Source organism: Oncorhynchus masou, chromosome 24 (genome assembly GCF_036934945.1).
Source record: "Oncorhynchus masou masou isolate Uvic2021 chromosome 24, UVic_Omas_1.1, whole genome shotgun sequence".
Lineage (NCBI taxonomy): Eukaryota > Metazoa > Chordata > Actinopteri > Salmoniformes > Salmonidae > Oncorhynchus > Oncorhynchus masou.
The window spans coordinates 91,213,917-91,759,153 of NC_088235.1; the positions used below are offsets into that span (position 1 = coordinate 91,213,917).

At 44.8% G+C, this 545,237-nt stretch overlaps 7 protein-coding genes and 1 long non-coding RNA gene across 15 annotated transcripts; 4 read left to right on the forward strand and 4 right to left on the reverse strand.

The window, feature by feature from the left end:
* Window positions 1-1,932: 1,932 nt before the first annotated feature.
* LOC135511477 (coiled-coil domain-containing protein 15-like) lies at window positions 1,933-32,432 on the reverse strand. The gene is made up of 3 exons (XM_064932971.1): window positions 31,898-32,432; window positions 23,096-23,641; window positions 1,933-1,994 (listed from the first exon to the last, which is right to left on the reverse strand). Exons 2-3 carry the CDS (start codon window positions 23,571-23,573, stop codon window positions 1,933-1,935), a joined length of 540 nt encoding a protein of 179 aa, XP_064789043.1. The 5' UTR covers window positions 23,574-23,641; window positions 31,898-32,432.
* Window positions 32,433-36,888: 4,456 nt separating this feature from the next.
* LOC135511751 (ubiquitin carboxyl-terminal hydrolase 46-like) lies at window positions 36,889-49,085 on the reverse strand. The gene is made up of 7 exons (XM_064933225.1): window positions 48,872-49,085; window positions 48,302-48,451; window positions 47,620-47,696; window positions 39,662-39,745; window positions 39,378-39,575; window positions 39,184-39,262; window positions 36,889-37,114 (listed from the first exon to the last, which is right to left on the reverse strand). The coding sequence occupies exons 1-7, from the start codon at window positions 49,082-49,084 to the stop codon at window positions 37,013-37,015; spliced, it is 903 nt and encodes a 300-aa protein (XP_064789297.1). The 5' UTR covers window position 49,085; the 3' UTR covers window positions 36,889-37,012.
* Window positions 49,086-97,327: 48,242 nt separating this feature from the next.
* Window positions 97,328-99,174, forward strand: LOC135513013 (ras-like protein family member 11B). Its single transcript, XM_064935639.1, has 3 exons — window positions 97,328-97,560; window positions 97,667-97,800; window positions 98,436-99,174. Exons 1-3 carry the CDS (start codon window positions 97,449-97,451, stop codon window positions 98,931-98,933), a joined length of 744 nt encoding a protein of 247 aa, XP_064791711.1. The 5' UTR covers window positions 97,328-97,448; the 3' UTR covers window positions 98,934-99,174.
* A 1,086-nt stretch (window positions 99,175-100,260) lies between these two features.
* On the reverse strand, window positions 100,261-289,835 carry LOC135513012 (sec1 family domain-containing protein 2-like). The gene is made up of 9 exons (XM_064935638.1): window positions 288,911-289,835; window positions 288,498-288,666; window positions 257,019-257,146; window positions 246,931-247,106; window positions 192,335-192,638; window positions 131,429-131,574; window positions 103,671-103,805; window positions 101,996-102,115; window positions 100,261-100,731 (listed from the first exon to the last, which is right to left on the reverse strand). Exons 1-9 carry the CDS (start codon window positions 289,722-289,724, stop codon window positions 100,639-100,641), a joined length of 2,085 nt encoding a protein of 694 aa, XP_064791710.1. The 5' UTR covers window positions 289,725-289,835; the 3' UTR covers window positions 100,261-100,638.
* LOC135513016 (pre-mRNA 3'-end-processing factor FIP1-like) lies at window positions 215,598-304,344 on the forward strand. Of its 8 annotated transcripts, none has more exons than XM_064935645.1 (9): window positions 215,598-215,816; window positions 290,741-290,786; window positions 291,888-292,239; window positions 292,650-292,718; window positions 294,509-294,619; window positions 296,236-296,363; window positions 296,505-296,581; window positions 302,490-302,592; window positions 302,714-304,344. In XM_064935645.1, exons 6-9 carry the CDS (start codon window positions 296,319-296,321, stop codon window positions 302,927-302,929), a joined length of 441 nt encoding a protein of 146 aa, XP_064791717.1. In that variant the 5' UTR covers window positions 215,598-215,816; window positions 290,741-290,786; window positions 291,888-292,239; window positions 292,650-292,718; window positions 294,509-294,619; window positions 296,236-296,318; the 3' UTR covers window positions 302,930-304,344. The 8 variants fall into 8 exon arrangements, with proteins under 8 accessions (XP_064791717.1, XP_064791716.1, XP_064791718.1 ...); XM_064935644.1 differs by lacking the exon at window positions 215,598-215,816 and adding an exon at window positions 290,007-290,353; XM_064935646.1 differs by lacking the exon at window positions 215,598-215,816 and adding an exon at window positions 290,491-290,572.
* A 2,668-nt stretch (window positions 304,345-307,012) lies between these two features.
* LOC135513019 (uncharacterized) lies at window positions 307,013-319,892 on the forward strand. The gene is made up of 4 exons (XR_010451478.1): window positions 307,013-309,312; window positions 313,867-313,893; window positions 314,235-314,268; window positions 319,844-319,892. It is a non-coding gene; the product is annotated as an uncharacterized LOC135513019 (long non-coding RNA).
* A 19,247-nt stretch (window positions 319,893-339,139) lies between these two features.
* Window positions 339,140-423,702, reverse strand: LOC135513011 (E3 ubiquitin-protein ligase LNX-like). The gene is given in 12 exon segments (XM_064935636.1): window positions 339,140-340,163; window positions 340,394-340,552; window positions 346,986-347,244; window positions 348,901-349,078; window positions 356,713-356,847; window positions 359,368-359,633; window positions 359,636-359,786; window positions 360,114-360,319; window positions 372,211-372,366; window positions 373,732-373,985; window positions 408,791-409,363; window positions 423,326-423,702. Coding segments are annotated over 11 exon segments (2,382 nt in total). The 5' UTR covers window positions 409,273-409,363; window positions 423,326-423,702; the 3' UTR covers window positions 339,140-340,027.
* Window positions 410,555-436,772, forward strand: LOC135511478 (uncharacterized). Its single transcript, XM_064932972.1, has 4 exons — window positions 410,555-410,659; window positions 434,924-435,222; window positions 435,366-435,748; window positions 436,711-436,772. Exons 1-4 carry the CDS (start codon window positions 410,555-410,557, stop codon window positions 436,770-436,772), a joined length of 849 nt encoding a protein of 282 aa, XP_064789044.1.
* Window positions 436,773-545,237: the final 108,465 nt, after the last annotated feature.

Sequence of the window (545,237 nt, forward strand, 5' to 3'; positions counted from 1 at the left end):
TTGGCCGTACGTACAGTACAGAGACTACAGCAATGTAATTACAGAATGGCTCAGGACTCAAGTCGACACGAAAATTAGAAAGCACTGTTTGGTATAATGCATGCAGACCGTGCTATGAATTCATAAGCAGCAGACCTTTTATTTTCAGCATGAAAGCCCTACTCTATTTTACTCATGCTGTACTTTGTGTTCTCAACGAACGCTGGTCGAAGTTGTTCTTACTGCAGGGAACCTTTTGGACCTCAATGTTCTTCTCTCTCTCCCGACTATAGCAAATCACCCTTCCATCACCCTTTACAGTACCAGTGCCCCCCATAGTGCATGAAAGAAAAAACGGTCCTGTTCCCCATGGGTGAGTTAGAGTTGTCAATTGAAGGTATGCTCCACCATTCCAAAGGGTTAGAGATTTATCTGGGTGTTGATCAGTGGGTTAAAAGCTGAGAGTTCCGGTTGTACGGCACGTAAGACATTAGAGGGCACTGTTGTTCTACTATAGAGGCTAGACTCTGCAGAGGAAAAGAGTGGCTCCAGAAGGAACAAGGTTTTCTCTAGAGCCAAAAATACTGTAGGTTTCTGACTTGTTAAAAGAAAAAATGAAATTTGTGCCTGTCCTTGGACTCTCAAAGTCACTGCACATCAGGAACTTTGAGCAAGACTAAGTTTGTATGTCTCTCCATCAGGAGACCCAGAGCCATTGAGAGAGGAATGGGGAGAAGGAAAAGACAAGAGCAATTATTGAGGACAAGAGTCTCCAACCATGCTGAAGACTGTGTACTTGCAGCGCACATGTGCTTTCATGTGTGTGCGTGTGTATGTATGTGTCTTTCTTTGTGTGTACATATGAATGCACTTACTAAGTGCAATCTCAGTGTTGATGCCAGCCTCGTGATGATCCGGCATTCACAGTCCCTAATTACCACAGTCTAATTAGCGTTCCCTCTCCTCAGGCTCTGCCCTGCTCCCCTCACAAGCCAAACACATGACACAATTGGCTGTTTAAATGCTCTCCAGTGCACATAATTGGACCCCTGCTTCACAGAGCAGACACCAAGCTGAAACAGACATTAGGCCTACTTCTACCCTCCAGGGCCTGTTTGTTGATTTAACAGCACTGTTGATGATAGCAGCTCGCTGGTCACAGTGCTTGTTTGGCAATGAGCTGCCTGTAAGTTAATGAGATGTTGTCCTTGTTTGTTGATTACATTCTAAGAGTTCCATGTTCCTGGGTTGTAATTGTTTGTTGATTAGAGTTGCCTCCCTTTCAGTGGGAGTAGATGTTGTTTGGAGATTAGACGGTGGTGTTGTGGCTGCAGTGATTGTGCTCATAGATCAGAGGACTTGGATTCACTTTATTGTGGTTAGAGTGTAACTGTTGCTGTCTTCACAAAACAATCAAAGTCTCCAGGGTGCAGTATGTTCACTTCACACCCAAATGATTGACATGAGAGCAACTAGAAAAGTAGCATCAGTGTCTAATACAGATGGATGTGTGTAGATTGTGACATGGGTTTTGACATGACAGTAAGACATAAACAAACACTCCTGAAATATTATGTCAGGCGTTATGTCAGGAGTTATGTCAGGAGCAATCAGGCAGTTTGAAAAGTCTCCTCATGTGAACTGAGATATCCTCATTTAACCCATGTGTTAGTGAACTGATGAATCCTGGGGACCAGGATAATTCTGTATGTATGGGAAAACCCTGTGTTCTGGAACGTGCAGAAACCCTCTGTCCCTCCCTCCAGGATGTCATGGAAACTACAGCCTTTTTACCTCATCGCATTCCCACACTGAGCATGTCCTTTCTGACCTAGCTGGCCTGGTCCAATCAGCTGTTGCCATGGCGTAGATGGGACTGGGTCTACAGAGGCTGTGCTGCTGGTACACCACACTAGTGAGAGCTGAGAACTCTCCTCTGAGCTGGGGGAATGTTTACACAGGTGTGCTGTGGTCAGCTGTGGTCATGGAAGGGTTAAGCACAGAGCTCAGCAGCCCTGAGGGGACAGATGTGAGAGAGAGGGGGTCTCTACTGGGGACCATAACAACACTTTCCCCTAGGGAGAGGCAAGTCCATCTCAACATGACCATACTGCACACTATATTTACTGTATAGTATGTATGAAATCACTTGCTATAACGCAGAGGCATGCACATATTCAGTGGGAAGAATAAGTATGTGAACCCTCCGGAATTACCTGGATTTCTGCATAAATTGGTCATCAAATTTGATCTGATCTTCGTCTAAGTCACAACAATAGACAAACATAGTGTGCTTAAACTAATAACGCACAAATTATTGTATTTTTCTTGTCTATATTGAATACATAATTTAAACACTCACAGTGTAGGTTGGAAAAAGTATTTGAACTCCAAGGCTAATGACTTCTCCAAAAGCTAATTGGAGTCAAGAGTCCTGTGTGGCTCAGTCGGTAGAGCATGGCGCTTGCAACGCCAAGCGTCGTGGGTTCGATTCCCGCTAGGGCCACCCATATGTAAAAGTAGTGGCCCCAGCCGACTTGTAAGTCGCTTTGGACAAAAGCGTCTGCTAAATGGGATATATTATTATTATTATAACCTGGAGTCCAATCAATGAAACGAGATTGGAGATGTTGGTTAGAGCTGCCTTGCCCTATTAAAAAAAACTAAACAAGAATGGTGTTCATGGGAGGACGCCACGGAAGAAGCCACTGCTGTCCAAAAAAAAACATTGCTGCTCGTCTGAAGTTTGCAAACGTGCACCTGGATGTTCTACAGCGCTACTGGCAAAATATTCTGTGGACAGATGAAACTTCAGTTGAGTTGTTTGGAAGGAACACACAACACTATGTGTGTAGTAAAAAAGGCACAGCACACCAACATCAACACCTCATCCCAACTGTAAAGTATGGTGGAGGGAGCATCATGGTTTGGGGCTGCTATGTTGCCTCAGGGCCTGGAGAACTTGCTATCATCGACGGAAAAATGAATTACCAAGTTTATCAAGACATTTTGCAGGAGAATGTTAGGCTATCTGTCCGCCAATTGAAGCTCAACAGACGTTGGGTGATGCAACAGGACAATGACCCAAAACACAGAAGTAAATCAACAACAGAATGGCTTCAACAGAAGAAAATATGCCTTCTGTAGTGGCCCAGTCAGAGTCCTGACCTCAACCTGTTTGAGATGCTGTGGCAGGACATCAAGAGCAGTTCACACCAGACATCCCAAGAATATTGCTGAACTGAAACAATTTTGTAAAGTTTTCCAAAATTCCTACTGACCGTTGTGCAGGTCTGATCCGCAACCACAGAAAACGTTTGGTTGAGGGTCAACCAGTTATTAAATCCAAGGGTCCACATACTTTTCCCACCCTGCACTGTGAATGTTTACACGGTGTGTCAAATAAAGACTTAACATATAATTGTTTGTGGGTTATTAGTTTAAGCAGACTGTGTTTGTCTATGGTTGTGACCTAGATCAGATCAAATTGTATGGCCAATTTATGGGGGTTAAGGGTTCACGTAATTGTTCTTGCCACTGTACATTCCTTCTATCTCTCTCTCTCTGGTCTTTGTGGTTTCCTGTCTCCACCTCACCTCATCCTCCACCTCATCTTGTTCCATACCTGGGACTTGTCCAGTAGAATGTATAATAACTCCTATCACGGTGCAGATGGACTTTTCTGAAATTCTTTATGGCTGACTGGAATGGTGGAGCTGACACCTGTGCTGGTAAATCTAGAAGCTTAGAAAAAGTGGGAGATTTTATTCTGCGCTATTTACATTTTCATTTGGTGGACATTTTATACATACACATGCATACATACAACTGGAACCTTATAAGTCATTTTGGTTTCTAAGAGAGAGAGATCCATTGAGAAGCTGCCTGGGGAAGGAAGGGGAGGCAGAACAAAACAGAACACATCTGTTACTCCTGTTTGGTCACATGGGATTTATCTTCCTGGTCACAGGTCACATGTGATCTATTGCTCTAGTTTCAGGTGTGTTTTTGCTGGGCCCAGGCTGAACCTTTGGGGTCAGGTAGTTCCCCCTCTTCCTGCCCTCTTGTGGCTCTACATGTGACAAAACCATTCAGGCCTGCTGCTGTCATCTGCATTAAAAACCATCAAAGTGTCCCAGAGATCTACAGTTTTTATAGGCCCTCAAATCACAGACTAATGGACACTTCTGAAACACTTCCTGAATTTAAAGACTTAGGGCGTCATTCAATCCTTGTCGCGTAAGTTCAGCATTACAGGTTGATTGAAATGTAAAGGCAATATTCCTGCGTTAGTGGAGACTTCATTAACACTACATAGTCAGGAATAAACAAGATGGGACTACTGTGTCTTGTTGAACCAGGGTGAAAACATGGATGAGCAGCTGTAGAGAGAAGTGAGAAATTCATTCACAGCCCTAGTTGGAGGAACTCTGTTATAGTTGGACCTCCTCCTGGGTAGATCCAGAGATGAGTCCAAATTGGGCCAGTTCAGTCTCAGAGCTCTGTTTCAACATTGATGGAGCGTATGATGCTTCCTCTCATTCGCCCATTCCCTTTTCAGTGGGTTGTATTCAGTTCTGGCCAGCCCTGAGGTTCTCCCTCTCCTACAAGTGAAGGTCTGAGTGAGTACCCACCCTGGCCCAGCCTCTGGCCCCCAGCTCCAGGCTCTGCAGCCTGCCAGATGAATAGGGGAACATTAATAGGGTCGTATATCACTGCACATGATGACACGGTTACGGGTGACCGGACCACAGTGCATAAATCAAAGAGAATATGAAAATGGAGGAAAAAAGAGAGGGAGGGAGGAGTGAGGGGGTGGAAGGCAGAGGCAAGGAAAGGGCATGAGAAAGAAGTGCAAGAAATTCAACTTAAAACCAAAAAGATCTAGAGGTAGTTTCAGACTAGACTCACAAGACTGAACAAAAGCAAGGCTTTGTGTGTTTCTACTGTCAAGAACAGTTCCCAATTCCCAACCAACAACACTTTCTTAACATGGGAACTTGTAATATGCTCACTCTAGAGATTATTACACATTGCATTATATCCAAAGTTGTATTATACTATGCTTTCTCACAGACAAACTTTATTAAACTGTTGATAGGGTTGTGGATATTGGTCCATGTGAAACAGACTGGGGCAGTGATCCATAGCTGTGGTGATGATTGGCCAGAGATGCAGGGTGTGGCAGGTTTACTCTGCACTTTGATGGAGTAATGCCTCACTGGCGGAGTAGTCATAAAACCCCTGGACGCTCAGAGAGACTCTGGGTCTGTGTGGTCCTGGAGGGCCATAAAAACACATCTGGACCAGAGCAGGACACAGTGACCACTGCACAGGAGGGACCTGTTTATGATACCAGGGACCAGGGTAGGCAGAGAGGGAGGGTTTTGAGAGGTATGATTGGAGAGTGTATGTTAGAAAGATATAGCACATGCGCAGTATATGTGTGTACCTTTTATTCAAACATAGTCCAGTTTGTTGGAGTATAAAGTGTGTGGGAGTGGATGTAGTGTATCTCTCTATTTCCCAGTTGGTTGTGAAACAACCCAGGGCCTTAGACTCTGCTGAGTCTGTGAGGTCAGTGTGAGGTTGTTAGCTTGATTAACGGCCGGCCAGACTTCCCGACCCTGAAGAGGGCAGTTCGAACAACCGTGACACAACATCACTTCCGTAGCTCCGCTTCAGACTGCCAGCGATTCCATGGCCAAACACTTCCTTCCACTCTTCTCTCTGAAGATCAACCTACCTCACATCAACTAGGTTTTATTAATCTTTTTGGCCTCTGCATCTCCCTCTGCAGAGATTTGTCAATGTTTCTTTCCTCCCCCTGTTCTGTTATAGCACATCTGGAATTTCACAAGCAGCGATGACCAATGAAAGTGACTGAGTTGTGTAGCCTCAATACGTTTGATCAAAAGAAAGGCCTGTCTTTTAAAACATGGAGGCATAAGATCAATGTTTGGCCCGCTGGAGCTCAGGTTTCATAAGATGATGTCATCAACTAGGATTGCCACCAGAGTGCCAATCAAAGCTCTCAGTAATCAAGTCTTTGAAACGATTGGATGATTTTCAGGGCTCAGAATACAGAGAGCATTGTGGCTCTACTAGCCTGTTCAAACAGTCATATAATAATTTGAATAAAAATGTTCCTCTTAAATGTTCTTAAAAGCACATCGACAAGAGGGGCCCAGGAGGGGGGTGAATTGGTTCATGTTTTTCACAGACTAGCATTTCACACGTCGTTAAAGCCGTGAAGGCTGTCATGATCATTTCTCTCAGAAGGAGTGCAGAATCAGCTCGGTTAAAATATTGTTTCATAGCAGCGTCGTGCCAGTTCCAAACGGAAATGGAAAAAGTGTTCTGTTTTTCTGATTAACAAAAAATCTAGGTGTATGTTGTAACCTTCAAACTAAGTGAACAAGCTACCCCAACCACGGCCAACAACTCCGCACCCCCCGCAGCTACTTGCCCAAGCCTCCCCAGCTTCTCCTTCACCCAAATCCAGATAGCAGATGTTCTGAAAGAGCTGCAAAACCTGGACCCATACAAATCAGCTGGGCTAGACAACCTGGACCCTCTCAATCTAAAATTATCCGCCACCATTGTTGCAACCCCTGTTACCAGTCTGTTCAACCTCTTTCGTATCGTCCGAGATCCCTAAAGATTGGAAAGCTGCCGTGGTCATTCCCCTCTTCAAAGGGGGTGACACTCTAGACCCAAACTGTTATCGACCTATATCCATCCTGCACTGCCTTTCTAAAGTCTTTGAATGCCAAGTTAATAAACAGATCACTGATCATTTCAAATCCCACCGTACCATCTTCGCTGTGCAATCCGGTTTCCGAACTGGTCACGGTGCACCTCAGCCACGCTCAAGGTACTAAACGATATGATAACCGCCATCGATAAAAGACAGTGCTGTGCAGCCGTTTTCATCGACCTGGCCAAGGCTTTTGACTCTGTCAATCACCGTATTCTTATCGGCAGACTCAACAGCCTTGGTTCCTAAAATGACTGCCTCGCCTGATTCACCAACTATTTCTCAGATAGAGTTCAGTGTGTCAAATCGGAGGGCCTGTTGTCCGGACCTCTGGCAGTCTCTATGGGGGTACCACAGGGTTCAATTCTTGGGCCGACTCTCTTCTCTGTACATATCAACGATGTCGCTCTTGCTGCGGGTGATTCCCTGATCCACCTCTATGCAGACAACACCATTCTGTATACATCTGGCCCTTCCTTGGACACTGTGTTAACTAACCTCCAAACGAGCTTCAATGCCATACAACACTCCTTCACTCACTCCTGGCTCACTCCTGGCCTCCACTGCTCTTAAATGCTAGTAAAACTAAATACATGCTTTTCAACCATTCGCTGCCCGCACCCGCCCACCCGACTAGCATCACTACTCTGGATGGTTCTGACTTAGAATATGTGGACAACTACAAATACCTAGGTGTCTGGCTAGACTGTAAACTCTCCTTCCAGACTCAAAATAAACATCTCCAATCCAAAATAAAATCTAGAATCGACTTCCTATTTCACAAAACAAAGCATCCTTCACTCATGCTGCCAAACATACCCTCGTAAAACTGACTATCCTACCGATCCTCGACTTCGGCGATGTCATTTACAAAATAGCCTCCAACACTCAACTCAGCAACTGAATGCAGTCTATCACAGTGCCATCCGTTTTGTCACCAATGCCCCATATACCACCCACCACTGCAACCTGTATGCTCTAGTCGGCTGGCCCTCGCTACCTATTCGTCGCCAGACCCACTGGCTCCAGGTCATCTATAAGTCTATGCTAGGTAAAGCTCCGCCTTATCTCAGCTCACTGGTCACGATAACAACACCCACCCACACGCACGCGCTCCAGCAGGTATATCTTGCTGGTCATCCCCAAAGCCAACACCTACTTTGGCCGCCTTTCCTTCCAGTTCTCTGCTGCCAATGACTGGAACAAATTGCAAAAATCGCTGAAGTTGGAGACTTATATTTCCCTCACTAACTTTAAACATCAGCTATCTGAGCAGCTAACTGATCGCTGTAGCTGCACATAGCCCATCTGTAAATAGTCACCCAGTCTACCTTCCTCATCCCCATATTGTTTTTATTTACTTTTCTGCTCTTTTGCACACCAGTATTTCTACTTGCACATCATCATCTGCACATCTATCACTCCAGTGTTAATTTGCTAAATTGTAATTACTTCACTACTATGGCCTATACGGTTCTCTTCACAGGTGGTCTGAGCTGCAGAGTCTACAGCAACAGAGTCAGGAACTAGCCAGGTACAGAACCAGAGCCATCTACGGAGCAGTGATCTCTGGCCTATGTGCTTCAGACCAGGGAGGCCTGTCTGCCTGGACTCTGGAATGTAACTTATAAAAAAACATCTGGGTGATTTGTTTAATGACTATAGCAGCCATCCATTACAGAGCAGCTCTGGGTAGAATGCAGTTTGTGCAGGTGTTTCCCAGTGTTACTGCACCCTGGAGACTTGTTACATCGAAGCCTGATTTGATACTCTCACGGAAACCGGCAATTAAAAAACGGGGCCAATCCCACGTCCGACTGGCCCTAACTCAACGCATATCAGCTCCACCCCTCAGCTAGAGGTAGGGAGGGAGAGAGAGGGGAACATCTGGGAGTCTGATGTTTGTCGTAGGGAGTATGTGTGGATCTGAGCAATGGAGTAAGTGTGGCCTCACTGGGGGCATGTGTAACACACCATGTCACATTCAATAGATAGAAAGTCTTTCAAAGCTGTGGTTTGCCCTCTCTGAGCCCCTGGTCTAATGCTAAAACAAAATACTCTATAGAGCAGCTGCTAAAGATCTTATACTGACTGACTCACTTTCTCTTGCACACTCTAGCTTTCTCTCAAATACGCAGACACGCACACACATTTACACACTGATACACACAAAAGTACTACAATGAGCACTTCATGTTGGCCTTATAAAACAAGCAAAATGTATGAATTAATTGGCTATAATAAAAGTTATGTTTTGAGAGCAGAAATAAATGAAGAGCCATTCTTTCCACCCACACAACCAAAGTAAAGAGAAGTACTGGCACAAGGCAGAGAGAACATGTGGAGTACATACTACATCTACCAATATGAGTGGCAGCTTTCCTTATTGCTGTTTTAGCCTCAACAATGTTTTTAATAATAGAACAAAAATATTCCACTTTCAAGAGCAATTTAGTTTTTTTCCTATGTGCGTGGTGAAGGATTTGAAAGAGTACATGTGAACAATGTGCTGTGATGTTTATCCGCTTGCTGTGGTTTTCAATGCAAATTTTAGGATTGTGGTCTCTCCCGTCTCAGGCCTTGTTGTTTTACTATGCTCTGTCACCAAGATGCTGAGTTGTGAGAATAACCTCCATTGTGCTGTTTGTGGGTTCATGGAGGGGGGGGTGTAAGGTATTGGGCACAAAATGTACCAACACACAAAATAATACACGTGTGTTATACACAAATGCATGCACGCACCCACGCTACGCACCCACACACACACACATTAGTAAGCGAATCAATGTGAAGGCATTTCCTCCAGGCTGCCATGGGAGACGGGCCAATCTGTCTGATTTATTTCTGTTGGATTCTGAAGATCTAGAGCATTCCGGGAGGGTTGAGGGAGCAGTCCGGGTGGGTTGAGGGAGCATTCCGGGAGGGTTGAGGGAGCATTCCGGGAGGGTTGAGGGAGCATTCCGGGAGGGTTGAGGGAGCATTCCGGGAGGGTTGAGGAAGCATTCCGGGAGGGTTGAGGGAGAACTGAGGACATCTTTTGGGAGAATGGCCAACTTTAGGGTCCCTAAGAAACCAAATTGTAGAATCTGTGCCAATATTCACTTTGATCCCTCAGGACTCTGAATTCACAATAAATTAGCAGACATAACCACTGGATGGCAGTCTGGCCACAAACAACTGTATCTGTCCACCATCACACAGCTTCTTTAGTCTTTCCAGTAGACCTAAACTAAAAGTGTCTACATTCAGTGACAGCAATGTGACAGAAATATACCGTAATCCTAGAACAGTCATTACTATTTCATTGTGAGCATGCTTGACTGCTTTCGTTGTTGTAATAAAATAGTAATGACTGTTCTAGGATTACTGTATGTTTAGTGATGACTGTTCTAGGATTACTGTGTGTTTTGTGATGACTGTTCTAGGTAGGATTACTATGTGTTTTGTGATGACTGTTCTAGGATTACTGTGTGTTTTGTGAGTTCTACTTCTAAGACATTCACATTTTGAATCTCCATGACAAGAAGAGTGAATATTTGAACCACTGCATCTCCCTGAGCCAAACATCTGTCTGCTGTAAGGGATGGATCTACATTTACAGAATGGTTACCTGAGGAAAAATGTGGGAGGGTCATGATTTTTCAATTTCAGTCGAGGAAAGAGTTTCGTTTTTTTCAAATCTAGTCCAAGGGAGGGTCATGTTATTTGTAATTGATGACATTTCTATATTTCTCAATGTTTTATAATCAGTTGCTTATTAGGCTATATATCAATGTGCGCCCAATGCTGCCTATAGGCTATTTAGTGTGGTCTCAAACAAATGATCCATAGCCTATAGGCTATAGACGACCAAGTGCATGCTAGGAGAAGAACAGAGCAAAGTTATATTTCTAAGACAGCTGATGGGATGGTGTAAATACAACTAGGCTGCATTGCACAATGGAATGGATATTCCAACCCTGAGTGAGCCCCTGCCTGCTCTTCTCTGCTCTTCACTTTTTGTGTGTGCTGCCGAACCAATGGTTGTGCTGTGTAGACCTACCGTGGCAGTTCATTCAAAGGCTTCTTCCGAAAAGAATGATCTATTAAGCCTACTCCAAACAATGCGTGCGGACTATCCTATAGCCTATATTCTGCAGTTTCAGAATGAGATCGCGACAATTATGTATTTATCAGAGTTACTGACATCACAATAAACCGGATTCAAAGTAACTTACATTTTAGTGCCGAAACTTGAAGCAGCAACTCGGAAATGGACAGCTCATGGTGCTGAAAGTAGGAGAATTCGAGTCGGCGTAAATTATTTCAACCTTCTTCATTGTAATTAGACGTTACTAACAACAAGAAGGCTTTGTGTTGGAAACTATTTTTTCATATTTAAGAAAGGCCTACCTTTTTGACAGATGAAATTAGGCTATAGGCTGTTATATTGCTGTGTTGTGTTGCAACACAGGATATATCTATAGATTGGTGGGCAATTCCTCCACCCACCATGCACTTTTTAAATAGTCTACCTCCATGTCAGTGAAGGGCGGTTAATTTAAAACCAAGACTCAAATTAAGGGGGCATGAGAGGGTATGACATATGCCTATCTTGTTAGCTTAAGAAAATACTATTATAGAAAGTGATCTATAACAGCACTTTGGTCTGTGGTGCTTTATGCTCTAAACAAGCGGTATAATACCTGGGAAAGACGTGACTCTGATGCAAATGGGAATATAATTTGTTTGTTTCTTCGACATTCAGAAACCGAGCTACAACCTATAGCCGAGGAGACATTCAGTTTATGTACAATAGAAGATGTTTAAACACAGAGCTTTTAGGGAAAAACCTGTGACCTCTAGTTCAGTTAAGCCACGGTCGAAGAGTAGTTAGTAGATAAAGCTCACATCTTTTCTTCGTTGTTAGGTCTAATCTGTCTGGGGTGGAAAGGTAGGCCTAATTTTTGAAAGTACCATGCACAGATTGCTAATGTCTCAGATTTTATTATTTGCAAATAGCAATAGCTCCGTTGCAAACAAGATACACTGATAAAATTAACACATACTGTACGTCTATCTCTCTGTCCATTCTTAGCCTGTAATTCGGTCATTTGTATGGTATAAAAAAATATTCTGCTAATGTGTAAAATGACATGCAATGCTTTTACTATAAAGGAGATCGTTCCACCCATACTCGTGTCCTTGGTGGTCTGCGAACTCACTCCCTTCTGGCCCCCAACCTCTGTCCAAGAAGTGAGGGGAAACAGAAGACGTTATTTTCTATCCATTTTGTTTGATTTACTATTTTGGGTTTAGCGGAGGGTCACTTTTTTTCCAGATTTCAGTGAGGGTTTAGGTAAGATATTTTGCTGAAGGGGGGGGCATCCATTTTCATTTCAGAGAGGTTCGATTTTCTCCATGTAACCCTTATTCTAAATAAAGTTAACTCCCTACACTCTTCTCTTTGATCCTTCATCATCATCCCTTTCACTGCTTAATATTTCTATGAAAATATTTCTAAATACTTTGAATTGGTGTAGCTACTCATGAGAATTGGTGTAGCTACTCATGAGAATTGGTGTAGCTACTCATGAGAATTGGTGTAGCTACTCATGAGAATTGGTGTAGCTACTCATGAGAATTGGTGTAGCTACTCATGAGAATTGGTGTAGCTACTCATGAGAATTGGTGTAGCTACTCATGAGAATTGGTGTAGCTACTCATGAGAATTGGTGTAGCTACTCATGAGAAGTTTATTTCAGCACTATTATAACCATTTTCTGCCATCAACTGACCAAATCGCCCTCTAGTGGCATCATGGGTGGAATGTCATTTCCACATTAATAAACATCATTTTTAAAAACAGCTGAAAATCCTGTTTCTATGTCAAACGGTTTTGTTATATTTCAGTCAGCGCCCCAAAATAAGATGTATATAAAGTGTAATATTGGGATACAAATACATTTCAACTCTATATGTGACATGGTACAGGTGGCTTGTTTTTATTCCCTTAACCATGTGTATACTTTTGCTTCAAAGTAGATTTGTTTAAGACTACCAAGAAACACTCTGTGTGACCCTGATGTAGCCCACTGTAGTAAGGACTTTTCACTACCCGAGTTACCCTGCGATGTATAGTACAGCAAAAAGCCAACTTCTATAGAGAACAAACTTCCATTATGTTTGTTGTTTGTCTCTTTTCCCTCTTTCTCCTAAACACAAACCAACATACATTACAATTGCCTACCACACTTTCTGCAAAACTGCACACAGTGCGGTATGATACATCTTTCCCCTGTGTGTACCTGAGCAGAAGTCCCCTGGGGAACTGAGATTGTACTGTTCAGCCCCTCCCTCCCTCCCTCCCTCCCTCCCTCCCTCCCTCCCTCCCTCCCTCCCTCCCTCCCTCCCTCCCTCCCTCCCTCCCTCCCTCCCTCCCTCCCTCCCTCCCTCCCTCCCTCCCTCCCTCCCTCTATTTGCTGAACTCATTCCAGAGTCTGGACAGGACTTCATGGGGGGGGGTACACTGGTATTAGTACTTCCACCACACACTCCATCCACTCAAGAGCCATAAAGCTGTCTACTTCTGTTTTATGTCAGTGAAGAGAGGCTAGTGGCTAGCCCGACAGACCCCATCAGAGAAAGTCTGGACCTAGATTGCAGTCATAAATACAGCCATGAACTATATTTTTAAGTTATGGTGCACTATTACATACTCCAAGTCAAACTGGTGCAGTTTAGAGAGCTGAGATTTGTTATATACATTTATTTGACTCGTAAATCCATGTGTTGTGAGAGAACATTGTGTGATGTAGCATAATGCCTAAAGTAACAGTGGACTTCACACTTGAACTTGTTAATGGCTGAGCAGGGAAAGGGGTGTTGTGTTTGATGTACTCTGCTTTATTCTCCTCTCTCTCACTGGGCACTTCAGCCAACGCAACAATGTTTGGGGAGCTCTGTGACTTGTGTCCAGCCATGTGCCCCTCCACTCTGCCCCTCGCCCTGATATCTCGTCCCCAGCAGGGACAGGAAGATAAATATTTCTGCTGGGATGAAACGGGGGGAGTGTGAGGGAGTGTGGATGGCAGAATAGCTACGGTGACTTCCTCTGACCCAGACCAACTTCACGGCAACGGTGGTTGTGATCAATGGCTATGTTTGACTGAGGCACTGACCTAACCTGGTGACTTGGAGGGGCGGGGAGGTGATAACTGGACAGGGTCTCTCTGTGGTAGAGAGGGGGTGGGAGGTCACCCTTCCTGAGGAAAGGCTTTTAAATTTAGTGTACGTGGCCTAATATTGAGTTGCATTCCTGTTGAGCGTGAAAAACCCAGCAGCATAGTTCTTGACACAAACCAGTGAGCCTGGCAACTACTACCATACCCCGTTCAAAGGCACTTAAATATGTTTTCTTGCCCATTCACCCTCTAAATGGAACACGTACACAATCCTTGTCTCAAGGCTTCAAAATCCTTTTTTTTAACCCGTCTCCCCCCTTAATCTACACTGATTGAAGTGGATTTAATAAATCACATCAATAAGGGATCATATTTCACCTGGATCCACCTAGTCAGTCTATGTCATGAAAAGAGCAGGTATTCATAATGTTTTGTACACTCAGTGTATATTTGTCATTGCAATCATGAAATGCTTAGCTGCAGCAGCCCTTTCCCAGTGTGTGTACAGTACTTGTGTGTGTCTCTAAGATAGATGAATTGTACAGTAGGCTTGTGTGCTCATATGGAACACGTTTCCAGACATGCGCCAGTGTGCGTGCATGTGTGTGTCACACATTTCCCACTCCCACAGTGTTCATACCTCTGCTTTCCTTTGTGAGAATGCATGACTCATGATTCTTAATAACCATTTCTCCATGAATGTTATTCCTCCCGTTCAGTGCTTCAGCACAGTGTGTCTGCAGCTGCCTGTTCCAGACCACTTAAAGTGCACAAAGTCTAACACGTGTTGTGTCCATGTAACTTCACATTCACATGACTCAATGCACTATATCACTTAAAGCAGTGGTTCCCAACAATATTCAGCTTACTGTACCATCAACTGAACTTTGCCCCTGAAGTACCTCCTCATGCGCATTTTACCAGTAGGCCTATGATCTCTTGAGTCTTCTCAAGTACTCCCTGTGGATAGGCCAAGTTCTCCCAGGGTCCTAGTACCACTGGTTGGGAACCACTGACTTAGAGTATACAGTTGAAGTCGGAAGATTACATACACCATAGCCAAATACATTTAAACTCAGCATTTCACAATTCCGGACATTTAATCCTAGTAAAAATACCCTGTCTTAGGTCAGTTAGGATCACCACTTTATTTCAAGAATGTGAAATGTCAGAATCATAGTACAGAGAATTATTTATTTCAGCTTTCATTTCTCTCATCACATTCCCAGTGAGTCAGAAGTTTACATACACTCAATTAGTATTTGGTAGCATTGCCTTTAAATTGTTTAACATGGGTCAAACATGTTGGGTAGACTTCCACAAGCTTCCCACAATAAGTTGGGTGAATTTTGGCCCATTCCTCCTGACAGAGCTGGCGTAACTGAGTCAGGTTTGTAGGCCTCCTTGCTCGCACACGCTTTTTCACTTCTGCCCACAAATTTTCTATAGGATTGAGGTCAGGGCTTTGTGATGGCCACTCCAATACCTTGACTTTGTCGTCCTTAAGCCATAACTTTGGAAGTATGCTTGGGGTCATTATCCATTTGGAAGACCCATTTGCAACCAAGCTTTAACATCCTGACTGATGTCTTGAGATGTTGCTTCAATATATCCACATAATTTTCCTACCACATGATGCCATCGATTTTGTGAAGTGCACCAGTCCCTCCTGCAGCAAAGCACCCCCACAACATGATGCTGCCACCCCCATGCTTCACGGTTGGGATGGTGTCCTTCAGCTTGCAAGCGTCCCCCTTTTTCCTCCAAAGATAAAGATAGTCATTATGACCAAACAGTTCTATTTTTGTTTCATCATTGTTTCATTTCTCCAAAAGGTACGATATTTGTCCCCATGTGCAGTTACCATAGTCTGGCTTTTTTATGGTGGTTTTGGAGCAGTGGCTTCTTCCTTGCTGAGTGGCCTTTCAGGTTATGTCGATATAGGACTCGTTTTACTGTGGATATAGATACTTTTGCACCCTTTTCCTCCAGCATCTTCACAAGGTCCTTTGCTGTTGTTTTGGGATTGATTTGCACTTTTCGCACCACAGTACGTTCATTTCTATGAGACAGAATACATCTCCTTCCTGAGCGGTATGATGGCTATGTGGTCCCATGGTGTTTATACTTGCGTACTATTGTTTGTACAGATGAACGTGGTACCTTCAGAAGTTTGGAAAATGCTCCCAAGGATGAACCAGACTTGTGGAGGTCTACAATTGTTTTGCTGAGGTCTTGGCTGATTTCTTTTGATTTTCCCATGATGTCAGTTTGAAGGTAGGCCTTGAAATACAGCCACAGATACACCTCTAATTGACTCAAATAATGTCAGTTAGCCTATCAGAAGCTTCTAAAGCCATGACATCATTTTCTGGAATCTTCTGTTTTTAAAGGCACAGTCAAGCCATGACATCATTTTCTGGAATTTTCTGCTGTTTAAAGGTACAGTCAACTTAGTGTATGTAAACCTCTGACTCACTGGAATTGTGATACAGTGAATTATAAGTTAAATAATCTGTCTGTAAACAATTGCTGAAAAAAATTACTTGTGTCATGCACAAAGTTGATGTCCTAACTGACTTGCCAAAACTCTAGTTTGCTAACAAGAAATTTGTGGAGTGGTTGAAAAACTAGTTTTATTGACTTCAAAGTAAGTGTATGTAAACTTCCCACTTCAACTGTACATAAACATAATTGGTATGACCTATATAGGGTCCACTTTGTGATCATATAATGCTAAACCTAATTTTTCCTTCATCTACATCTTTGCCCTCCCGATGTTGCCATAGCAACCCACATGCCCTCCTTTCATAGCAATTGCTGAACCATTAAAATCCTCAGAAATAAATGAATCCATCTAAGGTTTCTCCCCATTTGAATCATTCATTTTCTGAATAGCACAGTGGAGTCCTTGTTCTTCTCCCTGCACATACCTGGCACACACCGTCACAATTATAGATGATCGTATTAATAATAGTGTCTCCCTTTTAATTGCTTCCTATATTCTGCTGATCTGCCTCTAAGACTACATTTATTTTCTGCCAATGAAAGATGGAAATGTCTCAGCCAAAGCCTGTTGAGCCGTTTTCACAGTGTATGTTTAGGATTTCACAGACCAGTGCTGAGTGACTAAAGAAATTTCTGGTATTTTTCTGTTTTTTTAAACAACTAATTGACCGACATCAGTTCAATAATTTGAATTTCATTTTTTTTTTGTGAGCTCAGTGCAGTTTCTCTGGAGATAAATCCGATCAAGACCGAACTGTGCGATGTAGTAGAGAGTTGTAGTTTCCAATAGGCCAATATTTTACATAGTTTAGTGTAGAAAACCTTGTAATTAACTACAATGAACATAATCCACTGCGCGCCTACTTGTCCAGTCTGTGTGGGGTAGAAGAGAGAAGAGACAGAAGACACATCAACCAATCAGTCAAATATATTTATAAAGCCCTTTTTACATCAGCCGATGTCAAAGTGCTGTACAGAAACCCAGCCTCAAACCCCAAACAGCAAGCAATGCAGACGTAGAAGCACGGTGGCTAGGAAAAACTCCATAGAAAGGCAAGAACCTGGGAAGAAACCTAGAGAGGAACCAGGCTATGTGGGGTGGCCAGTCCTCTTCTGGCCGGGCCGGGTTGAGATTATATCAGAACATGGCCAAGATGTTCTAACGTTCATAGATGACCAGCAGGGTCTAATAATAATAATAATCACAGTGGCTGTAGAGGGTGTAACAGGCTAGCACCTCAGGAGTAAATGTCAGTCGACATGATCGAGAGGGATCATCAGTCATAAAATTATGCCTTATTTTCTTTGAAGAACTACTAAAATTGTGATTTTGTCAGACAGCATATATCATTTTTTACATTAAAGTGAATAAATTATATTTAATAAGTGATAAGCAGTAATAGCCAGTCACTACCATCATGGGACTTTTATTAATTGCTGTATTATGTGTTGTTACAGCATTCAACTCACATAATGCAATGTGCATTTAATGTAAAAATCTAAACTGTGATTATTATTTAATAATCAAACCGAACATAAAAGCACTAACCCCTCAGCACTAGAAGAGACACACTCATCCAGCCACAGCAGACTATATCTGACTATACAGCATGGTTTAGCTCCAGACCTATAACCTGCTCATGCTGGATCACAATTACAAACTGGGATTGCTGGTCTAGAAGGCCTCTGAAAGGCACACAGACCCTGTTCTTAGATTACAACCATGTTAACAGGACTCACAGAGTGAAAGTTATAAGAATGGAAAGCGCTGAACAGCTTTCTCAGGTTGCAGTAGTGATGACAGCAAATGGCCATTGGGGGGCAATCAAACCTAAAAAAAGAAACATCCCTTGAGTGAATGGACCATATTTGCCTTGAATTATCAGTGATGAATAAAGCTGCACCAAAAAGATGTGCATGTAATTGTCTAACGTCAGATAGAGTGACAAACTCTGTTTGCAGTGATTCAGCCACCCCCTCCAACCTTTGCCAGGTTGGAGAGTACAGGGAGAGCTGAGGATAACTTTTAAGGTGGTGGAATTTGTTCCAGATGATAAGCATGAAAAGGCACATTTAAGGGTTGAACACTCCAGTGCACAATTCTGAAAAAATACATTTTCTGGAAATTTGCAGGCAAGTGTCCACCATATACAGCCCTGCACATGTCCTGTATTTTTGTATTTATTATGGATCCCCATTAGCTCAGCTACTCTTCCTAGGGTCCGGCTGTAATTATACAATTTTACAAACATTACAATACATTCATTACAGAATTCACAACACAATATGTGTGTGCCCTCAGGCCCATACTCCACTACCACATATTTAAACTCAGCAAAAAAATAAATGTCCCCTTTTCAGGACCCTGTCTTTCAAAGATAATTCATAAAAATCCAAATAACTTCACAGATCTTCATTGTAAAGCCAAATAACTTCGCAGATCTTCATTGTAAAGGGTTTAAACACTGTTTCCCATGATTGTTCAATGAACCATAAACAATTAAAGAACATGCACCTGTGGAACGGTCGTTAAGACACTAACAGCTTATAGACAGTAGGCAATTAAGTTCACAGTTATGAAAACTTAGGACACCAAAGAGACCTTTCTATTGACTCTGAAAAACACCAAAAGAAAGATGCCCAGGCACCCTGCTCATCTGCGTGAATGTGCCTTAGGCATGCTGCAAGGAGGCATGAGGACTGCAGATGTGGCCAGGGCAATAAATTGCAATGTCTGTACTGAGATGCCTAAGACAGCGCTACAGGGGGACAGGACAAACAGCTGATTTTCTTCACAGTGGCAGATCACGTGTAACAACACCTGCACAGGATCGGTACATCCGAACATCACACCTGCGGGAAATGTATAGGATGGCAGCAACAACTACCATCCAGCATGACAATGCCACCAGCCATACTGCTTGTTCTGTGCATTATTTCCTGCAAGACAGGAATGTCAGTGTTTTGCTATGGCCAGCAAAGAGCCTGAATCTCAATCCCATTGAGCACGTCTAGGACCTGTTGGATCGGAGGGCTAGGACCATTCCCCCCAGAAATGTACGGGAACTTGCAGGTGCCTTGGTGGAAGAGTGAGGTAACATCTCACAGCAAGAACGGGCAAATCTGGTGCAGTCCATGAGGAGGAGATGCACTGCAGTACTTAATGCAGCTGGTGACCTCACCAGATACTGACTGTTTTTTATTTATTTTGACCACCCAATTGTTCAGGGGCACATTATTCCATTTCTGTTAGTCACATGTCTGTGGAACTTGTTCAGTTTATGTCTCAGTTGTTGAATCTTGTTATGCTCATACGAATATTTACACATGTTAAGTTTGCTGAAAATAAACACAGTTGACAGTGAGAGGATGTTTCTTTTTTTGCTGAGTTCACAACACAAAATCCATGTGTACATGTGTATGTTATCATGTGTGTATATGCATGTGTCTGTGCCTATGTTTTTATTAAATAATAAAATAAAATAAAAAAATACCCCCTTTTTCTCCCCAATTTCATGGTATCCAATTGTTAGTAGTTACTGTCTTGTCTCATTGCTACAACTCCCGCACGGACTCAGGAGAGGTGAAGGTCGAGAGCCATGCGTCCTCCGAAACACAACCCAACCAAGCCGCACTGCTTCTTAACACAGCGCACATCCAACCCGGAAACCAGCCGCACCAATGTGTCGGCGGAAACACCGTACACCTGGCGACCTGGTCAGCGTGCACTGTGCCCGGCCCGCCACAGGAGTCGCTAGTGCGCGATGAGACAAGGATATCCCTGCCGGCCAAACCCTCCCTAACCCGGACGACGCTAGGCCAATTGTGCGCCGCCCCATGGGCCTCCCGGTCGCGGCCGGCTGCGATAAAGCCTGGGCTCAAACCCAGATTATCTGGTGGCACAGCTAGCATTGCGATGCAGTGCCTTAAACCACTGCGCCAGCCGGGAGGCCCGTCTGTGCCTATGTTTGTGTTACTTCACAGTCCCCGCTGTTCCATAAGGTGTATTTTTACCTGCTTTTAAAATCTGATCCTACTGCTTGCATCAGTTACCTGATGTGGAATAAAGTTCCATGTAGTCATGGCTCCATGTAGTGCACCACCCGTAGTCTGTTCTGGACTTGGGGACTGTGAAGAGACCTCTGGTGGCATGTCTTGTGGGGTATGCATGGGTGTCCGAGCTGTGTGCTAGTATTTTTAAACAGACAGCTCAGTACCTTCCTTTTGTCAACACCTCTTACAAAAACACATGAATCTCTCTTCCACTTTGAGCCTTTAGAGACTGACATGCATGTCATTAATGTTTGCTCTCTGTGTACTTTTAAGGGATAGCCGTGCTGCCCTGTTTTGAGCCAACTGCAAATTTCCCAAGTCCCTCTTTGTGGCACCTGACCAGTAGTCCAGGTGCGACAAAACCAGGGCCTGTAAGACCTGCCTTGTTGATAGTGTTGTTAAGAATGCAGAGCAGCGCTTTATTATGGACAGACTTCTCCCAATCTGATAACAGACCACTTTTGTGCGTGGACATGCACTGGCATGTATATCTCCGGAAACGGTTCAGTAAATCCCCTAAAACGACCACACACATTCACCCACGTACCAGGACATCTTGAAATTCCAGTGCACGTTTGACATCTCTGTTCATGTCCGCCCATGTCTCTCCCATACTGTAAACTATACTATCACTAAGTATCTCTTAGTTCCACTTAATCACTTCTTGGAGGATGATAATTAATTTCAGTAGAGCAGGGGAAGGCGGGTAATAGACTAAGCAGAGCCTGAAACTGAAGTAACCCCCATGGAGGCTCGATCTGGGCCAAGCTGGATGACTCCTGCCAGTACTGAAGTAAATATGAACAAGTCTATTCAAAATTCTAAGACAAACAAAAGTGTTTAAAAATTAATCAAGCACAGTAATGACAGACGTCATCCAGCTTGGCCCAAGGCGAGCCTCCATTGGGTTACTGGGGTGCTATAGTGTTGAGGGGTCCATGGGATCTAGGTTGTTTCGATGAATACTCCCCTGCCATGATCCGTGTGGCTCTCCAAGTAGCTCTGGTCCCTCTCCAAGTAGCTCTGGTCCCTCTCCAAGTAGCTCTGGTCCCTCTCCAAGTACAGTGCCTTGCGAAAGTGTTCGGCCCCCTTGAACTTTGCGAACTTTTGCCACATTTCAAGCTTCAAACATAAAGATATAAAACTGTAATTATTTGTGAAGAATCAACAACAAGTGGGACACAATCATGAAGTGGAACGACATTTATTGGATATTTCAAGCTTTTTTAACAAATCAAAAATTGAAAAATTGGGCGTGCAAAATTATTCAGCCCCTTTACTTTCAGTGCAGCAAACTCTCTCCAGAAGTTCAGTGAGGATCTCTCAATGATCCAATGTTGACCTAAATGACTAATGATGATAAATACAATCCACCTGTGTGTAATTAAGTCTCTGTATAAATGCACCTGCACTGTGATAGTCTCAGAGGTCCGTTAAAAGCGCAGAGAGCATCATGAAGAACAAGGAACACACCAGGCAGGTCCGAGATACTGTTGTGAAGAAGTTTAAAGCCGGATTTGGATACAAAAAGATTTCCCAAGCTTTAAACATCCCAAGGAGCACTGTGCAAGCGATAATATTGAAATGGAAGGAGTATCAGACCACTGCAAATCTACCAAGACCTGGCCGTCCCTCTAAACTTTCAGCTCATACAAGGAGAAGACTGATCAGAGATGCAGCCAAGAGGCCCATGATCACTCTGGATGAACTGCAGAGATCTACAGCTGAGGTGGGAGACTCTGTCCATAGGACCACAATCAGTCGTATATTGCACAAATCTGGCCTTTATGGAAGAGTGGCAAGAAGAAAGCCATTTCTTAAAGATATCCATAAAAAGTGTCGTTTAAAGTTTGCCACAAGCCACCTGGGAGACACACCAAACATGTGGAAGAAGGTGCTCTGGTCAGATGAAACCACAATTGAACTTTTTGGCAACAATGCAAAACGTTATGTTTGGCGTAAAAGCAACACAGCTCATCACCCTGACCACACCATCCCCACTGTCAAACATGGTGGTGGCAGCATCATGGTTTGGGCCTGCTTTTCTTCAGCAGGGACAGGGAAGATGGTTAAAATTGATGGGAAGATGGATGGAGCCAAATACAGGACCATTCTGGAAGAAAACCTGATGGAGTCTGCAAAAGACCTGAGACTGGGACGGAGATTTGTCTTCCAACAAGACAATGATCCAAAACATAAAGCAAAATCTACAATGGAATGGTTCAAAACTAAACATATCCAGGTGTTAGAATGGCCAAGTCAAAGTCCAGACCTGAATCCAATCGAGAATCTGTGCAAAGAACTGAAAACTGCTGTTCACAAATGCTCTCCATCCAACCTCACTGAGCTCAAGCTGTTTTGCAAGGAGGAATGGGAAAAAAATTCAGTCTCTCGATGTGCAAAACTGATAGAGACATACCCCAAGCAACTTACAGCTGTAATCGCAGCAAAAGGTGGCGCTACAAAGTATTAACTTAAGGGGGCTGAATAATTTTGCACACCCAATTTTTCAGTTTTTGATTTGTTAAAAAAGTTTGACATATCCAATAAATGTCGTTCCACTTCATGATTGTGTCCCACTTGTTGTTGATTCTTCACAAAAAATACAGTTTTATATCTTTATGTTTGAAGCCTGAAATGTGGCAAAAGGTCGCAAAGTTCAAGGGGGCCGAATACTTTCGCATGGCACTGTAGCTCTGGTCTCTCTCCAAGTAGCTCCGGTCCCTCTCCAAGTAGCTCCGGTCCCTCTCCAAGTAGCTCCAGTCCCTCTCCAAGTAGCTCCGGTCCCTCTCCAAGTAGCTCTGGTCCCTCTCCAAGTAGCTCCGGTCCCTCTCCAAGTAGCTCCGGTCCCTCTCCAAGTAGCTCTGGTCCCTCTCCAAGTAGCTCCGGTCCCTCTCCAAGTACCTCTGGTCCATCTCCAAGTAGCTCTGGTCCCTCTCCAAGTAGCTCCGGTCCCTCTCCAAGTAGCTCTGGTCCCTCTCCAAGCGGCACTGGTCCCTCTCCAAGCGGCACTGCAGTTCTTGACAAAGGGCAGAGAGCACCTGACTCCGGAAGTAGGGAGGGGCTTGACAAACCACACTGGTTTGCCATTTGCAGGCCATACTCCTCATCACTCATCAGGTCAACATTAACTCCAGTCCAAATGTCTCATCTTCTGCAAGCACTCTGGACCGTGCCTCTAGAAGCAAAAAATGAAGAAAACAATAGAACACAGTAAACAAATGCATCAGTCTCAAGTCATGCATATTCATATAATTAAAGTCTGAACTTTACTTTAAAGCCCCACCAACCCCAGATTGAGAGATATGAAAGTGGAATTCTAACCTTTGACATATATCACTCTGACCTTGATGGTAGTTCCCCCAAAATGTTTGATATCTTGTGAAATTACTGAGATTATTGGTATTATTGGACTATAAAACAATAGTTGAATTCCATCCACCTGGTTGAAAGGGGCTTCCCTTGCCTTTGGCTCTGTGCACTGGATGTATCACCCACAAACACCTACCCAAAAGTCATTATAATCAAACAAGATATGCACATTGTGCATGTGATACTGGACAGACTTTTTGCCAAAACGTGTACCTAGCTCATGAATACTGTTATTTTCTGTAAAACAGTCAATGCAGTTCTGATACAGAGGCATATACAGTGCCTTGCGAAAGTATTCGGCCCCCTTGAACTTTGCGACCTTCTGCCACATTTCAGGCTTCAAACATAAAGATATAAAACTGTATTTTTTGTGAAGAATCAACAACAAGTGCGACACAATCATGAAGTGGAACGTCATTTATTGGATATTTCAAACTTTTTTAACAAATCAAAAACTGAAAAATGGGGCGTGCAAAATTATTCAGCCCCCTTAAGTTAATACTTTGTAGCGCCACCTTTTGCTGCGATTACAGCTGTAAGTCGCTTGTGGTATGTCTATCAGTTTTGCACATCGAGAGACTGAAATTTTTTCCCATTCCTCCTTGCAAAACAGCTTGAGCTCAGTGAGGTTGGATGGAGAGCATTTGTGAACAGCAGTTTTCAGTTCTTTCCACAGATTCTCGATTGGATTCAGGTCTGGACTTTGACTTGGCCATTCTAACACCTGGATATGTTTATTTTTGAACCATTCCATTGTAGATTTTGCTTTATGTTTTGGATCATTGTCTTGTTTGAAGACAAATCTCCATCCCAGTCTCAGGTCTTTTGCAGACTCCATCAGGTTTTCTTCCAGAATGGTCCTGTATTTGGCTCCATACATCTTCCCATAAATTTTAACCATCTTCCCTGTCCCTGCTGAAGAAAAGCAGACCCAACCCATGATGCTGCCACCACCATGTTTGACAGTGGGAATGGTGTGTTCAGGGTGATGAGCTGTGTTGCTTTTACGCCAAACATAACGTTTTGCATTGTTGCCAAAAAGTTAAATTGTGGTTTCATCTGACCAGAGCACCTTCTTCCACATGTTTGGTGTGTCTCCCAGGTGGCTTGTGGCAAACTTTAAATGACACTTTTTATGGATATCTTTAAGAAATGGCTTTCTTCTTGCCACTCTTCCATAAAGGCCAGATTTGTGCAATATACGACTGATTGTGGTCCTATGGACAGAGTCTCCCACCTCAGCTGTAGATCTCTGCAGTTCATCCAGAGTGATCATGGGCCTCTTGGCTGCATCTCTGATCAGTCTTCTCCTTGTATGAGCTGAAAGTTTAGAGGGACGGCCAGGTCTTGGTAGATTTGCAGTGGTCTGATACTCCTTCCATTTCAATATTATCGCTTGCACAGTGCTCCTTGGGATGTTTAAAGCTTGGGAAATCTTTTTGTATCCAAATCCGGCTTTAAACTTCTTCACAACAGTATCTCGGACCTGCCTGGTGTGTTCCTTGTTCTTCATGATGCTCTCTGCGCTTTTAACGGACCTCTGAGACTATCACAGTGCAGGTGCATTTATACGGAGACTTAATTACACACAGGTGGATTGTATTTATCATCATTAGTCATTTAGGTCAACATTGGATCATTGAGAGATCCTCACTGAACTTCTGGAGAGAGTTTGCTGCACCGAAAGTAAAGGGGCTGAATAATTTTGCACGCCCAATTTTTCAGTTTTTGATTTGTTAAAAAAGTTTGAAATATCCAATAAATGTCGTTCCACTTCATGACTGTGTCCCACTTGTTGTTGATTCTTCACAAAAAAATACAGTTTTATATCTTTATGTTTGAAGCCTGAAATGTGGCAAAAGGTCGCAAAGTTCAAGGGGGCCGAATACTTTTGCAAGGCACTGTAGTGTTACGACAAAGTACAGCAACCAGTGATTAATAATGGAACTTTGGGGGCAATAGCAACCACTCTACACCAGGCTGGTGGAATTCAGCGTCTGTTTTCATTCTACTCTTCTAGACTCATATATACAGTATAACTTGAAACATATACAGTAATAGGGCCGTGTATGCGCTTTTGTATTCAAAAGACCAGGAGTAATACAAGAGTAATAAACCAAGTGTTACACAGAAGCTACCTGTACAAGCAAATTATGAAAGAGGCCTGTATATTAAATGGGAGAAAACAAACATAAACAACTAGCTAACAACAACATACGCTAGTTAGTAGCACCTAGCGTTGAGCTAGCTAACTTTAGCAGTAAGATAGACTTCTCATGAAAAGTAAACTTAGAATTTGATTGGTTCATATGAGCACATCTAAATACACTTAATTTGATCCATGCTTTGTAAAGAAAATTTTAAAAAGATAACAGAAATAAAAATCACCTGAAAAACCATCTTGTTTTACATACAAAGTTAGATAGCTTAGCTAGCCCACTCGTTTTCCCACAGTCAAAACACTTACATTATAATTATAATGTATATTATAATGCACAATTGGGAATTTACTATCCCAGAAATTCACATATCCCATATCACACAAGTGTTCGGGGATGTGTGGGAGTGTGCAGGAAGGCATAGAAAATTCCCACCCACAACCGTGCACCTCAAATTTCATGGGAATATAGCAGATCCGATTTCAATCAGAAACTCTGCTTTTCATGCTGTGCATTATTTCAGCTCCAATGTCTTGCCATGCCCAGGAATCTAAATCCAATAAACTACCTGCTATTTGTAAACCTCTGTCCTAAGAGAGACAACGAATCCATGGGCTTGTTTTGGTTCTGATATTAATGTCCCTAAAATAGAATTGACTAAGCACCAAAGACTCTAGTGCCTCTGATTAAGGAAGATAATCACACTGTATGATGTCATCCAGTGCATCCATTTCCAAGCAACTTCACTAATGGACATTTTACAAACAAGAGTTCATCAACAAAAACTTTTCTTTGTTTTTGCCAGATCAAATTATTGTAAACGTTCAGTTTCATAAGTCTACCTCACAACTCAAGCAACTATTTCTCTGGTGTTTGGGTGGTCAACACTGGGACAAATAGCATGTCACCTGTGTGTTATCTTTAATGTTGTTCAGTACTCCTTGGTATTGCAATATAAATGCAGAGACACTATAAGGACCTGTTACACCTAATCTGCAACATTTCAATTACAGTTCTCTGCTGTTTTCTTTAAAATAGACCTGACAATTTTAGATAATGATGCATAATAGCCTACTTATCACAGGGGACCTTTAAAAAAATACATGCTCGGTTCCAACTCTTAGGAACTGCAAGATTTTTTTGTTTGTTGCCATAACATGTTATGGGAAGAGGTTGCTTCTGGGATTAGTTTGTTCCAAGAAATTAAATGTATTATTCTGCTTTGAAGGTTGTATATTTATCCTTATGTGTATTTGTGAGGAAGAACACTTCATTATATTATTTTAGCAGAGCAACTTAGAGAAACAATTAGGGTTAAGTGCCTTGCTCAAGGGAACATCGACTGATTTTTCACTTAGTTGACCAAATCAATACAACAGGTATTTCACCTTACAGTGAAATGCTTACTTACGAGCTCCTAACCAACAATGCAGTTTCAAAAAATACAGATGAGAATAACCTCTTGAAGCTAGGGGCACTATTTTTATGTTTGGAAAAATAACGTTCCCAAAGCAAACGCCATATTTCTCAGGACGAGATGATAGAATATGCATATAATTAACAGATTAGGATAGAAAACACTCTAAAGTTTCCAAAACGGTTAACATTTTGTTTGTGAGTTAACCTCTAGCGTCGAGCAATGCCGTATCCGGGAGCGTAATCATAGCCTCAAATTCATTAGCATAACGCAACATTAACTATTCATGAAAATCGCAAATGAAATGAAATAAATATATTGTCTCACAAGCTTAGCCTTTTGTTAACAACACTGTCATCTCAGATTTTCAAAATATGCTTTTAAACCATAGCTACACAAGCATTTGTGTAAGAGTATTGATAGCTAGCATAGCATTAAGCCTAGCATTCAGCAGGCAACATTTTCACAAAAACAAGAAAAGCATTCAAATAAAATAATTTACCTTTGAAGAACTTCGGATGTTTTCAATGAGGAGACTCTCAGTTAGATAGCAAATGTTCAGTTTTTCCAAAAATATTATTTGTGTAGGAGAAATTGCTCCGTTTTGTTCATCACGTTTGGCAAAGAAAAACCCCCGAAAATTCAGTCATTACAACGCCAAACTTTTTTCCAAATTAACTCCATAATATCGACAGAAACATGGCAAACATTGTTTAGAATCAATCCTCAAGGTGTTTTTCACATATCTATTCGATGATAAATCATTCGTGGCAGTTGCCTTTCTCCTCTGAACCAAATGGAAAAGTGGACGCAGCTGGAGATTGCGCAATCATTTCGACGGAGGACACCAAGCGAACACCTGGTAAATGTAGTCTCTTATGGTCAATCTTCCAATGATATGCCTACAAATACGTCACAATGCTGCAGACACCTTGGGGAAATGACAGAAAGTGTAGGCTCATTCCTGGCGCATTCACAGCCATATAAGGAGACATTGGAACACAGCGCATTCAAAATCTGGGGCATTTCCTGTATGAAATTTCATCTTGGTTTCACCTGTAGCATTAGTTCTTTGGCAGTCACAGACAATATCTTTGCAGTTTTGGGAACGTCAGAGTGTTTTCTTTCCAAAGCTGTCAATTATATGCATAGTCGAGCATCTTTTCGTGACAAAATATCTTGTTTAAAACGTGAACGTTTTTTATCCAAAAATTAAAAGAGCGCCCCCTATATCGAAGAAGTTAAACAGAACTGATATTGCAGGCTAAAACCTGAGGAAAATCCAATCAGGAAGTGCCCCTGTTATTGAAACCTCTCTGTTGTTATGCATCCCTAATTGCCCATTTAAAGGGATATCAACCAGATTCCGTTTTCTTTGGCTTCCCTAAGGTGTCAACAGCCTTTAGACATAGTTTAAGTCTTTTATTTTAAAGAATGAGCGTGAACGACCACATTGCGTAAGTGGATAGGTGGGGGCTCTCAGAGTGAGTTGCTCGCAAAAGAGAAAAGCGGCCATTGTTACTCCCGGTCCTCGTGAAAAGCAAACTGTCCCGGTTGATATATTATCGAATAGATATTTGAAAAACATCCTGAGGATTGATTATAAAAAAAAAGTTTGACATTTTTCTGTGGACATTATGGATATAATTTGGAATTTTTGTCTGCGTTGTCGTGACTGCTCTTTCCGGTGGATTCCTGGGCATAACGCACCAAACTAATGGAGGTATTTGGATATAAAAAATATCTTAATGGAACAAAAGGAACATTTGTTGTCTTACTGGGAGTCTCGTGAATGAAAACATCCGAAGATCATCAAAGGTAAACGATTATTTTGATTGCTTTTCTGATTTTCGTGACAAAGTTACCTGATGCTAAGTGTACTTACTGTTTTGTCGTGCAATCGATAAACTTACACAAACGCTTGTATTGATTTCGCTGTAAAGCATAATTTCAAAATCTGAGATGACAGGTGGATTAACAAACGACTAAACTGTGTTTTGCAATATTGCACTTGTGATTTCATGAATATGAATATTTTCTAGTAATATTATTTGACTGTGGCGCTATGCTATTCAGCGTTGCTGATGACAATTATACCGGATCTGGGATGGGTGGTTCAGAGAGGATAAGAGATAAAAGTAACAAGTAATTAAAGAGCAGCAGTAAAATAACAATAGCGAGACTATATACAGGGGGTACTGATACAGAGTCAATGTGCCGGGGCACCGGTTACTTGAGGTAGCATGTACATGTAGGTAGAGTTATTAAAGTGACTATGCATAGATGACAAAAGAGAGTATCAGTGGTGTAAAGGGTAAAGGGGGGGGGGGGCAATGCAAATAGTCTGGGTAGCCATTTGACTAGATGTTCAGGAGTCTTATGGCTTGATAGCAGAAGCTGTTTAGAAGCCTCTTGGACCTAGACTTGGTGCTGCGGTACTTCTTGCCGTTTTTAGGGCCTTCCTATGACACCGCCTGGTGTAGAGGTCCTGGATGGCAGGAAGCTTGGCCCCCAGTGGTGTACTGAGCCGTTCGCATTACCCTCTGTAGTTCCTTGCGGTCGGAGGCCGAGCAGTTGCCATACCAGGCAGTGATGCTCTCGATGGTGCAGCTGTAGAACCTTTTGAGGATCTGAGGACCCATGCCAAATCTCTTCAGTCTCCTGAGGGGGAATAGGTTTTGTCGTGTCCTCTTCACGAATGTCATGGTGTGCTTGGACCATGTTAGTTTGTGAACGTGAAGCTCTCAACCTGCTCCACTGCAGCTCTATCGATGAGAATGGGGGCGTGCTCAGTCCTTTTTCCTGTAGTCCACAATCATCTCCTTTGTCTTGATCATGTTGAGGGAGAGGTTGTTGTCCTGGTAACACACGGCCAGGTCTCTGACCTCCTCCCTATTGGCCGTCTCGTCGTTAATCAGGCCTACCACTGTTGTGTCAGCGGCAAATTTGATGATGGTGTTGGAGTCATGTCTGGCCGTGCAGTCATGGGAGTACAGGAGGGGACTGAGCACGCACCCGAGGGGCCCCTGTGTTGAGGATCAGCGTGGCGGATGTGTTGTTAACTATCCTTAACTGCTGGGGTCGGCCCGTCAGGAAGTCCAGGATGCAGAGGGAGGTGTTTAGTCCCAGGGTCCTTAGCTTATTGATGAGCTTTGAGGGCACTATGGTGTTGAATGCTGAGCTGTAGTCAATGAATAGCATTCTCACATCGGTGTTCCTTTTGTCCAGGTTGGAAAGGGCCGTGTGGAGTTTGCATCATCTGCTAGCCTTCCTATGGTGTTCATTTTGGGTAGTTTTGCTCTGATTGTCCATACAATACATTCGGAAAGTATTCAGACCCCTTGACTTTTTCCACATTTTGTTGCATTACAGCCTTATTTAAAAAATGTTCCCCCTCATCAATCTCTACAACTTACCCCATAATGACAAATCAAATACAGGTTTTAGAAATGTTTTTCATATTTTGGAAATATCCCATTTACATAAGTATTCAGACCCTTTACTCAGTACTTTGTTGAAGGGAAAGGGGGATACTTAGTCAGTTGTACAACTGAATGGCTAAACTTTTGTTATTGACCAAATACTTATTTTCAACCATAATTTGCAAATAAATTCATAAACAATTCTACAATGTGATTTTCTAGATTTTTTTTCTCATTTTGTCTGTCATAGTTGAAGTGTACCTATGATGCAAATTACAGGCCTCTCTCATCTTTTTAAGTGGGAGAACTTGCACAATTGGCGGCTGACTAAATAGTTTTTTTGCCCCACTGTATATAGACTGGTGTGTGCCTTTCCAAATCATGTCCAATCAAATTAATTTACCACAGATGGACTCCAATCAAGTTGTAGAAACATCTCAAGGATGATCAATGGAAACAGGATGCACAAGTCTCATAGCAAAGAGTCTGAATAGTTATGTAAATAAGGTATCTGTTTTTTTATTTTTAATACATTTGCAAAAATGTTTAAAATAAATAGTTTTCACTTTGTCATTATGGGGTACTGTGTGTAGATTGATGAGGGAAAAAATGTATCACTTACCAGATAGCAGGGATTTCTGTAATTATTATAGGGATTTATGTAATTATTTAATCAGTTATTTAATGGAATTATGTAATTAGTGACGTGTTTCTTGCCCTTTTGACATTCATCATTAGCATCATTTTGCGGCTTCAAATCTAATTATGCAGATCATTATTATAATTATGTGTAATTACAATAATGCGGCAGATGCAGAGACACTCAGGGCTGTAATCATGATGAGGCAGAACCTCTGACATCACTAACTATGATCTCAGATCAGATCTGGCCTGGTTAGGCACCCTGTTCTGGCTGTTTTCACTGATTCCAGATAACTTGCACTACTTTGCCCTAGTAATGCTCTAATGCCCACAGAGACAAACGGATGGAAGGATGGGCAGACGGACGGACAAACACATTTACACAGTCATTCCACATAACTACACACACATACTGTACCCACCCACATTGTTGTCTGTGGCCCTTGAGGGACACATAACTCGAATTGCTCCAGGGTCGCCGTTGATAATAGCAGACCCTTGCAGTGACTCCACTCTCCGAGGGCGTCTCAGGGAGAGTTGGGATAAGCAAAAAACACATTTCCAATTAACACATGAAATAGGACAAATTCTTCTTCTTATTATTATTATGTGTCGAGCTAAAGGAGCCTGGCTTGCCTACTAGCCCTCTGTACTGCATTGTTTGGCGCAGTGTGCTAGCAACTAGAATACACAGTCGGCTGTCAGAGTGCATTCACTTGATCTGCAGGGAGGGAGCGAGGAGAGGATAGAGAGAGAGAGATGGAAGATTCAGTAACAGGAGCGAGAGAGGGTAGAGAAGGGGAGAACAGAGAGGAGTGGGTGAGGATGAGTAAAGAGAGACACTATATATCCAAAAGTATGTGTACTCTCCTTCAAATGAGTGGATTCAGGTATTTCAGCCACATCTGTTACTGACAGGTGTAGAAAATCGAGCACACAGCCATGCAATCGCCACAGACAAACATTGGCAGTAGAACGGCCTTACTGAAAAGCTCAGTGACTTTCAACGTGGCACAATCATAGGATGCCACCTTTCCAATAAGTGAAATTTACAACCTGCTAGTGTGGCCCCGGTCAACTGTAAGTGCTGAAGCGCGTAAAAATTGTCTGTCCTTGGTTGTAACTCTCACTACCGAGTTCCAAACTGCCTCTGGAAGCAACATTAGCACCATCATTTTTAATCGCTCCAGCCAGTGGTGGTAAGGGGGTAAAAGGAGGAGAAGTGGGTTATGGAGAAGAGGGTAAAAGGAGGAGAAGTGGGTTATGGAGGAGAAGAGGGTAAAAGGAGGAGAAGTGGGTTATGGAGGAGAAGAGGGTTATGGAGGAGAAGAGGGTAAAAGGAGGAGAAGAGGGTTATGGAGGAGAAGAGGGTAAAAGGAGGAGAAGAGGGTAAAAGGAGGAGAAGAGGGTAAAAGGAGGAGAAGAGGGTTATGGAGGAGAAGAGGGTAAAAGGAGGAGAAGAGGGTAAAAGGAGGAGAAGAGGGTAAAATGAGGAGAAGTGGGTTATGGAGGAGAAGAGGGTAAAAGGAGGAGAAGAGGGTAAAAGGAGGTGAAGTGGGTTATGGAGGAGAAGAGGGTAAAAGGAGGAGAAGAGGGTAAAAGGAGGAGAAGAGGGTTATGGAGGAGAAGAGGGTAAAAGGAGGAGAAGAGGGTAAAATGAGGAGAAGTGGGTTATGGAGGAGAAGAGGGTAAAAGGAGGAGAAGAGGGTAAAAGGAGGTGAAGAGGGTAAAAGGAGGAGAAGAGGGTAAAAGGAGGAGAAGAGGTCAAAGGGAGAATGAGTAGCTGGTGAGGGGGTTGAGAACTCTTTGAAAATACAAATACAAAGAACATGAGTAACAAAATCTTTGAAAAGCCCAGTCCCTCAGTTAATAGTCTTTTTATTGAACAGAGGAAGGGGAAATCCAAGAAGTACTCATACTGTGGTTCTTATTATAGAATACCACTAGTAAAGTGCACTTTCAGTTTACAAACAATTCATTAGAATTGCGAGTTATCTAGTGCCTGGGTCTCCCTTTATCATCTACTCTTATCAAACCAAGCTATAACAGTACGTCTCCATCTCTAGGCACTACACCAGAGTCTTGTTATAGATAGATAAGACCACATTGAGTGCATTGAGCTCTTGAGAGAGATGCGTTTAAACAGGTAGCCCAATTCTGATTTTCTTTTCAATAATTGGTCTGAGCAAGAGCGGATTTGATTGGTCAAAAGACCAATTTGTGGAAAAATTATTAGAATTGGGCTGCCTGTTCAAAGTTAGTACAACGGTGTGTGCAGAACAATCATTTGAAGATTAGCACACACATATCTCTGCTCATCATAACCCATTTAAAATTCTTCAAACAGTGCTGGCTAGTGTCCTCTTCATCTACCATGGTTCTGTTAAGCCTGTAATGAACAAAACCTCAAAGTGACTGACTGATTGTGACTCATCGATTGTGTCTCATTGATTGTGTCTCATCGATTGTGTCTCATCGATTGTGTTACTATTGTGTGATTAGTTGGTTATGTGATTGACTGACTGATTGGTTTATTGTAAAGCAGCATCATATTTCCAAACAGGGTTTGTTTTTAAGTAACTACTCTCTCTTAGTGCTTTAGCTCCTAGGTTTAAAAAAATATATTTCCTATATATTTTATCAGTCTTTTATACATAATGTATATATACACTTGTATCATAGCAGACAAAATCTGTTACAGTTCTTTTCCAGTTTTGCAAGTCATTAGACTCCAGTTTGGCACATATTACTAATCATCGACTTCACCAGTTATACTAACAGAAGGAGATAGGCAGTTATGCACTCTCTCACACATGACATAAAATGCTCTCACATAATAAGGAGAGGGCACAGAAACACACACATAACAACCCAAATCATCTCTATTCACACTTAGCGAGATGCATTTGAGTCGGTATACTTCCAAGTATCACAGTGAATTCGAGTGCCACAGGACAGTGAGCAGCATTGCTTCTTCATATACCTCTATATGGACCTTTGACATGGTTATAGTCTACAGTACATGGTCCTAACCGTATGGGATGGTAAACCAGCTGTCTCTATGATCCACTGGTCACCTTAACACTAAACACAACTTGTCAGTGTCTGCCAGGCACAGCTTCTGTGTAAAGAAGATTGGTTCCAAGTCAAGTACCTAACAATGGGGGGGACAACTATGCAAAATAACAAGGTGTTACAAGAACACATGTAAAGACACCAATATTTCAACATAGGAAGAAGAATAAACAGGAACGTTCTGTCATCATACCAACATTATGTTGACCGCTGCCCCATAATGCACCTAGCACAATAGTTCCACTTCCTTTGATCATCTCACACAGATACACACTACCGACTGGGAGGAGACTGGTAGCAAAGCATACTAACATTTAATATCAACATATATATTTTCTTCAAAGGGAAGTCGGCATCTTATCAGCTCACTTGACCTCCTATTGCACCAATCTCACTGTGAGAAACACTCCTTTTCATGATACCTGACAACTGTGGATTATGTGGTTCTTTCGACAGGGTCCAGCTATCCATATACTTCACAGTAAAGCTACTAAAGACGTTGTCAACCCCATAGAGCGCTGTATGTATATTACCTACACCAGTGTTTCCCAACTCCGGTCCTCCAGTACCCCCAACAGTACATATTTTAATTGTAGCCCCGGACAAGCATACCTGTCATGTCTTATTATGTCTGTTCCTGTCCTTTCTCTTCACTCTGTCTCTCTCTGCTGGTCTTATTAGGTTACCTTTTCTTTCTCTCCTTCTCCAGCTGTTCCTCATCTTCCCTAACTAGCTCGTTCACCCTTTCCCCACCTGTTCCCTTTTTTCCCTCTGATTAGGTCTCTATTTCTCTCTCTGTTCCTGCTACTTTCGGTGTCAGATTCTCGTTTGTGTTTCTCAAGCCAGAAGCAAGCTATCGTCTCGTTTGCTTCCTCCTTGTCCTATCCTGTCGGAGTCTGCCTGGCAGGTGCATCCTGTACACTACTAACTGTCTTTCGTTTGCACTGTGTCCAGTTCATCTGATGCTACGTGTGATCAGGTACCACTATTCCTCTATGACCCGCGCCTACCCAGAGCGACCTGCAGCCCGTCGCCGCTACCCAGCTATTCTCCTCTGCTGCTAAGAAGGGGACTCTCTTGCTATTCATCAGAGGGACTTTATGTTTCATTTGTCTCCCTCTCTGCGGGTAGTCTATTTTGCCATTATCAACGTCTGAAGAGGATCTATGTCTTTCCTGTGTTCTCATTAAAGAACTCTGTTTTTGTTAAACCGCTTTTGGGTCTTCACTCAAGTGCATAACAATACCTGATTCAACTTGTCAACTAATCATCAAGGCCTCAATGAGTTCAATTAGGAATATTTGTCCAGGGATACAACAAAAATGTGTACCATTGGGTGGTACTCGAGGACCGGAGTTGGGAAACACTGACCTACCAGACTCAGTGAGGGGGGAGATGTTACATACAAAACAAGACAAGATTGAGTCTGGATGGGTCAAGCCCTGAGGCACAATCTTCTCCACCTACCAGCGCAGTCAACATTATAACATTAGAAATAAATAAGAGCAATAAATAGTGTTTTACAAAACAGGGATTAGACAGAAACCAAACTAGTCTAGAGACTAGTAGAGATGTAGTTTGTGTCAGTGAGTGACTATGTTCTAGACTGGGGGCTGGATCACAACATGGTTATAACTTGGGAGAGGAGCATTAGGGCCTGGGCTAGTCTCTATGTTAGGGGACGGGAGCAGCAGACAGAGAGCTACATGCATCCTGGTCTTCTGTAGAACTACCATATCTCAGCATTACAATGAATAGGTTTGGATTGGTCACAACTCAACTTGAATCTACACCAGCTCAAACAGTGAACACCGAAACATGCAGTTCAGCGACACTAGATGCATAGACCCTCTTTCAACTAGTTTATATCTCTCCTAAAACTTCCATTCCATCCCAGCTCTAGCCAATCCCCAGGTAGAATACATCTATGGGCTGGACATTGTAAATATAAGGTCACGGGATAACCCTACTAAAAGTATTTATGAACTTATGACATTGCGTGAAAATAGACATACTATACAGATATACAAATATTACAACCTTCTTTTCCATAGCAGTCTGTACTTGTACCAGTCCAGCCAGCTCTGTATGCCAGGCAGACCCAGGAAGAGTGACCCATGGTGGGTCTTCAGACCTCCAGACCTACCCCATGCGGAGACAAACGGGCATCACACACCAGCCCGTTGTAGCTTCTTTATGTTTCCTGCTCCTTGTTGTTGTGACTGTTTGTTTTTGTTGTTGTTGTTCTAAAGTGCTGTCCAGATGCTGAAGGACAAAAGGCAGTTTACACAGCCTTCCCAGCATGCTGAATGCAGGGAGGAGAGCATGGGGTTATGGGAAATGAAGTCCAGGCAGACCCAGGGAAGGCAGTGAGACAGGGAATGGCGTTGGCACATGACTCAGAGAGGGGTCATGTTCAGAGTTCCAATCATTCTCTCTCTCTGGCTGGGTGTTTATTCCAGTTACTCCCTGGACTGATAGAAGAGGATGTATCCAGACTCTGAGTTCTTGGAGATGTCTGACGTCAACCCATAGAACTCTTCGATGGCCTGGGCATCGATTTTCTGAGTAAACCAGAGAGTGAGACAACAAATGATGAAACATTCTGTATGAGCCATATAAACAGGTCTGATGGCCAACAAACATCGGTAATTGACAGTTAATTAACATAAACACATTTAGCATCTCCTGGCTTCCACACACAGCCTACAAGCCACCGATGCAGACGTTTGGAACATCTACATTTTAAAGTCTAATACATCCATGTAATATAGCCAACACCTTCACAATAAATCATTATTTATTTTAGATAGGTCTAAAGAAACATGATATGAAGAAAATGTATTTTATTTCAGAAGAATAGAATAGCATACATTGTCCTTATGTTAGGTCCTAATCTGGCTATGCCGTATGGCTGTGGGCTACACTAGTTAATTTAGCAGACAAGATTTGCTTAGAACTTTGTAGCATTATTTTATAGCATGACGAATACAAATGAACCAAGCTGAATAAAATAGAAAGAATATTTTCTCCAAATGATTTTAGGGAGCGAGCACATGTGGCTATTCTGTGTTGAGCGGAAAACAAAGAAATGGTTTGTTATTAATGGAACATTAGTTGTTCTACAAACGTTGGGCTATATGTTTGGATTTTAATACATTGTAAAGCTGCATGATGCGACTCTTTTGATGATTTGAAAAAGGCATGAGCTCTGGCATGAGCTCCACTTTGTTTTTGCACAGGCTGTACACACTTCGTCAGTCTCTCATATACAATTAGACAAGCACTTGATAATGCCTAAGATTTCCTGGCGGCATCCTCTTTGTGTGGCCGTAATGCCCCTAAAAAAATCCATGCCCTTTGCAGCCAGTGGCCATTGTGCCCTTGGGCTAATTATAATAATTATAATTCCCATTTCCCGGAGTGCTGCGTGCTCCGAAGCACCTCTCACTCACATGGCTCTCCATCACGTGATCGGGTCTTTCTCACAGGCTACAAGTGAAGACAGACACATCGGGGACGCAACTGCGAGTATACTTATCCAATTCATATTGAAGCTATTGGAAGAACTGTCCATATTTACTTTTCGTCAGCCAACAAGATGAGTTGGCCTAACGAACAGCAAAAGCACTAGCCTATGTCAATCTACTATCCTCTATAGTACAAAAGTAGAACTATTTTGTCTGGGACAGTTGTGTGATGCAATAGATCCCAAATGAATATACCCACTAGCATAAAAAAAAGTCTTTTTGCAATGAGGCTGACGTAACAGATGTGAACGTTTAGCTTAAAATGTTGATACTCTATTAGGCTATTTCTTCACATTATACGCGCAATATGCGCACATGGCAGTAGGCTATAAGTGCGAACCTTCTATGAGAGGGAAAACACCATTCTCAAAATTGACCGCAAATGTGATATGCATGTAATGCTTTTATTATAAAGGTGCATTTTTATGGTGAAAATTATCTTCCCCAAACTTGAAACGCTGCTTTTGTATGCCATATAATTCACAAGTGATAGGCTAATATTGTCATTCATCAGACTATTCTTAATTTAATTTTGTCTTCACATATACTAAATAATATATGTGTGAAATTTGTTTTGATTTAGGGGAAGGAAAAAAGTAAATGTTGTCTATGCACTTAAAAAGTGAATGGAGGACGCTTTTCCCGTGGTTAATTTTCATGCCAGCCAAGTAGGCTAGACTCCTGCTGTAAAGATAAGCAGTGTGCTTAATATTTTTTTTTAAAGAATAAATATAGTAGGCTTAGTCTATAGAAAACTGATGGGGTCCTCCTCTTTTTAATAGAGGCCATCGCTCTCGTTTTCTCACGCAATTGCATAGCCTATAGAAATGTTGAGCAACATGAACTCATGGGCTCTCATGAAGTGTTTGATTAGATTTTCAACTACATTTACATTGATGTCAGAGTGATTAGAGGGACAATAAAGTGCTGAGTACCAGGCAGTTAGCAAGTTTGGTAGGCTACTAATGACCATCAGCAGCAGCATCAGAGCTTGGAGAAGCCTAATAACCGTGACTAAATGGTCACGTGGAATTTGACTGCCTTCATGACTGCCGGTGTGGCGGTAATACAGTCACCATAACAACCCTAACTGAGACACACACCTCCACGATGTCATCATCAAACAGCAGCCAGAAGCCATGACTCTTCACTATGGTGATGTAGTGTCCTCTGTTGGGTCCACTGAGGAAGAAAGAAGGGGAAGCACTGATATGAGAATAATATGGTGTCTATAGGTACAGTACATTTCAGTTTGGATACAATGTCTTGTGTGTGTCTGTGTGTGTGTGTGTCCTACCTGCCACAGTGGACGACCACAGCGACCAGGTCGTACATGCGGTCGAGGTTGACAGAGTCTCCAGAGGTGTTGAAGAGGTGGAGCTCCAGAGGGAAGACAACACGATAGGACAGTTTGGTGTATCGGTGCAGCTGCTCCATGTACTTAAATCGCTTCAGGTGCAGGGCCAGGATCACAGGCAGCTTCTTCACACGCATCCTATAGGTACACACAGAGGAGTTATACACAGACTGACATACACACAGACAGACAGAGAGACACACAGCTAAACAGTGTGTACAGACCTTTTCTGGGCCTCCTGCTTGCTGCAGCATGTCTCACAGTAGTATTTGTATTCACTGCACAGGGTCTCTGTGTTACTGAAGTCCCTAGGGAACACCACACACACAGAGGGGACTGCGTCAGTCAGGCTGATACACAGAGTAGAGGATTCTCTATCTACAGCTGGGTTGGCAAGTGTACAATAGTTCTAGTTGAGAAAGGTAACAGGTACAGTGCCTTCAGAAAGTGTTCACACCACTTGACTTTTTCCACATACAGTGGGGCAAAAAAGTATTCAGTCAGCCACCAATTGTGCAAGTTCTCCCACTTAAAAATATGAGAGGCCTGTAATTTTCCTCATAGGTACACTTCAAAGGCTGTGATAGGAGAAAACTGAGGATGGGTCAACAACATTGTTTGTTACTTCTAGGTTTGACTACTGCAATGCTCTACTTTCCGGCTACCCGGATAAAGCACTAAATAAACTTCAGTTAGTGCTAAATACGGCTGCTAGAATCCTGACTAGAACCAAAAAATTTGATCATATTACTCCAATCATATTGATCATATTACACTGGCTTCCTGTTAAGGCAAGGGCTGATTTCAAGGTTTTACTGCTAACCTACAAAGCATTGCATGGGCTTGCTCCTACCTATATCTCTCTGATTTGGTCCTGCCATACATACCTACACATACGCTACGGTCACAAGACGCAGGCCTCCTAATTGTCCTTAGAATTTCTATGCAAACAGCTGGAGGCAGGGCTTTCTCCTATAGAGCTCCATTTTTATGAAATGGTCTGCCTACCCATGTGAGAGACGCAGACTCGGTCTCAACCTATAAGTCTTTACTGAAGACTCATCTCTTCAGTGGGTCATATGATTGAGTGTAGTCTGGCCCATGAGTGTGAACGGAAAGGCTCTGGAGCAACTTTAATTTTTTAAATTTTTAAATTTTACCTTTATTTAAGTCAGTTAAGAACACATTCTTATTTTCAATGACGGCCTGGGAACAGTGGGTTAACTGCCTGTTCAGGGGCAGAACGACAGATTTGTACCTTGTCAGCTCGGGGGTTTGAACTCGCAACCTTCCGGTTACTAGTCCAACGCAGCCAACGGGTTTCTCCACGCATCGCGCCGACAGAAACAAACACTTTTCTGGTAAGAAGAGGGGTGGGGGCGTATGCCTTATGGCTAACGAGACATGGTGCGATGAAAGAAACATACAGGAACTCAAATCCTTCTGTTCACCTGATTTAGAATTCCTCACAATCAAATGTAGACCGCATTATCTACCAAGAGAATTCTCTTCGATTATAATCACAGCCGTATATATCCCCCCCCAAGCAGACACATCGATGGCTCTGAACAAACTTTATTTAACTTTTTGCAAACTGGAAACCATTTATCCGGAGGCTGCATTCATTGTTGCTGGGGATTTTAACAAGGCTAATCTGAAAACAAGACTCCCTAAATTTTATCAGCATATCGATTGCACAACCAGGGGTGGAAAAACCTTGGACCACTGTTACTCTAACTTCCGCGATGCATATAAGGCCCTGCCCTGCCCCCCTTTCGGAAAAGCTGACCACGACTCCATTTTGCTGATACCTGCCTACAGACAAAAACTAAAACAAGAAGCTCCCATGCTGAGGTCTGTCCAACGCTGGTCCGACCAAGCTGACTCCACACTCCCAAGACTGCTTCCATCACATGGACTGGGACATGTTTCGTATTGCGTCAGATAACAACATTGACGAATACGCTGATTCGGTGTGCGAGTTCATTAGAACGTGCGTTGAAGATGTCGTTCCCATAGCAACGATTAAAACATTCCTTAACCAGAAACCGTGGATTGATGGCAGCATTCGCGTGAAACTGAAAGCACGAACCACTGCTTTTAATCAGGGCAAGGTGTCTGGTGACATGACTGAATACAAACAGTGCAGCTATTCCCTCCGTAAGGCTATCAAACAAGCTAAGCGTCAGTACAGAGACAAAGTAGAATCTCAATTCAACGGCTCAGACACAAGGGCATGTGGCAGGGTCTACAGTCAATCACGGACTACAGGAAGAAATCCAGCCCAGTCACGGACCAGGATGTCTTGCTCCCAGGCAGACTAAATAACTTTTTTGCCCGCTTTGAGGACAATACAGTGCCACTGACACGGCCTGCAACGGAAACATGCGGTCTCTCCTTCACTGCAGCCGAGGTGAGTAAAACATTTAAACGTGTTAACCCTCGCAAGGCTGCAGGCCCAGACGGCATCCCCAGCCTCGCCCTCAGAGCATGCGCAGACCAGCTGGCTGGTGTGTTTACGGACATATTCAATCAATCCCTATACCAGTCTGCTGTTCCCACATGCTTCAAGAGGGCCACCATTGTTCCTGTTCCCAAGAAAGCTAAGGTAACTGAGCTAAACGACTACCGCCCCGTAGCACTCACTTCCGTCATCATGAAGTGCTTTGAGAGACTAGTCAAGGACCATATCACCTCCACCCTACCTGACACCCTAGACCCACTCCAATTTGCTTACCGCCCAAATAGGTCCACAGACGATGCAATCTCAACCACACTGCACACTGCCCTAACCCATCTGGACAAGAGGAATACCTATGTGAGAATGATGTTCATCGACTACAGCTCAGCATTCAACACCATAGTACCCTCCAAGCTCGTCATCAAGCTCGAGACCCTGGGTCTCGACCCCGCCCTGTGCAACTGGGTACTGGACTTCCTGACGGGCCGCCCCCAGGTGGTGAGGGTAGGTAACAACATCTCCTCCCCACTGATCCTCAACACTGGGGCCCCACAAGGGTGCGTTCTGAGCCCTCTCTTGTACTCCCTGTTCACCCACGACTGCGTGGCCACGCACGCCTCCAACTCAATCATGAAGTTTGCGGACGACACAACAGTGGTAGGCTTGATTACCAACAACGACGAGACGGCCTACAGGGAGGAGGTGAGGGCCCTCGGAGTGTGGTGTCAGGAAAATAACCTCACACTCAACGTCAACAAGACAAAGGAGATGATTGTGGACTTCAGGAAACAGCAGAGGGAACACCCCCCTATCCACATCGATGGAACAGTAGTGGAGAGAGTAGCAAGTTTTAAGTTCCTCGGCATACACATCACAGACAAACTGAATTGGTCCACTCACACAGACAGCATCGTGAAGAAGGCGCAGCAGCGCCTCTTCAACCTCAGGAGGCTGAAGAAATTCGGCTTGTCACCAAAAGCACTCACAAACTTCTACAGATGCACAATCGAGAGCATCCTGGCGGGCTGTATCACCGCCTGGTACGGCAACTGCTCCGCCCTCAACCGTAAGGCTCTCCAGAGAGTAGTGAGGTCTGCACAACGCATCACCGGGGGCAAACTACCTGCCCTCCAGGACACCTACACCACCTGATATTACAGGAAGGCCATAAAGATCATCAAGGACATCAACCACCAGAGCCACTGCCTGTTCACCCCGCTATCATCCAGAAGGCGAGGTCAGTACAGGTGCATCAAAGCTGGGACCGAGAGACTGAAAAACAGCTTCTATCTCAAGGCCATCAGACTGTTAAACAGCCACCACTAACATTGAGTGGCTGCTACCAACACACTGACACTGACTCAACTCCAGCCACTTTAATAATGGGAATTGATGGGAAATGATGTAAATATATCACCAGCCACTTTAAACAATGCTACCTTATATAATGTTACTTACCCAAAATTATTCATCTCATATACATACGTATATACTGTACTCTATATCATCGACTGCATCCTTATGTAATACATGTATCACTAGCCACTTTAACTATGCCACTTTGTTTACATACTCATCTCATATGTATATACTGTACTCGATACCATCTACTGTATCTTGCCTATGCTGCTCTGTACCATCACTCATTCATATACCCCTATGTACATATTCTTTATCCCCTTACACTGTGTATAAGACAGTAGTTTAGGAATTGTTAGTTAGATTACTTGTTGGTTATTACTGCATTGTCGGAACTAGAAGCACAAGCATTTCGCTACACTCGCATTAACATCTGCTAACCATGTGTATGTGACAAATAAAATTTGATTCGATTTGATTTTGATTTGTGGCCGAGTTACAGTTTTGACTTAAATTTGCTTGAAAATCTATGGCAAGACATGAAAAATTATTGTATAGCAATGATCAACACAACCAATGTCACAGAGCTTGAAGAATTTTGAAAATAATAATGGGCAAATATTGTTCAATCCAGGTGTGCAAAGCCCTTAGAGACTTACCCAGAAAGACTCACAGCTGTAATCACAGCCTACGTTGATTCTAACATGTATTGACACACACAGGGTGTTGAATACTTATGTAATCAAGATACACAGAGTGGACAAAACATTAGGAACACCTTCCTAATATTGAGTTGCACCCCCTTTTGTCCTCAGAACAGCCTCATTTCGTTGGGGACTACCAGGTGTTTAAAGCGTTCCACAGGGATGCTGGCCCATTTCGACTCCAATGCTTCTCACAGTTGTGTCAAGTTGGCTGGATGTCCCTTGGGTGGTGGACCATTCTTGATACATACGGGAAACTGTTGAGTGTAAAATACGAAGCAGCAATGCCATTCTTGACACACTCAAACCAGTGCGCCTGGAACCTACTACCATACCTCGTTCAAAGGCACTCAAATATTTTGCCATTCACCCTGACACATACACAATCCATGTCTTCTTCTTCTTCTTCTTATTATTCTGTGGATTTTTATGGCAGTTGGCAACCAACTTTAAGATGCATTACTGCCAACAACTGAACTGGAGTGTGGACCAGAGACAGTGAAGGTCTAAATTCTACCCAATATTCTTGTGTCCCTAAGGAAACTAAATAGATAACTAAATACTACATCCCCTGAAGATTTCCCCAGCAGTTCACTTAATATTGGTTCTTCAACCCCATTAATCCTCAAATCTAATAACAATCGCTTCTTTTACCTCCCATATTTCGGCCACTGAAATAGAACGTGTTCCACTGTCTCCATCTCCTCCTGACAATGATCACACCTCCCAGTCGGATGTTTCCCCACCACTTTCAATGTACTATTGAGCCTTGTGTGTCCCAGTCTCAGCCTTGTGACTACACTTTTCTCCCTTCTCTCTCAGCCTGATGACCTCCCTGCCCCCACCTTTTCCTGAATCGTATACAGGTGTCTTCCTTTTGCCAGCAGCATACCAGCCTGCATCCCACTGCTGGCTTGCTTCTGAAGCTAAGCAGGGTTAGTCCTGGATGGGAGATCAACTGCTGCTGGAAGTGGTGTTAGGGGGCCAGTAGGAAGCACCCTTTCCTCTGGTCTAAAAAATAAATATCCCAATGCCCCAGGGCAGTGATTGGGGACATTGCCCTGTTTAGGGTGCCATCTTTCGGATGGGATGTTAAACGGGTGTCCTGACTTTATGTGGTCACTAAAGATCCCATGGCACTGGGTGATAACCCTGGTGTCCTGGCTAAATTCCCAATCTGGCCCCCATACGGTCACCTAACCATCCCCAGCTTACAATTGGCTTATTCACCCCCCCTCTCCTCTTCCCTGTAACTATTACCCAGGTCGTTGCTGTAAATGAGAATGTGTTCTCAGCTAAATTACCTGGTAAAATAAAGTTTACAACAACAAAAAAATCCCTTCCTTTTCCACAACTCTTGTCATTTGTTTTTAACCACTATTTTCATCAACCCCTTGGCTTCTGCTTTACTGATTGACATTTCCAACATTAGGGAGTTCAAGAGCCTGCTTGGCAGTAACATCCACCTCCTCATTCCCCTCTACTCCCACATGAGCTGGTACCCAGAAGAACACCACAAATACACCCCATCTGTCTCACCCTATACAAGCACAGCAAAACCTCATATAATACATCCTGTTTACCATGATATACAAAATAATTTGAGCTCATCAGTGCTGCACAGGAGTCAGTCAAGAGCAGATGACTACCCTGTCTGGTCTCACCTCCTCCACCCACTCTGCAGCCAGGAGTATGGCCATCAACTCCATTGTGTAAACAGATAAATGATCTGTTGCTCTTTTTGTCACTGCCACCTTAAAGTCAGGAACACTAAAGGCTGCACCTGTCCTCCCTGTTTAATGTCCCTTAGACACATCTGTGAATATATTCAAGAATGCATAGTACAGTGTTCCTAAAATGTTCACTTACAACTGAATCTACTCCTTCCTCAACATTGTTTACCCTCTCAAGCAACCCTAGATCTATCACTGGCTGAGGGAGACACCAAGGTCGGATAGCAGGAAGAACCACAGAGGGGCTAAACTCCCTCCCAAACAACCCTAGATCTATCACTGGCTGAGGGAGACACCAAGGTGGGATAGTAGGAAGAACCACAGAGGGGCTAAACTCCCTCCCAAACAACCCTAGATCTATCACTGGCTGAGGGAGACACCAAGGTGGGATAGCAGGAAGAACCACAGAGGGGCAAGATCTATCACTGGCTGAGGGAGACACCAAGGTGGGATAGTAGGAAGAACCACAGAGGGGCTAAACTCCCTCCCAAACAACCCTAGATCTATCACTGGCTGAGAGAAACACCAAGGTGGGATAGTAGGAAGAACCACAGAGGGGCTAAACTCCCTCCCAAACAACCCTAGATCTATCACTGGCTGAGGGAGACACCAAGGTGGGATAGTAGAAAGAACCACAGAGGGGCTAAACTCCCTCCCAAACAACCCTAGGTCTATCACTGGCTGAGAGAGACACCAAGGTGGGATAGTAGAAAGAACCACAGAGGGGCTAAACTCCCTCCCAAACAACCCTAGATCTATCACTGGCTGAGAGAAACACCAAGGTGGGATAGTAGGAAGAACCACAGAGGGGCTAAACTCCCTCCCAAACAACCCTAGATCTATCACTGGCTGAGAGAAACACCAAGGTGGGATAGTAGGAAGAACCACAGAGGGGCTAAACTCCCTAAAAAACAACCCTAGATCTATCACTGGCTGAGGGAGACACCAAGTTGGGATAGCAGGAAGAACCACAAAGGGGCTAAACTCCCTCCCAAACAACCCTAGATCTATCACTGGCTGAGGGAGACACCAAGGTGGGATAGTAGGAAGAACCACAGAGGGGCTAAACTCCCTAAAAAACAACCCTAGATCTATCACTGGCTGAGGGAGACACCAAGGTGGGATAGTAGGAAGAACCACAGAGGGGCTAAACTCCCTCCCAAACAACCCTAGATCTATCACTGGCTGAGAGAAACACCAAGGTGGGATAGTAGGAAGAACCACAGAGGGGCTAAACTCCCTCCCAAACAACCCTAGATCTATCACTGGCTGAGAGAAACACCAAGGTGGGATAGTAGGAAGAACCACAGAGGGGCTAAACTCCCTCCCAAACAACCCCATCTCTATCGCCATGCCATTGCCGATCCACCCAAAACTTGTATTCAGATTTAGTTCATGTTCCCAGCACTCTATGAGTACCTTTTTAGTAGGATGTGTAACCATGTGTCCTTTTAGATTGACCCAATATGTCATGGTCAGCTGAAGTCACATCTCTCCCAACTCTACGTGCATTCCTGCCACCCGGGAGGCTGTGAGTGCCCACAACATATTCTTAGGACTTGGGCCTGGACAATCCACGTCTCAATTGTCTCAAGGCTTAAAAATTATTCTTTAACCTGTCTCCTCCCCTTCATCTACACTGATTGCAGTGGATTTGGCAGGTGACATTAATAAGAGATCATTGCTTTAACCTGGTCATTCTGTTATGGACAAATCAGGTGTTCCTAATATTTTGTATACTCCCAGTGTGTATTAGTGTTTAATTTTTTATATATATTTTTACAAATGTTTGAATTTTTCTTCCATTGACATTTGAGTATTTTGTGAGATCGTTTACAAAAAATGACAATTAAATCAATTTTAATCTCACCTTGTAACACAACAAAAGGGGTGTGAATACATTCCTAAGGCACTGTAAATATTACCTGAGACAGTGTGTTATTGATGTATTCTGCTCTACGTCCACAGAAAGATCCAGAAAGTCCTCATCTTTGCTGCTGACCTGCCACATACACAGAGACAGGGAGAGACAGACAGAGAGATGAGATGAATTGATGCTGCCCTGCTCCGATGCCAGCTCACACGTTGGTACACGAGATGAGAGAGCAGGTATCTTTGATGTGTTGTGATAGGGTTGTAAGGATGTATCAGTGAGAAGCTGAGTGCCTGTAGCGTGATGAAGATGACTGTTAGGGGCCAATCTCTGCCTTCCTCCCTCCTGCTCTGAGAGTGGCATAATGGGAGCCCGGTGAGACAGCGTGGAGGATCTCTGTCAGAGCTCAGCTCACAATCTCCTCATCTCCTCCTTCATTACAGACAGAGCTCATCCCTCTGTGAGACGCAGGGAGTAAGGACAGAGACAACACTCACAGGGACTCACAGGAACAGATGGATTGGTAGGATACTGACAAAGCATTACCAACACTGCTGAGGAAGGATCTTGGGGGTTGAGTAAAAAAGCAAGACACATTTTTGTGGACTGTAAGGAAAATGAATCAAAGTATTCTTACATAAGTGTTTATGTCTCACATGACTTGGTGGAATTAGGACCATTATCAGAGAACATAAAACCCACTACCACAGAAACAACGGCCCTGATGGACTCACCGTCTCACAGTTGAGGCAGCGCGTCTCATTGGTCAACGTGCCCTGGAAGATGTCATGCACCCAGGTGGACTCCATGGTCTTCTTCTCGAGCTCGGTCTCCGTGGTGATGGCCGTTCCGTTGTTCTTGAGGCGTCCGTTCTGCTTCTCCTGCTTCTTCTCCTCCAGCACGATGTCTGCCACCGTGTTCAGCTTCTTCTCCTCCCGCAGGATGTCTGCCACCGTGTTCAGCTTCTTCTCCTCCAGCAGGATGTCTGCCACCGTGTTCAGCTTCTTCTCCTCCAGCAGGATGTCTGCCACCATGTTCAGCTTCTTCTCCTCCAGCAGGATGTCTGCCACTGTGTTCAGCTTCTTCTCCTCCAGCAGGATGTCTGCCACCATGTTCAGCTTCTTCTCCTCCAGCAGGATGTCTGCCACCATGTTCAGCTTCTTCTCCTCCAGCAGGATGTCTGCCACTGTGTTCAGCTTCTTCTCCTCCAGCAGGATGTCTGCCACCGTGTTCAGCTTCTTCTCCTCCAGCAGGATGTCTGCCACCGTGTTCAGCTTCTTCTCCTCCAGCAGGATGTCTGCCACCATGTTCAGCTTCTTCTCCTCCAGCAGGATGTCTGCCACTGTGTTCAGCAGGTCGTTGAGGAACTCATGGGCGTCCTGCTGCATGTCGTTATCAAACAGGTCTGTAGGGGGAGACACAGGACCAGGGGCTGTTAGGGCAACACTTGGAGGGTCAGTCAGTCGACAGTCGTGTTCAAGGTGAATCAGGGCACATTGATGCACACGGACACACATAAATCAGATACGTGTGTGAAAAGTGAAAGTGGAGAGAGAGAATGTGAAAGAGAGAAGGCAGCTGACCAGTCCCTAGTCCACACAGAGATGTTCATTGTTCATTCATAGAGAGTGCTTCCTGGAGTCAGACTACTGAGAACAATCTGCCTCTATTCCAGTTCTATGCTCTGAATGACCTTACCGCCACCACAACATGCACCTGCCCTTCACCCGCCAGTGACAACCACCTGACAAAAACACTTCTACTGCCCCTCTAGCCCTATCCCTACCCTCAGCTCAAAACATGCCTATCTGAGCTGAAAACTTGATTCAAGGCAACTGGTCTCAGCAGTCTTGACTTACTACCAACACCAATCATATGGCAGGTTTAAGCTATATAACATGTTAGCTATGATGGTATACCACCATAGTCCCCTCTCCCAGTCAGTCCTGGTCATACAGTGATTATATTTAGGTTTGGTGTAGTCTGTCTCAACATTCTCCTTGCGCAGGCGTGAGATGAACTTCTTGGGCGGGATGACTCCCACCTTTTACTTCTGGGTGGCGATGCTGTGGAAGAGGTCTGCCAGACACGTGAGCAGGTTCTCCTTCTTCTGCTGGGCCTCGTAGGCCAGCACGTTCTCCCAGAAGGGCCGGCAGAAGTACAGGGCCTGAAGCACCGAGTTACAGTAACAAGTGTTCCCAAACTGAGGGTCCACCCAGAAAGAAAGAAGGGTGAGATTCTTATGAGTGTGTTTGAGGAACGGTAAACTTAAGATTGTAAACATGGAGGAAAGATGCAAGCAGCATGACCGTAACCTCCAACAATGACTGTGTACACAAGGAGAGATGCTTTGTGTTCTTACTAGGGATGCAAAATTCCAGGAACTTTCAACAAATTCCATGGTTTTCCAGAAATCCTAGTTTGAGGATTCCGGATTTCCTGCTTATTCCCTTCCGATTCCGGGAATCCTCCAACCGGGATTTTCAGGAAAAACAGGGAAGTTATTGAAAGTTCCAGGAATTTTGCAAACCTAGTTCTTAGACCTAAAAATGATATAAGAGCGAGAGATTATTGAATATAAAGCAGCCACACTCTGCTTTGAGTATCAACAATCACCATCTGAAGGGTTGGCAAACAAACTAGTTGGTAATTATTTTTTTTACTAACTGAAATAAAATAGCAGTTAAACAGACAAAACAACCTGCTTCTAATACAAATTGTCAACACCAATCACCTGTCCAATGGGAAACATAACTCAGTAGTGACCTAGTGGACAGCTTGTTCTAAAAAGGACACCAGTGTACAGTGGGGCAAAAAAAGTATTTAGTCAGCCACCAATTGTGCAAGTTCTCCCACTAAAAAAGATGAGAGACCTGTAATTTTCATCATAGGTACACTTCAACTATGACAGACACAGACAAAATGAGAAAAAAAAATCCAGAAAAACACATTGTAGGATTTTTAATGAATTTATTTGCAAATTATGGTGGAAAATAAGTATTTGGTCAATAACACAAGTTTATCTCAATACTTTGTTATATACCCTTTGTTGGCAATGACAGAGGTCAAATGTTTTCTGTAGGTCTTCACAAGGTTTTCACACACTGTTGCTGGTATTTTGGCCCATTCCTCCATGCAGATCTCCTCTAGAGCAGTGATGTTTTGGGGCTGTTGCTGGGCAACACAGACTTTCAACTCCCTCCAAAGATTTTCTATGGGGTTGAGATCTGGAAACTGGCTAGGCCACTCCAGGACCTTGAAATGCTTCTTACGAAGCCACTCCTTCGTTGCCCGGGTGGTGTGTTTGGGATCATTGTCATGCTGAAAGACCCAGCCACGTTTCATCTTCAATGCCCTTGCTGATGGAAGGAGGTTTTCACTCAAAATCTCACGATACATGGCCCCATTCATTCTTTCCTTTACACTGATCAGTCGTCCTGGTCCCTTTGCAGAAAAACAGCACCAAAGCATGATGTTTCCACCCCCATGCTTCACAGTAGGTATGGTGATCTTTGGATGCAACTCAGCATTCTTTGTCCTCCAAACACGACGTGTTGAGTTTTTACCAAAAATTTATATTTTGGTTTCATCTGACGATGTGACATTCTCCCAATCTTCTTCTGTATCATCCAAATGCTCTCGAGCAAACTTCAGACGGGCCTGGACATGTACTGGCTTAAGCAGGGGGACACTTCTGGCACTGCAGGATTTGAGTCCCTGGTGGCGTAGTGTGTTACTGATGGTAGGCTTTGTTACTTTGGTCCCAGCTCTCTGTAGGTCATTCACTAGGTCCCCCCATGTGGTTCTGGATTTTTGCTCACCGTTCTTGTGATCATTTTGACCCCACAGGGTGAGATCTTGCGTGGAGCCCCAGATCGAAGGAGATTATCAGTGGTCTTGTATGTCTTCCATTTCCTAATAATTGCTCCCACAGTTGATTTCTTCAAACCAAGCTGCTTACCTATTGCAAATTCAGTCTTCCCAGCCTGGTGCAGGTCTACAATTTTGTTTCTGGTGTCCTTTGACAGCTCTTTGGTCTTGGCCATAGTAGAGTTTGGAGTGTGACTGTTTGAGGTTGTGGACAGGTGTCTTTTATACTGCTAACAAGTTCAAACAGGTGCCTTTAATACAGGTAACGAGTGGAGGACAGAGGAGCCTCTTAAAGAAGAAGTTACAGGTCTGTGAGAGCCAGAAATCTTGCTTGTTTGTAGGTGACCAAATACTTATTTTCCACCATAATTTGCAAATAAATTCATTAAAAATCCTACAATGTGATTTTCTGGATTTTTTTTCTAATTTTGTCTGTCAGAGTTTAAGTGTACCTATGATGAAAATGACATGCCTCTCTCATCTTTTTAAGTGGGAGAAGTTGCACAATTGGTGGCTGACTAAATACTTTTTTTGCCCCACTGTATATAATGATCATCCAGAAGGTGACCAAGTGAATGACACTTACGTTGACCAATCCAAAGTAGTGTTCGTTGATTGGGAACTGCTCCGGACCAATGTCTTTCTCTAGAGCAGAGGCATTGGTGCCCTAAGGGAGACCAGAGAGAGAACACAAGCTCTAATGTGCACTGTCAAACATCCTTATTATGCCTGAAATAAGCTACACATCATCATCTGGAGTGTCCCACTCACACGTGTCTGTTCTATCTCCTGGAAGTCATCTTGGCAGCTATATAGCAGGGAACTGACAAACCAAAATCTCTTTATAGAGAGGTCACATGCTGCACATGTCAATGTTTCACATAATAGCCTAACCCTCGCTTCAGATAAATGCCTAGATTATTTCTGACATTGACTGGCAGTCGACTTCATAAAGCTTGCAGTTTCCCATCGCAAACACAAACCTATTCATACTACTGGAAGTCAGGAATCCTTTGGTTTCATCAGTACCAACCTCTTAACTTGGGGGTGGGGGGGGGGGGGTAAGTAGACCTATTACAATGTAAATATTCAAGAGCATTTAACATTCTCAGAGTGGAGAGACAGGCCACTTATCTCCTGACAGAGCCCATTGACTAACCAGAGCTCAGAGAGGCTCCAGATGAAGCTGTGGCTTTGTTGAGAGACTTCTGCTAAAGTTGCTTTAGTCTTTAAATCACAGTCATCCTCTCTCAGTCAAAGCGGAACAGAATAGTTTGCTTTGTTGTCTCTGATATTCATTTTAACTGAGTTCTCAAGCTTCACTTTCTCATACACGTTCGCGCACACACACACACACACAGCTGAGCCTGTGCTCATATCCCCAAAGATACATTAAGTTTTTTTATCAAACTCGACAACATACACTTGCTTGTCTCATCTAAATAATACTGTTCAACCAAAGCATACAAACATTAGTACAAAGGAGAAAAACAACAAAGACCAGATGATAACAATATAGGTCCCTTCATCACTAATCAAATACTCTGTATCACAATAACACTCCTGACCTTTAAAACTTGACACATTCCTCAAGTTTTTAATCTTTGCCAGATTCAATAAACACATTCCATTTTGTGGGGGTGATGTTAGTGAAAAAAGTTAACACTTTACATTATTGTCCTTATTAATGTGTATTCATGCAGTGTAACAACTAGGAGTATTATAATTAATTGTTACATTGTACTTAGGCCTAATTACACAGTTATAAGGGCACACGAATGTCAAGTGTGATATAGGGACCTTCTAGATCACGTGTCAAACTCATTCCAGGGAGGGCAGATTGTCTGGGGGTTTTGCTCCACCCTTGTACTTGATTGACGATTAATTCAAGATAGAGCTACATTTCCGAAATGTTGGACCCTTCCGCACCCTTTGCATCCCCGCCAAGCAAGGACCGGTGGATTGATTGCTACAGCCGATCAGCTCGAGCCCCAAGGAGCAATTCGACCATGACCCCCTCTCATCGTCATTACACAAGGTTCCCAACAGTGACTGCAGCAGGCAATATAGCGCTTTGGCTCCTTACCATATTACAAATGGAGGCGGTATTTCTGACAGTAATTTAGTTTACAGATTCCCCCTCACCGTCATATTTATAAAATAAAAATGTTTCAATGCAGGACGATACTAAGAAAAGATTAAGTTAATTCGCAGCCGCAGCTAGAGGCCAGACTTCAACCCCACCCCCCAGGCGTAAAAAACAGACTACTTCGTATAATTGATCTAAAATAACAGATGAGTGAGTAGTAAACACACGACGTTGCGTCAGGTTGATAACAACTGATTACAAACACTGGGCTATAATATGAACGATTACAACAAGCAGCTACGTAACGCAATGTACAACCCGCCCATCACAAATAAACTACTACCGCATTGCAGGCGATTGGAGCCCTCTGCTGTTTGATTGGCATAACAGACAGACTAATCGGATTGGGTTTTGCATGAAGCAATGGATTTTGGGATTTGTAGTGGACAGTGAGCACTAGTGGACAGTGAGCACTAGTGGACAGTGAGCACTAGTGGACAGTGAGCACTAGTGGACAGTGAGCACTAGTGGACAGTGAGCACTAGTGGACAGTGAGCACTAGTGGACAGTGAGCACTAGTGGACAGTGAGCACTTGTGGACAGGCACTGCTTCATCATTTACTTGCACCAAATATTCACGTCACATTTTACACCAACGTTTGGACGGACATATGATGAAACTTAAGTCTGATGTTGCTCGCGTGATACTGGTTTTAAGCATAGTTTACAGACATATTTGCCATACATTTTGCATGTGTCTTTGAGAAACTATAGGAGACCCATAATTTTCCAGCAGTGTTGCCATGTTCGCGGTTTTCTGACACTTTGAAAACGATGTCCCGGGAAAAAAGTTGTAGGTCACCCGTAGCGGGTATTTTGGCTATTTCTAAGTTGCACCGCAGCCGCCATGGCGTTTCTCTTAAAAAATACACATTTAACTGTGACGTGGTGCTTACTGTGAGGCAGGCTGTTGGAGACTCCTATGGTGGGTACACCTATAGCTCATCCCTTGGCAGTAGTACTGCAAATTACTGACCTCACCCCAGAGTCTCTCAGAGGGTTCACAGTCAGCCCACTAACACCCTTTCAGATCACAGCAAAATCACAGTCTACCTGAACAGAGCAATACTCAATCACGAGACAACAAAGCCTAAGGAACTGTACAATATTAAGAAATGCTCTAGATGGAAGGAAAGTAGTGTAAAAACCTACCCCCCAAAAACATTAGGTAACAACAAATTCAATCCCTTTTACACAGCTTCCTGGACAAAACATTTCACTGTAACAGTGAAGGTGTAAACTTAGCAGTAGAAAGCCTAAACAGTATATTTGACCTTTCAGCTTCCCTATCAAATCTAAACATTTCAAGCAGACGACCTAAGAAAATGAACAGCAATGACAATTGGTTTGATGAAGAATGCAAAAACCTAAGAAAGAAATTGAGAAACCTATCCAAACAAAAACATAGAGACCCAGAAAACCTGAGTCTACACCTTCACTATGGTGATTTACTAAAACAATACAGAAATACACTACGTAAAAAGAAGGGACAGCACGTCAGAAGTCAGCTCGATGTAATTGAAGAATACATACAGTGGGTTGTGAAAGTATTCACCCCCTTGTCATTTTTCCTATGTAGTTGCCTTACAACCTGGCATTAAAATATATTATTTTTGGGGGGGTTGTAATCATTTGATTTACACAACATGCCTACCACTTTAAAGATGCAAAACATTTTTTATTGTGAAACAAGTGAGAAGTAAGACAAAAAAACTAAACTTGAGCGTGCATAACTATTCATCCCCCCAACGTCAATACTTTGTCGAGCCACCTTTGGCAGCAATTACAGCTACAAATCTTGGGATATGTCTCTATAAGCTTGGTACATCTAGCCACTGGGATTTTCCCCCATTCTTCAAGACAAAACTGCTCCAGCTCCTTCAAGTTGAATGGGTTCCGCTGGTGTACAGTAATATTTAAGTCATACCACAGATTCTCAATTGGATTGAGGTCTGAGCTTTGACTAGGCCATTCCAAGACATTTCAATGTTTCCCCTTATACCACTCGAGTGATGCTTTAGCAGTATGCTTAGCGTCATTGTCCTGCTGGAAGGTGAACCTCCGTCCCAGTCTCAAATCTCTGGATGACTGAAACAGCTTTCCCTCAAGAATTGCCTTGTATTTAGCGCCATCCACCATTCCTTCAATTCTGCCCAGTTTACCAGTCCCTGCCGATGGAAAAACATCCCCACAGCATGATGCTGCCACCACCATGCTTCACTGTGGGAACGGAATTCTTGGGGTGATGAGAGGTGTTGGGTTTGGGCCAGAAATAGCATTTTTATTGATGACCAAAAAGCTCAATTTTTGTCTCATCTGACCAGAGTACCTTCTTCCATATGTTTGGGGAGTCTCCCACATGCCTTTTGGCGAACATCAAACGTGTTTGCTTATTTTTTCCTTTAAGCAATGGCTTTTTTCTGGTTCCTCTTCCATAAAGCCCAGCTCTGTGGAATGTACGGCTTAAAGTGGTCCTATGGACAAATACTCCAACCTCTGCTGTGGGTCTTTGCAGCTCCTTCAGGGTTATCTTTGGTCTCTTTGTTGCCTCTCCAGTTAATGCCCTCCTTGCCTGCTCCGTGAGTTTTGGTGGGCGGCCCTCTCTTGGCAGGTTTGTTGTGGGGCCATATTCTTTCCATTTTTTAATAATCGATTTAATGGCGCTCAATGGGATGTTCAAAGTTTTGAATATTTTTTTTAGAACCCAACCCTGATCTGTACTTCTCCACAACTTTGTCCCTGACCTGTTCGGAGAGCTCCTTGGTCTTCATGGTGCCCCTTGTGTAATGCGTGTATATGGGAGGCGAAGTCAAGTGCAGGAGAGCGGAGTATAATAAACAGGCGCACTTTAATACCAGTTAGTAAATGATAACACATAACAGTGCCAAAAACACAGTCTAAAACAAAAGTGCAACACCTGACAATAATCCACAAAACAAATAACAATCACTCATAAATACAACATGGGGAACAGAGGGTTAACCTGTTACATCTATGGGGGCGCTATTTCATTATTGGATAAAAAAACGTGCCCGTTTTAAGCGCAATATTTTGTCACAAAAAGATACTCGACTATGCATATAATTGACAGCTTTGGAAAGAGGACACTCTGATGTTTCCAAAACTGCAAAGATATTGTCTGTGAGTGCCCCAGAACTGATGCTACAGGCGAAACCAAGATGAAACTTCAACCAGGAAATGAGCAAGATTTTTGAGGCTCTGTTTTTCATTGTCTCCTTATATGTGTCATGTCTTGTTATGTCTGTTCCTGTCCTTTCTCTTCACTCTGTCTCTCTCTGCTGGTCTTTTTAGGTTACCTTCTCTGTCTCTCACTCTTCAGCTGTTCTACATCTCCCCTAACTAGCTCATTCACTCTTTCACACCTGTTCTCTCTTCCCCCTCTGATTAGGTCTCTATTTCTCTCTCTGTTCCTGCTACTTTCAGTGTCTGATTCTTGTTTGTGTTTTTGATGCCAGAAGCAAGCTGTCGTCTCGTTTGCTTCCACCTTGTCCTATCCTGTCGGAGTCTGCCTGGCAGGTGCATCCTGCACTATACTACGTTCTTTTGTTCCATTGTCAACGTTGGAAGAGGATTTATGCCATTCCTGTTTTTCATTAAAGAACTCTGTTTTCTGTTAAAACCGCTTTTGGGTCTTCACTCAAGTACATAACAGAAGAATCAGACCAAGAATGGACCCAGCGGCTCCGGACCCTTTTCACTCCGCCGTCGAGATCCAGGGAGCGATGCTAGGCAGACACGAGGAGGAATTGTCTGCTGCTCGACATGCCGTTGAGACCCTGGCCGTCCAAGTCTCCGACCTCACAAGACAGGTTCACCAACTCCACCTCGATCCACCGCCCACTTCCAGGGTTTCCGAGTCTCCGGAGCCCAGGATCAACAACCCGCCCTGTTACTCTGGGGAGCCCACTGAGTGCCGCTCATTCCTCACTCAGTGTGATGTGGTGTTCTCTCTCCAGCCCAACACTTACTCCAGGAGCGCAGCCCGCATCGCCTACGTCATTTCTCTCCTTACCGGACGGGCGCGTGAGTGGGGCACGGCAATCTGGGAGGCGGGGGCTGAGTGTATTAACCAGTTTCAGGACTTTAAGGAGGAGATGATACGGGTTTTTGACCGTTCTGTTTTTGGGGAGGAGGCTTCCAGGGCCCTGTCTTCCCTATGTCAGGGGAATCGATCCATAACGGATTATTCTATTGAGTTTCGCACTCTCGCTGCCTCTAGTGACTGGAACGAGCCGGCTTTGCTCGCTCGTTTTCTGGAGGGTCTCCTCGTCGAGGTTAAGGATGAGATCCTCTCCCGGGAGGTTCCTTCCAGTCTGGACTCCTTAATAGCCCTCGCTATTCGCATAGAGCGACGGTTTGATCTTCGTCGCCGAGCTCGTGGAAAGGAGCTCGCGTTCTCCGTTGCTCCCCTCTCCTCATCACTGCCACCTGCCGCATCACTGCCACCCTCCTCCGCCGGCTCGGATGCTGAGCCTATGCAGCTGGGGGGTATCCGCATCTCGGCCAAGGAGAAGGAACGGAGAATCACCAATCGCCTCTGTCTCTACTGCGGCTCCGCTGGTCATTTTGTCACCTCATGTCCAGTAAAAGCCAGAGCTCATCAGTAAGGGGAGGGCTACTGGTGAGCGCAACTACTCAGGCCTCTCCTTCTGGATCACGCACTACCTTTCCGGTCCATCTCCGCTGGCCCGGTTCATCTGCTTCCTGCAGTGCCTTGATAGACTCTGGGGCGGAGGGCTGTTTTATGGACGAGACCTGGGCTCGGGAACATGACATTCCTCTCAGACAGTTAGGGGAGCCCACGGCCTTGTTCGCTTTAGATGGTAGTTCTCTCCCCAAGATTCAGCGTGAGACGCTGCCTTTAACCCTCACTGTCTCTGGTAATCATAGCGAAACCATTTCTTTTTTAATTTTTCGTTCACCTTTTACACCTGTTGTTTTGGGTCATCCCTGGCTAGTGCGCCATAACCCTTCTATTAATTGGTCTAGTAATACTATCCTATCCTGGAATGTTTCTTGTCATGTGACCTGTTTAATGTCTGCTATCCCTCCTGTTTCCTCTGTCTCTTCTTCACAGGAGGAGCCTGGCGATTTGACAGGGGTGCCGGAGGAGTATCACGATCTGCGCACGGTGTTCAGTCGTTCCAAGGCCACTTCTCTCCCTCCACACCGGTCTATGACTGTAGTATTGATCTCCTTCCGGGAACTACTCCCCCCCGGGGTAGATTATACTCTCTGTCGGCTCCCGAACGTAAGGCTCTCGAGGTTATTTGTCGGTTTCGCTCGACGCCGGTACCATAGTCTCCTCCTCCTCTCCCGCCGGAGCAGGGTTTTTTTTTGTTCAGAAGAAGGACGGGTCCCTGCGCCCATGCGTGGATTATCGAGGGCTGAATGACATAACAGTTAAGAATCGTTATCCGCTTCCTCTTATGTCTTCAGCCTTCGAGATCCTGCAGGGAGCCAGGTTTTTCACCAAATTGGACCTTCGTAACGCCTACCATCTCGTGCGCATCAGGGAGGGGACGAGTGGAAGACGGCGTTTAACACTCCGTTAGGGCACTTTGAATACCGGGTTCTTCCTTTCGGCCTCGTTAACGCTCCAGCTGTCTTTCAGGCACTAGTTAACGACGTCCTGAGACATGCTGAACATTTTTGTTTTCGTTTACATGGACGATATCCTGATTTTTTCACCGTCTCTCTCGATTCATGTTCAGCACGTGCGGCGCGTCCTCCAGCGCCTTTTGGAGAACTGTCTTTATGTGAAGGCTGAGAAGTGCACTTTTCATGCCGCCTCTGTCCCTTTTCTCGGTTCCGTTATTTCCGCTGAGGGCATTAAGATGGATCCCGCTAAGGTCCAGGCTGTCATTGATTGGCCCGTTCCTAAGTCACGCGTCGAGCTGCAGCGCTTTCTGGGCTTCGCTAATTTCTATCGTCGTTTCATCCGTAATTTCGGTCAGGTGGCAGCTCCCCTCACAGCCCTTACTTCTGTTAAGACGTGCTTTAAGTGGTCCGTTTCCGCCCAGGGAGCTTTTGATCTTCTTAAGAATCGTTTTACATCCGCACCTATTCTTGTTACACCTGACATCTCTAGTCAGTTTGTTGTTGAGGTTGACGCGTCAGAGGTGGGCGTGGGAGCCATTCTTTCTCAGCGCTCTCTCTCTGACGGCAAGGTCCATCCTTGCGCGTTTTTCTCTCATCGCTTATCGCCGTCAGAACGTAACTATGATGTTGGTAATCGCGAACTGCTCGCCATCCGCTTAGCCCTAGGCGAATGGCGACAGTGGTTGGAGGGGCGACCGTTCCTTTTGTCGTTTGGACTGACCATAGGAACCTTGAGTACATCCGTTCAGCCAAACGACTTAATGCGCGTCAGGCTCGTTGGGCTCTGTTTTTCGCTCGTTTCGAGTTTGTTATTTCTTATCGTCCGGGCTCAAAAAACACCAAGCCTGATGCTTTATCTCGTCTCTTCAGTTCTTCTGAGGTCTCCACCGACCCCGAGGGATTCTCCCTGAAGGGCGTGTTGTCGGGTTGACTGTCTGGGGAATTGAGAGAGGCAGGTAAAGCAAGCACTCGCTCACACTCCGTCGCCGCGAGCTTGTCCTAGGAACCTTCTGTTCGTTCCCGTTCCTACTCGTCCGGCCGTTCTTCAGTGGGCCCACTCTGCCAAGTTAGCCGGCCACCCCGGCGTTCGGGGTACGCTCGCTTCCATTCGCCAGCGTTGGTGGCCCACTCGGGAACGTGACGCGCGTCGATTTGTCGCCGCTTGTTCGGTCTGCGCGCAGACTAAATCTGGGAACTCTCCTCCTGCCGGCCGTCTCAGACCGCTTCCCATTCCCTCTCGACCGTGGTCTCACATCGCTTTAGATTTCATCACCGGACTGCCTTCATCAGCGGGGAAGACAGTTATTCTTACGGTTGTCGATAGATTCTCTAAGGCGGCTCATTTCATTCCTCTCGCTAAGCTTCCTTCTGCTAAGGAGACGGCTCAGATCATTATCGAGAATGTTTTCCGAATTCATGGCCTTCCGTCTGACGTCGTTTCCGACAGAGGCCCGCAGTTCACGTCTCAATTTTGGAGGGAGTTTTGCCGTTTGATTGGGGCTTCCGTCAGTCTCTCGTCCGGCTTTCATCCCCAGTCTAACGGTCAAGCCGAACGGGCCAATCAGACTGTTGGTCGCATTTTACGCAGTCTTTCTTTTCGTAACCCTGCGTCTTGGTCAGAACAGCTCCCCTGGGCAGAGTACGCCCACAACTCGCTTCCCTCGTCTGCTACCGGTCTATCTCCTTTTCAGAGTAGCCTCGGGTACCAGCCTCCGCTGTTCTCATCTCAGCTCGCCGAGTCCTGCGTCCCCTCCGCTCAGGCTTTTGTCCAGCGTTGCGAGCGCACCTGGAAGGGGGTCAGGTCGGCACTTTGCCGTAATAGGGCGCAGACTGTGAGGGCCGCTAATAAGCGTAGGACCAAGAGTCCTAGATATTGTTGCGGTCAGAGAGTATGGCTCTCCACTCAGAACCTTCCCCTTAAGACAGCTTCTCGCAAGTTGGCCCCGCGGTTCATTGGTCCGTTCCGTATTTCCCAGGTCATTAATCCTGTCGCAGTGCGACTTCTTCTCCCCGCGCTATCTTCGTCGCGTTCACCCGGTCTTCCATGTCTCCTGTGTTAAGCCCGTTCTTCGCGCCCCCGCTCGTCCCTCCCCCCCCATCCATGTCGAGGCGCACCCATCTACAGGGTTCGTAAGATTTTGGACATGCGCCCTCGGGGCCGTGGTCATCAGTACCTAGTGGATTGGGAGGGGTACGGTCCTGAGGAGAGGAGTTGGGTTCCCTCTCGGGACGTGCTGGACCGTTCGCTGATCGATGATTTCCTCCGTTGCCGCCAGGTTTCCTCCTCGAGTGCGCCAGGAGGCGCTCGGTGAGTGGGGGGGGGGTACTGTCATGTCTTGTTATGTCTGTTCCTGTCCTTTCTCTTCACTCTGTCTCTCTCTGCTGGTCTTTTTAGGTTACCTTCTCTGTCTCTCACTCTTCAGCTGTTCTACATCTCCCCTAACTAGCTCATTCACTCTTTCACACCTGTTCTCTCTTCCCCCTCTGATTAGGTCTCTATTTCTCTCTCTGTTCCTGCTACTTTCAGTGTCTGATTCTTGTTTGTGTTTTTGATGCCAGAAGCAAGCTGTCGTCTCGTTTGCTTCCACCTTGTCCTATCCTGTCGAGTCTGCCTGGCAGGTGCATCCTGCACTATACTACGTTCTTTTGTTCCATTGTCAACGTTGGAAGAGGATTTATGCCATTCCTGTTTTTCATTAAAGAACTCTGTTTTCTGTTAAAACCGCTTTTGGGTCTTCACTCAAGTACATAACAATATGGCTGTGAATGCGCCAGGAATGAGCCCACAATTTCTGCCGTTTCCCCAAGGTGTCTGCAGCATTGTGACATATTTGTAGGCATATCATTGGAAGATTGACCATAAGAGACTACATTTGCCAGGTGTCCGTCCGCCCGGTGTCCTCCGTCGAAATTGGTGCGTCATCTTCAACTGCAAGTCTTTTTCCAAGCGATGCACCGGAGAAAGTAGACTACCACGAACATATATCAATGAAGAGATATGTGAAAAACACATTGAGGATTGATTCTAAACAGCGTTTGCCGTGTTTCAGTCGATATTATGGAGTTAATTTGGAAAACAGTTCGCCATTTTGATGATTGATTTTTTTTTTTGGTACCCCAAAGTGATGTACAAAACGGAGCGATTTCTCCTACACAAAGAATCTTTCAGGAAAAACTGAACACTTGCTATGTAACTGAGAGTCTCCTCATTGAAAACATCCGAAGTTCTTCAAAGGTAAATTATTTTATTTGCATCCTTTTCTGTTTTTTGTGCAAATGTTGCCCGCTAAATGCTATGCTAAATGCTACGCTAGCTATCAATACTCTTACACAAATGCTTGTTTTGCTATGGTTCAAAAGCATATTTTGAAAATCTGAGATGACAGTGTTGTTAAGAAAAGGCTAAGCTTGAGCGCTAGCACATTCATTTCATTTCATTTGCGATTTTCATAAATAGTTAACGTTACGTTATGCTAATGAGCTTGAGGCTATAACTGGATACAGGTTTTTTTCATAGCCAAACGTGAACAAAACGGAGCGATTTGTCCTACACAAATAATATTTTTTTGAAAAACTGAACATTTGCTATCTAACTGAGAGTCTCCTCATTGAAAACATCTGAAGTTCTTCAAAGGTAAATGATTTTATTTGAATGATTTTCTTGTTTATGTGAAAATGTTGCTGGCTGAATTCTAGGGTTATAGCTATGCTAGCTATCAATACTCTTACACAAATGCTTGTTTAGCTATGGTTGAAAAGCATATTTTGAAAATCTGAGATGACAGTGTTGTTAACAAAAGTCTAAGCTTGAGAGCAAATATATTTATTTCATTTCATTTGCGATTTTCATGAATAGTTAACGTTGCGTTATGCTAATGAGCTTGAGGCTATAAATAGGATGCCGGATCCGGGATTGCTCGACGCAAGAAGTTAAATAATAAACAAGTGATTGGTGAGTGAAGCCAGGTGTGATAAGACAAAGATGGAAAATTAAAAGTGGATCGGCGGTGGCTAGAAAGCCGGTGACGTCGACCGCCGAACGCCGCCCGAACAAGGAGAGGGACAGTACCCCCCCTTGATGCGCGGCTCCGGCAGCATGCCTACACCAACCTCGGGGACGACCCGGAGGATGAGGCGCAGGGCGATCCGGATGGAGACGGTGGAAATTCCGCAGCAGGAAGGGTCCAGGACGTCCTCCACCGGCACCCAGCATCTCTCCTCTGGACCTTACCCCTCCCACTCCATGAGGTACTGAATGCCCCTCGTCAGACGCCTCGAGTCCAGGATGGCTTGAACAGCATACCCCGGGGCCCCCTCGATGTCCAGAGGGAGCGGAGGAACCTCCCGCACCTCAGCTTCCTGAAGTGGACCAACCACCATGTAACCTATAGCATACCTCATTCAGTCTCCTCAGGACTTTGAATGGCCCCACAAACCGCGGACCCAGCTCCCGGCAGGGCTGGCGGAGGGGCAGGTTTCGGGTCGAGAGCCAGACCCTGACCCCCGTGCTTCGCTGTGGTGACGGTCGGCGCTCACTTTTTACCGTCACAGGGCCAGTTGTAGGTGCACATGGGCAGCGTCCCAGGTCTCCTCCGAGCGCTTGAATCATTCGTATACCGCAGGAGCCTCAATCTGGCTCTGATGCCACGATGCCAGAACCGGCTGATACCCCAGTACGCACTGGAAAGGAGAGAGGTTAGTGGAGGAGTGGCGAAGTGAGTTTTGGGTCATCTCTGCCCAGGGGATGAATGTCGCCCACTCCCCCGGCCGGTCCTGGCAACATGACCACAGAAACCTACCCACATCCTGATTTACTCTCTCCACTTGCCCATTACTCTCGGGGTGAAAACCTGAAGTAAGACTGACAGAGACCCCCAGACGTTCCATGAGCACTCTCCAGACCCTGGACCTGAACTGGGGACCCCGATCAGAGACTATGTCCTCAGGCACCCCGTAGTGCCACTGAAGGAATTTAAAATATTGATAGATGAGTGCAAATGCTTTTTTTTAGGCTGAATCATGTTGTATTGTATGTTTTAATTCTGTAATGTATTGATTTTTGCTGCCATGGCCAGGTCTCCCTTGAAAAAGAGACACAGGGTCTCAGCTGGCTTTTTTAATAGGTAGGGTGTCTGAGATTAAGTATTTAGGTAGGTGAGATGAGAGGCTTACATGGAAGAGACATGTTGAGTATATTGAAATGAAGTGTAGGAAGGTGCTGAACCTCATGAGGGCGGTGGCAGGATATGATTGGGGGTCGGATAGACAAACACTGTTGTTTACGTATCAGGCCATGATCAGGTCATTTTAGGATTATGGGTCGGTATATGGTATATGGGTATATGGATCGACAGCCAAAATGGTACTACAGCGTCTGGACAGGAAACAGTCAAGGGCCCTGAGATTGTGTGTGGGTGCCTTCAGGACGGCACCTGCTGAGGCATTGCAGGTGTATAGTGTGGCTTTTTCTGAAACCAAGTGTAGATGTGGATATGATTGAGGGTAGGAGAGAATGGGGTGAGGACTTGAGACAATGTGTGGAGAGATTTTAAGGATATATACAGATGGTTCAAAGGATCCAGTCAGCGGTAGGGTGGGGGCAGGTGTGTATATCCCAGATTTTGTATGTAAGCGGTTAAATGATAATGTGTCAGTGTATGCGGCCGAGTTGATGGCCATGATTATAGATTTGAGATGGGCGTAGGAGGTGAAACCACTCGGTGGGGATCTGCTCTGATTGGGCTGCAGTGTTAAGTAATGTGAAGATGGGCAGGTCGGATAGGGGAGACTTGTTTTTGGAGATGATGACGCTGTTAATGGGACTGGAGAGGACGGAAATGGTGGTAAGCTTTTGCTAGGTTCCCGTCCATGTGGGTGTGGAGGGTAATGAGAAGGCTGATGTGGTGGCTAAGAGTGCTGTGAGAAGAGAGGGGGTAGATATTCAGGTCCTGTTGGGCCGCAGGGAAGTCAAGTCCTTGATCCAGGTGTCAGGGCTCTATCTTTGGCAAAGGGAGTGGGATGCTAGTAGTAAGAGGAGGCAATTTTATTGCGTGCACCAGTCAGATAGGGAAGAGGCAGGGAGTATGGGATGTATGAGAGAGGAAGTTGTGTGGAGTAGACTACAGTTTGGGCACTCAGGTTTCAATGCCATGTTGTAGATGACAGAGAGACATGAAACAGCTCTGTATGATGAGTGTTTAGTGGAGGAAACAATGGAGCATGTTTTGATATTCTGTGAACTGTATGACGTTGATAGGGAGAGATTGTGTGACGAGGTTTGGGTGATGTAGTGGGTGAGGAAAGTTGAGGCAAGTGGTGTTTAAGGATCTGTTTCACTTTCTTAAAGGAACAGGACTCATGAAGAGAATTTAATGTAGGTAGGCCGAGACTGGCCTTACTCTCCTGTACAGTAGGTGGCGGTGTATGCACCTTAAAAGTTGGATGCGATCCGCCAACCCAATGTCAAAGAAGGAGTTTCAGAACTGTGCGAATATTTGATTTCGTTAATCGTTACGGCCATATCTGCAAATGTTTCAGTCAATGGTTACCGCTGTGTCTTGATATGCTTGTCTGCTGGGTCCTTTTATCAGAGATTTTCCCCAGCTGTGCTGTGCGCGACACGTGAACTGCTATAATGTTGCAAGCATTCAGCTGGTTGACCCTTTATGTATACGGTCTATGTCTATGTATTGACCACACAGTAGAATGACTTTTGACCTGTCAAAGTCAGTGTGCATTCATTCAGTACAGTTACTAGTCAATTATGGCCCAGCCCATGTACGCATGAGATATTGGCTAAGTTCTGGTTGCTATGTCAAGTATTTGATTTTTCTCAGCAGTATGGTATAACCAATCCCATGGTTTACAGTCAAGTGGTGTCAAGTCATACAATTTCATGTGATGTAGGTATTGCTGACAACACAACAAGAATCTTCTTTGCCCATTTAAGACCCAATGTGTCATAAATAGTGAACACGGGGTAGAGCAGTTATTTCATAAACCTGTAATGAAGACCACATCCTCTCTGCAGATCCTGTCAGGAGGAACACAATTTGATATTTGCCATGCAGCTGAACATCTTCATAAGTGATGCTTAAAAGTTCAAGATGTGTTCTGACAGCTTTCTGTCTACTCACTGAGGCACATATCACATGCAAAGGGACAGAGGATGGCTTGTGCAAGTGGTCATGTGAAAGACCTTGTGAGGTGAGTATGGCCATGACAAGTGACTTGAGTCCCACTCTGATAAAGGCAGCCCCCCACACCTCTCTGATTCAGAGGGGTTGGGTTAAATGCGGAAGACACATTTCAGTGGAATACATTCAGTTGGACAACTGACTAAGTATCCCCCTTTCCCTCTTTACCTACTAGTGCCTGTTCCACAAGTGGCCATATCTGGGGGACAGAGCAACCCTCTCTTCAACCTTGGTCAGGGGCTCCACCCCTGGCTCTGGACCTGTTGAGAGGAACAGACTCGTCTGAAGGACAGCAAACACACCTAAAATGTCTGTGAAGGATGTGCACTACTGCACTTTGCCCTTTGACAATCTTAACAGATCTAGGAACCAACCATTGATGATTGAATTTATGCTAAGACATCTTAATTTTGTCCTCTTTCTGAAACAGATGCCCTGATGTTTTTGGATTGGAGAAATTAATGCTTGGAATAGACTGATGTCACCAGACAGGTATCCCGTTTGAACCTCTTTTAACCAAAAAAGTCATGCCTTTTTCACCCATTTAAGACTTGAAATGTCCTAAATGATGAACACAGGGGGGTAAGGAGTTCTCTCATAAATCTGAGTTGAAGGCCAAATCCTCTCTGCGGATCCAGTCGGGAGAAATAAACCATTCTTTTGACATATTTTGCTTTGTCTTAATAAGTCAATGCTGGTACTTTTTCTTTGTGTATATAATACAACAGATGGGTGTCAGAATGGTGAGTGTAGCTGGTGTATGCAGTCAGGCGCAGGAGAGCAGAGAATTGGGAGCAACGTAACTTCACCCAGAATAATGAATGGTGCAAGATAAAACAATACACTTGCCCAAACACACAAAGATCAACTTTTACACTCAGGCAAGAAACAGCACCCGTCGAAATAACCAGCCACCAACATTACCACACATGACATAAAACAATCCCGCACAACACGTTGGGGGAAACAGAGGGTTAAATACATGAACAATAATTAGGGGAATGAAAAACAGGTGTGTAGAAACAAAGACAAAACAAATGGAAAATGAAAATTCGATCGGCGATGGCTAGTAGACCGAACAAGGAGAGGATCCGACTTCGGCTGAAGTGGTGACAGTGGGTCTAATCCTGAATGCTAATTGGTTAAAAGCTCATTCCAGCTGGTGTCTATTCCACTAAATCTATGACATTAAAATGCCTATTTAATCTGTTCCATTTGACTGCGCAAGCCACTGTCTCATCAGCCCAGGCAGGTAAGTTATAAACTTGATCTCCACAATAAAAAGCATCTAGACATTATCTCACATTTATTTTAGACTGACATTTAGTTTAATAGCAGATATTTTGTATAAACCTTACTGTCTGTCTGACATTTGCAACAGTTTCAATATTCAAATTCAATCTCCATGTAGTGGTCGGGACATGAGAGAGGCAGGCAGCGTTTCTCAGCCAGTCGAAATCATGAATCAGCTGGCATAAGTTTTTTGGGATGTAGACAAAGAAATGTGAATTGAAAAAAGGTAAAGGAAAAAAGGTTTGCAGTCTTTCCAGCTTCAGTTTGAAGTTATTGTTTTAGCTGTGTTGTTGGCTTGCTCCTCTGAGCAAGGAACAAGTGTTAAAGACTCCAACCTAAATGCATTTACACTTCCGACTTCAACTGTATGTACATATCGGTAGGGATAAAGTGACTAGGCAACAGGATAGATAATAGGCAGCTGTAGCAGCATCGTATGTGGAGCAGTAGCAGCTGTATATGTGGTGAGCGTGAACGTGTGTGTTGGGGTGTCAGTGTAAGTATCTGTGTGTGACAACTGTGTGTGCATAGAGTTAGTGCAAGAGAGTACGGAAAAAAAGGGTAACTGCAGGTAGTCCGTGTAGCCATTCGCATAGCTATTTAGCAGCCTTGTTATAGCTTGGGGGAAGAAGCTGTTCAGCGTCCTGTTGGTTCCAAACGTGGTGTACTGGTACCGCTTGCGGTGCGGTAGCAGAGAGAACAGTCTGACTTGGGTGGCTGGAGTATTTGACTTTGAATTTTGGCTTTCCTCTGACACTGCCTGGTATAAAAGTCCTGGATGACAGGGAGGTGGGCCCCACTCACCAACCTCTGACACTGCCTGGTATAAAGGTCCTGGATGACAGGGAGGTGGGCCCCACTCACCAACCTCTGACACTGCCTGGTATAAAGGTCCTGGATGACAGGGAGGTGGGCCCCACTCACCAACCTCTTACCCTGCCTGGTATAAAGGTCCTGGATGACAGGGAGGTGGGCCCCACACCAACCTCTGACACTGCCTGGTATAAAGGTCCTGGATGACAGGGAGGTGGGCCCCACTCACCAACCTCTGACACTGCCTGGTATAAAGGTCCTGGATGACAGGGAGGTGGGCCCCACTCACCAACCTCTGACACTGCCTGTTATAAAGGTCCTGGATGACAGGGAGGTGGGCCCCACTCACCAACCTCTGACACTGCCTGGTATAAAGGTCCTGGATGACAGGGAGGTGGGCCCCACTCACCAACCTCTGTCACACCTTGCAGTCGGGTGCCTTGCAGTTACGACTTGTGTTCACTAGCACACACAGTAAATTGCTGCGTACCACGTAGGCCTTCCAGAGTGGCTCGCTTGTGGGCGTGCTGGCAGCATATGGCAGCATGTTGGATTGTGCGTCAAGAATTCAGCATAGCAAGTTTGTATAAAGGTCTGGTTATTAAATGGGTAAATAGTTAAATAGTAATATGCTCTAAAACACTCTGGTGACAAACAACCTTGTTTCCAATCTTCCACATGGCTGGGAGTAGCTTTTCAAGTAAGTAAATACATTTCTAAAATGTAAAAAACTACTATCTATTATTAGCTAACTAGCTACAGTGCAGGCTAACTCAAAAGAGCTGCTAACGTGGCTAGTTAGCTATCTAGCCAACTTTACATACTGTATATGTAAGGACCGATGCTGGAGTAGAGAAGCAGGTACGGGGAGTCAAACATTGAATCGGAACAGACATGGAACAAGACAGGAACAGCGTCAGCACACGGAAATACAAGGACATATGACAATCAATGCTGAGTCCAATAATCGCTGTTGTGCGTGACAGGGTGAAGGATGGTGGCAGGAGTGTGTAATGCTGAGGAGCCAGAGCGGGAGCAGGCGTGACAGTATAGATAGCTAGCTAAGTGAATTAAATGTCACCAGCTACTTAACTTCATATTAGCTAGTAATCTTGATGTATTTATCACTGCCAAATGTATTTGTACAGAGCTAGCTAACAGCCATGGAGGAGGGTGAAAGGATAGCAGCCCCAACTGTCAAAGTGAGAGAGTAGGCTATTCTGGATAGGGCAAGTACTTTTGTGTAGTTCCAGTCCCTAGAAGTGAGGATGGATGTAATATTATCATAATTTTCAGTGTGGTCTAGTTTAAGTATAACTAAGTATGTTTCTTGTGAGGTTTTCTGTCTGCAGATAGAGCAGTGAAAGCCTGTCTGCATATGACGAGGTCACAATTAAGAGCAGTGGTTCTCAGTCCTGGTCCGGGGGACACAAAGTGATGCACATTTTTGTTTTTATCTTAGCACTGCACAGCTGTTTCAAATGATCAACTCATCATCAAGCTTCAAGTGGTATTTGTGATGCTATCCTTGATCTGATCCTGCTATTGTCACATGCTACACATGCACATGTATGCACATGCATCTATCAATCCAATGTTATCATGATTTGTTATAAGTGATATTATACTTTAGTAATCCACAATGACCTGGTGATGTAAAAGTCTAATAATGACATTATCCTCCATATTCCTACAGATACCTTGTCACTGAAGATTTCCTTCAAAACAATTGCCTACAGTTACTGTGTAGGGCACTGCAAGGTTGGGTGACCAGGGCCATCTGGGACTGCCTCCTGGAGGAATTCAGCCGTGTGAAAGGGAAAGGGGGATACCTAGTCAGTTGTACAACTGAATGCCTTCAACTGAAATGTGTCTTCCTCATTTAACCCAACCCCTCTGAATCCGAGAGGTGCGGGGGACTGCCTTAATCGACATCCAATTCTTTGGCGCCTGGGGAACATAACTTCATGAGGATGGACACGAGGACCAGGAGGGGATCTGCAGCTCGCAGGATGTTTCAAGGATGGGGTCCAACAACGCAGCAAGAGAGGCAATCTGTATGCGGGAGAGTTCACCTCCTACCTCTTCGAAGAGGATGCTGTTCCCTGGAAACACCATAGACTACACTATGCACGACCAAAGCCTCTTTTAAGAACCATCCACATTGCAATAAGAGTATTCTTACATTTACTTAGCTATGCCAACTGCAGTTATTCAATTCCCTGTGTCTCTCCCTTTGATTTCTACTTCTCAGGTGAGGGTGTTGTTTAGGTAAGGGTGTGATGTCTGTACAACAACAAAACAGGCAATTTAAGTCACCCATATTGAAAAAATGTAGAACAATTACACACCCTATAACCCACACTTAAACACATGTATCAATCTGATTGATGGATTGTGTTGTGCAGTAAACAGGCTCAGGTGTAAAACTGTGTCTCCTTCCACCTTCAAATAATAGGCAAGAGGGCAAACCATGGAGAATAGTAAGACACTTCATTATTTCTATAACTCCGCTGTATTGTTTGTCCTCGTGTGTTTGTGCATGTTTTTCAGTTTAAAGTACGCTGCAGCCACTTAAGTGTGGACACCAGGTGAGGCCATACACAAATTCCTGTTGAACACTGTTTCTTTAACTAACTTATTTTCTCAATGGTCTCTCTCCTTCACTTCAACCCTCTCACCCCTTCTCCCTAAATCCTCTAGGTTATAGTATATCAGCTGTGTCGGTGAACCCCTCCCGCATCTGAACTGGCTACATAGAGGGAACAGCATGATCAGAGGTCACTTGGTCCGGTCAACAGGAAGTATTATTAAAGAGATGCTTTACATTGAAATACAGATAGATGTGTAGTAGTCCCAGAGTTAATGATTCAAGGTCAGTTTTTAATTTCACCTCCTGATGATTATGATGACTGACAGTGTTAGAATAAATAAAAATCACAAGGCTTAAACATGCTCTCTCTTTCTCCATCTGTCTCTTGTCTGCAGGCATGTTTTGATGTGAGAGAGGATCCCAACCCCCAGTCCCGTCATCACCACCTCACCCGCTCTTAAGATAACCTTCAGGCCAACTGGGAGCCCAAGGCTGGTTAAGAGACACCCCTAGAGACACTATGTAATTTTGATGAACTGAGAGAATATTAGGGTAGCACTGTGATTCATTAATCATATGCTGCCTTCTCTGCTCCTATGTTCTTACCTATTTCCCTTTCTGTTTTTTACACCTCTCTCATTACCTCTTTCTCCCTCTGTTTTTATAATGCACAACAGATGTGCATTGAACTACAGATTGAACTTGTATTTATAATATTACAATTATAATATGTATTAATAACACTTGGAAAACAAACTTCTTTCAATAAAGCGTTTCACATTCTCTACTGGTTGAAATTAAGTCTCTCATTTGATGAAATACTACACCTATCCTGTGTTTATCAGATCAATGCAGATGAAGGAAATTAGACATTTACATTTACATTTAAGTCATTTGGCAGACGCTCTTATCCAGAGCGACTTACAAATTGGTGAATTCACCTTATGACATCCAGTGGAACAGCCACTTTACAATAGTGCATCTAAATCATTTAAGGGGGGGTGAGAAGGATTACTTTATCCTATCCTAGGTATTCCTTAAAGAGGTGGGGTTTCAGGTGTCTCCGGAAGGTGGTGATTGACTCCGCTGTCCTGGCGTCGTGAGGGAGTTTGTTCCACCATTGGGGGCCAGAGCAGCGAACAGTTTTGACTGGGCTGAGCGGGAACTGTACTTCCTCAGTGGTAGGGAGGCGAGCAGGCCAGAGGTGGATGAACGCAGTGCCCTTGTTTGGGTGTAGGGCCTGATCAGAGCCTGGAGGTACTGCGGTGCCGTTCCCCTCACAGCTCCGTAGGCAAGCACCATGGTCTTGTAGCGGATGCGAGCTTCAACTGGAAGCCAGTGGAGAGAGCGGAGGAGCGGGGTGACGTGAGAGAACTTGAGAAGGTTGAACACCAGACGGGCTGCGGCGTTCTGGATGAGTTGTAGGGGTTTAATGGCACAGGCAGGGAGCCCAGCCAACAGCGAGTTGCAGTAATCCAGACGGGAGATGACAAGTGCCTGGATTAGGACCTGCGCCGCTTCCTGTGTGAGGCAGGGTCATACTCTGCGGATGAGAGCGTCTGCCAAATGACTTAAATGTAATGTAAAATGTTGTAGAGCATAAACCTACAGGAACGGGCCACCGCCTTGATGTTAGTTGAGAACGACAGGGTGTTGTCCAGGATCACGCCAAGGTTCTTAGCGCTCTGGGAGGAGGACACAATGGAGTTGTCAACCGTGATGGCGAGATCATGGAACGGGCAGTCCTTCCCCGGGAGGAAGAGCAGCTCCGTCTTGCCGAGGTTCAGCTTGAGGTGGTGATCCGTCTTCCACACTGATATGTCTGCCAGACATGCAGAGATGCGATTCGCCACCTGGTCATCAGAAGGGGGAAAGGAGAAGATTAATTGTGTGTCATCTGCATAGCAATGATAGGAGAGACCATGTGAGGTTATGACAGAGCCAAGTGACTTGGTGTATAGCGAGAATAGGAGAGGGCCTAGAACAGAGCCCTGGGGGACGCCAGTGGTGAGAGCACGTGGTGAGGAGACAGATTCTCGCCACGCCACCTGGTAGGAGCGACCTGTCAGGTAGGACGCAATCCAAGCGTGGGCCGCGCCGGAGATGCCCAACTCGGAGAGGGTGGAGAGGAGGATCTGATGGTTCACAGTATCGAAGGCAGCCGATAGGTCTAGAAGGATGAGAGCAGAGGAGAGAGAGTTAGCTTTAGCAGTGCGGAGTGCCTCCGTGATACAGAGAAGAGCAGTCTCAGTTGAATGACTAGTCTTGAAACCTGACTGATTTGGATCAAGAAGGTCATTCTGAGAGAGATAGCGGGAGAGCTGGCCAAGGACGGCACGTTCAAGAGTTTTGGAGAGAAAAGAAAGAAGGGATACTGGTCTGGTCTGGAAATTAGATATTGAGATTAACCAGTTTTAGAGTATTTACATGATGCATAGGAAGTGCAGTATACCGTTTAAAAAAAAAACATATTTCTGTATATATGAATTACAAATCAGACTTTAACTAGTTAAATCATGTTTCTAGTCTATTGCATAGTTATAATGTGTAGCCATTGTCCCAGACCAAGATTGGTAAACACTTTTGAAGTGTATAATTGTAATGCATACATGCAGACACAGCTTCATTCAAAGACTGGAATTTGATACGACAAAAAAAAGGATCTCAAAGACATTCATACCTGAACTGCACCTTAATTTGCCAAAGTAGAGTCATTGATCAGTGAATATATTAAATGTACATGCTACAGTGTGGGGATCTCCTGCATATGGTAATAACTACATGTATATACAACTTGCATCCTTGGCACAAAATTATATTATTTTCTGCTCAATCCATAGGCTTCATTTATGTCATTCAGACGGTTTTGAAGTTGATACAACTGGCTATGATAGCTGAGGTTCATAGCTAGGTTCTGAACTAATATGTATACCAAACATTTTATGGTCCATACACAGACATAGCTAGCTACACATCCATAGGCATACAGGTATTTTTATCCTCCACTGCACAATAAGCAAGAAAATAGTTAGCTAGCTGCGTTACTTCATCTATCTGCATTGCCTGGCACATATCAGCAAGGCAAGCTTACAAAATTGTACATTCAATTTGCAGTAAATGCTTTAGATAGCTAGATTCTTTACATCCACTGTTTCACAAGACGACAGCCTGGTTTGCTGGTTGTTTCAGGAGTCCCTAAAACATTAAACAACCAGAATTACAATTTCATACTCATGTCACAACACCAATAAAGCTAGCCAGCTATCGTTAGCTGGCTATTTTTAGCTAGTCAGCTCGCTTGCTAAATCACAATTTTCATAAATGAACTTTTTTGTCAAATCATGACGTTAGTTATCTTCAGGTTGGAATATCTGATCTCAAGAAAGATGCCAGAGTTTCCGACATGGAATTATGAGTTGGAGGACCGTTCAAAACGATTTTCCCAGTCGGATCTAGTTTTTTCCCCCGAGTTCACAGTCTTGAACGCCCTGAGTTGCTAGTTCAACAGCATTACTCCCAGCGAAGTGACGGAGAGAGAAGCAGAGGGTCCGCCTCTCACGGTCCCTGCTCTCCCCTTCCTTTCCTCCTGGTGAGACTGACCAGAGAGAGGGGGGACAGTCTTCCACCTGATGACGAAACTTGAGTTGCACAGCATCTGCCTCATGCACAAATTCATGCTTTTCTTATGACCAGAAAAAAGTGTACTATTCATAGATATTAGAATAGACACAACGAGCTGTTACAATAATAAAAAGCAGGGCTAGCAATACACTTGGCTACTCATTCATTGCAGCTGCAGTGCAAGTTGAAGTAAGGGAGAAGTGTGTTTTATTTTTGTAATTGTGTGGAATAAAATCAGTATTGACAGTCCTGAATAAAAACTCGTTGCTGTATTCTTTGACAATCTCTCTGGTCAAGGTTTTAAAAGTTATGAAATCTCACGTAGGCTAGTATCAAACTTTGCTGTGGCTGGGGTCGTGGAAGCTGTAGGCACAGTGATTTTAGCTATCTGATTGACCAGTGCAGTATGCACACTCGATTTAGCCACAGATCTCCCAGTCCGCCAGATAAACTCTGTCCATCTTTTGAGACAAATGAAATGGTTCAAAATGAAAATACTTTGCCTACCCGGTGCGCATGGGTTCTGAAACAAGTGCACCTACTGTACCACCAACCGCAGGAGAAAAAAGTATCGCAAGCCTTTATCGTTGGCTTTTCTGAAGAAATGTTTGGTACTCGATCGCAAGTGGTGAAGCAGCCTGTCAAGATGGTCTCAATGGTGCAGCTGTATAACTTTTTGAGGATCTGAAGGCCCATGCTAAACCTTTTCAGCCTGTGTGGGTGTGTGTTGACCATGCTAATTCCTTGGTGATGTGGACACTGATGAAGCTCTCGACCCGCTCCACTACAGCCCCATCGATGTGGATTGGGGCGTGCTCACTCCTCCGTTTCCTGTAGTCCACAATCAGCTCCTTTGTCTTTCTGACACTGAGGGAGAGGTTGTTGTCCTGGCAACACACTGCCAGGTCCTTGAACTCCTCCCTATAGGCTGCCTCATCATTGTCAGTGATCAGTCATACCACCGTTGTGTCATCAGCAAATTTGATTGTGTTAGATTTTTGCACGGCCACGCAGTTGTGGGTGAACAGGGAGTACCGGAGGGGACTAAGCACACACTCCTGAGGGGCCCCCGTGTTGATGGTCAGTGTGGCGGCTGTGTTGTTGCCTACATTCACCACCTGGGGTTGGTCTGTCGGGAAGTCCAGGGTCCAGTTGCAGAGGGGGGTGTTCAGTCCCAGGATCCTGAGCTTGGTGATGAGCTTGGAGGAGACTATGGTGTTGAATGCTGAGCTGTAGTCAATGAACAGCATCCTTACATATGTATTCATTTTGTCCAGGTGGGTGAGGGCAGCGTGGAGTAGTGCAATAATTGCACCATCTGTGGATCTGTTGGGGTGGTGTGCGGATTGGAGTGGATCCAGGGTGTCTGGGATGATGGTGTTGATGTGAGGCAGCTGTGTGTTAATAGACTCAGAGCTACTGACACTGTGGGGTCAACTCTCCTCTTGGCATGTACATGTCTGTCTGAGTTACCATCCTGATGCTGAGTCATCATTTAGGTGCAGAGCAGGGGACATACTGAACTGGTATTAGACTAAACTGCAGCAAAGTTACAGAACGATAAACAATCCTGAGATATACACATGCACACACAAGCAAGAGCAAGGCCCATTGTCACAGCCTCCTCCACAGATGCATTCGTAGTCAGTCTCAACTCCCCCACAATGCACCTGTGCTGCTGCCACACATTTAGCCTTAGTCACGAGAGGCCAACAGCGCTGCCATAGCAACAGCAGAACAACAGGCACACTGCGCAAGTTATAACAGAGAGCAGCTGGGAGCAGCAGAGTTTAGTGTGACCTATGTGTGAGCACATGTGTAATTGTGTGTGTGTGTGTGTGTGTGTGTGAGTGCATGTGTGTGCATATATGTACACACACGTGCATTGCATGACAGACTTTAAAAGGTCATAAATTCTGAAGGACCATATATTATGGATGTCAGAAGGTGAATTCACCAATTTGTAAGTCGCTCTGGATAAGAGCGTCTGCTAAATGACTTAAATGTAAAAATGTAAATGTATTACAAGGAGGTCAAGTGTGTGTGTAACTGTGTCTAGGTGTGTGTGCACAGTGGCCAAATGTAAAAGTCATGCATAATTATACAACCTTATTTGCTTTAACAATTATATAAAGCTCCTCCATTCTTTCACTGCAGTGCAAAACCAGTAAAGTCTGTTGGTGGGGATATCAGTCAGAAGAAAGTAGTGTTTATCTCTTACCCTTACAGAAAAAACACATGATTTCACATGGAAAACCACATGATTTCACATGGAAAACCACATGATTTCACATGGAAAACCACATGATTTCACATGGAAAACCACATGATTTCACATGAAACACTTCACATGTGCAAACTTTTTGGAAGACTTTACTTGATCACATGTGAGTTTCATGTTATCACATGTTGCTTTACATGTTGTCATATGTTATCACTTTGCCAGATAAGATCACGTGATCACATGAAACGTGTTTTTGGAAAGGGTAGCTTCATGCTCTCTCTATCACTCTATAAATCTTCCATCACTGTGTGACCAGACTAAATAAAACCCTGCCCTAGTTTTTCCCCAGCATGCCACTGCTATCAAGGACAATGACAGGGAAAATATTCTTTAGTCATACTCCATCTGGGATGGACATACTCATAGTCTGTGTGTCTGGGGATCCACTCTTAAGAGAGCCCTACAGTGGGTGACTCACCTTTCAGGAGGTATTATGAGAGAGTGACACAGCTTCACAATCACCTGAAGAAGAGTTGCCATGGAGTTGTAATGAGGGAGAGATACTGATCATCTGTTGGTGTAAAACCTGGAAATCTACAATCTCTCCTCTTCTATTGCCAAAAGTCCAACTGAAAGTTCAAATTTAAGTGGCTCAGTAGTATCTTGTGCTGATTACATACAATTGTGTTTATATAAGGAGCTCTGGAGTAACCGGCAGATCAGGATGTAGCAGGCTACAGTGCACATAGCAGCTCTGACCCAATTTCTACCACCTTGAACTGCCTTAACTCTGCTACTGTGCCAGGTGGAGAGGAGCGACCATATCAACATTGTTCTTACATGGCTCTAATCTAATTCAGAGGGAGGATTGTCTTACTGGAACAGATTTATCTAGAGTTTACCATTTGAAATATTAAAGTATATGCCATTTAGCAGACACTGTTGTCCAAAGTGACTTACAGTCATGCGTACATGACTGTAATTTTACATATGGGTGGCCCCAGCGGGAATCGGACCCATGACCCTTGGCATTGCAAGTGCCATGCTCTACCGACTGAGCCACACAGGACCAGGATGGTAGGATTGTTCTGTGTGCCGAAGGGAATATTCATTTCAGAGAAAGTTATCTTGCTTATTCCCACCTTCCTCACTCGTTTCTCTTGTCAATGATTCGGTCTGCCTCCTTATGTCCTCAGCCACACACATTCCTAGATTTATTTTCTCGCATGCCACCCTGTGGTTCTGCTAAGTTAATTAATTGGCTGGGTCTGCTCTCTCTGACCAGGGTTACAAAGCAGCACCATGTGAACCAGCCATTTCCAGGCAGTGAGTCCCTCTCAGATGCCAAGCGTGATTTGGTAAGGAAGAAAGGGACTTTAGTGTTATGAGAGGCACTGCCATACCTGACGCACATGTCATCTTCTCTCCCCTGGTCGCAGCTGCCAATTCTCTCATAGAGTACATGGTGTGTCCACTCAGAACACTGACTCCGGTTCCTCTTGATTGCCTGGTGGCACTGAGCTAGTTTCCTCTTCTCGCTCTGCGGTGTGTTAATGGCCTGGCAGCACCTCGTCTCTGCTTTAGCTATGATTGGTGCTGCTGAGAAAGTGTTAGTCAGAGTCGGGCAAGGTCGTGAGAGATAGGATGCACTTCCTGGCCTTCAGATACCGCCTGAGGCATGAACCTTCAGCAGCATTACATGCTGTCCATTTAGTAAAGTGGAAATGGAACAGTCACACAACCAACCAGATATACAAACACACAACCAGACACACATCAAGACACATAACCACACACACACATCAGGAAACAACTAAATACACAAGTAAATTGGAATTAACTATAAGCTCATATAGTCTATATGTCATACATACACAGAAGCATTGTTGTAGGTGAGAATTTTAAATGAGACTCAGATGTAGAGATTTTAATTTACCTCTCACACGTGCACACGCACCAGCCTTCAGAGAATGGGAATCCAGACAGAGGCTCATCTCTCTCTGAATCAGCCTCACCAACGCTACAGTCTAGTGGGAGGACGTGGAATCTGTATGTGTGTGTGTATGCTACACAGTATCCGTTTGACTGAGTGTTTACACCGTGTGTGTATGTGTGTGTATACTGAATGTGTCAGTATGTGTATACTGAATGTGTCAGTATGTGTTTACTGAATGTGTCAGTATGTGTAAACTGAATGTGTCAGTATGTGTAAACTGAATGTGTCAGTATGTGTAAACTGAATGTGTCAGTATGTGTATACTGAATGTGTCAGTATGTGTAAACTGAATGTGTCAGTATGTGTATACTGAATGTGTCAGTATGTGTATACTGAATGTGTCAGTATGTGTAAACTGAATGTGTCAGTATGTGTAAACTGAATGTGTCAGTATGTGTAAACTGAATGTGTCAGTATGTGTTTACTGAATGTGTCAGTATGCGTATACTGAATGTGTCAGTATGTGTTTACTGAATGTGTCAGTATGTGTATACTGAATGTGTCAGTATGCGTATACTGAATGTGTCAGTATGTGTAAACTGAATGTGTCAGTATGTGTAAACTGAATGTGTCAGTATGTGTAAACTGAATGTGTCAGTATGTGTATACTGAATGTGTCAGTATGTGTAAACTGAATGTGTCAGTATGTGTTTACTGAATGTGTCAGTATGTGTTTACTGAATGTGTCAGTATGTGTTTACTGAATGTGTCAGTATGTGTTTACTGAATGTGTCAGTATGCGTATACTGAATGTGTCAGTATGCGTATACTGAATGTGTCAGTATGCGTATACTGAATGTGTCAGTATGTGTATACTGAATGTGTCAGTATGTGTAAACTGAATGTGTCAGTATGTGTAAACTGAATGTGTCAGTATGTGTTTACTGAATGTGTCAGTATGTGTTTACTGAATGTGTCAGTATGTGTTTACTGAATGTGTCAGTATGTGTATACTGAATGTGTCAGTATGTGTAAACTGAATGTGTCAGTATGTGTATACTGAATGTGTCAGTATGTGTAAACTGAATGTGTCAGTATGTGTAAACTGAATGTGTCAGTATGTGTAAACTGAATGTGTCAGTATGTGTAAACTGAATGTGTCAGTATGTGTTTACTGAATGTGTCAGTATGTGTTTACTGAATGTGTCAGTATGTGTTTACTGAATGTGTCAGTATGTGTTTACTGAATGTGTCAGTATGTGTATACTGAATGTGTCAGTATGTGTATACTGAATGTGTCAGTATGTGTAAACTGAATGTGTCAGTATGTGTATACTGAATGTGTCAGTATGTGTAAACTGAATGTGTCAGTATGTGTAAACTGAATGTGTCAGTATGTGTTTACTGAATGTGTCAGTATGTGTTTACTGAATGTGTCAGTATGTGTAAACTGAATGTGTCAGTATGTGTAAACTGAATGTGTCAGTATGTGTAAACTGAATGTGTCAGTATGTGTTTACTGAATGTGTCAGTATGTGTTTACTGAATGTGTCAGTATGTGTAAACTGAATGTGTCAGTATGTGTTTACTGAATGTGTCAGTATGTGTAAACTGAATGTGTCAGTATGTGTATACCGAATGTGTAGTATGTGTATACTGAATGTGTCAGTATGTGTATACTGAATGTGTCAGTATGTGTAAACTGAATGTGTCAGTATGTGTTTACTGAATGTGTCAGTATGTGTAAACTGAATGTGTCAGTATGTGTATACTGAATGTGTCAGTATGTGTATACTGAATGTGTCAGTATGTGTTTACTGAATGTGTCAGTATGTGTTTACTGAATGTGTCAGTATGTGTGTAAGACTCAAAAGGTAAACCATGTGATAGAGTGGCCTCTGAGTTCCTGGAGATTGTGCCTGGGTATGCTGGAGCGTCTCGTCCTGGTCCGGAAGTAGGCATAGTGATCTCACTGCAACACAACTATTGACTCAAACAGGAGTGTTTATTTGGTGGTATACCCTGTGCCATAATGCACATTTAACCTTTTCTTTGTGAAGACTTCAATGTTTTGTTACATTAACACCAGAGAGAAGGAAACTTGCCAATGTCTCTTCCCCCCTGGACACCAGTGAAACCATCTAATATGTAGGCTTACTATGATGATTGTAACCTCAGGTTGAATTTCCACATAATCAAACTGGAGCACATTGAGTCAAACATAATCTAAATGAATTACATTACACTAGGCCAGAGTCACAGATTAAACTATCCATTAGACTGAATGTCCCCCACATGGCTACTCTATTTTAATCTGGGTGAAGGCTGAATGAGACTGAAGCTGCGATTTTAATCTGGGTGAAGGCTGAATGAGACTGAAGCTGCTATTTTAATCTGGGTGAAGGCTGAATGAGACTGAAGCTGCTATTTTAATCTGGGTGAAGGCTGAATGAGACTGAAGCTGCTTCATGTCACAGACAATTACTCTTCCCTTTCTTCTTCACACAATTATTGGTTGAATTTGAGGGCTCCACACCCAGAGTCCTCGAACCAGGACAAAGAACAGAAATGGGAAGTAATGAATCAATTAAAGAGCAGAGGAGCGCCGTGGCCTGACCTGTAGAGTGGAGCCACACTGCCTTCCATCTAAAAAGAGATGATAAACCCAATTCACTTTGCTCTTGGTCTTCAGCTAGGGAAAGAGAACAGACCACAGAAAATAATCATACAATTTAGCAAACAATATTATTGATTTCGTAGTTGGACTGCAGATATCTGAAAATGAAAATGTATTTTGATCATACTGAACTAAACTAAATCAAACCAAACCAAAACTAAATTGAAAACCTGCGGGGCACTGCAGCATGCCGCAGCACGTTTATGAGAGCCATTGTCTGTGTCTGCATTCAGAGAGCTCAACAGACCGATGCGATAAACAAACTTCTCATATTTCATCATGTTTAAAAGGTGTCGGTCATCTCATAGCCCACTCCACTCCTGTGATGAGTCTCAAAACGTGCTGCTTTCATGTCTGTGTGACCTGTAGGGTACAGTGGTGGAAACGTTGATGTAGCGTCCACTCCAGACCACTTACACATTTATGTTTTCTCTAATATGAGCTAAATGCATATATAATATTCATTGTTTTGGCATGTACAGAACCAGTGAAAGGTTTGGACACACCTACTCATTCAATGGTTTGTTTACCACTTTTTTTGGTTACTACATGATTCCATAATTGTTATTTCATCGTTCTGATGTCTTCACTATTATTCTACAATGTAGAAAATAGTCAAAATAAAGAAAAACCCTTGAATGAGTGGGTGTGTCAAAACTTTTGACTGGTACTGTATGTGTTTGTGCATGTTCATGTGGGATCAGCTATCTGTCCACAGGTGTCAAATCCATAGTAAAACTTCTCTATTCTTGAAGTGAGAGACTATATTGACAGGACCTAGGGGTAAGCCTATGTCTGTCAGTTAACTCCACAACCTTTAGTCTGTGATGAGAGACACTGGACAGACAAAATGTCCTGTAGCGGTTCATGGTCATAAAGTGTGGCATCGGCTTGTAATAACAGTGAGCTGCATCACCAATGCTGCGATTAAATAATTACCTAAATAAATACAAAAGAGAACTTGTACACACACGTGTGGACAGCACAGACACAGTAGGATTCTAAAGCCCTAGAGATTAGGCTATTTTGGCTGATAGACAGTGCCGGTCGATGCCGTTTAAGATGAGGGAGGACGATTACATTTTTTAATGAGCATGGCCTATTACAGCATATTAGATGACGGTCATTCATATTCCTTTCACCCAGTTCAATGTAACAGTGATAAGTTTAGGCTACTACATGATACTCAAATTTGACCTATACCCATCATGAGGTTGCTACAACCTAGCTTATGAATGAAAGTTTACAACATAGGTGCACACAGGTCGAGAGAAACATTTCAATACCGCCTTGCACACTTTTGCCTGCATCTAGCTGATCTAGGGTGTAATCATTAGTCCAACAGTTGCAAACAAGAGTTTCTATTGGACAAATTCAGATATGTTTATCCCTGTTTCGTTTCATTTGTTTCCATATAAGAAATGTTTTTCAACAAAATGAATACACCCCTGATCATGCATAAACACACTTCGCTTTCATAGCAGCCACATTGTATTCCTTCTCGCATCTATGCACTCTCCTCCTCTCACCTTTTCCCTTCCCTTGTGGACTTTAATGCACCACACATCAGCTGTATGTGACCAGGTGAAAAAAACGTTCCAAGCCAAACCATATCATAACCGCTACACACAGCCTACATCGTTGTCACCATATTAGCTAAAGTAACATCATAGTCAACATAGCTAATAGAACTAATGTGTTAGTAAACCCGCTACAATCATGCAGTAACGTTACAGTGTACAGTCAGTAAGCAATTTAGCACTTTAGCAGGCCCCGGTGGCAACCAAAAGCTTACCTTGACTTGGAAGAGTTCCAGTGTTGTGTTGGAAAGTCAAAGCTAGCTAGCTAACATAGCATCCTTTTGTTTGAGCAGGGTGTTTGAGTAGGCTAAACTAGCTAGCTGCATTTGCTAGCTAAGTAAGTGAAACTGAATGTGAAAAAATCTCTATCTTTCTCTTGCTTCTCCTTCATTTTGGAATAAATTAATTATAGTAGTTCAAAACTGTTCACATAGTCTTTCTCTCTCTTTGAGTCAACTACTCACCACATTTTATGTATTGCAATACTATCTAGCTGTAGCATAAGCTTTCACTAGATTAATTTTTTGATCCTTTGATTGGGTGGACAACATGTCAGTTCACGCTGTAAGAGCTCTGATAGGTTGGAGGATGTCCTCTGAACTTACTGTGTAAGTCTATGAAAGGCGGTGAGAACCATGAGTATCCTAGGTTTTTTATTAAAGTCAATGTACCCAGAGAAGGACAGAAGCTAGCTGTTCTCAGGCTACACCATAGTGCTACCCTACAGAGTGCTGTTGAGGCTACTGTAGACCTTCATTGCAAAACAGTGTGTTTTAATCAATTATTTGGTAACATGAAAATATTTAGAATTGTTTTATCTAAAAAGGATAACTTTTTAAATGTTTTAACATTTTTATGAAATTCACTGAGGATGGTCCTCCCCTTTCTCCTCCGAGGAGCCTCCACAGTAGCACGAGTGGGCTGATTAGCTATGTCACCTCATTCTTGTGAGGAGGGCAGTGGCAGTAATGAGAGGAGAGGGGGGCTGCTGTGACTGTCACCCAGGCAGGAGTAACACAGTACCACACAGATAGATGACCTGAGTGTGGGTGAAGCAACTCTGTCTGAATACCAAAAATAACCTTTCACTGATGCTTCTTATTAACCAGGGGTTGGAACAGAACCAGATTAAAAAAAAATAGGAACAGAATCAGAACCAAGAACAAAAGTGATCTATACTGTTCCGCAAACTAGCTAGCAAGCTGGTCCAACGGAAAGCCAACTCTCTGAATTTCAAAGACATTCAAAGTTCCTTCATAGAAGCCACTTCTCCATATGAATAATTCTGTGGGCCTAATTCAGATAATGCATGTCCTAACAACAAGATGCCCACCACTTCAAGCTAAGCCCTCTCCTCCACCCTCTCTAGCTCTCTCCCCACCCACAAAATTTCAGTCGCATCTTGCACCCTATACTCATCTGTTCGATGCCTGTAAATAGCTTGCCCGCTCCAAAGCAAGCTGCTGTATCCGCACTGATTGGTGAAGTAATTTAATGTTGAACTAAATGTAAAAAAAAATGATTTCAGAGGTTTAAATACGAACAGAAAGGAATGATATAAACCTTTACTTTTTGGGGGGTCCAGAACTTTATTTTTCCGAACTTTATTTTTGCTGGTCAGAAACAATTATAGAAATTGGAAAATTATTTTGGTTCTAATCCCTGTTTATAACAGAATGTCAGATTTTTGGAGCACTCTCATTTCGCCTCTGTCTGCCTGTCTGTCAGATTTATAACACACATGAATATAAAGCCTAAAGCTTTGGTCCAGGGCCTGCATTCCCCTTTCTTCTCCAGACTTTAACCACCAACCTCTACACAGCCCCTAGGGAAGCTCTGTGTCTACTGTCTGCATATGAAAACAGAAGTCCTAGCTGTACCCCTCCATAAACAGACCAGATGAGGCCAGGCCAGAGCTGTAACGCAGGCTAGACGGACAGGGCCCCAGGGGTACAGCTAAATTTCCAGCTAAACGAAGGCCTTCAACAGTAGCCTAAACCCATAAATCTCAGACCCGTAGCTCTTCGTCCCGACATGATCAGTACTGTAGGAGTGTGTGTGTAGAAAGTGTCTACTGTTGTCTGTGCTTCCTCGTGTTCCCTGTGCAGCTGTTATCACTTCACAACCCCAATTCCTCTGTCTGACACAGCTAGACTCTGTTTTGGTGACTGTTGCTGTGTGTGTGTGTGTGTGTGTGTGTGTGTGTGTGTGTGTGTGTGTGTGTGTGTGTGTGTGTGTGTGTGTGTGTGTTTTTAGGGAGTCATAAATACAGCCATTTAACCCTTTACACTCGTTGGGAATTGGCCTATATGGATAGGGCTAAATTGAAATGTTTCTTACAGAAGGAATATGAAAGGCATATGAATAACCATTGTAGCAATTGAAAGGGAACAGCTTGGACATAATGGGACAAGTATTAGACCAAAGGTGAATCCAAACATTACACTGTTGATTTTATATTTACCACTACTGTACTTTTCGCTGCATTTGTTGATAACGAGACTTTGAGTGAGAAGACTAACTGGTGTCTCCAAATGGCCACACACCTCTCCAAAGTGTGCACAGTTCCTAATCAATTTCTATACACTTTTATGACTCAAAGAAGAGAGTTCAACTATAAGGTACCTTTTTGAGCTCTCGCCGTTGAGGAACTAGAACAAGCACACTTGTAATTGTTTCATTTGGAACACAACCCTGCATCCCCCCATCACACAATCACTGTTGTTGTTTACGCAATCCAAAAACGGTCCATTATCAATCGCAATCTGGGTCAGGTGGGCAGGTATTTGCAACGTGACTAGCTAAGTTATAAAATACAATCTTACAGTGTTAGTTTTTCACAAGACAATTCAGAGAAAGATCATAACTTTAATGCGCACAGAAAGGAGTCATGAGTGCATTCAGGTGCTTGTGCCTCAACTAATTTTCTTCACAATAAACAAAAACAGGCTTAATCTGTTCAGCACAACCCAGGGTATGATGCCATGTCAGCTTGTAACTGTATATTAAACATAGTGATCATAAATGTTGACACTGTATATGACATCAGTGTTATGATTTTGAAATATGAAGTGCAGGGTGTATGACATCAAAGCGGTATTTATTATAATCCTCTATGTCTCATCTTTCAAAATACATCAAGTCCTCTTTATTTTATGCATTTTCCTCATTTAGACAACAAATGTGCAGACTGGGATAAGTATTGATTGAATATGTCCATAAACACACCAGCCAGCTGGTCTGCGCATGCTCTGAGGATGCGGCTGGGGATACCGTCTGGGCCTGCAGCCTTGCGAGGGTTAACACGTTTAAATGTTTTACTCACCTCAGCTGCAGTGAAGGAGAGTCCGCATGTTTTGGTTGCGGGCCGTGTCAGTGGCACTGTATTGTCCTCAAAACGGGCAAAAAAGTTATTTAGTCTGCCTGGGAGCAAGGCATCCTGGTCCGTGACTGGGCTGGTTTTCTTTTTGTAATCCGTGATTGACTGTAGACCCTGCCACATACCTCTTGTGTCTGAGCCGTTGAATTGCGATTCTACTTTGTCTCTATACTGATGCTTAGCTTGTCTGATTGCCTTGCGGAGGGAATAGTACACTGTTTGTATTCGGTCATGTTTCCGGTCACCTTGCTCTGATTAAAAGCAGTGGTTTGTGCTTTCAGTTTCACGCGAATGCTGCCATCAATCCACGGTTTCTGGTTTGGGAATGTTTTAATCGTTGCCAAGGGAACAACATCTTCAACCCACGTTCTAATGAACTCGCTCACTGAATCAGCGTATTCGTCAATGTTGTTGGTTGACGCAATACGAAACATATCCCAGTCCATGTGATGGAAGCAGTCTTGGAGCGTGGAATCAGATTGGTCGGACCAGCTTTGAACAGACCTCGGCGTGGGAGCTTCTTGTTTTAGCTTCTGTCTGTAGGCAGGGAGCAACAAAATGGAGTCGTGGTCAGCTTTTCCGAAAGGTGCCAGAGGGACTTTGGAAAATTACAATTGGCTCAGAAAATAGCAGCACTGCTGGCCCTGGAAGAGAGATGGACTTAATCACTGCTTGTTTTTGTAAGAAGTGTTGACAAGCTGAATGTACCGAGTTGTTTGTTTAAACTACTAACACACAGCTCGGACACCCATGCATTCCCCACAAGACATTCCACCAGAGGTCTCTTCAAAACTCCAGAACAGCCTATGGGAGGTTCCCAGTTCTACATAGAGCCATGACTACATGGAACTCTATTCCACATCAGGTAACTGATACAAGCAGTAGAATCAGATTTTTTTTAAAACAGGAAAAAATACACCTTATGGAACAACAGGGACTGTGAAGAGAGACACACACACACACACACCGGTACAGACATGCACACGCACTCTACACACACGTACATTGTAATATTGTTGTATGGTGGTATTATACATTTTGTATTGTAGATATGTAGATATGTAGTGGTGTAATATGATGTACTGTTTTATCTTTTGTTTGATATGTAATGTAAGCCGTGGTTGAAAAAGTATTCAATTGTCATACTTGAGTAAAAGTTGATAATGTTGTTAAGAATGGAGAGTAGGGCTTTATTATAGACAGACTTCTCCCCATCTTAGCTACTTTTGTATCAATATGCTTTGACCACAACAGTTTACAATCCAGGGTTACTCCAAGCAGATTAATCACCTCAACTTGCTCAATTTCCACATGATTCATTACAATATTTATTAGAGGTTTAGGTTTTAGTGAATGATTTGTCCCAAATACAATGCTTTTAGTTTTTGAAATATTTAGGACTAACTTATTCCTCGCCACCCATTCTGAAACTAACTGCAGCTCTTTGTTAAGTGTTGCAGTCATTTCAGTCACTGTAGTAGCTGACATGTATAGTGTTGAGTCATCTATACATAAAGAACACCCTCTGGTTTCACAAACCCCTCGAGGACTGAAGGGCAGTGGGGCCTGATGGACTTGTGCCGGCTGTAGTATATGTGGTAGAGACCCTCTGGGCTAGAGACAGGGTAGAGGATGATAGAGCAGGAATCTCTGTTCGCAGGTGGGCGAAACGGTTGGCCTGCCTTGCACTGGAGTTACGGTGTATGACGTGGCTCCACCGGGTTGCAGGATTGATAACCGTGGCATCCACTAGCTCCTCATAAAGTGTCCTTGGGGGCCGGGATGGGAGGTCGGGGTAGAATGGGGAGGGCAGGTGAGATGGTAGGGGAGAGGTGACTTCACTAGAGGGGTCTCTAGGGAGGCAGTGGCACCACGACCAGGCTGAGGTCAGTGCAACCTATCCAGGATACGCTAATGTCTCAATTTGCTTACTCTGGACGTCCAGCTCAGACATGTATTCCTCAATAAGCTGACAGTTTCCACACTGCAAATTTGGTTGGCAAGGAATCAGCTAAAAGTCAATCAACCCACACAGTCGTTAGAGTCAGTTAGATTGAATCACACAGGTTGTTGGATCACCACAGTCATAGACAGCAAGCCAGAACCCAAGAACAGACTAGAACCCAGCCAGCACTAGGATCCACAATAAACACAACCAAGTCACAAAACTGGCCAACATAACAACAGCAAGGAGAGAGTGGTGACTTCCTCAATGAGATTAAATGCTGGGGCCCATCAAAACAGCAATGTAACGGAAGCCATGTTACCAGTACGATACCCAGGAGAGAAGCACATTGGTGGGGATGTAGTTTCTAGTACAGGCCGGTGGATAGCCGGGAGGGTGGCAAGCGCTATACCGGGCCACGGGAGAGTCCAAAAATAACACATTCAAGTGGAGTTCAGGTTTGGCAGTAGTCTAAAAACATCCAAGGCACCATGTCAAGTGCTGCAAGCTTTCCTCAGGCACCGTTTTGAGTAGATGTCCTGAATTTTTATTATACTGTAATGAAACAGGCAGGGAGCAGGTCTTGAACCTTCAACCTTCTAGCCCGAGGTACGATTTCCAAGCTTATAAACCCAGGGTCGTTACACTACTCCCTCCTTTCAAAGAGCGCATCCTCGCGCTAGCTTGCGACTTTACGTCTTACAGGAACGCGCTTACCGGCCAAGCACACGCACTGTCGTGGATGCGAGGTCCGATCACTTCCGACACCAATGTAATGAAACAGGCAGGGAGCAGGTCACGAACCCTCGACCTTCTAGCCCGAGGTCCGGGGCGCTATCGACTGTGCCGCAAAAGCATGCTCGTGCGGCAGGGCCGATTTCCGCGCTTATAAACCCAGGGTCGTTACAATACTGTAAACAAACGGTATATTTTCAGTTAAGTGTACTAGAGCTTTGTTCAGCCCAGACCTAGTTATGGTGGGAGGAAATGAGAACTAAGCTAGAAATTTGAACCTTCCAGGTAGAAAAGATAGTTTGGTGTAGCTCGCCTTGTGGTGAGTCACCTGGGTTAGCTAAGCCTTTTGGCGAGAGCTAGCCCATTCTAGTGTGGTTAGCTAGCATCCCAGCTAGCTAGCCAAGTTAGCTAAATTCTTGCTGCGTGGGCTGACCAAGTCTCGATAGCTAGCCGTGTGACGCTAGCTACCAACAGAGACTGAGAAGTAGAACATACACTGCTCAAAAAAATAAAGGGAACACTAAAATAACACATCCTAGATCTGAATGAATTAAATATTTTTATTAAATACTTTTTTCTTTATATAGTTGAATGTGCTGACAACAAAATCACACAAAAATGATCAATGGAAATCAAATTTATCAACCCATGGAGGTCTGGATTTGGAGTCACACTCAAAATTAAAGTGGAAAACCACACTACAGGCTGATCCAACTTTGATGTAATGTCCTTAAAACAAGTCAAAATGAGGCTCAGTAGTGAGTGTGGCCTCCACGTGCCTGTATACATTTACATTACATTTAAGTCATTTAGCAGACGCTCTTATCCAGAGCGACTTACAAATTGTATGACCTTCCTACAACGCCTGGGCATGCTCCTGATGAGGTGGCGGATGGTCTCCTGAGGGATCTCCTCCCAGACCTGGACTAAAGCATCCGCCAACTCCTGGACAGTCTGTGGTGCAACGTGGCGTTGGTGGATGGAGCGAGACATGATGTCCCAGATGTGCTCAATTGGATTCAGGTCCGGGGAACGGGCAGGCAGGTCCACAGCATCAATGCCTTCCTCTTGCAGGAACTGCTGACACACTCCAGCCACATGAGGTCTAGCATTGTCTTGCATTAGGAGAAACCAAGGGCCAACCGCACCAGCATATGGTCTCACAAGGGGTCTGAGGATCTCATCTCGGGACCTAATGGCAGTCAGGCTACCTCTGGGGAGCACATGGAGGGCTGTGCGGCCCCCCAAAGAAATGCCACCCCACACCATGACTGACCCACCGCCAAACCGGCATGCTGGAGGATGTTGCAGGCAGCAGAACGTTCTCCAGACTCTGTCAAGTCTGTAACGTGCTCAGTGTGAACCTGCTTTCATCTGTGAAGAGCACAGGGCACCAGTGGCAAATTTGCCAATCTTGGTGTTCTCTGGCAAATGCCAAACGTCCTGCACGGTGTTGGGCTGTAAGCACAACCCCCACCTGTGGACGTCGGGCCCTCATACCACCCTCATGGAGTATGTTTCTGACCGTTTGAGCAGACACATGCACATTTGTGGCCTGCTGGAGGTCATTTTGCAGGGCTCTGGCAGTGCTCCTCCTGCTCCTCCTTGCACAAAGGCGGAGGTAGCGGTCCTGCTGCTGGGTTGTTGCCCTCCTACGGCCTCCTCCACGTCTCCTGATGTACTGACCTGTCTCCTGGTAGCGCCTCCATGCTCTGGACACTGCGTTGACAGACACAGCAAACCTTCTTGCCACAGCTCGCATTGATGTGCCATCCTGGATGAGCTGCACTACCTGAGCCAGTTGTGTGGGTTGTAGACTCCGTCTCATGCTACCACTAGAGTGAAAGCACCGCCAGCATTCAAAAGTGACCAAAACATCAGCCAGGAAGCATAGGAACTGAGAAGTGGTCTGTGGTCCCCACCTGCAGAACCACTCCTTTATTGGGGGTGTCTTGCTAATTACCTATAATTTCCACCTGTTGTCTATTCCATTTGCACAACAGCATGTGAAATTTATTGTCAATCAGTGTTGCTTCCTAAGTGGACAGTTTGATTTCACAGAAGTGTGATTGACTTGGAGTTACATTGTGTTGTTTAAGTGTTCCCTTTATTTTTTTGAGCAGTGTATACTACACTCAAAGCAAAACTTTCCTTTTGGTCAGTACTCAATACTATCGACTGGACCCGAGGTCCTACTTTTGGCAGTGTTAACCTCACGGTTCACCTGAGGACAGTTTAGTAGCAAGACAGGGATCTAGTGGTCAGTGTACCGAAGCCGGATATCTCAATGGTCTTAACACCGAATCCCTGACCAAACTGCTGGTTAAAGTCTTACAGTAAGTACACATATGTTTACACGCATATCATACCCATGCCTTCTGTTGTAATTGAGCTCTCTTTCTCTCAACTCACACACACACACTCGCACACACACTCGCGCGCGCACACACACACACACACACACACACACACACACACACACACACACACACACACACACACACACACACACACACACACGAGTAGAGACCAATTACCCAATCTTACGCTAGAGATCAGGCTCGGAATGTAAACTGGAACAATAACAGCGATGTGAAATCCTGATGTAAATATTTTACATCTCCTTTCTGAAGAAGTCAATGACGGTTAACTTCACACGGTAAGAGCCTGGGGCACATTCCTAAGAGTAGGGGGGCTATTGTAATTCAGACTCAACAGATCACACCAGCACCTTCATCCGCCCAGTTTCTATGTTGACATTCAGGACTATGCAAATGGACCAACATGTTTGAATGTTTACATTTCAATTTGAAAAAACAATCTTTCATCCTTTGTCCAGGCAAAGAGCTGCTGTGGCAAATGGGTCAAAATCATTTATATTGGTCACTGCAAATGCTAACACACTTGTGAGAGATATAAACAAATAAGTGAATAGTGCTATCCCTTCTTTTCTGTTTTCCAAATTCCCCCTGCTTTTTGCATTTGCTTAGGAATCTTGAGGCGAAAACGTTAAGGATGGCACACATCCCAACATTATCAGAGACCAGGCATTGGCAGGGTTACAGGCAATTATCAAAATGACTGAGTGTTGATAGTGGGCAAGTTTAGGTTTTCTGTTTTGGCATTAAGAGGGATGAAATCTGATGATTTGCATATTACCAACATCCATATAGTGATACACAAATCATACATTATCCACACTTAACAAGTGTGACCCAAAGCATGACATCATGTCAGACTGTCCCTGTCCCCCAGATCACTGCATTTGTGTACTGAGGCCCAGTCTATGGCCTAAATGAATGCCTCTCCTCTCGGCACTCTCCTCTTTGTGGGGCACTTCCATTACCCACCACAGGAAATCAGTCTTCACCTTTGTGTCAACAAGGACATCCTTCTGAGAATACCCCCACATCACTCCCTGCCCCCTCCACCAGCCCAATTACCCTGTCAATCCCCTGCTGCTCCATCCCCCCAAGGGTCCACACCCCAGCTATAGATCACCCCCATTCTGTCCCCTCTAGCCTTCTATTGCCACCCCTGTGTGAGTGACACCCCTATCCCCGGTTTATTCCTTGTTCTAGTCCCGTTATTTGTTTATTCTCTCAGGATAATTGTCTGCTCTATGTTTCATTAAAAAAATTTTTTTTAACCTTTATTTAACTAGGCAAGTCAGTTAAGAACACATTCTTATATTCACTGCAGGCCTAGGAACAGTGGGTTAACTGCCTTGTTCAGGGGCAGAAAGACCGTTTTTACCTTGTCAGCTCAGGGATTCGATCTCGCAATCTTTTGGTTACTGGCCCAACGCTCTAACCACTAGGCTACCTGCTGCCCCATTGTTGGACATAAGACTGTATGTCCTGCTGCCCCATTGCTGGACATAAGACTGTATGTGCTGACAAGGTACAAATCTGTCGTTCTGCCCCTGAACAGGCAGTTAACCCACTGTTCCCAGGCCGTCATTGAAAATAAGAATTTGTTCTTAACTGACTTGCCTGGTTAAATAAAGGTAAAAAAAAAAAAAAATGTCCTGCCGCTCCATTGTTGGACATAAGACTGTATGTCCTGCCGCCCCATTGTTGGACATAAGACTGTATGTCCTGCCGCCCCATTATTGGACATAAGACTGTATGTCCTGCCGCCCCATTATTGGACATAAGACTGTGTCCTGCCGCCCCATTGTTGGACATAAGACTGTATGTCCTGCCGCCCCATTATTGGACATAAGACTGTATGTCCTGCCGCCCCATTGTTGGACATAAGACTGTGTCCTGCCGCCCCATTGTTGGACATAAGACTGTGTCCTGCCGCCCCATTGTTGGACATAAGACTGTATGTCCTGCCGCCCCATTGTTGGACATAGGACTGTATGTCCTGCCGCCCCATTGTCGGACATAGGACTGTATGTCCTGCCGCCCCATTCTTGGACATAGGACTGTATGTCCTGCCGCCCCATTGTCGGACATAGGACTGTATGTCCTGCCACCCCATTGTTGGACATAGGACTGTATGTCCTGCCGCCCCATTGTTGGACATAGGACTGTATGTCCTGCCGCCCCATTGTTGGACATAGGACTGTATGTCCTGCCGCCCCATTGTTGGACATAGGACTGTATGTCCTGCCGCCCCATTGTTGGACATAGGACTGTATGTTCTGCCGCCCCATTGTTGGACATAGGACTGTATGTCCTGCCGCCCCATTCTTGGACATAGGACTGTATGTCCTGCCGCCCCATTGTTGGACATAGGACTGTATGTTCTGCCGCCCCATTGTTTGACATAGGACTGTATGTTCTGCCGCCCCATTGTTTGACATAGGACTGTATGTTCTGCCGCCCCATTGTTGGACATAGGACTGTATGTCCTGCCGCCCCATTCTTGGACATAGGACTGTATGTCCTGCCGCCCCATTGTTGGACATAAGACTGTATGTCCTGCCACACCATTGTTGGACATAAGGCTGTAAAAACACCAGCAAATCAGCTCCAAGTGATTTCAATTTTGGAAATGTGTTCCCATGTATAATAGAGAACCATGCGATCGTATTCAAATGTAACTAAGGTTTGACATTTTTATGTTTTAGTAAAATATTAAATATGTTTGGGCTTCTTGCCATCAATTTGCAGTCTACAAATTATTTGTAATTATGTTCTGGCCCCCTGACCATTCATTCAAGAAAACAATCGGCCCGTGCCTGAATCTAATTGACGATCCCGCCATTACAGTATATCTCTCTAAAACAGTAACAACAACTATCCTTATAGTTTGGTAAGAGGATCAATTGATTTACTAATTTGTTGTATGTATTACAGTATCATGCACCCAAGAATGGGAAGTTGTATGGCCCACATTGATAAAAACACAATCAATTCACTTTGTTAGTGCAACAATACACAATATATAATAATAGGACATGTGCTGTATTCCCTCAGTGAGATGTTATAAGGATGGATGACCTGACACCTTAAACTCTTTATATAAATGACTCACAGCCTATCAGACACCTGAGTCTTTTATCGAGCTAATAAGTAGACATCACCGGCCCTTCAAAAGGCTAACAGGCACCTAGAGCTGCTAAAGCCACACTTCGGACATGACGGTGACCGCCGAGCTCATCTCTATGACGGCTCTGACATGTCACCATTAGTCACCTGTATGGGGACAGAGTCTGAGTGTCACCATCATGACATAATGTATTAGGTGTAGTCAGGGCACAGTCACAAACCCCTTAGAGTAACAGCTGGCCAGCATGCACACAATATTTGGTTCTGGGTGCAGAGACTACTGTGTCACCAACACAGATCCTGCAGCTAGAATTATGAGGCTGTTATCGTGGCAGTTCACTCACCAGTACGAAGGAGGCTCTTGAACATACTGATTATGGGCATGGTAAACACTGGGGGCTGGGGCTCAGGGTGGGGCTGCAGCTTGGTTGTGATGCGGTGAGGTAGCCTGTGGGGGGCTTGTGGCATGTCGTGCTGTGCAGCTAGCAGGGGCCTGTCTGCTGACTAATTCTAGCCGTTAATTTCACATTTCAGCGTCCCCGCCTGTCATCAGGGCTCTTATCAAAAATACATACCAGACCATAATCACACTACGACTGGCTGCCAACATACCTCAGGAGGCAGACACATGAACACGGATGAAAGATGGGGGGCAGAGAGAGGGAGACATAAGAAAGTGGGACAAAGAGAAGGGATAGGTTGAAAAAGAGAAGTAGGTTTTCAACAGCCGTATTTGAACTTATTTGACACAATAAAGACAAAATGCTTTCTTTTGAAACACTGCTCTCTCAGCACACAGGCACTTACAGTTCTGCTGCGGCATATGCTGCAGACACAAACATGAGCGCAATTGTCCCCATTATGAACAACTGTCCTGAGAAGGTGACTGTGAGCCCCTAGGTGATGACTAGTGGGTCAGGGTGTCACCCAGTAACAGTTCTGGACCACTCATGACTTGTGGTGTTACTCAACAGTAACTGATCTGTGTGCCTTTTACAGATGATGTCAGGAACCCACTTGGGTCTTTTGAGGTAGTTCCGAGCTTAGACAGTTTCTCCAGGATTGAAAGCTCTGTCCTTTGCTCTCAGTTCACAACATTTTTTGACTTGACTCACCTGTTAATGTTGTACTGTCTCCTTTGCGTTCAGAAATTTGAGTAGGTCAAAAGTTGTGCATAGCTCGCTCTTCATGAGTAGCGGGAAGCTGTTCAAGCATTGGTGCAGTGTCCCTTGACCCGGAGACACTTTTAAGGCATGTTTCATGAAGATGGATATTACGGTGCTGAACTGATGTGCCATAGCCCATTCACCGGTAGGAATGTGGCCATTTCTTGGGACACTAGCTGTGGTCCATTTGGAGTAGGAGTGGCGATCTGAACCGAATAAACACTTCCCCAAGCTTCTCGATTGTCTTCTCTGCAGTAGTAGACTTCAATCTCTGGCCACCTGCTATGAGCATAGACAACCATGAGAAACATTCTGTATTTGAATGGACCTGCTAAGTGGACGTGTATGCGTTGCCACACCTCCCCCAGCCAATCCCACAGATGAAGAAGTGCAAGTTGAAGTACGTTGCAAACCTTCTGAGATGAGGAACACGTTTTTGCTTCTCCTCAATGCTTCCATCCAATCCAGGCCACCAAAAGTAGCTTGTGTGATTTCCTTCATGCGAACCATTCCACATTGACCTGAGTGTAGATGTTGCAACACTGGTTTCCCCAGCAAAGACGGAATGATAACTCTCCTCCCCCACAGCAGACAACCGGACTGTACTGACAGCTCAGTTCTCCTGGAGAGGTAAGGTTTCAGTTCCGGAGCATCCCCTGCAGATTTACCTTTGATGATGTCCATCACTTCAGATAACACCGGGCTGTTTCTTGTGTTTCTCCACACTTCTGTTGAAATGACTGGTGCGTTTTCCACACCCACCACCATAAGCATGGATCTATTTCACCACAACAGTCCAAGAAGTACATAGGAACTGGCTAAATAGCAGGAATTTCTGCCACTGAACAACTGACAGCTATCATCTTCCCAGTACTTTTGCACATGCAGACTGACAGGAAATACATTTTTACTTTGCTGTGATGCCTATTGTGCTGTGACGTGTTTTAGAGACTCTCCTGCAGATGTGCACGTGGTCCAATCATATGTATATGCTCCTTTAATGCCGAAATTACTTTTTGGGATTTTTTTAGGTTAATATTTAGGATCAATAATTATCATACAATATCATTCACCATTTCACGTGTTATATGTAAAAATCAAAACAAATGTGTATTGGTCCACACATATATTTAGCAGATGTTGTTGTGGGTGTAGCGAAATTCTTGCGTTCCTGCCATATAAGTTGTCATATATCTTGACAATTACTATCGCCACAGCCCCTCTACAGTAGTTATCAACACTTTTCTGTCAAATAAAGGATGTTTTGTTATGTCATCCGAACCGACCAAACTGTTGCACGGGGCATTCATTTTCTCCTTGTGTTTGGCTGGCGGATCCACGTGAGGGGCGGCAGGGAGCCGAGAGAGCGTACTGTTGCCAGTAGCCAATCAGCGAGAAGCATTTCTTTGGCACTATAAAAGTCACGGTGCTTTCATAGTGCACAGTATTCACACAGTTGGTTCAAGTGAACAATTGAGAGGTTGTTGTGTTTTGAACTAATAAAAGCGATTACTTTTGCTATTATTGAACAATTTGGATTTAGCATTGTCTTGAAAACTGAACAAGGAATTAGTCAAAATGCGTCTGATACAGAACATGTCAACCATCGCGGAGTTTGCGATCCCAGAGTGTCCGTCTAACCGGACCATCAAAATAGCGGTGATTGGGGGCAGCGGAGTTGGCAAAACAGGTAAATTGACAAATCAGTTCAACTAAATGTTGACAACTGTATTTTAGTAACTGATGTTATAAATGCATAGGCTACATGATGATTAACTTATGGTCTTCTATTCCAGCTCTGGTAGTAAGATTCCTGACAAGGCGCTTTATTGGCGACTATGAGAGAAACGCAGGAAACCTTTATTCAAGAGAGGTCCAAGTGGACGGAGAGCAGGCAGCCATCCAAGTCCAGGACACGCCGGGTGTTGATGTAAGTTCACTATTTGCTTTTCGCTACGTTTCCAAATGCGCTCGAGACCACTGCGTTTGAGTGCCCACAGACCAACATTTATTTAGGCTAGTCCACCAGAGCCTCTGATCAGTGTTAGGTTTTCTGAATGAATAAATCAGTATCTACTGTAGTCACAAAACCATAGTAGGCTATGTGAAGTTTGCTTTCTGTTCAGAGTTCTTCCCTCCCTGCTCTGGGCACTAATCCAAACCCACAGATTTTGTTCTTACTAAAAGTGCAGAGGTTTTGTTTTTTAGTCTGGCCTTCTAATTTCCCATTCAGAGAATGTCTGAGCCAGGGATACATGATACCCCACTTATGTCTCCTTAATCATCATCACCCTGTTCCCCTTTACTCACTCAGGAGGAGAGAGTAGAGGCAGGAGAGGAGTAACATTTCAGCCCACTGGTTGACTAGACTACAGCAATCAATTTATTAAAACATACCTGTTGCATAATGATGGGAACATATTTGGTCTGGCATGAATTTAAATCACTTAGCTATGAGTCTGTCCAGGTTGGATTTTATGAAGTTAATTCATGTATTTTTAAACACTGTTCTAAATGAGTTCCAATGTAACAGTTCTCTAATCATGATCTCCATGTTCTCCTCAGGTGACATGCAACGGCCTCAGCCTCCCTGATCATGTGACCTGCTCCATCCAATGGGCAGATGCTGTGGTGTTGGTCTACTCTGTGACTGACCGCCATAGCTTTGACCTGATTGGCCAGTTGCACCAGCTGGTGGCCCGCGCGGGCGGGGCCAACGTGCCTCCCGTCATCCTGCTGGCCAATAAGGCGGACCTGCTGCACATGAGGCGGGTGGATGCCGAACAGGGCCCCTTGCTGGCGGCGGCGCTGGGCTGCTCCTTCTACGAGGTGTCAGCCAGCGAGGACTACAGCCAGGTGCATGGGGCCTTCCACAGGCTGTGCTGCCACATGGCCAAGCAGCAGCCCCAAGCCTCCCTGTCCTCCCACACCACAACTGGAGCAGCAGAAAAGAAGGGGCGCTCACCCCTCATCCCCAGGCCCAAGTCCCCCAACATGCAGGACCTGAAGAGGCGCTTCAAGCAGGCTCTGTCGGCTAAAGTCAGGACGGTCACCTCTGTGTGAGAAGTACTTGGCTTCGTCTACTACACAACATGGTCCAGAGTGGCTACAGAAAATACATTGAATGAGGAGAAACGAGGACAGAAGATCCCTGTCTCGTTTGGGGACTCAATCCTGTATGGAGATAGAGCAGCCTGACCTGCGACGAGCAGCCTGACCTGCGACGAGCAGCCTGACCTGCGACGAGCAGCTCTGACCTGCGACGAGCAGCCTGACCGAGGTCACTGTCTGACAGAGGTCATGACCTGTGGGGTGAAACTGTTCACTGAGTCTGCAGACATCTGCTATGAGGGACAGCAGCGGGGAGGTGTTGGTATGTCAGTCCACCAGAAGGGACAGAGGAGCTGAATGAAGCCCAGACACAGTCCAGATTGTGTGAACACTGACATCTTCTCCTGGTAACAAAAGCCTTGACGGACACTGCAGAGTATTTTTAGCTGGCGGCAATTTATAGTTTACATTTTGTTTTTCCCCTCGGGCTGCCACTGCATGGCAATGCTAAAAGACACTGACACTGTTCAGTTTCTCATCTGTCAAACTCATGTTCCCCAGTGCATTCCTTGTACAACAGCCAAAACCATCATTCTGCACATTATGGTAGTGAACTATGAGTGGAAGGCAGGATCACTGTGGGGCAGCAGGGTATGGATATGGGGCTGGGTGGGATGTTGTGGTTATTTGTAATGCACTTTAAGAAAACCAAATGGTTGACTTATTTGTCATACTTTTGAAAATAAAATGATTGCATTCATGATGACTCTGTATTTTACTCATGAGGTTATAAGACAAAACAACTTCTACAAGCCAGGTATGAACCATGTATTATAGGTTAGGCTGTGTGTAAACATTATCTACGATGAAGCATACTACACCACACCAGTTCAGGCTTGTCCTCAGAGGTGCTGTTCCTCAACCTGGGTGGTGTGACCAATGACACCACAATGCTATTACAGTTATGTGAAAGTTCCTGTCACTAGTGAGGTTCACAGTTCATGCTGATTTGACCTGGGGTCTACTGTCCTATGATTGAGAATATCAGGCTCCAGTCAACATGAAACACCCATCTGAACATGAAGAAAAAAGAAGCTTCAGGGCAGTTAGTGACATGGAGATGTGCAAAACTCAACTGTTGACCCCTGTTGGACAGACCATGGCCTGTCATTACCACAGAGGCCTTCCACTGTAGCTCACACTCTCTGAGAACCCGATGTGTAGTGGTTTAATTCTGTACTGTGCCAGAATATTGAAAACCAGCAAGATGCCTTACGTTACTTCTCTCACCTGTAATGAGCTCACACATTGTATAGGACAGTCAGAACAACTAACACAATTGTTTCATTTCACTCAATGTATTCAGATTTAATTCAAACAACTCGATTTGAATGTCATTGCTTTAAGTTGAACTTCAAGACAGAATCAAGTTTACATTCAGTACAGTTTGGAATAAGTCCATGAACACTTAATTACCTTAATGTGATTTAGGGCGTACAAGGGATGGGATACAGATCTTACTAAACATTTAGGAATGCCTTTGAAAAAGCCTAAATATATCCTCTTTCTATCATCTAGTCTTATGTCTGGTCTGCTCTGCTCACACACCAATGACTCCAATCCATTACCAAACCACAAAACTTCAATGGAGCATCTAATTTCTCCTCTCCAGAAAGCGGTACGTGTCGGTGGAGAGTGTGTGGTCCTTGTTCTGTGCTCACACACCGATGTCTGGCACCAGTCTTTGGGTGGTGAAGAGCAGCTCAGGGACATCTGTAGGTCTCAGCAGTCTGGTGGAGAGGACCAGCACCTGGGACAGAGAGCAGACAGACAGACATGGAGAGTCCCACTAGCTTGTTGCTAAATCAGCAACGGAGAAAGACAACAGTTGGTTGTGTTCCGACAACTTGAGTAGACGTCCTGCTTTAAATAAGTAGATACTGAATGTGAACGGAAGCATTTCACTGTAAGGTCTACAGGTGTATTTGGCACATGTGACTAATACAATTTGATTTAATTTGACCCCATAGAAATCATTCAAATGTATTTCGATAAAGATGAGTTTGTTGTGCCTTGCATCCACATTCAGTATATGACCCAATGACTCAGTTCATACATTAGACAAACCCAGGCTATTCACTATTTATGTTTCATTAGTCCAAACAAAACCATTTTCTGACTGCTTTTAAATCTGGGTTAATTAATAACCAAATCCTTAGAGGACCTATACGTTCCTGGAAGCCAGCCTTTATCAGAGCACTACTAGCTGCAGACAGACAGATCGAGCAGGCTGAATGGGTTGGGGTTAGAGTGCGTGTTGAGGTCAGAGAGTGTGTGGGCCGCTGGCTGCAGGATGAGGGTCCTACAGTAAGAGCCTCTCTCTTTCTTCTGTTGTTCTGATTAGAGATGTATTCATGACATCAGCCTTTGATGCTGCTCAGGCCTTTCATTAACACAGCTAGCCAGGGATTAGACTGTACTGCAGTACACTGGCTTACAGTTCATTAACCATGTACACACAGCGTACAATACACACGGATGTTTAGCGTGTGGTTGAGTCAGAGTGTGTTGTAGCAGACACACAATACACAATCAGATGCATTACCACATCACACACAAAGAATGTACACGTGTGTATATAACATTAGTTCCTTTCTGCACTATCCATTGTCTGTCACCTGAGAATATGTTTCAGTGTGTGTGCGTGCGTGCGTGCGAGAGAGTGATATATTATATAGCTACTCTTGACTTTCTTCAACTCAGCACCCAGATTTTTGTGGTCGTCCCCTCCCTGTGTTTTATCCTCAGGCTCCTCTTTTGATGTCACTCAGACAGATGACAAACCCTCGCAAAGCCATCACAGTGTGTTATGTAATGTCACCGAGCCATAACCTGGAAAGCTGTAGCCTAAAAAACACATTCATACCACAGCAGCGAAGACTGCACCTGGCCTCTCGTATCTCCTCTGATTTATTTACACCTCACCCTCACTCTCCAAATCCCCCCTCTTTGCGCTGTTTGTTCGATACAAGCTCTGCTGGGTGAGTTGAGAGCAAGCGGCCGTGGTCTCTCACCTGTGAGCCAGGCTTGTGGGCGGAGACTAACTCGCGGATCAGGCGGAGCTCAGAGGGAGTGACTCCTCCCACCAGGAAGAGAAAGAGCAGGGCGTGGTCGCTGGGGTGTGGACGGCTCACCTAGGGAGGGGTTAGGGATTGGGATAAAAATTAGCTCATGTAATTTCATTGCCACAAGTTAACCATATCATAATTAAAGGTTATGCTATGGTTTGTGAGCTGAAACTCCACTCTGTGGAGCCAGATTACAGTTCAGCATAAACTGACTCCCTGTCTCTCCCTATGTCTCTCTCCCCTGCTGTCCTTCAGTCTCTCCCCTCTCTTGTCTGAGTCACTGCCCAGCTGGAGTGCAGTGGTCAGAGTGGACTATTCAGCATGAAGGCTTTAAACAACACTCATTCCAGACACACACACAGATTTGTACATGTGTGTGAGTCAGGGGGTCTGGTGTGCCAGCTATGTGTGATTGGTTGGCCTACGGGTAATGGCTGTGTTCTATTGGCTGGGGAGCGACGCCGAGATCACAACTACAGCCTTTGAATAATAACCGTACAATCAAAGCTGCAGGGGGGCGGGACTGGTCCGGGATGGCCAGACATGTGCATCAGGACTGTCTGCCTGGGCTGGCTCAACATGTGTCTTACAATAGGTAGCCTTTATCTGTCAGAGTGTGTGTGTTTGTGTATGTGTGCATGTGTGTGTGTTTACATTGATCAATATGCACAAGTGTGTGGATGTCAGACTGAACATGTGTGTGTGTTTACATTGATCAATATGCACAAGTGTGTGGATGTCAGACTGAACATGTGTGCAATGTAGTAGGTCAAATGGGTATGGGTCTTTGTGCTCATTTGTATTCATATTACATACAGTATGTACTGTATGAGTGCATTAGCTATACCTGCACACACACAAAACAGCAGACTAGCATCTACATGTGCATCCTTAAAGAGATATGAACACCCACCCCCCATCTGGCAACACAAACCCACTGCACTGTAGCACCAACCAAGTGTAAGGTACATGTGTATGAGTGAGTGAGGGGAGGGGATGGGAGAGGAGTGGAGGGAGGAGGAGAAACACAGCAACACACCTACGCCTAGACAGACAGACACACACTAAAGAACTACAGATGGGGTCTTTTGAGAGTTGTTCCCTAGACAGTGAAGACAGGGAGCTAGACAGTGAAGACAGGGAGCTAGACAGTGAAGACAGGGAGCTAGACAGTGAAGACAAGGAGCTAGACAGTGAAGACATGGAGCTAGACAGTGAAGACAGGGAGCTAGACAGTGAAGACATGGAGCTAGACAGTGAAGACAGGGAGCTAGACAGTGAAGACAAGGAGCTAGACAGTGAAGACATGGAGCTAGACAGTGAAGACAGGGAGCTAGACAGTGAAGACATGGAGCTAGACAGTGAAGACAGGGAGCTAGACAGTGAAGGTATATTGTGGTACAGACTAAAGGGTGTAACCATGTGTTTTATGGTTAAAGGTTATACTGTGCCGTGGTCAGTGAGTTTTATATGGGTGATTTACTGTATGGAGGGTGTGTATAGTTTTACTAGAGGTTTTATGGTTCAGAGAAAGTAACCTTTAATATTACCCTTTCATAAATAATCCTCTCACGAGGGTGTGTGTCATCTGCGTGTGTGTGTGGTTGGTTCAGTCTCTCACCTTCATGAACATACTGAAGCCAGTCTTGAGCATGTCGGTGAGGCCTCCAGACATGTGTTCTATGTCGGGAGACTCAGGTCTGTCTGGGTGGAAGATCTCCTCCAGAACCTGTCTGAGGAACGGACGGTACATCGCCTGGAGAACACACAGGAACACAGAGGAACAGGGCCAGTCAAAACATATTCTACAAATATCACTAGTTACCAGTCTCTTTGTGCTTTGTCCTATTTTGTACTTGTGAGTTATGCCATAGTGACAACAAAGTGGAGGGTGGGCCATATATAACACAGGGAGTATATAATGAGTGGGAGTGTGTATTACATCTCTGTGCTAGGTATGTATCTGGGTGAGTAGTGTCTGTCTGGGTTATTGGAATAAAGTTTGTGTTTGAAGAACCCTTAACAGTGGTGTGATCCTCTAGTCCCCTCCATCACGGGATGAATGAGAGATGGTGTGATGTGAATAACTATGAAGCAGAGATAGAAACAGCTCATCTCTGTAGGCCAGGCCTCTTATTGGAGGTCCATGCAGATGAGATGAGGGTATTGAGTTGTTTATAAGGGCGTTATTGTTGCTGGGGATGAAAATAGCTTTGTTTTCAGTTATGAGCCAGTGTGTTGTGGAGGGTATTGTTGAAAACAAGTGTTTGTATGATAAGTGTTTATGTGTGTGTGGGTGTGCTGATGATTTCGTTTTAAATAGCCTTGTTATTGTGTGATTTGTCTACCGTGGTGATTATTGTGAGGCGCATATACTGATTGCAGCCAAGTATTAGTCAGCCAGGGAGGCTGTTAGCTCGGTGAATATGGATGGATAGTCAACGTGACATGACCCAACCTGCTCTAAAAAATACCCTACCGCTCCAGACAAGCACGACATTCCCATAAACCCTGGCAGAACACTACACCTCTACAGATACACACCCAGGAGGTGTACATTTTCCCAAGCTGCATATGTCATCACTCCCCCTCTAACACACACACACACACACACACACACACACACACACACACACACACACACACCAACCCTTCTTAGCCATTTGGCTAATATATTTATTCTGTACTCATTCTATCTTTTCACACTAAAAGCACTGTGACTTTAACACGCTACTGTATTCAGTTTAAAAGTTCTACCTTAGAGTGCTGATCATGAAGGAGAGGGCACCTTGAAAAGACTATTATAAATAAAGTTATCAATGTTCACATTCTGAAGGTTATAAAGAAAACACAGTAATATTTTCCAATTGCACTTGACAAACTCCATACAACGCTACTGTGTGTAGAGACACAGAGACAACAGAAACAAAGAGTGAAAGAGAGCAAGAAATAAAGAGAGGAATTGGCTGACTGAAGGTTTAATCTGACCAGCTACCCGGGCCTATAAACAGTCCATTTTTAGGTTACAAGGTAAACCAGATTATTTCATGTGCGAGAAGTTCATATCCCGAGTTAAGAATGCAGCCACAGTTAAGGTTTGGCAGAGCTTTATGAGAATTCTCAAAATAGCAGAGTGCTCAGAAGGGTCCGGAGCAAGGTTCCCTCTAAAATGCACCGGTACAGAGCTCAGTAGCCGAGACTGCCGGGCAGAACTATCAGCCCACAGAGAGATGCAAGAGATTTCACTTGCTTGGCAATGTCAACATATGTTTCCCATGCCAATATAGCCCTTGAATTGAATTAACCATGAATTAACCAAACCATTCCTAGTCGATCACCAGACATTTCTATAAAAAACCTAACAATAAGCCTAGTTTTTTTTCTATTAGTGTTGGTCTGTTGAAAGTAGGTTCACCCGATTCAGCTGCACTGTGCGCCGAGTAGGCGAACTGTTGCCATTTTGAACCATTTCATGTGTCAATGTATAAACTCTGCCTTCCCGGAGGGCCCAGAGAGCAAGTGCACTACAGGCCTACAACTGTCCAACCGGATGGCTCAGATTACCGTGTCTGCAGTACTTTAGCAGGCATAACAAATCTACAGCGTGAGATTTCAAAATGTTTAAAACCATGACTAGAGAGTGTCAACGAATACATTAAAAAGCTCCTGTTTTTATGAGTGGTGCCTAATTCTGACCATCAGAAGCAGGCATCATCAGCCCAGTAAAATAAAAAGCTAATTATTCACATGTATGCTCACTCAGCTGTGCCTCACAAGTAATACAACAACGGTGTGATCAAATATACACTACATCAAATTTTGAAATATAATTATAAAAAAATGGCCTGAACAACAATGCATTGGCATGGCAATTCAAGCAAAGCCAATATGCAGCGATAATGTATTGGGCCTATAGCGTACTGCACAAACCTCATTGCTACAGTTTGCAGTGGTGACCCATCATTCAGGGCAGGTGAGACAGACCTGTTTTGAGCCCCACCTGTCTGTTACTTGAACTCAGTGAAGCATTTATTTGGGCTGCAAATTCTGAGGCTGGTAACTCTAATAAACGTATCCTCTACAGCAGAGGTTGAGAGAATGCAATGAGTGTGCAAAGTTGTCATCTAGGCAAAGGGTGGCTACTTTGAAGAATCTCAAATATAAAATATATTTAGATTTGTTTAACACTTTTTGTGTGTTATTTCACAGTTTTGATGCCTTCACTATTATTCTACAATGTAAAAACAAGTAAAAAAAAAGAAAAACCCTTGAATGAGGAGGTGTGTCCAAACTTTTGACTGGTATTGTATATTTATATATATTATGTTGTTGGTTATTTTGGCATTAATACATGTCACATATCAGTTTGCAAACACATTGCGTTAATAAAGCCGCATAAGGCATCTCCAAAGTGCTGGTGTTTCAGCCGAGCTCAGTGCTTTCTGTGGTGGCACGGCCTCCAGCGGAAAATATGGAGCGTAGGGGTTGGTAATGTTCTCTAGTTGCGCCGTGATTGGTTCAGTGTTCCGTTACTCACACTACGTCACTGCAAAATCTACAGGGAGAGCTAAAAGAATTCAAGACCCTTGGGTGCTGCCATAGAGTTACATTGGAAGTTCCCATCCAAGAAGGCTCAAGGTCATTGGCCACAGATAAAATGACGTCAAATCACGTTATATCAACCGTAGCTTTGACTGGACTGATCATGTCAACATCATACTTTCAAAATCTTAGCTAGCAAGCTAGACAAGCAGTCATCATCATGAATCAAGTTGACAATCTACTAGCAAATCCTTTTCAATCCCTGTCATATGAATAAAAATTAGAGATAAAAAGTATCGGTGCTCATTAGCCATGAACATTGCACAACAAGTTGGAAATCGCAAATTCAACAATGAGTGTTTTGGAAGGAATCAGTGACTAACTGCAAGCGTTGCAAAACAACCACTAGCCTGCTATCTATTCAGTGGAGTGGGTGTGTGGTCCAAGTCTGGGTTTAAGGGTCTCTTTTCCAAGCTTAAAGGGATAAACATTCACATGCAACACTATGGGCCAGAAAAGGTTGACCACATTGGCAATGCTGTCAATGCAGTATAATTTCTGCCTCGTTCAAAACAACTGGAAACTCGGAACTGGGAACTCTGGTGAAAAACAATCTCAGACTGGGATTTTTAAATTTTTATTATTGATATATATTTGACCCCTTTTTCTCCCCAATTTCGTGATATCCAATTGGTAGTTACAGTCTTGTCCAATCAAGAGCTGTGAGTCATCCAAAACGCGACCCAGCCAAGCCTCACTGCTTCTTGACAATGCTTGCTTAACCTGGAAGTCAGCCGCACGGAAACACCGTACACCTGGCGACCGTGTCAGCGTTCATTGCACCTGGCCCGCCACAGGAGTCGCTAGAGCGCGATGGGACAAGGACAACCCGGCTGGCCAAACCCGGACAACACTGGGCCAATTGTGCGCCACCCCATGGGTCTCCCGGTCGTGGCCGGCTGTGACACAGTCTGGGATCGAACCAGAATCTGTAGTGACACATCTAGCACTGCGATGCAGTGCCTTAGACCACGGGAAAATATGTTTTGAACAGAATTTCAAGACGGGAACCCTGGCCTCTTTCTAGAGCTCCGACCTGAAGATCACTGACGTCATGATTCGACATTGGTTTTTCCCCCAAGTTCACAGTTTTCTTGAAAGCACCAAATCCAGAGAAAGTCAGACTTTGATGACAGAGTTTGATGACAAAATTTGCCCACAAGAAGGACTGCCATTCCACATTCCTGTTCACAGCACAACAAGGTGAGTCAAAAATGTTATTGTATGCTGGTGCAAAAATTATGTAATATGCCAGGGAGATATGTATACTGTAGCTAAGAAAGTAATACTAAGTGTATGTTGTGTAGTAAGCTGTTAGTAGCCCATGTGCCTCACCCTAATAATTTGGTCCCTTTTCCCCTCATAATTTAGCCTAATGTTGCATAAGCTTCCGTTTTTTAAGTCATGTAAAAAATACATCTGAGTGGTAGAGCTCGGCTTGTATTTTGACACAGAAAGATATTTTGACATGATTTGGTGACCACTTCTAAAGTTTTCCCTGTAAACACTATCAACGTTTCCCTTTACTGTGGCAATTGTGATCAATGCAATATTTGCCACTTTCAATGCAACCTACCAAAACAAAAACTATGCAAGAGATTTTGTTGAAGGCGCATCAGAGTACTCTGCCCGAGCTACACAGACCAGTGCGGCATAAACAAATCAGAGCTGCAGTAGGCCTAAATGCAAACAGACCATTGCCATATATGGATCTGTGCCATTTCCTTTGAACTGGACTGTGTATACAGCATGAGAAGTAGATGAGTAGACATGCTTGTTTTGAGATCAAAGCGAGAGCTGCATGTAGTCACATGTGAACATTTTGTTCATATCCTTTGCTATTTAGTGAGTTATTAGCCCAGTTATAGATAATTTGTAGTCAGAAATAGGGGAGCGATTGGTTCCTATAAGAGCAGAAAACGTGTACATTTCTAGACATGTTTAAAAAGCTAGTCAGGTCAAGAGCTATTTTTGTCTCAAAGCGGCAGTGGTGTATTTTGAGACAGGCTTGAATAAGCTAAGTAGCCAATAGACAGGGTAGCGTCATTTGTCTGATTCTCTCTAATAATGGTATGGGAATAATAATGCATTTTATTTTGTAAAATGGTTTCTTGCATCAAACACAACATTTTCAGTCTGAAGGACAAGTCGATAAAAAGGTTAATGTAAAACCCTGCATGTTTTTTTAAAAGTCTCATGGAATGACCTACATTGAACACCACACATTGGCTGCATGTAGGCTGAATGATAGAACAGCAATTTCCATGTTCAAATGTTATGGCATGTATTTTCTCCATTGTTTTTGATGGCAGGCCACTCTGTTAGGACTACATTATGATCAAATAGCCACCACAGCCTACATTGCCAATGTTAAAACTGAAACTAAAAGTAGGTACAGCCTCAGTGTTCACAGTAAACGCGCGCTAGAAGTTGAACAGAATTTTCTCAAAGTTTGAGTTTACCCTCAGCAGACCTGAAATTGTCTCTGTGTCGATTTTCTTTTCCGGGAACATTGCTCTGGATGTTAGCTTCTTTCTAGAAAGGGTAGCTCACACACACACACACACACACACACACACACACACACACACACACACACACACACACACACACACACACACACACACACACACACACACACACACACACACACACACACACACACACACACACACACAAAACTGTGCTCTCAATACTTGAAGAGATAGATTTTCTTGACACCTAGCAACCAGTATCAACACAGAGCAAATAGTTCCATCCTCCTCTGCTTGACTCAGATGTGATACAGTAATATCCAGGTAGACACACCCTTCTGACATGGAATCCTCACACCTTTGACACCTGTCAACCAGATTCACCCCATCAGCATCTAATGAAGTGATTCTACCTCATGCTGACAGCCATCTCGGCCATATTAAGCATGTGTGGGGAGACTGACTGTGTTATATAAAAGCAACATTTTATAAAAAAATAAAAAATATCATCCAGCACTTCAACTTCCCCATGCAAATACATGTCAGCACAGTGAGCAAACACAAACAAAACAAACAAACTTGGGAGTAAACACATGACTAACTCATCTAAACACGCATTCACATACAGAGAGAAAGAGAGGTTTGAACACATTGGCCTATGCGTTCAAATGAAACAAACAAACCAATTCATTCATCTCCCCATCCACCCACAAGACAAAACAGTCCTTTATAGCCTCATCTTTAGTCATCCTGCTATCACCCAGGCCTCCCATGACATTTGGAATGAATTTCCCTGTTACTAACAGATATTCATTCCCCCTGGGACTCACCTACTAAAGAGGAGGATAACAAATGATTCACGCAAACACCCACACTATCAACAACAGTATAATTAAGCAATAAGGTACGGGGGTGTGGTATATGGCCAATATACCGCGACTAAGGGATGTTCTTAGGCACGACACACCCCCATACGTGTCTTATTGCTATTATAAACTGGTTACCAACGTAATTAGATCAGTAAAAATAAATGTTTTGTCATACCAGTGGTATACAGTCTGATACACCACGGCTGTCAGCCAATCAGCATTCAGGGCTCGAACCACCTAGTGTATAATGAAGGTTACATCCGGCGCTGACAGAGATGGCTGCCCTGCTTTGCGTTCCTGGGAAACTATGCAGTATTTTGTTTTTCATGTGTTATTTCTTATATTGGTACCACAGGTAATCTTAGGTTTCATTACATACAGTCGGGAAGAACTTCTGAATATAAGAGCAACGTCAACTCACCATCCGTACGACTAGGAATATGACTTTCGCGAAGCGGATCCTGCGTCCTGCCTTTCACCCAGGACAACGGAATGGATCCCAGCCTGCAACCCAAAACAACGACATCGTAAAAAAGGCAGACGAAGCGGTCTTCTGGTCAGGCTCTGGAGACGGGCACATCACACACCACTCCCCAGCATACTACTCGCCAATGTCCAGTCTCTTGACAACAAGGTTGATGAAATCCCAGCAAGGGTAGCATTCCAGAGAGACATCAGAGATTGTAACGTTCTTTGCTTCACGGGAAACATGGCTCACTCGAGAGACGCTAACGGAATCGGTGCAGCCAGCTGGTTTCTTCACGCAAGGACAGAAACAAACATCTTTCTGGTAAGAAGAGGGGCGGGGGCGTATGCCTTATGATTAACGAGACGTGGTGTGATCACAACAACATACAGGAACTCAAGTCCTTCCGTTCACCTGACTTAGAATTCCTCACAATCAAATGTCGACCGCAATATCTACCAAGAGAATTCTCTTCGATTATAATCACAGCCGTATATATTCCCCCCCAAGCAGACACATCGATGGCCCTGAACAAACTTTATTTGACTCTTTGCAAACTGGAAACCACATATCCTGAGCCTGCATTCATTGTAGCTGGGGATTTTAACAAGGCTAATCTGAAAACAAGTCTCCCTAAATTGTATCAGCATATCGATTGCGCAACCAGGGCTGGTAAAACCTTGGATCATTGCTATTCTAACTTCCGCGACGCATATAAGGCCCTCCCCGGCCCTCCTTTCGGAAAAGCTGACCACGACTCCATTTTGTTGCTCCCTGCCTACAGACAGAGACTAAAACAAGAAGCTCCCGCTCTCAGGTCTGTTCAACGCTGGTCAGACCAATCTGATTCCACACTTCAAGACAGCTTCGATCACGTGGACTGGGATATGTTCCGCATTGCTTCCAACAACAACATTGACGAATACGCTGATTCGGTGAGCGAGTTCATTAGAAAGTGCATTGACGATGTCGTTCCCATAGTGATTAAAACATTCCCAAACCAGAAGCCGTGGATTGATGGCAGCATTCGCGTGAAACTGAAAGCGCGAACCACTGCTTTTAACCAGGGCAAGGTGACTGGAAACATGACCGAATACAAACAGTGTAGCTATTCCCTCCGCAAGGCAATCAAACAAGCTAAGCATCAGTATAGAGACAAAGTAGAGTCACAATTCAACGGCTCAGACACAAGAGGTATGTGGCAGGGTCTACAGTCAATCACGGACTACAAAAAGAAAACCAGCCCCGTCACGGAACAGGATGTCTTGCTCCCAGGCAGACTAAATAACTTTTTTGCTCGCTTTGAGGACAATACAGTGCCACTGACACGGCCCGCAACCAAAACATGTGGACCCTCCTTCACTGCAGCCGACGTGAGTAAAACATTTAAACGTGTTAACCCTCACGGCATCCCCAGCTGCGTCCTCAGAGCATGCGCAGACCAGCTGGCTGGTGTGTTTACGGACATATTCAATCAATCCTTATCCCAGTCTGCTGTTACCACATGCTTCAAGAGGGCCACCATTGTCCCTGTTCCCAAGAAAGCTAAGGTAACTGAGCTAAACGACTACCGCCCCGTAGCACTCACTTCTGTCATCATGAAGTGCTTTGAGAGACTAGTCAAGGACCATATTCACCTCCACCCTACCTGACACCCTAAACCCACTACAATTTGCTTACCGCCCAAATAGGTGCACAGACGACGCAATCTCAACCACAACCACACTGCACACTGCCCTAACCCATCTGGACAAGAGGAATACCTATGTGAGAATGCTGTTCATCGACTACAGCTCAGCATTTAACACCATAATACCCTCCAAACTCGTCATCAAGCTCGAGACCCTGGGTCTTGACCCCGCCCTGTGCAACTGGGTACTGGACTTCTTGGCGGGCCGCCCCCAAGTGGTGAGGGTAGGTAACAACATCTCCACCCCGCTGATCCTCAACACTGGGGCCTCACAAGGGTGCGTTCTGAGCCCTCTCCTGTACTCCCTGTTCACCCACGACTGCGTGGCCAACTCAATGATCAAGTTTGCGGACGACACTACAGTGGTAGGCTTGATTACCAACAACGACGAGACGGCCTACAGGGAGGAGGTGAGGGCCCTTGGAGTGCGGTGTCAGGAAAATAACCTCACACTCAACGCCAACAAAACAAAGGAGATGATTGTGGACTTCAGGAAACAGCAGAGGGAGCACCCCCCTAACCACATCGATGGAACAGTAGTGGAGAGGGTAGTAAGTTTTAAGTTCTTCGGCGTACACACCACGGACAAACTGAATTGGTCCACCCACACAGACAGCGTCGTGAAGAAGGCGCAGCAGCGCCTCTTCAACCTCAGGAGGCTGAAGAAATTTGGCTTGTTACCAAAAGCACTCTACAGATGCACAATCGAGAGCATCCTGTCAGGCTATATCACCGCCTGGTACGGCAACTGATCCGCCCACAACCGTAAGGCTCTCCAGAGGGTATTGAGGTCTGCACAACACATCACCGGGGGCAAACTACCTGCCCTCCAGGACACCTACACCACCCGATGTCACAGGAAGGCCATAAAGATCATCAAGGACAACAACCACCCGAGCCACTGCCTGTTCACCACACTATCATCCAGAAGGCGAGGTCAGTACAGGTGCATCAAATCAGGGACCGAGAGACTGAAAAACAGCTTCTATCTCAAGGCCATCAGACTGTTAAACAGCAACCACTAACATTGAGTGGCTGCTGCCAACACACTGACTCAACCCCAGCCACTTTAATAGTGGGAATTGATGTAAAATATATCACTAGCCACTTTAAACAATGATACTTAATATAATGTTTACATAACCTACATTACTCATCTCATCTCATATGTATATACTGTACTCGATACCATCTACTCATTCATATCTTTATGTACATATTCTTTTTCCCCTTACACTGTGTATAAGAAATTAGTTTTGGAGTTGTTAGGTTAGTCGTTGGTTATTACTGCATTGTCGGTACTAAAAGCACAAGCATTTCGCTACACTCGCATTAACATCTGCTAACCATGTGTATGTGACAAATACATTTGATTTGATTTTGAATGACCTGGATTATCAGTTGATATAACAAGTCTCTAGCTGGCTTCAAGTTCCAAAAGCTGGTCTAGGATGAGCTCTAAACCCTGAAAGAATTAAACCAATACCGTCCGCAAGTCTATGGATAGAACTTTGTATTGGGTGTTGAGAGCGATTAAGTCTCACTTAGTTTGCTGAGTGCTTTCTGCTGAATAGGTGGACCTTCTTCCGTTTAGCCCCCAGAAGGACAAGAGTCTCGTCAGACTCCTCAGAGAGTGGTTACTATGGCAATGGAAGAAAAGTATTACTTTATGTAAGACTAACAATGCCACTACAACCTTCCAACCAAAACAAATATCCTTTTTAGGCTTCTCAGTATGGTGTGTGTGTGCGTGTGCGTGCAGGTAAACTCAATTGATACATTTACATTGATAGATCTTGGAATTGTCTCCTACTGTTGTGGTGTCAAAGTATTTTCCCTCTTAACTCAATCCTCTACCTTGAGATGGACAGGATAGCAGTAATGAGATCACGGATGTTTCCTCTTCAAGCCATTCCAGTCATGCCCTAACCCCCCCCCCCCCTCTTTTCTTGAGCATGTGAAGTGTCTGACTTCTTCTGGGTAGAAATAATTGATTAACAGCATGAAAGGTTCCAATGGATAATGCAGGTATATACATGTGTGCACTGCATATGCTACTGAGCATTGTGTGTGTGCTATGAAACACACCATACCTGGCTAGTGTCTTGCACTTCTTTGCTGTGTTCTTATGTCAGAGAGAGACAGGGGCAGACACACAGAGAGAGAGAGAGAAGGGCAGAGAGACAGGGGCAGACAGAGAGAGAGAGAGAGAGAGAGAGAGAGAGAGAGAGAGAGAGAGAGAGAGACAGAGAGACAGAGAGAGAGACAGAGAGACAGAGAGAGAGAGAGAGAGAGAGAGACAGAGACAGAGAGACAGAGACAGAGACAGAGAGAAAGACAGAGAGAGAGACAGAGAGAGAGAGAGACAGAGACAGAGACATGGAGAGACAGAGACAGAGAGAGAGAGAGAGAGAGAGCGACAGAGAGAGAGAGACAGACAGAGAGAGACAGAGACAGAGAGAGACAGAGACAGAGAGAGACAGAGACAGAGAGAGAGAGAGACAGAGAGAGACAGAGAGAGAGACAGAGAGAGACAGAGAGAGTGACAGAGAGAGAGACAGAGACAGGGGTAGACAGAGAGAGAGAGAGAGAGAGAGAGAGAGAGAGACAGAGACAAGGGCAGACAGAGAGAGAGAGAAAAAAAAGAAAGAAAGAAAGAAAGAAAGAGAAGGGCAGAGAGACAGGGGAGGCAGAGAGAGAGACAGGGGCAGACAGAGAGAGAGAGAGAGAGAGAGAGAGAGAGAGAGAGAAAGAAGGGCAGAGAGACAGGGGAGGCAGAGAGAGATACAGGGGCAGACAGAGAGAGAGAGAAAGACAGAGGCAGGCAGAGAGATGGTCAGGCAGAGAGAGATTATCTACTTCACTTGCTTTGGCAATGTAAACATATGTTTCCCAATTGAGAGAGGCAGAGAGACATGGGCAGGCAGAGAGACATGGACAGAGAGAGAGAGAGAGAGAGAGAAAGCCAGAGACTGACAGACAGGAACAAAGAGAGCCAGAGATACTGACAGACAGGAACAAAGAGAGCCAGAGAGACTGACAGACAGGAACAAAGTGAGCCAGAGATACTGACAGACAGGAACAAAGTGAGCCAGAGATACTGACAGACAGGAATAAAGAGAGCCAGAGATACTGACAGACAGGAATAAAGAGAGCCAGAGATACTGACAGACAGGAATAAAGAGAGCCAGAGATACTGACAGACAGGAACAAAGAGAGCCAGAGATACTGACAGACAGGAATAAAGAGAGCCAGAGATACTGACAGACAGGAACAAAGAGAGCCAGAGATACTGACAGACAGGAACAAAGTGAGCCAGAGATAGTGACAGACAGGAACAAAGAGAGCCAGAGATACTGACAGACAGGAACAAAGAGAGCCAGAGATACTGACAGACAGGAACAAAGTGAGCCAGAGATACTGACAGACAGGAACAAAGAGAGCCAGAGATACTGACAGACAGGAACAAAGAGAGCCAGAGATACTGACAGACAGGAATAAAGAGAGCCAGAGATACTGACAGACAGGAACAAAGAGAGCCAGAGATACTGACAGACAGGAACAAAGTGAGCCAGAGATACTGACAGACAGGAACAAAGTGAGCCAGAGATAGTGACAGACAGGAACAAAGAGAGCCAGAGACACCGATTGTAAGATTTGTAATTACTTACTCACAGTGATTACATTTGACATAGTGCTGTTACACTCTGGGAAAAAGAACATTGGCTTCTTAATTGTCTGAAAGAAAAATGCCACCCCCTCTCCCTGTCTGACTGTGAGGAATATTCTAAGATTAGAGGGAGAGGAGGTTGTCATAAACAAAGACATCTTGACCTGAAGACATGAAATTGACTAGAAGAGTGACTCAGTGGGGAGAGACGTAGTGATGTGTTTGTATTTTTTGAGTTTTTGTCAAGAAAAGCCAGTAACTCACAGATACAAAGCTCTGATCCATTTAATTGTACTCATTAATTGTACTTCATTATGAACAGAGAGAGTACTAACACAAAGCACTTAGCTGTCTTACTATACTTGTGAATACTTTTTGGCGACCAGGAATTGATTCCCATTTAAAATCTTAAAGCCCTAAACCTAACTTTAATCTTAAACCCTAAACCTAAACACTAACCCCTAATTCTAATTTTTGTTGGTTTTACTATTTATGTGAGGACTTTTGATACTCACAAGTATACCAAAATGTGCACGCATACACACACGTTAAAATCTAAAGGCACAGCTATTATGCAGAGTCTTTGCCACTGTTTGGGGCCAGGCAGACATAGAGAACTAGAATGCAGATACTAGATGGGGTTGTAATTTTTACAACCCTGAAATAAACATGATAATCCTGTATATCCAACTCATTGTGAGCTGTGGCAAGGTACAGTCAGAGGAAATGTATTGAAGGTAGATTGGATTGCAATATATGTCATGGAACATGTCATGAAATATACATCATTAAACCTACGTCATTAAATAGTCTATAAATACATGCAATTATCAGATATCTTAAGCAGCTTATTGTAAGGTGAGGGGAAAATAAGAGTGAATGTAGGAGACATTCAGAGAGACATGCTAACATCTACAGGGCTCTGTTTTCATTTCTCAAACTGTTATGTACTTGAGTGAAGACCCAAAAGCGGTTTTAACAGAAAACAGAGTTCTTTAATGAAAAACAGGAATGGCATAAATCCTCTTCCAACGTAGTCAATGGAACAAAAGAACGTTAGTATAATGCAGGATGCACCTGCCAGGCAGACTCCGACAGGATAGGACAAGGTGGAAGCAAACGGGACGACAGCTTGCTTCTGGCATCAAAAACACAAACAAGAATCAGACACTGAAAGTAGCAGGAACAGAGAGAGAAATAGAGACCTAATCAGAGGGGGAAGAGAGAACAGGTGTGAAAGAGTGAATGAGCTAGTTAGGGGAGATGTAGAACAGCTGAAGAATGAGAGACAGAGAAGGTAACCTAAAAAGACCAGCAGAGAGAGACAGAGTGAAGAGAAAGGACAGGAACAGACATAACAAGACATGACAGTACCCCCCACTCACCGAGCGCCTCCTGGCGCACTCGAGGAGGAAACCTGGCGGCAACGGAGGAAATCATCGATCAGCGAACGGTCCAGCACGTCCCGAGAGGGAACCCAACTCCTCTCCTCAGGACCGTACCCCTCCCAATCCACTAGGTACTGATGACCACGGCCCCGAGGGCGCATGTCCAAAATCTTACGAACCCTGTAGATGGGTGCGCCTCGACAAGGATGGGGGGAGGGACGAGCGGGGGCGCGAAGAACGGGCTTAACACAGGAGACATGGAAGACCGGGTGAACGCGACGAAGATAGCGCGGAGAAGAAGTCGCACTGCGACAGGATTAATGACCTGAGAAATACGGAACGGACCAATGAACCGCGGGGCCAACTTGCGGGAAAGCTGTCTTAAGGGGAAGGTTCTGAGTGGAGAGCCATACTCTCTGACCGCAACAATATCTAGGACTCTTGGTCCTACGCTATTAGCGGCCCTCACAGTCTGCGCCCTATTACGGCAAAGTGCCGACCTGACCCCTTCCAGGTGCGCTCGCAACGCTGGACAAAAGCCTGAGCGGAGGGGACGCAGGACTCGGCGAGCTGAGATGAGAACAGCGGAGGCTGGTACCCGAGGCTACTCTGAAAAGGAGATAGACCGGTAGCAGACGAGGGAAGCGAGTTGTGGGCGTACTCTGCCCAGGGAGCTGTTCTGACCAAGACGCAGGGTTACGAAAAGAAAGACTGCGTAAAATGCGACCAACAGTCTGATTGGCCCGTTCGGCTTGACCGTTAGACTGGGGATGAAAGCCGGACGAGAGACTGACGGAAGCCCCAATCAAACGGCAAAACTCCCTCCAAAATTGAGACGTGAACTGCGGGCCTCTGTCGGAAACGACGTCAGACGGAAGGCCATGAATTCGGAAAACATTCTCGATAATGATCTGAGCCGTCTCCTTAGCAGAAGGGAGCTTAGCGAGAGGAATGAAATGAGCCGCCTTAGAGAATCTATCGACAACCGTAAGAATAACTGTCTTCCCCGCTGATGAAGGCAGTCCGGTGATAAAATCTAAAGCGATGTGAGACCACGGTCGAGAGGGAATGGGAAGCGGTCTGAGACGGCCGGCAGGAGGAGAGTTCCCAGATTTAGTCTGCGCGCAGACCGAACAAGCGGCGACAAATCGACGCGCGTCACGTTCCCGAGTGGGCCACCAGAAACGCTGGCGAATGGAAGCGAGCGTACCCCGAACGCCGGGGTGGCCGGCTAACTTGGCAGAGTGGGCCCACTGAAGAACGGCCGGACGAGTAGGAACGGGAACGAACAGAAGGTTCCTAGGACAAGCTCGCGGCGACGGAGTGTGAGCGAGTGCTTGCTTTACCTGCCTCTCAATTCCCCAGACAGTCAACCCGACAACACGCCCGTCAGGGAGAATCCCCTCGGGGTCGGTGGAGACCTCAGAAGAACTGAAGAGACGAGATAAAGCATCAGGCTTGGTGTTTTTTGAGCCCGGACGATAAGAAATAACAAACTCGAAACGAGCGAAAAACAGAGCCCAACGAGCCTGACGCGCATTAAGTCGTTTGGCTGAACGGATGTACTCAAGGTTCCTATGGTCAGTCCAAACGACAAAAGGAACGGTCGCCCTCCAACCACTGTCGCCATTCGCCTAGGGCTAAGCGGATGGCGAGCAGTTCGCGATTACCAACATCATAGTTACGTTCTGACGGCGATAAGCGATGAGAGAAAAACGCGCAAGGATGGACCTTGCCGTCAGAGAGAGAGCGCTGAGAAAGAATGGCTCCCACGCCCACCTCTGACGCGTCAACCTCAACAACAAACTGACTAGAGATGTCAGGTGTAACAAGAATAGGTGCGGATGTAAAACGATTCTTAAGAAGATCAAAAGCTCCCTGGGCGGAAACGGACCACTTAAAGCACGTCTTAACAGAAGTAAGGGCTGTGAGGGGAGCTGCCACCTGACCGAAATTACGGATGAAACGACGATAGAAATTAGCGAAGCCCAGAAAGCGCTGCAGCTCGACGCGTGACTTAGGAACGGGCCAATCAATGACAGCCTGGACCTTAGCGGGATCCATCTTAATGCCCTCAGCGGAAATAACGGAACCGAGAAAAGGGACAGAGGCGGCATGAAAAGTGCACTTCTCAGCCTTCACATAAAGACAGTTCTCCAAAAGGCGCTGGAGGACGCGTCGCACGTGCTGAACATGAATCGAGAGAGACGGTGAAAAAATCAGGATATCGTCCATGTAAACGAAAACAAAAATGTTCAGCATGTCTCTCAGGACGTCGTTAACTAGTGCCTGAAAGACAGCTGGAGCGTTAACGAGGCCGAAAGGAAGAACCCGGTATTCAAAGTGCCCTAACGGAGTGTTAAACGCCGTCTTCCACTCGTCCCCCTCCCTGATGCGCACGAGATGGTAGGCGTTACGAAGGTCCAATTTGGTGAAAAACCTGGCTCCCTGCAGGATCTCGAAGGCTGAAGACATAAGAGGAAGCGGATAACGATTCTTAACTGTTATGTCATTCAGCCCGATAATCCACGCATGGGCGCAGGGACCCGTCCTTTCTTCTGAACAAAAAAACCCCGCTCCGGCGGGAGAGGAGGAGGAGACTATGGTACCGGCGTCGAGCGAAACCGACAAATAATCCTCGAGAGCCTTACGTTCGGGAGCCGACAGAGAGTATAATCTACCCCCCGGGGGAGTAGTTCCCGGAAGGAGATCAATACTACAGTCATACGACCGGTGTGGAGGGAGAGAAGTGGCCTTGGAACGACTGAACACCGTGCGCAGATCGTGATACTCCTCCGGCACCCCTGTCAAATCGCCAGGCTCCTCCTGTGAAGAAGAGACAGAGGAAACAGGAGGGATAGCAGACATTAAACAGGTCACATGACAAGAAACATTCCAGGATAGGATAGTATTACTAGACCAATTAATAGAAGGGTTATGGCGCACTAGCCAGGGATGACCCAAAACAACAGGTGTAAAAGGTGAACGAAAAATTAAAAAAGAAATGGTTTCGCTATGATTACCAGAGACAGTGAGGGTTAAAGGCAGCGTCTCACGCTGAATCTTGGGGAGAGAACTACCATCTAAAGCGAACAAGGCCGTGGGCTCCCTAACTGTCTGAGAGGAATGTCATGTTCCCGAGCCCAGGTCTCGTCCATAAAACAGCCCTCCGCCCCAGAGTCTATCAAGGCACTGCAGGAAGCAGATGAACCGGGCCAGCGGAGATGGACCGGAAAGGTAGTGCGTGATCCAGAAGGAGAGGCCTGAGTAGTTGCGCTCACCAGTAGCCCTCCTCTTACTGATGAGCTCTGGCTTTTACTGGACATGAGGTGACAAAATGACCAGCGGAGCCGCAGTAGAGACAGAGGCGATTGGTGATTCTCCGTTCCTTCTCCTTGGCCGAGATGCGGATACCCCCCAGCTGCATAGGCTCAGCATCCGAGCCGGCGGAGGAGGGTGGCAGTGATGCGGCAGGTGGCAGTGATGTGGAGAGGGGAGCAACGGAGAACGCGAGCTCCTTTCCACGAGCTCGGCGACGAAGATCAAACCGTCGCTCTATGCGAATAGCGAGAGCTATTAAGGAGTCCAGACTGGAAGGAACCTCCCGGGAGAGGATCTCATCCTTAACCTCGACGAGGAGACCCTCCAGAAAACGAGCGAGCAAAGCCGGCTCGTTCCAGTCACTAGAGGCAGCGAGAGTGCGAAACTCAATAGAATAATCCGTTATGGATCGATTCCCCTGACATAGGGAAGACAGGGCCCTGGAAGCCTCCTCCCCAAAAACAGAACGGTCAAAAACCCGTATCATCTCCTCCTTAAAGTCCTGATACTGGTTAATACACTCAGCCCTCGCCTCCCAGATTGCCGTGCCCCACTCACGCGCCCGTCCGGTAAGGAGAGAAATGACGTAGGCGATGCGGGCTGCGCTCCTGGAGTAAGTGTTGGGCTGGAGAGAGAACACCACATCACACTGAGTGAGGAATGAGCGGCACTCAGTGGGCTCCCCAGAGTAACACGGCGGGTTGTTGATCCTGGGCTCCGGAGACTCGGAAACCCTGGAAGTGGGCGGTGGATCGAGGTGGAGTTGGTGAACCTGTCTTGTGAGGTCGGAGACTTGGACGGCCAGGGTCTCAACGGCATGTCGAGCAGCAGACAATTCCTCCTCGTGTCTGCCTAGCATCGCTCCCTGGATCTCGACGGCGGAGTGAAAAGGGTCCGGAGCCGCTGGGTCCATTCTTGGTCTGATTCTTCTGTTATGTACTTGAGTGAAGACCCAAAAGCGGTTTTAACAGAAAACAGAGTTCTTTAATGAAAACAGGAATGGCATAAATCCTCTTCCAACGTAGTCAATGGAACAAAAAGAACGTTAGTATAATGCAGGATGCACCTGCCAGGCAGACTCCGACAGGATAGGACAAGGTGGAAGCAAACGGGACGACAGCTTGCTTCTGGCATCAAAAACACAAACAAGAATCAGACACTGAAAGTAGCAGGAACAGAGAGAGAAATAGAGACCTAATCAGAGGGGGAAGAGAGAACAGGTGTGAAAGAGTGAATGAGCTAGTTAGGGGAGATGTAGAACAGCTGAAGAATGAGAGACAGAGAAGGTAACCTAAAAAGACCAGCAGAGAGAGACAGAGTGAAGAGAAAGGACAGGAACAGACATAACAAGACATGACACAAACGTTATCTATCTGGATTTCGCCTATTGAATAGGATTAAATGCATAGAAATAGAATGAATAGAACGGACAAATTATTTACTTTAATGGTGACTCCCGTTCTATTTATTCTATTTCTCTAGTGGTTCTTAAATTTTTTCAGCCTTGGACCCAAATGAGAAATTCTGTGTTTTCCTGGGACCCAAGGTTAGGAAAATATGCAACTATATGTAAATATCGGTACTTTTCAATGCACTTATGCCTAAAAAAATGCAATATAGGTAAAAACAAATAAAAATGAAATACCCATAAATATATTTATGTTTATTTTTCCCCATTAAAAACACAAAAGCACTGTTTCCTGAAGCACTGTTTTCCTGAAGCACTGTTTTCCTGAAGCATTGTTTTCCTGAAGCACTGTTTCCTGAAGCACTGTTTTCCTGAAGCATTGTTTTCCTGAAGCACTGTTTCCTGAAGCATTCTGCCCTGTTCTGAAACAACTCCCTGGGTTTACCGTCATGTTGTGCCTGGATGTTAGGTCAGGACGTGTCGTTTTCATTTGTTTCGTTTTGAGAGACTCATTACTAAGCACTTCCCCACACAAAACACATTGTGGGCGCTCGTTATTTCTCAAAGTTTGTATGAAAGAGACAGAAAGTTATTTCTCAAAGTTTGTATGAAAGAGACAGAAAGTCATCACTGTATTTGCGTGATTACCATTTCATGATGATTGAGCTCAGTCAGATGATTGAGTCCATTTCAGTCAGAACTGGTGATTACCATGAGTCCATTTCATGATGATTGAGCTCAGTCAGAACTGGTGATTACCATGAGTCCATTTCATGATGATTGAGCTCAGTCAGAACTGGTGATTACCATGAGTCCATTTCATGATGATTGAGCTCAGTCAGAACTGGTGATTACCATGAGTCCATTTCATGATGATTGAGCTCAGTCAGAACTGGTGATTACCATGAGTCCATTTCATGATGATTGAGCTCAGTCAGAACTGGTGATTACCATGAGTCCATTTCATGATGATTGAGCTCAGTCAGAACTGGTGATTACCATGAGTCCATTTCATGATGATTGAGCTCAGTCAGAACTGGTGATTACCATGAGTCCATTTCATGATGATTGAGCTCAGTCAGAACTGGTCCATTTCATGATGATTGAGCTCATCAGAACTGGTGATTACCATTCCATTTCATGATGATTGAGCTCAGTCAGAACTGGTGATTACCATGAGTCCATTTCATGATGATTGAGCTCAGTCAGAACTGGTGATTACCATGAGTCCATTTCATGATGATTGAGCTCAGTCAGAACTGGTGATTACCATGAGTCCATTTCATGATGATTGAGCTCAGTCAGAACTGGTGATTACCATGAGTCCATTTCATGATGATTGAGCTCAGTCAGAACTGGTGATTACCATGAGTCCATTTCATGATGATTGAGCTCAGTCAGAACTGGTGATTACCATGAGTCCATTTCATGACAGCGGTGAGTGAAGGCTAGGGGGAATAACAAGTCAGTGGCTTGAACGTCAGCGTTGCAGCGTGTGGGTCACGGAGTAATCTTCTTGGAAGACTGCAGAAAAAAAGATCTGGTAAACCGCAAAGCACACGGGCATCTCCCTCTCCCACTCGCGCTGCTGCCAAACTGGGCAAAGACTGCTGCCAACCAGAGAGCGCACTGAACAGAGAGCGCACTGAACAGAGAGCGCACTGAACAGAGAGCGAACTGAACAGAGAGCGAACTGAACAGAGAGCGAACTGAACAGAGAGCGAACTGAACAGAGAGCGAACTGAACAGAGAGCGCACTGAACAGAGAGCACAGTTGCACTTGGCCAAATCAATTCCAGTAATAATTATACATTTCCGTCGCGACCCACCATTAACATTACATCATACATTACATTACATTACATTAACAGGTCACTACTTTAAAAACGCTGCTCGATGCATTTAATCCTATCCGAGGCGACATCAAATTTTTGAAAACTGGGCCCAGGTCATAACAACATGTGTGAGAAAAAGAGAGCCAGTTGAAAACCCCAGCATACCAAGGCCATGAATCTCCCTTTCCATTGTGCCCCAAACAGTTTCCACTACTACTACTTTCCACCTCATTTCAAAAGCAAATCTTCACATGCCTTCCCTTTTACACAGTAGCACTCTGTTAAATTACTTGGGCTAATGGTTTTCCTTTCAGAAGAGAGGCATCATTATGTCACATCATCCAATCTAGACAATAACACTGACAGTTAATGATAGGGTTATCTAGAGTGAGAGAGTGAGAGAGAGAGTGTTGAGAGAGAGAGAGAGAGAGAGAGAGTGTTGAGAGAGAGAGAGTGTTGAGAGAGAGAGAGTGTTGAGAGAGAGAGTGTTGAGAGAGAGTGTTGAGAGAGAGTGTTGAGAGAGAGAGAGTGTTGAGAGAGAGAGAGTGTTGAGAGAGAGAGAGAGTGTTGAGAGAGAGAGAGAGTGTTGAGAGAGAGAGAGTGTTGAGAGAGAGAGAGTGTTGAGAGAGAGAGAGTGTTGAGAGAGAGAGAGTGTTGAGAGAGAGAGAGTGAGTGTTAAGAGAGAGAGAGTGAGTGTTGAGAGAGAGAGAGTGAGTGTTAAGAGAGAGAGTTAACTGTTAATTTTTATTGTTTACCTTACTTGCTTTGGCAATGTAAACACATGTTTCCCATGCCAATAAAGCCCCTTGAATTGAATTGAATTGAGAGAGTGAGTGTTGAGAGAGAGTGAGTGTTGAGAGAGAGAGAGTGAGTGTTGAGAGAGAGAGAGTGAGTGTTGAGAGAGAGAGTGAGTGTTGAGAGAGTGAGAGAGTGTTGAGAGAGAGAGTGTTGAGAGAGAGAGTGTTGAGAGAGAGAGAGGTAATGAGCAGATGAGCTCTTGCATTTTTCAGCATGTTCTTAAAAAATTGAGAGATTTAGAGTTAGATAAACTTTGATTTTTTTGGTCAGGGACATATACATAATGCAACCCACTACAACATCACCTTCGCTCCAAATCAAAACTCAAAACCTACAACCTGATTTTGGACGGAATTACGGAATCACCTGGAAGGCTTACAACTACCAAAGATCATTATTCTAAAGCTATACAGTAAATGCTCCTCTGGAAAACAACAGAAACCTGAAAACACCATCCAACCTGGAACGGAGTGAGTAAAGTTTAGTCTAAAGCTATATTTTATTTCCAAAAGCCAAGAAGAAAAATACATTGCATTACTTTATAAGGACTGAATGCTAAATTAAGGTGGCCAAGCTTGATACAGCTTCAATTAGCACTGACGTGTTAAGTGAGAGGTGTCAAAGCCCTTTAGCCCAACAATGGCAGGAGAGTCGCACAGTCTACTCCAACCAAATGGAGAGGCCTTAGAAGCTGTCTCCCGCTGTTCAGAGGTAATTAAAATACAGTACCCTGTGTATGTAAAGAATGATAAGATCCAAAAAGAGCACAAGATGAAGCTCCATATGGAAAACCAAGAGACACTTTTTGCTGACTATTATAAAAATGGGAACATCAGCAACTTCATCTTCCACACAAACCATTCCCTGGCATGGCACAGTGCTATATTAGCACACTACCCCTCTTAAGAGCGGGGTGTTACCGAGGGGTGGAAACTCAGGATACTTGACAACGAGGACTCTGGGTCAGCTAATATAAATCTCTATAAGTCTGGAACAGTATTGGTACAGGGCAACCCCAAACAGTTACAGCTGGACTTTCACCTAATCAAATCATTTGCCCAGCAGGAGAAGCTCTCCCTTGAGAAGGATACCCTCACCCCGAGCGGGTCAGACCAGACCCCTTCATTATATAACCCCACAGACGAGCAACCCCAAGCGGAAAGTCAACCTCCCAGCACAGAGCACTACTCCCTCATTGAAATGAATGATACATTTATCCAGCTGGAGGTAAGGCAGGTGGAGCTGGAACAGCAGGTGATTACACTCCAGTCAAGCACAGACCCAGACAACAGTCCAGCACAACAACACCCCCTTAACCAGACCCAGAGAGATGGAGTTAGGAGAGACATATCTGCACTCTGGACTGTGGTGAGACAACTTCAACAGGAGGAAAAGCAGGAGCAGGAGAAGAACAGAGCACTAGAGGATCAGACTGCTGGAGGAGAGGGTGAGGGGGATGGCATGTGACAGAGAACAACCCACTAGAGAGGTGGAAACCCCGCAGAGTACTCCTTATAGACTCAAATGGGAAATATATACAAGAAAAATACAACTTTTTCCCAAGCACAGTGTGTCTAAACTCTGGTGTCCAAACACTCAGTGCGCCCTAGACCTTCTGTCTGAGAACCAACTAGGTTCATCCAGCCACATAATAATACACACAGGCACAAATGGCCTGAGAGCACAGCAGGAAAGGGTGGCCACACCACTCAAGGGAGTGATTGAAAAAGCTTCTTCTACTTTCCCCAATGCACAAGTGGTTATATCCACCCTGCTACCACGAAAAGACTTCCACCCTGCTCCCATACAGTCGGTAAACGCAATTATTTCCCGTGACTGTGCCTCAAAACCAAATGTTTACCTGGCCCACCACTCCACCCTGGACTTGAACAGGGACATCATTCTCAAACGCAGCCCCAACACCTCACACAGGAGCAACAGATCAATAGACCCCCCAGACCTGCACATAGAGGACCCACAGTGAGAGGACCAACATCCAGACCACAACACCATCAACCATATCCACAACCCCACCACAACCAACACCCCCCAAGTCAACCATGCCCACACACAATTTAGGCCCCCTCAGATCAGACCTATGCCACTCCTGCCCAACCCATGCACCCCACCCCCGCCCAGGCCGTGAGCAGGCAAGCAGGCCCAACCCCTACTCTTACACTAGCCCAAGCCGATGGCATGCACCAGATGCTCAGCAGGCTCTCCTCACACTTACTAGTCTGAGACCAAACCACACGACCAACAACATTGGACACTTTATGGAACACAAAGCCTTCACTATCTCATCCTGGAATATCCCAGGCCTGAGGTCAACTGCCTTTGGCCTAAAGAGAAGGAACCTTGACTTCAAAGAAATTGGAAATTGTCATCCTACAAGAAACATGGTATAGAGGAGACGGACCCACTGGTTGCCCTCTAGGTTACAGAGCGCTGGTAGTCCCATCCACCAAACTACCAGGTGTGAAACAGGGAAGGGACTCAGGGGGTATGCTAATTTGGTATAGAGCAGACCTAACTCACTCCATTAAATTAATCAAAACAGGAACATTTTACATTTGGCAAGAAATTCAAAAGGAAATGATTTTAACAGAGAAAAATGTCCTCCTGTGTGCTACCTATATCCCCCTACTAGAGTTCCCATACTTTAATGAAGACAGCTTCTCCATCCTGGAGGAGGAAATCAATCATTTTCAGGCCCAGGGACATATTCTAGTCTCTAGCGACCTAAATGCCAGAACATGACAAGAACCTGACACCCTCAGCACACAGGGGGACAAACACCTGCCTGGAGGTGACAGCATTCCCACCCCCATATGCCCCCCTAGGCACAACTACAACAACATAACCAACAAAAACGGGTCACAACTCCTGCAGCTCTGTCGCACGCTGGGTATGTACATAGTCAAGGGTAGGCTTCGAGGGGACTCCTACTGTAGGTACACCTATGGCTCATCCCTTGGCAGTAGTATTGTAGACTACTTTACCACTGACTTCAACTCAGAGTTACTCAGAGCATTCATAGTCAGCCCACTGACACCCCTATCAGATCACAGTCTACTTGAACAGAGCAATACTCAATCATGAGGCATCAAAGCCAAAGGAACTGAGTAATATTAAGAAATGCTATAGATGGAAGGAATCTAGTGTGGAAACCTACCAAAAAACTATTAGGCAACAACAAATTCAATCCCTTTTAGACAACTTCCTGGACAAAATGTTCCACTGTAATAGTGAAGGTGTAAACTTGGCAGTAGACAATCTTAACAGTATATTTGACCTCTCAGCTTCCCTATCAAATCTAAACATTTGAAACAGTAGACATTACACTCACAGAAGTTCCAAAAGAATAAAGACATTACAAATGTCCTATTATGTATATATACAGTGTTGTAACAATGTGCAAATAGTTAAAGTACAAAAGGGAAAATAAATAAACCTAAATATGGGTTGTATTTTCAGTGGTGTTTGTTCTTCACTGGTTGCCCTTTTCTTGTGGCAACAAGTCACAAATCTTGCTGCTGTGATGGCACACTGTGGTATTTCACCCAGTAGATATGGGAGTTTATCAAAAGAAAACCAAAGAAGATGAACAACAATGACAAATGTTTTGATGAAGAAATCAAAAACCTAAGAAAGAAATTGAGAAACCTATCCAACCAAAAACATAGAGACCAGGAAAACCTGAGTCTACGCCTTCACTCTGGTGAATCACTAATACAATACAGAAAAACACTACGGAGAAAAAAAAGAAAAAGAAATCAGCTCAATGTAATTGAAGAATCCATCAATTCTAACCACTTCTGGGAAAACTGGAAAACACTAAACAAACAACAACAACAAGAAATGTCTATCCAAAATAGAGATGTATATGTAAACCAATTCTCCAATCTTTTTGGCTCTATAACAAAGAACAAACAGCAAAAACATATACATGATCAAATACAAAATCTGGATTATCCAATGACCTTGAATTAACTATCGGACAAAATAAATCCCCTCCAACCCAAAAAGGCATGTGATGTTGATGGTATCCTCAATGAAATGATACAATATACAGACAACAAATTCCAATTGGCCATACTACATTTTTTTAACATCCACCTCAGCACTGGAATCTTCCCCAATATTTGGAACCAAGGACTGATCACCACAATCCACAAAAGTGGAGACAAATTTTGACCCCAATAACTACTGTGTGATATGCTTCAACAGCAACGATGCCTTAACATTAACAGCAGACTCGTACATTTCCTCAGTGAAAACAATGTACTGAGCAAATGTCAAATTGGCTTTTTACCAAATGATCGTACGACAGATCAGATAAGGGTGTGCCCCTAATTGACAAACAAACAAACCAAAACAAAGGCAAATTCTTCTCATGCTTTGTTGATTTCCTAAAAGCCTTCGACTCAATTTGGCATGAGGGTCTGCAAAACAAATTGATGGAAAGTGGTGTTGGGGGAAAAACATACGACATTATAAAATCCATGTACGCAAACAACAAGTGTGCGGTTAAAATCTGCAAAAAACACACATTTCTTCCCACAGGGCCGTGGGGTGAGACAGGGATGCAGATTAAGCCCCACCCTCTTCAACATATATATCAACGAATTGGCGAGGGCACAAGAACAGTCTGCAGCACCCGGCCTCACCCTACTAGAATCTGAAGTCAAATGTCTACTGTTTATCTGATGATCTGGTGCTTCTATCACCAACCAAGGAGGGCCTACAGCAGCACCTAGATCTTCTGCACAGATTCTGCCAGACCTGGGCCTTGTCAGACCTGGGCCCTGACAGACCTGGGCCCTGACAGTAAATCTCAGTAAGGCCAAAATAATGGTGCTCCAAAAAAGGTCCAGTCGCCAGGACCACAAATACAAATTCCATCTAGACAACGTTGCCCTAGAGCACACAAAAAACTATACATACTTTGGACTAAACATCAGCGCCACAGGTAACTTCCAAAAAGCTGTGAACGATTTGAGAGACAAGGCAAGAAGGGCATTCTATGCCATCAAGAGGAACATAAATTTCAACATACCAATTAGGATCTGGCTAAAAATACTTGAATTAGTAATATAAACCATTGCCCTTTATGGTTGTGAGGTCTGGGGTCCGCTCACCAACCAAGAATTCACAAAATAGGAACAAAGACCAAATTGAGAATCTACATGCAGAATTCTGCAAAAATATCCTCCGTGTACAACGTAAACATCAAATAATGCCTGCAGAGCAGAATTAGGCCGATACCCACTAATGATCAAAATATAGAAAAGAGCTGTTCAATTCTACAACCATGTATAGTTTTTTGTGAAGCGATTCCCAAAACCTTCCATAACAAAGCCATCACGTACAGAGAGATAAACCTGGAGAAGAGTCCTCTAAGCAAGCTGGTCCTGGGTCTCTGTTCACAAACACAAACAGACCCCACAGAGCCCCAGGACAGCAACACAATTAGACCCAACCAAATCATGAGAAAACAAAGAGATACTTATTTTCAATGTGTAATTAGTAATTAACAAACAAATTAGAATGCCATTTGGCCCTAAAAAGAGAGTACCCAGTGGCAGAATACCTGACCACTGTGACTGACCCAAACTTAAGGAATGCTTTGACTATGTACAGACTCAGTGAGCATAGCCTTGCTATTGAGAAAGGCTGCCGTAGGCAGACCTGGCTCTCAAGAGAACACTGCCCACAAAATGAGGTGGAAACTGAGCTGCACTTCCTAACCTCCTGCCCAATGTATGACCATATTAGAGACACATATTTCCCTCAGATTACACAGATCCACAAAGAATTAGAAAACAAACCCGATTTTGATAAACTCCCATATCTACTGGGTGAAATACCACAGTGTGCCATCACAGCAGCAAGATTTGTGACTTGTTGCCACAAGAAAAGGGCAACCAGTGAAGAACAAACACCACTGAAAATACAACCCATATTTAGGTTTATTTATTTTCCCTTTTGTACTTTAACTATTTGCACATTGTTACAACACTGTATATATACATAATATGACATTTGTAATGTCTTTATTCTTTTGGAACTTCTGTGAGTGTAATGTCTACTGTTCATTTTTATTATTTATTTCACTTTTTTATATTATCTACTTTACTTGCTTTGGCAATGTTAACATATGTTTCCCATGTCAATAAAGCCCCTTAAATTGAACCCATTCACTACATCTAATCATTCAGTTCCCTGTCAACACAATGCCTTCCTCATCAGCTCTCAGATCACAGTAGAGGCTAAGGACAGTGGAAGTGGAATGATCTGGCTATTCTTTTGTGTTGTTTAGTCATTGTTGTTTTTCCTACTGAAACCAGAGGATAAAGCCAAGCCATTCACAGGTGCCTGGCTGCCCTCCTCCAAACACACACTAACTCACTCTAAAGAGAAGGAAGACTGTGTGTGCTACATAGGAAAAATGTGCCACGCTGGCACACAATGATGTGAGAGATTCATTCAGAAGACTGTGGCTCTGACGCAAGACTGGGATGAGAGGAAGGAAGAGCAGAAGACAAAGTCTTCTATTCGACCTGGGACTGACGTCAATGTCATTGCCACTAGGGTGTCTATGAAAGAGGGGAGGAGAAAGTGGAGAATAACTGGCTGCGATCTATGGAGATACAATATGTACGTATGAGCAGAACATTTATCTATAGTTGAACAGATGAATAGACAAAGGGAGACAGGCGTGGACAGTAACGTAGACAGAAACTCGATACTAGGAAATAGTAATGTGTTCAGGAGGATGCTGTGGAGGTGTGTTGGAGATGGACTGGAATCCCTGGTACCAATGACGTTGTTGAGGTGTGTTAGTGAACGACTGACCTGGTGTACTCCATCGCTGGCTGTGTAGACGGAGTTGAGCTGTTTGAGGTGGTCTCGGGCGTGGCTCAACTCTCTGAGGGTGTCAAACACCCCCTCCACAGCAGTATGGGCCCTCTCCATGGTGAGCTCTTCAATACTTCCACACCCTACACAGAGAGAGAGAAACACACACACAAAGCAAAACATGTACCTGTGAATGTCCTCCTCACGTCTAATCAACATTTCATTTCATGTTGCCCCATTTCAAAAAAGTACCTGGGGAAGAAAATGTTGTGTTCTGATTATGAGGTGGAATTTGCTATCATGGCCCCAAAAAGTCTGAGAACCCATGCCCTAAATAACTCAGTGTCTTGTACATTGGACTAGACTACCATGGTCAAAGCCAGGAGAAAGAGTACAAAAGGCCCTTTATTTACCAGAGAATGTCCTCCTCATATCTAATCAACATTTCATATGGCCCCATCTCCAAAAAGTGCATGGGGAAGAAAAAGTTTGGTCAATAATACACCCAAGAAGACAGAGGGTGGGAGAGGCAGAGGCAGAGACAGACAGCGGGGGAGGCTCTCCATGCCCAGGTCGGAGTGCTGTTGGCTAGGGGTAGGTAACAGTGGCATCTACGTCTCTCTCTCCCTGCTAAGGAACGTGGTTGTCGTTGGTTAATGAGAAGGTCACGTGGTATTAAGACATACAGTATAAAATACATAAAATCAAACATGAAACCACATCAGTAGGACAGACACTCAGGGAGACAACACCTGGGATGAATAATTGTGCATAGTGATGACTACAGCAGGACTACTGCCAAACAGCACACTTACATAAGATCCTCTGGGTTGTTTTCTCCTAATGGAACCGTTATATATGTAGGATGCTAGCCGAGAGGTTATAGTTCAGTCCAAAGCCTCCATATCAAAAGGAATACTTTGCTACCATACTGACCAATCACTCTCAGTCTGGGGCTCTAAGCTTCTGTATCCTCCCTAATCAGGAACACAACTACTGACCAACCGATTAAATACAACATTACATATCGTGTGTGTGTGTGTGCGTGCATGGCCTCCACGTGCCTGTATGACCTCCCTACAATGCCTGGGCATGCTCCTCATGAGGTGGCGGATGGTCTCCTGAGGGATCTCCTCCCAGACCTGGACTAAAGCATCCGCCAACTCCTGGACAGTCTGTGGTGCAACGTGACGTTGGTGGATGGAGCGAGACATGATGTCCCAGATGTGCTCAATTGGATTCAGGTCTGGGGAACGGGCGGGCCAGTCCATAGCATCAATGCCTTCCTCTTGCAGGAACTGCTGGCACACTCCAGCCACATGAGGTCTAGTATTGTCTTGCATTAGGAGGAACCCAGGGCCAACCGCACCAGCATATGGTATCACAAGGGGTCTGAGGATCTCATCTCGGTACCTAATGGCAGTCAGGCTACCTCTGGCGAGCACATGGAGGGCTGTGCGGCCCCCCAAAGAAATGCCACCCCACACCATGACTGACCCACCGCCAAACCGGTCATGCTGGAGGATGTTGCAGGCAGCAGAACGTTCTCCACGGCGTCTCCAGACTTTCAAGTCTGTCACATGTGCTCAGTGTGAACCTGCTTTGATCTGTGAAGAGCACAGGGCGCCAGTGACGAATTTGCCAATCTTGGTGTTCTCTGGCAAATGCCAAACGTCCTGCACGGTGATGGGCTGTAAGCACAATCCCCACCTGTGGACGTCGGGCCCTCATACCACCCTCATGGAGTCTGTTTCTGACCGTTTGAGCAGACACATGCACATTTGTGGTATGCTGGAGGTCATTTTGCAGGGCTCTGGCAGTGATCCTCCTGCTCCTCCTTGCACAAAGGCGGAGGTAGCGGTCCTGCTGCTGGGTTGTTGCCCTCCTCCACGTCTCCTGATGTACTGGCCTGTCTCCTGGTAGCTCCTCCATGCTCTGGACACTACGCTGATAGACACAGCAAACCTTCTTGCCACAGCTCGCATTGATGTGCCATCCTGGATGAGCTGCACTACCTGAGCCACTTGTGTGGGTTCTAGACTCCGTCTCATGCTACCACTAGAGTGAAAGCACTGCAAGCATTCAAAACATCAGCCAGGAAGCATAGGAACTGAGAAGTGGTCTGTGGTCCCCACCTGCAGAACCACTCCTTTATTGGGGGTGTCTTGCTAATTGCCCATAATTTCCACCTGTTGTCTATTCCATTTGCACAACAGCATGTGAAATTTATTGTCAATCAGTGTTGCATCCTAAGTGGACAGTTTGATTTCACAGAAGTCTGATTGACTTGGAGTTACATTGTGTTGTTTAAATGTTCCCTTCATTTTTTTTGAGCAGTGTATATTCACACGATATGAAATGTTATATTTTCCCCCAAAGAGGGAAGGCAGTTCTGGATTAGAGCATCTGACTAAAATGTCCATTTAAAATGTAGTTAAATTAAATGCTTTCCTTTTGTTTCATGGTTTGATGGAAATCCTATCATGAATAAAGGGTTTTTAAGTCACGCATGCTCATTGACATCCAGTCAGAGTTGAGGTGTCAGGTAAATCTAATCTACAAAGAAAACAGGCAGCACACTTAACTCTCAACAGTAGTACTGTTTCTAGCCAATTATCTTGTTCTATACCTTGGGTTTACTCTATCTATCTATCTATCTATCTGTGTGTACAGTATGTATGTCTACACACAAAAATCCATATTTGCCATAAATATTTACAAAACCTCTTTCAGATTAAATATATTTTGTTCATTAACATAACTGAACTGGAGTTGTGCCCATGTATAAATGGATATACACCGAGAGTATAAAACATTAGGAACACCTTCCTCTTTGCCTTCAGAACAGCCTCAATTCATTGGGGCATAGGTCAGCATCCCTGTGGAATGCTTTTGACAGCTTATAGAGTACAAGATGTCAAAAGAATTCTACAGGGATGCTGGCCCATGTTGACTCCAATACTTCCCACAGTTGTGTCAAGTTGGCTGGATGTCCTTTGGGTGGTGGCCCACTCTTGATTAAAGAGTACAAGCTGTCAAAAGCATTCTACAGGGATGCTGGCCCATATTGACTCCAATACTTCCCACAGTTGTGTCAAGTTGGCTGGATGTCCTTTGGGTGGTGGCTCACTCTTGATACACACGGGAAACTGTTGAGTGTGAAAAACTTTGCAGCTTTGCAGTTCTTGACACACTCATACCGGTGCACCTGGCACCTAGTACCATACCCTGTTCAAAGGCACTGAAATCTTTTGTCTTTTCCATTCACCCTCAATGCAACACATACACAATCCATATCTCAATTGTCTCTAGCCTTAAAAATCCTTATTTAACCAGTCTCCTTCCCTTCATCTACAGTCGTGGCCAAAAGTTCAGAATGACACAAATATTAATTTTCACAAAGACTGCTGCTTCAGTTTGTATTATGGCAATTTGCATATACTCCAGAATGTTATGAAGAGTGATCAGATGAATTGCAATTAATTACAAAGTCCCTCTTTGCCATGCAAATTAACTGAATCCCCCAAAAACATTTTCACTGCATTTCAGACCTGCCAAAAAGGACCAGCTGACATCATGTCAGTGATTATCTCGTTAACACAGGTGTGAGTGTTGACGAGGACAAGGCAAGAGATCAGTCATGCTGATTGAGTTTGAATAACAGACTGAAAGCTTCAAAAGGAGGTTGGTGCTTGGAATCATTGTTCTTCCTCTGTCAACCATGGTTACCTGCTTTGCACAAAAAGGGCTTCACATGCAAGGATATTGCTGCCAGTAATATTACACCTAAATCAACAATTTATCGGATCATAAAGAACTTCAAGGAGAGCAGTTCAATTGTTGTGAAGAAGGCTTCAGGGTGCCCAAGAAAGTCCAGTAAGCGCCAGGACCGTCTCCTAAAGTTGATTCAGCTGCAGAATCGGGGAACCACCAGTACAGAGCTTGCTCAGGAATGGCAGCAGGCAGGTGTGAGTGCATCTGCACGCACAATGAGGCGATGACTTTTGGAAGATGGCCTGGTGTCAAGAAGGGCAGCAAAGAAGCCACTTCTCTCCAGGAAAAACATCAGGGACAGACTGATATTCTGCAAAAGGAACAGGGATTGGACTGCTGAGGACTGGGGTAAAGTCATTTTCACTGATGAATCCCCTTTCCAATTGTTTGGGGCATCCGGGAAAAATGCTTGTCAAGAGAAGACAAGGTGAGTGCTACCATCAGTCCTGTGTCATGCCAACTGTAACGCATCCTGAGACCATTCATGTGTGGGGTTGCTTCTCAGCCAAGGGAGTGGGCTCACTCACAATTTTGCTTAAGAACACAGCCATGAATAAAGAACAGTACCAACACATCCTCCGAGAGCAACTTCTCCCAACCATCCAGGAACAGTTCGGTGACGAACAATGCCTTTTCCAGCATGATGGAGCACCTTGCCATAAGGAAAAAGTGATAACTAAGTGGCTCAGGGAAGAAAACATGGATATTATGGGTCCATGGCCAGGAAACTCCCCAGACCTTAATCCCATTGAGAACTTGTGGTCAATCCTCAAGAGGCGGGTGGACAAACAAAACCCCACAAATTCTGACAAACTCCAAGCATTGATTATGCAAGAATTGGCTGCCATCAGTCAGGATGTGGCCCAGAAGTTAATTGACAGCATGCCAGGACGGATTGCAGAGGTCTTGAAAAAGAAGGGCCAACACTGCAAATATTGACTCTTTGCATCAACTTCATGTAATTGTCAATAAAAGCCTTTGACACTTGTGAAATTCTTGGAATTATACTTCAGTATTCCATCTGACAAAAATATCTAAAGACACTGAGGCAGCAGACTTGGTAAAAAAATCATATGTGTGTCATTCTCAAAACTTTTTGCCATGATTGTACATTTGCACGATCCACTTTTCCATTTTTATTTTTTACATTAAAAAAATAAAAAAAATAAAAAAATGTATTTTTTTAAAATTTCACTTCACCAATTTGGACTATTTTGTGTATGTCCATTACATCCAAATAAAATCAATTTAAATAACAGGTTGTAATACAAAAAAATAGGAGAAATGCCAAGGGGGATGAATACTTTTGCAAGACATTATGTGCATGCTTTCAAGCACACCCATCTCATTAACTTGTGGTGAGTTATTCACAATTTTAGATGAAAAAATAAGGTTTTATATAAAAGATGGTTAAATAAAGCGCAAAATTATTGATTATTATTATATTACTATTTTTGCCCTGGTCCTATAAGAGCTCTTTGTCACTTCCCATGAGCTGGGTTGTGACAAAAACTCACACTCACTCTTATGTTAAATAAATGTATTGTATAGTGTGTGTGTGGCAGGTTTACAATGATGGCAAAAAAACAACATTTGAGAGTGCGCTGACCCTGGTGCTATAGGGTGTACGCAGCTCGAGGTTGAATGTTTGAAGTGGTACAGGACTATAAAATGTTTGGGAACCACTGATCTACACTGACTGAAGTGGATTTAACAAGTTACATCAATAAGGGATCATAGCTCTCACCTGGTCAGTCTGTCATGGAAATAACAGGTGCTCCTAATGTTTTGTAGACTCAATGTACTTTGACAGTGAGTTATTTCGCCCCCTAACTCCCTATGAAGTGTTGAAGATCTGTAATTTAAGTCAACACGGCTGGCCAGTTGTATTTTGGTCTGTTCCATTTTGGAGAATTAGATATGCCCACATGCACTTCAACAACACAGAGATATAATGTACACAGAGTGGCCTGACTCAATGTCAAGACTGTCAGGATTTCATCTGGATTATATCATGGTTATTGTTAGGTCCTTCTCCAAATAGAGCTGATATCATATTTAACCTTGGTGGGTGTGTTGTTATGAGTTGCTGGCTGTTGGAATGTAAAGCGTCTTGCGCTGTGGCTTTCACTTGCCCATCAGTCGGAAGGGTTAGCTCATAGGAAAAATAGCCCTGCTCTCCTATCAGATGGACAGCAGCGTGAAGAGAGAGTGGGTCGGATGTGGGCTTTATCCTTCCACAACATGAATGTAAGACAGCCTGCACAGGAGAGAGGCATCCTGCAAAACTACGTAAAAAAGTGTGAGTCTGTGTGTGCGTGCGAGCAAGCGAGCATCTTTGCATTTTGTCAAGTATAAATACTGAAAACTGACCCAAAAATGTATATTCACAGACATAGAAGCCAGACTTGCACTTTCAGGAACTTATGCAAACCAGCTACATTCAGTTAGAACATCTGACTCACAGTTCAGATACACTCACAACGCCAGGGTTTTTGTCCATGCCATTCTGCTGCAGTGAGGGTGTGTCTCAGCATGTATAGCGTGAGAGGGCTGTGATGTGGGTTGAGGATGGATGTAGAGAGGCAGAGGGAGGGAGGTGTGTCTGGGTGGAGCGTGAGAGGGCTGGTTGACTGGTTGCCAAAGCACACAGTGCTGCATGTCTGGAGCAGGCTGCAGACTCTGCCAGGCCGGGACACAGTCTGTGGTTGAGATGTTGATCACACCACTGCCGTGCCATGGCACTAAGCGGCCCAACCCAGCCCAGGTGCTGCTGCTCTGACAACAGTCAGGCGGAACAAAATGTCCGTAGTAGAGCAGAACTCCTTGCTGCGGGACTCTGTCACACACCGCCTGTCTGCCTGCCCGCCTCTCATGCAACTCTGGGACAGATTTACCACAACACGGAGCAGAAACAGTGTGTGTGTGGGTGTGTGTGAGTGCTTATAAGTCTACTGTATGTGAGATAGTTGGTTTATGTAGGTGCAAGTCTGTATGTGTAAATGTAAAATGTTGGGTTTACTTATGCATGCATAAGCATATTTATGAATATGAAATTATATTTGTGAATGAATGTGTGTCTGCTCATATGCAAAATGTGTGTTGAAATGGTTTATGACGGTTTCTCTGTAATAGCCGTGTGCCTCTAATGGCCTTGTAAGTACAGGTAGAACGTAACCAGTATCTTGTAAAACAGCTTAGGCCCATTTACCCATTTATCCCCTAATGCCATCACCAGACCCATTATCAAATCACAACTAATGTGATGTTGTCCCTGACTCACCTTTAGTATCACACTGAACCCTGTCACCAAGAGAGAAGAGAGAGAGAATAAGGAGGGAGAAAATGGGAGAGAGAATGTAATGATGTGTGTTAAGTAGATCAGTGAGAACACAGTCAGCAGTATGACAGGAAGTGGTTGATGTAGACTTTCCAGAAAATTCTTAATGAGGTCTAATAGAGCAGTAGGGACAGGAGGTGATACTGGGAGGTGAGGCTGAGGATGTGCTTGCACACAGTCTCTCAGCTCTAAGCAGTGAATGATGTGCACAAATTGTCCTTATGGAAAGAATGTGAGGAAGAACAAAAAGACATTCCGGTATATAACTTAGTACTCATCAACAGCACACAGCTCTCCATCCAGGAACCGCTCCACTAGAGAACATTGAATTAGAGTACACAGTAGAGGTCGACTGATTAATCGGAATGGCCGATTAATTAGGGGCGATTTCAAGTTTTCATAACAATCGGAAATCGGTATTTTTGGGCGCCGATTTCCATTTTTAAATTATTATAATATTTTTTTTTATACCTTTATTTAACTAGGCAAGTCAGTTAAGAACACATTCTTATTTTCAATGACAGCCTAGGAACGGTGGGTTAACTGCCTTGTTCAGGGGCAGAACGACAGATTTTCACCTTGTCAGCTCAGGGGATCAAATCTTGAAACCGTACAGTTAACTAGTCCAACGCTCTAACCATTGCACTCTACGAGTAGCCTGCCTGTTACGCGAATGCAGCAGAAGGCAAGGTAAATTGCTAGCTAGCATTAAACTTATCTTATAAAAAACAATCAATCATAATCACTAGTTATAACTACTAATCCAGTTTAGCAGGCAACATTATCCAGGTGAAATTGTGTCATTTCGCTTGCGTTCATTGCACGCAGAGTCAGGGTATATGCAACAGTTTGGGCTGCCTGGCTCATTGTGAACTAATTTGCCAGAATTTTCCGTAATTATGACATAACTTTGAAGGTTGTGCAATGTAACAAGAATATTTAGGCTTAGGGATGCCACCCATTAGATAAAATACCGAACGGTTCTATATTTCACTGAAATAATAAATGTTTTGTTTTTCGAAATGATAGTTTCCGGATTCGACCATATTAATGACCAAAGGCTCGTATTTCTGTTTGTTATTATGTTATAATTAAGTCTGATTTGATAGAGCAGTCTGACTGAGTAGCAGCAGGCCCGTAATCATTCATTCAAACAGCACTTTTGTGTGTTTTGCCAGCAGCTCTTCGTAAGCACAGCTCTGTTTATAACTTCAAGCCTATGATCCTAATGGCTGGTGTGTGCGCTAATACTGTTTCAAACGTCACTCGCTTTTAGATTTGGAGTAGTTATTCCACTTGCGCTGCAAGGGCCGCGGCTTTTGTGGAGCGATGGGTAATGTTGCTTCGAGTGTGGCTGTTGTCGATGTGTTCCTGGTTCGAGCCCAGGTAGGGGCGAAGAGAGGGACGGAAGCTATACTGTTACACTGGCAATACTATAGTGCCTATAAGAACATCCAATAGTCAAAGGTATATGAAATACAAATGGTATAGAGAGAAATAGTCCTATAAATACTATATTAACTACAACCTAAAACCTCTTACCTTGGAATATTGAAGTCTCATGTTAAAAGGAACCACCAACTTTCACATGTTCTCATGTTCTGAGCAAGGAACTTCAATGTTTTTTTTTTTACATGGCACATATTTTACATGGCACACATTTTTACATGGCACATATTGCATATTGGCACATATTACTTTCTTCTCCAACACTATGTTTTTGCATGATTTAAACCAAATTGAACATTTCATTATTTATTTGAGGCTAAATTGATTTTATTGATGTATTATATTAAGTTAAAATAAGTGTTTATTCAGTATTGTTGGAATTGTCATCATTACAAATAAATAAATAAAACAAATCGGCTGATTAATCGGTATCGGCTTTTTTGGTCCTCCAATAATCGGTATCGGTTTTGAAAAATCCTAATCGGTCGACCTCTAGTACACAGTCTCCTCAACAACCTCTCTAAACACTCCCTCAGAGTCCCAACCCCAGGCCCAGAATAAAGACTAATCACTCCAGAATTATCACTGGAATGCAGTCAGACAGTGGAACTAACTATAAATAACTTAAGCTGATTTTGTCACCTGACCGAAATTCTATTTTGTGTGAGAAAAGCAGAGGAGGTGCTTCCTAACTTCAAAGGGAGAAAAACAGAAACACAGATTCCTGGGGATGAGGAATCACCAGAGCTTATATCAGCATTCCCAATGAATCCTCCTGTAGAATGCTGGCTGGCACTTGGAGCTTTGGCCTGGCTCCTGCATCCTCTGGAATCTCACTGATAGCAGGTAAAGGGAGGAAGTATATATACAGTAGGACTGGGGCACTACACTATGAGAAGTTGCAGGGTAAGAAAGTGGGCATCTTCTAACATGTCATGAATATTACAGTTCTCTCTGTAGAGATATGGTTTAGTCATGTCCCAGGGAACAACCTAGCATCCGGTCACGGTGTGCCGTCATCCCCATGGTAACATGTTAATGTCAGGTCTAGCGGCCAACATCTCTACATCAGCCAGAGGTTATGTGATGTGGCTTCCTGCCTTACTGTCAGATTTGCTGAGACACAGAGGGACAGTAGAAGTGTAACCTGAGTACACTCTGGTCACTTGCAGACAGAGCTTCATAGAGCTGTAAGTGAAGCTGTTGGGCAGAGTGGGGCAGAGTGGAGCAAAGGCACAGAGAAGAGTTGGGTGGTGATAAAATAAAGCATGGAGAGCTCAGTGCTAATGATAAACTGGTATAAATTGTATTGTAGCTGACAGTGTATGTACAAACGTCATGACAGAGATATTTTTTAATGTGTTTTGGTAGGAATATTGTGACAAAGACTTAGTGTGAAAGTCATGAATCACAGTATTAACCTCTATATCAGGGGTACTCAACTCTTACCCTACGCGGTATGGAGCCTGCTGCTTTTCTGTTCTACCTGATCATTAATTGCAGACACCTGATGTCCCAGTGGAACTCCCAGAGTTGAGTTTGAGGGCTCAATATGTATTATTAACCTTTAGAAATGACGGATTGGGCAAACAGCAAGTGAATATTTGACACCTTCTCTTATTAGACTAGCCTACTTATGCAACTGATCATTTGGTGATACTGTATTGGCACAGGAAACCCATATGACACATAGCCCACAATGACCCTGCCTCACACACGTCTTCAGGATTCAGTTCAATCGGGTGCTCTGAATGAACAAACTACCCAACAGTCCAGTAATAATGTCCTGACCAGTCTTAGTGATTTCCTAAAGACAAATAATTCCTGCTGGTTTTACACCATTATCCTCTTCACTGTGATCTGAGCCACTTGACAAGAAACACAAGACCAGCTAATAGGACCAGGATCAGCCCTCTCTCCCCCATTCTCTCTCTCCCTCCATCACTCTCTCTCTCTATGGACAGACAACACCTCTGTACTGACGTCCACAGCCGCTAGTCTTCCCATTCATTCCTGGACTCAGTTATGTAACTCAGCCTTGCCTGGATCACATTCCTTAAGATTTTGGGGGCAAAACTGTGTGTTTATTCGCTGTGTTTCAGATATGGAAGAGAAAATAGATGGCTGGCTGGCTCGTCTTCTCTTCCTGAGGTTTTTTGGAAAGAGGCACAGTAAAATGTGAGTACGAGAGCTTACATTTACATTTCAGTCATTTAGCAGACACTCTTATCCACAACATCTTTTAAAAACTTTTTGGAACTGGTCCTCCGTGGGAATCTAACCCACAACCCTGGCATTGAAAGGAGTCAGTTCAAGTGGGGGCTCTACCAACTTTTCTGGAAAATTCTTGGGCGGCTTCAGTTTTTTCTGGCCACCTACTCTACAGTTCAAAAGTTTGGGGTCACCTAGAAATTCCCTTGATTTTTAAAGAAAAGCACATTTTTTACCCATTAAAATAAATGTTATCAGAAATACAGTGTAGATATTGTTTATGTTGTAAATGACTGTTGTAGCATGAAACGGCAGATTTTTTATGGAATATCTAGATAGGCGTACAGAGGCCTATTATCAGCAACCATCACTCCTGTCTTCCAATGGCACGTTGTGTTAGCTAATCCAAGTTTATCATTTTAAAAGGCTAATTGATCAATAGAAAACCCTTTTGCAATTATGTTACCACAGCTGAAAATGGTTGTTCTGATTAAAGAAGCAACAAAACTGGCCTTCTTTAGAATAGTTGAGCATCCGGAGCATCAGCATTTGAAGGTTCAATTACAGGCTCAAAATGGCCAGAAAAAAAAACTTTCATCTGAAACTCGTCAGTCTATTATTGTTTTGAGAAATGAAGGCTATTCCATGTGAGAAATTGCCAAAAAACTGAAGATCTCGTACAACACTGTGTACTCCTCTCTTCACAGAACAGCGCAAACTGTCTCTAACCAGAATAGAAAGAGGAGTGGGAGGCTCCGGTGTACAACTGAGCAAGAGGACAAGTACATTAGAGTGTCGAGTTTGAGAAACAGACGCCTCACAAATCCTCAACGAGCAGCTTCATTAAATAGTACCCTCAAAACACCAGTCTCAACGTGAAGAGGCGGCTCCGGGATGCTGGCCTTCTGTCCAGTGTCTGGTCTTTTGCCCATCTTAATATATTTTTTATTGGCCAGTCTGAGATATGGCTTTATCTTTGCAACTCTGCCTAGAAGGTCAGCATCCCGGAGTCGCCTCTTCACTGTTGATCGCCAACAGAGCAGCAGGAAAGTTGTTAAGCTTAGGTAACGCAGCTAATGTTACCTAGCTAGCAAACTACATTTATCTACAAAATAAATTTAATGGAGCTGAGCATAAACATGGTCCGTGTCTTGTCAATGTTGGGTGTGTTTACAAGTAGGCTACAACTTCTATTGTAGTTTTCTCTGTATTATGGAGGCTAGTTGATTGTTCATGCAAGTTGAAATTGGAGAAGAGGAGGTATTGGTAAGGAGGCGATGGTGTGGGTGACTGATTGGTGTCTGTTGGGGGTGAGTATTGTGTGTAAAGGTTAGTATGTGTGTCCTACAGACTCATTCTGCTGCTGCTGATGACCTTGACCCCAGCTTTAGTAGTACAGAGCCTGTAGACCCACTGGATGAAAGCTTTCAGCCTGGAATAAACTCAAGCTCAACATCATCTGACTTTGAAACAAGCTAGGACAGCCACAATTATTTATGAAAGCACAATACTTTCTTCAGAAAACAAACTCACCAATACACTAAACTCAAGCCCCCTTCAAACTTTTCACATATGCTAATAATTTGCTAACAGCCCATCTCAATGCCCCATTATTGAGTCTGAGTCTAATAAAACCCATACCAGTCTACTGTACCCTTTGTTGTTAACAGATGAACATGGTTTATTGTATGGTTACACATCCTCATGATCAGTGTTCCTGTCTTTCCAGGAGACTTGCAGTACAAATCTTAAAATCAAATCAAAATTTATTGGTCACATACACATGGTTAGCAGATGTTATTGCGAGTGTAGCCGAAATGCTTGTGTTTCTAGGTCCGATAATGCAGCAATATCTAACAGGTAATATCTAATAATTCTACAACAAAACCTAATATCTAACAAATTCCACAACAAAACATAATACACACAATCTAGTAAAGGAATGGGATGAGAATATATAAGTATAATATATATGGAAGAGCAGTGACAGAGTGGCTAAGATGCAATATACACAGTATATAATGTGAGATATGTAAAGATTCTTAATTAAATTATTAAATTGACTAGGGTTCCACTTATTAATGTGGCTAATGATATTAAGTCTGTAGGTAGGCAGCCACCTCTCTGTGCTAGTTGTGGCTGTTTAACAATCTGATGGCCTTGTGATGGAAGCAGTTTTTCAATCTCTGTCCCAGCTTTGATGCACCTGTACTGACCTCGCAGAATTGAGTGCTACAGGGTGATAATCATTTAGTTCAGTTACCTTTGCTTTCTTGGGAACAGGAACAATGGTGGCCATCTTGAAGCATGTGGGGACAGCAGACTCGGATAGGGATTGATTGAATATGCCCGCATGCTCTGAGGACGTGGCTAGGGATGCCGACTGGGCAGGCAGGGTTTACACGTTTAAATGTTTTACTCACGTTGGCTACGGAAAAGGAGAGCCCACAGTCTTTGGTAGCAGGCCACATTGGTGGCACTGTATTGTCCTTAAAGCGTGCATAGAAGTGGTTTAATTTGTCTGGGAGCAAGACGCCGATGTTCGCGAAGGGGCTAGTTTTCCTTTTGTAATCAGTGATTGTCTGTAGACCCTGCCACATACGTCTCGTGTTTGAGCCGTTGAACTGCGACTCCACTGTCTCTATACTGACGCTTTGCTTGTTTGATTGCCTTACGCAATTAATAACTACACTTTTGTATTCGGCCATGATTCCAGTTGCCTTGCCATGATGAAATGTTATTTTTGAAATTTTTTAATTTTACCTTTATTTAACTAGGCAAGTCAGTTAAGAAGTCAGTTAAGAAGAAGGAGTTGGTGTATCATTTAAACTTTAATTTGTTAGGAAGTACACGTTTCAATAAAAAAGTAGATTAGTCTGTCAATATGGGAAATAAGTAGACATGGCTTGCATTCAAGACAAAGTTTACTTTCTCTGGAGACCGATGTGAGTTTACACAGCACTATGCAAGAACTGTTCCTGACAGCGTACTGTATGACATACACCGAGTATTAACAAAACATTAACCTCTTGGAACTCCCCATCCCGGATCCGGGATCGTGACTAAAGCCTCAGGCTCATTAGCATAACGCAACGTTAACGATTTCTGAAAATCGCAAATAAAATGAAAATAATGCGTCTGCTCTCAAGCTTAGCCTTTTCTTAACAACACTGTCATCTCAGATTTTCAAAATATGCTTTTGAACCATAGAAATTGACTAATTTGTGTAAGAGTATGCAAAGCTAGCATAGCATTTTGAGTAGCATTTGCACGCAACATTTTCACAAAAACCAGATAACCAAATAAATAAAATCATTTACCTTTGAAGAGCTTCTGATGTTTTCAATGAGGAGACTCTCAGTTACATACCAAATGCGCAGTTTTTCCTGAAAGCGTCTGTGTGTAGGAGAAATCGTCCGTTTTCTACATTGCGTCTGGCTACCGAAACGACCCGAAAATTCAGTCACCTACAACGTAAAACTTTTTCCGGATTAACTACATAATATCGAAGAAACATGGCAAACGTTGTTTGGAATCAATCCTCAAGGTGTTTTTTCCACATATCTCTTCATTGATATGCAGTTCGTGGAAGCTTGCTTTCCTCTCTGTATCCCATGGAAAAATACTGGCAGCTGTCTTTTGCGCAAATTTTTGGTAAATGTGGTCTCTTATGGTCAATCTTCCAATGATCTGCCTACAAATACGTCACAATGCTGCAGACACCTTGGGAAACGACAGAAAGGGCAGGCTCATTCCTCTCGCATTCACAGCCATATAAGGAGACAATGGAAAACAGAGCCTCAAAAATCCTGCTCATTTCCTGGATGCCGTCTCATCTTGGTTTTGCCTGAAGTTCACGTTCTAGGGCACGCACAGAAAATATCTTGGTAGTTCTGGACACGTCAGAGTGTTTTCTTTCGAAAGCTATCAATTATATGCATAGTCGAGCATCTTTTTGTGACAAAATATCTTGTTTAAAACGGGAACGTTTTTCATCCAAAAATGAAATAGCGCCCCAGAGCATCAACAGGTTAAGAACACCTGCTCTTCCCATGACAGACTGACCAGGTGAAAGCTATGATCCCTTATTAAATCAACTTCAAATCAGTGTAGATGAAGGGGAGGAGACAGGTTAACCTGTTGATGCTCTGGGGCGCTATTTCATTTTTGGATGAAAACGTTCCCGTTTTAAACAAGATATTTTGTCACAAAAAGATGCTCGACTATGCATATAATTGATAGCTGAAAGAAAACACTCTGACGTGTCCAGAACTACCAAGATATTTTCTGTGCGTGCCCTAGAACGTGAGCTTCAGGCAAAACCAAGATGAGACGGCATCCAGGAAATGAGCAGGATTTTTGAGGCTCTGTTTTCCATTGTCTCCTTATATGGCTGTGAATGCGAGAGGAATGAGCCTGCCCTTTCTGTCGTTTCCCCAAGGTGTCTGCAGCATTGTGACGTATTTGTAGGCAGATCATTGGAAGATTGACCATAAGAGACCACATTTACCAGGTGTCCGCCCGGTGTCCTGCGCCGAAATTGGTGCGCAAAACTCAGCTGCCAGTATTTTTCCATGGGATACAGAGAGGAAAGCAAGCTTCCACGAACTGCATATCAATGAAGAGATATGTGAAAAAACACCTTGAGGATTGATTCCAAACAACGTTTGCCATGTTTCGGTCGATATTATGTAGTTAATCCGGAAAATGTTTTACGTTGTAGGTGACTGAATTTTCGGGTCGTTTCCCAGACGCAATGTAGAAAACGGAACGATTTCTCCTACACACAGACGCTTTCAGGAAAAACTGCGCATTTGGTATGTAACTGAGAGTCTCCTCATTGAAAACATCAGAAGCTCTTCAAAGGTAAATGATTTTATTTATTTGGTTATCTGGTTTTTGTGAAAATGTTGCGTGCTAAATGCTACTCAAAATGCTATGCTAGCTTTGCATACTCTTACACAAATTAGTCAATTTCTATGGTTCAAAAGCATATTTTGAAAATCTGAGATGACAGTGTTGTTAAGAAAAGGCTAAGCTTGAGAGCAGACGCATTATTTTCATTTTATTTGCGATTTTCAGAAATCGTTAAGCCTGAGGCTTTAGTCACGATCCCAGATCCGGGATGGGGAGTTCCAAGAGGTTAAAGAATGATTTTTAAACCTTCAGACAATTGAGACATGGATTGTGTATGTGTGCCATTCAGAGGGTGAATGGGCAAGACCAAATATTTAAGTGACTTTGAACAGGGTATGGTAGTAGGTGAAAGGCGCACAGGTTTGTGTCAAGAACTGCAACGCTGATGGATTTTTAGTGTAAACAAATTCCTGTGTGTCTCAAGAGTGATCCAACACCCAAAGGACATCCAGCCAACTTGGCAACTGTGGGAAGCATTGGAGTCAACATGGGCCAGCATCCCTGTGCAACTTAATATTCGGAAGGTGTTCCTAATGTTTGGTATACTCTGTGTACATAAAGTAGAAGAAAAATATGCTACTAACGCTTATAATAAATACTACAGTTCTACAAAGGGAATACTTGCATATGGTGTGTTTGGGTGGTGCAGTGAGCTGTTCACAGTCACTTTGTTAAAGGGGAGATCGTTACATCTCCTTTTGAGAGACATCAATTTCTTTCTATTCAAGCAGAATAATCGTTGAGAAAGACGAAAACTCTATTACACATTCATGGGCAATCCTTGTGTACGGTCTGTATTCCTACTGTAGCAGCATGGTGTAGAATACATCTCACAGACACACGTTAGCCAGCTAGCTACAACACACAGGTATAGCTACTCCAAGATTAATATGAGTCACAAACCCAAAGCCAAATCTTTACACTCCTTAAAATTTCTCCAGTTTAACCCTTCATCGACCTGGCCAAGGCTTTCGACTCTGTCAATCACCGTATTCTTATCTGCAGACTCAACAGCCTTTGTTTTTCAAATGACTGCCTCGCCTGGTTCACCAACTACTTCTCAGATAGAGTTCAGTGTGTCAAATCGGAGTGCCTGTTGTCAGTCTCTATGGGGGTGCCACAGGGGTCAATTCTTGGGCTGACACTTTTCTCTGTATACATCAATGATGTCGCTCTTGCTGCTGGTGATTCTCTGATCCACTTTTATGCAGACGACACCATTCTGTATACCTCGGGCCCTTCTTTGGACACTGTGTTAACAAACCTCCAGACGAGCTTCAATGCCATACAACACTCCTTCTGTGGCCTCCAACTGCTCTTAAATGCAAGTAAAACTAAACGCATGTTCAATTGCTGCCCGCACCCGCCCGCCTGACTAGCATCACTACTCTGGAATGTTCTGACTTAGAATATATGGACAACTACAAATACCTAGGTGTCTGGCTAGACTGTAAACTCTCCTTCCAGACTCACATTAAGCATCTCCAATACAAAATCAAATCTAGAATCGGCTTCCTATTTCGCCACAAAGCATCCTTCACCATGCTGCCAAACATACCCTCGTAAAACTGACTATCCTATCCCCTTATTTTGCCATTATGGCCTATATATTGCCTTACCTCCCTAATCTTACTACATTTGCACACACTGTATATAGACTTTTCTATTGTGTTATTGACTGTACATTTGTGTTACCCCATGTGTAACTCTGTGTTGTTTGTGTCGCACTGCTTTGCATCATCTTGGCCAGGTCGCAGTTGTAAATGAGAACTTGTTCTCAACTGGCCTACCTGGTTAAATAAAAAGTGAAATACAATAAATAATAATAAAAGATGGGAACATCATTGAGACAAGTCAAATGGCTCTATTGAACAAGGACAACCACCTAAGCCCCAATTTGATCGAGGAAAAAACCCTGCAACTGAGCCACACAGGACCACAAGCTGAACTAGAGAATGAGGTCACTCCTGTAGGTCACCAGCTAAATATTAGAATCAGGTGCGCTAGATTGGGGTTGGAGCGAAGACTGGCAGGACGGTAGCTCTCCAGAAACAGGATTGGAGACCCCTGCAAGATTGAGTCAGACTACAGACAGGCCAGAGAGACACACTCTCACAGCATGCAACACTTCTCTCCTCTTTCTGAGTGTGAGACGTGTGTAACAAAGTATGTTACTGTGGATGAGAACAAAGCATATCCCATAGGTGTGTGTTGTGATAATGTGCTCATATGGTCATGTTTCCATGATTTGTCTACATCCCGAACTGTAAATCTCCAGAGATTACAAAACTAAAGCAAGGAATGTTATGATTTAAGATGTTATTTTCCATGGTGAGGACAAACTGTACAGCACAGAGCTGTGTGTTTGATGAGCATATAGGCCAGTGATCATACTCCTCTGATGTCCGGCTCTCTCTAAACAGCCATGAGGAGATCAAACAGCAGACAGATGCATGAGCCCAGCCCACTGAGGGGGAAACTCTCAGCAACACAACCAACACACGTGTGTTCGTGGTCTGCGGGTCAGCGGTTTGTTCACCCGCATGCAATTGCAAATAACCTATCCGCATCCGCAACCGCCCGACTGTATGTGATAGTCTAAATCTGAGGCCCGCTCCCGACCCTAACCCGCTAAGATAAAATGCAGTCAGAGGCGACAGAACGATTTGACAGGGGGTGCAGGATTATTTTTTGCTTTAGATATGTTTCTGCTTATAATTTCTGACATTTTGGAAAGCTATTTGTTATTCAACTTGTCTATAATTAGATACATGCAGCTTCTCTTCTGTCATTATATGTTGCCCAAGTAGACTAAATAAACCCTTGCTCACCAAAATAATGTCATAAATCAATAGAATGAATGCTTCAATATAGTTGACATTGGTAAAGTTCTCTGTCATGTCTGCTTCTTTAACTGAGCAAAGATATTTGAGGACCGGGGAGAAAATGTAATAACAACCTCCCCAAAAAACTGGAAAGATTTGATGTGCAAAATTTGACATCAGTTTGACCAGTTGTAAGGAATTCGAAAGCTGTGAAAACGATCCAACATGTTTCTGATAAGTGTTCAGTTCGGCCTGGATGAATATTTGATGTGGTTGTCATACTATGATGCTGATAAAGAAAGCACCTCTACAGACGGTATCTAACTGCATATTCACATTCTCTCAAGATGCTGAAATAAATAAATCACATTTCTCCACTCCTGTTCCCAAGTAAAAATGTTGCTTACATTTGTTGTATCATTTCACAGCAATAAATGCTTAATTCGGCAGGAGTTAATATTAAGACTATGTGAGAGGTTATAGACCTACAGTCAGTGTTCAGATTTCAGTTTCCATTTAACTCATCTGAACAATAGGCTACAGTTCTGTTTTGGGACTGTCGAATTTGTATAGCGCCTCACAATCATCACAGATAACATCACAGCCAGCACTGCCATCATCCTGCTTTACCACAATCATCACAGATAACATACCAGCCAGCACTGCCATCATCCTGCTTTACCACAATCATCACAGATAACATCACAGCCAGCACTGCCATCATCCTGCTTTACCACAATCATCACAGATAACATACCAGCCAGCACTGCCATCATCCTGCTTTACCACAATCATCACAGATAACATCACAGCCAGCACTGCCATCATCCTGCTTTACCACAATCATCACAGATAACATCACAGCCAGCACTGCCATCATCCTGCTTTACCACAATCAATACAGATAACATCACAGCCAGCACTGCCATCATCCTGCTTTACCACAATCATCACAGATAACATCACAGCCAGCACTGCCATCATCCTGCTTTACCACAATCATCACAGATAACATCACAGCCAGCACTGCCATCATCCTGCTTTACCACAATCAATACAGATAACATCACAGCCAGCACTGCCATCATCCTGCTTTACCACAATCATCACAGATAACATCACAGCCAGCACTGCCATCATCCTGCTTTACCACAATCATCACAGATAACATCACAGCCAGCACTGCCATCATCCTGCTTTACCACAATCATCACAGATAACATCACAGCCAGCACTGCCATCATCCTGCTTTACCACAATCATCACAGATAACATCACAGCCAGCACTGCCATCATCCTGCTTTACCACAATCATCACAGATAACATCACAGCCAGCACTGCCATCATCCTGCTTTACCACAATCATCACAGATAACATCACAGCCAGCACTGCCATCATCCTGTTTTACCACAATCAACACAGATAACATCACAGCCAGCACTCCATCATCCTGCTTTACCACAATCACAGATAACATACCAGCCAGCACTGCCATCATCCTGCTTTACCACAATCACAGATAACATCACAGCCAGCACTGCCATCATCCTGCTTTACCACAATCATCACAGATAACATACCATCCAGCACTGCCATCATCCTGCTTTACCACAATCATCACAGATAACATCACAGCCAGCACTGCCATCATCCTGCTTTACCACAATCATCACAGATAACATACCATCCAGCACTGCCATCATCCTGTTTTACCACAATCATCACAGATAACATACCATCCAGCACTGCCATCATCCTGCTTTACCACAATCAGCACAGATAACATCACAGCCAGCACTGCCATCATCCTGCTTTACCACAATCAATACAGATAACATACCAGCCAGCACTGCCATCATCCTGTTTTACCACAATCAACACAGATAACATCACAGCCAGCAATGCCATCATCCTGCTTTACCACAATCACAGATAACATACCAGCCAGCACTGCCATCATCCTGCTTTACCACAATCAGAGATAACATCACAGCCAGCACTGCCATCATCCTGCTTTACCACAATCATCACAGATAACATACCAGCCAGCACTGCCATCATCCTGCTTTACCACAATCAGAGATAACATCACAGCCAGCACTGCCATCATCCTGCTTTACCACAATCACAGATAACATACCAGCCAGCACTGCCATCATCCTGTTTTACCACAATCATCACAGATAACATCACAGCCAGCAATGCCATCATCCTGCTTTACCACAATCATCACAGATAACATCACAGCCAGCACTGCCATCATCCTGCTTTACCACAATCAATACAGATAACATACCAGCCAGCACTGCCATCATCCTGCTTTACCACAATCACAAATAACATCACAGCCAGCACTGCCATCATCCTGCTTTACCACAATCACAGATAACATACCAGCCAGCACTGCCATCATCCTGTTTTACCACAATCATCACAGATAACATCACAGCCAGCACTGCCATCATCCTGCTTTACCACAATCAATACAGATAACATACCAGCCAGCACTGCCATCATCCTGCTTTACCACAATCACAAATAACATCACAGCCAGCACTGCCATCATCCTGCTTTACCACAATCATCACAGATAACATCACAGCCAGCACTGCCATCATCCTGTTTTACCACAATCATCACAGATAACATCACAGCCAGCACTGCCATCATCCTGCTTTACCACAATCAATACAGATAACATACCAGCCAGCACTGCCATCATCCTGCTTTACCACAATCACAAATAACATCACAGCCAGCACTGCCATCATCCTGCTTTACCACAATCATCACAGATAACATCACAGCCAGCACTGCCATCATCCTGCTTTACCACAATCAATACAGATAACATACCAGCCAGCACTGCCATCATCCTGCTTTACCACAATCACAAATAACATCACAGCCAGCACTGCCATCATCCTGCTTTACCACAATCATCACAGATAACATACCAGCCAGCACTGCCATCATCCTGCTTTACCACAATCATCACAGATAACATCACAGCCAGCACTGCCATCATCCTGCTTTACCACAATCACAGATAACATCACAGCCAGCACTGCCATCATCCTGCTTTACCACAATCATCACAGATAACATACCAGCCAGCACTGCCATCATCCTGCTTTACCACAATCAGAGATAACATCACAGCCAGCACTGCCATCATCCTGCTTTACCACAATCACAGATAACATCACAGCCAGCACTGCCATCATCCTGCTTTACCACAATCATCACAGATAACATCACAGCCAGCACTGCCATCATCCTGCTTTACCACAATCATCACAGATAACATCACAGCCAGCACTGCCATCATCCTGCTTTACCACAATCAATACAGATAACATACCAGCCAGCACTGCCATCATCCTGCTTTACCACAATCACAGATAACATCACAGCCAGCACTGCCATCATCCTGCTTTACCACAATCATCACAGATAACATACCAGCCAGCACTGCCATCATCCTGCTTTACCACAATCATCACAGATAACATACCAGCCAGCACTGCCATCATCCTGCTTTACCACAATAGGGCAGAGAGAATGCCAGTAATTTCAGATAAAGACAAGTACACAGATAACATACTCCTCACGCAATACAGTTTGTTTTAAATATAGAACAGAGAAAGAGGAGAGTGAAAGAAAGAGAGTGAAAATTCAAAACTTGTCATACATTCAATTCAAATCAGATCAAGTAGAAAATGCATGGTAACAGTCAACATAGCATTTAATGGGCTTTACGGTGGGTTGACAACTGAGCTGGTACACTGTAGAGTAGTTGGTATAGAATGGCGCTTACAACGCCTGGATAGTGGGTTTGATTCCCAGGACCACTCACACACAAAAAAATGATGCACGCCAGACTAAGTTGTTTAGGATAAAGCATCTGTATAAATGGCATGTGATAGGATGATAACACTAACGTGTTATAGCTGTTGCTAAATCTGTTGTACTGTAAGCTATGTGGAGATCAAGGGAGCAGTGACCCTGTATGTCAGGGATGCTTTATCTATACTCTTAAGTCTATGGTTGAGGTGTTGCAGGAGGCTGCTATTGGCATGGCAACCCGAGAGGATCAACAGGGCAGAGGAGGCCAGTCTGAATGAATGAGCAGAAGAGTGCTTATGCAACTGTTTGCCATTGTGTGTGTGTGTTTGCCATTGTTTGTGTGTGTGTTTGCCATTGTGTGTGTGTGTGTGTAAGAGAAGTTCAATTATTAAGGTGACCCTTGTTGAGCATGTTGTAAAAGTGTAAAAGGTACTTTGTTCTCCAATATGAAGGTTACAGTTGAAGTCAGAAGTTTACATACACTTAGGTTGGAGTCATTAAAACTTGTTTTTCAACCACTCCACACATTTCTTGTTAACAAACTATAGTTTTGGCAAGTCGGTTAGAACATCTCCTTTGTGCATGACACAAGTAATTTGTCCAACAATTGTTTACAGACAGATTATTTCACTTATAATTCACTGTATCACAATTCCAGTGGGTCAGAAGTTTACATACACTAAGTTGACTGTGCCTTTAAACAGCTTGGAAAATTCCAGAAAATTATGTCGTCTTTAGAAGCTTCTGATAGGCTAAATTGATATTATTTGAGTCAATTGGAGGTGTACCTGTGGATGGGTAAACCAGTTATGGTCAACCAGTTATTAAATCCAGGAGTTCACATACTTTCTCCACCCTGCATTGTGAATGTTTACACGGTGTGTTCAATAAAGACATGAACACATATAATTGTTTGTGTGTTATTAGTTTAAGCAGACTGTGTTTGTCTATTGTTGTGATCTAGATGAAGATCAGATCAAATTTGATGACCAATTTATGCAGAAATCCAGGTATTTCCAAAGGGTTCACATACTTCTTCTTGCCACTGTACAATAAAAAATATTACATTACATTTCATAACACATTAAGTGTGTGCCCTCAGGCCACTATTTTACTACCACATATCTACAATACAATATCCATGTGTACGTGTTATGTGTACCTGTGCGTTATCATGTGTATGTGTGTCTTTGCCTGTCTTCACAGGCTACATCTTTATTGAAATCAAATCAAAGTATTTGCTACGTACACATATTAGCAGATGTTAAAGCAGGTGCAGTAAATGATTGTGTTTCTAGCTCCAGCTGTGCAGTAAATGTTGTATGTATTATATTTAACTAGGGAAGTCAGTGAAGAACAAATTCTTATTTACAATGACAGCCTACACCGGCCAAACCCGGACGACGCTGGGCCAATTGTGCGCCGCCCTATGGGATTTCCAACCATGGCCAGTTATGATACAGCCTGGAGTCGAACCAGGGTGTCTGTAGTGACACCTCTAGCACTGAGATGCAGTGCCTTAGACAGCTGCGCCACTCGGGAGCAGTACAATTCAACAATAAACATTGTGTAAACATTATTAAAGTGACGCAATGACTATGTACAGTACATAGGGCAGCAGGGTCGAGTATGATCTATGGTACAGGGCAGGGTACCGGGTGGAAGCCGGCTAGTGATGACTACTTAACAGTCTGATGGCCTGGAGATATAATGAAAAACAGCTTCTCTCTGTCCCACCTTTGATGCACCTGTATGTCTCCACCTGCTAGATGGTAGCAGGGAGAACAGGCCATTCCTAAGGTGGCTGAGGTCCTTGACGATCTTCTTGGACTTTCTATGACACCTGGTGGTGTAGGTGTCATGGAGGGCATGCACTGTGCTCCCGGTGATGTGTTGGGCAGACCGCACCACCCTCTGGAGAGCCCTGCGGTCGTGGTCGATGCTGTTGCCATACCAGGCGGCGATAAATTCCGACAGAATGCTCTTGATGGTGCATCTGCAGAAGTTTGTGAGGGTTTTAGGGGCCAAGCCAAATTTCTTCAGCCTCGAGGTTGAAGTTGTGCCATTGCGCCTTCACCACGGTGTCAGTGTGGAGAGACCATTTCAGGTCCTCAGTGATGTGCACGTCGTGGAACTTGGAAGATTTTGACTCTCTCTGCTGTCTCCTATAGTCCACGATCAGACTACCTTCACCACCTGGAGTCGGACCGTCAGGAAGTCTAGGACCCAGTTGCACAAGGATGGGTTCAGACCCAGGGCCCTAAGCTTAGTGATTAACTTGGAGGACACTGTCGTGTTGAAGCCTGAGCTGTAGTCGATTAACAGCATCCTCACGTAGGTAATCCTCTTGGGATAGGGCAGTGTGCAGTGCAACAGCGATTGCGTCATCTGTGGATCTGTTGGGGTGGTATGCAGATTGTAGCGAGTCTAGGGTGTCGGGTAAGGTGGAGGTGATATGGTCCTTAACTAGCCTCTCAAAGCTCTTCATGATAGTCATTTATTTCAGTTACCTTCACTTTCTTGAGTACAGGAACAATGGTGGACATCTTGAAGCATGTGGGGACAGCAGATTGGGATAGGGAGAGATTGAATATGTCCGTGAACACTCCAGCCAGCTGGTCTGCACGTTCTAATGATGCGGCTTGGGACGCCGTCTGGGCCAGCAGACATGCGATGGTTAACACGCCTGAATATCTTGCATCAACCACGGAGATTGGGAGCACACAGTCCTCGTGAACGGCGGGGGCCCACGTTGGCGGCACATATTCATGTTCATGTATTCAGTCCACTCAAAAGTCAAGGACCTTGATTTCTGGAAAAAAGTCAATGACCACTTGTCAACATATAGGTCAAGGAATCCAGCCAAATCCGAGTGATTATACTTACATGCAGCTATGTGTGTGTGTGTGTGTGTGTGTGAGAGAGTGTGTGCGCATGCATGCATGAGAACGTAGAGATGTAATGAAAATGTGTGGATATGGGGGCGCATACATACTCAAATCTATACCGTTAAATGCATGTCTCTGAGTGTTTAAATAAAAGTCTGTGTGTGGACATATGTGAAGAGCGTGTGTCTACATTGACGCACAAATGAGTGTGTCATGTGTTCTTCACCAACCTTCAATTCCAGGTAGCTAACGCTTGACAGAGAAAAGGCTTCACAGATCCTAGACGTCACTTTATTCGTCAGAGACAAAGTAAGCAAATTGTTTCTCTTCTCCCCAATCTCTCCACTAGAGATGGCACAATGTGAGCACCATTTACTGAAGGTGGATGGCCTTGACTTGGAACTACTGTTGGTCTGTCTCATTATCTTTCTGCTTGACTAGAGGACAATGCAGTACAGTATGAAGTGGTTTCCTGGACACAGATTAAGCCTAGTCTTACACTAAAAACCAAGCTCAATGGAGAATCTCAGTTATACATGTTTTTTAGTCAGGGGATTAGACTCAATCTCTGTCTGGGAAACAGGCACTAAATGTAAATACAGAGATATGCTGGTACATTTTTTTATATGATTATTTAACCTTTATTTAACATTAAAGCATCCCTTTAATGCTGTTAAAAGCTGGTTCACGATCTGCTCTCCCAAACATGAATTATTATTATGAAAAACAAGTGGCTGTGAACATCTCTCAGACTGTTCTCTGACCACAAAGCAGTCATCCTTTAACTTCCAGGAAGAGAATATAGGTCTGTTGTGCCCCCTACTGGACTACCGTGGAAAACCTACTCTGGAATTCCATCCTGAAACTATTCAACCGTACAGAGAAGTGGCTGTCATCGTACCACTGGTGCAATAATAATTGTTTCAGAGTGAATGTATTGATGATTTGATCATTTCACAGTGTCCGACATTGGATACTTCATGAATGAATATTATTTGACCAAATGTCTCATGGATGGACCAAAACTCTTCCAGAACTATTGAGGTCGTCTTCTAGTTTATAGACAGCAGAGCAGTCATTGGTGGCTGTCACAGAGGGAAACAGTGGCTCGTCCTGGCTGCATTGGACTCTGGCATATTACACACTCATATACCAACACTCATATACCAAAACGCAGTTGGACTACACTACAGTACGAAAACATAGCTAACCATGTTCTTCAAATAAAATGACAGAAACTCCAAGGGAGACACTGGACAAATGTTACTGAGACAAAAAGAAAGGGTATGAGGTTCTGGGTAAGAGAATCGAGTGTGAGTGAAAACTAGGTAAAATAATGAGGTTGAATTTGAGTTGTGATATGATCACCAATATCAAATCTGACACAATACAACACAACTAAGTTAAAACATCTTGACATATCTAAAGTTACCAGCATATGACTGTATACGTCTAAAGAGATTATAGGACTAGGAGGTCGAACACAACGTTAAATATAGTCAACAAGAGCTTCCTCCCTCAGAGCAGAGAGTCTGCACCTGGACTTTCCATTACAACAACCCCCCCCCAGTAAACTGTATTGGTCCAATGAGGATGCTGGAGCATCATTCCTGTTTGAATGAGCAATGATATTGGTAGCTATTGTCCTCTCTAAGGGCCCACAAAATACTAACGCCAACAGACCCACAAAACATTACACATACACAGCTGTGGCAACACAGACACACACACACTTGGCTCTGTATGAAGCGAGTAGTGATGATGCTCACAGAGCTGTCACAATGCAGCGCTAACCTGAGAAATACAACGTCCGATCAGCCCATGGAGGAGACTCAGGACTCTGCTTATTTATGACATCCTGTCATTCATATCCTCTTCAATTTCACAGCTCAAAAAGCTTGTTCTCTCTCTCTTTATCCAAATACTCTCCAAACAGAACTATTTACCTCTCTCACTTATCAATGCGCACTTTCTCTTACTCACATCTACCTTGTCCTCTTTTTCAATCCCTCACACAGAGAACTTCTAGAGACTCATATGTCTCATGTGCTCTCCATTTTGAAAGCCTATACAGAAGACTCGTATCGTTATTGATGCAACATTCATAAAATATAAAAGTTATTGTGCGCACATAAACTATGTCTGCCAGTCTGTCTCTCTCTGTATCCCTGAGGTCTACTCCTGGTCCCGTGGGCTCACAACACCTCTGGAGTGACGCAGTGCATTTTGGGAAGTGCCAATAAATCATGGAGCAGGGAGGAAAGGGGGTGGCAGTGTTTGTTCTCCTCTCATCCAATGCCTCCCCCTATCCCTTCCTCCCTCCCAGGATTTTAAATCTCTCTCAGTCTGAAAAGTCATCACTCCGAGTCCCACCAACAGCTCCAATACTAATGGAGGGACCAGACACACACACGGGCGCGCATGCGCGCGCACACACACACCTTTTGTGAAAGAAAATTGACAAGATAGAATAATGTGTAAGAACGAAACATATGTGAGAGCAGTGGTGTAAAAGCATGTGTCAGACAGAAAAATGCTCCCCTCTGCATGCACCCCATGAAACAGGAGGGAGGTGGAGGTCGGGGCCAGCTTTTATTTTGATAGTCCCTTGTCCTGGAGAAAGGGCCTCTGTTCTGTTTGTTTTCCAGAGAGAAACATCTGTGTTACTCCTGAGAGCAACACACTGGGCTAAAGTAACAGACCACGGCCACACACACACACACACACACACACACACACACACACACACACACACACACACACACACACACACACACACACACACACACACAAAAAAAAAAACATTTAAAAGAAGATCTGAACAAAATACTCTTTATAATCATGTTACTACAATGTAAGTAAATTAAAAGACAAGATCAGCCTTGAATGTCACTAAAACCTTAGCTGGATTAAGCTCACATATTTCCCTGTATGATTGACAACTAAGGATAATGTACAACTGTCTAAAGTCTACATGGACAGTTTTACTCTCTCTTGGCAGTGGCTGTAGTTGTTGTATTACAAAAATCAATTCAACCAATAAAACCAGGGCTGAAAAAAAACCTCTTGGGTAAATATTGTATACGCTAACATATTGAATTTGGACAAAGCATCTGGCATTTGTCACAAGTCTCTTTTTTCCCCCTTCAGAAGTGTGTACAAGCCTTTCCCTTGTTGACAGTGAAGGGACTGAGACAAAACATAGCCTAGGGTTCTCCAGGCAGGGGGAATCACAGAGCTCTCCATCTCTGAATATGCACAACCTTACAGACATAAATACAGACACAGATATGCCCACTAAGAATAGAGAGGACCTGATGGAATCTAGAGTTGATTGGAGGCTCTGTCAGCCTGTGTTTTGGAACCGTTTCCACATCTCTCTGTAGTCTGCAGTTTTCCACCCCATCTTCAACATGAAGAAGATAAAGTCAACATGGCCACTAGAGGGTACTGGTACACTGTGGATTGACAGCATCTAGGGACCTCCCCAGTCCCAAAACCCCCCACACGTGCACACTCCCCACCCAGTCACTCTCTCCTTCTTATCCTCTCTCCACCCTCTCTCCTAAACGCTGCTGCTGCCAGGACTGGACTGGTTTCTCTCAGTCTCCTCAGGGAGATGAGCATCGTTTTCTACTCCAGCTTCTCTCTGGTTTGGATGATGAAGGCCGGTGGTGACCCAGATGTACAGCACACTGCTGAAGAGGCTTAGAGGCTTGTCCCAAGCTCTATTCTCTACTCTTTCTGTCTGCTCGCTCTGTCTACTCAATTCAATTTAAGGGGCTTTATTGGCATGGGAAACATATGTTAACATTACCAAAGCAAGTAAAGTAGATAACATACAAAAGTGATAAACAAAAATGAACAGTAAACATTACACTCACAGAAGTTCCAAAAGAAAAGACATTACAAATGTTATATTATGTATATATACAGTGTTGCAACGATGTGCAAATTGTTAAAGTACAAAAGGGAAAATACATAAACCTAAATATGGGTTGTATTTTCAATGGTGTTTGTTCTTCACTGGTTGGCATTTTCTTGTGGCAACAGGTCACAAATCTTGCTGCTGTGATGGCACACTGTGGTATTTCACCCAGTAGATGTGAGAGTTTATCAAAATCAGGAGGGCAGGAAGTGCAGCTCAGTTTCCACCTCATTTTGTGGACAGTGTACACATAGCCTGTCTTCTCTTGAGAGCCAGGTCTGCCTACGGCAACCTTTCTCAATAGCAAGGCTATGCTCACAGAGTCTGTACATAGTCAAAGCTTTCCTTAAGTTTGGGTCAGTCACAGTGGTCAGTTATTCTGCCACTGTGTACTCTCTGTTTGTTTGTTAATTATTTCCAATGTGTTAAGTAAATATCTTTTTGTTTTCTCATAATTTGGTTGAGTCTAATTGTGGTGCTGTCCTCGGGCTCTGTAGGGTGTGTTTGTGAACAGAGCCCCAGGACCAGCTTGCTTAGGGGACTATTCTCCAGGTTCATCTCTCTGTAGGTGATGGCTTTATTATGAAAGGTTTGGGAATCGCTTCCTTTTAGGTGGTTGTAGAATTTAACGTCTCTTTTCTGGATTTTGATAATTAGCGGGTATCGGCCTAATTCTGCTCTGCATGCATTATTTGGTGTTTTATGTTGTACACTAAGGACATTTTTGCAGAATTCTGCATGCAGAGTCTCAATTTGGTGTTTGTCCCATTTTGTGAATTCTTGGTTGGTGAGCAGACCCCAGACCTCACAACCATAAAGGGCAATGGGTTCTATTACTAATTCAAGTATTTTTAGCCAGATCCTAAATTGGTATGTCGACTTTTAAGTTCCTTTTGATGGCATAGAATGGCCATCTCAGATTGTTCACAGCTTTGTGGAAGTTACCTGTGGCGCTGATGTTTAGGCCGAGGTACGTATAGTTTTTTGTGTGCTGTAGGGCAACGGTGTCAAGATGGAATTTGTATTTGTGATCCTGGCGACTGGACCTTTTTTGGAACACCATTATTTTGGCCTTACTGAGATTTACTCTCTCTTTCCACTTACCTCACTCCATCCTTCTCTCCCAATGCCCTTTTCTACTTCTCTTACACTTAAAAATCGGACAAAACCAAACCATGACTCCTCTTTAAAACTCTTGGAAGTGCTAAAAGTGAAAAGTTTACCTGTTTAAATATTCACCAGGATTCTACAGAAGTGTCCATAAGTGGGCCAGAGAGGGGCAAGCTTCATGTCACCCACCAGGCTGTATGAAAGCCAGTGTGACAGCCACATGGTGTCAGAGCACCAGAGCGAAGCCTGCCTGGCTCCTCTACAGTATACACCACTAATGCATGGGTTGAAGGAAGGGGGACACGTCAGGGGAGGCAGATAATGTACACAATAATGAACTAGAGTACAGACTGGGGAATGGGATGGTGCCAGGCAAGTTGGGACAGTGGGGAAGTTCAGACATGAGATTCACTCTGGAGCACAAAGGATCAACACGTCTCACTAAACTGAGCATGAAAACACACATAAGAAGTTGATTTGCGGTGTTCAATGTATCTGGGGAGGTTTCAAAATGTAAAATATCCTTGTTAGTTTCCCTTACACACTGAACCAGAGTTCAGAGTGGGTTTCTTCCTCAGATGGTGCTAATGAGGGATAGAGATGTACTGGACAGTACAGTCTGTGGTGTGGGAGGCCTTTGTAGGAGGCAGGGAGTCTGTATTGTAGAATACATAAGCAATAAGTTACGCGGGATTTTGGTATATGGCCAATATACCACGACAAAGGGCTGTTCTGTACCCACGACACATGGCGGAGTGCCTGGATACAGCCCCCGTGGTATATTGGCCATATACCACGACAAAGGGCTGTTCTGTACCCACGACACATGGCGGAGTGCCTGGATACAGCCCCCGTGGTATATTGGCCATATACCACAAACCCTGAGGTGCCTTATTGCTATTATAAACTGGTTACCAACGGAATTAGAACAGTTAAAATATTTTTGGGGTCATATCCGTGGTATATACACCACAGCTTTCAGCCAATCAGGGGGGATAAGAACACAGCTGGGCATGGAGCTAAATGTGAACTCTGGCACACAACAAGTCAAAGGGCCAAATCCTAACTGTATGTACAACTTCCTTAAACTCATCAATGCATGATTTATGAGAAAGTTCATATTTCACAAATATGCAGACCGACATCTCAAACAGTGACTACATTATACAGACATACAGCCAGTATGTGTAAAATCAACAAAGGATTACTTTTCTTCCCCTTTAGGTGTAATAGGAAGATATCTGCAACAGGATGCAGTTGCATTGTAAAAGAGCAATAGGAGATTCAATTCAGAACTAAGAAAGGAAAGAGTGAAAGAGTGAGAGAGTGGAGAGTGGCGAGTGAGAGTGGCGAGTGGCGAGCGAGTGGCGAGTGGCGAGCGAGTGGCGAGTGAGAGAGTGGCGAGTGAGAAAGTGGCGAGTGAGAGAGTGGCGAGTGGCGAGTGAGAGAGTGGCGAGTGAGAGTGAGACGAGTGGCGAGTGAGAGAGTGAGGCGAGTGAGACAGATTAAGAGAGAGGACAGAGGGTGAGGGGGACCCTGGTGGAGGTATTCTCTAAACCTCAGACCAAACCCTTTATTCTCTAAACCTCAGACCCAACCCCCTCTATTCTCTAAACCTCAGACCAAACCCCTCTACAAACCTCAGACCAAACCCCTCCTTCTCTAAAACTCAGACCAAACCCCCTATTCTCTAAACCTCAGACCAAACCCTTTTTTCTAAACCTCAGAACAAACCCCCTCAAACCTCAGAACAAACCCCTCTATTCTCTAAACCTCAGACCAAACCCCCTCTATTCTCTAAACCTCAGACCAAACCCCCTCTTTTCTCTAAACCTCAGACCAAACCCCCTCTTTTCTCTAAACCTCAGAACAAACCACCTCTTTTCTCTAAACCTCAGAACAAACCATCTCTTTCTCTAAACCTCAGAACAAACCATCCTCTTTTCTCTAAACCTCAGAACAAACCATCTCTTTTCTCTAAACCTCAGAACAAACCAAAGAACCCCAAACCACCTCTTTTCTCTAAACCTCAGACCAAACCCCCTCTTTTCTCTAAACCTCAGACCAAACCCCCTCTTTTCTCTAAACCTCAGAACAAACCACCTCTTTTCTCTAAACCTCAGAACAAACCACCTCTTTTCTCTAAACCTCAGAACAAACCCCCTCTTTTCTCTAAACCTCAGACCAAACCCCCTCTTTTCTCTAAACCTCAGACCAAACATTTAACACTTCAGGATGGCTTCCATTTCACAGAACCATTTTCTGCTCTTCCCCATTTCATAAATTGCTCCATCCCAGGGCATGCAGAGCAGAGGGTGTTCTGTACATGTATATGTACTGAATGAATAAGCACTTCCTGTTGCAGTCAGTTGGGGGGGGGGTTATGGTCTGAAATGTATACGACTATGTCACTCTCTCTCTCCAGCAGTACTAACAATACCACACCACTCAGAGGGTATGGCGTAGGCATTAAAATACGCTCAAAGTATTTCTGTTTCCTCACAAACCCTGTCCAGAGAAATGCCTCCAACACTTTTTAAATGATTGTACAGCTCTATTACACAGTTTTATAGGAGAGTGTAGATCAAATGAATGGCTGATTTTACAAATACAATAGAAAACACTGTTTGCATTAAATCAACTAAAGTAAGCAGAGATTCAGTTTCAGAGGGAAAACTACCCTTGGTATGAGTAGGGAGAGAGAGGGAGAGAGGAGGGGGGGGAGATAGAGACAAATACTTCATCAGAGAAGAAAGAAAGGACTGTTTATTTATTGTATGAAATAAATACTTCAAAACCATTCATTCGTTGGGACAGACAGACATATACAAGGCAAGCTCACACACAAACTGGTTGTGACTCAAACTTATATTTGAGTCATTTAGCAGATGCTTTTATCCAGAGCGACTTATAGGAGCAATTAGGGTTAAGTGCCTTGCTCAAGGGCACGTCGGCAGATTTTTCACCTAGTCGGCTCGAGGATTCAAATCAACGCTCTTAACCGGTAGGCTACCTGCTGCCACACAAAAACTGTGCACATACATCTATAACATTGAGGAGGACAGAGAGACAGCAGTGTGCCCCGACTGATGAAAAGACACGATTAACCTTTGATCCTCTTTCTGTTCTGTGTTAGTGTGTGTGAAAGAGTGTGTGTGTTGAATGATAACTATGATATGGGGCTAACTGTCAGGGGAGACAGATCATGTGAATGTGGAGGAGCTGTGTTTGTTGTGTTCAGATCCTATGATAATGTGTTTAGGGCTGGGGGGTTGTGGGTAGATAAGAGGAGGGGGGAGTGGCCTCTCACCTCTGGTGGTCCCTGGGTGCTCCTGGTCTGAATTACGTGGGGGGCGGTGTACAGTGGAATGAATGGTTGTGTCTCTCTGAAACCACAATGACCTGAGAGACAAGTAGGCAAGGCATGGGAACTTGGTAGCGGTGTGTGTGTGTGAGTGTGTGTAAATAAGTAGCTCTTTCTGCATCTGTATGAATATGCGAGTGTGTGTATTTGCGTGAGTGTTTACTCTGTAAAACCATTACTGTGAAAACAGAGTGGACGGGAGTGATTGTGAGACAGAGCAGTGGGTTTCATTTGATACCTGAAACCCAAATAAACCCTCAGACCTGCCAGATCTGCACTTAGAGCTACAATAAACCCTGCTGATACCTGACACTATACCTGTTTACATGCTCATCAGTCAACACACAGCCAGCCAGCCAGCCAGCCAGCCACACACACACACACACACACACACACACACAGCCAGCCAGCCAGCCACACACAGGCTTCCTATAGAAACAGATTTGTAAAAATGTGTGCAAAAAGACATTCTGGATTTTGTTTAGGCAGTAACAGGGGGGTTAGGCTACATTTCTGAAACAGGCAAAAATGACCCGTTTGAAAAACATGAAGACAGCATCAATAGCCATAACTCTCAATGAAGGGTAGATTGGGGTGGGACCAAACAGAGCCTGGTGATTGAAGCCACATGTTGAGGCACAGTGCAGATCACACACACTCATGACTTGATTGATTAATTGAGAGTTGCTCTTTTCCTCCCTAAAACACCAAGTTACACAGAAAAGTCAAAGCAGATACAAAGTATGGGTCATACAGTACACTACTATTACCCCCCCCCCCTCTCAAAAATGCACACACACATGCTAAAATGCATACACACTCAGAAATGATCAAATTCACCATGAGGGGTTCAGATCCAGTCACACATACTACTGGGGCTGCAGGTAGCCTAGTGGTTAGAGCGTTGGACTAGTAGCCGAAAGGTTGCAAGATCCAATCCCCGAGCTGACAAGGTACAAAAAATAATCTGTCATTGAAAATAAGAATTTGTTCTTAACTGACTTGCCAAGTTAAACAAAGGTTAAATAAAAATAAAAACCTCTGAGGACTGACTCAGGCAGAACATACATTACAAGTATAATGTCCTTAGAGCAGACCTACAGTGATGTACTGCACTTAGAGCAGACCTACAGTGATGTACTGCACTTAGAGCAGACCTACCGTGATGTACTGCACTTAGAGCAGACCTACAGTGATGTACTGCACTTAGAGCAGACCTACAGTGATGTACTGCACTTAGAGCAGACCTACAGTGATGTACTGCACTTAGAGCAGACCTACAGTGATGTACTGCACTTAGAGCAGACCTACAGTGATGTACTGCACTTAGAGCAGACCTACAGTGATGTACTGCACTTAGAGCAGACCTACCGTGATGTACTGCACTTAGAGCAGACCTACCGTGATGTACTGCACTTAGAGCAGACCTACAGTGATGTACTGCACTTAGAGCAGACCTACAGTGATGTACTGCACTTAGAGCAGACCTACCGTGATGTACTGCACTTAGAGCAGACCTACAGTGATGTACTGCACTTAGAGCAGACCTACAGTGATGTACTGCACTTAGAGCAGACCTACAGTGATGTACTGTGACGATGGTCTGCTGTACTCATTGCTCTTGTTATGAGGATGTTGGTGGGCGGAGCTGGGAGGGTTGTCAGCGACATGGGACACACCTGGGCCCGGGTGTGTCCCGGGATAAATACACCTCTTCCCCATTCACTGAGGAGACTCTCTCCATGCAGACACACTGTTAGATTTTGGTTGTGGCATTTTTTGTTTGTTTGCTTTGGCACCTTCAGCATCCCTCATTATCACATTTATGCACCACTCACTTATAACTACTGATTACTGACTAACACCATTTTTAATTGTACTTACGTTACCTCAGTTAAAATATATTTTTGTTATTCCTTATCTACACATTGTTTCGGACTTCGAGCCGGTTCGTGACAAGTGGGGGCTCGTCTGGGATCTTGAAGGTGTTGTGTTTGGGAGAAAACGTGAAGTTCACGTTAAACTCTGTAGGTGCTCTGTTTGCATCTTTTGTTACAGCTTGTTTGAGTCGTAATGTTTGGTGCCCAGTGTTGGTTGCCTTTGTTTGGTAAACTTGCCACTGTGGTGGATAGGTGGTTGTGTGTTGCGTTGGAGGGAGTACCCTGGTTAGTTTCCAGGCCCCTGCCCAGGCTGGAGACTCTTGCTCTACTCGCTGCTGGGACGTCGGTCCCACTGTGTACCTCAGTGGGAGATTTGGGTAGGGTAGTGATACTTGCTACCCGGAGCTATAGCCTTTTTTCCCCCTGTTCAGCTTAGCGACATGTTTCACTTTGGAATATGTTGGGCATGGTTATTTTGTTATTTTTGTGTGGTGTCTGTGGACTGAGCAGTTGTCTCGGGGGCACATGGCTTGGGGGAATCTGCCAGCGTGTTGTTTTTTCTTTCTTCCCCCACTTGCCAGAGGGCTACAGTGCATAATTACCCACCGCAAATACACACCAAGACTAGGGTTGTGTTATTGTAGGTTTTGGGGAAGCTCCATATATATCTCATCTCTCTTCTGTGGTGCCCAGTGTGATCGTCATCTCTCTCGTTGTGGTTCGGTCTGGTGTGCCCAGCAGAGGGGAAGAGCAAGATTTTTTGTTGTTGTATTTACTTCTGACTAAGGCATCTAATGTAGACGAGTTCTTTCGCTTTCCATCAGAGTAACTGTTAGAATTATGTACTAAAGAACAGCTGTTGAAGATCGCTGATCACTAGCAGGTTGAAATTAGTGATAAATGTCAAATTCTGTTCAGTTGATATTGAAGGCCAATCTGATGGAGAGTGGTATTCTTGAAGTTGCCTCTGCCGAGGACTCGCCGCCACCTCAGCCGTCTCCCGATTTTGTTACAATGGCCGCCCTGTTAGACCAAGTGGTCTATCTTTTAAACACCAGAAAGAACTGCTTCTGTTACAGCTAGAGCATGATTATGAGAAGCTAGAGCATGATTATGAGAAGCTAGACCATGATTATGAGAAGCTAGAGCATGAAAAATAATTGGCATATAAACAGGATTTGGGGCAGCTAAAACCAACAGACAGCTAGGGTTGGTTAGGGAAATAAGGCTCTCGGGAGTTTGCTCTGGGAAGGTGACCCAGATTTACCTAGGGGTCGTGCCCGGACTCACTTGATATGTGTAAACTTACGGTTGTTGCAAAAATGTAATGAGAAGAACCCTGAGATGTTCTTTTTGTTGGAGCATGTTGCTGATGCGCTCGCTCGTGCGCCCTGTCCCTGAATGTCTACGTGACTGACCACTGTTTATTTTGTTTGGTATTGTCCTGTTCTGTCGCTCTTGTCTTCTCTTCTGGTCTCGTATTCTTCTTTCCTCTTAAAGGTTGCTTCCTGTGCGCAAAGGTTGCTGAGGTCTGGGGAGGACGAGGTTGGCTGGGGCAAGTGTGAACACCTCATGGATTTGGGATGCAGCCTGGGTCAATTTGGGATGCAGGCTGGGTCAATTTGGGACGCAGGCTGGGTCAATTTGGGACGCAGGCTGGGTCAATTTGGGACGCAGGCTGGGTCAATTTGGGACGCAGGCTGGGTCAATTTGGGACGCAGGCTGGGTCAATTTGGGACGCAGGCTGGGTCAATTTGGGACGCAGCCTGGGTCAATTTGGGACGCAGGCTGGGTCAATTTGGGACGCAGGCTGGGTCAATTTGGGACGCAGGCTGGGTCAATTTGGGACGCAGGCTGGGTCAATTTGGGACGCAGGCTGGGTCAATTTGGGACGCAGGCTGGGTCAATTTGGGACGCAGTCTGGGTCTGGGTCAAGTCTGGGTCAATTTGGGACGCAGTCTGGGTCAATTTGGGACGCAGTCTGGGTCAATTTGGGACGCAGGCTGGGTCAATTTGGGACGCAGGCTGGGTCAATTTGGGACGCAGGCTGGGTCAATTTGGGACGCAGGCTGGGTCAATTTGGGACGCAGGCTGGGTCAATTTGGGACGCAGACTGGGTCAATTTGGGACGCAGCCTGGGTCAATTTGGGACGCAGCCTGGGTCAATTTGGGACGCAGGCTGGGTCAATTTGGGACGCAGGCTGGGTCAATTTGGGACGCAGGCTGGGTCAATTTGGGACGCAGGCTGGGTCAATTTGGGACGCAGGCTGGGTCAATTTGGGACGCAGGCTGGGTCAATTTGGGACGCAGGCTGGGTCAATTTGGGACGCAGTCTGGGTCAATTTGGGACGCAGGCTGGGTCAATTTGGGACGCAGGCTGGGTCAATTTGGGACGCAGGCTGGGTCAATTTGGGACGCAGGCTGGGTCAATTTGGGACGCAGCCTGGGTCAATTTGGGACGCAGCCTGGGTCATTTTGGGACGCAGGCTGGGTCAATTTGGGACGCAGGCTGGGTCAATTTGGGACGCAGGCTGGGTCAATTTGGGACGCAGGCTGGGTCAATTTGGGACGCTGGCTGGGTCAATTTGGGACGCAGCTGGCTTTGGGTCAGGCTTTTGGGACGCAGCCTGGGTCATTTTGGGACGCTGGCTGGGTCATTTTGGGACGCAGCCTGGGTCAATTTGGGACGCAGGCTGGGTCAATTTGGGACGCAGGCTGGGTCAATTTGGGACGCAGGCTGGGTCAATTTGGGACGCAGGCTGGGTCAATTTGGGACGCAGGCTGGGTCAATTTGGGACGCAGGCTGGGTCAATTTGGGACGCAAACTGGGTCAATTTGGGACTCAGCCTAGGTCATTTTGGGACTCAACCTGGATCAATTTGGGACGCAACCTGGGTCAATTTGGGACGCAGGCTGGGTCATTTTGGGACGCAAGCTGGGTCTTTTACTTGTATCAGGGCAGTATTTTGTTTGACACTGGTATGGTGTTCCGGGGTCCTTGTTGGTCCACGGTTTTGTGGGGTGTGACGACCCTCCCGCTCGGTCTGCCATATTCTTTCTTTACTCTTGTTAGGTACACTAGACCTCACTGACTGACTCACCAGACGGTCCAATTTTTGTTTGTTTAATATTCTTGTGGGGATTTCTGGTTCCCATAAGTTTAGTTAAACACGTACACACACGGGTTGTGCCCTCTGGAAAGTGTGTGAGCCCATGCAGCCTGAGGGCAGAGGGCTATAGTCATTAACCCCAGGAGCAGTAGCTTATAGAAATGGGTTACAATAACACACAGCACTACCAGCCACACAGGCTCCACCCATCACAATACACACAGAGTCCTATGGAAACCCACTAAACTAATACACTGTGAAAGAGCAATAAAGAGGTGTTATGAGGACTTACATAAAACGCATTGTTTAAGCAAACCTATTAAATGTTGTACAGTAGATACCAAAATATATTTTGATGCGAGAGTATTTATAAGTGACAGTGTGCATATCTTACTGAGCCTGATAAAGAATGGTTCAACATTAAAGAAGTATGAGTGTGTTGGGGCTCTTGACTGGTGCAGTGACGCATGGAGGCCCTACAGGTGTCCCATCTGAGACCCAGAGGGGGTCTGACTGGGCGAAGAGGGTTGGAGCTGGAGAGTGTTACTGTACAAATACACACGTATACAATTGAGCGTCATAAAAAACGTGTTACTATCTGAAGAATTTCATGTTGCACTGAAAATGTTACATTTTGTTAAGTAATCAACAATTACTGCACAAAAACATCTGTCTCACAATTTCCTTTGCCAACACTGAGATGATCTATTAGAATAGGGATCCTCAGGTACCCCCGTCCAGAGTTGGGGAACTTGTTTTGGGCCATTTTAAAGCTAATTTCCTGGCATTCTAAACATTTTGCCATGTCTTATGTGTGTTCATGTGATATGAGTGACTCAAACATTACAACAAAATGAAATAAATGTTTGCTGACAAGGACCAGTTGATCTGGACATTTCTGACATTTCATAAATAGCTCTAAGGTACTAAATGCAATGACTGACAAGACAAGAGGAAACTGCTGATGCACTACCCAACTTCAAAATTGCACCTTGTGCATTTTACAACTGTCAGTTTTTCTTTGGCAGGGGGGGCCATCCGCGCCCCCTCTGCTGACCCCCTCCCCCCTACAGTTTGGGAACCACTGTATGCATGAGTAGGTGTTTTATGAATATGAAAAGAGTTAGAGAAACACTTTGTCCTACTAACCAACACTACAGTAATGTGTCACTCAGGAGCCAGGAATCCTTCCAGCAGCCAATATGAAGAAGGGAGGAGGAGAGAGGCAGGGTTGGCAGAGAGAGGGAGCCAACAGGAAATGGGGAAATTAGAACCATATATCCCGTAAGTCAATAACACAAAACACATTCTTAGGATTTGCTATCTCAACAAAGTAGAGGGGAAATTAAAAGGCAGCCAAAAATAGTGGTTGTTTGAACAGGGGAGTCAGAGAGGCAGGCAGCCAGGCGGGCTGAGGGGATCCACAGGTCTGCCAGAGTATGAAGGCTCTGAGGGTTTACCCCGAGGGACTACATGTAGGGTGTCCAATCAGAAAACTCATCGTTTGACCACTGGGTAAAATAATTGTGTAGATAATCCTCTAAGAAAATCAATGGTTCAAACCTCATGTCTCTTATAATCTGTTAAAAACCTATTTGAGATTTTACCCTTGTAGGATGGTCAAAAATAGGGCAACTAAATCAATGGAGGCCAGAGAAAATCAGGGGAAAAAATCATGGCGCCAGCCAGGCTGGATGCTGTGTGAGAATTAAAACGACCTATTCTCAAATCTGGAGGACATAAAACATATAGAGGTAAGATAGACAACGATTTTGAGACGACGTGTAGTATTTTAATTTTTTAGGACTCGCAGTTCATAATGTGAAGTTCCTGTTCTTTTTCGAAGACTTCTCACAAAAACAATCGTATCTCTGTGAAATGTCAACAGAGCGTACCCCAAGCTTTTTCATGTCAAGGCCTGTCAAAACATTTCATTCAGCTTGTGCTAATTTTCACGACAACCACAAAGTTTGAAACCCTCAAGTTTCGCCGATAAAGATGCATTGCTGTGTCAGAGTTCGGTGCCTATTTTCAGATGTATTAGGTTTTTATATTCCAAAAGTTGGATTTCATGTTAATGAAATGTTAGAGAAAGACCCCAATGAATAATTCAGAATATGACAAAACATATGACAAAATATTTGTCTTGGTAAAATGTATTTTATAACATAAAGAAGTGAAATGTCATCACCAAAGCATGTTTTCACCCTATTGAATGACCCATTAGGAGCAAGGTGTTTGTGTGTACACTAAGCTGACACACTACAACACACCAGATATTTCAGAGAGCGGTGAGATGACAGGGCTCCTCTACAAAGGGCATCTCACCCAGTAAAGTATGCACAGTTCTAGCATCCATAGCTTCCAGATCTCCATCCCTCTCTCCATCTCTCAGTAGGAGAGGTTCACCTGGGTTTAAACAGAGTTTAGCCGAACCAACGTGAGAGGGGGGAGCTCATAGATGGAGCGCAGACGGAAAGCAGCTGTCAGCATCAAAGAGCGAAGCAGACCTTGTGTGTCTCTACGAGACAGCGGGAGACAGACAGACAGCCTGAGAGGACCAAGACACAGACGTGTCTCCTTCAGAGCAGATAAGAGGGAGAGAGAGAAGATGGAGAACGTGAGTGTGTTTTTATGTGCAAGGAAGAGAGGAAGAGACAGCAAAATGGAAAGAAAACAGACGACAAAGGAGAACGAGTGATAGAAAGAGAGCAGAGAACTTGAGTTAAAGAGAGAAAGAGGACGGTGAGACCGTGAGAGTGAGTGTTCTGTATTTACTCAGGCCAGAGCTTATTAGAGACCCTGATCCCCTTCCTCTGTGGAGCAGAACACCAACAGCACAGGAAGAACACTCATCTCCCTCTAGGCCAGGGGGAGGAAACCCTGGTCCTGGAGTGGAGCAGGCACCTCATGTTTTTGATTTAACCGATATGGGAGATCAGGTGTGTTGAATTTAGGCAATCACTGAACTGGTCAGGAGTGGTACCTATTTGGAACTAAATCCTGCAGTACCTGTGGCCTACCCCCGCTCTAGGCACTCACTGCTGCTGCTGGGGGAACTGCTACTGCTGCTGCTGGGGGAACTGCTACTGCTGCTGCTGGGGAAACTGCTACTGCTGCTGCTGGGGAAACTGCTACTGCTGCTGCTGGGGGAACTGCTACTGCTGCTGCTGGGGGAACTGCTACTGCTGCTGCTGGGGAAACTGCTACTGCTGCTGCTGGGGAAACTGCTACTGCTGCTGCTGGGGAAACTGCTACTGCTGCTGCTGGGGGAACTGCTACTGCTGGGAAACTGCTTCTGCTGCTGCTGGGAAACTGCTTCTGCTGCTGCTGGGGGAACTGCTACTGCTGGGGGAACTGCTACTGCTGGGGGAACTGCTACTGCTGGGGGAACTGCTACTGCTGCTGGGGAACTGCTGGGGGAGAACTGCTACTGCTGCTGCTGCTGGGGGGTAACTGCTACTGCTGCTGCTGCTGGGGGAACTGCTACTGCTGATGCTGGGGGAACTGCTACTGCTGATGCTGGGGGAACTGCTACTGCTGCTGCTGGGGAACTGCTACTGCTGCTGGGGAACTGCTGCTGCTGGGGGAGGTGCTACTGCTGCTGCTGGGGGAACTGCTACTGCTGCTGCTGGGGGAACTGCTACTGCTGGGGGAACTGCTACTGCTGCTGCTGGGGGAACTGCTACTGCTGGGGGAAACTGCTTCTGCTGCTGCTGGGGGAACTGCTTCTGCTGCTGCTGCTGGGGGAACTGCTTCTGCTGGGGAAACTGCTTCTGCTGGGGGAACTGCTGGGGGAACTGCTAAACTGCTACTGCTGCTGCTGCTGGGGAACTGCTGCTGCTGGGGAACTGCTACTGCTGGGGGAACTGCTACTGCTGGGGGAACTGCTACTGCTGGGGGAACTGCTACTGCTGGGGAACTGGGCTGGGGGACTGCTACTGCTGCTGCTGCTGGGAACTGCTACTGCTGGGGGACTGCTGCTGCTGGGGGGGAACTGCTACTGCTGCTGCTGGGGAACTGCTGGGGACTGCTGCTGCTGGGGGAACTGAACTGCTACTGCTGCTGCTGGGGGAACTGCTACTGCTGCTGCTGGGAACTGCTACTGCTGCTGCTGGGGAAACTGCTACTGCTGCTGCTGGGGAAACTGCTACTGCTGCTGCTGGGGAAACTGCTACTGCTGCTGCTGGGGGAGGTGCTACTGCTGCTGCTGGGGGAACTGCTACTGCTGCTGCTGGGGGAACTGCTGCTGCTGCTGCTGGCTGGGAACTGCTGCTGCTGGTGCTGGGAAAACTGCTTCTGCTGCTGCTGGGAGAACTGCTGCTGCTGCTGCTGGGGGAACTGCTTCTGCTGGGAAACTGCTGCTGCTGGCTGGGAAACTGCTTGGAAGAACTGCTGCTACTGCTGCTGGGGGAACTGCTGCTGCTGGGAACTGCTACTGCTGCTGCTGGAAGAACTGCTACTGCTGGGGGAACTGCTACTGCTGGGGGAACTGCTACTGCTGGGGGAACTGCTACTGCTGCTGCTGGGAAACTGCTACTGCTGCTGCTGGGAAACTGCTGCTGCTGGGACTGCTGCTGCTGGGGGAACTGCTGCTGCTGCTGGGGAAACTGCTACTGCTGCTGCTGGCTGGGAAACTGCTACTGCTGCTGCTGGGGTAACTGCTGCTGGGGGAACTGCTACTGCTGGGAACTGCTACTGCTGCTGCTGGGACAACTGCTACTGCTGCTGCTGGGACAACTGCTGCTGCTGGGGAACTGCTACTGCTGCTGCTGGGGGAACTGCTACTGCTGGGAAATTGCTGCTGCTGCTGCTGCTGCTGGGGGGCTGGGAACTGCTACTGCTGCTGCTGGGACAACTGCTGCTGCTGCTGCTGGGACAACTGCTTCTGCTGGGGAAACTGCTACTGCTGCTGCTGGGGGAACTGCTGCTGCTGGGGGAACTGCTAACTGCTACTGCTGGGGGAACTGCTACTGCTGCTGCTGGGGGAAACAACTGCTTCTGCTGCTGCTGGGAGAACTGCTACTGCTGCTGCTGGGGGAACTGCTACTGCTGGGAAACTGCTTCTGCTTGCTGGGGAACTGCTGCTGGGGGGAACTGCTACTGCTTCTGCTGGGGGGAACTGCTACTGCTTCTGCTGGGGGGGGAACTGCTACTGCTGGGGGAACTGCTTCTGCTGGGGGAACTGCTACTGCTTCTGCTGGGGGAACTGCTACTGCTTCTGCTGGGGGAACTGCTACTGCTTCTGCTGGGGGAACTGCTACTGCTTCTGCTGGGGGAACTGCTACTGCTGCTGCTGGGGGAACTGCTTCTGCTGCTGCTGGAAGAACGGCTACTGCTGGGGGAACTGCTTCTGCTGGGGGAACTGCTTCTGCTGGGGCTACTGCTGCTGCTGGGGGAACTGCTTCTGCTGGAAGAACGGCTACTGCTGGGGGAACTGCTTCTGCTGGGGGAACTGCTACTGCTGGGGGAACTGCTACTGCTGGGGGAACTGCTACTGCTGCTGCTGGGGAACTGCTACTGCTGCTGCTGGGGAACTGCTACTGCTGCTGCTGGGGAACTGCTACTGCTGCTGCTGGGGAACTGCTACTGCTGCTGCTGGGCTACTGCTGGGGAACTGCTGCTGCTGGGGGAACTGCTGCTGCTGGGGGAACTGGCTGGGAAACTGCTGCTGCTGGGGGAACTGCTGCTGCTGGGGGAACTGCTGCTGCTGGGGGAACTGCTGCTGCTGGGGGCTGGAACTGCTGCTGCTGGGGGGGAACTGCTGCTGCTGGGGGAACTGCTGCTGCTGGGGGACTGCTGCTGCTGGGGAGAACTGCTGCTGCTGGGGGAACTGCTACTGCTGGGGGGAACTGCTACTGGGGGAACTGCTGGCTGGGGACTGCTGCTGCTGCTGGGGAACTGCTACTGCTGCTGGGGAACTGCTGCTGCTGGGGGGGACTGCTGGCTGGGGAACTGCTGCTGCTGGAAACTGCTGCTGCTGCTGCTGGGGAACTGCTGCTGCTGGGGAACTGCTGCTGCTGGAAGAACTGCTGCTACTGCTGCTGGAAGAACTGCTGCTACTGCTGCTGGAAGAACTGCTGCTACTGCTGCTGGAAGAACTGCTGCTAACTGCTGCTGGAAGAACTGCTGCTACTGCTGCTGGAAGAACTGCTGCTACTGCTGCTGGAAGAACTGCTGCTACTGCTGCTGGAAGAACTGCTGCTACTGCTGCTGGAAGAACTGCTGCTGGGGGAACTGCTGCTACTGGGACAACTGCTACTGCTGCTGCTGGGACAACTGCTGCTGCTGCTGCTGGGACAACTGCTGCTGCTGCTGCTGGGACAACTGCTACTGCTGCTGCTGGGACAACTGCTACTGCTGCTGCTGGGACAACTGCTACTGCTGCTGCTGGGACAACTGCTACTGCTGCTGCTGGGACAACTGCTACTGCTGCTGCTGGGACAACTGCTACTGCTGCTGCTGGGGCAACTGCTGCTGCTGCTGCTGGGGCAACTGCTGCTGCTGCTGGGGTAACTGCTGCTGCTGGGGTAACTGCTGCTGCTGGGGTAACTGCTACTGCTGGGTAACTGCTGCTGCTGCTGCTGGCTGGGAACTGCTGCTGCTGGGGTAACTGCTGCTGCTGGGGTAACTGCTGCTGCTGGGGTAACTGCTACTGCTGGGGTAACTGCTACTGCTGGGGTAACTGCTACTGCTGCTGCTGGGGTAACTGCTACTGCTGGGGTGCTACTGCTGGGAACTGCTACTGCTGGGGTAACTGCTACTGCTGGGGTAAACTGCTACTGCTGGGGGGAAACTGCTACTGCTGCTGCTGGGACTGCTACTGCTGCTGCTGGGACAACTGCTACTGCTGCTGCTGGGACAACTGCTACTGCTGCTGCTGGGACAACTGCTACTGCTGCTGCTGGGAACAACTGCTACTGCTGCTGCTGGGACAACTGCTACTGCTGCTGCTGGGACAACTGCTACTGCTGCTGCTGGGACAACTGCTACTGCTGCTGCTGGGACAACTGCTACTGCTGCTGCTGGGACAACTGCTACTGCTGCTGCTGGGAAACTGCTTCTGCTGCTGCTGGGGTAACTGCTACTGCTGGGGGAACTGCTACTGCTGGGGGAACTGCTACTGCTGCTGCTGGGACAACTGCTACTGCTGCTGGGACAACTGCTACTGCTGGGGGACTGCTACTGCTGCTGCTGGGGGAACTGCTGCTGCTGGGGCTAAACTGCTACTGCTGCTGCTGGGGTAACTGCTGCTGCTGGGGTAACTGCTGCTGCTGGGGTAACTGCTGCTGCTGGGGAACTGCTACTGCTTGCTGCTGGGGAACTGCTGCTGGGGGGAACTGCTGGGGTAACTGCTGCTGGGGGAACTGCTGCTGCTGGGGAACTGCTACTGCTGGGGGAACTGCTGCTGGGGTAACTGCTACTGCTGCTGCTGGGGGAACTGCTACTGCTGCTGGGGGTAACTGCTACTGCTGGGAGAACTGCTACTGCTGCTGGGGGGAACTGCTGCTGCTGCTGGGGAAACTGGCTGCTGCTGGGGGAACTGCTAACTGCTACTGCTGCTGCTGGGGAAGAACTGCTGCTGGGGGAACTGCTGCTGCTGCTGGACAACTGCTACTGCTGCTGCTGGGACAACTGCTGGGGAAGAACTGCTGCTGCTGGGACAACTGCTACTGCTGCTGCTGGGACAACTGCTACTGCTGCTGCTGGGACAACTGCTACTGCTGCTGCTGGGACAACTGCTACTGCTGCTGCTGGGACAACTGCTACTGCTGCTGCTGGGACAACTGCTACTGCTGCTGCTGGGACAACTGCTACTGCTGCTGCTGGGGTAACTGCTACTGCTGGGGGAACTGCTGGGACAACTGCTGGGACTGCTGCTGCTGGGACAACTGCTACTGCTGCTGCTGGGACAACTGCTACTGCTGCTGCTGGGACAACTGCTACTGCTGCTGGGGACAACTGCTAACTGCTGCTGCTGGGACAACTGCTACTGCTGCTGCTGGGACAACTGCTACTGCTGCTGCTGGGACAACTGCTACTGCTGCTGCTGGGACAACTGCTAACTGCTGCTGCTGGGACAACTGCTACTGCTGCTGCTGGGACAACTGCTACTGCTGCTGCTGGGACAACTGCTACTGCTGCTGCTGGGACAACTGCTACTGCTGCTGCTGGGACAAACTGCTACTGCTGCTGCTGGGACAACTGCTACTGCTGCTGCTGGGACACTGCTGCTGCTGGGACACTGCTACTGCTGCTGCTGGGACAACTGCTACTGCTGCTGCTGGGACAACTGCTACTGCTGCTGCTGGGAACTGCTACTGCTGGGACAACTGCTACTGCTGCTGCTGGGACAACTGCTACTGCTGCTGCTGGGACTGCTACTGCTGGGGGAAACTGCTACTGCTGCTGCTGGGACAACTGCTACTGCTGCTGCTGGGACAACTGCTACTGCTGCTGCTGGGACAACTGGACAACTGCTACTGCTGCTGCTGGGACAACTGCTACTGCTGCTGCTGGGACAACTGCTACTGCTGCTGCTGGGACAACTGCTACTGCTGCTGCTGGGACACTGCTACTGCTGCTGCTGGGACAACTGCTACTGCTGCTGCTGGGACTACTGCTACTGCTGCTGCTGGGACAACTGCTACTGCTACTGCTGCTGCTGGGACAACTGCTACTGCTGCTGCTGGGCTGCTGGGGGACTGCTACTGCTGGGGGAACTGCTGGGGCAACTGCTACTGCTGCTGCTGGGGGAACTGCTACTGCTGCTGCTGGGACAACTGCTACTGCTGCTGCTGGGGCAACTGCTACTGCTGCTGCTGGGACAACTGCTACTGCTGCTGCTGGGACAACTGCTACTGCTGCTGCTGGGACAACTGCTACTGCTGCTGCTGGGACTGGCTGCTGCTGGGACAACTGCTACTGCTGCTGCTGGGACAACTGCTACTGCTGCTGCTGGGACAACTGCTACTGCTGCTGCTGGGACAACTGCTACTGCTGCTGCTGGGACAACTGCTACTGCTGCTGCTGGGACAACTGCTACTGCTGGGGGACTACTGCTGCTGCTGGGGACAACTGCTACTGCTGCTGCTGGGACTGCTACTGCTGCTGCTGGGAACTGCTACTGCTGCTGCTGGGGCAACTGCTACTGCTGCTGCTGGGGCTAACTGCTGCTGCTGGGGCAACTGCTACTGCTGCTGCTGGGGCAACTGCTAACTGCTGCTGCTGGGGCAACTGCTACTGCTGCTGCTGGGGCAACTGCTACTGCTGCTGCTGGGGCAACTGCTACTGCTGCTGCTGGGGGAACTGCTGCTGGGGACAACTGCTACTGCTGCTGCTGGGGCTGCTAACTGCTACTGGGGGAACTGCTGCTACTGCTGCTGGGGGACCTGCTGCTACTGCTGCTGGGGGACCTGCTGCATCTTCCACCTGAGGGCACAGCTCGAAGCAGCAGCTATACCAGTGATGCTGAAACTTATTGCCACCCATCTGTAATTTCTCAGGAACCGTGTAAGAGAGGAGATGTGGAACATTGGGCTTGAGTGAGTCACAAGTCTACTGGTCAGTAGGGAGAGATGGGAAGAAGCACTAAGATAAGCCTGTCTGTCTACCACAACACTAAACAGACAGTAAAGAGAGAGGGAGAAAGGAACAGACATTAACCAGCATGTCAAAACACAGGATCAAACAAAACACAGTGAGGGGTTGGAGTAGGGGGAGGAGAGAGGAGAGTAGGGGGAGGAGAGGGGAGAGTAGGGGGAGGAGAAGGGAGAGTAAGGAGAGGAGAGGGGGGGGGGCTGCAGGGGGAGGAGAGGGGGAGCTGCAGGGGGAAGAGTAGGGGGAGGAGAGGGGGAGCTGCAGGGGGAGGAGAGGGGGAGCTGCAGGGGGAGGAGAGGGGGAGCTGCAGGGGGAGAAGAGGGGAGAGTAGGGGGAAGAGGGGGGCTGCAGGGGGAGGAGAGGGGAGAGTAGGGGGAGGAGAGGGGGGCTGCAGGGGAAGGAGAGGGTAGAGTAGGGGGAAGAGAGGGGGAGCTGTAGGGGGAAGAGAGGGGAGCTGTAGGGGGAAGAGAACTGCTACTGGGGGAGCTGCAGGGGAGGGAGAGGGGGGAGTAAGGGGAAGAGAGGGGAGCTGGCTGGGGGAAGAGGGGAGAGTAGGGGGAACTGCTGCTGCTGGGGGAGCTGCTGGGGGGGAGGGGGAAGTAGGGGGAAGAGGGGAGCTGTAGGGAAGAGGGGGAGCTGCAGGGGAAGGGGAGAGTGGAAGGGGGGAACTGCAGGGGGAGGCTGCTGGGGAGAGCTAGGGGGGAGGTGAGAGTGCTGGGGGGAACTGCTGCTGCTGGGGGAGGGGAGGGGAGAGTAGGGGGCTGCTGCTGGGGAGAGGGGGAGCTGCAGGGGGAGGAGAGGGGAGAGTAGGGGGGGAGCAGAAGGGGGTTAGAGGGGGCAGCAGGGGAAGGAGAGAGGGCAGTCGGGGGCAGTAGGGGAAGGAGAGAGGGCAGTAGGGGAGGAGAGGGACAACTGCTACTGCTGGGGGAGAACTGCTAGGGCTGGGAGTCGGGGGCAGGGGGGGAAGGAGAGCTGGGCAGTCGGGGGGAGGGGAGGGGGCAGTCGGGGGGAGGAGAGAGGGCAGTCGGGGAAGGAGAGAGGGCAGTCGGGGGCAGTAGGGGAAGGAGAGGGGCAGTAGGGGGAGACGTCGGGGGGCAGTAGGGGAAGGAGAGAGGGCAGTCGGGGGGAGGAGAGAGGGCTGCAGTCTGGAGGCTGCTGCTGCTGGGGAAGGAGAGAGGGGGCAGTAGGGGGAGGAGGAGGCAGTAGGGGAAGACAACTGAGAGAGGGCAGTAGGGGGAGCTACTGTCGGGGGCAGTAGGGGGGACAACTGCTACTGTCGGGGGGACAACTGCTACAGTAGGGGGGACAACTGTCGAGTCGGGGGAGAGGGGGCAGTCGGGGGGAGGGGGGCAACTGAGAGGGCAGTCTGGGGTAACTGGGGGGAGGAGAGAGGGCAGCTGCAGTCGGGGGAGGAGAGGGACAGGGCAGTCGGGGGGAAGGAGAGGGCAGTCGGGGGAGGAGAGAGGGCAGTGGGGGAGGAGAGAGGGCAGTCGGGGGAGGAGAGAGGGGACAGTCGGGGGGACAACTGGAGAGAGGGCAGTCGGGGGAGGAGAGGGGCAGTCGGGGGGAGGAGAGGGGGGCAGTCGGGGGGAGGAGAGAGGGGGACAGTCGGGGGGACAACTGGGGCAGTAGGGAAGAGAGGGGAGCAGTAGGGGGAGGAGAGAGGGGCAGTAGGGGGGAGGAGGAGGGCAGTAGGGGAGGAGGAGAGGGCAGTCGGGGGAGGGGGGGGCAGTAGGGGGAGGAGAGAGGGCAGTCGGGGGCAGGGGGGGAAGGAGAGAGGGCAGGAGGCATTAGGGAAGGAGAGAGGGCAGTCGGGGGAGGAGAGAGGGCAGTCGGGGGGAGGGAGGAGAGAGGGCAGTCGGGGGCAGTAGGGAAGGAGAGAGGGCAGTCGGAGGCAGTAGGGGAAAAGGAGAGAGGGCAGGATCGGGGGCAGTAGGGGAAGGAGAGAGGGCAGTCGGGGGGAGAGAGGGCAGTCGGGGGAGGAGAGAGGGCAGTAGGGGGAGGAGAGAGGGCAGTCGGAGGCAGTCGGGGGGCAGTAGGGGGAGGGGGCAGTCGGGGGAGTCGGGGGGGGGGGGAGCTGTCGGGGGCAGTAGAGAGGGCAGTCGGGGGAGGGGGGAGAGAGGGGGAGTCGGGGGCAGTAGGGAGACGGGGGGAGTCGGGGGAGTAGGGGGGAGACGTCGGGGGAAGTAGGGGGAAGACGGGGGAGGAGGGGGAGAGGGGGGCAGTAGGGGAGGGAGAGAGGGCAGTCGGGGGAGGAGAGAGGGCAGTCGGGGGAGGGGGAGAGAGGGCAGTCGGGGAGGAGAGGGGGCAGTCGGGGGGAGGAGGGGGTCGGGAGGAGAGAGGGCAGTCGGGGGCGGAGAGAGGGCAGTCGGGGAGGAGAGAGGGCAGTCGGGGGGGCAGGAGAGAGGGGCAGTCGGGGGAGGAGAGAGGGCAGTCGGAGGAGGAGAGAGGGCAGTCGGGGAGGAGAGAGGGCAGTCGGGGGGGGAGGAGAGAGGGCAGTCGGGGGGAGGAGAGAGGGCAGTCGGGGAGAGGGAGGGGGGCAGTCGGGGGAGAGGGGAGGGAGAGGGGCAGTCGGGGAGAGAGGGCAGTCGGGGAGGAGAGGGGCAGTCGGGGAGGAGAGAGGGGCAGTCGGGGGAGGAGAGAGGGCAGTCGGGGGAGAGAGGGCAGTAGGGGGGGAGAGAGGGCAGTCGGGGGAGGAGTAGGGGAAGGAGAGAGGGCAGTCGGGGGCAGTAGGGGAAGGAGAGAGGGCAGTCGGGGACAGTAGGGGAAGGAGAGGGGCAGTAGGGGGAGGAGAGAGGGCAGTAGGGGGGAGGAGAGAGGGCAGTCGGAGGCAGTAGGGAGGAGGAGGGCAGTAGGGGGAGACGTCAGGGGCAGTAGGGGGAGACGTCAGGGGCAGTAGGGGGGAGAGAGGGCAGTAGGGGAGGAGGAGAGGGCAGTAGGGGGAGGAGAGAGGGCGTCTTGGGGGCAGTAGGGGAGGAGAGAGGGCAGTCGGGGGCAGGGGAGAGGGGCAGTAAGGGGAGGAGAGAGGGCAGTAGGGGAGACGTCGGGGACAGCAGTAGGGGGAGAGAGGGGCAGTAGGGGAGGAGGGGAGGGCAGTCGGGGGAGGGAGAGGGGGAGACAGTCGGGGGAGGAGAGAGGGCAGTCGGGAGAGGAGAGAGGGGCAGTAGGGGGAGACGTCGGGGGCAGTCGGGGAGAGGAGAGAGGGCAGTAGGGGAGATGAGAGAGGGCAGTCGGGGGCAGGGAGGAGGAGAGGGCAGTAGGGGAAGGAGAGAGGGCAGTAGGGAGATGTCGGGGGGGCAGTAGGGGAAGGGGGAGAGAGGGCAGTCGGGGCAGTAGGGGCAGGGGGGAAGGAGAGAGGGCAGTAGGGGGCAGTAGGGGAAGGAGAGAGGGCAGTAGGGGGAGGAGAGAGGGCAGTAGGGGGAGGAGAGGTGAGAGGGCAGTCGGAGTAGGGGAGAGGAGTAGGGGCAGTCGGGGCAGTAGGGAGGAGGAGAGGGCAGTAGGGGGAGACGTCGGGGGCAGTAGGGAGAGGAGAGAGGGCAGTAGGTGAGATGTCGGGGAAGGAGGAGAGGGGGCAGTAGGGGAGACGTCTTGGGCAGTAGGGAGTGGAGAGAGGGCAATAGGGAGAGGAGAAAGGGCAGTAGGGGGAGACGTTGGGGGCAGTAGGGGGAGGGAGAGAGGGCAGTAGGGGAGACGTTGGGGGCCGTGGGGGAAGGAGGAGAGGGGGCAGTAGGGGAGACGTCTTGGGCAGTAGGGGTAGGAGAGAGGGCAGTAGGGGAGACGTTGGGGGCAGTAGGGGGAGGAGAAGAGGGGGCAGTAGGGGGAGGAGAAAAGGGGGAAGTATGGGGAGAAGAGGGGGCAGTAGGGGAAGGAGAGAGGGCAGTAGGAAGAGGAGAACGGAGGCATCCCCCCTGGCTTTGGGGAACACCTGGCCTCTTGACAGGAAATGACCTGGACAGCACGAGCAGAGCCGAACGGCAGGAGAGCTTCCATATGGCATCAGGGCCGTAGTAGAGGAACACACTTCCACGCCTAGGAGGAGCACACACAACCACTAAGACCAGAACTAGCAATCTAGTCCCTCTAGATCTACTGTCCAGTATTGAGTAACACCACAGTATCAGTCTGTTCCCCCCTACTACTGCTCAGTACAGCCAGTCCTCTCGTCCCTTCACCACCATCTAATGTAGGCCAGAGGTTAAAACAAATAGGGCAGAAATGTCTTTATAGCGAAGGAAAGCTGTCACATAATCCTCAGAAGTCCCAAAGGAACTGTATTTAAAATATGTATTATCATTTCATGCAGTAATTGTAAAGGGAAAACAAGTCAATCACAGAGTAACTTGAGCTGAGTGAGAGATAGCTAGTAGAGAGTAGTTGATAACAGCTGTAGGAATGAGGGGAAAGAGAGAGAAAGAGGCAGAGGAAGAGAGAGCGAGGGGACAGTTTGCGGAGGAAAGCATGTACAGAGTGACAGGTCATCTCTCACTGCTGTCTGGAATCCGTAATGTAAACATGCTCTTCCACAGCAGCCAGATAAAACACAGATATACAGTAAAACACTGAGCACTCTGGGAACAGGAGCAGACACACAGACCTTTGTCTATTTCCATTAGCATTGAGACTCCTCAAACTCTCCCCCTATCTGCCTCTCTGTATAGTATGTGTGATGCAGATACAATAGAAGCTTCATATTCCAGGATGACCCTTCCCCCATGTGGGAAGTTCTGGGGCTGAGACGGGAGAGAGACATGGGGGGTAAGGGGGGTCAGAAGACGGAGAGAGGAAAGAGAGACACTGGGGAGTAGAGAGGACAGGAGGCCCAACAGGACCTCTTCACTGACCCTGTGTTATAGGGTGACCACAGCCTGCACTGATGCGTGTGCAGGGGCCAGCAGGGCCAATGTCACAGCGTTCCTCTGAGCCTGTGTGTGTGTGTGTGTGTGTGTGTGTGTGTGTGTGTGTGTGTGTAATACATTCCCTCTGGGCTTATATCTGCTTACGACTAGCCTTTTATGATGTGCATTTCCTGTCATAAATACACAGAGGAGGAATTCTGAGCTGAGGTTTAACACCCTCCACAAAGCAGACGGTAGGACTGGAGGTGTAAACAACACATTGGAAGTGGTCTAGAGATGGTCCCAGGGTTAAAACCTATATTCCAATGGTAGACCTTCAAAACAGGATTACTGTGGATGAAGGGAACAAGCTGTCTGTTTTACTGTACACACTGATGACTACAAGGAAGTGAAGTGGGCTGAGTGTAACACACACACACTCCCGTGGTCTAACCTCCTGACCGGTCGTGTCCTGCAGTGGAGTAGTTTCATTTCTGTTGATTAAAGCCTGGGGATCCGTGTGTGTACTTGTAGAGGGGGTCGATGGGTTGATCTGAGAAAAGTCTTCCAATTCAAAATGAGACAAGTTTTGAGTCATTTCATAAATGCAGTGAAACCGGGGAAATAATCTTAATCAAGCCTAATCACCCATATGCACCCTCATGCTCCGCTTCCCCTGTAACTAGCGCTCTGCTGCAGGGCCTGGGAGAGAGAGAGGGAGGAATGAACAGAGAGAGGGGGAGAGAAAAGACAGAAGAAAGGAGAAAGAAAAGGAGAGCTGATGGCCAGAGTGTAAAATAACTTTTCTGTCCCAGGACTGCTCCCGTCCATGGAGACAGAACGCGTTGCCATGCCAACCTAAACCGCTTCTTTGGGGAGGTCCGTCGCTCCCTGCTCCCCCTCACACACCCCAAGGACAGAATGGAAAACAAATCCAACTAGTGTGTGTGTGAGAGACAGGGGTGCTCAGAACATACACTTAGGTTGGAGTCATTAAAACTTGTTTTTCAACCACTCCACAAATTTCTTGTTAACAAACTATATTTTTGTCAAGTTGGTTAGGACGTCTACTTTGTGCAAGACAAGTCCTTTTTCCAACAATTGTTTACAGACAGATTATTTCACTTACAATTCATTGTATCACAATTCCAGTGGGTCAGAAGTTTACATACACTAAGTTGACTGCCTTTAAACAGCTTGGAAAATTCCAGAAAATGATGTCATGGCTTTAGAAGCTTCTGATAGGATAATTTACATAATTTGAGTGAATTGGAGGTGTACCTGTGGATATATTTCAAGGCCCACCTTCAAACTCAGTGCCTCTTTGCTTGACATCATGGGAAATCAAAATAAATCAGCCAAGACCTCAGAAAAAAAATTGTAGACCTCCACAAGTCTGGTTCATCCTTGGGAGCAATTTCCAAATGCCTGAAGATACCACATTCATCTAAAAAAAAAAAACAATAGTACTAAAGTATAAACACCATGGGACCACGCAGCCGTCATACCGCTCAGGAAGGAGATGCGTTCTGTCTCCTAGAGATGAACGTACTTTGGTGCGAAAAGTGCAAATTAATCCCAGAGCAACAGCAAAGGACCTTGTGAAGATGCTGGAGGAAACAGGTACAAAAGTATCTATATCCACAATAAAACAAGCCCTATATCGACATAACCTGAAAGGCCACTCAGCAAATAAGAAGCCACTGCTCCAAAACCACCATAAAAAAAGCCAGACTACTGTTTAAAACTGCACATGGGGACAAAGATAGTACTTTTTGGAGAAATGTCCTCTGGTCTGATGAAACAAAAATAGAACTGTTTGGCCATAATGACCATCGTTATGTTTGGAGGAAAAGGGGGAGACTTGCAAGTCGAAGAACACCATCCCAACCATGAAGCACGGGGGTGGCAGTATCATGTTGTGGGGGTGCTTTGCTGCAGGAGGGACTGGTGCACTTCACAAAATAGATGGCATCATGAGGTAGGAAAATTATGTGGATATATTGAAGCAACATCTCAAGACAGTCAAGAAGTTAAAGCTTGGTCGCAAATGGGTCTTCCAAATGGACACTGACCCCAAGCATACTTCCAAAGTTGTGGCAAAATGGCTTAAGGACAACAAAGTCAAGGTATTGGAGTGGCCATCACAAAGCCCTGACCTCAATCCTGTAGAAAATGTGTATGCAGAACTGGAAAAGCGTGTGCGAGCAAGGAGGCCTACAAACCTGACAGTTACACCAGCTCTGTCAGGAGGAATGGGCCAAAATTCACCCAACTTATTGAGGGAAGCTTGTGGAAGGCTACTCGAAACGTTTGACCTAAGTTAAACAATTTAAAGGCAATGCTACCAAATACTAATTGAGTGAATGTAAACTTCTGACCCACTGGGAATGTGATGAAAGAAATAAAAGTTTAAAATAAATCACTGCCATTTCACATTCTTAAAATAAAGTGGTGATCCTAACTGACCTAAAACAGGGCATTTCTACTAGGATTAAATGTCAGGAATTGTGAAAAACAGAGTTTAAATGTATTTGGCTAAGGTGTACGTAAACTTTCGACAACTGTAAAATAGTGAAAGTCCAGTAAAATATCCGTCACCGTAAAACCCCGTCCTCCCACGGCTTACAGTAAGTCACCATCACCCATCTGCACAGGCTAAAACACAATCATGGGACAGAGCCTGGACTGGGACTTCACACTCACTGTAAATACATACTCTCCTGTAACTGGAGCTGAGAACACACACACACATAGATATACACCATCGTATCACACACACACAGATATACACCATTGTATCACACACACACACACACACACACCATCGTATCACACACACACAGATATACACCATCGTATCACACACACACACACACACACACACACACACACACACCATCGTATTACACACACACAGATATACACCGTCATATTACACATACACACACACACACAGATATACACTATCGTATCACACACACACACACACACACACACACACACACACACACACACACACACACACACAGATATACACCACACACACACATATACACCGTCATATTACACACACACACACACACACACACACACACACACACACACACACAGATATACACCATCATATCACAAACACAGATATACACCATCATATTACAAACACAGATATACACCATCATATTACACACACAGATATACACCATCACACACACAGATATACACCATCACACACACACACACACACACACACACACAGATATACACCATCGTATCACAGACACAGATATACAACATTGTATCACACACACACAGATATACACCATCGTAAAACACACACACAGATATACACCATCGTAAAACACACACACAGATATACACCATCGTATTACACACACACAGAGATAAACACCATCGTATCACACACACAAACCCCCATCTTAAGCTACCTCCCACTATGGGACAATAGAGGGGGTGGATGACTGTGTGCTAAACCAAAAATGGGTCTACCCGGGTTGGCAGGAATCCTGACAGGCAATGGAACAAACTCAAGGAGTGACAGAGAATGGGGATGTGGCTATTATGGTGTGTCTGCTGTATCCAACTATGTACAATATGGACCATATGTGCATGAATTGTATGGTATTTGCTGCTGCAGGGTTGAGTTCCTGACCCCATCCCCAGGTCCTGGTGTGTGTATGATTGTGTTGTCAGTGACTCCTTTGAGACATACAGTCCTACACCTTAATACAGCATCAACCAAATGGGAGCCACAGTCAATGTAATAACACCCCATAAGCACACACCCCCACGGCTCACTGAAGAAACAAGACTCAAACTATTGGCCTCTATACCTCTGAATATTTGCCACAACCCCCCTCTCCTCCCTCCCTCCTGCCCCCACCATCGATCTCTCACACACTAAAACACAAAACCACAACTGAAAATGATCGAAGTGACTATTAAAACGATTTACAGCTTGCACACATCACACACTAACCATGTCTGAGACAGACAGAAAGGAGCCAGCCAATCATCTGCCACATCTGAAAAGTGTGATGAGGCTCATGTCCAATTACAGTCAGCCTCTGCTATTCAGTGACATTATTAGCCAATCATCTTCTACCTCCCACTTCTTGTGTTGACTGCAGAGCACTTGGTTCAAGGGCTCATTTCCTAGTCTGAGCTCTAAGCGGAACCATTTCTTGGCAAACACCATCTCCCTTTAATTGAACCCATACTTTAACTTCACTCACAGAACTCATACAGTATTCATTCATCACACACACACACACACACACACACACACGCACACACCTTTAGGCTACACACTTCCCTTCAATTAAATCCACACTAGACATTCCCTCATTCAGACTTTCAAGGTTTGTGTCAAATTGCTAGTATTTTTGTTCTTTTTGTCCACTTCTTCTCCTCCTCTCAATCCCTTATTTCCCTGAGAGAGGTTGAGATAATGTCTATTCTCCCGTTGAGGACATGGACAACGCCTCTACTTCCTGTACCCCTCGATCAGCAGCAGCTGATGTTGGTAAACAACATCCCCTCTGACTAGGAGACTCGCAGCTGTTCCTGGGTTTGTTGCGTCTGTGAGTTGGTGTCTGTGCGTGCATGCATTTCTGTGTTTGTGTGTGTGTGTGTTAAACAGACCATTAGCGCAGCATCATGCTTGTCTGTAGGAGGGATGCTCTGCCATTCACTGTGTGTCCTTGAAGGCGGTTGTTAGGAGGGTCAGAGGGTAAAAGACTGTTAGCCTGCCTTTAACCTGTTGTGTGTCTGTCTGTTCTGCTAGTCACTCTGTCCGTATGCTCATTCAACCCTCCTCCTGTTATCTAATCTGGTAGTTTGTGTATGCAAGTGTGTTTGTGTCTGTCTGTACGGAATATGTGCTTCATGTGTATGTCTGTTAAGCCCAGGCTGTTTACTGTAGCCAAGGGGAACAGAAAAGGGGATTTGTAAAAACATTGTTCTCATGGCGACCAGGTTTCACTCAGCATCTGGTTTCTATTTGATTCCTTTAATTGGGATGAATGTGACAATCAATGTTATTCTCTGCCGCTCCGACAAAGACGGACCCCTGACTCATATTACACACAAACCATTTAATCTGCAACCATAAAAACCAAATCAACACACAGACGGACACGGATACGCACACACTGCTAAGAAAAAGTCTTCTCTTTCCCAGACACACCTGGTGTGCATTTACAGGGTCATTTCTAGTGAAGTGTTTACAGAGAGTCACGTTTTTAACATGGGCTACATCCCTGGACCAGCGCCTGCCAGGAGGCCCCTCAGCCAAATAGGACAGAAAGAGAGAAAAAGAGGCCAGAATTCTTCCTTAGCATCTTTACAGTGAGAGGAGGAGAGAGAGCACAGAGAGAAAAGGAGCAAGGGAGAGAGAGAGCACAGAGAGAAAAGGAGCAAGGGAGAGAGAGGGCACAGAGAGAAAAGGAGCAAGGGAGAGAGAGAGCACAGAGAGAAAGGGAGCAAGGGATAGAGAGAACAGAGAGTTAGGGAGCAAGGGATAGAGAGAACAGAGAGTTAGGGAGCAAGGGATAGAGAGAACAGAGAGTTAGGGAGCAAGGGAGAGAGAGAACAGAGAGAAAGGGAGCAAGGGAGAGAGAGAACAGAGAGAAAGGGAGCAAGGGATAGAGAGCACAGAGAGAAAGGGAGCAAGGGATAGAGAGAACAGAGAGTTAGGGAGCAAGGGATAGAGAGAACAGAGAGTTAGGGAGCAAGGGATAGAGAGCACAGAGAGTTAGGGAGCAAGGGAGAGAGAGCACAGAGAGTTAGGGAGCAAGGGAGAGAGAGCACAGAGAGTTAGGGAGCAAGGGAGAGAGAGCACAGAGAGAAAAAGGAGCAAGGGAGAGAGCACATAGAGAAAAGGAGCAAGGGAGAGAGAGCACAGAGAAAAAAGGAGCAAGGGAGAGAGAGCACAGAGAGAAAAGGAGCAAGGGAGAGAGGGCACAGAGAGAAAAGGAGCAAGGGAGAGAGAGCACAGAGAGAAAAGGAGCAAGGGAGAGAGAGCACAGAGAGAAAAGGAGCAAGGGAGAGAGATCACAGAGAGAAAAGGAGCAAGGGAGAGAGAGAACAGAGATAAAGGGAGCAAGGGAGAGAGAGAACAGAGAGAAAAGGAGCAAGGGATAGAGAGAACAGAGAGAAAGGGAGCAAGGGATAGAGAGAACAGAGAGAAAGGGAGCAAGGGATAGAGAGAACAGAGAGAAAAGGAGCAAGGGAGAGAGAGCACAGAGAGAAAGGGAACAAGGGATAGAGAGAACAGAGAGAAAGGGAGCAAGGGATAGAGAGAACAGAGAGAAAAGGAGCAAGGGAGAGAGAGAACAGAGAGAAAGGGAGCAAGGGAGAGAGAGAACAGAGAGAAAAGGAGCAAGGGATAGAGAGAACAGAGAGAAAGGGAGCAAGGGAGAGAGAGAACAGAGAGAAAATGAGCAAGGGAGAGAGAGAACAGAGAGAAAAGGAGCAAGGGAGAGAGAGCACAGAGAGAAAGGGAGCAAGGGATAGAGAGAACAGAGAGAAAGGGAGCAAGGGATAGAGAGAACAGAGAGAAAGGGAGCAAGGGATAGAGAGAACAGAGAGAAAAGGAGCAAGGGAGAGAGAGAACAGAGAAAAGGAGCAAGGGATAGAGAGAACAGAGAGAAAGGGAGCAAGGGATAGAGAGAACAGAGAGAAAGGGAGCAAGGGAGAGAGAGAACAGAGAGAACAGAGAGAAAGGGAGCAAGGGATAGAGAGAACAGAGAGAAAGGGAGCAAGGGAGAGAGAGCACAGAGAGAAAAGGAGCAAGGGATAGAGAGCACAGAGAGAAAGGGAGCAAAGGATAGAGAGAACAGAGAGAAAAGGAGCAAGGGAGAGAGAGAACAGAGAGAAAGGGAGCAAGGGAGAGAGAGAACAGAGAGAAAAGGAGCAAGGGGGATAGAGAACAGAGAGAAAAGGACAGAAGTAAGAGAAGAGAGAAAAGGAAGTAAGAGAAAGAGAAAAGGAGAGAGAAGATTTCGATAAACAGAGTGAGAAAACTACCCAACCATGTCCATGTGTGTGATAACTGTGGTAATAATAAGCAGTGTAATATGTCCAGGTGTTTGCTCGCTAGAGAAGGTAAAGAGTGGGCCAAACTAAAAGCACCACTAATTATGAGCTCTGTGGCTGGGGAGGACTGTGGAGCTTCAAGGTTAGAGAACCTCAAACTGGGGGAGGTACACTGTGACATGGTGGTACAGAGCTAATTCATCATTCCCAGAGCTGGCCACAAGCCCTGCTGCCACACAGAGACACACAGAGCAGTTGGAGACACACAGACCTGTCCAGACAGAGAGAACAGTTCCAGAGAGACCAGCTCCCGACCACTAGATTGTAAATGTTCTCACAAAGTACATTGCAAGTGGGCAGGGCCCAGCAAAGCTAGGATAGTACACAGACACCAGGGGAGAGGTCAAAGTGCACACACACACACATACATACATACACCCTCCCACAGTCATGTTTGTTACCATGTGACCTGACAGGGGGGTGTGTGAGCGAGAAGCAGGGAGAGAGATGGGGTGTGAAGTCACTAACAGTCCTTCTACCATCAGCAGCACAGAGGTACAAACAACAGTGTCTTCTCCATCTCTCTGCTACCATATGAAGAGTTAACTGGGGTCCTTCTAGAATGACTATAAAGTGGTGATACGTTGCATCTGGTTCAGCTTCGTCTTATCGAGAGCATGGTGTAATTTATGGTTACAGTATTAGTGTTCAGCCTTGGTGTGCTTCTGTTAAGGTTTTATTATGGTTGTGTTCGGTACTAACCGGTGAGTTTCTGCAGCAGGGGGCTGAGCTCCGCCTCTCTGGTGATGACCAGGGTGAGTGCTCCAATCAGCTCCCTCTCCACCTTTTCCTCCTCCTCTTCATCGTCTGCAGGCTGGGCCTCTCCAGCCAGTGAGTACAGGTAGACAAGCAGCACCAGCAGCTCATCAGGACCACACTCCTCCTCCCCCGACCGGGACCCTGAACTGGACTCTGAGCTGGACCCCTCCTCACCCTTAGCAGCGCGAGGTTTCATCAGGGGCAGAAGCTGTCGCAGAACACCAGCAAAGTCAGAGTCTCCCAGAGCCTGCAAACCACACAGGATACAGAGACATTTTAGAGATATGAAGTAGAAACTACAAACTGAGTAACACAAAACACATCAAATCACCACCACATACAGTGCCTTCAGAAAGTGTTCACACCGCTTGACTTTTTCCACGTTTTGCTGTGTTAAAGCCTGAATTTAAAATGGACTAAATAGAGATTTTGTGTCACTGATCTACACACAGTGGTTAACATGAGTTTACAATTGACTACCCCATCTCTGTACCCCACACATGCAATTATCTGTAAGGTCTCTCAGTCGAGCAGTGAATTTCAAGCACAGATTCAACCACAAAGACCAGGGAAGTTTTCCAATGGTTCTCAAAGTAGGGCACCTATTGGTCGATGAGCAAAAAAAAAGCAGACATTGAATATCCCTGTGAGTATGGTGAAGTTATTAATTACACTATGGATGGTGTATCAATACACCCAGTCACTACAAAGATACAGGTGTCCTTCCTAACTCAGATGAGAGAGGAAGGAAACCGCTCAGGGATTTCACCATGAGGCCAATGGTGATTTTAAAGCAGTTACAGTTTAATGGCTGTGATAGGAGATAACTGAGGATGGATCAACATCATCATGGTTACTACACAATACTACCTTAAATTGAAAAGAAGTGAAAAGAAGGAAGCCTGTACAGAATAACAAATATTCCAAAAAAGGCATCCTGTTTGCAATAAGGCACTAAAGTAATACTGTAAAAAATGTGCCAAAGAAAATTAAAAATAAAAGCATTATGTTTGGGGCAAATCCAACAACACATCACTGAGTACCACTTAATATTTTCAAGCATGATGGTGGCTGCATCATGTTATGGGTGTGCTTGTCATCGGCAAGGACTAAGGAGTTTTTGGAGGATACAAAAAAACGTAGTAGAGCTAAGCACCGGCAAAAACCTAGAGGAAAACCTGGTTCAGTCCGCTTTCCAACAGACAAATTCACCTTTCAGCAGGACAATAACCTAAAACAGAAGGCCAAATATACACTGGAGTTGCTTACTAAAACAACCTTGAATGTTACTGATTGGCCTAGTTACAGTTTTGATTTAGAAATCGTCTTGAAAATCTATGGCAAGACTTGAAAATGGCTGTCTAGCAATGATCAACAACCAACTTGACAGAGTTTGAAAAATGTGTTAAAGAATAAATGGGAAAATATTGTACAATACAGGTGTGGAAGCACTGCTATGGAAAATGTTGAAGTATTACAATACCAACACAAAGTCAATGAATGTCTAGATCGGCATGTTTTGGCATTTGCTTATTTTATGACTATGAGTAATCCAGTTTTATGGAAATTATTTTTTACTCTTCTTCATTGTGCATTAATTTTATGATGCAACTGTGTATAAGAAATCATTGACCTGTTCATTGGCATGCACACACAGAGCATGTGTTTTCGTACTGATTAGGAGCAGTGACCTGTTTCTCGGTGTTGCTGGGAGTGAGTTTGCGCCCATGCTGGTTCTGCCTGTCCTGGCCCACATGATTTTCATACAGCACAATATACAGCCTAACAGTCAGAATGAGCTCATACCCCTATTAACCAGGGGTGTGTGTAGAAAGGAGTGAGAATGAGAGAGAGAGATAGAGAGAAGGAAAGAACGTGAGAAAGAGAGAGAAGGAGTGAGAGAAGCTGCAGTCGGATGCCTCTGTGGATAGATCATTTAATGAGTGTTAAGACCACCTCAATGTTCCTCCCATCAAGACAAACAGGCTCTCTCTCTACCCAGCTCCTATCGCTGAGCTCTGAGCCCTGGGGCCTGGTCTGGTCCACTGAGGGGATCCGGTGTCCAACCCATCACAAACTTCCTCTGGGTCAGGGAGAAGGGAATCAGCATCAGTACTGCACTAACTGCCTTTGAGAGTGTGCATGTGTGTGAATTCAGACATGGGTTCTGGGAGTACGAGTGCTGATCTGTCCATATCATCTTATTCATTATGGAAAAAAAGCAAAAATGATGCAGCACTCCCACTCTCAGACCCTCTGTGTATACGGGCCCTGGTCTCACGGGCCCAATGATCCAATGACCATCACAGTTGGCACTACCCTCTAGCAGTGTTAGTGTTACACGTTGGCCGGAGTAGGCCGTCATTGTAAATAAGAATTTGTTCTTAACTGACTTGACTAGTTAAATAAAGGTTAAATTAAAAAATACATGATGCATGACTGTAGTGTGTCAAAGCTCTGAGTCTCCTGTTCTCTTCCAGCTAGGCCTCAGCCCCAGCCAACCACCGCCCCCAAGGGGTATTCAAACACACAAACCAAATCACAGAACACATTTTTCTCCTTAAACATTGTGAAATCAAATACCTCTCCGAGCTGCACTCAAAACTATTTGCCAAACAATGTTTGGGCTCTTTCCCTTCTTTTATCCATTGTGAGTTGAGAGGAGAAAGTAGAGTGTAGAGAGAGTAGAAAAAGTAGAGAGTAGAGAAAGTAGAGAGAGTAGGGTGTAGAGAGTAGAAAGTAGAGAGTAGAAAGTAGAATGTAGAGAGAGTAGAGAGGAGACAGGAGAAAGTAAACAGGAGAATGCAGAGCGTAGAGGAGAAAGTAGAGAGGAGAGAAAGTAGAGAGTAGACAGGCAAAAGCAGAGAGTAAAAAGTAGAGGGTAGAGAGGAGAAAGTAGAGAGTAGAAGAGAAAGTAGAGAGGAGAGAGTAGACAGGAGAAAGTAGAGAGGAGAGAGTAGACAGGAGAATGCAGAGAAAGTAGAGAGGAGAAAGTAGACAGGAGAAAGTAGAGTAGACAGGAGAAAGTAGACAGGAGAATGCAGAGTAGAAAGTAGAGAGTAGACAGGAGAATGCAGAGTAGAAAGTAGAGAGTAGAGAGTAGAAAGTAGAGAAGAGAGAGAAAGTAGAGAGAGAGAAAGTAGAGAGGAGAAAGCAGAGAGTAGAAAGTAGAGAGGAGAAAGCAGAGAGGAGAAAGCAGAGAGTAGAAAGTAGAAGGCAGAGAGGAGTAAGTAGAGGAGAGAGAAAGTAGAGAGTAGAGAAGAGAAAGTAGACAGGAGAAAGTAGAGAGGAGAGAGGAGACAGGAGAAAGTAGAGAGGAGAAAGTAGAGAGGAGACAGGAGAAAGTAGACAGGAGAAAGTAGAGAGGAGAAAGTAGAGAGGTGAAAGTAGAGGAGAGAAAGTAGAGAGGAGAAAGTAGAGAGGAGAAAGTAGAGAGGAGAAAGTAGAGAGGAGAAAGTAGAGAGGAGAAAGTCGACAGGAGAAAGTCGACAGGAGAAAGTAGACAGTATAAAGTAGAGAGGAGTAGAAAGTAGAGAGTAGACAGGCAAAAGCAGAGAGTAAAAAGTAGAGGGTAGAGAGGAGAAAGTAGAGAGTAGAAGAGAAAGTAGAGAGGAGAGAGTAGACAGGAGAAAGTAGAGAGGAAAGAGTAGACAGGAGAATGCAGAGAAAGTAGAGAGGAGAAAGTAGACAGGAGAAAGTAGAGAGTAGACAGGAGAAAGTAGACAGGAGAATGCAGAGTAGAAAGTAGAGAGTAGACAGGAGAATGCAGAGTAGAAAGTAGAGAGTAGAGAGTAGAAAGTAGAGAAGAGAGAGAAAGTAGAGAGAGAGAAAGTAGAGAGGAGAAAGCAGAGAGTAGAAAGTAGAGAGGAGAAAGCAGAGAGGAGAAAGCAGAGAGTAGAAAGTAGAAGGCAGAGAGGAGTAAGTAGAGGAGAGAGAAAGTAGAGAGTAGAGAAGAGAAAGTAGACAGGAGAAAGTAGAGAGGAGAGAGGAGAAAGTAGAGAGGAGAGAGGAGACAGGAGAAAGTAGACAGGAGAAAGTAGAGAGGAGAAAGTAGAGAGGAGAAAGTAGAGGAGAGAAAGTAGAGAGGAGAAAGTCGAGAGGAGAAAGTCGACAGGAGAAAGTCGACAGGAGAAAGTAGACAGTATAAAGTAGACAGTATAAAGTAGAGAGTATAAAGTAGAGAGGAGGAGAAAGTAGAGAGGAGAAAGTAGAGTAGAGAAAGTAGAGAGGAGTAGACAGGAGAAAGCAGAGAGTAGAACGTAGAGAGTGGAGAGGAGAAAGTAGACAGGAGAAAGTAGAGAGTAGAGAAGAGAAAGTAGAGAGGAGAAAGTAGGAGAGAGAAAGTAGAGAGTAGAGAAGAGAAAGTAGAGAGGAGAGAGTAGACAGGAGATAGTAGACAAGAGAAAGTAGAGATGAGAAAGTAGAGAGGAGAAAGTAGAGTAGAGAAAGTAGAGAGGAGTAGACAGGAGAAAGCAGAGAGTAGAAAGTAGAGAGTGGAGAGGAGAAAGTAGACAGGAGAAAGTAGAGGAGAAAGTAGAGAGTAGAGAAGAGAAAGTAGAGAGGAGAAAGTAGAGAGTAGAGAAGAGAAAGTAGAGAGGAGAGAGTAGACAGGAGATAGCAGAGAGTAGGAAGTAGAGGAGAGAGAAAGTTGAGAGTAGACAGGAGAAAGTAGAGGAGAGAGAAAGTAGAGCGTAGAGAGGAGAAAGTAGAGAGGAGAGAGTTGACAGGAGACAGTAGAGGTGAGAGAAAGTAGAGAGCAGAAAGTAGAAGAGAGAGAAAGTAGAGTAGACAGGAGAAAGTAGACAGGGGAAAGTAGACAGGAGAAAGTACAGAGTAGAAAGTAGAAAGTAGAGGAGAGAGAGAAAGTAGACAGGAGAAAGTAGACAGGAGAAAGTAGAGAGTAGAGTAGAAAGTAGAGGAGAAAGTAGAGAGTAGAAAGTAGAGAGTAGAAAGTAGAGGAGAGAGAAAGTAGAGCATAGAGAGGAGAAAGTAGAGAGGAGAGAGTTGACAGGAGAAAGTAGAGCGTAGAGAGGAGAGAGGAGAAAGTAGAGTAGACAGGAGAAAGTAGACAGGAGAAAGTAGAGAGTAGAGGAGAAAGTAGACAGAAAGTAGACAGGAGAAAGTAGAGAGGAGTAGAAAGTAGAGAGGAGAAAGTAGAGAGTGGAGCCGAGAAAGTAGAGGAGAGAAAAAGTAGAGGGTAGACAGGAGAAAGTAGACAGGAGAAAGTAGAGAGTAGAAAGTAGAGAGGAGAAAGTAGAGAGTAGAGAGGAGAAAGTATTGTAGAGAGGCGAAAGTAGAGAGTAGAAAGTAGAGAGAGAAAGTAGAGAGGAGAGAGTAGAGAGGGAAAGTAGAGAGAAAGTCGACAGGAGAAAGTAGACAGTATAAAATAGAGAGGAGTATAAAGTAGAGAGGAGAAAGTAGAGTAGAGAGGAGAAAATAGAGAGGAGTAGACAGGAGAAAGCAGAGAGTAGAAAGTAGAGAGTGGAGAGGAGAAAGTAGACAGGAGAAAGTAGAGAGTGGAGTGGAGAAAGTAGAGAGGAGAAAGTAGGAGAGAGAAAGTAGAGAGTAGAGGAGAGAAAGTAGAGAGTAGAGAAGAGAAAGTGAGTAGACAGGAGATAGTAGACAGGAGAAAGTAGAGAGGAGAGAGTAGACAGGAGAAAGTAGAGAGGAGTAGAGAGTAGAAAGTAGAGGAGAGAGAAAGTAGAGAGTAGAGAAGAGAAAATAGAGAGGAGAGAGTAGACAGGAGAAAGTAGAGAGAAAGTAGAGAGGAGAAAGTAGAGAGGAGAAAGTAGAGAGGAGAGAGTAGACAGGAGAAAGCAGAGAGTAGAAAGTAGAGGAGAGAGAAAGTAGAGAGTAGAGAGGAGAAAGTAGAGAGGAGAAAGTAGAGAGGAGAAAGTAGAGAGTAGACAGGAGAAAGTAGAGAGGAGACAGGAGATAGCAGAGAGTAGAAAGTAGAGGAGAGAGAAAGTTGAGAGTAGACAGGAGAAAGTAGAGGAGAGAGAAAGTAGAGCGTAGAGAGGAGAAAGTAGAGAGGAGAGAGTTGACAGGAGAAAGTAGAGGTGAGAGAAAGTAGAGAGTAGAAAGTAGAAGAAAGAGAAAGTAGAGTAGACAGGAGAAAGTAGACAGGAGAAAGTAGACAGGAGAAAGTAGAAAGTAGAGGAGAGAGAAAGTAGAGCGTAGAGAGGAGAAAGTAGAGAGGAGAGAGTTGACAGGAGAAAGTAGACAGGAGAAAGTAGAGAGTAGAGGAGAAAGTAGACAGGAGAAAGTAGACAGGAGAAAGTAGAGAGGAGTAGAAAGTAGAGAGTGGAGCCGAGAAAGTAGAGGAGAGAAAAAGTAGAGAGGAGAAAGTATTGTAGAGTAGAAAGTAGAGAGGAGAAAGTAGAGAGTAGAAAGTAGAGAGGAGAAAGTAGAGAGTAGAGAGGAGAAAGTATTGTAGAGAGGAGAAAGTAGAGGGAAAGTAGAGAGGAGAGGGTAGAGAGAGAAAGTAGAGAGGAGAGAGAGTAGAGGAGAAAGTCGACAGGAGAAAGTAGAGGAGAAAGTCGACAGGAGAAAGTAGAGGAGAAAGTAGACAGTATAAAGTAGAGGAGTAGAAAGTAGAGAGGAGAAAGTAGAGAGGAGAAAGCAGAGAGTAGAAAGCAGAGAGTGGAGAGGAGAAAGTAGACAGGAGAAAGTAGAGAGGAGAAAGTAGAGAGTGGAGAGGAGAAAGTAGAGAGGACAAAGTAGAGGAGAGAGAAAGTAGAGAGTAGAGAAGAGAAAGTAGAGAGGAGAGAGTAGACAGGAGAAAGTAGAGATGAGAAAGTAGAGAGTAGAGAGGAGAAAGTTGAGAGGAGAAAGTAGAGAGAAGAAAGTAGAGAAGAGAGAGTAGAGAGGATAAAGCAGAGTAGAAAGTAGAGGAGAGAGTAGACAGGAGAAAGTAGAGAGTGGAGAGTGGAGAGGAGAAAGTAGAGAGGAGAAAGTAGAGAGGAGAAAGTAGAGAGGAGAAAGTAGAGAGGAGAGAGGAGAAAGTGTAGGAGAAAGTAGAGAGTGGAGAGGAGAAAGTACAGAGGAGAAAGTACAGAGGAGAAAGTAGAGGAGGGAGAAAGTAGAGAGGAGAAAGTAGAGAGGAGAGAGTAGAGAGGAGAGAGTAGAAAGGAGAGGAGAAAGGAGAGGAGAAAGGAGAGGAAAGTAGAGAAAGAGTAGAGAGTAGAGAAGAGAAAGTAGAGAGGAGAGAATCGACAGGAGAAAGTAGAGAGGAGAGAGAGAGGAGAGGAGAGAGTAGACAGGAGAGAGTAGACAGGAGAAAGCAGAGAGTAGAAAGTAGAGGAGAGAGAAAGTAGAGAGTAGAGAGGAGAAAGTAGACAGGAGAAAGTTGAGAGGAATAGAGTAGAGGAGTAGAGTAGAGAGGAGAAAGTAGAGGAGAAATCAGAGAGGAGAAAGTAGAGAGGAGAGTGTAGAGAGGAGAAAGTAGAGAGGAGAGAGTAGAGTAGAAAGTAGAGAATAGAGAGGAGAAAGTAGAGTGAGGAGAAAGGAGAAAGTAGAGTAGAGAGGAGAAAGTTGAGAGGAGAAAGTAGAGAGGAGAAAGTAGAGAAGAAAGTAGTGTAGAAAGTAGAGAGTGGAAAGTAGAGAGGAGAAAGTGGAGAGGAGAAAGTAGAGAGGAGAAAGTGGAGAGGAGAGAGTAGAGAGGAGAGAGTAGAGAGGAGAGAGTAGAGAGGAGAAAGTAGAGATGCAGAAAGTAAAGGAGAGAGAAAGTAGAGAGCAGAGAAGAGAACGTAGAGGAGAGAGTAGACAGGAGAAAGTAGAGAGGAGAGTAGAGAGGAGAGAGGAGAAAGTAGACAGGAGAAAGTAGAGAGGAGAAAGTAGAGAGGAGAGAGCAGAAAGTAGAGAGGAGAGAGTAGAGAGGAGAGGAGAGAGAAAGTAGAGAGCAGAGAAGAGAAAGTAGAGGAGAGAGTAGACAGGAGAAAGTAGAGAGGAGAAAGTAGAGAGGAGAGTAGAGAGGAGAGAGTAGAAAGTAGACAGGAGAAAGTAGAGAGGAGAAAGTAGAGAGGAGAGAGCAGAGAGGAGAGAGGAGGGAGAAAGTAGAGAGGAGAAAGTAGAGAGGAGAAAGTAGAGAGGAGAAAGTAGAGTAGAGAGGAGAAAGTAGAGTAGAGAGGAGAAAGTAGAGGAGAGGAGAAATTAGAGAGGAGAGAGTAGAAAGCAGAGAGGAGAAAGTAGAGAGGAGAAAGTAGAGAGGAGAGATTAGAGAGGAGAGAGTAGAAAGTAGAGAGGAGTAGAGAGTGGAGAGGAGAAAGTAGAGAGGAGAAAGGAGAGGAGAGAGAAAGTAGAGAGTAGAAAAGAGAAAGTAGCGAGGAGAGAATCGACAGGAGAAAGTAGCGAGGAGAGAGTAGACAGGAGAGAGTAGACAGGAGAAAGCAGAGAGTAGAAAGTAGAGGAGAGAGAAAGTAGACAGTAGAGAGGAGAAAGTAGAGGAGAAAGTAGACAGGAGAAAGTTGAGAGGAATAGAGAAGAGGAGAGAGTAGACAGGAGAGAGTAGACAGGAGAAAGCAGAGAGTAGAAAGTAGAGGAGAGAGAAAGTAGAGAGTAGAGAGGAGAAAGTAGAGTAGAGAGGAGAAAGTAGAGTAGAGAGGAGAAAGTAGAGTAGAGAGTAGAAAGCAGAGAGGAGAAAGTAGAGGAGGGAGAAAGTAGAGAGGAGAAAGTAGAGAGGAGAAAGTAGAGAGGAGAGAGTAGAGAGGAGAAAGTAGAGAGGAGAAAGGAGAGGAGAGAGAAAGTAGAGAGTAGAGAAGAGAAAGTAGCGAGGAGAGAGTAGAGAGGAGAGAGTAGACAGGAGAGAGTAGACAGGAGAAAGTAGAGAGGAGAGAGTAGAGAGGAGAGAGTAGACAGGAGAGAGTAGACAGGAGAAAGCAGAGAGTAGAAAGTAGAGGAGAGAGAAAGTAGAGAGTAGAGAGGAGAAAGTAGAGAGGAGAGAGGAGAAAGTAGAGTAGAGAGGAGAAAGTAGAGTAGAAAGTAGAAAGCAGAGAGGAGAAAGTAGAGGAGGGAGAAAGTAGAGAGGAGAAAGTAGAGAGGAGAAAGTAGAGAGGAGAGAGTAGAGAGGAGAGAGTAGAAAGTAGAGAGGAGTAGAGAGTGGAGAGGAGAAAGTAGAGAGGAGAAAGGAGAGGAGAGAGAAAGTAGAGAGTAGAGAAGAGAAAGTAGCGAGGAGAGAGTAGACAGGAGAGAGTAGACAGGAGAAAGCAGAGAGTAGAAAGTAGAGAGTAGAGAGGAGAAAGTAGAGGAGAAAGTAGACAGGAGAAAGTTGAGAGGAATAGAGTAGAGGAGAGAGTAGACAGGAGAGAGTAGACAGGAGAAAGCAGAGAGTAGAAAGTAGAGGAGAGAGAAAGTAGAGAGTAGAGAGGAGAAAGTAGAGTAGAGAGGAGAAAGTAGAGTAGAGAGGAGAAAGTAGAGAGGAGAGAGTAGAAAGCAGAGAGTAGAAAGCAGAGAGTAGAAAGTAGAGGAGGGAGAAAGTAGAGAGGAGAAAGTAGAGAGGAGAAAGTAGAGAGGAGAAAGTAGAAAGTAGAGAGGAGTAGAGAGTGGAGAGGAGAAAGGAGAGGAGAGAGAAAGTAGAGAGTAGAGAAGAGAAAGTAGCGAGGAGAGAATCGACAGGAGAAAGTAGAGAGGAGAAAGTAGAGAGGAGAGAGTAGACAGGAGAGAGTAGACAGGAGAAAGCAGAGTAGAAAGTAGAGAAGAGAGAAAGTAGAGTGGAGAAAGTAGAGTGGAGAAAGTAGAGTGGAGAAAGTAGAGAGGAGAAAGTAGAGTAGAGAGGAGAAAGTAGACTAGACAGGAGAAAGTAGAGAGGAGAAAGTAGAGTAGAGAGGAGAAAGTAGACTAGACAGGAGAAAGTAGAGAGGAGAAAGTAGAGAGGAGAAAGTAGAGAGGAGAAAGTAGAGAGGAGAAAGTAGACTAGACAGGAGAAAGTAGAGTAGAGAGGAGAAAGTAGAGTAGAGAGGAGAAAGTAGAGTAGAGAGGAGAAAGTAGAGAGGAGAGAGTAGAAAGCAGAGAGGAGAAAGTAGAGGAGGGAGAAAGTAGAGAGGAGAAAGTAGAGAGGAGAGAGTAGAGAGGAGAGAGGAGAGAGGAGTAGAGAGTGGAAAGGAGAAAGTAGAGAGGAGAAAGGAGAGGAGAGAGAAAGTAGAGAGTAGAGAAGAGAAAGTAGCGAGGAGAGAATCGACAGGAGAAAGTAGAGAGGAGAAAGTAGAGAGGAGAGAGTAGACAGGAGAGAGTAGACAGGAGAAAGCAGAGAGTAGAAAGTAGAGGAGAGAGAAAGTAGAGAGTAGAGAGGAGAAAGTAGAGGAGAAAGTAGACAGGAGAAAGTTGAGAGGAATAGAGTAGAGGAGTAGAGTAGAGAGGAGAAAGTAGAGAGGAGAAAGCAGAGTGGAGAAAGTAGAGAGGAGGGTGTAGAGAGGAGAAAGTAGAGAGGAGAGAGTAGAGTAGAAAGTAGAGAATAGAGAGGAGAAAGTAGAGTGAGGAGAAAGGAGAAAGTAGCATAGAGAGGAGAAAGTAGAGAGGAGAAAGTAGTGTAGAAAGTAGAAAGTAGAGGAGAAAGTAGAGGAGAAAGTAGAGAGTAGAGAGGAGAAAGTAGAGTAGAAAGTAAAGAGGAGAGAGTAGAGAAAGTAGAGGAGAAAGAGAGGAGAGAGTAGAGAGGAGTTGTTGAGAGGAGAGTAGAGAGTAGAGAGGTTTCAGGGTTCCATAGTAAGACGAGCAGAGTAAATACACTTTCTCTGTCATCACTCTGTACTCAGCAGAGAAACCATGGATATCGTACTGCTCAGTCAGTCCACACATGTCCAGGAGCTCATCTGCACTGAGAGGGAGTCAGGAGCAACACAGGCGGCTGAGAATGACTTGGCCTGGATATAGAAGCAGGTGAAGGGTAAGGGAATGGTTTATATGGCCCCCTGGAGTTTCCCATGTGATCTGACCAGGAAAAACTCATTGCCATGGTAATAAGGCGACGCTACATGTGATTCACCCTGACCAGCAGTCATGGGATCTGTGGAAGGTTAGAAAATACCAAGTTTCTGTGTGTGTATCTATCTTTCCTATTTACCCATCCTGTTTGTTGTTCTACCTCCCACTTCTGTCTCTCACCATTTCCTCTGGCCTTCATAATTACTTTTACTTTCAACTCCATCTCCCTGCAAATGCAGACTCTACTTTTGGTTTTCACTGGACCATCTTTCAGGTGGATGGATTATCTTGGTGAAGGAGAAATGCTTTGTAACAGGGATGTACTGTAAACCAATTTGTGCCCCACATTTGAGAGAAAAAGCTTTTGTGGGTACGAAACATTTCTGGGATCTTTTATTTCAGCTCATGAAACATGGGACCAACACTTTACATGTTGTGTTTATATTTTTGTTCAGTGTACTTCTTTTTGATCCCACTTTCACTTTTACTCTTTATTTTCCCCTCCATTTCCCCACTCACTCTATCTTTCTTTGTCCTTTGGGTGTGTGTGTGTGTGTGTGTGTGTGTGTGTGTAAATCTCAGTCCCTTCGGGAAACATATAAAAGCTGCTGTCAAGCTTCTTGCTGTGGCGCCAGGACAGGAAATAGGTTTACATATGGAGCTTTAAGATTGACTGCAGCTTTCTCCCAAACGACACACACCAACACACACTCCACAATGCTTGGTACTCAATCACTGCACTATGATTAACACTACAGAGTTACAGTACCACTCTTACAGCAGGTGTGTGCTTAGTCCCCTCCTGTCCGGCCTGCTCACCCAGGACTGAATGGCCATGCACGACTCCAACACCATCATCAAGTTTGCTGAAGACAACAGTAGTAGGCCTGATCACCGACGGCAATGAGACAGCCTATTGGAAGGAGGTCAGAAAGGAAAGGACGCCCCCATCCACATCACCAGGGCTGTTGTGGAGCGGGTCGTGAACTTCAAGTTCCTTGGCGTCAACTCACTAAGGACTTAACATGGTTCACACACACCTGCACAGACAGGAACAGGGCCTGGCAGCGCTTCTTCCCCCTCAGGAGGCTTAATAGATTTGTCATGGGCCCTCAGAACCTCAAAAGGTTCTACAGCTGCACCATCGAGAGCATCTTGACTGGCTGCATCACTACTTGGTATGGCAAATGCGTCGCCTTGATAGAAAAGCGCCTCAGAGGGTAGTGTGGACAGCCCAGTTCACCACTGGGGCTGAGCACCCTGCCATCCAGGACAATTATATCAGGCAGTGTCAGAGGAAGGCCCGAAGAATTGCCAAAGACTCCAGCTACCCAAGCCATAGACTATTCACTCCGCTACTGTCTGGCAAACGGTACCGGCTTTTGGGCTAACAGGCTCCGAGACAGCTTCTGTCACCAAGCCATGAGACAGCTTCTGTCACCAAGCCAAGAGACAGCTTCTGTCACCAAGCCAAGAGACAGCTTCTGTCACCAAGCCAAGAGACAGCTTCTGTCACCAAGCCAAGAGACAGCTTCTGTCACCAAGCCATGAGACAGCTTCTGTCACCAAGCCAAGAGACAGCTTCTGTCACCAAGCCATGAGACAGCTTCTGTCACCAAGCGATGAGACAGCTTCTATCACCAAGCCAAGAGACAGCTTCTGTCACCAAGCGATGAGACAGCTTCTGTCACCAAGCCATGAGACAGCTTCTGTCACCAAGCCAAGAGACAGCTTCTGTCACCAAGCCATGAGACAGCTTCTGTCACCAAGCGATGAGACAGCTTCTATCACCAAGCGATGAGACAGCTTCTATCACCAAGCGATGAGACAGCTTCTATCACCAAGCCATGAGACAGCTTCTATCACCAAGCCATGAGACAGCTTCTATCACCAAGCCATGAGACAGCTTCTATCACCAAGCCATGAGACAGCTTCTATCACCAAGCCATGAGACAGCTTCTATCACCAAGCCATGAGACAGCTAAATAGTGAATTAATGGTACATGAGACAGCTAAATAGTGAATTAATGGTACATGAGACAGCTAAATAGTGAATTAATGGTACCCAAACTATCTGGACTGACTTTCTTGCACTAACCCTATGCACATTCACTAGACTACACACACACACATACATACACAACCCATACACATTCATATACCGACAACACAAACGCACACTCACTAGACTACACACACACACACCCCATACACATTCATATACCGACCACACACACACACACAACCCATACATATACCGACAACACAAACACACACTCACTAAACTACACACACACACACCCCATACACATTCATATACCGACCACACACACACACAACCCATACACATTCATATACCGACAACACAAACACACACTCACTTTTAAAATCATAATTTGCTGCTGCTACTCTGTTCCTTATTTTACTCTTATTATTATCTACCCCGATGCCTAGTCACTTTACCCTGCCTTCATGTACGTATCTACCTCAAATACCTCATTATTATCTATTCTGAATCCTAGTCACTTTACCCTGCCTTCATGTACATATCTACCTCAAATACTTCATTATTATATATTCTGATGCCTAGACACTTTACCCTGCCTTCATGTACATACCTACCTCAAATAACTCATTATTATCTATTCTGATGCCTAGTCACTTTACCCTGCCTACGTGAAAAGTTGAAGTCAGAACTTTACATACACTTAGGTTGGAGTCATTAAAACTTGTTTTTCAACCACCCCACAAATTTCTTGTTAACAAACTATAGTTTTGGCAAGTTGGTTAGGACAACTACTTTGTGCAAGACAAGTCATTTTTTCAACAATTGTTTACAGACATATTATTTCACTTATAATCACTGTATCATAATTCCAGTGGGTCAGAAGTTTACATACACTAAGTTGACTGTGCCTTTAAACAGCTTGGGAAATTCCAGAAAATGATGTCATGGCTTTAACAGCTTCTGATAGGCTAATTGACATAATTTGAGTCAATTGGAGGTGTACCTGTAGATGTGTTTCAAGGCCTAACTTCAAACTCAGTGCCTCTATGCTTGATATCATGGGAAAATCAAAAATAAATCAGCCAAGACCTCAGAAACAAAATTGTAGACCTCCACAAGTCTGGTTCATCCTTGGGCGCAATTTCCAAATGCCTGAAGGTACCACGTTCATCTGTACAAACAATAGTACGCAAGTATAAACGCCATGGGACCACACAGACCAAATCAAATCAAATTTTATTTGTCACATACACATGGTTAGCAGATGTTAATGCGAGTGTAGCGAAATGCTTGTGCTTCTAGTTCCGACAATGCAGTAATAACCAACGAGTAATCTAGCTAACAATTCCAAAACTACTACCTAATACACACACAAGTGTGAAGGGATAAAGAATATGTGCATAAAGATATATGAATGAGTGATGGTACAGAGCGGCATAGGCAAGATGCAGTAGATGGTATCAAGTACAGTATATACATATGAGATGAGTATGTAAACAAAGTGGCATAGTTTAAAGTGGCTAGTGATACATGTATTACATAAAGATGCAGTAGATGATATAGAGTACAGTATATATGTATACATATGATATAAATAATGTAGGGTATGTAAACATTATATTAAGTAGCATTGTTTAAAGTGATATATTTTACATCATTTCCCATCAATTCCCATTATTAAAGTGGCTGGAGTTGAGTCAGTGTGTTGGCAGCAGCCACTCAATGTTAGTGGTGGCTGTTTAACAGTCTGATGGCCTTGAGATAGAAGCTGTTTTTCAGTCTCTCGGTTCCAGCTTAGATGCACCTGTACTGACCTCGCCTTCTGGATGATAGCGGGGTGAACAGGCAGTGGCTCGGGTGGTTGTTGTCCTTGATGATCTTTATGGCCTTCCTGTGACATCGGGTGGTGTAGGTGTCCTGGAGGGCAGGTAGTTTGCCCCCGGTGATGCGTTGTGCAGACCTCACTACCCGCTGGAGAGCCTTACGGTTGTGGGCGGAGCAATTGCCGTACCAGGCGGTGATACAGCCCAACAGGATGCTCTCGATTGTGCAGCTGTAGAAGTTTGTGAGTGCTTTTGGTGACAAGCCAAATTTCTTCAGCCTCCTGAGGTTGAAGAGGCGCTGCTGCGCCTTCTTCACGATGCTGTCTGTGTGGGTGGACCAATTCAGTTTGTCTGTGATATGTACTCCGAGGAACTTAAAACTTACTACCTTCTCCACTACTGTTCCATCGATGTGGATAGGGGGGTGTTCCCTCTGCTGTTTCCTGAAGTCCACAATCATCTCCTTAGTTTTGTTGACGTTGAGTGTGAGTTTATTTTCCTGACACCACACTCCGAGGGCCCTCACCTCCTCCCTGTAGGCCATCTCGTTGTTATTGGTAACCAAGCCTACCACAGACGTCATGCCGATCAGGAAGGAGACGCATTCTGTCACCTAGAGATGAACGTACTGTGGTGCGAAAAGTGCAAATCAATCCCAGAACAACAGCAAAGGACCTTGTGAAGATGCTGGAGGAAACAGGTACAAAAGTATCTATATCCACAGTGAAACAAGTCCTATATATCGACATAACCTGAAAGGCCGCTCAGCAAGGAAGAAGCCACTGCTCCAAAACCTCCATAAAAAAAGCCAGACTACGGGGACAAAGATCATACTTTTTGGAGAAATGTCCTATGGTCTGATGAAACAAAAATAAAATTGTTCGGTCATAATGACCATTGTTATGTTTGGAGGAAAAAGGGGGAGGCTTGTAAGCCAAAGAACACCATCTCAACCGTGAAGCATGGGGGTGGCAGTATCATGTTGTGGGGGTGCTTTGCTGCAGGAGGGACTGGTGCACTTCACAAAATAGATGTGGATATATTGAAGCAACATCTCAAGACATCAGTTAAGGCTTGGTCGCAAACGGGTCTTCTAATTGGAAAATGACCCCAAGCATACTTCCAAAGTTATGGCAAAATGGCTTAAGGACAACAAAGTCAAGGTATTGGAGTGGTCATCACAAAGCCCTGACCTCAATCATATATATTTGTGGGCAGAACTGCAGAAGAGTGTGTGAGCAAGGAGGCCTACAAACCTGACTCAGTTACACCAGCTCTGTCAGGAGGAATGAGCCAAAATTCACCCAATTTATTGTGTGAAGCTACACAAAATGTTTGACACAAGTTAAACAATTTAAAGGCAATGCTACCAAATACTAATTGAGTGTATGTAAACTTCAGACCCACTGGGAATGTGATGAAAGAAATAAAAGCTGAAATAAATCACTACTATTATTCTGACATTTCACATTCTTAAAATAAAGTGGTGATCCTAACTGACCTAAAACAGGCAATTTTTACTTGGATTAAATGTCAGAAATTGTGAAAAACTGAGATTAAATGTAGTTGGCTAAGGTGTATGTGAACTTCCTACTTCAACTTTACCTATCTACCTCAAATACCTTGTACCTCTGCACATTGATTTGGTCCTGGTCCACCCTGTATATAGCTCCACATTGATCTGGTATTGGTCCTCCCTGTATATAGATCCACATTGATCTGGTACTGGTCCTCCCTGTATATAGATTCACATTGATCTGGTACTGGTCCTCCCTGTATATAGATCCACATTGATCTGGTACTGGTCCTCCCTGTACAACACCTTTATTTAACCAGGTAGGCTAGTTGACAACCAGTTCTCATTTACAACTGCGACCTGGCCAAGATAAAGCAAAGCAGTACGACACAAACAACAACACAGAGTTAACAGAAAAAAAGTATATATACAGTGTGTGCAAATGGCATGAGGAGGTAGGCAATAAATAGGCCATAGTAGTGAAGTAATTACAATTTAGCAAATTAACACTGGGGTGATAGATGAGCAGATGGTGATGTGCAAGTAGAAATACTGGTGTGCAAAAGAGCAGAAAAGTAAATAAAAACAACATGGGGATGAGGTAGGTAGATTGGGTGGGCTATTTATAGATGGGCTATTTACAGCTGCAGCGATCGGTAAGCTGCTCAGATAGCTGATGTTTAAAGTTAGAGAAATATAAGCCTCCAGTGAGGGAAATATAAGCCTCCAGCTTCAGTGATTTCTGCAATTCGTTCCAGTCATTGGCAGCAGAGAACTGGAAGGAAAGGCGGTCAAAGGAAGTGTTGGCTTTGGGGATGACCAGTGAAATATACCTGCTGGAGCACGTGCTGGGGGTGGGTGTTGTTATCGTGACCAGTGAACTGAGATAAGGCGCCGCTTTACCTAGCATAGACTTATAGAAGACCTGGAGCCAGTGGGTCTAGCGACAGATATGAAGAGAGGGCCAGCCGACGAGAGCATACAGGTTGCAGTGGTGGGTGGTATAAGGGGCTTTGGTGACAAAACGGATGGCACTGTGATAAACTGCATCCAGTTTGCTGAGTAGTCGAGGTTCGGTAGGATAGTCAGTTTTACGAGGATATGCTTGGCGGTGTGAGTGAAGGAGGCTTTGTTGCAAATTAGGAAGTCGATTCTAGATTTAATTTTCGATTGGGGATGTTTAATATGAGTCTGGAAGGAGAGTTTACAGTCTGGCCAGACACCTAGGTATTTGTAGTTGTCCACATATTCTAAGTCAGAACCGTCCAGAGTAGTGATGCTAGTCGGGCGGGCAGGTGCAGGCAGCGAACGGTTGAAAAGCATGCATTTAGTTTTACTAGAGTTTAAGAGCAGTGGAGGCCAAGGAAGGAGTGTTGTATGGCATTGAAGCTCGTTTGGAGGTTAGTTAACACAGTGTCCAAAGAAGGGCCAGATGTATACCGAATGGTGTCGTCTGCGTAGTAGTGGATCAGGGAATCACCAGCAGAAAGAGTGACTTCGTTGATATATACAGAGAAAAGAGTTGGCCCGAGAATTGAACCCTGTGGTACCCCCAGAGAGGCTGCCACAGGTCCGGACAACAGGCCCTCCGATTTGAAACACTGAACGCTGTCTGACAAGTAGTTGGTGAACCAGGCGAGGGAATCATTTGAGAAACCAAGGCTGTTGATTCTGCCAATAAGAATACAGTGATTGACAGAGTCGAAAGCCTTGGCCAGGTCGATGAACACAGCTGCACAGTACTGTCTTTTATCGATGGCGGTTATGATATAATTTAGTACCTTGAGCGTGGTTGAGGTGCACCCATGACCAGCTCGAAAACCGGATTGCACAGCGGAGAAGGTAGGATTCGAAATGGTCAGTGATCTGTTTATTAACTTGGCTTTTGAAGACTGTGGAAAGGCAGGGCAGGATGGATATAGGTCTATAACAATTTGGGTCTAGAGTGTCACCCCCTTTGAAGAGGGGGATGACCACGGCAGCTTTCCAATCTTTAGAGATCTCAGATGATACGAAAGAGCAGTTGAACAGACTGGTAATAGGGTTTGCAACAATGGCGGCGGTTAATTTTAGAAAGAGAGGGTCCAGATTGTCTCGCCCAGCTGATTTGTACGGGTCCAGGTTTTGCATCTCTTTCAGAACATCTGCCATCTGGATTTGGTTGAAGGAGAAGCTGGGGAGGCTTGTGCAAGTAGCTGCGGGGGGTGCGGAGCTGTTGGCCGGGGTTGGGGTAGCCAGGAGGAAAGCATGGCCAGCCGTAGAGCTTTTTGAAATTCTTGATTATCGTGGATTTATCGGTGGTGACAGTGTTACATTGCCTCCGCGAAGTGGGCAGCTGGGAGGAGGTGCTCTTATTCTCCATGGACTTTACAGTGTCCCAAAACATTTTCTGTTTGAAAAAGCTAGCCTTTGTTTTCCTGACTGACTGCGTGTATTGGTTCCTAACTTCCCTGAAAAATTGCAAATCGCGGGGACTATTCGATGCTAGTACAGTCCGCCACAGGATGTTTTTGTGATGGTCGAGGGAAGTCAGGCCTGGAGTGAACCAAGGGCTAGATCTATTCTTAGTTCTACATTTTTTGAAAGGGGCATGCTTATTTAAGATGTTGAGGAAATTACTTTTAAAGAATGACTGGGCATCCTCGAGTGACGGGATGAGGTCAATATCCCTCCAGGATACCCAGGCCAAGTGTTAAGCATATCCCAGGTTAGGTCACCTAACATAATGAACTCTGAAGATAGATGGGGGGCAATCAATTCACACATCCAGGGCACAGCTGGGAGCTGGGGGGGGGGTGGTCTATAACAAGCGGAAACATTGAGAGACTTATTTCTGGAGAGATTCATTTTTAAAATTAGAAGCTCGAACTGTTTGGGCATAGACCTGGAAAGTATGACAGAACTTTGCAGGCTATCTCTGGAGTAGATTGCAACTCATGCCCCTTTGGCAGTTCTATCTTGACGGAAAATGTTGAAATCTTAGAATTTTTGGTGGCCTTCCTAAGCCAGGATTCAGACACGGCAAGGACATCAGGGTTGGCGGAGGGTGCTAAAGCAGTCAGTAAAACAAACTTAGGGAGGAGGCTTCTGATGTTAACATGCATGAAACCAAGGCCATACAATGGCTGACAGACAATGACTCCAACAGTGCGAAGCCAAGGTATTGTGTAAATCTGACAGACCGTTAACTGGCCATACCAGAGTGACATCCCTAAACTAGAGCCAGACATCCATGCCCCTGCACCTCCCCCTCCCCTCTGATGGAGCCCTTCTCCTCAGCCTGCCTGTCACTATAAAAGTATCCACATGACAGGCTCTAAAAGTATGCTGCCAAATCCAGGTAAAGTTTTAGGTCCAGTCTGTAAAAATATACTTATTTTAGTGGCTGTCGTGATAGCAGCCCCAAACCAGATCATTACTGTAGTAATAGCCTAACAGGAAGCTGTAGCCTGCTGGCTAAAGGCTAATGTTATTATTACACACCATTACAGGATCAACTGGTCCTGTAGCCATGCACTAATGCTATCATTACTGGTTCTACTGGTCCTGTAGCCATGTACTAATGCTATCATTACTGGATCTACTGGTCCTGTAGCCATGCACTAATGCTATCATTACTGGTTCTACTGGTCCTGTAGCCATGCACTAATGCTATCATTACTGGATCTACTGGTCCTGTAGCCATGCACTAATGCTATCATTACTGGATCTACTGGTCCTGTAGCCATGCACTAATGCTATCATTACTGGTTCTACTGGTCCTGTAGCCATGCACTAATGCTATCATTACTGGATCTACTGGTCCTGTCGCCATGCACTAATGCTATCATTACTGGATCTACTGGTCCTGTCTAATGCTATCATTACTGGATCTACTGGTCCTGTCAATGCTATCATTACTGGATCTACTGGTCCTGTCACCATGTACTAATGCTATCATTACTGGATCTACTGGTCCTGTCACCATGTACTAATGCTATCATTACTGGATCTACTGGTCCTGTCACCATGTACTAATGCTATCATTACTGGATCTACTGGTCCTGTAGCCATGCACTAATGCTATCATTACTGGATCTACTGGTCCTGTAGCCATGCACTAATGCTATCATTACTGGATCTACTGGTCCTGTAGCCATGCACTAATGCTATCATTACTGGATCTACTGGTCCTGTAGCCATGCACTAATGCTATCATTACTGGATCTACTGGTCCTGTAGCCATGCACTAATGCTATCATTACTGGATCTACTGGTCCTGTCGCCATGTACTAATGCTATCATTACTGGATCTACTGGTCCTGTCACCATGTACTAATGCTATCATTACTGGATCTACTGGTCCTGTCGCATCATTACTGGATCTAATGCTATCATTACTGGATTTTTTCTGGTCCTGTCGCCATGTACTAATGCTATCATTACTGGATCTACTGGTCCTGTCACCATGCACTAATGCTATCATTACTGGATCTACTGGTCCTGTAGCCATGCACTAATGCTATCATTACTGGATCTACTGGTCCTGTCACCATGTACTAATGCTATCATTACTGGATCTACTGGTCCTGTCACCATGTACTAATGCTATCATTACTGGATCTACTGGTCCTGTCGCCATGTACTAATGCTATCATTACTGGATCTACTGGTCCTGTCGCCATGTACTAATGCTATCATTACTGGATCTACTGGTCCTGTCACCATGTACTAATGCTATCATTACTGGATCTACTGGTCCTGTAATGCTATCATTACTGGATCCATGTACTAATGCTATCATTACTGGATCTACTGGTCCTGTCGCCATGTACTAATGCTATCATTACTGGATCTACTGGTCCTGTCACCATGTACTAATGCTATCATTACTGGATCTACTGGTCCTGTCGCCATGTACTAATGCTATCATTACTGGATCTACTGGTCCTGTCGCCATGTACTAATGCTATCATTATACACAATTACAGAATAACCATGGCAATACTTTGTCAAACAGCGGTAATATTACTGAAATAATGCCATTACTTAAAATTCTCTCATCCATCTATCCTGGGGTTCATAAAGCCTCCATCTCACCCAATCACAGTGCTGCGGCCAATCCCCTCCCCCAGGCAAGCACAGCGCTGCGCGGCCAGCCTGAACAGGAAACCAGCTCCAGATATAGTCCCTAGAGGAAGGTGAGTGTTTCAGATGGCGCAAAGCTAACGAAAACCAGGCCCTGAACACTCACTGCTGCTGCTCTGCACAATGAACCTTTTTCTGGGCTCAGGAGCAGAGAGGGGGAGACAGCGGGGAATAAAGTGGGGGAAGGGACAGGGGAGAAGGGAGGGAGAACCGAGTTTTAGGGACAGGTTGGAGAGGTTCAGAGCAGGACACTACACTGGTCAAGAGTCACTTTTCTTTGGATCACTGACAGCTTGCAATCGCTATGGCTACAAGGATGAAAATCTATTTAGAATTTGACTGAAACGGACACGTACGACGGGCTCACACAACAATTTGCATTCACAACAGACATATGCAGCTGGAAGAGAGTCAGGCAACATGCTGACAACATAAGGCATAAATCTTGAGATGAAGAGAAGATTAAGTTTTCAGAGCTAAATTCTAGTGAGCATGGTTTGCTTTTTATTGATATGTTGGAGCAGAAAAGGAAAACACAATCAAATGCAGCCACACTCCAAATAGAGCAGCAGGGCTTTGAACATGTAAACAACACCAAAACCAGGACAAACACACACACTGCACACTGTAACCCACAGAGACAACCATGACCAATATGAATCCAAGCCCATTCACCGGAAGATGGAAAAGTTTTATTCAGTTCTGTCGGAAATGGAAAACTAAAGTTTATCTTTGTCTCTTTTCAGGGCCATTACTCTGTCCAGTGTGAGTGGTGTGGATATCAGTCTTTAGAGGAGAGCAGAAATAAGACTATAAAACACTGACTACTAGCACTGTACACACTCATACTGTAGATGAAATGAGGAAGAATGGCTGAGAAACTGGTCACAGAGCTTACCTATACACAGTAGTTCTAGTGTGAGTGTGAAGGTGTAGTGCACAAACAGGGCATTGCTTTCTATCTCTGACACATTTGCATCTGGCCAGCCTGCTTACAATATAAAACCAAGAGGGAGATAAGAGAAGCGAGCCGAGAAGGGAAATGGAATTGGATTTGCATTAGAATATCTCTACTCATACATAGACATAACAATGATGCACCATAGCATCTATATTCAACTCTTTCCATCGGTGCTTCTAAACACAGGCTTACTGTTTTTCCATCTTACAGTACACAGGTCCTCTCTCTCTCAGGGTTAAGAGAGCTGTCCATCAGTTAATTATCTCATGTAAAACACACCTTACACCCACTGGCACCTAACATGGCCTCTTCTGTGAGGATCAAAGGCACTGCTCTAAAGTGGTCAGAGTCAGTCGGTCTCTGTGCTGTCTGTCAGGCTCTGGAACAGGTTCACGAACAACACACATTATACAATACGACCTGGTACCGAGACTCAAAATGGATATGACATACACTGAGTGTACAAAACATTAAGAACACCTGTTCTTTCAATGACATAGACTGACCAGGTGAATCCAGATGAAAGCTATGATCCCTTATTGGTGTCACTTGTTAAATCGATTTCAATCAGTGTAGATGAAGGAGAGCAGACCGGTTAAAGAAGGATTTTTAAGCCTTGAGACATGGATTGTGTACGTGTGGAATTCAGTGGGTGAATGGGCAAGAAAAAGATTTAAGTGCCTTTGAACGGGGTATGGTAGTAGGACGCCAGGCTCACCAGTTTGTGTCACGCTTTTGACATCTTGTAGATTCCATGCCCCAACAAATTGAGGCTGTTCTGAGGGCAAAAGGGGGAGGTGCAACTCAACATTACAAAGGAGTTGTTAATGTTTGGTATCCTCAGTGTAGGATATCACTATAAAAATGAGTCAGAAAAGTGAGAGAAAAATGGGGTTGAGATGGACAAAAAAATGAAGAGAAACAAAGAAAAATGAAGAGAAACAAAGAAAAATATGTTGAGAGATACAGTAGGTCGATATAGAGAGACTGTTGGATACATATGCACGTAGAATGAAATAAAAAGTGAGAGATGGACTGATAGGGACTCCAGGAGGGGGATGGAGAATCTCTTAAAGGTGAAGTCTACTCAGGCCCATCAGCCTGTTGCCTATTATGTTTATAGAAACATGGGGTCATAACTCTTGCCTATAAATGAGCCCTGCATTTCCAAGCGTTGAGGCCGACCCATTTCTGCCCAACTGGCTTGGCCTGGACACTCTCCTCGGCCAGGGACATATTCAAATCAAATTTTATTTGTCACATGCGCCGAATACAACATATGTAGACATTACAGTGAAATGTTTACTTACAAGCCCTTAACCAACAATGCAGTTAAGAAAATACCTAAAAGTAAGAGATAAGAATAACAAATTACTAAAGAGAAGCAGTAAATAACAATAGCGGGGCTATGTACAGGTTGTACCGGTACAAAGTCAATGTGCAGGGGCACCAGTGTCAAGGTAATTGAGGTAATATGTACATATACACTATCGTTCAAATGTTTGTGGTAATTGAGACATGTTGATTTTCTTTCAAAAACAAGGACTTTTTTGTCCATTAAAATAACATCAAATTAATCAGAAATACAGTGTAGACATTGTTAATGTGGTAAATTAATATTGTAGCTGGAAACAGATTGATATGTGTTGGAGGGTTTGTATATTGTACTGTAGCTCATGCAAGGCAAGGTAATTGGAGAATCCAGTGGGTTCTAGTAGTCTTTAATAGTTGATTCTAAGGTTTGTATTTGATCATGTATATGTTTTTGCTGATTGTTCTTTGTTATAGAGGAAAAAAGATTGGAGAAGTGGTTTACCCATACATCTCCATTTTGGATAGATAATTATTTGTGTTGTTCGTTTTGTGCTTTCCAATTTTCCCAGAAGTGGTTAGAGTCTATGGATTCTTCAATTACATTGAGCTGATTTCTGATGGGCTGTTCCTTCTTTTTCCATAGTGTTTTTCTGTATTGTTTGTGATTCACCATAGTGAAGGCGTAGATTCAGGTTTTCCGGGTCTCTATGTTTTTGGTTGGACGGGTTTCTCAATTTCTTAGATTTTTGCATTCTTCATCAAACCATTTGTCATTGTTGTTAATTTTCTTTGGTTTTCTATTTGAGATTTTTAGATGTGATAGGGAAGGAAGCAGAGAGGTCAAATATACTGTTAAGATTTTCTACTGCCAAGTTTACATCTTCACTATTACAGTGGAACATTTTGTCCAGGAAGTTGTCTAAAAGGGATTGAATTTGTTGTTGCCCAATTGTTTTTTGGTAGGTTTCCACACTACATTCCTTCCATCTACAGCATTTCTTAATATTACTCAGTTCCTTTGGCTTTGATGCCTCATGATTGAGAATTTCTCTGCTCAAGTAGACTTTGATTTTGCTGTGGTCTGATAGGGGTGTCAGTGGGCTGACTGAACGCTCTGAGAGACTCTGGGTTGAGGTCAGTGATAAAGTAGTCTACAATACTACTGCCAAGAGATGATCTATACGTGTACCTACCATACGAGTCCCCTCGAAGCCTACCATTGACTATGTACATACCCAACGTTCGACAGAGCTAAAGGAGTTGTGACCCGTTTTTGTTGGTTACGTTGTCACATAGTTGTGCCTAGGGGGGCATTTGGGGGAAAGAATGCTGTCACCTCCAGGCAGGTGTTTGTCCCCCTGTGTGCTGAGGGTGTCAGGTTCTTGTCCAGTTCAGGCATTTAGGTCGCCACAGACTAGTACAAGTCCCTGGGCCTGGAAATGATTGATTTCTCCCTCCAGGATGGAGAAGCTGTCTTCATTAAAGTATGGGGATTCTAGTAGGGGGATATTGGTAGCACACAGGAGGACATTTTTCAACGGTTTCAAAACATGAGTCACTTCCTGATTGGATTTTTCTTAGGCTTTCGCCTGCAATATCAGTTCTGTTACACTCAGACAATATTTTGACAGTTTTGGAAACTTTAGAGTGTTTCCTATCATAAGCTGTCTATTATATGCATATTCTAGCATCTGGTCCTGAGAACGATATTTTTCCCAAAATAAAAATAGTGCCCCATAGTTTCAAGTGGTTGTTAAGATAATTTCCTTTTGAATTTCTGACCAAATGTAAAATGTTCATGTTTTGATTAATTTAATGGAGTGAGTTAGGTCTGCTTTATACCAAATTAGCATTCCCCCTGAGTCCCTTCCCCGTTTCACACCTGGTAGTTTGGTGGATGGGACTACCAGCTCTCTGTAACCTAGAGGGCAACCAGTGGGTCCGTCTCCTCTATACCATGTTTCTTGTAGGATGACAATGTCTGTATTTCCGGGGGGGAGTACGTGGCTGGTGGTTTCGTGTAACGGGAAAATTGCGTTTACCTGCTGTATGGTAGCAGGGTGGAGAATTTGTGCATTGGGGAAAGTAGAAGAAGCTTTTTCAATTGTGTTCTCAGGTCATTTGTGCCTGCCTGTGTGTACTGTTATGTGGCTGGGTGAACCTAGTTGGTTCTCAGGCAGAAGGTCGAGGGTGTGCTGGGTTTTTGGACACAAGATTTTAGACACACTGTGGTGTTTGGGGAAAAATTATTATTTTTTGTATACATTTCCCATTTGAGTCCATAAGGAGTACAATCTGTGTCTTGTGTTTGTCCTCAGTCAGTGTAGTTGTCAGGAGGGGTATCAGGGTGGCTGACAGGGGGGGGGGGCTCAGAGGGGGTAAGATCCCCTAGGCTTGGGGTTCTTCATTTGCCTGTTCTGCTGTGGTGTCAAGACTTTTGTCGGGAGCTGAGGTAGGCTGTTCTGCTGGCTTCTCTGCGGGGTGACCACCTCTCTAGTGGGTTGTTCTCTGTCACACGCCATCCCCCTCACCCTCTCCTCCAGCAGTCTTGATCCTCTCATCTCGTGCTCTGTTCTTCTCCTGCTCCTTCTCCTGTTGAAGTCGTCTCACCACAGTCCAGAGTGCAGATATGTCTCTCTCTGGGTCTGGTTAAGGGGGTGTTGTTGTGCTGGACTGTTGTCTGGGTCTGTGCTGGAGTGTAATCACCTGCTGTTCCAGCTCCACCTGCCTTACCTCCAGCTGGATAAATGTATCATTCATTTCAATGAGGGAGTAGTGCTCTGTGCTGGGAGGTTGACTTTCCGCTTGGGGTTGCTCGTCTGTGGGGTTATATAATGAAGAGGTCTGGTCTGACCCGCTCGGGGTGAGGGTATCCTTCTCAAGGGAGAGCTTCTCCTGCTGGGCAAATGATTTGATTAGGTGAAAGTCCAGCTGAAACTGTTTGGGGTTGCCCTGTACCAATACTGTTCCAGACTTATAGAGATTTATATTAGCTGACCCAGAGTCCTCGTTGTCAAGTATCCTGAGTTTCCACCCCTCGGTAACACCCCGCTCTTAAGAGGGGTAGTGTGCTAATATAGCACTGTGCCATGCCAGGGAATGGTTTGTGTGGAAGATGAGATTGCTGATGTTTCCATTTTTATAATAGTCAGCAAAAAGTGTCTCTCGATTTTCCACAAGGAGCTTCATCTTGTGCACTTTTTGTGTCTTATCATTCACAGGGTAGTGTATTTTAATTACCTCTGAACAGCGGGAGACAGCTTCTAAGGCCTCTCCATTTGGTTGGAGTAGACTGTTCGTCTCTTTTGCCATTGTTGGGCTAAAGGGCTTTGACACCTCTCACATCAGTGCTAATTGAAGTTGTGTCAAGCTTGGCAGCCTAAATCTAGCATTCAGACCTTATAAAGTAAAGTGATGTATTTCTCTTCTTGGCTTTTGAATATAAAATATAGCTTCAGACTAAACATTACTCACTCAGTTCCAGGTTGGATGGCGTTTTCAGGTTTCTGTTATTTTCCAGAGCATTTGCTGCATAGCGTTGGAATAATAATCTTTGGTAGTTGTAATTCCCTGAATATTCCCATCTCTCCTCCCCTCTTTTTTTCTAGCTACCCTCTCTTTCTTTCTCTCTCCCTCCCCAATTTGACACTCTCTGAGGTTGTGTTGGTCTGACCTCTGAGTTCAGTGGCTGTAATTTAGTGGAGACTGTGTATACAGGACACAAACACAGACACACACAGCCCCCACGCTCCACCCTGTCACCGACGCCAGCCACACACTGGTCACTGTGGATGCACTCAGACCGCCAGGCACACGACACACACATTGTGTCACATATAAAAAGCACAACCCCTCAAACCCAAAAGACATTATTCAGTAATGTACCATTTCTTACTAAACTCCATATTCTATGGCATTTGTCTATTTAAGCAGTAAGGCACGAGGGGGTGTGGTATATGGCCAATATACCACAGCTATTGGCTGTTCTTAGGCACAAGGCATCGCGGAGTGCCTGGATACAGCCCCCATGGTATATTGGCCATATACCACAAACCCCGAGGTGCCTTATTGCAAACTGGTTACCAACGTAATTAGATCAGTAAAAATAAATGTTCCTTCATACCCGTGGTATACGGTCTGATATACCATGGCTGTCAGCCAATCAGCATTCAGGGCTCGAACCACCCAGTTTATAATGCTCAATAATCCATATGTGAAAACTTTTAGTTCATGTCATGAACTTCAAGTTCAATAACCTCAAATGTATTATGTAATGGGTGTGCATGTATTAAAGTAGTTCACGTCCAAGTGTTTGGACACTGGGGAGAATTGGTGAAGCTGTTTTCTGTTTCTGCTACATGGGCTGCAGCACATTATGGCGTAATTCACCAGATGAGAGTTACTATTCAGCCACAAGGTACCTTAGTGGTCTGAGGCGTCACTACAGTCCCGGGTTTGATCGGGAGCCCCGTAGGGCAGCACACAATTGTTAACTGACTTGCCTAGTTAAGGGTTAAATAAATAAAAAACCCTGGGCCATGTAAAACCTCCCGCACTTTTCTCACAGACAGAGGGATTATGAATCACTCACAAATTCACACAGATAATTCTGGTACACTACATTCTGGTAAAGCCAAGGATTACAGCCCCAACACCCACTCCTCATTTACTCTGCTGGTTCCAGCTGAGAGAGAACTTCCTGAGGCAATAGACATTTTCTGGACTAAGTGAACCAAAGTGGGTACCGAATGATAATCTGAGCAAAACAACTCACTATCAGAGTCTGGTCATTATTCCAAATAATTAATCTCAAATTGAGAAAAAGTGTTGTGTTTAAAGGGTTAAACTAGCCCATCTGATTCTGGTTTCCGTGTCCCACACATCGGGAGGGGGAGAGAGAGAAGGGCACAAGAGGGGCGAGAGAGGAGGAGCGAGGAGAGAGAGAAAGAAGGGGGGAGAAAAAGGATTGGAGAGAGAGGGAGCAGTGAATAAGTATGAGCAGTACAAAGGAATGGAGGGAGGGCTTTTTCACAATAAGAGTTGTGCCTTCATTCACTGTGAATCTGAATAAGTTTGAGTGTGTGTGTTTGTAAATGGGTGTGTGTGCTCTGACCTAACTAGAGTGTTTAAAAACATTTATGTATGGGCGGGTGTATGAGTGTGTGAGGCCAAGTGAGAAAATGTGTGTGTGTGGATGCGAGAGCCTCAGTTGTTGACAGCTTGTCCGTCCAGACAGTTCTACAGTGAACCAGTGGGAGTCAGTATTGTACCATGTAGAGCCCTGGTCCTCAGGTCACTGCCTCAGTATGCAGATGATCTCAATCATTGGTTCTTTACATCACTCTAACAAGGGCAAGGAAGAGGAAGTGTTTATTAGACAGGGACCAAACCATTTGACTGATAGTATATTTTTAGACTATTAGCTGTGTGTGTTGTTGCTTTGCAACTGCACATTCTGCACTGTTGACTTCAGCGGTACATCATAGCTATGGATATTCAGTCAGTCCTAACTGCCATTGTTACATAAGATACCACACCCTGGCTGGAAACTAAGTTTTGTATAAAACATTGGAAAGGCTCTAGGAGTACCTAGCAGTGTCTCATTGGTTAGAATACTAAGGTTGAGACATTATTTTCAGCACAGCTGTGTTGCTGTCAGTCTGTTAGCATGGGGGGAGGAGCAGTACCACAGTTACAACCCACCACACTTGTACAGGGGTCACAGATATAATCCTGTGTTTATAATGTGTGTGTGCGTGAGCACACGTGTGTGTCTGACAGAGAGCAAGAGGCTCAACATCTGCACATCTGTTTGATCAGGAGGGGGACTTTGCTGTGAGTGTGTAAATAAATAGTGTCCATCCAAGTTCCCTCTATACACTCACCTCCTCACTCTGACCCCGTCTGACTTAGATTACACTGACGCTGCATTTGTTTACCTCAACCTGCAGCTCTATCAACACACCTACACTTCTCCAAACATTTACAGTCATTTGTCTGCCAGGGCTATCCACAGGAAACAGACTTACGCAATCCTGCACTCATACATTCACAGAGTCACATCCAGCCTGCAGCACGGAACTGTGGGAGAGAATTAGGGGGAGAACAAGTGAATGAACAACAATGAGTCAACAAAAAGTCCTACAACATGTTTTTTTTTTTTTTTTTTTACAAACTTTAACAAACTTCTTGCTCAATGTCATTGATGGGGAAAAGAGGGTGCGAACAATTGTGAAAAACAGAAAAATCCAAAGACTCAGGAGTTATGATTCAGGAGTTACTGTACTGGGCATTGGGAGATAAAGAGAGAGAAAACAGAGAGAGAGAGAGAAAAGGAGACGTCTTTGGAGAGATGTTATCGTCTTGGTGAAAAGGGGGTGCGATCGCCGGTGACCGCAGCAGTGAGGTGACTCATAAAATCATATTTATGAGTTAATTATTATTATCATGATTCTTCACTGGGCCTGCATGCTGACAGCAGAGGTATTTGGTTTTAACAGAGAGAAAACAGTCAGCGGATGATGCCGACACACGCACACGCATAATGAAAGCATTAATCAAAGGGCACCGCATGATAAACGAGTACAGACATATCCTCTCCGTTATTCATCCTTTTTACTGGAAAGCCACTTTTCACACAAAAGAATGGAAAGAAAATAAGAAATGTTACGAAATAGAAGCCGCAGCTGGGGGGGGGGCTCTTTTCAAAGTAAAAGTCCAGTTAAGAAAACATTCAAGCCCCTAAAACGGTTAGGTTAAACAGGCAAGGTCAAAATAAATGCTCCTCTGACAGTTGACAAATCCACTCTAAAAATGTTGGTCATGTCTTTTGAAACTCAACACCAACACTTGATCGTTAAAGCTTCAATACATAGAAGGCCAGAATTACAATCATTAACAAGCGTATAAAGACATGTTCCTCCCAAACGAGCACAGTAAACTCAGTCACAGCACGCTGCAGTTAATGCTCTGCTGCCTGCTATACCCTAAGAGAAAGCTTTTTCTGTAGGTAATCTAAGAGCGGCTTTCCGTACACACAGCACATCTCTGTCAGCGTCCCTGCTAGCGTGCTGCGAACAGACTGTTTGGAACCACGCAGTTCCAAAAAACACTGCTGAGTCTGACCACAGAAGACACACACACACACACACACACAGAGGGCAGTTTTCACCAAGAGCAACATACACAGACTGCCACTTTCACAAAGACAAACACACATCGGGATCTATTTTAACAAACCTGGTGCAATGGTATATCTAAGTGCTGGTGGTAGCGCTCTAGGTTAGGTGGTGTCAGAAATATTTTTTCCATTTCCACAACCAGAATTTTGGGCGCAGTAGTGCGAAAGGGTTGGGTTTTGATGAATAAGCAAGTTGAAGGTGTGTCGAGGCTTGACTCCTCTGATTGGCCAATCAGAACGTGCTCCACTGCTAAACATGTGGCTGCTTTAAGTTGTGTATTAACAGTCTTTTCATTTTACCTTTATTTAACTAGGCAAGTCAGTTAAGAACAAATTCTTATTTTCAATGACGGAACAGTGGGTTAACTGCCTGTTCAGGGGCAGAACGACAGATTTGCACCTTGTCAGCTCGGGGGTTTGAACTTGCAACCTTCCGGTTACTAGGCCAACGCTAAACCACTAGGCTACCATGCCGCCCTGGGGTAGTCTTATATATTGCATTGTCATCAACTCTAAGTTGAATTTTAGTCCATTAAAGCCTAGTTTGTTAAATAGCTTACAGAATCAAAATAACACAATGTAGGCCAATCTCATATTTGCTAAATATTTGGAACATGTTTTTGAACAGTAATTGCATAGCATTTGCACTGATATAAGCCTACTTTAAAATGCATTATGTCTGAGCCATGGACATGCTATACGTTGCCAATAAGCAAGATTAAATTCACTAATGATATGAACTAAAAAGACAATGAATAATTATAATCAAATTGTAATACAATAACTTGTTTCAAATAGTCTAAATGCAGTTACAGAGGCACCATAATTGTCCCCGTATAATATTAGATCTAAGACAAAGTAGAGACAAAGTCTAAAAGTGAATGTCCACTCCTTGTTACTTTTCCCGAATACATACAGTTGAAGTCAAAAGGTTTACATACACCTTAGCTAAATACATTTAAACTCACTTTTTCACAATTCCTGACATTTAATCCTAGTAAAAATTGTCAGTTAGGATAATTTTATTTTATTTTAAGAATGTGAAATGTCAGAATAATAGTTGAGAGAATTATTTATTTCAGCTTTTATTTCTTTCATCACATTCCTAGTGGGTCAGACGTTTACATAAACTCAATTAGTATTTAGTAGCATTGCCTTTAAATTCTTTAACTTGGGTAAAACGTTTTGGGTAGTCTTCCACAAGCTTCCCACAATAAGTTGGGTGAATTTTGCCCCATTCCTCCTGACAGAGCTGGTGTAACTGAGTCAGGTTTGTAGGCCTCCTAGCTCGCACACGCTTTTTCAGTTCTGCCCACAAATGTTCTATAGGAGTGAGGTCAGGGCTTTGTGATGGCCACTCCAATACCTTGAATTTGTTGTCCTTAAGCCATTTTGCCACAACTTTGGAAGTATGCTTGGGGTCATTGTCCATTTGGAAGACCCATTTGCGACCAAGCTTTAACTTCCTGACTGATGTCTTGAGATGTTGCTTCAATATATCCACATAATTTTCCTACCTCATGATGCCATCTATTTTGTGAAGTGCACCAGTCCCTTCTGCAGCAAAGCACCCCCACAACATGATGCTGCCACACCCATGCTTCACGGTTGGGAGGGTGTTCTTCAGCTTGCAAGCCTCCCCATTATCCTCCAAACATGATGATGGTCATTATGGCCAAACAGTTCTATTTTTGTTTCATCAGACCAGAGGGCATTTCTCCAAAAAGTAAAATCTTTGTCTCCATGTGCAGTTGAAAACCATAGTCAGGCATTGTTATGTAGGTTTTGGAGCAGTGGCTTCTTCCTTGCTTAGCGGCCTTTCAGGTTATGTCGATATAGGACTTGTTTTACTGTGGATATAGATACTTTTGTACCTGTTTCCTCCAGCATCTTCACAAGGTCCTTTGCTGTTGTTGTGAGATTGATTGACTTTACGCACCAAAGTACATTCGTGGCCAAAAGTTTTGAGAATGACACAAATATTTATTTTCACAAAGTCTGCTGCCTCAGTAATTTGCATATTCTCCAGAATGTTATGAAGGGTTGTGAATGTTATGAAGTGATCAAATGAATTTCAATTAATTGCAAAGTACCTCTTTAACATGCAAATGAACTGAAACCCCCAAAAGCATTTCCACTGCATTTCAGCCCTGCCACAAAAGGACCAGCTGACATCATGTCAGTGATTCTCTCGTTAACACAGGTGTGAGTGTTGACGAGGACAAGGCTGGAGATCAATCTGTCATGCTGATTGAGTTCGAAAAACAGACTGGACGCTTCAAAAGGAGGGTGGTGCTTGGAATCATTGTTCTTCCTCTGTAAAACATGGTTACCTGCAAGGAAACATGTGCCGTCATCATTGCTTTGCACAACAAGGGCTTCACAGGCAAGGATATTGCTGCCAGTAAGATTGCACCTAAATCAACCATTTATCGGATCATCAAGAACTTCAAGGAGAGCGGTTCAATTGTTGTGAAGAAGGTTTCAGGGCGCCCAAGAAAGTCCAGCAAGCGCCAGGACCGTCTCCTAAAGTTGATTCAGCTGTGGGATCGGGGCACCACCAATACAGAGCTTGCTCTGGAATGGCAGCAGGCAGGTGTGAGTGCATCTGCATGCACAGCGAGGCAAAGACTTTGAGGATGGCCTGGTGTCAAGAAGGGCAGCAAAAAAGCCACTTCTCTCCAGGAAAAACATCAGGAACAGACTGATATTCTGCAAAAGGTACAGGGATTGGACTGCTGAGGACTGGGGTAAAGTCATTTTCTCTGAAGAATCCCCTTTCCGATTGTTTGGGGCATCCGGAAAAAAGCTTGTCCGGAGAAGACAAGGTGAGCGCTACCATCAGTCCTGTGTCATGCCAACAGTAAAGCATCCTGAGACCATTCATGTGCGGGGTTGCTTCTCAGCCAAGGGAGTGGGCTCACTCACAATTTTGCTTAAGAACACAGCCATGAATAAAGAACGGTACCAACATATCCTCTGAGGGCAACGTCTCCCAACCATCCAGGAACAGTTTGGTGACGAACAATGCCTTTTCCAGCATGATGGAGCACCTTGCCATAAGGCAAAAGTGATAACTAAGTGGCTCGGGGAACAAAACATCAAATTTTGGGTCCATGGCCAGGAAACTCCCCAGACCTTAATCCCATTGAGAACTTGTGGTCAATCCTCAAGAGGCGAGTGTGTCACGTTCTGATCTTAGTTCCTTTGTTTTGTCTTTTGTTTTAGTATGGTCAGGGCGTGAGTTGGGTGGGTTGTCTATGTTAGTTTTTCTATGATTTTCTATTTCTGTTTGGCCTGATATGGTTCTCAATCAGAGGCAGCTGTCAATCGTTGTCCCTGATTCAGAACCATATTTAGGTAGCCTGTTTTCCTTTGTGTTTTGTGGGTGGTTATTTTCAGTCTTTGTGTGTCTGCACCAGATAGAACTGTTTCGGTTTTCACTTTGTTGTTTTGTAATTTGAAGTGTTCAGTTTGGATTATTATTAAATATGAACATTAACCACGCTGCGCTTTGGTCCTCTCCTTCTTCCACCTCTGAATGCCGTTACAGAGTGGACAAACAAAAACCCATAAATTCTGACAAACTCCAAGCATTGATTATGCAAGAATGGGCTGCCATCAGTCAGGATGTGCCCCAGAAGTGAATTGACAGCATGCCAGGGCGGATTGCAGAGGTCTTGAAAAAGGGTCAACACTGCAAATATTGACTCTTTGCATCAACTTCATGTAATTGTCAATAAAAGCCTTTGACACTTATGAAATGCTTGTAATTATACTTCAGTATTCCATAGTAACATCTGACAAAAATATAAAGACACTGAAGCAGCAAACTTTGTGGAAATTAATATTTGTGTCATTCTCAAAACTTTTGGCCACGACTGTACATTCATCTCTAGGAGACAGAACGTGTTGTTTGTACAGATGAACATGGTATCTTCAGGCGTTTGAAAATTGCTCCCAAGGCTGAAACAGACTTGTGCAGGTCTAGATTTTTTTTCTGAGGTCTTGGCTGATTTCTTTAGATTTTCGCATGATGTCAAGCAGAGGCGCTGAGTTTGAAGTTAGGCCTTGAAATACATCCACAGGGACACCTCCAATTGACTCAAATGGTGTCAATTAGCCTAATCAAAAGCTTTATAATTTTCTGGAATTTCCCAAGCTGTTTAAAGGCACAGTCAACTTAGTGTATTTAAACTTCTGACCCACTGGAATTGTGATACAGTGACTTATAGGTGAAATAATCTGTCTGTAAAGAATTGTTGGAAAAATTACTTGCGTCATGCACAAAGTATAGTTTGTTAACAAGAAATTTGTGGAGTGGTTGGAAAACGAGTTTTAATGACTGCAACCTAAGTCTATGTAAACTTCCGAGTTCAACTGTATAGCCTTCCATGGCTGTTGATATAACCAGCAGTGACTTTGAGAAAGGTAAACAAACAGGCATATATAGGCTATAAGCCGATTCAGCAAAACGGACAGCAATAGGAATTCCCGTGAGTTGATAGATACAGTGTGGGCCTCCGCTGGCAAAACCAATGCCATAACCAACCAGCTTTTGGTCAGTTTTAATTAACCCTAGGTGTGCTCACTGAAATCGGCATACGGTTTAAGGACACACCTCAAATATTTCCACCCCTCCCACCCCTGGGCCAGCCAAAACAGAAGCCCATCGAGTCATAACGAGAGCCAGATTTTCACAATGACAAACAAGCACACCCTCATATAGAGGGCAGTTTTCACTGGTCATTAGTCAGAATGTGTTTGCATTCTAGAAATCGTAAGGGAGGGAGGCAATTCCAAAAACGTTAGTTTGGCCGGAGTGATGTAGATGGGTAGCCAGGCAAAAGGGATGGAGCTCTGAGAGCTGTGTGATTGACAGCTGGCTGACACCTCATCCAACATACATACACTGATCCTTACAGACACACACGTACTCACACCCATTTCCCTAAAATTACACCAGCGCTAAGACTGAGTGTGTACATATGTGTTTGAGAGTCTCTCTCAATTCTATTTAAGTGTTGTAATGATGTACAAATAGTTGAAGTACAAAAGGGAAAACAAATAATCCCTCTCTCCCTCTCTGCAGAGAAAGTGTGTTTACATGGGTTAGTCAGGTTGGAGACAGTGTGACAGGCTGATGGATGCACAGCGGATTGGTCATTGTGTGCGCGTGTGTGTGTGTGTGTGTGTATGTGTGTGTGTGTGTGAAAAAACACAATCCCATGTCTGCTGACACTCGCTCTACACAAACGCAGCGAAACAGAACAATACAAACACACACATCCACACGGGTCTCCACAGGACAAACTTTCCCCAGAGTCAACACATAATAACAACCCGCCACGCAGCTGGTAACAACCCGCCACACAGCTGGTAACAACCAGCCACGCAGTAAGTAATAGCCAGCCACGCAGCTAGTAATAGCCAGCCACGCAGTAAGTAATAGCCAGCCACGCAGTAAGTAATAACCAGCCACGCAGTAAGTAATAATCAGCCACGCAGTATTCTCTCTACCTCTGTGTGTCTCTCTCAAAAGTTCTCCCTACCTCCATCTATTTCCAGCTCATTAAACCTCTTTGTATGTTTCCCTCTACCCCATCATTCCTATCTCTGTTTCTCAGGTGTGATTCTATTCCATCCAGACCACACTGACCCGGAGGCTCTCTCCTCCCAGTCTGGGAAGATAAGAATTCCTATTCCAGCAATGATAACTCTGAGTTTATTGTAGATATATCTTATGATTACTCAGAGCTACAATAACTCACAACTACAATAACACATCTCTAATCAAATCAGCCAAAGCTTCACAGAAAAGCCTGTGTGTGAGATTAGGAGAATGGCTCTGGTGGCAGGGATTGGGGGTGGTGTGTGTGTAGGGAGTTGGAAAATAGTCAGCCAGGGTAAACAGCCTAGCCCTCCCCTTCTCCTCTCCCTGCTGTTTAATGGATCACCTACATTTCCCAGAATTCTCGTGTCACTTCCTGTGACCCCTCACACACCGAGAGAGAAAGCAGCTTCTTCATCAAGCATCCTCCTCAATAGCCAAACTCAACAGATAGGAATTGTGAGAAACACAGCCAGTCTCTTTTCTAGGAGTTGTTTTTCTGATATATTACATTGTAAGTTCTGACTTGTTTCTACTGTAAATGAATAGAAAGCACTGCAGAGTTTCAGAATGTGTGTAGCTGTTTTCTAAATGGTTGTTTCTCAGAGCCTCTGAATTGATATTAAAGATGTATGTAGCCTTCTCTCAGAATAACGGTTTGTGATAGAACAGTGCTGTTGGTGGGCGTTTGACACACTGATTGTATAAATGTCAATATTCAGACAACCACCCCTTCCACCCTCTTCATCTCCATACCGTGAAGAAGTATCCTCATCCTCCCTGGTCATCTCACTTCCTGACCAGATGGTAAACACATCACTAATGCCTCATCCAGCCTTCAACAACACTCCAAATTTCAGCCCCTAAACAAACCCATAAAACTTCACCCTGTAATGGAAAGAACTGTGAGCTCCCTGCTCCCTTTTACTCCACTGGGAACTGGGCTAATAACCCAGACAGACCAATGGTCCCATCAACACCAATCTCCTCCATAAACTTTTACCTCTATGTTTTGCTTCCAAACCTTTCTTATCTTTGAAAATGTTGTTTACTGTATCTCTACATTCCTATTTTCTTTCAATCACTCCCTTCTTCAATCACCCGTCTCCTTCACTCTCCCTCTCTAGCATCCTGCTGTATCTTACATTGGGTCTGCTATACAGGGCCGAGTTAGGACTGTATCTTACATTGTTCTGCCATACAGGGCCGAGTTAGGACTGTATCTTACATTGGTCTGCCATACAGGGTCGAGTTAGGACTGTATCTTACATTGGTCTGCCATACAGGGCTGAGTTAGGACTGTATCTTACATTGGTCTGCTATACAGGGCTGAGTTAGGACTGTATCTTACATTGGTCTGCTATACAGGGCTGAGTTAGGACTGTATCTTACATTGGTCTGCTATACAGGGCTGAGTTAGGACCGTATCAAAAGAGCTAGACCATAACAAAATAATAAGACTGCAGCCAAGCACCGCAAGGAAGTGCCTGAGGAAAGAGGTATCTGTCTCTACACCTCTCTCTCCATCCTGAATGTCTGCTACCAATCCAGACACAGATAGGGGAGATATTCTGGAAAATGAGAGATGGAGAGAGAGATGGAGAGATAAATTAGAGATGGAGAGATCAAAAGAAAGATGAGACCAAAAGAGAGAAATGGAGAGCTCAAAAGAGAGAAATGGAGAGATCAAGAGAGAAATGGAGAGATCAAGAGAGAAATGGAGAGATCAAAAGTTGGTGGAAAAAATGAAAGTGAAAGTAGGAACAGCCCTGCTGGTCAGAGAGGACTGGTAGAATGGATGAGTTAGCAGAGTTCAGATATGCAAACCTGCAGAATACAGTGTGGATTCTGCACTTTGATATGTGTATTATAATGAGAAGGATGTGGAAGTGGTTAGAGCACCCAACAGAAGATACTGTACAATGTGGTGGTGTCAAAATGTGACTAGACCACTGAACTGATGACTTCTACATTGTTGAAGGGCGTGTGCCCTGTGAACTCAGTATTCCGGAGCATAAGCCCAGCAAGTCAGAGTAATTGGAGACCTACACTATCACTGGTTGAAAAACATCTAACCTTCAACCAACGGGTTCCTGCTACAGAACACTAGATTACACTTTTCTAACACATACAAGGCCACGCATACACACATCAGATCACAAACACATTATACACATATATCGTCTTCATGTTAAAGACTTTCAGCTACAGACAACTCCCTCCCGCCATGATAAGAGGAATAGAGCAGACATCTCCGCTGTTGGCCTATTATGTTCATAACACAGCGCTCTTAAAACACAGCCATCACACAACACACATAGTGGCTGGTGAAAGTATTCACCCCCTGTGGCATTTTTCCTATTTTGTTGCCTTACAACCTGGAATTAAAATAGATTTTGGGGTGATTTGTATCATTTGACTTACACAACATGCCAACCACTTTGAAGATGCAAAATATTTTTTATTGTAAAACAAACTTCAGCGTGTATAACTATTCAGCCCCCCAAAGTCAATAATTTGTAGAGCCACCTTTTGCAGCAATTACAGCTGCAAGTCTCTAGCCACTGGGATTTTTGCCCATTCTTCAAGGCAAACCTGCTTCAGTGGCTTCAAGTTGGATGGGTTCCGCTGGTGTACAGCAATCTTTAAGCCATACAACAGATTCTCAATTGGATTGAGATCTGGGCTTTGACTAGGCCATTCCAAGACATTTCAATGTTTCCCCTTAAACCACTCGAGTTTTACTTCAGCAGTATGCTTAGAGTCATTGTCCTGCTGGAAGGTGAACCTCCGTCCTAGACTCAAATCCTAGACTCAAAATCATATGACTTCTGAAGGTATTTGGTCGCACCAGATCTTATTTAGGGGCTTCATAGCAAAGGGGGTGAATACATATGCACGCACCATGTTTTTTTAAACAAGTTATATTTTTCATTTCACTTCATCAATTTGGACTATTTTGTGTATGTCCATTACATGAAATCTAAATAAAAAAATACTTTTAAATTACAGGTTGTAATGCAACAAAATAGGAAAAACTCAAAGGGGGATGAATAATTTTGCAAGGCACTGTATGTGTGTGTAAGATATATATATTATATATTTCACTTGCTTTGGCAATGTAAACATATGTTTCCCATACCAATAAAGCCATTAAATTAAATTGAAAGAGAGAATATGGATCATGACTGTTTCTCTGTAATAGCCCTGTGTCTGTAATGACCTCGTAAGTGCATGAAGAACGTAACTGGTTTCTGTTGTAAAACAGCTCTTAGGCCCATTTACCCCCTAATACCATCACCAGCTCCATTATCAAATCACAACTAATGTGATGTTGCCCCTGACTCACCTTTAGTATCACACTGAACCCTGTCACTAAGAGAGAGACAGAGACAGAGGCAGAAAGAGAGAGGCAGAAACAGAGCGAGAGAGAGAGAATATGGCAGGCGTATGAGCCACCCCCACTCGCCCTCCTTAGCCCCCTCTCATCCACTCTAACCAAACCCACGCATAATTAGCGGTTTGGCGTCGGGGCTCGTTTTGGGTTACTTTCATTCCTTTTGCCATTTTCATGAAAACAACACTGGTACAAACAGGCCCACACGTGTCCATCTAGTCAGAACAATGGGCAGAGGGAGAGACGAGGCATTTGAGTTTTCCACAGATGAAAGCTAGAGGGGGGAACATGGAGAAACAAGTGAGGTTTTGCCTACATGTGTTTCCCAGTGTATTTTTCCAGTTGTATAAAGTATGGTGTAGTTTGCTTTTACAATGCAAACCATCAGGGCAGGCGATGGAAAAACTCACTCAGTTTGACAGTATCCTCAACCATGTTCAGCATTATAACCATGCTCAGAGCTCTACCTATTCTCCAACCTTACCTTGTGTTATCATTGCTAAATAGTCATGAAAAGCATCATACATTCTACCTAACAATGCTTTAGGGTTTTACATGTGTTAGCGATAAACATGTCCAGTGCTTTGACCATTGTTCTCAGACCTTTTTTAACATTCAGATGGCTGCCTTGGTTATGACCATAGAGAGATATTTACTGCTGAAGGCAACTCTGGTCTGGGTCTGGAGTTAGTACTGATCCTTCACAGAAAGAGGAGATCTGACAGTATGTGGTTATATGGTCTTCATTTACACAGCAGGACCAGATTCACCCCTCTGGAATACAATGAGGGGACCCATATCTACCAACCACCACATGACACCAATCAGGCTATAAAAGAAAAAAAAAGAAAGAGAGAGAGAGAGAGTATCTCAAACACAAAAATATGTACACACACTCAGTCTTAGCTCTGGTGTAATTTTAGGGAAATGGGTGTGAGTACGTGTGTCTGGAAGGATCAGTGTATGTTGGATGATGTGTCAGCCAGCTGTCAATCACACAGCTCACAGAACTTCAACCCTTTTGCCTGGCTACCCATCTACATCACTCCGGCCAAACTAACGTTTGAGAGGAGGCGCAGAGTGGGAGGGAGAAAGGAGGTAGCCTATTGAAACAAATTGGGGATGAAGAGAGATATAGGAGGGAGGGATAGAAGGATATTTAAGCATTTCCAGACCCTAGCAGACATCTCCCCCTCTCTATGCCCACCTGTCAATCACACTGAGGGGGTAGGAAGGTAGCAGGGGGGGCTGCCCCCAGAAAGCTCTCCACAGAAGAGTTTCATTTCATAGCCATTGATTCCAAGAACAACAAAAGTGAACTCCCCCCCCATCAAAAAGAAAAAGGCAGCAGGCATTTCTTTCATCCACATATTTCCTCACAAATGCAAAGACCAGCTTCAGTTGAAATAATGCTGAGTTAAAAAACAGATAAATCCAACGTTGTCAAAACATATAAACACGACGTTGGACAGGACTGGAGTTCTGGATACAGCAGTTGCTCAAATCAAACATGGTCCTCTCTGCCAACCAACCGGCGCTCAGGACTCCTGGATGCTGAGAGAATAGCATTACATCCCATTGCGATAGCATGAGTCTTTTGCCATGATTCAATCTGACAGAAAATAACATCTCTTCTCAGGTCAAAGTTCATCTGAGACATGGTTGACAAGGATCACACAGTTCCTTTCAATAAGACATTGTAGAAGAACAGAAAGGTCAAAGAGTGGGCTCAGGTTATGGCTAACAAGTATATTGTTTCCTAAACCCTGCCAGAGGTGATTCAACAGTGTGACGAGTGCAACACATAACATCACTCTGCTACAGACCGATAAACGCCAAACCTATCATACTAAACTTCACCTGGATCTATTTTGTTGTGTTTCACAGGATAACATTGCATCAGACCACCTGGGAATTGTTGGTAATTAATGGCAGGGTATAAGGGTGGAAGGATTCTGTCTCTGACCGTTACCATGGAGATTGGGGTCACAGGAAGTCCAGTTCCACTTGGTTGAGTGCATCCCTGGAGCGAGAGAGGGCGGTGTACAGGGTGGGCATGAGTAAGCACTAAGCACTGGGGTGGGGAAGAGGGGGTGACAGGGCGATTGGGGCAGGACTGGAGTGGCCCAGGGGTCTTAGCTGTGTAAAATGACAGTGTTTTACCATCCCATTCACCCCTGTTTCGACAAAGAAGTCTGTGCTCCATCCAGGGAACTGTGGGCAGTAGAGGGTGCTACCAGTCTGCTGTCTGCCAATTCAGACTGCCCAGGAACCTATAGGCCAACAGGGCCCTATCCGTGGTGTCCAGATCAACACTGAGCATCCATCCCATAAGGGACTGAAAAGTCCACTGTCCACCCACACAGACGGCTCATTCATCATCACACTCACACATTCCAGTCAGTCAGGTTTCCATCTGTACAGCATGGACATGCTGGGGTTAACCCTCTACAGCCTAATCATCCATTATAGCCCCTGAAATGGATTAATTCTCTCATGCTTAACTCTTCAATCAGATACGCCCTTTATCCTCGGTTGTTCAATCACCATGAAAACTTCAATCTACTCTCATGATCCTCCGCAGAGGACGGACGAACACACACACAACTCCTCTGGCATGTGATCTCTGCTGGCCTGTGCTCAGCAGGTAGTGACAAATGAGCTGATAGCTATTCTCTGCTGAGCTGGAGCTGGCAGAAGGCTGAGCAGAGTCGTTCCACCACAGAAAGCACAAGAGGTTTGACACCCAACATCTCCCATTCTGAAATCGTTTCTGTAGTTAGGAATGCTCATCTTATCTGTTTCTGAAACATTATTTTGTTGAAATATTATTTTTACTATTTTTACTATTTTATTTTATTATTTGTACCATTGAAGTCACTTACATTTGCCCCATAAATGAGTGTGAAAGTACCAGGTTTTGCCCACTAGTTATTTGTCACATGCGCCAAATACAACAGGTGTAGATCTTACCGCGATATGCTTACTTACAAGCCCTTATCCAACATTGCAGTTTTAAGAAAATAGAGTTAAGAAAATATTTACTAAATAAACAAAAGTAAAAAATGAAAACAAAATAATAATAATTAGGCTACAAACAGGGGGTACCGGTACCAAGTCAACGTGTGGCAGTACAGGTTAGTCGAGGTAATTTGTACATGTGCGTTGGGGTAAAGTGATTATACACATAGATTATAAAACAGCGAGTAGCAGCAGTGTAAAAACAAAAGGGGTGGGGGGGGTTCAATGAAAATAGTCCATATAGCCATTTGATTCATTGTTAAGCAGTCTTATGGCTTGGGAGTAGAAGCAGTTAACCTTTTGTGTGTTGTGTGGCAGTATTTTCGTTTTTGGCTAAAAAACATACCCATTTGAAACAGCCTATTTCTCAGCCCCAGAAACTAGAATATGCATATAATTGTCAGGATTAGGATAGAAAACACTCTAAAGTTTCTAAAACTGTAAAAATATTGCCTGTGAGTATAACAGAACTGATATTGCAGGTGAAAGTCTGAGGAAAATCCAATCAGGAAGTGCCTCTTATTTTGAAACCTCCCTGTTCCTATGCATGCCTATCCTACATTTAAAGGGATATCAACTAGATTTATTTTTCTATGCCTTCCCTAAGGTGTCAGTCTTTAGACATAGTTTCAGGCTTTTATTTTGAAAGATGAGCGTGAAGGATCACATTGCGTAAGTAGATAGGTGGAGGCTCTCAGAGTGAGTTTTGCGCAACTGAGTAAAGCCGCCACTGTTTCTCCCGCTGTTATTGAAAAACCTACACACTCGGTTGATATATTATCGAATATATATTTTAAAAACAACATGAGGATTGATTATAAAAAACGTTTGACATGTTTGTGGACATTATGGATATTATTTGGAGTATACGTCTGCATTGTCGTGACCGCTCTCTCCTGTGGATTTCTGAACATAACGCGACAAACAAACGTTGGTATTTTGGGTATAAAAATAATATTTTTGTTCCATAAGGAACATTTGTTGTGTAACTGGGAGTCTTGTGAGTGAAAACATCAGAAGACCATCAAAGGTAAATTATTTTTTGGATTGCCCCCAGGTGGTGAGGGTAGGTAACAACATCTCCTCCCCGCTGATCCTCAACACTGGGGCCCCACAAGGGTGCGTTCTGAGCCCTCTCCTGTACTCCCTGTTCACCCACGACTGCGTTGCCACGCACGCCTCCAACTCAATCATCAAGTTTGCGGACGACACAACAGTGGTAGGCTTGATTACCAACAACGACGAGACGGCCTACAGGGAGGAGGTGAGGGCCCTAGGAGTGTGGTGTCAGGAAAATAACCTCACACTCAACGTCAACAAAACTAAGGAGATGATTGTGGACTTCAGGAAAGAGCAGAGGGAACACCCCCCTATCCACATCGTTGGAACAGTAGTGGAGAGAGTAGCAAGTTTTAAGTTCCTCGGCATACACATCACAGACAAACTGAATTGGTCCACTCACACAGACAGCATCGTGAAGAAGGCGCAGCAGCGCCTCTTCAACCTCAGGAGGCTGAAGAAATTCGGCTTGTCACCAAAAGCACTCACAAACTTCTACAGATGCACAATCGAGAGCATCCTGGCGGGCTGTATCACCGCCTGGTACGGCAACTGCTCCGCCCTCAACCGTTATGCTCTCCAGAGGGTAGTGAGGTCTGCACAACGCATCATCGGGGGCAAACTACCTGCCCTCCAGGACACCTACACCACCCGATGTTACAGGAAGGCCATAAAGATCATCAAGGACATCTACCACCCGAGCCACTGCCTGTTCACCCCGCTATCATCCAGAAGGCGAGGTCAGTACAGGTGCATCAAAGCTGGGACCGAGAGACTGAAAAACAGCTTCTATCTCAAGGCCATCAGACTGTTAAACAGCCACCACTAACATTGAGTGGCTGCTGCCAACACACTGACACTGACTCAACTCCAGCCACTTTAATAATGGGAATTGATGGGAAATGATTTAAACAATGCTACCTTATATAATGTTACTTACCCTACATTATTCATCTCATATGCATACGTATATACTGTACTCTATATCATCGACTGCATCCTTATGTAATACATGTATCACTAGCCAATTTAACTATGCCACTTTGTTTACATACTCATCTCATATGTATATACTGTACTCGATACCATCTACTGTATCTTGCCTATGCTGCTCTGTACCATCACTCATTCATATATCCTTATGTACATATTCTTTATCCCCTTACACTGTGTATAAGACAGTAGATTAGGAATTGTTAGTTAGATTACTTGTTGGTTATTACTGCATTGTCGGAACTAGAAGCACAAGCATTTCGCTACACTCGCATTAACATCTGCTAACCATGTGTATGTGACAAATAAAATTTGATTTTGATTTTTTTTTTTTGATTTTTGATTTGATTTTTGATTTGTGTGAACTAGCTACTTAATGCTTAGTGTACATGATGTTATGCTGTGCTATCGATAAACTTACACAAAATGCAAATAGCCAAGGTCGTGCACGAGCACTTCGGCTGGGGGAAAAAACATCACCAAATTCACTGAGAATACATAGTATGAGTAAACAATACTCCAAGCCGCAGCTTTATTCATAAATGAATATCATATGAATTCTATACATTTATTTGGGTGCAATCAATTAGCTTGATTTGTGAGAGTTCAAATTGACTTAACAAAATAATGTTGAAGAAATGTTTATCCTATTCGTTTCTAACTACAGAAACCATTTCAGAACAATCTGAGATGGTGAATGTCATGGCTTGCTGACATGAAATGGAACACCCTGATGTCATGGGACACGGCAGGAAGTACAGCCACTGTTACAGCCTGAGCGCACGCACATAGACCCATACAAACACAGTGTTCAGAGGAACAAGAAGGTGTAAGGATATCAGGCCAATACAGATACCTACTTAGTGCATCTACAATAAATCGTAACTACGCCATAATGTGTATAAGCAGGGGAATAGATAATCCAAACTAATAGACAAATGAACTGAAAGGTAGATGAGGTGTAGAGTCAGCAGGATGAGGAGAGGGTTCCAGCTGACTGTGTTACTACAGGGTCCGTCTGGTACACTAGGTCACTGTTAGGACTCGTTCTCCAACGGCCCGCCAGTCTTTCCAGAACCTTCCTCATTAGATTGAAGGGATGAAAGAACGGACTGTGGGGATTTTCCCCAGTCTGTAGTCTCCAGCTGCAGTGGAGAGTGCTCAGAAGAGCCAGACGCCAGGGGGACCAGTCAGCAGACCACACTGACTTGATTCACCAGGAGAGGATCTATTGAGGACCGTGAGACTCTGCTCCCTACCGCACAGCAACCATCTCACATGGAAAATCACAGTCTGAACTCCAAACACACAGGGAGGAAGACCAAACAACATAAGGCTACACAGAAGACAACATCACCTACAGTTGAAGTCTGAAGTTACCATACACTCAAAAAAAAGGTTTTGGCAAGTTGGTTAGGACATCAACTTTGTGCATGACAGATTATTTTTCCAACAATTGTTTACAGATTAGATCACTTATAATTCACTTTATCACAATTCCAGTGGGTCAGAAGTTTACATGCACTCCGTTGACTGTGCCTTTAAACAGCAATTCCAGAAAATAATGTCATGGCTTTAGAAGCTTCTAATTGACATAATTTGAGTGAATTGGAGGTGTACCTGTGGATGTATTTCAAGGCCTACCTTCAAACTCAGTGCCTTTGCTTGACATCATGGGAAAATCAAAAGAAATCAGCCAAAACCTCAGAAAAAAATGGTAGACCTCCGCAAGTCTGGTTCATCCTTGGGAGCAAATTCCAAAAGCCTGAAGAAAACACGTTCATCTGTACAAACAATAGTATGCAAGTATAAACACCATGGGACCACGCAGCCATCATACCACTCAGGAAAGAGATGCGTTCTGTCTCCTAGAGTCGAACATGCTTTGGTGTGAAAGGTGCAAATCAATCCCAGAACAACAGCAAAGGACCTTGTGAAGATGCTGGAGGAAACAGGTACAAAAGTGTCTATATCCACAGTAAAACGAGTCCTATATCAACATAACCTGAAAGGCCACTCTGCAAGGAAGAAGCCACTGCTCCAAAACCACCATAAATAATCCAGACGACGGTTTGCAACTGCCACCCCCGTGAAGCACGGGCATGGTTGCAAATGGGTCTTCCAAATGGACAATGACCCCAAGCATACTTCCAAAGTTGTGGAAAAATGGCTTAAGGACAACAAAGTCAAGGTATTGGAGTAGCCATCACAAAGCCCTGACCTCAATCCCACAGAAAATGTGGGCAGAACTGAAAAGGCATGTGTGAGCAAGGAGGCCTACAAACCTGACTCAGTTACACCAGCTCTGTCAGGAGGAATGGGCCAAAATTCACCCAACTTATTGTGGGAATCTTGTGGAAGGCTACCCGAAACGTTTGAGCCAAGTTAAACAATTTAAAGGCAATGCTACCAAATACTAATTGAGTGTATGTACACTTCTGACCCACTGGGAATGTGATGAAATAAATAAAAGATGAAATAAATCCTTTTCTCTACTATTATTCTGACATTTCACATTCTTATAATAAAGTGGTCATCGTAACTGACCTAAGACAGGGAATTTTTCAGGAATTGTGAAAAACTGAGTTTAAATGTATTTGGCGAAGGTGTATGTAAACTTCCGACTTCAACTGTACATAGGTATGTGGACACAACTTGAAATGAATGGATTCAGCTATTTCAGCCACAGCTGTTGCTGACAGGTGTATAAAATCGAGCACACAGCCATGCAATCTCCATAGACAAGCATTGACAGTAGAATGGCCTCACTGAAGAGCTCAGTGACTTTCAACGTGGCACAGTCATAGGATACCACCTTTCTAAGTTCGTCAAATTTCTGCCCACTTGTGAAGTGGAAATGTCTTAGGAGCAACAACGGCTCAGCCGCGAAGTGGTAGGCCACCCAAGCTCACAGTACGAGACCAGTGAGTGCTGAAGCTCGTAAAAAAATTGTCTGTCCTCAGTTTGAAAGCTCACTACTGAGTTCCAAACTGCCTCTGGAAACAACATCAGCACAATAATTGTTTGTCGGGAGCTTCATGAAATGGGTTTTCATGGCTGAGCCATTTGTAAATAAATTCATAAAAAAATCCTACAATGTGATTTTCTGGATTTTTCCCCCACATTTTGTCTGTCATAGTTGAAGTGTACCTATGATGAAAATTACAGGCTTCTCATCTTTTTAAGTGGGAGAACTTGCACAATTGGTGGCTGACTAAATACTTTTTTGCCCCACTGTATGAGCAGAACATGACATGCTGAACAATGAAAGAGAAAAAGGCTAGGAGGGTAGATGGAGAGGAAAAGAGATTACGAGAGGGGTACAGACAGAGTAAATGAAGTAAGACAGAGAGTCCTTGTCATAGCGCAAGAAAGACAGAGGGACTCCCAGTCCCCTGCTGCTCCACCGGGTTTACCGGGCGCTCTCTTCCCCCGGGGCTGAGGGGGGTTGTGGGGGATGGATGGGGGAATGGTCAGTCCAGGTCAGCTCAGATATGAGGCTGTAAAGCGGTGGGGAGTCTGAGGGGTCAGCGCCGATGGACTCCTGAATGTCTCAGACCAGCATATCACACAGTCATTCACACTCATTTGTTACAGTCTCCAGCCCCCTACAACATCACGATGCCTTGTGGGGGTAGGCAGGGGGCAGCAGTTGCAGACAGTCCAGAGAGGGAATGAATGTCTCGGCTGGCTGGCGGACAGGCTCCATACCCCCCTCGGTCTGTGGCATGCAACTCAGATAAGAGACAAGGTACAGAGAGGACCAGGCCAATATTGCAATTTTTCTATTTCAGTACAAGTTACATTAAACTGATTGTGTTGACCAGAATAGACTGCATATTGTTCTGCTTATTAACTTTCTCTGATTTATATGTCTAGATATGGCTATACAGTACATAAAGAAAAACACATTTTTGTAAAGTACATTTTTTGCAAACCTCTGACACTGCAGGGCCTATTGTGGCTGTATGTTTGAGCTTGTGCAGGAGAAGTCAGGGGTTAAGGTTAAGGGGATAGAGGTCAGGAGTCTTGCAGAAGGGGCAGACAAGACGCGTGGGTCACTAGGCTGCAGCCTGCAGGTTAACAATACCTCAGACAGACAGATACATAAAGATAACCTACGAACAACATATACCCGGTCAGACAATCAGTCTGACAGAGAGACAGGCATACATTACATTCATGGCACATTAGTACAATAGAAAAGCCATACAAATAGAAACACGCATTCAAACATAGTAAACAGAGTCAGAGAGACAGAAATAGCAACCCACAGACAATCCGATGGGGATATGGAGTCTGGCTGTTCTAGTAATGTGTGACCCAGCGACAGTGGGATAGAGCAGAAGCCTCGTTGCTGACCAGTATTAACTGGCAGCTGAATGTTATGAGAGGCAGGCCGTGCTAATCTCAGCAGAGCTAGAGAAACAGGCTTGGGTGGAGAGGTTAGCGCTGCTCTCCTATTACTACTGACTCTTAATGATCAACAGACACCATGACTGACTGACTGTCGCTACCCCTTTCATATCAGCATTCAATGAAGTAGTCCTACTCCCCCATGAGTTAGACCTGCTCATTCAGTTTATCACACAGTCAGTCTTTCAGAGAGATTGTATCCCTCACTAACTGGCTCAGCCACTAGCTTGTCTATGGGAGGAATGTAGTACATGTATGGTTTGGAAGTAGCTCTGTCTGGGTCGTTGGTGTAGAAGTAGCCCTGTCTGGGTCGTTGGTGTAGAAGTAGCCCTGTCTGGGTCGTTGGTGTAGAAGTAGCCCTGTCTGGGTCGTTGGTGTAGAAGGTAGCTCTGTCTGGGTCGTTGGTGTAGAAGGTAGCTCTGTCTGGGTCGTTGGTGTAGAAGGTAGCTCTGTCTGGGTCGTTGGTGTAGAAGGTAGCTCTGTCTGGGTCGTTGGTGTAGAAGTAGCTAGTGTGATGTCCGGGAAGGGGTTGTTGAGGCTCTCCCTGCTGCTCCCCCACCCGTCTAGCACTAGTCCCCGGATGCACACAGGCCCTGTGATAGTGGGCTCGGTACGTCCCAAACCTGCCCCATTCAAACCAACACTCTTTCCATTCCAGGGCTCACAGCATGACACATAGCAGGGGGCAGATGCAGGGTCAGCATTGGTGGGTAGGGTGGCAGTGTCCCGAACCTTGAGGTAAAGCACTACTCCAAGGTAATTACTGTACCTGAACTGACCCCTTCATTACACTGTAAACACCCTAAACTAACACCACCTATCACACTGATCACATCTAGCTAGATCACTGGCCAACCACCATGGTCAGCCTACACAATTACATTTTTTCACTACACCAACATCTTTATCACAAAAATAAAAACTATTTCACCCTTTAACCATTCCAATATGCTGTAACTAACTTCTAACATGAGAGAAAACATACAACTCGAGCTTCTACTTTTAAAAATCCACCTTTCCAGAAACAAGTCTCTCACCGTTGCCGCTTCCTATAGACCACCCTCTGCCCTGGACACCATATGTGAATTGATTGCCCCCCGTCTATCTTCAGAGCTAGTGCTGCTAGGTGACCTAAACTGGGACATGCTTAACACCCCGGCCATCCTACAATCTAAGCTTGATGCCCTCAATCTCACATAAATGATCAATGAACCCACCAGGTACCACCCCAAATCCTTAAGCACCCTCATAGATATTCCTAACCAACTTGTCCTCCAAATACACCTCTTCTGTTTTCAACCAAGATCTCAGCGATCACTGCCTGCATCCTTAATGGGTCCGCGGTCAAACAACCACCCCTCATCACTGTCAAACGCTCCCTAAAACACTTCAGTGATCAGGCCTTTCTAAACGACCTGGCCCCCCACAAATTGTAACCAGTCTATCACAGTGCCATCAGTTGTCACCAAAGCCCCACATACTACCCACCACTGTGACCTGTATGCGCTCGTCGGCTGGCCCTCGCTTCATAAGTCGTTGCACGGTAAAGCTCCGCCTTATCTCAGCTCACTGGTCACCATAGGTATATCTCACTGGTCAACCCCAAAGCCAAATCTTCTTTTGGCCGCCTCTCCCTCACTAGCTTTAAGCACCAGTTGTCAGAGCAGCTCACAGATCACTGCACCTGCACATAGCCCATCTGTAAATAGCCCATCCAGCTACCTCATCCCCATACTGTATTTATTTATCTTGCTCCTTTGCACCCCAGTATCTCTACTTGCACATTCATAATATATATATTTATATTCGGCACATCTACCATTATAGTGTTTAATTGCTATATTGTAATTACTTCGCCACCATGGCCTATTTATTGCCTTACCTCCCTTATCCTACCTCATTTGCACTCACTGTATATAGACTTTTTCTACCGTCTTATGTTTGTTTATTCCATGAGTAACTCTGTGTTGTTGTATGTGTCAAACTACTTTTATCATCTTAGCCAGGTCACAGTGCAAATGAGAACTTGTTCTCAACTAGCCTACCTGGTTAAATAAAGGTGAAATAAAAAATACCTACATGCGTTTTATAGTAGTAAATATCCTGGTTGGTGGTTTGTAGTCAGATATTGTTTCACTGTTAATCACTGAGTGAATGGGAGGGCAGAGGTTAAAGGTGTCGACCTTATCACAGTAAGGCCTGACCTGACCTCACAGGACCTCCAGTCTCATGGTTACAGCCTGTTCCCATGGCCTAACTAAGCTTACACCACCACCTTGGTCTGGGACTGTGTCCATCAGCACCGTGTGTCCAGCTTTGCCAAACTGCTCCCCTCACACACTCAGGCAGCGTAAACAGGGCAACTGCCACACCAGCCAGAGAAAAGAGCCATTTCATCCAGCCATGCAGTTTCCAATGTAAATACCCTTCTCTGTGTCCACACTGTAGCCAGAGCCCAAACATTGTGGTGAGATGAAATCAACAGAGAGAGGGAGAGGAGCACACAGAAACTCATTTAACTTAATACCTCAATAAAACTGGGGCTCACATTACAGGTCCGTTTTGATTGCAAACATCAACTCTCACGTCACGAGTCAAGCTGCAAGGATTGATTGGGAGATCTGATTTCCATACCTGAAATGTGCATTTTAGTATCTGGTATTTAAAATACTTTTGTTGTGCACTTGAATATTTTCAAATAAACATACCAGAACAAGTACTTTGATTTGAGTATTTGAATGATTATTTATAAAAAAACTAATAAATAGTCGGACGAATGGTATATCAAAAACACTGACTCAAATACGCCCCCATACATTTAACCCAGGTAATTGAAAATAATATTTGAAAAGACTGTCAAAATACTTTAAGTGTATTTTCAAATAAATAAAAATATGCAACTACTTCTTATTTTTATTATAGCTACTTAGTTTGCAAATACAGTACCAGTCAAGTTTGGACACACCTACTCATGCCAGGGTTTTTCTTTATTTTTACAATATTCTACATTGTAGAAGAATATTGAAGACGTCAAAACTATGAAATAACAAATATATAATCATGTAGTAAACAAAAAAGTGTTAAACAAATCCAAATATATATTTGAGATTCTTCAATTTAACAACCCTTTGCCTTGACAGGTTTGCATACACTTGGCATTCTCTCAACCAGCTTCATGAGGTAGTAACATGGAATGCATTGTAATTAACAAGTGAGCCTTGTTAAAAGTTAATTTGTGGAATTGCTTTCCTTCTTTAATGTGTTTGAGCCGAACAGTTGTGTTGTGACAAGGTATGGGAGGTAAAAAGATATCCCTATGCCAAGAACAGCTCAAATAAGTAAAGAGAAACGACAGTCCATCATTACTTTAAGACATGAGTCAGTCAATACGGAAAATATCAAGAACTTTGAAAGTATCTTCAAGTGCAGTCGCAAAAACCAAGCACTATGATGAAACTGTCTCTCATGAGGACCACCACAGGAAAGGAAGACCCAGAGTTACCTCTGCTGCAGAAGAGAAGTTCATTAGAGTTACCAGCCTCAGAAATTGCAGCCCAAATAAATGCTTCACAGAGTTCAAGTAACAGACATCTCAACAACTGTTCAGAGGAGACTGCGTGAATCAGGCCTTCATGGTTGAATGGCTGCAAAGAAACCCCTACTAAAGGACACCAATAAGAAGAAGAGAATTGCTTGGGCCAAGAAATACGAGCAATGGACATTCGACCGGTGGAAATCTGTTCTTTGGTCTGATGAGTCCAAATTTTTGGTTCCAACCGCCGTGTCTTAGTGAGACGCAGAGTAGGTGAACAGATGATCTCTGTTCACCTACTCTGTTGGACTGTTGCAAAAGCATTCCAGGTGAAGCTGGTTGAGATCATGCTAAGAGCGTGCAAAGCTGTCATCGAGGCAAAGGGTTGCTACTTTGAAGAATCTCAAATGTATTTTGATTTGTTTAACACTTTTTTGGTTACTACGTGATTCCATGTGTGTTATTTCATAGTTTCAATGTCTTCACTATTATTCTACAATGTAGAAAATAGTAAAAATAAAGAAAAATCCTGGAAAGTGTGCCCAAACTTTTGACTGGTACTGTATGTGAAGTGTCATTGAGATATTTGAAATGGTATTTGAACCCAGGTCTGCTGATTTTCCAAGAATGTGTTTTGAAATGGGGTTCCAAACATACACAAACAAAAACAATACTCACTTGAGATAAGATGGTTATCACTGGGCCTACCTGGTATCTATTATTACCTGAGGACACATTTTCTACTTTCTTCCATAAACGCCTGCTGACTACTATGATACTGAAGCTGAAAGGCAGAGTGGACTGTGAGAACAAATGAGGTCAGAAGGGTACAGAACAAACTGAGTGATATGGCTTGATGTGGACTAACATGGTACAAAGGATACTGGTACCAAATAAGCCAAAGCATCTTCCTCCCAGGAGCTCAGCTAAGAAACAAGATTTACAAGGTTGTTTTCAAATTCCACTTTGGCATGGGACGCTGGCAGGCGCAGGCCAGTTTTGTTTTTCCGTGATTTACTTTAATAAGTTCCTAAATACTGTGCTGTCCCCTGCTGCTGGCTTTACAGCTTCAGGAATATAAAGAGACTATGAAAACAGAGGTAAGAGGAGGAGGAAATGGCTTTGGAATAGAGTAGTATTAGTTCGATTAGAAGACTCTAGAACATGGCGCCTTACCGCTCTCAGTCTCCACTCAGAGTGAGAGAGCATCTAAACTGTCAGCAGACCACTGCTATCGGTCAGAGGTGTGATGAGACACTTCAGCTGTTTACTCTCTCTTGTCCTGTCTTTCTCTCTGTCCCTTTCTCCAATAACCTCTGACCCTGCCATGGTCTGACAGACGTGCACATCCGCCCCAATCCATCCTGGTAAACTGCTTCCTTTTCTCCCGTTCACCCCAACAACTCTAAACACTGACTGGAAAGCAGGCTTTTCCCCACAGAAGTTTACACAGGAACGGCATGGTTTTTTCCTACAAACACAACTGGCTATGTTTATAAACCACACTAGAGAGTTACAGGGCGTTTTTCTCTCTCCGACAGACAGTTTATCCCAACAAAGTTGTGGTCACCTTGCCTCACCAGTGTCACCCCCCCAGTCAGGGGTATCTAACGGGTCATAGTGGGGTGGCGGAGTGTGTGTGTGTGTCCAGGGTGTGTGTAGTATACCTGCAGGAGGAGCCTCTCAAAAGCAAGGCAGGAGTCCCAGCGGGGCAGTGTGGGGTGACGGAGGGTCTGGGCGGTGGCCAGGCCCAGCTGTATTACCCCACAGTGACTCTCTAGAGCCCCCCAGTTGTTCTTAAACAGCTGTATGTAGGAACACAGCTGCTCCGGGGTCACACGGCCTGAGAGAGGGAGAGACAAAACCGACATGAGGAAATAATATTCATTTCTTATTAATCTATTCAATGTAATTTAATGAACCAGTCAATCATACAACCGATAACATAGTATTGTATGGTTCAGTGCATACACACTAGCATACTCATACTAGTCTGCCATACTAGAGCCAGACTCCACAGGCAGAGGAGAGAGAAGAGAAGCTTGGAGGAGACAGCTGTGAGAACCTCAGCCATAATCATGTATTGGGCAAACTGTATTTTCTGTGAAAGTGTGTATCTGTATCTTCAAGTGTTATTGTCGAAGTGGGAGGGTCTGTTTTATATGAGTCATAGTGTGTGATAGAATGTGTGAAGTAGTATTTGCCCCCTTTGCAGCAAGACAATGATCCAAAACACACATTCAAGTCTACATGAAAATGGCTAAAAAGCAACAAATCTGAAGTTGTGGAATGTTTTAGTCAAAGTCCAGACCTAATCTCAATTGAGATGTTGTGGCAGAACTTCAAACAAGCAGTTCATTCTTAAAAAACCCACATGTTGCTGAGTTACAGCAGCTCTTTATGGAAGAGTGGGCCAAAATTCCTCCACAGCGACGTGAGAGACTGATCAACAACTACAGGAAGTGTTTGGTTGGAGTCATTGCAGCGAAAGGTGGAACAACCAGTTATTGAGTGTAAGGGTGCAATTACTTTTTCACACAGGGCATTGGGTGTTGCAGAACTTAGTTTATTAAATAAATAACTATACCTTTTTTGCGCTATTTGTAAACTCAGGTTCCCTTTATCTAATATTAGGTTTTGGTTGAAGATCTGATAACATTCAGTATCAGAAACATGCTAATTTAGAGAAAATCAGAAAGGGGGCCAATACTTTTTCATGGCACTGTATATACTGAGTGAGTGAGTGAGTGAGTGAGTGAGTGAGTGAGTGAGTGAGTGAGTGAGTGAGTGAGTGAGTGAGTGATAAGAGTCCCTGTGAGGCTGTCGAAGACTAACTAATACGTGTGAATCAGAGGTTGTCTGATTATTTGCAGAGCTGGCAGAGTGAAGCTGGGTTCCTCAGACTGTTTAAGACCCTCCCTCCTCTAAGGATGATTCACAGAGACACATGAAGAAGTGTGGGAGGTGGGGGTGAGGAGGGCAGCCTGGAGGTAGACGGACAGGGGGACGGAGTGACCCCAGGACTGGGGGCGAGAGGAGAGGGGTACACATTAACTCCCCATAAACCCCACTTCTTCATGTTGATATTCAGAACCAGGAACAGATGTGGGACTATTTCCTGTTGGATTACACAGCCAATGTTTTCTTTAGCGGGGCCATACACATGAATAGAAGAGAAACAGAGGCGGAATGAAAAATGGGGCACAACGTTCCAGAATACAAAATATAAAGTATGGAGTCATGTTAAGTACAGACATAGCGACTTCAATTTAACAACTTTGTTATTAACGCTGGATTATAAAACGTGTTGAGTTTTCATCAAGAACGGTTAGACTGGCAGGATTAGCCTAACAACAAAGGACTCCTATTCCCAGAAATCAAAGTCTAATGCTGAGTAAAGTTCACAGTGTGCAAGACTGCTGAAACTGAGCCTGTTGGGTAATGTGGTCTTCTCACCATCCTAAACCAACCTGTATGTGCTCTCTGTGTGGCACCAACAGGCAGAATGGAAGATATGTGTTCAAAAGCAAATCAGGAAACCTTTGCAACATTAAAAGATAATTGAGGAATGGACCCGGATCCAGGAATATCCAGACAGTGAAAAGCCCTATTGTGAACAGCACCGGCCGTGGCAGTAAAGCCTGGAAGGATACACAGGCATCACCGAGCCTGATGTGCCAACAACAACTCAGCCCATGAGTGGGAAGGAAAACCACAGCCAGGGCCAAACATAATTTAGCCCGAGAACAGGCCTGAGAGAGGGAGATACTGGAGATACTGGGGGACAACCATAATCTAGCCCAGAGGTAAGGGTAAAGTGTGAGAACACGCTAAGGAAAGAAAGAGAAAAATGATAGAGAGAAGAATGAAAGGCCCACAAAGAGTCTGAGGATCAACCAACATTCAACCCCGGAACGATGCTAGGAAGCCAAGGGCCAACCATTATTAACCCTAAAACTGTACCAGGGGGATGACTTGCATTTTTAGTTGGATAGTATGTGGGTGACTCAGGGACTAAGAAGTACTGTCTGTTTGAGCATGAAGCTGAACAGTGGTGATCCTCACTCACAGTCCTGGCTTGTACATCATGGTGCTGCATGGACCAGAGGAGGGAGCAGGGGATTTTATTCATGCAGAGTAGGGGAAAGACCTGGGGCGTTTATTTATGGACACATCACTGGGCCTACTCCCAAACTGTACAGTAGAGTACACACAACACGCTCAGCCACATCGCTGCACCGGTGTGTATAAATGAGTGAAGCAGCAAGAGAGAAAGGGACAGACTGTGCAGCTGCATACAGCATGTGTCATGTTCATAAGAAACAGAATATGTAGCCTGGCTCTTCTTCTCCTCTTTAGAATGTGAGAATATGTAGCCTGGCTCTTCTCCTCTTTAGAATGTGAGAATATATGTAGCCTGGCTCTTCTTCTCCTCTTTAGAGAATGTGAGAATATGTAGCCTGGCTCCTCTTCTCCTCTTTAGAGAATGTGAGAATATGTAGCCTGGCTCCTCTTCTCCTCTTTAGAATGTGAGAATATGTAGCCTGGCTCCTCTTCTCCTCTTTAGAATGTGAGAATATGTAGCCTGGCTCCTCTTCTCCTCTTTAGAATGTGAGAATATGTAGCCTGGCTCCTCTTCTCCTCTTTAGAATGTGAGAATATGTAGCCTGGCTCTTCTTCTCCTCTTTAGAATGTGAGAATATGTAGCCTGGCTCCTCTTCTCCTCTTTAGAGAATGTGAGAATATGTAGCCTGGCTCCTCTTCTCCTCTTTAGAATGTGAGAATATGTAGCCTCCCTCTTCTCCTCTTTAGAATGTGAGAATATGTAGCCTGGCTCCTCTTCTCCTCTTTAGAATGTGAGAATATGTAGCCTGGCTCTTCTTCTCCTCTTTAGAATGTGAGAATATGTAGCCTGGCTCTTCTTCTCCTCTTTAGAATGTGAGAATATGTAGCCTGGCTCTTCTTCTCCTCTTTAGAGAATGTGAGAATATGTAGCCTGGCTCCTCCTTTTAGAATGTGAGAATATGTAGCCTGGCTCCTCTTCTCCTCTTTAGAATGTGAGAATATGTAGCCTGGCTCCTCTCTTCTTTAGAATGTGAGAATATGTAGCTCCTCTTCTCCTCTTTAGAATGTGAGAATATGTAGCCTGGCTCCTCTTCTCCTCTTTAGAATGTGAGAATATGTAGCCTGGCTCCTCTTCTCCTCTTTAGAATGTGAGAATATGTAGCCTGGCTCCTCTTCTCCTCTTTAGAATGTGAGAATATGTAGCCTGGCTCCTCTTCTCCTCTTTAGAATGTGAGAATATGTAGCCTGGCTCCTCTTTCCTCTTTAGAATGTGAGAATATGTAGCCTGGCTCCTCTTCTCCTCTTTAGAATGTGAGAATATGTAGCCTGGCTCCTCTTCTCCTCTTTAGAATGTGAGAATATGTAGCCTGGCTCCTCTTCTCCTCTTTAGAATGTGAGAATATGTAGCCTGGCTCTTCTCTTTTAGAATGTGAGAATATGTAGCCTCCTCCTCTTTAGAATGTGAGAATATGTAGCCTGGCTCCTCTTCTCCTCTTTAGAATGTGAGAATATGTAGCCTGGCTCCTCTTCTCCTCTTTAGAATGTGAGAATATGTAGCCTGGCTCTTCTTCTCCTCTTTAGAATGTGAGAATATGTAGCCTGGCTCTTCTTCTCCTCTTTAGAATGTGAGAATATGTAGCCTGGCTCTTCTTCTCCTATTTAGAATGTGAGAATGTGTGTGTTTTGATTCCTCTGGCATGGTTGTGACCTTGTTGGCTGGGAGAGCAGGAAATTACTGTTGCTGGATGGTTTGGCTGAAAATGTGTGTGTGTACAATCATGTATCTGCCATAGTCTCCAATTTCTGCAAAGTGAAAAATCCCACAATAGACTGTCCGAATTAGGCCATATGCTACAGAGCCAGTACAGATCCTGTCAACACTGTTCTCTTCTACTTCAAAATAAACACACACATATATATACACACATATATATATATATATATATATATTTATTTATTTATTTATTTATTTCACACAGTGGGGCAAAAAAGTATTTAGACAGCCACCAATTGTGCAAGTTATCCCACTTAAAAAGATGAGAGGCCTGTAATTTTCATCATAGGTACACTTCAACTATGACAGACAAAATGAGGGGGAAAAAAATCCAGAAAATCACATTGTAGGATTTTTTATGAATTTGCAAATTATGGTGGAAAATAAGTATTTGGTCAATGACAAAAGTTTCTCAATACTTTGTTATATACCCTTTGTTGGCAATGACAGAGGTCAAACGTTTTCTGTAAGTCTTCACAAGGTTTTCACACAGTGTTGCTGGTATTTTGGCCCATTCCTCCATGCAGATCTACTCTAGAGCACTGATGTTTTGGGGCTGTTGCTGGGCAACACAGACTTTCCAAAGAGACTCCCTCCAAAGATTTTCTATGGGGTTGAGATCTGGAGACTGGCTAGGCCACTCCAGGACCTTGAAATGAGTCTTACGAAGCCACTCCTTTGTTGCCAGGGCGGTGTGTTTGGGATCATTGTCATGCTGAAAGACCCAGCCATGTTTCATCTTCAATGCCCTTGCTGATGGTAGGCTGTTACTTTGGTCCCAGCTCTCTGCAGGTCATTCACTAGGTCCCCCCGTGTGGTTCTGGGATTTTTGCTCACCGTTCTTGTGATCATTTTGACCCCACGGGGTGAGATCTTGCATGGAGCCCCAGATCGAGAGAGATTATCAGTGGTCTTATATGTCTTCCATTTCCTTATAATTGCTCCCACAGTTGATTTCTTCAAACTAAGCTGCTTACCTATTGCAGATTCAGTCTTCCCAACTTGGTGCAGGTCTAAAATTTTGACAGGTAACGAGTGGAGGACAGAGGAGCCTCTTAAAGAAGGTCTGTGAGAGCCAGAAATCTTGCTTGTTTGTAGGTGACCAAATACTTATTTGTGATTTTCTGGATTTCTTTTCTCATTTTGTCTGTCACAGTTGAAGTGTACTACCTATGATGAAAATGACAGGCCTCTCATCTTTTTAAGTAGGAGAACTTGCACAATTGGTGGCTGACTAAATATGTGTTTACCCCACTGTATATACACACACACACACACACACACACACACACACACACCCATGCATCCACGCACACACATAAAATATAAAGCACAAACAATATCAAAGGCACACAAACACCCCCACACAAACACAGATCTCCAAACACAGTCAAACACACATACATACTGAAACCAAAGCTGTACAAACATCCAAAAACAACATTGAACGCCCTCAGACTGACACAAGCCTATTCTGTTGTGAGAATGTGTCTCGTTGTCTCTGAACACGCTCAGCAACATCAGAGAGATGAATTGTCTCTCTGGACAGTGTGATCCTCCTGCGAGGTGAAGTGAAGCCAACTTGGATCCAGAGACTATATGTGCTTGTGATATATACATACAGTACATGTCATACAACGTGCAGGAATGTACACAGTATGTATGCAAACAATGCTACAGTAGAAGTAGATGCTGTGAACAGTACTAGGTGTGTGAGCGTTAGTCTATAACGTGTGTATGAATACTACTATGTGTGTTGTCAGCGTGAAATCTGTTGAACTTACAGCTCTGCTTCCTCCCTTGTCATGTGACCCCACAGGCATTATAGCAGAATGTGGCGTCCCACGTTGGAAGTGATCTCTCGCCCCCTCTCTCTCCCTCCACTACCCGCCCCCTCTCTCTCCCTCCACTACCCGCCCCCTCTCTACTATCCGCCCCCTCTCTACTATCCACCCCCTCTCTACTATCCGCCCCCTCTCTCCCCCTCTACTACCCGCCCCCCTCTCTCCCTCTACTACCCACCCCCCCTCTACTATCCGCCCCCCTCTCTCCCTCTACTACCCGCCCCCTCTCTCCCTCTACTACCCGCCCCCCTCTCTCCCTCTCTACTACCCGCCCCCCTCTCTCCCTCTCTACTACCCGCCCCCTCTCTCCACTACCCACCCCCTTTTCTCCCTCTCCACTACCCGCCCCCTCTCTCCCCTCTCTACTACCCGCCCCCTCTCTCCCACCCGCCCTCTACTGCCCCCTCTCTACCGCCCGCCCTCCCTCTCTACTTCCCGCCCCCTCTACTACCCGCCCCCTCTCTCCCTCTCTTACTACCCTCTCCCTCTTACTACCCGCCCCCTCTCTCCCTCTCTCACTACCCGCCCCCTCTCCCTCTCTCACTACCCGCACCCTCTCTCCCTCTTACTACCCGCCCCCCTCTCCCTCTTACTACCCGCCCCCTCTCCCTCTTACTACCCGCCCCCTCTCTCCCTCCACTACCCGCCCCCTCTCTACTATCCGCCCCCTCTCTACTATCCACCCCCTCTCTACTATCCGCCCCCTCTCTCCCCCTCTACTACCCGCCCCCTCTCTCCCTCTACTACCCGCCCCCTCTCTCCCCCTCTACTACCCGCCCCCTCTCTCCCTCTACTACCCGCCCCCCTCTACTATCCGCCCCCTCTCTCCCCCTCTACTACCCGCCCCCTCTCTCCCTCTACTACCCGCCCCCTCTCTCTCCTACCCGCCCCCTCTCTCCCTCTCTACTACCCGCCCCCTCTCTCCACTACCCACCCTATTTTCTCCCTCTCCACTACCCGCCCCCTCTCTCCCTCTCTACTACCCGCCCCCTCTCTCCCACCCGCCCTCTACTGCCCCCTCTCTACCGCCCGCCCTCCCTCTCTACTTCCCGCCCCCTCTACTACCCGCCCCCTCTCTCCCTCTCTTACTACCCTCTCCCTCTTACTACCCGCCCCCTCCCCTCTCTCTACTACCCGCACCCTCTCTCCCTCTTACTACCCGCCCCCTCTCCCTCTTACTACCCGCCCCCTCTCCCTCTTACTACCCGCCCCCCCTCTCTCCCTCTTACTACCCGCCCCCTCTCTCCCTCCACTACCCGCCCCCTCTCTACTATCCGCCCCCTCTCTACTATCCACCCCCTCTCTACTATCCACCCCCTCTCTACTATCCACCCCCTCTCTACTATCCGCCCCCTCTCTCCCCCTCTACTACCCCGCCCCCTCTCTCCCTCTACTACCCCGCCCCTCTCTCTCCCTCCACTACCCGCCCCCTCTCTACTATCCGCCCCCTCTCTACTATCCACCCCCTCTCTACTATCCACCCCCTCTCTCCCCCTCTACTACCCGCCCCCCTCTCTCCCTCTACTACATCTCTCCCTCTACTACATCTACTACATCCTAGGATAGGATAAGTAATCCTTCTCACCACCCCCCCCCCTTAATGATTTAGATGCACTATTGTAAAGTGGCTGTTCCACTGGATGTCAGAAGGTGAATTCACCAATTTGTAAGTCGCTCTGGATAAGAGCGTCTGCTAAATGACTTAAATGTAAATGTAATGTACTACCCGCCCCCCTCTCTCCCTCTACTACCCGCCCCCCCTCTCTCCCTCTCTACTACCCGCCCCCCCTCTCTCCCTCTCTACTACCCGCCCCCTCTCTCTCCACTACCCACCCTATTTTCTCCCTCTCCACTACCCGCCCCCTCTCTCCCTCTCTACTACCCGCCCCCTCTCTCCCTCTCTACTACCCGCCCCCTCTCTCCCTCTCTACTACCCGCCCCCTCTCTCCCACCCGCCCTCCCTCTCTACTTCCCGCCCCCTCTACTACCCGCCCCCTCTCTCCCCTCTCCCTCTACTACCCGCCCCCTCTCCCTCTCTCACTACCCGCCCCTCTCTCACTCCCGCCCCCTCTCCCTCTCTCACTACCCGCCCCCTCTCCCTCTTTACTACCCGCCCCTCCCTCTCTCCCTCCCCCCTCTCACTACCCGCTCCCGCTCCCCCTCTCACTACCCGCTCCCCCTCTCCCTCTCTCACTACCCGCTCCCCCTCTCTCCCTCTCTCACTACCCGCCCCCTCTCTCACTACACGCCCCCTCTCTCACTACCCGCCCCCTCTCTCACTACCCGCCCCCTCTCTCTCCTACCCGCCCCCTCTCTCTCCCTCTCTACTACCCGCCCCCTCTCTACCACCCGCCCTCTACTGCCCCCTCTCTACCGCCCGCCCGCCCTCCCTCTCTACATCCCGCCCCCTCTCTCCTTCTCTCACTACCCGTCCCCTCTCCTTCTCTCACTACCCACCCCCTCGCTCACTACCCGCCCCTCGCTCACTACCCGCCCCCTCGCTCCCTCTCTCACTACCCACGCCCCCTCTCTCACTACCCGCCCCCTCACTCCCTCTCTCACTACCCACGCCCCCTCTCTCACTACCCCGCCCCCTCTCTCCTCTCTCACTACCCACGCCCCCTCTCTCCCTCTCTCACTACCCTCTCCCTCTCTCACTACCCACGCCCCCTCTCTCCCTCTCTCACTACCCACGCCCCCTCTCTCCCTCTCTCACTACCCGCCCCCCCTCTCCCTCTCTTACTACCGCCCCTCCCTCTCTACTACCGGCCCCCTCTCTACTTCCCTCTCTACCGCCCGCCCCCTCTCTCTACTTCCCTCTACCGCCCGCCCCCCCTCTCTACGTCCCTCTCTACCGCCCGCCCCCCCTCTCTACGTCCCTCTCTACCGCCCGCCCCCCTCTCTACTTCCCTCTCTACCGTCCGCCCCCTCTCTACTTCCCTCTCTACCGTCCGCCCCCTCTCTCTCTCTCTACCGTCCGCCCCCTCTCTACTTCCCTCTCTACCGCCCGCCCCCCCTCTCTACTTCCCTCTCTACCGCCCGCCCTCTCCCTCGCCCGCCCTCTCTACCGCCCTCTCCACCGCCCACCTCCCTCTCCACCGCCCGCCCTCTCCCTCTCCACCGCCCGCCCTCTCCCTCTCCACCGCCCGCCCTCTCCCTCTCCACCGCCCGCCCTCTCCCTCTCCACCGCCCGCCCTCTCCCTCTCTACCGCCCGCCCTCTCTCTTACTGCCCTCACTCTTACTGCCCTCACTTTCTCTTACTGCCCTCACTTTATCTGAGGTACGTTTGTCAAAATAAACCCAGAAGAGAGCGAGCCCCCCGGGAATAGAAAGGATGGCGCTGCTCTCAGACTATTTCGGCAGCATGTGTGTGTAGCGTGTACGAGAACCCCCCGGCACATATTCCAACCTGCTTGTTAAGAGAGCCGGGTTACCTCTGTGATTGCAGTGGGAACACAGAGCCCCTCCCAGCTCACCTCCCCTCGATTACTATTGCACAGACCTGTCACATGCTAACATACATGTCAGCCAATGTGTGTGTGTGTGTACACAAGACATGCTACATATGATTCATGGCATTCCTACACTGTTGTGAGTCAAATAGGAGTCTAAGTGTACAAAATGTGTGTGATGTGTATTTTTACCCTCTGCTTAGGGCTCTTTTGCTTCATTAACAAACAACAAAAGTTATTGAGAGCTGTGTGTGTGTGTGAGAGAGAGAGTCAGAGAGCCAACATGTGGTTCACATTTCCTCTGTGGCCACATGGGCAAACACAGACAGAGGAAGCTCTCTATAGGTGGCGCTGTGGCTCTTTGTAAAACCTCTCTCTCCCTCTTCATCTCTCCTTTGCCTTTCTAATTCGGAGAGTTTGACTATATATATATATATCAAAATAATGTAATGATGTGTTTACTGATTGCAGTAATGTCCCTGTGTTATTATTTGGCCCTAGATCAGACAGGGTCTGTGTATTCTGTGGCATTGGGATTAGCGAGAGAGCGAGTCAGAGAGTGCCTGCTCATTTGGAGTGTCAACACGGAGTCAGTGTATGTGTCCTGGCCCTTCCTTACCCAGACCCATCTTGATTGGCAGGTTCTCCTTGCTGGCGGCCTCCACCAGCTGTCTGCGGACCTCCATCACAGCCTCCTTCTGCTTACTGGCCAGCATGGTCTCCCATAGCAACCTGGCTGTGGACGACCTGAGAGGTAGAGGGCAGACACATCAGTAAGATCACCCAGCTGCTACTGGAAAAGCACTCAACATGTACAGTTGAAGTCGGAATTTTACATACACCTTAGCCAAATATATTTAAACTCAGTTTCACAATTCCTGACATTTAATCCTAGTAAAAATTCCCTGTTTTAGGTCAGTTAGGATCACCACTTTATTTTAAGAATGTGAAATGTCTGAATAAAAGTAGAAAGAATGATTTTTTTCATCACATTCCTAGTCGGTCAGAAGTTTACATTCACTCAATTAGTATTTGGTAGCATTGCCTTTAAATTGTTTAACTTTTCGGGTAGCCTTCCACAAGCTTCTCACAAGACGTTGGGTGAATTATGGCCCATTCCTCCTGACAGAGCTGGTGTAACTGAGTCAGGTTTGTAGTCCTTGCTCGCACACGCTTTTTCAGTTCTGCCCACAAATGTTCTATAGGATTGAGGTCAGGGTTTTGTGATGGCCACTCCAACCTTGAATTTGTTGTCCTTAAGCCATTTTGCCACAGCTTTGGGAGTATGCTTGGGGTCATTGTCCATTTGGAAGACCCATTTGCAACCAAGCTTTAACTTCCTTGACTGATGTCTTGAGATGTTGCTTCAATATATCCACAATTTCCCTACCTCATGATGCCATCTATTGTGAAGTGCACCAGTACCTTCTGCAGAAAAGCACCCCCACAACATGATGCTGCCACCTCCGTGCTTCACGGTTGGGATGGTGTTCTTCGGGTTGCAAGCCTCACCCTTTTTCCTCCAAAGATATCGATGGTCATTATGGCCAAACAGTTCTATTTTTGTTTCATCAGACCAGAGGACATTTCTCCAAAACGTATGATCTTCATCCCCATGTGCAGTTGCAAACTGTATTCTAGCTTTTTATGGCAGTTTTGGAGCAGTGGCTTATTCCTTGCTGAGTGGCCTTTCCGGTTATGTCGATATAGGACTAATTTTACTGTGGATATAGATACTTTTGCACCCTTTTCCTCCAGCATCTTCACAGGGTCCTTTGCTGTTGTTCTGGGATTGATTTGCACTTTTCACACCAAAGTACGTTCATCTCTAGGAGACAGAACACGTCTCCTTCCTGAGTGGTATGACGGCTGCGTGGTCCCATGGGATTTATACTTGCGTACTATTGTTTGTACAGATTAACATGGTACCTTCAGGCGTTTGGAAATTGCTCCCAAGGATAAACCACACTTGTGGAGGTCTACAATTCTTTTTCTGATGTCTTGGCTGATTTCTTTTGATTTTCCCATGATGTCAAGCAAAGAGGCACTGAGTTGGAAGGTAGGCCTTGAAATACACCCACAGGTACACCTCCAATTGACTCAAATTATGTCAATTTAGCATATCAGAAGCTTCTAAAGCCAAGACATCATTTTCTGGAATTTTCCAAGCTGTTTAAAGGCACAGTCAACTTAGTGTATGTAAACTTCTGACCCACTGGAATTGTGATAGATTATTTCACTTATAATTAATTGTGTCTGTAAACAATTGTTGTAAAAATTACTTGTGTCTTGCAAAGTAGATGTCCTAACCAAGTTGAGTGGTTGAAAAACAAGTTTTAATGACTCCAACCTAAGTGTATGTAAACTGCTGACTTCAACTGTATTTGAACATATCACAAAATATTTTTATTTTTTAACACATCAGCGCAACCTTGAGGGAATCTTATTTGAGTCAGAAAAGGATGTTCATATAATAGGGAAAATATACAAAACCTGCCAGAGGACATATCCAACGGACAATTTCTTAGAAAAAAAAAATCTTAACTATTGGAAGCAAGACTTAAAAAGAGCTGATGTTGGCACAAGATGGAGGGAATGTTGGAGCATAACTAACAAAATTATAGTTAACCAAATGTATGCTTAAACCAGTATAAACTGAATGTATAGAACTGATTATACAAGAGACAAAATTTGCTAATTCTACAGCACCAAGGCAGTCTTTAGTGGGGCAGCAGGTAACCTAGTGGATAGAGCGTTGGGCAGTAACCGAAAGGTTGCTGGATCAAAATCCCGAGCTGACAAGGTAAAAATTCTGTTCTTCTGCCCCTGAACAAGGCCGTTAAACACACTGTTCCCCGGAAGGCTGTCATTGTCAATAATCCATGCTGTCTGGAAATGTTATGAAGTCCAAACGTTATGGGCGGAGCTAGAAAGCTGGCTGCCAGAAGTATTAAAATGTAAACATTTTTTAAATCCGTCTGTCTGCATATTTCAAGACATGGGTGTAGCGAGATTCCCAATGGGCTGGACGATTCTCTTCTCATCACTCATATTGAAAAAACAAATACTAAAAACTTAGAAAATCAATCAATCCACCATCATTAACTAAATGGAAAAATCAAACGACTTATTACTGAAATAGTATAGGTGACCCGAGAAAAACAAATTGGTACAATGTAAGGTCAAGTGGCAAACAATAATGCAGGCACTAGGGTTGGGGATGTGTGAGCATGCAGGCACTAGGGTTGGGGATGTGTGAGCATGCAGGCACTAGGGTTGGGGATGTGTGAGCATGCAGGCACTAGGGTTGGGGATGTGTGAGCATGCAGGCACTAGGGTTGGGGATGTGAGCATGCAGGCACTAGGGTTGGGGATGTGTGAGCATGCAGGCACTAGGGTTGGGGATGTGTGAGCATGCAGGCACTAGGGTTGGGGATGTGAACATTCAGGCACTAGGGTTGGGGATGTGTGAGCATGCAGGCACTAGGGTTGGGGATGTGTGAGCATGCAGGCACTAGGGTTGGGGATGTGTGAGCATGCAGGCACTAGGGTTGGGGATGTGAACATTCAGGCACTAGGGTTGGGGATGTGTGAGCATGCAGGCACTAGGGTTGGGGATGTGAACATTCAGGCACTAGGGTTGTGGATGTGAGCATGCAGGCACTAGGGTTGTGGATGTGAGCATGCAGGCACTAGGGTTGGGCTAGTGTGAGCATGCAGGCACTAGGATTGGGCTAGTGTGAGCATGCAGGCACTAGGATTGGGCTAGTGTGAGCATGCAGGCACTAGGGTTGGGCTAGTGTGAGCATGCAGGCACTAGGATTGGGCTAGTGTGAGCATGCAGGCACTAGGGTTGGGGATGTGTGAGCATGCAGGCACTAGGGTTGGGCTTGTGTGAGCATTCAGGCACTAGGGTTGGGCTTGTGTGAGCATGCAGGCACTAGGATTGGGCTTGTGTGAGCATGCAGGCACTAGGGTTGGGGATGTGAGCATGCAGGCACTAGGGTTGGGGATGTGAGCATGCAGGCACTAGGGTTGGGGATGTGTGAGCATTCAGGCACTAGGGTTGGGGATGTGAGCATGCAGGCACTAGGGTTGGGGATGTGTGAGCATTCAGGCACTAGGGTTGGGGATGTGAGCATTCAGGCACTAGGGTTGGGGATGTGAGCATTCAGGCACTAGGGTTGTGGTTGTGAGCATGCAGGCACTAGGGTTGGGGATGTGTGAGCATGCAGGCACTAGGGTTGGGGATGTGAGCATTCAGGCACTAGGGTTGGGGATGTGAGCATTCAGGCACTAGGGTTGGGGATGTGAGCATTCAGGCACTAGGGTTGGGGTTGTGAGCATGCAGGCACTAGGGTTGTGGTTGTGAGCATGCAGGCACTAGGGTTGTGGTTGTGAGCATGCAGGCACTAGGGTTGGGGATGTGAGCATTCAGGCACTAGGGTTGGGGATGTGAGCATTCAGGCACTAGGGTTGTGGTTGTGAGCATGCAGGCACTAGGGTTGTGGTTGTGAGCATGCAGGCACTAGGGTTGGGGATGTGAGCATGCAGGCACTAGGGTTGTGGTTGTGAGCATGCAGACACTAGGGTTGGGGATGTGTGAGCATGCAGGCACTAGGGTTGGGGATGTGTGAGCATTCAGGCACTAGGGTTGGGGATGTGTGAGCATTCAGGCACTAGGGTTGGGGATGTGAGCATTCAGGCACTAGGGTTGGGGATGTGAGCATTCAGGCACTAGGGTTGTGGTTGTGAGCATGCAGGCACTAGGGTTGGGGATGTGAGCATTCAGGCACTAGGGTTGTGGTTGTGAGCATGCGGAGCTGGAGAGATGAGATGTAGTCCTTTGCGTCTGTAAGTTGTTGTTCGTACATGTTAGTTTGTATCTGGTGTGAAAAAAAGACAAGAAAATATATATTTTTTAAATAATGCTCCTTTCTACTCTGAAAGATGAAGGAGAGGAAGAGAGAAATACGGAGGAAGGGGTTTGCCGACACGGATCTCAAATGTTAAAAATCAAGATCTCAAATGTTAAAAATCAAGTTCTTATTTGTCTAACTGCTGCCATGTTTTAACATCAGATGTAACTTTTCTCTCACTCTGGTTCTCTCTCTCTGTGTCTAACTGCTCTGTGTCTAACTGCTGCCATGTGTTTAACATCAGATGTAACCTTTTTCCTCTCACTCTGGTTCTCTCTCTCTGTGTCTAACTGCTCTGTGTCTAACTGCTGCCATGTGTTTAACATCAGATGTAACCTCTTCCTCTCACTCTGGTTCTCTCTCTCTGTGTCTAACTGCTGCCATGTGTTTAACATCAGATGTAACCTTTTCCTCTCACTCTGGTTCTCTCTCTCTGTGTCTAACTGCTCTGTGTCTAACTGCTGCCATGTGTTTAACATCAGATGTAACCTCTTCCTCTCACTCTGGTTCTCTCTCTCTGTGTCTAACTGCTCTGTGTCTAACTGCTGCCATGTGTTTAACATCAGATGTAACCTTTTCCTCTCACTCTGGTTCTCCCTCTGTGTCTAACTGCTGCCATGTGTTTAACATCAGATGTAACCTTTTCCTCTCACTCTGGTTCTCTCTCTCTGTGTCTAACTGCTGCCATGTGTTTAACATCAGATGTAACCTCTTCCTCTCACTCTGGTTCTCTCTCTCTGTGTCTAACTGCTCTGTGTCTAACTGCTGCCATGTGTTTAACATCAGATGTAATCTGTTCCAGACGGCGAGAGAGGAGCTCAAATTGGGCGACCCGCCATCTTCACACTGAAAAGGAGACAAAGACAAGAGAGACTCACTGCTCCTCCACAAACAGAACATTAGAAGGTCCACAGCCAGACAAAAATGTTGGTTCACTTCACTATGATGATGAATGTGGGTGGGAAGAATGTTTAAATGTTCAACAAATGCCACAAACTCCCTAAAAAGCATGACAGAGACATTGGAGTAATTTATAGGAAATCAGGGCATCATTGGCTTAGCTGTGTGCTGGGCTTGGGTAGAGACGGGCTGTTATGCTTAAGAGTGTCAAAAACAGCACAGTTATCGCTGTTTAAATACCTGGGCTGTGACTTGGCCATATGCATGTATGCATGTGTGTGAGTATGGGTCCTAATGTGCACTGTTCGTGTAAGTGTGTGTGCATGTGTGTGAGAGAGATAAGCAACAAAGAGATGGAGAGGGAGCGAGAGAGAGATTGATAGAGGCAGGGAGGGAGAGAGAGATGGAAAAAGCCCTACTAGAATCTGAAGTCAAATGTCTACTGTTTGCTGACGATCTGGTGCTTCTATCACCAACCAAGGAGGGCCTACAGCAGCACCTAGATCTTCTGCACAGATTCTGCCAGACCTGGGCCTTGTCAGACCTGGGCCCTGACAGACCTGGGCCCTGACAGTAAATCTCAGTAAGGCCAAAATAATGGTGCTCCAAAAAAGGTCCAGTTGCCAGGACCACAAATACAAATTCCATCTAGACACCGTTGCCCTAGAGCACACAATAAACTATACCTACCTCGGCCTAAACATCAGCGCCACAGGTAACTTCCACAAAGCTGTGAACGATCTGAGACACAAGGCAAGAAGGGCCTTTCTTTGCCATCAAAAGGAACATAAAATTCAACATACCAATTAGGATCTGGCTAAAAATACTTGAATCAGTTATAGAGCCCATTGCCCTTTATGGTTGTGAGGTCTGGGGTCCGCTCACCAACCAAGAATTCACAAAAATTCTGCACGCAGAATTCTGCAAAAAATATCCTCAGTGTAAAACACCAAATATTGGATGCTATGCAGAACTAGGCCGATACCCGCTAATTATCCAAATCCAGAAAGAGACGTTAAATTCTACAACCACCGAAAAGGAAGCGATTCCCAAACCTTCCATAAGAAAGCCATCCCCTACAGAGAGATGAACCTGGAAAAGAGTCCCCTAAGCAAGCTGATCCTGGGGCTCTGTTCACAAACACAAAAAGACCCCACAGAGTCCCAAGACAACACAATTAGACCCAACCAAATCATGAGAAAATTACTTGACACATTGGAAAGAATGGAAATGTGTCATTTTTGTTCACAAAGATTTCAAAAACAAATCCAATTTTGATAAACTCCGATATCTATTGGGTGAAATACCACAGTGTTCAATCACAGCAGCAAGATGTATGACCCGTTGCCACAAAAAAAGGGCAACCAGTGAAGAACGAACACCACTGTAAACACAACCCATATTTATTTATTTTCCCTTTTGTAGTTTAAATATTTGCACATTGTTACAACACTGTATATAGATATAATGACATTTGAAACATCTTTATTCTTTTGAAACTTTTGTGTAATGTTTATTATCTATTTCACTTGTTTTGGCAATGTAAACATATGTTTCCCATGCCAATAAACGGAATTGAATTGGGAGGGGGAGAGAAAGAGAGGGGGGGGGGCATGAGCTTGCATATCTTTGTGGGTTCCAGGAAGATGTGAGGTCTCATAAAGGGTTGAGGAGGTATGGTTCAAATTTGTCCCCTGCCCCCCTCTCTCCTGGTGTTTCCACTGTGGTTGGGTCAGATGTGGGCGGGATGAGGTTTGCACTGGAAAGGTGTGAGTCAAGGCCCCATAACCAGCCAGGGTCTTGTAGAGTAACTGCTCTACTATAGAGGGTCTTGTAGAGTAACTGCTCTACTATGGAGGGTCTTGTAGAGTAACTGCTCTACTATGGAGGGTCTTGTAGAGTAACTGCTCTACTATGGAGGGTCTTGTAGAGTAACTGCTCTACTATGGAGGGTCTTGTATGGAGGGTCTTGTAGAGTAACTGCTCTACTATGGAGGGTCTACTATGGAGGGTCTTGTAGAGTAACTGCTCTACTATGGAGGGTCTTGTAGAGTAACTGCTCTACTATGGAGGGTCTTGTAGAGTAACTGCTCTACTATGGAGGGTCTTGTAGAGTAACTGCTCTACTATGGAGGGTCTTGTAGAGTAACTGCTCTACTATGGAGGGTCTTGTAGAGTAACTGCTCTACTAGAGTGGGTATTGAGGCCATGAGGTGCGTGTGCCTGACCTGCATGTGTGAGCAACTCCAGTTTGGCTCCCTCTGCTAGAAGAGGCTACTCTAAACCTGAAGGAGGCATTCTTATCCCTTCTGTAGACTGTGTACCCATGCTGACCTAACCGGTCAGTCTGGCTGCTTAAACAATGCATGGTTGTGTGTATCTGCCTGTGTGTGTGTGTGTGTGTGTGTGTGTGCCTGTGTGTGTGTAAGCTAAATTCCATCAGATGTGTAATGGTGAACACCATTAAGAAGAGGTAGTTGTGCATCAAATGCCCAGGCATGAGTTACCATGTCCAAACCTGCACGCAACACACACACACACAAGCCATCTCCCACTAGTTAATAGGTCTGAGGGTGGGTTGTTCCTGGAAGCTTGTGACGCAGCAGTAAAGAATGAGTCTGATTCAAACTCAGGATCCCTTCAACCTAGCAGCTACAGTAAAGACCATTTGAGTCCAAGTCTAGTAGTCCTGCAGGCAGACACTTAGGCTGCGGTTAGTCAGACAAGCAGCTCAATTCTGATAGTTTTTCCACTAATTGGTCTTTTGACCATTCATAGATCTTTTCACATCAGATCTGATCCTATGTGCCTGCATTTGTAAAGTGGGTTAGAAATTATTAATATTTCAAACATTTTACACAGCCTGTTTGTAAATGTTTGTAGAATAACTTGCTGCTGTAATTAAGAAGATTTCAGCCTCAATCAAATGGAATGGACCCAAAAAACAGATTATGGCTCCACACATTCCAGAAATCTAGCAAGAAAAGCATTGCCTAGAAGGTATAGCTCTTTACTTAAAAGTATTTAGTGAGGGGAGGATAAATGGGGAGGATAAATGATCCACTTGACCAGGCTACTCAACAGAGTCAAGCAACAGGTCTGCATCACCAGTTAGCCAAGTACAACCAAGACAAGTGTCATACAGAAGCAGCACTGATGCAGAAGTTATTAGGGCAGGATTGGTTGGCCTAATCATTGACAGAGTATGATATTCCATGCTGTACTAGATACAGTTGTACTGACTTAGACTTCAACCTCTGTCAGTCACACAACCACAAGATGCAGTTAGCAGGCAAGAGATCAGTAACAAGCTAATAAATTAATTTGCTTGCTAAAAGCCAGTCGCAAGCATTGGTCCTTCCACAGTGAGTGGAGTGTGTGTTACAGAGGGGAGTGTGTTAAATGGAGAGAATTTGCTATGAACATCCCAGAACACCACGGGACATAAGGCCTGTCTCTGGTCTGTTCTGTCTGTGTCCCCTGGCAGGAGAGACTACTAACTGAACAGGATTTATGAACACAACCAGAGAAGAGAGAGCCAGGGAGAGAGAGAGAGCCAGAGAGAGAGAGAGAGCCAGAGAGAGAGAGAGAGAGAGAGAGAGAGCCAGAGAGAGAGAGAGAGAGAGAGAGAGAGAGAGAGAGAGAGAGAGAGAGAGAGAGAGAGAGAGAGCCAGAGAGAGAGAGAGAGAGAGAGCCAGAGAGAGAGAGAGAGAGAGCCAGAGAGAGAGAGCCAGAGAGCCAGAGAGAGAGAGAGAGAGAGAGAGAGAGAGAGCCAGAGAGAGAGAGAGCCAGAGAGAGAGAGAGAGAGCCAGAGAGAGAGAGAGCGAGAGAGAGAGAGAGAGAGAGAGCCAGAGAGAGAGAGAGAGAGAGAGCCAGAGAGAGAGAGAGAGAGAGCCAGAGAGAGAGAGAGAGAGAGAGCCAGAGAGAGAGAGAGAGAGAGCCAGAGAGAGAGAGAGAGAGAGAGAGAGCCAGAGAGAGAGAGAGAGAGAGAGAGCCAGAGAGCCAGAGAGAGCCAGAGAGAGCCAGAGAGAGCCAGAGAGAGCCAGAGAGAGAGAGAGAGCCAGAGAGAGAGAGAGAGAGAGCCAGAGAGAGAGAGAGAGCCAGAGAGAGAGAGAGAGAGAGAGAGAGCCAGAGAGAGAGAGCCAGAGAGAGAGCCAGAGAGAGAGCCAGAGAGAGAGAGCCAGAGAGAGAGAGAGAGAGAGAGAGAGAGAGAGAGCCAGAGAGAGAGAGCCAGAGAGAGAGAGCCAGAGAGAGAGCCAGAGAGAGAGAGAGCCAGAGAGAGAGAGCCAGAGAGAGAGAGCCAGAGAGAGAGAGCCAGAGAGAGAGAGCCAGAGAGAGAGAGCCAGAGAGAGAGCCAGAGAGAGAGAGAGAGAGGAGAGAGAGCCAGGGAGGGAGAGAGAGAGAGCCAGGGAGGGAGAGAGAGAGCCAGGGAGGGAGAGAGAGAGAGAGCCAGGGAGGGAGAGAGAGAGCCAGAAGAGAAGATGGCCATATTAAAGGAGGGATGAGGAGATAAGGAAAATGGGAGCAAGATGGAAATGAGAGGAATATAGTGCAACTGCTGCGCTCTCTCTTCCATTCTATTTCTCCCATTTTCTCTCTCAATTCAACTAAATTTAGCAGACATATAAGTTCAATTACTTACATTGTCAAAGTATCCATATAACACAAAATGGTGGGACCAACAGCAATAAATCATAAATAATAATAGTAGTAGTGGAAATGGGATTACCATTAACAGCAACAACAATATTAATGAGAATAATAACACATTAAAGCAATAACAGCAGCCAGGTCTCAACCAGACTAAGAAGCCACATGGCATGGTCCAAAACATAACAAGAAATATTATTGCAGTTTTAACTGGCTGTCCCTCAGGTTGTGGCAGGAGGACACATATTTGGCTGCCTGAACTGCACATTTAGGCTTTTCACCCAATAAATATGTTTTTTCATCCTTCAAATTGTATATCTTAAAAAAACTTTGTACTGAATGATAATCTTTCTTTCTCAAAATTCTCTTAGTTTGGAGTCAGATAGTCTGCTACCATGTACTGCCTGTTTAGAGCCAAATAGCATTGAAGTTCTCTTGTGGTGTCTTTTCATTAGGAGATATTTTTCTCTTTGCTTTGTGATGATTTGGTTGGGCCTGAGGCTCTGTGGAGCTGGTATGGGTTAGTGAACTGAGCCTCAGAACCAGCTGACTGAGGGGACTCTTCTCTTGTTTTATCTCTTGACATTGTAGGGCTGTGTGATTAAAAGTTTAGGGGTCACTTGTTTTTAGATGGTTGTCAAACTTGATGGCTCTTTTATCTATTCTAACAAGGAGGTGGTGTTGGCACAATTCTGCTCTACATGAGTTATTTGGAGTTTTTCTTTGCACTTACAATACAGTCTTGCAAAACTCTGCATGAGACCAGGTGCTGCAGATTCTTCTAATGTTGTTGCCAATTCATTAATGTAGATGTTAAATAGTGTTGGACTTATTGGGCAGCCCTGTTTCACTCCACGTCCCTGAGAGAAGAAGTCTGTTTGCTTGCTGACAATTTTAAGCGGACATTTGTTTTAGTGTACATTGATTTAATAAACAGCATACTATTTCCCTCCAATACCATTTCTATTAGTTGTTTTTGTAAATACCTTTGTGCCAAATTGAATCAAATGGTTTCTTGAAGTCCACAAAACATGAGTAGATTCTGCCTTTGTTTTGGTTTACTTGTTCGTCAATTAGAGTGTGGAGGGTATACATTTGTATAAATTGGTGTGATCAATCCTTGGTTCCAAATATCAGGAAACAATCAGGAAACATACCTGCAGTGAGGATAATGTTGAAGAGTTTGAGTATAGCGAATTTTAATTGGTCTGTTTACATTATAATTTAATATACCATCAGCACCACAGGCCTTTTTGGGTTGGAGAGTACAGTTCTTTTTCAAAAATGTTATCTCCCCCTCTCCCCCACTTATCTGTCTCCCCTAATCATTGCTCTCTTGCCCCATCACTCTCCCCATCTCTTTCACCCCACCCTAGTCTCTCCATCCCTCCCCCACCCCACTCTAGTCCAGTCTCTCTCTCCCTCCCACTCTAGGCCAGTCTCTCCCTCCCCCCCAGCCCATAGGGCGACAGGGTAGCCTAGTGGTTAGAGCGTTGGACTAGAAACCGAAAGGTTGCAAGTTCAAATCCCTGAGCTGACAAGGTACAAATCTGTCATTCTGCTCCTGAACAGGCAGTTCAAAAATAAGAATTTGTTCTTAACTGACTTGCCTAGGTAAATAAAGGTAACATTAAAAATAGTCCAGTCTCTCCCCCCCCCCCCCCCCAGTCCAATCTCCCTCCCCCCACACTCCAGCCCCACCATCTACCTCATAATTGACTACTACATTTTGGAATATTTCAGAGACTACTACTTTTATAACCAGTCTTATCATTTTAGTCTTCAAAAAGCATTGTTGGCTTAGAAGGGCTGAGAACAGAATGGACAAGCTGAGCCTGATGAACAAACTTGGGAAGCGTTCAGGTCAGAGGAATCTACTGGAATTACAATTACAAGAGACTCAAGGCTTCACAGTGGGATGTGCTAATACTTCTACAACACAGTGGTAGCAGAGGATGAGGATAGAGAAATTAAAAATGATACATTTTGATACAAGCTCCCTGTGACACGTTTCCCTCCAAATTCCTTATCAGATCCAGGAAGTGATAGTACTGTTTTCCATGGGGGAATTTCCTCTTCCTGTCAGATATGAGAGGCAGCCCTCCACCCCCTCTGCTCTGCCCTAACTCTATTCTATTTCTGACCACTACTGCCTCCCTCTACACTGACCAATAGTTACAGGATTGGCCTTTGCAATCTGCATGGGAGAACAAGATATCCTGAGATAGGAGCAGGGCAGTCAAGCTGTCTGGGCCCTCCAACACACAGACGCACACGGTAGGAGAGAGACACGTCAATCAATCATCGCCTCCAACACTAAGGACTCACATGAGAATGTCCTCTGTAGATGAAAGTCCGGTAAAGTTGCATACTAATCATGCCATCATTATTAGCAAGCTCTGGGTTAGTGAGCCGCCTATAGCTGGCCCTGGCCCAGCTCTAGAAGAAATCAGGGATGGAAATGTGGAGCAGGGTTAGAGGTTGGAGCCTAAAACCAGGCCTGCAGGTAGAACAGGATGACACCCTCCAGAGACCCTCTCTTACTGTAAACTAGTGGTCAATCCAGTACTCAAGATTATCTTGGTTTCTTCTCCTCATATTCCGCTCTGCTTAAATAAAAAACACTCCATACTCAAAACATCCTCGCTAGCACTGCATGGTCAGTATATACTGTAGTACACAACTCATCCAAGAATATTAAGACACCCTCAGGAAAGAGGCCTTGCTGGGTGTGTGAAATAGAGCTTAACAATATTTTGACAGGCTCATAAGTAAAGCAAAGCTGTCACTAAATGAAACCCAGAGGATAGGTGTGGCCAAAGACAACATTGGGTAACCTACACAGACCACACCCATGTCTCTTTATTTTTCCCCCTGCAAGTCCTCTCGCCACACTCTCCTATAGAGAGCAATAGTAATGGAATCTTTTTGTAGGCACCAACTCCGCAATGGTTCGTTAGACAAAGCCTATGGGAGTTTTTGTAGGGTTTTTGGATAAATGCAGAAAATGAAGTCTGTGGTAAACACAGACTTAGGAGATCTTATACATTGTGTTCTATGAGAATCTTTATCAGCTAATGTCACTTTTTGTGAATTTGAAACATTTTTTAGCTGCTTTTGCAACACCTAATGGGCATCCTAATAAAAATACCTAACTACCAAAAAAAGCACAAAGGCTTCATAATTCCTAAAGGGCATGTTAACTGACTTCCAGAACAAAATGTAGAAGATCTAATAAGTCCGTGTTGACCATATTTTCAGCATGTATCCCAGAACCCTATTCTTTCCCCATAGGAACGGCTGAACGAACCAGAGGTAAATCCTTTCCAGGGTTTAGGACGACAGGCTGGTGAACTCCATCCCTGTTCATTCCCATGTCTTTACCACGCAGCTGCCACAGAAATAATTGTGTGTTTTCTTTCTTTTAACTCTCTCCTTTCCCATCCCGTACAGAAATAGGTGTGTTTTCCCTCTTTCGAGTCAGACTTGCTGAGCTTTCACGGCAGGGTGCGGTTGGGTCCTTTTTTCTGAAGCTTGTCTCAAGTCTTGGCAGCCCCTGGACCAGACCCAGAACACCTTGGCCACCCGCACCGACCCCTGCCTTTACCCGCCTGTCTGCCCATCATAGGACCAGTCCAGGGAGCCCAGTGGTGGGGGTACTGGTTTCAGTCTGAAAGGGGGAAACATTCATGTGTCCCGTACAGGATCAAAGAGCACCAACCTGAGTACAAGCCAAGCACATTACACAGTGGTCAGGAGGACTTCACACACACTCTCTCAACATCACCACATTCATACTATACACCAATGCAGAGTTTCAAAGGTCCACATGAACACTGAAAAACAGCACACCTATGCTCAAAACCACCACTCTCACCGACAAAGCCTACTCTCACCGAAAAAGACAGAACCTTGAACACAAAGCAAACTTAAATGCAAAACACATGTAGGCACACAGCAGCCTTTTAGACTTTAGAAGAAAATCTGGGCTCTCTCTGGTACGAGCTAGGAAAACACAGTTAAAGTCCAGGCTCGTGTTGAAGGTAAAAACTCACCAGGTCATGAAACGTCATACTAATTGCACAGCAAAGTCATGGGTCTTTTTGAGAAGCTAAAATCCACAACCACCCATAGGAGCCCTAAACAGTGATCTCTAAAAAATATCCTACAATTTCAAAAGGGAAATATCATACAATAAAAATACAAATTAGGCCCCTGCCTACTGTTTAAAGGGATACTTTGGGATTTAGGCAATGAGGTTCTTTATCTACTTCCCAAGAGTCAGATGAACTCAGGATACCATTTGTAGGTCTCTGTGGAGCCAGCATGAAGTTTACAGGTTGTTTTGCAAGCCAGTGCTAACTAGCATGCTAGTAGATAGCGCAATGACTGGAAGTCTATGGGTAACGCTAGTTAGAATTGGCTCGTAAAACCACCTAACTTCTGCTTACTGGACACAGAGGCATAAAAATGGTGTCAATGAGTTTCTGGCTCTGGGGAAGCAGATAAGAGCCTCATTACCTAAACCCAGAAGTATCCCTTTAAAGCTTTAAAAACACGGCTCATTACAAAGCCAATCAAAACACAGTCTGGGAGGTAAGATGGCGCTGAAGAGGATGGCTGACGTATTACCTGCTCCTAACCAACTATTTTGTTATTTTCTTTGCGTTGTTTGTAACTTATTGTGTACAAAATGTTGCTGCTAGTCTCTTATGACCCAAAATAACTTCTGGCCATCAGAACAGCAATTACTCACCTCGAACTGGAAGAAGCATTTTCTTTTAATGAGTCCGATGAGAAGGATATACTGCTTTCCCGGGAACAGGCCCAAATCCCAGTCATTTGAGTGAAGAAAGACAGGACAAGGGTGCGCAGGTCGGGCTGCCTTCGGAGAATCCGTAGGCAAGCGAGTAAACTCCTACTGCCAAACATTCTATTGGCTACCGTGCAATCATTGGAAAATAAAATTGATGACCTACGATTAACATTATCCTACCAACGGGACATGAAAACTGTAATATCTTATGTTTCAGAGTCATGGCTGAACGACGACATGGATAATATAGAGCTGCCGGGATTTTCCATGCACCGGCAGAACAGAGAAGCTATGTCTGGTAAGACGAGGTGTGGGTGTCTGTCAACAGCTGGTGCGCGATGTCTAATATTAAAGAAGTCTTGAGGTATTGTTCGCCTGAGATAGAGTACCTTATGATAAGCTGTACAGTGGTTCCTCCATTAAGTTGTGAGCTTACGCCGCAGAACTTAGAGGTAATTTGTGGTTTATTACGGTACCCTGACCACTTCATTGCTCCAGACCAGCACAAGGGGAGTTAGAGCACTGGTTATGCTTTTGGGTCCTACTGTGTCTCTAACTGACAATGAATGGGAGACATAAACCTAAATAGAAACTGATAATTGTGCACGGCTTCGGTATTACTTCCTAAAACTGTTGTTACACTAAAGGTTTTTATTATTTTATTAGAATTGTTTTGCTCTTACTTTAGTACTGTAGGCCACTCCCGACCGGTCACATTGTACGGCGCCTGAGTGGCACAACGGTCTAAGACACTGCATAGCAGTGCAAGCTGTGTTGCAACAGATGCTGGTTCATTACCAGTGTCGGTCTCGACGACTAAAGGTTTTCGTTTTTCCCCCCTCTAAAAACAGAAAATCATTCGAAATAACAAACTGGCTTTACTTACAAATTAGCAACAATGTCTCACCCCATGTTCAAGAAAGGCCTTTGTCATGCTCATTTTACGTTATTTGAAAACAAAACAATCTCCAAAATATTTAAGGTGCATTGCACTAATAATGGAGCTGACTATGGAAACGTTCCCGCTGTTCTGTTCTTAGTGCCAGTCTGCACGTTCAAACTAAAGCAAACTAATAATGGCATCTTTATGATTTCAGTAATAAAATAAAAAACACTTTCAAAATGCGAATGTTTATTTAGTTATGGATCCATAACAAATTACTATGGGAATAAATATCACTGAATTACAGAAATATCCTCCAATCCTCCATATGTAATTATTGGCGGGGTCACATTTTTCGATATACCGTAATTCAATCTCCATTTGGGTATTGGTTAGACAAGATTTTAAAAATTAGGGTGCAGAATTGTTATGCTCTTATTTTAACCATTATTTAACTAGGCAAGTAAGTTAAGAACAAATTCTTATTTACAAGGATAGCCTACCGGTCGGGGAATTGATCCCCGGTCTCCCACGTGCCGTGCCCGCACGATATGGGGATTCTTTAGCTAAATAGCCCAGTACCGTACTCCCGACCATTGTAAAGCGCCATATTTTCGTTCCATCCTAACGGAAACCCAGAGGTTTTAATTAATTAATTAACTTCTTGGTGACATGGGGGAAGGATTGAGTAGCTTGGATGAATAAAGTGCCCAGAGTAAACTGCCTGCTACTCTGTCCCAGAAGCTAATATATGCATAGTGGTATTGGATAGAAAACACTCGGAAGTTTAAAAAACTGTTTGAATGATGTCTGAGTATAACAAAACTCATATGGCAGGCAAAAACCTGAGAAAAATCCAACCAGGAAGTGGGAAATCTGAGGCTTGTAGTTTTTTTTTTTTTTTTTACTCAGCCCCTATTATAGATACAGTGGGATATTGGTTATGTTGCACTTCCTAAGGCTTCCACAAGATGTCAACCGGCTTTAGAATCTAATTCGAAGATTCTACTTAAAGGAGGGGCTCATGAGAGCTGTTGGAGTAAGTGGTCTGGCAGAGTGCCTTGGGCTCATGACGCGCAGTCACGAGCAAGTTAGCTCTCGTTCCAGGATTTCACTTTATTTTTACTATTTTCTACATTGTAGAATAATAGTGAAGACATCCTAGCTATTAAATAACACATATGGAATTGGTTAAACCTCTTGAAGCTAGGGGGCACTATTTATGTTTGGAAAAATAAATGTTTCCAAAGTAAACGGCCTATTTCTCAGGACCAGATGCTAGAATATGCATATAATTGACAGATTAGGATAGAAAACACTCAAGTTTCCAAACTGTCAAAATATTGTCCATGAGTATAACAGAACTGATATTGCAGGCGAAACCTGAGGAAAATCAAACCAGGAAGTGCCTTCTATTTTGAAAGCTCCATGTTCCATAGCCTGCCTTCTCTCCATTTAAAGGGATATCAACCAGATTCCTCTTCCTATCGCTTCCGCAAGGTGTCAGTCTTTAGACATAGGTTCAGGCTTTTATTTTGAAAAATGAGCGAGAAAGATAAAACTCATGCAAACACCTGATGCGATGTTTTGCTCGCGCAACAGAGTTTGGGCAGCCATTGCCTCTCCCTCTCCTACTAATAGACAGTTGCGGTTGATATATTATCGTTTATTACATTTATGTAATATGAAAACATTCAAAGATCAAAAGGTAAACAATTAATTTTATTGCTTTTCTGATTTGTGACCAAGCTACTTGATGCTAAGTGCACATAATGTTTTGTCGAGCGATCGATAAACTTACAAAAGCTTGGATTGCTTTCGCTGTAAAGCATATTTTCAAAATCTGAGACGACAGGTGGATTAACAAAAGGCTAAACTGTGTTTTACAATAGTGCACTTGTGATTTCACGAATATAAATAATTTTAGTAATATTATTTGAATGTGGCGCTATGCAATTCAGCGGTTGTTGATGACGATTATCCCGCTACAGGGATGGGTAGCGTCAAGAAGTTATGAACAAATTGTTATTTACATTGACAGCCTACTCATTCCTCCCCGTCGGGGAACTGAACCCCGGTCTCCCGCATGTCCGCATTCTCTTGTACAGCCATTATTGAAGGTACTTGAGGCCACGAGAAGGTCTGGACATGGCCTGCTCTCCCTTATGTAAGGATTTAGGCACTTTCCCATGTTTACTACAGTATGTACTGTAAGCTATGTTTACTTGTCAGACTGCACAGTAGTCTAATAAACAAATGCAGGTGGCTTATATCTTCAAAATGCTTTATTATACAAATGTAAAAGCATTTACTTAACAGTAATGTATTTCTTCATCCTCATCTTCATGCTTTCATTAATAACCTCTAGCGTCGAGCAATCCCGTATCCAGGAGCGTAATCATAGCCTCAAGCTCATTAGCATAACGCAACGTTAACCATTCATGAAAATCGCAAATGAAATAAATAGATTGGCTCACAAGCTTAGCCTTTTGTTAACAACACTGTCATCTCAGATTTTCAAAATATGCTTTTCAATCATAGCTACACAAGCATTTGTGTAAGAGTATTGATAGCTAGCATAGCATTAAGCCTAGCATTCATCAGGCAACATTTTCACAAAAACAAGAAAAGCATTCAAATAAAATAATTTACCTTTGAAGAACTTCGGATGTTTTCAATGAGGAGACTCTCAGTTACATAGCAAATGTTCAGTTTTTCCAAAAATATTATTTGTGTAGGAGAAATCGCTCCATTTTGTTCATCACATTTGGCTAAGAAAAAAACCAGAAAATTCAGTCATTACAACGCCAAACTTTTCTCCAAATTAACTCCATAATATCGACAGAAACATGGCAAACGTTGTTTAGAATCAATCCTCAAGGTGTTTTTCACATATCTATTCGATGATAAATCATTCGTGGCAGTTGCCTTTCTCCTCTGAACCAAATGGAAAAGTGGACGCAGCTGGAGATTGCACAATCATTTCGACGGAGGACACCAAGCGAACACCTGGTAAATGTAGTCTCTTATGGTCAATCTTCCAATGATATGCCTACAAATACATCACAATGCTGCAGACACCTTGGGGAAACGACAGAAAGTGTAGGCTCATTCCTGGCGCATTCACAGCCATATAAGGAGACATTGGAACACAGCGTATTCAAAATCTGGGGCATTTCCTGTATGAAATTTCATCTTGGTTTCGCCTGTAACATTAGTTCTGTGGCACTCACAGACAATATATTTGCAGTTTTGGAAACAGTGTTTTCTTTCCAAAGCTGTCAATTATATGTATAGTCGAGAATCTTTTCGTGACAAAATATCTTGTCTTGATACTCCCCATCCCGGATCCGGGATCGTGAATAAAGCCTCAGGCTCATTAGCATAATGCAACGTTAACGATTTCTGAAAATCGCAAATAAAATGAAAATAATGCGCCTGCTCTCAAGCTTAGCCTTTCTTAACAACACTGTCATCTCAGATTTTCAAAATATGCTTTTCAACCATAGCTAACAATCATTTGTGTAAGAGTATTGATAGCTAGCATAGCATTAAGCCTAGCATTCATCAGGCAACATTTTCACAAAAACAAGAAACCAAATAAATAAAATAATTTACCTTTGAAGAGCTTCGGATGTTTTCAATGAGGAGACTCAGTTACATAGCAAATGTTCAGTTTTTCCTGAAAGAATCTTTGTGTAGGAGAAATTGCTCCGTTTTGTACATCACATTTGGCTACCGAAACGAACCGAAAATTCAGTCACCAACAACGTCAAACTTTTTCCGAATTAACTCCATAATATCGACCGAAACATGGCAAACGTTGTTTAGAATCAATCCTCAAGGTGTTTTTTCACATATCTCTTCATTGATATGCAGTTCGTGGAAGCCTGCTTTCCCCTCAGAATCGCATGGAAAAATACCAGCAGCTGAAAATGACACACCAATTTCGACGGAGGACACCGGGCGGACACCTGGAAAATGTAGTCTCTTATGGTCAATCTTCCAATGATATGCCTACAAATACGTCACAATGCTGCAGACACCTTGGGGAAACGACAGAAAGGGCAGGCTCATTCCTCTCGCATTCACAGCCATATAAGGAGACAATGGAAAACAGAGCCTCAAAAATCCTGCTCATTTCCTGGTTGCCGTTTCATCTTGGTTTTGACTGTAGCTCCCGTTCTAGGGCACCCACAGACAATATCTTTGCAGTTCTGGAAAATTCAGAGTGTTTTCTTTCCAAAGCTATCAATTATATGCATAGTCGAGCATCTTTTTGTGACAAAATATCTTGTTTAAAACGGGAACGTTTTTCATCCAAAAATTAAATTGCGCCCCCAGAGTTTCAAGAGGTTAAAAACGGGAACGTTTTTTTATCCAAAAATTAAAAGAGCGCCCCCTATATCGAAGAAGTTTTAATAAAATAATGATAAGAACATTAAAAATAAAATGTTGATTTAGTTATGGATTCATAACAAATTACTACTGGAATAAATATTACAGAATTACATGAACAGAGTTGTCTAATGAAGGCAAACAAATGGTTGCTTAACAGAAAATACTCTTTCAAACACACGGTCACATTGTACAGTATCGTTACGGCTATTAGCAGGGCTATACTTTGGCCTTCATAAATATTATTTTGTCCTAAAATCGCTCACTGTCGTTCTTTTGAAAATGAAATAATCTCCAAAATATTTATACACTGCTCAAAAAAATAAAGGGAACACTAAAATAACACATCCAAGATCTGAATGAATGAAATATTCTTATTAAATACTTTTTTCTTTACATAGTTGAATGTGCTGACAACAAAAATCACAAAAAAAAAAAAAATTCCATCACCAATGGAAACCAAATTTATCAACCCATGGAGGTCTGGATTTGGAGTCACACTCAAAATTAAAGTGGAAAACCACACTACAGGCTGATCCAACTTTGATGTAATGTCCTTAAAACAAGTCCAAATGAGGCTCAGTAGTGTGTGTGGCCTCCACGTGCCTGTATGACCTCCCTACAATGCCTGGGCATGCTCCTGATGAGGTGGCGGATGGTCTCCTGAGGGATCTCCTCCCAGACCTGGACTAAAGCATCCGCCAACTCCTGGACAGTCTGTGGTGCAACGTGGCGTTGGTGGATGGAGCGAGACATGATGTCCCAGATGTGCTCAATTGGATTCAGGTCTGGGGAACGGGCGGGCCAGTCCATAGCATCAATGCCTTCCTCTTGCAGGAACTGCTGACACACTCCAGCCAAATGAGGTCAAGCATTGTCTTGCATTAGGAGGAACCCAGGGCCAATCGCACCAGCATATGGTCTCACAAGGGGTCTGAGGATCTCATCTCGGTACCTAATGGCAGTCAGGCTACTTCTGGCGAGCACATGGAGGGCTGTGCGGCCCCCCAAAGAAATGCCACCCCACACCATGACTGACCCACCGCAATACCGGTCATGCTGGAGGATGTTGCAGGCAGCAGAATGTTCTCCACGGCGTCTCCAGACTGTCACATGTGCTCAGTGTGAACCTGCTTTCATCTGTGACGAGCACAGGGCGCCAGTGGCGAATTTGCCAATCTTGGTGTTCTCTGGCAAATAGCCAAACGTCCTGCACAGTGTTGGGCTGTAAGCACAACCCCCACCTGTGGACGTCGGGCCCTCCTACCACCCTCATGGAGTCTGTTTCTGACCTTTTGAGCAGACACATGCAGATTTGTGGCCTGCTGGAGGTCATTTTGCAGGGCTCTGGCAGTGCTCCTCCTTGCACAAAGGCGGAGGTAGCGGTCCTGCTGCTGGGTTGTTGACCTCCTCCACGTCTCCTGATGTACTGGCCTGTCTCCTGGTAGCGCCTCCATGCTCTGGACACTACGCTGACAGACACAGCAAACCTTCTTACCACATCTCGCATTGATGTGCCATCCTGGATGAGCTGCACTACCGGAGCCGCTTGTGTGGGTTGTAGACTCAGTCTCATGCTACCACTAGAAGGAAAGCACCGCCAGCATTCAAAAGTGACCAAAACATCAGCCAGGAAGCATAGGAACTGAGAAGTGGTCTGTGGTCCCCACCTGCAGAACCCCTCCTTTATTGAGGGTGTCTTGCTAAATGCCTATAATTTCCACCTGTTGTCTATTCCATTTGCACAACAGCATGTGAAATGTATTGTCTATCAGTGTTGCTTCCTAAGTGGACAGTTTGATTTCACAGAAGTGTGATTGACTTGGAGTTACATTGTGTTGTTTAAGTGTTCCCTTTATTTTTTTGAGCCGTGTGTATGTATGTATGTATGTATATATAGCTGTGGATGTCTATTTCAGCACCGTTTCGCGCTGCTCTGAGACAAGCATGGAGAAACTAAAATGTTCAATTATATTCCATGATATTCTTAAGATATTTGTTGACTGAAAATATGCAAGTGATGTCTACTAAATAATCAAGTTCGGTTTCTCCAGAATTAAATAATTCTAAATAACAAACTGGCTTTATTTACAAATTAGTGAGAATGTCTCACCCCAAGAATGGCCTTTTTCCTCACTCGCTCGAAGTTAAATGAAAACAAAATCTCCAAAATATCAAATTACTTTTTTAACAAAGCGATGATCATCATTTATTTTTGATTTAACCAGGAAAAGCCCATTGAGACCCAGAGTATCTTTTTCAAGGGAGACCTGGCCAAGGCAGCAGCAACAATCAATACATTATATAATTAAAACATATAACGATACAACATGATTCAGCCTAAGAAAAGCATTTACACTCCTCTGTAACAGTCCCCCATCAATATTTTAAAATCATTCAGTGGCACTAACATATCTGGATGAAGCATGGATTGTAGATTATTCCATGCGTCTGGTGCACAAGCAGAGAAGGCAGTCTTGTCTAATACTGTGAATGTCCTAGGGACTTTAAGCAGCAACCAGCTAGCAGACAGGGTGTGGTAACTGCTGGTGGTGAAGGAGACCACACTAGAGGGAGTTTATCTAAAAGGGCTTTGTAGATGAACATATACAAAATGTATCTTTCTGCACATATAAAATGAGGTCCAACCTACCATTTGGTACAATGTGCAATGATGGGTGAGTGACTTGGCATTTGTAATAAAGCGCAAGGATGCATGCATATACAACAAATCACCATAATCAGTCACAGAGAGAAAAGTGGCCTGAACAAGCTTCTTTCTAGCCATAAGCAGGAAGCAAGCCTTATTACAAAAATAAAAACCCAATTTCAATATAGAATGATATAAAAGCCCCTTTTTGAGAATATCTAACAGAAAATGCCCCTTAGATATTTATTCAGAACCCTCCAATCCTCTAAATGTAATTGGCCGAGAGTCAAGTCATTTAAAAAAAAATATTTGTAGATATACTTTAGGCCTACAAATAGGCAAAATGAGTATTGGTTGCACTACAATTAGGGTGTGGAAATATTATGCCCCATAGATATTAATTTAGAATCCTGCAATCCTCTTATGCTGTAGCCTTCTCCTGACCTTCACGTTGTACAGCGCAATATTTTCCATTTCATCCTCACGGAAACTGAGGGTTTCGCTTTTAATTTCTCAGAATAGAAACACCATAATTATAATCAAATTAATTAAGCCACATTTCTTCAAATCAATCCCATGTCTATGTTTCACAAAAAAAGGTTTTAAATTCTCCAGTAATGCCAATATGGGAGACTTCTCAAAGTTTCCCTCAGGTGGTCAAACTAGCACTAACTTGCATTAACCTCTTGAAACTCTAGGGGCGCTATATCATTTTTGGATAAACAGACGTGCCCGTTTTAAGCGCAATATTTTGTCACAAAAAGATGCTCGACTATGCATATAATTGATAGCTTTGGAAAGAAAACACTGACGTTTCCAGAACTGCAAAGATATTCTCTGTGCGTGCCCTAGAACGTGAGCTACAGGCAAAACCAAGATGAAACGGCATCCAGGAAATCAGCAGGATTTTTGAGGCTCCGTTTTCCATTGTCTCCTTATATGGCTGTGAATGCGAGAGGAATGAGCCTGCCCTTTCTGTCGTTTCCCCAAGGTGTCTGCAGCATTGTGACGTATTTGTAGGCATATCATTGGAAGATTGACCATAAGAGACCACATTTACCAGGTGTCCGCCCGGTGTCCTGCGCCAAAATTGGTGCGCAAACCTCAGCTGCAAGTATTTTTCCATGGAATTCAGAGAAGAAAGCAGGCTTCCACGAACGATATATCAATGAAGAGATATGTGAAAAAACACCTTGAGGATTGATTCCAAACAACGTTTGCCATGTTTCGGTCGATATTATGGAGTTAATTCGGAAAAAGTTTGACGTTGTTGGTGACTTTTCGGTTAGTTTCGGTAGCCAAATGTGATGTACAAAACGGAGCGATTTCTCCTACACAAAGATTCTTTCAGGAAAAACTGAACATTTGCTATGTAACTGAGTCTCCTCATTGAAAACATCCGAAGCTCTTCAAAGGTAAATAATTTTATTTATTTGGTTATATGGTTTTTGTGAAAATGTTGCGTGCTTAATGCTACTCAAAATGCTAAGCTAGCTTAGCATACTCTTACACAAATTAGTGAATTGCTATGGTTCAAAAGCATATTTTGAAAATCTGAGATGACAGTGTTGTTAAGGCTAAGCTTGAGAGCAGGCGCATTATTTTCATTTTATTTGCGATTTTCAGAAATCGTTAACGTTACATTATGCTAATGAGCTTGAGGCTATAACTGTATACAGGTTTTTTTCATAGCCAAACGTGAACAAAACGGAGCGATTTGTCCTACACAAATAATATTTTTTTGAAAAACTGAACATTTGCTATCTAACTGAGTCTCCTCATTGAAAACATCTGAAGTTCTTCAAAGGTAAATGATTTTATTTGAATGATTTTCTTGTTTTTGTGAAAATGTTGCTGGCTGAATTCTAGGCTTATAGCTATGTTAGCAATCAATACTCTTACACAAATGCTTGTTTAGCTATGGTTGAAAAGCATATTTTGAAAATCTGAGATGACAGTGTTGTTAACAAAAGTCTAAGCTTGAGAGCAAATATATTTATTTCATGTGCGATTTTCATGAATAGTTAACATTGCGTTATGCTAATGAGCTTGAGGCTATAAATAGAATCCCGGATCCGGGATTGCGCGACGCAACAGGTTAACGTGAAACATTTTTTTGAAAATTAAATAACTTGCCATAGAATGCTGCAGCAGCCCGCAAGGTGTGCTGCAGTATGACAACTTTTAAAGGAAGAAGCACTGTAGACCACACTACCTACCAAGACAGTTCTCATCTAAAAGAAATGTCCCATTTTCAGGACTCGTAAAAATCCAAATAACTTCACAGATCGTCATTGTAAAGGGTTTAAACACGGTTTCACATGCTTGTTCAATGAACCATAAACATTTAATGAACATGCACATGTGGAACGGTCATTAAGACAGTTGTGAAAACTTAGGACACTAAAGAGGCCTTTCTACTGACTCTGGAAAACACCAAAACAAAGATGCCCAGGGTCCCTCAACTGCGTGAACATGCCTTAGGCATGCTCCAAGGAGGCATGAGGACTGCAGATGTGGCCAGAGCAATAAATTGCAATGTCTGTAATGTGAGACGCCTAAGACAGCGCTACAGGGAGGCAGGACAGACAGCTGATCGTCCTCGCAGTGGCAGACCACGTGTAACAACACCTGCACAGGATCGGTACATCCAAACATCACACCTGCGGGACAGGTACAGGATGGCAACAACAACTGCCCAAGTTACACCAGGAACGCACAATTCCTCCATCAGTGCTCAGACTGTCCGCAATAGGCTGAGAGAGGCTGGACTGAGGGCTTGTCGGCCTGTTGTAAGGGAGGTCCTCACCAGACACAACCGGCAACAATGTCGCCTATGGGCACAAACCCACCGTCGCTGGACCAGACAGGACTGGCAAAAAGTCCTCTTCACTGACGATTCGCGGTTTTGTCTCACCAGGGTTGATGGTTGGATTTGCGTTTATCGTTGAAGGAATGAGCGTTACACTGAGGCCTGTACTCTGGAGCGGGATCGATTTGGAGGTGGAGGGTCCGTCATGGTCTGGGGGTGGTGTGTCACAGCATCATCGGACTGAGCTTGCTGTCATTGCAGGCAATCTCAAAACTGTGTGTTACAGGGAAGACATCCTCCTCCCTTCTGTGGTACCCTTCCTGCAGACTCATCCCGACATGACCCTCCAGCATGACAACGCCACCAGCCATACTGCTCGTTCTGTGCATAACTTCCTGCAAGACAGGAATGTCAGTGTTCTGCCATGGCCAGTGAAGAGCCCGGAACTCAATCGTATTGACACGTCTGGGACCTGTTGGATCGGAGGATGAGGGTTAGGGCCAATCCCCCCAGAAATGTCCGGGAACTTGTAGGTGTTAAGAGTGCCAATATCTAACAGCAAGAAATGTACAGTCCATGAGGAGGAGATGGACTTGCAGCTGGATGGCCACACCAGATACCGAATGTTACTTTTGATTTTGAACCCCCCCCTTCGTTCAGGGACACATTATTCCATTTCTGTTAGTCACATGTCTGTGGAACTTGTTCAGTTTATGTCTCAGTTGTTGAATCTTGTTATGTTCATACAAATATTTACACATTAAGTTTTTTGAAAATAAACGCAGGTGACAGTGAGAGGACGTTTACTTTTTTGCTGAGTTCATATTTTTCATAGCTGTCCATGTACCACCACAGACCAATGCTGGCACTAACCTGCCTAAATGATTACCACCCCGTAGCACTCACGTCGGTAGCCATGAAGTGCTTTGAAAGGCTCGTCATGGCTCATATCAACAGCATCCTCCCAGATACCCTAGACCCACTCCAATTCACAAACCACCCCAACAGATCACGCAATCTCAATCGCACTCCACACTGCCCTTTCCCATCTGGACAAAAGGAACACCTATGTGAGATTGTGGTTCATTGACTACAGCTCAGCGTTCAACACTATAGAGCCCACAAAGCTCATCACTAAGCTAAGGACCCTGGGACTAAACACCTCCCTCTGCACCTAAATCCTGGACTTCCGGATGGGCCAACCCCAGGTGGTGAGGGATGGGCATCAACACATCTTCCACGCTGAACCTCAACACTGTAGCCCCTCAGGGGTGTGTACTTAATCCCCTCCTGTACTCCCTGTTCACCCATGACTGCGTGGCCAAACACGACTCCAACACCATCATTAGGTTTTCTGAGGACACAACAGTAGTAGGCCTGATCACCGACAACGATGTGCAAGACAAAGGAGCTGATCGTGGACTACAGGAAAAAGGCAGGCCGAACATGCCACCATTAACATCGACAGGGCTGTAGTGGAGAGGGTTGAGAGTTTCAAGTTCCTTGGTGTCCACATTGCCAACGAACTATCATGGTCCAAATACACAAAGACAGTTGTGAAGAGGGCATGAGGAAACATTTCCCCCTCAGGAGACTAAAAATATTTGGCATGTGTCTCCAGAACCTCAAAAAGTGCTACAGCTGCACCATCAAGAACATCCTGACCAGTTGCATCACCGCCTGGTATGGCAACTGCTCGGCATCTGACCGTAAAGCGCTACAGAGGGTAGTGCGTACGGCCCAGTACGTCACTGGGGCCCGAGCTTCCTGCCATCCATAGACCGTTTTCTCTGCTACCGCATGGCAAGCGGTGTCGGAGCGCCAAGTCTAGGACCAAAAGGCTCCTTAACAGCTTCTACGCCCAAGCCATAAGACTGATGAACAATTAAACAAATGGCCCCCGGACTATTACATTGACAGCCCTCCATTTGTTTTGTACAATGCTGCTACTTGCTGTTATTATCTATGCATAGTCATGTCACCCCTACCTACATGTACAAATTACCTCAACTAACCTGTACACCCGCACACTGACTCAGTACCGGTACCCCCTGTATATAGCCTCATCATTGTGTTACTTTTTTTTTATTAATTTTTTTACTTTTGTTTATTTGGTAAATATTTTCTTAACTCTTCTTGAACTGCACTGTTGGTCAAGGGCTTATAAGTATTCACAGTAAGGTCTACATTTGTTGTATTTGAAGCATGTGAGAAATAAAGTTTTAATTTGACAAGAATATATCAACAAATGTGACTCACTACTTCACAGGAGACGTATTTGAAAGTAACTTATTTTGATAAAAAATGTTTTTCTAAAAAAATGCCTTTTGTTACATATGCACTTTCATGTGTAAATATGAATACAATTGTTAAAATTATGAGTCTAGTTGGTTAAGCCACGGAAAAATACAGGAAGCGTTACGTTAACCAAGATTGGCTGAGATAATGCATGGGCTGGACATGCCGGGAGAGGAGTTAGGATTGGTCTGCCATGTAGCGTACGTCTGTCTATAAACGTGAGCTGCTCAGTATGTGTTGATAGTCCTTTCTACTTCGCCGTTTTTGAAAGATAACGTTAGTCATTGAAAACTACAAAAAAGTTTTGAACTTCAACAACATCGATGCCCTGAGTTTAACAGGCGCTATCGACAAAGCCATTGGAAAAAGAGTGACTTGACAACGCTGACCAAACAAGATGTAGCTACAAAAAAACAAAAAGAGATAAATGGTTCCAGTCTGCAGTGAAGCGTTCAGCCATGTATACGGGTGAGAGTCTAGACATTTTCAGATGTTATACGTTTCTAATTTTGACAAAGTCATGTTCACTGCAAATTAAAGTGCAATGTTAGCTAGCTGGCTTTCTAGCTAACGTTACATGTATGATCTGTATAGTAATATTATTTGAATCAGAAAAAAAATTGCATTGCTAGTTATAGCCCAATGTTAGCCAGCTAATATTGAACCTAGTTGGTTAGCTCTTTAGCTACCTGGAGATTCTTACTACAGCTATGACAATGTTTGTATTGGCAGTAGTACGAGTTGGTATTATGCCAGTTCATTGTTTAGCTTGCTAGCTACATGTCTAAACAAAAGACTCCACTTCACCAGATGATTACACGACCCATCAAGTTAGCCAGGTGTGTCTGAGGGTGATTACAGCCATCTATTGTATTTCATGAGCATGTGTACATGTCTAAATAATAGTGACCCATCCACTTAGCTATGTGGCTGGGGGGTGGTTATAGTATCTCCTTCACATTACCCATCAATTTAGACAAGTGTATCAGGTAAGCGTCATCTAATAATTGTATTATTTTTATCTGGACACTTTCAGGTTCTGATATTGCTACTATGCAAGTAACCATTTCAACTGTACCTTTTCCACCTTCTGTATCCTGTGCTTGTGACAAATAAAGATGATATTTGATATAGTGTGTGTTTACCAGAGATGGCAATTATTAGAACAGTGTATTTTTAACCAGGTGTTTCCTTATTGTATGCTACTACTTTGAGTCTTAATCTTTGGTTGTTTACTAAACTACTAATTCTGTTTAGCACATGGCCTCACATGTGAATCCTTAAAGAGATGTGTGGCGCTAAAGCTTATGAGGGTGTAGACAAAGTAAAGGTCTCCAGTAGGTGTACCAAAAACATTCATGGGACATTTTCTCAAAAGTGGGGTTACAAGTTAATCAACTTTCAAAGCAGAAATACTTTCTGATTATTCCTCAAATGCAGTGTATGATATACAATTTTGTAGCTCTGAGTCTCTACTTTTATCCAATGTAAAAAACACTATTTAAAATGTTGCTACATAAGACGAGGCGGTCAGACACAAATATCAATGCTGACTGGGAGTGATTTCATAATACAGCCAATCATACTGTGTAGCCTGGCTGGGCCCCATAACCAGCAAAGCATAACAATTCATACTGTACCTGCATCATATGAACATGGCTACACAGCCAATCTATACAGACTTGATCCCAAGCCTTCCATCAATAAATCAAAACATGTGCATAAAGCCATTAGCCTAGTGGAACCAGCCTGATGCTGCATTAACCATTCTATTTGTTCTTCATAATTGTTCTTATTTCTCGTGTGTTTTTTCTACTGATTATTGCATTGTTGGTTTTTGAGTTTGCAAGAAAGGCTTTTCACCGTACTTGTGACATTAAAAACTTTAAACTATCTATCCGGTATAGACAAACACATTACAACTTTAGACCAAAAGATTGTAATTTCACTCCACAGTGAACAAATGTTCTTTGAGAGTGTAAAATGGGCCAGGAGCTCCAGGTGCTTTAACCTTAGTGTGTCTGGGCTACGCTTCAATCTCCTAAACAGATGTGATAAGATTCAACTGGCCCATCTGCTCTGAGATAGGGAAGGCAATAACGCTCCTGCTGGCACACATCACACACTCAGCCTCTACAGACACCACGGCCCCTGGCTGCGAGATCATCCTATTACTGCTATCTCCACTTGTGTGTGTGTGTGTGTGTGTGTGTGAGAGAGCAAGAGATAACTGATCCCATCCTTCCCGACTGCTTTCTGCGATAACACATTTGGCTCGGAGTCGCTCTCTGATGAAAGTCTGAATGCTGATGCTAAAAACTGATAGCGAGGAAGAGGATACTATCTAATACAGCCTAACACCCCCAAAGGTCTGCTTCCCAATCCAGGTCAACAAACTGCAGCTTTGTCCCTCACCTCAATCCCCCTTTTTGGATGTTAGAAAATATGGCTAGTCTGAAGTAGGCTGCATTTGCAAGAGTTTCTGTAGAGACACCAGAAACTCCAAATGATCAACACATTCTGGATTTGCTAATCAGGACATGGTGAGAGATCTGTGGGAATGTGCAGGTGCTTGGTGTAGCCTAAATTCTCCAGATGAAGCCTTCCGTCTGGGGGTCAGAGGGGCCTGCTCTACCCCCTGATGTGCTCAAATTAAACGCTACAGTACCCTCCGTGTCTGAGCTGCTCTTACCCAGCAGAACCAGCAGAACCGTTCCATTAGAACTAAACCTCCCACCTTGCTCAAACAGGGCCTGCTCCATTCCAGATCAACCACCCACTGGGCATGAGCGGGTGACCATTCAGGCAGACAAGAGTTAGAAAATACTGTAAAGCAGAGCTGGCCAACCGTTTTCATAGCCAATGAAAGTATTTTCCTCCTGCAACCACATGAAGAGGCAGAGGAAGAGTGGAACACATGATGTTAGGACTAATCCCTGCCATGTACAACAGCCTCACCATAAGAGGCCAACACGTGCACACCCAATGGCCAGACTGGAGGCAAGCTCCACTGAACCTCTTACTTAATACAAGTCATGTGTTCCCCCATAAACGTAAGCGGTAGGGAGGGTGAAAGAGCGAGAGAATGACTGAGAAAGACTCAGAGAAAAACAATTGAGAGCAAGAGACAGAGAGTGGGTGAGAGAGGGAGGGAGAGAGAATAGTTGAAAGAGACAGAAAGGAGAGAGAGGCAGCACAACACACAAACCTGTTTACCCCCTGTGGGCCAAGATAAATTAACCTAAACATATTATTTACCCTTATTTTACCAGGTAAATTGACTGAGAATATATTCTATTTTACAGCAACATTAGAAACCTTGTTATGAAGTAGATATGATATATTAGAGCCTTGGATAGATAGACATTATAGCAGAACTAGAGTCAGATTAACCCACAACTCTGACCAAAGGAAATGACATGGGCAGAAAGGCCAGCAAGTCAAGCAAACTTTTGCTTAAATTATGAGAAAACAAGAACAGAGGTGACCTAGGTCAGATAAACTTACAAAACCCATTCTCTAGTCTCCGCCTTTCCTATATCCCATGTGCCTACGTGAAATATAATTATAGGCCCAGCCAAGCTGCAACCCTCTTTCAAATCCTAACAATATCTCGCTCCATCCGTATTTAAATCCCAGATAGATTCTCAAAAAACTATTTCCAGGGTCTATAAAATTGAACTATCATATAGTATATGAATCATGTGAAATTGGACTTTTCAACCGAGGTATAATATGTTTGCTATAACGGCTACAGCACAGATGTACTCACTGGGTCTGTACGAGGCAGCCTGGAGCCAGGGTAGGCTGAGAGTCAGGGGTGCGCTGCAGGTTAGTGAGCTCCAGCATGTCCACCTGCACATCAGTGGTGTGTCCTGGCAAAGGCTGCAGCATAGTCAATATCTTCTCCACCAGGCTGTCACCATGGTGACCAGCAGCCCCTGAGGACAAGGAAAAACAGAGATAGATTTAAACCAAAAACAAGCTCCATGTAAACATGAATTAATTATGTATGTAAGGGGAATAGAATATGGAATAAGGAAGTATGACAATCAAATGCCCTTTCTGTGAGGCAGGGAGGTGCAGCAATTAAATAATTCTGACATGTGGAGTGTGAATGTTGCACTCAGGGCTGCAGCTTGGCATGTTTATGGACATCAGTAGTTGTACAAGACTGTTTTGCACCTGTTAGATCCAGTGTCCTGTCGATGAAGACGATGGATGCTTTATTGGGGGCTGTCTTTCTGCGGTTTTTGGCTTGAGGATGATTGGCAAGTTCCCCAGCGATGAGACGGCTCATTGGACCCAAGGCAAAGCTCTCCTCCCGGGTGCTGGTGGACTCAAACATGGAATTAATCGCAGAGGCTAGAGATTTAATTTCAATCTGCAGCTCCGGAGTAAGAGAGTGCAAGTCAACATCAGTCAAACTTCCGAACCTCTTCTTCTCTGGGCGCTTCATATTGATCGTCTCGAGGTCCCGTGGCAGCAGTGGGAACAGGTGCGCGAAGGTGGGCGCGAGAAAGAGCTGTGGTGACACGGGAGCAAAGACCACGGGCGCATGCATGACTTCAGCGGTGTAATTCATATCTCCCATCCATTCGCACAGTTTATCTTCAAACTGCTCGAACACAGGGTTCCCCTCTAATACAGCAGTGACATTGTTAGCGAGGAGGTGTATGGAGTGGGCTACGGTGGTGAAAACGACACAGTACTGAAAATGACTGAGGCCAACTATGTCTTGTATAATGTCCGCTGTTCTTCCTTTGAGCAAAGTGCTCACCACAAACACTGCCTTTGGTTCGTTTTCACCACCGGCTTCGAAGCTCGAAAACTGTTTTAAATTACGAGCACCAGACTCAAATACACTGGTAGCTCCACCGTTCCAGTGAAGACTCTCAGCACACTTGTCGTCCATGAAAACCACCGCTTTCTTTACCTTTGACAACACTATGTCCCACATCTGACCGGGGAAACACGTAAAGACCTCAGTTGGTAACATCGTGGAGATGCTACTGTCGTTTAGACCGACCGAAAAGTACAAGATTTCTATAAAATTGTCAGGCAAACACCATTCCAAAACAACACCAACACATGCGTCTCTTAATGGTGACGTGGCATACCACGTCGCGACAGATATACGTACACATACATATGCTGCACCTGTTTCATTTGGGAATGTTCTGAATTTTCTGTTAATTAAAAACAGAAATTAGGCTGCATTGAGTTTCCTCATATAGAAATATACTAGCCACACTACAGAAAAATACATGTCTTGAGTAAATAAGAAAAACATACAAAATAGATATGCTTAGCATGAAACGTGTGTGTGTGTATTAAAGTAAACTGTCACTATTCTCGACTGATAAAGTGACACGCTGTCCTTTCCGTAATTGTGTTAATTTCACCATTGTAACTAACAGTTTGAAACGTGAAAATCTGTGCTGTGTAAACCTCGAGTTTGGCTAAATAACTGGTATTTCATTGCGATTTATTTTATTTGCTGGAGTAACTGTCAAGTTGTGTGATTCAGAAGAAGTGACTGAATTTGGAGAGACATGTCCGCAGAAGAAAATGACAAAGCTTCTGAGGCAAGCAGGGGCTATGAAGAGGAATAATTGTTATATGGAGGTAGTCAAAACAGATACGACACTATTTAGCTCTCAAATAGTTACATTTTTATAGGGCTAAGTTACCATTCTGTGTCTGGCAAATGATGAGCTGTCAAATTTCTGTTAGCTAGCAAGCTAACCACAACACCAGAAACAGCACGTGCGACAGCGTACCACGTTGACATTGCGATACTTTGGATTGTTTTCTCCTGCTGCTTATTTCCTGTAACTTTTTTTGGTAGGGAGTGAATATGAGAACAATGTCCAGTGAATATTAAATAAAATTACAAGCACAAAGAATAATTGAGTTCAAGCATTTAGATATTTTGAGACTACGGTGATATTGTCTGTTTTGATTTTGAGTGTATGTTGTAAACATGTTGATACTAGCTCTTCTCTTTGATAGATGAGATTGAGGAGAAGGCAGAGGAAGAGGCACCTAATGGTGACAGGTAAAACACCCACTGTTAAACTTCTGTTTGTACATAGCAGACAGTCACCTATTCCATCCTCAATGTATCAATTCCCACTGGGCACAGACATCAATTAAAGTCTATTCAAGGTTGGTTCAAGAACAATGTTAATTCATCCAGTTTGTGCCCAGTGGGTTACCTAGATCTCAAATACACACTTAGCGTACTAGAAAATCAGACGTGGATACTACTAGACTATACTGTCAAATTTTTCCTTTTGTAAAAGACTTATATTCATAATTGTGGTACACAAATATTTTGAGCGACTTAAAGGCTCTGCATAGTCAATTCGAAATCTGCAGTGGCCGTAAGGCATTCGTCCTCTTCAGAAGTCAGTCAGCGCATTCATACTTCTTGCACTTCGTAGAGCAGAGCTTTTGTCAGTTTATTTTTATTTACAGAACCTCCCTACTGTCAACCAATCATGTTAATGTTAATTTTGACCATGAGTGATCACTTACGACAGTAAGCAGTGAACTGATTCAGAATGAGATGGGCTGGTGGCTTCATTCCCCATTATGACCAATTGTGCTTTATTAATGAAGCCTTTAGATATAATGTACTTTTCACTGCTCAATAATGACTGAGCAATATTGTTATCTCTTGGTTGTGTGTGCGTCTGACGCCACTCTGTGCCACGCCTGAAATGTGCAGCCAGTCAAGTGGAACATTAAGAACTATTTGGATGCTCGTTAAATCCTTGGCCGGACAGGCGCTGTTTGTTTGTGAGCGTGGGAAAGTGGATCTAAGGCTCCATTAGATAGGGGCTATGATGGTCGCTGTGTTCGGCTTTGTTAAAGCGTATTGCCTCAGAGTAAACGCTGCGTTTTCAGAATCAAACAGTCTCTCTTTGAGCTGCTCGACCATTACATTTACATTAGGGATTCTTCAAGCAATAGGCTGTCATTTTACTTTCATCCCTTTACAAGGAAATGTACAGTATGCAGTCTGCAGACAAGTTAAGTAATATCCCTGTTTGCAAATCTCTTAACATTCCCCTGTACTCTATTCTTCAAATGTTACAAAAGTCTCAATCTAAACTGACTGTGTTTTTCTCGTGATGTTATCTTTTTTTCACAGTGCAAAGCCCAAGCCGACTGCTGAGGTCCATGAGAATGGAGTAGTGAAGCAGATACTGCTCAGGGTTATGGAGGAGTCAACCTGGGATAAACAACACTCTTCTGTTTTGATGGAAACCCATCATGGATTCCCTCAGAACCCTTCTTGCTACTTGGCATATTCCTCATTAACTGTGTGTTTGATGTATGTAATGCTTTTATGAATGTATGTTGTCTCCATCTTTGTCTTTGTGTTTCTGTAATGCCAGGATACAGGTCAGGAAGACCAAGAAAGTGACAGCGACAATGAGGATGATGATGATGATGATGATGACGACGTGTGTAACCATTGGAGCCCGGTCTCAGCCGTTCAGGTGAGAGTCTAGACAAAGCAATGTGTTAAATACAGCAGTGTGTTACAGTCCTGCAATCTGGATTAGTTTTGAAGATCCAATTTGAGTTGAAAAGAACATTATATATCAGACCCTGTACACTGTCAGATGGAAAAACCTTTTGAAGAGAGCTTTTTTTCACCTGACTGTCAGCGCGACAGACGTCAGTTGCTGTTGCCTCTCCTTTCTCAGATAATTTTATGAGTCATGATTATGGTTCCATGTTACAGTATGCATATTTGGCAGCATGCCTTATTCTCCTCACCCCATGTCACTTTCAGGGTTCTTCAAAGCACATTGCCCAGAGTCATGGAGGCAGCATGTCTCTCAGTGTGTGTCCCCTTGGTGGTGATGATGATAACGGTGTGTGTTTTTGTTTTTCTTTCTTTCAGTGTGTAGTGCCTTTGGATCCACGCCTGTTAATCTCATAATTAAGGCTGCAGGGAGAACACATGCATCAGGTAAACACTCCTCACCTAGGCCACATACAGTGGGGCAAAAAAAGTATTTAGTCAGCCACCAATTGTGCAAGTTCTCCCACTTAAAAAGATGAGATAGGCCTGTAATTTTCATCATAGGTACACTTCAACTATGACAGACAAAATGAGTTTAAAAAATCCAGAAAAATCACATTGTAGTATTTTTAATGAATGTATTTGCAAATTATGGTGGAAAATAAGTATTTGGTCAATAAACCTTTGTTATCTCAATACTTTGTTATATACCCTTTGTTGGCAATGACAGAGGTCAAACATTTTCTTCACAAGGTTTTCACACACTGTTGCTGGTATTCTGGCCCATTCCTCCATGCAGATCTCCTCTAGAGCAGTGATGTTTTGGGGCTGTTGATGGGCAACACAGACGTTCAACTCCCTCCAAAGATTTTCTATGGGGTTGAGATCTGAAGACTGGCTAGGCCACTCCAGGACCTTGAAATGCTTCTTACGAAGCCACTCCTTCGTTGCCCGGGCGGTGTGTTTGGGATCATTGTCATGCTGAAGACCCAGCCACGTTTCATCTTCAATGCCCTTGCTGATGGAAGGAGGTTTTCACTCAAAATCTCACGATACATGGCCCCATTCATTCTTTCCTTTACACGGATCAGTCGTCCTGGTCCCTTTGCAGAAAAACAGCCCCAAAGCATGATGTTTCCACCCCCATGCTTCACAGTAGTTATGGTGTTCTATGGATGCAACTCAGCATTCTTTGTCCTCCAAACACGACGAGTTGAGTTTTTACCAAAAAGTTATATTTTGTTTTCATCTGACCATATGACATTCTCCCAATCTTCTTCTGGATCATCCAAATGCTCTCTAGCAAACTTCAGACGGGCCTGGACATGTACTGTCTTAAGCAGGGGGACACGTCTGGCACTGCAGGATTTGAGTCCCTGGCGGCGTAGTGTGTTACTGATGGTAGGCTTTGTTACTTTGGTCCCAGCTCTCTGCAGGTCATTCACTAGGTCCCCCTGTGTGGTTCTGGGATTTTTGCTCACCGTTCTTGTGATCATTTTGACCCCACGGGGTGAGATCTTGTGTGGAGCCCCAGATCGTGGGAGATTATCAGTGGTCTTGTATGTCTTCCATTTCCTAATAATTGCTCCCACAGTTGATTTCTTCAAACCAAGCTGCTTACCTATTGCAGATTCAGTTTTCCCAGCCTGGTGCAGGTCTACAATTTTGTTTCTGGTGTCCTTTGACAGCTCTTTGGTCTTGGCCATAGTGGAGTTTGGAGTGTGACTGTTTGAGGTTGTGGACAGGTGTATTTTATACTGATAACAAGTTCAAACAGGTGTCATTAATACAGGTAACGAGTGGAAGACAGAGGAGCCTCTTAAAGAAGAAGTTACAGGTCTGTGAGAGCCATAAATCTTGCTTGTTTGTAGGTGACCAAATACTTATTTTCCACCATAATTTGCAAATTCATTCATTCTGGATCTTTTTTCCTCATTTTGTCTGTCATAGTTGAAGTGTACCTATGATGAAAATTACAGGCCTCTCTCAGCTTTTTAAGTGGGAGAACTTACACAATTGGTGGCTGACTAAATACTTTTTTGCCCTACTGTAGGTCATGTATGTGTCAGTGCATGCTTGTTCCGCGTTCACCTGCTAGTCGGAAATGTCAGAGTTTCCTAATTCCGACTAGCACGTGAATGTGGCATTATTTACCCATCCAGACCCTCATTAATTGTAGTGGCAAGAGTGTGAAGTGAATGTGTCACTGACTGTGTGTCCTGTCATCTCTGTTGCAGTTTGCCCCAAAGCCAAAGGAGTGGACGTGGATGCACAGGGTAGTGTTAACGGAATCCCTGTGTTGGAGGTCGACGTGGAGTCTTTTGAGGAAAAGCCATGGAGAAAGCATGGTAAGTGGTGTGTGTGTTGGTTGGTGTGAAGCAGGGTTTCCGCCTGTAATAGCTGGCTTTTGGCCGATTTAAAAATAAATTAAACAAAAATATAATAATAATAGAAAAAACAATAAATAAAATTGATGCTGGCCAATTGTGCCCTCCCCTTCCAAATTTTTTTTATTTTGAAATAATGCTTTTGACTGGTCATGCTTATCGGTCTCTAGGATAATTAGCATAATTGAGTGGAATTAAATTGCAGTGTGTATATTCATTATGCATCTTATTTATCGCACACACACACACAGCATACAGATACAGAGCCCTTAAACAGAAAATCTGTCAGACAGCACGAGAGCTGAGAGTTTCTGCTACAGCTCTTCAAACAGCTAAGTCGTTGCTGCTGGAGTGAAACATGCTTTTATAATCCCAGTCATTGCTCAACATTTCTAAATGAAATCGCGTGTTAAACGTTTTGATGGCCACGATTAAAATTAGCTTTTTTTTTTCTTTTTCTCCACTGGTAATTGAAGCGCGCTTCCCATTTGCCATTCAAATGCATAGGCAACAGAAGGCAGGATTCATTAGCACGTTAGCACATCACACATCACTTTGTAATTACCTGGAGGCAGTATCCATTTTGAAAACATACTTAATTGTTTGAAACCTGAACGTTTTACTACACATTATGAGGCGTGTCTTACCTTGCTTCAAAGTAGCCTAGCAAAAATCTGACCATATCTGTGGAGGCAATTATTTAATAAAGATTTCCATATGCCATTGAAACCGGAAGACTAGTTCTCTCATGTTCTACTGGTTTTCTTTCATTGTCCAGTAGCCAAAGCACAATTATATTCATATTAGCAACCCATGCTAGTTGTTACATCTTTATATCTCCCCTCTTTCTAAATTTCTAACGGATATTTTAATCTCTGAAAACGCTTGCATCTGCGGTGTGCTTTTGACAAAGTTGTTTTCCTGCTAATTGCATTATGGAACAAACATTTGTGCAGAGCCTACTGCCTTGTGTGTATTGTTGCGCTCATATTGTGAAGAAATAGTTTATCAACATTTTAAGCTAAATGTTCTGATCTGTTGCATCAAACTCACTGCTTTTCAAAGTTTTTTTTGTAGCCTAGGCCCACTGGTTGTATGAATTTGGGATCTATCATCCTACAACTAGCCCAGAGTCTGTTCGGAAAAGGCCATTTCTTTCTCGACAGTCTGACCAATCGAATCGGTACACTTTTCTACTATGGAGGATAGTAGATTAGCTGAGAAAGTAAATGTGGACTGTTATTCCATCATCTTCAAAGTGCACATCAGAATTCAGTAAGAATGACACACGTTGTTGCATCCTTGACTTGCATGTCCTGTTAAGATGAATTACCATAATCTAAATGTGATTTCTGTCATTCTGAGCAATGTGGGTTGATGCCCAATGCATATGGTTCTGATACATTTCTCAAATATCCAGTAAATTAAAATGCTGTCAGACAAATGTCCAGGGTCACATCGGAAACCCTGGAGTGAGATTATGTATGTGCGTGTTCTGTTGCAGGTGTAAACTCAGGCCTGGCTGATGAATGGTCTGTGATACGGTCTGTTCAGCTTTTGGTTGTGTTTGTGTTTAGACTCGCACTTCTTGGACTACTTTAACTATGGCTTTAACGAGGACTCCTGGAAAGCCTACTGTGAGAACCAGAGGAGACTACGCATGGGGTATAAGGTCATGAACCACACGTCAGCCACTAAACTCATGGTAAAACATGTCATTCTTTTTGGACCTGGATACAAGATTATGCATTATCACAATATAAGTACAATAATTGTTACCATTAAATAAACATTCTCATGCTTTGACGTTGCTGACGCTGTGTGAGTGAGTTGTTCTTCCTCTTAGGTCCAGGAATGGGACCTTCCCTGCTTTAGATCTGACTACTCCTCCCCCAGCAACCACTACAAATCAGCCTTGTCCAGGTAGGTACCTTGATTTGTCCCCCTCTCCCCCACTGTATGTATCACAGCAGCTGTGGCATGAATAACCATACTACACATGTCTGTGGTAACCACTACCAGCCGGTCATCACTGCCTCACTTCACTGGTCACTGCCACCTGGAATCCATCAGGGTGTTCAATGGGTCAAGTTTGTATTGGTCAGTGGTACCTGTGTCTGAGGTAATGGTCTTACCAAACACATTACATCCGGAAATGTTTTGAAGAGATAATTCATGGAAGGTGTGTTAAGGTATGTCACTTAACTATTAAATGGCTAGAAATAAAGGTAGAGGTGCTGCGAGCGTTGCTTAGTTAAACTGCTCTGTTCCCTCTAATGAAGTCCTCATGTGCACCACCTTCCGTCACGTTCCCGTTAACGGCCACCTGTGAAGGGAAGTTTTTAGCATTGGGGCAGGCAGAGCCCTGCGGGGAGCTGTTTTTAGTGTGTGAAGACTGGGGCCCTGGAGTTTTACTGCTCAATTACATGGGCCAATCATTTACGGGCTTGAGCCCGTAGCAGCAGACGTTAGCAGACTGTGTTCGTAAACACTCCTGTCCTCTCAGCCCCATGGACTCATTCTGGTTCCACTCAGGCACCAGGTGCTCTACACCTCATAAGGAAGAGTGATGGACACACTCCTCCACCCCTCCACTCCTTCTTGCTTTCCCTCTGGCTCTGACCCTCTCCTCTCCTACTTTCTTGCTCGCTCCCTCCAATCCTGTCTCCTGTGAGTTTAGCAGGGTTCATGTCAGGGTGGTCCAGACTACAGACTGAGGGGGATAAGGGTGATTAACACAGGCCACTTAAGTAAAGGTCCGTCTCTATATGATACCCCCCTCCCTCAGCAAGGTTCCCCTCAGGGGAGGGGATGTGAGTCTGAGCGTTACTCAGCGGTCACGCTTCTCCCTTTCTCAGTGACACGACCGACAGAAGTTAAGCAGAAAGTCCAAGCATGACAAACACAAATACACACAGCATTGTGCAGCGGATGAAATGTTAAATAAGGCCTCCCTACACTACAGACCCTCTCGCTCCCTCTATTTAGCTGTGAGAATGAACGCTGGTGGCTCCGGAAGGGTCAACGTTCAAACATAGATGGTTTAGTATGAAGATGTGTAGAAACTGCTTCTCCAATAGAAATCCCAGGTCATGCTTGTAGGCGATGTCATGGCGATGTTCGGCTAGCTAAGCTAATGCATAGAAATACGTCATTGGTTCTAACGGTCGTCTCACTCCGAACTGCGCATGTACAGGCTGTCAAATCAAAGGCACTCCTTTGATTATAAAGTTGTTTTTCACAAGGTTGGAGTAATAACATGTTCAGCTACTTAAGACATTGGCTTAAGTCTGTTGTGCCATTAAATTTAGAGAAAATTAACAACTAAGGAATAATTTTTCACTTCTCTCATTGACCTCTCAAAACCTCTGTCTGCTTTGCAAGCATTCCCAGAAGTCTTGCATTGTTGGGCCACTGGGTTTGGAAACTTTGTGGTGCAAACTTGATGCTTGTTTGGAGGAGCACATATTGTGTTGTATTGCATTCTCTCCACATTTCCTCAAATCAAATCTAATTTTATTATTTTGGGGTGGCAGGGTAGCCTTGTGGTTAGAGCGTTGGACTAGTAACCGAAAGGTTGCACGTTCATATCCCCGAACTGACAAGGTACAAATCTGTCGTTCTGCCCCTGAACAGGCAGTTAACCCACTGTTCCTAGGCCGTTATTGAAAATAAGAATTTGTTCTTAACTGACTTGCCTCGTTAAATGAAGGTAAAATTAAAAATAAAAATTGGTTGCATACACATATTCAGCAGATGTTATTGTGGGTGTAGCAAAATGCTTGTGTTCCTAGCTCTAACAATGCAGTAATATATAACAATACACACATCTAAAAGTAATAGAATGGAATTAAGAAATAACAAAGAATCCAATTCAGGAAAGTTGTTTTTCTGGTCGTAATGCTGGTGAGCTACCGACTCTGATATCCAAAAGTCCTTTCTGGCTGTTTGTAATAATTCAAAGAATGTTCTTGGCTAATAACGTGAGAAATAACACACACACACACACACACACACACACAAATACTGCAAAGATGTTTAGGAGCCTGACTGTGTCCAGCGTAAGGGAGGGTTAGTGTGGGCCTGTCTTCTCTGTCACATTTTAAATCCATGTATCTTTGAGAAAGTAGATGAAGAAGTGACATGAGTATTGGCTTCTGGTTAAGCTGCTCTGTTTTATATTTATTTGATATTAGGGTGCTTTTAGAGGCCAGATGGAGTGACTTCTGGTTGATGCAGTCTTTATGCTTTTGCCTTATAATGTTTATTTCAGATTAAATCCTAGTTACCGAAAAGGGGTTAGTGTCCCATCTGTGTCTGGGGAGGGGGGGGGGGGGATTTGGGGACATGTTAGCAGAGTGCAGTGAGAAGAAGACCCAGTTAAAGAAGGTAATGCGTTAATGAACCTGGAAGAGTGTGATGGGGGTCACAGGCATTAGATAATATACTGTATATACACTGAGTGTACAAAACTTTAGCAACACCTTCCTAACATTGACATTTCCCCCCGTTTACCCTCGCAACAGCCTCAGTTCGTTGGGGAATGGTCTCTACAAGGTGTCGAACGCGTTCCACAGGGATGCTGGCCCATGTTGACACTTCCCACAGTTGTGTCAATTTGGCTGGTAGTGGATCTCTACTCCAAATAGCTTGTTCCATCTCATCCCCCAGATGCTAAATTGGATTGAGATCTGGTGACTGCGCAGGCCACTGCTGTAAGCTGAATTCACTGCCATGTTCGTGGAACCATTCCTGTACAATCCTAGCCTTGTGGCATGCGGCATTATCCTGCAGAAAAAAAAACGAGTTGCAGATGGATACACTGCTGCCATGAAGGGATGCACCTGATTGGCAATGATGTTCAGATATTCTGTGGCATTCAAATGTTGCTCCACCTTTATCAAAGGGCCCAATGTGGGTCATGAAAACACACCCCACACCATCACACCACCACCACCAGCCTGCAATGTTGAAACGCGGCATGACGGATGCATGCTTACCGCACCAATAGGTCCACAGACGACGCAATCACACTGCACACTGCCCTAACCCATCTGAACTAGAAGAATAAATATGTAAGAATGCTGTTCATCGATTACAGCTCAGCATTTAACACCACAATACCCTCCAAACTCGTCATTAAGCTCGAGATCCTTGGTCTCGACCCCGCCCTGCGCAACTGGGTTCTGGATTTTCTGGCGGGCCGCCCCCCAAGGTGGTGAAGGTAGAAAACAACATCTCCACCCCGCTGATCCTCAACACTGGGGCCCCTTAAGGGTGCGTTCTCAGCCCTCTCCTGTACTCCCTGTTCACCCATGACTGTGTGGCCATGTACGCCTCCAACTCAATCATCAAGTTTGAAGACGACACTACAGTGGTAGACTTGATTACCAACAACGACGAGACGGCCTACTGGAGAAGGTGGATAGTTTTAATTTCCTCGGCACACACATCACAATCTGAAATGGTCCACCCACACAGACAGCGTGGTGAAGAAGGCGCAACAGCACCTCTTCAACCTCAGGAGGCTGAAGAAATTTGGCTTGTCACCAAAAACACTCACAAACCTTTACAGATGCACAATCGAGAGCATCCTGTTGGGCTGTATCACCGCCTGGTGTGGCAACTGCTCCACCAACAACCGTAAGGCTCTCCAGAGGGTAGTGAGGTCTGCACAACGCATCACCGGGGGCAAACTTCCTGCCCTCCAGGACACCTACACCACCCAATGTCACAGGAATGCCAAAAAGATCATCAAGGACAACAACCACCCGAGCCACTGCATGTTCACCCCGCTATCATCCAGAAGGCGAGGTCAGTACAGGTGCATCAAAGCTGGGACCGAGAGGCTGAAAAACAGCTTCTATCTCAAGGCCATCAGACTGTTAAACAGCCATCATTAACATACTGACTCAAATCTCTAGCCACTTTTATAATAAAAAAATGGATGTAATAAATGCATCACTAGTCACTTTAAACAATGCCACTTTATGGAATTGTTTACATAACCTACATTACTCATCTCATATGTGCATACTGTAGTTGTTGTGAAATTGTTAGATTACTTGTTAGATATTACTGCACGGTCGGATCTAGAAGCACAAGCATTTCGCTACACTCACATTAACATCTGCTAACCATGTGTATGTGACCAATAAAATTTGATTTGAGGTACTCGTGGTTTTCTCCATACCCTAGTCCTCCCATCAGTGTGAAATAGCAGGAACCGGGATTCATCAAACCAGGCAATATTTTTCCAATTCTTCAGTGTCTAGTGTTTTTTTGTTCATTTGGCCACAGTTTCTTGTTTTTTGCTGAAAGAAGTGGAACTCTGTAAGGTCATCGGCTCTCATACCCCATTCATGTCAAGGTACGAAGAGTATATTTTATGGATCTTTAGGCACCAATGTTGTACTGGACTGTCAGTCGACTAACTGTAGCCAGTCTGTTTCTCTGCACAATTTGTGTCAGCCTCCTTTGTCCTCTTTCATCCCCTGTTTTTGACCACTAGCCTGATGTTGGCTGGATGTCCTTTGGATGGTGGACCATTCTTGATATACACGGGAAACTTTTGATTGTGATAAACCCATCAGCATTGCCGTTCTTGACACACTCAAACCGGTGTGCCTGGGACCTACTACCAAACCCCGTTCAAAGGCACTTTAAATCTTTTGTCTTGCCCATTCACCCTCTGAATGGCACACATACACAGTCCATGTCTCAAATGTCTCAAGGCTTAAAAATATTTTTTTTAACCTATCACCTCCCTTTCATCTACACTGACATCAATAAGTCATCAGAGCTTTCACCTGGATTCACCTGGTCAGTCTATGTCATAGAAAGAGCAGGTGTATTTAATGTTTTGTACACACGGTGTGTGTGTGTGTATGTATGTATAGACTGAACAAAAATATTAATGCAACATGCAGCAATTTCAATGATTTCACTGAGTTACAGTTCATATAAGGTGAAGGGTTAATTGAAATACATTCATTAGTGCCTAATCTATGGATTTCACATGAATGGGCAGGGGCGCAGCCATGGGTGGGCTTAGGAGGGCATAGGCCCACCTACTTGGGAGCCAGGCTCAGCCAATCAGAATGAGACATCTGTGGCATTGTGTTGTGTGACAAAACTGCTAATTTTAGAGTGGTCTTTTATTGTCCGCAGCACAAGGTGCATATGTGTAATGATCATGCTGTTAAATCAGCTTCTTGATACATATGCCACACTTGTCAGGTGGCTTTATTTTATCTTGACAAAGGAGAAATGCTCACTGACAGGGATGTAAACAAATGCACAAAATGTGGGAGAAATACATTTTTGTACGTATGGAGAATATCTGGAATATTTTATTTCATCTCATGAAACATGGAGAAAGGGGGATACCTAGTCATATGTACAACTGAATCAGAGAGGTGCGGGGGGCTGCCTTAATCGAGAGCCACGTCATCGGCGCCCAGGGAACAGTGGGTTAACTGCCTTACTTAGGGGCAGAACGACAGATATTTACCTTGTCAGCTCTGGGATTCGATCCAGCAACCTTTCAGTTACTGGCCCAATGCTCCTACCCGCCAGGCTACCTGCCACCAACAATTTACATGTTGTGTTTTATATATTTTTCAATATATATATTTAAGGCAAATGTCTTACTTCTTATACCACATCAGGATGTTACCCATACACTGGTAAACAGATCACATCCTGAGATTTAAACCATGTACAAAACAAGAGATTTACGCAAACTTGCATACCTTTTTATGCATGATCTATGCACAGAGACATATTGTGTTGGGTTTTTTGTATGTTTACTCTGTTCTACTCTGGCCAGTAGAAAGACAAGCGGCACCACCAATGTTATTGGAGGACAAACTGGAACCATCAACTGGGTAGAGGAACAGAGACGTCACAATATAGAAGGAAATAACATCCAGGTTTGTGTGTCTGTGTTATTCTAAACTACACCTCGTCTTTCCTCTTGATTAATCTAGTAAATGTGCTTACCTAGTCTGAGCTTTGTTTTTGTGTGTCTGTGTGTGTGTGCATGCATTACAGGTGCTTTCCAAGCCATCTGACGCTGAGCCTGCTCCCACTAAGATACCCCCCTTCTTCCCCCCGCCTCCTTTCCCGCCTCCACCCTACAATGTCAACTCCGCCCCTCCACTCATTCCTCCACCACGTAAATTACCTCAGCCCCTCACAGACAAACGCACACAAACATTGCTCTCTGTTTGTGTGCCCTCTGTTCAGCAGAATAGTTATGCAATATAAATGGAAAGGTTATGGATTGAATAATGACACTGCTTGAAGGTCGTGGGTCAGACAGACAGACTGGTGAGAGTCACTCTCGTGACATCACGGGATGTCATGGAAAAATGGCGTTCAACTATGACACTCTATCTCTTCCCCTCTCTCCCTCTCTCTATCTTTCTCATAACAGTAATGTATCTCAACAATCGATACCTCGAATATCCTTCAACTCTTGTCAATGTAAAAAGGGCCTTACTTTCATTGTGTGGGTGCATCATTAGTACAGTTGAGGGGTTTGAGGGACCAGATGAAAGTGTAACCCAGAGAGTTGCAGGTGTAAATCCCATGCTGGGAACCCATGAAGGACAGGCACCATAAGTGGTAATAAATAACACTGCATGTTGAAGGACATGTTTAGGATTTGGAGGTGAATGCAGATGGGTTAACATAAACATGTGAGTGTGTGTACATTTGTGTGCACATGGTCATGAGTGTGCACTCTATGGGTGAGTGTCTTTTTCCCCAGGTGTGTGTAATTCTCTCCAGGTGTGTGGGTGCCAGTGCTGTCAGTCTGTCGGACTTCCTCCTCATCGCCTGATGAATATGAGGCAGAGGGCAGGAAGTCCCCCCCTGGCCTGAGCTCACAGCTGAGCGCAGGCTGCCATCGCTTCATCTTCAAAGATTCCAAAATAGCACCCCTCACACACTCCCAGCACCCCCTAAGTTCAATGAGCCTGGTACCGACATGTTGTTCAACCTGTGCCAAATATCCTAATACAACCAAAATATCAAACATCCTGTCGACCCGGCAAACCTGGCTTTCCTTCTTTAAGTTACAGGCTCTGCCTCCTTTTGTGATGCAAATGTTCAACATGATAAAAATAGCTCCTGGAAGAAAAGAAAAGTGCAGAGCCAGCAGATTGGAGGGAGAGAGAGAGAGCTTTGTTACTCTTGGTACAGTAGGGTCACATTAGTGGTGTAGTATTATTGCTTGATAGGGCCAGGTTTTAGTGTGGGGTTGTATTGTCATTGCAGGCCAGTCTGTGTAGTGAAGCACTAAGGGATGTTGTCTGGAGCTCTAGTGTAGAACTGGTGGTACTGTTGAGTGTAGTTTGGCACATACATTGTGGTTAGTTTGACACCTGTACTGACTGATATGGCTGTGACGGTCTTGGAATTTGAGGTTACGGTAATTGGCCAGGCCAATGTACAGACACCAATATAATCGTTCAAGGAAATGCATATGCTTCCTAATAAAAACTATTTGTAACAAGCCATTACACTTCGTTATCATCATGGCGTTTCATTACTATTATTCAGGTTATTACTTTTAAATATGAATCAACAAATTAAGAAATGCCAGGTTGGGGAGGATCTGTGGGATTTTTGTATCGACACAACATCAGCGGAGTCAAAATAAAGATATTCCTACCTTGTCTGTTGGCTTTTCTGCATATATACACAATCAATCAGTCAAATCAAATGTATTTATAAAGCCCTTTTTACATCAGCCGATGTCACAAAGTGCTATACAGAAAGCCAGCTATCGATCAAAAGTTTGGGGTCACTTAGAAATGTCCTTGTTTTTGGAAGAAAAGCACATTTTTGTCCATTAAAATAACATCAAATTGATCAGAATAACAGTGTAGACATTGTTAATGTTGTAAATGACAATTGTAGCTGGAAACAGCAGATTTTTAATGGAATATCTAAATAGGCGTACAGAGGCCCATTATCAGCAACCATCGCTCCTGCTTCCAATGGCACGTTGTGTTAGCTAATCCAAGTTTATCATTTTAGAAGGCTAATTGATCATTAGAAAACCCTTTTGCAATTATGTTAGCACAGCTGACAACTGTTCTGATTAAAGAAGCAATAAAACTGGCCTTCTTTAGAATAGTTGAGTATCTGGAGCATCAGAATTTGTGGGGTCGATTACAGGCTCAAAATGGCCAGAAACAAATAACTTTCTTCTGAAACTCATCAGTCTATTCTTGTTCTGAGAAATGAAGGCTATTCCATGTGAGAAATTGCCAAGAAACTGAAGATCTTGTACAATGCTGTGAACTACTCCTTTCACAGAACAGTGAAAAATAGCTCTAACCACAATAGAAAGAGGAGTGGGAGGCCCCGGTGCCCAACTGAGCAAGAGGACAAGTACATTAGAGTGTCTAGTTTGAGAAACAGATGCCTCACAAGTCCTCAACTGGCAGCTTCAATAAATAGTACCTGCAAAACAACAGTCTCAACGTCAACAGTGTACAGTCGTGGCCAAAAGTTTTGAGAATGACACAAATATTAATTTTCACAAAGTCTGCTGCTTCAGTTTGTATGATGGCAATTTGCATATACTCCATAATGTTATGAAGAGTGATCAGATGAATTTCAATTAATTACAAAATCCCTCTTTGCCATGCAAATGAACTGAATCCCCCAAAAAACATTTCCACTGCATTTCAGCCCTGCCACAAAAGGACCAGCTGACATCATGTCAGTGATTCTCTCGTTAACACAGGTGTGAGTGTTGACGAGGACAAGGCTGGAGATCACTCTGTCATGTTGATTGAGTTCAAATAACAGACTGGAAGCTTCAAAAGGAGGTTGGTGCTTGGAATCATTGTTCTTCCTCTGTTTATCATGGTTACCTGCAAGGAAACACGTGCTGTCATCATTGCTTTGCACAAAAAGGGCTTCACAGGCAAGTATATTGCTGCCAGTAAGATTGCACCTAAATCAACCATTTATCGGATCATCAAGAACTTCAAGGAGAGCGGTTCAATTGTTGTGAAGAGGGCTTCAGGGCGCCCAAGAAAGTTCAGCAAGCGCCAGGAGCGTCTCCTAAAGTTGATTCAGCTGCGGGATCGGGATACCACTAGTAAAGAGCTTGCTCAGGAATGGCAGCAGGCAGGTGTGAGTGCATCTGCACACACAGTGAGGCGAAGACTTTTTGAGGATGGCCTGGTGTCAAGAAGGGCAGCAAAGAAGCCACTTCTCTCCAGGAAAAACATCAGGGACAGACTGATATTCTACAAAAGGTACAGGGATTGGACTTCTGAGGACTGGGGTAAAGTCATTTTCTCTAATGAATCAGCTTTCCTATTGTTTGGGGCATCCGGAAAAAAGCTTGTCCGGAGAAGACAAGGTGAGCGCTACCATCAGTCCTGTGTCATGCCAACAGTAAAGCATCCTGAGACCATTCATGTGTGGGGTTGCTTCTCAGCCAATGAAGTGGGCTCACTCACAATTTTGCCTAAGAACACAGCCATGAATAAAGAATGGTACCAACACATCCTCCGAGAGCAACGTCTCCCAACCATCCAGGAACAGTTTGGTGACGAACAATGCCTTTTCCAGCATGATGGAGCACCTTGCCATAAGGAAAAAATGATAAATAAGTCGCTCAGGGAACAAAACATCGATATTTTGGGTCCATGGCCAGGAAACTCCCCAGACCTTAATCCCATTGAGAAATTGTGGTCAATCCTCAAGAGGCGGGTGGACAAACAAAACCCCACAAATTCTGACAAACTCCAATATTGATTATGCAAGAATTGGCTGCCATCAGTCAGGATGGGACCCAGAAGTTAATTGACAGCATGCCAGGACGGATTGCAGAGGTCTTGAAAAAGAAGGGTCAACACTGCAAATATTAGCTCTTTTAAATATTAACTCTTTGCATCAACTTCATGTAATTGTCAATAAAAGCATTTGACACTTATGAAATGCTTGTACTTCAGTATTCCATAGTAACATCTGACAAAAATATCTAAAGACACTGAAGCAGCAAATTTTTATGAAAAATAATATTTGTGTCATTTTCAAAACTTTTGGCCACGACTGCTAACAAAACTGCTAATAGAGGCGACTCTGGGATGCTGGCCTTCTAGGCAGAGTTGCAAATAAAAAGCCATATCTCATACTGGCCAATAAAAATTAAAGATTAAGATGGGCAAAAGAACAGATACTGGACAGAGGAAGATTGGAAAAAAGTGTTATGGACAGACAATCTAAGTTTGAGGTATTTGGATCACAAATAAGAACATTTGTGAGATGCAGAAAAAGATGAAAAGATGCTGGAGGAGTGCTTGACGCCATCTGTCAAGCATGGTGGAGGCAATGTGATGGTCTGGGGGTGCTTTGATGATGGTGAAGTGGGAGATTTGTACAGGGTAAAAGGGATCTTGAAGAAGGAATGCTATCACTCCATTTTGCAACGCCATGCCATACCCTATGGACGGCGCTTAATTGGAGCCAATTTCCTCCTACAACAGGACAATGACCCAAAGCACAGCTCCAAACTATGCAAGAACTATTTAGGGAAGAAGCAGTCAGCTGGTTTTCTGTCTATAATGGAGTGGCCAGCACAGTCACCGGATCTCAACCTTGTTGAGCTGTTGTGGGAGCAGCTTGACCGAATGGTACGTAAAAAGTGCCCGTCAAGCCAATCCAACTTGTGGGAGGTGCTTCAGGAAGCATGGGGTGAAATCTCTTCAGATTACCTCAGCAAATTGACAACTAGAATGCCAAAGGTCTGCAAGGCCGTAATTGCTGCAAATGGAGGATTCTTTGACGAAAGCGAAGTTTGAAGAACACAATTATTATTTCAATTAAAAATCATTATTTATAACCTTGTCAATTTCTTGACTATGTTTCCTATTCATTTTGTAACTAATTTCATGTATGTTTTCATGGAAAACACAGATATTTCTAAGTGACCCCAAACTTGTGAACTGTAGTGTATATCAGTGTATATACAACAAGTTATGTCGGCTTATTTAAACGGTTTTGACGGTCTTCATCCATGACCGTCTGTTACACGGTTATTCAATTATCGTCACAGCCCTACTGACTGACTGTCCCTGTAAAAGCAACATTGTTATCCATCAGTGTCTAGAGCAGGTTTGTGTCAGGTTTGTGGGTCTGTTATAGTGGTATCTTCAGCTAATAGCTACAGATGACAACCACAGCAGCGGTGGTCAGAGCATAATCGTTTTGGGGGCACTTGGCAAGATCAATAATAATAGAAGAAACATTGAGGAGGTAGTGCTGCCTGTAATGTCTTCAGCTAGTCATAGCGAATGCAGGCAGCCCATAGAGTGGGGAAACAGCACACTGCGGTCTCAACAGTATATCAGCTGAATCTAAAAGCCTCCAGCATAATGACTGTGAAACGTTAGCATGAGAGAAGGCCACGCAAGCACAATCACCAGCAATTAGCCATCAGCCATTAGCTTTATCATACGCTGCCAAGCATTGAAACTCAAGCCCTCATCAAACGCTCGCTTTGAGGCCACGACAGGTAGAAACAATTACTCACACACGCAAACATGGATGGTATGTGTGGAGGGAACTCTTTTGAAGTGTGTGTGTGTGCGAGCATAATGCATTGGCTCATGTAAAGATGCTCCATCACATTGAGCAACAGCTTTTGGAATTGAAATGGCTCAGTTAACTGATTTTAAAATGTGCTCTATCAAGACAAGGGTGTGATTTTGGGAGTCCAATGTATAAATCTAGATCTTATTTTGTTAAGCACAATGCAATGGGAGGAGAGTAGCGAGACAAATTGTTTATTGAGGTTTAACTGCATATTGATTACATACAGTATTCATTGATCCTCCATTCACCCATTACTAATGCATATGCATGAAACAGAAAATCAAATTAAACAACTTGTTTTTGGGCATTTTGCTGTATTCTGTAACCACAGCTGTGTTTATGTAGGCTATGTATTATAGATACATGCATGTGAAGCTTCTAATTGAGTGCTCTGTTGCAGCGCTGCGTTTCTGTGTGTGTGTGTGTGTTTTTGTGGGGTTGAGTTTCCTACAGGCTAGATCCTATGCACTAGTTAAACCTAGTGAAACCCATCACATTGTGGCTTCAGGGTTCTGTCATAGGCAGTGCCTGAAGCTAAACCAGCAGCAGGAGGCAGACGACACCAAACTACAGGACTGTTTTACTATCACAGACTGGAACTTGTTCTGGGATTCTTCTGATGACATTGAGGAATACACCACATCAGTACCCCAACCAGAAGCCATGGATTACAGGCAACATTCGTACTGAGCTAAAGGGTAGAGCTGCCGCTTTCAAGGTACGGGACTCTAACCCGGAAGATTACAAGATATCCCGCTATGCCCTGCGACAAACCATGAAACAGGCAAAGCGTCAATACAGGGCTAAGATTGAATCATACTACACCGGCTCCGACGCTCGTCGGGAGTGGCAGGGCTCGCAAACTATTACAGACTACAAAGCACAGCCGTGAGCTGCCCAGTGACACAAGCCTACCAGACGAGCTAAATCACTTCTATGCTCGCTTCGAGGCAAGCAACACTGAGGCATGCATGAGAGCATCAGCTGTTCCAGATGACTGTGTGATCACGCTCTCCATAACCGACGTGAGTAAGACGTTTAAACAGGTCAACATTTTATTTATTTATTTTATTTAACCTTTATTTAACCAGGTAGGCTAGTTGAGAACAAGTTCTCATTTACAACTGCGACCTGGCCAAGATAAAGCATAGCAGTGTGAACAGACAACAACACAGAGTTACACATGGAGTAAACAAACAAGTCAATAACACAGTAGAAAAAAAGAGTCTATATACATTGTGTGCAAAAGGCATGAGGAGGTAGGCGAATAATTACAATTTAGCAGACTAACACTGGAGTGATAAATGATCAGATGGTCATGTACAGGTAGAGATACTGGTGTGCAAAAGCGTAGAAAACTAAATAAATAAAAACAGTATGGGGATGAGGTAGGTAAATTGGGTGGGCTATTTACCGATGGACTATGTACAGCTGCAGCGATCGGTTAGCTGCTCAGATAGCAGATGTTTAAAGTTGGTGAGGGAGATAAAAGCCTCCAACTTCAGCAATTTTTGCAATTCGTTCCAGTCACAGGCAGCAGAGAACTGGAAGGAGAGGCGGCCAAATGAGGTGTTGGCTTTAGGGATGATCAGTGAGATACACATGCTGGAGCGCGTGCTACGGATGGGTGTTGCCATCGTGACCAGTGAACTGAGATAAGGCGGAGCTTTACCTAGCATGGACTTGTAGATGACCTGGAGCCAGTGGGTCTGGCAACGAATATGTAGCGAGGACCAGCCGACTAGAGCATACAGGTCGCAGTGGTGGGTGGTATAAGGTGCTTTAGTAACAAAACGGATGGCACTGTGATAAACTGCATTCAGTTTGCTGAGTAGAGTATTGGAAGCTATTTTGTAGATGACATCGCCGAAGTTGAGGATCGGTAGGATAGTCAGTTTTACTAGGGTAAGTTTGGCGGTGTGAGTGAAGGAGGCTTTGATGAGGAATAGAAAGCCAACTCTAGATTTGATTTTAGATTGGAGATGTTCAGTTTTCGAATATCATGGATTTATCGGTGGTGACCGTGTTATCTTGCCTCAGTGCAGTGGGCAGCTGGGAGGAGGTGCTCTTGTTCTCCATGGACTTTACAGTGTCCCAGAACTTTTTGGAGTTAGAGCTACAGGATGCAAATTTCTGCTTGAAAAAGCTGGCCTTTGCTTTCCTGACTGACTGCGTGTATTGGTTCCTGATTTCCCTGAACAGTTGCATATCGCGGGGACTATTCGATGCTATTGCAGTCCGCCACAGGATGTTTTTGTGCTGGTCGAGGGCAGTCAGGTCTGGAATGAACCAAGGGCTATATCTGTTCTTAGTTCTGCATTTTTTGAACGGAGCATGCTTATCTAAGATGGTGAGGAAGTTACTTTTAAAGAATGACCAGGCATCCTCAACTGACGGGATAAGGTCAATATCCTTCCAGGATGCCCGGGCCGGGTCGATTAGAAAGGCCTGCTCACAAAGTGTTTTAGGGAGCGTTTGACAGTGATGAGGGGTGGACGTTTGACTGCGGACCCGTAGCGGATACAGGCAATGAGGCAGTGATCGCTGAGATGCTGATTGAAGACAGCGGAGGTGTATTTGGAGGGCCAGTTGGTCAGGATAACGTCTATGAGGGTGCCCTTGTTTACAGATTTAGGGTTGTACCTGGTGGGTTCCTTGATGATTTGTGTGAGATTGAGGGAATCAAGCTTAGTTTGTAGGATGGCCTGGGTGTTAATACCTCTTGATACTCCCCATCCCGGATCCGGGATCATGAATAAAGCCTCAGGCTCATTAGCATAACACAACGTTAACGATTTCTGAAAATCGCAAATAAAATGAAAATAATGCGCCTGCTCTCAAGCTTAGCCTTTTCTTAACAACACTGTCATCTCAGATTTTCAAAATATGCTTTTGAACCATAGCAATTCACTAATTTGTGTAAGAGTATGCAAAGCTAGCTTAGCATTTTGAGTAGCATTTAGCACGCAACATTTTCACAAAAACCAGATAACCAAATAAATAAAATCATTTACCTTTGAAGAGCTTCGGATGTTTTCAATGAGGAGACTCTCAGTTACATAGCAAATGTTCAGTTTTTCCTGAAAGAATCTTTGTGTAGGAGAAATCGCTCCGTTTTGTACATCACATTTGGCTACCGAAACGAACTGAAAATTCAGTCACCAACAACGTCAAACTTTTTCCGAATTAACTCCATAATATCGACCGAAACATGGCAAACGTTGTTTGGAATCAATCCTCAAGGTGTTTTTTCACATATCTCTTCATTGATATATCGTTCGTGGAAGCCTGCTTTCTTCTCTGAATTCCATGGAAAAATACTTGCAGCTGAGGTTTGCGCACCAATTTTGGCGCAGGACACCGGACGGACACCTGGTAAATGTGGTCTCTTATGGTCAATCTTCCAATGATATGCCTACAAATACGTCACAATGCTGCAGACACCTTGGGGAAACGACAGAAAGGGCAGGCTCATTCCTCTCGCATTCACAGCCATATAAGGAGACAATGGAAAACGGAGCCTCAAAAATCCTGCTGATTTCCTGGATGCCGTTTCATCTTGGTTTTGCCTGTAGCTCACGTTCTAGGGCACGCACAGAGAATATCTTTGCAGTTCTGGAAACGTCAGAGTGTTTTCTTTCCAAAGCTATCAATTATATGCATATTCAAGCATCTTTTTGTGAAATATCTTGTTTAAAACGGGAACATTTTTCATCCAAAAATGAAATAGCGCCCCCAGAGTTTCAAGAGGTTAAGCATGTCCCAGTTTAGGTCACCTAAAATTTGCATCCTGTAGTACCCACTCAAAAAAGTTCTGGGACACTGTAAAGTCCATGGAGAATAAGAGCACCTCCTCCCAGCTGCCCACTGCTCTGAGGCTAGGAAACATTGTCACTACCGATAAATCCACTATAATTGAGAATTTCAATAAGCATTTCTCTACGGCTGGTCATGCTTTCCACATGGCTACCCCTACCCCGGTCAGCTGGCTGGCACCCCCCGCAGCAACCCGCCAAAGCCCCCACCATTTCACCTTTACCCAAATCCAGATAGCCAATGTTCTGAAAGAGCTGCAAAATCTGAACCCCTACAAATCAGCCGGGCTAGACAATCTGGACCTTCTCTTTCTAAAATTATCTGCCGAAATTGTTGCAACCCTTATTACTAGCCTGTTCAACCTCTCTTTCGTATCGTCTGAGATTTGCAAAGATTGGAAAGCTGCCGCGGTCATCCCCCTCTTCAAAGGGGGTGACACTCTAGACCCAAACTGCTACAGACCTATATCTATCCTACCCTGTCTTTCTAAGGTCTTCGAAAGCCAAGTTAACAAACGGATTACTGACCATTTCGAATCCCACCATACCTTCTCCGCTATGCAATCTGGTTTCAGAGCTGGTCATGGGTGCACCTCAGCCACACTCAAGATTCTAAACGACATCATAACCGCCATCGATAAGAGACATTACTGTGCAGCCGTATTCATCAACCTGGCCAAGGCTTTCGACTCTGTCAATCACAACATTCTTATTGGCAGACTCGACAGCCTTGGTTTCTCAAATGATTGCCTCGCCTGGTTTACCAACTACTTCTCTGATAGAGTTCAGTGTGTCAAATCGGAGGGCCTGTTGTCTGGACCTCTGACAGTCTCTATGGGTGTGCCACAGGGTTCAATTCTCGGGCCGACTCTCTTTTCTCTATACATCAATGATGTTGCTCTTGCTGCTGGTGATTCTCTGATCCACCTCTACGCAGACAACACCATTCTGTATACTTCTGGCCCCTCCTTGGACACTGTGTTAACTAACCTCCAGCCGAGCTTCAATGCCATACAACTCTCCTTCCGTGGCCTCCAACTGCTCTTAAACGCAAGTAAAACTAAATGCATGATTTTCAATCGATCGCTGCCCGCACCTGCTCACCCATCCAGCATCACTACTCTGGACGGCTCTGACTTAGAATACGTGGACAACTACAAATACCTGGGTGTCTGGTTAGACTGTAAACTCTCCTTCTAGACTCACATTAAGCATCTCCAATCCAAAATTAAATCTAGAATCGGCTTCCTATATCGCAACAATACATCGCAACAATACATCCCTACTTACATGTACAACTTACCTCGAATAACCTGTACCCTCCACAATGACTCAGTACCGGTATCCCTTGTTATTTTATTATTTTATTATTCCTGTATCATATCGGAGCCCATGTATCTAGATACGTATCGAATTGCCTTGAAAGGGAAAGAAGCACATTCACAAATCAATGTAGGCCCATTATTGGCCCATGAGTATTACAGTTGTTGGCCTCGAGCAGTGATATGTCCAATGACCTCGGATATTAAAAAAAAGCCATCTGAGGTCACAAACTGCCTGTACTTTCGTGTTGTTGTGTGTGTGGCTCTTTTAAAAGATTGTATTTTCTGAGGTGGGAGTAAGTGTCTTCATTTGTACATTAGGCCTACTCTATGAATCTGCTGCCATAGTGACTGACTGTGTGTGTTCTGAAGACTGGAGGGATAATTATGTTTTAACTGATATTATTATGACTGTGTCTGTGCTTGTCTATGTGCCTTCCAGGGATCCCCATCAATGTTCCTCCAACTGGTAAGCATTTCTACTGTGATGGAAACAGATGTTGGCTCTAGTCTACACTGGATGTTGGCATGGTTGTTGTCTTTGATGCCTTGATGGCTTGATCCTAACATACTGAATGTTTTGTGAAAACTCACACACACAGTTGGTGATCAATAATACTTTTAAGTTACTATCGTGAGAAGAGGGAAATTGGAAATGTTTAGTGCCTATGAGAAATGACGTTGATGCAATATTTAACAATATTGTGATGATTCTGGTCCAATGCGGTAGGCAATGTCATGATGTTGCCCTGTTGTATGAGGTTTATGAACCCCATAAAAACCTTTCCCCCTTTTCTCTCCACTCTACAGATTGGACTCTTGGAAAGCCCTTTGTTAACATAGAGTGAGTATGGTAATATCAAAAGGTTGGGGAATGGTTCAATATTTCTGTAATCCAACCAGTTGAAAGTGTCCGTTGGTGTCAGGGTTTTCCTGTGGTGAAGTAGAGGAGGACCAAAATGCAGCGTGGCTCATTAGAAACATCTTTAATGATGAAGCAAAACACGAACAATACAAAACAACAAACGTCAAAAACCGAAACCCAACACCAAACAGGCTACCTAAATATGGTTCCCAATCAGAGACAATGATTCACACCTGCCTCTGATTGAGAACCATATCAGGCCAAACATAGAACTAGACATGAAACATAGAATGCCCACTCATATCACACCCTGACCAAACAAAACATAGAAACATACAAAGCAAACTATGGTCAGGGTGTGACAGTACCCCCCCCAAGGTGCGGACTCCGGCCGCAAAACCTGAACCTATTGGGTAGGGTCTGGGTGGGCATCTGTCCGCGGTGGCAGTTCTGGTGCTGGACGTGGCCCCCACTTCACCATAGTTTTAGTCCCCCACCTTGTCCGCTTCATGATCTTCGAACCACGGCGACCCTACTTGATGACCCCACTGGACAGAGGCGCAGCTCGGGACAGAGGGACAGCTGCTCGGGACAGGGGGGCAGCTGCTCGGGACAGGGGGGCAGCTGCTCGGGGCTGGGGGGCTCTGGCGCCTCTGGGCTGGGGGGCTCTGGCGCCTCTGGGCTGGGGAGCTCTGGCGCCTCTGGGCTGGGGGCTCTGGCGCCTCTGGGCTGGGGGGCTCTGGGGGCCTCTGGGCTGGGGGCTCTGGGCTGGGGGCCTCTGGGCTGGGGGGCTCTGGGCTGGGGGGCTCTGGCGCCTCTGGGCTGGGGGGCTCTGGCGCCTCTGGGCTGGGGGGCTCTGGCGCCTCTGGGCTGGGGGGCTCTGGCGCCTCTGGGCTGGGGGGCCGGACAGGCGGGAGACTCCGACAGCGGCGCACGGGCAGGCGGGAGACTCCGACAGCGGCGCCGGGCAGGCGGGAGACTCCGACAGCGGCGCCGGGCAGGCGGGAGGCTCCGACAGCGGCGCCGGGCAGGCGGGAGGCTCCGGCAGCACTGGACAGACGGGAGCACCTGTATGGATGAGCCGGAGAGACAGCCTGGTGCGGGGGGCTGCCACCGGAGGGCTGGTGCGTGGAGGTGGTGACGGATAGACCGGACCGTGCAGGCGCACTGGAGCTCTTGAGCACCGAGCCTGCCCAACCCTAACTGGTTGCATGCTCCCGGTCGCCCTGCCAGTGCGGCGAGGTGGAATAGCCCGCACTGGGCTATGCAGGCGAACCGGGTACACCATGCGCAAGGCTGGTGCCATGTAAGCCGGCCCAAGGAGACGCACTGGAGACCAGATGCGTAGAGCCGGCTTCATGGCACTTGGCTCGATGCCCAATCTAGCCCGGCCGATACGTGGAGCTGGAATGTATCGCGCCGGGCTATGCACCCGCACTGGGGACACCGTGCGCTTCACAGCATAACACGGTGCCTGCCCAGTCTCTCTCACCCCCCGGTAACCACAGGAAGTGGACGCAGGTCTCCTACCTGGCTTCGCCATACTTCCTGTGAGCCACCCCCAAATACATTTTTGGGTCTGACTCTCGGGCTTCCATCCACGCCGCCGTGCTGCCTCCTCATACCAGCGCCTCTCCGCCTTTTCCGCCTCCAGCTCTTCTTTGGGGCGGCGATATTCTCCTGGCTGTACCCAGGGTCCTTTACCGTCCAACTCATCCTCCCATGTCCAGTCTTCCAAATAATGCAGGTTCTCCCACTGCTGCTGCTGCTGCTGTCGTCGCTGTCCTTTACCACGTCGCTTGGTCCTTGGTTGGTGGGTGATTCTGTCAGGGTTTTCCTGTGGTGAAGTAGAGGAGGACCAAAATGCAGCGTGGCTCGTTAGAAACATCTTTAATGATGAAGCAAAATACGAACAATACAAAACAACAAACTTCGAAAACCGAAACAGCCCTGACTGGTGCAACAAACACAGAGACAGGAACAATCACCCACAAAACCCAACACCAAACAGGCTACCTAAATATGGTTCCCAATCAGAGACAATGATTCACACCTGCCTCTGATTGAGAACCATATCAGGCCAAACATAGAACTAGACAAACTAGACATGAAACATAGAATGCCCACTCATATCACACCCTGACCAAACAAAACATAGAAACATACGAAGCAAACTATGGTCAGGGTGTGACAGTTGGTACTTAAAGAATATGATGTCAGATTAGTTGGTGTCTGGGATATTATATCTGATGATCGGATGACATACATTGTATCTTGAAAAGTCTACACATTCTAGTTATCAGATTCACATGGAATTGTTGTGCAATTGAAATGTTTAAATATGAAACTATTTGTGAAAAGATTCAATGTAAGTAAACTATACTCACTCAGTGGCCACACCCAAGTGAACAGACATTGGTTGGGAACTATGAAACATGCCCTTCTCTCCCCCAATTTCAACTACAACCTAACGAAATTAACATTTAGTTCTCAATGATGTGAGGACTGGTGTCCATACGTTTAAAAGGGCTAATTTCAATGTGGAGGTGATGATCACCACACTGGAAGGATTAATTTCGACTAGACCAGCCAGAATTAGCCCGAGCCGGTCACGGGTGCACCTCAGCCACACTCAAGGTACTAAACGATAACATAACCGCCATCAATAAAAGACAGTACTGTGCAGCCGTCTTCATCGACCTTGCCAAGGCTTTCGACTCTGTCAATCACCATATTCTTATCGGCAGACTCAGTAGCCTCGGTTTTTCGGATGACTGCCTTGCCTGGTTCACCAATTACTTTGCAGACAGAGTTCAGTGTGTCAAATCGGAGGGCATGCTGTCCGGTCCTCTGGCAGTCTCTATGGGGGTGCCACAGGGTTCAATTCTCGGGCCGACTCTTTTCTCTGTATATATCAATGATGTTGCTCTTGCTGCGGGCGATTCCCTGATCCACCTCTACGCAGATGACACCAGTCTATATACTTCCGGCCCGTCCTTGGACACTGTGCTATCTAACCTCCAAACGAGCTTCAATGCCATACAACACTCCTTCCGTGGCCTCCAACTGCTCTTAAACGCCAGTAAAACCAAATGCATGCTTTTCAACCGATCGCTGCCTGCACCCGCATGCCCGACGAGCATCACCACCCTGGACAGTTCCGACCTTGAATATGTGGACACCTATAAGTACCTAGGTGTCTGGCTAGACTGTAAACTCTCCTTCCAGACTCATATCAAACATCTCCAATCGAAAATCAAATCAAGAGTCTGCTTTCTATTCCGCAACAAAGCCTCCTTCACTCACGCCGCCAAACTTACCCTAGTAAAACTGACTATCCTACCGATCCTCGACTTCGGCGATGTCATCTACAAAATTGCCTCCAACACTCTACTCAGCAAACTGGATGCAGTTTATCACAGTGCCATCCGTTTTGTCACTAAAGCACCTTATACCACCCACCACTGCGACTTGTATGCTCTAGTCGGCTGGCCCTCGCTACATATTCGGCGCCAGACCCATTGGCTCCAGGTCATCTACAAGTCCATGCTAGGTAAAGCTCCGCCTTATCTCAGTTCACTGGTCACGATGGCAACACCCATCCGTAGCACTCGCTCCAGCAGGTGTATCTCACTGATCATCCCTAAAGCCAACACCTCATTTGGCCGCCTTTCATTCCAGTACTCTGCTGCCTGTGACTGGAACAAATTGCAAAAATCCCTGAAGTTGGAGACTTTTATCTCCCTCACCAACTTCAAACATGTGCTATCTGAGCAGCTAACCGATCGCTGCAGCTGTACATAGTCTATTGGTAAATAGCCCACCCATTTTCACCTACCTCATCCCCACACTGTTTTTATTTATTTACTTTTCTGCTCTTTTGCACACCAGCATCTCTACCTGTACATGACCATCTGATCATTTATCACTCCAGTGCTAATCTGCAAAATTGTAATTATTCGCCTACCTCCTCATGCCTTTTGCACACAATGTATATAGACTCGCCTTTTTTTGTACTGTGTTATTGACTTGTTAATTGTTTACTCCATGTGTAACTCTGTGTTGTCTGTTCACACTGCTATGCTTTATCTTGGCCAGGTCGCAGTTGCAAATGAGAACTTGTTCTCAACTAGCCTACCTGGTTAAATAAAGGTGAAAATAAAAAAAATATAAAAAAATTCAGTGCGAGCTGATTATGGCAAAATGGTCTGAACTCTTATTCACTAAAGAAGAAGTAATACATCCTAGAAGTTGAGTTATCAGCCACAGCTGTAAACGTACATGGCCTAGGAAAGGACAGACAATCTCCTAATAAGAAAGACAGGGTACAACGTATCCACCCTACAACACTACGATCAGACAGATTCTACAATGGACAAGGGCAATCTCTACTGGGCAAACCAGTCTTCCATCTTCAACCCATCTATCGAAGCGCAGCTCAGTGTAAATATATATCTTGCATTTTCCTTTTCCGAATGGGCTGTTATGAGAATGCATACGATTCTGTATTTACGTTAGCATAGCTTTTCAAGGGCAGATAGAGACCCAATCTCATTATTCCCGCTCTTTCATTCAAACCCAACCCCCTTTCTTTGTGTAACGAGCCTGTCACGTTCTGACCTTTATTTCCTTTGTTTTGTATTTATTTAGTATGGTCAGGGCGTGAGTTGGGTGGGCAGTCTATGTTTGATTGTCTATGATTTGGGATTTCTATGTTTCGGCCTAGTATGGTTCTCAGAGGCAGGTTTCATTAGTTGTCTCTGATTGAGAATCATACTTAGGTAGCCTGGGTTGCACTGTTTGTTTGTGGGTGATTGTCTATGTTGATGGCTTGTTTCAGCGCAGCTTGCATTAGCTTCACGGTTGTTCTTTTTTTTACTGTTTTTTGTATAGTGTTTCTGTGTTCAGTTTTTCTTTAATTAAAACATTTAACATGAACACATATCACGCCGCATTTTGGTCCTCCAATCCTTCTCGCCTCTCCTCTTCAGAAGAAGAGGAGGACGACCGTGACAGAGCCGTCATATCTGTTTCATCCGCTAGGTACTTTTTCTTTTATGACATGATTAGTAATCAATGTATGATCCATCCTGTGTATATGTAATTCTGTATGATTATTTAGGTATTTAGTAAAGACATAATTATGCCAATTTTTGTATTGCTGATTCAACTTGTTAGCCAGGGTTCATGAAGATAACCAAGAATTTTACGACGTTCAGATGAGACTGAATAAGGTGACGATTAATAATTGACTGCTATTGATCTTCAGATCTTTTAAGAATAGTTTATTCGGAAGACAGCAGCTCTATAAACACTCTTCCGAGGTACCCCAGGTTATTAACAAGTTAATTGTTGCATGGTTTAATTAAATCACATAATCAATCAAACATTAGGTAATCGATTTGAAAAAATAGCATGTCACATAATTTAATCAGTCAGAGACATGACAGCAATGATTACCTATCCGCAACCCGGAAAACACATTTTCTATTATCTGTTTATTGCACAGTAATCACGACTTGATGACTGACAGACAATGTACACTTTCCTGCAGGCTACCCTCCTGGAGCACCCCCGCCATCTCTGATCCCTACCTTAGACAGGTGAGTTTCTGTTCCGTTCTGTCCTCTGTGTGTGTATGTCTGTCTACAGAATGTTGGCGTTCTGACTGTCTGTACAGGATGCACTACAGGGGCAGTAGAAGTAGAAGCAGGAGAGGGAGTAAAGACACGGACAGAGAGAGAGAAGAGCGAGACCACTGCTACTCCACAACCAGGCAAGACATAGTGGAAAAGAGAAGGTAGAAAGATACAAATCAGGAGATTGATGTACGTAGAGAGATTATTGACAGTACAGTTTAAGTGATAGACAGCTACAGAGGTAGGATCTTAATTTGATCCCTCTTTTATTGCTGAGAATTTGTGTGCACCACAGGAAATGTAGATGAGCTTTGTGATTTACATAAATTAACTGAAAACCCACGCTAACACATGGTTATATTAACAGTATTGAACCTTTCATGTAGCCTATTTTTGGCAAGCTAATAGCCTTATCACAGCTCAGACAACATAATAGACAGGTTGGCGGGTTGGCTTAGACTGTGAACAACGTGTAAACTATATTTCGTCTCCATAAATATATTTGCACAATGAGCACTTGTTGTCTCATACATCATTACATTTGTTGGTTAGCTAGCTTGAGAATTTTTGCCATATTAGCATAGACATGACATCAATCAAAACACCTCAGAACAAGACATGGTATCAATAGATTCAACGAGCTGAAACGATCCACCTACGATTCCCAAATGGCAGCTTTTTTGTCATGGTTGCTAGCTATCTGACCGTTCAGATCATAACAATGAACGCCTTCCGGCTACATTGATGCACACACATCATTTTCGTAACGTTGTCCTGTTGCTGCAGGATTATTCTACTGTGACAACACATTAATAACACCTTCCTAATATAGTAACACCTTCCTAATATTGAGTTGCACTCCCTCCTTTTTTTATCCTCAGAACAGCCTCAATTTGTCAGGGCATGGACTCTAAAAGGTATCGAAATCATTCTACATGGATTTCTGGCCCAATGCTTCCCATAGTTGTGTCAAGTTGACTGGATATTTTTTGGGTGGTGGACCATTCTTGATACACATGGGAAACAGTCAACAACACGACAACAATCATTAATTGTGAAGACTGTATCTTATCAAATCATTTCTCTGTCATTTAATTACGCGATTAAACTAATCATTTAACTTTAATTAACCAGGATTCGGGGCACCGCAGGAATATGTTGTTTATAGAGTTTCAATTCCCGAATATAACTCTTCAGATATTTTCATATCTTATCGAGTACAGTCTTGTATTAATGTATTATTATTACCTCATCAGTCATATTCTTGATACGTCACAAACCCTTGGATATCTGCACAAACCCTAGCCTAAATCATGAGTCAGTGATATACAAATTGGTTCAATATTTATTTACTAACTAACTAAACAAATCACAGAAATACATAAATAAACAATATAGTTATTGGTTACTAACACAATGCATTGATAAGTCCCTAGTGGGCTAAACCAGTATGACGGCTTGGTAGACAAGGGAAAGGGGTGGGATGGGATGGATAAAGAGCGGGAAAGACAAAATGGATTCCCTACACACAGTTGATAATTATATTAATTGAAATGCTAATCATTTGCACATGAACGGCCACTCATTCGAAAATAATTGCCATATTTATGCCCGTATGTCGTTGTTGTCTTCTATGTTGGAATTGCCTGTCCGTCTGCTGGAGAGTCAGTTCATCAGAGAGTCTCTGGTTAACTTCTCCAGAAGTCACAATGTCTTTCATGGTTGTAGCTTTCTCAGCGACTCTGGATAGTGTCTGTTGTAATGGATACATCTGGCGTACAGATGGTTGTTGCATAGAATAGATGCGTAATTTCCAGCTGCAGACTGGTAATTCTACATCTAGGATTTGTTCTTATTCTGTAGTGATCGATAGTCTCAGAGTTGAACCATTTCCGGCCGTGTAACCAACACTACACACTGTCTGGTCTCCTGGGCCTATAGAGTGGTAGCCATTTCAACGTGGGGACTCCGTCCCGGTTTGTAGATTTCTTAACAATTCCAACATGTAGCGACAGCTCCATATTTTCTGGTCTAATGTACATTTATTCAGGAATGGGTTTTATACACTTCTGAGAAAAGGGCGGTCCATGATGCCGATGTAATGTCTCACGTGGGCGTGGCTACTGATTTGGTTAAAGCTTCATATGGAAACCCATACTCTCATTTAGAAGGCTAACATCACATTTCATCTTTTCACAAATAGTTTCATATGTACTCATATACGTTTCACAACGTTTAGATAGATGTAAACACCATAATTGAGAAGTGGACACAACCAAAGTCACATTAATGTCTGTTTCCTCTCCGTCATAAGATCCCCAAATGAAACAAACTCGATGACTGTCCCTTAAGTGTCCATGGACCACTCCCACATTCTCAAAAGTATTGTTTACTTATTCAAACTTTTGATGTCCAAGGGTCTCTCTGTGTTCCACAGTTTACATTCAAACTCGAACACCACAGAGCACAGAGGCAGCGTATTTTACGACCGCCATAAAACAGCCGACTTCCCGCTCAACCCCTCTACGAGAGAGAGTACGCTGTAGAGCAAACCCACTGTAACCTGATCCTTCAGATCGTCACAGGAGAGTTATGACACTGTTGAGAGTTAAAACCCACCAGCGTTGCAGTTCTTGACACATTCAAACCGGCGAGCTTGGCACCTACCACCATACCCCGTTCAAAGGAACTTAAAAAAAGTTAAAATCCTTAAGGGGATCATAGCTTTCACCTTGACTCACCTGGTCGGTCGATGTCATGTTGTTCTTAATGTTTTGTACACTCAGTGTCGGTCAAATTAAGATCCTAAATCGGTAGCATTGATTGACTGACAGGGATAAACGTTGAGTAGAAATAAAGAGTTGAGGTACAGTGCCTTGCGAAAGTATTCGGCCCCCTTGAACTTTGCGACCTTTTGCCACATTTCAGGCTTCAAACATAAAGATATAAAACTGTATTTTTTTGTGAAGAATCAACAACAAGTGGGACACAATCATGAAGTGGAACGACATTTATTGGATATTTCAAACTTTTTTAACAAATCAAAAACTGAAAAATTGGGCGTGCAAAATTATTCAGCCCCTTTACTTTCAGTGCAGCAAACTCTCTCCAGAAGTTCAGTGAGGATCTCTGAATGATCCAATGTTGACCTAAATGACTAATGATGATAAATACAATCCACCTGTGTGTAATCAAGTCTCCGTATAAATGCACCTGCACTGTGATAGTCTCAGAGGTCCGTTAAAAGCGCAGAGAGCATCATGAAGAACAAGGAACACACCAGGCAGGTCCGAGATACTGTTGTGAAGAAGTTTAAAGCCGGATTTGGATACAAAAAGATTTCCCAAGCTTTAAACATCCCAATGAGCACTGTGCAAGCGATAATATTGAAATGGAAGGAGTATCAGACCACTGCAAATCTACCAAGACCTGGCCGTCCCTCTAAACTTTCAGCTCATACAAGAAGACTGATCAGAGATGCAGCCAAGAGGCCCATGATCACTCTGGATGAACTGCAGAGATCTACAGCTGAGGTGGGAGACTCTGTCCATAGGACAACAATCAGTCGTATATTGCACAAATCTGGCCTTTATGGAAGAGTGGCAAGAAGAAAGCCATTTCTTAAAGATATCCATAAAAAGTGTTGTTTAAAGTTTGCCACAAGCCACCTGGGAGACACACCAAACATGTGGAAGAAGGTGCTCTGGTCAGATGAAACCAAAATTGAACTTTTTGGCAACAATGCAAAATGTTATGTTTGGTGTAAAAGCAACACAGCGCATCACCCTGAACACACCATACCCATTATCAAACATGGTGGTGGCAGCATCATGGTTTGGGCCTGCTTTTCTTCAGCAGGGACAGGGAAGATGGTTAAAATTGATGGGAAGATGGATGGAGCCAAATACAGGACCATTCTGGAAGAAAACCTGATGGAGTCTGCAAAAGACCTGAGACTGGGACGGAGATTTGTCTTCCAACAAGACAATGATCCAAAACATAAAGCAAAATCTACAATGGAATGGTTCAAAAATAAACATATCCAGGTGTTAGAACGGCCAAGTCAAAGTCCAGACCTGAATCCAATCGAGAATCTGTGGAAAGAACTGAAAACTGCTGTTCACAAATGCTTTCCATCCAACCTCACTGAGCTCGAGCTGTTTTGCAAGGAGGAATGGGAAAAAATTTCAGTCTCTCGATGTGCAAAACTGATAGAGACATACCCCAAGCGACTTACAGCTGTAATCGCAGCAAAAGGTGGCGCTACAAAGTATTAACTTAAGGGGGCTGAATAATTTTGCACGCCCAATTTTTCAGGTTTTGATTTGTTAAAAAAGTTTGAAATATCCAATAAATGTCGTTCCACTTCATGATTGTGTCCCACTTGTTGTTGATTCTTCACAAAAAAGACAGTTTTATATCTTTATGTTTGAAGCCTGAAATGTGGCAAAAGGTCACAAAGTTCAAGGGTGCCGAATACTTTCGCAAGGCACTGTAAGTATTGTCTGGAGTAATGTGTCCAGCCTGTCCACAGACAGAGGGAACATTTTAATACTTATTTGGCTCCTTTTTTTATTTGCTGACGCCAGGCACCGTTCATTGTGCTCCATCCCTGACCTTGTAGTTGGATGAGTGGCCAAATAAGGCAGTTAAACCAGGAGAGTTGTCTCCTGTTTGTGACTGGAATCTCTTGTTTTTCAGTTACTATACAACGCATCCCTCCATTTCTCCCTTGTTCCCACTCCCTCCTTAACAAAACATTGCCAAAGTCACAACCTCTCTGCATATTCCCACCACAGCTCAGCTTGGATTTAAACCACTTAAATCACCACAGGGCCGCGTTCTGCTGCAGGCTCAGGCTCTCTGGAGGTTCCTACATGGGCTGATTGCATCGTTGCCTTTTATTCTGTTGCTTTATTTATTTTGGATGGTGGATCTATCTACCCACTGTGGATTTAGTGATTTCTCTTTCTTCTTATCTCTTTTTTCTTAGTCCGTCTCTCCTGCTTCCTGGCTGTCTGTTTTTCAGTCTTTCTCTTCTTCTAAATAAAAATGTTCCCCTTTCCCCTAATTTGCTGTATCTATCTGTGTCTGAATTCAATCACCACTCACCAGTTTCCAGTCTAAAGGATGGTTCCTCTCACATCTCTGTCCTCTGCCAAATCGTCTCATCCTTCAAGGGCTTTCCGTTTGTCTGAACTCTGCCAGCCATCTCTACTCGCATTTATGAATAATTTCCTCTTTTACCATTACTTCAAACGTCTCTCTTTCGTACCGATCCCCCCCCCCACACACACACACACACACAGTGGGGGAAAAAGTATTTAGTCAGCCACCAATTGTGCAAGTTCTCCCACTTAAAAAGATGAGAGGCCTGTAATTTACATCATAGGTACACCAACTATGACAGACAAAATTAGAAAAAAAAATCCAGAAAATCACATTGTAGGATTTTTAATGAATTTATTTGCAAATTATGGTGGAAAATAAGTATTTAGTCAATAACAAAAGTTTATCTCAATACTTTGGTATATACCCTTTGTTGGCAATGACAGAGGTCAAATGTTTTCTGTAAGTCTTCACAAGATTTTCACACACTGTTGCTGGTATTTTGGCCCATTCCTTCATGCAGATCTCCTCTAGAGCAGTGATGTTTTGGGGCTGTTGCTGGGCAACACGGACTTCAACTCCCTCCAAAGATTTTCTATGGGGTTGAGATCTGGAGACTGGCTAGGCCACTCCAGGACCTTGAAATGCTTCTTACGAAGCCACTCCTTCGTTGCCCGGGCGGTGTTTTGGGGATTATTGTCATGCTGAAAGACCCAGCCACGTTTCATCTTCGATGCCCTTGCTGATGGAAGGAGGTTTTCACTCAAAATCTCATGATACATGTCCCCATTCATTCTTTCCTTTACACGGATCAGTTGTCCTGGTCCCTTTGCAGAAAAACAGCCCCAAAGCATGATGTTTCCACCCCCATACTTCACAGTAGGTATGGTGTTCTTTGGATGCAATTCAGCATTCTTTGTCCTCCAAGCACGACGAGTTGAGTTTTTACCAAAAAGTTCTATTTTGATTTCATCTGACCATATGACATTCTCCCAATCTTCTTCTGGATCATTTTGACCCCACGGGGTGAGATCTTGCGTGGAGCCCCAGATCGAGGGAGATTATCAGTGGTCTTGTATGTCTTCCATTTCCTAATAATTGCTCCCACAGTTGATTTCTTCAAACCAAGCTGCTTACCTATTGTAGATTCAGTCTTCCCAGCCTGGTGCAGGTCTACAATTTTGTTTCTGGTGTCCTTTGACAGCTCTTTGGTCTTGGCCATAGTGGAGTTTGGAGTGTGACTGTTTGAGGTTGTGGACAGGTGTCTTTTATACTGATAACAAGTTCAAACAGGTGCCATTAATACAGGTAACGAGTGGAGGACAGAGGAGCCTCTTAAAGAAGAAGTTACAGGTCTGTGAGAGCCAGAAATCTTGCTTGTAGGTCACCAAATAATTATTTTCCACCATAATTTGCAAATAAATTCATAAAAAATCCTACAATGTGATTTTCTGGAGAATTTCTTTTCTCATTTTGTCTGTCATAGTTGAAGCGTACCTATGATGAAAATTAAAGGCCTCTCTCATCTTTTTAAGTGTGAGAACTTGCACAATTGGTGGCTGACTAAATACTTTTTTTGCCCCACTGTATATATACAGTATACTCACTCCTGACTTTAATATTGTGTGGAATATTAGGAACAGCAGGTAGTTCTGGCATGGTCCTGAGCTTTTCTCCTTCAGCCAGTGACTTTGAGGCCCAGGGAGAGGATCAGACCACACTTCACTCCTCTCAGACGATGGGATTCCCTCAAAACTCCTCAGCATTCTTCAGTACTTCCACACCAACATGCAAGGCACCATCCAGTTTGACGGGTCCACTTCAGACCCCTTCAAAATCTGTGGCGGAGTTAAGCATGGATGTGTACTGGCACCCACCTTGTTTCAGGATATTCTTTTCCCTCATCCTTTGGCACGCCTTTGGAACATGTACTGAGGGAGTTTACCTACATACAAGAATGGGCAGGAAACTATTCCATCTTGCTCGCTTAAAAGCTAAAACAAAAAGGACATTCTTTTTGCAGACGACGATCGGATGGACATCGGACAAATTACGAAGGACATTCCCAATGCAGAATTGACTTCTGGAAGGAGACCAACAGGCTGCTCACAGCTGCGCTATGTAGATGTCTGCAAGCAAGACCTCAAGTCCTTTTTCATCAACATTGATATCTAGGAAGATGCCCCCCAGGACCGTCTCCAATGGCAGCAGGCACTTCGCAACGGGCTGCTGACAAGCAAAACAACCCTGGCTCAACACCGAGAAGCAAAGACAAAAGAACATCAGGTCACCACCACAACATCTACAACATCCGGGCCGGTCTACAAATGTGGCAACTGTGGCCGAGTCTGCCTCGCACAGAATGGACTTCACAGCCACAGCAGATGCTGCGCTAAGACCTAACCCCTTAAGGCACAATAAATCTATGGTCTCCCGAGACTGTAACGCTGACGATGTTGATCCCACATACTGAGCTCTACTTCTCTTCTTCTCTAATGGCCATGGAACCCCAATTGGTCCTCTCTGTTTCATTCCTCCTCCTTCGGACTCATCAGCCACAGAGGAATGTGCCTCCTCACTCCGTGTTTCTGTACTGCACTCTGTTTTGTACTCCTCTATGACAGTCCGCCTCTAAAGGCACTACAGTTCCTGCATATGTAGATTGAGTTTGAATGAATTCATGTTTTGTGGTGATTATATGCTGGGGCCAAAGGCAGAGTGGTGTGTGGCAGTCCTAAGCACTGATTAACCATTAAAAACTGTCCACAGTAATGATCCCCAGCTGTAAGGGCCACAGCCAACTCATCCTGCATATATCCATTCACAAATAGACCCATCCATCAGCCTTCTACCACTGGTCCTCATTTACAAGTCGTTCCACAGAGAGAAGCTGGCCAGGCCTGAAAGAGGGAACAGGCGGGAGGTTGGGCACCATCTCTGCCAGAGTATTTATAGATCTGTGTGTTTGGACACACACCTGGTGGGAAGCAGTCCTCTTGGACAGGCCTCGAACACCCACTTCACCTTCAGCCTGTACTGAAGTTTTCAGTTGGAAATAAGCGGGCATGACGCCAGGCCGTGGCGGTGTGGATGGGCAGAGAACCCTGCCAATATCAGTAATACACTCCCGCCTCCATATCCCTGGTTGGCAGGCATGTGCCGTGCCTTGACAACAAGCCAGTCACATCAAACAGGAGGGAAATGGAACTCCTTGAGTTTATTCTCCTTTCTTGTATCGCACATTAAAATGAATGACTTCCTGCGTTGTGTGTTCTGACTGCCAAAGGCTGACTGGCTACTCTCAGTCCAATTGTTAGACTCGATTTGTTCTAAATTTATCTATGAAGTGAATGTTTGCCTCAAGTTTTCCATATGTGTTGTAGAATGTGTGAGGGAGCCACTATTCGGCCACGTGTGGTGTCAACCAGAGGTATGAGGGGTGAACTGAACATAAGGTCTACATGGCCTATTAGACCATTAGACAACAAAATCCTAGACCAACTCCAGCTATCAAGGACCACCACAATCCTGTTTTTAATTTCCCATGGAACGTTCAATTGTATATTGTAGCAGTTATTCTGCTGTTATGTCCATCCAGGTTTAAAATAGATACAGTACTGAATTATCAAAGATGAAGATGAAAAGTCTAATCAGAGGCAAATTAATATAAATGTGTTCCTCCTAGAGTGGACTGGGTGTTGCGTGCTCTGGTTTGTGTGGTTGTTTGTGTGTAGATGTGTGTGTGTGTGATTATGATATGTGACCTTCTCCCTACCAGTGGATGCTCTGGAGGCTATGATGGTCGCTTAGCTCCACCGTACCCCACCTTCCCTTCAGGTAGCCTCTCCTAGAGTACAGAGAGTGGAAATTATAGAGGATTTCACATTCACATCTAGCAGTGTGAATGCTGGCTTAGGAAGCCCACCAAAAATTCTGAGATTTCCATACCCAACTACAACATTTTCCATCAAGATAGAACTGCCAAAGGAGGAGGAGTTTCAATCTACTGCAGAGATAGCCTGTAAAGTTCTGTCATACCTTCCAGGTCTATGCCCAAACAGTTTGAGCTTCTAATTTTAAAAATGAATCTCTCCAGAAATAAGTATCTCACTGTTGCCGCCTGTTATAGACCCCCCTCAGCTGCCAGCTGTGCCCTGGACACCATATGTGAATTGATTGCCCCCCATCTATCTTCAGAGTTCGTTCTGTTAGGTGACCTAACTGGGATATGCTTAACACCCCAGCAGTCCTAGAATCTAAGCTAGATGCCCTCAATCTCACCCAAATTATCAAGGAAACCACCAGGTACAACCCTAAATCCGTAAACATGGGCACCCTCATAGATATTTTCCTGATCAACTTGCCCTCCAAATACACCTCTGCTGTTTTCAATCAGGATCTCAGCGATCACTGCCTCACTGCCTGCATCCGCTATGGATCCGCGGTCAAACGGCCACCCCTCATTACTGTCAAACGCTCCATAAAACACTTCTGCGAGCAGGCCTTTCTAGTCGACCTGGCCCGGGTATCCTGGAAGGATATTGACCTCATCCCGTCGGTAGAGGATGCCTGGTCATTCTTTAAAAGTAATTTCCTCACCATCTTAAATAAGCATGCCACTCTCTAAAAAATGTAGAACTAAGAACAGATATAGCCCTTGGTTCACTCCAGACCTGACTGCCCTCAACCAGCACAAAAAGATCCTGTGGCGGACTGCACTAGCATCGAATAGTCCCTGCGATATGCAACTTTTCAGGGAAGTCAGGAACATATACACACAGTCAGTCAGTAAAGCAAAGGCTAGCTTTTTCAAACAGAAATTTGCATCCTGTAGCTGATACAAGAATTATGTTCTGGATGTTCATAAACCATTTCAATTAAACTACTCAGTCTGCTAATCAGGATTTGTAAGATACTGATTAAAATGAAACAGACGGAGGCCCAGCTAAAATAGTCAATAAGGTTTATTCACGAGAGCGCAGGTCTGTTGTGCAAAAACCATTCATTTTATACTGGCTTCTTACGCACATACTTTCACACACAAACATAGGTATCCTACGCACACACTGTTCCCACACACACTGTCCAGCTAACCAGCTGACAAAGATTAGGGAGGAGCCCGTGAGAAGCACTCCCCATCCTCCCTCAAGATAGGGAGACCCTGGGAAGTACTCTCAGTGGCCCCCAGCCAAGGTCGGCACCGAATCTTGCCCAGACAGTCTGTTTTTAAGATACTATAATAGACATATCGTACAGATATTGTCACGCCCTGACCGTAGAGAGCCTTTTAATGTCTCTATTTGGTTTGGTCAGGGTGTGATTTGGGGTGGGTATTCTATGTTTAGTTTTCTATAATTTGGTGTTTCTATGTTTTGGCCGGGTATGGTTCTCAATCAGGGACAGCTGTCTATTGTTGTCTCTGATTGGGAACCATACTTAGGTAGCCCTTTTTCCCTCCTCTCTTTGTGGGAAGATGACTTTGTTTAGGGCACAAAGCCTTTGAGCTTCACGGTTGGTTTTTGTAGTGTTTATTGTTTTGTTCGGCGTCATTTTGATTAATAAAAGAAAATGTACCCTCACCACGCTGCACCTTGGTCCTCTCCTTTCAACAGCCATGACAGATATATTGTTATACTTCTAATTCTGACTAAAAACTACTCACAGATATACAGTGGGGCAAAAAAGTATTTAGTCAGCCACCAATTGTGCAAGTTATCCCACTTAAAAAGATGAGAGAGGCGTGTAATTTTCATCATAGGTACACTTCAACCATGAGGCGGCAGTGTAGCCTAGTGGTTAGAGCAAGTTCAAATCCCCGAGCTGACAAGGTACAAAATCTGTCGTTCTGCCCCTGAACAGGCAGTTAACCCACTGTTCCTAGGCCATCATTGAAAATAAGAATTTGTTCTTAACTGACTTGCCTAGTAAAATTAAGGTTAAAAAAAAAAAAAAAAAAAAATGACAGACAAAATGAGGGGAAAAAATCCAGAAAATCACATTGTAGGATTTTTAATGAATTTATTTGCAAATTATGGTGGAAAATGAGTATTTGGTCAATAACAAAAGTTTCTCAATACTTTGTTATATACCCTTTGTTGGCAATGACAGAGGTCAAATGTTTTCTGTAAGTCTTCACAAGGTTTTCACACACTGTTGCTGGTATTTTGGCCCATTCTTCCATGCAGATCTCCTCTAGAGCAGTGATGTTTTGGGGCTGTTGCTGGGCAAGACTTTCAACTCCCTCCAAAGATTTTCTATGGGGTTGAGATCTGGAGACTGGCTAGGCCACTCCAGGACCTTGAAATGCTTCTTACGAAGCCACTCCTTCGTTGCCCGGGCGGTGTGTTTGGGATCATTGTCATGCTGAAAGACCCAGCCACGTTTCATCGTCAATGCCTTTGCTGATGGCAGGAGGTTTTCACTCAAAATCTCACGATACATGGCCACATTCATTCTTTGCTTTACACGGATCAGTCGTCCTGGTCCCTTTGCAGAAAAACAGCCCCAAAGCATGATGTTTCCACCCCCATGCTTCACAGTAGGTATGGTGTTCTTTGGATGCAACTCAGCATTCTTTGTCCTCCAAACACGACGAGTTGAGTTTTTACCAAAAAGTTATATTTTGATTTCATCTGACCATATGACATTCTCCCAATCTTCTTCTGGATCATCCAAATGCTCTCTTGCAAACTTCAGACGGGCCTGGACATGTACTGGCTTAAGCAGGGGGACATTTGCTAAATTGTAATTACTTCACTACTATGGTCTATTTATTGCCTCACCTCCTCACGCCATTTGCACACACTGTATATAGACTTTATTTTTTTCTGTTGTGTTATTGACTGTACGCTTGTTTATGCCATGTGTAACTCTGTGTTGTTGTTTGTGTCGCACTGCTTTGCTTTATCTTGGCCAGGTCGCAGTTGTAAATGAGAACTTGTTCTCAACTGGCTTACCTGGTTAAATAAAGGTGAAATATATATATATATATATTTTTTTAAATAAAATATAGTTGTGAAAGAGAAGGAACTATTACAAATGATATTTCATCAAATGATATTGACCTTTAACTCAACAGTTCTGTGTAATACAGATATTTTCACAACCTCAACAACACTAATGACAGTGATGTAAAGGCCAATGTGTTGCCAGTGATGCCTCTGGCGCTATGTGTTATAATGAGACATTAGGAGGTTACTTCAGTGGAATAACCCACACTCAGTCATTCACACTATTTCCTGATTTCTCTGAAATTTTTCCCATCTTGTAAAATGAGGATATTTCTTTCGTAAGAAAATTGGCCAAAACATATTGAGCTGCGTTTTAGGTGTAAGGGAAGGGTCTGAGATGTTTTGCCATTTTGAAAAAATACTCAGAAGTCTGCTAAATAATTTGAACACAACTTTGATTTGTTCTCTTTCCCTCCTACAGTGGGCTCAGCTACCTGTTCTAAATATGCTGTTTGAGTTAGATTGGGGTGTTTGTGCCTCTGCTGTGTGTCCTAAATATGCTGTTTGAAAGATGTTGATGAAAATTTGTTCTGATGAAGCACTACCCTCTGAAGTTACATTGTTAATTTATTGAGCTGTCATTGTTAAGTTAAAATTAAAATGGCTCATAAAGCTGTCCTCACTGCATAATGACTTCAAGATAAGTTTAAGTCATTTTTTCCCCAAATTTTTATTGGAAGCTGAACACTCATGTGTAGGTGAATAATATAATCAGCTGACTGGCTTGCCCTTTTGCCCCTCCTCAGGTGTGTATCCTCCTCCTCTCTCTACACTTTACTCTTTTTCCCCTCTCTGTCTCATGTTTTCTCCTTAGTAAACACTTAATTCTTCACTCTCTCTCTGTCCTCCCTATGGGCCCCTCTCTCCACACACTCCATTGACTCCACTGTGGGGCAGTGCAGAGTGCAGACAGGTCTGAGCTGATCCAGTCCTACCAGCTGTAATACTGTAGGCTGCTGGGTGCTGAAGTACTGTATGTGCTGGTCCATTTTACCAGTCTGGCCTGGCATTCCCTCACACATGTACAGCAGGCAGAGCGAAAGCGACAGCAGAGGAGGGAGCGAGAGAAGGGAAATCAGAGAGGAGAAGGAAGGAGGACAGAATAGACAGGAGAGGAACACTGTCTGCAGTCCTCCAGACTAGAGGGTTGTCAGGTGCTAGTGTTGGGGAAGTGCAGGGGAGATGCAGGGGTGTTGTACTGGCTCTGACACTGCGGTAGGAGTTGGGTAGTGAGTGGAACCCCTGGTTGTCTGCTCTAGAGCTGCTGCCGCCACTGGGGGCAGAATAGAGCTGGGAAAGAGAAGGAACGATAACAAACACAGGCTGTCCGGTGTTGTGGGGCCAGCAAGAGGAATGGGTAGAGATGGAGAGATCACAACACATTCAGTCAGTGAAGGAGCTGCAGAGAGCAATATAGAGAAAGTTATATTCTTTCAACCAAATGTCCCAGTGTTTTCCAGTCCAGTAGATCTGTGCAGGGTCTCTGCTGCTCTCTTATAGATGAGCCCCATCTGTCTTCTCTGTACTGGAGCTCTCTGCTGATGACCAGCTGGTGACAAGCACCCATGTGATACAATTACATGTGCCATGCACAAACACACACCATTCAGTACACACACAGTAGGGCTCACACACACCGTACACACTTGAGTGGGTTGAGTGGGTTGTGCCGTGGCGGAGATCTTTGTGGGCTATACTCGGCCTTGTCTCAGGATGGTAAGTTGGTGGTTGAAGCTATCCCTCTGGTGGTGTGGGGGCTTGTCAGCTATGACAAGCCAACTGACATTTACTCCTGAGGTGCTGACTTGCTGCACCCTCGACAACTACTGTGATTATTATTATTTGACCATGCTGGTAATTTATGAACATTTTGGCCATGTTCTGTTATAATCTCCACCCGGCACAGCCCGAAGAGGACTGGCCACCCCTGATAGCCTGGTTCCTCTCTAGGTTTCTAGGGAGTTTTTCCCAGCCCCCATGCTTGTACACCTGCCTTGCTTGCTGTTTGGAGTTTTGGGCTGGGTTTCTGTACAGCACTTTGAGATATCAGCTGATGTAAGAAGGGCTATAGAAATACATTTGATTTGATTAGGGCTCACACACACCGTACAGTACACACACAGTAGGGCTCGTGCACACACAGTAGGGCTCGTACACACACAGTAGGGCTGGGACAATACCAGTATCGCATTATTTCTTCCATGGCAAAAATGAAAACACAAAGCAGATATCATGGCACAGATGCAGACACAGGAGGCAGATAGTTGGAGTATTACAATGTTTATTAATCCAAAGGAGTAGGCAAGAGAATAGTCGTGGACAGGCAAATACCAATGGGTACTGAAGGACAGGCAGAATCAAGGTCAGGGCAGGCAGGATGATCAGGCAGGCACAAAAGCAGTCCAGAGCCAGGCAGGGGTCAGAACCGGAAGGACTATAAAAATAGAATAGGAAAGGAGTACGTGAAAAACACGCTGGTTGACTTGACTAAACTTGCAAGACAAACTGGCACAGAGAGACAGGAAACACAGGGATAAATACACTGGGGAAAATAAGCGACACCTGCAGGGGGTGGAGACAATCACAGGAACAGGTGAAACAGATCAGGGCGTGACAGCAGACTAAACTCTTTTTTTCTTTAATACTGTATGTAAACTATTGTGTGCTATAGCTTTAAAAAATACAACAATTTGACTCTGGAGGACAAAATAATGATGTTTATTTCCAACATTAGGGCTGTTTTCCTAAAGAAGTTAAATCTGCGTCATATTTTGTTTCCTTGCCATGATACTAACACGTTTCGCGATACTGGTATTGTCCCGGCCCTAACGCACACACACACACCCTACATTTCCACAGCACACTCAGGTTGACCAGTAGCTAGATGTGTCATTAATTCATATAAACTCAGACAAATGCCAAGTATGACACACATTCGGCCTCTTGCCTCTTACTCACACTCCTCCTCATGCCCACAATATCATGCAGCTTATCAACCTACACATTCACACTCTCCCTCCTACACACACTATGACTATGTTCTTCTTAATCTAGTGTGTCTCTGTCTCAACTCTTTGCTGCAGTGGGTCGTGCTGAGGATCATATCGGGGACAGCTGTGTTCCAGGTTATATGAGGGAAGTGGGACATATGGGCAGCTGGGAAGCTGTGATGTAACCACAGGAGGAGAGGAGGAAGTCAGGGAGGGAGGGACAGCCATGTGTGTGACAGGCCCACTGGGACAGACAGACAGATCTGGCACTGTGGCTCTGTTCTGGTCCCCATGGAGAGCTCTGGTTTACCTGTCTCTCTCCCAGGATGTTAAGACCTCCAGGGTGTTGGGGTGTGTGCGCACTAGGGTTGAATATTTTCCAAGTATTTTACAAATGTTCCAGCCTGAGATTATATCATTTTTCTCCCAGGTAATTCGGTGTGTCATTCAAAAGCATATACATATGTCTGGATTTGATTAGGGCTTTGATCAGCATGAACATTCAGACCTGATGCTACCTGAGCCTAATGAGCCATATATTAAGTACATTTTAGGAGCCCTACATTAACAACATTTAATGAGCCCAAGCCCTAAATAGCTCAAATGATTGTGTCGTTATCCAATACATATATGATATAGGCTACTGCACATTATGCACATCATAAAAATGTAAAACCCCATAGATGTAGCTACATATATGATCTCTTGGGTAAATAAATTAAACTAGCTCCAGTAAGCTTTGTTTTTTTAGTGTGAACTGTATTACTGTACTGTGTTGTTTTATATTGACTGGAATAACATCATGATAGAACAGAAGAGAACATGCATTTCTAGTGCAGCACATGCACACGATTTGATTTTAATTTTGAAATATAATAGGCCCTCTTTGTATAATTAGTAGGCTGATGTATATATACCTTTCATAATATTTCCCTTAATGTTATTAGCCTACCTCCTCTTTCTCTCTCTATTGTTGCTTCATTCATTCCTCGCTTTCAACAGTTAAATGAAATACATTTTGTTGTCATTCTGATAACATCCTTCAATAATATTAGACTAAAATTAGATGCAGAAGGCTTTCACTTCTCTTCACGAAGATTGAATGGTTATGGGTCTGAATAAATAACTGCTTTAGCCTCCTGCCGTTGTGCTCGTTCACTCTTCTCTCAAACTACTGGTGAGTTCTATTGGCGGCTGTATTTATCATTCAGCAAAAAAAAGAGCTTGCGTCCCTCTTCGAATAGTCTATTGGTATAAGAAATACAAATACCAATATTCTAGTCCAGCTTTTCCTGCATGGGACTCCAAGAGCTAAGGAGCACTTTTTAAGGAGAGAGACCAGCAAAGCACAGGTATGAGTGTATTGCGCAAGAGACAGAAGCTATAAGTTAGAAACTTATTATGCATAACCCATCATTAATTAGCTAAATATAAGGCTAATGCATTGAATGTATTACTTGAAAGAGATAGGACATCTATATATAAGGCTATATATTTCAGTTGAAGGAGCGAGAGAAAGACCGAGAGAGTGTTTGTGCATGCACGATAAAGCAACGATATTCCAGTGATAGGCTGTTTTAAAACTGCAGCTGCAATAAAAAAACAGAAACTTTCAAATAACAAAACAAGGTGACCCCCGAAAGCCAGATGGAGATGAGTAAATTAGATGCGCATTCTGTCTTTATATTAGCAACTGTAGACCTACCTGTCACAAGAGAAAAGTTACCATGATGTGATGATCGTTCTACATGCATTGTGAACTACACTCCATACTGAGATGGGCTGTCTGTCCCCACCCTGAGTGTTGATTCATCATGCAGAGGCCCTAGAGAAGCCAGCTTTAGCCATTGCACATAATTTAACGGTTCCATTTCATGCCATGCTGTTCATATAAATACTTTATTATAATTTACTGGTTTCACTCAGTTATTTATCCCGGGAAAAGGGAGTGGTTTTAGGCAGTACATCTCGGGAAACCTGGTTCCCCCCATTCAACCATAATGTGCACGCCCTTCATTCTATCTATTTTATGAACATTTTAGTAGTGAATTACATTTTATGTGTGTATGTTGCTAGCAGAGTAGAGGCTCATCCCTTCTGGCGTATGTAGAGGTGTCAGTGGCATGTGTTCTGGTTACATACTGCTCTTTAAAGGGCTCTGCTTAGCTCCACTGATACCCTCTGAGTTACATCCTGACTGGAACAGCCCTCTCTGGGCACCAGCCTCTGATGTTTGGGAGTTAGCACCTAGGCTTACACTCTGGCTAATGCAACACAGAACAGTCCCACTCAACCCTCCCAAAGACATCCTCACACATTCAGACTCACTGACACATCCCTCCTTCAACCTCCCTCTCTGTCTCTTCTGGTCGGTGCAGGCAGCCCGGGCAGCTGGCTGGCCATTTGGTGAACACTTGTCCTCTGAATGTGATCTCATCTCATCCCTGTAGCTCAGTATGGAGGGGCTTGTCATCTCTCCAGCTGGCAGGGCATCACTCACACACACACACACACACACACACACACACACACAGGGATTGTATTAGTGTTCTGGGTGTTATTAATGGTAACCAATATGTAAGTGACACAAACATTCTCTTTCTGTGTTAATAGTGTTAGAGACTGAATTTGGAAACACATTCTTGATCCCCAGGCTTAGAGGAACACATAGCTCATTCTCTCGCATACACAATGTTTTCCTGTATGAAACCTGCACTAGGAAACGAACACTTCTTCATTCAGTGACAGTGACTCTGTGTGAAGTGGGTATAAGTGTGTTAGTGCTAACAACTGTGGAAGACTGCAAACAGGCCCTCAGGTCTGCACTCCCGCTGCTAAGAGAACTCCCAGTGCCCAAATATTTAATGAGTCCTTCAACTCCACTGCTCTCTCTTCTCTCTCTCTCTCTCTATGCTTTGGCAAGGGTGTTTTTCACGTTCCAATTGGATGAGCTGTCTATGTCAGATGGCTTTTGAGCACCATATGTGTCTATTTGTAAAGTTAATGCACATGTGTATTCTCTCTACTTAGAGAAACTGACACTTTAAGAGACTGGAGGTACACGTCTGTTTCAGTTTCTGTCACTATGTCCAGCCTAAAATACCCCTCCATTGTGTTTGTGCGGGGGGGAGGGGGGGGGATTAGTGAATTATGGTGTGAAAGAGTGTGGCCCTGTGGAACCAGGAGTCCTCCAGTAAATAATGGAGCTGTTTGTTGAGCCGAGAGGGGGGCTGCTTTCATCTAAAGGTCACAGGAGGACAGAGGTGGGCTTTGTGTTCACCACAGGATGCTATTAAACTAAAGCCAAACAGAGAGCCTTGTGGGTAAAGGTGCTGCTATCATCTGGTCCCCTGGGCCCAGCATTTCTACAGAAATGAGCAGAGAAAATGGGACAATAGAATGTTACCTGGCTTATTGCACTGCTTCTGCCACTCTCTAGTTTCCATTGTCCAACAAGAAGACTGTTTCAGTGGTGTCCAGTGAGGAAGCAGTGTTTGTGGTTATTGACCAGTGAGTTGTTGCAGTGAGGAGAAGTGGCACCGGTACAGGGACTACGGGGAGATGACACACTGAGAGAAGAGAGACGGAGACAAAGAGGGGAGACATGCAGTCTCATGCAGGTACAACACACACACTCCTACACACTTTGTTGAGATAGACAGTGTAAGCAACCAGTGATTGTCTGTGTATGTTAACAGTAGCAGCAGGAGAAGACATGAGAGTAAGGAGGGGGACAGCCAACCTATCTGAGCCCACAGTGACTCTCACCAGCCAATAGGAGGCCCCGGTGTGACCCTCATGCATTCTGTTTAACCTGTCAGAGACTGGACTGCTTCTCTTGATATTAATATGTTTTAGTTTACTTTGAAGGTGAAAAACCAAATAATTGTTTTATGTTTACGTTGAATACAACCTGTATATTTTGTCTCACCTGAGAGAGGTGTTTGTTTTGTTGCATTTAAGGGATAGGTTTGGATAAAGGAGCTGACTGGACCTCAGCCGAATAGTTAGAATTTCATTGAGCTGTGCTAAATAATATCTTATCCCAGGCAATTTAACACGAACCCAAACCACAACTGTTGCCAAAGCTCTCAGACAAGTGTCCTTTTCCAATGACTTTATTGATTATTTTACCAAAAGGTACCATCAGATATACTACGCAGGCCGAAGCATGTGATAGAACTGCGTTAAATGGCCCTAGACCAGACACATCCACGGAAACACACAGAAACCAAGTCAGGTTTTTTTTTCTTTTTAAAAGTAGGAAAATCAGTAAGGCCTCCACGATGTCACCTTCATATTACTTTTAACAGATTATGAACACAATTTTACTTAATTTTTTTTACTAAACTTTTGCCAGTGTTTTGATAATTTAGCAACAGCTTCTGAAAACATCTCAACACAAACGGCTACTTGGCAATGTGTCTTCAGTCCAACAGATGAAGATGATGACCACTGTTAATACAAACGTAATAAAGCCTATATTGAAAGGCCATCAAACAATCATTGAAAGAAATAGAAACATAGTACAATTGCTTGAGTCTGTATTTTTTTAGATAGCTAACATTTACAATAAAGAAATGTGAGTCCAATGAAATGCATACTCTAACATAGAACCAATGGAATTGGCAACTTGTGTCCCCTCCCAACCACCCACCCCCTCATTGGATGCGTTGTCCTCGAACAAGCCTCTGCTCCAATCAGATTGCTCCGAACATCCCAGGGGTAGGGCCACAGATCCAGCTCCGTCCAGCTCAGTGTCTCTGGGGAGTTTGGTCAAATTCCAGTCACATGGATGGTTGGCCTCCTCTGAACTCCTGGCAAAGTCTCAGCTGTCCATCAGGAGTCAGGGTTCTTAAGGTCCGCCTTCCATAGCTACATCACTAGTGAAAGCCCATCCCATACGGTAGGGCTCAGTGTTGTAATCCATTTAAAAGCTCTGCCCACATTCCTGGGTCAGTGTTGGCCCCTCCCTGTGGCTGCAGCGGGGCTACAGCAGGCTTCCAGGCCAGGACACGATGGTCAGGGTGATTCTGCCCCGCAGGTCCTTCAGCAGACGCACCAGGGCTGTGTGGGTCATCCCCCATGTACTCTTGCCATTCACCTCCAGCAGAATGTCCCCACATCTACACACAGAAATGGGGGGGTTAATGCAGGGATTGACAACCATAGAGATGGACTTAGTATAGTAAAGGAGGCCCATATAGCAATGCTAGCAGTGTGTAAATGCAAGACTGCTGTAACGATAAGGTAAATACTGGACGTAATTTGTCACAGAAAAATTGAAGATTCAGCAAACATGCAGTGATATAGGTTCTCTGGCCAGTGTGTGAGATATAGGTTTAGTAGTCTGTACCGTATCCTGCCGTCGTTGTAGGCTGGTGTGCCCTCCACGATGGAACGGATGAAGAAGGACTGATTGCAGTTGACCTCCTCCTGCCCCCCCACGATGCTGAAGCCCAGGCTGCCTGAGGTGCTCCGGCGCAGCACAATGTCTTTGCAGCAGTACAGGTGCCTGCAAGGGACAAAAAGGGGGATTAGGGAATCTCTAGACTGCTGCCAGCATTCAAATGTGTGCCCATCCTGTACTGTGTGCACATATGCAGCAGTGAGATTGCAGAGTCCCGTGGCAGTCTGTCATAAAAAAAACAACGGCTTGGCTGTCATTCAATGAGAATGGAGACATGGCTTTCCCTCCCAGGTGAGGCAGAGCTGTGAAAATACAGTGCCCGGGGGTGAGTGAAAATTACATTCAAATCCTGTTGGAACTGTTGCCCATTTGGACTGAATTCCCATGGTGAATCACTAGTTGGTTTTCACTTTTCTAATCAATTTTGCCGGTTGGGGAGAAATTGAGTTTCTATTTTACTCCAGTAGTTAAAAAATAAACTACAGTAAGGGCAGGTTTTTATACCAGCAGTGGCAGATCTGTAGAGAAATGGACATACCCAGGGGTACAAACTAAGAATAAAAGTTTGGAGGGGAGGGGCCTTTGGATCACTACTGGCTGTAAACGAGTGATGCACATTTGTAAGCGAATGAATGATGCATGTTTGGTTGAACGAGTGATGCGCGTTTGGAACAATACTGACTGAATCCAAGGCTCAGCCAATCGTTCACTTAACAACAGGATGCAGCACGCAACTGAAGACAGAAGAGACAACCAATCTGCTAGTTACAGAATCTGCATAAGCTCTGGAAAGACAGCAGAGAGTGTAAAGGCAGTTTGCCAGTTACAGCAGTGCATCCCTGAACCATAACGAAGAGGTAGGTGAGAAGCCTGACCACGGAGACAGATGAGAAGGTGATGAAGTGTGCTTCATGAGCTGTAACCGAAAAACCACTGGCATTTGAAAAGTTTAAGATGAGGGAGAAAGTGTGGTGGAACAATTATTGTTACCATTGTTAAGTATCTTGCTATAGTAGCTGGATCAAATTCTCTGTTAGCTAGCCAGAGAAATGTTGAGCAACATTAGCCAACTTAGCTGATCAAATAATTTAGTTTATTGTTTGAAAATTAGCTGGCTAATAAAGTCAAACAGCTAGCTAGCTGACGTTAGTAACCTAACCAATACGCTATAGTATTAACTGACCCCTTGCCGCTCATAAAGTTAGTTGCTTACTGGACCCTGGCAATCTGTGTGAAATGTTAACTAGTTCACTAGCAAACGAACAAACTACTATCTGTGAACTAATGTTTTCCCTCTACAGTATGTGGTTCATTTTCAGAATGAGAGGATTTTGTGAAAATTAGGTGTTGCTTGTTAAACAAGTGGATTAAGTGATCAAGTGTAGCTGGAGCTGGGATGTCAATAGAGGTGAAAGAAACACCACACACTTTCCCTCTTTTAATACAGTGGATAAAAGGGGTATGCCAGGTGTCCTCTCTGCCTGAAAGAGATCAATTATGCCAAAAAAAGGTATCATGCTCTGCTGGCACATTGTAGAACAGATGTCCACAGGCAGAAAGTGAAGAATGTAATAACGTACAGTGTTGTCCAAAGATATTGCTTTTGTTGTGTTGTATTTGACAGTAACACGTGAGTGAGGGAGGATTATTACATGTTTTACTCAGGGAACGTTATCTTTGCACACATGTAGCCTTGTGCACTTGATCGATGTCTATAGTGGCCACTATAAAAGAGCAAAAATAGAATGCCTGTTTGTTTCATTCTGTTTCTACTTTTTTTCCCATGTGCAATATTTAGATGTGTGTGTGTGTGTGGTCATAAGCATTATATTATAAAGGCTGTCATGGCTGACTGCAATATAAGTGTATTGTTTTTTTCTCGAGACTTGAGTGTAATTTGCAGTCAAGTCTAGGCAACAAATAACATTGGATTGCTTTCCTTACATTCTTTAGCTGTGAGTTAGGCTCACATTAACCACTTTTTATTTTGCACACAGAGATTGATTGTGTAGATCATTTTCTTTGTTGTTTAATTACTTAAAAAACCTGCATTTCTCCCTAGCAGGGACTTTTTGCATGTTTCTGTGCAAAAAAAAGTATCACCTATTTGGGCACTCACCAGTTTGCATCCCTGGGCATAGCCCTCACTCTGCCAGAATCTGAACTCTATCCAAACAAGAGACATAGATGGGGTTTAATCCCTCAATCCAACAACTCTGCCACACATCACATGCCAGGAGATGGGAAGACTTGTCTGATGAGCAAATCAACTTTAAAGATGGCAAGGTGAGCTGTTTAAAAGAGAATGATGGAGAGTGTCAGTGTGACCACATGGGATGGAGAGTGTCAGTGTGACCACATGGGATGGAGAGTGTCAGTGTGACCACATGGGATGGAGAGTGTCAGTGTGACCACATGGGATGGAGAGTGTCAGTGTGTCCACATGGGATGGAGAGTGTCAGTGTGTCCACATGGGATGAGAGTGTCAGTGTGTCCACATGGGATGGAGAGTGTCAGTGTGTCCACATGGGATGGTGAGTGTGGGAGAGAGTGTCAGTGTGTCCACATGGGATGGAGAGTGTCAGTGTGTCCACATGGGATAGAGAGTGTCAGTGTGACCACATGGGATGGAGAGTGTCAGTGTGTCCACATGGGATAGAGAGTGTCAGTGTGTCCACATGGGATAGAGAGTGTCAGTGTGTCCACATGGGATGGAGAGTGTCAGAGTGTCCACATGGGATGGAGAGTGTCAGAGTGTCCACATGGGATGGAGAGTGTCAGTGTGACCACATGGGATGGAGAGTGTCAGTGTGACCACATGGGATGGAGAGTGTCAGAGTGTCCACATGGGATGGAGAGTGTCAGAGTGACCACATGGGATAGAGAGTGTCAGAGTGTCCACATGGGATGGAGAGTGTCAGTGTGACCACATGGGATGGAGAGTGTCAGAGTGTCCACATGGGATGGAGAGTGTCAGAGTGTCCACATGGGATAGAGAGTGTCAGTGTGTCCACATGGGATGGAGAGTGTCAGAGTGTCCACATGGGATGGAGAGTGTCAGTGTGACCACATGGGATAGAGAGTGTCAGAGTATCCACATGGGATGGAGAGTGTCAGTGTGACCACATGGGATGGAGAGTGTCAGTGTGTCCACATGGGATGGAGAGTGTCAGTGTGACCACATGGGATGGAGAGTGTCAGTATGACCACATGGGATAGAGAGTGTCAGTGTGACCACATGGGATAGAGAGTGTCAGTGTGACCACATGGGATAGAGAGTGTCAGAGTGACCACATGGGATAGAGTGTGTCAGTGTGACCACATGGGATAGTCCATGGGATGGAGAGTGTCAGAGTGACCACATGGGATGGAGAGTGTCAGAGTGTCCACATGGGATGGAGAGTGTCAGAGTGACCACATGGGATAGGAGAGTGTCCAGGGATGGAGAGTGTCCACATGGGATGGAGAGAGAGTGTCCACATGGGATCAGTGTGACCACATGGGATAGAGAGTGTCCACATGGGATAGAGAGAGTGTCCAGGGATGTGAGTGTCAGAGTGTCACATGGGATGGAGAGTGTCAGAGTGTCCACATGGGATGTCCCACATGGGATAGAGAGTGTCAGAGTGTCCACATGGGATGTCAGAGTGACCACATGGGATGGAGAGTGTCAGGGATGTGTCCACATGGGATAGAGAGTGTCCAGTGTCAGTCCACATGGGATAGAGAGTGTCAGAGTGTCCACATGGGATAGAGAGTGTCAGAGTGACCACATGGGATAGAGAGTGTCAGTGTCCATGGGATAGAGAGTGTCAGAGTGTCCACATGGGATAGAGAGTGTCAGTGTGACCACATGGGATAGAGAGTGTCAGTGTGACCACATGGGATAGAGAGTGTCAGAGTGACCACATGGGATAGAGTGTGTCAGTGTGACCACATGGGATAGAGAGTGTCAGTGTCCACATGGGATGGAGAGTGTCAGAGTGACCACATGGGATGGAGAGTGTCAGAGTGTCCACATGGGATGGAGAGTGTCAGAGTGACCACATGGGATAGAGAGTGTCAGAGTGTCCACATGGGATGGAGAGTGTCAGTGTGACCACATGGGATGGAGAGTGTCAGAGTGTCCACATGGGATAGAGAGTGTCAGTGTGGCCACATGGGATAGAGAGTGTCAGAGTGACCACATGGGATAGAGAGTGTCAGAGTGTCCACATGGGATGGAGAGTGTCAGAGTGTCCACATGGGATGGAGAGTGTCAGTGTCCAGGGATGTGTCAGAGTGACCACATGGGATGTCCACATGGGATGAGAGTGTCAGAGTGTCCACATGGGATGGAGAGTGTCAGTGACCACATCAGTGTCCACATGGGATGGAGAGTGTCCACATGGGATGGAGAGTGTCAGTGTGTCCACATGGGATAGGAGAGTGTCAGTGTGACCACATGGGATGTCAGTGTGACCACATGGGATAGAGAGTGTCAGAGTGTCCACATGGGATGGATGTCAGAGACATGGGATGTGAGTGTCCACATGGGATAAGAGTGTCCACATGGGATAGAGAGTGTCAGAGTGTCCACATGGGATAGAGAGTGTCAGAGTGACCACATGGGATAGAGAGTGTCAGTGTCCACATGGGATAGAGAGTGTCAGAGTGACCACATGGGATAGAGAGTGTCAGAGTGTCCACATGGGATAGAGAGTGTCAGTGTGACCACATGGGATAGAGAGTGTCAGAGTGTCCACATGGGATAGAGAGTGTCAGAGTGACCACATGGGATAGAGAGTGTCAGTGTCCACATGGGATAGAGAGTGTCAGGGGATGTCAGAGTGACCACATGGGATGAGAGAGTGTCAGTGTGACCATGGGATATGTCAGTGTGACCACATGGGATGGAGAGTGTCAGAGTGACCACATGGGATGGAGTGTCCACATGGGATGGGATAGAGAGTGTCAGAGTGACCACATGGGATAGAGAGTGTCAGTGTGTCCACATGGGATAGAGAGTGTCAGTGTCCACATGGGATGGAGAGTGTCAGAGTGTCCAGTGTGTCCCACATGGGATGGAGAGTGTCAGTGTGTCCACATGGGATGGAGAGTGTGACCACATGGGATGGAGAGTGTCAGTGTGACCACATGGGATGGAGAGTGTCAGTGTGTCCACATGGGATGGAGAGTGTCAGTGTGACCACATGGGATGGAGAGTGTCAGTATGACCACATGGGATGGAGAGTGTCAGTATGACCACATGGGATAGAGAGTGTCAGTGTGACCACATGGGATAGAGTGTGTCAGTGTGACCACATGGGATGGAGAGTGTCAGTGTGACCACATGGGATGGAGAGTGTGACCAGGGATAGTGTGACCACATGGGATAGAGAGTGTCAGTGTGAACACATGGGATAGAGAGTGTCAGTGTGACCACATGGGATGGAGAGTGTCAGTGTGACCACATGGGATAGAGAGTGTCAGTGTGACCACATGGGATAGAGAGTGTCAGAGTGACCACATGGGATAGAGAGTGTCAGTGTCCACATGGGATGGAGAGTGTCAGAGTGACCACTTTCTGAGACTGGGATGTGAGGAAGAGGATGAGCAAGAGACTGAAGGCCATGGTGAGAAGGCCAGACACTGTATACACAGTCTATTCATCATCATAAACTGGGTGGTTTGAGTTCTGAATGATGATTGGCTGACAACTGTGGTATATCAGACCGTATACCACGGGTATGACAAAACATGTATTTTTATTGCTCTAATTACGTTGGTAACCAGTTTATAATAGCAATAAGGCACCTCGGGGGTTTGTGGTATATGGCCAATATACCACGGCTAAGGGCTGTATCCAGGCACTCCACGTTGCATTGTGCATAAGAACATCCCTTAGCCGTGGTATATAAAGACTAATATTGGCTATATACCACACCCCCTCGTGCCTTATTGCTTAATCCTGTCATCACCCTCCTTCTCCCCTTCCCTCTGTCCCATATCGGCCTTGTAATGTAGCCTGTTACCTCTTTAGGTCTCTTTGTACCCTCCCATATCTGTTGGCTAGTGCTTTTCATTTACGGGCCTTCACTCAAGTAGCAAGCCAACACCTAACTATGTTCATCAACTCATTAAGTACATTGTTCTGTCAAAGGGGGCTTAAAAATATGCCAAACAGAGGCTATTGGTGTCTGGGCAATAGTATGGTTAAGACTGCATCCATTGTGAGTGCAGAGTATATAATTATCATTCCTCCTCTCCCATCTGGCCCGGTCAAACATTGAGCTGGTCAGGGAAGAAGAGACTGAGATTGGAGAAGAGAACATTTGTGCATATAACATTTTAGTCATTTCGCAGACGCTCTTATCCAGAGCGACTTACAGTTAGCAGATTCATCTTAAGATAGCCAGGTGAGACCACACATCACAGTCATAGTACATTTGTCCTCGATATAGAAGTTATCAGCAAAGATGGTGCTGGTGGAACAAGATAAGCGCAAGGTTTCTGAGATATAGAATAAGAAGGCTAGCTGAGGGGTACTGCTACTCACCTGGGCAGCTGCAACCATGACACCCACAGTGGGGAGTAGTCATTGGTGTGTGGCAGCTTTGCAAGGTTCTGCTTGGTGCTGTTGGTGGGCGAGTGTGAGAGGCAGGGAGGCGAGGGGAACTCTGGCTGGCTCTCCTCCGGAGGCCTCATCTCCAGGACCTTGAGCACCACGGGGGAGGTGGTGTTCTTCAGGTTGGCCACAGCCTCACCCCGCGTCACCCCCGTCAGGTCCAGCCCGTTAACGTTCAGCAGAATGTCACCTGCAGGCAGAGGGGAGGACAGAACACAGCGTCACTCAGCACAGTGTTGTTGCTCTGACCACTGTCTGATTCTGATGCCTTTCAAAAGCAAAAGTTCCCAGGGACAAGGACTTGTCTCGTCTGCCTATTGAATATTCAATCTTCTCACGCAGGAACACAAAGCAGTGGGACCAAATAACTTCCAGATAATCAAAGTGGGCTTAGACAGTGCTGGACACATAGCACTGCAACGCAGCACACTGCACAGCCAGCTGCTATCTGGAGTGGAGGCTCGCTCAAAGGACAACATCCACCCCCTTTGATTAGGATGCACTATGCAAATTCACACACACGCTAGGGTACAATCTGGTTAATTATTATGTAGACAGCTGTATACACAAACATATGCATGTTACTGATACACACAGGAATGCACAGGAATACACACTCAGAATTATGCTTTTGATAAAGGCTAGGGGAATAACACTAAATATCATACACACATCCTCACTCTCCTCTCTCTCACACACACACACACACACACACACACACACACACACACACACACACACACACACACACACACACACACACACACACACACACACACACACACACACACACACACACACACACACACACACACACACACACACACACACACACACACACACACACACACACACACACACACACACACACACACACACACACACACACACACACACAGATGTAGAGTATTGTGTATTCAGAAGAACAGACAGGTGGTACACCCTGGTCTGGTCTCTCTGTACTGTGGTTATCTGAGGCGGATCCCTAGGATGAGTAGTTCTGGGTTTAAATGCCTCCACTGCCCTTTGATGTCTGGCCCGGCAGAGAGCTTCTTCAGATGTTCTGACATCCCACACCCAGACACCCAAACACACACACACACACCTATACTCTCACACACTGCAGTATATAGCCGTAATAGGCCTGCCACAAATGTGTCCAATCATTTTGGGAGTCTGTTTGTGTTTGGTCTATTTCAGAGTTGACTGATTTTGTATAATGAGCTGATAAAATGCAGCCTGCCATTTCCTCTGGAACCTTCTTAACAAATTCTGAGTGTGTGTGTGTGTGTGTGTGTGTGTGTGTGTGTGTGTGTGTGTGTGTGTGTGTGTGTGTGTGTGTGTGTGTGTGTGTGTGTGTGTGTGTGTGTGTGTGTGTGTGTGTGTGTGTGTGTGTGTGTGTGTGTGTGTGTGTGTGTGTGTGTGTGTGAATCAGTGGTTGTGTGTGTGTGTGTGTTATACTTAATTTGGCGAGCCCTGAACAGTAACCATCCCTGCGTTTCCTGTTGAATAAATAAGCTTGGTAATGAAACAGGAATTTGAGTGTTTCTTCTCAATCACACTGTCTGTTTTACACAAGGGACATGTTACACACACGACACCTGTCTGCAGTACCAGCTCTGGCATCATGAAGACCAGCAGGGACAGCATGGAACAGAGTAACTATCAAAGTCAATATTGGAGCAATTCAGGTAAATATTAGCTAAATTCCCTGCCAGAACATTGCATTTGATTTACTGTATGACTGAGTGAGAGTGAAAGAGAGAGAGAGACTGTGCCTGAGTGTGTATAATTGTATGCGTGTGTGTGAGACTGTGATGTTTAAGGTTTATCACCAGGCTGGTACCTTTGCGGATAGATCCCTCCTGTCCCACCACTCCGTTGGGGTCCACGTTAGTGACGTAGACAGGGAGGTCCCAGCCGCGGGAGGACATGCCCCCTGCCACTGTCATCCCCAGGGAGTCATGGGGCTCCTTAGCCAGCGTCACCGTCTTCTCATAACATGCCGGCTTCTCACATGAGTCCTGCAGATGGGACAAGACAGAGGGGAGGGCTGCAATGTGAGAAATGTTACGGGTTAAACTGTAATAGATGTGTGTTTACAATAGAGTGTTTATCAGTGTTTGTTTGCATCCAGGGTGTTTTCTTGTGTTTTGTGTGAGAATGTGTGTGTGCGAGTGTGTGTATTTTTGCGTCTGTAATTGTATCTCTGTGCCTGTGTTCAAATTAAAGAATTGTACAGCATGGTCCTGTTTTTCTTCCAGTAAAACAAGGATTGCTGACGGCCATGGAGTTCCTTCCTAGGCTTGGCTTGGTTTCCCTCCAGCAGACACAAACACAGCCATAGAAGCCAACTTCATTAAGACCAATATTAAAACACGATATGAAGCCACAGGGGGCAGTGTAGTTAAACACATGATTTCCAGTTTTTTTTAATGATATTTCCACATTTTGAGGTCGAAATAACACTCTGAAATTGTGAAAACAATGATAATGCCTTTTTGTGTAAGAGCTGAGGCACGTTCAACAGGGGGAATAGTTTGCGAAAGTTTGCTAATGTTAGCTTAAGCTTGTGAACATACATTTTTTTTTAAATACAGTTTGTGGCAAACGTTCGCACACATAAGCTAACAGCCCGAAGAGGTAGTGCGCGGTGAACAGAAAATGGACAGGGTTTAAGTAAATTTATTTTATTTACATACTGTATGTATTGAATAACTACACGTAATAGACATTATATGAATCAGGTTTTTCTTCATTGGTTCTATTTGTTTTTCACATTGGTTTAGTTTTTCCATCTTATTTGACCCTCGGCGAGGCAAGGAGATGCACAACAAGATTGTCGGACTACTGGTTTGAAAGGTAGTTAGCCGGCTACGCCAACTTGTACAGTAGCCTAGCTACTATCACAAAATCATTATAGCAAGTGTGTCATTACTTAACTAGATACCCAAATGTTAATTTTCTTGTTGATCCAGAATTGGATATCGATGATGGAGAAAAGCCACCTAAAAAAAGCCATCTAGGTGAGGATTAACGTTAGCTACGTTATGTTACCTAGCTAGCGTAATAGTTTCCCCTTTCATCTGTGGTTAGGTGTTACACAATATTGTTGTCAAGTTATGAAGACTAGTTATCTATATCTGGATTTAACACAGTAGCTATGTATTCGCTAACTCGATCACCTTGAGGCCCCATATGGGGGGTATATGTAACTACATTCACACAATCCTAAAGTTAACAATTAAGAGGTTAAATAAATCTGATCCTGTCACGCCTTGGTCTTAGTATTTTGTGTTTTCGTTAATTAGTTGGTCAGGCCAGGGTGTGACATGGGTTTATGTTGTTGTATTTCGTAGTGGGGTTTTTTAGTTATTGGGATTGCGGCTGAGTAGGGGTGTTGCATAGGTTTGGCTGCCTGAGGCGGTTCTCAATCAGAGTCAGGTGATTCTCGTTGTCTCTGATTGGGAACCGTATTTAGGTAGCCTGGGTTTCACTTTGTATTTCGTGGGTGATTGTTCCTGTCTCTGTGTAGTTTCACCAGATAGGCTGTAATTAGGTTTCACATTCCGTTTTGTTGTTTTTGTATTTGTATTCAGTTATTTCATGTACCACGATTGTTTCATTAAAAACATGAGTAACCAACACGCTGCATTTCGGTCTGACTTTCTTGCGACAAACGAAGAACGTCGTTACAGATCCTGTATCAGTGGTTAGGGGAGGCTTGGTTCTTCTCAGGTTTGAACCTGTCCATGCACGTAGCTCTCAGACCAGTCTCTCTGTCCAACACAGACCACTGCATCGTTTGTACTATGCTTTTGCATCTAAGATGTAACTCGGTCTCGCATCTTGCGTGTGTTTTTACTCAGGTATAAGGCTATATCCTCGACAGGCATACGAAAACCGGCCAAGGAGGAGTTCTTGTTTCTTTGTTCACTGACACACATCCCAACACCTCCACACACCACAAAATCCTACTTACATCCACAAAAACTGCACACCAAACTCTTACCCTCCTCATACTGACTCACCCCAAAAACTCCACCCACACACAGCCACGAGCACATACAGCACCCAACCTTCACATTCCTCACACTGACATCCACACACAGCCACGAGCACATACAGCACCCAACCTTCACATTCCTCACACTGACATCCACACACAGCCACGAGCACATACAGCACCCAACCTTCACATTCCTCACACTGACATCCACACACAGCCACGAGCACATACAGCACCCAACCTTCACATTCCTCACACTGACATCCACACACAGCCACGAGAACCTAAAAGGTCAACCAAGAAAAGTGTGACCGCAACCAGAGGCGAAAATTAAGGAAATGCTCAGCCTGCAGACATAGCACCCAGATTCAGCAAAACAGGAACTCTGGCTTGGAAAAGTTTACTCATGCTTTGCAGTGTCTCGCTGAGCAGTGGTTGTGAAGTAAATAGTTTTTGTTGAATGAGCAGTAAAAACAGTTTGAGTGAGCAGTGATTTTTAATTGAAGTAAATGTTTTTTTCAATGAGCAGTGATTGTTATTGATGCAAATTAGTTTTGGAATAAGCAGTGAGTATGTTTTAAAGTCTAGCAAATACATTTTTGTTTATGTTTCAAAATTGTATATTCTTGCTATTCATGAATACAATATCATTAAAAAACTATTACATTTTCTCTGTCAGTTATTTTTTTGTTCTCTATGCAAGTTCATTCTGGAATAAAGTTAGTCTATTACATTTTTATTTATTTCATCTAAACCATTAAAAGTGATATTTCTTAAAATAATGGACACTAGAACAATTTTCTCCATTGTGCAACAACAATTATTTTATTGTTTAGAGCCCATTTTGTTGTCCCTCTTCTGGGCAGCCCGGTTACGTAGGGCCACTCTGTTGTCTGCAGGATTAGGGGCTGGCTCGATGTTACGTGCCTGTGCCACAACATAGTCCTCATCCAAGTCTTCTGTGATGCCCTCATGGATGAGGGCCATTTTGTGGAGGGCACAGGCACTGGTGAGGATATCTGGAATCAAGATGTTGGAGCCTCCTCCAAATGCACTTTAAGAGGCCAATGGATCTCTCGATTTGGACTCGTGCGGAGCTGTGGATTGCATTGAATCGCTTGTGGTCGTCCACTGGGTGACCATTATCCCTGAATGGGACAATAAGATCCAGGCTTAGGGGATAAGAGGGTGGGCATCTAGGTGACGTCGCTGGTCCTGTTCACTCTGCATCATGCACAGAACAAGCGTTTCCCCGCAATGTTGGCTGTCTCATACAGCTTGCAGCTGGAAGCTGGGCTGGCCTTTTCCGTTAGTGTAGGCATCCCGATGTTCGGAGGGCCCCCTGATGGGAATGTGGGTGCCATCTCTGCACCCAATTACACCAGGGAACCCTCTGATCCCCTGGAACCCAGCCTCCAGAACTGAAAACTGGGTGGGTGTTGGCCACTTGAAGTAGGTGGGCATCAGCTGGTTCTGGCCATCAACTATTTGGAGCAGTTGGCCAACAGCCACAGAGAGGCTAACATACAATCCTCCAGTTGTTCTCCGTATGGAACCAGAGGGATGAGTTCCTCACACAATATCTGAAAAACAGCCAAATTGGATTTTGTCATCTTAGAGTTTTGTCCTGCCTTTGTTCTGTGTGTAAGACAGAGGCAAATAGCAATGATACAATGATGTATTATTCATTATAGGCTACATTGTACTTATTTTTATTTTATTTTAATTATTTCCCCTTTGTGCAACTGTCGATAGACACAACTTTATGTAGGCTAGTTTAATCAAAACAAAGAGATCATCAACACATGCAAATTAACTGCAAGGTTTCTTGGAACATCATAACATGAGATCGAAAGGCAAAGTCGTTGTATCGAGGGATGACTTCCTCCATATAACCCTTAACTCTTCCAATCGGATGCTCACTTTTTCTTGTCAATACACACTAAAATAAGTAGCCAGTACGTGACATCAGTACCAGGGTCTAATGAGTCATCGATTATTGCAGAAGCTGCAGCTAAAAATCAACATTTTACGTGTTCTAACCATTGTTTTACCAGAAAGAATCTGTTGAAAACAAACATAGTTCGCCGTGAGCTTTCACAAACAGAAGTCTTGTTGAATGCACCTCTGTTTGAACAAAAACATTTTGGGGGAATTTCAGCCTGTTCAGGTGGGATGTAACTTTTGTCCCACATCATGTGACAATGTGATCTGATTATAATAGACCATTGTAACGCTCGTCGTATTGGGTAGACCAAGGCGCAGCGTGATTTGGGTTCATCATAATTTATTTGAATGTGAACCAGCAACAAAAACAATAAAGCCAAACAAACAAATGAACAAACAGCCTTGTAGGGCTCAAAAGCAACAATACAAAAACAAGATCCCACAAACAACAGGTGGAAAAAGGCTACCTACATATGATCTCCAATCAGAGACAACGATAGACAGCTGCCTCTGATTGGGAACCATACCAGGCCAACATAGAAATACAAAAACTAGACTCCACATAGAAATAATAAACTAGAACACCCCCCAATCACGCCCTGACCTAACCCACCAATAAAGGCTTTCTATGGTCAGGACGTGACAACCAGTGACTGACTGTTCATCTGGGTAAGGGGGTGGGTTCTAGACCATCCTATCAGTCTGAGCATTTCAAGGGCCAAAGAAGAACAATAACTACTGAGTGTATAAACATTAGGAACACCTTCCTAATATTGAGTTGCTCCCCGTTTTCCCTCAGAAAAGCCTCAATTCGCCAGGGCATGGACTCTACACGGTATTGAAAGCGTTCTATGTTGACTCCAATACTTCCCACAGTTGTGTCAAGTTGGCTGGATTTCCTTTGGGTGGTGGACCATTCTTGATACACACAGGGAACTGTTGAGCATGTTCTTGACACACTCAAACTGGTGACTACTACCATACCCCGTTCAAAGGCACTTACATATTTTATCTTGGCCATTTACTCTCTGAATGGCACACATACACAATCCATGTCTCAATAGTCTCAATGCTTAAAAATTATTATTTAACCTGTCTCCTCCCCTTTATCTACAGTGATTGAAGTGGATTTAACAGGTAACATCCATAAGGGATCATAGCTTTTACCTGGATTCATCTGGTCAGTCTATGTCATGGAAAGAGCAGGTGTTCCTAGTGTTTTTTTTTCATTAAATAAACACAGACAGTGATTTATTAGACATACAGTGATGATTTAAAATAAAATTACAAAGACTGCATGGGGGCTTGAAGACCAATATTACAACACAATATAAAGGTCTGGTTAGATTTAGTCTAAATATGATCTATAGTCCTGCTGAAGGTGGCTTAGCTTATCTCAGAACGATAATACGTTGTTATTGTTGCTACCTGCTATCTCTGCAGGGTTCTTTCTATTACAGCCTCATTCTCGCTCAACTAGCTTTGATTCCAAGGACTGTACCTGAAGAATACAGTACCACTCCACTCTGGCGTCACACATTCTCCAGTTTTAACAATGTGTCTGAGAGAATTAACATCTCAAATAGAGAAAGCGAGACGAGAGCTGTGAAGTTGATCATTATCAGAACAACGGAATTCGTCAGCTCCAATAATGAGCTGTAGAAAATCCTGTTTAAGCGTGGAGGTGTGTAAATCCTGACTATGTTTTCTTCATGGATAATAGGCTCAGAGAGAGAGAGAGGCGGCTGCTCTGGGCAAACACACATGGCACTCTGAGAGGAGCGGAACACTTTGGCACAGTCAGGAATGACACGCTCCTCTTTGATGGAAGAATAGTACGGCTCAGGATCGTTTTCACATAAAAGGGAATATTTAACATGAGAAGAAGAGGCAGGAATACAAAGAGCTCTTTCAGTCTGTATCGCTGAAGCATTACAGATTGCGCAATATAAATGTTAAGGTCATTTCCGATTGAGCCGACATATGCAGCGTTTCCCGTAAATGCTGTCTCCGCTAATGCAGGAACATTGCCTTTCCATTTCAATCACGCTATAATGCTGAACTTCCACAACACGGATTGAATAGAGCTCAAAGTCTGGGGTTTTAGTGTGTGTATAACCTTGTCATGACGGTGACCTCTTTGGGTATAGCAAGCCCATCCCCCTCTCCCTGCCTCCCCTTTCCTCCTTCAACTAGGTTGCTGTGGTCAGAGAGACTCCGTAAATTCCTGAGAATCTCCTCATGGACACACAGTATAGAGAGAGTAGAATTTCATGGAGAACAAAGGAAATCCTTCCACCTCACAGAACTTGAGGTATGAACAAATTTCATGTTCCGGAGAAAGTATAAAAGATCGGTGAAGAATCCAGCTACGAACTGTTCCGTTTGTCACAACTTGGGGAAGCTCATGGGAGACGGTGTGGCCACATTACCATAACGCTGTTTATATAATAGCCCCAGACATCTAATTGTTTTATAAGATGAATGAATGAGTATGATACTGTTTACATAATTTTACAATGTGATTTTGGACTGTCTAATGAAGGAAAACTCAAAAAGGGAATTGGATTTGAACTAAATCAGAGAAACGATTTGATTTGATTTGGATTTGATTTGACCGCCCCTGAGCCCAGTTAGGGTCAGACATCCTGGGACAGCCCTTTTCTGCCATTCCGAATAAAACCCCCACTCGAGTTTTCGATCAGCAGACCGAGCTTACCTCAATTTCGAGATGGCTAAAGGTTGCAGACCATGTTTTTCTCCATTAGGAAGACAAAGGTTGTAGACCATTGCTGAATCTTTTAACTATACCACGTGGTTAAATTCTTAGACTATCGATACCGACAGAATAAGAACAAGTCTTTGATTTTAATTACTAGTCTGCAGCTAGGAATTCGGTATCATTGAACACAAAGAACGACAACCGCAGAAACATCCATTCTATACTGCATGTCACTCTGAACAATCCCCTCTAACCACAACCGAGAGAGAGAGGGAGAGAGATGGACAGTTCTACAAAATAAATGAACTTTTCACCAGCGATCAAGACACACTGAGCGTAAATATACATATTGATTGCAATTGTTCCCGAATGAGGGAGCGTTCATGTGCAAAGGATTAGCATTTCAATTGTTATAATTGTCACTCTGTAGTGACTTCTTAGTCGACCCCCACTTCCCCTTTTGTCTCCTATCATTTCATGTAACCACATTTACCTTGTTTGTTTGTTTGTTTATTTATGCATTTCTGTGAATTACTTAGTTTGTAATAAATAAATGATTTAAGACACTTGATGTATGGATGACTCATAGTGAAGACTGGGTTCGTGTAGATAACCAACAATTTACGACGTTTGGAATGAGACTAACTTGAGGTAAAGTAAATAATTCATTAATTCGAAGACTAATTGATCAGATAAAATATCTGAAAAGTTATTTTCGGAAATGATAACTTTGTAACCTGAATATTTTTCCTTGGTGCCCCGACATCCTAGTTAATTAGTTACGTGATTAATCAGTTGATCGCGTAATAACTAATTACAGAGAATCTTTGATAAAAACTATCAGACTTCAGTCAATGATAGTAAAGACAAGACAACCTCAAAAAAAGCTCTTCAAACAAACCTGTGTCTGTGTTTTTGTGGGTTTTTGTGTGTGTGTGCCTATGCTTGTGCGTGCGTCATGTATTTTAGGCATTGCTAACCAGTAGCATATGCTCCATGTCCACTGGGGAGTATGGAGGGGGGCCGTCCATGCCCCATGGAGCCTCCTGCAGAACGTCAGACGTGGGTAAACAGATCTGACGAGACACTATGAAGTGGACCTGCTCCTCACTCGCCTACAGGAGACAAACACACAAACACAACCAAGCTCAGAACCAGACAGACACACATAGCAATTAAAAAATAATGACAAACTAAAAACAGTCACTTTGTAGAAGAATATCATGGTTGTCCCATAAATAAACATTGAATACAGCTTCACTGAAGTTGATCCAGATATCCAAACAAGCACTTAATAAAAACAACTCCACTGCCACATAACTAGACTCAGACACAGAAACTATACCAGCTCAAACAGGCCCATCTTGCTCATCCCAGATGCTGTATTGAGGGTAGAGTATGAGCGGCAATTCCATGATAATGGAACGCTTTGACTAATTTCTTTCACTTTAAAATCAATGCCAAAAAGCATTGATTTCAAAGTTTAACAAACCATACAACTCCATGCACAAGGACTAATTTTTAACAATTTAGACTAACATTTACCAACATTTATTCTGTGGAAGAACTGTGTAGAAGCAAATTTTGGTAACAGATTTATGGTAAAATCTCCCTTAGGTTTTTATGTGATCACATCCGCAGAAATAATGTGTTGTAAGCTACTGTATGACATGGCACCTTGAGTTTGTTATTTTACGACAGTAAGTGAAGTGGGCTTACACCCGGTTGTGGAATTACGGTTAAGGAGTTACATCATGAATTACATTCATTTAGATGTTTTCTAAGACCCCGTTTCCATCTGTCTATTCAGAAATCCAAGCCTTTACTTATGCATATTTAGTCAGTTGGAATTGTATGTATCGATGCCTTAATTTCTCCCTTAGCGTTCACTTGACACCCAATTTGATATAATCCTATGAGCTTCACATGTTGGTGCTCATACATAGAAATGCCCTGAGGTAAACCTGTGGACATTTTCTACCTCTTCCTACCAACCCCCATAAGACAGCTCAAGGGGGAAGAAATCACCCACACAGAGCTTGGCCAGGCAGTAAAATATGTTAAACATTTATTACCCCTGAGAGGTTTACACAAATAATAAACATGTGTGCTGTACAAAACACTCTCACTCACACACATTTCAATTGCACCCTTTTACTTGCTTCAGGAAGCAGCCTGTTTAGTGTCACTCTCACTCACACTTTCTCTTCTCTCTCACAATACTGCAGTCTTTCTGCTGCCCTCACCTTCTCACTATGATTTATTCAATTTCAACTCAAAAACTCACCTTGAAACTTATTTTTCTAACAACCTGTATTTCTCACCTCTCAACAACCTTTCCTCTAACTTTATTTTTCATGCTCTTTGAATCATTACTCTCTTTTAATAGGGTTAGAGGCATGCTCTTTATTACTCTCTTTTTCATGCTCTTTATTACTCTCTTTTTCATGCTCTTTATTACTCTCTTTTTCATGCTCTTTATTACTCTCTGTTGTCTCTTTTTGCATGCTCTTTATTTCTCTCTTTTGTCTCTTTTTCATGCTCTTTATTACTCTCTTTTTGGACAGAAAGTTGTTTCTTTTTGGAAAAAAGCATGCTCTTTATTACTTCTCTTTTTCATGCTCTTTATTACTCTCTGTTGTCTCTTTTTCATGCTCTTTTATTAATTTCTCTCTTTTGTCTCTTTTTCATGCTCTTTATTACTCTCTTTTTTTCATGTTTCTTTTTCATGCTCTTTATTACTCTCTTTTTCATGCTCATGCTCTCTGTTGTCTCTTTATTACTCTCTTTTGTCTCTTTTTCATGCTCTTTATTACTCTCTTTTGTTTCTTTTTCATGCTCTTTATTACTCTCTTTTTCATGCTCTTTATTACTCTCTGTTGTCTCTTTTTCATGCTCTTTATACTCTCTTTTGTCTCTTTTTCATGCTCTTTATTACTCTCTTTTGTTTCTTTTTCATGCTCTTTATTACTCTCTTTTGTATCTTTTTCAGGCTGTATGTCCACCCACTCACACAGCGACTCACTCCCTCAATCACTCGGATGAACATGCACACTCTCGCACACACACTCACAGGCACATGCACACACATTCGTGAGTACACACACACACACAGCTCGCCCTCCCGTGTTGCTCATTTGAGAGTGCCTGTGCTCTCTGTGCCGCAGAGCTACCTCCTAAATTACTCAGTCCAGCTCGTTAGCGCCTTAATTTAATCGGTTTCCAGCCAGTTCTTAATCTCTGACAACAACAGTCTGCTGTGTGCCATGTTGGGTCCTCAGAGAACCCCAAGAGCAAACCAGTCTCCTCAGACAAAAACCCAGAGAGCACAGCTACAGCTACATCCCACAGTCAACCAGAAACACACCACTGCAATTACCTAGCATCCACCAGGAAGCAGAGCCTCAGCCAAGCAGTAGAGCAGCACCCAGTCGACCACAGACACACAACAATTAACCACAATTAACCGCAATGGACAGGGACAAAGCCAGCCAACAGAGTGCAATTAACCAGAACTACACGCCACTATTAGCCATAATATCACAGGACCCAGAGCCAAGAAATACATACCATTACCAACCATTGTAAACCACAACCTACCACTGCTCCCTAACCTCTAACCCCTGCAGACTTACCTGGATGAGTAAAGCGGCATGTTCTGGTGCTCCGTAGTGCAGGTCGTGTCCGTTGATGGCGAGGATGCGGTCGTTGACGCTGAGCTGCCCGTCATGTTCCGCCAGGCCGCCCTCCAGCAGGTGGAAGATAAAGACTCCATGTTCCTCTGGTCGTCTCACCAGCTTGATGCCCAGCTGCTCCTCTGGGGTGCTCTTAGCCAGGACCACGTGGATGCTGTCGTCCCTCAAGGGCTGGCCATGGGGGAGGCCATGAGGCGGGTAGCCCCGGCTGCGTCGTGAGGGTGCCCGTGGTGCCCCGAGTGTGAGCGGTAACGGTGGCGCTGCTCTCTCAGCACTGTGAGTCGCAGCAGCTGGCAAGGCTGTTTGAGTGTGGCCAGGGCGTAGCAGTGGGGCACATTGCTGATGTCTATGCCATTCACCTGAAGATGAGAGGGAGAGGTGGAGTTAAGTCTCAGATTATATGCTGTGATGAGAAATTCAAATACACATTTCATACAGGGAAAGCGGATGCCGAGTCAGTTGCACAACTGAATGCATTTGACCAAAATATGTCTTCCACATTTAACCCTACCCCTCTGAATCAAAGAGCGAGCAGAACGGCACATTTTTCCACCTTACCAGCTCATGGATTCGAACCAGTGACCTTCCAGTTACTGGCCCAACATTCTTCACCACTAGGCTACTTGCCGCCCCTCAGTCACATACATGGCGAATAGTACTCCACCTTACTTTGAACAAAAACTGACCTTGAGGATCATGTCTCCGGGCAGCAGGCGTCCGTCCCGGGCGATTACCCCCTCCCTGTAGATGTCCTGGATGAGGATACGCACCAGGGGGGTCTCGTTTCCCCCCACGATGCTTATGGCCAGGGGCTCCGAGGGATCACGGTTGATCTTAATACTGGTGACCTCACCATCAGGGATCAGGTGATGGAGCTGGGGTAGAGCCAGCACTGAGAGTGAAGGAGGGAAATATACAGTACCAGTCAAAAGTTTGGACACATCCACTCATTCCAGGTTTTTCTTTCTTTCTTTTTTTTAATCAAATCTATGAAATAACACATATGGAATCATGTAGTAACCAAAAAAGGTTAAACAAATAAAAATATATTTTAAATTTGACATTCTTTGAAGTAGCCACCCTTTGCCTTAATGGCAGCTTTGTCTAGTACTGTATAATATATATATATATATATATATATATATATATATATATATATATATATATATATATATATATATATATATATATATATATATATAGAGAGAGAGATAATGAGGGAGAGAGGGAGTGAGAGAGAGAGGAGAGAAAAATAGAGAGTGAGAGAATGAGGGAGGGAGAGAAGTTGTGTGTTACTCTGATTTCTATGATGAAAAGGAACTCTCACAGAGGCAGAATGCAAGGCCAAGGAGAAAGCAAAAGAAACAGAGAGAGGGAGCTAGAAATAGACAGTGAGGAAGCCAGAGAGGCCGCGTAGAGAGGTTTAGCATTGAAGCAGCTGTCTCTACTCCCCCAGGTTAGCAAAACAAGCTTGTACAAGCCTAAGGGGAAAATCCACTTGGCTGATCATCCTTCCATATGTTTGTATCATTAGTCACATATATCTATATGTACCAAGTATGCTTGGGAAAAACCTGACATTGACTTTTCCACAAGGTTATTGCTTGGTTGGAGATAAAATCACACACATGTTTACACAGATACACACTGACTGTACTGACAGAGAACTGAGATATAAAGTTCCCACAAATACGCAACCACAGCCTCATACTGTACACACTACCGTTCAAAGAATTGGAGTCACCTAGAAATGTCCTTGTTTTTGAAAGAAAAGCTAATTTTCTGTCCATTAAAATAACATCAAATTGATCAGAAATACAGTGTAGACATGGTTAATGTTGTAAATGACTATTGTAGCTGAAAACGGCTGATTTTTTAAGGAATATCTACATAGGCGTACAAAGACCCATTATCAGCAACCATCACTCCTGCCTTCCAATGGCACGTTGTGTTAGCTAATCCAAGTTTATCATTTTAAAAGGCTAATTGATCAGTGGAAAACCCTTTTGCAATTATGTTAGCACAGCTGAAAACTGTTGTCCTGATTAAAGAAGCCATAAAACTGGCCTTCTTTAGACAAGTTGAGTATCTGGAGCATCAGCATTTGTGGGTTCGATTACAGGCTCAAAATGGCCAGAAACAAAGAACTTTCTTCTGAAACTCGTCAGTCTATTCTTGTTCTGAGAAATGAAGGCTATTCCATGCGAGAAATTGTCAAGAAACTGAAGATCTCATACAACGCTGAGTACTACTCCCTTCACAGAACAGTGCAAACTGGCTCTAAGCAGAATAGAAAGAGGAGTGGTAGGCCCCGATGCACAACTGAGCAAGAGGACAAGTACATTAGAGTGTCTAGTTTGAGAAACAGACACCTCACAAGTCCTCAACTGGCAGCTTCATTAAATAGTACCCGCAGATCAGTCTCAACGTCAACAGTGAAGAGGCGACTCCGGGATGCTGGCCTTCTAAGCAGAGCTTCTCTGTCCAGTGTCTGTGTTCTTTTGACCATCTTATTATTTTCTTTTTATTGGCCAGTCTGAGATATGGCTTTTTCTTTGCACCTCAACTCACAGGTGCACCTGTGTAATGATCATGCAGTTTAATCAGCTTCTTGATATACCACACCTGTCAGGTGGATGGATTTTCTTGCCAAAGTAGAAAGGTTCACTAACAGGGGCGTAAACAAATTTGTGCACAAAATCTGACAGTGTATGGAACATTTATGGGATTTTTTTATTTCAGCTCATGAAACATGGGACCAACACTTTACATGTTGCGTTCATATTTTTGTTCAGTGTAAATTATCCTTATATCATCTTCTTTGTGCTATTTTTTAATAATCGCACAAACTCAGTAAAGTAATCTGATTACTTTCCCCTACTTTCTCTTTAAGAGGCATTAAAACAGGGGTGTCAAACACATTCCATGGAGGGCCTAGTGTCTGCTGGTTTTATTTTTTTCCTTTAAATTAAGACCTAGACAACCAGGTGACCTTAATTAATCAATCGATTAATTTAAGCGCAGAGGGGAAATCCAGACACAGAAACACAGGGACTTCCCTCCGTGGAATAAGTTTGTCACATGCATTAGAAGAAAGCTTACCCTGGCGTTCACGTTTTCATAACCGTGTAAATCTCTCAAGGACAAGATTACTTTGCCTCGTTATATTTGCCTGTATTTATCCCACAAAATGACATTTTAATTAGCTGCTAATGTGGCTGTCATAAAGAACTACAAATGTCATGATGATCTGGATAAGACTGCCTTCTAATCATGTGACAAACTTAGCTACATCTAATGTTAGCTACATTAATAATGTAAAATGGGCAAAATGTCTTTAACTGGACATATTTCTCTGGCTGCCTTGTGCTCTACATCTATCAACAATTCTACAGTGCAGATTATGCTTTTTCCGTAAAGTTTAAAAAATCTGACCACTTGCTTACACAAGTCTATAATGTCAAAGTGGAATTTTGTTTTTATTATGATTTTTTTACAAATTCAAATCAATAAGTATTCAACCCAATTTGTTATGGCATGCCCAAATAGGAGAAAAATACATGTGTTAAACAATGTCACATAATAAATTGCATGGACTCTGTGTGCAATAGTAGTGTTTGACATATTTCTGATTTTTGAATCACTGCTTCATCTCTGTACCCTACACATAAAATTATCTGTGTTGTCCCTTAGTCCAGCAGGTAATTTTTAAACACAGATTCATTAACAAAGACCAAGGAGGTTTTCCAATGCCTTGAAAGACATATTTCAAAAAATATTTTTTGAATGGGCCTTTTCAACGGAATGTATCGAATTCCCTTTGAGGAACATGCGTGAAATTATTAAGTTTTTCAATTTGAAAAAAAGCGGAATGTAGCAAGCACAGGAAAAACTACAAAGAACTTGGTGTCCTTCCAACTCAGTTGCTGGAAGATGAATTCACCTTTCAGCAGGAGAATAACCATAAAGCCAAACAGTTACAGAGTTTAATGGCTGTGATAGGAGAAAATTGAGTTTTGATCAACAAAATTGCTGGTTACTCCACTAACCCAATTGACAGAGTGAAAAGAAGGAAGAATAATACAAATACAAATATTCTTAAACATGCATCCTGTTTGCAACAAAAAACTAAAGTTTAATATTGCAAAAAATGTGGAAAAGTTTGTCTTGAATACAAAGTGTTGTGTTTCTGGACAAATACATTGACAAACATTTCTAAAAACATATTTTCAAGTCATAGGGGTGGCTGCATCATGTTATGGGTATACTTGTTAACCTTTTGTGATAGGGGTAACAGCATTTTCACTTTTGGATGAATACGTCCCAGAGTGAACTCCTCCTACTCTGTCCCATATGCTAATATATGCTAATTATTAGTAGTATTGAATAGAAAACACTCCCTAGTTTCTAAAACTGTTTGAATGATGACTGTGAGTATAACAGAACTTATTGGCCAGGGAAAACCTGAGGAAAATCCTGTCAGGAAGTGGGACATCTGACGTTTGCCATTTTTCCCCTTGGCCTACCGAATACACAGTGGGATATGGATAATTATGTTTGCCTTTAAAATAGATTCTGTATCCCTTCACTAGATTATGTATCCCTCTTAAAAACACAGTGAATGAGGATCCTACTACAAATCATGTATTCCATCACAGGCCTGCTATTTGAGTCCATGTGGTCAGGCAGAGTGTCTCAGGAGGGACCAGCGCGCTCCCCTGACAGAGGTCCCTCTTGTTCCAGTGCTTTTCTTCAGACATAGGAGTTCTCCAGTTGGAACATTATTGATGTTTTTTGTTCTGAAACATCCTAACGATTGATTCCATACATTAAAGTTTAATTTGTTTCTAGCAGTGTCACCTGCAACAGAGCCAATTTTATGAGTTTAAAATACATGGGCTGAACAAAAACTAACACAGGCAAGTTGCTGTTTGGCCAAATCAATGCATGATGCACATAGACACAAAAATCTGAGCTCAAAGATGCACACCTGAACTTTATGGGAATCACAAAATCTGTCATTTATTGTCGAGACACAGAATATCATCAAAGGTAAGTGAATATTTATGGTGTTATTTCTAACTTCTGTTGACTCCAAAATGACTGCGGATATTTCTCTGGCTGGATTGGGCTCTGAGCACCGTTCTCAGATTAAACTTTTCCGTAAAGTTTAAAAAATCTGACACAGCAGTTGCGTTAAGGAGAAGTCTATCTTTAATTCTGTGATTAACAGTTGGATCTTTTGTCAAAGTTTATTATGAAAAATCACCGGATGTTTTGGAATCAAAACATTACTGAACTAAACACAACCCCCACTACATAATTTCTGGATAAACACAACTCCCACTGCATATGAAAACATACATGTAAACTGACTGATCATTCTGGATACTAAACACAACCCCATGCACATTACTGAACAAAACATACCCCCCATGTATTGTGTAAACATGATGTCCACTGACGTCATACTGAACTAAACACAACATCTGAGTTAATGAACTAAACACAACCCCATCTATATTTCTGACTATTTTTGACTCCTTTCTTTGGCTGAAAAAATGGCTGTGTTTTTTGACTTGGCTATGACCTAACATAATCATATGTTGTGCTTTCGCTGTAAAGCATTTTTAAACACAACCACCATGGGTAGATTAACAAGATGTTTACCTTTCATTTGCTGTATTGGACTTGTTAATGTGTGAAAGTTACATATTTCAAAAAACAACCCCACTGCCTTTTGAATGTTGTCTTCCACACCCCGCTAGAAATGCCTTTTCAAACAGAATGTTGTACTGAACTAAACTTGGTTCACAGAAATTATCACCCCCACTGACGTCATGGAAGATAAACACAACCTTTCACTTTTTCAAGAACTAAAACAAACTGCGGAATGTAGCGAAGCCCAGGAAAAACTAGAGACAACCCCACTGGTTCATACTGAACTCACAACCCCAGACACTGGAACTGAATTCACCCCCACTGGAGAACTAACCTTAAGCACAACCCCACTGACGTCACACTGAACTAAACAAAGGACCCCCAATGACTTCATACTGAACTGGCACAACCCACAGTTTTGAACTAAACACAACCCCTTGACGTCTTACTGAAATAGACAACTTTAAGTTGACTGAACTAAAACAACCCCACTGAAACTAACTAAACACAAATGTTGTTTACTGTAAACACAACCCCACTGACTTCATACTTTCAATACAAACCCTCACTGATTTAATTGCTGAACTAAACACAACCCCCACTGACTTTCTCTCAACAAAAAAATACCCCATGACGTTAGACTGAACATTTTCACAATACCACTGACATCCATTCTGAACTAAACATGTTTTCACATTGACATCATGTGAATTGTGGGCAGATAGTTGAGATAAACACAAAATTTAACACAACCCCCACTGACATTCAGGTTGTAACACAACAAAATGTGGAACTAAATCAAAGGGTATGAACACTTTCTAAAGGCACCCCCACTGTATCTCTCAATCTCTCCCTCCCTGCTCATTCTAAACACAACCCCTCTCTGGCCATACTCTCTCCCCCACTATCTCTCTTGTTCCATAGCCCCAGTCCCTAGTTCATCTGAACTGCACAACCACCTTCAAAGTCAATATTTTCTCTTCATTGACTTCCAGGAGAAACACATTACCACACTGACTTCATACTGAACTAACCACAACCCACACTGACGTCTTACTGAACTAACACACAGACCCCACTGACTTATATAACTAAACAAAACCCCATCCCCATACTGTATAAACACAACCACCTGACTTCATACTGAACTGTCTGAAATAGATTATGTTTGCCTTTAAAATAATTCTGATCCATCTGAACAATAGATTATGATTTAATCTGCAATAAACACAGTAACACAGTATCCCTCTACAAATCATGCCCCATCACAGGCCTGCTAACAGAACCCATGGGCTAATAGCAGGTGACGTCATAGAACTAAACCAGCAGCTCTCTGTCCCTGTCCCCTGACATCATACTCTCTCCTCCAACCTAGTCCACAGGCAAACCAATCTCCCATCTGACACTCTCTTCTGTTCTGTTTTGTTCTGAGGAACTGGACTCTTAAACACAACCCCACTAACGTCATACTGAACTGAATAAACAAACCCCACTGACATCTGAAGTTACGCTGGGGGATAGCAATGTCCCTGACCCAGCTGAGAGCCAAAGGATATAAAGGAAAATAACCCACACAACAAACTAACACAGGCAGACATCACACTACATAAACACAAATCAATGCAAAACAGGTATGCACATAGAACTAAAACATGCACTGACATCAAACTGAACTAAACACAAAAACATCTACAGGAACAACAAAAACTGCAGACACATACTGACATCATACTAAACTGAACACAACCCCACTGACTTCATACTGTACTAAACACAACCCCACTGACTGCGTACTGAACAAACACAACCCCCACTGACGTCATACTGTACTAAACACAACCCCCACTGACGTCATACTGAACTAAACACAACCCCCACTGACGTCATACTGAACTAAACACAACCCCACTGACGTCATACTGAACTAAACACAACCCCACTGACTTCATACTGAACTAAACACAACCCCCACTGACGTCATACTGAACTAAACACAACCACACTGACTTCATACTGAACTAACCACAACCCACACTGACGTCTTACTGAACTAAACACAACCCCACTGACTTCATACTGAACTAAACAAAACCCCCACTGACGTCATACTGAACTAAACACAACCCACACTGACTTCATACTGAACTAAACACAACCCCACTGACGTCTTACTGAACTAAACACAACCCCCACTGACGTCTTACTGAACTAAACACAACCCCCACTGACGTCATACTGAACTAAACACAACCCCCACTGACGTCATACTGAACTAAACACAACCCCACTGACGTCTTACTGAACTAAACACAACCCCCACTGACATTTCTCTCAACAAAAAACAAGCCCCACTGACGTCAGACTGAACAAACACAACCCCCACTGACGTCATATTGAACTGAGCACAACCCCCAGTGACGTCATACTGAACTAAACACAACCCCACTGACATCATACTGAACTAAACACAACCCCACTGACATCATACTAAACTAAACACAACCCCACTGACATCATACTAAACTAAACACAACCCCACTGACATCACACTAAACTAAACACAACCCCCACTGATTTAATACTGAACTAAACACAACACCCACTGACATCACACTGAACTAATCATAACCCCCACTGACATCATACTGAACTAAACACAACCCCACTGACATCATACTGAACTAAACACAACCCCACTGACATCATACTGAACTAAACACAACCCCACTGACATCATACTAAACTAAACACAACCCCACTGACATCACACTAAACTAAACACAACCCCACTGATTTAATACTGAACTAAACACAACACCCACTGACATCACACTGAACTAATCATAACCCCCACTGACATCATACTGAACTAAACACAACCCCACTGGCATCACACTGAACTAAACACAACCCCACTGATTTAATACTGAACTAAACACAACCCCACTGACATCTTACTGAACTAAACACAACCCCACTGATGTCTTAATGAACAAAACACAACCCCACTGACATCATACTGAACTAAACACAACCCCGCTGACGTCTTACTGAACTAAACACAACCCCCACTGACGTCTTACTGAACTAAACACAACCCCGACTGACTTCATACTGAACAATACACAGCCCCCACTGACATTTCTCTCAACAAAAAACAAGCCCCACTGACATCAGACTGAACAAACACAACCCCCACTGACGTCATATTGAACTGAGCACAACCCCCAGTGACGTCATACTGAACAATACACAATCCCACTGACGTCATACTTGACTAAGCACAATCCCACTGACTTCAAACTGAATTAAACAAACCCCCGCTGACATCATACTGAACAAACACAACCCCCACTGACTTCAAACTGAATTAAACACAACCCCTGCTGACGTCATCCTGAACAATACACAACCCTCACTGACTTCATACTGAACTAAACACAACCCCACTGACGTCATACTGAACTAAACACAACCCCACTGACTTCATACTGAACAATACACAACCCTCACTGATTTAATACTGAACTAAACACAACCCCCACTGACGTCATACTGAACTAAACACAACCCCACTGACGTCATACTGAACTAAACACAACCCCACTGACGTCATACTGAACTAAACACAACCCCACTGATGTCATACTGAACTAAACACAACCCCACTGACTTCATACTGAACAATACACAACCCTCACTGATTTAATACTGAACTAAACACAACCCCCACTGACGTCATACTGAACTAAACACAACCCCACTGACGTCATACTGAACTAAACACAACCCCACTGACATCATACTGAACTAAACACAACCCCACTGACGTCATACTGAACTAAACACAACCCCCACTGACGTCATACTGTACTAAACACAACCCCCACTGACGTCATACTGAACTAAACACAACCCCCACTGACGTCATACTGAACTAAGCACAACCCCACTGACGTCATACTGAACTAAACACAACCCCCACTGACGTCATACTGAACTAAACACAACCCCACTGACGTCATACTGAACTAAACACAACCCCCACTGACGTCATACTGAACTAAACACAACCCCCACTGACGTCATACTGAACTAAACACAACCCCCACTGACGTCATACTGAACTAAACACAACCACACTGACTTCATACTGAACTAAACACAACCCACACTGACTTCATACTGAACTAAACACAACCACACTGACTTCATACTGAACTAAACACAACCCCCACTGACGTCATACTGAACTAAACACAACCCCCACTGACATTTCTCTCAACAAAAAACAAGCCCCACTGACGTCAGACTGAACAAACACAACCCCCACTGACGTCATACTGAACTAAACACAACCCCCACTGACGTCATACTGAACTAAACACAACCCCACTGACATCATACTGAACTAAACACAACCCCACTGACATCATACTAAACTAAACACAACCCCACTGACATCACACTAAACTAAACACAACCCCCACTGATTTAATACTGAACTAAACACAACACCCACTGACATCACACTGAACTAATCATAACCCCCACTGACATCATACTGAACTAAACACAACCCCACTGGCATCACACTGAACTAAACACAACCCCACTGATTTAATACTGAACTAAACACAACCCCACTGACATCTTACTGAACTAAACACAACCCCACTGATGTCTTACTGAACTAAACACAACCCCCACTGACGTCTTACTGAACTAAACACAACCCCGCTGACTTCATACTGAACAATACACAGCCCCCACTGACATTTCTCTCAACAAAAAACAAGCCCCACTGACATCAGACTGAACAAACACAACCCCCACTGACGTCATATTGAACTGAGCACAACCCCCAGTGACGTCATACTGAACAATACACAACCCCACTGACATCATACTTGACTAAGCACAATCCCACTGACGTCATACTGAATTAAACACAACCCCGCTGACATCAGACTGAACAAACACAACCCCCACTGACTTCAAACTGAATTAAACACAACCCCTGCTGACGTCATCCTGAACAATACACAACCCCCGCTGACGTCATACTGAACTAAACACAACCCTCACTGACGTCATACTGAACTAAACACAACCCCACTGACTTCATACTGAACAATACACAACCCTCACTGATTTAATACTGAACTAAACACAACCCCCACTGACGTCATACTGAACTAAACACAACCCCACTGACGTCATACTGAACTAAACACAACCCTCACTGACGTCATACTGAACTAAACACAACCCCACTGACGTCATACTGAACTAAACACAACCCCACTGACTTCATACTGAACAATACACAACCCTCACTGATTTAATACTGAACTAAACACAACCCCCACTGACGTCATACTGAACTAAACACAACCCCACTGACGTCATACTGAACTAAACACAACCCCACTGACGTCATACTGAACTAAACACAACCCCACTGATGTCATACTGAACTAAACACAACCCCCACTGACGTCATACTGAACTAAACACAACCCCACTGACGTCATACTGAACTAAACACAACCCCTACTGACGTCATACTGAACTAAGCACAAACCCACTGACGTCATACTGAACTAAACACAACCCCCACTGACGTCATACTGAACTAAACACAACCCCACTGACGTCATACTGAACTAAACACAACCCCCACTGACGTCATACTGAACTAAACACAACCCCCACTGACGTCATACTGAACTAAACACAACCCCACTGACGTCATACTGAACTAAACACAACCCCCACTGACTTCATACTGAACTAAACACAACCCTCACTGACTTCATACTGAACTAAACACAACCCCCACTGACGTCATACTGAACTAAACACAACCCCCACTGACGTCATACTGAACTAAACACAACCCCACTGATGTCATACTGAACTAAACACAACCCCCACTGACATCATACTGAACTAAGCACAACCCCACTGACGTCATACTGAACTAAACACAACCCCCACTGACGTCTTACTGATCTAAACACAACCCCCACTGACGTCTTACTGAACTAACCACAACCCCACTGACATCATACTGAACTAAACATAACCCCCACTGAACTAAACACAACCCCCACTGACATTTCTCTCAACAAAAAACAAGCCCCACTGACTTCAGACTGAACAAACACAACACCCACTGACGTCATATTGATCTGAGCACAACCCCCAGTGACGTCATACTGAACTTAACACAACCCCACTGACATCATACTGAACTAAACACAACCCCCACTGACATCATACTGAACAATACACAACCCCCACTGACGTCATACTGAACTAAGCACAACCCCCACTGACGTCATACTGAACTAAACACAACCCCCACTGACATCATACTGAACTAAACACAACCCCACTGACATCATACTGAACAATACACAACCCCCACTGACTTCATACTGAACTAAACACAACCCCACTGGCATCATACTGAACTAAACACAACCCCGCTGACGTCTTACTGAACTAAACACAACCCCCACTGACGTCTTACTGAACTAAACACAACCCCTCTGACTTCATACTGAACAATACACAACCCTCACTGATTTAATACTGAACTAAACACAACCCCCACTGACATTTCTCTCAACAAAAAACAAGCCCCACTGACGTCAGACTGAACAAACACAACCCCCACTGACGTCATATTGAACTGAGCACAACCCCCACTGACGTCATACTGAACAAAACACAACCCCCACTGACTTCATACTGAACTAAACACAACCCCCACTGACATCATACTGAACAAAACACAACCCCCACTGACTTCAAACTGAATTAAACACAACCCCTGCTGACGTCATCCTGAACTAAACACAACCCCCGCTGACGTCATCCTGAACTAAACACAACCCCCACTGACTTCATACTGAACTAAACACAACCCCCACTGACATCATACTGAACTAAACACAACCCTCACTGACTTCATGCTGAACTAAACACAAACCCCACTGACATCATACTGAACTAAACACAACCTCCAATGATAAAACACAGCAAACAGAAATTTCATATGGTCAGAAAAATTAACCACACAATCATTCACTCAAACAAACACACGCATACCTTCCTGCGGCACACTGGCGTTCCTGGCATTGTCTCGTTCCTCTGCGGTCTCATTCGACACGGATGTGCCGCTCTTGGTCCTCCGCAGGACACTGAATGCACGGTTCAACCGCCTGAAGGAGCGGCTCCTGACCGAGGTGCGGTCATAGTTTCGGACTGAGGGGACAGAGAGACAGGGGCACACTTTATAGAGCAGCTCTGTTGTGATTGAACATGCCTGGACAAGTCTCTGAGCCTGCCTCACCACAGCCAATCAGATGCCTGAGATCTCTCGTTCTCTCTGCCTCTAAAAAAGCCATAACAACAGCTTGAACACATCTGTTTTAGAGAATCCAATCAAAATCCTTCATGAATTCCCCAAACACTCATTTGTTTGTCATTATGTCAAAGCTGATGAACAGGATGGAGGGGGCCTATAAACTCTGCATGGGTGATGAGCTTCATAGACTGCAGCAGTCATGTTTCATGTAATCAACAGATGAAACTAGGTGCAGTATAAATACAGCAGTCTGACCCTACTATAGTCTACTGAGATTCTGACAGGGAGTGTGGCTCTACCAGAGCGGAGCAGGCTGCAGTGGAGTGTGAGCCCCAGCCTGGCTCCCCTGAAAGCGGAGCAGTGATTCTCTGCAACGCCCCTTGTTCTGCAGACCTAGAGAGATGCAAAGGCCTCATGAAAGCCACATTATTCTTTTAAAGCATCCAGCTCTTCTGAAGATGACAGCTTGTTCAGCAGCAGTGGCTCTGCATGGCGGTGGGTGCTCTGCTCGGGGGCCCGGGCCAAAAGTGCTGTTGCAGCGTTATTTGGTGTCCCCACCGGCAGCGCGTTCACATTGAGACGGGAATGTGAGTGAGTACAACAGTTGTGAGTGGCTCCAGGGTTCACAGGTGGGATTAGTGGAGGGTGAGGGCCTATCACGTCATTCAGTATTAATGGAGCTGGGCTGTGTGAAATTCTCATCCCACCCACTCTCACTTCCTGTCTTTACATTCTTTCTCTGTCTGTCTGTCTGTCTGTCTGTCTGTCTGTCTGTCTGTCTGTCTGTCTGTCTGTCTGTCTGTCTGTCTGTCTGTCTGTCTGTCTGTCTGTGTCTCTGTCTCTGTCTCTGTCTTAAAATATTAGTGAAGAAGCAATGCTACCTAAGCTCATTTAAGAACCGGATTTCTGTCAAAAATCTTGAAGTAGTACAGATACTGTGTTTCAGTGAGCATGGGCTCTGGGATGTTTACCTGTGTGTGGGTATGATGTCAAATGTATGTTTGAATAGTGTTTACTGGTGGTATCTATGTGAGTGAGGGACTATGAAACTGTAACTAGAAAGCCTCTGCTGGCTCCCTGCTTTATATTGCTTTTCAATCAGTCACACTGACAAACAGTTCGATACGCACAAGCACGCACACATTTACGCACACACACACGCACACACATACACACACACTGCTTTATAGATCAGAGAAAGGTTACTTGGGGCAGAACTACACAATCACAAACACATCCGTACGTACGCACACCACACTCACAATCACTCTTTTTGGTACTGCTGCGGGCTGCCAGGCTGGTGGTGCTGCCTGATTGGCTGTTGTCCTCCATACTGGGGTCAAAGGCGGGGTTGACGAGGCCGGGATCGTCTGATAGGAGGGCAACAGCAGCAGAGGTGGGGCCATCGCCGGGCAGGGTGGCAACGGTGAGTTCTGACGTGCTGTCAGTGCAGTCACCCTCCTGGGAACGCCGCTTCCTGTCTGCAGACAGGCCATAGTGAGACGCACCTTTACACCTGCAAATCCACACAGGGAGAGAAGGACGATCAGTCAGGGGGACGTACCATAGGCCCAGCTGGATGAGGTGATGCATCAACAACAACATCCCAGCAAGAAAATATGGGATACTAGGACAGTGAGGTGTTTGGAACCTGTGATGGATAGAACCATTATTCTGCTCTCAGTGACTCTTCACCAATTACCATGTGTCATGAATTATGATGCGCTGAACACACAACAGCCACTGAATCACAGAGCAGAATGGAGATAGCCATCGGTCAACAATGGCTGACAACATGTCAACACTGTCTGAATCCTCCTGTACCCTCGGTGGATCAGTAGTGACAACTGTTAACAACACAGTCCAGTTAGAGACAATATAGACAGGGATTAAACCAGAGGGATAATGGTTAAAGGTCACCACCATCTCAGGAGCAGTAGTTAAAGTGTTGTGACCTCCATCACCCTCTGGCTGTGTCCATCTCCTCACTTCCACTCCCTGATCCAAGCTGCCCTGAGGCGACATCTATCTGACCTCACGACTGAGGTCATCATCTTGATAAGTGATTCATCCTCAGGCAACAACATCACACACCCAATACGCAACCTGCTAGTGTATAATTGCATATCGTCTTTCATACGTCCCTGATCATTGTATTTGTATTTAATGGCTGTTCGTCTGTAATAAAAAGTGGTTTGATAATGTCATACTGAGCCGCTAAGTCTGCCTCTTGTCATCCTTCCTGGCTTCTTTATTTTATTCATTCTGTGTATAATGACATGCATTATGCTGATCTGTGAGTCGCTGTGGATAAGACCAGCTAACAGATTGAATAATGATGTGAGCAAACAAACGTATAGAACAGGTAACAGAAGAGGCATCAGGAATACAAAACACCACGCAGGTCTTTAAGTCATATTCTCCCTCATGAAACTAAACGCATTCTCAAACTATTCTTCTTTCCCGTACCTACACTCGACATGCAACACAAACAGAACACTTGAAAGGCACAAACACACAAACACCCACGTGCACATGCACATACACAGGAACGCACACACACACATACACACACGCACGCACGCACGCAAACACACACACACACACACACGCACGCACGCACACACACACAAATCCCTACAATTGAAATCTTCACAAACTGATAATGTTGGGAATGTGTTTGCATATAGACAGCAAATAACTGTCTCTGTGTCTTTCTCTCCTATAGTAAAGGTTTTTGGTTGAAGCTCCAACAACGGAATCTGAAATAACATTGTCCTGTCTCTGCATCTCTGTGGAGCCATAAGAACAAACTTTTACTGTGTTTTTATGGGCTGGATCAGACCCAGTTAGAGCTTCTACTCACACACAGACATACACAGCAAACTGGATCCATTTCTATATACATCCTCATTACAGCAGCAGGTATTATTACTGTATATGGAAGACAGGATGCAATTAAGGCAAAATGGAAGAGATAAAGCAATAGCTAAAATGGTGGCAGTCAGCCTCATGCTCCATTTGGGAGGATACAAATAGAGGAAATAGCATTAAATGGCGCTGAGTAATGGAAGCTCAGAAACAGGCTGTGTGTGTCTGAGGGAGAGAGGCCATTGGCTCTCTGGGGGCTCCAGTGTTTTGTCTCAATCAGAGGTCTGTCTGAGCAGGTCATGCTCTGTGTCCATACATCACAGACAGAGACATTTAATCCTGAACTGGCCTCTATATCTTACTTTTCCAGCCATTGGGCTTGACTCTCGCCAGTCAGCTCTAACAGTAGGCTGACAGACACACAGAGAGTTTGGGGAGCAGTCGATTCAGTTTGGGTGTGGTGACTGACATTCAAAGAAGAGGATGAAGTTTCAGACAGTGGAGCCAAGCAGAGGCCCATTGATCATGATTTGTGGCCCAGTCAGAGCTCTGCTATGCAGGGATACTTGTGGTTACTAACTCCCCCTCCTCCACCTGTGTTCCACCAGGCTGTCAGATGGAGGGAGGCGTGTCTGTGTGTGTGTGTCCGTCCAAGCATGCGTGTGTGTGTCTCTCTCTCTCTGCTGGAAACTCAGAGTTACTATATTGAATCGCATCAAGCGTGTCGAGTCAGCAATATACCACTTAAGCAAGGGAAGTGTTTGGATAGAAGAACACTATTTCAGTCAACAACATTGAGCCCTACACCAGTAGAGAGGAGCAGCAGCCTTTCACAACATCCATCACAACATCTATACCAGTAGAGAGGAGAAGCAGCCTTTCACATGTCACTCAACATCCATTAGTGTAATTAAAGCTACATGCACATCAGACACAAAATACTGCTGTTCCACCAGCATGTTACGTGCACACGCGTATGCACACACACGAACAACACACACACAAACACATACAGACACTGCGATACACCTACAGATGGCAAAGCCTGTAGTACAGTACATTGGGCCAAGCTGACAGTAAGCAACTAAATCCTTAGACAGCATTTCCTTAATATTATTTCGACTTCGGCAGTGGAAAACAACAGTATACATAACTGTTCAGAGAGGGATGAAGACATACCATTTGTTCAGGTCTGTCAAAGGCTACTTCTTATGTCTACCAGTGTCCTTGTGTCCCTGTCTCTTTATCTGTCTGTCTCCCCGTCTGTCTACCGGTGTCCTTGTCTCCCTGTCTCTTTATCTGTCTGTCTCCCCGTCTGTCTCCTGGTCCGTCTCCCTGTCTGTTTGTCTCCCTGTCTCTTTACCTGTCTGTCTCCCCGTCTGTCTCCTGGTCCGTCTCCCTGTCCGTCTCCCTGTCCGTCTCCCTGTCTCTTTATCTGTCTGTCTCCCCGTCTGTCTCCTGGTCCGTCTCCCTGTCCGTCTCCCTGTCTCTTTATCTGTCTGTCTCCCCGTCTGTCTCCTGGTCCGTCTCCCTGTCCATCTCCCTGTCTCTTTATCTGTCTGTCTCCCCGTCTGTCTCCTGGTCCGTCTCCCTGTCTGTCTGTCTGTTTGTCTTTCCGTCTCCCTGTCCGTCTCCCCGTCTGTTTGTCTCCTTGTCCGTCTCCCTGTCTGTCTCCCGGTCTCCCTAAAAGTCTGTTTGTCTGTCCATCTCAGAGTCTGTCTCCCGGTCCATCTCCCTGTCTGTCCGTCTCCCTGTGCGTCTCCCAGTCAGTGTGTCTGTCCGTCTGACTCCCTGTCTGTCCAACTGTTTTTCTTTCCGTCTCCCTGTCCTTCTCCCCATCTGTTTGTCTCACCGTCTGTTCATCTTTCCGTCTCTGAGTCTGTCTCCTGCTCCATCTCCCTGTCTGTCCGTCTCCCTGTCCTTCTCCCCCTCTGTTTGTCTCAACATCTGTCTGTCTGTCCATCTCCCCGTCTGTTTGTCTGTCCGTCTGTCCGTCTGTCTGTCTGTCTGTCCGACTGTTCGTCTGTTCGTCTCCCTGTCTGTTTGTCTGTGTGTCTGGTCATCTCCCTGTCTGTCCATCTGTGGGTGTACCTGTCTGTCTTCCTGTCTTCATCCTGCAAGTCACCAGATGAACTTGCTGGGTATGAAATAAGCTGTAGCGTCTGTACCATCAAATTGATTGTATATCCAAATATGATCCAAGTAATAAGCTCACACAAGGTGTGTGACCAGTGCATCACCCAGGTGGTTTGAAAATAACTAGAAGGCATTATCTATTCGAGTGGAAACTCACAGCACAATATGGTCTTCCACTCAGAGATGACATGCTAGTCATTGTCTCGTGTGTGCCTTGTCATTAAGGGCTTTGGCTACCCTTAAATCAAATCCCCTTCCTTCTGGGCATCAAAGGCACAGTTCTGCCGTAGCCACTTAGGCATATCTCCACTGCTGCTAAGAGCTTTAATGGCTGTCTGGAGGAATTAAGGCCACAATCTCTCCAGTCTGAGGCCAGGAACAGGGAACCCAAACAACCGTCCCGAAGTCACAGAGGGACAGACAGGACCCCAGAGAGAGGATCCAATGAGCCTACAAAGTGTCCTATGAGTATACAAGCTAACAAAAAGACAGATCTCACATAATTTTCTTCAGAACCAAATACTCTATCTTTTTGTCTGCCCTCCTATCTAATACACAGCCTCCTCCTGTAGTGGAAGTTGTGTTTTTCTGCCCACTCCTCTCCCCTGTGTGTGTCAGTGAGTGATTTCTGGGGATCATGGAAAACTTTGTGCTTATACAGCCCGCCTCAGCAGCAGTACACCAGGCTTAGTTGTCCACAGTTTCAGACACAGAGAGACACTTCAACTATCACATAATCTCCCTCAACCCTGTGATCTGGAGAGAGATAGCTAAGGAACAGCAACTCGAACCCATTCCATATCACTAAAACATTCTCACCAATCCTCCCTTCCTCTCCTTCTTTTCAACCTGCCCTCCTACCCCCTCCCCCTCTAGCACAAAAATAATTACCCATCATGCCGTGGGAGAGGCGGCGGTGGCGATGACGGTGGCGGAAGGGAGAGAGGAGGAAGCGCCCTTGCTGGCAGTGACACAAACAGTCCTGCTCATATGATGTGAAATAAACACCAGCTCACAACTTATCAAAGCCTGTGAGATTCTCCAATCCTCTTTAGGGGTGAGTGGATTATCCTCCCTAACCCAAATACCCTACGTTCTCCTATCCCTCACTGAGCGCAGCACAGAAACATATCTTCACAGAATACACAGCCAGCACAAATAACCAGGCCACTATTAAAATATAAACTAGATCAGTCAGTCAGGTACGGACTCAGGGCTCCCATGAATGGCCTTGACTACCCAGAGTGTGGCCTCATTCCCGTCAGTCAAATCGCTGCAGTGTTGTGACCTGATCCCTGATGGGTGTATCCACTCAGAGATGGCTACTGAGTTACTGAGCGTCCTACAGGAACCAACCCAGTCCCCCGCCGGCCTTTCTCCCCTTCTGGCAGTAGAGAATCCAGCAGTGTTAATCCAGACTATAGGAGTACTGAAGTGCAATCCTCTCCCAGCTCACTACATGACAGCTCAGTTCTTAAAACACATTGGAATATAACTCCTGACATAAGAGTGGCTGAGAGAAAATAAACGTATCTATGCCACTATGAAAGAGGGGGAATTTTTATGTGAAAGAGAATGTCGTTTGGGACCGACAATTGCTTTGCCCAGGAGGCCTATGTTGGTGGTATCCCATCATTCCTGAGTGTTTCTGTTAATCAACCTTCTTATCTTCTGAACTGAGGGGTATCCTCTTTCTAATCTCTATCTCTGCTTTATCACAAGATCAAACTGGAGCTCATTGCCTTGGCAACATAGCCTGTGGATTAAGAAACTCAAAATCTCACTAATCGTGAGAATAGAAGAGGCGAAATAAACTCTTCTCCTTCTCTCTCTCTGTGTCTGAGAATGACGAAATTCCTCTGGGCGTCTGCTCCAAAAGTAATTCACTGTCCCAAGGATTAAACTCTTGACAGGAAACTGTCTGCCTGTCTGGGAGAGCTTTTGGCTTGAACACATCACACAGGAACACTCACTTCAAACAGTTTGAAGAAAGAAAACACAGCCGTTCCATTCTTTCCCTCAGGAATCTGTGTGAAAGGAGCACCTAAGCCCTAGTTCCTCTCCTAGAGGATGAGAGAACACAGGAGCACAGGGGAGCACCTGGGGCATGGACACTCACTCACTCAAAGAAGAAACAAATATTTCTGAATTTAAGCAGGAAAATTATCTTTTACTTTTGAAGAGAGCAAACAACTACATGTTAAACTCAAAACATACTAATTAATGTCAAATAAACCCAGTAAACACCTTGCGGCCCACACACACACACAACCACACACACAACCACAACCACACACACACACACACACACACACACACACACACACACACACACACACACACACACACACACACACACACACACACACACACACACACACACACACACACACACACACACAACATGGGGAGGGATATTGTTCATTAATTAAATCCATAGTGACAAAGGCCTGGAGAAAAGGAGAGAACATCTGTGTTCACTGGCTTCTTAATTAGATCAGTTAATCAATTACTAGTAGCTTTCTTTCTTTAGAGTAGACCATATACAATATACAGGGAGATAATTGACATGTCTTTATTCTTTTGAAACTTTTGTGAGAGTAATGTTTACTGTACATTTTTTAAAATAGTTTATTATCTTTTTCACTTTCTTTGGCAATGTAAACATATGTTCCACAACTCCTGCAGCTCTGTCACATGCTGGGTATGTACATTGTCAATGGCAGGCTTCTAGGGGACTCCTATGGTAGGTACATGTATAGATCATCTCTTGGCAGTAGTACTGCAGACTACTTTACCACTGACCTCAACACCCCTATCAGATCACAGTCTACTTGAACAGAGCAATACTCAATCATGAGGCATCAACGCCAAAGGAACTGAGTAATATTAAGAAATGCTATAGATGGAAGGAATCTAGTGTGGAAACCAACCAAAAGACTATTAGGCAACAACAAATTAAATTCAATCCCTTTTAGACAACTTCCTGGACAAAACTTTCCACTGTAATAGTGAAGGTGTAAACTTGGCAGTAGAAAATCTTAACAGTATATTTGACCTCTATATTTGACCTCTCAGCTTCCCTATCCCATCTAAAAATGGCAAACAGAAAACCGAAGAAAAATTAACAACAATGAAAAATGGTTTGTTGAAGAATGCAAAAACCTAAGAAAGAAATTGAGAAACCTGTCCAACCAAAAACATAGAGACCCGGAAAACCTGAGTCTACACCTTCACTATGGTGAATCACTAAAACAATTCAGAAATACGCTACGGAAAAAGAAGGAACAGCACGTCAGAAATCAGCTCAATGTAACTGAAGAATCTAACCACTTCTGGGAAAATTGGAAAACACTAAACAAACAACAACACAAAGAGTTATCTATTCAAAATGGAGATGTATATGTGAACCAATTCTCCAATCTTTTTGCTCTATAACAACAAACAAACAGCAAAAACATGTACATGATCAAATGCAAATATTATAATCAACTATTAAAGACTACCAGAACCCACTGGATTCACCAATTACACCGAATGAACTACAGGACAAAATACAAACCCTCCAACCCAAAAAGGCCTGTGGTGTTGATGGTATCCTCAATGAAATGATGAAGTAAACAGACAAGAAATTCCAATTGACTATACTTATATTCTTTAACATCATCCTTAGCTCTGGCATTTTCCCAAAAATTTGGAACCAAGGACTGATCACCCCAATCCACAAAAGTAGAGACAAATTTGACCCCACTAACTACTGTGGGATGTGCGTCAACAGAAACCTTGGGAAAATCCTCATAATTATCATTAACAGCAGACTTATACATTTCCTCAGCGAAAACAATGAACTGACAAATTGGCTTTTTAACAAATGATCATAGGACAGACTGCATATTCACCCTGCACAGCCTAATTGACACAAATAAAACACACAAAAAAACGAAGGCAAAGTCTTCTCATGCTTTGACGATATCAAAAAAGCCTTTGACTCAATCTGGCATGAGGGTCTGCTATACAAATTGCTGGACAGTAGGGTTGGGGGTAAAACATACAGCAGTGGGGTGGCAGGGTAGCCTAGTGGTTAGAGCGTTGGACTAGTAACCGGAAGGTTGCGAGTTCAAACCCCAGAGCTGACAAGGTAAAAATCTGTCGTTCTGCCCCTGAACAGGCAGTTAACCCACTGTTCCCAGGCTGTCATTGAAAATAAGAATTTGCTCTTAACTGACTTGCCTGGTTAAATAAAGGTGAAGAAAGAAAAAAAATACAACAACATATAATCCATGTACACAAACAACAAGTCTGCAGTTAAAATTGACAAAAACACATACATTTCTTTCCACAGGGCTTAAGCCCCACCCTCTTTAACATATATATCAATGAGGGCACTAGAATGGTCTGCAGCACTTGGCTCAGAATCTGAAGTCAAATGTTTGCTGATGATCTGGTGCTCCTGTCACCAACCTACAGCATCACCTAGATCTTCTGACAGAAGATCTTCTGACAGACCTGGGCCCTGACAGTAAATCTCAGTAAGGCCAAAATAATGGTGTTCCAAAAAAGGTCCAGTCGCCAGGACCACAAATACAAATTCCATCTTGACAACGTTGCCCTAGAGCACACAAAAAACTATACGTACCTCGGCCTAAACATCAGCGCCACAGGTAACTTCCACAAAGCTGTGAACGATCTGAGACACAAGGCAAGAAGGGCCTTTCTATGCCATCAAAAGGAACATAAAATTCAACATACCAATTAGGATCTGGCTAAAAATACTTGAATCAGTTATAGAGCCCATTGCCCTTTATGGTTGTGAGGTCTGGGGTCCGCTCACCAACCAAGAATTCACAAAGTGGGACAAACATCAAATTGAGACTCTGCATACAGAATTCTGCAAAAATATCCCCCGTGAACAACGTAAAACACAAAATAATGCATACAGAGCAGAATTAGGCTGATACCCAACTAATTATCAAACTCCAGAAAAGAGACGTTAAATTCTACAACCACATAAAAGGAAGCGATTCCCAAACCTTCCATAACAAAGCCATCACCGACAGAGAGATGGCAGATCTGGCTCTCAAGAGAAGACAGGCTAATTGCACATTGCCCACAAAATGAGGTGGAAACTGAGAAGCACCTCCTAACCTCCTGCCAAATATATGACCATATTAGAGACACATATTTCCCTCAGATTACACAGATCCACATAGAATTTGAAAAAACAAACCCAATTTTGATAAACTCCCATATCTACTGGGTGAAATACCACAGTGTGCCATCACAGTAACAATATTTGTGACCTGTTGCCACAAGAAAAGGGAAACCATTGGAGAACAAAAACCGTTGTAAATACAACCCATATTCATGTATATTTATTTAACCATTTGCACATCGTTACAACACTGTATATATACATAATATGACATTTGTAATGTATTTATTATTTTGGAACTTCTGTGAGTGTAATGTTTACTTTTCAGTTTTATTTTTTATTTCACTTTTGTTTATTATCTACTTTACTTGCTTTGGCAATGTTAACATATGTTTCCCATGCCAATAAAGCCCCTTAAATTGAATTGAATTGAGAGAGGCAGAGAGAGAGGGAGGCAGAGAGAGAGAGAGGGGCAGAGAGAGAGAGGCAGAGAGAGAGGCAGAGAGAGAGGCAGAGAGAGAGTGGCAGAGAGAGAGAGAGGCAGAGAGAGAGAGGCAGAGAGAGAGAGGGAGAGAAGAGAGAGGCAGAGAGAGAGAGGGAGAGAGAAAGAGGCAGAGAGAGAGAGAGAGAGAGAGAGAGAGAGAGAGAGAGAGAGAGGGGGGAAAGAGAGAGAGGCAGAGAGAGAGAGGGAGAGGCAGAGAGAGGGGGGCAGAGGAGAGAGAGAGAGAGAGAGAGGCAGAGAGAGAGAGAGGCAGAGAGAGAAAGAGAGGGGGGAGGGAGGGAGGGAAAGACAGAGGGGAGGGAGGGAGGGAGGGAGGGAGGGAGGGAGGGAGGGAGGAGGGAGGGGGAAGAAAGGGGGAGAGAATTAATGATGAACTGAAAGAACATTCATCAGTAGGCGTGCTGGTGTGTTGATTGGATTCTACTGCTTTTGCTCAGAAGAAATGTCAGCTGTATGATGAAGCGTCAGCTGAAATCCTCAATGACTGAATAGGGTTGAATCTCAGCTATAGGTTGTGACTTAACAACAAAACCTGTCAGGCCCGAGACGAACACGTGCAGGGCCCATATCATAGACACCCACAAACACAAAAACAGGTGGCTCCGCTGTGCTGGCAACCGTAAGTCTGGCTGATCTCATTTGGCAGGGTTGGTTTACCAACCCTTTGGGTGGCAAGTAGCCTTGTGGTTAAGAGCGTTGGGCCAGAAACCAAAAAGTCACTGGTTCGAATCCTCAAGCCAACTATTTGAAAAATCTGTTGACATGAGCAAGGCACTTAACCCTAATTGCTTCTGTAAATTGCTCTGGATAAGAGCATCCGCTAAAAGAGGTAAATGTAACAGTATAAAATAAAACACCCCATCAGGGACACGGCCCAACCCTGAGTCAATGAGGTCATCAGCCTCAGCTTTTAATCAGGATTTTTTCCCAATCAATATCCCATCATCAGCCAAATCCATGACCTCACATGACCAGCCAGGAACGCCATATATGCACTAGTCATTTTATTAGTGTAGCATTTCAAACAACAGTTTACCTCTCTGTACTCCTCTGTCCCTAATCTCATTTTCCTCCATCCTGTGCTATCTTTTGTACTCTCTCCATCCATCCTTTCTGCTCTCCCCTCCTCTCTCTCTCCCTCCAACTTGTAACTCTCTTTCTGTCAGAGGAGAACAGCACAGCGAGTACAGAGCTGATTTATTCTCTCCTCGGCTTGGGAGAGTAGCTGGCTCTGAGCTCGCTACAATAACAGTGATTTCTCCATACATAACAAAGACTTTGCTGTAGGAGCACAGCACAATAGTGCATACGGTATCTAATGGTATCTTTCATGCAAATTCTGGAAATTGTCAGTGCTTCAATGTAAGTCTATAAGACCCAAACCATGGCAGCTAAGAATGACTGCAGTGGAAATTGTGCTTGTATCATTCTTTCCAGGACTGTGAGAGTATTTTATGTGTTTGAGAGACACACTAAGGGTTATTAGGTACAGTATGTGGAGGTTTTTGTAAGTGTGTATGTGTGTGCACGTGTGTGAGCGTGAGAACCTTTCATGTTAAAAGGCAATCAAGGACAGCCTCCAGAGGACCTGTGTGTGGATAATACAGTATCTTCTATTCACTGTACCTTTAGAGGCCTGTGTGTGAATAATACAGTATCTTCTATTCACTGTGTCTTTAGAGGCCTGTGTGTGGATAATACAGTATCTTCTATTCACTGTGCCTTTAGAGGCCTGTGTGTGAATAATACAGTATCTTCTATTCCCTGTGCCTTTAGAGGCCTGTGTGTGGATAATACAGTATCTTCTATTCACTGTTCATTTAGAGGCCTGTGTGTGGATAATACAGTATCTTCTATTCACTGTGCCTTTAGAGGCCTGTGTGTGGATAATAGAGTATTTTCTATTCACTGTGCCTTCAGAGGCCTGTGTGTGGATAATTCAGTATTTTCTATTCACTGTGCCTTTAGAGGCCTGCATGTGGGTGTGGCTGTATAGTTCTATGTACCTGAGTGTGCTAATAGATGTATATCTGTTCTAACCTCTGTATTGCATTTCATTCAAGTGGTTAGCTTACTTTTCCCTTACATGCTACTAATGTAGTGCCAGAGTAGCCTAGAGTGCAAAACATTTCACTTATCTGGCATTCTGTCAGAATGTGCAATATTTTGTGTGTATGTGTTTGTGTCATGGGTAAAGAATAACACCCCAATATCACCCCCTGTCAAAGCATCCCTTTCTGCTAGTATCTCACAGTTCTGGAGGTGCCACTCTGCATGCCTCTGCTCTCTATGGTCTCATGGTCAGGGAGCGGGCGGGTGGGCCTTGTGGCCGTGGGACACGTGCCTCCACCAGTCTTTCCAGCCCCCGTGGAAACAAGGTCACCACGGAAACTATCCCTGCAGCGCCTTACCATAGTTCCGCTGGGCCCCGTTTGTTCCCACTATGTGCCACAGTCTCTGGATGACGTGTAGCCTGGGGTGTGACCAGGGGCGTGGCACAAGGCAGCCAGGGCATCACATCACTGACATGACAGATTAGACTAGATTAGATTAGCTTCTGCTTTCCTCTCATCTCCTCTCCTCCCTCTGTCTCACTCTCTCTCCGTCTCTGAGATAACTGTGCTCCACTGCAGTCTCTTTCTCTCTCTCTAAGTGTGTCCTAAACCAATCATAATGTTTAAGGCAAGCCAGCCCAGGCCCCAGAAATGAAGACATAATTAACGCTCTATAGCACTGCAATGTGATTATCAGGGGAGTAGAGGGCATGTGTGCTGGGGGAGAGGTGAGACGTGTGTGTGTGTGTGTGTGTGTGTGTGGCAGTGCGTGTGTGTGTGTTATCGAAGAAATCGAGTGGATTTTGTATATGTTTGCAATCACTGTTCAGAATGGTCTCCAATGAGAAAGTCATTTGCGTGTCCAGTTGGACAAGATTTTGTCTGTTGTCCTGATTTAATCATAACCTCTATACTCTCCTCTGCTCCGCTCCTCTGACTTCAGCCTGACAGATGCGGAGACAAGGAGAGCCGTCTGACCGCAGAAAAAGGATTCATACTCAATACAAAGAAAAGTTGAATTAGTGAAGCCAGACCTCCACCAAGCCGCGAGGCTGAGATGGGGCTGGGATGGTAGTCAGGGTACGGTATGTCTTTCACTGGGGATGGACCTGGAATAAACAAACGCCTCTTATCGTTCAGATCCCCCGCTCTGTGGCCGGGAGGCGGGCTAATCCTGTTAGGATGTGTCTGGGAGCACTGGGAGTACGCCGCAGCTCTCTCCACGTCAAGCTTTGGTGGAGATCAAACACCTTGGAGATTCAGGTTGAAAGGACAGAAGCTAAACCAATCACAGTGTTTAAGGAAAGCCAGCCCAGGCCCCAGAAATGAAGACGGATTCATAATTAACGCTCCATAGCACTGCAATGTGATTATCAGGGGAGTAGAGGGCATGTGTGCTGGGGGAGGGGTGAGACGTGTGTGTGGCAGTGCATGTGTGTGTTATGGAAAAATAGAGTGGATTATGTATATGCTTGCAAAAGTGGACGCAGCGTTCATGTCTTTTGTGTGATTTTGTTGGGTTTGTGAGCATTTGTGTGGGTGTGTGTGTATTGGATGTACAGGGACACATGGAGAGAAACGTCATATACAGTAGGTGCTCTTGTGTGTGTGCCAGTGCTGTGTTTCAATTGGAGCTGACAGAGGGCAATCAGCTCTCCAGCCAGCTTTCCAGCCAGCTCTCCAGACAGCTCTCCAGACAGCTCTCCAGACAGCTCTCCAGACAGCTCTCCAGCTAGCGTTCCAGCCAGCTCTCCAGACAGCTCTCCAGACAGCTCTCCAGCCAGCTTTCCAGACAGCTCTCCAGGCAGCTCTCCAGCCAGCTTTCCAGACAGCTCTCCAGCCAGCTCTCCAGCCAGCTCTCCAGACAGCTTTCCAGCCAGCTCTCCAGCTAGCGTTCCAGCCAGCTCTCCAGACAGCTCTCCAGACAGCTCTCCAGCCAGCTTTCCAGCCAGCTCTCCAGCTAGCTTCCCAGCCAGCTCTCCAGACAGCTCTCCAGACAGCTCTCCAGCCAGCTTTCCAGCCAGCTCTCCAGCTAGCGTTCCAGCCAGCTCTCCAGACAGCTCTCCAGACAGCTCTCCAGAAAGCTCTCCAGACAGCTCTCCAGACAGCTCTCCAGACAGCTCTCCAGACAGCTCTCCAGACAGCTTTCCAGCCAGCTTTCCAGACAGCTTTCCAGACAGCTCTCCAGACAGCTTTCCAGACAGCTCTCCAGACAGCTCTCCAGAAAGCTTTCCAGACAGCTTTCCAGCCAGCTCTCCAGACAGCTTTCCAGACAGCTCTCCAGACAGCTTTCTAGGCAGCTCTCCAGACAGCTTTCCAGGCAGCTCTCCAGACAGCTTTCCAGGCAGCTCTCCAGACAGCTTTCCAGACAGCTCTCCAGCCAGCTCTCCAGACAGCTCTCCAGACAGCTTTCCAGACAGCTTTCCAGACAGCTTTCCAGCCAGCTCTCCAGACAGCTTTCCAGCCAGCTCTCCAGACAGCTCTCCAGCCAGCTCTCCAGCCAGCTCTCCAGACAGCTTTCCAGCCAGCTCTCCAGACAGCTTTCCAGCCAGCTCTCCAGACAGCTTTCCAGCCAGCTCTCCAGGCAGCTTTCCAGACAGCTCTCCAGCCAGCACTCCAGACAGCTTTCCAGACAGCTTTCGAGACAGCTTTCCAGCCAGCTCTCCAGACAGCTCTCCAGACAGCTCTCCAGACAGCTCTCCAGACAGCTCTCCAGCCAGCTCACCAGACAGCTTTCCAGCCAGCTCTCCAGACAGCTCTCCAGACAGCTTTCCAGCCAGGTCTCCAGACAGCTCTCCAGACAGCTCTCCAGACAGCTCTCCAGCCAGCTTTCCAGCCAGCTCTCCAGCTAGCGTTCCAGCCAGCTCTCCAGACAGCTCTCCAGACAGCTCTCCAGACAGCTTTCCAGGCAGCTCTCCAGCCAGCTCTCCAGACAGCTCTCCAGACAGCTCTCCAGACAGCTTTCCAGCCAGCTCTCCAGACAGCTTTCCAGACAGCTCTCCAGACAGCTTTCCAGCCAGCTCTCCAGACAGCTCTCCAGACAGCTTTCCAGACAGCTCTCCAGCCAGCTCTCCAGACAGCTTTCCAGACAGCTCTCCAGACAGCTTTCTAGGCAGCTCTCCAGACAGCTTTCCAGGCAGCTCTCCAGACAGCTTTCCAGGCAGCTCTCCAGACAGCTTTCCAGACAGCTCTCCAGCCAGCTCTCCAGACAGCTCTCCAGACAGCTTTCCAGACAGCTTTCCAGACAGCTTTCCAGCCAGCTCTCCAGACAGCTTTCCAGCCAGCTCTCCAGACAGCTTTCCAGCCAGCTCTCCAGCCAGCTCTCCAGACAGCTTTCCAGCCAGCTCTCCAGACAGCTTTCCAGCCAGCTCTCCAGACAGCTTTCCAGCCAGCTCTCCAGGCAGCTTTCCAGACAGCTCTCCAGCCAGCACTCCAGACAGCTTTCCAGACAGCTTTCGAGCAGCTCCAGCCAGCTCTCCAGACAGCTCTCCAGACAGCTCTCCAGACAGCTCTCCAGACAGCTCTCCAGCCAGCTCACCAGACAGCTTTCCAGCCAGCTCTCCAGACAGCTCTCCAGACAGCTTTCCAGCCAGGTCTCCAGACAGCTCTCCAGACAGCTCTCCAGACAGCTCTCCAGACAGCTTTCCAGCCAGCTCTCCAGCTAGCAGCTAGCTCTCCAGACAGCTCTCCAGACAGCTCTCCAGACAGCTTTCCAGACAGCTCTCCAGACAGCTCTCCAGACAGCTCTCCAGACAGCTCTCCAGACAGCTTTCCAGCCAGCTCTCCAGACAGCTCTTCCAGCCAGACAGCTCTCCAGCCAGCTTTCCAGACAGCCAGCTTCCAGACAGCAGCTTTCCAGCCAGCTCTCCAGCCAGCTCTCCAGACAGCTTTCCAGCCAGCTCTCCAGCTAGCGTTCCAGCCAGCTCTCCAGACAGCTCTCCAGACAGCTCTCCAGCCAGCTTTCCAGCCAGCTCTCCAGCCAGCTTTCCAGCCAGCTCTCCAGACAGCTCTCCAGACAGCTCTCCAGCCAGCTTTCCAGCCAGCTCTCCAGCTAGCGTTCCAGCCAGCTCTCCAGACAGCTCTCCAGACAGCTCTCCAGACAGCTTTCCAGACAGCTCTCCAGACAGCTCTCCAGACAGCTCTCCAGACAGCTCTCCAGACAGCTTTCCAGACAGCTTTCCAGACAGCTCTCCAGACAGCTCTCCAGACAGCTCTCCAGACAGCTTTCCAGCCAGCTCTCCAGACAGCTCTCCAGACAGCTCTCCAGACAGCTTTCCAGACAGCTCTCCAGACAGCTCTCCAGACAGCTCTCCAGACAGCTTTCCAGACAGCTTTCCAGACAGCTCTCCAGACAGCTCTCCAGACAGCTTTCCAGACAGCTCTCCAGCCAGCTCTCCAGACAGCTCTCCAGACAGCTTTCCAGACAGCTCTCCAGCCAGCTCTCCAGACAGCTTTCCAGACAGCTTTCCAGACAGCTCTCCAGACAGCTTTCCAGCCTGCTCTCCAGCCAGCTTTCCAGACAGCTCTCCAGCCAGCTTTCCAGCCAGCTCTCCAGACAGCTTTCCAGACAGCTTTCCAGACAGCTTTCCAGACAGCTTTCCAGGCAGCTCTCCAGACAGCTTTCCAGACAGCTCTCCAGACAGCTTTCCAGACAGCTTTCCAGACAGCTCTCCAGACAGCTTTCCAGACAGCTTCCAGACAGCTTTCCAGACAGCTTTCCAGCCAGCTCTCCAGACAGATTTCCAGACAGCTCTCCAGACAGCTTTCCAGGCAGCTCTCCAGACAGCTTTCCAGGCAGCTCTCCAGACAGCTTTCCAGACAGCTCCAGGCAGCTCTCCAGACAGCTCTCCAGCCAGCTCTCCAGACAGCTCTCCAGCCAGCTCTCCAGCCAGCTTTCCAGACAGCTTTCCAGACAGCTTTCCAGACAGCTCTCCAGACAGCTTTCCAGCCAGCTCTCCAGACAGCTTTCCAGACAGCTCTCCAGCCAGCTTTCCAGACAGCTCTCCAGACAGCTTTCCAGCCAGCTTTCCAGCCAGCTCTCCAGACAGCTTTCCAGCCAGCTCTCCAGACAGCTTTCCAGCCAGCTCTCCAGACAGCTCTCCAGACAGCTCTCCAGACAGCTTTCCAGACAGCTTTCCACACAGCTCTCTAGACAGCTTTCCAGCCAGCTCTCCAGGCAGCTTTCCAGACAGCTCTCCAGCCAGCACTCCAGACAGCTTTCCAGACAGCTTTCGAGACAGCTTTCCAGCCAGCTCTCCAGCCAGCTCTCCAGACAGCTCTCCAGCCAGCTCTCCAGACAGCTTTCCATCTAGCTTTCCACACAGCTCTCTAGACAGCTTTCCAGCCTGCTTTCCATCTAGCTTTCCACACAGCTCCCAGACAGCTTTCCAGCCTGCTTTCCATCTAGCTTTCCACACAGCTCTCTAGACAGCTTTCCAGCCTGCTTTCCAGCGAGCTTTCCAGACAGCTCTCCAGCCACCCAGAAAAACACTATATCTGCATTTGTCTGTTCCCCTATCTATCGTGTCATAATCAACAAATGTCCCCTGTCACAGAGACAGCGATGCGCACAGACACGTGGAAACACACACAGATACACACTCATGATATTTACAAACAATCCTAATTAGAAAGACCCACACGCTGAACTATGGCAGCCGTATGCATGGACAGATGGGATGCAGGGCCAGGAAGTGACCTTATCCTCTCCTGTCTCCTCTCATCTCCCCTTCTCTCTCTCCTCTTTCCTCCTCTATACCCTTCTTTCTATTTCAAATCTATTCTCATTGCACCGATTCTCTCCTCCTTTAACATCCTCTCCTCTCCCTCCCCTCTTTCTCATTTCCCCTCACCTCCTCTCCCCTTTTGTTACCTCTCCTCCCCTACCTGTTCTCTCTATTTCTTTTCTTTTTGTTCTTTCCATCTTTTTTCCTGGTCTACTCTCCTATCCTATTCTCTCGTCTCTCCCTCTCCCCCTCTCCTCTCCCCATCTCTCTAGGATTCATGGCTGTCCAACAAGGAATCTGAGTGTCTGCAGGAGCTAAAGCTTCACTCAATAGAGGATCCTCACAATGGAATGGGAGACTTTTTAAAGCATTGCATTGTTCCCTGTATTCATGCAGCATAATGGGACATTTCCGTCAGACTGGGGACTGGCGAGGACAGAAGGATCCCAGCTTAGAGATCTGTGAGCCCCAGGTTTCACGCGTCTGCTGAATATACCAATATCACTGAGAGAGACAGAAAGAATGCACTGAGGGCCAATATACACTATTCCCGGAAAGACTCAGTCTATATGCATACAAAGAGAAGGAATGCCCACATGGTCAAACCGTATAAAGACTATACTGATATAGACACACTTAGAAACACACACACAGACCCAAACCTATATTCACAAATACAATTCAGCTGCACAGCCCAAACATCCACATACACAGCACAATTCTCCACACTTGCAAACCTATAATGAAAATCAACAGTATGCAGTACTTGTTTAGGCTTATTTTATGGAGGACGGTGTCTATTTTAAAACATGAGAACCTGAGCCAGTGGAATGAAATACAGTCGGAAGTGGAAGTATCATCCACTCCTCAGTATGATGAATGCAGCTGGCTGGATGAGAGGGTTGTTGCCATGGTGTCAAAGTGCCTCAGTAAGAGTGTGTTTCACATTAACTATGACTGAATGGGCTCCTGAAGTGTGTGTGTGTGTGTGTGTGTGTGTGTGTGTGTGTGTGTGGGGGGGGGGGGGGTGTGTGTGTGTGTGTGTGTGTGTGTGTGTGGGGGGGGGTCAGGGCAAAGATGTGAATAAGCTGTGTATGTGTGTGGATATGTTATGGTTGTTATTGTTGAATCAAACAGACACACTCACACAGGTATGGCCATGTATGTCCTCCACACCTAAATAACTTGAATAACTCAATGTGCACACATACAGAGACCATCAAAGCGTTTAGCAATAGCCGTACACAGGTTCACATTTTGGTACAAATAAATAGACTGCACGCACACACACAAAACAGGAAACACACACACAGAAACAACCTACAGTCCTGATGAGAGCGCTCCCATGCTGCAGTGCTGCTCTGGAGCATCCAAACAGACCTTGTCTGCACAAAATCCTCTACCTGCCACAGCAACCGCATCCCGCTGCCAAGGCAACCGCATCCCGCTGCCATGGCCACTGCTACGGAAACCATTACCCAAGTCAATAACTGAGCAAATGGCCATAGAGCCATACACACTCTTTACTGCCAGATTAAAACACAAACACACACGCACAAACGTGCACATACACAAACATACACTATCGCATTCACAATTGCGTGTGCATTCTCACACATACACACACACACATACTGCAGGGCTGCATGGGCTGCTGCTGTTGGAGGAGAGTGATGGGGGTGAATGGATGCAGCAGGTCTATGCTGAGTGGGACAGTGGTACAGTACTCACAGCTCAGAGTAGAGGATGTGCAGGTTGCCCACATTGTCAGTGTAGTTGGCTGGGCTGAGCCAGGGTAGAACCAGCAGCAGCAGAGCCTTCATGGTCAATACACAGTCAGCTCTCTCTCGCTCTCTTTCTCTCTTTTCTCTTCCCTCTCTCCTTCTGCACTGGAGCTCTCTCCTCCTCCTTCCCTTCCTCCACCACCCCCTCTCCGAGCCTGACCGTGCTGACTTCTTCCCTTCTTTCTTCGGAGTAGCTCTCAGGTCTAAATTACTCCCTTTTTTCTTTTCCTCCTTCTCCCGTTCCCTCTTTTCTGTCTCCTCCTGTCTCACTCTCTCTCCCTTAGAGAGGCTGCCTGGTCATCTCAGCTGCAGAGGCGAGCAGGCCAGCTGCCAGAGGTTGAAGACAGAGTGGAGGATGAAGAAGAAGAAGAAGCAGCAGTAGAAGCAGGTGCAGAGAAGAAGTCCCGTGGAGGTAGATGATGTAGAGGAGGAGGAGGAGGAGGAAGAGGAGGGAGGAGACCCAGGGGAAAGTGGCACATTTGGAATACGATTTGAAATGTGCAGGCTATAATCTGCTCTGGGCACTAGCGAGGTGTAAGAGGATTTGCACTCGTACGAGTGTGTGTGTATGTGTGTCAGAGGGAACAGCGCAGCCTGTGACTTATACTGCAGCAGGAACCACTGAGAGGGAGAGATGGAGCAGACCAAACAAATGGGGGGGGGGGGGAGTACCTGGGGCTTCTTTGATTGGTCGCAATCCTCCTCCCTCTCTCTCTCACACACACACACACACACACACACACACACTGCATTAACCTCCCCCTGCCCGCACATGAAAAATAATTGACAATGAGCAGGGGAGAGAACACACTGCACACAATATTCATTACAAAGATAGAAGCATGTTTTTTTCGGAATGGAGTGAAACAGACTGATAGAGAGAACAGGAAAGGAGAGTTAACTGTTATAATAATTCTTGACTGAACCAAACCAGTGGCCAAATGCCTAGCGATATATTCAGGGAAAGTGTTGTGGGGGTGTGTGAATTGGAACAGGGGAAGGGGGGGGGGCTAGACCACGTTTGATAAACCTGCAATCTTAAGGCATCCACACGGTTCCCAGCCGAAACAGCTTTGAAAAGTTTGTGCATACAGTGGGGCAAAAAGTATTTAGTCAGCCACCAATTGTGCAAGTTCTCCCACTTAAAAAGATGAGAGAGGCCTGTAATTTTCATCATAGGTACACTTCAACTATGACAGACAAAATGAGAAAAGAAATCCAGAAAATGACATTGTAGGATGTTTTATGAATTTATTTGCAAATTATTGTGGAAATAAGTATTTGGTCACCTACAAACAAGCAAGATTTCTGGCTCTCACAGACCTGTAACTTCTTCTTTAAGGGGCTCCTCTGTCCTCCACTCGTTACCTGTATTAATGGCACCAGTTTGAACTTGTTATCAGTATAAAAGACACCTGTCCACAACCTCAAACAGTCACTCTCCAAACTCCACTATGGCCAAGACCAAAGAGCTGTCAAAGGACACCAGAAACAAAATTGTAGACCTGCACCAGGCTGGGAAGACTGAATCTGCAATAGGTAAGCAGCTTGGTTTGAAGAAATCAACTGTGGGAGCAATTATTGGTGGCTGACTAAATACTTTTTTGCCCCACTGTATATTATGACAACATTTTGCAACATTTTTGTTTGTTTCTGTGAGTTTTGGGGGCTGTTTGGGCAAATAAAAATTCTGGAAGAAAGCCGAACTTCTGATCCGTAGTCTACACTCTTTTGTTGATGATTGGTCAACAGTAGGGATTCTTCAATAAAGTGTCTATTGTCAATCATCGAGACACATGCACATTTTGTATTGTGAAATACTGCACCAAACATCTTAGTTAAAATTGCATGACCAAGATCACCTTGGTTAAAACGACAAAATTAATGACAGATTTCTTGCGTTATCTTAGAAGAATTCTGAATATTTTGAGGAAGTGTCCTGACATTAGTTACTTTTTTTATGTCTCTATTTTAGGTTGGTCAGGGTGTGAGTTGGGGTGGGCATTCTATGTTTTGTTCTATGTTTGTATTTCTATGTGTTTGGCCTGGTATGGTTCCCTATCAGAGGCAGCTGTCAATCGTTGTCTCTGATTGAGAACCATACTTAGGCAGCCTGGTTTCGCCCTTGAGTTGTGGTAGTTGTTTTCTGTTGTGTGTCTGCACCAGCCAGACCTGTTATTTTTGTGATTTCAGTGTTCATTAAATAAATATGGACATATACCACGCTGCACCTTGGTCCTCTCCTTCCAACAGCAGTTACAACCGTACTATTTCTTTCACATTTTTCAAGCGTCTTTTAAGGTAGTATCATTCGGCTAGACCACTTCAGCTAGGCGCCAGCCAAACTGAAGCATGCTAATACCTTTAGGCAATAACAAAACAAAAACAACTCCCCCAAATCATCATCTACACCTGATTAACTAAGCAGGGTTTAGGGGCTGATTTACAGTACACAGTGACTGACATTGGGCTGGGTATGGGAAGGTCAGCAGGTTGACATTTAAGAAGGTCAGCAGGTTTAAGAAGGTCAGCAGGTTGACATTTACACTACATGGCCAAAAGTTGAATATCTGCTCGTCGAATATCTCATTACAAAATCATGGCCTAATATTAATAAGGAGTTGGTCCCCCCTTTGCCACTCTTCTGGGGAGGTTTTCCACTAGATGTTGGAACATTCCTGCAGGGACTTGCTTCCATTCAGATACAAGAGCATTAGTGAGGTCGGGCACTGATGTTGGGTGATTAGGTTTGGCTCGCAATCGTCGTTCCAATTCATCCCAAAAGTGTTCAATGTGGTTGAGGTCAGGGCTCTGTGCAGGCCAGTCTAGTTCTTCAACACCGACCTCAACAAACCATTTCTGTATGGACCTTGTAATCACATTGCACACTGCCCTAACCCATCTGAACAAGAGGAATACCCATTTAGGAATGCTGTTCATCGACTACAGCTCAGCATTTAACACCATAGTACTCTCCAAACTCGACATTAAGCTCGAGGCCATGGGTCTCGACCCCGTCCTGTGCAACTGGGTACTGGACTTCCTGACGGGCCGCCCCCAGGTGGTGAGGGTAGGTAACAACATCTCCTCCCCGCTGATCCTCAACACTGGGGCCCCACAATGGTGCGTTCTCAGCCCTCTTCTGTACTCCCTGTTCAGCCATGACTGCGTGGCCATGCATGCCTCCAACTCAATCATCAAGTTTGCAGATGACACTACAGTGGTAGGCTTGATTACCAACAACGACGAGACGTCCTACAGGGAGGAGGTGAGGTCCCTCGGAGTGTGGTGTCAGGTAAAATAACCTCACACTCAACATCAACAAAACAAAGGAGATGATCGTGGACTTCAGGAAACAGCAGGGGGAGCACCCCCCTATCCACATCGACGGGACAGTAGTGGAGAAGGTGGAAAGTTTTAAGTTCTTCTGCGTACACATCATGGACAAACTGAAATGGTCCACCCACACAGACAGCGTGGTGAAGAACAGTGCCTCTTCAACCTTTAGTTTGTCACCAAAAACACTCACAAACTTTTACTGATGCACAATCGAGAGCATCCTGCCGGGCTGTATCACCGCCTGGTACGGCAACTGCTCCACCCACAACCGTAAGGCTCTCCAGAAGGTAGTGAGGTCTGCACAACGCATTACCGGGGGCAAACTACCTGCCCTCCAGGACACCTACAACACCCGATGTCACAGGAAGGCCAAAATGATCATTAAGGACAACAACCACCCTGACAACAGCCGCTGCCTGTTCACCCCGCTATCATCCAGAAGGCGAGATCAGTACAGGTGCATCAAAGCTGGGACCGAGAGACTGAAAAACAGCTTCTATCTCATGGCTATCAGACTGTAAAACAGTCATCACTAACATTGAGTGGCTGCTGCCAAATCAAATGTGATTTGATTTGTGCACGGGAGCATTGTCATGCTGAAACAGGAAAGGGCCTTACTGGAATGTCATTGTATGCGTAGAGTTAAGTGTAATGGGTTTCGTAGATGGAAGAAGGTGTGTACCAAAGCGCAGCGTGGTAGGTGTTCATGATTTATTTAGCTGAACACTGAAATACAAAAAACAACAACGTGAATAAACAAAAAAAACGAAACAGTCCTGTAAGGTGCAGAAAACACTAAACAGAAAATTAAACACCCACAACCAAAATGGGGAAAACAGGTTACCTAAGTATGATTCTCAATCAGAGACAACGAACAACACCTGCCTCTGATTGAGAACCATACTAGGCCAAACACATAGAAAAAAGAACATAGACTACCCACCCCAACTCACGCCCTGACCAACCTAAAACAATGACATAACAAAGGAACTAAGGTCAGAACGTGACAGTAACCCCCCCAAAGGTGCGGATTCCGGCCGCAAAACCTGAACCGATCGGGGAGGGTCTGGGTGGGCGTCTGTCCGCGGTGGCGGCTCTGGCAGCTCAGGACAGACGGGCGACTCTGGCAGCTCAGGACAGACGGGCGACTCTGGCAGCTCAGGACTGACGGGCGACTCTGGCAGCTCAGGACAGACGGGCGACTCTGGCAGCTCAGGACAGACGGGCGACTCTGGCAGCTCAGGACAGACGGGCGACTCTGGCAGCTCAGGACAGACGGGCGACTCTGGCAGCTCAGGACAGACGGGCGACTCTGGCAGCTCAGGACAGACGGGCGACTCTGGCAGCTCAGGACAGACGGGCGACTCTGGCAGCTCAGGACAGACGGGCGGCTCTGGCAGCTCAGGACAGACGGGCGGCTCTGGCAGCTCAGGACAGACGGGCGGCTCTGGCAGCTCAGGACAGACGGGGGGCTCTGGCAGCTCAGGACACACGGGCGGCTCTGGCAGCTCAGGACAGACGGGCGGCTCTGGCAGATCAGGACAGATGGGCGGCTCTGGCAGCTCAGGACAGACGGACGACTCTGGCAGATCAGGACAGATGGGCGGCTCTGGCAGCTCAGGACAGATGGGCGGACCTGGAGGGAGGAGACGGAGAGACAGCCTGGTACGTGGGGCTGCCACAGGACCCACCATGCTGGGGAGACCTACAGGAGGCCTGGTGCTTGGAGGAGGCCGGGCTGTGGGGGAGCACTGGTGCGCAGCCTTGGCACCACTCCTCCCGGCTGGATCACCAGTTTAGCCCGACCATGCAGAGTGCAGGCACAAGTTGAACCAGGCTGTGGGTGAGCACTGGAGATCTGGTGCATACCACTCGCACCTCTTCCTTAGGCTCAATACCCACATTCACATTCATAACCCCACCGGGCTATGAGCGCATATTGGTGACACCGTGCGCTTGACCGCATAACACGGTGCCTGACCAGTACGGTGCTTCTTCCAGTAAGCACAAGGAGTGGGCTCAGGTCTCCAACCTGACTCTGAACGTGACATTGAGATTTACCTTCACTGGAACTAAGGGGCCAAGCCCGAACCATGAAAAACAGCCCCAGACCATTATTCCTCCTCCACCAAACTCTAAAGTTGGCACTATTCATTCGGGCAGGTAGCGTTCTCCTGCCAAATCCAAATTTGTCCGTCTGACTGCCAGAGGGTGAAGCGTGATACATCACTCCACTACTCCAGAGTCCAATGACGGAGAGCTTTACATCACTCCAGCCGAGGCTTGGCATTGCGCATGGAGATCTTAGTCTTGTGAGCTTCATGAAACCCATTTCATGAAGCTCCCGACAAACATTTATTGTGCTGACGTTGCTTCCAGAGGCAGTTTGGAACTCGGTAGTGAGTGTTGCAACTGAGGACAGACGATTTTTTAACTCTACGCACTTCTGCCCTCGGTGGTCCATTCTGTGAGCTTGTGTGGGCTATTACTTCGCGGCTGAGCCGTTGTTGCTCCTAGACATTTCCACTTCACAATAACAGCACTTACAGTTGACCTGGGCAGCTCTAGCAGGGCAGACATTTGACAAACTGACTTATTGGATAGGTGGAGTTCTATAACAGTGCCATGTTGAAAGTCACTGAGCTCTTCAGTAAGGCCTATCTACTGCCAATGCTTGCAATATGATTGCATGGCTATGTGCTCAATTTTATACACCTGTCAGCAGTGTGGCTGAAATAGCAGAATCCACTCATTTGAAGGGGTGTCCACATACGTTTGTATATATAGTGTAATAACCTTTAGTGTGTTTCTCAAATACTTTTGGCCATGTGGTGTATTGTAAAAATTGGCTATACTGTAAAAGTTAAATTGAAGGATAGGGTTAGGCATTATGGTTAGCAGTGTGGTAAGGTTAGGGTTAAGGTTAGGGTTAGGTGACAACTCTGCAGAGCTGCCTCCAGAACAAGATTCATGACGGGAAACGCTAACCTGCAGGAGGTCATGGGGGGACGACGACTGTATTTTTTATTTATTTTTTATTTTTTATTTCACCTTTATTTAACCAGGTAGGCTAGTTGAGAACAAGTTCTCATTTGCAACTGCGACCTGGCCAAGATAAAGCTTAGCAGTGTGAACAGACAACACAGATTTACACATGGAGTAAACAATTAACAAGTCAATAACACAGTACAAAAAAGGCGAGTCTATATACATTGTGTGCAAAAGGCATGAGGAGGTAGGCGAATAATTACAATTTTGCAGATTAGCACTGGAGTGATAAATGATCAGATGGTCATGTACAGGTAGAGATATTGGTGTGCAAAAGAGCAGAAAAGTAAATAAATAAAAACAGTATGGGGATGAGGTAGGTGAAAATGGGTGGGCTATTTACCAATAGACTATGTACAGCTGCAGCGATCGGTTAGCTGCTCAGATAGCACATGTTTGAAGTTGGTGAGGGAGATAAAAGTCTCCAACTTCAGGGATTTTTGCAATTCGTTCCAGTCACAGGCAGCAGAGTACTGGAACGAAAGGCGGCCAAATGAGGTGTTGGCTTTAGGGATGATCAGTGAGATACACCTGCTGGAGCGCATGCTACGGATGGGTGTTGCCATCGTGACCAGTGAACTGAGATAAGGCGGAGCTTTACCTAGCATGGACTTGTAGATGACCTGGAGCCAGTGGGTCTGGCAACGAATATGTAGCGAGGGCCAGCCGACTAGAGCATACAAGTCGCAGTGGTGGGTGGTATAAGGTGCTTTAGTGACAAAACGGATGGCACTGTGATAAACTGCATCCAGTTTGCTGAGTAGAGTGTTGGAGGCAATTTTGTAGATGATATCGCCGAAGTCGAGGATCGGTAGGATAGTCAGTTTTACTAGGGTAAGTTTGGCGGCGTGAGTGAAGGAGGCTTTGTTGCGGAATAGAAAGCCGACTCTTGATTTGATTTTCGATTGGAGATGTTTGATATGAGTCTGGGAGGAGAGTTTACAGTCTAGCCAGACACCTAGGTACTTATAGGTGTCCACATATTCAAGGTCGGAACCATCCAGGGTGGTGATGCTCGTCGGGCATGCGGGTGCAGGCAGCGATCGGTTGAAAAGCATGCATTTGGTTTTACTGGCGTTTAAGAGCAGTTGGAGGCCACGGAAGGAGTGTTGTATGGCATTGAAGCTCGTTTGGAGGTTAGATAGCACAGTGTCCAAGGACGGGCCGGAAGTATATAGACTGGTGTCATCTGCGTAGAGGTGGATCAGGGAATCGCCCGCAGCAAGAGCAACATCATTGATATATACAGAGAAAAGAGTCGGCCCGAGAATTGAACCCTGTGGCACCCCCATAGAGACTGCCAGAGGACCGGACAGCATGCCCTCCGATTTGACACACTGAACTCTGTCTGCAAAGTAATTGGTGAACCAGGCAAGGCAGTCATCCGAAAAACCGAGGCTACTGAGTCTGCCGATAAGAATATGGTGATTGACAGAGTCAAAAGCCTTGGCAAGGTCGATGAAGACAGCTGCACAGTACTGTCTTTTATCGATGGCGGTTATGATATCGTTTAGTACCTTGAGTGTGGCTGAGGTGCACCCGTGACCGGCTCGGAAACCAGATTGCACAGTGGAGAAGGTACGGTTGGATTCGAGATGGTCAGTGACTTGTTTGTTGACTTGGCTTTCGAAGACCTTAGATAGGCAGGGTAGGATGGATATAGGTCTGTAACAGTTTGGTTCCAGGGTGTCTCCCCCTTTGAAGAGGGGGATGACTGCGGCAACTTTCCAATCCTTGGGGATCTCAGATGATATGAAAGAGAGGTTGAACAGGCTGGTAATAGGGGTTGCGACAATGGCGGCAGATAGTTTCAGAAATAGAGGGTCCAGATTGTCAAGCCCAGCTGATTTGTACGGGTCCAGGTTTTGCAGCTCTTTCAGAACATCTGCTATCTAGATTTGGGTAAAGGAGAACCTGGAAGGGCTTGGGCGAGAAGCTGCGGTGGGGGCGGAGCTGTTGGCTGAGGTTGGAGTAGCCAGGCGGAAGGCATGGCCAGCCGTTGAGAAATGCTTGTTGAAGTTTTCGATAATCATGGATTTATCGGTGGTGACCGTGTTACCTAGCCTCAGTGCAGTGGGCAGCTGGGAGGAGGTGCTCTTGTTCTCCATGAACTTCACAGTGTCCCAGAACTTTTTGGAGTTGGAGCTACAGGATGCAAACTTCTGCCTGAAGAAGCTGGCCTTAGCTTTCCTGACTGACTGCGTGTATTGGTTCCTGACTTCCCTGAACAGTTGCATATCGCGGGGACTATTCGATGCTATTGCAGTCCGCCACAGTATTGATTAATAACGTTGGGCACCTTAAGGTTGCATAAGGGCTGGTCACAGAGCTAGCAGACAGAAGACATGCAAATGAAGCAGACTGTTTTTGTTTTGAGTGTTTACAGGGCTAGATAGATAGAGCTCTCTCTTTTCATCTTGTCCTCTCTTTTCATCTCTCTCATCTCTCCTCTTTCTCTGCCCCTCTCTCTCCTCTCATCTCCCTCTTCTCTGTCATCCCTCTCTTCAGCTGTAAATAGAGCGCCTGAGAGAGTGACTGACCAATGGTGGTTAGAGAACTTAGATCTCCACTCATGTTATCAAGTAACACTTCAAGCTTGCAGCTTCCCTCATTTATCTCCTTTCTATCTCTCCATCTCTCCCTCCTCTCAATTCCTCTCCCACTATATTTCATTACCACTCTGTCCCACATTGATTCTCTCCTTTAAAGCTATCCTCTATCCTCTCTTGCTCTCTTCTGTTCATCTTTGATTTCTCTCTCTTGTCCCCATCTCTCTACAGCAGGCCTATCTAACAGCTCCTCTCCTCTCCTCTCTGTGGTAGTGGTTAGTAGTGGTTAGTAGTGGTTAGGGAAACCTGAAGGATGAGTAAGTCTCAGTGTAGTGCTGTCTTGTCTGGAACAGTGTAAGGCACTTAACTGGTGTAAATAGCCCATCCCAATTCATATTTGATGGGTAAATATGAGAGAGATGTGTGGGTGCTGTGTGTTTAGGGGTACAGTTGTGTGAGCTGGTGTGTGTGTGTTTAGTTGTGTGTGCTTGGCTGCGGTGTGCAAGCAGTGTGTACCACACAAGGCCACAGGCTGGCAGGAAATGTATGAGCAGAATGTATGAGAGCCTATGACAGGCCATCGTCAGGACAACACGATGTGACATAAGGAAGTGACAGGGCCAGCAAGGTCGGTAGGGTCAGGGACAGGACGGCCACCTGTCACTGTAGAGTTCAGAGAGCAGAGAACAGCCATCTGGCTTATAGCCAGGTGGACTTACCTTATACTTACACATACACAACACAAACACACAGGCCAGCACGTAAGCATTCAGTACACACACAACACAAACAAACAGGCCTGCACGTAAGTATTCAGTACATACACAACACAAACACACAGGTCTGCACGTAAGCATTCAGTACATACACAACACAACCACACAGGCCTGCACGTAAGCATTCAGTACACACACAACACAAACAAACAGGCCTGCACGTAAGTATTCAGAACATACACAACACAAACAAACAGGTCTGCACGTAAGCATTCAGTACATACACAACACAACCACACAGGCTTGCACGTAAGAATTCAGTACATGCACAACACAAACACACAGGCCTGCACGTAAGTATTCAGTACATAAACAACCCAACCACAAAGGCATGCACATTAGCGTTCAGTACACACACAACACAAACACACAGGCCTGCACGTAAGCATCCAGTCCATACACAACACAATCACACAGGCCTGCACGTAAGCATCCAGTCCATACACAACATAATGACACAGGCCTGCACGTAAGCATCCAGTACATACACAACACAAACACACAGGCCTGCACGTTAGCATTCAGTACATACACAACACAAACAAACAGGCCTGCATGTAAGCATTTAGTACATGCACAACACAAACACAGAGGCCTGCACATAAGTATTCAGTACATACACAACACAAACACACAGGCCTGCACGTAACCATTCAGTACACACACACAACACAAACACACAGGCCTGCACGTTAGCGTTCAGTACATACACAACACAAACACACAGGCCTGCACGTAACCATTCAGTACACACACACACAACACAAACACACAGGCCTACACGTTAGCATTCAGTACATACACAACACAAACACACAGGCCTGCACGTAAGCATTCAGTACATACACAACACAAACACAGGCCTGCACGTTAGCATTCAATACACACACAACACAAACGCAGGGGCAGTTTAAGTTAGCATTCAGTACGTACACAACACAAACACACAGGTCTGCATGTTAGCATTCAGTACGTACACAACACAACCACACAGGCCTGCACGTTAGCATTCAGTACATGCACAACACAAATACACAGGCCTGCACATTAGCATTCAGTACATACACAACACAAACACACAGGCCTGCACGTTAGCATTCAGTACATACACAACACAAACACACAGGCCTGCACGTTAGCGTTCCCACAAACACACAGGCCTGCACATACACACACAAACACAACACACAGGCCTGCACGTAAGTACTCAGTACATGCACAACACAACCACACAGGCATGCACGTAAGCATTCAGTGCATACATACAACAGAAAGACACAGGCCTGCTCGAAAGTATTCAGTACATACACAACACAACCACACAGGCATGCACGTAAGCATTCAGTGCATACATACAACAGAAAGACACAGGCCTGCACGTAAGTATTCAGTACATGCACAACACAAATACACAGGCCTGCACATTAGCATTCAGTACATACACAACACAAACACACAGGCCTGCACGTTAGCATTCAGTACATACACAACACAAACACACAGGCCTGCACGTTAGCGTTCCCGTACATACACAAAACAAACACATAGGCCTGCACATTAGCGTTCAGTACACACACAACACAAACACACAGGCCTGCACGTAAGTACTCAGTACATAAACAACACAACCACACAGGCATGCACGTAAGCATTCAGTGCATACATACAACAGAAAGACACAGGCCTGCTCGAAAGTATTCAGTACATACACAACATAACCACACAGGCATGCACGTAAGTATTCAGTACATACACAACACAAACAAACAGGCCTGCATGTAAGCATTCAGTACATGCACAACACAAACACACAGGCCTGCACATAAGTATTCAGTACATACACAACACAAACACACAGGCCTGCACGTAAGCATTCAGTACATACACAACACAAACACAGGCCTGCACATTAGTATTCAGTACATACACAACATAATGACACAGGCATGCACGTTAGCATTCAGTACATACACAACACAAACGCACGGGCAGTTTAAGTTAGCATTCAGTACGTACACAACACACAGGTCTGCACGTTAGCATTCAGTACAAACACAACAAAAACACACAGGCCAGCACATTAGCATTCAGTACATACACAACACAACCACACAGGCATGCACGTTAGCATTCAGTACATACACAACACAAACGCACGGGCAGTTAAAGTTAGCATTCAGTACGTACACAACACACAGGTCTGCACGTTAGCATTCAGTACAAACAACAAAAACACACAGGCCAGCACATTAGCATTCAGTACATACACAACACAACCACACAGGCCTGCACGTTAGCATACACAAAACAAACACATAGGCTGCACGTTCCATGCACAACACAACCACACAGGCATGCATACACAAAACAAACACATAGGCCTGCACATTAGCGTTCAGTACATACACAACACAAACACACAGGCCTGCACGTAAGTATTCAGTACATACACAACACAAACACACAGACCTGCACGTAAGTACTCAGTACATAAACAACACAACCACACAGGCATGCACGTAAGCATTCAGTGCATACATACAACAGAAAGACACAGGCCTGCTCGAAAGTATTCAGTACATACACAACATAACCACACAGGCATGCACGTAAGCATTCAGTACATACACAACACAAACACAGGCCTGCACATTAGTATTCAGTACATACACAACATAATGACACAGGCATGCACGTTAGCATTCAGTACATACACAACACAAACGCACGGGCAGTTTAAGTTAGCATTCAGTACGTACACAACACACAGGTCTGCACGTTAGCATTCAGTACAAACACAACAAAAACACACAGGCCAGCACGTTAGCATTCAGTACATACACAACACAAACACACGGGCAGTTAAAGTTAGCATTCAGTTCGTACACAACACACAGGTCTGCACGTTAGCATTCAGTACAAACAACAAAAACACACAGGCCAGCACATTAGCATTCAGTACATACACAACACAACCACACAGGCCTGCACGTTAGCGTTCCCGTACATACACAAAACAAACACATAGGCTGCACGTTAGCATTCAGTCCATGCACAACACAAACACACAGGCCTGCATGTAAGCATTAAGTTCATAAACAACACAAACACACAGGCCTGCGCATAAGCATTCAGTACATACACATGCACACAGAGCCAAGCATTCAATCACACATCCTCTAGCATTGGCTATCCATATTGACAGACTAGAATCAAATCTATTTTCATGTCCACAGGGTCACCATTGTGTCCCAAATGATACCCTATTCCCTTTGTAGTGCACTACCTCTGACCAGGGCCCATAGTGGACTCTACTGGGTACTTTTTGGGATTCTCACCATGTATGAACACAAAACAATGACCTAAATCTCACCAATACTCAACTCACAAAACGCATCAGCACGCAAAGGGATTTGTAACTTTCTGTTTATTACATGCTTTGACAAAGTTATTTACTTGACTTTTGCAGGGTAATCTGAATTTAGACAAATCCTTCTCCAATCCCACATTACGTAGACAGCAGCACTCCCCAAACAGCGTGTCCGTATACTGAGAGGCATGACAACCCAGGCTACAGGCATAGCACCACCAAACATGGGAGGAATCAATGCACACCTGCCTGGACAAGCTAACAACCCAATGGCCTGTCCAAAATATGAACGGTCAAATACAATAATCAAATCAAGTCAAATGTTATTTGTCACATGAGCCGAATACAACAGTGAAATGCTTACTTACAAGCCCTTAACAAACAATGCAGTTTTAAGAAAATATGTGTTAAGTAAAAAATAGATAAGTAAAAAATATGACATAAAAGTAACAAATAATTAAAATGCAGCAGTAAAATAACAATTGCGAGGCTATATACAGGGGGGTACTGACACAGAGTCAATGTGGAGGCTATATACAGGGGGGTACTGATACAGAGTCAATGTGGAGACTATATACAGGGGGGTACTGATACAGAGTCAATGTGGAGGCTATATACAGGGGGGTACTGACACAGAGTCAATGTGGAGGCTATATACAGGGGAGTACTGACACAGAGTCAATGTGGAGGCTATATACAGGGGAGTACTGACACAGAGTCAATGTGGAGACTATATACAGGGGGGTACTGATACAGAGTCAATGTGGAGGCTATATACAGGGGGTACTGACACAGAGTCAATGTGGAGGCTATATACAGGGGAGTACTGACACAGAGTCAATGTGGAGGCTAAATACAGGGGAGTACTGACACAGAGTCAATGTGGAGACTATATACAGGGGGGTACTGATACAGAGTCAATGTGGAGGCTATATACAGGGGAGTACTGACACAGAGTCAATGTGGAGGCTATATACAGGGGAGTACTGACACAGAGTCAATGTGGAGACTATATACAGGGGGGTACTGACACAGAGTCAATGTGGAGGCTATATACAGGGGGGTACTGATACAGAGTCAATGTGGAGGCTATATACAGGGGTTACTGATACAGAGTCAATGTGGAGACTATATACAGGGGAGTACTGACACAGAGTCAATGTGGAGACTATATACAGGGGGGTACTGATACAGAGTCAATGTGGAGGCTATGTACAGGGGGTACTGGTGGAGGCTATATACAGGGGGGTACTGACACAGAGTCAATGTGGAGGCTATATACAGGGGGGTACTGATACAGAGTCAATGTGGAGGTTATATACAGGGGTTACTGATACAGAGTCAATGTGCAGGGGCACCGGTCACTTGAGGTAATTGATGTAGAGTGAAAGTGACTATGCATAGATAGTGACTATGAAAGTGACTATAGAAAGTGACTATGCATAGATAATAAAAAGAGAATAGCAGCAGAATCTAAACACAATCATTGCAACTACACACACGCTAAAGTACAAATAGTTCACATATTTTCACTGGGAAAGGCACTTGATTAACTTTCATGGAAAACTCACTGTAAAATGATTTGTAAGCAAAACACAGGCTATAAACACCTGCCCATAAACACATACCTAATGACTTACGACATAAAACACTGCATCCTAAACATAACACATACTGGCAATTCTGCATGACCACAAGGAGACAACCACAATTACTGGATCGCAAACACAACCACAAACACAAGACCACAAACACTGAACCGAAAATGCACAACCACAACCACAAGCAGACAGGACCAAAGTTCAACTACCAGTATGACCTTATGAAGAGTGTGAATCAGGCTGGATGGGCATCCCCAGTCAAGCCAGAGTGCCTCTTGTCTTCCCCCTAAGACGTAGCCTCTCCCCTCCACAGATAAATAACGCCTCCTGACTCGTCCTGACTATCCAAGAGAGGAGTTGGTCCCCAGAGACCCCTGGCCCACTCACATCACATCACCTCCACACACCGCAATACAACACTCACACACCATGAACGAAACGGAGAGGAAACCTGGGAGCCTAGGGAGAGATAGAGAGAGAAAAAGGGAGGAGGGAGTAAGTGGGAGACCCGGGACACCAGAGGAGGAATATGGGGGAGGAGAAGGGAAGAGAAAGGTGGTAAACTTTGAGGGGATTGCAGTATCAGGAGATAGAGGTTATGCAATCACTATCAATATTCAGTTCAACGGGAAACACATTGTTGTACAGTAGCAGTGCATAGCTATGGAGATGCACTTGTAATTATCTCCCAGGCCTCTGGGCTAACAGAGTGTTAACGAGCGCTAATGAAGAGAGGAGCCCAGACACTGAACAACGAGCAGTCAAACCTCTGGCTATTTAATGATATGTAAACAGAGGAGCTCGGCTGGTTCAGATGAAAGAGCCAGGGTGAGGAAGTGTACTCTCTCCCCCTGGGACTGGAGGGGAGGGAGACAATAGGGATGTTTGGTGTGTATGTTAACTGGAGGTCAACACAGTTTTATCACAACAACATTATAGCCCTGAGAGAGAGGAGCAGATGAGGAGACCAGAACACAAAAACACACATGCAGCAGTTATTGGGGTAATATATTATTACAGTAGATATTGTGTTAGAGTGTGTTGGGGTAAATGTTATTACAGTAGATATTGTGTTAGGGTGTGTTGGGGTAAATGTTATTACAGTAGATATTGTGTTAGGGTGTGTTGGGGTAAATGTTATTACAGTAGATATTGTGTTAGGGTGTGTTGGGGTAAAAGTTATTACAGTAGATATTGTGTTAGGGTGTGTTGGGGTAAATGTTATTACAGTAGATATTGTGCTAGGGTGTGTTGGGGTAAATGTTATTACAATAGATATTGTGTTAGGGTGTGTTGGAGTAAATGTTATTACAGTAGATATTGTGTTAGGGTGTGTTGGGGTAATATGTTATTACAGTAGAAATGTTATTCCAGTCCATAGTGGGTTAGGGTGTGTTGGGGTACTGGACCTACCTATTCTTGATGTGAGCCCCCAACTCTTCTCGGGGCAGTGTATCGGTGCAGTGGTCAGAGAAGGGACAGGCCACGGCCAGCTTGTCCAGTAGCTTGTGCACCAGCAGGCTGGACTTGCGGCAGTTCTGCAGCATGAGATGGGTGCGGTCCACGGGGCAGAAGTCACTCTCCAGCAGGAAGCTGGTCAGACACTCCTGGCAGTAGGTGTGTCCGCAGGGCGTGTCCAGCGGCCTGATGAGCGGCTGCAGACAGATATGACACATCAGGTCATCGTCCACCTTGTCTTGGTACAGGTACTCATGGTTCTCCTCTATCAGGTGTCTCTGGCCGCACATCTGGCACAGGTCAGGGGGAGGTGACTCCAGGCCGCCGTAACCAATCATGGCAGGTGGTGGTGGTCGTGGTGGGGGTGGTTGTGGTGGGGGTGATGATGCCATCACCATTGCCATGGCAATCTCAGGCACCTCCTCCTGGCTACTCATGAAGAGGGCAGGGCTAAGTTTGGCCGAGGGAGGCTTGGTTTGGTGCTGTGGGGGATCAGGTGAATTTCACTGAATGTAGAGGTCCATGGAGCTGTATAGAGAGACAGAGAGCGGCATTGATATTGTTTCCAGCTGGAAACTGTTCATAATCTTAGTATTCTGTGAGATGAGCTAGAGAACTTGGTGTTGCATATTAAGGAAGGAAGGAAGGAAATAAGTAAGGAAGGAAGTAAGGCAGGCAGGCACCTAAACACACACACACACACACACACACACACACACTGAAATACCAAGCAGCAATCCAGCCACTGTGAGAATAGCATCAGAACTAATGTCTCTTTTCTCATTTCACTCCTTTTGATGTAGATGTTTCTCTTCTGGCAGAGAAGACTGATATCCAACTACTGAGAAACTCATTTTCTCTCTTGCTACAGAAACATCAATACTCCTTATCCCAACACCAAACACACAGAGAGAGAAATAATCTATGGCACACACTTTACTGTCTGCAGCTATTCAGATTCAATCCATGTGTACCGTGTGAGACATACAGACATAGGACTGTAATTTGATCACTCTTTGCTGAGAATATTCCTGCACAGCAGGAAATGCAGACTTGTAGTGTATTTGAGCTATAAAAAGGCTTCTAAAGTTTGTGATTTCCACTTTAAAATGTCCGACATTAAAAATGTATCAACCCCTGAAGAATATGTCCATTCATTATAATCCACATAATAATCCACATTTCCCATTGTGCTGCAGAATCATTTTCCTGTTGTAGCAAACTGGTTTAAATTAAGATCTCTCAAAGATTCCCCCGGTACTGCTGCTCATTCCGTGCACCAGTTCTAGAGGTCTACGTCACCAGCCTCTAGGCATCACTGAAGTGTCTCATTACGCAGACCTGATTCCAATTCCCCTGATTAGTAGTTGTATTTACAGTGGGGAGAACAAGTATTTGAAACACTGCCGATTTTGCAGGTTTTCCTACTTACAAAGCATGTAGAGGTCTGTAATTTTTATCATAGGTACACTTCAACTGTGAGAGACGGAATCTAAAACAAAAATCCAGTAATTAATTTGCATTTTATTGCATGACATAAGTATTTGATCACCTACCAACCAGCAAGAATTCCGTCTCTCACAGACCTGTTAGTTTTTCTTTAAGAAGCCCTCCTGCTCTCCACTCATTACCTGTATTAACTACACCTGTTTGAACTCGTTACCTGTATAAAAGACACCTGTCCACACACTCAATCAAACAGACTCCAACCTCTCCACAATGGCCAAGAACAGAGAGCTGTGTAAGGACATCAGGGATAAAATTGTAGTCCTGCACAAAGCTGGGATGGGCTACAGGACAATAGGCAAGCAGCTTGGTGAGAAGGTAACAACTGTTGGCACAATTATTAGAAAATTCAAGATGACGGTCAAGATGACGGTCAATCACCCTCGGTCTGGGGCTCCATGCAAGATCTCACCTTGTGGGGCATCAATAATCATTAGGAAGGTGAGGGATCAGCCCAGAACTACACGGCAGGACCTGGTCAATGACCTGAAGAGAGCTGGGACCACAGTCTCAAAGAAAACCATTAGTAACACACAACGCCGTCATGGATTAAAATCCTGCAGCGCACGCAAGGTCCCCCTGCTCAAGCCAGCGCATGTCCAGGCCCATCTGAAGTTTGCCAATGACCATCTGGATGATCCAGAGGAGGAATGGGAAAAGGTCATGTGGTCTGATGAGACAAAAAGAGCTTTTTGGTCTAATCTCCACTCACCGTGTTTGGAGGAAGAAGAAGGATGAGTACAACCCCAAGAACACCATCCCAACCGTGAAGCATGGAAGTGGACACATCATTCTTTGGGGGTGCTTTTCTGCAAAGGGGACAGGACATCTGCACCGTATTGAGGGGAGGATGGATGGGGCCATGTATCGAAAGATCTTGGCCAACAACCTCCTTCCCTCAATAAGAGCATTGAAAATGGGTCGGGCTGGGTCTTCCAGCATGACAACGACGCGAAACACACAGCCAGGGTAACTAAGGAGTGGCTCCGTAAGAAGCATCACAAGGTCCTGGAGTGGCCTCGTCAGTCTCCAGAACTGAACCCAATAGAACATCTTTGGAGGAAGCTGAAAGTCCGTATTGCCCAGCGACAGCCCCAAAACCTGAAGGATCTGGAGAAGGTCTGTATGGAAGAGTGGGACAAAATCCCTGCTGCAGTGTGTGCAAACCTGGTCAAGAACTACAGGAAATGAATGATCTCTGTAATTACAAAGGTTTCTGTACCAAATATTAAGTTCTGCTTTTCTGATGTATCAAATACTTATGTCATGCAATAAAATGCAAATTAATTATTTAAAAATCATACAATGTGTTTTTCTGGATTTTTGTTTTAGATTCCGTCTCTCACAGTTGAAGTGTACCTATGATAAAAATGACAGACCTCTACATGCTATGTCAGTAGGAAAACCTGCAAAATCAGCAGTGTATCAAATACTTGTTCTCCCCACTGTACGTGCCCTCTGTTCACTATTGTCTTGTCGGTTATTGTTCCCATATCCTTTGGTCTTGTGAGTACCTGTGCTTTGCTGTTTCGGCTTTCGTGCTGCATGTATTGTGTACTCGTTATTACGGGTCTCCTCCCATGTATTGTTGTGCACTTGTTCTTACGGGTCTCGTCTCATGTATTGTTGTGCACTTGTTCTTATGGGTCTCGTCTCATGTATTGTTGTGCACTTGTTCTTATGAGTCTCGTCTCATGTATTGTTGTGCACTTGTTCTTACGGGTCTCGTTTCATGTATTGTTGTGCACTTGTTCTTACGGGTCTCGTCTCATGTATTGTTGTGCACTTGTTCTTATGGGTCTCGTCTCATGTATTGTTGTGCACTTGTTCTTACGGGTCTCGTCTCATGTATTGTTGTGCACTTGTTCTTATGGGTCTCGTCTCATGTATTGTTGTGCACTTGTTCTTATGGGTCTCCTCCCATGTATTACTGTGCACTTGTTCTTACGGGTCTCGTCTCATGTATTGTTGTGCACTTGTTCTTACGGGTCTCGTCTCATGTATTGTTGTGCACTTGTTCTTATGGGTCTCGTCTCATGTATTGTTGTGCACTTGTTCTTACGGGTCTCGTCTCATGTATTGTTGTGCACTTGTTCTTATGGGTCTCGTCTCATGTATTATTGTGCACTTGTTCTTACGGGTCTCCTCCCATGTATTGTTGTGCACTTGTTCTTACGGGTCTCGTCTCATGTATTGTTGTGCACTTGTTCTTACGGGTCTCGTCTCATGTATTGTTGTGCACTTGTTCTTACGGGTCTCGTCCCATGTATTGTTGTGCACTTGTTCTTATGGGTCTCGTCTCATGTATTGTTGTGCACTTGTTCTTACGGGTCTCGTCCCATGTATTGTTGTGCACTTGTTCTTACGGGTCTCGTCTCATGTATTGTTGTGCACTTGTTCTTACGGGTCTCGTCTCATGTATTGTTGTGCACTTGTTCTTACGGGTCTCGTCCCATGTATTGTTGTGCACTTGTTCTTATGGGTCTCGTCTCATGTATTGTTGTGCACTTGTTCTTACGGGTCTCGTCCCATGTATTGTTGTGCACTTGTTCTTATGGGTCTCGTCTCATGTATTGTTGTGCACTTGTTCTTACTGGTCTCCTCCCATGTATTGTTGTGCACTTGTTCTTACGGGTCTCGTCTCATGTATTGTTGTGCACTTGTTCTTACGGGTCTCCTCCCATGTATTGTTGTGCACTTGTTCTTACGGGTCTCGTCCTCATGTATTGTTGTGCACTTGTTCTTACGGGTCTCGTTGTTCTCATGTATTGTTGTGCACTTGTTCTTACGGGTCTCGTCCCATGTATTGTTGTGCACTTGTTCTTATGGGTCTCGTCTCATGTATTGTTGTGCACTTGTTCTTACGGGTCTCGTCCCATGTATTGTTGTGCACTTGTTCTTACGGGTCTCGTCCCATGTATTGTTGTGCACTTGTTCTTACGGGTCTCCTCCCATGTATTATTGTGCACTTGTTCTTACGGGTCTCAGCTCATGTATTATTGTGCACTTGTTCTTACGGGTCTCAGCTCATGTATTATTGTGCACTTGTTCTTATGGGTCTCGTCTCATGTATTGTTGTGCACTTGTTCTTACGGGTCTCCTCCCATGTATTATTTTGCACTTGTTCTTACGGGTCTCGTCCCATGTATTGTTGTGCACTTGTTCTTATGGGTCTCGTCCCATGTATTGTTGTGCACTTGTTCTTATGGGTCTCGTCTCATGTATTGTTGTGCACTTGTTCTTACGGGTCTCCTCCCATGTATTGTTGTGCACTTGTTCTTACGGGTCTCGTCCCATGTATTGTTGTGCACTTGTTCTTACGGGTCTCGTCCCATGTATTGTTGTGCACTTGTTCTTACGGGTCTCGTCCCATGTATTGTTGTGCACTTGTTCTTACGGGTCTCGTCTCATGTATAGTGTATTGCGGGTCTCGTCCCTTGTATTTATTAGAGGTTTTACCTCACTCTTTTGTTTGGGTTACATCCCTGTGTTTTTGTAAACATGTTTGTTTTGGGCTTCGTCCCCGTGCCTTTGCATGTTGTATTAAAACCCTCTATTACATATTCCTGCGTCTGTCTCCAATCATTTATACAACGTGACATCATCCTACATCTGAAATATATACCGTTTCAAATATTTCTCCAAGTACACTGTGTGTGCATTTAAACAGTATGCCTTGTTCATGAGAGGTAGGTTGGGACTGTAGTATCACTACCTCAACTCTGAGACAGGCGGTTTCCCCTGGCACACCGTCCTGAACAGATGGGCAGAGACGACTGGCATCCAAGGACTACGTCACCCTGGCAACAGCCATCTTTTTGGCACCCTTATGGCCCATTTTCTGAAGCAACTCCTGACTGGTTATCGCTTTGGCTGATGATGTTATAGATAATCTGACAGGACATTGACTGACATCAACTAACCTTATTGGGTTTCAATTCACTGAGCATCAATGTAGGGTACTGTAATGGACATAGACTAATCAAGAACTAAGTATGTCATATAAGAAAGAACCTTTTCTATAGTGTGTGATGTCCTCTATAACCTATAGTACACCTCTCCATCTGTGTGTGTGATTGGCGGTCATGTGAGAACCCAGCAGGTACTGAGACAGTTTCCATGACGCGCTCCATAGCATTCCAAAGGGGATATACCTGACTGTCATAGAGGTCATTCAGTACCTGAGCTGAAGCACATACACACCAATGACTGTAAATGGTGCACATACTGTACACTAACTAGCTTTTAGAACCAACTGTCAGAGCAGCTCACAGGTCACTGCACCTGTTCATAGCCCATTAGTATACAGCCCATCTATCTACCTCATCCCCATACTGTATTTATTTATTTTGCTCCTTTTGCACCACAGTATCTCTACTTGCACATCCATCTTTGTAACGACTTTCTTCTGTTGAAGGAGGAGCGGACCAAAATGCAGCGTGGTGGTTACTCATGTTTATTGATGAAAAATGACTAGACAAGAAATAACTGAAATGTACAAAAACAACAGACGGAAACGTGAAAAAACTATACAGCCCTATCTGGTGCAAAACACAGAGACAGGAACAATCACACACGAAACACTCAAAGAATATGGCTGCCTAAATATGGTTCCCAATCAGAGACAATGATAATCACCTGACTGATTGAGAACTGCCTCAGGCAGCCATAGACTACGCTAGACACCCCACAAAACTCCAAGACGAAAAACACACCACAATAACCCATGTCACACCCTGGCCTGACCAAATAAATAAAGATAAACATAATAAATTTTGACCAGGGTGTGACAGAACCCCCCCCCCTAAGGTGTGGACTCCCGGACGCACATCAAAACAATAGGGAGGGTCCGGGTGGGCGTCTGTCCATGGTGGCAGCTCAGGCTCCGGCGCGGGACCCCACTCTATAAATGTCTTAGTCCCCCCTCCTCGCATCCTAGGATAGTCCACCCTCGCCGCCGACCATGGCCGAGTAGTCCTCACCCAGAACCCCACTAGACTGAGGGGCAGCTCGGAACTGAGGGTCAGCTCGGGACTGAGGGGCAGCTCGGGACAGAGGCAGCTCGGGACTGAGGGGCAGCTCGGGACTGAGGGGCATCTCGGGACTGAGGGGAAGCTCGGGACTGAGGGGAAGCCCGGGACTGAGGGGAAGCCCGGGACTGAGGGGAAGCCCAGCACTGAGAGGAAGCCCAGCACTGAGAGGAAGCCCAGCACTGAGAGGAAGCCCAGCACTGAGAGGAAGCTCAGCCAGGTAGTTGAATCCGGCAGATCCGGCTGGCTGGCGGTTCTGGCAGATCCTGGCTGACTGGCGGATCTGGCAGATCCTGGCTGACTGGCGGATCTGGCAGATCCTGGCTGACTGGCGGATCTGGAAGATCCTGGCTGACTGGCGGATCTGGAAGATCCTGGCTGACTGGCGGATCTGGAAGAGTCTGGCTGACTGGCGGATCTGGAAGAGTCTGGCTGACTGGCGGATCTGGAAGAGTCTGGCTGACTGGCGGATCTGGAAGAGTCTGGCTGACTGGCGGATCTGGAAGAGTCTGGCTGACTGGCGGATCTGGAAGAGTCTGGTTGACTGGATCTGGAAGAGTCTGGTTGACTGGCGGATCTGGAAGAGTCTGGTTGACTGGCGGATCTGGAAGAGTCTGGCTGACTGGCGGATCTGGAAGAGTCTGGCTGACTGGCGGATCTGGAAGAGTCTGGCTGACTGGCGGATCTGGAAGAGTCTGGCTGACTGGCGGATCTGGAAGAGTCTGGTTGACTGGCGGATCTGGAAGAGTCTGGTTGACTGGCGGATCTGGAAGAGTCTGGTTGACTGGCGGATCTGGAAGAGTCTGGTTGACTGGCGGATCTGGAAGAGCCTGGCTGACTGGCGGATCTCGAAGAGTCTGGCTGACTGGCAGATCTGGAAGAGTCTGGCTGACTGGCAGATCCTGGCAGACTGACGGATCTGGCTGCTTCATGCTGACTAGCGACTCCGGCTGCTCCATGCAGACTGGCGGCTCTCCATGCAGACTGGCGGCTGCTCCATGCAGACTGGCGGCTCCGGCTCCCATGCAGACTGGCGGCTCCGGCTGCTCCATGCAGACTGGCGGCTCCGGCTGCTCCATGCAGACTGGCGGCTCCGGCTGCTCCATGCAGACTGGCAGCTCCGGCTGCTCCATGCAGACTGGCAGCTACTTGCAGACTGGCAGCTCCTTGCAGACTGGCAGCTCCTTGCAGACTGGCAGCTCCTTGCAGACTGGCAGCTCCTTGCAGACTGGCAGCTCCTTGCAGACTGGCAGCTCCGGCTGCTCCATGCAGACTGACAGCTCCGGCTGCTCCATGCAGACTGACAGCTCCGGCTGCTCCATGCAGACTGACAGCTCCGGCTGCTCCATGCAGACTGACAGCTCTGGCTGCTCCATGCAGACTGACAGCTCTGGCTGCTCCATGCAGACTGACAGCTCTGGCTGCTCCATGCAGACTGACAGCTCTGGCTGCTCCATGCAGACTGACAGCTCTGGCTGCTCCATGCAGACTGACAGCTCCGGCTGCTCCATGCAGACTGACAGCTCCGGCTGCTCCATGCAGACTGGCAGCTCCGGCTGCTCCATGCAGACTGACATCTCCGGCTGCTCCATGCAGACTGACAGCTCTGGCTGCTCCATGCAGACTGACAGCTCTGGCTGCTCCATGCAGACTGACAGCTCTGGCTGCTCCATGCAGACTGACAGCTCTGGCTGCTCCATGCAGACTGACAGCTCTGGCTGCTCCATGCAGACTGACAGCTCTGGCTGCTCCATGCAGACTGACAGCTCTGGCTGCTCCATGCAGACTGACAGCTCTGGCTGCTCCATGCAGACTGACAGCTCGTGCTGCGCTAAACAGGCGGGAGACTCCAGCAGCGCTGTAGAGGAGGAAGGCTCTGGCTGCGCTGAAAAGGCGAGAGACTCCGGCAGCGCAGGAGAGGAGAAAGGCTCGGGCAGCGCTGAACAGGCGGGAGACTCTGGAGGCGCAGGAGAGGAGGAAGGCTCCGGCAGCGCTAGAGAGGCGAGGCGCATTGTAGGCCTGATGCGTGGTGCTGGCACTGGTGGTACTGGGCCGAGGACACGCACAGGAAGCCTGGTGCGGGGAGCTGCCACCGGAGGGCTGGTGTGTGGAGGTGGCACATGATGGGCTAGACCGTGAAGGCGTACTGGAGATCTTGAGAGCAGTGTTGGCACAGGACGTGCAAGGCTAGGGATGTGCACAGGAGGCCTGGTGCGTAAGGCTGGCACCAACTTCACCAGCCGACTAACACGCACCTCAGGACGAGTATGGAGCGCTGACCCAGATGCCATCAAATCCCCGACACGCTCCGTCGGGCGAATTCCATGCAAAAAGCACCAACACAGCAACTCCCTCATTTCTCTCTCCTCCAATTTCCCCATTAACTCCTTCACAGTCTCTGCTTCGCTCACCTCCAACACCGGCACTGGTTCTGGTCTCCTCCTTGACTCCTCACGATAAACAGGGAGAGTTGGCTCAGGTCTGACTCCTGACTCTGCCACACTGTCCCTGAGCCCCCCCCCCCCCCCCAAGAAATTTTTGGGGCTGACTCTCGGGCTTCCTTCCGAGTCGCCGTGCTGCCTCCTCATACCGGCGCCTCTCCGCTTTCACCGCCTCCAGTTCTTCTTTGGGCGGCGATATTCTCCAGGCTGAGCCCAGGGTCCTTCTCCGTTTAGGATTTCCTCCCAAGTCCAGAAATCCTTATTATGTTTCTCCTGCTGTTGCTGTTGCCTGTTACCACGCCGCTTGGTCCCGTTGTGGTGGGTGACTCTGTAACGACGTTCTTCTGTTGAAGGAGGAGAGGACCAAAATGCAGCGTGGTGGTTACTCATATTTATTGTTGAAAAATGACTAGAGAAAAGTCCAAACTACTCTCTAATCTGAGTTTGACTGGAGCAGTGTACAGACAGAAACCTTTAAAGCTGTACATCAGCTTTAAAGAGAGAGAGAGAGAGTTGTATAGCTTTAAAGGTTTATGTCTGTACACCGAATCCAGTCAAACTAAGATTAGAGGGTAGAGTTTGGACTTTTCTCATTCCTCAGGCTCCTGATGCTGATGTTTTGCTCTTTGTGTTTAGCTCTCTCTGTCTCTACATGTCTCTACATGTCTCTACATGTCTCTACCTCAGACAAACAGACAGTCTCTCTCTCTCTCTCTCTCTCTCTCTCTCACTCCTTCACTCCTTCACTCTCAGGAAGACGCAGGTTAAGAAGAAGTATGATATAGAGGTAAGATGTGAGGATAGAGAGAACAGAATGTATACATGTTTAATATATGTGTAGTCTATACAGACAACGGCAGCAGAACAATCATTCACAGAGTCCTCTGCAGTATCTGGAACTCATTAACCAAAGCAATGCCTTTGTGTAATAAAACAGTAAAATCTCTGAGGTTTACATTCACAAACACATACACACACATACGCATGCATGCCGGCACACACATGCAACAATGCACTCAGAGAGACACACCCGTGCCCGGGGAACACCTCCCAGAGATCATTATCTCAGTGTTAATCCTCAGAGTGACAACATGGCGTCACAGAACCACCCCCGGGGAGCTCCAACCCACTCTGCTCTAACCTGCTCTGGAGGGAAGTAGAGAGTGACACACAGCTGACGGCCATGACAGGCTGAAACGTGACCAGGCTAAAGCCCACCTCACCAGCCATCCAATAACCAGGCCTACATGATTAATAAGAAAAAGAAATGAAGCCTCACCCTTTCTAAAATAATCAGTTTGATTGGACTTCCTTCATTGGCTTTTGTTCACACCACGTTTAATTAAATCATCCATTTTCTAGAGACAAGTCCTTTGTGTAACCAGGGTAACCTTTGCCCAACATTCAGGGAGGAAAGACGATGAACGATGGCATAAGGAAACCATTAAATGTAGACGGAGGCCAGAACCACTCATACGAGACTTAATCCAATGACTCATGAATACAAACGGCTCACATACCGTACACATTACACAGACAATCATCCAATGCACAAAGTCTCACACACACATTGGTCAGTGTGTATCTCCAATGACCGTGTGATATAGTGTGAGTTGATGAGTTTGTGATGATACAACCCAGTGCTTACTCAGCTCTTTTCCTTATGGCTCTGGTTGAAAAACAACCTTTTGACAAGTTGTGTGTTCCTGTCAGCATTTTAATGTCTGCAGTATACCAGTGTGTAGCTCTGTAAATTTGTCCCATACTCCTATGATAATGTAAACTAATGCAGCTAATGCACATCCTGCTAGCACAACAAACAGCAGTGACACTAATCCACAAAAACCTGCGTTGACCTGACAAATCTCAACCTTTCAAAAGCACACCAATTACAGTTCCATAAAAAACACACCCTGTCCCTCACCCACGCAGAAACAAACTGTAGGCATATACAGCACATGGGGGTCAGAGTATCCTGGGACATGTAACTATGTGTATGTCATGTGGAATGGAACAGCATGAGTGCAATGTGCATGCTACAGTGGACATAATGAAGGTCTCATTTACTGTACTGCTTCTCTACTAACCTATGCCTGGTTCTTCAAGGAGTTAACAGCTCACATAGCCAGAGTATGGTATGTAGGTTCCCAGGCCGGTAGGTTCAGTGTGTTGTCTGAGCCAGGCAGGCAGGGCTGTTCCGACATGTTCGTCACAGGCAGAGCATTCCACAGCCCTGTGTTCCTCCACCAAACACACATGCTCAGAGCAGCAATATCAGAGAGGGGCACCGTGGGTAATAACATAGAAACCCACTTGTGCCCCATGATGAAATCCGGTGATCATAAAGCTGATTTTTAATAAACAGCCAAATTAATAATTAATGTGTCACACTGCAGATAATCATGACATGTTGAGGTTAAGGGACACACAAGGAGACTGTAGGTCAAACAAAGCAATTGTACAGAGAGAGAAAATGGGAATAAGATAAGATACAAGGACAATATCAATTATATTCACACTGAGAACAAGACACCATGAACACATGAACACACACCCCGTCAACACACCCTGTCAACACACCCTGTCAACACACCCTGTCAACATACTCAAGGGGTTCCCAAACTTTTTTAGCCCAGGACACCATTTTGATATCAGAAATTTTTCGCAAACCCAACAATGTATAAAAAAATGTAATTAACAGCTAATATTGATTTTGTTATTTGGGGTGATGGCAGTCACAATTGAAAACATTATAACAGTATTTCTGATAGCTGTGCATGTTTCTAACAGGCAATGGGGGCATAGTTCGCTTTTGAAAGACTCTCTCTCCAATAAGAATTATTTCCTCTGAATCCACTGATTCGGTCACTCATCTGTAGAATGTTTTTGTATTGTATTTCCCTTGTATGCTTGCATTCAGTCCGTCCGTTCACTTTTCCAAATATATCTATGACATAAGCACGGAAACACATTTTCTTTTCATTACACAAAAAGTCAACCAGTCTTTTTTTTACATCCATTGTGAATGACAACAGCTCCTCTCTCAGTGTGAAACATCTTTCCAACTCCACCCCTCGATTACCAACCAGCCTTGGTGTGAAATAGAACATTGTCATGTTCTGATCACATATCTCCACATCATTTTGCAACCAGGCGTGTGTGCAGTGGATGTGGTTTGATGTAGCTTACAATTGAAGTTGCCTGCTGCAGTATATGTCTGAGTTCTGTGCTCAGATCTTTTGCCTCCAGTTGCTCTCGGTGTATCATACAATGCGTCCATATGGCAGAGGCAGACACATTCATAACTAGAGTACAGAGTCCTGCCTGCCACACAGCCATAGATGGAGCCTCATCTGTGCAAAAGCACACCATTCAGTCCCATGGAATCTGTTTTTGTAAATATAGCCACACAGCACACTGAACATCCCCTGTGCTGTTTCAAGCTCAGGAATCAAGAAACAGAACAATATGTCCTCCTGAATAGCATGTCCAACATCTATAGCGAACAAAAGTCAATGCATGGGCATCTCGGCCCTCACAGCTATCGTCCATTGAAGATCATAAACTGGGGAGTTTTCGAGTTGTTCAGTCAGTTTCCACTTGATTGCTAGCAATAGCATGAATATCTGACAAAAATATTGATGTGGGTTTCTGTGCCTCTGCCATTGTTTTACTATATCAATTGTGGCCAGTAATATCAAAGTCTCTGCAATAGTGTGTGGTTTCATAGCGTAGCAGGCCTAGCCATTCACCGTGGGAATGATTCAAGTGCAACAATAACATTTCCCATGATCTAAGGGCTCTCTCTGATTGAATTTGATATTTTAGATTTGAATAATTTTCATTTCGATTTTTAAGGTTAGCCACATTACAATGATTTTGAGTTACTAAGACGATATTATAATATATACATTATTTTGTATATATTTCGTTTTTTCAGGATTTTGAAAATCTCCCTCAATTTTCATATCAGGCGACCCAACGTGGGGTCGCGACCCCTAGTTTGGGAACCACTGACAAATCCTATCTACACAACCTGTCAGCACAACCTGTCAACACTTTCTGTCACAACCCTGTCAACATCATCTGTCAACACATTCTTTCAACATACTATGTCAACAGCCTGTCAACATACCCAGTCAATACATTGTGAACACCTCCTGTCAACACCCTCTGTCAACACAACCACATACTTCACTAGGGTTGCATAATTCCTGGAACTTTCAATAAATTCCCTGTTTTTCCAGAAATGCTGGTTGGAAGATCCCAGATTTCCTGCTCATTCCCTCCTGATTCCGGGAATATTTTGGGAAAAACAGGGAATTTATTCAAAGTTTTTTTTTGCAACCCTACACTTCACACATGGTTTAGTTTTTGTGTAATATTGATGTGTGTACCCATATCAAGTGTATCAACCTGAACTAAGGGGTAGACATAACATAGTAAACATACCATTTATCTCTCCATTTGTATGATATGTTACGTATGGTATGTATTAATTTGTGGATGTCCATCATCCAATTTAGGATATTTTGTTACTAATTACAATTCATATGATATGTTACAAATTGCAATTTGTACAATATGTTATGAATTTGCAATACGTTGTGGCTAACATTAGCAAGGTGGCTAGGTAGCTAATGCTAGCACTAGTCAGCTAGCGTAACCTAGGCTAGGGGTTAGGGTTCGGGGTTAAGGTTAGGGTTAAGGTTAGGGTTAAGGTTAGGGGTTAGGTTAGGAGTTAGGTTAGGAGTTAGGTTAGGAGTTAGGTTACATGTTTAGGGTTAGGGGAAGGGTTAGCTAACCTGCTAACCTGCTAAGTAGCTGCAAATTAGTAAGTAGTTGCAAAGTTTCTAAGTAGCTAAAATGCAAAAGTTGTCCTTGATGAGAATCGAACATGCAACCTTTGTGTTACCCCCCTAAAGTCAGTTCATGAAGGTTAGACTATTTAACATAATGTGTGTTAGTTATGTAATATGCATGCTATAGGAAAGTAATAGGTTCATCATTATCCAGCCAGGTGGTTGAGCTCTAAGGAGCTCCAGCCTAGAGGGCACTGTGTGTACCGTGACTTCTAATACCACACTTAAACAAACAATCAGATATTAGCAAATAAGCTTCCCAGATCCAGAAATCTATCAAATATGATTTAAGATTAAAACCCAGACTATGGTAATCAATGCCCTCTCTACACCCTGTCCATTAAGTCTACTGTCTGGAACAGCAGAGCTTAGAGGACAGGAGAGAAGCAGGCAGCCAATGAGCTGAATGGAAGTGGCTCTAATGGCACAGTCTGTCTGGATCAGAACAGAGTTACACTCAGAGGCTCAAAACAGATAATATGGATACGTTACTGTACAGACACTTACAGAGACAGGAAAAATATAGGGAAGAGAACATGTCTGACACACACACACACTGCAAACAGCATTCAAATTACTTTCATGGATGCAAATACACAAACAGAAGTATGAGACAATAGACAAACTGTCAAGTAGACTTCTTCTACTTACTGTTAACCTTCAGAGCTGTGTAGATAGGTAGCAGTCATACATTCTGATCACAGAGTTTGTTGTAGAACTCACAGAGAAATGTTCACTTCAGGCAAAGCGGCTTCACCTGGTCAGGTAATACTTAGGAAAGGGTGTAACTCTAGATCTGTCAAAGAGCCAGAGAGGGAGAGGGGGAATGGAGGGAGGGAGAAAGTATGAACTGCAGGTGAACACAATATCTGTTGATTGGCTGGTGGAGTTCAGTAAGGAAATGTCCCGGTCACAGAACCTGTTGATTGGCTGGTGGAGTTTAGTAAGGAAATGTTAGGTTGCTGCCGGTCTTGGGGGAATTCTGGGATAGAGAACAGGACAGAACAGAGTCAGAGAGTTGTGGATGTGTTGTGATGACCCAGAGCCGGCTGCTAACATCTGGAAGCTGGTCCAGGTGACCAGGAAGTGGCAGAGAAGGGCAGGGCCAGAGCAAAGGTAGACAGAAAAGTGGCTTAACCTGCTCTGGGAGGGAGGGAGACTGGGAGAGGCTTGGACTGTTTCCCATACAGGGATAGACAAATAGCGCTGGAGGGAGGGAGAGCAAGGAGGAAGCTAAACTAAACAACACACAACAAACCAGACATATTTATTTAATAGTCAGATAATGAGGTATATTCCAGATTGAATATTGTATGTATATGTATATTACTGTAAATATTGAACACGTTCCCTGTGTATAACCATATATTTTGATACATTGAAAGTTAATATTGTGAAGCTATGTTGTACATGTTTTACCTCCTGTTTCAGGAAGTGATGTCACTGAGTACTGCCCCTATATATAGGACCCCCCCCCCCCCACACACACACACCTGGGATATGGATGCCTGATGAAGACCTAAGGGTTGAAACTTTGTTGTAAATAAATATCACCTGGGAGCATAAGCAGCAGTGTGCAGCGTTTTCCTTTCTGTTTCCCATATTACAGATGAATACCAGCTGTAGACTCAGCAGGACTGTGTACCACCTACACACAACACTAAAATACACACGCACACTAGACCAGGAATGGGCAACTTTGATGGGGGTGGGGCCCACAAAAAATCTAAACTCATCATGAAGGGCCGCAGTGGCTGACGGGTCTGCATGACCACATCCAGACCTACACATGAAGTCAACTTATTTGTGCAATCAATCTATTTCTGCAGTTAAACTACTTAACTCTCTTAAATGCATTATAGCATTAACCAGGGCTGGCTCTAGCCTTTTATGGGCCCTATGTGACATTTGGTTGAGGGAACCCCCACACCTTGCGGGCACATTTTCTTACTGGTCCCGTCCTGGCGGTAGAGTTTAATGTTAATCTCCTGCAATTCTACATACAGTGGCAAGAACAAGTATGTGAACCCTTTGAAATTATCTGGATTTCTGCATAAATTGGTCATAAAATTTGATCTGATCTGTATCTAAGTCACAACAACAGACAAACACAGTCTGCATAAACTAATAACCCATCAATTATTGTATTTTTCTTGTCTATATTGAATACATCATTCTAGCATACAGTACACAGTGTAGGTTGGGAAAAGTATGTGAACCCCTGGGCTAATGACTTCTCCAAAAGCTCATTGGAGTCGGGAGTCAGCTAACCTGGAGTACAAACATTGAGACGAGATTGGAGATGTTGGTTAGAGCTGCCCTGCCCTATAAAAAACTCTCACAAAATTTGAGTTTGCTATTCACAAGAAGCATTGCCTTGTAAACCATGCCTCGAACAAAAGATATCTCAGAAGACCCAAGATTAAGAATTGCTAACTTGCATAAAGCTGGAAAGGGTTACAAAATTATCTGTAAAATCCTTGATGTTCATCAGTCTGTGGTTAGACACATTGTCTATAAATGGAGAAAGTTCAGCACTTGCTACTCTTCCTAGGAGTGGCTGGCAAGAGCACAGAGCAGAATGCTCAATGAGGTTAAGAAGAACTTAGTGTCAGCTAAAGACTTACAGAAATATCTGGAACATGCAAACATCTCTGTTGACGAGTCTACGATACTTAAAACACTAAACAAGAATGGTGTTCATGGGAGGACACCGCGGAAGAAGCCACTGCTGTCCAAAAAAAACATTGCTGCTTGTCTGAAGTTCGCAAAAGAGCACCTGGATGTTCCACAGCGCTACTGGCTAAATATTCTGTGGACAGATTAAACTACATTTGAGTTGTTTGGAAGGAACACACAACACTATGTGTGGAGAAAAAAAGGCACAGCGCCCCAACATCAACACCTCATCCCAACTGTAAAGTATGGTGAAGGGAGCATCATGGTTTGGGGCTGCTATGTTGCCTCAGGGCCTGGAGAGCTTGCTGTCATCGACAGAAAAATGAATTACCAAGTTTATCAAGACATTTTGCAGGAGAATGTAAGGCTACCTGTCTGCCAATTGAAGCTCAACAGAGGTTGGGTGATGCAACAGGACAACGACCCAAATCACAGAAGTAAATCAACAACAATGGCTTCAACAGACAAAAATATGCCTTCTGTAGTGGCCCAGTCAGAGTCCTGACCTCAACCCGATTGAGATGCAGGGCATGACCTCAAGAGCAGTTCACACCAGACATTCCAAAGAATATTGCTGAACTGAAACAGATTTGTAAAGAGGAATGGTCCAACATTCCTCCTGACCGTTGTGCAGGTCTGATCCGCAACTACAGAAACATTTGGTTGAGGTTATTGCTGCCAAAGGAGGGTCATTCAGTTATCAAAACCAAGGGTTCACTTACTTTTCCCACCCTGCATTGTGAATGTTTACACAGTGTGTTCAATAAAGACATGAAAACACATCATTGTTTGGGTGCTATTAGTTTGAGCAGACTGTGTTTGTCTATTGCTGTGACTTAGATGAAGATCAGTTCAGATGATGCAGAATTCCAGGTAATTCCAAAGGATTCACTTACTTTTTCTTGACACTGTATTTTGCCATTCGAGAAAATGTTGCCGTTTTAAAGCAAGTTTTCTTCAATTCTACACATTTCGCCATTGGGCAGAGAGAACATATATACATTTGATGACAAATTTCATCCAATTCAACTAATTATGCAGAGAGAAACATTTTGCAGTTTTGCAGCTAATTTCTTGCAATTTTATACATTTTGTCATCAGGGGATTTTTTGCAATTTAAAGCAAATTTCCTGCTATTCTGTGCATTTTGCATGCTTTTTGCCATGTTAATTTGATATGAGTGAGAGTGACTAACAAAATCAATGGGGGCCACCAGGAGGTCAGGGCACGTGCCCTGCGTGCCCTGTCGGTATTCGGCTGTGATTAATACAAGTTCAGATAGATGGCTAGACTAATTTACCAATCTAAAAATTGTTAGCTGGCATGGGCTAATTGACTGACACAACAACAGAAACTGCTGATGCACAACGAAATTTCAAAATTGCACTTTTTGTATTCTACTATTCTAACTCTCAACAGCAAGTTGACAGCGATTTCTCGGAAGTAGATCGCATGTGACAAATACAATTTGATTTGATTCGAAGTTGAGACCCCGACTGAGTTCCTTTATTTATTTTTGTTGGGTACCCGTTTTTGGAAATTGATCTAAAGCTATCAGTTTGTTGTCCATCCCTGCACTAGACCAACCAGAACACAATCATATTCTAGGACAAACATGGTCATATACTACAGAGACAGACTTTGTCCTAGCATGTTCCTGCTCAAGGAAAAACATCACTTCGTAATCTAAAGCAAATTACAACTTGACAGCTATGCTAACCAGAGACAGAGAGCATTAAGGCTTAGACAACAATACCAGGATGTGTGTACAACACAGATGAACACAGATATTAAACCAGGGGCTTGGACAGATTCCTGTGCCTTTGTTATGGTTTTTCTGCTTTCTGACAATAGTTCCTTTTTACAACCCACGAAGACCACATATATGTGTGTCAATGTGTACAAAACAGCTGCTATCCTATGTTTTTGTTGTGGTTTGTGCATAGCTTACATCACAGTTTTCTCTGTAAACCCAGAACATGAGCCATCAACAGCTGTTTCAGTGAGACAGACAGACACACGTACACAGACAGGCAGACAGACAGAGACTGAGATTTAATGATAGACTTAATCATCAGAGTATGACACATCTGATAATTGAATCACTATAGCTAGATGTGAGCCTGTTGTTTGCATTTCAGCTGCTAGTCCTGCGTTAAATAAAACCCCACACACTCCTGTATATGCCAGTCAATGTTTTATTTTATTACAGAAGTTGGAAACGAGCTGGCATTGGACAGGCAAAAATGAATCCTTCAGTCAGACAATTTGCAGTCAGTTCTTTGGGATATTCACCACTCTGGAGTCCCTTAAGTTGATGGAAGTGGGTGGGTGATTCAATATAAGTATACATGTTTTGGGCTTAAAATGACAGTAATGTGTGTATCTGTGTGCATGTAGGGATCTCCTGACACACAGCACCAGTAAGTACTATGGTGGTAAATAAGTAGGACAGCCTTTAGTGACCCTTTGTCAAACCTCAAATGAATCTTGCCGCCTCGGAAAATAACAGCAGAAACTCCACAAGTCCATCTGTCTAAAGAATCAAATCCTTTCTAAGTGCACATGCAGATTTCAGGTCCCTTTACATAACATCTCCAGCCATTCAGTGGAGTTTAATGACCCATACCAATTCTACAGAATGTGAGAATGGCATCTATACATCGCATTTGATTGTGTAAGGGTCTCTGTGTGTAAATGAGCTGCTATCTGTGCATGGATCGCTAAGTGATCATTTGTCCGCTATAATATATATATATATATATATATATATTTTTATTTTTTTATTTCACCTTTATTTAACCAGGTAGGCTAGTTGAGAACAAGTTCTCATTTACAACTGCGACCTGGCCAAGATAAAGCAAAGCAGTGCGACTTAAACAACAACACAGAGTTACACATGGAATAAACAAACATACAGTCAATAACACAATATAAAAAGTCTAAATACAATGTGTGAAAATTAGGTATGATAACAGAGGTAAGACAATAAATAGGCCATAGTGGCAAAATAATTACAATATAGCAATTAAACACTGGAGTGATAGATGTGCAGAAGATGAATGTGCACGTAGAGATACTGGGGTGCAAATGAGCAAATAAATAACAGTATGGGGATGAGGTAGTTCTCACCCTACATCCTTCTGTTGTCTTTTCACTGAAGCAAAGTTGTTGTAGGCCTAGTCAGTAGTACCTGTGTCACGTTCTGACCTTAGTTCCTTTGTTTTGTCTTTGTTTTAGTATGGTCAGGGCGTGAGTTGGGGTGGGCAGTCTATGTTTGTTTTTCTATTATGTATTTTGCGTTTGGCCTGGTGTGGTTCTCAATCAGAGGCAGGTGTCGTTAGTTGTCTCTGATTGAGAATCATACTTAGGTAGCCTTTTCCCACCAGTGTTTGGTGGGTGATTGTTTTCTGTGTCTGTGTGTTCCGGAACTGTTTCAGTTTTCCTTTCTGTCTTTCTATTTGTTATTTTGTATTTTCGTGTTCAGTGATTTTGTTCATTAAAACATGACGAACACGTACCACGCTGCATATTGGTCCGATCTCTCATACTCCTCGCCAGAGGACAAATCCCGTTACAACCTGGATGGGGGACCGGATGCTGCGGTGGAAATGGTGTTGTAGGGCTCTAATAGTCAACAGGAGCCAAATGACCCCTGGTAGGTTAAACCAAAACCCTGACTTCCAGAGGTCATTAAATAACCCACAGCACTTGTTACAGCATCTCTTCACCACATAATGGTTGGGAATGTGTTCCCAATCTTCCTACCTGGTAATATAAAGTTCAACACCAGAGACAAATGTGCTTTTTGCATGGTTTTAGATTGCCTCTTCATCAGTGATGTACGTGCTTGGATTGTGCTTTTTCACTTTCTACCACTTGTCTGTTTTTAGTTGGCATTCACTCAACTCTGGTCTCATCTCCCTCCCACCCCAGCTCCTGCTCAGCCCAGGCACAGCTCTTCTCTGTCCTGGAACCCCAATGGTGGAACAAACGTCCCCTTAAAGTCAGGACAGCTGAGTCCCTGCCCATCTTCCGGAAAAGTCTGAAACCCTACCTCTTTTATCAGTATCTTAAATAACTCTCACAGCGACCCCCCCTCCCCTAATGTAATGTAAAATGTTTGAGACTCACTAACTCACTATGTATGTTTAATGTTGATACACAATTTATAGAGTATGACATACTCTTATAGATGATTTCTGAAGCAGTCATGCATTGCTTATGAAGCCTTTATGTATGCTAGCTTTTATAAGTTCGTTTCAAGTGGGACCCAACTCGGTCGCACTCACATCATCCCCTCTCTCTCTCTCCCCCCACATCCTCCCAACCACCACCCCTCTCTCTTCCCCTCTACCCCCACCCCCCTCTCTCTCACTCTCTCTGTCTCCCTCTTTATCTCTCTCCCCCTCTCATCAGTCTGTGATTGGAAGTGCGTTATTTGTCACAGTGCTATCTCCGGCAGGGTTTTTGAGCCCGCCCAGCAGCCAATCAGGCTGACGAGGGTCTTTGTGAGTGAGTGAGGGTTGATGAACTAACAGCTCTGTTTCGCTGAGTGACCTTTATTGCTGTCATCTATCACTCGGTCCATCCAGACCCTCCTCCCCTCCTCTACTCTGCTCTCCTCTACAGGGCCAGGGATGCTTACTGATTATGTGTTTACAGGTTTGGTAAAATACAATGGCTATTGTAGTATTAGGTCCCTACCAGGCTTGGTTCTACATTTGCAGCCCCAAAGAATGTGCAATACATGCAAGATTCTGTTCAGTATTCGTCGTAACGTGGCTTGGTGATACAGTAAATGGTATTCCACCTTAATCAGCCCCATCTCAGGTGTAGCTGTGGCTACTGTCACTGCAGATGCCCCGCTGAGCTCTTGCAGTGTCTTCTATCTGCTGGTGTGAAATGAGACTTCATAGTGATGAAGTTACTACTGTCTGGCAGGGTCCTGGGGCTTTGACCTGACAGTTATGTGAACTGATCGATTGAGACTCCACTGCTCCCCATGACCCCCCCCTCACACACACACACACACACACACACCCCCACCCCACTGTCACCCCCATCAACACACCTGCTGGGACCCAGACAGGAGTCACCCCTCTGCTCTCTCCCTGTTGTTCTCTAGCTCTAACACACTATCTCTCTCACCCTCTCCATATTCCCCCTCTGGCTCAGAAGCAATTACACTGCAGTCACTACAGAGCATCACTATCTTTGTCCATGCAGACTGTCCAGGGAAGGTTCAGAATGGGCGTGAAGATGAATGTTATTCAGGGAAGTATTGGGCTATGCGAAAGGGAGCTATACTACTGTGGGACTAACCTGGCTCTTTCACACTGTCTGGAACTCTGGGAGAAGTGCAGCTAAACGTCCTACAGATGGATAAAATAGAGTGAAAACTGTCCTCTGTTGCATTTCTGCTGAGTCTCCTGCTGCCCTGTAGGAGTCTATAAAAACACTGGGAATCAGGTGGAACCAATCTCCCTCTCTCTAGGACACTTTCTCTTTCACTTTCTTCTCTCTCTGTCTGTCTCTTTCTGTCTCTCTCTCTCTCTCTCTCTCTCTCTCTCTCTCGCTCTCTCGTTTTTCTAGGACAGTCTCTTTCTCCCTCTCTTTCAATTGAACTTTGTCCTCTCTCCCTCGTCCCAGTCTCATTTCTCCCTGCCCTTCTCATTTTCTCTTGGCCTCTGCATTTAATTACATTCAGGTTGCATAACAAAAATTACAACCTTTTATAAAACCAGGTATGAAATATAAACACTAAATAAAACAAGTGCAGAATATACATTTTTCTATGCATTTTTATCCCTCTCACCTTTGTCCAATATCCCTCTCTATCCCTGTTGCCCTTCTCTCTAGTGACTAGGAAAGGCTCGCCTCTCTCCATACACCATCAATTTTTAATGGGAACAATGCTAATGTTCCCCTTAGCATGAATATTGAAGAGGAAGACTGCAGTCACCAAGAAGAACTAGGTCCCGCTCTCTCACCACAGAGATACCACGGACCTCTGTCTTGCAGAACTAATGTGATTATTTACTGAAGAGAGATAGGGAGGGGTGGGGGGTGGTTGTGAGGGTGAGGGTGAGGAGAGCGTCTCAATTAGAGCAGCATGAAGACCTGATATATGACAGGGAGGACGCTGAACATGGGATATGTCTGTAAGAGAAACCAGTTACATTGGCTGTACTAACCCTCAGCCCATCTCAAACGTTAACCCCCATCCCCATGCCTTTACACAACTATTAGCATGTATTTTGACGTGTATTTCAGTATAGTTGGTGTGCATTGGTAAGTGTGTAGGTAATACAGTACGTACAATATTTATTTTTTCTGATCATGTGTGCTGTTGTTTGTAATGACACTAACTGAGTAATGTGTCATGTGTCATACGGTATGTGCTGTTGTTTGTAATGACACTGACTGAGTAATGTGTCATGCGTTACGGTATGTACTGTTGTTTGGAATGACACTAACTGAGTAATGTGTCGTGTGTCATACGGTATGTGCTGTTGTTTGTAATGACACTGACTGAGTATATGCTGTTGTTTGGAATGACACTGACTGAGTAATGTGTCGTGCGTTAAGGTATGTGCTGTTGTTTTGTTTGGTGACACTGACTGAGTAATGTGTCGTGCGTTACGGTATGTGCTGTTGTTTGGAATGACACTGACTGAGTAATGTGTCGTGCGTTAAGGTATGTGCTGTTGTTTGGAATGACACTGACTGAGTAATGTGTCGTGCGTTAAGGTATGTGCTGTTGTTTGGAATGACACTGACTGAGTAATGTGTCGTGCGTTAAGGTATGTGCTGTTGTTTGTAATGACACTGACTGAGTAATGTGTCGTGCGTCATACGGTATGTGCTGTTTTTAGACAAGCATGTTAAGCTGTTGTATGCTTTCATAGGTAAACTAAGGCAACGCTTCTAGACCTGGCCTCTGTTTTGTCACCTGGGTATATATCTCTCTCTCTCCTCTCTCTCACTGACGCACGGATGCAGAAATGATAAACAACTGATCTCAGTATTCTCTTATTCCTGTCCATTTGGTTTTACTCCACACCACTACCCTCCTCTCTTTTCCTCTGTCCTGGATTCAAATGCACTTTCTCTCTCAACCCTTATTTCCTTCTACCGTACACAAAGTTGAAAGGAGTTTTTTTTGCTTTGTTTGAGTTTTGGTCAAACACAGTTTTTCAGTGCTGCAAAAATGCACTTACCATTGTATGTTCTACATCACTGATGCAAGGTGGCATTTGCAATGCACTGGTGCTCCCATCTCATCTTGTTTCCCCTACTCTCCTCTTACAAGAGTAATGGAGTGTGCTTTTTCTCCATCACTCTGGCCCAGACAGGCACTAAAGAACAAACAGTTTCACATATTTAAGCACACAAATACCCTGAGTCAGAGAGGAGCACATCTATTACGTCTGTCTGTCCCTCCCCACCCTGAGCTCCCTCCCCTGGCCTGGCCGCTTGGCGAACATCCCGCCCCACCCTGAGCTCCCTCCCCTGGCCTGGCCGCGTGCCAACGTCCCACCCCACCCTGAGCTCCCTCCTCTGGCCTGGCCGCGTGCCAACGTCCCCTGGCTACCTCTTATCAGCTCCAGGTGCCCAAGTACTTTACCTCAGTAAAACCATCTGGGTGCCAAAAAAACATTACATCAATACAGTGAGTGTCAGTGTGGGTCAGGAGGTGATGAGGTACCTGGAAGCAGGCATCACTGTCTGAGTTGTGGTGGCATAAGTGCCCCCTTCCTCTTTCTTGTTGATTGCGTCATGTGCTCAAAAAACAACCCGGTATTGATAAAGGAGGACAGTCTATTTACATTTTCTCTGCTCTGACAAATTAATATGGGAATATAATGGTGTCTGATGTTAAAGGGTTGTTCCTGTCAGTCTGATCACAGTGTCTGTTCTGCTCCTGATTCTGGCCCATGCAGCTACACACAGACCTGACAACAGACGTTTGCATGAGCAGTAAACAATAGCTTCAAAAGCAGCCTTTTAAAACATATGGGATTGATAGTATTATCTGTCACAGTGACAAACAGAGCGAGAGAAAAACATGAGCACAAGACATACCGTGTGTGTCGAATGAGAGGGACATGATCAGAGAGAAAAACATGAGCAAGAAAGAAAGAGAGATATTGAGTGTGCCTCAACAGTGAGGTGTCCCAGCTCCAGCCCCATTCCCAGCCCCAGCTCCAGCCCATCCCCATCCCCAGCTCCAGCCCCATCCCCATCCCCAGCTCCAGCTCCAGCCCATCCCCAGCTGCAACCACATCCCCAGCTCCAACCCCATCCCCATCCCCAGCTCCAACCCCATCCCCATCCCCAGCTCCAGCCCCATCCCCATCCCCATCTCCAGCCCATCCCCAGCCCCAACCCCATCCCCAGCTGCAACCCCATCCCCATCCCCAGCTGCAACCCCATCCCCATCCCCAGCTCCAACCCCATCCCCATCCCCAGCTGCAACCCCATCCCCATCCCCAGCTGCAACCACATCCCCATCCCCATCCCCAGCTCCAGCCCATCCCCAGCTGCAACCCCATCCCCATCCCCAGCTGCAACCACATCCCCATCCCCATCCCCAGCTGCAACCACATCCCCATCCCCATCCCCATCCCCATCCCCAGCTGCAACCCCATCCCCATCCCCAGCTGCAACCACATCCCCATCCCCATCCCCATCCCCAGCTGCAACCCCATCCCCATCCCCAGCTGCAACCACATCCCCATCCCCATCCCCAGCTCCAGCCCATCCCCAGCTCCAACCCCATCCCCATCCCCAGCTGCAACCCCAGCTGCAACCCCCCCATCCCCATCCCCATCCCCAGCTCCAACCCCATCCCCATCCCCAGCTGCAACCCCATCCCCATCCCCAGCTGCAACCCCATCCCCATCCCCAGCTCCAGCTCCAACCCCATGCAACCCCATCCCCATCCCCAGCTCCAACCCCATCCCCATCCCCAGCTGCAACCCCATCCCCATCCCCAGCTGCAACCCCATCCCCATCCCCAGCTCCAGCTCCAACCCCATTCCCATCCCCAGCAGCAGCCCCATCCCCAGCTGCAACCCCATCCCCATCCCCAGCTCCAACCCCATCCCCATCCCCAGCTGCAACCCCATCCCCATCCCCAGCTGCAACCCCATCATCCCCATCCCCAGCTCCAGCTCCAACCCCATTCCCATCCCCAGCTCCAGCTCCAACCCCATCCCCAGCTCCAACCCCATCCCCATCCCCAGCTCCAGCTCCCCCCATCCCCATCCCCATCCCCCCCAGCTGCCAACCCCATCCCCATCCCCAGCTCCAGCTCCAACCCCATTCCCCCCATCCCCCATCCCCAGCTCCAGCCCCATCCCCATCCCCAGCTCCAACCCCATCCCCAGCTCCAGCTCCAACCCCATTCCCATCCCCACCCAACCCCATCCCCAGCTCCAGCTCCAGCCCCATTCCCATCCCCAGCTCCAACCCCATCCCCAGTTCCAGCTCCAGCCCCATGCTCCAACCCCATCCCCATCCCCAGCCCCATCCCATCCCCAGCTCCCCCATCCCCATCCCCAGCTCCAACCCCATCCCATCCCCAGCTGCAACCCCATCCCCCCCATCCCCAGCTGCAGCTCCAGCTCCAACCCCATTCCCATCCCCAGCAGCAGCCCCATCCCCAGCTGCAACCCTATACCCAGCTCCAAACCCCATACCCAGCTCCCCCCATCCCCATCCCCAGCTGCCCCCAACCCCATCCCCATCCCCAGCTGCAACCCCATCCCCATCCCCAGCTCCAGCTCCCCCAACCCCATCCCCATCCCCAGCTGCAACCCCATACCTCCAACCCCATCCCCATCCCCCCATGCAACCCAGCAGCAACCCCATCCCCATCCCCAGCTCCAACCCCATCCCCATCCCCAGCTGCAACCCCATCCCCATCCCCATCCCCAGCTCCAGCTCCAACCCCATGCAACCCCATCCCCATCCCCAGCTCCCCATCCCCCATCCCCATCCCCAGCTGCAACCCCATCCCCATCCCCAGCTGCAACCCCATCCCCATCCCCAGCTCCAGCTCCAACCCCATTCCCATCCCCAGCAGCAGCCCCATCCCCAGCTGCAACCCCATACCCAGCTCCAACCCCAACCCCATACCCAGCTCCAACCCCATCCCCATCCCCAGCTGCAACCCCATCCCCATCCCCAGCTCCAGCTCCAACCCCATCCCCATCCCCAGCTGCAACCCCATCCCCATCCCCAGACCCAGCTCCAACCCCATTCCCATCCCCAGCAGCAGCCCCATCCCCAGCTGCAACCCCATACCCAGCTCCAACCCCATCCCCATCCCCAGCTCCAGCTCCAACCCCATTCCCATCCCCAGCTCCAACCCCATCCCCATCCCCAGCTCCAGCTCCAACCCCATCCCCATCCCCATCCCCAGCTCCAACCCCATCCCCATCCCCATCCCCAGCTCCAACCCCATCCCCAGCCCATCCCCATCCCCAGCCCCAATTCCCCCCCAGCTCCCCCCCATCCCCAGCTCCAGCTCCAGCCCCATTCCCATCCCCAGCTCCAACCCCATCCCCAGCCAGCTCCAGCCCCATTCCCATCCCCAGCTCCAACCCCATCCCCAGCTCCAGCTCCAGCCCCATTCCCAGCTCCAACCCCATCCCCAGCTCCAACCCCATCCCCAGCTCCAGCTCCAGCCCCATTCCCATTGCCAGCTCCAACCCCATCCCCAGCTCCAGCTCCATCCCCATCCCCAGCTGCAGCCCCATCCCCATCCCCAGCTCCAGCTCCATCCCCATCCCCAGCTGCAGCCCCATCCCCATCCCCAGCTCCAGCCCCATCCCCATCCCCAGCTCCCGCTCCATCCCCATCCCCAGCTCCAGCTCCATCCCCATCCCCAGCTCCAGCTCCATCCCCATCCCCAGCTGCAGCCCCATCCCCAGCTCCCTCCATCCCCATCCCCAGCTCCAGCTCCATCCCCATCCCCAGCTCCATCCCCATCCCCAGCTCCAGCTCCATCCCCATCCCCATCCCCAGCTCCAGCTCCATCCCCATCCCCAGCTCCCCATCCCCATCTCCAGCTCCATCCCCATCCCCATCCCCAGCTCCATCCCCATCCCCAGCCCAGCATCCCCATCCCCAGCTCCATCCCCATCCCCATCCCTCCAGCTCCATCCCCATCCCCAGCTCCAGCCCCATCCCCATCCCCAGCTCCAGCTCCATCCCCATCCCCAGCTCCAGCTCCATCCCCATCCCCAGCTCCAGCTCCAACCCCATTCCCATCCCCAGCTGCAGCCCTATCCCCAGCTCCTGCTCCAGGCTCAGTAAGTGGTGTCCCGGTGGTCTGGGTCTCACAGTTACCAGAGCATTTCTGTTCCACCAGATAACACTGCTCCTGCTCACGCCAGCCACCAAATGAAGATGAATACACTTAATCTCCGCCGCCAAAACTCTACCCCTATGTTTTGACATCTCACTAAATCTAATTCTAACTCAAACCAGTCCAATGGTAGCAGCACTCTCACCCAACAATTAATAGAATTCATTACTGGTGGTGTTCTCCTGGAACATATTAACACAATGATAGATTTGGGCCTCACAGGTCTATTGCACCCAGTTATCCAAGAGATTCCTATGTATGTTCCTTGCCTAAAAAAAATGGCAGTATGTGACTCACCGTGTGTGTGTCTGTGTGTGTGCATACAGGGTGTCTAAAGAGCCATATGAGTGTATGGGACAGTCTCATTGTCATATGCTCCACTGTCGACCCCTGCCTGCCCTAGCCTGGCTGACACATGACCCGCGTGACTACACAGCAAGTCAAGAAGACTTCGAGAGCTGGGCTGCAGTCCAAATACATTCATTTGACCCCCTCAGTCCTCGCACTAGCCACTTTCCCTCGGGGAATCCCAGTCGCAACCGGATGCGGTTTGATTGCCATCTTAAGTGGAGTTTCAATTCACAAACATTGCCCCCAACGGACCTCGAGCTTGAGGGAGCGAGGGAAGAGCTTGGATCACTTGTGAGGTTGACATGACTTGCCTGACTAAATAAATTGGATGCATGCATGGTGATTTTTCTGTATTTTTCTATGTGGCTGACGCAGGCACACATAATAAATCCATGAATAGCGGTAGCATTAATCTCACTATTTCAATCTCACAATCTGTGTTTTTATAATGAGAAAGTGAACAAAAACTAGGTTTATTTTGTAATGGAAGGATTTTTATGAAAATCAGAGTTGAAGCCAGAATTAGATGTTGTCTAATCATCATAACTGCATGTGGTTTTACTGCAACAGAGTAGCACAACATCCTTCAATTGAAGCAAACATACTAAAGTGGCCACATCTCTCACAAAAATGGATCAAAATTAAATCACTGATAATTGTAAGGGAGCAGGAGAACTTATCAATTGGCTACAATAACCACCAAATTGAATTTGAATTTTTCAACCACCAGTATTTTAATTTCTGAGCGTCAAATTCATGTTCAAATAGGCTACTTCAAGCCCCTTGAATTGTTTAAAATGGCAGGTTTAACATGGAACCTAAATGTACTTGTCATGATATTTCGTTACCAGATCATAGTGTGAAGTCCACTAGGTTATGTCATTTGTTGAACCAGGTTAAAGGCCGTATTGATTTAGGTTTTAAGTGTCAAGGTAAGGCTACTCTTTCGGTTAGAAGCATTTGATTTTGAAATTGCATACATTTTGGGGGATTCGTGTGCCCATGAAAACTGTTTTCACCCTGTAATATAAAGAGACACACACTTTTAAGTAGTTACACTGCATTTACTAAAAACTGTCCGACAGCTCTTACAGGGTTCAAGTTCAATGTCTAATTTAACTGATTAATTGTCACGCCTTGGTCTTAGTATTTTGTGTTTTAGTTAATTAGTTGGTCAGGCCAGGGTGTGACATGGGTTTATTGTTTGTTGTATTTAGTGGGGTTTTTTAGTTATTGGGATTGTAGCTGATTGGGGGTGTGTGTTTCATAGGTTTGGCTGCCTGAGGCGGTTCTCAATCAGAGTCAGGTGATTCTCGTTGTCTCTGATTGGGAACCGTATTTAGGTAAACTGGGTTTCGCTTTGTATTTCGTGGGTGATTGTTCCTGTCTCTGTGTTAGTGTTTCACCAGTCAGGCTGTAATAGGTTTCACGTTCCGTTTGTTGTTTTTGTATTTATTCGTTATTTCATGTATAGTTCCGTTATTTGTTTCATTAAAAAGCATGAGTAACCAACACGCTGCATTTCGGTCCGACTCTCTTTCGACAAACGAAGAACGTCGTTACATTAATGCTTAATATATGATATAATAACAATTTACACTGCCAAAAATGAAAGGACAGAAAGTAATATTTTATGTCACACGATTTTTGACAAATCCGTCAACCATGAGAAAGGTTTATACAGGTTTTAATGCAACTCGTGAATCGTATTCAATATAGCTACAGTATGTTCCCCCTATATCTTCATGTAATGACATGAAAGAATTTGGCATATTATTACTAATCTGTAATGATATAAGCAGAGACACACACACACACACGCGCACGTGTACGTGTGTGTCTCTGCTTATATCATTCAACTGCAGTTCTGTATGAGGCGAACAGACAGACATCCCAGAATCCAGTGTGTCTCAGGGGGAGGTCTCCACTCAAACTACTGACATCTATCTCCCCAAATCCCAGCCTTAAACAATCACTGTCCCTCACAGCAGCAGCACTTAATGCCACTCAAGAGAACTGAGCACACAGACAGAGAGACAGAGATCATACAGACAGCCAGGAGAGGAAATAATACTATATAACATTTGCATCAGGTTCATGCAGTACAGATGGGAGGAAGGGCTCTCCAATCTCCATACATCATCTCAGCCACTCCTCTGAGGAGTTGAAACCCTCCCCTCTCCTTTCTACTGTCACAGCACAGCATCATGATGATGGAACTTCACACCTGTCTGTTAGGGATGTTATAAGGTGTATGTAAATTTGTACTGTAGATGTTTGAATGGAGCCCCTGTCTGTGAGCAGTATGGTGGTGGGTCGTTGCTCTCCTCAGATCCTTTGGGAGGGAGGGTTAACTGCATGGGGGAGAAGTGATTCAATTGGTCTTTATGATGCAACAGCTCAGATGAGCAGGACTTACGGTATGTGAACAGATGGATTCATTCATCATAGACTGAATCCTCTCATCCTGTTGTTAGACATAATTGCACACAATGCCATGCATCTCTCTCTCTCTCTCTCTCTCACACACACACACACACACACACACACACACACACACACACACACACACACACACACACACACACACACACACACACACACACACACACACAGACGTAGTTATAGGAGGGCGAGCTCATTGTAATGGCTGGAATGGAACAAATGGACTGTGGTCAAATATGTGGTTATCCATATAGTTGATGTGTTTGATACCATTCAATTTAATTCATTCTAGCCATTACATTGAGCCCGTCCTCCTATAGCCCCTCCCACCGGCCTCCTCTGGAAAACGTGTACCATGTGCCTGTACACAATGGGACAAGTTGCACACTCACCAACTAGCTCTCTGTCTCGTGTCAGAATTAGACGTTCAACCATGTTTCTCAAACATCACATTTCAACTTTGTTCCAAACATCAGGCTTAAAACAAAATTCTTAAAAACAACTTTCTATCGTTGGATTAGAACTTGCAACATCATCTCCCAACGTCCTCAGACATGGATGGATGTTGATTACTGACTTGTATCCACACACACACACACACACACACACACACACACACACACACACACACACACACACACACACACACACACACACACACACACACACACACACACACACACACACACACACACACACACACACACACACACACACACACACGCTACAGAGAGTTGAGATTCTCCCGGGAGCAAGAGCTGGGATCTGTGTTCCTGTTTAGTGTTTCTGAGAGCATCATTTTGGGGAGGTCTGTCGAGCGTTGGATGAATTAAGAGCTATAAATATTCATGAGTCTCTCCTCCTCTCTCTACCCTCCTGTGAACACTTAGCCGCCTGTTCAAAAAGCCTTAGATCTCTCCATGAGCTAAGTTCCTCAGGGACGCTGGGTAATATTTACTGGGAAGGATTTTTGACATGTTTATAAGTATTTTCTTCCAGTATGATATTCACATAGAGTCTAGGGCATGTCTGCCTCTGGTTAGTGTGGGTGGAGAAGTGGGAGGCTAGAATACAGTCAAACTTTGCACTAGCTCCAACTGAATGGTTTATTATCTTAATCTGTATTGAGATATTGTAGTTTGTTTGAACCCACGACCTTGGCATTACAAGCACCACACTATCAACTGGGGACACTGCTTTGCTGCTTTGCTTTGTGACATCACTCTGCTTCTTCTGTTACCTTTCATTGTGACATCACTCTGCTTCTTCTGTTATCTTCCATTGTGCCATCACTGCTTGTTCTAAGTTACCTTCCATTGTGCCATCACTGCTTGTTCTAAGTTACCTTCCATTGTGCCATCACTGCTTGTTCTAAGTTACCTTCCATTGTGCCATCACTGCTTGTTCTGTTACCTTCCATTGTGCCATCACTGCTTGTTCTAAGTTACCCATTCCACCTTCCATTGTGCCATCACTGCTTGTTCTAAGTTACCTTCCATTGTGCCATCACTGCTTGTTCTAAGTTACCTTCCATTGTGCCATCACTGCTTGTTCTGTTACCTTCCATTGTGCCATCACTGCTTGTTCTAAGTTACCTTCCATTGTGCCATCACTGCTTGTTCTATGTTACCTTCCATTGTGACATCACTGCTTGTTCTATGTTATCTTCCATTGTGACATCACTCTGCTGGTTCTATGTTATCTTCCATTGTGACATCACTCTGCTGGTTCTATTTTAACTTCCATCGTGACATGACATCACTGCTTGTTCTGTGGTGACTTCCATTGTGAGATCACTGCTTGTTCTATGTGACCTTATATTGTGACATAGCCCTGCTTGTTCTATGTTAATTTCCATTGTGACATTACTCTGATAGTTCCATCAGTGCTACCATCTATAATGACATAATACTACTGTCTTCCCCATGTTATTATTATTTGCGTTTCCATCAACTGTGACATCTTTATGCTCCAGTTTGGTTCTAGAACAACTGTGACATATTTATGCTCCAGTTTGGTTCTAGAACAACTGTGACATCTTTATGCTCCAGTTTGGTTCTAGAACAACTGTTCCACACTAATGCCAGTGTCACTCTGCTTGAGGTTACATATCCTCCTGATCCATCTGACCTTACAGTTATGTGGGGCTTTACAGCATCACAGCACATTGACCCAGAAAACAGGCATGTAAAAGAATGAATAGCATATGACATCATATGTACCAGAGATTAGTCAGAAGAGGGACGTACTAAAATGGCTATTGATGAGTAAAAAAAAGTACTAGTTTATACATATAATCACGTGGAGGATGCTATGGAGCTCTGAAATAGATGACAAGCAGAAGCCTTACCTGGCCAGTGCATGATGTCTTGGTTATTCCCCAGGACTATTGGACAATGTATATTTGTCATACTGGGGGGTCCATATTGTGAGCAGTACTGTTAATATCTCTAGCACAAGCACAGAACGTACCATTACTGCACCAGGTGTTAAGATAAAATAAAACACCAAAGCAACACTGTCCGATCATGTGGGAAATATTTGGGAGAATACGTGCATCACTGAAACGGCCGCGCATATCGCTGGAATGGCCCAGCGCATTACTGGAACGGACCAGCACATCGCTGGAATGGCCCAGCGCATTACTGGAAAGGACCAGCGCATCGCTGGAATGGCCCAGCGCATTACTGGAACGGACCAGCGCATCGCTGGAATGGCCCAGCGCATTACTGGAACGGACCAGCGCATCGCTGGAATGGCCCAGCGCATTACTGGAAAGGACCAGCGCATCGCTGGAATGGCTCAGCGCATTACTGGAAAGGACCAGCGCATCGCTGGAATGGCTCAGCGCATTACTGGAACGGACCAGCGCATCGCTGGAATGGCCCAGCGCATTGCTGGAAAGGACCAGCGCATCGCTGGAATGGCCCAGCGCATTACTGGAACGGACCAGCGCATCGCTGGAATGGCCCAGCGCATTACTGGAACGGACCAGCTCATCGCTGGAATGGCCCAGCGCATTACTGGAACGGACCAGCGCATCGCTGGAATGGCCCAGCGCATTACTGGAATGGACCAGCGCATTACTGGAACGGACCAGCGCATCGCTGGAATGGCCCAGCGCATTACTGGAATGGACCAGCGCATCGCTGGAATGGCCCAGCGCATTACTGGAACGGACCAGCGCATCGCTGGAATGGCCCAGCGCATTACTGGAACAGACCAGCGCATCGCTGGAATGGCCCAGCACATCGCTGGAATGGCCCAGCACATCGCTGGAATGGCCCAGCACATCGCTGGAATGGCCCAGCACATCGCTGGAATGGCCCAGCGCATTACTGGAACGGACCAGCGCATCGCTGGAATGGCCCAGCGCATTACTGGAACGGACCAGCACATCGCTGGAATGGCCCAGCGCATTACTGAAACAGACCAGCGCATCGCTGGAACGGCCTCGCATATCGCTGGAATGGCCCAGCGCATCGCTGGAATGGCCCAGCGCATTACTGGAACGGACCAGCGCATCGCTGGAATGGCCCAGCGCATTACTGGAACGGACCAGCACATCGCTGGAATGGCCCAGCGCATTACTGGAACGGACCAGCGCATTACTGGAACAGACCAGCACATCGCTGGAATGGCCCAGCGCGTAACTGGAACGGACCAGCGCATCACTTGAAAGGCCCAGCGCATTACTCGAACGGACCAGCACATCGCTGGAACGGACCAGCGCATCGCTGGAACGGACCAGCGCATCGCTGGAACGGACCAGCGCATCGCTGGAACGGACCAGCACATCACTTGAACGGCCCAGCGCATTACTGGAACGGACCAGCGCATCACTGGAACGGGCCAGCGCATTGCTGGAACGGACCAGCGCATTGCTGGAATGGACCAGTGCATCACTGGGGCTGAGCTTCCAGCCATCTAGTACGTACATGCCAGGCGGTGTCTGAGAAAGGCCAGAAAAATTTCCAAATGGGAGCATGGACTGTTCTCCATGCTCCCATCCGGCAAGGCTCAGATCAACAGACTCCGAAACAGCTTCTATCCCCTGACCTTAACACTGTTCAAATCAAATCAAATGGCTAACAACTACTGCTCCCTCTTACACCTATGCTGCTGCTAAAATTATTTTTGACTAGATTTATTACCACCACTACACTGCTGTTCATTGATTATTGATTGTCATTACCATTAGTATCTATCTATTTATTCTGCTACTGGTCACTATTACTACTTTTTACATGTATACTGTATATTACCATAAGCATTTATATATTCCTGCTACCACACTCTCACATTCATGCCAGCACCTACATGCTTTCACATACATACACACACTCCACACCACACACACACCCACCTGCCGCTTATGCTGCTTCATATATGGCTCTCCCCTATGTTACCTAGATATTGTGTGTATGTATTGATACAGTATGTATGCTGTGTGCCGTTTTTACATTTTGTAGTTCTGTCCTTGAGCTGTTCTTGTCTATTAATGTTCTGTATTATGTCATGTTTCATGATCAGTGTGCACCCCAGGAAGAGAAACTGCTGCTTTCGCAACAGCTAATGGGGATCCTAATAAAATACCAAAATACCAAAAATGGTTTACTATTAATATTTGTAACGGGTGACGTCTTCTGAAGAGGAGGAATCGGACCAAAGCGCAGTGTGGTAAGTGTTCATGACTTTTTATTAAACAGAACACTGAAACAAAAATGACAAAGTGAATAAACGAAACCGAAACAGTCCTGTCAGGTGCAAAACACTAAACAGAAAACAACTACCCACAAAAACCATGTGGGAAAAAGCTACCTAAGTATGGTTCCCAATCAGAGACAACGATAGACTGCTGTCCCTGATTGAGAAACATACCCGGCCAAAACAAAGAAATACAAAAACATAGAAAAAAGAACATAGAATGCCCACACAATCACACCCTGACCAAACCAAAATAGAGACATAAAAAGCTCAGGGCGTGACAATAGGTCAGGGCGTGACAATATTATTATTTGTCCTGTTACCAGTCACTTTCTCCTAATCCCTGCCTACCCAAAATATTTATTATTATTATTATTATTTTTTAAATGTACCCCTTTCTCCCCAATTGGTAGTTACAGTCTTGTCTCATCGCTCCAACTCCCGTACGGACTCGGGAGAGGCAAAGGTTGAGAGCCGTGCGTCCTCCGAAACACAACCCAACCAAGCCACACTGCTTCTTGACACAATGCCCACTTAACCCGGAAGCCAGCTACACCAATGTGTTGGAGGAAAAACCACACACCTGGCAATCGTGTCAGCATGCTCTGCACCCGGCTCACCACAGAAGTCACTAGTGTGCGATGGGACAAGGACATCGCTGCTGGCCAAACTCTCCCCTTACCCAGAAAACGCTGGACCAACTGTGCACCGCCCCGTGGGTCTCCCGGTCGCGGCTGACTGCAACAGAGCTTGGACTCAAACCCAGAATCTCTAGTGGCACAGCTAGCACTGGGATGCAGTTCCTTAAACCACTGCACCACTTGGGAGGCCTACTATTTTTCTATTGAATAGTGCACTGTTGGGTAGGGCTTGCAAGTTAAAACGTCTTAACCTCTCTGGGGTAGGGGGCAGTATTTTGACATCCAGATGAAAAGCGTGCCTAAAGTAAACTACCTGTGATTCAGGCCCAGAAGATAGGATGTGCATATAATTTGTAGATTTGGATAGAAAACTGTAAAAATAATGTCTGTGAGTATAACAGAACTGATATGGCAGGCGAAACCCCGAGGACAAACCACCCCCCCAAAAAATTCAGCTTACCACTATTTTCAATGGCTAGTATTGTCACGACTTCCGCCGAGGTTGGCTCCCCTGCCTGTTCGGGCGGTGCTCGGCGGTCGTCGTCACCGTCCTACTAGCCACTACCGATCCCTTTTCGTGTATCTGTTGGTTTTGTCTGATTGGTTTCACCTGTGTGTTGTCCCGCCCCTGTTTTGTGCGGGATTGTTATTTGTGTATTCATGTCAGTCGGTGTATCTTGTGTTTATATTCTCCGGTCTGTCTTTATCCTGTGTTGGATTGTTCACCCTGTGTGTGTTGGGTTGACCGTGTTTCTTGTTCGCCGGAGAATAAAACTGTAATATCGCTATCTGCTCTCTGCGCCTGATTCCACCCACCTTGTTCAGACGTGACAAGTATTTTATTAATAATGCCAAGTCATCCCAGATTGCAGTTCCTAGGACTTCCACTAGATGTCAACAGTCTTTCTAAAGAGTTTCAGGCTGGTTTTTGGAAAAAAATGTAGTGTTTCTAGGTGGCTCCCATTTTGGCTGTTGTGTTTCCAAGCGCGTGGAGGAAAACACGTTCTTTCTTATTTATCTCCGGTAATGAACATACTATTTTCTGACTTAAATGTTATAGTTTATTTGCATATTAGGATACCTAAGGTTTGATTATAAACGTTGTTTGACTAGTTTGGAAAAGATTATTAGTAAAGTTTGGGATTAATTTTGTGTGCATTTTGATGGAGGGAAACTGAGTGGATAATTGACTAAAGCGTGCCAGCTAAACTGAGTTTTTATGGATATAAAGAAGGACATTATCGAACAAAAGGACTATTTGTGATGTAACTGGGACCTTTTGGAGTGCCAACAGAAGATCATCAAAGGTAATGTCACGCCCTGACCTTAGAGAGCCGTTTTATTTCTCTATTTGGTTAGGTGTGATGTGGGGTGGGCATTCTTTGTTTTCTATGTTTCTTTATTTCTATGTTTTGGCCGGGTATGGTTCTCAGTCAGGGACAGCTGTCGGTCGTTTTCTCGGATTGGGAATCATACTTAGGTAGCCCTTCTTCCCCCCTTCAGTGTGGGTAGTTAACTTTGTTTGTGGCACTAAAACCCTGTAAGCTTCACGGTTGTTCATTTTGTTTCTTGTTTTGTTGGCGTCATTCCAAAATAAAAAGGAAAATATACGCTCACCACGCTGCACCTTGGTCCACTTCTTACAACGGCCGTGACAGACCTACCCACCACCAAAGGACCAAGCAGCGTGGTCAAGAGGGGAGGAGACGGAAACCTGAGAGGCAGCTCCAAAATATGTTGGAGCTCCAAACCTCCGGTGCGTCTCCACGGCCCAGTATATCCTGTGCCAGCTCCACGCACCCGGTCTCCTGTACGTCTGCCCAGCCCGGTAAGCTCTGTGCCAGCTCTATGCACTAGGCCTCCAGTGCATCTCCCCAGCCCGGTAAGCCCTGTGCAAGAAGCCTCCAGTGGTGATTCATGGCGCGAAGCCTCCAGTGGTCATCCATGGCAAGAAGCCTCCAGTGATGATCCATGGCCCGGAGCCTTCAGCGACGGTCTCAAGTTCGGGGCCCGCAACGAGGGTGCCCGGTCTGGAGCCCACAACGAGGGTGCCCAGTCCGGGGCCCGCAGGGAGGGTGCCCAGTCCGGGGCCCGCAGGGAGGGTGCCTAATCCGGGGCCCGCAGCGAGGGTGCCCAGTCCGGGGCCCGCAGGGAGGGTGCCCAGTCCGGGGCCCGCAGCGAGGGTGCCCAGTCCGGGGCCTGCAGCGAGGATGCCCAGTCCGGGGCCCGCAGCAAGGGTCCCCAGTCCGGGACCCGCAATGAGGGTCCCCAGTCCGGGATGCGCAGAGAGGGTCCCCAGTCCAGGGTCGGCGGCGAGGGTCCCCACACCAGAGGTGCTACCAAAGTGGGGTGAGCCAGAGGTGGAGCGGGGTCTGCTTTCACCTTAAAGCCTTTTTGAAATTTGACACAGTGGCTGGATTAACAAGAAGGTAAGCTTTATTTTGATGTATAACACTCAACCTTCCCCATTGCATTTTGGGATCCTGCATTTTTATTAATAACACTGTACTTGTGTATGTGACAGATAAAAACAAGGCCAAGCCAGATAAATAGTGTCAGTATTAGAAAGATGAGAGGAGGCAGGATAAGGAAGGGAATGAAGGGGAGAAAGATACCGTGGTAAAGCAATATGAAACTGTTTGTGTGAGTCAGAGAAGAAAAGGAATGAACAAGTGAGAAAGAGAGGGAGAAGGGAAAGAATGTGCAGAAAGTAGAGCCTTTAAAACTTCCTTTGGTCAGGGAGGAGAGGAAGAGGAGGAGGAATAAGGGGGTATGAGAAGCAGGTAGAGAGATTGTGGGATGATGGGGAGAATTGAGCCTGGGATTAATGGATGTGTGTAAAATGAGACCAATGAGGCCAAGAGTGACACATGGAGCTCTGCCCCCTCCCTCCCCCTCCCTCAGTCCACCTCTCTCTGACATTGAGCAGATGTGGAGGTTAACATCACTAAAAGCGGGGAGAATGGGGAGAGGGGTTTAGGCCAGACACTAACATAAACAGACCAGTCATACATAAACATACACAGCACACACAAACAATGATAGACCTACAAACACATGCAAAAATACGCATGTAAACAAAGGTCACAGGAATATAAATACTGAAACGTAATCCCCCGCTTTATGGTAAATCATGGTCATGGAAATTCAGAATATCATATAAACCTAGTTTTTCAGATTTGATATAATCCAGTTTTCTGTGTAAAAACGATAGATGAGACAGTGTGTCTGGCTGACGATTCAGAGAGATGATGTCATGTTCTGGTTGTTGTCTCTCCCTAGTCTGAGCTTGGCTCTACAGTAGAGGTATGCCAGACTATTCAGTTGGAAACAGCAAGGCATTGTGCTGGAAGGTAGCCTAGTTGTTAGAGCATTGGGCCAGTAACTGAAAGGTTTCTAGATCAAATCCCTGAGTTGAGGGGTCTCCTGACCCCTCCTGTCTCAGCCTCCAGTATTTATGCTGCAGTAGTTTGTATCAGGGGGCTAGGGTCAGTTTGTTATATCTGGAGTATTTCTCCTGTCTTATCTGGTGTCCTGTGTATATTTAAGTATGCTCTCTCTCTAATTCTTTCTTTCTCTCTTTCTCTCTTTCTCTCTCTCGGAGGACCTGAGCCCTAGGACCATGCCTCAGGACTACCTGGCCTGATGACTCCTTGCTGTCCTCAGTCCACCTGGCCGTGCTGCTGCTCGACTTTCAACTGTTCTGCCTGCGGCTATGGAACCCTGACCTGTTCACCGGACGTGCAACCTGTCCCAGACCAGCTGTTTTCAACTCTCTAGAGACAGCAGGAGCGGTAGAGAAACTCTGACTGATCGGTTATGAAAAGCCAACTGACATTTACTCCTGAGGTGCTTACCTTTTGCACCCTCGACAACCACTGTGATTATTATTATTTGACCCTGCTGGTCATCATGGTTATATCAAATCTGACATGGGGTGGGTGAGGGAGAGCATGAACATTTGAACATCTTGGCCATGTTCTGTTATAATCTCCACCCGGCACAGCCAGAAGAGGACTGGTCACCCCTCATAGCCTGGTTCCTCTCTAGGTTTCTTCCTAGGTTCTGGCCTTTCTAGGGAGTTTTTCCTATGCCACTGAGGCTGGGTTTCTGGTTAAATGATTTGTGCTGGAGGTAGACTCAGAGGTTGGTTTTGGAGCTGTCCTTGTCTCAGAAGAGGAACTACCCTTAGGGGATCGTGAACTCAGCGGTTAAGATGGCATTGAAGGAATGTTAGACACTGGCTCTAGTGGGCTTCTCACCCTTTCGATTCCGGGGACGCTCAAAATCTGTGGTATATCCATTTTTGTTTTTGTTTAGATGGTCTCTTTTCTTCCTTTCGATTCCAGTTTATCCTCACCTATTGGCCTTTTCATTAAATACGGATGTCCTAGTACTGCTGCCTGTCTGCCTCATTTCTGGGTTCTGCTTGACTACGTGACATCCTGTTGGTTAAGTGACTGCTTCTCACTTTGTCCGGAGACCCAGATTCGAAACCTGTCACCGGGCGTCCTTGAGCCAGTTCTAGGCCACGCTGTCCCACTGGTTCTCAAGCCTAATGGCGACATTCTCATCTTCTGTCGAGATGCTGACTTCCATTAAAATATCTGATCGACTTACCCCAGCAACAGTTCCCGTGCTGGTTCTGACCTGTCCATAAGGTGCTTACCTTTCCTGCACCCTCGAAAATGGACACAGACCCTGGTCCCATATCTCATTGGACTGATTCCTCCATATTATTAGAGGTTTTCAAAGGCGTCTCTCTGCTCCCATCCTGTTTGACTTGCTGTCATCATGGTTATTCCTCAAGATGTGGTTTCTGACAAGGTCCCCAGTTCGACATGGAAGGCCTTCTGCCAACTGAGTCTATCTTCAGGGTACCATCCGGAGTCCAACGGCCAAACAGAGGATGAATCAAGATGGAAACCACCCTCCGAATGATCTCTTTCTTTCTCTTCTCTCTCTCGGAGGACCTGAGTGACAACCCGTCCACATGGTCATCTTTATACTGGTATGTCCCCGCACAACTGAGGCATCAGTTTGATGCTCCTCCATTGTTCCCGGACCAGGAGGCAGAAGTGTGCCTTCAGCCTTGAAGTTCGTCAGACGCATGTGGAGGAAGACCCGTCTTAATCTTATGCGGAGGTATCAACAACAAGCCAACAGACAACCCTGCGCCCGGCCAGAGAGTTGGCTCTCCACAAGAGACTTACCTCTACGGGTGTCTCTACATCGGTCCTTCAAGGTTGCCAGGAGAGTTAACCCAGTTTCTTATCGCCTACACTTACCCAGATCCCTAAGATTAATCCACATTTCACGTTTCATTGTTAAAACCTGTTGTTTTCTCCCCTTGTCCCGGCAGACAGACCTCCCCCTCCGCCTCGTGTCATTGGAGGCCAGCCGGCTTATTCCACCGGATACTGGATTCCCGCCGGGTGCAGCGGTCCTGGCAGTATCTGGTGGACTGGGAAGGCTGAGGAGCGCTTTTCCTGCCAAAGGGACCCTGACCTCATTTTTCAGGGTCCTCCACCCTGAGAGAGCTGGTAGGAACGTCAGGAGCCGTTCCTAGGGGGATTCTGTCAGGATTTGGCCAGGGTTGTTCCGGGTTTTGGTCAGTAGATGCCCCCATTGTGCTTTTTGTCCTTATGTTTTTCCCTTGATCCCCATTATTATTTGCACCTGTGTCTCGTTTCCTCTAATTGTATTTAAACCCTTAGTTTCCCTCAGTTCTGTGCTCTGTGTTTGTATGTTAGCACCCTGCCCTAGTGTTCTGTGTACTCTTGTCGATTCCGGGTGAAATAATTTTTTGTGAGTTTCTTTTGAGGCCTTTTTGTGACCACCTTTTGGATTTGCCTTTTTTTGTATTTAAGGATTTTTTCTTTATTAAATACACCGTCTTAAGTACTGCTGTGTCTGCCTCATCTTCTGGGTTCTGCTGACTATTCGTGGCTCAGTTGGTTAAGTGACTGTTTCTCACTCCGGAGACCCAGATTCGAAACCGGGTCCTGACAAGCTGAAAAGGTAATAAATCTGTTGTTCTGAACAAGGCAGTTAACCCACTGTTCCTAGGCTATCATTGTAAATAAATAAAAATCTTAACTGACTTGCCTAGTTAAATAAAGGTTAATTATAAAAAATTAAAGTGTCTTTACGCTCTATCTACCAGCATCCTGGATCTACTGTAAGGCACACACACAGCGAGAGGCAGATACTGAACATCACATTTTAAATTCAACAGTCTGCCAAAACAGAGACCAGCCACAATGAGAGAGATGGAGATATACAAAGTAAAGCCAAAGAAAAATAGAGAAACTTCAACCAATATACACCAGTCTGGGAAAATGCAGGAAATGTCAAGCTTGTATTGTATTTAAGGTTCAAAAAGGCTTCTGAAGCTTGTAATTTCCAGTTAAACATTTCAGACTTGATTTTCCCTTATGAAAAATGTATCAACCCCTACAAAATGTCATTAATTATAATCCACATAATAATTCACATTTCCTTTTTTTGCTGCAGGATAATTTTCTTGTTGTAACAAACAGACTTTTATCTGTAGAACTCTGGCACTTAGCGATAACAAATTGGAACCAAACTTCAACATTTCACATCGCAATATTATGACTGCAAAACAATTGAGGAAAGTGTAATAGGGGCATAACTACAAGAGGTTAACATGCAGCTAGTAAGTACCCATCTAAGATGGCTGTCTGTTTGTTATTCTGTCTAATTTGGAACAAGCCCTAAGAGAGACCATGTACAGTGGCCATTAGGAGATGAGTGGGGTGTCACGATCTGACCTTAGATCCTTTTTATGTTTCTATTTTGGTTTGGTCAGGGCGTGAGTTGGGGTGGGCATTCTGTTTTGTGTTCTATGTTTTCTATTTCTTTGTGTTTGGCCGGGTATGGTTCTCAATCAGGGACAGCTGTCTATCGTTGTCTCTGATTGGGAACCATACTTAGATGCCCTTTTTTCCCATCTGTGTTTGTGGGAGGTTGATTCTGTTTAGAGCACTTTGCTTTTGAGCTTCACGGTTTGTTTTTATAGTGTTTTGTTTGGTGTCATTTTGATTAAAATAAAGAAAATGTACGCTCACCACGCTGCACCTTGGTCCTCTCCTTTAAACAGCTGTGACATGGGATGGGTGAGGGAGAGCATGAATGAATCAATGACACTGGGTCCTTGGCCTGGTCCTAATCCCACCTCTACTAGCTAATTTTGGGGAATGGCTGGATAGATGGATGGACTGCATGGACTGTATATGATGCTAATGGAAAAGTCCATTGATTGTGGTGAGGGTCTATTTTTAAACTTAAATGATAACATAATTCCGAGAGTATCAATAAGTTGATGGAAGGAGAGACAACCAGTGGTATACCCATCCTTTAAACATGTCAACAATTACCCAGGGAGGTGTGTGTGCGTGAAAGTGCATGTCTCCTTTTGTCATGTGGGGGCTGTGTATTGTATTGAAAGATGGAAAACAAGAGCTATCTAACAACCACAATACAATAAAACATGGGCATGGAACTGCTGGAGCAGGAAATGATTTACAAACCAAATTGAATTAATTTTCTTTTGTCATTTTAACTACCAGAATGAATAAACTCTGGTCATTAGGCATATGCTGCATCTCTTTAAATCATGAACACCTCACAAGAAGGAACATTTTGAGAGATGTTGATGAAGAATACAGGGATTATAAAGGTAACTGCCAAAATAATGGAAACAGTTGAGTAAATTAGGTTTACAAAGTATATGATAAGCCGGTGATTCCCCACAGGTGTGGCTCCTGAGTTAATTAAACAATTAACATCCCATCATGCTTAGGGTCATGTATAAAAATACTGGGCAGGCCATCATTTTGGCTACCTTAGCTATGCCCCCATAGTTTGACAATGCCTCCATTCACAGGGTACGAATGGTCACTGAAGGGTTTCATGAGCATGAAAACAATGTAAACCATATACCATGGCTGTCTCAGTCACCAAATCTCAACCCAATTGAACACCAGAGAGTATTCCACCAACATTAACAGAACACCAAATTATAGAATTTCTTGTGAAAGAATGGTGTCGCATCCCTCCATCCCTCCACTTATAGAATCTATGCCAAGGTGCATTGAAGCTGTTCTGGCTCGTGGTGGCCCAACACCCTATTAAGACACTTTATGTTGGTGTTTCCTTTATTTTGTCTGTTACATGTATAAGAGACAGTTAGAGCAAGCAGGGAATAGCATGTCGCTGACCACACAGCCAAAAAGGCTCTGTTTCCTTTACTATTGATCTCATCCATCTGTTGTAAACACAGCTCTGTTCATGTCTCCAGTGTCCCTAAATGTTTTATGTATGAGGTAAAAAAAAAAAAGTTCCTCTCCTGTTGGTGTAATGATGCAGTCTGGCTGATTCAATGAAGGTATCATTTAATATATCCTCCAGTGGTCCACTTTGAAGCTTAAACTGAGAGAAATAACTAAGATAGACACAAACTGTGAGTACGCATGCTCGCGCACACACACACACACACACAAAACACACACAGTTGTGTAACATTCAACATCCCAAACTGAGATTGCACAGCCCCCAGAGCTCTGGGGCTACTCTCATTAAGCCACCAATCATAAAGCACAGCCCAGCAGACAGCAGATAGGCAGAGTTGGGTTTAGCTGGGAGACTACCTGAAAACATCTTGTATCAGTCTTGAATCATCCTTGTTTATTTCATAGGCCAATGAGGAGGTAAATTTCCCCTTGATTAAGGTTGCATTTTTGCTGTCTTTCAAGATGCCACTGCACCCTAACCCAAGCTGTATGTCTGCAGCTGTTCATATGCAAATAGGTAGACATACACACTGTACATGTGTGTGAGTGTATTTTATATGTTCCACACCAGCAAACACTAACAGGCCTATAAACTACAGTAACAGTGGACATAAACTCTGAGTCGAGCAGACCAGTCCACATCATTACACAGTCATCATCATGGCTAGCCCAGCCAGTGCTGGAGTCATCAGGATGCTGCTTGCTTGGTGCTTGCCAGAGGAGCTGCTGTGGGTGCTGAGATTTAGTGTTTCTCTCTAATGAGCCTCTGAGTTTGAGAGACATCAATGAGGAGCATCATTCCTAATGAAGACCCACAATCCCATGGGTTGAGGGCTAAATTAACTGGGATGAAATGCAGCCAAACAATTTACTCCCTCCCTCCCTCAGAGAAAGCTAAGATAATTAGTGAAGCAGCTAAAGACTACAGATTCCTGTCAAGGTTACTAATGTTAATGTTTGGCTGGCAGAGCACATACCACTAGAAGGCCATGGGGTGGCTAGGCATGTGAGCACTGCACACCTTATATGAAACAGGACAACTCATCATACACTAGCCCAATTCAATATTTACATAAAGCCATGCAATAAGTCAAATCAGGTTACATATGGTACACCCTAGGCAGAAATGCAGGCATGCACCATATACACAATAAAACAAACTAAGACACATGCAACAGTGCAAAACCGAAAAAAGTATTGAAATGGGAAAGAGACTTCTGGGGATATAGGGGTCAGGGTGAGATACATTGTAGAGGAATAAAAATAAGTAATCTAACAAAAGAAAAAACAAAGAAACAAGAGCCATGTTGTGTCTGCCGGTGGATCCACAAATAAACTCCCCACTTTGCCGCGTGCCCTTCATAAATCCCTGGACAACTGATCAATGGATAAGGGCACAGATGATAATACCCGCCACAACGAGCACAGGGATTAGTAATGTTTATCATCATTATTCTAATAGTCCCCTATCCAAATGAAATGAATTCTGGGAACTCATTTGCACTTCAAAACCCTTGAGTGTCAGAGAGTGCGTGCGGCAGCGGCATTTATGAACCCCGTCGTGCACCTCAACAAAAGGAAGTCGTGATGGATAGCAGCCATGCAGGTCAGCTCTGACTGTGATTCGTCAGCCTGGAAGGCCAGCGAGCCGAGGGACACAGCCCAAAGTGACAGAAATGAGAGGAGATGGGAAGGGGCAAAGAGGAGCATGACAGAGCATTCATCACACGTCTGTCTTTCAAATGTTAGACTGAAGGACGCCTCCTCAACTCATATACTGTAACATACCATCACCTGCACTAAAATGCCAAAGCTGCACTAATGGACATTTGAAATTCAATTATTTGTGGACAAACTATGCAAGCATACACATGCAGACACACTACTAGGTTGCCTAAAATCAAGGTAAATATACTCAAACTCCAAATTAGCACACATTCTTACCTTTGAAATCAGTCTTAAAATTGAGACTTGGCTTACAGCGCTTCGCTTGTCTTCTTCAAAGTTTGAATATATCACTGATTTTGACATTCAGACACTAAAAGTCACAAAGTTACATAAAAAGCGAAGGCTGAATTCCAGTGGAGGCTGCTGTGGGGAGGACGGCTCATAATAAAGGCTGGAACGGAGCAAATGGAATGGCATCAAACACATTAGAAACCATGTGTTTGATATAGTGGATACCATTCCACCTTTTTCGCTCCAGCCATTACCACACGCCCGTCCTCCCCTATAAATGTGCCACCAACCTCCTGTGCTGAACTCACACATCAAATCAAATCAAATGTTATTTGTCACATGCGCCGAATACAACAGGTGTAGTAGACCATACAGTGAAATGCTTACACATAAACTTGTCCTTCTAAATAATACAGAAATGTGTCAAATGGTGCAGTGACAGGAGAGTGTGAACACTGTGATCATGGCATTGCCCTTGACCCTAAACCAACACTAGTCTAGAAGAATGGACTGTTTCATTGTTCACAGATTATAAAGGGTAGAATGTAGCAACACGTGCAGTATAACGAGGTCAAATTGAAACACACTTAATTTTAACATGTACGGACTTTGAACAGTTCTTATTCAACTATGTATAGTAAAACCATAAACAAATTGATTCTGTCTTCATTACACGGTGCACTATTCTAACAGCACATGCACTATTCTAACAGCACATGAACTATTCTAACAGCATGTGCACTATTCTAACAGCACGTGCACTGTTCTAACAGCATGTGTACTATTCTAACAGCACTTGATCTATTCTTACAGCACGTTCACTGCTGTGTGTATAAGAAAAAGTACAACAAACGTACACAGCTAATTGAACAATGATCTGCCTCTATATACAAGCAGTTGAACTATTCTTAATGCTTAATGAGACAGAGCGATAGAGCAAGAGAGATTAGGTGAGGGAATCGATTTCTGCCAGTTCAAAGTTGCACTGAGTTGCCATCAGTCTCTTTGGTCTGACGTAGGTCTGTCAGTTGTCCATACATTTAATTGAAGTTAAATGTCTTGCTATTTATATTTTGTCATGGTTACTGAGAGCCTGCGTCTCTCTTTTTTTGCTCAATCTGCCACTCTACTTAAATTCATTGGAGGTTTTTGGACGGAAGTGAGATGAAATTGCTTCGCTAACAGCTTTGAAAATGGCAACCCTGGAGTGGCCACTGGCCTTTCCAGTCCTGAATCGACTGCAATCTTGTGGAATTATGGGTATTAAAAAGGTATTTCACAGCGTGGTGGAGCGAGAGCAGTAATCAAGAGTGAGACATCGGCACAGTCATACATTGTGACTCTAATGCTAAATTGCATATGCAACATAAAGACAGACATGCCTACCATGGTAACAACTTCTCCTCTGAAAAAAATAGAGGCAGAAAGCAATGGAGCTCCCCGACATATCCTTTACATGTGTGCACTCACAAAAACACACATGGACGCACTGATACAGAACACATCGTTTTCATGTATGAGAGATATACATCAAACATTTGCCACAAGCAATACAATACCCACATCTACACAAATACTACACACATTTGCACAAATACTACACACATCTGCAAACAGCATTGTAAATGTATGGTATTTCCTTTCTAAGCAAATGAGCAAGCTTACCCTGTTGGTGGGACTTCTCTCTCTGTTTGACAAGGCTTTTCATAGCTCAGACATACATACTGACAGACACAGAGGCACGCGCACGCACGCACGCACACACACACACACACACACACACACACACACACACACACACACACACACACACACACACACACACACACACACACACACACACACACACACACACACACACACACACACACACAAACAACTCAGAACTTTGGATTGTTCTCAGGTTGTAAACTTCCTTCCCAACCGGGATGAGATGGGAACATTTGGGACACAACTGTTTTTTATCCAAACATAGAGGTCAAGTCCACAACAAACAAGACTTCGGGCCAGATCAGGGCTGTATCACTTGGGTCCAATTAGATGTGCTTTCTAGGAACTTAGGGGTGGATAGGAACACTGAGGGTTGGCAGAACTTTGACTTCAGTTGCTCGTACTGTGTATTCTTAAACAATCAACTATAACTGATCTCTAGGAACATCCAGGTAGACTTTTGGGATACAATTTATTTTGTGCAAATAGCAGCACTTTGAACATAGATGTAGTAAAAGTTGAGCAAAGCTCATACAGTACACACATATACCACAAAATGTATATGACATACACATACACTACAGTGAAGGCTGGTAAGGGGAGGACGGCTCACATTAAAACCTCTTACAGCTACCCCCTACTTTTTTCAATTTCTGCCTGAAGACATACCCAAATCTAACTGCCTGTAGCTCAGGCTCAGAACAAAGGATATGCATATTATTGATTTTATTTGTAGGAAAACACTTTGACGTTCGTGTAAATGTGAATTAAATGTAGGAGAATATAACACAATAGATCTGGTTTAGATAATACAATGAAAAAAACATATGTTTTTTCAATTTCAGTGAAAAACATAAGAGGGCAACAGTACTTGTGCAAAGTTTCAGAATGATAACTTCCAAAATGAGTGTGCTACATGACATTTATCATGAAGTCACCCAGGTGTCCCACACAAGTAGCCCAAATGTACCCAAGTGGCCAAATTGGTGAAATTATACATTTTGAATGGAATAACTATATACAAAATACCAAAATGGTATTCTAACACACACACCCAAAAAATGGAGAAAAAAACATGAAAAAAAATACATTTACAAAATATTATTTTCAATATTTGGAAGACCCTCAGTCCTCTACACAATATTGTGTTGCTGATGCCAGGTGCCATAGCAGTCTCTTTCTGCTGTAAAGAAGAGGGTCACCAAGCATGTGGGACTTCATTTTGCAAAGAACACAGCGACGCCTCCATGCTGTGCCCTTTTGGCCCTGAGGCACATCCATGCTTGCAGAAATACATTCGGGCAGATGAACACCACTTGTGGCAGGAGCTGGATGAACCAGTTTAAGTGGGGGATGGACACCTTGGCACTGGGGACTCCCATTCGGAGTCAGTGTCACTGTGAAAGAAAATGTTCAGTTAGAATAGTTTCACATATGAGCCCTGTATCAACAGGTATAATAAACAGATATATATAGAGTACAAGGAACATAAGGTTTAATATATTATTATAGACCTGCTAGATCTACTGTCTCATTTATATTATGACAGACCAGTTAGATCTATTGTCTATTTCATATTATGACATTTCAGCTAGATCTACTGTCTCTATTATATTATGACAGACCAGTTAGATCTACTGTCTTCATTATATTACAACAGACCAGTTGTATCTACTGTCTCCATTTCACTTTGGCCATTGTTGTGGGCCTGCCCTCCCCTCAACAGCCTCAAATAGGCTATTTCATTTCACAAATAATATTTTATATGATTAATTTCAAACAATGGCATTGGCATGACAAAAACTTACCAGTCCAAAACGATGTTCTCTCCGTTCAAAAAATATTCCTCCATTTGGGAATCGCTAAATGAATCATCCTCCAACAATCTCTGTCTCATTTTCCCGATCAATTTCTTCTAAAATTGTGTGTACATCTGTATATCTAGACTTAGATTTAGCTTTCCCTGACTTAGTTGCCATACTGATTGATATATAAACAGCTGAAGCTGCACTTTACCAAAACAACGCTGTGCGTAACATGTGTTGCTCCTTCCGGTATGAAACTTCAATGGTGAATGACCCTCTTTACGCCGGAGTTTACTACATGGGTTGGTCTTCCAACACATAAACATTACATATTGCCTTTTACCTCAGCTCATTGGCTATCTACTCAGCTACAATCAGTGGTCATTGGGTTCAAATATAGTCAATCACCGAAACAGCAGTCATATCATTGGTGCACAATGATGTCATTACTTGTCTTGAAATCGGTTTCTTTCAGTCAATACGTCCCGCGAAATGACCCATCAGTTTTGGTGGTGGTACAAACAAACCAGTTGATTGCAATGAAACCAAACATGACTGGAAAAGTCACGTTTCGTGTGTGCATTTACATTGAATGTGTCATCGAAAATGGAATAAGACGGAATTCACGACACAAGCGGTTCACAAAATGTTTCGTGTTAGGCTATAAAAATGGATTTTATCAAACAAAAGACCATTCATTGTGTAACAATGAGCATTGGGATTGCAAACAGAGGAAGATCGTCAAAGGTAAACAATTTATTTTATTGCAGTTTGTGATTTTGTTACGCCTGTGCTGGTTGAAATAGTTGTTTTGTATGGGTCTCTATCCTCAGATAATCACATCGTATTCCTTCGCAGTAAATCCTTTTTTAAATCTGACAACGCAGTTGGATTAGCAAGATTCTAGGCTTTCTAAACATGTGGGACACTTGTATTTTCATGAATGTTTAATATGACTAATTTTGTAGCGATCACCGTATGTTGTCGAATTTCATCCCGCTAACGGGTTCTGTGCGCCGAGGTTAATGGCTGAAACGGAGCAAATGGAATGGCATCAAACAGATGGAAACCATATGTTTGGTGTATTTGATACCATTCCACCAATTCCGCTCCAGTTAAGACCACGAGCCCATCCTCCCCAATTAAGGTGCCACCAACCTCCTGTGATTCACTATATATACAAAAGTATGTGAACACCCCTTCAAATTAGTGGATTCGATTATTTCAGCCACACCAGTTGCTGACAGGTACATAAAATTGAGCACACAACCATGCAATCTCCATAGACAAATATTGACAGTAGAATGGCCTTACTGAATTGCTCAGTGACTTTCAACGTAGCACAGTCACAGGAAGCCACGTTTCCAACAAGTCAGTTCGTCAAATTTCTGCCCTGCTAAAATCGTCTGTCCTCGGTTGCGACACTCACTACCAAGTTCCAAAATGCCTCTGGAAGCAACATCAGCACAAGAACTGTTCGTTGGGAGCTTCATGAAATGGGTTTCCATGGCCGAGCAGCCGCACACGAGTATAAGATCATCATGCACAATGCCAAGCGTTAGCTGGAGTGGTGTGAAGCTCACCGACATTGGACTCTGGAGCAGTGGAAATGCGTTCTTTGGAGTGATGAATCACGCTCCACCATCTGGCAGTCTGACAGACGAATCTGGATTTGGCAGATAACAAGAGAACGCTACCTGCCCCAATGCATAGTGCCAACTGTTACGTTTGGTGGAGGAGGAATAATGGTCTGGGGCTGTTTTTCATGGCTCGAACTGGACCCCTTAGTTCCAGTGAAGGGAAATCTTAACTTCTTCGATATAGGGGGCCCTCTTTTAATTTTTGGATGAAAAACATTCCCATTTTAAACAAGATATTTTGTCACGAAAAGATGCTCGACTATGCATATAATTGACAGCTTTGGAAAGAAAACACTCTGACGTTCCCAAAACTGCAAAGATATTGTCTGTGAGTGCCATAGAACTGATGTTACAGAAAAAACCCAGATAAAAATACAATCAGGAAGTGCCGCATTTCTTGAAACCGCCTCATGGCGATGACTCCTTATATGGCTGTGGAGGAGCTAGGAGTCAGCTTACCTTTTCCACGTTTTCCCCAAGGTGTCTGCAGCATTGTGACGTATTTGTAGGCATATCATTGGAAGATTGACCATAAGAGACTACATTTACCAGGTGGTCGCTTGGTGTCCTCCGTCGCAATTATTGCATAATCTCCAGCTGCAGTATTTTTCCGTTTTCTTCTGATGAGAAGCCAGCTGCCACCACTGATAGATTATCGAATAGATATGTGAAAAACACCTTGAGGATTGATTCTAAACAACGTTTGCCATGTTTCTGTCGATATTATGGAGCTAATTTGGAAAAAAGTTTGGCGTTGTAAGTGACTGCATTTTCGTTTTTTTTTCCTTAGCCAAACGTGATGAACGGAGCTATTTCTCTTACACAAATAATATTTTGGGGAAAAATGAACATTTGCTATCTAACTGAGAGTCTCTTCATTGAAAACATCCGAAGTTCTTCAAAGGTAAATGATTTTATTTGAATAATTTTCTTGTTTTTGTGAAAATGTTGCCTGCTGAATGCTAGGCTTAATGCTATGCTAGGTTATCAATACTCTTACACAAATGCTTGTGTAGCTTTGGTTAAAGCACATTTTGAAAATCTGAGATGACAGTGTTGTTAACAAAAGGCTAAGCTTGTGTTTCAATATATTTATTTCATTTCATTTGCGATTTTCATGAATAGGAAACGTTGCGTTATGGTAATGAGCTTGAGGCTATGATTACGCTCCCGGATACGGGATTGCTCGACGCTAGAGGTTAACTCTACAGCATACATTGACATTCTAGATGATTCTTTGCTTCCAACTTTGTGGCACCATTTTAGGGAAGGCCCTTTCCTGTTTCAGCAAGACAATGCCCAAGTGCACAAAGTGAAGTCCTTACAGAAATGGTTTGTCGGGATTGTGTTGAAGAACTTGACTTGCCTGCACAGAACCCTGACCTCAACCCCTCAACTTTGGGATGAATTGGAACACCGACTGCGATCGCCCAATATTAGTGCCCAACCTCACTAATGTCCTGTGGTTGAATGTGGTCCCCCCAACAGTGTTCCAACATCTAGTGGAAACCCTTCACAGAAGAGTGGAGGTTGTTCTAGCAGCAAAGGGGGGGCCAACTCCATATTAATGCCTATGATTTTGGAATGAGATGTTCGATGAGCAGGCGTCCATATACAGTGCCTTGCGAAAGTATTCAGCCCCCTTGAACTTTGCGACCTTTTGCCACATTTCAGGCTTCAAACATAAAGATATAAAACTGTATTTTTTTGTGAAGAATCAACAACAAGTGGGACACAATCATGAAGTGGAACGACATTTATTGGATATTTCAAACTTTTTTAACAAATCAAAAACTGAAAAATTGGGCGTGCAAAATTATTCAGCCCCCTTAAGTTAATACTTTGTAGCGCCACCTTTTGCTGCGATTACAGCTGTAAGTCGCTTGGGGTATGTCTCTATCAGTTTTGCACATCGAGAGACTGACATTTTTTCAGTTTTATATCTTTATGTTTGAAGCCTGAAATGTGGCAAAAGGTCGCAAAGTTCAAGGGGGCCGAATACTTTCTCAAGGCACTGTACTTTTGGTCATGTTGTGTATCATTACCCCTCCCCCTCACTGCTCTACTCTTGGCTGTGCTCCACCAGTGATCCATCATAGTGCAATCATGGTGACATTTAGTTTAGCTCGTAAGCTAAAGCACAAGGAGCTCTCCTGCAGGCGGGAGTACCATAAATAACATGGTAATGTGTTAAAGTAACTGTCCAATGAAAATCTCCCATACCCAAATAATGTTGATGACCTGTCCTATAATCGTATCTGTGGCCAAAGAATAAATTGGAGATAAAACACTTTAGAAACCCCACTTCAAACTTGTGTCTAAAAAAGACCATTTCAAAAATGTTTACAATTTCCTCATAGCGAATTATGTTATCTTTCCTCAATGACTGAGCTGGCCAATCAGCGGTCTACTCGCATGTCTATTTTTATTGACTGGTATACTCCCACACGATTCTGCTGTTGGGGAATGCCCACAAAAATCCAAAATAGAAAACCTGTTTTTTTAACATTCTTAATTACAATTTTTTTTGGAAGGAATATTATTTCACTCCTATTGTAATTCATTTTTAGGTCATTGTTCATAAAAATCTGGAAACATTGGACAGCTACTTTAATATCATTATGAATGTGATCTTTACGTAATACACAGAAAGAGAGATAGTGAAACATTCCCTGTGTTTGTTATTTCACTACTTCACAATCCCTTCCTCCCCATCCATCCAATCCATCTCTCTTCTCTTCCATCTTCTCATTCATCCCTTCATTTTTCTTTCACTCACTCCCTCTCTCTGTTTCTCTTTCCGCCTCTCCCTCCATCTCTCTCTCTCATCATCCTTCCTTCCATTGTATCATTCTGGACTGGTTTCTGTACGTTTCCACTTGAATAACCCTGAGGGGAGGACACCATGTCTTCACTACCAGATATATGTATACAACTAATGACTGAACACAATTACTGTCAGGCCTCTGTGAACACTTAAGCAGCCTCAAAGAGCCTCAAAGAGCCAGAGAGAGCCAGGTGAGAGGTTTATGAATCCCAGAGCCAATCACCTTCCTCCAGGCTGGAGGCACAAAGGCATCATGGGTACAGTGACTGTGGCTTTTGCTCAGATGATGCCCACTCGGCTCAGGCCCAGGGGTGCCTGATGCATCAACCGTTTACACTCAGTGGGGATATAGCTGTAGCAGGCTAGGGATTATGCCATAATGGTTACACTATAATATCACATGTAGGCTCAGTTCTTGTGGTGACGTCATGACGTCATCTCAGCAGTCACCCACGGCAACACTATGAGAGGGACCTTGTGGGCTCTGCCAAGCTTCTGATGGACTTGTTTTAATGACTTTACAAAGAGTCACTCTGGTGTCAATCAATCCCATGTAAGCAGAGTAGGTGTTCGATTCCCTTGCCGTTTCTTCCTTTTTACAATTTTCCAGATCTGATGATACCACAATATTAATAATCATATTTCTCCTTTATATTTGATCTCAGTAAGACGCATGACTCACACAGAGCAATTATTCCCAAGCGAGTGCTGTTTTTACCTCCCCTTTTCCTGTCTCTCCATCTCTTCTTGCTATCACTTTTTGTCATTTTCCACCACACTAACATTCCTACATCTCTCTCTCTCTCTCTCTCTCTCTCTCTCTCTCTCTCTCTCTCTCTCTCTCTCTCTCTCTTTCCTCCTCCTTCAGGCTGTGGCTGGCAGCATTACTGTAGCAGACGCTTGTAAGGCTGGTGCAGTGTCCCCCTCCTTCTCCAAATGTCATGATGTCACGTGACATTTGGGACGAGTCCTCTGGGTTTGAAGTATTGATTGAAGTGAGGGAGGGGGAGAGAGAGAGAGAGAATGAGAGAGAGAGAGACACAGAGAGCACGGGCTCCTGAGTTCTTCTGCAAAAATATAGGATTAGAGTTGGATAAATGTAGAGGACCTTGAATATGTGCAAGGATTTATACAGGATACTAACTTCAACATCAAAACATTCAATCTAAAACACAATTCCATACCTAAAACCTTGATATTGGACAAAATTACCTGAATGGACTATTACTACCAAGGACTATCAAGAAAAAAAACTAACAAACCAGAAACTGCAGAAGAAACACAGCGGAACCTGGAAATACCATCCAACACAAAACTAAGTGAGTAATGTTCAGCCTGAACCAACATCTGAAGGAGAAAAAGTAAAAGACAATCTCTAGGCAAATCTGTTATTTAAAGCTTAATAAATATATTTATTTAACCTTTATTTAATCAGGTAGGCCAGTTGAGAACAAGTTCTCATGTATAACTGCGACCTGGCCAAGATAAAGCAAAGCAGTGTGACACAAACAACACAGAGTTACACATAAACAAACGATCAGTCAATAACACAAAAGAAAAGAAAAATAGAATTCAATTCACATATGATGTCCAGGGCACAGCTGGGGGCTGAAGGAAGTCTATAACAAGCGGCAACGGTGACAGACTTGTTTCTGGAAAGGTGGATTTTTAAAAGTAGAAGCTTGAATTGTTTGGGCACAGACCTGGATAGTATGACAGAACTCTGCAAGCGATCTCTGCAGTAGATTGCAACTCCTCCCCCTTTGGCAGTTCTATCTTGTCGGAAATTTCAGTATTTTCGGTGGCCTTCCTAAGCAAGGATTCAGACACGGCAAGGACATCCCAGTTGGTGGAGTGTGCTAAAACAGTGAATAAAACAAACTTAGGGAGGAGGCTTCTAATGTTAACATGCATGAAACCAATGCTTTTACGCTTACAGAAGTCAACAAATGAGAGCGCAAGGGGAATAGGAGTAATGCTGGGGGCTGCAGGGCCTGTGTTAACCTCTACATCACCAGAGGAACAGAGGAGGGGTAGGATAAGAGTAGGGCTAAAGGCTAAAAGAACTGGTTGTCTAGTGCGTTCGGAATAGAGAGTAAAAAGAGCAGGTTTCTGGGCACTGAAGAATAGATTCAAGGCATAATGTACAGACTAGGGTATGGTAGGATGTGAGTACAGTGGAGATAAGCCTAGGCATTGAGTGACGACGAGAGAGGTATTGTCCCTAGAGGAACCATTTAATCCATTTGCGGTCACCGCATGTGTGGGGGGTGGAACATAAGGGCTAGCTAAGGCATATTGAGCAGTGCTGGAGGCTCTACAGTGAAATAAGACAAAAATGACTAACCAAAACAGGAATAGACAAGGCATATTGACATTAGGGAGAGGCATGTGTAGCCGAGTGATCATAGGGTCCAGTGAGTAGCTAGGAGAGCTGGAGGCACGGCGATCCAGACAGCTAGCGGGCCGGGGCTAGCAGCAGGCTAACAGATGGGCCTCAGGGGGACGTTGCAATGGGAGAGCCTGTTGAAACCCCCTCGGACGGTTACTTCGGCAGACCAGTCATGATGGCTCTATAACAAGGAACAAACAGAAAAAATATATACATGATCAAATATAAATCTTAGAATGAACTATTAATGACTACCGGAACACACTCGATTCTCCAATTACATTGAATGACAGAACAAAATACAAACCCTCCAACCCAAAAAGGCCTGTGGGGTTGATGGTATCCTAAATGAAATGATAAAATATGTTGACTACAAATTCCAGTTGGCTATACTTAAACTCTTTAACATCATCCTCAGCTCTGGCATCTTCCTCAAAATTTGGAACCAAGGACTAATTTGACCCCAATAACTACCGTGGGATATGCGTCAACAGCAACCTTGGGAAAATCCTCTGCATTATCATTAACAGCAGACTCATACATTTCCTCAGCAAAAACAATGTACTGAGCAAATGTCAAATTGGCTTTTTACAAAATTAATGTACAACAGACCACGTATTCACCTTTCACACCCTAATTGCCAAACAAACAAACCAAAACCAAGGTAAAGTCTTCTCATTCTTAGTTTATTTCAAAAAAGCTTTCCACTCAATTTGGCACAAGGGCCTGCGATACAAATTGATGGAAAGTGGTGTTGGGGGAAAACATACAACATTATAAATTCCATGTACACAAACAACAAGTGTGTGGTTAAAATTGGCAAAAAACACACACTTTTCTTTCCACAGGGCTGGGGGGTGAGATGGGGATGCAGCTTAAGCCCCACCCTCTTCAACATATACGGTGCCTTGCGAAAGTAAGAAATGGAAAAAATTTCAGTCTCTCGATGTGCAAAACTGATAGAGACATACCCCAAGCGACTTACAGCTGTAATCGCAGCAAAAGGTGGCGCTACAAAGTATTAACTTAAGGGGGCTGAATAATTTTGCACGCCCAATTTTTCAGTTTTTGATTTGTTAAAAAAGTTTGAAATATCCAATAAATGTCGTTCCACTTCATGATTGTGTCCCACTTGTTGTTGATTCTTCACAAAAAATACAGTTTCATATCTTTATGTTTGAAGCCTGAAATGTGGCAAAAGGTCGCAAAGTTTAAGGGGGCCGAATACTTTCGCAAGGCACTGTATATCAATGAATTGGCAAGGGCGAGGCCACAGTCTGCAGCACTCGGCCTCACGCTACAATCTGAAGTCAAATGTCTACTGTTTGCTTGATGATCTGGTGCTTCTGTTTTTCAACCACCTAAAATAAGATGTGCCCACTGCCCAAAAAATGAGGTGTAAACTGAGCTGCACTTCCTAACCTCCTGCCAAATGTATGACCATATTAGAGACACATGTTTCCCTCAGATTAGATAGATACACAAAGAATTCGAAATCAAATCAAATTATGTCTATTAGGTGAAATACCACAGTGTGCCATCACAGCAGAAAGATATGTGACCTGTTGCCACAAGAAAAGGACATAATAGGACATAATTTGAAATGTCTTTATTCCTTTGGAACTTTTGTGAGTGTAATATTTACTGTTAACGTTTTTTGTTTTATTTCACTTTTGTTTATCTTTTTCACTTGCTTTGGCAATGCAAACATATATTTCCCATGCCAATAAATCCCTTAAATTTAAATTGAATTTTGAGAGAGAGAGAGAAAGAGAGAGAGAGAGAGAGAGAGAGAGAGAGAGAGAGAGAGAAAGAGATAAAGAGAGAAACAGAAAGAGAAAGAGAAGGAGAAGGAGAAGGAGAAGGAGAAGGAGAAAGAGTGAGGAAGAACATTAAGATAGGAAGAAAAAAAAGAGAGAGGAATGGACTGAGCAAATGATGGAAAAAGATAAAGTAGAGAGCGAGGCTGTTAACCATGTAATTGAGAGGAGGATGACCAACCCTGTCCTCTGTCTGCATCACAACAATCAGAGCATGGTTCCTTCCTGAGGAATTACAGCTGTGTCATAGAGCACCTCATGTTACAAGCTGAAAATAGATCTATGAGTAACGTTAGCATTACTTCATCTTCTGTAATGCCCCTATTAAATGGACACTCTAGGGTAAGAAAGGGATCAGGTAAGGGGAGTATACAGCACACAGGAATAGTTCAGTCAGACAACCAAGATTGTAAAACAATCGGAGAAGCATGGAAACTTTGGCATGAGGCTCAAAGTTAAGGTCTGAATATGATACAGAGGAAGACTCAAGGATTTAATAAACAAAAGAAGAGAATGTTTTGACAGCTGTCAGACGTGTGCGCTCAATTAAAGGGAAATAAGAGAACATTCTGTGACAGCTGTGCAGTTCAAGCTCCATTTGAGATTGTCAGGTACAACAGCTTCTCAAAAACAAAACTTATCCCAATACACAGTAAAAAAAAACACGTTACATTCCTGCCTTTTAATCTCTCAAACAAATTAAGCACATAGACATGCTCGTGTTCAAGCACACACACACACGAACACGCACAGAGGAATGATGGCCCTGGGTAAGGTAACACAAGGTCTTTGTTTGACATGGGGGGAGGGACTCCCCATGATATACGATCTCTCTTCAAAGAGGTCAGAGATGGACGTCTGCTGAGGACAGGTCTGCCGTGGACAGGTCTGCCGAGGACAGGTCTGCCGAGGACAGGTCTGCCGTGGACAGGTCTGCCGTGGACAGGTCTGCCGAGGACAGGTCTGCCGTGGACAGGTCTGCCGTGGACAGGTCTGCCGAGGACAGGTCTGCCGAGGACAGGTCTGCTGAGGACAGGTCTGCTGAGGACAGGTGCTGGGACAGGTCTGCTGAGGACAGGTCTGGGACAGGTCTGCCGTGGTCTGCTGAGGACAGGTCTGCCGTGGACAGGTCTGCTGAGGACAGGTCTGCTGAGGACAGGTCTGCCGTGGACAGGTCTGCTGAGGACAGGTCTGCTGAGGACAGGTCTGCTGAGGACAGGTCTGCCGTGGACAGGTCTGCTGAGGACAGGTCTGCTGGACAGGTCTGCTGAGGACAGGTCTGCCGTGGACAGGTCTGCAGGTGCTGAGTACTGCCGTGGACAGGTCTGCCGAGGACAGGTCTGCTGAGGACAGGTCTGCCGAGGACAGGTCTGCCGTGGACAGGTCTGCCGTGGACAGGTCTGCCGTGGACAGGTCTGCCGTGGACAGGTCTGCTGAGGACAGGTCTGCCGAGGACAGGTCTGCTGAGGACAGGTCTGCTGAGGACAGGTCTGCCGAGGACAGGTCTGCTGAGGACAGGTCTGCTGAGGACAGGCTCAGTATGTGACCTCTGATCTAAACCCTGGACCACCACACAGCCCTGGTGCTCAGCCAACATATCCCTGCACAGCACATTAGAAATCATAGCTAAAGATTATACTACCTGGCCTTGTGTGTGTGTGTGTGTGTGTGTGTGTGTGTGTGTGTGTGTGTGTGTGTGTGTGTGTGTGTGTGTGTGTGTGTGTGTGTGTGTGTGTGTGTGTGTGTGTGTGTGTGTGTGTGTGTGTGTGTGTGTGTGTGTATGTGCGTGCGTGCGTGCGTGCGTGTGTGTGGGGAGGGTGTATACCGTACATGCTGATATATCATTTGATCTCCCTGGATCCCTGGTATCAGCATAGAATTAAATATAATTTGATTTAATGTATCTGTCACGCCTGCTCCCCTCTTCCCCCCCTGGCGCTCGAGGGCGCCAAGCTGCCCTGCACTATGCACTCCTGCCACCATCATTTACGCACACCTGACATCCCTGGTCACGCGCTTCAGCGATATTGGACTCAATTGGACTCACTCAATCACCTGTTTATTACCTCCCTATATTTGTCAGTTCCCCAGCTCTGTTCCCGCTGCTGCATTGTTTGTTGTCTGTCTTTGTGTTTCCCAGTTCTAACGCTGCTCCTGTCCTGTTGCATGTCTGTTCCTAATTAAATGTCAACTCCCCATACCTGCTTCTCTTCTCCAGCGTCATTACTTACAGTATCTCTATGGGTACCCTCTTCTGCTGATTCTGAGGAGTGTTTGAGACTAATCTGCAATGCTTCAGCACTGTGTGTGTGTGTACGTGTCTTCATTCATATGTGTGGGCCTACACACACAGATTCTCTGATATAAAACGCTTTAGAGAGCTTGTTTCCTTCACTGGACTCTCCTGTGTCACCCCAGTTTAACTTTAGGAAACTTTCCCAGACAGACAGACAGACAGTCAGTCAGTCAGTACGTCAGTCAGTGCGTCAGTCAGTGCGTCAGTCAGTCTGTGCCTGCCTGCCTGCCTGCCTGCCTGCCTGCGGGTGTCCTGCCACTCAATATCTAGGGTCTTCCTTAAGTGTCTTAAAGTACATACTGCTGCTGAAAGTAAATTCCCCAAAATGGTATTTGAAACCAAATTAGATTCCGTCTTCATGCTGATCAGTCATTAATCAAACTATAGGGGTTAGTTATAGTGGATTGGATTCTGTCTGCATGCTGCCCAGTCATTAATCCAACTACAAGGGTTAGTGATAATGGATTGGATTCTGTCTGCATGCTGATCAGTCATTATCCAACTACAGGGGTTAGTGATAGTGGATTGGATTCTGTCTGCATGCTGATCAGTCAGTAATCTCACTACAGGGGTTAGTGATAGTGGATTGGACTCTGTCTGCATGCTGATCAGTCAGTAATCTCACTACAGGGGTTAGTGATAGTGGATTGGATTCTGTCTGCATGCTGATCAGTCAGTAATCTCACTACAGGGGTTAGTGGATTGGATTCTGTCTGCATGCTGATCAGTCAGTAATCTCACTACAGGGGTTAGTGATAGTGGATTGGACTCTGTCTGCATGCTGATCAGTCTTTAATCCAAATACAGGGGTTAGTGGATTGGATTCTGTCTGCATGCTGATCAGTCAGTAATCAAACTACTGGGGTTAGTGATAGTGGATAGTATATTTCTTCTTCTGCTGAGACTTAAAAGATCAGCATCTGTATGACATGATTTAACACACACACACACACACACACACACACAGGCAGTGTAATCTGTATCTGTGGCGGTCTGTTCAGAATTATGATGTGCTGCAGTCTTGTTTTCTTCTGTTCTGTCCCTTACTCATCTGGTGAACTCTCCAAACTTTTCTCTAACCTATAGTGTTCTCTCTTCTGGTGTACTCTCTGAACTCTTCTTTTCTCTAACCTATAGTGTTCTCTCTTCTGGTGTACTCTCTGAACTCTTCTTTTCTCTAACCTTTAGTGTTCTCTCTTCTGGTGAACTCTCTCAAACTTTTTCTCTAACCTCCAATAGTGTTCTCTCTTCTGGTGTACTCTCTGAACTCTTGTTTTCTCTAACCTATAGTATTCTCTCTTCTGGTGTACTCTCTGAACTCTTCTTTTCTCTAACCTATAGTGTTCTTTCTTATGGTGAAAACTCTCCAAACTTTTTTCTCTAACCTATAGTGTTCTCTCTTCTGGTGTACTCTCTGAACTCTTCTTTTCTCTAACCTATAGTGTTCTCTCTTCTGGTGAACTCTCCAAACTTTTCTCTAACCTATAGTGTTCTCTCTTCTGGTGTACTCTCTGAACTCTTCTTTTCTCTAACCTATAGTGTTCTCTCTTCTGGTGTACTCTCTGAACTCTTCTTTTCTCTAACCTATAGTGTTCTTTCTTATGGTGTACTCTCCAAACTTTTCTCTAACCTATAGTGTTCTCTCTTCTGGTGAACTCTCCAAACTTTTCTCTAACCTATAGTGTTCTCTCTTCTGGTGTACTCTCCAAACTTTTCTCTAACCTATAGTGTTCTCTCTTCTGGTGAACTCTCCAAACTTTTCTCTAACCTATAGTGTTCTCTCTTCTGGTGTACTCTCCAAACCTTTCTCTAACCTATAGTGTTCTCTCTTCTGGTGAACTCTCCAAACTTTTCTCTAACCTATAGTGTTCTCTCTTCTGGTGAACTCTCTGAACTCTTCTTTTCTCTAACCTATAGTGTTCTCACTTCTGGTGAACTCTCTGAACTCTTCTTTTCTCTAACCTATAGTGTTCTCTCTTCTGGTGAACTCTCTGAACTCTTCTTTTCTCTGACATATAGTGTTCTCTCTTCTGGTGTACTCTCTGAACTCTTCTTTTCTCTAACCTATATGGTTCTCACCCCCACTGTTACCCCCCTTTCTGTTTCTCTCCTCAGATCTGTCTTGTTATTGCGTCTCCATCTCCACATGACTTTGAAGTCCTGGCACCACAAAGTCTTTCTGATGCCTCTGGTATCCTGTAGCTTAAAGAAACCTCTCTGTCTCTCTCTATTCCTTTCTCTCTCACTCTTCATCTCTCTGTGGACTTTTCTCACTCTCGCTCTCTCTCCCTCTCTCTCTCTAATGTAGAGATTGGGCTGATGTTGTGTTTTTAGCATAATGAGAATGTCTCATTAAAGTAAGACAAAAGTCAGTCTCTCTCACTCTCCCCACATCTCTCTTTGGCAAAATAAAGTCTTGTTCTGACCCCGCCTCCAGTCTTTCATCTGCTTTACGAGGCCTTCCATGCCGTCTCCACTACCAAATGTGAAACAGACCCCCCTCCTAATTAACTCCAGTGACTTTCACCTTCCTTTCCCAGAATCACAAATCTCAGCCCATGTATCCCAGACACACAGACATGTACACTAGCTACACAAAGAGACCAGCGTCTACTTTGACTCTCTGTTGTTGTTATTTTACAAAACCAGTATAGTACTCTGGAATTCATTGTAAGATAAAATAAAAACAGATTCATCTGCTCAGATGACTGGGAGTAAATATCATGTGAATGGGATTCTATTTAAAGGCAGACCGCATCACTAGAATCCATCATTGTGAGTTTGTTAAAGAGCCTTTAAAAAACTCTCCACACAGGCAGTAAAAACACCCTCACGGGGTCTGTCTGTCTGTTTCTCTCTCTCTCTCTCTCTCTCTCTCTGTTTCTCTCTCAACTGAAAGGGTGGGATGGCTCTTGTTCAGCTGGCTGCTGCTTCACTCATTTCCTCTCCTTTCCTCTCATTTCTCCCATTTCCTATCTCCATTACCCAGCATTCCTAGCAGCAGCAGCCAACAGGTTAATGTGACACCAGCCAACAAGCTGTTTTCTGCTCTTGTAGAGCAGCCATCTTAAAAAGGTCACCCAGCGCAGGGCCTGGAGGGTCGTTGGAGACCATTTTGACAAGGCACATCACAGGAGTGCCACACATACACACATCTCCACTCCCCAACTTCCACACCTGTCCCCCCTCACTGTGACCTGGTAATTAAAGGCCCATATGTGAGAGTCTCACACCTCTGTCACGTGTGGCACCCTGCAATCTACAGCAGCGCAGTAGGAGCTGCTGGCTTATCCCTTTCCCTCAGACTAACTGTGAAATCCTTGTCCCTCAGACTAACTGTGAAATCCTTGTCCCTCAGACTAACTGTGAAACGCCTGCCCCTCAGACTAACTGTGAAATCCTTATCCCTCAGACTAACTGTGAAACGCCTGCCCCTCAGACTAACTGTGAAGTCCCTGTCACACAGACTAACTATAAAATCACAGGCTAGGTCATTGGGAGACAAGGCAGATTTCGGGAGACATCATTTACAAGGTGTCCCTCTTTATAACGTAATCCTCAGTGATAACCATCCAATTGTGGCTCTGCCTCTTTGAACTACTCCTCATGCTTATCTGCTCTGCATCATGGGAGCATCTTTAAGCATCTCTACCCCCCGCTGATCAAAGAGATAAGATGTACTCGCTAGCTAGCGTAGCACTCTCCTCCATCACACTTCGCTTATGTAACATACCGCGCCACGCATGCAGCCGTGCAGGAGCTCTGCCTTGTGTCTGACAGAGAGGAGGAACTCAAAGCGGGGGGGCGTTTCCTGAGTGTCAGGACTCACTTTGAAGATAAAGAGGAGCGATATCATCCAGGCATGCGGAGAGGAGAGAGGACAGAGGAGATAGGAGAGGGGAGCTACTTCAGTGCGACTCTGCAGGCAGAAGAAAACACAAGCCCACTGAACACTCACGCAATGCACATGAGTTACTGTACACATCAAGATGAAGATGGACAGTACTGAACGACAGAAGTATATGTGTCATTAAGTATGATTATAACAGACTTCCTATCATCCTTTCATTCTCATCTAGGTGGAATAAAAGCAGAAACCTGTTCATTGTTGTGGTGTTCTACCTCTGCTTGTTGCTAAGCAATGCCTTTCCTTAAGCCAGGGGACTTGTCTGACTGATACTGTATGTCATTTCATCTGGCCAAACAGGAACAAATTACACACAAGCGCATACATAGACAAACGCAACGCGCACACACACATTTGCCTTTATACACATTACACACACACACACACACACACACACACAGCTGAGAGTTGAGATTCTCCCAGTGTAAGCGGCGAGAGAGCTGGGAGCTGTCTTCCTGTTTAATATTTCTGAGAGCATCATTTTGGGGAAGTCTGTCGAGCGTTGTGTGAATTAAGAGCCATACATATTCATTCATGATTCTCTCCTCCTCTCTCTACCCTCCTGTGATCCAACACCCACACAGTTATCTGGGGTCTGTCCTGTGACTTCCTCCTGTCAGTGGTTGAGTTGTCTGACCTCGTCCTCACAGAGTGCCATCCATCACAGCCTATCAGGCCCAAGGTGAGTGTTTGTGATCAGGCGACACACAGAGATACAGAGACAGCCAACCACAGAGGACCTTACTGCCAGGGTCAGCGGTCAGGCCTGTTTCCAAAGTAGCTGGAGGGGGAGTTGTCTCTGTTCATTGTCACCTCATTATCATACTCATGACCTCTAACCCCAGGTCTGTTTTAAACATCCCAGCAAACTCTACTAGATTATCTAGACTCAATCATGAAGGTGAGATGTTCTATATGTCAAAATTAAGCCACAAAAGAGGACCATTTAGAGTGTTACAATTCTAGGTATATTCTTATAGATACATGTACATTATAATTGGCCTCAAAGCTGGTCATTATCTGGTGGGTGCAGACAGATAGAACTGTATCTGTGATGACTCAACCCCCTCATGTTCCATTACGTTTCTGACATTTGCAGCAGTGCGAGGACATGTAGCATTATTCGCCAACATAATTAGCGGCTGATAATACATTAATGTGCGCGGCACATGGCTAATTGGCTACTTAATGAGACTTACAGAAGCACATAGTGACACCCACCGTGAGTAAGAATCAATGACAAAGACAACTCTAGAGGACCTGTCCTGTTTGAACTCTCTATCTGCAGTCTTTTAGGATGGGAAGGTGCATCAGGGAGGCTGTGTAAAGGTGATGGGACTTGACACATGTTTGTAGGCAGCCTGAATCCCTGTAAATGTTGTATACACTGCAGTGTAGTGCAGTCCAGTGCAGGAGGAGCTGCTACAGAGCAGTTAAGCAGTTACAGTCCCATGGGGAAGTTAGAGCACCGTGGGATTGAATGTGTCATGTCTAATGCTGTAGAAACTACTCCACACCAATACACAGTGTGGTCTGGACTAATGAGCATTGACTACTTTACTGTACTGACTAGCCTACAACATCATCATCTTCTTCTTCATCATTATCATCATTCCTGGAATACTCTACACAACATGTATGTTTTGACCCATTTGTCTCTATGTCACGTTCTGACCTTAGTTTTTATGTCTTTGTGTTAGGTTGGTCAGGGCGTGAGTTGGGGTGGGTAGTCCATGTTCCTTTTTTCTTTGTTATATTTCTATGTGTTTGGCCTAGTATGGTTCTCAATCAAGAGGCAGGTGTCGTTCGTTGTCTCTGATTGAGAATCATACTTAGGTAGCCTGTTTTCTCCATTTTGATTGTGGGTGTTTCATTTCTGTTTAGTGTCTGTTCACCTGGCAGAACTGTTTCGTTTTCGCTTCGTTATTATTTGGTGCAGTGTTCAGTTTGTTCTATTAAAACATGACGAACACTTACAACGCTGCATTTTGGTCCTCCTCTCCTTCCACCAACGAAAACCGTTACACTCTAGCTGACTTTTCTCCTCTCTTTTCCCATTCTCCCCTTCTCTGTCTCTCTTGGCTCAAAATGTGTGCCATCAGGGGCAGAGCATATATCATCCCCATCAGTTGAGAGAACTCCAGAAGTGTTATTTTTTCCCTGAGGCGATCGATGGCTGTTTGTCTTTTGTCTTCTTATCAGAAAGGCAGAGGACAGAGTGGGGGGGAGAGGGAAAGAGAGAGGGAGGGAGAGATGGAGAGGCTGTTCCAGAGACAGTGACAACCCAGAACTCCACTATAAGCATTGTCTGTGAGCTATCATTCATTGAGCATGCTGCGATGTGATTGGACAGAATCCCCGATCAACGAAAGGACTCTGATCAAAGGAGATCAGTGATTGGACTGTGCCTGCACTACCCTGTCACTGGCCCACATGATTGGTTGATTGGTTTGCTGGGTTGTATAATGATCCATTCTCTGTGTCAGCCCAGGCTAGGAATATATATCATCTGAGCTCGTTGGAAGGTGATGGGCACAGAGATCTTTAATGAGAGGCAGGCATGCGTGGCGGCAACAATAGCTTTTCCAATCTTTGAAATGTGTGACGAATCCTAATGAAAATGCTGCACGAGTCTGGCTCATAGGATGTGTCAGACGCATGGGGCGTGAAGCAGAACAGCTGTCTATCGCAGACGCAGCGGCATGCTTTCTCTCTCTCTCTCCCTCCCTCCCTCGCTCTTTCTCCATCTTTCTCCCTCTCTCTCCTCTCTCTTTCATCCTTAATAAGTTCAAAGCCTTCTTTTCAGAATTTGTCATATATTCTCCTCATAGATCAAGTAAACAAACGTCTGCTCCACAGCTAAGTTGAATGAATCTTCCAACCTGCTCTTTCCCTCTCTCCCTCTCCCTCTCCCTTTCCCTCTCCCTCTCCTTCTCCCTCTCCCTCCCACTGTTCTACTCTCTCTCTCTCTACACCTCTGCTGTCCCTCTCTATTGCCATCTTTAAGTCACTTCATTATAATACGGCAGTGAATTCTAGCCACAGGTGACTAGGATTCACTAAATAACTCATTACTCGGAACAGTGTGAGCTATCTGCTGTCTCACACCTCAGCCACCTCCAACTTCAGCCCTGAAGCCCAAATACCACTACAGTACACCGCCTTCTCCAAAGAGACTGACCACACTTGATTAGACCATATTAAACCCTGACAGATTATAGTAATACATTGATTCTCACATTAAACTGTCAAATACAGCAGTGGCTTTCCAACATGCCTGAGAGTGTGTATGTGTGTGACAGTGTGCCTAGGAATATGTATTTGATTGTGTGTATGTGTTATGTGTTTGTGTGCAGCAGTGGTGTGTGTTTGTGTTTGCACTGTAGGCGTGAATCACTTTCTGTTTACCTCGTCCAGAACAGGCACAGTGTGTTCCTGCTAAAAGAGCCCATTGATAGGCCTGAAGCCTGGGCATTTCCTGTGGGGCTGCTGCTGACAGCTCTGACAGGGCCCAGGGGAGCTCCTGTCATCAGCACCACATCACCCACACTACCAGCAGCTCTCCCTGTGTCTACTGTCTACAGGCCAAGGGAGGTTTAGGGGCACTGTGAAAGCAGAGTCCAGAACAACTTCATGACCTCTGTCATTAACATACCGTATGAACTGGAACTGGCGCATTCCGATCAACTGTCAGAGGTCAATAGAAACAAGGTTCACCGAATGCGATTCAGACCAGCTTGGATGGAAAATAAGGGGAAAATACCATATCTTTCTGGGATAGGCATAAGTCAAGGTCATAAGTTCACATTCTGAAAGGAATAGCGAAGGAAGACAAATCGTAATTAACAATATGTGTCTATTGGGAATTACATGCGTGTGTATGCAGACGCGCACACACACACAGTAAAAACCCCACTATGCTGGCCAGCTGGATTTGGCTAGCCATATAATCTGCCATTGGCTGTGGAATGAAGGAAGTGAGGAGAAGGTCTGGTAGAAGATAAAGATAAAAGAAGGGACACAGACAGGAGAAATGAAAGGGAGAGAGATTCCAGGGCTTTGAGTTTGGCTCTGTGTTGCTACTGTAGGTCACAGGGGCCTGTGGAAGGACCGTTCTGGTGATTAGCATGAACATGTACCTCAGCTAGCTACCTGAGCCTGAGTCACACTGCACTGCATTGGAACCCACACAGGGGAGAGAGCAGTCTGCAGAGAGCAGCCCTTGGGCAGGGGACTGGGGAGAGAGCAGTCTGCAGAGAGCAGCTCTTGGGCAGGGGACTGGGGAGAGAGCAGTATGCAGAAAGCAGCTCCTGGGCAGGGGACTGGGGAGAGAGCAGTATGCAGAAAGCAGCTCCTGGGCAGGGGTCTGGGTAGAGAGCCGTCTGCCTCGAGCAGCCCTTGGGCAGGGGACTGGGGAGAGTACAGTCTGCAGAGAGCACCCCTTGGGCAGGGGACTGGAGAGAGAGCAGTCAGCAGAGAGCAGCCCTTGGGCAGGGGACTGAGGAGAGAGCAGTCAGCAGAAAGCAGCTCTTGGGCAGGGGACTGGGGAGAGAGCAGTCTGCCTCGAGCAGCTCTTGGGCAGGGGACTGGGGAGAGTACAGTCTGCCTCGAGCAGCTCTTGGGCAGGGGACTGGGGAGAGAGCAGTCTGCCTCGAGCAGCTCTTGGGCAGGGGACTGGGGAGAGTACAGTCTGCAGCGAGCAGCTCTTGGGCAGGGGACTGAGGAGAGAACAGTCTGCAGAAAGCAGCTCCTGGGCAGGGGACAGTCTGCAGAAAGCAGCTCCTGGGCAGGTGACTGGGGAGAGAGCAGTCTGCAGAGAGCAGCTCCTGGGCAGGGGACTGGGGAGAGTACAGTGTGCAGAGAGCACCCCTTGGGCAGGGGACTGGGGAGAGGGCAGTCAGCAGAGAGCAGCCCTTGGGCAGGGGACTGGGGAGAGGGCAGTCTGCAGAGAGTAGACCTTGGGCAGGGGACTGGGGAGAGGGCAGTCAGCAGAGAGCAGCCCTTGGGCAGGGGACTGGGGAGAGAGCAGTCAGCAGAGAGCAGCCCTTGGGCAGGGGACTGGGGAGAGGGCAGTCTGCAGAGAGTAGCCCTTGGGCAGGGGACTGGGGAGAGAGCAGTCAGCAGAGAGCAGCCCTTGGGCAGGGGACTGGGGAGAGGGCAGTCAGCAGAGAGCAGCCCTTGGGCAGGGGACTGGGGAGAGAGCAGTCAGCAGAGAGCAGCCCTTGGGCAGGGGACTGGGGAGCAGCAGAGAGCAGCCCTTGGGCAGGGGACTGGGGAGAGAGCAGTCAGCAGAGAGCAGCCCTTGGGCAGGGGACTGGAGAGAGAGCAGTCAGCAGAGAGCAGCCCTTGGGCAGGGGACTGGGGAGAGAGAGCAGTCAGCCCTTGGGCAGGGGAGAGAGAAGTAGCCCTTGGGCAGGGGGGACTGGGGAGAGAGCAGTCAGGGGACAGAGAGCAGCCCTTGGGCAGGGGACTGGGGAGAGAGCAGTCAGCAGAGAGCAGCCCTTGGGCAGGGGACTGGGGACTGGGGAGAGAAGTAGCCCTAGGGGACTGGGGAGAGAGCACAGCAGCCCTTGGACAGGGGACTGCAGTCAGCAGAGAGCAGCCCTTGGGCAGGGGACTGGGGAGAGAGAAGTCTGCAGAGAGTAGCCCTTGGGCAGGGGACTGGGGAGAGCAGTCAGCAGAGAGTAGCCCTTGGGCAGGGGACTGGGGAGAGAGCAGTCAGCAGAGAGTAGCCCTTGGGCAGGGGACTGGGGAGAGAGCAGTCAGCAGAGAGCAGCCCTTGGGCAGGGGACTGGGGAGAGAGAAGTCTTGGGCAGGGGACTGGGGAGAGAGCAGTCAGCAGAGCCCTTGTGCAGGGGACTGGGGAGAGGGCAGTCTGCAGTCAGCAGAGAGCAGCCCTTGGGCAGGGGACTGGGGAGAGTACAGTCTGCACTGGGGAGAGAGCAGTCTCCCTGGGCAGGGGACTGGGGAGAGGGCAGTCAGCAGAGAGCAGCCCTTGGGCAGGGGACTGGGGAGAGTACAGTCTGCAGAGAGCAGCTCCTGGGCAGGGGACTGGGGAGATGGCAGTCTGCCTCGAGCAGCTCTTGGGCAGGGGACTGGGGAGAGTACAGTCTGCAGAAAGCAGCTCTTGGGCAGGGGACTGGGGAGAGTACAGTCTGCAGAAAGCAGCTCTTGGGCAGGGGACTTTGGAGAGAACCGTCTGCAGAAAGCAGCTCCTGTGCAGGGGACTGGGGAGAGTACAGTCAGCAGAGAGCAGCCCTTGGGCAGGGGACTGGGGAGAGGGAAGTCTGCACAGAGTAGCCCTTGTGCAGGGGACTGGGGAGAGGGCAGTCAGCAGAGAGCAGCCCTTGGGCAGGGGACTGGGGAGAGTGCAGTCTGCAGAGAGCACCCCTTAACAAACTGCTTTTTATGAGGTGACAAAGCTACCTCCATACTTTTTAAAAACGGTTCACTTTAGACAAGTCCTGTGGGTCTTGTGGGGGTCCTGGAGCAAAACCGTTTGAATGCTACAGACGCTATAGATGCGTACGGCCGACATAAGTGGATGCAGTGGTTTGAGACACAGCCCATGCAGATATCTCTAGCTCAAATGGACAGATTTGGATGGCAATATTTTTTATTAAGTTACTTAGATTGACGCATGGGTGCATCAATAGACTGTAAAGGATTTTAATTGCTGCCTGTCTTCCCAGCAGCCTACTGAGTGTGTGAACTGCTGACTGCAGGTGATTGTTGACACATAAACCAGGATTAAGGGGCAGGGAAATTTTTGACTAGTATCCTATCATCTCTCCCTTATGATAAATACTTCTCCCTCCTCTCTCCTGATTCTGCCTCTTCGACCCTATTATCCTCGCTTTCCGCATTCTATGACTCGCACTGTCCCCTTTCCTCCCGGCCGGCTCAGCCCTCCCTTCTTGCTCTGTGGCTGTGACGCATTGCGAGCTTACAGAACAGGGCTTCAGGCAGCTGCGTGAAAATTTCAAGTTTCTGCATCTAACCCTAGGAAACTCTTTTCCACCTTCTCCTCCCTCCTTAATCATCCACTCCCACCCCCTCCCTCCTAACTCTCTGCGGATGACTTTGTCATCCACTTTGAAGAAGTTTGATGACATACGCTCCTCATTCACTAAGCCTAATGAGTCCAAGGGTCCCACTCACACAGAACTACCCTAAGCTTTGACATCTTTCTCCAGATGAAATCCTGCGACTCGTGAGGGACGGCCACCCGACAACCTACCCGCTCAACTGCATTTCCTTCTCCAGACAATCTCTGGAGACCTTCTCCCAATCCTGTGCCATCAAACCCCTGCAACTTATTCAGAACGCTGCAGCCTGCCTGGTGTTCAACCTTTCCAAATTCTCCCATGTCACCCTGCTCCTTCTTCACACTCCACTGGCTTCCATTCAAAGCTCACATCCACTACAAGACCATGGTACTTACCTACAGAGCAGCAAGAGGAACTGCATCTCCCTACCTTCAGGCTCTGCTCAAACCCTACATCCCAACCCGAGCACTCCGTTCTGCCTCCTCTGGTCTCTTGGCCCTCCCACCCCAATGGTGGAACCAGCTTCCCCTTGAAGCTAGGACATTAGAGTCCCTGCCCATCTTCCCATAACATCTAAACCCTACTCAAGTGCGTCACTTGAGTGGGTTGAGTCACTGATGTGATCTTCCTGTCTGGGTTGGTGCCTCCCCTTGGGTTGTGCCGTGGCGGAGATCTTTGTGGGCTATACTCGGCCTTGTCTCAGGATGGTAATTTGATGGTTGAAGATATCCCTCTAGTGGTGTGGGGGCTGTGCTTTGGCAAAGTGGGTGGGGTTATATCCTTCCTGTTTGGCCCTGTCCGGGGGTGTCATCAGATGGGGCCACAGTGTCTCCTGACCCCTCCTGTCTCAGCCTCCAGTATGTATGCTGCAGTAGTTTATGTGTCGGGGGGCTAGGGTCAGTTTGTTATATCTGGAGTGCTTCTCCTGTCCTATCCGGTGTCCTGTGTGAATTTAAGTATGCTCTCTCTAATTCTCTCTTTCTCTCTTTCTTTCTCTCTCTCGGAGGACCTGAGCCCTAGGACCATGCCTCGGGACTACCTGACATGACTGCCTGTGATTATTATTATTCGACCATGCTGGTCATTTATGAACATTTGAACATCTTGGCCATGTTCTGTTATAATCTCCACCCGGCACAGCCAGAAGAGGACTGGCCACCCCACTTAGCCTGGTTCCTCTCTAGGTTTCTTCCTAGGTTTTGGCCTTTCCAGTGAGCTTTTCCTAGCCACCGTGCTTCTACACCTGCATTGCTTGCTGTTTGGGCTTTTAGGCTGGGTTTCTGTACAGCACTTTGAGATATCAGCTGATGTACGAAGGGCTATATAAATAAATTTGATTTGATTTGATACTTCTTCAAAGAGTATCTTAAATAATCCCACAGCCCCCCCCCAACTGACACTCGTACTTGACTCTTTTCCTCTTTACTAGCTCTGACTGTTGAGCTACTTTATGGAAGAAAAATGTATTTACTATAACTGTGACATGGTTGTCCCACCTAGCTATTTTAAGATGAATGCTCTAACTGTAAGTTGCTCTGGATAAGAGAGTCAACTTAATGACAAAAATGTAAAGGTGCAGGGCAAAGAACATTCCACAGGAGTGAGCCCTCATGGCAGGGGAGAGGGGTCAGGGAGGAGAAGAGGTCAGTGTTCCAGCTGATGATGACCTGTCTGATTCCATCGGTGGAGTTGATCAAGACAGGATTAAAACACAGACTGGCACACTGAGCTAGCAATAATACACACATGCACATGTGAGCGTGTCTTTGTGAATGTAGCCTGTGGGTTATTGCTAGTCTGGTTACAATGTTTTCCTGCGTGTTGGGTTGAGGAGCAGGTCGAGAATCAGAGAGAGTCATATACTCAAAGCAGGGCAAGGATAGACTGGAACAGGCCACCTCCCAGATGACATACTGTGTCAAGTGACGTCATTTCAGCTAAACTTTGGATAAGGCAGAGGGACGTCCTTGTTGGTCTAGAGCTAGGGTGTGGCAACTGCTATAACCTGCCATATCCAATATTGCTTGTGCCATCACCCTGCTCACTGCCCATCCCTGTCCAGCTACCATGGAAACAGGAACTGATAGCATAGAGGTCAAGGGGGCACCAGATTAGAGAGGCAGAACTGATTACTCTGTGGGTCCGCCAGTCTGCCACCTTGCCATGCCCTCATTCGACTGCCCACGCCTGCCCCCTCTGAGGGATTGCTTTCTCTCTATGGCACTTTAATTCCCTGTCAGATTACCCCATGTTTACCCTGTATGGGCCTGGTCTGGGCACTGACAGGATACACTGACACTGACAAGCTTTCACTGACTCCCCGCCCGTCAATCACCCTGGCCCTTTATCTCTGATAGGGTGGCTTTCATTCGTCTAGCCATGGACATCACAAACCCTGGACAACTCCTAAAATAACTGCACAGTTTATTTCCAACATCCAATCTGTGGTCTTGTTCCGCACATGCTTTCCTAAAATCACCCCATACTGTGGTCTAAGTATAGCTATAATAATGTGTATCATATTTACACTTGTCGCTGTTAAATGGAACGATACACAAAATACATTATACTTCCTGTTCAAAACATGGTGTTGCTATGAATTGTTTTAGATTCTAATGAGGTGAGGTTGTGATGCATATCCATGAAAGCATTGCTGATGTGTGAATTAGTACCTGAAAACATTTCAGTGATATACTCTAATATGGGGTCGGTACTCTGCATGGCTCAGAGCTCTACTAATGGGAGACCTGCATTCTGTGTGCCTCTCACCTGGAGAGAATATCTCCTCCGCTGTCTCTCCTCTCAGATGTCTCAGCCTCCCTGATTCCCACACACTCATTTGCTCATTACACCACGACCACCAGGAAGGGGCAGCGGCTCGCCTCCTCTCATACACATTGGGGACACATTCGCAGGGTTGGGAGCGTTGGTTGGCTGAAGGGGGATAATGAGAGCTGTAATTAAACAGTGTACTCCAGCAGCCCGCCGTCAGAGAGAGAGACGCCACTTAGATGCAGGTAATTACCACAGCTCACAGACCCTGTTACCCCCACCATGAGTGACTCTCTCTCTCTCTCTCTGAGTGTGTCTGTGTGGGTGTGACAGACAGATAGAAGCCACCACACTAGGTGGGCATGACTCAGCAATTTTAGTATGTAGCTGAGGGCAAGGGAGAGTGGGTGATAGGAATTATAATGTTGGTTGAAGTAAATTACTAGCAAATACTGCTTCAGATAACTGCCACACTGACACTGGCTCATATACTGGCATTGATACAAGCTCAGTGGCAAACAAAAATACAAACTTGAGAAACTACAATTGACTGATAAACGTACAGTGTTAGATAAGGCTGACAGAAGTGCAGTTTTAGCTAAAACCAGTAAGGTAGTTAACCTTTTGTTGTCACGCTCAGTTCTGACCATGGCTAGGAACCCAGCAGCTATTATTCCCTCTATATCAGCATTATATCAAGTGTCATTAATGTAACTGAGGTCAGTTGTATTGACAGAAATAACAGTGGGCTTAATAGGAGGGCTTCAAGCAGAATACAACTGTAACGATCTGAGTGTAGTGGGTGAGAAGTCAGGCGCAGGAAGCAGAGAGTTCAGGGGAGTGCTATTTTAATGCACAAAAAAACGGCGAACATAAGCCAACCCCACGAAAACACAGGGCATAATAAACAAACCAACGCCCCAAACAGGGGGACTTAAACTGTCCAGGAAAAAACACGAAATGGGAAAAACACGAAACCCATAGACGTGCACACAAGTACACCAAACAGAAGGTCACAATAATTAATCCCGCACAAGGAACCAGGCGGGCCGGCCGACTAATGAAGCCTCAATACTATATTACCCAACTCAAAACAGGTGCACTCAATAAACAAAGAAGGATGGGGAGGAAATAATCAGTGGCAGCTAGTAGGCCGGCGACGACGACCGCCGAGCGCCACCCAAACGGGAAGGGGAGCATCCTTCGGTCGGAGTCGTGACAGTACCCCCCCCCTTGACGCGCGGCTCCCGCAGCGCGCCGACACCGGCCTCGAGGTCGACACGGAGGACGAGGCGCAGGGTGATCCGGATGGAGGCGATGGAAATCCCTCAACATTGACGGATACAAAATGTCCCCCACCGGTACCCAGCACCTCTCCTCCAGACCGTACCCCTCCCAGTCCACGAGGTACTGCAGGCCCCTCACCCGGCGTCTCGAGTCCAGAATGGCCCGTATCGTACACGCCGGGGACCCCAGAGGGGGAGGAGGGACCTCCGGCACCTCATCGTCCTGTAGAGGACCAGCTACCACCGGCCTGAGGAGAGACACATGAAACGGGTTGTTAATACGATAATAGGAAGGGAGTTGTAATCGATAACATACCTTGTTAATTCTCCCCAGGACTTTGAAAGGCCCCACACACTGCGGCCCAAGCTTCGGCAGGGCATGCGGAGGGGCAGGTTTCGGGTCGAGAGCCAGACCCTGTCCCCGGGTACAAACACGGGGGCCTCACTGCGGTGGCGGTCAGCACTCCTTTTCTGCCGTCCACTAGCCTGTTGAAGGGATTCCTGGACGGCCCTCCAGGTCTCTTTGGAGCGCTGCACCCATTCCTCCACCGCAGGAGCCTCGGTCTGGCTCGGATGCCACGGTGCCAGGACCGGCTGGTACCCCAACACACACTGAAAGGGGGACACATTAGTAGAGGAGTGGCGTAGTGAGTTCTGGGCCATTTCGGCCCAGGGGATGTATCTCGCCCACTGGCCTGGCCGGTCCTGGCAGTACGACCGCAGAAACCTACCCACCTCCTGGTTTACTCTCTCCACCTGCCCATTACTTTCGGGGTGATAACCGGAGGTCAGGCTGACCGAGACCCCCAGACGCTCCATGAACGCTCTCCATACTCGGGACGTGAACTGGGGGCCCCGATCAGAAACGATGTCCTCTGGCACCCCGTAGTGCCGGAAGATGTGGGTGAATAATGCCTCCGCAGTCTGTAGGGCTGTAGGGATACCGGGCAACGGGAGGAGACGGCAGGACTTAGAGAACCGATCCACAATCACCAGAACCGTGGTGTTGCCCTGAGATGGGGGAAGATCGGTCAGGAAATCTACGGATAGATGTGACCATGGCCGTTGTGGAACGGGGAGGGGTTGTAACTTCCCTCTAGGAAGGTGCCTAGGAGCCTTACTCTGGGCGCATACCGAACAGGAGGAGACATAAACCTTAACGTCCCTAGCCAAGGTAGGCCACCAATACCTCTCCCGAAGGCTCCCATCTGTCCTCCTCACCCCAGGGTGACCCGAGGAGGGTAGGACGTGAGCCCACCGAATCAGTTGGTCCCGAACACCAAGCGGCACATACTTCTGCCCCGCCGGACACTGAGGAGGCTCGGGTTCAGCCCGTAGCGCCCGCTCGATGTCCGAGTCCACCTCCCATACCACTGGTGCTATCAGCTTTGAGGTGGGAAGGATGGGAGTAGGTTCGCTGGACCTATCCTCCGTGTCGTAAAGGCGGGACAGTGCGTCCGCCTTCACGTTCTGGGAGCCCGAGCAAAATAAATAAAGAATAAAATAAAATAAATACAGTAGGGAAAGAGGTAGTTGTTTGGGCTAAATTATAGATGGGCTATGTACAGGTGCAGTAATATGTGAGCTGCTCTGACAGCTAGTGCTTAAAGCTAGTGAGGGAGATAAGTGTTTCCAGTTTCAGAGATGTTTGTAGTTCTTTCCAGTCACTGGCAGCAGAGAACTGGAAGGAGAGGCGGCCAAAGAAAGAATTGGTTTTGGGGGTGACCAGAGAGATATACCTGCTGGAGCGCGTGCTACAGGTGGGTGATGCTATGGACACCAGCGAGCTGAGATAAGGGGGGACTTTACCTAGCAGGGTCTTGTAGATGACATGGAGCCAGTGGGTTTGGTGTGCACGGAGGGCAAGAGTATGAAACATGCATGTCAATATCTCCTTGCTCAAAGTTTGAGGAGAGATTGGCTCCATCACTATTGGTCTTTGTGCATGGTATTGATGTGTTGAAGGTACCAAACAAGACATGTAACCAGAGGTCACTTCACAGCCCCCAGGTCCAGCACAGGTCCGGCTGGGAAACACACAGTATTAAATACAGCCACGACTACATGGAACTCTCTGCTACCCCAGTTAACTCAATCTAGCAATAAAAACATTTTAAAAAACAGATAAAAGAACACCTTACTACACAAAGGGGACGGTGAAGAGACACAACCTCTTTGTATATATTGCATTATAATTTGCACTGTATTATGTATTAGACCAAGCTATTGTGTGTATGCACTGATATGTAGGCAATGTGGGATGTTTTAAATGTATGTAGTTCAGTCATTGACTAATAATGTTCTGTCCTACGTATTATGTCACGTTTCATGTAGACCCCATGAAGAGTAGCTGCTGCTTTTGCAGCGGCTAATGGGGATCCTAATAAATACCAAATTCCAGAATACCAAACCATAGCCCCAACCTTAAAAACTCAAAATGAATACCTACTTTTAACCATTTGAGTTGTTTTTGTTTTAACCTTGTAACCGCATGGAATTAACCCTCTAACCACACGGAATGAATGTGTCAAAAACAGAAGTTCATCCATAACAGGTCAAATTTCGAAACTATGAGATCTTGTTGGATAACAGGGTTTAGAACATTTCTCAAGAGACCTGAGAATCTTGCACACACACACGTCGATGTACACACGCAGAGCAAACAAACACACAGTGTACGTACTGGTGGTGCAAACAAACTGTGTTGGGCCCACTATTCCTGCCCTCGGTGGCAGAGGGCTTTAGATAAGAACGGCAGTAATCTCCTATCCCAGCAAGAGAATAGCATGCCCCTAATCCTACACGGGGTTCAAAATATCTTCAAAACCTATATTTATACAACATCAAATCTGTCCACAAGCACCCTCTATTGACTCAACAATTCTGTCCAACAATGAAGAGAGACTACGATTGAGATGTTAGAGAGAATCATAGTCTAATACATGCTACTTGTGTATTAATAAAACTGATTTAGGGTTTAAGTTTAGGGTTAGTGTTGTGTTGGTGTGTGTGTGTTGTGTGTGTTAGGTTGGAGTACAGTTAGGGTTAAGTGTGTGTGTGTGTGTGTGTTAAGTGTTAGGTTTAGTGTCTGTGTGTGTGTGTGTGTGTGTGTGTGTGTGTGTGTGTGTGAGTGTGTGTGTGTGATTTTGGTTGTACTCTCATTGTATCCCAGAAGGTTAGTAAAGGCTTAAAAGTTTAGAGTTAGGATTCCAACATTAATAAGCCTTAGCCTTAGGGTTAGGATTTAGGGTTTAAGTTTAGGGTTAGGGTTAGGTTAGGGGTTGGAGTACAGTTAGGGTTAGGTAGTACAGTTAGGGTTGGAGTACAGTTAGGGTTAAGGTTCGGGTTAGAGTAGGGTTAAGGGTTAGGTTTAGTGTCTGTGTATGTGTGTGTGTGTGTGTGGGTAGGTGTGTGTGTGGGTGGGTGTGTGTGGGTGGGTGGGTGCTTGTATCCCTGAGGGAAGTTAAACACTCTGGGTTGAGTTGGTCTCCAACATCTAAAAGCCTGCCTGCTGTCTGGTCAATAATACATTCCTCTGTGAGTGCTTCTTGGGGTGGCAGTAGAGAAAAACAACTCCCCCACAATCTTTTATAGCCTGCTCTCTCTCTCTTTCTCTCCTTCTCTATCTCTCAGATGCATGTTCGTGTGCGTCACAGATCAGGTTGTTTATTCCCAGCCCATCTCTCCCACACAGACACAGCAGCTCTGACGGCCTGCCACCTCTCTCACACAGACACAGCAGCTCTGACGGCCTGCCATCTCTCCCACACAGACACAGCAGCTCTGACGGCCTGACATCTCTCCCACACAGACACAGCAGCTCTGACGGCCTGTCATCTCTCCCACACAGACACAGCAGCTCTGACGGCCTGCCATCTCTCCCACACAGACACAGCAGCTCTGACGGCCTGCCATCTCTCCCACACAGACACAGCAGCTCTGACGGCCTGCCATCTCTCCCACACAGACACAGCAGCTCTGACGGCCTGCCATCTCTCCCACACAGACACAGCAGCTCTGACGGCCTGCCATCTCTCCCACACAGACACAGCAACTCTGACGGCCTATCATCTCTCCCACACAGACACAGCAACTCTGACGGCCTATCATCTCTCCCACACAGACACAGCAACTCTGATGGCCTGCCATCTCTCCCACACAGACACAGCAGCTCTGATTATCAATGTTCAACCTGTCACCAGAGGGTGGCAGAGAGTGTCCTACAGACATTAACGACACTGAGGTGTGTCCAATTTACTCATCATGGTTTCCCTGTTAAAAGAGGTGTGTTTTCTGTTGTCCTTTGCAGAAGCTTGAATTGTTTACCGTTTGTTTTCGGTTCCTGAGTGAGTTTTGGTTGTTTTTCTAGTGTTCTAACGTTTCTCAGTATAGTATTATGTTTACAGGCACACGCGCTGATATGTACACACTCCAGCACATGAAAACACATACTGCCCAGTGCATAAACCAGTACACATACACAAACACATATACAGGGTTAGGGAATAACTGATTACATGTGATCAATTACATAAATTCTGATTGCAATTGTTTTTTTTTACTGTAATCATACATCTGGACAAGAGGAACACCTACAGTACTGGATGTGACAATGCTATTCATTGACTACAGTTCAGGATTCAACACTATTGTTCCCTCAAAGCTCGACACCAAGCTCAGAGCCCTGGGTCTGGACTCCACACTCTGCAAATGGATCCTGGACATCCTGACAGGCAGACCACAGGCTGTAAAGATTGGCAACAACACCTCTTCCACGCTGACTCTTAACACAGGGGCTCCCCAGGGGTGTGTCCTCAGCCCTCTGCTGTACTCCCTCTTCATCCACGACAGAGTGGCTTTGCAAGACACTAACTCCATCATCAAGTTTGCTGACAACACCATGGTTGTAGGCCTGATAATCAACAAAGAGTCAGCTTATATGGAATAGCTAAGTGAACTGGCGTTATGGCAACAACAACCTCTCCCTTACTGTCTGCGAAACAAAGGAGTTGATTATTGACTTCAGCAATAAGATGAGGGAACACGTCCCAATCCACATCATCGGGACCACAGTAGAGAGAGTTTCTTCACGCATCGCGCTGACAGAAACAAACATCTCTCTGGTAAGAAGAAGGGCCTTATGCCTTATGATTAACGAGTCGTGGTGTGATAATATCAACATACAGGAACTCAAGTCCTTTTGTTCACCTGACCTAGAATTCCTTACAATCAAATGCCGAACGCATTATCTACCATGATAACCCCCCCCTCAGCGTATCGAATGTGCGACCCTGGCTAGAAAAATTCTGGATCATTATTACTCTAACTTCCGCGACGCATACAAAGCCCTCCGCGACGCATACAAAGCCCTCACCCACCCTCCTTTCGGCAAATCTGATCACGACTCCATTTTGTTGCTGCCAGCCTATAGACAGAAACTAAAACAGGAAATGTCCATTTCGACCACTGACTAACTAACTTAAAAAACAGTAAAACGTTTCATACATTTTGTATCCCAGGTTTACACTAAGTTTATTCAATACATTTTTTATCAAAATAATTCACATGTTCAATTAAAACTCAGAAAAGAAAAACTTCTGAAAATTCCATATGTGTGTATGCCCCATTAAGATACCTCAGCACTAACCCATATTCATAACCAGTAAGTTGTGTGTGGATGCTGGTGTGTGTGTGGTAAACCATATTGCAAAAACAAACAAAAATTACCAGGTCTTATTTAATTTGGTAGCTCCTCTTTACCACCAAATCCGAATACGTTTATACTTAAAAAACTGCTGAATTTCACCAACCCCTCTCCCAAGACCATAGTCTCAGGAAACATTTCAAGAGAGGGAAAATGACTATCCCCATTCTCTTGGCAGAGAAATGTAAATGTCTTTAACATTCACTATACTAATGTCATAATCAGCAATCCAAAAGGTTTTAAATCCATTGTACTCCCTCAAATCATTAATCGTTTGCTTTGTCCTCTCTAGGCTAGGGGGCGGTATTTTCACGTCCGGATGAAAAGTGTGCCCAAAGTATACTGCCTGCTACTCAGTCCCAGAAGCTCGGATATTAGTAGAATTGGATAGAAAACACTCAGACGTTTCTAAAACTGTTTGAATGATGTCTGTGAGTATAACAGAACTTATTTGGCAGGCAAAACCCGAGGACAAAACAACCAGGAATATTTTTTGTGGTCACTCTCTTTTCAATGGCGTTTCTATTGGTTATCTAGATTTCTAAGGCACTTGCTTGCAGTTCCTATCGCTTCCACTAGATGTCAACAGTCTTTAGAAATTGGTTGATTTTTTTCCCCTTTGTGTAATGAAGAAGTAGGGCAGTTCAGAACAAGGATCGAGTTAGAGGCGCATGACCTGAAAGCTCGCTCCACTTTGTTTTTATCCGCTATTGAACGCAGTTTATCCCATCTTAAATGTTATAGATTATTTACGTAAAAAAATACCTAAAGTTGTATTAGGAAAGTTGTTTGAAATGTTTGGATAAAGATTACAGGTAACATATTAGATATTGTTGCGCAGTGTTTTTCTGGATCAAACGCGCCAAATAAATCAACATTTTGGATATATAACGACGCAATTAATCAAACAAAAGGACCATTTGTGATGTTTATGGGACATATTGGAGTGCCAACAGAAGAAGCTCGTCAAAGGTAAGGCATGAATTATATTGTTATTTCTGAGTTTCGTGTTGCACCTGTTGGGTTGAATTATGATTGTCTGTGTTTGTTTGATGGGGTGCTGTCCACAGATAATAGCATGGTTTGCTTTTGCCGTAAAGCCTTTTTGAAATCTGACACTTTGGCTGGATTAACAACAAGTCTAGCTTTAATTTGTTGTATTGCATGTGTGATTTCATGAAAGTTTAATATTTATAGTATTTCATTTGAATTTGGAGCTCTGCCATTTCACCTGATGTTGTCAAATCGATTCTGTTGACGGGATTTGAACCCTAAGAAGTTTTTAATGTACCCCAACGTTTATGTGCTCTTAATTTAGCGCGCAACATGTATCTCGCCACCGATTCTAACAATTCACTCCCATATCGTATTATATGATTTGTCTCTCTTTTCCATAACCATGTAAAATTATCCTGGTATTGTTACTTGACCAATGTCCAACAACAAATGTAATAGATGATTCACCCGAGATTGTTCCTGTTAACCTTTATTTAACTAGGTAAGTCAATTAAATACAAATTCGTATTTATAATGACAGCCTACCAGGCCAAACCCAGACGACGCTGGGCCCATTGTGTGCCGCCCAATGGGACTCCCAATCATGGCCGGATGTGATACAGCCTGGATTTTCAATACTCATTTCAATCTACATTAAACAGATTATAATTTTAGAATACATTAAATTCCCGCTCAAATTCACTGGTGTTACCTAACTATTAAACCAAGCAACAATAATCACGTACTGTCAAAGAATGTTTCTCATACCTCTACTTCAAATGTCCCACTTCCTGCTCACTTTCAACCACAGCTAATCTTTTTACAATCTCAAGGCTTAATCCTTCTACTCATCATTTAACCTTGTACTGAAACTTCCGTTTTTCAAATTACTAAAATATCACATCATTAGAGTGCTATCAAAAAAACACTATTAACATATTACCATTCACATACTGTCAACACTCAATAAGTTTACATCAATCCTCCTTATCAATGTCTTTGTCACTGTCACCCATCGCAAGGTTTAGAAAAGAAAAGAAACCAAACCATGCTTATTCTCCCCTTACTAGAAGACAATGAAGACATGTAGTCTAACCTAACAATATTACTCTATATTTTATACCAACCTCTGCTAACCTAACAATATTACTCTATATTTTATACCAACCTCTGCTTCACACTCATGAAACGTCTATTATTTTAAGATGAACCTGTAGTGCCCAAATGTATAAAATACATCAGCCAATTCTTAATCAATCCAAACAATGCAAATTCTAAATTCTTACTTTCTAATTGACACTCTCCTTTGTTACCTTCGCTGGTCTACATCTCTTCCCTTAAACTCCGAAAGCTCTCAAGCATCTCTACTGTACTCTACCTCTGTCTTCCGTCTAACGCTATGTTACCAGGTACATATTTTATTTTATTATAGTCAAAACAAACATAACTTCGGTTCTCAGGGAGGCCACTTTAATTACTCTGTTATCTCTTCCTCCCTTACCTCAATTCAATAAATATATTTTAAAATAAAACAAAATAAAGTGTCTCACGAGATTAAAACCTTTCCTGAGTCGCTTTGTTCTCGAAACCCCCAAATATATTATGTCTCATTTTGCTGGTTGTTCTTTACCATATAATACGTTGTGACCCTGCTCTACCACATTGTTTACTAATGAGGCGATATTTGGTTTCTGAGTTTCTTCGCCAATAACGAAGTCACTACATTTGTATCAACACAGAACCCTCAAATCTACAACCTTTAGCGATTGTTTAAATGCGGGGTGAAACAAAGTTTGACTATTTGTTAACAGAATTTGTGCTCTCGCCCATATATACTGCCAATTTTAATATGATACGTAATATCCACTGTCTTTGATTCTCACAAGGATTATTCAACCCCAAAATCCAAACTTTTACTTTTCTTGCCACAAGGCAGTCAAGCACCCAAGCTAACTGACTAAAGTTGGCTAGCTAACGCTACTTCCAGACACAAACAAGAGAATACATCTTCACTCTCCATTCTTACACCTAGCAGAGCTGGTTAGGCTTTTTCAAGTGTATTCAAAACGTTGAGACTAACTGTGCTGCTGGCAATAATTAAAATTACGTTATTTCCCTAACCTTTACTGACACAGGCCAAATTCAACCGGCGTTGAGAATTCGTAAATGTATAAGTATTCTGCACTTTGGTACATTCAAATACCTGCTCTGAAATCCTAACAAAATAGCCTGAGCGAATTTACCAAGTACCCTACTTAACAATGTCCATACTCAATTTACTTCACAAATAGTACGGTTAGTGCAATTACGCTGATGGAACGCTTACATCAATACGCTGGTGTATTCAGCTAATGATTCTTCTTCTATATCATTGTGCCAAGTCACAATTGCATCCCTGAATTGATTATTTAGATTAGCTTATTTTTATATTTGTGCCACTTTAATGCTTTAACCTTATCTCTAACTAATTATCCATAAAAACCCTACATACGTCTACGTATGGGTTGTTTAAGTTGCGTCTCATATTCCCAGTATTACTTCATCAAATTTCTAGTAATCAATTATATACACATACAATTTCTCATTCATTTGTTTTCATGTCTTCAGAATCAATATATAACGTAGGAAACCTTAGGTACTCGTATTAATGAATCACTCCATATGCGTTTCCAACAACTCCTCATACACTCCCAGAGGAACCCAAAAACTTTAGTTTCTCGAACGCTGCCCTATGGGAATAATTCTCAACAGTTCTCTAATCTTCCAGAAATTATAGAATAACATCTAGCACTTAATAATACCACTCTGTGATATTCTATGATGGGCAGTGTTGAACGGAACCCCAACATAACGCTACATATCTTATTATCCAGATGGAAGATGAACACTTTTCTAGACTCACAAAACTCTCATTCACATTCACACAGTACTGTTCCCCAAACATACTTCACTCACACACTCTCATTCACATTCACACAGTACTGTTCCCCAAACATACTTCACTCACACACTCTCATTCACATTCACACACTGTACTGTTCCCACAAACTCAAACATACTTTCAAACATACTTCACTCACACACTCTCATATCACATTCACACAGTACTGTTCCCAAAACATACTTCACTCACACTCTCATTCACATTCACATAGTACTGTTCCCAAAACATACTTCACTCACACACTCTCATTCACATTCACATAGTACTGTTCCCAAAACATACTTCACTCACACACTCTCATTCACATTCACACAGTACTGTTCCCCAAACATACTTCACTCACACACTCTCATTCACATTCACACAGTACTGTTCCCAAAACATACTTCACTCACACACTCTCATTCACATTCACATAGTACTGTTCCCAAAACATACTTCACTCACATACTCTCATTCACATTCACATAGGACTGTTCCCAAAACATACTTCACTCACACACTCTCATTCACATTCACACAGTACTGTTCCCCAAACATACTTCACTCACACACTCTCATTCACATTCACACAGTACTGTTCCCCAAACATACTTCACTCACACACTCTCGTATCACATTCACACAGTACTGTTCCCAAAACATACTTCACTCACACACTCTCATTCACATTCACACAGTACTGTTCCCCAAACATACTTCACTCACACACTCTCATTCACATTCACACAGTACTGTTCCCAAAACATACTTCACTCACACACTCTCATTCACATTCACATAGTACTGTTCCCAAAACATACTTCACTCACACTCACACACTCTCATTCACATTCACATAGTACTGTTCCCAAAACATACTTCACTCACACACTCTCATTCACATTCACACAGTACTGTTCCCCAAACATACTTCACTCACACACTCTCATTCACATTCACACAGTACTGTTCCCAAAACATACTTCACTCACACACTCTCATTCACATTCACACAGTACTGTTCCCAAAACATACTTCACTCACACACTCTCATTCACATTCACACAGTACTGTTCCCAAAACATACGTCACTCACACACTCTCATTCACATTCACACAGTACTGTTCCCAAAACATACGTCACTCACACACTCTCGTATCACATTCACAGAAAACACAAACAAAAAACACAGAGGGGAATGAGACAGACAAGGAAAACTGATTAGTGCTGTTTTTAGATTTCATAACCCTGTCTATATGAACAGGGAAACCCATACTATTATCAAAATATTGCCTAATTAGTGGTCCCGCAACGAGGTGTTGTATCCACAGATTATCTTATGTCTATCCAAATGTGCAAAACTACCTACAGAGTACCCAGTATCTGTTCATTGCGTAGCAAGGTCCCAAAAATCCAACCTTACCTCGGTTATCAGGAATAACAAAACACTTCAAATAACATCTTACAATAGTAACCCAGGGCATTTTACCTCATTTAACAAAACATTTCAAATAACATCTTATAGTAACAGGAATAACAAAACACTTCAAATAACATCTTACAATAGTAACCCAGGGCATACCCGTTTACCTCATTTAACAAAACATTTCAAATAACATCTTACAATAGTAACCCAGGGCATACCCGTTTACCTCATTTAACAAAACATTTCAAATAACATCTTACATCTTTACATTTAACAAAACATTTCAAATAACATCTTACAATAGTAACCCAGGGCATACCCATTTACCTCATTTAACAAAACATTTTATCAATTGCATACACGTTAAAGTTTGAACTTCAAATCAGATGCCCTCGCAAGGCGTCACCTGCACTATAGTCTCTCATTCAATGAGTTTCAGCAAGCCGAGTTTTCTCACAAGATTACCTGCGCCCTAGTCCTTAACCTCACCAATTCCTACTGGGATCAAGTCAGTACGACGGATTGGACTTTTGGATGCCCGCAATTGGCTAATTAACAATTATGCCCAAGGATACCTCACTTAAGAACACTCTTATCAACTCAACTCAGTCCTGCTAGTTACCTCAGCTGTGGCCCTCTTAAGGAAGAACTTGCTCTGAGCGTAGCCTCAACAGCGGCTATTATGTTTTTCTTATCTTTTTTTCCCCTTATCTTTTAAAAAACACATATTGATAGATTGTCCAAGCCTACCTCTCTCAGTACTATGTCCGAGATCTGGTATCCACCTGTGCCTTCCACCTCTCAGATCATATACGGGTCCAGCTGCTCAATAATAAGCCTGGTTTACCCTTAGATCCCAATTTCTGATCTCCTGTGCACAGTTTACTCAGATCTTCAGGAGTGGTCAACAGGTGAAGTTGCAGATCCCCTCCTCGTCGCCAAAAATGTAGTGGAAATTTAGTACTGAGAGAGATTTGATCACTTCTTCAAACAATCATCTTTATTTAGTATTGATTAATTATTGCAATAATGAGGTTGACCCCACACCCTTGAGTGTTGGACCGAGTAACCTAACCTTTACACAAATGCACAGTTTTATATATAGCTGACACTAACAATGCTTAGTCATGATTGGTTCCATCTATCCCAGATTGGGGCATCATAAACCACTCTGGGTTCATCCAGAGGCTATTCACAATCACAATCAAATTCAAATTCATTATAATTATAGACTAACTCTGAATTTGTTTAATTTAGACTACCAATTATGTACCAAAGATATTACATTTGTTTTTTAAATGATTTTCTGCCATGCGTAGGCTATACATTGTATAACGGCACATTCATTATTTTAATTCAGGTTATCTTTTTGTCTTGGGCTCATATAATGTGCAGGCCTATGCTTGTGCATAATCTCTCAATCATCACCTAAGAAAGCGCTTTCCATATCCTTGTGTTAGGCTTCGAAACAACATCCATAACGAACATGTTTTCCACTCAGTTTCAACCTCTTTCTTCAAATCGATCAATCACAGCGAGGTGAGATTTGTAAGCACATACTGTTTTGATGATAAGTGCTTGATGTGATTTTTGATTTCATTGATGTCAGAGTGGTTAGAGGAAAAATAGAGTCCTGGGTACCAGGCCATGAGGACCTGATGATTGTTAGGGAGTTGGGTACTATTAATGCAAGTCCAGAGTACATAAAAGGAGATAACCGTGACTCAACAGCCAAGTAGAATTTTACTGCGGTCATGACTGCCTGAGGAGTTTGTGTAATCCAAAAGTTATGTTTCTGATAACAATTTTGCACAGGTAACTAGTAACTAGTTACATTCAGAAAGTAATCTACTCAACCCTGCACACAGCACACACATTTACAAATTCCTCTGAGACAACACCGCAGCTCAAAACACCTGAGTTTCCCACAAAAACCAAGCTCCATGCTCCTGTGCAAAATATATCTCAGGATGTGATCACACACACACACTCATCATCTGACTTTGAAACAAAAACATACATGTATGCACTACCTTGGTTTAAGACCACCCTTTGTATTTGGCTTGTCCTTTTAGTGTGGCGCACAGCACACAGCTGAATGCATTAATTACATATGCACAGCTATAGATCCACTGTCTAACCCCAGTGATTGTATTCTCCTAACGCACGTCAAACCTAATTGCAATTGTTAACCTTTAAGTTGCACTATTGAACGAAATTGACAATCTGTCAGTTTTGATTATAATGTGTTAGGAAAAGAGTTATGTAATTTCTCTTTACCATTCATACCTTTCACATGACTCACCACTACACCGGAAGCCCTCTATAATTAATACACTGGGTTTCACAAGCTTTTCATCTATAAAGCAGTACTCTGAGCCGTAAAGCAAGCTGAGAAAGGAGCAGCACAGTCAGGACAATTAAGGTCTTCATCTTAAACATTCTTTCACCTTAATGGAATATGAATTGCATCCCTTCATGTCTGAATATAACTTCACTTATAAGTAACTAAGGCACTGGATCTCAGTGCAAGAGGTGTCACTACTATACCTGGTTCGAATCCAGGCTGCATCAAATCTGGCCGTGATTGGGAGTCCCATAGGGCGGCGCACAATTGGCCCAGTGTTGTCCGGGTTTGGCTGGGGTAGGCCGTCATTGTAAAATAAGAATTTGTTTTTAACTGACTTTCCTGTTTAAAGCCAAGTCAACAAACAGGTCACTGACCATCTCGGATCCCACCGTACCTTCTCCGCTATGCAATCTGGTTTCCGAGCCGGTCACGGGTGCACCTCAGCCACACTCAAGGTACTAAACGACATCATAACCGCCATCGATAAAAGACAGTACAGTACTGTGCAGCCGTCTTCATCGACCTTGCCAAGGCTTTCGACTCTGTCAATCACCATATTCTTATCTGCAGACTCAGTAGCCTCGGTTTTTTGGATGACTGCCTTGCCTGGTTCACCAATTACTTTGCAGACAGAGTTCAGTGTTTCAAATCGGAGGGCATGCTGTCCGGTCCTCTGGCAGTCTCTATGGGGGTGCCACAGGGTTCAATTCTCGGGCCGACTCTTTTCTCTGTATATATCAATGATGTTGCTCTTGCTGCGGGCGATTCCCTGATCCACCTCTACGCAGACGACACCATTCTATATACTTTCGGCCCGTCATTGGACACTGTGCTATCTAACCTCCAAACGAGCTTCAATGCCATACAACACTCCTTCCGTGGCCTCCAACTGCTCTTAAACGCTAGTAAAACCAAATGCATGCTTTTCAACCGATCGCTGCCTGCACCCGCATGCCCGACAAGCATCACCACACTGGATGGTTCCGACCTTGAATATGTGGACACCTATAAGTACCTAGGTGTCTGGCTAGACTGCAAACTCTCCTTCCAGACCCATATCAAACATCTCCAATCGAAAATCAAATCAAGAGTCGGCTTTCTATTCCGCAACAAAGCCTCCTTCACTCACGCTGCCAAGCTTACCCTAGTAAAACTGACTATCCTACCGATCCTCGACTTCGGCGATGTCATCTACAAAATTGCTTCCAACTCTCTACTCAGCAAACTGGATGCAGTTTATCACAGTGCCATCCGTTTTGTCACTAAAGCACCTTATACTACCCACCACTGCGAATTGTATGCTCTAGTCGGCTGGCCCTCGCTACATATTGTCAGAAGGTGAATCTGGATGTCAGAAGGTGAATTCACCAATTTGTAAGTCGCTCTGGATAAGAGCGTCTGCTAAATGACTTAAATGTAATGTAAATGTATTCGTCGCCAGACCCACTGGCTCCAGGTCATCTACAAGGCCATGCTAGGTAAAGCTCCGCCTTATCTCAGTTCACTGGTCACGATGGCAACACCCATCCGTAGCACGCGCTCCAGCAGGTGTATCTCACTGATCATCCCTAAAGCCAACACCTCATTCGGCCGCCTTTCGTTCCAGTAGTCTGCTGCCTGTGACTGGAACGAATTGCAAAAATCGCTGAAGTTGGAGACTTTTATCTCCCTCACCAACTTCAAACATCAGCTATCTGAGCAGCTAACCGATCGCTGCAGCTGTACATAATCTATTGGTAAATAGCCCACCCATTTTCACCTACCTCATCCCCACAGTTTTTATTTATTTACTTTTCTGCTCTGTTGCACACCAATATCTCTACCTGTACATGATCATTTATCATTCCAGTGTTAATCTGCAATATTGTAATTATTTGCCTACCTCCTCATGCCTTTTGCACACATTGTATATAGACTCCCCTTTTTTTCTACTGTGTTATTGACTTGTTAATTGTTTACTCCATGTGTAACTCTGTGTTGTCTGTTCACACTGCTATGCTTTATCTTGGCCAGGTCGCAGTTGTAAATGAGAACTTGTTCTCAACTAGCCTACCTGGTTAAATAAAGGTGAAATAAATAAATAAATAAATAAATATTGCTTGTGTTTCTTGGCCCAAGCAAGTCTCTTCTTCTTATTGGTGTCCTTTAGTAGGGATTCCTTGCAGAAATTCGACCATGAAGGCCTGATTCACACACTCCTCTGAACAGTTGATGTTGAGATGTTAGACTGGTGGAAATCTGTCCTTTGCTCTGATGAGTCCAAATTTGAGATTTTTGGTTCCAACCGCCATATCTTATTGAGACGCAGAGTAGGTGAACGGTGTCACGTTCGGACCTTTATTTCCTTTGTTTGGTCTTTATTTAGTATGGTCAGGGCGTGAGTTGGGGTGGGCAGTCTATGTTTTGTGTTTCTATGTTTTGGTTTCTGTTTCAGCCTAGTATGGTTCTCAATCAGAGGCAGCTGTTTATCATTGTCCCTGATTGATAACCATATTTAGGTAGCCTGGTTTTCACTGGTGTTTTGTGGGTGTTTGTTTCCTGTGTCAGTGTTTGTTCCACACGGGACTGTTTCGTTTCCATTTCATTTTGTTATTTTGTATTTGTGTTCATGTTCAGTGTGTTCTGTTGAAACATGGACACTTACCACGCTGCGTATTGGTCTGATCCTTGCTACACCTCTTCAGACGAAGAGGAGGAAATCTGCCGTTACAAACGGATGATCTCCGCATGTGTGGTTCCCACCGTGAAGCATGGAGGAGGAGGTGTGATTGTGTGGGGGTGCTTTTCTGGTGACACTCTTATTGATATATTTAGAATTCAATGCACACTTAACAGGCATGGCTACCACAGCATTCTGCAGCGATACGCCATCCCATCTGGTTTGTGCTTAGTGGGACTATTTGTTTTTCAACAGGACAATGACTCAAAACACACCTCCAGGCTGTGTAGGGACTATTTGTCCAAGAAGGAGAGTGATGGAGTGCTGCATCAGATGACCTGGTATCCACAATCACCCAACCTCAACCCATTGAGATGGTTTGGGATGAGTTGGACCGCAGAGTGTAGGTAAAGCAGCCATCAAGTGCTCAGCATATGTGGGAACTTCTTCAAGACTGTTGGAAAAGCATTCCTCATGAAGCTGGTTGAGAGAATGCCAAGCGTGTGCAAAGCTGTCATTAAGGCAAAGCGTGGCTACTTTAAAGAATCTCAAATATAATATAAATATATACATATATTTTGATATGTTTAACACTTCTTTTGGTTACTACAAGATCCCATTTGTGTTATTTCATAGTTTTGATGTCTTCACTATTATTCTATGATGTAGAAAATAGTAAAACTAAAGAAAAACTCTTGAATGAGTAGGTGTGTCCAAACCTTTGACTGGTACTGTATGTGTTAATCTTATCACGGATGCATTTATGTGCCAATGCATACATATCTGCAGTACAAGTGTCTCCGTGCATGAAAGCCTATATCACATAGTTGTGGTCTGCTAGATGCCCTCGCTACGCTAGACATCTAAAATGTAAAAGTAGTTTCATGTTTAAACATAATGCATTTATTGATAATCTATTGATGATCAAGCAGTGTAAGCAAAATCATTCCTGGTGTTCTCATAAGACCATGATGCGCATTCCCAGAGCCTCGAAGAATAACAGTAACCATTGAAAGGTAATGGTTTTTCTCTGAGCTATTTAGATAGAACACAGTGTTAAGAATCATGTAGGGTCTGACAGTAGGCGTCTATGTAAATAATGTAAGACATTCTATATGCAGATCAATTTCTGTATGCCTTTGAGGGAGTGCTTTTCAAAAGGATCATGTGATAATGAGAAAGATGTAGAGCTCCTTTCAATGATCATAGGCCACATTGACTTCTATTCTTTTATTATCTGTCTTTCAAAATAGGCATCTACAGTGGGGAGAACAAGAATTTTAAATGCTGCCGATTCTGCAGTTTTGTCTACTTACAAAGCATGTAGAGTTCTGTCATTTTTATCATAGGTACACTTCAACTGTGAGAGATGGAATCTAAAACAAAAAATCCAGAAAATCACATTATATGATTTTTAAGTAATTCATTTGCATTTTATTGCATGACATAAGTATTTGATACATCAGAAAAGCAGAACATATTATTTGGTACAGAAACCTTTGTTTGCAATTACAGAGATCATATGTTTCCTGTAGTTCTTGACTAGGTTTGCACACACTGCAGCAGGGATTTTGGCCCACTCCTCCATAGAGACCTTCTCCAGATCCTTCAGGTTTCGGGGCTGTCGCTGGGCAATACGGACTTTCAGCTCCCTCCAAAAATGTTCTATTGGGTTCAGGTCTGGAGACTGGCTAGGCCACTCCAGGACCTTGAGATGCTTCTTACGGAGCCACTCCTTAGTTGCCCTGGCTGTGTGTTTCGGGTCGTTGTCATGCTAGAAGACCCAGCCACGACCCATCTTCAATGCTCTTACTGAGGGAGGTTATTGGCCAAGATCTCGCGATACATGGCCCCATCCATCCTCCCCTCAATACGGTGCAGTCGTCCTGTCCCCTTTGCAGAAAAGCATCCCGAAAGAATGATGTTTCCAACTCCATGCTTCACGGTTGGGATGGTGTTCTTGGGGTTGTACTCATCCTTCTTCTTCCTCCAAACACGGCGAGTGGAGTTTAGACCCAAAAGCTCAATTTTTGTCTCATCAGACCACATGACCTTCTCCCATTCCTCCTCTGTATCATCCAGATGGTCATTGGCAAACTTCAGATGGGCCTGGACATGCGCTGGCTTGAGCAGGGGACCTTGCGTGCGCTGCAGGATTTTAATCCATGACGGCGTAGTGTGTTACTAATGGTTTTCTTTGAGACTGTGGTCCCAGCTCTCTTCAGGTCATTGACCAGGTCCTGCTGTGTAGTTCTGGGCTGATCCCTCACCTTCCTCATGATCATTGATGCCCCACAAGGTGAGATCTTGCATGGAGCCCCAGACCGGTGATTGACCGTCATCTTGAACTTCTTCCATTTTCTAATAATTGCACCAACAGTTGTTGCCTTCTCACCAAGCTGCTTGCCTATTGTCCCATAGCCCATCCCAGCCTTGTGCAGGTCTACAATTGTATCCCTGATGTCCTTACACAGTGCTCTGTTCTTGGCCATTGCGGAGAGGTTGGAGTCTGTTTGATTGAGTGTGTGGACAGGTGTCTTCTATACAGGTAATGAGTTCAAACAGGTGCAGTTAATACAGGTAATGAGTGGAGAACAGAAGGGCTTCTTAAAGAAAAACGAACAGGTATGTGAGAGCAGGAATTCGTACTGGTTGGTAGGTGATCAAATACTTATGTCAGGCAATAAAATGCTAATTAATTACTTAAAGATCACACAATGTGATTTTCTGGATTTTTGTTTTAGATTCCATCTCTCACAGTTGAAGTGTACCTATGATAAAAATTACAGACCTCTACATGCTTTGTAAGTGGGAAAACCTGCAAAATCGGCAGTGTATCAAATACTTGTTCTCCCCACTGTACGTTAACTGTATGATAACTCTCTCTCTCTGTCCATCTTTTCATCTCTCTCCTTCCCTCTGTCTCTCTAACACTCCCTCTCTCTCACTTTCTCTCTGACAGGTAGCTAGCTACATATATATTTAGCCATAGGCCTATAGACTGGGATCTTCTGACAAGGCTTTCATGTTTCAGAGAGCTGCGAGGGGAGTGACTTTGAGTGAGAATGTAATCCGCCATCCTATCTACCTGGGATAGAGAGAGCCCCTAGGGCTCAGAGCATAGAGACAGACACAAGCAGCAGCCATCTTACTCAGGATCCAGGCCAAACCCTGCTACATAACATCTAAACTAGCACACTGTGACTCTGTGATATACATTGCACAGAAAGGGGCACAGTTGTCAGGATAAACCGTCAACAACGTAGACAGTTTTGAACATAATAGAAGGTATAGATAGATTTAGATTATTTTAGATATAGCATCGCCAGTGACGTCATCGTACTGCAACATTAGCATTATGACAAAGAGGCAAGAGAGGTTCTGTTTGTGTTGGATGTCAGTATGTATAGTTTATCATTCAGAGCAGGAACACATCAACCACACAGTGAATCACAAACATACACACTATTTTCATATTCATTCTAGTACACACACAACAAAACATCACTTCCAAATAGCAGACATATACAAGGGAATGCACATTTTGCATCAATTTGGACATCAATTTTCACACTCCTCTAAGATTGACTGTTTCTATTAAAACATTAGGTCCAGTGCATCTGTTCTTCCTCTAATGGTAGAGCTCTGTTATATGATTATGAGTGTTGTCAGTTAGAAGGTGTCTGCATAGTGAGAGGTTCCCCAGGCCTGAAGGTCTGGAGCCTGCAAGAGCAGGTCTTGTGTAACAGAATTCCCCCTGACAGTCTCTCTGGTGACACAGAATGGGGCATTCACTGAACCATGGCCTGATGGCAAGTGACACATTGTACTACTGTTGCAGTGTTTGGACTCTATGATGCGTGACTGTGTGTGTGTGTGTGTGGTGTGTGTCAGATACTCTTAGGACCTGTCATCATCACAGCAATGTACAGATATAGGATCTTAATTTGATCACCCTGTTGCAGGAGAATGCAGATTTCAGGAAATGTAAAACTTATTTTATATGTAAAAAGTGTATTTGAGGTTTAAAATGGCTTCTGAAGTTTGTAATTTCCACTTTTCAATTTCAGACTTGATTTTCCCTTATGAAAAATGTATCAACCCATACAAAAACACATTTCGTGTTGCTGCAGGATTTACCTGGTGTAGCAAACTGGCTCAAATGAATATCCTACATTAAGAGTCCCCATCTGTATCCACACACAACCACACGACACGAACCGGCTGACCCCACATCAATGTCACGTAGTCTATTCTGGAAGGGCTGTGGAAAGGGAAGGAGTACTGGGAGAGGGTGAAAGGGGAAAGAGGGTGAAAGGGGAAAGAGGGTGAAAGGGGAAAGAGGGTGAAATGAAGGCCTATATACAATTATTTGAATTCATTTAAAAAACTGTCAGAAATTAAATGAACGTGTTGGAAATTAGAAAATATCGAAGGATAAACTGAATGTATTCATTATAGAACTGTATTAACAATCACACAGGGGAATGAAAAATAACCTTGATGAAATATTGGATCAAAGAGTATTTTGTAATTCTAGCTTTTTTCTAATCTAATGCTAATGAAGAGGCAGGGTTTATTTATTTCTCAATACTGTAAACCGATGACTAAAAATCTTACAAACATCACATGGATCATCATCACCGTGCTGCAGAACGTTCACTTCACTGCTGGCTCTACTCATGGGGGGTTTCTTTCTGATGTAGCCATTGTCTGTTTGTCCTCGGCTATCTCAATTGATAGCCGACACATCACAGGTGGAACATAAATGAATAACACATCTTGACACCAAAACAAAGCATAAATATTAATTTGTTGAAGTTTCAAGTTTCACGTTTTTAATGTCACATGCACAAGTACAGTGAAATGTTTTGCTTGTAAACTCAAAAAACAACAACAATGCAATAATCCGGTTTATGTAAATGAACACACCAAGGAGAGTGAGAGCGAAACACATGCGTGTTGTTGATGACGCCAGACGTTTGATGTTAGGAGTATTTGTTGTTGTTACTGTTTGACTCATAAACGTTGCTAGACTAAGAGCAGACATCTCACAACTTTCTCTTTCTATGGCGTATAGACCTACTATTCATCATAAATCATGACATGTGGCTGTGGTCGCCTTTTAAACAATAACGATTTGATGCGTTTGACATTTTTATGTTAAGGGAAGAGAAAGTGAAGTTTTCCTATACTCGCTCTCCAAGGTGCATTAATTGAGGAGAAAACTGAAGTGAAGAGGAGATTGATCAACTCTTGGAGGACAGTGGAAGTTGATGTTCAGAGGAAGCCGACAGGTGTGGATATCATGGTTGATGTGCAGTGTCCTTTGTTGGTTTTGGCGGTAAGGCGTGTTGCAAACTCCTGTGGTTTAGGAAGAGAAGTAGCCTGGGCTAAATCCATGACTTTGTGTGCTGATGGTAGCACCCGAGACAGTATTTATTGGAGCCGTGAGATGGAGAACTTATCACAGGAAACAGTAAATCTCTCTCAAGACAGAAAAGGTTATACGGGATTCACAGATGTCTCAAATATTTACAAAAGGTGCGTTCTGACGTTCAATCTCCCTTCGCTTTCTCTCTCGCACTTTTTCTTTCCCCCTGTAAAATAGTCTACATCCTTCCTCTATTGGAAAACACTTGGGAAACATTATAAACACTTTTATTAGATATATCAGAGGAAGCCAAATATTTATGCGAGGGAAGGGCGAGAGTAGGCTAAGTCTCCTGTATGGGGAGAGATAAAGCCCCGACCCAAACCCCAAAAAGAAACGCTTTCCTGCTTTCCTGTCTTTTTCACAATGGTTCGCTGTCGCTCTCCCTGCATCTCTGTCATACTCTTTCTCTGTAGGCCTACAAACAGAGGCAGGCAGGTAATGGGGCGGCAGGGTAGCCTAGTGGTTGGAGTGTTGGACTAGTAACCGAAAGGTTGCAAGTTGGAATCCCTGAGCCGACAGGGTAAAAAATCTGTCGTTCTGCCCCTGAACAGGCAGTTAACCCACTGTTCCTAGGCCGTCATTGAAAATAAGAATTTGTTCTTAACTGACTTGCCTAGTTAAATAAAGGTTTTTTAAAAATGGTGGTAGGCCTATCCTAGATGGGAGACACCATCAGGACACTGCTGACTCTTAACCAGACCCTTAAAGGGAAAATCCACAATTTCAGTTGAGTTTTCCTTTAACTCTGACCCTAACCCTAACCTTAACCTAATTTGAACCAATTCAGAAATAAAATATCAGAATTAGTCTATTGGTCCATCCATATCTTCACAAGTGGAGAAATGGAAAAAAGATAAAAACACATCAATGGGAAAACTATCATCAGCAGCAGTAGGCCCTAAGTAAGCAAAGGTTTCCAAGAATGCTGTTGTTTCCTCGATCACACAGCTGCTATGTGCTGATCGTCTCCTGTTTCCCCTCTTTTAATCTCATTAAAGTTTCCATACTACCCAACTGTAAGCAGTGTGAATGACCATTCTGCACAATAGGCCCTTACTTTTAGACATAATAAGATGGTAAAGAGGTCTAATGGCTGAACTATCATCTGCTGCACCTCTGTAATAATTAGATTTACATGGTAAATTACTCCTCTGTGGACCTTTCATATTATTTATTCATCAGGCAATTTATTGTCACTTAACACTTACAACCTTTCCTTCGATCGGCTCAGAAGCACACTGAGGAATGATTTGGATCAGGGATACCGGCGTTAAGGTCAGGCTGTGTTGTGTGTTGGCTGGCTGGCTGACTGGTGTTTGGTGTTGCCCATGCCGTGTCTGCACCCCTGCTGGTGTGTATTGATATGGGCAGGGTGGATGGAGGTGGTCTGGTGATGGGCGGGGAGGGGTTGGTTTGGCCTGCCTGTGATCTCCACACACTGACCACCGTGACCTTGTGTCTGAGGGCCTTGAAAAGGAAAATCCATCACTCCTGAAGAAATAGCTGCTGACTTCATGTTTGGTTGCAAGGGAGGGAGCATACAGGCACGCACGCACACACACACACACACACACACACACAGTCTTGCTGCATAAACACACAAACACGAAACAATCTCTTTTGTCTTTGATAGCTCTCTCTGTAAAATATAAAACTTACAGTATATGCATTATTACTTTATAACAGAACTAATCAGAGAAAATTATAATGCAGAGAAAAGTGTCCCAAAGGGATTGATAGATCTGTGCTCATTCTCTATATCTTAACATCTTTCTATATTTCTTCCCTCAGGGCCTCTGTCCTGCAGCAGAGTCTAGGTTTTTATCTGTGTGGTGTGTTGGGCTATTATCTATGCTTTTATCAACCCCGTCATTCTCTGTATCTGCTCTACTGTTGCAGCGGAGGAGTCTTTGGGTGCAGTGGCCTAGAGTAACATTCCTTTTTTACTCCTTCATTGGCCAGTCTGAGGCAGCTAATGACATCATCACCAGGGATATTGTGACCCTGTTTCCCTCACTGCAGACTATAACTATAGCACTGGAAACCAGCCACTAGTTTTCACCCACTCTGCATAAATAAGTTATTCTATGTTTTCCATGCAGCGGCGCTATAGTGTGTGTGTGTGTGTGTGTGTGTGTGTGTGTGTGTGTGTGTGTGTGTGTGTGTGTGTGTGTGTGTGTGTGTGTGTGTGTGTGTGTAATCACTGAGTCTTTCAACAGCCTGAATGAGTCTCATTCAGCCAACTGTTTTGTTCCTTGGAAAACTATACTTGCATTCTGTATGAAACCCAAGACTCATGTCACCCCTACTCTCTCTCTCCTCCTGATTCCTGCATTCTTCCCTCTTTCTCCATGTCTAAGGCTTTGATCTCGCTTCCCGCCCTGTATTGTTGATCTTTTTTATCCCCAAAGCCCACTCTGTCTCTTCCAGTAGACTAATATTTGTCTTTCCCCCTCCTCCTTCTCGCCCGTGAACATCTGGATTGGAGCTTTTTAGAAACACAAACTACCCATGATGCTGTGGGTCGATGGAGTATGAATAGTTAAAGATCCTAAACACAAACCCAAATTGTTTACTTGACTGTAAATATTTATCTATGAGTACCATCATCAATGTTGCTTAGTGGAGTAGTTATTATTGCCATTATTCACATTTGTTATGTTGGAAAGCACAAGACCATTCATATCGCTTGCACTAATGGACACACAACATCACCACCTAGATATAGTTTCTTCCATCAGACTACTGGTCGTTAGGCCCTGTGTAATCCCAGGCAGTAATCTGGTTGGTAGAGGGATCTGGAAATAGTCAGAATGAAAATAGATGGTGAAAGAGGCTTCACTTTGTCAAATCCTTTGCTTATGTCTATTTATGGTAGTGTGTGTGTGTGTGTGTGTGTGTGTGTGTGTGTGTGTGTGTGTGTGTGTGTGTGTGTGTGTGTGTGTGTGTGTGTGTGTGTGTGTGTGTGTGTGTGTGTGTGTGTGTGTGTGTGTGTGTGTGTGTGTGTGTGTGTGTGTGTGTGTGTGTGTGTGTGTGTGTGAGAGAGAGAGAGAGAATGAATATATATGTGTGTGTATCCCTTTGTAACTACGGGTAATGAGTGTGTCACTGTGTGTCTCAGGGACTGAAGTTGAGTCCAATTTTGCTGGTATGATGGAAGTCATTATAGTTGTGGAGAACCTGTCTGATTGAAGTCTGTTTGTAACAATGGGCCCCTGTAAGGCCCAGCGGTGTGTGAATGAGTCAGGTTTGAGCTAACCGGATGGGTAATCAGGTGGGATTGAGACTAGAGGATCCGTGAAGGGTGTGTTCAATCAGCAGGTCGCAACACTATGCATTTAATGAGCAGCTCACACCACGGATAGGTACCTATCCCTTTTGAAAGCTTGTGGCTTATGTTGTGTTCTCTCTCCTTCTCTCTCTCTCCCTTTAGCTCCCTATTTCTCTCTCTCTCCCTTTATCTTTCTCTGTCTCTCTTTCCTTCTCTTTCTCTCTCCCTTTATCTTCCTCTTTCTGTCGCTTTCTCTCTCCCCCCCTCCATCCATCACACTCACATACTCGGAGAGAAAATGACTATGATGTGACACTGGAGGAAATTGCACTAGAGCTCTGTAAATGGCAGTGTAGCACAAAAATCTGCCACAGTATACAGTCAGGCAACCTTGATAAAGATGAGCAAAAAAGACTGTATAAAATAAATAATTCAAATACCGAGCTATATCAATATATTATTTTTTCCTAATAGAATTGCTGAAAGCAAGAGATAAGTGTCAAAGTTATTGGTACCCCTAAATATTCTTATGAATAAAACCAAAAATAATCATATCTGCCTCAACATTCTACTTTTTTAAGTCAATCTCAGCATAAGGAAGTGTATTGTGGCCTTCTATGGCTTCCTGATTCAAAGGGGAATACAAATGAGGTAAAGCATGTAAAGGCCCATTATCCTTCATAACCATTGGAAAATTCAAGGAGCTCACAAAAGAAAAGAGATAAATGGTTGTTGACCATTAATCAGGCAATGGGTAAAAACAATTACTAAAATATATAATGTATTACTTACCATTATTAGGGCAATATTAGCCTGGTTTCTCTTGTCCCCACACACAGTGAGGATGAAGGTTAAGGAGGGAAAAAATATATAATGTATTACTTACCATTATTAGGGCAATATTAGCCTGGTTTCTCTTGTCCCCACACACAGTGAGGATGAAGGTTAAGGAGGGAAAATATATAATGTATTACTTCCCATTATTAGGGCAATATTGGCCTGGTTTCTCTTGTCCCCACACACAGTGAGGATGAAGGTTAAGGAGGGAAAAAATATATAATGTATTACTTACCATTATTAGGGCAATATTAGCCTGGTTTCTCTTGTCCCCACACACAGTGAGGATGAAGGTTAAGGAGGGAAAAAATATATAATGTATTAATTACCATTATTAGGGCAATATTAGCCTGGTTTCTCTTGTCCCCACACACAGTGAGGATGAAGGTTAAGGAGGGAAAAAAATATATAATGTAGTACTTACCATTATTAGGCCAATATTAACCTTCGCTATATACAGTAGCGAGGCTACATACAGTAGCGAGGCTATATACAGTAGCGAGGCTATATACAGTAGCGAGGATATAACAGTAGCGAGGATATAACAGTAGCGAGGCTATATACAGTAGCGAGGCTATAACAGTAGCGAGGCTATATACAGTAGCGAGGCTATAACAGTAGCGAGGCTATAACAGTAGCGAGGCTATAACAGTTTCGAGGCTATATACAGTAGCGAGGCTATAACAGTAGCGAGGCTATATACAGTAGCGAGGCTATATACAGTAGCGAGGCTATATACAGTAGAGAGGCTATAACAGTAGCGAGGCTATATACAGTAGCGAGGCTATATACAGTAGCGAGGATATAACATTAGCGAGGATATAACAGTAGCGAGGCTATATACAGTAGCGCGGCTATATACAGTAGCGAGGCTATAAGAGTAGCGTGGCTATATACAGTAGCGAGGCTATAACAGTAGCGAGACTATATACAGTAGCGAGGCTATAACAGTAGCGAGGCTATAACAGTAGCGAGGCTATATACAGTAGCGAGGCTATAACAGTAGCGAGGCTATATACAGTAGCGAGGCTATATACAGTAGCGAGGCTATATACAGTAGCGAGGCTATAACAGTAGCGAGGCTATATACAGTAGCGAGGCTATAACAGTAGCGAGGCTATAACAGTAGCGAGGCTATAACAGTAGCGAGGCTATAACAGTAGCGAGGCTATAACAGTAGCGAGGCTATATACAGTAGCGAGGCTATAACATACAGTAGCGAGGCTATATACAGTAGCAGTATACAGCGAGGCTATAATATACAGTAGCGAGGCTATAACAGTAGCGAGGTAGCTATAACAGTAGCGAGGCTATAACAGTAGCGAGGCTATATACAGTAACAGAGGCTATATACAGTAGCGAGGCTATAACAGTAGCGAGGCTATATACAGTAGCGAGGCTATATACAGTAGCAAGGCTATAAACAGTAGCGAGGCTATATACAGTAGCGAGGCTATAACAGTAGCGAGGCTATAACAGTAGCGAGGCTATAACAGTAGCGAGGCTATATACAGTAGCGAGGCTATAACAGTAGCGAGGCTATATACAGTAGCGAGGCTATAACAGTAGCAAAGTTATAACAGTAGCGAGGCTATATACAGTAGCAGTAGGCTATAACAGTATAACAGCGAGGCTATATACAGTAGCGAGGCTATATACAGTAGCGAGGCTATAACAGTAGCGAGGCTATAACAGTAGCAAAGTTATAACAGTAGCGAGGCTATATACAGTAGCGAGGCTATATACAATAGCGAGGCTATATACAATAGCGAGGCTATATACAGTAGCGAGGCTATATACAATAGCGAGGCTATATACAGTAGCGAGGCTATATACAGGCACCGGTTAGTCGGGCTGATTGAGGTAGTATGCAGATGTAGATATGGTTAAAGTGACTATACATGTATGATAAACAGGGAGTAGCAGTAGCGTAAAAGAGGGGTCGGGGGGGGGGGAACACAATGCAAATAGTCCAGGTAGCCATTTGATTACCTGTTCAGGAGTCTTATGGCTTGGGGGTAAAAACTGTTGAGAAGCCTTTTTGTCCTAGACTTGGCACCGCTTGCCATGTGGTTGAGGAGCAAACAGTCTATGACTGGGGTGGCTGGGGACAATTTTTAGGGCCTTCCTCTGGCAGGCAGCTTAGCCTCAGTGATGTACTGGGCCATATGCACTACCCTCTGCAGTGCCTTGCGGTCGGAGGCCGAGCAGTTACCGTACCAGGCAGTGATGCCACCAGTCAGGATGCTCTCGATGTTGCAGCTGTAGAACCTTTTGAGGATCTGAGGACCAATGCCAAATCTTTTTAGTTTCCTGAGGGGGGGATAAGCTTTGTCATCCCCTCTTCATGACTGTCTTGGTGTGTTTGGACCATTCTAGTTTGTTGGTGATGTAGACACCAAGGAACTTGAAGCTCTCAACCTGCTCCACTACAGTCCCGTCGATGAGAATGGGGGCGTGCTTGATCCTCCTTTTCCTATAGTCCACAATCATCTCCTTAGTCTTGGTTACGTTGAGGGATAGGTTGTTATTCTGGCACCACCCGGCCAGGTCTCTGACCTCCCTGTAGGCTGTCTCGTCATTGTTGGTGATCAGGCCTACCACTGTTGTGTCGTCTGCAAATTTAATGATGGTGTTGGACTCGTGCCTGGCCATGCAGTCGTGGGTGAACAGGGTGTACAGGAGGGGACTGAGCATGCACCCCTGAGGGACTCCAGTGTTGAGGATCAGCGTGGCAGATGTGTTGCTACCTACCCTCACCACATGGGGGCGGCCCGTCAGGTAGTCCAGGATCGAGGTGTTTAGTCCCAGAGTCCTTAGCTTAGTGATGAGCTTTGAGGGGACTATGGTGTTTAACGCTGAGCTGTAGTCAATGAATAGCATTCTCACGTAGGTGTTCCTTTTGTCCAGGTGGGAAAGAGCAGTGTAGAATGCAACAGAGATTGCATCATCTGTGGATCTGTTTGGGGGGAATGCAAATTGGAGTGGGTCTAGGGGATAATGGTGTTTATGTGAGCCATTTCCAGCCTTTCAGAGCACTTCATGGCTACGGACGTGAGTGCTACGGGTCTGTAGTCATTTAGGCAGGTTGCCTTTGTGTTCTTGGGCACAGGGACTATGGTGGTCTGCGTGAAACATGTTGGTTTTTCACACAATCAGGGACATGTTGAAAATGTCAGTGAAACCTGCCAGTTGGTCAGCACATTTTAATTTTACTAGGCAAGTCACTTAAGAACAAATTCTTATTTTCAATGACGGCCTAGGAACAGTGGGTTAACTGCCTGTTCAGGGGCAGAACGACAGATTTGTACCTTGTCAGCTCGGGGATTCGAACTTGCAACCTTTCAGTTACTAGTCAAACGCTCTAACCACTAGGCCACACTGCCACCCGGTGCACAAGCCCTGGTAATTCATCTGGCCCCGCAGCCTTGTGTATGTTGACCTGTTTAAAGGTCTTACTCACGTCGGCTATGGAGAGCGTGATCACACAGTCGCCCGGAACAGATGATGCTCTCATGCATGCCTCAGTGTTGCTTGCCTGGAAGCGAGTATAGAAGTGATTTAGCTCATCTGGTAGGCTCATGTCACTGGGCAGCTCACGGCTGTGCTTCCCTTTGTAGTCTGTAATAGTTTGCAAACCCTGCCACATAAGATGAGCGTCGGAGCCGGTGTAGTACGATTCAATCTTAGCCCTGCATTGACGCTTGCCTGTTTGATGGTTCTTCAGAGGGCATAGCAGGATTTCTTATAAGCTTCCGGGTTAGAGTCCTGCACCTTGAAAGTGGAAGCTCTACCCTTTAGCTCAGTGCGAATGTTGTCTGTAATCCATGGCTTCTGCTTGGGGAATGTACATACAGTCACTGTGGGGACGACGTCCTTGATACACTTATTGATAAAGCCAGTGACTGATATGGTATACTCCTCAATGGCATCGGAAGAATCCCGGAACATATTCCAGTCTGTAATAGCAAAACAGTCCTGTAGTTTAGCATCTGCTTCATCTAACCACTTTTTTATAGACTGAGTCACTGGTGCTTCCTGCTTTAATTTTTGCTTGTAAGCAGGAATCAGGAGGATGGAATTATGGAACTATGGTCAGATTTACCAAATTTACCAAAAGGGCGAACTTGTACGCTTCTCTGTGTGTAGTACAGATGATCTAGAATTTATTTCCCTCTGGTTGCACATTTAACATGTTGATAGAAATTGGTTAGAACTGATTTAAGTTTCCCTACATTAAAGTATCTGGCCACTAGGAGCGCCGCCTCTGGGTGAGCGGTTTCCTGTTGGCTTATTTCCTTATTCGGTCTTAGTGCCAGCATCCATCTGTGGTGGTAAATAAACAGCCATGAAAGTATAGCTGAAAACTCTCTCGGCAAATAGTGTGGTCTGCATTTTATCACAAGATTTCTACTTCAGGCGAGCAAAATCTAGAGACTTCCTTAGATTTTGTGTACCAGCTGTTGTTTATAAATATGCACAGACCGCCCCCCCTCGTCTTAACGGAGTGTGCTGTTCTATCTTGCCGGTGCAGCGTATATCCTGCTAGCTGAATATCCATGTCATAATTCAGCCACGATTCCGTGAAACATAAGATATTACAGTTTTTGATGTCCCTTTGGTAGGATATTCGTGATCGTACCTCGTCTAATTTATTGTCCAATAATTGCACGTTGGCGAGTAATATTGACGGTAACAGCTGCTTTCCCACTCGCCTTCTGCAAATCCTTATGAGGCACCCCGTTCTGTGTCCTCTGTACCCGTGTCTCCTCCTCTTACAAATAACTGGGATGTTGGCCTTGTCGGGTGTTTGGAGAATGTCCTGTGCATCCTGCTTGTTGAAGAATAATCTTTGTCTAATCCAAGGTGAGTGATCTCTGTCCTGATATCCAGAAGCTCTTTTTTTACAGTAAGACACGGTTGCAGAAACATTATGTACAAAATAAGTTACAAATAACGCAAAAAAACACATAATAGCACAATTGGTTGGGCGCCCGTAAAACTGCTGCCATTTCTTCCAGCTCCATTTTACTCAAAAAAATGTTGTAAACGCCTGGAGTTTGCTAAACGACATTGACACATGGATTGGAACCAATGCAATGGTCAGATGACATGAAAATAGAGCTCTTTGGTCATGCACACCAGTGTTGAGATTAGCATCGAAAGATGGATGCAGAAAAGAACATCATACCCATTGTCAAATATAGTGGTAGATCATTGATGTTATGAGGCGGCTTTGCTTCCACTGGTTCTAGGGCCCTTTTAAAGGTCAATAGCATCATGAACTGTAGCCTCAGTGATGTAAGTGCCAGGATATTTTAGCCAAAAACCTGGTTGCCTCTGCCAGGAAGCTGAAACTTCCAGCAAGACAATAACCACAAGGACACATCAAAATCCACAAAGAAATGGTTAACTAACCACAAAATCAACTTTTTGCAATGGCCGTCTCATTCTCCAGACTTGAACCCCATTGAAAGCCTGTGGTTTGAATGAAAGAGGGTCGTCCATAAGAGCATGGATATTAAGGATCTGGAAAGAGTCTGTATAGACATAGAGGAATGGTCTAAGATCCCTCCCAATGTGTTCTCCAATTTCATAAAACATTTTTGAAAAAGGCTGGGTGCCATTATCCTTGCTAGGGGAGGGTGCTGGAGTATTGAAAACATCCTTCTGAGATGTTTTTTAACACTTGTTACTTGTTTCCCCTTTTTTGTATACAATATTTTGCTAATTTCTTTTATCAAGGGTGCCAATCATTTTGGATCACTGTATGTGTGTGTGTGTATATGTGTCTTTGTAAATACTAACGGCTGACAAGCAAGATAAATCCGTTTAGGGGAGGCATGCCATGCATTCCTAAAATAACTGTGTTTTAGCTTACAATTTAGTCCCTCTTGACGTCAACATAAACATACAAATACACACTCACACGTTCATCATCTGATTAGGTTTATATATCCCCCCCATGTAAATCAAACTAAATAACCAGCTTAAAGCGATTAAACGATTAAATGTTTTATGATAATGTGCGTGTGTTTGTGCATGCATGTGTGTGTGTGAGTTGGTTTGCGAGTGCGTTCATGTGGTGTGTGTGTGTATGTGAGTCTCTGATGAGGGGTGATGGAAACTGCAGATTCCTACTCATCCGCTCCATGTGCTGTCTGGGAGGACAGGCCAGCTCTGTCAGCCAGAATAAACTAAAGTCCTGAATTCATTTTCATTCATGTACATTTCTAAATGTCTTCTGCTGTGTTCCTCAAACAGAGACATCACTGTGAGGAGCTGCATGTTCCTGAGTGAGCTGGGAATAGAGGGAGATACAGGGAGGAAGATGAATGCAAATAGCATGAAGTATCTATGGAAAGGGGTAGAAATTCTAAGAGGGATATTGATGGACACAAGAAAGAGGGACAGCAAGGACAAAAGGAGAAGGGAAGAGCGAGAGAGGAAAACAGATAAGATACTGATATAGAGAGAAGAAGGTGGGTTTAAAGAGAGGATGAAGGGAGAGATAAAGTCAGAGTGAGAGGGGAAAAAGAGGGAGGGCTCTGTGTTAGTCTTGGGAGACGGATGTGACACAGCGATTAGTCATGTCCCCTGTGGGGTCCGGGGGCCAGCGGCCCCTCTCTCTCACTCTCTGGGTCTGCCGGGCGCACCGCTCCACTCTCCTCCCTTCTCCTCTCTCTCCTCCACATCTGGAGTCTGTTAAACGTCACCAGAGCCAGAGCCCACGCCAGAGCCCACACCTCCCCCCAAAAATGCACAGGATCAGAGCTTTTAGAGAAAAAGGTATAAACAGTCAGCATCGAATGTTCATCTCTGACAGCATCTTCATATCTCTGGAAGGAGAAAGGAGAGTGTGTGTCTGTGTGTGTTAGTCTGTGCAAGGCTTGCATATAGACACATGTATTTCTTTATTTTTGCATTTTGTGTAGTGAATGAGATAGGTAGATAAAATAGATAGGGTTTAGAATTGCCTGTTTTCTCTGCTTTAGAGTTTGTGCTACAGTACACACATCTCTGACTCGGTAACCATGGCCACATCACCACAGGGCAACCACTTCGAATTGGACAAGCTGAGATGTTCAACTGAATATTTATCCAAAGCTGGTTGCATAACCATCCAAATAACCATCTGAAATTCCAGGAAAAATGAATGTATATGACAGGAGGAAAATGTATTAGGCTGCCTATACAGTATGCACTTATATATGCAGTATATGTTTATAATGTGCATGTGGCTTTACATAAATTGTTTGTTTCTGTGTGTGTGTGTTCATGTGTGTGTGTTCATGTGTGTGTCTCTGTGTCATCAGTGTCCCGGGGGATTAAGGGTTTGCAGACACCTCTGTGAAAGTGGTTAACCTCAGGAGGCGCTGATGACAGATTTACGCACTGGTCATTCACCGGCGGAGATAAACACGGCATTAATCTTGTGTTGTCAGGGAGATGACCCCAGTGTCCACCCAGAGACCGTTCCCTAACGGCCCCACATGGCAGTGATCCCCCACCAGGCAGGCTGCTAACCGGCTACAGGTTACAACATCCAATACTTTGAGATGATCAGACAAAGTAGTGCATCAGCCATGGGGGACTGGGGAGATAAATGATGGGTTCTGGGGTTGTAGGCGCTGATCACTGTAAAATTGAGGCTTGTGTTGATGTGGGGCCATACTGTAAGTGTCTGCAGGGAGTGTCTGATACGTTATGCTTTGGGTGGGGATGTGTTTTGTATTATGCTTTGTAATGGCTAGAATTTTAATGTGTGTGTGCTTTAACTTTGTCTATGTGTGTATGTGCCATGAAAGTGTCTGTGTGTGTGTGCACGTGTATGCGTATCGCGTACTTGCATGCATGTGTGTATTGGACTCTGAGATATGTCTGTGGGGGGTCACAGGGGAGGGCGGGAGTTCCTCGGCACCAAGCCTTTAACAGTAAAACATATCAGAGGCTCTCCATCAGAAACCTAATGACTTCAGCAGACTGAGCCTGGATTTTGGCTTTTCCTCACTGCTGACACCAACACCCATAAAACGCTGCATGTTTGGAATGCAGAACATGATTCTGTGGAAAAGAAAAGCAACAGACAGATCACAGAGAAGCCTTGAACACTGACTAAAGCAGTTATATGATGATTGGGTTAGACTCTATCTCAGAACCAGACCCAGAGTAGGTTACAGTGCTGTGGTTCTGGCTTGGCTGGACACTGAGCCCCATGTAGACTCAGAGACAAAGACAGTGAAGGGGTGATGAATTAGGGCCCTGTCTTTGTGTTTGACAGGAGGCCTAGTGGTTGGTGGGTGTCCCAGGCCCGGTGGGAGGAGGAGGCTGGATGATACATGGGACGATTACTGTCAGGGTGTTTACACCATGTCAGCACACCGAACCAGTCCCCCTGACCTATAATCCTTGACCCCCAGGGCGAAGTTAGGGTCGGTTTACCAGGCTCAGAAAAAGAGGAGAACCCAAAGCCCAAACAGCCTATCAGTGATGTCCCACAGGCCTGAAACAAGTCTGAGAAGGAGGGAAAGAGAGAGAGAGAGTGACTGAGGGACTGAGTTAGTGAGAGACAAAGTCAGAAGAGTTAGCCTACTTGAAAACTGAAGAAAGTTTGTTGAGAGACTGAAAACAATAAAAGAGAGAGAATGTTTTCATAATATGATAGAAGAGTAGAGTCAAATAATATACAGTAATCAAGGTTTTCATGATATTAGATTAACGGTAACATAATAGATTAAAGTTATAATCAAGATGTAATCAAGGAAAAGTAACTGAAAAAAGACAGAAAGGTGAGGGAAAGGGTGAAGAGAGTAAAATAAGGCAGGAGGAGTGGTATGTCTGAATTAGTTAACCTCCTAATAAGCAATGGTAGAAAAAGTATCCAAATGTGTACTTGAGTAAAAGTAAAGATACCTTAATAGACTCAAGTAAAAGTGAAAGTCACCCAGTAAAATACTACATGAGTAAAAGTATTTGGTTTTAAATATACTTAAGTATCAGAAGTTAATGTAATTGCTGAAATATACTTAAGTATCAAAAACAAAAGTATAAATAATTTCAAATGCCTTATATTAACCAAAGCAGACGTCACACTTTTCATGTTTTTAAAAATGTAAGAACGATCAGGGGCACACTCAAACACTTAGACATAATTTACAAACTTGGCATTGTGTTTAGTGAGTCTACCAGATCAGAGGCAGTAGAGATGACCAGGGATATTCTCTTGATAAGTGTGTGAATTGGACCATTTTCCTGTCCTGCTAAGCATTCAAAACTTTTGGGTGGCAGAGAAAATGTATGGAGTAAAAAGTACATCATTTTCTTTAAGCATGTAGTGAAGTAAAACTAAAAGTTGTCAAAAATATAAATAGTAAAGTACAGATACCCCCAAAAATGACTTAAGTAATACTTTAAAGTATTTTTGCTTAAGTACTTTACACCACTGCAAATACGTCAAGAAAGATGCCCCAGCATTGGTACATGGATGTACACCTCCAGTTCATTAAATAGATGGGAGGGGTGGGGTTTCTTATACCTCCCAATTGGTCCCTGCAGAGGTGTAGGATTTGGCTCAGGAAGGCACTGTTTTCAGAGCCAACAGTGTCATTTCAGCCCATAGCTCATTATTATGATCCTGTAGCAGGGGGCCTTGAGGCCCAGTAACACCTGGCAAATAACACACCATTACTTCTGTCTATTTAGACAAGCAGCAGAGCCACAATCATGGCTTTCATCATTATCCTTATTTGTGGTATCCAGACAGCACCCTCCAAATCTTCACTCAGATAGTTGACTAGCAGATAGACCTTGGTAATTATCCTGGGCATACCTTTAATAGGGCCTTTTGATGAGATCCTGTACAGTAGGGAGGATGTTAATCTCAGTAGCACCTGGCTCTGGAAGAGGACGTTGGCAGGCTGATGGGAGGGAGGGGTGATTCAAATCAAATCACATTTTATTGGTCACATAAACATGGTTAGAAGACGTTATTGTGAGTGTAGCGAAATGCTTGTGCTTCTAGTTGTGACAGTGCAGTAATATCAACAAGTAATCTAACAATTCCACAACAACTACCTAATACACACAAATCTAAGTAAAGGGATGGAATAAGAATATGTAAATATAAATATATGGATGAGCAATGACCGAGCGGCATAGGCAAGATGCAATAGATGGTATAAAATACCGTATATACATATGGATGGGTAATGAAAAATATGTAAACATCATTATTAAAGTGGCATTAATAAAGTGACTAGTGTTCCATTTATTAAAGTGGCCAATGATTTCAAGTCTGTATGTAGGCAGCAGCCTCTCTGTGTTAGTGATGGCTGTTTAACAGTTTGATGGCCTTGAGATAGAAGCTATTTTTCAGTCTCTTGGTCCCAGCTGGGATGCACCTGTACTGACCTCGCCACTGACTGACAGAGAGGTCATCCACATTTCAAGCGGGTCCCCATCACACTCCTCGGTTCTGGGATGGGTCACCTCCTTAGGAGTCACCACAGACAACCCCTATCTGCAGCCTGGAACCCAGATTCCGGCCCATCTCCCACCATCACCATGATATTATTGGTCTGACGTTGGTTCCTGCTGTCAGCTTGTCACATGGGATGTGACTTTTGGCATGATTGAAGTTAAGACTTTTGATAATGATTAATCTCTCGTGGACAGAGTCTCGAGGATAGATGAAACGGCGAGAATCTGTCAAGGCTCACATAGAATTATGGTGCAGTAATTTTCAAGCCTGTGTGTGGATGATAAACAGTTTCTACTAAAATCCACAGGCACAAAGTAAAAATTGGTTATAGTGGAAAAATGTCCTTTTTTGGCCATGATAAACACAGGTGTAATTAGCGGAAGGGAGGGGTTTGGTGTAGAGCGGGTATTCCCAAACAGGGGTACACTGCAGTCATGGGGTACGCACAATAACAATATGATTCACATTCAACCCTCCTGTTATGTTACGGGTCAATTTGACCCATTTCCACTTTTGAATTGTCTAAAATACTAGTTTCTTTTTCTCCATGAAATTAAATTACTTTTCTTCATTTAGGGTCATGAACCTAACGTCAAAATGTGGACACACTGATGTGTTGTGGAATGTCTGTGTAGATTTTGTAGACAGACATGAGGTTATGGGTCATTTTGACCCGGAGGCTTTCATGTGTATAGATATTTGCACAGGTCCAAAATAAACGTTGATGTATTTTGTTTTGACTGGTTGTGGATGCACTTTTATAATTCTGTTTCGGTGAAAAGGATCTTTCCCAAGCTTCTCTTTCTCAGAGAGAAAGCAGCAGATCTCTGACACAGACATTCAAAATGAGAACCAAACAGAAAATGCTTGTTTGTGAGAAATGAAATATGTTTAGCAAATAGTTCTTAAATATAGAGTTTTTGGAATCATATGTTCTTGTATTTTTTTCTTTCTGAAAGGTCTGACAAGACAACATCAAGTTTAGGCTGTTTTTACTTGATTCTTTGACTGTCTAGAGTGTGTTTAAACTGCGCGGGTCAATCTGACCCATACCACAATGGACATCCTTTTTTTTCAGCAAAGCACAACCCTATGCAATGAATGTAATGCATTTTAAAAGCATGTCATGCTTTTACAACATACAGAAGTGTGCTGGTTATCAAGGGGCAATGTATTGACACGTTTTCTTTTAATTGAGAGACGAGCTTAAAGTTTTCTTTACTGACCATAATTTTCACCTGTCTGACTGCTTGCATGATGACGAGTTTCTCACACGACTGGCATATCTGGGTGATGCTTTTTCTCACCTGAATGATCTGAATCTAGGATTACAGGGACTTTCTGCAACTATATTCAATTTGTGGGACAAAATTGAGGCCACGATTAAGAAGTTGGAGCTCTTCTCTGTCTGCATTAACAAGGACAACACACAGGTCGTTTTATCATTGTATGATTTTGTGTGTGCAAATGAAGTCAAGCTTTCGGACAATGTCAAATGTGATATAGCGAAGCACCTGAGTGAGTTGGGTGCGCAATTATGCAGGTACTTTTCCGAAAAGGATGACACAAACAACTGGATTCGTTATCCCTTTCATGCCCTGCCTCCAGTCCACTTACTGATATCTGAACAAGAGAGCCTCGTCGAAATTGCAACAAGCGGTTCAGTGATAATTGAATTTAATCAGAAGCCACTGCCAGATTTCTGGATTGGGCTGCACTCAGAGTATCCTGCCTTGGCAAATCGCACTGTTAAGACACTGATGCCCTTTGCAACCACGTACCTGTGTGAGAGTGGATTCTCGGCCCTTACTAGTATGAAAACTAAATACAGGCACAGACTGTGTGTGGAAAATGATTTAAGACTGAGACTCTCTCCAATACAACCCAACATTGCAGAGTTATGTGCATCCTTTCAAGTGGTGAGTTATTCACATCATTAACCTTCTCATTAACCTGTGGTGAGTTATTCACCATCATTAACCTGTGGTGAGTTATTCACAATTTTCGATTAACAAAAAAAGTTTTATATGTAAGATGGTTAAATAAAGAGCAAAATTATTGATTATTATTATATTCTTATTTGTGTCCTGGTCCTATAAGAGCTCTTTGTCACTTCCCACGAGCCGGCTTGTGACAAAAACTCACACTCATTCTTATGTTTAATAAATGTATTGTATAGTGTGTGTGTGGCAGGCTTACAATAATGGCAAAAAACAACATTTGAGAGTGCGCTGGCCCTGGTGCTAGAGGGGGTATGCAGCTGGAGGTTGAATGTTTGAAGGGGTACGGGACTATAAAAAGGTTGTGAACCACTGGTCTAGAGTTTCCGTTTGCGAGGGAGGAGACTTCTCGTCATTCCTTTGCACAAAGGTAATCACAATTGTTAACGGCATTTGCCCGCAGCAGTTAAACAGGAAATTACAAACTTTCGCTGGAGAATTTTACTTCTGGGTAACCGAGATTAGATTATGATAGATTTTTAATTAACACACATACATTGACCATGAAGATATACTGAAGTACCTTACATCAATGAAACTTTAATAATAACTGTTTTACACATCAATTCCACAAATTTGCATAGAGAAAGTAACAGTCCTTTGAGTCTAGTTATTTTGGTCCTAAAACAATACTCCCTGGCTCCCTAATATCATCCCCCAACATATCGGACTGTTGTATATTGTTTAAGTTAACAAAGCAGTATTGTCTCTGCATTTATAATCAGCGGCAAATTTCCATATTTCCGCTCCACTGCGATCCTTAAATCCATTGGGGTTACAAGGGGACAAATGCTGAATAATCATTTTATCTTTGAAGACTGCTTGGCTGTTTAAATTCTATATTAATCTGTGCCAAAAATGTATTTAAACGTGTCAGTAATCGAGTGAATCAGCAAGATTATAAAAATCAAACAAACCAAAAACTGTTGCTGCACTAAACTTTTGAAGAGGAAGTATGCTATATATTGAAATTGTATTAAAGAGTGTTTTGCTGACCATTGGATTAAATCTGGTTGCATCACAGGAACACGCCCCCAGGTATCCTCTCTCACGCATTAAAGAGGCCTCATTGTCGGGGTTTTGTTCGGTTAAAGAGACATCATTGTCACGCCACTGGTAATTACTTTTCAATGGCTCTCTCTAGGAAACAATTTAACATTCCACTGAAGCACAGCAGCATAAGCCAAATAAATCTAATCAAAACAAAACAGTGCACAACCCAGGAAAATATCCCACAAACCCGTCATAATCAGTCGTTAATAGCTAGGTGTGTCGTTTGTAGGTCAACTTTTAGTAATGATTTATCACTGTCTGTGGTTAAAGGTTAAACTATTGTCAGTGAACAAAAGCTTAGCTAGTGAAGGCTACAGAGTTGTTTACCTTCATGCTCAGATCCTGTCTCACAGAATAACGATAGAGGGCAGTGTTTCCTTTTCCAATCCAGCTTTGACTGTGGTGGTCTAAAGTCAGGTATTTTTTAACCAAATGTTTTTGCATATTATATTTTTAACTTTATAACTTGAGTGTCATAATATAATATTTGTGAAAGTGTTTATTATTTTGTTCTAACTAATAGGTCTTTATATTTCATTTGTGTGAGCCATTATAATCAGGTCCAAAGGATGTTGCAATAGATAGATTGAAACACACCAGGCTACTTACATGTAACAAATTTATTACAAACGTCATTGTTTGTTTTATTTCCAATGCAAATGTTTACTGGCTTGACAGGTTCACAAGATCACACAAACAGAGCTGTCCACGTCCATGTGCTCCTCTGTGTGTGGTTACCCAGTCATTTGATTATATGTGCTCAGCCAACATGAAAAATAGCGTATGACATGTAGATGCAGATACTATTAAAGCACAGTTAGCAATATGCTTGACAATAAAACAATCCACTAATAATGCTCAGTGGAAGCAGATATTTTCCGATAGTGAATGATTTATTATTAAATTTTTTTATTTCACCTTTATTTAACCAGGTAGGCTAAGTTCTCATTTGCAACTGCGACCTGGCCAAGATAAAGCTTAGCAGTGTGAGCAGACAACACAGAGTTACACATGGAGTAAACAATTAACAAGTCAATAACACAGTACAAAAAAGGCGAGTCTATATACATTGTGTGCAAGGCGAATAATAGGCAAATAATTACAACCTTGCAGATTAGCACTGGAGTGATAAATGATAAATGATCAGATGGTCATGTACAGGTAGAGATACTGGTGTGCAAAAGAGCAGAAAAGTAAATAAATAAAAACAGTGTGGGGATGAGGTAGGTGAAAATGGGTGGGTTATTTACCAATAGACTATGTACAGCTGCAGCGATCGGTTAGCTGCTCAGATAGCACATGTTTGAAGTTGGTGAGGGAGATAAAAGTCTCCAACTTCAGGGATTTTTGCAATTCGTTCCAGTCACAGGCAGCAGAGTACTGGAACGAAAGGCGGCCAAATGAGGTGTTGGCTTTAGGGATGATCAGTGAGATACACCTGCTGGAGCGCGTGCTACGGATGGGTGGTGCCATCGTGACCAGTGAACTGAGATAAGGCGGAGCTTTACCTAACTGAATCAAATCAGTTTGAGTTTGAGTACATCATAACACTGTTACTCTAATGGGTCTTAACCTTGCTCAGACAAGCTTGTCCCTCACTGAATGTATCGATCATGGCTTTTCTTTATAGCGACCCTGGACAGTCTGGTTGACAGGTATAATCAGGAGGTTGACACCAGATTGTGTTCTTACTAGGATGAGGACGTCACGACTGTCCATCTTATTTTGAAGATGGATTCTTGATATCCCCCACTCTTTTCCCCTCTTTGCATTCTGCTCATTATGACTCACTGCTTCCATCTGTGCACTGCCTCTCTGAAACAACATCATTAACTCACTATTACCTCAGTCAGAACTAGTGTTTGGTGTGTTAAACACTGCCCGGAAACATAGCTGTCAACAGCACCACTTGAAAGTGAAAAATGTTAAGACTTTTATCTTCATGGTCAAGGACAAAACATGTTCCTTCTCATACAAGTGTGTGTGTGCTGCTCCTACCCCGACTGGTGGAGTTAATGAACTACTCTTACTGATTTAGTACCCTAATGGGTTTAAACCTTTCTCCTGAACTGAGGATGAGAACAATTGTTCTTTAGAACCTTATTCCAGCTGCAGGTCCTTCATATGATCTATTTTTTTATTTGATGTTTCAGCCTCTCGCTCGCTCTTCAGGGTGTGTTTTTGTCTTGAGTGTGTCTGTCTCTCTTAAGGAACTTGCTAAGAGTGCTGCAGTCTTTGTAAGCTGCCTCATTTACCAAGAGTGCCTCTGTCCCCTCCTGGCCCTCACAGCCATGAAAGACACAGTGCAGCCTGCGAGTGATACAGTTATGGAACTAGAATTGTTATGAAAACAAAAAATATACCAGAAATCTGATCAAGAATCGTGACTGTAATGGCTCAAACGTGTCTCACACTGTTGACATTCTCTTTCAATAGATCTCTGACAGGCCGTGATACGGCTTTGATTATGTAAAAATTGCATTACCAGACAAATGTGTGTACTATACTAGCTCTCCAAAAGGGGACACAGTCAGCACATTGGATGTAGAACTTCCAATCGCCTTGAAGGTAAATCAGTTATCATCTCTTCTCAACCATATTTTTCACATCTCTAATGTCTCCCATTTATGAGATGGATGGTTGTGTCAAAATATTTGACTGTAAAAGTGGTTAAATTGATAGATATTGTGACACCCCCTAAACTCAAATAGTGCAGAATAATGCCTGGCTGAAGGTGGGATAGGCCACATAAACTCATGTAACTGTCACGCCCTGGTCTTAGTTATCTTTGTTTTCTTTATTATTTTGGTTAGGCCAGGGTGTGATATGGGTGATTTATGTGTTTTGTCTTGTCTAGGGTTTTTTTGTAGATTAATGGGGTTGTGTTCAGTTTAGGTGTCTAGGTAAGTCTATGGTTGCCTAGATTGGTTCTCAATCAGAGGCAGGTGTTTATTGTTGTCCCTGATTGGGAACCATATTTAGGCAGCCATATTCTTTGGGTATTTTGTGGGTAATTGTTTCCTGTGTTTGTGTTTTATGCACCAGTTAGAACTGTTACGGTTTTCACATTTATTGTTTGTTTGAGTTTTCTTATTAAAGAACCATGAACTATAACCACGCTGCGTTTTGGTCCGCCTCTCCTTCCCAGGAAGAAAGCCGTGAGAGTAACACAATATTGCAAGTTCTGATATTGCTCAAATTTGTTAAACAAGTAGTCAGTTGTCTGCCCTACATACAGTACACAAACAAACATCATTAGGATATCTTTAATCATCTTGGAAATATAGACCTGTAAACACAGAGATAGAAATATCAACTAATAATATAAATATCAACTAATAACTATTGATGAACGGAACGTAAGCTTAACCTTTTGGTAGCTGATTAATAGACAACTTTCCATGTCTGCCTGAAAAAAAATACATACAGCTACACGTATTTTTAATGTTTTTGTTATTGTAATCGGCTCTAAGGATAACAAGTGGGCTCAGACGTCGAAATAAAAATGTTTGTATCTTTAGCTCATACTCTTGCAATTTAGTCAAGGGGGGCACCACAGATTATCTTTGGTGCCTCAAATCCAAAATCGAATAGGGCTGCCATAATACCATTTGATGGAGGTCAAATCACATGTAAATATGAATTTTGTAGATGAGACATTTTTTAAGAATTGTGTACAACACTAATGCCTGTAAAGACTGTTTTGGTGTAAATAAATGTTATTCTGAATCCAATATGGCCAACATAATCACACTCAAACAACTTCTCTTGCATTTAAATTGCCCCAGTTTATTTTATATAGTGCTATTCTGTCTTTAAAAGGGTTTCATAAGGCTCTTGGTATAACTAGGGGCTCAGTTCGATCCGCATCACAGAAGTTCAGCTTTACAGTTCTGGGCTATTCAGAATGGCATTGACAATGGAGAGGCATGTTGGTTCAATGTGGTGAACATCTGCCTTATAGGCTTGTCATCTATGTGGTCACCAAGTCAACTTGTTCGGTAACTCCAGCACAGACTGGAAGATTCAAGATTTCATTGACATTGGATAGGCACAATTCTTATGATATGTGAAGGACCACTAAGTTGATGGCATTCTCTTTCCTTTTGTTGGAGCCTCCAAGTTGCCTCATTGGTCCTCAAAGAGGTTTGTAACTTGGAATACTTAGTGTTGCCATGCAACGCAGTCTGCTGCCTTTTCCATATCTAGACAATGGTGTTTGAGTGTCATTATGGCAGGCCTATTGGATTTCCAACATACATTGTTTGAAAAAACCCTCCACACATGGAACCCAAAAGAGTTCTACCTGTAACCAAAAGGGGTTCTCCTATGGGGAGAGCCGAAGAACCATTTTGGAACCCTTTTTTCTAAGAGTCTAGTTGAATTACACAAACATTTTATTGAGTCATAAGAGGTCATAAGTACAGTAAATCAAATCAAATCAAATTTATTTATATAGCCCTTCGTACATCAGCTGATATCTCAAAGTGCTGTACAGAAACCCAGCCTAAAACCCCAAACAGCAAGCAATGCAGGTGTAGAAGCACGGTGGTTAGGAAAAACTCCCTAGAAAGGCCAAAACCTAGGAAGAAACCTAGAGAGGAACCAGGCTATGTGGGGTGGCCAGTCCTCTTCTGGCTGTGCCGGATAGAGATTATAACAGAACATGGCCAAGATGTTCAAATGTTCATAAATGACCAGCATGGTCGAATAATAATAAGGCAGAACAGTTGAAACTGGAGCAGCAGCACGGCCAGGTGGACTGGGGACAGCAAGGAGTCATCATGTCAGGTAGTCCTGGGGCATGGTCCTAGGGCTCAGGTCCTCCGAGAGAGAGAAAGAAAGAGAATTAGAGAGAGCATATGTGGGGTGGCCAGTCCTCTTCCGGCTGTGCCGGGTGGAGATTATAACAGAACATGGCCAAGATGTTCAAATGTTCATAAATGACCAGCATGGTCGAATAATAATAAGGCAGAACAGTTGAAACTGGAGCAGCAGCACGGCCAGGTGGACTGGGGACAGCAAGGAGTCATCATGTCAGGTAGTCCTGGGGCATGGTCCTAGGGCTCAGGTCCTCCGAGAGAGAGAAGGAGAGAATTAGAGAACGCACACTTAGATTCACACAGGACACCGAATTGGACAGGAGAAGTACTCCAGATATAACAAACTGACCCCAGCCCCCCGACACATAAACTACTGCAGCATAAATACTGGAGGCTGAGACAGGAGGGGAGTACACATATATGAAAGATATCTCTCATTTAAAACATGTATAGGTAATTGAACCACCATTTAACGGTATTCTGGCAGCCATGTTTGATTTTGGACACCATAATGGATTGGGGGAGAGGGGTAAAGCAATTGCAAGAGGTTGAAAATATAAAATCAACAGGAACCTTTGACTGAAAAGAAATGGCAGTTTTCACTGTCTCAGCCCACTTGTTTCCTTAGAGATGATTAGATTACAAGAGCCACAACATCAAAAAACATGTGTAACTGCATGTATTTTTGTCAGGCAGGACATACAGCACTGAGTGAGAGCAAATTTGACTTGAAAAGTTGTCTATTAACAAGCTACCTAAAGGTAAAGCTTACATTCATCAATAGTTAATTGTTTATACAGTATTTCCACCTATTGTATCTCTGTGTTTACAGGTTTATACAGTGAAAAGTATTCCGACCCGTTGACCTTTTTCCACATTTTGTTACGTTACGGCCTTATTCTAAAATGGATTCAATTGTTTTTTCCCTCATCAATCTACACACAGTAACACATAATGACAAAGCAAAAACCAAAACTGAAATTTGACATTTACAGAAGTATTCAGACCCTTTACTCAGTACTTTGTTGAAGCACCTTTGGCAGTGATTACAGTCTGGAGTCTTCTTAGGTATGACGCTACAAGCTTGGCACACCTGTATTTAGGGATTTTCTCCCATTCACCTCCCTTACCAAGGCCCTTCTCTCCCAATTGCCCAGTTTGGCTAGGCAGCCAGCTCTTGGAAGAGTCTTGGTGGTTACAAACTTCTTCCATTTAAGAAGGATGAAGGCCACTGAGTTCTTGGGGACTTTCAGTGCTGCAGACATTTTTGGTACCCTTCCCCAGATCTGTGCCTTGACACAAATCTGTCTCGGAGCTCTAAGGACAATTTTTTCTACCTCATGGCTTGGTTTTTGCTCTGACATGCAACTGTCAACTTTATATAGACAGGTGTGTGCCTTTCCAAATCATGTCAAATCAATTGAATTTACCACAGGTGGACTCCAATCAAGTTGTAGAAACATCTTAAGGATGACCAATGGAAACAGGATGCATCTGAGCTCAATTTCGAGTCTCATAGCAAAAGGTCTGAATTACTTATGTAAATAAGGTATTTCAGTCTTTTTTTTTTTGCTCAAATTTCTAAAAACCTGTTTTCGCCTTGTCATATGGGGTATTGTGTGTAGATTGATGGAGAACATATTTTATTTAATCCATTTTAGAATAAGGCTGCAACATAACAAAATGAGGAAAAAGTCAAGGGGTCTGAATACTTTCCGAATGCACTATATTTCCAAGAGCGTTAAGATATCCCAATGCTGTTTGTTTGTGTATGCATGATAGACAGCTACTCGTATTACACATTTTTGCAATATCAGAGCAATATTGTGTTACATGAGCTTATGTGGCACACCCCCCCTCCAGCCAGGCATTATTCTGCACCTTTTGAGTTTAGGGGGTGTCACAATATCTATACATTTAACTACTTTTGCAGTGAAATACTTTTCACAACCATCCATTTAATAAATGGGAGACATTAGAGATTTGAAAAACTCAGTTGTGTTTTGTTCTACCTGGGGTAGGGGTATCTAAAAAAAAATGGAGGATTGGCCGCTAGCCTAATTCTCGTGTTTCTAGAATTCACATCGTAGTTTTGTGCGTTATTTATTTTTTATTCTGTATTTTATTACTATGTATATTATCTATATTATTATTATCACTGCATTGTTGGGAAAGAGCTCTCAAGGTAAGAATTTCATTATAATGTTTTACACTTGTTGTATCCTGTGCAAGTGGTGAATAAACGTTAAAACTTAAAACTAACATGATGATGACATCACTGCACAATGCTAAGCTTGCTTTGAAAAGTTTCCATCCGCTGGACCCATCGAGGCCCACATCATCATTATAGTCCGGTATCCACTATGAGGGGGAGGTCACAGGGTAAAAGGTCAGTTCAGGATAAGGTCAGCCAACAAGGAATGGGTTTCACCTAGCCGCGACCTTTACAGGCAACCAGGAGAAACAGCATCACTCCAAGAGATTAGGAGGCAAATCCTCTCCTCTTGGTAACTTGCCTCTCCCTCTGACTCTGACAAGACAAATGTGTGACTGTGACAGCTTGCACCTTAACAGGGTTGGTTCTCTGGTGTGTTTAGCATCAGTGTCCCCGTGCGTGTGTGTGCTGTTTTCTTACTCTGCCTCACTTCAACATCCAGAGGAGCAGGTTGGGGCCGTGCTCTCAGGATAGCCCCAGTCCAGACTAAACAACAAACAGACTCCTCACCAGACAGGGACACTGTTTACACAACTGCACAAGGCAGAGACAGACATATACAGTACAAGAAAAATATACACGTGCATATGCCTTGCACATAAACACCAACACGTCACGCTAATAGATAAACAAACCTACATGCATTCGTATTTGTAGGCCTACACACAAACACATACATGTAGGTAGAGCAATGTTTCCTTTGCATAATCGGCATAATTGCTTCACCATTTGAAGAGTTTTCATCTGTGACTATGTGTTTCAGTCTTTGAGAGTATGTGAATTCATCTGAGTGAGCATGTCTTTGTTGCCTAGTTGGTCTATCTGCGGGGTCTGTCTGTGTAGTCTATCTGCGTGTTCAGTCTGTGTGGTCTATGTGCGTGGTCTGTCTGTGTCGTCTGTCTATGTGGTTTATCTGCGTGGTCTGTCTGCTTGGTCTATCTGCGTGGTCTATCTGCGTGGTCTGTCTATGTGGTCTATCTGCGTGGTCTGTCTATGTGGTGTATCTGCGTGGTCTGTCTATGTGGTCTATCTGCGTGGTCTGTCTATGTGGTCTATCTGCGTGGTGTATCTGCGTGGTCTGTCTATGTGGTCTATCTGCGTGGTGTATCTGCGTGGTCTGTCTATGTGGTCTATCTGCGTGGTGTATCTGCGTGGTCTGTCTATGTGGTCTATCTGCGTGGTCTGTCTATGTGGTCTATCTGGTCTATCTGCGTGGTCTGTCTATGTGGTCTATCTGCGTGGTGTATCTGCGTGGTCTGTCTATGTGGTCTATCTGCGTGGTCTGTCTATGTGGTCTATCTGCGTGGTCTGTCTATGTGGTCTATCTGCGTGGTCTGTCTATGTGGTCTATCTGCGTGGTCTGTCTATGTGGTCTATCTGCGTGGTCTGTCTATGTGGTCTATCTGCGTGGTCTGTCTATATAACTCTCTGTGGCTGTCTGGTGTGTGATGAACTAAAGGAGTCTCACTGTCATGGGAACTGCTCTGTGTCCTTGCACTCTGCCAGTAATCCAGAATCTCTGCTGTTGGTTTAGCCGTTGATCCCTGGAAGTGGTGCGATCAGTGGTGCATTCGGAGGTACATACTGGAAATCAATGGATATGGTCATTTTTATTGTGGTTGCATTTTTCCTCTACCTCTGGAGTGGGTTGAGAGGGGTCCAGACTACTATCGTCTGCTGCTCTATAAATGCATTTGTGTATTTCCCCACGCTAAAAAAGGCATCTTCTGAAAATCCTCTGTGTTTACAGCCTCTATCAACAGACCACACCACAGTAACAATCGAATCATCACTCCTTAATCATGGTCCACTCTTATATGCTGAAAGGTCCCACACTTCTGGACATAACTATTTTTTATGTATAAGAGGACTAGCTCAAACCTCTATTTGCCATATATAAGAGATTTAGCCACAGACACACAGAAAAGCAGTGAAACTCTTTGCTTTGTCTAATGACAGCCAAGGTGTAAAAATAATAGTGGTTTGTGTGGAGGACATGTTTTAACACATGGAGAATTGAGCTACATTACTTAGTTTTTGGTGCTACCCAAGGATTCATTTATCTGTATTTTATTACTCATCATGGGTAATAAACTTTCTCTTTAGGGACAGTTACATTTGACACACAAACTCTCCTTTAACTGTGGTTTTGCTAGGTTACTGTGACTGTGGCTGCAGTGAATGCACTTTCCTAAAACTACTGTATCTCTCTGAAAATGGGAGTTGCAGAAAAAATATAGCTGTTTGAAGTAAAGACCATTTACCTGATTAAGTTTCAGTTTAAAAACACCCTGAAACATAAAGTGTTGGCAGCGTTCACACAGAACAGACAGAACAGAGATCTTGTTCCGCCACATCAGTTCCAGCGTGTGTCTTTGCCTGCAGCGCTGTCATTCTGTGTGGGGGCGTCCAATATCCCCCAGATACACCCCTCCACCCCATCCTATCCCGACCCGCCTGTAATAAAAAGCGTTATGAATGTATGTGTCTTAATTCTGTTCTACTCATGTCTGTGGGTGGCAGAATTAGGCAGGGGGGTAGAGAGGGGCCATTTAAATAGAAAACCGTGTCCAGTTTAACCGAGCTGCTCTAAGCCGATTTTTTAGGGTCACATTGGCACCAATGGGGGATTAGTTTTGTTCAGATCAATGTCTGATTGAGATCTTTCTCTCTCCCATTGCCTCCCTCTGTCCTTGGAGAATGCTTCCAAAGTCGTGCGATTTGTACTTGGGCAAGAAGAAAGGCTCTCCCCTCCTATGGAGGACAAAGACACATTAACTCAGTTTTGCTGATTTTCTCTCCTCCAGCAGTAAAGCTCCCGGCCTAAAGGATCAAACGTATGAAGATATGACGAATGATGGCAACCCCACGCCTCCCTGTCCTGACTGGAGATCAGCTGTTAGTTCCACAGCTACTGTTGCAGAAGTGCAAAACAGGTGGCTGCAACAAGTGTGTCGGTCTCCAAGTATGCCTGTGAGTATTCTGTCTGGTGAAGGATGTCTGTGTGTAAGTCTATGGTGTAAGTATATGTGTGATATGCCGTTATATGTTTACATGACAGTCTGTCGACCATGTGGTGTCACATTGAGGGAAGGTTTGGCATTACTTCCCACGGGGTCGTCAGACAACTTGAAACACGGAATGGGTTAATAACTACTACCTCTGCTGTCTAGTAATGGCAAGTAGGCACAGTCCATGACATAAACAGAACTCTATACACTGGAGGGAGCAGAATGGGATCAAAAGCCCATAGTCATATTGTTCAATATCTAAGGTATAGGTGGCAGTATAGGCTACATCCACTGGTATGTGCTGTATGTTGCCATAGTTAAAGCACCAGGGTGTGTTCATCCATACTGTATCTCAAAGCTCAACCTGTCATCATCCATAGTCAGAAACAAACAAATAAACAAACTAATGTGAACTAAAGTAAACCTTAATTAACAGTGGCATTGTTGGTTTTCTGAACGATACTAATACGTTTTTCCTTCTGTCTGTCCTCCGACCAAACACACTCTCATTACCAAAATAAAAGACTAAATCCCAAATGTGTCAGATGGATCGTCCACTCTCAGCATTGTATACACAAACACACAAGCTCCGCTCAGCAAGGATGAGACGGAAGGCATAAAAAAATAGTTTACTCTGAAAGTTTCCCAGCAACGCAAACATCAGCAAGCTGGAATATTTGAATAAAAATGTCCCGATTGTTAATCTCAGTAAATATTAAGCTGACGGGAAGATATGTTGTATAGTTTAAAAAAAATGATGACTTAGTAAATGTAAAAATATCAATTTAGTTTATATTTACGGTTGAATATAAATAGTATTTCACACTATTTCTTGTAAAATTATTTGAGCTTTAGCTCACAATGTTCAGAGCATAGACTTAATTAAATTAAGTCACACATTTCAAAAGCTGCAGCTGTTTGGCCATTTCTGTCCTTTGAATGACATTGTTTGGTGACACTCCCAATTAACTTTTGTGTCTGGAGTATCTTAATATACTTGTGTCTTAAACTAGTAACTAAATCAAACCTTTTGAGAAAAGAGTTTGAGAAACCAAAAGCCATTGCATTTTGAGGTGAGGTGTTCGTATTTTCCAGTTAATAGCCAGTTGCAGCATTTGGAAATCTGGAAATGGTTGACCACTGGCGTACTGATAGATCAGGGTCAAATGTTAGAGGTTAAATCAGGCCGGGTCTGGAGGAGATTTGGAAAACATCCCCAGGCAATCACCTGTAACCCCAAAGTCAGGCAGCGAAACAGACCTCCTGACTAACTAGAGAGCAGAAAAACAAAGACACACCCATTCTAAAGTTCAGGGAAAACCTACAGGAAAGGGGTAAAAACATGGCTTCAGGTGCAAGGAACATGTACTCAAAATATATGGGGTCAAAACAAGACAAACCAAGGTGTTTGAAAGGAACAGGAGCTAAACAACCTCTCTAGAATTAGGCAACTCTTGATTAAGAACAAGCATGGATAATTTGGCCCAAGAGGTCATTATGGGTGCGGGGGTCATTTGCAATCTGCTCACAGCTGCAGTAGAAGCCAACCCTGTGTGTGTGTGTGTGTGTGTGTGTGTGTGTGTGTGTGTGTGTGTGTGTGTGTGTGTGTGTGTGTGTGTGTGTGTGTGTGTGTGTGTGTGTGTGTGTGTGTGTGTGTGTGTGTGTGTGTGTGTGTGTGTGTGTGTGTGTGTGTGTGTGTGTGTGTGTGTGAAGGAGATGAGGCGGCATTCAAGGACTGAAGAGAGGACACCCTTTCTGTAATTATACTGACACCACACCATAACTACTAAAATGTAATAAGTATTGGTATGTAACTCAGAGTCAGCCGGTTCCAGTTTACACAGGGTTCAGAGTATACACAGACATTAGATCCTATAAAAAGGCTAGTCCAACATCCATACATGATCTCATTCACTTCAAAACGTCCCTTCCACTCACTTCAAATGTATATTATACAGTATATATACAAAAGTATGTGGACACCCCTTCAAATTAGTGGATTCTGCTATTTTAGCCACACCCATTGCTGACAGGTGCATAAAATCGAGCACACAGCCATGCAATCTCCATACACCAACATCAGCAGTAGAATGGCCTTAGTGAAGAGCTCAGTGACTCTCAATGTGGCACCATCATAGGATGTCAAATTTCCAACAAGTTAGTTTGTTAGATTTCTGCTCTGCTAGAGCTGCCCCAGTCAACTGTAAGTGCTGTTATTGAGGAGTGGAAAAGTCTAGGAGCAACAAATCAAATCAAATGTATTTATAAAACCCTTCTTATATCAGCTGATATCTCAAAGTGCTGTACAGAAACCCAGCCTAAAACCCCCAAACAGTAAGCAATGCAGGTGTAGAAGCATGATGGCTAGGAAAAACTCCCTAGAAAGGCCAGGTAGTCCTGGCCTGCACAGAGCCCTGACCTCAACCCCATTGAACACCTTTGGGATGAATTGGAACGCTAACAGTGTGCCAGGTCTACTTGTCCATCATCACTGCCCAACCTCACTAATACTCTTGTGGCTAAGTGGAGGCAAGTCCCCGCAGAAATGTTCCAACATCAAGTGAAAAGCCTTCCCAGAATACTGGAGGCTGTTATAGAAGCAAAACAGGGACCAACTCCATATTAATGCCCATGATTTTGGAATGAGAAGTTTGACGAGCAGGTGTCCACATACCTTTGGTCATGTAGTGTATTACTGTATATAGTAGAGCCACTTATAGCATAACCACACACATCTATCTGATGGGGCAGCAAATCAGCGTTTGTTTTGACTTATCTAGAGCTGGTTTTCAGTGTTAGAGAGGGGAGATTAACAGTGCACCTGTGAGCTGTCAGTGGACCAGACTCTAAGGAGAAGTGAGGAGAGAAGGGGGATGGAGTAAAGACGACTGAGGGAAGAGAGATGGGGGAGGGAGGAGAGAGGGAGGGGGAAAGAAGCAGGGAGGGAAGAGAGAAGGGAGGGAGGGAGGGAGGGAGGGGGAGGGAGGGAGGGAGGGAGGGAGGGAGGGAGGGAGGGGGAGGGAGGGAGGGAGGGAGGGAGGGAGGGAGGGAGGGAGGGAGGGAGAAGGGGTGCAGTGAAGGAGGCGGATGTCTAAGGGGTTCCTGGGCTCTGCAAACCACTTCATTTCTCACTTGAGTGCCTCTCTTTGGACATTAACCCCCCCACCCACCCACCTAACCGCTTCAGATTGAAATTCCTCCACTCAGCAAGACCCTGTGCCCCCCCCGTCCCCCCGCGCTCGGCACACACCAAGGGGCATTCAAAACGCATTAACACCAAATCAATGGGAAACAGTGAAAAAAGCAAAAAATCTCCTTAGCAACATAATCTAGATGGTCTGACAAGAAGAGAAATGAAAAGACAGGAATAAGAGGGGGAGGCAGTGGCGTTTAGGAAGGGAAGAAGAATTGGACACAAAAGCTGGGCACACAGACAGCAACAAAATAGAAAATGAACACAGAAGAAACTGTTCCTTTTTCACAGGAGCATAATCAACGCTATTAAATCCCAGCCCCCCTTAAACAGCCATTAGACGAGAAGGGAACAGGAGGGGAGGAGAGGGGTGCTGGACTCTATACAGAGCTCTATAGGGAATGTAAAGTAACTGATCCCTGGAATAAACTCATTTAGCTATGTGTTATGCATGCAAAGTAAATATATCAAACTAAGTACATTAATTCAGGCTTGAAAATGTTTGATTGACAAATATTTTATTTTTTAAATGTATCAATTATTTATCAATAACTTTTGGGAAATTGGAAGTGATTTAGTGAATGTATAAATTTGGTCTTGACCAAAGAGTTAATTAATTTAAATGTTTATTTATACCATTATACAATTGCCCAGCTGGAACTTAGACATCAACCATGGGAGCTTCATGGGGTGGTTCCCCAGACATGAAATCATACAATAAAATCCCCAATGATCTTAATAACCACACACACACATGGAACATACACCTGCAAATACTTCCCCTACATTAGTGAGATCCTGGAACATATCCAGTATTTATACAAACACTTTCCTCAAGTTGAAGTGCTCATTGTCTCTGGCTCATGTCTAGCCTTTATCCAAACACACTGCCTTACTTTATGAGCTCATGGTCTGTCTCCTACAGCACAATGCACTGGTCTGAAGCATCTCTAAGGACTTTGTCTGGGAAAGATAGAGAGGGGAGAGTAGGGGAATGGAGGAGAGATGCACCTGGGATCAGAGATGGCAGAATGGAACATCCCTAGATCTGGTCCTGACACACCAAGTTGGGCTAATTTAGGCTGAAGAGAGGAAGAGAGAGTGATGGAGCGGGAGATGGAAGGAGAAGGGGAGGGAATATTGTAGACTAAATTAATTGTGGGTTAGAACAGACTTATCTCATAATCGCGTGGGTGTGTGAATGTGTTGGTGTTATAATATGCGTTTGAATCTTGGTGTATTTTAGAGTTGTGGTTTATGTATTGGTGTTTGTGTTTCTATGTGCTTCTGCTCTCTCGTCTATCTGACAGAGTAGACGTGGACCTACTATGCTGCTGTGCATCTAACAGGGTAATTAGCATGGTGCTGGAACACTGGCCACCAGAAGCCCTGTAAATGACCCTTGACCTCCAGACATGATCAGGCTATTAAGAGGAGGGGCAGGGCTGCTTTAATTAGGAGGTCATTAAAGAGACGCCCCAGCCCCACATGGGAGCATATAAAGCCATCTCAGCACATAGACTGAATGACACATATACATACACTCACACTCAGAGGCACTTTTGGAGCTATTTATTTACACACATTTGCACTCATACATCCAACCAGTAGGGACAAAACCACTCACCTGGACACAGATCCAAAATTTGACCTCACTACACAGACTGTCTGCAATAAAAGGCCGGATTGCTTGTGAATAACAAGTAGTGAAGGTAAATTATCATTATTTCTATGACTTTTATCCCGAGAAGGTCAAACCAAAGTGACTGTCTTCTCAGAGAGAGAATAACAAAAGAACTGTTGGACATAAGTCAGCTGTAAGAAGCCGTAGACTGCCAATACTCCCAGGAACCGCCAGTGTGGGGGGAAGAGTAGCAAAAAGAGTGCAGAAGGGTGAAAAGGGGAGGGAGAGAGGGAGGAGAGGAACAGAGAGCAGGATAGAGGGTAGAGAGAGGTGAAACAACAATGTCAAATAAAGTATAAAGGTGGGGAAAAAATTGATGACAAGGCGAAGGAGGGAGTGAGAGAAAGAGAGAGTCCAGGGCCCTCTTTGTTCAAGTCTCTGATTTCACACTTGCACAAAGAGCTTTGGGGACGTTTCATCCTTTTCACGTTTCTTCTGCGTTTATTCAGCGTTATTCTGGAGCACAGGCAGTGTCTCTCCTGTATGAGAGAGGGTGCTGCCTGGAGAGGAGTCAGCTCCATTCACAGCTTTATAAATCACCTCAGCATGCACGGACCGTGGCCAATCGGCCAATTACACCCCCCTGACACACCGGGGCCGATAAAGAAGGCCCAGGACAATGGGATCACAGGCCAGATAAACGACCCTTTAATGAAGGCGGCCACAAAACAGGCCAAAACCGCGCGCCCCACTTACGTATTCCATCATGCTGTTGCCCTCACATTTCCTCTTGCTCAGCCGCCGCGGCAGACACAGCTGGGTGGAAGGAGAGGGAGAGAAAGAGAGGGAGAGAGAGAGAAAAAGGAGAGAAAAATGACTCTGCGCACTGACACTGCTAAGCCCCCCACCCATGGCCCCTTTCAGACTTTTGGCTGAACAAAAGCATCTGTTGCCATACTGCCCCGCTCAGACCCCCCCGTACACACACACACCCGGGTCGGCCGGAGAGCTAGCGGACGGGGAAAAGGCAGCATTGGGCCTTATGCAGCTGCGGCTGCTCACCTTGTGGCACAGACCATTGTTCTACCATTTCCAGGAGCTTCTCCATCCATCTTCGTGTCTGGGGGACAAATGAGAGAGAAAGTGTGTGAGAGAAAGAGTTAGAGAGAGAGGGGCACAGAACTGCAGCTGCCGAATGAATAGAAGAGGGGATGATGAGGGGATGAGAGAGGTGCGATTGAGAGACGGGAGAAGAGAAGGGGGGCAGCTGCAGGGTGGTCCTGCCCTCTGCTCCCCCACCTCCAGAGTCCCAGCCCACTAACCAGGACACAAACAGCCAGGCCTCTCCTCCTCTCTCCTCTTCCAAGCTGACTGACCCACTCTGGGCACAGAACAGACACCACCTTATGACACATAAGGAGCCAGAGGAGAGATGGAGGGGGAGCTATAGAGAGGGGGTGGAGTTGTGGATGCATGGAATAGTGAAAGATAGAGAGAGGAGATGAAGGGAATAAGACTATGTGTAAATAAAGAGAGAAGGAGAAGAGCGGTCTCACACATACTGTATGTACACAAACAAACAAGGTTCCGCTATAATAAGTTGAGCACATAAAGTAAATTACTAGATGTTAATTACTGAGTTGTCTTAACTCTTATCTGTGTCAAAGCCAGATCTCACTAAGGCTTAAATAGTATTCTAGCCTGCTTGTCCCCAGACTCAACGATTATATTTAATGTAAGGCACAGACGAACAAACAACCTACTAATAATCGACTGAACATTTTCAAAGGAAATACTCAAAGAGAAAAACTAGGTGTAAGAGATGGATTAAAGTGGTTATGAAGTCTCTGAAATCTCAGTTGGTTATAGTTGTAGTTATGGATATGAATATGACTTCACTGGGATAAAGGCGCTGTTCTGGAGAAACAGCAGCCCAACACAGTGCTGTCCTAATCAACCAATTTGATTGGCTGCAAATAGTTCCTTAAAAAAAAATGTTTATGTTTTCAAGCAGTTTAACTGTTAAGATTTACTATGAAGTAAAAAGCTGGTATTTGCCTGGTATTTACAAAGAATATACGATATGTGAAAACAATAAGTACTTAATAATTCATGTCAATTGGTAACTAATTAGCACCAAATGGAATGTACTGGTACTTATATAATAAGTCTCACAGAATGTAAAAATGTATTAGGCAATTATCATATTTATTTATAGGCTGAGGCTGCGGATCCGTACGTGATCCCCCCCCCTGTCCCACCCCATCCCCCCCCCCCCGATCCCTTTTCCCCAGAGCTGAAGATCCGAATCACGTTCTGTGCATGTGTTTCTTTACCTCTACGCACACATTTCTGTGGTCACCCCCCCCTTCACATTTCTCACAATTGTGAATGATAATTCTTCAAGCTTTACAGGTGAAACGTCCAGGCAGCAGCATCTGCATTCCAACCATTTGATCTCAGTCAGTTTCATGGGGATATACATTTAGATCTTCTTAGATATACAGTGTTGTTTCAAAGTAGCCTACAGTATTGTTTTGAATGATGTACAGTGAGATAATTGTAGAGCAGATGCTGTTAGCCTACCTGTGTTTAGTTTAAATCAAAGCACATATTTTGCTTAGTGGCTCGAGCTGTGGAATTTTGGCCACATGAGCAGAATCATCAGAAAATCTCATAATAAATTGAGCAGAATCATCAGAAAATCTCATAATAAATTAGGTGGTGTATTTGTCTTACAGTAATCTTATACTATGCTATTATATACAGTTCTGTTATGTAGAATACTGTCACGCCCTGACCATAGAGAGCTGTTTATTCTCTATGTTGGTTGGGGAGTGACAGTGACTAGGGTGGGTTACCTTGGTGATTAATTATCTATGTTGGCCTGGTATGGTTCCTAATCAGAGGCAGCTGTTTATCGTTGTCTCTGATTGGGGATCATATTTAGGCAGCAATTTCCCCATTGTGCTTTGTGGGATCTTGTCTAGGTATAGTTGCCTGCGAGCACTTCATTGAGCTTCACGTTTCGTTTCAGGCGTTATTGTTTATTCTTTGAGTTTCTTTTCCGAATAAAGAGGATGGAAACACATCACGCTGCATCTTGGTCCACTCCTTATAACGATCGTGACAAATACTTTCATAATGTGATATTGCAGACATTGATTCAGCTTTGATCTAACTTTATTAAGCTGCACATGCGCAGAAGATTCAGGACCTTCAGCTGTCGGGAGGAAGGGGCCAAAAAAGTCTGTTCCAAAGCCACTCCATTACTTATATTCCAGGAAAATACACTGCTCAAAAAAATAAAGGGAACACTAAAATAACACATCCTAGATCTGAATGAATTAAATATTCTTATTAAATACTTTTTTCTTTACATAGTTGAATGTGCTGACAAAAAAAATCACACAAAAGTTATCAATGGAAATCAAATGTATCAACCCATGGAGGTCTGGATTTGGAGTCACACTCAAAATTAAAGTGGAAAACCACACTACAGGCTGATCCAACTTTGATGTAATGTCCTTAAAACAAGTCAAAATGAGGCTCAGTAGTGTGTGTGGCCTCCACGTGCCTGTATGACCTCCCTACAACGCCTGGGCATGCTCCTGATGAGGTGGCGGATGGTCTCCTGAGGGATCTCCTCCCAGACCTGGACTAAAGCATCCGCCAACTCCTGGACAGTCTGTGGTGCAACGTGGCGTTGGTGGATGGAGCGAGACATGATGTCCCAGATGTGCTCAATTGGATTCAGGTCTGGAGAACGGGCGGGCCAGTCCATAGCATCAATGCCTTCCTCTTGCAGGAACTGCTGACACACTCCAGCCACATGAGGTCTAGCATTGTCTTGCATTAGGAGGAACCCAGGGCCAACCGCACCAGCATATGGTCTCACAAGGGGTCTGAGGATCTCATCTCGGTACCTAATTGCAGTCAGTCTACCTCTGGCGAGCACATGGAGGGCTGTGTGGCCCCCCAAAGAAATGCCACCCCACACCATGACTGACCCAGCGCCAAACCGGTCATGCTGGAGGATGTTGCAGGCAGTAGAACGTTCTCCACGGCGTCTCCAGACTCTGTCACGTCTGTCACATGTGCTCAGTTTGAACCTGCTTTCATCTGTGAAGAGCACAGGGTGCCAGTGGCAAATTTGCCAATCTTGGTGTTCTCTGGCAAATGCCAAACGTCCTGCACGGTGTTGGGCTGTAAGCACAACCCCCACTTGTGGACGTCGGGCCCTCATACCACCCTCATGGAGTCTGTTTCTGACCATTTGAGCAGACACATGCACATTTGTGGCCTGCTGGAGGTCATTTTGCAGGGCTCTGGCAGTGCTCCTCCTGCTCCTCCTTGCACAATGGCGGAGGTAGCGGTCCTGCTGCTGGGTTGTTGCCCTCCTACGGCCTCCTCCACGTCTCCTAATGTACTGGCCTGTCTCCTGGTAGCGCCTCCATGCTCTGGACACTACGCTGACAGACACAGCAAACCTTCTTGCCACAGCTCGCCCTGATGTGCCATCCTGGATGTACTGTACTACCTGAGCCACTTGTGTGGGTTGTAGACTCTGTCTCATGCTACCACTAGAGTGAAAGCACCGCCAGCATTCAAAAGTGACCAAAACATCAGCCGGGAAGCATAGGAACTGAGAAGTGGTCTGTGGTCACCGCCTGCAGAACCACTCCTTTATTGGGGGTGTCTTGCTAATTGCCTATAATTTCCACCTGTTGTCTATTCCATTTGCACAACAGCATGTGAAATATATTGTCAATCAGTGTTGCTTCCTAAGTGGACCGTTTGATTTCACAAAAGTCTGATTGACTTGGAGTTACATTGTGTCGTTTAAGTGTTCCCTTTATTTTTTGGAGCAGTGTATATATCGTATCTAAGTAGAAATGCTAAAGCTACGTTTACAACAAAAAAAAGTGTCTGCAAAAGAGAGAGTGATGACAGTCCGATCAAAGGCTGAGGGAAGCGATGGTAGGATCCATACACTGCAGGTGCAGAGATGTTGTCACCAAGTTTAACCCCCTCAACCCCCTCTTATACTCTCCTCCCAGACCCCCCCCCCCCCCCGTTAATACCCCCTCTAGAGTGGGCTAGCAGTGTGTCACCCACCCCAAGTGCATGATAACCCACACTCACCACAATAATACTGAGCGCTCCATACCATCATCCCCATACCACTTAATCTAAACTCCACAGACTACACTAATTTAACAGTGTAACTCGATGGAGCTTCAGCATAGACAGCCAAAGCCACTTGTATACCCAAATGTCATACTGAACAAAAGGCGTCATCCATTACACAAAATACTTTCTTCACTTGATGCTAGTCTTTGATAAAGTACTCTTTAACATACCCTCACTGGCTCTGAAGAAGTCCTTAAATCCCTCCCTTTGTAAATGTAAGAGTTAAAGCCCTTTTAAAAGCGCTCTACCACTGGGGTTTATTGTTTTTCTAATTACTATGCAGATAAGATCTAAGCCAAAGATCCCTATATCATAATTGTAGATGTATCTATTCTAGATGTACAGTAGGCCTAGATACATTTATCATATTCTGAAAACATTTCCTCTCCTGTGTATTGTTGGGCTTAAAAGAGAAGACTTTAAGAGTCTGTTTAACATTCCGGTTCGGTCACTCCTTCCCTCGTCTCGCCCCAAAGGTCTTTGTTTGGCCCGCTCCTCTAAAAGACCTGGAGTGTCAGGAGGGGCGGGGGGATCGATTTGATTATAATCGGACCATGAAAAGAACATGATCTAACTGCTTTCAGTCCGGAGTAAATTTAGGCCCACTCCTATCCCCCCCTCCCCCCTCTTATTTCAAACACAATGAAGCTGGCCAATTTAAAAAGCTTTGAATGTCTCGTCAATGACTTTGTGAATACATAGGAGAGAGATTTGGAGAGGGAGAGAGAGAGAGAGAAATAACGAGGGAGGGAGAGGAAAAAGGGGAAAAAGGGCCAGGGAGCAGAGATAAAAATTCCAAGAGTTGTTTAAGCGTGGGTGGGTTCATTTGCATGACAGCGATGTCTGAATGGGCCTGACCTCTCGGACCGCCCCAGCGCTAGGCCGAGCTGCAGCCTGACGCGCAGGCTTTGACCCAGCTCATCGACTCTGAATGGATACTCTGTCAAAGGGAAGAACCTCACAGCTCTCAACTGGACCGACGGGACGGCATCTGCCTGACACCCAGCTACCTCACACACAGGTCTAACTCTGTACACTTCACACATACACACAAGTCTACCTGTATACGAATATACAGGTCTACCTGAAACATACACATGCAACATATCTCCATCTCACTCAAACTTACAGCCTCAATCTCTCTCACACATTCGCAAGCATTCACTCACGCATGCACGCACACACACACACACACAAACACACACACACACACACAAAGACAAGAATAAAAGAAACATAAATATCCATTGCAACAGCTCAACAAAATACATACATTTATCTCTCACACACATATACATACACACTGACAGGTGCAGAAAAGCGCTTGCACGTGCAGACACATTAACACGCTTCACTTGACAGCTCTATGATTCACAGCAA

Bases quoted from the DNA above. Each gene is read 5' to 3' on its own strand.
- LOC135511477 (XM_064932971.1), bottom strand. From the start codon at position 23,573: ATGAGGAGTATGGCCTGCAAATGGCAAACCAGTGTGGTTTGTCAAGCC. The intron at 1,995-23,095 runs GCTTCAAACATA...CTGTCCCCTCAG, and splicing joins GACCTTTTGCCACATTTCAG to GGCTGCTGAGCTCTGTGCTT.
- LOC135511751 (XM_064933225.1), bottom strand. From the start codon at position 49,084: ATGTGTGTCCGTGTGCATCAATGTGCCCTGATTCACCTTGAACACGAC. The intron at 48,452-48,871 runs GTGGCAGACATC...GAGGAGAAGAAG, and splicing joins AGGAGAAGAAGCTGAACATG to CAGGAGAAGCAGAACGGACG. The intron at 39,263-39,377 runs GTAGGACACACA...TTTCTTCCTCAG, and splicing joins GTGGTCGTCCACTGTGGCAG to TGGACCCAACAGAGGACACT.
- LOC135513013 (XM_064935639.1), top strand. From the start codon at position 97,449: ATGCGTCTGATACAGAACATGTCAACCATCGCGGAGTTTGCGATCCCA. The intron at 97,561-97,666 runs GTAAATTGACAA...CTTCTATTCCAG, and splicing joins CAGCGGAGTTGGCAAAACAG to CTCTGGTAGTAAGATTCCTG. The intron at 97,801-98,435 runs GTAAGTTCACTA...TGTTCTCCTCAG, and splicing joins AGGACACGCCGGGTGTTGAT to GTGACATGCAACGGCCTCAG.
- LOC135513012 (XM_064935638.1), bottom strand. From the start codon at position 289,724: ATGTTACCAACTGAGGTCTTTACGTGTTTCCCCGGTCAGATGTGGGAC. The intron at 247,107-257,018 runs GTAAGGAAGGGC...TCCCTCTCTCAG, and splicing joins GCCAATCAAGATGGGTCTGG to GCCGTGTGACCCCGGAGCAG. The intron at 103,806-131,428 runs GTCAGTCGTTCA...TGTGTTCTCCAG, and splicing joins CCAGCGATGGAGTACACCAG to GCGATGTACCGTCCGTTCCT.
- LOC135513016 (XM_064935645.1), top strand. From the start codon at position 296,319: ATGGGGTATAAGGTCATGAACCACACGTCAGCCACTAAACTCATG. The intron at 296,364-296,504 runs GTAAAACATGTC...TCTTCCTCTTAG, and splicing joins CGTCAGCCACTAAACTCATG to GTCCAGGAATGGGACCTTCC. The intron at 302,593-302,713 runs GTTTGTGTGTCT...CATGCATTACAG, and splicing joins TAGAAGGAAATAACATCCAG to GTGCTTTCCAAGCCATCTGA.
- LOC135511478 (XM_064932972.1), top strand. From the start codon at position 410,555: ATGGCCAAGAACAGAGAGCTGTGTAAGGACATCAGGGATAAAATTGTA. The intron at 410,660-434,923 runs GTAACAACTGTT...CCCCATCCCCAG, and splicing joins GCAAGCAGCTTGGTGAGAAG to CTCCAACCCCATCCCATCCC. The intron at 435,749-436,710 runs GCTCCAGCTCCA...TGGGTCTCACAG, and splicing joins CAACCCCATCCCCATCCCCA to TTACCAGAGCATTTCTGTTC.